At 40.1% G+C, this 576,716-nt stretch overlaps 7 protein-coding genes, 1 long non-coding RNA gene, 2 other non-coding genes and 4 pseudogenes across 26 annotated transcripts in view; 8 read left to right on the top strand and 6 right to left on the bottom strand.

Annotated features, from left to right (window-relative positions):
- Positions 1-11,873: 11,873 nt before the first annotated feature.
- On the bottom strand, positions 11,874-13,667 carry ARL11 (ADP ribosylation factor like GTPase 11). 3 transcript variants are annotated; one of them, XM_036250099.1, is made up of 3 exons: positions 13,437-13,667; positions 12,965-13,156; positions 11,874-12,678 (listed from the first exon to the last, which is right to left on the bottom strand). In XM_036250099.1, the coding sequence occupies exons 2-3, from the start codon at positions 12,998-13,000 to the stop codon at positions 12,112-12,114; spliced, it is 603 nt and encodes a 200-aa protein (XP_036105992.1). In that variant the 5' UTR covers positions 13,001-13,156; positions 13,437-13,667; the 3' UTR covers positions 11,874-12,111. The 3 variants fall into 3 exon arrangements, with proteins under 3 accessions (XP_036105992.1, XP_036105993.1, XP_036105994.1); XM_036250100.1 differs by lacking the exon at positions 12,965-13,156 and having other exon boundaries at positions 11,874-12,916; XM_036250101.1 differs by lacking the exon at positions 12,965-13,156.
- A 28,517-nt stretch (positions 13,668-42,184) lies between these two features.
- On the top strand, positions 42,185-43,053 carry LOC118622939 (annotated as a pseudogene).
- A 24,769-nt stretch (positions 43,054-67,822) lies between these two features.
- RCBTB1 (RCC1 and BTB domain containing protein 1) lies at positions 67,823-143,255 on the top strand. Of its 3 annotated transcripts, XM_036250340.1 has the most exons (13): positions 67,823-67,844; positions 81,159-81,328; positions 81,690-81,840; positions 101,448-101,614; positions 104,488-104,646; positions 112,866-112,973; positions 113,367-113,509; positions 114,482-114,672; positions 121,357-121,483; positions 130,296-130,370; positions 130,646-130,797; positions 131,587-131,717; positions 143,010-143,255. In XM_036250340.1, exons 2-13 carry the CDS (start codon positions 81,203-81,205, stop codon positions 143,148-143,150), a joined length of 1,671 nt encoding a protein of 556 aa, XP_036106233.1. In that variant the 5' UTR covers positions 67,823-67,844; positions 81,159-81,202; the 3' UTR covers positions 143,151-143,255. The 3 variants fall into 3 exon arrangements, 2 of the variants coding, with proteins under 2 accessions (XP_036106233.1, XP_036106234.1); XM_036250341.1 differs by lacking the exon at positions 130,296-130,370 and having other exon boundaries at positions 67,824-67,844; positions 143,010-143,251; XR_004958140.1 differs by lacking the exons at positions 67,823-67,844; positions 130,296-130,370; positions 130,646-130,797; positions 131,587-131,717; positions 143,010-143,255 and adding an exon at positions 120,837-120,922 and having other exon boundaries at positions 121,357-121,468.
- LOC118622828 lies at positions 140,768-142,274 on the bottom strand (annotated as a pseudogene).
- A 3,832-nt stretch (positions 143,256-147,087) lies between the features above and the next one.
- SETDB2 (SET domain bifurcated histone lysine methyltransferase 2) lies at positions 147,088-257,607 on the bottom strand. 5 transcript variants are annotated; one of them, XM_036250338.1, is made up of 22 exons: positions 257,148-257,592; positions 251,491-251,847; positions 242,029-242,154; positions 240,716-240,781; positions 236,205-236,301; positions 219,298-219,858; positions 213,715-213,831; positions 212,771-212,940; positions 211,051-211,270; positions 210,444-210,543; positions 208,281-208,374; positions 185,011-185,132; positions 172,991-173,098; positions 168,252-168,382; positions 164,744-164,872; positions 155,747-155,790; positions 155,486-155,557; positions 153,097-153,194; positions 152,368-152,434; positions 151,727-151,858; positions 150,374-150,445; positions 147,088-147,560 (listed from the first exon to the last, which is right to left on the bottom strand). In XM_036250338.1, the coding sequence occupies exons 2-22, from the start codon at positions 251,504-251,506 to the stop codon at positions 147,406-147,408; spliced, it is 2,697 nt and encodes an 898-aa protein (XP_036106231.1). In that variant the 5' UTR covers positions 251,507-251,847; positions 257,148-257,592; the 3' UTR covers positions 147,088-147,405. The 5 variants fall into 5 exon arrangements, with proteins under 5 accessions (XP_036106231.1, XP_036106229.1, XP_036106228.1 ...); XM_036250336.1 differs by lacking the exons at positions 147,088-147,560; positions 150,374-150,445; positions 151,727-151,858; ... (6 more) ...; positions 172,991-173,098; positions 185,011-185,132 and adding exons at positions 198,979-199,107; positions 199,746-199,843; positions 200,452-200,540; positions 203,538-203,887; positions 246,071-246,105 and having other exon boundaries at positions 257,148-257,607; XM_036250335.1 differs by lacking the exons at positions 147,088-147,560; positions 150,374-150,445; positions 151,727-151,858; ... (6 more) ...; positions 172,991-173,098; positions 185,011-185,132 and adding exons at positions 199,003-199,335; positions 199,746-199,843; positions 200,452-200,540; positions 203,538-203,887; positions 246,071-246,105 and having other exon boundaries at positions 257,148-257,606.
- Positions 257,608-257,865: 258 nt separating this feature from the next.
- Positions 257,866-404,809, top strand: CAB39L (calcium binding protein 39 like). Of its 8 annotated transcripts, XM_036250116.1 has the most exons (12): positions 257,952-258,298; positions 275,030-275,105; positions 315,968-316,105; positions 335,293-335,434; positions 338,626-338,790; positions 360,948-361,066; positions 366,941-367,109; positions 379,238-379,297; positions 381,928-381,993; positions 390,354-390,497; positions 401,702-401,882; positions 404,713-404,809. In XM_036250116.1, the coding sequence occupies exons 4-11, from the start codon at positions 335,324-335,326 to the stop codon at positions 401,879-401,881; spliced, it is 1,014 nt and encodes a 337-aa protein (XP_036106009.1). In that variant the 5' UTR covers positions 257,952-258,298; positions 275,030-275,105; positions 315,968-316,105; positions 335,293-335,323; the 3' UTR covers position 401,882; positions 404,713-404,809. The 8 variants fall into 8 exon arrangements, with proteins under 8 accessions (XP_036106011.1, XP_036106008.1, XP_036106009.1 ...); XM_036250115.1 differs by lacking the exons at positions 257,952-258,298; positions 404,713-404,809 and adding an exon at positions 257,875-257,898 and having other exon boundaries at positions 401,702-402,033; XM_036250114.1 differs by lacking the exon at positions 404,713-404,809 and having other exon boundaries at positions 401,702-402,033.
- Positions 302,647-303,175, bottom strand: LOC118622454 (annotated as a pseudogene).
- Positions 404,810-424,126: 19,317 nt separating the features above from the next.
- On the bottom strand, positions 424,127-521,514 carry CDADC1 (cytidine and dCMP deaminase domain containing 1). Of its 2 annotated transcripts, XM_036250057.1 has the most exons (11): positions 521,334-521,514; positions 520,481-520,578; positions 506,941-507,015; positions 503,279-503,456; positions 491,374-491,943; positions 483,296-483,345; positions 471,524-471,693; positions 465,968-466,157; positions 461,703-461,763; positions 438,842-438,962; positions 424,679-424,785 (listed from the first exon to the last, which is right to left on the bottom strand). In XM_036250057.1, exons 1-11 carry the CDS (start codon positions 521,413-521,415, stop codon positions 424,755-424,757), a joined length of 1,626 nt encoding a protein of 541 aa, XP_036105950.1. In that variant the 5' UTR covers positions 521,416-521,514; the 3' UTR covers positions 424,679-424,754. The 2 variants fall into 2 exon arrangements, with proteins under 2 accessions (XP_036105951.1, XP_036105950.1); XM_036250058.1 differs by lacking the exon at positions 438,842-438,962 and having other exon boundaries at positions 424,127-424,785.
- LOC118623127 lies at positions 493,927-494,117 on the top strand. The gene has a single exon (XR_004958224.1). It is a non-coding gene; the product is annotated as a U2 spliceosomal RNA (small nuclear RNA).
- On the top strand, positions 514,889-517,211 carry LOC118622972 (annotated as a pseudogene).
- A 34,121-nt stretch (positions 521,515-555,635) lies between the features above and the next one.
- LOC118623107 lies at positions 555,636-555,767 on the top strand. Its single transcript, XR_004958211.1, has one exon. It is a non-coding gene; the product is annotated as a small nucleolar RNA SNORA72 (small nucleolar RNA).
- A 1,012-nt stretch (positions 555,768-556,779) lies between these two features.
- MLNR (motilin receptor) lies at positions 556,780-558,678 on the bottom strand. The gene is made up of 2 exons (XM_036249807.1): positions 557,766-558,678; positions 556,780-557,168 (listed from the first exon to the last, which is right to left on the bottom strand). The coding sequence occupies exons 1-2, from the start codon at positions 558,676-558,678 to the stop codon at positions 556,780-556,782; spliced, it is 1,302 nt and encodes a 433-aa protein (XP_036105700.1).
- A 4,880-nt stretch (positions 558,679-563,558) lies between these two features.
- Positions 563,559-576,716, top strand: part of LOC118622616 — a 16,291-nt gene continuing 3,133 nt past the window's right edge. The window contains exon 1 of the long non-coding RNA XR_004958096.1: positions 563,559-563,582. This is a non-coding gene — a long non-coding RNA (uncharacterized LOC118622616). The remainder of the gene's footprint in view (positions 563,583-576,716) is intronic.
- Positions 566,690-567,226, top strand: LOC118622614 (ferritin heavy chain-like). Its single transcript, XM_036250035.1, has one exon. The coding sequence runs from the start codon at positions 566,721-566,723 to the stop codon at positions 567,156-567,158; it is 438 nt and encodes a 145-aa protein (XP_036105928.1). The 5' UTR covers positions 566,690-566,720; the 3' UTR covers positions 567,159-567,226.

The raw sequence follows: 576,716 nt of genomic DNA, 5'->3' as shown, positions 1-576,716 counted from the left end.
AACCATACAAATGCTAGAAAAAAACATAGGCCGTAAAATCTCAGACATTTCATGTAGCAGAATTTTTGCTGCTACATCTCCTAGGGCTAGAGAAAAAAAAGAAAAGCAAAACAAATGGGACTGCATCAAACTAAAAAAACTTCTGCACAGCAAAAGTAGCCAGCATCAAAATGGAAAGGGAACCCACTGTGTTGGAGAACATATTCACCAATGAAACATCTGATAAGGGATTAATTTAAAAAATATTTAAAGAACTTAAACAACTCAACACCAAGAAGACAAACAATCCTATTTAAAAAATGGACAAAGGACCTGAGCAGACCCTTCTCCAAAGAGGACATGCAGATGACCAATAGACATGAAAAAATGCTCAACATTGCTAATCAGGGAGAGGCAAATTAAAACTACAATGAGGCCCAGCCAGTGTGGCTCAATGGTTGAGCATTGACCCATGCACCAAGAGGTTGCCAGTTCGATTCCCGGTCAGGGCACATGCCCAGGTTGTGGGCCAGATCCCCAGTAGGGGGCATGCAGGAGGCGGCCAGTCGATGTTCTCTCTCATCAATGTTTCTGTCTCTCTCCCTTCCTCTCTCTCTTAAATCAATAAAGAAAAATAATACTTTTTAAAAAGCTACATTCATTAAGGCAATGTAGTATTAGCACAGGAATAGTCAAAGAAACCAATGTAACAGACTAGAGAGTCCAGAAACAACCCTTATCGTATTTACTATAGCATCAAAACATTCTAATATTTAGAGGAAAATGAACAATATGCAAGACCTACATGAGAAAAATAACTATAAAGCAGTGAGAGAAGTTAAATAAGATCTAAATAAGCAGAGAGATGTCATGTTTATGGAATGGAAGGCTTGATGTCGTAAAGTCAGTTCTCCCCAAATTGATCAAGCCGAGTATAGATTCAAGCTAATCCCAAGAAATTTTAAAAATGATAATTAACAAATTGGTTCTAAGGTATTTTATGGCCATTCAAAGGGCCAAGAAAGCTAAGACAACCTTGTAGAACAAAGTTGTAGGAACAAAGTTGTAGGACTTATTCCACCAGATATCAAGTCTTGATATAAAGCTACAGTAAATAAGTCAATGTAGTATTGGCACAGGTATAGTCAAGTAGACCAATAGAACAGACTAGGGAGTCCAGAAACAGACCTTCTGATATATGGACACTGGATTTATAACTAAGATGTCATTGCAAAGCAATGGGGAAAGGATGGTCTTTTCAAGAAATGGTGCCAGGTCAATTGCATGTCAGTATGAGAAAAAATCCTTACCTCACACCATGCACAATATCAATTCCAGGTGAACTATTGATTTTAACATGAAAGCAAACAATAAATCCTCAAGAATAAAAAAATAAAAGAATATATTCTTAAAAAGAATACAAAAAGCTGTAGTAAGTTTGACTACATTAAAATTAAGCATTTCTGTTTATCAAGAGTCACTATTGAGAGAGTAAAAATGGAAGCCATGCCCTAGTCAGCGTGGCTCACAGTTGGAGTGTCATCCCATACACCAGAAAGTGTATACACATGAATAAATTGTGGTATATACATACAAGGACCATAACAACATGGATGAATACCACAGACATAATGGTAAACAAAAGAAGCCAGACCAAGAGAGTACATATTGTATGATACCATTTATGTAAGGTTCAAAAACAGACAAGACTATGGTGTTAGAAATCAGGACAGAGGTTGTCTTTGGGGAAGAGGGTGGGTGTAGTGACAGGGAGGAGTCATGAGGGGGCTTCTAAGATCCTGGTAATGTTCTGTTTTTTTATTTGAGCAGTAGTTATAATTTGTGATCATTCATTCCATTGTATGCTTATGAAAGGTGTCCTTTTCTATAAAGTTTTTTGTTTTTAATTTCTGGTATGAAGACCTGAAAAATGTTTCCAATGGGTCCTCATGAATAGGACACTGTGTCCTTGACAGCAGATTCAGTGCAACTCAGGTTGTTTCTAGCAGTGTCCATGAGCGATTACCTAGTTGTTCCTAGTACTTTGCTCTCTGCTGATGTGGCTCAATCCCAGGGTAAACAGAGAGATAAAAATGGATGGACTGCATGACCTGCAGACAGTCCTGAAAACAGTGTTTCTTAATAGAGTTTTCACTGAGTATTGTTTGGGAGAGAAATCAGGATCATAGAACCTAACGGGAACTTGAAATACAGATATATTCGACTGCCAAGTAAGATCAGACCTAAAGGTTATAACCACTTAGTGAGTTGGGAGAAGGGTTGATGTCCCCGTAGGAAAATCTAACAGGTCACTGAATAGACATGCATCTTCCTATCAGGGAGGTAGGGGCAATGTGATATAGGTAATACTGTATTTCATTAATTCTAAGATAGATATTTCCCCCCACATTTTAACATTTTAAAAATCAGAATGCATTTTATAGTTGGTGTCATAGTTTAGTTAGCTGAGTTTTTTTTTCCTTTCAAAAATATGATGCATCTTATAATTGATGGCACCTTAGACTCAATTAAACAAATCACTACCTTCAGTGTGGCTCCCATCTTCAAGCTTCAGTATCTCCAACTACTGGTAGCTGATAGTTCCAAGTTACTTTAAAAGTCTAAACTTGGGACTGCAGTGGTCATTTACTCTAGTACCCCCCACACACACCCCACCCCATGTGTTGCCCAGGACCTGGGGGTAGAAGGCATATTTTGATGAATATATAAATGATTTGCAATAGGTTATGAGTAGCTTATATTGAAGGTAACTAGATTCCTGCAAACAGCCCTCCCCTCCCCATACTATAAATTTTCTTTGCAAATTCTTCCTTTCCAGATAATATTGAGGCAATATCAGCACAATCCATCTAAAATCAGAGTCCAAATGATGAAGTTTCTTTGTATTTTATTACATCAGATCTGTAACTCCTTATGTGCTAACACCAGGACTCCAGGAAAAGTTCACCAATTGCAATATGAAACTATACAATAAAACTTTATTAAAGAAAGGCTTGATGGAAGCCAAAATGCAAAAAGTCTGGAGAAGAATCCTTTGTTTTCTTTCTCTCTACACAGAATAGTGAACTGCTGACAGCGCTCTCCAGGATAGGGGTGGGTGTCAGTCGGGCCCAGCTCTAACAGGAAAAGGATCTGGCTGTTTGCATTGACACCTTCACTATAACTGCCAAGCCCCTCTCCACTAGCTAGGTCTGTTTAGGATTTCAGGAGCAACAGGCAAATGAAGTGAGGTTTGAGACACAGTCTGCCTCTCTGGGAAATTGAAGTGCCAACTGAACAAAGAAATACAGGCAGAGGTCCATATATGAGGGACCTAGCACCGTCAGGGAGGTTGGGACCCAGGGACCCACGGATTCATGGTGTAGTCACAGCTGCACACAAAACCAAGAGCAAACCTACAGCAGTGCTATCCACCAGCTGCAGACCTCGAGGGCATAGTGGATGCTTTGTCAGGCATGGCTCTGGGGAGGGTGGGCCAGCCAGGACAAGCCCAGGGGCTCTAGCCCAGCTGGTCTGGGTGAAATGCAGGAGCTGGTCCTTACAACTGTAGCTGCCTCCTAGGCCCTCGCTGCAGGAGGCTCCCTCATTCACTCCCAGGTTCTCCCGGTCTCCCAGGGTGCTTACCATCACAGCCAGGTGCTGACAGAAGTTCCTCTTTCCAGAAAGGAAACAAACACAAGTTGAGGACAAGGACTCACAGAATCATTTATGACACCACGTAATTGCAGTGTGAAAGTAACTTAAAACCAGTGTCAGGTGGTCGACTGACAAAACGTTCTGGACACATGGGCTTTGTCATCTTTCCCCTTCGTCCTCTGATGGGCTTGCTCAGACGCCCCAGGTTTTGGCCAGTTGCTGTGCTCCAGGCCTGGCCCCTGGCACGTTTAACAATTGGTCTGAGACAGTCACTCACATGAAAACATGGTAATGTCGTGTATTCGGGACCAGGACCAGGGACCCACTCAAAGCTAAATAAATGTTTGAGCTTTCATTTGGATCAGATAAGAACAGCTTCTTGAGTGTTGACGGTGTGCTCGTCCTCACACCTGCTCGTGCCAAGCACCAGGATTCTCAGCTTCTGGTAAGAAGACAGGATTGAAACGTCCTCCCTCGAGTCTCACTGCTCATGAGCGGCAGAAGCAGGTTTGAAGTCAGCACTGCTCGGTGGCAAAGCAGCCCAGAGCTTCAGAATCCTACGAGCAGTCGGGCCTGCACTCACCCGCACACCTCAGCCGCGCAGCCGGCGAGGCGGTCTGGAGAGCTCTAAGGCTGGAAAAGCCCGTGTCCCCAGAACACTAGGCTTCACAGTGTGCATTGCTGGCCTTAGGGAACGCTAGCCTGTGAATTCAAGGGCAGGGACAGTGCGCATCTCCTTCAGCCTGGTAGCTCTTGCTCATCGCTCAGGGCTTTGCACATAGTATGTGCTCAAATGAGACAAGCTGACTGATGAACGGAATCTCTCACTGAATTCTCACAAGAACTTCTGAGGTCCCTCCCATCATTCTCGTTCTGTCGATGAGGCAGCTGGGGCTCAGTTGGGTTAGATAAATGCCCCAGGTTACCCAGTTAGTGAAGGGTAGAGGGGTGTTCTAGTCAGCTCGGCCTGACTTCACCGCCAGGCTCCAAGCCGGCGGGCTCGGCCGCCTTTAGACAGCACGAGTGTGAGCAACAGCGGGATGGATCTGCATGGAAGAATTTTCATAACCCTGAAACTTTGTACCCTTGTATTTTCTCTCCTGGTTAAGCCAAAACTTAATCCCATATGAAATTGAAATCTGTGGAATTCAAAGATAAAATAAAAATTGCAGAATGATATGGTGTTATGGTCAAAATCCAGGGGTAATTTATAGTCATGGTGCCTCCTTTTACTTGAAGAGTTGAAGTGCTTTGTGAGAATTCATTTGTTTAGGTTTCATGCTCGAGGCAGGCTGCGAACATCCCCGTGTTCGAGGCTGCAGGTGGAGGGGACTTTTTAGCTAAGCAAAATAGCGTCATTTCTCATGAAGAATGTGTCAATACTTTTAAGCTGTAGCCACATAACCAAATTTCTTGGGGGTGACTGCGACAGAGAAGTGGAAATCAAGACGATAAGGTAAAAATAAAAGGCTCTTTTTCGTTTCTAAAATTGTTTAGTTTTTCCCGAGCTGCTGCTTGTATGTGTGGGAGGGGAAAGCAGGGGTCACACTTCACTGCCACGGGAAATACTCCTCTCGGTAAATTCTGAGGCGACCACAGGTTTCCATAGTCTCACAGGAGGGAGAGCTGCGGGCCACACTGAACTGTGCTCATCATCGTAATTAAATGCCCCCAAAACCAGCGAGGATGCTTTTGAAGTTGATTACATGGTTGTTACTAATCATGGATGCAGCTGGAGGCTCCCAGAGCCAGGACAATTGTGTCTGTTGGGGAAATATAATTAAAAACAAATCTCCTGCCCCCCCCCCCCCCGCCGCCAGAAAACCTCTCCGCAATAGTAATCGAGAAAGCAAAAAGTTTTGTTATTGAATAAGGATTAAACCAGAATGTGATGCGCACCACAGACAGTGCTCCAAGACGGCGAAAACAGTCTCGCCCTTTAATGTAGTCAGGCACATGTAACTGTTACCTATGTTCTCAAAATAAACAACAACCAGCCCTCAAGTCAGGGGGGTGGACAGCACCATTTGTCACACAAAGTTCATCCTAGAGTCACCTGGTAATTGGGGTCCCCTGTGTTATCTGATTGGCTTCAATCTAAAGAAAAACAAACATCTGGGTCTTTATGACAGGAGGTAGGCTGTCAAGCTGGGTTCCTACCCTCCTGGGAGACTGGGAGACAGGGAGACAGGACACTCTCCCCCGTCACTACTTTGCAAAGGGCTCCCAAGTCCTTGAGAGACATTCCTGAGTCCTCAAGTTGGCAACGGGCTTGTTTAGCTTTTGAAAAGACTTACATGCATTTCAAAGAGACAGAGAAAAGAACTTTAACAACTTTTCTAAAGTACATGCTTTAAAAAAGGGAGTAAAGAAATTTCTTCCTTAATTTTCAACAGAAAGAATTACGCCTCTTATTTTTATTTATTTTTATTGTTGACACAATTACAGATGTTCCCATCCCCCCTCCCTCCTCCCAGGCCCCGCCTCCCCTCCCCTCTGGCCTTAGCCTCTTATTTTCATGTGTATTTGTGCTTACAGGCCCAAAAGGTGGCAGCAAAGTTTGGCATCTCCACCTCCTGCTCGCGTGGGAACTCTGCCGTCTTCATCCAGGCTCTGGGACAAGGGGCACAGAACGCACAATCCTGTCATTCCTGTTGGTCTCCTAAGAGTTGTAGGAAAGCCTGCTGGGGCTTCTGGAAGGGAGCAAGCAGCACCCGCCCTGTGAGTCACGTTGGTTCTGAGGAAAGTGCAATCTGTTGGAGGTGACCTCACCAGCCACCTGAGGCTGGGCTGGGGAACTGGAGGACAGAGGAAAGGTGGGGCTGATTCACCCCCTGTTGAGGACGGGACCTGCTCCACTTTAAGGACACAGCCAACCCAGCCCCAGCAGCAGGTGAGTGTAGAACTGGGGGAATGGGTAACTGAAAACCAAAACTCAGCAGGACCAAACCAGAACTCAACTCCCCGTGGTTCCTACTTTCACCAAAAGATTCATTCTGACCAAGAGGGTAAGGAGAAAAATATTCAAAATTAGTGAGTCAGAAAAGCAGAAGCTCATCCTCGTATTCAAAGGAGTAATTCAAAGAAAAGAGAGAATAAAAATTGTAAGATGATATGGTGTCATGCTCATAATCCATGAGTAATGTATAATCACGATGGCTCCTTTTATTTGAAGAACTGAAATGCTCTCCAATGTATAACAATTCTTACTATACACAGTGTTTACAAAGGAAATAACCTGGATACTCCTTGGGTAAGAAGAGCACCATTTGAAAAACGAAACAAGACAGAAATTATGACTTATTTTTTCCAAAGGTTCCACCTGTGTTGTATCTCTGAAATATACATACATGTGTATATCTATATGTGTACACGTACATGTGTATCTCTGAGCAGAGGAGCAGGACGGAAGCCACGCCCATATCCCAAGAGAGCTGTGAGGCAAGGGCGGAAGCTGTCTTCAGTAGGTAGGGAGTGGGATTCCCGCAGAAAATGCTAGCTTTGCCCTGTTGTCACTTTTGCTCCCTAGCGGACAAGGCTAGCTCTGCCCTCCTGTGGTCTTCAAGGAGGGTTCTGGAGAAGGATGGGGCCCCACTCTCCCTCCAGAGCCATCAGTGTCAGCATGGACGCAGAAATAAGGACAGGAGGCCTGGAGTGGGCAAGACCAGGCTACCGCCTGGCTAAGTAAAGCATCTTTGACCTCCTTCTGGGCAATGGCTCTGGGCCCTGTGCCTGTTCTCACTGACCATCTCTTGGGGCTCAGCCTTTTCAAGGGCCCACAGCATATTCTACCCACCTGGGCCAGCCCTTCCACACTCAGTCCCCACTTAGCACCCCCTCTTCTATGTAAACTAAAAGGTAGTTCTGAGTGTGGTATGTTGACTTTTTAATTTTGTTTTTACTACAGAAGTTGCCTGAAGTGTATATTTGTGCTGCCATTTTGGCCCTCAAGCCAATGAGCTTCTTGGTGTTCTCATTTTTTGCATTTTATTCTAGACAGTTCAGAGGACCTGGAGACTCTACCACAACACCCAGTTCATTCCTTTTAATCCGTTATTCATTACTCACCTAGGTGTTTAACAAGCGAATCTCAGTATGTCACGTTGTTCGGGCTTTGATGAGGCCCAGAGGCCCTCATCGCTTGGAACGGCCCCTCCTCGCTTGGAATTAACACCATATCAGGGGAGACCACATACCAACATGTGGAAGCGCCCAGTTCAGGCACGGGAGCTCGGGGGGAGGATAAACAGGGCTGGAGTGTGCAGGTAAAGCTTCCTGTAGAGGTGGGATCAGAAGGTCCCATGATAGTGGGCAGAATTAGAACAGGAAAACACCCTAAGCCTAAGGAACAGCAGAGGTGTCAGGAGGCTTCCATAAGTTTGTGTGGCCTTGGAGGACAGCTGCCACTGTTGGGGTCTCTACTATAACTACAAGGACTTCCAGCTGACATGGAAGCTTGATGGGCCAGAGCATGAAAGCAGGGCCATCAGAAGTCCCAGGAGGGTGTCGCAGAACCTTGCATCCTGTGGGGCGCCCACACTTGCTTCAGGCAAACATCTCAGAAGCCAGTGAGGTGGAAGGCTGGCAGAGTTGCCCCTGGACTCCAAGGCTCTCAAACCCCACCTTCCATCCAGAGCCTTGTGTATTTCACATCCCCAAACTCAGACAGGTAATTCTATGTGGTTGATTTGATGTCCATTCTCTCCCAGCAGAAGATAGACCAGCAAGGAGTGATGGTCAACACAAATTGGGCGTGGTTCTTATGATCTTTTGCTTTGTTGTCCTTCTTCCTAGATCTTTTCTAGGAGGGATGATAAAAGGAGACTTCCTATGGCTTATTAAGACCAAGAACATCTGCCTTCAAGGATTGGGGCTGTCAGCACATTCTCAGAGCTACCTGCTGGCTCCCTAGTCCACTGTGCCTTATCCAGCGAGAAGTGCACACTTGGAGCTGGGCAAGAGCCTGGTACATGCTGGTGTCAGAGAGGAGAGTAGGTCAGAGCAGGGATTGTCAAGAGATGGGAAGAACGCCCACAGCAGGACGGGGTGCAGCGGCAATAGGGTGTCCATTCAGACCTATGGTGCCAAGAGTTTGCACATCAATCAGAAGACATCCTGCTTGTCCTCCAGCTCATCTTCCTGCCTTCAAGACATCTTCCTAAGTACAGATCTCATCATAGCACCCTCCTGCCAGTACCTCAGGAAGCCCCTGCCACATCTCAAAACAACCAGGCAGTCCAGCAACATGGCAAATGGACCCTTTCCCATCTTGTAGTCAACAAAATGTTGTGTAAATATGACCAAAAAAATATTCATTCTAATATATGCTGTCCTGCAAAAAGGAAGGGAAGTCCTCAGTTGCAGAAATGAAGAGAGAAACAACAGCCAAAGTGTTTAGGTGTAAGCTGGAAGCCTGGAGTCTGTGGGGATTGTCAGGGAGCCTACTTTAGGCTCTACAGACTGGGCAGAGGCAATAACACCTGTATAGAAACGAAAGATGTGGCGTTAGCCATGCTTGGAGGAGATAATTTTTTTTTCTTTATTGATTTTTTTTAAAGAGAGAGTGAAGAGGGAGGGAGAGAGATAGAAACATCCATGAGAGAGAACATTGATTGGCCACCTCCTGCACACCCCTCACTGGGGATTTGGCCCACAACCTAGGCCTGTGCCCTGACCGGGAATCAAACTGGTGACCTCTTGGTGCATGGGTCGACGCTCAACCACCGAACCACACCACCTGGGAAGAGGAGAGAAACTTTTCATCTGAGCCCAGTAGAAAAACAAAAGCATCAAAGAGATTCCCCTTTCTTAAAAGGGATCAGAGAACACTTCCCACCAGCTCAGGAGAGTATACGGAAACAAATGGTCTATCTTAGGATGTGGGTACAAAAGAAAATGATCACCTGTCAGGAATGGTTCCCCAGGGCCTGTGCTCTGAATGGCTGCAAAGTCCAGACTTATACTACTTGTGAGGCTCATGAGTCCCAAGCAGAGAAATTAACACAATATTTGGTCTAAAGCAATCAAAAGCTCTAGGATCTTAGTAGATAATGCATAACCACTCTGTGTAGAAATCCTGTCACAAACCAGAGCACATAGGAGTCACACAGGAAAAACAAATCCTACTGAAAATGAGCTCACAATAAAAACTGACAAATCATGTGAGGAAATGAGCCTCTGTTTGTGGGAACCAGCAGGTGCAGCCAGCAGGGTCCTCCATACTTCAAGGACTGCAGATAATGGGACAATCTGAAGGAAGCTATAAACCCACTCAGACCCAGATTTTCAAAAGCAGAACCCAGCGGTTCTGATCCTTGTTCTGATCCAACCGGTTCCTCCTGTGTCCTCTTTAGTTCATTCCAACCCTTCCTGCCAGATACACTCAAATTCTTGAGTATCTTCAAATTCTTCCTTCTCAGCTTTTCCCCTTAGAAAATGGTTTTCAATGTTCTCATCTTTCTTCTCCTCCTCTCCTCTGTTACTGTGCTGGGCATCTAATCTCATCCCCACTGTCTCCTCTTCTCTTTAACCCACCTCCACACTGCCACTGTTATCCTCCTAAATGCCAACTTTAATGATTTATGTCCCAAAGCCAAATTCTTGATTTTTAAAGCCCAAACCTTCCCCAGCTTGGACCTAAACATTTTTTTCCTGTTTTGTTCCCTATTATAATAAGTCACCCTCACCCCAACCTGCTGTTTCAGCTTTCCTGGCTTACTTATCCTTCCTGCACTCTCCCTTAGGCTTCCAAGCAGCCTCCTCCTTCTGACTAGACTGCTCCCCTCGCCACGTCTGCTGACTGAAGGGGAATCTTAGTTTAACCTTTAGAAGCATGATGTCATGGAAGAATGAAGGCATCAGTGTAGCTACACACATCTGGCTTCCAATTCCGGGTGTGCTGCCTAATAGCTCTGAGCCTCAGTTTCTAATCATGCAGGATGGAATGATGCCTACTTTGCAGAGTTGGGAGAATTAGAGATAATCTACATAAAGCACTGAACACAGAACCTGGCCCCAGTAAGTGCTAAATAAACAGTTGCTGAATCGAGCCGCTACCGGCAGATTTTTATGGAAGCTATGTCCTCACTGCTTCCCCAGCCAGAGCTCCGTGAGGCCTGAGGCCTGGTCTCACTTGTCTTTCCATCTTTGCACTTTCCTGTGTCTCACACGGGAAGTCTTGAATATATCAGTGACAAGTAGTGAAAAGAACCAGGCATGCCTAACCTGATGCTAGAAGGAAAGACTTTGGGTAGAGGAACTGGCAGGTGTCAGATGTTGGAGGGGTATTGAGGACCAGTTCATATTGAACCACTCCAGAGAGGGCAGAACCACCATCAGGAGCTATACGGAGGCCGATGCTAGCCCAGAACAGGAAGGAACGGCCAGCATTTAGAGCTATTTAATACGAGAGCAGGTGCCAAATGTAAGTTGCCATGAAAAACTCAGATTATAGGAAGCATTTACTAGTGATAATAAGAGTGGCTCGTTGCTGTCGTACATATCTTCAAAATACACACCTCCCACCTAGAGGGCTTGGTTCATAGGTAAAAATTCAAGGCTCTACATATTTTTTATTAAATGAATGAATAAATAAATGAAATCCTTGATCAATCTGATCTTTAAGGAAAGATATGTACTGCAAGGAGAAAAAAATGAAGGGTTCAGAAAAAGCCCAACACAGGATGGAAGGCAGAGAACGGTGAGTCGGGGCCAGAGAGATCAGTTTGGGAAGCTAGAACTCCGGGCCCCTTGCCCAGGCTGAGAACCAGTGACCTAAACCCAAGATTCGGTTCACCTGCTTGATTCTTCACACGTTGGCTGATCAGTGATCATGGGACATACCCAGAGACTACCAGAGAAATCACCCATAAGATCTTGATCATGTCTAGATGGTATTCTGATTTAATTCTGAAACTTCTTTTTCCTATGAATTTAGGTCTTAATTATCATGTCTATTATTACAATGATTACTTGTTCTGCTACTACAATTGCTCAGTTCACACTTGGAAATAAGTTATTAAGTGAAGTGTGTTGAGGTATGATTTTTTTCCTTAGAGTACCATTATTCAAAGAACAGTTGATTTTCAACATGAACACCAGTGACACTAAGTCCCAAGAAAAAAAAATCCTGTCCAAGAATAAAAGGATTTCTCTATTTTTTTAAAATATGTTTTTATTGAGAGAGGAAGGGGGAGGGAGAGACAGACATCAATCCCGGCCGCCTCCTGCATGCTCCCTACTGGGAATCGAGCCCAAAACCCAGGCATGTGCCCCGAGAGGGAATCAAACCAGTGATCTCTTGGGGCACGGGATGACACCCAACCGAGAGCCACAGAGGCCAGGGCTAGAGGAGTTCTTGTTTGGTAAACCAAGCGTATAATTCTCAAGGACAAGCTGGTTCTCCCAGTTCTCATGAGCAAAGATAAACTGCTCTGAGTCAAGACCTTGCTCTCTGCACCCACTGCCCCGCTGTGCTCACCTGGAGACACAGTGGCTGCGGGACTTCAGGAGGCTCCCCAGGCTCTGCAGGGCCTCTGGCAGCCCGGCTCCAGTGAGGGCACTACAGGCCCGGAGCTCCCAGCGGCGGTCCTGGAATCTCTCCAGGCCCAGCTCGTCTCTGATCTGGAGCAGCGGCAGAGCCTCGGGTGCCTCCTGCTTGTTGGCCAGCACCAGGAAAGGGACTCTGGCCATCTTGGGGCTGTCCAAGACTTCCATGAGCTCAGCCACTGCCTCCGGCAAGCGGCCTCTGTCTGTGCTATCTAGCACATACACGAGGATGTCCGTGCCTTCCAGGTAGTCCTTCCAGCTGGCCCTGAGCTGGGTCTGCCCTCCGACATCCCAGAGAGTCAGAGACACATGCCCCGGGGCTTCGAGAGGCTCCACGTTGAAGCCAACGGTGGGCAGGGTCTCCACCAACTGGTAGCCCTTCAGTTTGTACAGGAGTGTGGTCTTGCCTGCTGAGTCGAGGCCCATCATCACCACCTGGGCTTCTGCCTTGTGACCTCGGGAATTCCCAGAACCCATGGTGGCCACCGGTAAGCCCTGGGCGAGAAAGGCCAGGCGCACACATCAGCATTGTTTTCTGAAGGAACGCACAGACCCATGCAGCACAGGGAAGAGCTACTCCCAAAGTAGGAAGTGTCTTCAGGGTTTCAGACACAGGCCTGGGCTCTGAAGGGCCAGGAATTGAGGGTGTGTCACTGTCAGCTGACCTATCTCTGGGCAGCCTGCTTCGGAGAGGAGATTGGGCCCCGGAAGACGAGGAATGTGGGCTCAGTTCCTTGGTAGTTAAAGCAAGGAGGCAAAACAAAGTTCCAGTTAGACAAACCTGGTTCAGTAGAAATGACTGGAAGATGTCTCCCATTCTTGCCAGCCTGTGCTTCTAGCCTCTGTTTTCCTTCTTATGAGCGAGCCTAAACCCCGGGTGGAGGCTGTCTGGGCTCAGTGCACCAAACGAAGAGGACAGTGGCCCATGATCACCTCGCTGCCTTGGGAACCCCCACAGGACCTGCACCCTGTCCTGTAAACAGTGGCTATTTATAAATACTGTTGGCTGGGGACACATTATCAGTCGGAGCACAGAGGTTTCCTCCTGTCTTAGGGGTGAACTACCTCTGGCACACAACTCCCACGCTCCCAAATCCCCAGTGTAAGACCACCACCGGCTCCCAGTTCTGTCAGGAGAGACCTTGGCTGGGACAGGGAAGGGATGTCTCACCCCAGGAGTATATTTCAGCTGCCCCTGGAGGGAAAAAGAGCCTGGGTCACGCCCTGCCAGGGAGAGGAGTAAACGTAGTTACCTGGGTGTCGCTAGCCCGTGGCCGAGGCCCTGGCCGCCCTCTGCTCGGCGCTGCCGCACTAAGGGCCCAGGCCAAGGGGAAGGAAGTGCTGTTTCTCCTTTTTCTGCTTCCTTTTCCCAGGTGGCTGGGGGTGGGGCGGGCCCCACAGCGCTCTCAGCTGGGGGTTCCCAGCAGTCCCCCGCTGGGGTGTGCCCACAGATTCCCCAGCTCTCAGTCCTGCCAGCGCGAGGCCCCGCGCCTCGGGGGGAGCAGCCCCACTCGCGCGGGGAGGAGGGCGCCACGCGCTCGGCTGCGCCCCCGTCCGGCCACTTTCCTTGGCTCTTCCTCTCGTAATCCTGTGACCTCAGTGGAGAATCTGACAGTCGGACTTTTTCCTTTAGCTCAGAGATTCTTTTGTTTGCTTGAAATCGTACATGCTTTACAACAACAGAACGGCCTACGTATGATTAAGACACTCTAAAAAATAGGAATGTTGAAGGTAAAGCATAAAAATTAAAAAGTTGTGTCGATGAGGTAGAACTACGGGCGATCAAACATATTGCTGAATTTTTCCTTGAACGGTGTCATTATGTTTTCCCCAGTAAAAATGATACCCCCTGAAAATATAATTTTCAAAGAACTGTTGGAGTCAGAAGTTGTTGGTTCTGTACATCTGCTTTGGATCTCGAGTTGTAATGAGGTGGCTCCTGGAGCCAGTAACACTGCAAGGCTGTCTGCTCCCCACACATTATCTCATTCAACTCTGGAGAGCCAGCTGGGGGACAGGCTCAGGCAAGGTAAGTAACTTGCTCATGACCTTGCTGGGATTTATAAGTTATCTCTCTCTCTTTCCACATGTTGTGCTACTTACTCCCTGACCAAGTGATTTGTGAACAGCAGACACCCTGTTGTGATTGTTGTGTTGTCAGGCTACTGTATGTCACAGGAGGAAGCCATTAGCAAAAGTCAGAAACAGAGTGCTATGCATACCACTGTGTTGTGCTGTTCTGGCTGTTACATGGCTTTGTTCTTTTGAGAGCCCGAGGTTGTAGGTTGTAGTCCTTGTGCAAGGGCCAGGGTGTGTGGTGAGGGAAGGGATAATGGGGGTGCAATTATTGTCAAAGAAAAACCAGAGCTGGAGGGTAGTTAAAATCATGAAAACAGATTTGATTCAAGACTCTTGTAATAGGGGAAAACAGACCTCACTGTAGAATTGGGTTCAGTTTTGAATATAACATGGGCAACTGGGGATTTATAGCCAAGGAGGAGGATGGGGGTCAGTGGATGGAAAGTTACTAAGAGGAAACATCAGGGATAATGGGGCTTTTGGCTAAACTGAATAACAGGATTCTCGCTGAGGGCAGGCCAGGGTGACCAGACCTTAGCTGGGAAATGAGGGATGAACAGGAACCTGATCATATATGGAGGGTGATCAGATATAAAGGGTGGGGTTTCTGGTTAAACTGACAGTAGGGTTCTTGCTAAAACTTGATTTTATAAGGAAGTGCTCAGATGAGATTAGGATAAGATTCAGGAGCCTGAGTAAGGTTTGGTTAAGCAAAGAATTTTTGTCATTATCACAGGAAAACCTCAAAGCAATGAAGAACTGTCTGCAGGCAGATTTGTCCTTCTCGACTGGACCAACTTGGGACTCGGAGCTACCCAGGCCTGGCTCATAAATCAGTGGGAATCCTGCCAGGATTTGAGTTGCAGGAGGATTAGGGTTAGCAGAGGATAAGGACTCAGCAGGCAAAGGATCAAGTGTGCTTGGAGCCTGGGAAACCAGGGGGGTGGCACCCTGACTATTTCCCAATGTCTGAGGCCCGGCGAGGGTGGGAAGCAGGCAGAAACTGAAGAAGCCATTGACTTGAGGGGCTCAGAGGCACCAGACCAGCCTGTTTGGGTGCTGAGTGTCCCCCAGTGACACAGTGAAGGAAGGAAGACTCCCTTGCCCTCCTGCCCCGGGATTCTAGGGACACTGGGGCCACATGGGCAGTATACGTGGCATCTGGAGGCCCCTCTGTGGCACCCATGGGCTCTTAGAGAGGCCCTGCCCTCCGGGGCCTACACAGGCATGCGGGGGGGGGGGGGGGGACCTGTGAACGCTGTGGGCTCTCCCAGAAGTCAAGGAACCTTTCCTGAGGGCTAAGGTCCTGTATTTCCTGGAGAAGGTAAGAGCCAGGAAAACAATTACATTGAATATGGCCCAAAGGCCATTATGGGCTGATGAGTTACCCCATCCCTTTCTTCCTCCATCCCCATCCCTGCAGCTCAACCAGAAGGGGCCCTTTTCCTTGGACACCCTCATGTTGGGGGCTTTCACAGGGCTGGGGTCTGGAGAGGCAGTAAGGAGCAATGGGTACCAGTGTGGGCTTTGATTTGGGGCTCCCCGGAGGCACACTTGGCCTCTACTATTTAGTTACTATGTCACCTCAAGTTTGTTCTTGGATTTCTCTGTGCCTCAGTTTCTTTTCCTGTAAAGTGGAGATGGTGATTATAATAATGGCATCTAAAGTTACTGGGAAGATTAACTAAGTTAAGGCACATCAAATACTTAGCCCAAATTCAAGCACCCCGTCCAAGGTTATTGGTATGAATACGGAAAGGGGGTCATCAAAAATAGAGGTGTGGCCCAGCCAGGGGGCTCAGCTGGAACATCGTCCCCTACACTGACACGGTTAAGGGGCTCTATTCCCAGCTGGTGCACTTACCTGGGTTGAGGGTTCAATCTCTGGTCAGGGCAGGTACGGGAGGAAACTGATAGATGTTTCTCTCTCTCTCTCTCTCTCTCTCTCTCTCTCTCCCTCTCCCTCTCCCTCTCCCTCTCCCTCTCCCTCTCTTTAAAATCAATAAACATATCCTTGGGTGAGGATTTTTAAAAAGTAGAGGTGTGGTTGGCGAGAGACACAACACCTTTGTAAGCCTGTGACTGCAGCTAATAGAAGGGGCTCTGTTAAACTAAACTCACTGATACCAGGAGAGATGATCTTGGATCCCATCTCTACTACCTGCAGAAAGTTAGGCTTCCCATGAGGGCTACTGAGCCCCATGGTTCAGATTGTGAGTTTAGAAACACACTTTGGCCAATTCTCATGCAGGTCCGGAGGATCAAGGCATACTCATTTCACTCACAAAGAATGCAACTCTGAGAATGCAACTTCTCACATTGCCAGTGGGATCCATTTTGTCCCGAGATCAGGAACCAGTTTCCTGTACCTGGAGCAGGCAGCTGGGGGAGGAGCGCCACTGGTGGGTACCAGGCTACTGAGTAAGTCAACCATGGAAACCATGTGCAAACAGCTCCTTGGAAACAATGGGAAGTTGGTGGATTTCAAGGATTGTTTATCATGAAACAAAGCCTGGTGATCGCTTTCTTTTCTCCTCTCTACAGAGAGGTCCAAAGGAGGGGAGCAAATAGGATACATTAGTTTTTTGTGTTTATCTTTTTTTTCCCAAATGGTAACATACGTGGAGGAATTTAATCGCCCTAGTGAATCTTTCAGCCAGAATTTCTTAGCCATCTGCTTTGTCAAGGATCAGTGGGAGAGAAAAGAAGTTACAGGCAGCAGCGCAGAAGTTACAGGCAGTTACCTTCCCGGTGAGTGTCTTCTGGACGTGTTGTGGTGAGAATCAACACTCCAGTCATGCTAAAGTTTAAAATTCTCTGAGACATTTAGCTCCATCTATCACTGTCATTTATCACGCAGCCCTTGGAACCTCAGGCAGTGCCGTTGACCCTTGAACAACAGGGGGTTAGAGGTGCCCACTTCCCATGCAGTCAAAAATTCATGTATGACTTTGACTCCCCAGAACTTAACTATGTATAGTCTACAGTTGACAGGAAGCCTTACCAGTAACATAACAGTCAATTAACACAAAATTTGTATGTTATATGTATTATATACTACATTCTTACAATAAAGTAAGCTAGAGAAAAGGAAATTTTATTAAGAAAATCATAAGGAAGAGAAAATACATTTACAGCACTGAAAATATTTATTGAAAAAAGAAATCTACATGTAAGTAGACCCACACGATTCAAATCATGTTGTGCAAGGGTCAACTGTGTACCTGAATCTGGAGTGGTTGCCACAGGTGCAGTTTGTGGGTACCTGTTTACCGGTACATGTGTCTATGGTTAGACCTTCCCCAGAGAGCATGAGGTCAACTCATAAACTGAGACCAGCGGTTTTCACTGGCAGCGCTTTGAAAGTTTGATTAGCGCTCACTCCTGGCATTCGGTGGGAGGGGCCGAGGTGCTAGACATCCGTAATGCCCAGGATGACTCTGCACAAGAAAGAATGTTCTTGTGTAGTTTTGTAAAAAGTTCACTCTTTAAAAATGATCTCATCCTAGAACCTAATTTTATTTTATAGGTAAATCCAGATAATTTTTTCATAGTTTCACATACATTCATTTTCCAGAAATGAGACTACTGTGTGAATTGAGGAAAGCTTGCCCTGTTGTGCTGGGAGCTTTGGCATGAGAACATCACATCCTGCCAGCAGCACTGCCTGTGGTATTTAAATGGACGATAAAACCCACAAAAACAGTGCATCAGGCCCCATTGTGGCCACATAGATTCTTCTACCTCGAGAGGCAAAAGTTTGACAGCTGCACTAATGTGATTGTGCCTGAGCACTTTTATGGCAATCAATATTCTTTTGTTATATTTACCTTCCTTTTATTTATTTATCTTATAGTTGTAGCATTATATTGATTGTTTTTCAACATTATGTGGGTAAATAGATTCTATTATTTATGGTTTTCATTTCTAGATTTAAAAATATTTGTTATATTTAAAAAGTGGCAAGTTGCTCTGTGTGGGCCCCTCGTGGGGGAGGAGATGGTTGGGTAAGGAAAGAGACCAGTAGTGACAGAGCCAGGTGGAATGACAATGGGAGAGCCCAAACTGGGAGTCATACATGGGGACAGCCCGAGGTTCCACCTTCTCCTCTGAGCCAGTAGGCTGTCTCTTCAAGAGCGCGTGCAGTCTCATTCCTACATGGAGCCTAGCTTTTACCTGCATCCTATGGACTACCTTGTAGCAGAACACAGCCTTTCAACGTGTGCAGCGATTGCACAGAGCCAGATGCAAGAGTGTGCATGCCAAAGGGCAAGACAACCACCAAAAAGACCAGCACATTAATGATGGGTAGCAATTTTACATATGACGATCTAAATCAGGCATGAGATACAGTAGGCGCTAATTGCAAAGATCTTTTATTCACATGTATAATATATAAATATGCTTACATTTATGTATTTTATTTTCAGATGCTTTTAAAACACATTGTGATTGCTGTGTACCCTTCCATGCTTTTCTTAGGCAATTGGTTTTATGAAATAGTATGGATACAGTGCTTTGCATGGAACACCTGAGAAAAAGGACATCTGTCTGCCTATGCTTTTCCAGTACCCGGTCATGCGCCACATAATGACCTGCATATACAAATGTGGTGCCATAAGATTATAATGGAGTTGAAAATTTTCTCTTGCCTAGTGACATCATAACATCCTAACGTTGTAGGGTACCGCATGACTCGTGTTTGTGGTGATGCTGATGTAAACAAACCTACTGCACTCCCCAGCGGTAGAAAAGTACAGCACATACAATCACAGTGGTAGGCTACTCCATCTGGGATTGCGTAAGTGCATTCTGTGGTGTCTGCACACGAATAAAACTGCCTAACGATGCATTTCTCAGAACTTATCCCCAGGGTGAAGCAGTACCTGACTTTACTCTGAAACAGACAAGACTCTCATAATAGAGAAGCAATAGAAAATATTCTACAAGAACTATTTATCCCCGCAAAGGGCATGTGAAATCTGTTTCCTCGTGTTTTCTCAATCTCAGGTTTTGGAAGCTCTTCACTTCCCTCACAGAGTCTGGAGTGCTGAGACATCTCCCTCGGTCATCTCCCCACAGTCTGTGCGCAGCTCTCTGGAATGGGGCTCCTGCCCGGAGGCCTTCTCAGGTCGCAGCTGCTGGCCAGTCTGTACCTTTGCTGCCCTGCCTTCAGCTCTGTACTCAACTGCCTGGACGATTCTGAAATCCACCTAATGGCCTCAGTGGAGAGAAAACAATGCCCTTTGTGTGCCCCACTACTATAATTGTCATCGTATCTCATCTTTTCTCCCTTCTCTGGCAGAGTTTCTTCAACAATCCGAAGCCCTCTTATTTCCTGTGTTCTGCTGACATTACTTAACTATGGTTTTCCAATTATAGTCCAGCCTAATAATAGCTGTGTTCCACGTGGTTGTAACCAGAGTGTAGATACACTTATGTATTCTGATTTTTTTTAAAGTATTTGTAGAAAATTAATTACATTGCCTTACTCCAACATAGTCTCTGATAAAAAATTTTGTATTGGCTTCAAAATTATATTACACCAAGGGGAAATATTATGCTTTACTTCCAACATAATGCTGAATTAAAGATTTTGTGGCTAAAGTTGGTCTCTTCATTTGGATTATTTACATTGGCTAGATGGACAGAGTTGGGGTTTCTAGGACAGAAGAAATGAACACCTTATGGCTTATTCAGACCTTTCAATATGTTATCATGTTACACTACAAGTTATGCTTTGATTTTACATGCTGCATTTTAATTTTTTTTCCATTATAAGCTGTGCTCCTGTCCAGCTCCCAGGCCCACAGCACCCATGCTTTGAGGTCCTCAGCATTCAGAGAGGAGGTAGCAACTGGGTGTACTGTCCCCAGACTGTTTCCAGTTGCTATGGAGATTGGGAAGTAGAGAAAACATTCCCACTGTTGAGGATTTTGATGTAATATAATAATTATAATGATTATGATATTGGTAGCTACCCTTTATTGAGTTCCTTTATGTTAGGCATATTATTATCTCATTCCCTCCTTGCAGCCACCCTATCAGGAAGGCATTGCTTATCACCATTTTATAAGAAAAAAGCGGAGGCTTGCCATCTCTTGGCCTGCCGGGATCAGTGTGACGCAGTGAAACTCCAAGCACATGCTGCTTGGAGTGAGGGGGAGCTTTGCAAAGGAGCAAATGCCAGCTCTTTGGACACAGTCCCATTAATTTGCAGATTGGTACCCCTGGGTTACAAGCAGATTTATGTAAATTATTTCCTTGAGATGGCATTTCTACAAACCATACACGCTAGCTTTGTCTGTTGCTTTTTATGAGAAGAGACTTTGAAGCCAAAAGATAACAAACCCTTATTCATATGCAAATAAAGCACTCAAAGCACCTGGGCAGGCCAGGTTTCTGAGAATGTATTAACTCAAGGTTGAGAGTGCATTAACACAAGGTTACAAAACGTCCATCTTCCAGCCCCCCAACCCCACATCTCCCCCCTTTTGGTTTTCTTGAAATTGTGGGATCGCCACTGCTGTGGCGTCAGGAGCGTCATCACTCGTTTTTTGGTCTTCTGCATAAAGGACACCATTTGCCAGAGTCCTCGGAGAACCATATATCGAGTCCCTGGGCTGGAGAGGGTGCACAGGGTCCGAGGTGGGTACAGCACAGGCAGGGCGTCGCAGACGAGTTTATGGACAGCTTTCTGGGTGGACTGCAGGGCCTGCAAGATTTCTAAGCGGGTGAGGGGGAGCAGAGTGGTCCAGTTTTCACCAGTTTCTAAAGTAAATTTGGTTAATGTTTCCTTTAAGGTCCTGTCTTCCTGTAATATGTATGTCCCTTTCTTTTATCCTTTCTTATTTTTTTTATTTCCTCTGCATAATCTTTAACTTGCATAGACCCTCTGCACATGTCCTAGTCCTCTCCCTGACATTAACCTGAGAGCTTGCTCAGTCCACCTGCTGTCTGCGTATGGCCCAGTTTTTCTTCTCTTCCTCCCTACTCAGACCCACACATTCCTGCTTCTCTCCGCCTTCTCCTTTTCCCTGTGACTTTACTGGACATAACCTGTCTCTCAGGAATTTAGTAAGCTTGGAGTAACCTAAGTGGGTAGTCTGGTGCAGCTGGTTGACTAAAGTCTGACCTAAAGTCTCTGGGACTAACAACCTCCCATCAGGCAGTGTCCATCATCCATTGATTCTTGGTTGGTTTGCTTCTGTTCAGCCAGGTCATTTTCTGACCTCGTGTATCTGGAGAGGCCCAACTGGTTTTAGGGCTGCCTCCCTAACTTCCTGGTCTGTAGCAGATTTTCCTTGCCCCATTGGAGAGCCCGGATTAGGGCTATGAGTTCAGGCCATTGGGCTGGAGTTCCCCTACTTAATGACTGAGACCAAATGACACGGTCCAGAGTTACTGCTGCTGCCCCAGCATACCTGATTTCTTCCGGGACATAGCTGCTCCTGCCCATGAACAACACCTCTTCTGATGAAGGCAGTGGAACATCCTTGAGGTCTGGGCGGGCCGTCTGCACTTTGTCGACTACCTCCAAGTAGTCCTGTAGAGGTTTCTCCAGGTCATCATGCAGGAGGCAGGCTGGCAGGATTGATGGCCAACATCTTGTAGAACTTGATGTGGGGCTGGCCTGGAGTGGCAGTGTCCAGTAATTGAACAGTCGCTGGAGAAGATCATGTCCGAGTAGAGGATATGGGCACTCCAGCATGGCCAGAAATGAATGAGTCACAGTATTTCTCCTAAGGTCCATAGTCCTATTTGAAGTCCAAGAGTAGATTAGGGGCCCATTAGCTCAGTCAGGGCTGAGTCTGCTGCACCAGTATCCTCTACACCTGACTTTGTCCTAGTCTTTTCTATCTCTAATCAGGACCTAGGCCTGCCATCCTGACCCTTCCTAGGGTGATCCTTCCCTAAGGGCCCTGTTTCCCTTACGGATGCTACTACCACCTTTGATATTTCAGCCAATTCAGCCAATAGGCTTAATAGGAGAACATGGTGAAAAGTGTCCAAGGAAGCCCTCCCCCTGGCAGTATTTGGGTCCCACCTTTGGCAGAGGGATGGGAGAATATCATCTGACCTCAGGTTTACAAAAGGACACAAGAAAGAGGAGTGTCGTCCTAGCGTGCAAATTCACACAGGGCAGAGTGTTTTTCAACTCTCTCCAAGAGCACTTTGCGCCTGCGCCTGGGATCCCTATTTTCAACTCCCCAAAGTTCAGAGAAGCCTGGTGGAAACCTGCTGCTGCCAAACCTGGGGCAGTGGACAGAGGAGCCTCCCGGGCTGCCACCGAAGGAACACGCCCCTTTTGTGGCCTGACCGCCCTCCCTGGGGAGCCCTGTGGCCTCCCTTGAGTGCCTTGTGTCTGCCCGCTCAACGCCCCCATTTCCCAGGGCAAGGGGCTCTCCACAGGGGACCCCAGTCCTGATGCACTGCACCATGCAGGACGCACAGGGCAGCCCACGAGCAGGGACGACCCTTGAAACACAAATTACTCTGTTAACTGCCTGTAGCAACTGAGCTACAAAATCTAGATATGGCTCTTCAGGTCCTTGTCTGATGGATACAAGATCTAGCGAATTTTTTCCTTTTGTTGGGAGCTCTTTTCAGGCCTACAAAGCATAGATATTAACCTGTTAACCAGGGAATTCCCTTTTTATGTATGCAACCTTTGACGTATTTATACATCCCGCCCCGGTTAACAGGTTAATCATAGCTGTAGCGGAAGACAGGGGGGAGTTTTTAAGGACTCATAGCCTTTCTGGGCTTTCCTCGGGTCTTTCACTACACCTTGCTTCCCCACCTTGTTAGTCTCCTGCACAGGATCAGGGCAATCTCAAGTTAGGGCCCAAGAGTAAATGTTTGGGCCAGAAACTTGTTCGGGCCTTTAGCTGTATCTGCCTCGCAGGCACTGCCCTACCTCTGCCCAGGTTTCCCTTGGGGCCCAGTTTGGGGCCCACTGCCAATATATGCGCCCTAATCAGAACCTTCCTCAAATCCTTCTCTAAAATGCAGGTCTTCTGGGCATGAGGGCTGCTGTCCATGATCAGACTAACTGTAACAAAGTTGAGGGAGACATAGCTGGGAGGCAGATGAGGACAAAAACAAGGGAAGACACCCAGGACAGAAACTTTCCCTTTGTCTGCCTGGCCGCTCCCCGCACAGGGTAGGACTCACGCAGGCTCCTCAACAAGCGTCCTGGAGCACGGTCACTCACACACAATTACATTCACACAGTCACACTCACACACTGTTTGAATTTCCTTCCAGAAATTCCCTATCCTGAGCGGCGCCTATGCTGCTTGGGAGGGATCAGTCTCCCTTTCTGTCCCAGTGGTGGGTCTGAATGAACAGAATTTGCCAGAGTTGAGCCCCACCTCACGTCTTAGGGGGATTCCCAGGAGAGGAGAGGCTGTGCCACGCCCGGCCCTCCCACTCTCATCCAGATGGGCCAGTCACCCAGAACTCTCCTCCAGAGGCTTCCACCAGGTCTCCTTCAATCTTTCTGGGGACATCTTGGCGTCTCCTGGCCGCTCCTCAGAAACCCAAGTATGATCTTTGGGGCCCTGGAACTCGGGGGGGGGCTCCCCTCAGATCTATAGAGGTCCAGCGGCATCCTAGGCGTCTAGCCCTTGGTGTAGCAAAACACCAGGGAATCTTGCCGGGGCCTCCAAATGTTGTATCTGCCACTGCAGGGTTCAATAATATAGGCAAGCAGCATAAAATACCCACCCTAGATTGGGTGGAGATTTTAGATAAGTAAGCCAAAAAATATTCTCTGGGGTAAAAGAAGCCCCCATTCCAACTAGCATTTCCTCAGAACGTTATTGCAACTGCTTGAGGCTTCCCCAGATAACCCTAGAAAGGGTTTGAGAGGGACCCTGCAAGTTTTATGATCAGTGTCCAAGGTCAGCTGTATCCTTTGAGGAGTCAGGTTGAAGGGCAGGTCCTTCCTGTTCATGGTAAGGTTTTATCCACCGAGCCGCCAGCCACTTGGGACCTGTAGGAGACAAAACACAAGCACACCCCCACCCCCAAGCCAGGAACTGTGCAGGGCCTTGTCATTCAGGCCCTTGCTGTGGATCTCTGTGCCGGACTGAAGGCCTGGGCCCTGTGGCAGAAGCCTTTTGTCGAAAATATCGCTCTGCAGCTGTAGTGCCAGGGCGATCTCGATTTTATTTATTTATTTATTTACTTATTTATTTATTTAATCCTTATTCGAGGACACCCTTCCATTCTTTGTTCAGATAGAGTGGGAGGGGGAGAGAGAGAGAGAGAGAGAGAGAGAGAAACATCGACATGAAAGGGACACATCGAGTGGCTGCCACCCACACAACCCAACCAGGGCCCGGGACAAACTGCAACCGAGGTACATGCCTTCAGCGGGAACTGAACCCAAGTCTCTCTGGACCTCAGGCTGACACTCTAACCACTGAGCAAACCGGCCAGGGCCAAAGTGATCTCGATTTTTAAAATTTAAGGTATAGATTGCCAGAGAAAGCTGATTTACAGGGGGTTCTTCCATACTCCCCCCTTTTTGTTTTGTAATTAAAAATTTTAAAGTAGCATGAGCACATTCAACAATAGCTCGTCCTGTAGGGTTATAGGGAATGCCAGTTTTATGGCTAATGCTCCATTGTTTGGAGAAATAATTTAATGCTTTGAGATGTATAGGCTGGCCCATTATCTGTTTTAATTTCCAGTGGCACCCCCATATGTGCCAAACAGGACAGACAGTGACGCTTAACATGTTTGGCTTTCTCCCAGGTAGCGGCAATTGAATGTAGAAAATTGGAATGGGTATCCATAGTAACATGTTCCCACTGAAATTGACCAAATGATGGAATATGTGTTACATCTGTTTGCCATAAAGCATTAGGGGATAAACCCCGAGGATTGACTCTTGCTGATGTTGGAGTCCTTCTGGAAAGTGGCAATTTGGGCAAGCCTTAATAATATCTTGAGCTTGCGAGAGGGTCAGATGAAAGGTTTTCATGAGTGCTCGAGCATTCTGGTGATAAAGGGATGCGAACACTGCGCTTGCTGAAATGCAAGAGTTGTTGCTACGATGGCATCGCCCGCTGATTTCCTTGTGTTCAAGATCCGGGGATCGATCGTGGAATGAGATCGAATGTGGGTTATAAAACAGGATGATTCCGTTGGTCTATTAAAGCTTGGAGAGACAAAAATAAGGTTAGTAGATGGTGATCAGTTAAAGGCTTAATAAAGGCTTGTTCTATTCTTTGTAACACTTTAACTATATACTGTGACTCACTAAGTATATTTAAGGGCTCCTCTGTGAAATGTTGAACAGCTAATACTGCAGCCCGTAATTCAGCATGCTGAGTTGACCCAGGCTCAAGGCTGCTGACATTTTTCCATTTCTCATTTTCTTTCCAGGCTCCTCCTGCTTTGTGAGATTTACCTGATCCATCAATGAATACAGTTCTAGCCCCAGGTAATGGGGTATTACTGATTTTTAGCACCAAGTTAAGGTGTAACTGAGAAATATTTTGCAAAAACTTATTTGCTGAAAGAGTAATTAAGTTCTTCAATGAAATCTGCTAGAGCTATTTGAAAGTCTATTGCCTGGGAAATCTCAATGGTAAATATTAAATGGAGAGAACAGAAAAAGCAAATTTCTCTCTATCTGTAAGGACCAAAGGGATAGTGAAAAAACAATCTTTAAGATCTGTAACCATCACATGCCATTTTTCAGGAATCATTGTAGGATTGGGGAGCCCAGGTTGTAACACTCCCATGGGTTTTATAACAGCACTGATTGCCCTCAAATCATGTAGTCATCTCCATTTTCCACCCTTTTTTAGAATTACAAAGATGGGAGTGTTCCAGGGACTGACTGACGGTTCTATATGACCTGCTTCTAACTGCTCTTTCACTAATCTGTTTGCATGTAAAAAATTTTCCCCTTTTAAGAGCCACTGATCAACCCACACTGGCTCTGATGTTTTCCAGGCCAATGTAAGGAGGGGAATTTTACCAGTGACCCCTAGCCAGAAGGCTGGGTTTAAATAACCATTTCCCACTGAGAGAGAAGATCCCTTCCCCACACATTTAGGGGAGACTCCATGACATAAGGTTGAACCCATCCTTCTTGTCCATCTGGACCTGTACAGGAAAGGAAGCGAGTACTTTGTTGAGGAGCCTGAGTTCCTCCCATTCCTGTTACTAGCAGGGGTACCGGGGCTTTAGGCCATTCCCTAGGCCATTCCTGTGTTGTTATAATAGAAATGTCTGCCCCTGTATCCACTAATCCTGAAAATAGTTGCGCTTGTATATTAATGGAGAGCAAGGGCTTTCTGGTGTTAATTAGCCACAGTCCAGAAAACATCACACTGACCAGTGCTTCCAAGCCCTGCAGTCCCTCTTACTGTGGAGTTGGCTCTAGGAACCCAGTAGGGTAACAAAAGGAGTTGAGCTATTTGGGCTCCCGGTGTTAATATATGAAAGCCCACAGCCTTAAGCATTACTTTAATTTCTCCTTTAAAATTTGAGTCAATTACCCCTGGCATCACTTGTATTCCTTTCATTGTTAAACTCTGTGGTGGTGGTAAGATCCAGGCCAGCACTTCCTGCCGTGGAGGCTCAGAGGTCTCCAACCCTCCATATGAATTTCCACACGGCAAATTAGGCCGGTGTCAACACCGTTTTTGCTAGCGCCGTCCAATCCCAGGGAGTCATCAGATAACTACTGTAAGGTATCTCAACGAGGAAGAAAGAGAAACAGAGCCGCAAAAGGAGGCAAGAAAGTTTTATTGAAGCGTTTCCGGGCGAGGTTCACTGGTTCACGTGGAGGGGGCCAGGGAAGTTGCACTGTTATGGCCACCCTGGAAAGTTTTATAGGGACATTAGGGACCTGGGTGGGGTGATTAGGTGTGGTATCAGGTGACTGGCTAGCTGCTGGGGAGATTCGGGTGTGGAGTATGTTGATTGGCTGGGAAGTGTGGTGGGATGTGACCAGGAGTGTTGCCTCAGCTGCATGGGGTAAGGCGGAGCATCCCAAGTTAGGTTTTGATTTCTCCTCTGGCTCTCCATTTCCCCGTCATGTGCCTCCCCAGAGCCCACTGACCTTACAACTACTAGCTATTCCCTCCAACATTTCTATAGTAAAGGAACTTTGCAAACCATTCTCCTTTATGCTTTGGCTGAATTCTTTAAAAACCTGCTAGGGCAAACATTCGTGCACAGGTAGTTGACCTGGCCTTATTATAGCTGGGAAAGCCCCCAGGTCACAAGGTTTCCTGGCCTCTCTGAGAGCCCTCCATTGCTGGGCATGGTGGGCTGGGGAATCCTCCACAAAAAGGTGGAGAAGGGGGAGGAGGACTTTCCTCCTTTGTCGACCTTGCGAAAGCTGTCGACTTTGGAGTTTCCTCCGAAGGGGAGATTGGAGCCACCTTGCTGCGGGGACTGCTCTCCTGAGTCAGCTGCTGCAATGCTGTAAATACCAGTCGCCATAAAAGAAGGGTCCAGGTGGAAATTTTACACCTTAAATCTTTGCGCACCCTAAAAGTTTTCCCTACTTTGAACCACATGTCAAAATCCAATGTGCCCTCCTCAGGGAACCACAGACAGAACTCCTGTACGTCCCTCAGAAGCTGCAAGAAATTCCGCTCCGTGCAGAGCACTGAGCTGCTTTCAGCAGCTGTTGCAAGACTCACACATAAAGTCGCTGATCTTTAGGAAATCCCAACCCCATGGAAACCCCTCACGACACTAGATATGCGGGCAGCTGTCTCAAGCTGGGCGTTGCTGGTTAGAGAAAACTCTTTCTTGAGTAAAGTTTACTTTGGATCTGGATCTCTAATTCTTTTTTGCATACTGTTACGTTGCTGGTTGCATCAAATCTCACAGCTGCGTACTTGAGTCACGTCGGGGGTCACCACTTGCTGTCTCTCGGCCTGCCAGAATCAGTGCAACCCAATGAAACTACAAGTACATGCTGCTTGGAGTGAGGGGGAGCTTTGCAAGGGAGCAAATGCTCCAGATCTTTGACGCAGTCCCATTTATTTGCAGATTGGTACCCCCGGGTTACAAGCAGATTTATGTAAATTATTTCCTTGAGATGGCATCTCTACAAGCCATACACCCTAGCTTTGTCTGTTGCTTTTTATGAGAAGAGACTTTGAAGCCAAAAGATAACAAACCCTTATTCACATGCAAATAAAGCACTCAAAGCACCTGGGTGGGCCAGGTTTCTGAGAATGCATTAACACAAGGTTGAGAGTGCATTAACGCAAGGTTACAAAACGTCCATCTTTCACCCCCCAACCCCATGGAGACTCAGAAAAGCAAAGTAACCACTTTCAGCTGCAGAGGCTGACACAGTGAGGTCTTCTCATCTCACAAGACCGTAAGTAAAGAGGGAGTTGCGTCATGTTGATTTGGCAGCTCAATAGTGGCATCAAGGAGATGATCTCTTTCCACTTTTCTGCTTTGGCATCAGCAACTTATGGGTGCTGTCTCCTTCCTTTGGTGCAGCAACATCAAGTATCTTATCCTCACACAACTGATTTCAAAGCAGGAAGAAGGGTAAAGGTAGCAGTCTTCTTGTGCATTTGTGTGTGCACTTATTTTTTCAGGAAGAAACTATTTCCCCAAAGCCTCCCAACCAATTTATTCTTATATCTCATTAGCCAGGAGGAAATTATTTGGTTTGACCAGGCAGGGTCCATCTGTGAGCATATTGCCTCCACCTCCCAATTGCTGAATAAAATTGCATTATTCTTAGCAAGAAGAAAGTGGGAATAGTGTTGAGTGGGCAACAATGTCTGCTGCATTCCCCCAACATTCCCTGGTAGATGGTTCTCTTCTCACAATACAATGTTATCTTCCAGGACCTTTGTCTTATAACATGTTAACATTGTGCATGTGTGTCTGTGTGCATGTGTGTGTCCTGGGCGCTCACAATTTGGTATTTATATAGCACGGTCATCAGTTCTAAAAGTAAGAAATCAGAGGGATGTTGCAGTAATTCTTGCCACTATCTTGCAAATGAAAGACAGGGCAGGATGGTGTAGCAGGGTCAGTGAGGCACCTTCGTAGCTGTCATGGAAGGCAGGTTTGAACAACTAGGAGATCTGGATTCTCCCAAAGGTCTGCTACTTTCTATCTGTTACCTTAGGTAAGTTACTTAACATTCCTGCCTCTTAATTTTCTAATCTGTAAGGTAAGAAAGTTGAATTAGGTGATCTCTAAAGTTTTATTCAGTTCTAATATTTTATATTTTATAGGTAAAATGCAATATTTCTTGAGCAGCAATGAGCAATGCTCTGTACAGTCTAACATGTTACATTTAAAAAAACGACTCAAAATGCATCTACATACCATATAAACGGGAGAAGTCAACATTATTCTTGTATGTGAAGACTAGGATATTATATAACAGAATTTGATACAGAATATAATATTGCAGACTCCTTCGAAATGTCTTTATTTTGCATACCAATTGGAGCTAGAATTATCACTTTAAGTGACTTATGTTTTACACTCACAGCACAGGTCATCTTCCAGAACTTTCTGCTATTTCCAGTTTCCATTTTATCGGAGATGCCACCTCCTTATAACCGAATGGGGAACATGGCAAAGCTGGGCAAAATTTTGTGCCTGTCCTTTTTGCGCTCTCTCCCCATCTGAACAGAAATAATAAATAATATTTTTAAGACATATTTCTTTGTCTTTAAAAAAAAAAGGCAGGAAAAGGAAACAGCAGTAGATGATCTGCTTTCTGAAACTGCTTAAGAAAGATCTGGAGGATGTTAGCTTTGCACCGAAGCAGCTTCAACTTCTGCTTTTACAATATTTGCAGGAAGTTTCCTGACACTAGGGGAGAAAGAAACAGTGGTCAGAGACCGTCTCCTGCAGTTGTGCAGGAAGGACAATGTGGAGGCCAAGACAACTGTGTGAGATGAGACAGCAGTGCCTCAGAACAGGAGCTGACGACAGTGAGATTTGCTATTTTTCTTCCAAGGTTGTTTCAATATGCAAAGAAGGTTCTCAGCAGCAGCTGCTATTCAATCAACCACATTTCCTGAACTGGATAGTGTATTTTTAGTTGGCAGGGAAATAAAAACTTGATTGCGAAGGAGGTTGGAAGGTCACTTAGTAGTTAGAAGCTGAAATCAGCACTTGAGACTTTTCTACGTTTTCCAGAAGAGTTACTGTCTCTGTGGGCAGCAACTAGCAAACTGGTTACTTCAGTTATCTTCTTTTTATTAAACTATTACATAAGCATGAGTGAATATTTTTTTGTATAAGAGTAAAACAATATAAAAATCTACAGAAAAAATTTCCTAAAGTCACCCTCCAAATCACTACTCCCCTCCTCAGAGGCAATCAGGATCAGTAGTTCGATACCTATTTTTGCAATTATCTTTTTATACTGCACTTACATATATTGGAGCACACATATATTTACTATTTATTTTTGTTTGTTTGGGTCTTTTTTAATGTAACAGTCATGTCTGTAACTTATTTGTTTCATTTAACAATGTATTTATGAGATCTTTCCATGTTAGTATATATAGCTTCTGGCTAACTCAGAGTATTACCTTTATTATACACTAACTCATATATTTACCTGTAGGGATGGGTTTGGATATTTCTGCCTTTTTTTTTTTTTGTTTTGTTACATTCCATTATTCTATTTGCTCCAAGAGCCAGTATTTTTCACTGGAATACTGGCTCTTAGAAGTTGTACCACCTTTTCCAATCCAGCCTCAGAAATCACACAGGGCCACTTCTGCTGTATTTTACTGGTCACAAGCAAATCATAAACTCACCCAGATGCAAAGGGAGAATACATAGACTCCATCTCTCAATGGTCCATCTCTCAGTGGGAGTGGTACCAAAAAGTCCGTGGCTGTTTTTTTAAAAATCCATTCTCTTTAGTGGTAATGCTTCTAATGTTTTCATTAAGTATAATATTTTTTGTAGGTTTTGCACAAATGACCTTTATAAATTTGAGGACCTCTCAGATTAGATTATGGGCAAATAGAAAGAAACAGCAGTTGTCATTTGTTTTTCACATAGACAAATTAGTGTAATTCATAGAGAAAAAAAATTTTTTTTGGTACGTGCCCCTAGTGGGAACTGAACCCAGGACTCTCTAGTCCACAGGCCATCACTCCAACTGCTGAGCCAAACCGGCCAAGGCATAGAGAATAATTTTTAAGTATAAATTTATATTGCCAGATTTGTGAAATCTGGATACATAGATGAAATTTACTACAGAATCCTAATTACTATTTAGATTCTAAACTTTAAATATTAAATCTTTGTCTGAAATACTTAACAACATAAATGGGATAGTATTCTCTATCGACTGTAATTTAACTAATAGTATTTGGCAATATCCACTCCATATTGCAAAGAGATTTATAGAGAAAAGAATTATTTGTTTTGTTTTTGTTTTTTAATGTGAGACAAGCCCAGGTAGTGTGGCTCAGTGGATTGAGTGTCCTCCCATGGACCGAGAGGTCCTGGTTTGATTCCTGGTCAGGGCACATGCCAGGGTTGCAGGCTCGATCCCTGGTGGGGGGCGTGTGGGAAGCAGCTGAGATCGGTGTGCCTCTCTCACATCCATGTTTCTATCTCACTCTCCTTTCCTTTGTCTCTAAAAAGTAAATAAATAAATATTTTTAAAAGTGAGACAATACATTTATTTTTCAAACAAAGAAGTGTGAATAGTGATTCTAGACTTTTTTCTTTGTGCTGGCATGTTTATAACCCCATAATTGATGATTGGTAAATTACTGTGCTGCTCCATAACTGATGATTGGGAAAGTCACTGTGTGCCCTCTAGCTGAACCTATTTAGTCACAATAACCTCAGTGAATTGGAATACTCCCTGAACCAAGAAACTGTTGGGAGCCGGCTATGTGTCTGACGGAGTCCACGGAGCCTGGAGGTCTTGAGTCAAAGACTTGACCTCCCCCACAATCTCAAGGAATCAGGCTTGCATTGTGTTTGTGCAGCTCGGGGCTAAGTGTGACCCAATGTACCTTGAAATACCTGAAACACCTGGGTGTTCCTGCGTGTTCCTGGGTGTTCCTGTTATCCGCAAGGCAAACTAATTTTGTACAGCATTGCTGTGGCCCTGGGCATTACATCAAGAAGATCCTATTTGCTGTGAGGTATAAAGGCAGGTAATGAAGCGTGTCGGGGCTGATTCCGAAGACTCTGTCACAGGGTGTTCGGAATCAGACGCGGGCCGGCTCATCAACGGCTCTTATTTGGACTTCAATTCTCTAGTGGTCTTTCTTTGACTCTGTCGCGCCACAACATTTGGAGGCCCCAGGGCTGGTCTCTGAGAACTTGGGATCAGTCGCTGGCCGGCTTTGCTCTCTATTTGGCTTCAATTTGGCTCTGGTGGTCTCTCGGTTCTCTCGTGCCACAATATCTTTCAATAGGGAATCTAGACAATGGTCAGCTAAATAACTCATTTAATTTCACTAAAGCATCAAATCCCACTGTAGAATCCTGCTGAATGAGATTAAACGAGACCACATGGTGAACTTTTTGTTTTTAAATCCTCACCTGAAGATATGTTTGACTTTTTAGAGGAGAGAAACAGCAGTGTGAGAGAGCAACATCTATCGATTGCCTCTAGTATGCACCAGCTAGGGATGGAACCCCCAGGCATGTGCCCTGCCTGTGAGTCAAACCTGCAACATTTTTGGTGTACTGGCTGATGCTCCAACCAACTGAGGCACCTGGCTGGGGCACATGGTGAACTCTTTAAGCAAAGCTAAGTGGCCTGTGCTCTGAAACCCACATTTATCACTTCAGTGCTAAGGAAAGACTGATCTGGAACACATAAGCCGAAAAGAAGAATGGACAAGAACCAGAACGTACGCGTCAATTGCTGGAGGCTACCTGATTTAAGCTCTGTGCAGGAGAACTTTCTAGAACAGAGAGTGACGCAGCCTTCTCTGGGCCAGTCGTACCTGGCTGCATGGGCAGTGATGGGAAGGGAGGTCAGTGGCTATTCTGGGGAAGGCAAAGCAGTCCCCCAAAGAATGGGTGTTTACACAACATAGGATTATTCACATACGTTTGGCCACTAGAAAACATAGCTCAAGTAGTGTTCTTGACCTTGGTGCATGCCCACGCTAGGGAAAGACGTGGAGTCTGGTGACGAGGTGGGGAGAATCTGGTGTGTAAAGAAGCTTTGGACTTCCACTGGCACTCCTTTTTCCCTCGAGATATTGACATACAATCACTGGATTAAATTGATGAACTAACTCATTAGGTGGGAATAACATTTTACATACCAATGTGTGGGCTTATCCTCATGAACCTTCCATCAAAAAAAGAAAAGGATGATGTAGAGTTGTTTTCATTCTCAAACATTTAAAAACTCTTTTTCCCTTTAATTGCTTTCCCCAGCGACTTCAGGTGAGTTACACATGAAATGTATATTTCAGATTTTGTAGTGGTGGGGAAAAAGGGCAGTAATAGCACCAAAGAAAAGGAGGGACATTTAAAAACTGTATCAGGACATGAGTACCGATGCCTTGTCCCCAGTCACTTGCAACAGTATTAGAAGCAGCGGCAATACCATATTTCCTCGTAGCTAGCTGCTGAATGTACTGCCTTTTAGGCAACTTGAGCCGGCTTTCTGGTTTTGAAAAATGCAGGGAGAGGGCTGAGAAATGTGTGCCTGGCATTTTACAACACATCACGCTTATTTATATACTGTGAAGCTGTAGGAAACAGGAAACCCTGCATAAATTCTGACTCTTCTTCATATGGGTGTTCTACTCATATTTGAACAGTCCTTGACATGCCTGTTGTATGATTGGGAATCAGCCTTCTAATCTGGCTCATTGACTTCTGAGTGGACTGAGATTAATCCTAATGATTGCTGAGTTTTTTTCATTGTTTATGATGTGCTGAAGTAATCCTTTTGTGGTCACCCACTAGCAGGTTCAGAAATATTGCAATAATTTTAGAATTGGATAAAGAAATGTATCTTAAAATAATAAAGTACTTACTGGGTAACATTTGAGATCTTGCTCCCTGTCATATGTCATCAGTTTGGCTCGAATAAACTCTTTTTTAAATATGTTTTTAATTTTTTAGAGAGAGAGATAGAAACGCCAGTGTGAGAGAGGTACTGTACATCACTTGTCTGCCTCCTGCATTCCCCCTACTGGGGACTGAGCCCATAACCTGGGCATGTGCCCTGACCGGGAATCAAACTGGGACCTCTCAGTCCATAGGATGACTGAGCCACACTGGCCAGGCGACTCGAATAAACTCTTATAAAAATTATCTACAGGTTTGGATGTATTTTGTTTTTAAATGTTTTTATTGATTTTTTTTTTAGAGAGAGAGGAAAGGAGAAGGAGAGATAGAAACATCACTGAGAGGGAAACATTAATCAGCCACCTCCTGCATGCCCCCCACTGGGGGTCAAGTCCAAATCCCAGGCATGTGCCCTGACTGGGAATCAAACTGGTAACCTCTGTGTGCAGTGCAAACCACACTGGCCTGGCCAGGTTTGGACATTTTTATGTTGACATTTACTTGACATAGTATGACAAGTCCACCCAGGACCACCTACGGAACTGGACCTGGTGCTAGGGTCCTGGTACAGACCAGGGTCCACAGCGCCTCACCAGCACCCTGCTGTGCATCAGGTGAACTTGGGCGAGTTTCTCTCAGAATGCTGGGCCTCCTTGCTTCAAGCAGCAGGCCAGGACTTTATTAGCACTGTCCCTAGAAAAGCCTTGCGATGGATAAGAGTTGAGTTAAACCAGGAAAAGGAAAAAGATGGGTTGCTGCTTTTATTTTGTTTTTCCAATTTTTTTCTTTTCAAATTGAATTTTTTTGGGTGACATTAGTAAAATTATATAGGTTTCAGGTGTACAATACTATAATATATCAACAGTATAATGTATTGTGTGTTCACCATCCCAAGTCAAGTCTCCTTCTATCACCATTTATCTCCCCTATAACTCTTCTACCTTGGGTTACCGCTTTTAATCTCGGCTTTTTCATTGCATTGCTTACTGAGAATCTGAACAAAATCTTTGCTGGTTAAATGAGAAACTGAACTCTCTGTAGCTCCAAGAAAGAAAGTAACTTACTTCCCCAACCCAGATAAGCCAGTGGGTGAGGACAGTTGTTCAGACCCTGGAAACCACAGCAGCGGACACGGGCGCTGGGCGTTGTCCAATGCAGTGGCACAGCTGATCCTGGAGAAGCCGGGGGAGCCCCAGCGAGAAGGGCAGGGCACCCTGGAGTGCATTCACCCCAGAGAGGGGCCCGAGAAAGGGGCCTGTGCCTTGGAAAGAGTTGCAGGTCCCCCCGCAGCAGTAAGCTCTCACTGGCCCTTGCTCAGGTATTCTGAGGTGATTAAGAATCTTCTGGAGTTACCTGCGGACAACTTCCTCCAGGTGTAAAGCAGTCCTATCGGGATATTCACTGCATTTGGCTCATCCAGAGACCTGTGTGGAAGGGCTGGTTTCCCCAGAAGTCTGTCCAGACTCCACAGCGCTCCACAGTAACGTGGGAAGCATGCCCCGAGGCCGGCGAGCGCACGCAGCTGCTTGTCATACAACCAGGATGCCGAGGTGAGGATCATCTGGTGCTTCTAAACTAATCTTTTGCACTTACAATGAGAAAAGGCCAGCTATAAAATTGGGTAGAAAGAATGAAAAGCACATTTAATTGGTCTCTCGAAGCTTCAAAAATGGAATTTACATGAAAGGATCAACCTATGATGCTGTTTAGGTGTCAACTCAATTTTTGAGGTATTCAATATGACTGACCTTATTTTAAAAGGGAAAACTCATTTGGAACTTGGCTTTCCAAGTAAAAGAAGATACATAAAGTAACTTTTAGTACCCTTTTCAAGGCTTATATAAATGTTATACTAGATGCTAAATATGAAAAATGAGAGAGGAAAACTCGGATCATGATAGTTCACAGGACAGAAATGATCCATCCATTTACCTGCCTTCCCTTTTGAGGAAAACATGACATCAGCTCACACCCTACAGTATTGCCCTATCCCCAGGGATCAACAAGAAGATGTTAATACAGCAAACCCTCGATTTTGTGGACCTCAATTTAACAGACTTCGGATTTAACAGACAACATTTCTGGTCCGTATGTCATATGTGAAAATTAACTTCTTGTTAATTTTAAAATGCTTTTAACCAAGATTTGCTTGTAATTAAATTATAATTGATTATCTTAATTATAATTAATTAATTTAACTAGTTAAGTTAATTGTATTAATTATATTAATTCACTGTTTTTTTAAACAATTTTTAGTGAATACGCCCTATTTTGGAAAAAACACTGTAGCAATATCACCAACATAAATAAATATTACATATCTACAGCTATAGTCTACATATTTCAATCCAAACATCAATGTTCCTGGAATGATTAGCACATAATCACACTGCATCACCCATGGCAACTGATTGGAATGACTTTCTGCAACAGTTTTAAGGAGTGCTGGCTAATTTCCACTGCGCTAAGCCACACCCCAGCCATGTGCATTGTTTACTCTTGGTGACTGGTGAATACACTCATCTACTACACCTATTCAGTGTAAATTTAAAATTACTCTAACACACATAGAAAACTTCTGTGAAATTAAACATTTCATACCTACTTAAGTTTATTGCACAAACGTGTCTACATAAGTAAAAACAGGTAAACTAAGTAATTTGTCAATTTTTTAACATATGTATTTGGAAAACCTACTTTATTTTATAACAGAGTTTTGGCTATAAAGGACACCCCCTCACCCGAATTACTCCATTATATTGAGGTTTCAGTGTACTGAGACTTCTTATGAATGAGCCTTCCTAGTCCTGTGAGGCCACTACTCAAAGGTTGGTCATCAATGCATCCTTTAGATTGATTTATGACCAAAAGGGGAAACTGTGGATAAAAATGTCGGGGGTGGTTTCTGTGGAAATTAGCCTCATGGGGTGATCTGATATAATTTTTTAACTGTGCAGGTCATGGTGGGCAGTCACATCCTAGGCATATAAATTCTTTACTGAAAGGCTTATCTTTGCTGTAAGCAAGCCCTGTCCTTTATTTCTGTGCCTCTATATTAACACACTTTTGAAATAAACTATAACCACCCTCAAGAGAATACATAATCTTGTTAACTATCCTGTAATCCCTACCTTGCTTTCCCTATCTCCACATAATCTTCTTCCCTCCTAAACTTCAAATGCATAAAAGAAGCTGCAAAACTGTTATTCTCAGGAGCACTTGAGATCTTGCTCCCCAGCATATTTCATCAGTTTGGCTCAAATAAACATCACTTTTTTTGAAAAAGTACAGAAGCCTATAGAACTGACCATTGCTGGGTGTGAATTTCTTTTCAGCCATTATCAAATCTAGGTTAGTAAATAAACTAGAAGCAAACAACAAAAATGGGAATAAAACATCAGTTTGGGCCTAGGCCACATGGTGGCAGGCTTACTCTGTGCTGTGCTTCCTTTTCAGAACAAAAAAAAAAAAGGCTGGGGGGGTATGGTAGGAAACAAACTTCCTTAAGAATCAAATCTTAATGCTTGGATTTAACTTCATTAAACCACATCTTTTAGGAAGTTAACTTTTAGAAAAGATGACACATTTATTAGTTTTTCAAGATTATATTTTCTTGTAAAATTGTTCTTTACATTGTATGGTACCTGAGCAGCAAGGACTCAGTCTTCAATAGGACATTCTGCTTCCTAAGTCTGAGCTGGTGGGAGATCACATGCACTACACAAGGCCAATGTAGAGCAAAATGATTTTATTGTTTGCACCTGGGTGCAGGTACTGAAACGAGGTCAGCCTCAAATCACAGTTGGGGTGTAGGTTATATACTCTACTTCTAGCTTCCGGCAGTTCCTGCTGACATACTCTGCCTGGCTTATTGTCCACTTTGCAGTTTGACTGGTCTGATATCTTATCCTGCATCTGCTGGGTGATTCGTTGCCTTGGGGGTAATCCGATAATCCTTACTTAACAGAAGGTTGAGCAAAGGTCATGCAAGCAACACAATTTTCACAGTTTCTGCCTTTTGTAAACTTTTACCTTTATCCTTTAAAACGTTACTAACCCTTTCACTTCTAGAACTCAATGTCTTCATCACTAAAATGATGAGTTTGGATTACTTACAGTTCTAAAATCATCACACCTCTCTTATAACTAAAAGAAAAGCCTAAATATTCTTCTTCAGTAAAAAAAAACAAAAACCTCAGTCATATTGCAGTTAACATTGTTATAGAATAGTAAGAAGCTAGGAAAATTCCAGGACAAGCGGAACAGGGGAACTAAGAAAGTTGAACAGCAGTTTGTAGCCACCTAGTAAATCCTATCTTCCCTAACCCAAGGTCATTCAGAGTAAATGGTTTGTACTTCTTCCTGACCAGAGGGTAAATAGCTTAAATCACACTACTCAAGGAGACAGATAACAGAAATCCAGTTAGTGCCATTTGCCAAACACACTGAAGGACAAATTAAGAGAATAAATCTCATTTGGTACATCACCATACAGATGATGAATATTCTTTTTTTTTTTTTATCCTCACCCAAGGACTCTTTTCAATATTTTGTTCAGATAGAGTGGGAGGGAAAGAGAGAAACATCGACATGAAAGGGACACATCGAGTGGTCGCCACCCACACGACCCAACCAGGGCTGGGGACAAACTGCAACCGAGGTACGTGCCCTTAGTGGGAACCGAACCCAGGTCTCTCAGGACCACAGGCCAACGCTCTAACCGCTGAGCCAAACCGGCCACGGCAAGATGATGAATATTCTATTGATCCTCCCCTAAACACCTAACCTTTAAAACCCCTAAAAAAAATAAGGTCCTGCTTTGGCCAGTTTGGCTCAGCGGTTAGAGCGTCAACCCACGGACCAGAGAGTCCTAGGTTCGGTTCCCACTAGGGGCATGTACCTCATTTGCTGTTTGTCCCGTCCCGGATGGGGTCGTGTGGGTGGCAGCCAGTCGATGTGTCTCTCTTACATCAATGTTTATCTCTCTCTCTCTTCCCCCCTCTGTCCTTCCCGCTCTATCTGAAGATAAATGCAAAAATGTCCTTGGGTGAGGGGAAAAAAATTTTTTAATGAAGGTCCCAGTGAGCTCTCCCTCCATGGAGCACACCTCTGCCATTTCTTTCACCCTCTCCTCCCCCCACAAGCACAATCTCCTAAACTCCAAGGGATTCCATGAGCGTTACAACCAGGGGGACAATGGCCAGCTTGTCCTGGGATAACCCTCTGAAACTATCTCCAAGGCCCCCTTTCCTCTGACTTCCCAGTGCGCCAAAGCAGCCCAGCCTAGTCTCCAGTTGTTTCTTCTCTGCCTTTCCTTGTTTCACTGTCCTAAGTGTGTTTTTGCTGCGGCCAATAAGTGCTTGCTTGCTTTTCTACGCTTTGCCTCTTGATTTGAAATCTTTCCTTCAAGAAGACAACAACCGAGTTCTCCTTGTCTCGTGGGTAACACCTTGATAAAGAATATGGTTTTGAGTTATATTGCTTAGTTTTGAGTTTGAGTTCTACTATTTATTAACTGAGACATTAGGTAAGAAACTTAGCCTATCAAAATTTCGGTTTTCTCATCTGTAAAGTGGTACAAATTATATAGGACATGTCTCATGGGAATGTTAGAATTAAATGGGGAAAAAAATATGTGTGGCAGACTGCTCACCAAACTACTTCTTTTTCTTTGAGGGAAAATAACTAAACTACATTTTTCATCTTCACTTGTAATTAGCTGTGGCCATATGATTGAATTCTGGCCAATGGAGAGGCAGAGGTGTGTTCTACTTCTAGGCTCAGCTCACATACATTTCCCTGTGATTCTCCTTGTTCTTTCTCTTCCGCCAGGTTTCCCCTGGAACCACTTGTTGAAGAGGACAGAACCACAAACTGGAAGGGACTGTGGTCCCCAAATCGTGGCTTAGAGGAGAACTTTGTGCCTACTAGGAACACTTGTTTTGGACTTTATGTGAGTGTGAAATAAACTTGTTTTGTTAAATCACTCAGATTCTGGGGTTTATCTATTATGGCAGCCAGCATGAACTAAAATAGCATGTAAGACTCTTAGCACAATACCTACACAACACTGCCTAGTAAATGTTAAATGTTATTAATATAATGGTTGTTAATAATACAACCTAAGAGTACAAAGACTCTGAACTTGAAACACAAGCAATAATAATAAGATCCTTTCTACAATATACAAAATTTGGCCTTTTTTTTTTTTCCCCAAGCCAGAGATAGTCTAGAAAATAAAGTTGTGTATACAAGTAGTAAAAATCTGAGCACTCCATGTATGTAACTTGTAAAAAGTCAATATTTTGTATTTATATTTGTTACATTTTAAAAATTAACAGAATATAAAAGAAGCAAAATAAAATAAAAATTCAAGTTGGTGCCATTTTTTTTTTTTTTTTTTTAATCCTCACTCGAGGACATTTTTCCATCTTTTGTTCAGGTAGAGTGGGAGGGAGAGAGAGAGAAAAACATCAACGTGAAAGGGACACATCGAGTGGCTGCCACCCACACGACCAACCAGGTCCGGGGACAAACTGCAACCGAGGTACCTGCCCTTAGTGGGAACCAAACCCGGGTCTCTCTGGACCACAGGCTGACGCTCTAACCACTGAGCCAAACCGGCCAGGACAGTTGGTGCCATCTTAAAAATAATACTTAAAATTCTTTCTTCCTTGTGAGGACTTCAGTGTGTGTTGATTCATTCAATGATTTCTCTCAGTATTTCACACATACGTATCCTTCTTTCTTAAAAATGTCTTCTATTTTTTGGCTCTAATGCCTTTGGATATTTTAGTGGTTTTGCTCATGCTTATTCCCAGTTTATCTAATGAAATTCAACCTCTCTTAAAGCCCAGATCAAATTTCATGTATTCCAGTAAGCCTCCCAAGACATCCTGGTTGGGAGGGATTCTACTTGTGCTGAACTTTAACCTTTATACAATCCAAGGCTTTTACTATTTGCTGTCTTCTAGCCTACGGTTTATTCTCAGGTGGGTTTATAAAGCTTGCTTCCCCCTAGTCAGATTGTAAACTATCTGATGATAGGGGCTGTGATTTTTTATTTTGTATTGCTCACCGAAAATCGAGTTTTGTGCAAAGTTAATGAGTGACTTTGGTTTGAAAACCTCAAGTATGAGATTTCAATTAACATTTTAATATCTATCTTTCCTAAAGTTTTATAAGAATGAAGAACAACTCATAAAGTTTTCTTTATGGGTGAATAATAATTGATAGTTGGGGGACAATAGTGGCAGAGTGGTATTTTATGGTCAGTAGTTTGGTACAAAGAATAAATTAGTACCCAGTTTTCCATAATGAAATGAGGACGATTTTATGTGCATAACCAGTTAAACTTACTTTACTTTTTTGGGGAAGTCCTTCATCATAACTATTCCCTTTCTTTTTTTTTTTTTTTTTTGCATATTTACTTAAGATGTTTTCCTTAAAAATATTAAAAGTTAAAGCTGGAAAAGTTTAACATTGTATATAAAACGTAATTAGGACCTTTAAATGTTTTAACTCTGAATCTTGTTTTTCATGTTCAACTGAATGCTATGCAACACTCTAATTTCACCCTATGTTTATCCTAGAAATATTAGTAATTTTTTATAGTCTGTTTTCTTCTTTGCTCATCATTGATTCTTGCATTCTCACCTTTCCTGCTGGGTTTATATTTCTTCTTTCTGCAAGGGTCTGTGAGAAGGAAATTCTCTTAGTCTTGGTTTAAAATGTCTTTATTTTGAGAACTGCAGAAGACAGTCTTTCTAGACAAGGCAGTTGAGGAGGGCGCATTGGGAGGGCGTTGGCCCCGAGTGCACTCCACCCCTCAGGAACATCACTGCATATGGAATGGCTGCTTCTGGAAGACTACTGCCCAGAAGAAAATATGTTTGGTTTTCACAAGCCAAAGATGTACCGAAGTATAGAGGGCTGCTGTATTTGCTGAGCTAAGTCCTCCAGTTCCCGATTCACTGACAGTAAACACGATGAGAGCTGTTTTGGAGTACATGAGACTCATTCAGGAGACATCTATAATGCCTGTTTGCTGCTTGTGAAGGGATGGAAGAATTGCCAGCAGGATAAAAAACAAACAAACCTGGAACCATGCGAGAGATGCACGGACAAGGACCTAGTCTAAAGAGTAGAGTGATTCACGGGCCAGGTAGCTCAGTTGGTTGGAGCTTCATCCCTGTGCTCCAGAGTTGTGGATTCGATTTCTGTTTGGGGCACATACAGGAAGCAAGCAATGAATGCATAAATAGGTAGAACAACAAATCTCTCCTTTCTTTCTCCCTTCCCCTCTCTTTAAAATAAATCAATAAAAAAAATGTTTTTTAAAGACTACATTGAAACCAAAGAAAGGGAAAACTATCAGGAAACAGGATAAAAAGGCAATCAGATTCAGCAAACTGCAGAGGTAAAGGTCCAGTTCTCATGCTCACAGGACCACCTCAAGCTTCTTCCGCTCCATCTCCTTGTTATAGTAACCAGTCAGATGACAGTTCCGACACAGAGATGGCTTCAGTTTCTAACAGAACGCCAGTTTTCTTTTTTCTTTTCAGATCTCACATACTGGAAAAGACAGAAGATATGTTGAGGGGTTATCTACAAAGGCCACTTTGGGGAAGTCCTCATGACACACATCTATTGGAGTCTTGTTGCAGCCATAAGAAAGCAGCTGCTGAGAAGCCAGAGGAACGGGGGCCAGGGCTTCTGCCGATCTCCACTCAGGAGTGGTGACTGAGGTTTATGTAGAAGGGGAACAAGAAATGATTTAAATTTAAGGAAAACAAACAAACAAAACAGCAGCAACAAAATGAGCCTCCATTCCTCACCAGAGGATATTTCTTCCATTTATCTTCAGATAGTGTGTGATAGAGTGACAGAGAGAGAGAGACATTGATGTGAGAGAGGCACATCAACTGGCTGCCTCCTGCACGACCCTGACCAGGGCCAGGGACTGAACCCCAACCGAGGTACGTACCCTTGATTGAAATCGAACCCATGACTGGTTCGAGGGCCGATGCTCTAACCACCTAGAAACCCGGCCAGGGCGACCTTCCTATTTTTAACTGGGATACCTGCTATTCTGCAAAAGACAATCCCTAGGATAGTTTTAAATGGTTACTTTTCCTTCAGTTCCACAAACTCTGAAGCCAGTGTCTAGCTTACTAAAAGAAAAAGGAGATGGGTACATCATATTTAAGATGCGGAGTATTTCACAGAAAAACTGAATGCTGTTGTAAAGTGCTCTTTAAGTCTTTTGAAATTCCCTTTTTTTTTTTTTTTATCCTCACCCGAGGACATTTTTCTATTTTTTGTTCAAATAGAGCGGGAGGGAGAGAGAGGGAGAGAGAGGAAGAGAGAGACATCCACGTGAAAGGAACACATCGATGGCTGCCACCTGCACAACCCAACCAGGGACGGGGACAAACTGCAACCAAGGTACATGCCCTTGGCAGGAACCGAACCCGGGTCTCTCTGGACCGCAGGTTGACACTCTAACTGTTGAGCCAAATCGGCCAGGGCTGAAATCCCCTTCTAATGAATGAAACTAGGGGAATTTCAGGAGACAGAGATGGGGTTTGTTGTATGATAAATGTATGTAGTTTTAGTCTTTCTATAGCATTGAAAAGCAGTGATTGGAACATTTTAAAATACATATTTTTATTGATTTTTAGAGAGAGAGGAAGGGGGAGTGAAGTATCAGTGGCGGCCTCCTGCATGTCCCTACCACAGATGTGCCTGACGGGATCAAACCAGCAACCTTTCAGTGCATGGGAGGACGCCCAACCAACTGAGCCACACCAGCCAGGCAGTTGGGGGGATGGATTCCTGAGAATCAGGACACAACCAAGGACACTCGCCCACTTGCAAGTGAGTCACACCGGACAAGCAACTGCAAGTGGTTCTTGGAAAAGTCTTAGACTGTCTCCGGGTTCTCAGGGTCATTATGAGCCTAGTAAAAGAAAACATATATTGTTATGCCTTGCAGACATGGGAAAGTCCCTTTACAATAATCTTAAGAACACACAGACTACATTCTTTTCTTAAGACGTCCTGTTCAGATGGTTTTTAACCTTTTTCCTTTTTTACATTTATAGTTAAGCATTGTTTGAGTTTAGACATAACCTTGGGTTGTGGGACACTGATTATGTAACCTTACACCATAAAAGCCATGATGTTTAGGAGGAATTTTGCTAGTGCCTGAGAGAGCTGTAGCCCTCCGTTCATCTTGGATTCATCTTGCCTGCTGGTGCTTTCTTCGCGTCCCCGATCACTTTAATCCAACATCTGCTGTCCAACTTGGGGCACGAAAGTAAGTATTGGGAACAGGTAAGACCGAAAGGGTTTTTGGTTGCGCGGCGGTACGCAAAACTTTCAGGATATTTTGAACGGAGTCACGGGGAATTCCCCGTCACTAATGGATGAATATGTGGCAGTGCTTAGGTCTCTATTAAAAAGTAGCACGTACTCCATTCTCGCTGAACCTTAATACTGAAACACTGTTATTGGTTTTCACCAGGTAAAAGAAGTCAATTAAACCTGAAGGCTTGGAAACAAGTAGGAAAAGCTTTAAGAAGGGCTCATCAAAATAGGGAGCCAATTAATGCTGAACTATGGTCTGCTTTTAACCCAGTCGTTTTAGCTTTATAGCCTTTTCAGTCAGATTCGGAAAAAATGCCTGATAAAGAAATCAAGGAACGGAGAAGAAAAAATGGTGGCGGAGTGAATGGAGCTACACAGACCATCTCCCAGGACCAAACTGGAATTACAACAAAAATAGAGACAAATCGTCAGGAAGGGGCAACTGAAAGGCAGCTTGGAGGACCACATAACCAGGGACACTGACTCAATCCTGGTAGGCTTGCGAGGACGCGAGAGGGGGCCGGGAGCCCACGGTCCGCAGCGGCCTGGGCGGGGACCAGTGGACTCCGCTGGAAGCTGCGCCCTCGGCTGGGTCCTGTGGCCTCGGCTGGGACCTGCGACCTGGGCTGGGTCCTGCGACCTCGGCTGGGAGCTGTCGCTGCCTCAGCTGCCCTTAGCTGGGAGCAGCTCCCTCAGGATAAAGTCCCAGAGGGCTCCGAGGCGCAGAGCGCGGACAGAGGCTAAATAAACAGCAGCCACTCACCTTGGGCTCCAGCAGAGGGAGGGCAGACTGGACTGGAACTGTGTGGGGACACTCGGGATTTGGAGGGTGCCCAGAGCTTTTGCTTAGTGCAGCCGCAAAGGACTGTGGTCCTCTTACTACTTCCCAGGGCCCTGGGGAGAGGTGGTGGCCCCTCCCTCAGAGATTCAACCCCACCCAGGTGGGCCATTGAAATGCAAATTGAGGCCCATTAACAACCAGCATCTGCCCCACCCTCGGGAAATTCTTTTACACTGAGCACCTGAGGGAGTTTTTCAGTCAACTCAGAAACCAAGGTTCCTCAGGTGATCGCTACTGATAGCCTCCAGGGAAAATGCTAGAACATAACTACCATTCCCTGGGCCAGCAACTCTAACCAGGAAAGTTAAGACTTGACAGTGGTGTTTAAAGTGGGTCCTCCCTGCCTCATCCAAACCCAGGTGAGGGAGCCACAAACAGCAGAACACCAACACCCACAGGGAAAATTTGGCAGACTCCAAAGCCCACTGTGATAGCCAAAATGGTGAACAACAGAAACAACAGCCAAATGAAAGAACAAGAGAACTCTACCAAAGATGAGATAAATGAGGTGCAGTTAAGCAAGTTAACAGAACTAGAATTCAGAGCCATGATCTTGAGGAAGCTCAACAGCATGTGTAAGGACATGAGCACCATGAGTAAAGACATAGAAATTGTCTGATAGCCTGGGGACTGGCGCCAGGCAAAGTGCTCGACCATTGTCTCCTTGCTCAGCCTTGCCTCCCACCCTGAACGGCCTGCCTCGAGCTTGTAGATTAACTCCCATCCTACTCTTATCGACTCACATTCCAGAGGCTCCATGCATAGCCCCCGCAGGGCCAAACTCTAACGGACAAATTCCAGCTGCAACAGGCAGATATAAAAGACACAAGCCCCTGCCCTGGCCGGTTTGGCTCAGCAGTTAGAGCATCGGCCTGCGGTCCGGAGAGACCCGGGTTCGGTTCCCGCTAAGGGCATGTACCTCGGTTGCAGTTTGTCCCCGGCCCTGGTTGGTCGTGCGGGTGGCAGCCACTCGATGTGTTCCTTCCACATCGATGTTTCTCTCTCTCTCTCTCTTCCTCTCTCTCCCTCCCACTCTACCTGAACAAAAAAATGGGAAAATGTCCTCGGGTGAGGATAAAAAAAAAAAAAAAAAAAGACACAAGCCCCTGCCCTGGCCGGTTTGGCTCAGCGGTTAGAGCGTCGGCCTGCGGTCCTGAGAGACCCGGGTTCAGTTCCCGCTAAGGGCACATACCTTGGTTGCAGTTTGTCCACGGCCCTGGTCGGGTCGTGTGGGTGGCAACCACTCGACGTGTCCCTTTCACGTCGATGTTTCTCTCTCTCTCTCTCTCTCTCTCTCTCTCCCTCCCACATTCTATCTGAACAACAACAACAAAAAAAGACACAAGCCCCTACATTGAGCACAGCTTCTCGGACTCCTGTCCCCCGAGTCTGTGAACCTGCCCGGAGTGTACCCAATAAACCTGAACTTGTTTTTATCTAATTTATTGGTCTCTCTGGTTCGTTTTCCCTTCGCGGTGGCTGCTAAATTTCTAACAGAAATGTTGAAAATCAGCCAGTTGGAAATTAAAAACCAACAAGAAGAAATGAAGAATGACATATCAGAAATAAAAAATACATTGGAAAGTCTAAATAGCAGAGTAGAGGAAGCTGAAGACCAGATCAGTGAATTAGAAGATAGGGTAGAAAAAAATCAACCAATCAGAAAACCAAAAGGAAAAAATAATTATAAAACAGGAAAACAGCTTAAGAGAACTGTGGAACAACTGGAAACGTAATAACATTCATATCATAGGAGTCCCCAAAGACGAAGAAAATGAGCAAGGGTTAGAAAATATATTTGAAGAAATAATGACAGAAAACTTCCCTAATTTGGAGAAGGGAAGAATGGAATTCAAGTTCAAGAAGTACAGAGAGCCCCAAGTAAGAAGAACCCAAACAAGCCCATACCAAGACACATAGTAATCCGAGTGCCAAAAATTCAAGACAAAGAGAGAATCCTACAAGTAGCAAGAGAGAAGCAACAGGTTACCTACAAAGGAAACCCCATAAGGCTCTCAGCTGACTTCTCAAAAGAAACACTACAGGCCAGAAGGGAATGGCATGAGGTAATCAAGGTAAAAGAAAAACACACAAGAATCTGAATCCAAGAATACTCTACCCAGAAAGGCTATCATTCAAAATAGAAGGTCAAATAAAGAGCTTCTCAGACAAAAAAAGGCTAAGGAAATACATTAGCACCAAACCAACACTGCAAAAAATGTTAAAAGGACTGCTGTAATTAGCAGGAGCAATAGGAAGAAAAATATAACCACACTAAACAAGAATGGCAATAAATAAGTACATATCAATAATCACCTTAAATGTAAGTGGATTGAATGCTCCCATAAAAAGACACAGAGTAGCTGATTGGATAAGAAAGCATGACTCATCTATATTTTGTTTACAAGAGACCCACCACACAACAAAAGACTCACATAGGTTGAAAGTGAAGGGATGGAAAAAAATTTTCAAAGCAAACGGAAAGGAAAAAAAAAAAAAGCTGGGGTAGCAATACTCATACTGGTAAAAATAGATTTCAAAATGAAGGCCATAACTAGAGAAAAAGAAGGCCACTACACAATATTGAAAGGATCTATCCAACAGGAAGATATAACCTTGATAAACATATATGCACCCAATATAGGAGCACAAAAATATATCAAAAATCTTCTGGAGGACTTCAAAGGAGAAATCGATAGCAATACAATCATAGCAGGGGACGTCAACACCCCACTGACATCACTGGATAGATCCTCTAGACAACAAGTTAGCAAGGAAACAGAGACTCTAAATGAAGCACTAGACCAAATGGATTTAATAGGTATCTACAGAGAATTACACCCCAAAACTACAGAATACACATTCTTCTCAAGTGCACATGGGACATTCTCAAAGATAGACCACATGATAGGACACAAACTAAATCTCTACAAGTTCAAGAAGATTGAAATCATATCAAGCATCTTCTCAGATCACAATGGCATGAAACTAGAAATCAATTGCAACAAGAACATACAAAGACATTTCAACACATGGAAGCTAAATAGCATGTTATTAAACAATGAATGGGTCACCGAGGAGATCAAGGAAGAAATTAAAAACTTCTTGGAAACCAATGAAAATGAAGACACAACAACACAAAATCTATGGGATGCAGCGAAAGCAATTCTGAGAGTGAAGTTCATAGCACTACAGGTCTACCTCAAGAAACAAGAAAAATCACAAATAGACTACCTAACCTCACAACTTAAAAAACTAGAGAGCAAACAAAAAGAAAACCCCAGAGCAAGTAGAAGGAAGGAAATAGTAAAGATCAGAGCAGAAATAAACAACATAGAGTCAAAAAAAACAATTAAAAGGATCAATGAAACAAAGAGCTGGTTTTTCGAAAAGATAAACAAGATTGATGGACCTTAGCTAGACTCACCAAGAAACAAAGAGAGAGAACCCAAATACACAAAATCTGAAATGAAAAAGGAGAAGTAACAACTGACACCACAGAAATACAAAAGATCATTAACAACTACTATAAGCAATTATATGGCTACAAATTCGACAATCTAAGCAAAATGGACAAATTTCTAGAAACACATAGTCTCCCAAAACTGGACCAGGAAGAGATAGAAAACTCGAACAGACCAATAACAACAGAAGAAATTGAAGATGTACTCAAGATCCCAGCAAACAAAAGCCCAGGCCCGGATGGCTTCACGGGGGAGTTTTACCGAACATTCAAAGAAGAACTAACACCTGTTCTCATCAAACTATTTCAAAAAATTCAAGAAGAAGGAAGACTTCCAAACTCGTTTTATGAAGCCAGCATAATTCTAATTCCAAAACCAGGAAAAGACACTACAAAGAAAGAAAACTACAGGCCAATATCCCTGATGAACATAGATGCCAAAATCCTGAACAAAATACTAGCAAATCGGATCCAGCAATACACCAAAAAAATTATTCACCATGACCAAGTGGGATTCATCCCAGGGATGCAAGGCTGGTACAATATTCTCAAATCAATAAATGTGATACACCACATAAATAAAATTAAGAATAAAAACCACATGATCATATCAATAGATGGCGAAAAAGCCTTTGAAAAAATCCAGCATCCATTTCTGATAAAAATGCTCAGCAATGTGGGAATAGAAGGATCATATCTAGACATAATAAAGGACACATATGAAAGACCTGCAGCCAACATCATACTCAATGGGCAAAAACTAAAAGCATATCCCTTAAAAACAGGAGCAAGGCAAGGATGCCCACTTTCACCACTCTTATTTAACATAGTACTGGAAGTCTTAGCCACAGCAATCAGACAGGCAGAAAAAATGAAAGGGATCCAAATTGGAAAGGAGGAAGTGAAACTGTCATAATTCGCAGATGACATGATACTATACGTAGAAAACCCCAAAGACTCCATCAAAAATTTACTAGACTTCTTAAATGAATTTGGCAACGTAGCAGGATACAAAATTAACGTCAAGAAATCGATGGCATTCTTATACACCAATGATGAACTCACAGAAAGAGAAACTAAGAACACAATCCCATTTACCATTGCTGCAAAAAAATTACGATACCTAGGAATAAACTTAACCAAAGAAATAAAGGACCTATTCGCAGAAAACTATAGGTCATTGAAAAAAAAAATAGAGGAAGATATAAAAAAGTGGAAGCACATACCCTGTTCATGGATCGGAAGAATTAACATCATTAAAATGTCCATATTACCCAAAGCAATCTGTAGATTCAATGCAATCCCCATCAAATTACCAATGGCATACTTCACAGAATTAGAACAAGTACTTCAAAAGTTCATATGGAACCAAAAAAGACCTCGAATAGCCACAGCAATCTTGAAAAAGAAGAACAAAGTTGGAGGGATCACATTACTAGATTTCAGATTATACTACGAAGCCACTGTAATCAAAACAGCCTGGTCCTGGCTCAAGAACAGGCATATAGACCAGTGAAACAGAACAGAGAACCCAGAAATGGACGCAAGGCAATATGCTCAATTAATATTTGACAAAGGTGGCAAGAGCACACAGTGGAGTAAGGACAGCCTCTTTAATAAATGGTGTTGGGAAAATTGGACAGCTATGTGCAGAAAAATGAAACTAGACCATCAACTTACACCCTATATAAGAATAAACTCAAAATGGATAAAAGACTTAAATGTGACTCTTGAATCCATAAAAATCCTAGAAGAATCTGTAGGCAACAAAATTTCAGACATCATACGGAGCAGAATTTTCACTGATATATCACCTAAGGCAACAGAAACAAAGGAGAAAATGAACACATGGGACTACATCAAACTCAAAAGCTTCTGCACAGCGAAAGATACAATCATCAAAACGGAAAGGCTACCCACTGTATGGGAGAGCATAATTGCCAATGATATATCAGATAGGGGGTTAATTTCCAATATATATAGAGTGCTCATACAACTCCACAAAAGACAAAGAACCCAATTAAAAAATGGTCAGAGGAACTAAATAGACACCTCTGGAACAGGACATACAAATGGCTAAGAGACATATGAAGAAATGCTCAACCTCACTAATCATCAGAGAGATGCAAATTAAAACAACAATGAGATATCACCTCACACCTGTCAGAATGGCTGCCATCAACAAATCATCAAACTACAAGTGTTGGCGAGGGTGTGGAGAAAAGGGGACTCTAGTACACTGCTCGTGGGAATGCAGACTGGTGCAGCCACTATGGAAAATACTATGGTGTTACCTCACAAAATTAAAAATCGAATTGCCATTTGACCCACTGATCCCACTTCTAGGAATATACCCTAAGAAGCCTGAAACACCAATCAGAAAGAATGTATGTACCCCCATGTTCATGGCAGCACTATTTACAATAGCTAAGATCTGGAAACAGCCCAAGTGTCCATCAGTAGACGAATGGATAAAAAAGCAGTGGTACATATACATAATGGAGTACTATGCAGCTGTAAGAAAGAAAGATCTCTTATCCTTTGAGACTACATGGAGGGACCTGGAAAGTATCATCCTAAGTAAAACAAGCCAAACAGAGAAAGACAAGTATCATATGATCTCACTTATTTGTGGAATATAATGAACATAACAGTCTGAGGAATGGGGTAGTCCCAGAGACATGGAAGTGGGGTACAGACTGACAATCCCCAGAAGAGGGAGTGGTGGGGGAGAGATAAACCACAGAATTATATGCATTTATGCATGAACAATGGACATGGACAACAAAGCTGGGGACAGGGCAAGGGGGGAGAGGGAGGGGAGAATCAGTGGGGGGAAAAGTCTGTAACAAAAATTAATTAATAAAAAAACCAAAAACAAAAACAAAAAAAATTCTTATATAATAGGCACTTAAAAAAAAAAAAAAGAAAGAAAGAAATCAAGGAACCTTCTTGTATCTATGACACTCCAGAAGGCATTCCTAAGGTGGTAAGTAAAGACACAGTTCAAAAGGAGTCTGGTAGTGACTCTGACTCCTTTAGCCCAGCTAGTGAGGAGGACGAATGTCCCAAACCACTATATCCAGATCAGGGCAAATACAGAAAAGAGAAGAAAAGGGATGGGAAGAAGGTTGAGCGGTCTACTTTGCTCTCTCGATTCCCTCACCTTAATATACAAGGCTCAAAAGGGGCTGACATGGCTTATCCAGTAATTAACCAGCCTACTGCCCCACCAGAAGAACCTCAATATGCTATTGCTAATAGAGGAAAAGGACAATGTGTCAATTCCCATACTCATCTGACGTTGGAAAAATACTTATAGAGGACTGTGATAGTGCGATGCCACCTAGTGTGCATATTGGAGATGATTCTTACAATTTATTTCCTGTTCTTAGACAGCAAATGCCAGCCAATGCTCAATACCCATAGGGTTATAGTCAAGCTAATTATAATGCCACTGAGTTTCAATATCTTAAATTACTAAAGAATGCTACTAGCACTTATGGTCCTAATTCTCCATACGTGCAGGGAATTGTAGGAGCCTATGCAAATGATAATTTACCTATACCTTTAGACTGGGAAGCTATCACTAAAACTACTTTAGAACCTGGACAATATTTACAATTTAAATCATGGTGGAGAGAAGAGGCAGAGCGAGTAGCACGAATCAATGCTCAACAAAACCCACCTGGAGCTACTTTTGAACAACCAACAGGCACTGGACAGTGGAGTGCCCGTATGGCGCAGTGTCAGTTGTCTGATGCGGCTTTAGCTCGATTAAAAAATATCTGCCTAACAGCATGGCAAAAAATAGAATCCACTGGAAAAGTGGGAAAATCATTTGTGAAAATATTGCAGGGTCCAACCGAACTTTACCCTGAATTCTTGTCATGATTACATGAAGCTATTAAAAGATCAGTTAATGGTGAAGAACCACAGAGTATTCTGTTACATACTCTTGGGTTTGAAAATGCTAATGTAGATTGTAAAAAGGCTTTAATTTCTGTTAAACAGCAAGGAGGTACTGTTGAAGACTACATAAAGGCTTGCCGTGATGTTGGGTCCAGTACTTTTAAGCTAACCTATTAGCTGCTGCATTGAAAGGGGGATTAGTTCGGAATAAGATGAAATGTTACAATTGTGGGAAAATTGGACATTTAAAAAGGGATTACAGAAAAGGAAAACAGAATAATAATCAAGGACAAGAACAAAATAAACTTCCTCCCAGAATTTGTAGAAAATGTGGAAAGGGTAGACATTGGACTAATGAGTGTCATTCAACTAAAGACAAGTTTGGTAATCCTCTTATTCCTTCTCCTCAGCCTCAGGGAAACTCGTTTGTGGGCCTAGCTCAGGGTCCGGGAATAAAAAACACGAGTGCCTATCAAGTTCCAGTCAGCTCAGGGTTGACACACCAAATTTCAAATCAGAATGTAAGTTAAAAGTCATTGATTTACATCATGCAACAACACAGAGTGCTGCCTTAGATATTCCTGCTTGTCATGATTTTCATTTAACCCAGAACAAGGCATACAGAAAATTCCTACTGGAATATATGGGCCTATTCCTTTGGGAACCGTGGGCTTACTTGTGGGAAGAAGTAGCTTAACATCCAGAGCGGTTATTGTACATACAGGCATAATTGATGCAGATTATTATGGACATATTAAAATTATGATGTCTGTGTTGCAACGTACTAAATTTACAAAAGATCAAAGAATCACTCAGTTGTTGATTTTACCATATGTTAAGGGAAATGCTGCCCCAATAAAGAGAGGAGGAGGATTTGGTGGCACCGAGAAACAAGTCTTTTGGCATACATTAGTTAATGATCAAAGACCTCAGTTGAGTGTGAAATTTGAAGATGGAACATTAATAATGGGGTTAGTGGACACTGGGGCTGATATGTCTATAATAGCTAATGCTCATTGGCCTATTAAAAATATAGAAGCTACATTTGTAGGACTAGGAACTTTGACAGAAATTGGACAAAGTGAACAGGAAATGATATGTTATAGACCCAAAGGACAACAAGCTCGGTTACAACCTTATACTGCTAACATAGCCCTTACTTTATGGGTAAGAGATTTGTTGGGACAATGGGGAGCCACTCTTAATATTCCCACTATATCTAAACAAGCTCGTGATATGATGTTACAAATGGGCTATGACCCTCTTTCTCCACAAAGAGTACAAAACTCAGTAGATGTAAGAATGCCTTTCGATTATAGAGGCATAGAATATCCTCAGCATTTTTAGTAGGGGTCACTGCAAAGCGCTTTGCCTTTGCATTGAAATGGATTACAGACAAACCTGTATGGGTAGAATAGTGGCCCCTACTCAAGAAAAATTGGAAGCACTACAATTATTAGTAGAAGAACAATTAATTCAAGGACATATAGAACTTAGCAGTAGCCCATGGAATTCTCCTGTATGTGTTATTAAGAAAAAATCTGGAAAGTGGAGAATGTTAACAGATATAAGGAAAATTAATGAAGTAATTCAGCCTATGGGACCATTACAGATGGAAGTTCCTAACCCATCTCTGATCCCTAAACATTGGCATATTGTTATAATAGATCTCAAAGATTGTTTTTTCTCCATTACCTTACATCCTCAGGATTGTGAAAAATTTGCATTTACTGTACCTTCTTATAACAACCATAAACCTGCAAAGAGATATCAGTGGAAAGTATTGCCACAAAGTATGTTAAACAGCCCAACAATGTGCTAACAATTTGTTGAGCAACCTCTTGAACAGATGAGAAAATTTTTCCCAAACACTCTGTTTTATCATTATATGGATGATATTCTTATTGCACATCCTGACTTAAAACAGTTAAAAGATATATATGGGAAAACTGAGCAAAAATTGACAGAATATGGATTACAAATAGCTAAAGAAAAGGTACAATAGGAAGAACCGTGGTTATATTTAGGTCAGAAAATTACTGCGCAAAAAATTATTCCTCAGAAAGTAAAAATAAGAAAAGATTCTTTACAAACTCTGAATGATTAGCAAAAGTTACTAGGTGATATTAACTGGCTTAGACCAACTTTAAGCATTCCAACCTGTGCACTAATGCATTTATTCCAGATATTAGAAGGAGATTTGGCCTTAAACAGTCCCCAAATATTAACAAAAGAAGCTCAAAAGGAACTAGAGTGGATTGAACAACACATACAAAAAGTGCAATTACATAGAATTACTAAAGTTGAGAATATACAGTTAATAGTTTTCCATACTCCTCATTCTCCTACTAGAGTGCTTACTTAAGAAGTCAATATAATTGAATGGACATTTTTGTCTCATAAAAGTACAAAAAGATTAGAAACATATCTGCAAAAATTAAGGTCAAGTTATAATAAAAGGTCGACTAAGAATATGTCAATTAATTGGAATAGATCCTCAAATTATAACAGTGCCATTCACAAGCAAGGAGATTAAACAGCTATGGCCATTAGATGAGAATTGGCAAATTAGTTTTAGTGATTTTAACGGTCAAATTACTAACAGTTATCCTAAATCAAAATTATTTCAGTTTTTAAAACAAACTCAATGGATTTTACCTAAATGTGTTAGTTTGACTCCTCTTCAAAATGCTGAAACATATTTTACAGATGCTAACAAAATGGGAGTCATTGGATATACTAACATGATACATACAAAAACAGTTCAAAGTCAATACTCATCGGTTCAAAAGGCAGAGTTGTTTGCTGTAATATCGTTGTTAACTGATATATCTAACATTCCCTTAAATATAGTCACCGATTCTCGGTATACAGCTCACACAGTATCTATTATTGAAACAGTAACTATTCCTGAAATACAAACTGAATTAGATCAATTAATTCAGCAGCTACAAAATTTAATTTGTCATCGAAACAATCCTATTTACATCACTCGTATTCGTGCTCATTCTCAGCTTCCAGGTCCTTTAGTTAAGGGTAATGCTGAAACTGATTGTATGATAGGATCAGTACAAACTGCTACTAGAGAACATCAGTTGTACCATTCAAATGCAAAATCATTGAAAAAAACATAAAATTACCTGACAACAAGCTAGACAAATTGTACACTCTTGTATAACATGTCAAAAAATTGTCATCCCTCACCTGCCAGCAGGTACGAATCCTAGAGGACTTACTAGTAATGAAATATGGCAAATGGATGTTACTATATTTCCAGAGTTTGAAAAACTTAAATACATTCATCATTCAGTTGACGCATATTCTAATGTTTCATGGGCCACTGCCTTAGCATCTAAAAAGGCAGACGCTGTCATTACTCATCTATTAGAAGCATTTTTAGTACTAGGAAAGCCAAAAACTATAAAAACAGACAATGGCCCTGCTTATTTATCAAATAAATGTCAAGGGTTTTTTAATGCTATGACATACATCATGTCACAGGCATACCGTATAACAGCACAGGCGAAGCCATAATAGAAAGAAAAAAATCAAACTTCAAAAAATATGCTTTTAAAACAAAAAGGGGGAGAATATACGGATACCCCAAGGAAAAGATTAATGACCGCTCTGTCCACTTTAAATTCTCTGCAACCCAGGAGGAGGAGTTATCTGCAGCACAAAAACACTGGAAAATGGAACCAAAAACACCATTAATGCAACCAGTTTTATGTCTAGATGTCCTCACTAACTCTTGGCTTCCAGAAGAAGTAATTCATTGGGGTCGAGGATATGCTTACATTTCCACAGGTGGTCAGAAGTTCTGGGTTCCTGATAAACATATTAAGAAATCGAGGAAACAGGAGAAGGAGTGGAGAAAATGAAGATTACTGGAGGAGGCACTGCTTCTCCGTTTCCTCTACCAGCCAACCTCAGAGCGAACCCGCCAACATGGGGTCAACTTAAGAAGCTGACTCCAGAGGGAGAAAAACTGGTAAAGTGTCAAGGAGCTCCGCTTACCACATCCTCATTATTCTTGGCTATGCTTGCAATTCTGTCGATGCAGGTAAGCTCTAGTAAAGGAGAAAATTTTACCTATTGGTCATGTATCTCTAACCCACCTTTGATGCAAGGCATATCTTGGTTTGATACTACCATAACTGTCTATACTAATGAAACTTCATGGATGCCAGGGCCTTTTGATGTTCGAGGACCTTTAAAACCAGAAGAGAAAGGAATGATAATGCCTACTTATACTATAGGAGTCACAGGTCCTCCTACAGTATAGGGAAGGACAGCCATTGTTTAACTCCCTGCTTACAAGCATGGTTATCTATTCAGAGAAATTCCATTAAGGATAATTCAAATGGAAATCTTTTCCTGTTAGTGCAAAGCTTTAATGGCACCGAAACCGACTCTAGGGGACCTCCAGATCTACCTCCATGTAACACTCCTGCCTTTTCTCAAATGTCTGAATGGGTACATTGGACATTGTGAAGGGGAGTATTTAAGCAAGTTTTAGTTAATTCTTCCTATGGAAGTGTCATTGATGGGAGCCCTATTGGCTCCGTTCGCTCTAAAGACTCCGGAGGAGATCTGAGATGGCATAAAAATATATCTTTGTATGAAATTTTCACTTCAGCAAACAACTCCATTCAATGGCTTGGAGGAGGATTTTCTAGTTCTAGTCCTCATATTACTGGATTTGCTATGCATCCTCATATTTGGAAAATTAGTGCTGCTATGCACTCTTTAACTTCCTGGACTGGAAAAATGTTTAATGTAACTGATCATAACTATACTTTGACTTTCAACCAGAATTTAACCCACTTTATTCAAGCATGTGTTTGAATACCTTATCTGATTCTTAAAGGGGAGATTACCTGGAATTCCACTACTGGAGATAACGGTTGTTATCATTATTCTTTGTATTCCTGTATTAACTCTACCATACAGTTACAGGTGAATGAAAGTGTTTATTTTCTAAGAGCATGGACAGGGTTGTGGATTCCTGTCTCCCTTAACAGACCATGGCAAGATAGTCCTGCGACCGGAATGCTTTGGAATGTTGCCAAGAGACTCTTGAAAAAAAAGTAAAAGATTTCTGGGACTTTTAACAGCTGCAATATTAGGACTCACAGCTATCACAGCCACGGCAGCTATGGCGGGAATAGCTCTGCATAGTGGAATTCAGACTGCTGACTATGTTCAAGAATGGCATAAATCATCAGAACAACTTTGGGTGGCTCAAAAACAAATTGATACTAAAATGCAATCTCAAATAGCTGACTTAAATCAAGCTGTAATTTTGTTAGGTGATCAACTACAGAGTTTAAAAAATCGTGTAACTTTAAAATGTGATTGGAGTCAATCTTCTTTTTGTATTACTTCTGTACCTTATAATGCAACTGAGTTTCCATGGGAAGGTGTTAAAAAACATTTGTTAAATCATGATAATTTGACTGAACATATAATGGCTTTGCAAACTAAAATCCATAGTACTTTTGAAAAACAGAAACTTACCATAATGGAGATGTGTTGCAGGATATAATAGAAGGTTTATCAAATTTAAATCCTAGTGAACATATTAAGGGATTATTTGGATTACTATTTGGGATGTTTTTATTAATCATTATTATATGTTTTGTTTTGTACTTAGTCTGCCGAAGGCACCAGCAACAACAACAAATAATGTCGGCAAAAAGCGCTGTTTTTTCTGCTATGCTTCACAAACTGGCACAAAACAGAAAGGGGGAAATGATGAATTAGGACACAACCAAGGACACTCGCCCGGAGTTGACTAGCAAGTGAGTCATGCCGGCCAAGCAATTGCAAGCGGTTCTTGGAACAGTATTGAACTGTCTCCGGGTTCTCGGGGTCATTATGACCCTAGTAAAAGAAAACATATATTGTTATGCCTTGCAGACATGGGAAAGTCCCTTTACAATAAACTTTTTTTTATCCTCACCCGAGGACATTTTTCCATTTTTTGTTCAGATAGAGTGGGAGGGACAGAGAGGAAGAGAGAGAAACATCGACGTGAAAGGGACACATTGAGTGGCTGCCACCCGCAGGGCCCAACCAGGGCCGGGGACAAACTGCAACCGAGGTACAGGTACGTGCCCTTAGCGGGAACCGAACCCGGGTCTCTCTGGACCGCAGGCCAACGCTCTAACCGCTGAGCCAAACCGGCCAGGGCTACATTCCTTTCTTAAAACGTCCTGTTAAGATGGTTTTTAACCTTCTTCCTTTTTTATATTTATAGTTAAGCATTGTTTGAGTTTAGATGTAACCTTGGGTTGTGGGACACTGTAGCCCTCCGTTCATCTTGAATTCATCTTGCCTGCTGGTGCTTTCTTCGCGTCCCCGATCACTTTAATTCAACATGGGGCATTTTAAAGATGGCTAGCTACACTTATTTTCCTTCATGATAATAAACGTCATTACTCAATAACATGGACTTACCCCTAAAGGTAGTTGTTACTAATTTTGAAATATTACGATCTTGCGAAGGTTCTGATGACTCAAACCTGTACTACTAAATATTAAGTAGGACAGACTAAGCTCTCTGGTACAGATACCTTGAAAGAGTAATTTCTAAATATACAAAGAGGTAACTGGACTGTGTATGTTGTAACCTGGGTATCTTCCTTCATATTGGTATCTGATGAGATTTCAATTTATATGAAATGTCTAAAGCAGAATTAAAGCTCCTCCTGCAGAAATGTCAAGACTTCAGGATACGCAATCTTACATGAATAGTACCAAAGTTTTACCACACGGTAGAGGACACACTCTATTAAAAATGTTAAGTCATTTGAAAAATAAAATGTGCAAGTTTTCAGGTTGGCATTAAAAAAAAGCAAAGGTTAATGCTTCATGGGGCACATTTCTCAGAGGGCTTGCCACGGGTGTAAATAATTTACTTTTGTTTGTGTTACATAACTGGTGATTTCACTGAACATCTGCACAATTCAGTTTTAGCTCTGGATTACTTCAGCTGACCTTTGTGAAGGGTTTATCTGTGTAGAGTAATTGTTCAACTTGTTTAAATCTATTAGGGTTTTTTTCCCCCCACAATATTAAAGTACAATTCTAATAAAAGAAAAGAGGTGTGCTAATGCTAAGTGGATTGGTTTTGGTTTGGCTTCTTTTAGTCAGGCTTTGTAAACATTGAAATAGATGTTACATGATACATCCTGAACGTGGAGTCCTTCAGTTATAAAACCTTCATGAAAAAACTGTTTCTTGAACCCAAACGAAAGTACTCTTATTGCATCTTTTCTACAGTTCAGGAAAAATTATTACCAGTTCATACTTTTCATAATGAAGGAGGTGCATTTGCCTATCTTATAATAAAATGACTCAGTGCTTTTTTTTTTAAATCCTCACCAGAGGATATTCTTCCATTTATTTTCAGATAGATTGTGAGGGAGGGACAGAGAGAGGGGGGAAGAGAGAGAGAGACATCAATATGAGAGGGACACATCGACTGGCTGACCAGGCTGGGGACTGAACTGCACGTAACCTTGATCAAAATCAAACCCGAATCTCTTTGGCCCTCAGGCTGATGCTCCAACCACTGAGCCAAACTGGCCAGGGCTCAGTGCTTATTTTTAAAGCCAGATTTTATTTATTTATTTTTATTTTATTTTTAAAATTAATTAATTTATTTTTGTTAAGATGTTTCCCCTTTTTCACCCACTGATTCTCCCCTCCCCCACCCTCCCCACCCTGTCCTCACCTTTGTTGTCCATGTCCATTGTTCATACACACATGCATATAAGTTCTGTGGTTTATCTCCCCCCCACCCCCTCGTCAGGGGATTGTCAGTCTGTACCCCACTTCCATGTCTCTGGAGCTACCCCGTTCCTCAGACTGTTATGTTTGTTATATTCTACAAGTAAGTGAGATCATGTGATATTTGCCTTTCTCTGCTTGGCTTGTTTCGCTTAGGATAATACTTTCCAGGTCCCTCCATGTCATCTCAAAGGATAAGAGATCTTTCTTTCTTACAGCTGCATAGTACTCCATTGTGTATATGGACCAAAGCTTTTTTATCCATTCGTCTACTGATGGACATTTGAGCTGTTTCCAGATCTTAGCTATTTTAAATAGTGCTGCTACGAACATGGGGGTACATATATTCTTTCTGATTGGTGTTTCAGGCTTCTTAGGGTATATTCCCAGAAGTGGGATCACTGGGTCAAATGGCAACTCAATTTTTAATTTTTTGAGGTAACACCATCATGTTTTCCCTAGTGGCTGTACCAGTCTGCATCCCCACCATCCGTGTACTAGAGTCCCCTTTTCTCCACACCCTCGCCAACATTTGTTGTTTGATGATTTGTTGATGGCGACCATTCTGACAGGTGTGAGGTGATACCTCATTGTTGTTTTATAAAGCCAGATTTTAAAAATTGGAAAGTATAAAAAACAATAAGGATTGAGCCACTTTTCATGGACACGCTCTAGTTGTATAGTTTTTAATCTAAACTTAAAATTTTATATGCTTTTGGAAGAAACTACAAACCACTATAAGCAAAGACTACACAGTGAGTTGGGTTGGCTGTAATAAAGCCTTTAAGTTGTATTACAAGAGTCCCAGACATTATCATCTTCCTCCCAAGTTATCTTGAAATGGTTTTTTTACATATTGGCTGCAGTATTGGTGGTAGAATATATATAACATGGACCATCTCTACTTCTGTATTTACTTATTTATTACTAGACCTCAAACACAGTCTTTTTTTCCCCATTCCACCTCCCTTTCCCTATAGGATGTATTGTATGTGGTCATGCACTTTGTATTACTATATTTAAAATCTACAAATCTCTTTTGTACTTTTTATACTATTGGATAGTTCAAATCAAAATTTTTACCAGGTTACTGAATACATTTAGTCTTACTAGAAAAAATTTTAATGTCTTTATTCAATCTTCGCCTTTGAATGCTAGTTTAACTGAATAGAGAATTCTAGATTAACAGATACTCCCCCTATCATTTTGAAGATATTATTCCATTGTCATCTGCTGTTTGGATAAGAAGCCAGCTTTGTTTACATATTACTTCTTCGCAGGTAATGTGACTTTCAGGCCCATCCCTAACATTTGTAGAAGCTGGAGCAAATTTACACATACCATATGTCTAAAAATGTATAAGTTAAATATCAAGCCAACAACTAAATAAATAATATGTTCTATCATCTTATCTTTACAAACATAGCTTAAATGTAGCTTTTTGATGACCTGGATGACCAAGCCTTGAATTTACAATTCTTGGAATCCTTGGGGTTCCTCATTGGAACTTGGCAGGGTAGGCAGAGATTATATCTGGGATCCTGCCACATAGTTCATCGTCCATTTTTTTTTTTCCAATCCTGGCTTCACCAAACACTGGAAAGGGCTTCACACACATGCTGTGGACACTCCACTTCTGAGCCCAACAGACAGCCACTCTCTGGCCACCTCAGGCTCTAAGGTGTGCAGTCTCTCCTTGGAGGGGTGGACATAGGAAAGAGGTCAATGCAGGTCTTAGATTGGGCTGGGAACTCAGGTCTTGGGCAGTTGAAACATGGTTTTGGGGGAAAGGGTTAACTTTGGGTGGTGAGGATTAAAAAAAAAAAAAAGAAACCACCCTTTTTCAGGTGGTTTCTTTCTTTCTTTCTTCCTTCCTTCCTTCCTTCCTTCCTTCCTTCCTTCCTTCCTTCCTTCCTTCCTTCCTTCCTTCCTTCCTTCCTTCTTTCTTTCTTTCTTTCTTTCTTTCTTTCTTTTAATCCTCACCAGAGGATATCCTTTCATTCATCTTCAGAGTGGGAGGGAGAGGGAGAGAGACAGGGAAACATCCATGTGAGAGACACATTGACTGCCTGCCTCCCACACGACCCTGACCAGGGCTGGGAACTGAACCGCAACTGAGGTACGTGCCCTTGGCTGGAATCATACCCGAGACTCTTTGGTCCACAGGCCAACACTCTAACTGCCTAGCCAAACTGTCCAGGGCTTTGGGTGGGTTCTTAATGTTGTAATAACCTCAAGTGGGTTCACACTGTATCAGAGAGAATTTTTGAAAAATGCAAGTCACAGCATTTTACTCTCTCTCTTGTTTAAAAACCCATAAAGTTCTCCCATTACATTTGAAATAAAATTGTTAAAAGTCTACAAAGCTCTGAGTGGTACTTCAACATGTGAAGCTCTGTGGGAAGCGCTTTCATCCAAGATGTTTCTCTTTCCTACTTGCTCTTCACATGGCTGAATTCTATCTATTGTAAAATTCTTGGCTTAAATGTCACCTCCTCTACAGTTAAAACTCCCCAGTTATTTGCTGTTACTGTATTTTGTTCATTTCCTTCAGAGTACAAATCATACATTTATTTCACTTGTTTGATATTTCCTACTCCAAACTGTAATCTACACTAGGAAGACTGTCACAGATTTCCTGAGGAGTCTGAGGTAGAGACCAGTTTAGGAACTTTATTACGGAGTACTCCAATCAACACCTGTTGAGCAAAAGAAAAGAGGACTGGGCATCAGTCAGTGAGTGGACAATGGTTGCCCAGAAGGGGCCTGACTTTGAACAAAGCCACTCTCCTTAGCAGAAGCAATTCCTAAGAGGGCTGACAGCTATGACCCAGGCAGGACAGGATAGCATTCAGGATGGTCCATGCTTTGTGCCATTCAGATCCACTTTCTTCACAGGAGTCCTGGGGGTAGCTCCTTCAAGATGCTACTTTTCCTGGGGGAAACTTATAAAAGATTAGTATGGTGAACTAAGATACCTCCCCACCCCCCGCTGCTGTTGCTTGTGGTCTTAAGACCGCAACTTATATGCCTTCTAGACCCTCCTCACTGTCAATTAGCGCCTTTGAAGGTTTAGGTGACTTCCTAGTGAAGTGAATCAAACTGTCAGATCTCTCAGGCTGCACCTGTTTCACTTGTCCATTTGCCATCAGACTTGTATAAGACAGTACTAAAAGATGTCCAAGTTAGCTATCCGAATGCAAAAGATGCCTCCATGCCTTCACTGTGTAACAGTAGCTCTACCGCCTCTTGTTGGTAAGAGTCAATTAGCTCCACCAGGATCTTTTTCTTGACTGCTGGTCCTTATCATGAGGGGCCCCAAATGCCTGCATGCTAGTGTAGCTTAAGGTCAATGAGGCCTCTTGCTGTGTTTCTGGGTAGAAATGGTCCCCCTTTGGAAATCAAGACCTTAAAATCTGGGTTACAGTTGTGAGAATGAATAGCACAATTCCCCAGTGGGACTGATGGCAAACAGGGACATTCCTGCTTCCACACCTTGGAACCTGCTCTCAGAAATTCACCCATTGGGGATATATAGCACCATATAATGGTGACTGATTTAGAGCATTACTGCATCCTGGAGGGTAGCACTTTTTCCTCACAGGGTATCATCTCCAAGCTGGCACTTCATCCAAGCTTTCAACAGGCTGTTCCACTGCTTATTAGGTTTCCATTTGTAATTTTGCCCCACCTTCTACAAATGTTAGAGACGGGCCTGAAAGTCACATTACCTACAAAGAAATAATATGCAGACAAAGCTGGCTTCTTATCACAAACAGTAGATATTAGTGGACAATGGAATAAAATATTTTTAAAAAATGTTTTTATTGATTCTTTAGAGAGAAAGGAAATGGAGATAGAAGCATTGATGTGAGAGAGAAACATCAGTTGGCTGCTTCCTGCACGCCCCCTACTGGGGATCAAGCCCGCAACCCTGGCATGTGCTCTGACCAGGAATCAAACCAGGACCACTCAGTCCATGTAAGGATACTCAATCCACTGAGCCACACTAGCTGAGCTGGAACAGTATTTTCAAAATGATAGGGGGAGTATCTGTTAATCTAGAATTCTCTATTCAGTTAAACTAGCATTCAAAGGTGAAGACTGAACAAAGACATTTAAAAAATTTTTTAAATAAGACTAAATTTATTCAATAACCTAGTAAAAGTTTTGATTTGAACTATTCAACAGTATAAAAGTACAAAACAGATTTGTAGAGAGCATTTGGAACTGGGAAAAAAAGGTAAAAAATCACCTAGCATGAGTTCACAGGCCAATTTTAGGTGAAGAGCCTATGATTTGTCTGATGGAAAGTTACTCAGTCCAGCCCTGGCTGGCTTCGCTCAGTGGTTAGAGCACTGGCTTGAGGTCACAAGAGTCTCAGGGTTTGATTTCCAGTCAACGGTACATACCTGGGTTGCAGGTTCCGGGGAGGCAACCAATCAATGTGTCTCTCTCACATCGATATTTCTTTCTCTCTTCCTTCCTTCCTATCTAAAAATCAATGGAAAAATATCCTTGGGTGAGGTTTAAAAAAGAAGTTGCTGAGTCTTAATAAATAATACTAATACTAACAGACATGTCATTCTTTTAAGTACACCATTAACTAATTAGGTTTCCTTTGTCTCAGAGGTAAATAAGGTCACTAAATCCAGCCATACAGTGTTATTTACTTATCCTAAATAACTAATAATGATTCATGCCTCCTTACCTTTGAACATACTGCTCTCTTTTCTGGAAGGTCTTCCCCTCCCTTTCTGATCCTAAAATATTTGGTGACTCAAACCCCCAACCCCCATTTTTCTCTCACACAGACATGTTTTACAGAAGTTCTATTGATCAGGTTGTAGCCTAAAAAACCTGACTTCAGTTTTTTTGAGCTAAGTAGACCTTGTTTAGTAAATTCACTTAACTGCTATGACCTTGGTCAAGCCACTTCATTTAGGGGATACTGAAGGCACTGTACTAACCCCAGAAGTTCTGTTTCAAAGAATTTATAATCTAAGGAAGAAGACAGTAATAAGTAACTTACTTCTTAGAGGAAATGCACAGTGCATTTTTTTTTTTTTTTTGGCTCTGTGAGATTTATGTATCAGACTATGTACAGCGTCCTAGAAATCAGGGAAGAAGTTACCGTTGACAGTGTCTGAATGAACCTCAATTATGTTCACCAATACTGTTGAATCAGGAAAGAGGATGCAGGGAAGAAAGACAAGAAAAATAGTATTTGTTCTGGATTGTTAAAGATGTGTAGGAGACGCATGTACATTGAGTGATGTTAAAGGCTGACAGTAGTTAAAGCTGTAAAAAACAGATTTTATTCAGAAACTATTGAATGGGGGAAAGAGCCCTCAGTATAGAATTGGACTCAATTCTCCTATTGCAATCGTTTCTGATAAAATCTGTTTTTACCGCTGTAACTATTGTTTGGCTCTGGTTTTCTTTAAGGAGGGAGAGGATAGTGATTCAGGGCATTTCAGACAGAGGCAAAAGAATAAAGCTGTTTAGGGAAAGAGTAAGTAGTAATCCCAAGAAAAGTGAGTAGTCCAGAAAAACATTCTCTGTAGCCAGCGCCTAGAGTACTGCTCAGGAAGCGCGGAACGCGAGGAAAGGAGGCTTCTCTCCGTAGATTAGTGGAACTGTTCGGTGGTACGTAGAAAACGAAATGTTTTTCTATATATTCATGGGAGTTCACTGGGAAAGTAAATTTGAACAAGATTACTTGAAAAATTATGCCAAGAAGTCTGAACTTTGTCCTTTGGAGCCAGCTGGGACTTTTCGCAAAGCTGTACAGTATTTCATGAAGGTGATTCGCCCTCCGTAGATAACAGGCTGGGATGGCATGGAGCACCCCCTCTCCTGGACTCAGTTTACTCATTTATACTAAGACAAGGTTGGGTCATTTGGATCTTAGGTCTCTTCCACCTGGACGGCCGGCTTCCTCCCACTGCCCGGCTCCGCACTTCACTCCCCCAGTCCTGGCGCGGCGCCCCCTTCCCCGTCCTCCAGGCTCACTCGGGTGCTTTTGGGGTGAGCGCGTAGGCATGGGGCGCGGCGCTGGAGAAAAACGAGTCTCCCCTCCTCCGAGGCCCTTCATCCCAGGCAGCACCAGGTGGTGGGGCCGGGGGAAGACGTGCCACTCGCTCCTCTGCCCTAGGTCCCGGGGTGGCCGGCCCGCCCCTCGCGCGTCTCTGGTTCCCTTCCACACAAAAGCCCGTGAGCCCCTGCGGCCACCAAGCCCACTGCGACCCTCCGCGGAGCCCGAGGCTGGACTCCGACGGCGACCGTGGGACACTCATCCGCTTCTGTGAGGCCGCCCACGGGCCTGCAAAGAGCCAGCGGAGGCGGACGGGCGGCTTCCCTGGGAACTCGCCGCGCGCGCCGCGTCGGCCTCACGTGAGGCGGCCGGGACCACGTGACCCGACGGGCCGCCCGGCGCCCCGCCTCCCGCGGTCCCTGAAGCTGGCTGGCTGGGCCGGGAGCTAGTGCGTCTCCCGCCCGCCGAGTTTCCGAGATCCCCGCGGCGCTCGCGGCGGCTGGGCCCGGCGGACGGCCAGCGGCAGCAGCTGACCTCCAGGTAGCCGGCGGGTCGCGGGCCCGAGCTCGCAGAGGCCGCATTCGTCCTCCCCTTCTCCGCCCCCTTCCCCGCGGGCCGGGCCGGCGTGCCCCGTTACTCTGCGCCCTCCCTCCCCGCTCCGCTGGCTGCGGTTCCGGTCCGCCGGCCCCGCGCCGTTCGCCCCTCAGCTAGCAGTTCTGCCTCCCCGGAGGAGGAAGAGGGTGGGGAGAGGCCAGGGAAAGTTTTCCTGGCTCCCTCTCTCTTTTGAGCTGCAGGGACGCGGTTCCGCTCTGGCTGAAGTCAGTCGCAGCTGCGGCGTTGTTTTGCTGGGAGACCCCCGCCCTCATCTCACTTGGCCGGTCTCCGGATCTCAGCATCTCCTGGCCTCCGCGGGGGAGGGCAGTGCAGCCTCAGACCACAGTCTTCCCTTTTCCCACTCCTCCGCCACACCGACTCCTCAAAGGACTGTTCGCATAGCAGGACCTTTATCCCGGAGCGCGGTTGCCTGGGTGAGATGACATTTCTCTTGCCCTGCCTTGGACAGACTACCTGTTCTATTTAAGATAACCGCGGAGGCACTCTGTTCTGCAATCGTAAGTGGCTTTTGTTTATACTTGCATGTGAGACACTCCGAAGTCTTCTGCTGCAGAACCCTTTGCAATTGGGGATTACAATTTATAAAGCAATATTATAATAATTCTTAAAAAAAAAAAAAAAAAACAGATTCATTGTCTTATTTGTCTTTGACCTATTTTGGGGGGGAAGATTATGGCCCTTGGAGGCAAACACTGTGTTTCTGAAATTGGTGTGCATTGTGGGATCATAACAGCAAAACATCAAGGTGTATAATGTTGAAAGGAATGGAAAAATGATTTAACCTTGATGGTAGTTTAGAGTGCTTTAAACTTCAGAAAGTATCCATTTGAAGTGAGCACTGGGTGAATTTCACCTGTTTAAACTGCTTTCAGGGTTGAGTATCTAACTATGTATTTAGATTTTATTAATACAGCAGTTAATCTGTGGGATGGATATCTTTTAATCCATTGTGTGAATACCCGTCTATTTATTAATACTTCTAGACAGTCTATCCTCTAGTCTGTTTCTCTTAGAGGAAGGATATTAGTCATTGAAAAGATTTCTACAGTCATTATGTGCGTGATCCAAATGATCAAGTTCTGAGAGCTTCAGTAAACAGCCATAAAAACCAATTTTTCAGCTTAAGAGTTAAAATAAAAATTTAGAATTATTTATTTTATTTTTTTATCCTCACTCCAGGACATTTTTTCTTTTTTTCTTTTTTTGTTGTTGTTCAGATAGAGTGGGAGGGAGAGAAACATCGGACACATCGAGTGGTTGCCACCCACACGACCCAATCAGGGCCGGGGACAAACTGCAACCAAGGTATGTGCCCTTAGTGGGAACCGAACCCGGGTCTCTCTGGACCACGGGCCGACGCTCTAACCACTGAGCAATCGGTCAGGGCAAAATAAAAATATAGAATTAAAGAGTGCCTGCACATTCCAGCAAGAGCTTGGCTCTATCTTAATAATAAACAGCTCAAGCTGGAAAGTCTGAGACATTGTCTTTATCTGAAAGTCAGAGTGGTGATAAAACTGAAGGTAAGTCAAAGACCTTTATTATACTATTCCTTCTGTGTATACCACATTCAATGAGTCATGCACAGGAAACAGTTTTGGGCTTTCAAGGAGTCTAGAGTCTAAGCAGGGCATTAGGACACATTTAAAAAATATTCTGTGGTTTAAAAAAAATCTAAAGATGTTTCATATTGTGTACGTGTTGAGGAATGTACTGGAGGCATATGATGTCTGAATTCAAACAGAATAGATTTCCTAGAGGCCAGTTAATAAAACAATTATCTGAATCAATTATGTATTTGATCTACAGTATGAACTTAATTAAAAAAATTTTCCAAGTACATTAAGCTCACAATATAGACTTATTGTTTTAATTTTGCAAAGAAAATTTAGAAAATATGAAGCATAAAGAAGAATGTACATTACCTGTGATTATAACATCTAAAAATAACAACAGTTAATATTTTGGGGCATAAGTCTTTTTTACTATACAAATTTACTGGGTTGATGTGTTCAGATAGTGAAGTTTCAGATTGTAAGAGATAACTGTGATATCCAAACCTAGCTCATTTCTGACTCTAGGAGCATCAAAAGCAAAAGTTTGAGTATTGAAGAACTCAGCCAGAACTCTTTGATTCTTGAGTTTACATAGAGTTTTGATAGCAAGAGTTAAAATAATTGGAGATACATATATATATATATATATATATATATACATATATATATACATATATATGTATATATTATCCTCACCCGAGGACATTTTTCCATTTTTTGTTCAGATAGAGTAGGAGGAAGAGAGAGAGAGAAACATCGATGTGAAAGGGACACATTGAGTGGTTGCCACCCGCACGACCCAACCAGGGCCGGGGACAAACTGCATCTGAGGTACGTGCCCTTAGCAGGAACCAAACTTGGGTCTCTCTGGACCGCGCAGGCTGATGCTCTGACCGCTGAGCCAAACAGGCCAGGGCATATTTTTTTAGTGTTATATACACTTTACAAAATGAGATACTCATGTATTCATAAAAAATCATAATGTGTGACATGATTTCAGGAGGTAAGGAATCCCATCCAGGGAAGACTATATTCAGACCATTCTTGAAGGATGGTGTCTGTGTTTCCCACAACCCCAGAAAAGAAGACTCCATGGCTTTTCTGATATTAGCATTCCACAGAGGCAAAATCTTTGTTGAGATGTTCTTTTCAGTGCTTAAGGAAAAGTTCTAGTTTTGGAAATAGACAAAGCCTATTCTCTATTGCCTCAATCCTGAACTCAAGTGGTTTGATGGAAACATCCAGTAATATTGTTTACAGCTGTGGTGGTGTTGCCAAAGATGACTGCCAACAATTCTTCCCATCCCAGTACTTGACTGCCATTCCTCCCATCGAGAAATGGAGTCTATTTCTGCTCCATTTGAATCTAGCCTGGACTTGTGACTTGTTTTGATCAATAAAATGCAGCAGAAGTGATATTGTGTCAGTTCTGGGCGTAGCTTTTTAAGAGGCATGGCAGCCCTAGCTTTCATGCTCTTGGAAGCCAGTCAGCATGTATAGAGGGTTGGAGGCTTGGGCTAAATTAGGTGAAGAGTGAGACCACCTGGAGTGGCCCAGATATGTCAGCAAAGACTGTTTCAGCCCTAGTTAAGCTCCCCAGTGCCTGTGACCTCATGAATAACCCCAGCTGAGTCCAGTCAAAACACAGGATTGAGAGAAATAACACATTGCTCTTGTTTTAAGCCACTGAGTTTTGGGTTTGATTCCCAAGGACATGTACCTCAGCTGCAGGTTCGATTCCTGGCCCCTGATGGGTCCTGCAGGAGGCAACCAGTCGATGTGTCTTTCTTACATTGATGTTTCTCTTTTTCTCTCCCCCCTCCCCCTTCCGCCCTCCCACTCTATCTCAAAATCCTTGGATGAGGATTAAATCCTCTTCTGCACCGTTCACACACTCCTCATTCTGCTGCAATCTGGCCTTGTCCACTCACAACCTCCCTGAAAGTCTTCTTGTAAAGGTTGCCAACACTCATTAAATCTAATGAACATTTCTCAGTCCTTACTGTGTTTGATGTCTCAGGAGCATTCAACATTGACACTACCTCCTTTGTGTAATGCACACATCCCTAGGCTTCCATGACACTCTTCTAGTTTTTTTCTTGCTCTGCCTATTTCTCCATGGTCTCTTCTATGGACTATTCTTGTCCCTTTGCTGTTGGAGTTTCTTAGAGTTCTGTCCAAGATCCTTATCTCTTCTTACTGTACATACTTTTCCCTGGATGATTTCATGCCAGATGTCCAAATCTCCCATTTATATCTCTTTTTTGATCTTCATATTTATAAAACTATCTATTGGACTTATCTGCTTTGATATCTCACAGGTAGATAAATTTAAAATGTCCATCCCCATCTAGTCTTTACATTCAGCCAGAATAATCTTTAACAGACATATATCTGATTATGCTTAAGATCCTCCAGTGATTGATGTTGCCCTTAGGATAAAATCTAAGCTTTTTGGCTCAGCCATGCTAAATTTCTTCCTCCACCAGTCCTTTACCTGGCACGTGTGTTCACTGTTCTAGGTGCCAGCCTTCTTTTCAGGTAGTTGACACTTCCCAGTTCTGATGCTTCCATAGCATCCGAACCTCACCACCGGAGCACTGGCCACCCTGTGGTGAGCATATGTTTATGTGTCTAGACCCCCTGACCTCATGTAAGTTCTGCGGGGGGTTAAGGTGGTAGCGGTGTTGGCTCTGTGTTTGTTTTGTTTTTTTACCTACAGCATAATTCAGTAAACATTTATTGAATGAATACAGTATGGTTCTGCATGTCCATTGCTGAAATTTTAGTTTGGCTTTAGGCCAACACAGGGTACATTTGGTATTTTCCATACAACAGAGACTGGTAGATAAAATCACTTTAGAGAGATGCATGTGGAAATGGTTCATGATATCATAAATAGATCTGAACTTGAATCCCTCCATTCTAACCTTGGACTCATTAGAAAAATATAATGATATATTATTTTGTTCAGTCAATTTCTTTAACTTGTTGACCCATCTGTTTTTATTGTGGTCTATTTTGTGACCCCTTTATGTTTGGTGCAACAAAGAACAAAATTGTGGAAGAAAATTAGTTTAAATCATGGTGGTATTTTTTCTGGTTTCCTTTTGAAAATAAAAATGTCATAAAAGCAGTATTGTTTTGTTTTTATAAATTTGCAGTCAACTTCACAACCCTGGATATGTTATTTTTTTGCTGCTAATGCTATTGCCATTTGGGTTGCTTGCTTTTCTAACCTGACCACGTGGCATTAGTAGAATTATTTCTTCACTTACAATGAGCTGTCAGATTCCCTGTATCCTAGAATTGCCTAAAGTTACTGTGCAATGAAATAAATGAAAGCAGTCCCTTGGATGATGGGGCTACGAATTGCTTCCAGAGGCCATTATTGCAAATTGTGCTTCAAGTCAAGTAACCTACTGGCTGGCAGTGGAAGCGACAGTTGTCCTCTTAAATGAGTGATGAATTTGAACAAAACTAATGAGACAAAAGGTAGTCACTGTGTTAGGAAATTCTAAAACAGCAGTGATGCTGTTATTATTTTTAATAATACTGGTTTTTAGAGAGAGGAGAGAGGGAGAGAGACAAACATCTTAGGAGAGAGAAATATCAGTCAGCCCCCAACTCTGGCATGTGCCATGACTGAGAATCGAACCAGCATCCTTTCAGTGCATGAGATGATGCCCAACCAAGTGAGCCATACCAGCCAGGACACTGATGCTGTATGTATATATTTTTATTTTTTAAATATGTTTTATTGATTTTTTTTTTTTGAAGAGAGGAACGGATAAAGATAGAAACATCAGTAGGCTACCTCCTGCATGCCCCCCGACTGGGGATCGAGCCCACAACCTGTGCATGTACCCTGACGGGAATCAAACCAGGACCTCTCAGTCCATGGGATGACATTCAATTCACCCAGCCACACTGGCAGGGTGTGATGCTGTTTTTAAATTAAGGTAGGATAACTTTGTCACCTGTACAGCTGCTTCTTTTGAAGGATGGCATAAAGTCTTTTGGAGAATGCCAGAGCCCCTTAGTCTTTGTGGAATTTGTCAAGTATTCAGGATATTCCTTCTTTCCCTTTCATTCTTTTAGTATGGTTGGCTTGCAGAAAAGAGAAGTAGGTGGCAGTTGGGGCAGTAACAGCATTACCGTCTCAGCAGATCTCAGAAACTTTGCTTCTTTGCCGTACTTATACCATAAAAAGGGTGAAATGGTTTTAAAGTAGATTTTTATTTAAAGAATTTGAGGCCCATCATATCTTAGAGGCTTGTCTGGACCTGGGAGATACATTTTATATCTTAATCAGTGGTGTAGCACCTGCTCAGTGTCAAAAAACTCATCAAAAGAAGATGGAAGATGCCCAGCTGGTGTGGCTCAGTGGTTGAGTGTCAACCCATGCACTAAGAGGTCGCTGGTTTGGTCAGGGCACATGCCCAGATTGTGGGCCAGATCCCCAGTGGGGGCATGCAGGAGGCAGCCAGTGGATGTCCTCTCTCATTGATGTTTCTGTCTCTCTCCGGAATCAATAAAGAAAAAAAAAATTTTTTAAGTGTGGAAGAGAGGAAGAGATTGATAAGAGTAATATTTGGCTCTTCTGTAACCTGAGGGGTTGTTATTTAAAAAAAAAAATCCTTACCTAAGGATATTTTTCTATTGATTTTTAGATAGAGCGGAAGGGATGGAGGGAGAGAAAGAGAGAGAAAAAGAAACATCCTTGTGAGAGAGACACATTGATTGGTTGCCTCCCACACGACCCCGACCAGGGTCAGGGATTGAACCCACAACCCGTTCTGGTCTGTGGGCTGGCACTCTAACCGCTGAGCCAAGCTGGCTAGGGCATGAGAGGTTTTTTGAATTGCTTTTGCTGTGGCACAGGTATATGACATAATGAGTTGTAAACTCGTACCCCAGACTCTAGAACTCTGCTATTTCTAAGTTTTCCTAGAATTGCAATATAATGTATTCATAAGAGAAGAAAGTTGACCACACCCTTAAGTTTTGTGCGCTCAAATGGGAACTTCTGTTGGTGAAAAGGAAGAAGGCTGTGAAAAACACTTGTTCCTGCAGGAAACGATGCTATTCACTGAGGAAATGCTTGTATTTTATCATCTGTTAGAGTACTGAGAGTTTGATTTCTCGGATTTCATGTAACAGTTCCCTGGGATATATAATTTTTATATAGTTGTAACTGTCACGTGCATAATTTTTTCCATTTACACGTTAACGTGTATCACATGAACTATATATTTACATGCTGTATTCCATCATTTGCTAAGTTATTCCGTGTATGCTTACATTTTTGGTTTCCCCTTTCTAGGATCTGACTTTCTATTAGACCTGAAATTGCTTAGTCAGGGACCGTGATTGTATTGTTCTTTATGATTTCCCCCAGCATTCTTGGTATTTAGGGTCATCATCAGAAAAATAATTAATATGCTATATTATTTTGTTCACATTATCATACATTTGTCATATCATACATTTGACTAGGTACCTGATATAACTGGAATGATACAATTTTTTTCCTTTCGTGTCTGGCTTATCTCACTTAGCATAATGTCTTCAAGGTCTATCTTTGTTGTAGCATGTATCAGAATTTCATTTTTTAAGGCCTAATAATATTCTATTGTATGTAGATACTATATTTTGTTTATCCACGAATCTGTAAATAGATATTTGGGTTTTCCACCTTTTGGCTATTGTGAATAGCGTTGCTATGAACGTTAATGTACAACTATATGTTCAAGTTCCTGTTTTTAATTCTTTTGGGTATATACTAGAAGTGGAATTGTTAGATCATAGTAGTTTTATGTTTAATATTCTGAGGAACTGTGCTATGTTATTGGCTGCATCATTTTACATTACCATTTTATATTAGTAATTTATTTTACAGATTTGCCTGAAACACTCTGTCACTCTAGGTTGTGAATTTAAGGCAAGAATACCTTTGAAAACTTTTTATAGCCTTCAAATAAACCAGCTTTTCATTTAAAATATTTGTTTATTTTTTGGTCACAAAGTGTTTGTTGTAGAAATCTGGAATATATTTAAACAATACAAAGAAAGAAAATGTCCTCTCTAATCTCTCCAGAGAAATACATTTTGATGTTTATATATCCTTTTTCTGTATACATTATACTTTAAAAATTGCAGTCATGTTGTACATATTGTTTTTTAAAATAAGTAAGCCTTACAGGGTATGTTTGTTTTTGGTGGGGTGTTTTGTTTTTAACATGAGAATTAACACATAATTTAACACATAATTTTTGTTAGCATTTTACTCTTCCCTAAGGATGCTTTATTTAAGTGGTGCACAGAAACTTGGGAAGGAAAAGCACCTTTTCTGTAAGATCCTTAGTCACTTCTGAATACTTACGTTCCTATCCAGTTGGCCCGGTTCGAGCAGGCCATTGAAGATTCCTCCCTGTTAGCAGCGCCTCCTCAGTATTTGAAGTATCTAATTTTTTTGGCAACCTCTGGAGTGATGATTAAAATGAAATGTAGTTGAACTATATTTATATTCCTTTAAAGTAGAATCAGTACAATTAGAACAAAATTGTTAATACTTCTACTTTATGTTTAGGAAAATTTAGTAAATATCATATCAGAGCTATCCACTACTGCTCTTCTTGTAATAGATCTTTGTACTTCAGAGTCAGCCACAAGGTTCTTAAGTCTAATAGAGATTTCATAACATTAAAAATTAGTTAATTTTTAGTGATTACACCTGCTTTAGCTTTTAGGATAAAATATGTATACTCTTTATAATTTTCTGGTAGAGGGTTAAACATTAAGTCTTTGAAATTGATAGAATTAAGATTTTTTTTCTTTATTTTTATTGTTGACACTATTACAGATGTCCCCATTTTTCCCTTCCCACCTCCACCCAGCCCCAACCCCCTCTTCCCTCTGGCCATCGCCACACTGTTGTGTGTGTCTATGGGTTATGCCTATATGTTCTTTGGCTAATCCCTTCACCTTTCACCTATTATCTCCTATCCCTCCCCTTTGACAGCTGTCAGTCTATTCCATGTATCCATGCAGTATGATTTTCTACACACTAGCAAAGTTGCTACTGCCCCCAGGAGAATGGAGCAATTAAACATCTCACCACAGTAATTTAATTGTAATGATAATGGTGAGAATTTTGAATTAATTAGAAAATGTTGGTGGTTATTTACATTTACATTGACATTGTTCTGCCATAGTAAAGATATGCTGTATGCCCGAGCTCAAGACTGTGATCTGTTGTTCTGTACAGTACATAGCACAGCCTGGATTTTAATACCTCCACAGAGTCTCTTGGAGAACCTTGTCTGAATTCTGAGGATACCCTGTTCAGCTGCCAGGTTGAGCATAATCTAATGAAGACATATTTTGTGACTTAGCAGTCTGCATCCCAGGGATGCACCTTGTGCTCACACAATCCTGTGAGCTCCACAAGGACAAGGGTCACATTGGTCTCCAGGGCCTGCTTCCCAGTGGCTTTTGGAAGAATGAAGGAATGAATGACATTTGTGAGGTTTAACCAGGCAAATTTAGACAGAGGCATATTGGAAAATGTTTTTTGGGAAGTGCTTCTTATATTTGAAACATTTAAAAAATAGATGCTGGTATACAATTGTGAGAGACTAGGTAAAGTCAGACCAAAGTAATGTTGGAGAAGTTTAGCCGTTGGAAAGGTCAGGACTGATATTTCTGTAAGAAGAATCAGAGAGGTGGGTGTTGAATCCTGACTATGGTACTGCTCTGTGACCTTGAGAAGTCATTTCACCTTTGAGCCTCATTCCTCATCTGCTGCTGAGAATGGGTTATGGTCTCTTTCTCATAGGAGTGTTGTGAAGATGAAATGAAATAGTGTATGTGAAACTACATAACACAGTGTCTACAACAAAGGAGGTTCTTGGTCATTCTTAGTTTCTTCTTCCCTGCTCTTTATTTGTTTGTGTTGCTAGGAGTAATTGCTTGCTTGACCAATATTACTGCCCTTGTACTCTAGCTTTCAAAAAATCCCCCATAGCTTCTTTGTTTCATCTTGAACATGAAATTGTAGATTTTTACAGCACATATTTTTGAGAAACCCAGGCTCAGAAAGGTAAGTGGCATGTCACTCTGATTGATTAAAAGTAATTAAAAGTAAACCTAGCACTAAAACACAGGCCTCAAGACTCTCGGTCCTTTCCACCATGCTGTTTGTGATGCTTTCTGCTTTTATGATGGGTGTGGATATGGAAGATCCAGGATTTTTAAAAAAATTTATTTTTAATACTTTTTTTGATTTTCAGGTAGAGTGGGAGGGAGTGAGGGGGAGAGAGAGAGAAACATCAATGTGAGAGAGACACATCGATTGGTTGCCTCCCACATGACCTCAGCCAGGGCCGACAATGGAACTGCAACTGAGATATGTGTCCCTGACCAGAATTGAACCCGAGACTCTTTGGTCCAAGGGCCGACACTCTAACTGCTGAGCCAAACCAGCCAGGGCAGGACTTGGTTTTTATATTGAGTCTTAAATTACATGGAGAAATATCTTGTAAAATAAAGCTTTGAGTAATTTAGCAGTGTGGATAAACTCAATTAATATAATAAGCCATCATTATGAGTTAGCTTGATTTTTCTGTAGATTGCCACACCCTTGGGGCAGAATTGCCTGTAACTGATTAATAATTTCAGAATAATTGTACTGCTGTTAGAACATTATATGATTTTGAGTGATAATATTCCTTTGTGTTGTAATTTTAAAGGTGGTGAATCTTACATTTTTGGCTAATTAATTTCCCTCCTTACCCCTATTTATTTATTTAAAATTCTATATTACATAAAATATTAATTTGAAGATGAACTTTGATATGATTTGTATTTTAGGAAAATATGCTTCTGGATTTTCCTACTTTGTAGACATTTACATTGTTTTACTTCTTGTGACTCCTTATCTGTTTTGTAAGAGACACAAAGCAAGCCATTTGGCAGGCACTTTTTATTACTTCTTAAAGCATTTAAGATCATCTTATCATATAGTGAACACATAAATGGAGAACAAAGAAAGGAATAGCAGTCTAGTAGAAAAAATAGGGACTTCATATGAAAGGATGGCACGTGGGCCCTTAATCATGTGAGACCTTCAGTATACTTTATTTATACATAATGAATTTAAATGAAACTTTGTACATATCTGCTACACACTATATACATATTTTAGTAATTTTTTTGGTGTATACTGTATAGCAATCACCTTTTGAAACACCCTTTACACGTTATAGTTGGATTTTTTTTTTTATACCAGTGACTATTTTTTCTAAAATGTGGTCTTTTAGTTGCCCTGAGAGCCTGAAAGGTGAATCACTGCAAGGAGCTCTTTCAAAAGAACCAGAAGTGTGAGGTTCTGAGCTGCACTCATTTGAACCAGCAGATATTCATTCCCTAACTACTTCAAGAATATAGAACGGTGCGCTGTTTTTTGAACTTCAACCCTTAGGGAGAAGAGTCACAAATACAATAATCCTGTAATACCCTGAGTTTCAAAAATTGAAATAGCTAATGCAAATGCAAACACGAGTTAACTTGTGAGCGGTCAACAATGTGTTAATATCTCTTTGCTTTGGTTACCTTGTGTCTGAAGTGAAAATCAAATGAATTAATAAATGTAAAATAGTTAGAATAGTGCTTGGTGCATAGTGCTTAGGAAATGTTATTTGTTATTGTTGCTATTATTGTGATTATTTCTAAAAATGATGCCCAACTTCACTCATCATAAGAGGAATTGAAGTTTAAACAAAACTGGGACACCACAATAATACACTGTGTAGTAAGGCTGTGGGTAAACAGTTGCTACCATACACTGATGGTTATTTTACATATTGGTACTCCTTCAGTAGAGGACAATTTGAAATAGCTATTAAAGGTAAACTAGCTATTGAATTTTGATCTGGCAATTGCATTTTTAGGAATTTAATCTTAGAAATTCATGTATAAAAAAAGACATGTATAATAATATATGCAAACAATAATTGCAGCATTGTTCATGTCAGCAAAAGACTGGAAGTGACTTAAATGTCTCAGTGGAAATAGGTAAATTGTTGGATCGATATAATGAGATGCTCTGTAGCACCATTGAAAAGAAATGAAGTGGGGATGTGCTGTTAAGTGGGGTGGTGGCTTCCACAAACACATACATATAATGCTCATTTAAATGTACACTATCTCTGGAATGAGTTAAAACAACTACTAACAGTGGTTGCCTTTGAGGAGAGGGTCTGGAAGGGAGAATAGGGAGGCTTACCCTTTTGAACTGTTTGAAACAAAAATTTTTAACATGTTTATGTATTAATTTTTACCCTCCTCCAAATTCTTTACCTGTTCCCACCAACACACACACACACACACATATGCAAGTGTGTGTGCACAAATATACACAACCTTGCATGCACAATTTTTAGGACATTCAAATGTTATTCCAGGAGTCTGTCTGTGCAGTGACAGGGGATCATGTTTAAAGCTTATTGAATATGTAGTGTGATACTTGGGACATAATAGGCACCTGAACCTTGTCATCCAAATTGGTGCTGATAAGAAAAGTCTCCCCGGATGGTGGAAACTGAGGCCTTGACTAAGTACGGATGCTCAAGTTCTGAGGCTTGTTTTATAGGTGCTGGGGCCAAAAACATACCTTAGTCTTGGGCCTCTGAGAAAAGAGTGAGTAGGAAGAAACTTCAAGAGTTCTGTACCTCGTTGGGAAACTGTAGTTGTATCTATCCACTGTTTGGTTCTATTTCAGTTTCCAGAGGTGGGAGTCAGAATGGAAATTCACTTGGCACGATAGGGTTTTGTGCTTGTGCACCCCCTAGAATTTATAGAAACACCTTTTCACCCTAGCAGAATTGGAGCCATGAACAAGATTCTTTGTGTAAAACTTCTTACACAGATCAAGTTTAGAGTTTTAAGGAAATGTATACATTTCTCTACCTTTTTTTTAAATCCTCACCAGAGGATATTTTCCCATTGATTTTCAGATAGAGTGGGAGGGAGGAAGGGGGAGAGAGAGAAACATCAAAGTGAGAGAGATACATCGATTGGTTGTCTCCTGCATGACCCCAACCGGGGTGGGGGATCGAACCTGCAACCCAGGTACCTGCCCTTAACCAGAATGAACCCACAACTCTGGTCTGCAGGCTGATACTCTAACCATTGAGTCAAACTGGCCAGAGCACATCTCTCTACTTTTTATTGGATACTATTTAAGCCAATTTCTACTTGCATAAATGCTCTATATAGTCATCAGTTCTAACACCAAAATTAGGATAAATTGTCTTACCCTTGTTCAAATGTTTCTCAATGTGAAATGAAATATGGTCTGTATATATGTAAAAATGTGGCCATACAAATTAGGACCAGAACATTATGCTTTATTTTATGGTTTCATCCAGTAAATCTTAGGCTAATGTTTCTTAATGTTTTTGACTCTCTAAATTATCTGAGGGGGCCCAGCTGGTGCAGCTCAGTGGCTGAGCGTTGACCCATGCGCCAAGAGGTTGCCGGTATGATTCCTGGTCAGGGCACATGTCTAGGTTGTGGGCCAAATCCCCAGTGGGGGGCATGCAGGAAGCAGCCAGTCATTGTTCTCTCTCATCGATGTTTCTCTCTCTCTCCCCCTTTCCCTTCCTCTCTAAAATCAATAAACAAAAATAAATTAAAATGAATAAATGAGTAAATCTAAGGGGTGTCCCGTTCCCATTGTTAACAGTGGCTTGGATTAGCAGTGATATTCTGCAAGGGGTGGGAGTCTTTCAATGTCTTCTGGCAGTGGTAGTGGGAGAGTGGGGAGATAGGATAATGATTCTGATTTTTATAACGCACACACCTACCCACCCACCATCACCATCACCATCACTTTCCTGTGGAAAATATACCTGATGAGAGAGCCTGGTTTCATCCATTTCGCATGCCTTCCCTCCATTATCTGCTGTCTGATTGCATACAAGCATGTATGTAACAGATTAGCACTGATTTATAAGTGTGCAAGACAAACAACTGGTTCTAGCAAGTTTCCCTCCCATTACTGGAAAAGCCCAGGTCTGAAGGTGGAGGAAGGATTACACACATTGCTGGGGAAAGTGAGCAGTCTGTTTATCCAAAGGTGGATAATTTATTCTGGAATTTGCTTTTTGCTTTCTTTTATTAACTGTCTTTTAAACAATTAGTTTAGTGGTTATTTAATTTTTTTCTTGGAATCCTTTTTATTTGTTACAGCAGAGATGTCCGCGTATTTATAGGAATTGCATGAAGCCAGAGTCATGGTGGATGTAGGGAAGTGGCCCATCTTCACTCTGCTCTCACCGCAAGAAATTGCATCTATTCGGAAAGCATGTGTCTTTGGCACCTCAGCCAGTGAGGCACTGTATGTTACCGACGATGATGAGGTAAGAATCTCTCAAAATCCACAGTTTAATTTTAGGGCTTCTTTTGGGATTGCGCTTTACAGCATGCAGTTTGAAGTGAGAATGGTGGGGAACAAAGAACCTGAAATTCAAGAAGTCTGTCTTTGATATAATCTGTCTTTTCTTTCAGTTTCTTGATTTAATATCACTCCACTCCTACTACTCTTTGAGTTTCATAGTGTAGCCAAATATTTTAAAACTTAAGTAATGTCAGCAGAAGTTGACTTTTTCTTAACTTTTTCAATCTCTTCTACCCACTGAGCTGTCTCTGTTTCAGAGTGAAGAAGGGAGCCTTTGTGGAACTTTAAGTCAAATATCTCAAACAGAACTATTTGTTTTCCAGGTCTTTGTATTTGGACTAAACTATAGTAACTGTCTAGGAACTGGAGATAACCAGAGCACACTTACACCCAAAAAGCTAGAAGCCTTATGTGGAAAGAAGATCAAAAGCCTTAGCTATGGCAGTGGGCCACATGTTCTTCTCAGCACTGAAGGTAAAGAGGAAACAAGTCAAGCTTTTCAGTTTGTGGAAAATCAAGCAGTTAATTCCAAGCTAAAAGGTGGTAGGGCTGGATGAAATAATTTCTCATGGTTTGTTTATTACTTTCTGAGTGGTAAAAGTTAAAGTATTTCAGACTAGTTGTGAACAGCCATAGGATGACTTGCAAATTAAGCAAACTTCTGAGGTTTTGGGCTACTTATGTAAAGTTGTGGAAGGTTAGATACAGCAACAGAGTGGTCCTTGTAGCCTAATTTTATGACTAGATTTGTGGTAACAGGCAACTTTAAGGTTTTACTTGGTACATTTTTATAAACACAGGTAAAACGGGTTTTCTTTTCTTTGTGTAGTTCCTGAACCTTGAAGTCAAGAAATCTTAGTTTATTCCTTGGCATTCCTGTGGTCTATATGGGAAAAATGGGATCGATTCCTTTCCTTTTTTTCTCTGCCTCCCCAAGATCAATCACTGAAGAAGGAGACTGTTCTTTGGTTGTTTATCTCCACTGTGGGCAACCAGAACTCTCTGAAAATCTATTATTTGTAACCTAAGTTCTTTCATTTCTATTTCAGGCATAGTAGCTCTCTCTTTTTCTCTCTCTCTCTAGCAGAGGTCCTCAGGTTTTTGTTGGGTGATCCTATAGGATGGCATTTGGGAGACAGTTTGCTCCTCTGCCTTTCTGTCTCCAGATTAGGAGCTTCCTTGGATGTTGCTGTAGGTCTTCTTGGTATTGAACTTTGTAATTTCTTTTAACTCATATCTGAGTCTACTCCATCTTGTCTGCATCTTTCTCAAGCTCTGAGATCCATTTCTGAGCATGATTATTTAGTAAGAGTGTAACTGATGTTGAGCACAATGAGATAATTATCTCACTTCTGTGTTATGTAATCATGCCTTCGAGCATCACACTGGCTCTTTTAAGCCTTTACAACTTTGCCAGCTGGTTCAGCCTGTCATCCAATGTGACCTAATGATTTAATTTTTTCCTAACATAGATCAATTTTAACTAGTGATTGATTTCTAACAGTAAATTCATGAGGCAGTTTTTTAGAACAGACATACTAAAACATGCATTCAAATTTTTGCTTTTCTTCAAAGTGGTGGCCTTAGGAAATTATAACTCTTCTTTTGGAATTATTTTCAGCATCCACATTGTAGAGTTTTCACTATTTTGAATGGCACAATTAAGATATAAATATAAATAATGAACATAAAAATTTGAAGATCTGATTTTCTTATGGGAATATTTTTCATTTTGTTTTGAATTCAGTTTTGATTATTATATTACATTTTATACAAAATACATTAAACATGTGCATTGTGTGTCATGTGTCAATATATATAGTCATGTGTATTACATGTTTATAATCATAGTTTTAAAACAATTTAACACATTAAATCATCAAATACTTTATGGCTTTTGGTAAAAAGCAGAAGAACCTCTGTATTACCCCTTTTCACTCTTAGAAACTAACTATTCGGAAGGAACCACTTCTAACTCTCTTAGATATTTCTTCTGATATTTAATCTGATTTTTAAAACAAATTTATCTTTATTGTTGAATGTATTACAGATGTTTCTCATTTTTCCCCTATTGACACCCTCCTCCCCGCTCCTGCCCCGCTCCTGCCCCGCTCCTGCCTCGCTCCTGCCTTTCCCCACACTGTTGTCTGTGTCCATTGGTTATGCATATGTTCATCGTATAAGTTATTTGGTTTATCTCTTCCCACCCCCTACCCTCCTTCCCTTTGAGGTTTGTTATTCTAACAACCAATTTGTATTTCTTAATCCCTTCACCCATTCCCCCAACCCCCCTCCCATCTGGCAACTAACAACATGTTCTCTGTATCTATGAGAATGCTTCTGTTCTGCCTGTTCATTTAGTTTGTAGATTCAGTTGTCGATAGATATATATAAATTGCCATTTTGTTTGTTCATATTTTTTATCTTTTTCTTCAAGAAGACCCTTCAACATTTTATATAATAATGGTTTGGTGGTGATGAACTTCTTTAGCTTTTTCTTGTCTGAGAAACTCTATATGGCCATTGATTCTAAATGACAGCTTTGCAAAATAGAGTAATCTTGGTTGTAGGTTGTTGCTTTTTTTTTTATTTTTTTTTTTATCCTCACCCGAGGATATTTTTCCATTTTTTGTACAGATAGAGTGGGAGGGAGAGAGAGGAAGAGAGAGAGAGAGAGAAACATCGATGTGAAGGGACACATCGAGTGGCTGCCACCCGCACGACCAACCAGGGCCGGGGACAAACTGCAACCGAAGTACATGCCCTTAGCGGGAACTGAACCCGGGTCTCTCCGGACCGCAGGCCGATGCTCTAACCGCTGAGCCAAACCGGCCAGGGCTGTAGGTTGTTGCTTTTCATCACCTTTGAATATCTATTGCCACTCCTTTATGGCCTGCAGAGTTTCTTTTGAGAAATCAGCTGACAGTCTTATGAGAGCTCCTAGGTAACGAACTGCTTTTCTTTTGCTGCTTTTAAGATTCTCTCTTTGTCCTTGGGCATTTTGATGATGATGATGTGTGTTGGTGTGGACCTCTTTGGATTCATCTTGTTTGGGACTCTCTGTGCTTCCTGGACTTGTATGTCTGTTTCCTTTACCAAGTTAGGGAAGTTTTCTACCAGTATTGTTTCAAATAGGTTTTCGATTTCTTGTTCTCTCTCTTCTCCTTCTGGCACCCCCAAGATGCAAATGTTGGCGCACTTGAAGTTGTCCCAGAGGCTCCTTACACTATTCTCATTTTTTTTTTATTCTTTTTTCTTTTTGCTGTACTGCTTGGGTGTTTTTCGCTTCCTTATATTCCAAATTGATGGTTTGCTTCTTGGTTTTACCTACTCTACTATTGAATCTATGTAAATTATTCTTTATTTCAGTTAGTGCCTCCTTCATTTCTGACTGTGCATTCTTCATTTTTGACTGCTCCTTTTTTATGCTCTTGAGGCCCTCACTAAGTTTACTGAGGTTCTCACTGAGTTCATTGAGCATCCTTGTAAGCAGTATTTTGAACTCTGCATTTGTTAGGTTGCTTAACTCCATTTCGCTTAGTTCTTTTCCTGGAGTTTTGTTCTGTTCTTTCATTTGGAACCTGTTTTTTTTTGGTCTCCTCATTTTGGCTGCCTCCCTGTGTTTGTTTCTATGTATTACTTAATGAGAAATATGGGGATAGCTGAGACCAGATGCTGCTTGTTTGAAGGAATTTAGGAAAACCTGAAGCAGGATCCAAGACAGGCCAATCCTATGGTAAAGCAACTGGCAACAGCTTGGGTGGGCCTGAAAGTGGGGTGGGGCGGGGTGGGGTGGGGCGGGGCCTCAGGGGGTAACCAGGGTGGGGCAAATAGTGTGAGCCAGATTGCTGGAGTCCCAGATATGGCGGCTATCTGCCAACCCAGGGAAGGGCTCACCAAAGGAACAAAGGCCTCTGATAGCATGCCTGTCCAGGAGAAAGCTGCCTGTCCAGGAGAAAGCTGCCTCTCCAGCCCGCCCTCCAATGCCAAACAACTCAGTTCTTCCCCATATGTCTCTGGTGCCTTCCAAGCTGCCTCCCCAACTCTGGAGCCTAAAGGTTGTGAGTCCGAGTAAGTCTGTGCACAGGCCCTTTAAGAGGAGCTGCCTGGGGCTCCCGCAGCCGCAGTCTCCCTCAGCCTAAGCTCCTGCTGGTTTTTCTTTTTCTTTTTTTCTTAATTAATTAATTACTTTACTTTTGTTTTAGATGTTTCTCCTTTTCCCCATTGACACCCTCCACCCCATTCCTCCCTGCCCTGTCCCCAGCTTTGTTGTCCGTGTCCATTAGTTATTTGTACATGCATATAAGTTCTGTGGTTTATCTCTTCCCCACCACCCCCTCTTCTGAGGATTGTCTACCCTACTTCCACATCTCTGGGACTACCCTGTTCTTCAGACTGTTCATTATATTCCACAAATAAGTGAGATCATGTGATATTTATCTTTCTCTGCTTGGCTTGCTTCACTTAGGATAATACGTTCCAAGTCCATCCATGTTATCTCAAAGGACAAGAGTTCTTTCTTTCTTACATCTGCATAGTACCCTTACGTGTATATGTAGACAGCTTTTTTATCTACTCGTCTACTGATGGACACTTGGGCTGTTTCCAGATCTTAGCTATTGTAAATAGTGCTGCTACAAACATGGGGGTACATATATTCTTTCTGTTTGGTGTGTCAGGCTTCTTAGGGTATATTCCTAGAAGTGGGGTCAGTGGGTCAAAGGGCAGTTCAATTTTTAATTTTTTGAGGTAACACCATAGTGTTTTCCATAGTGGCTGCACCAGTCTGCATTCCCACCAGCAGTGTACTAGAGTCCCCTTTTCTCCACACCCTCGCCAACACTTGTTTGATGATTTGTTGATGGCGGCCATTCTGACAGATGTGAGGTGATACCTCATTGTTGTTTTAATTTGCATCTCTCTGATGATTAGTGATGTTGAGCATTTCTTCATATGTCTTTTGGCCATTTGTATGTCCTGTTTGCAGAGGTGTCTGTTTACCTCAGTGGTTCTCAACCTTCCTAATGCCACGACCCTTTAATACAGTTTCTCATGTTGTATGTGGGTGGAACCACCTTGTGATGGATAAAGGAGTGGTGTTCAGTTCCTAAGACCATTGGAAATATGTGTTTTCTGATGGTCTTAGGCGACCCCTGTCAAAGGGTCGTTTGACCCACAAAGGGGTGGCGACCTACATGTTGAGAACCACTGAGTAGCTCCTCTGCCCATTTTTTAATTGTGTTCTTTGTCTTCCTTTTGTTGAGTTGTATGAGCAGTCTGTATATTTGGAAATTAACCCCTTATCTAATATATCATTGGCAGTTAACGCTCTCCCTTACAGTGGGTTGTCTTTCCATTTTGATGGTTCTTTCTTTTGCTGTGCAGAAGCTTTTGAGTTTGATGTAGTCCCATGTGTTCATTTTTTCCTTTGTTTCTATTGCCTTAGGTGATGTATCAGTGAAAATTCTGCTGCGTATGATGTCTGAAATTTTGTTACCTACATTTTCTTCTAGGATTTTTATCGATTTGCAAGTCACATTTAAGTCTTTTATCTATTTTTAGGTTATTCTTGTGTAGGGTGTAAGTTGATGGTCTAGTTTCATTATTTTGCATGTAACTATCCAATTTTCCCAACACTTTATTAAAGAGGGTGTCTTTACTCCATTGTATGCTCTTGCCACCTTTGTCGAATATTAATTGAGCATAATGTTTTGGGTCAATTTCTGGTTCTCTGTTCTATTCCATTGATCTATATGCCTGTTCTTGTGCCAGTACCAGGCTGTTTTGATTACAGTAGCTTAGTAGCATAACCTGGTATCTGGTATTGTGATCCCGCCTACTTTGTCCTTCTTTTTTAAGATTGCTGTGGCTATTCGCGGTCTTTTTTGGTTCCATAGAACTTTTGAAAGTATTTGTTCTAGTTCTGTGAAGTATGTCATTGGTATTTTGATGGGGATTGCACTGAATCTATAGATTGCTTTGGGTAGTATGGACATTTTAATGATGTTAATTCTTCTAATCCATGAACAAAGTATGTGCTTCTACTTTTTTATATCTTCCTCTATTTCTTTTTTCAATGTCCTGTAGTTTTCTGCAAATAGGTCCTTCTTTGGTTAAGTTTATTCCTAGGTATCTTATTTTTTTTTTGCTGCGATAGTAAATGGGATTGTTTTTTTAGTTTCTCTTTCTGTGAGTACTTTTTCAGCATCTGTTGATATGATCATATGGTTTTTATCTTTCAAGTGGGATGAATCCCACTTGGTCATGGTGAATAATTTTTTTGATATATTGCTGGATCCGATTTGCTAGTATTTTGCTCTCAGGATTTTGGCGTCTGTGTTCCTCAGGGATATTGGCCTGTAGTTTTCTTTCTTTGTAGTGTCTTTTTCTGGTTTTGGAATTAGAATTATGCTGGCCTCATTAGATGAGTTTGGAAGTCTTCCTTCTTCTTGAATTTTTTGGAATAGTTTGAGGAGAATGGGTGTTAGTTCTTCTTTGAATGTTCTTTAAAACTCTCGTGAAGTTGTCGGGGCTGCTCTTTTTTTTAGCTGGGAGAGTCTTGATTACATCTTCAGTTTCTTTTGTTGTTATTGGTCTGTTCAAGTTTTCTATCTCTTCCAGGTTCAGTTTTGGGAGACTGTGGGTTTCTAGAAATTTGTCGATTTTGCTTAGATTTTTCAATTTGTTGCCCTATAATTGTTCATGGTATTTGGTAACGATCCTTTGTATTTCTGCGGTGTCCGTAATTACTTCTCTTTCATTTCTGATTTTGTATATTTGAGTTCTCTCTCTTTGTTCCTTGGTGTCCATGGTGACCCATTCATTGTTCAGTAACATGCTATTTAGCGTCTATGTTTTAAAATGTCTTTGCATGTTCTTGTTGCAATTAATTTCTAGTTTCATGCCATTGTGATCTGAGAAAATGCTTGATCATTTCAGTCTTCTTGAACTTGTAGAGATTTAGTTTGTGTCCCAACATGTGGTCTATCTTTGAGAATGTCCCATGTGCACTTGAGAAGAATGTGAATTCTGCAGTTTTGCAGTGTAATTCTCTGTAGATATCTATTAAATCCATTTGATCTAGTGCTTCATTTAGAGTCTCTGTTTCCTTGTTAATTTTTTTTCTAGATGATCTATCCAGTGATGTGAGCGGGGTGTTGAAGTCTCCTGCTATGATTGTATTGCTGTTGATTTCTCCTTTGAAGTTTTCCAGAAGATTTTTAATGTTTTTGGTGCTCCTATATTGGGTGCATATATGTTTACCAAGGTTATATCCTGTTGGATAGATCCTTTCAATATTATGTAGTGGCCTACTTTGTGTCTAGTTATGGCCTTCATTTTGAAATCTATTTTATCAGATATGAGTATTGCTATCCCAGCTGTGTTTTCCTTTTCGTTTTCTTGGAAGATTTTTTCCATCTCTACTTTCAACCTATGTGCGGCTTTTGTTGAGAGGTGAGTCTCTTGTAAACAACATATATGTGAGTCATGCTTTCTTATCCAATCAGCTACTCTGTGTCTTTTTATGGGAACATTCAATCCATTTACGTTTAAGGTGATTATTGATAGGTACCTATTTATTGGCGTTTTTGTTTAGTGTGGTTACATTTTTTTCTTCTATTTGTACTAATTTACAGCAGTCCTTTTAACATTTCTTGCAGTGTTGGTTTGGTGCTAATATATTCCCTTAGCCTTTTTTTTGTCTGGGAAGCTCTTTATTTGACCTTCTATTTTGAATGATTGCCATGCTCGATAGAGTAGTCTTGGATTCAGATCCTTGTTTTTCATGACCTTGATTACTTTATGCCATTCCCTTCTGGCCTGTAGTGTTTCTGTTGAGAAGTCAGCTGAGAGCCTTATGGGGGTTCCTTTGTAGGTAACCTGTAGCTTATCTCTTGCTGCCTTTAGGATTCTCTTGTTGTCTTTAATTTTTGGCTTTTTAATTATGATGTATATTGGTGTGGGCCAATGGGTTTGGGTTCTTCTTACTTAAGGCTCTCTGTGCTTCTTGAACTTGAATGCCTTCTTCCTTCAACAAGTTAGGAAAGTTTCCTGTCACTATTTCTTCAAATATATTCTCTATCGCTTGCTCATTTTCTTCTTCTTTGGGTCTCCTATGATGCGATTGTTACTACGTTTCCAGTTGTCCCACAATTCTCTTAAGCTGTCTTCCTGGTTTTTAATTGTTTTTTTCCTTTTGGTTTTTTGATTGGTTGATTTTTTTTCTACCCTGTCTTCTAATTCACTGATCTCGTCTTCAGTTTCCTCTACTCTGATGGTTAATCCTTCCAATGTGTTCTTTATTTCTGTTATGTTATTCTTCATTTCCACTTGGTTTGTTTTCAATGTTTCTATATCTGTACTCATGGTGTTGATGTCTTTACTCATGGTGTTGAGCTTCCTCAAGATCGTGGCTTTGTACTCTACCTCTGATAACTTGCTTAACTTCATTTCATTGATCTCATCTTGGATAGAGTTCTTTTGTTCTTTCATTTGGGATTTGTTTTTTTGTTTTACCATTTTGGCTATCTCAGTGGGTTTTGGCGCCTGCCAAATTTTCCCTGTGTGTGTTGGTGTTCCGCTGTTTGTGGCTCCCTCTACTGGGTTTGGATGAATGTGGGAGAACCCACAATATACACTACTGTCAAGACTTACTTTCCTGGGTAGATTTGCAAGTCCACCAAGGGTTCAGTTGTCCTCTAGCTTTTTGCTTGGAGGCCATTAGTCTCAGTTACTCAGGGCATTGGATTGTAGTCCTCAGCTGCATGAAAAACACCCTCAGGTGTTTGGTGTAAGGATTTCCAGAGGGTGGGGCAGATGCCGGTTGTTAATTAGCCTCAATTTGTGTTTCTTTGGCTTACCTGGGTTGAATCACTGAGGGAGGGGCTGCTGCTTCTCCCCACAGCTCCAGGAAGGAGCATGCTGGCTACTGTCCTGTGTGGCTGCATCTCAGCAAAATGTCTGAGTGCCCTCCAAATCCTGAGTTTCGCCACAGAGTTCCAGTTCAGTCCATCCTCTGTCTGCTGGAGCCCAAGGTGAGTGGCTGTGGCTAATTTAATGCTGTATCCTGGCCCTCTGCACTGTTGAGCCAGCTTGGGATTTTAACCTCAAGGGCACTGCTCACAGCTAAGACTGCTGCTGTCCGTGGGCTCCCAGCCTGCCACTCTCTCGTGCCTCTGCAGACCTACCAGTGTCCCTGGTTATATGGTCCTTTCCAGTTGCTTTTCTGTTGCTTTTGTCTGATGATTTGTCTTTTAGTTGTAATTCCAATTGGGTCTTGGGAGATCATCTGTACAGCTTCCATTCACTCCACTGCCATTTTTTCCTCACCCCACTGGTTTTTTCAGCCAGAAATTATGGGGACTTCTCTTCCTGGCACTGGCACCCTGAGTTGGGCACCTGGTGTGGGACGGGGACCCCTCAGTTTTCAAGGAGGACCTTCCCAGCCGAGGTATCCTTCTAATTTTTTCTACCACACGTGGGTGTGGGACCAGCCTCTCACGCCTCCGCCCCTCCTACAAGTCTCAATGTGGCTGCTGCTTTAATTTTGTAGTTGTAGGACTTCCATTTAGCTTGATTTCAGGTGGTTTTGAATGATGATTGTTCTGTAGTTTAGTTGTAATTTTGATATGGTTGTTGGAGGAAGCGATACTGCGTTTACCTACACCGCCACCTTAACTGGAAGTCTTCTAATCTCATTTTAAAAAATTAATATGCTTATATGCTGTTTCTAAATTTTTAATTTTAGATATCTTTTGACTTTTTAGAATGGCAGGTAGAACTTTGCTATCTTCCCCCTACCTTCCTTCCCTTTGCTTATTGTTTCAATATAGTGATACCACCATTTTAGTGAACTCAGTGTTTACATTGCTAGAACTCAGTAAGTATTATTTATACCTGAGCCCCACCTCCTTTCTTTCTTTTTTTTGAAAAAAAATTTTTTTTTTTTATTGTTTATAGAGAGAGAGTAAGGGAGAGGAAGAGGGAGATAGAAACATCGATGTAAGAGAACATCAATTGGCTGCCTCCTGCATGCCCCCCACTGGGGATCGGGCCCACAACCTGGGCATGTGCCCTGACTGGGAATCAACTGGCAACCTATTGGTGCATGGGTGGATGCTCAACCACTGAGACACCCTGGCTGCGCCCACCTCCTTTCTGATACTGTACAGCTGTTTGTTTTCCTGGGGTTCATTTACACTTATCATTAACATATGCTCAAACTCTTCTACAGAGCAGTATTGCTTCACAGTACATCTGAGTACATTGGGTCATCTCTGGAGCCCTCTGGCCCCCTACTGCTGCCAGAACTGTTACTCTAGGCCTATAGCACAGCTGTCAGCCTAGAATTCATTTCACCATCATCCTTGGAAATCCACTCAACTTTGTCCTCTCTGAGTCTCCTTTGTGTTCTATAATCCTCCTTGGATTATACTCCCATTTGGGTGAAACACATTCTCTAGTAGCTTCCCAAGGTGTGAGAGAAATCTTTGAGACCTTGTCTTAAAATGTCTTTATTTTACCCTCAAAATTGAGCAGTGGTTTGATGGGGTTTAGAATTCCTAACTGGAAATCACGTTTCCTCAGAACTGTGAACTCATTGCACTTTTCAAGTTTCAAGGGTTGTCCTTAAGAATCATGCCATTCTGCCCTGGCTGGTTTGGCTCAGCGGTTAGAGCATCAATCTGCAGTCCAGAGAGACCCAGGTTCGGTTCCCGCTAAGGGCACGTACTTCAGTTGCAGTTTGTCCCTGGCCCTGGTTGGGTCAAGCAGGTGGCAGCCGCTCAATGTGTACCTTTCACATCGATGTTTCTCTCTCTCTCTCTCTTCCTCCTGCTCTATCTGAACAAAAAATGGAAGAATGTCCTCGGGTGAGGACAAAAAAAAGAATCCTGCCATTCTGACTTTTGCTGTTTTACATAAGACTGTTTTTTCGTCTTTGGAAGCTTTAAAGATCATTTCTTTATTTCGAGTGTTCTGAAATAACTATGGTTATATACTCTGGTGTGGGTAATTTCTAATTTTTTGTATTGGTTATTCTATTTGTCCTTTAATATGGAAATTCCCTCATTTCTAGAAAAATGTCTTGTAATGTTTCATGGTCAGTTTCTCTTCTTTGTTTTCTCTGCTTTCGTCTTTCTGGAATTTTTCTAGAACCTCCTGTTCTTGTTTCATGGATGCATATCTTTTCTTTAAGGCTTTAATAATTATGGATCATTTTAAAATTATTTTCTGTTCTCTGCGTTGTTTCCTTTTTTTTTTTTTTCTTTCATTAAACCTTCCCAGTTTCTTGTTTTTCTGTTTGCTTTGGTTTCTGACTTTTAAGTTAGAGGCTTTCTGTCGAAGTTTGACGATCCTTGGCTACCTGTGTACAGGTAAGAGCCATGCACTAATATACATATTGGGAATTCTGTGTTCATGGCTGGAACTTGCCAAAAACTGACCTTCACATTAGGGAGTTAATAACTGTTCATTCAAGATGCTCCCAATGTCAATGTATGGATTTCTGTAGGGTGGAATCCTCCAATTTCCTGACCTGGAATATGTTTTTGTTTTTGCTAACTTTCTAGATGCTGAGCAAGGGAAGGGCAGGGATCTCAGTATTTAGTATGGGGACTTCCAATTCTTCTTTTTTTACTATAGTGCCTCATTGCAGCCTTCAGGGACTCTCTAGATTATTTTCCCAGAGCTTTGGTCTTATTTTCTTTGTTGTTTTATGTGGGGGAGGGAGGGAAGCAAGATTTGGCACAGGGAAAAGTTGGGCTGAAATGCTGTTACTATAAGAAATTTACAGCAAGTAAATGCTATAAGTTTCTTGTATTTTTCCAGAGTTGGGGAGGGATGGTTGCCTGACCCCATAGGAAGAGGATGAGGATTTGGGGTCTGACTACTTTTGTTTTCAGTTGCATCTTACTAGTTTATCTCCTGTGGTCCCTGGGCCTTTGTGAGATTCTAGGGTGTCACCTTGTCTGGTTTGCTACGCTACTTACCACATCCATATGCTTTCCAGTTCCCTAAATTTTGTTGACATCTCTCTTGTTGTAGTTTCTTATTTGTTTTTCTTATCCTTGAGTGTTTATACCTTCTCCACCACCCATTACTGTCATTTCAGTAGGATTTGGGGGAGTGAGTGAAGATAAAAACATGTGTTCAGTTCTCCATTCCTTATTGGCCTATGTGGTATTTCTAAGTGGCCTTTTAGAAATATTTAGAATAACGCTAGATTATTAAATTGAACATCTGCTCCCACTGGGTCACAGCTCTGAAGATCAGTATTCATTTGGTATCATTATTTCACATACAGACCTAGGGCTTATGGATTTCTTTTTGTCTTTTGAAGCAACATTAAATTGGGTTACTTATAAATTTCATTTTTTCTGGTCACTTCTCCAACTCAGTGTCCAATCTGTAAGTCTACACTGAGTTTCCTTAAAGGTCAGAGATTCGTGGGATGCTTCTTTGCCTCCCTCCACTCGCTCCTTTCCCCACTCCCCACTCTTCCTTCTAGCCTGGTATTATTTTACTGAATCCTCAAGTGGTCCTAAAGCTTCCTCCTTGGTCTGTTAGAGGCAGTGTGGCAGGTGGGCGCTGGCGTCCAGTTGGATTGAGTTGCTTTGAAAGCTTCCTCAGGAATTGGGACTAAGAACCATCTCATGAAGGAGCTAACTTTTCCTTCTTCATCAAGTAAAAAGGGAAGAAAGATGTATGTATACTATTTTAAAGAGTAAAATAATGTATTAACAAGGAATAATTGCCAAGGGCAAATCTGGAGAGGACTTGTAGTAGCTCTGTCCACATCTGGGGAGTAAGTTCTTAATCCAGAGGGGCTTCTGGGTGACAGCACAGCATTCTCTAGGTCTCTGTCATGCACTGCTGTTCTTCAGGATTCTGGTGGGCCTCTTTTCCTAGGGAAAACATACAAAAATACCTTCCCTGGAATCTATTGCAGCCTCTGCACTGCAGCTGGTCTCCTGGCCACAAGTGATTCTTGTCACCTCCTTTCTCTAGAACCTGTTCTAGATTATCTTCACACTTGGCCTGCATCTGGCTTGGGTGGCTTACCTCATTGTGTGACCTAGACTCTCACGAGCCCCTGACCATGCTGTAACTCTTCGTGGCTTCTACACATCTTTGTTTACTGTCACTATTGGGCAAGTGTACACCAAAAGACCACCAAGTGTCACCTGGAAGCTGAGCCAGCTTGTCATCACTATCTTCAGCAGGCAGCCTTTGGATGCTGCAATATTTGATAGGACAGTGAGCACTGCTGCACCTCTTTTGCTATAAAGGGAGTCCCCTTGATCTGATGATATGTTTTGTGGAATCCTATGTCAGTGGATTAAATACTCTAAACCCTCAGACAGTGTGCTGGCTGAGGCCCTGTGTGTAGCAAACCCATATCTGGGTTATATGTTGATTCCTGTCAGTATAGTTGCTCCTTCCAAGATGAAATGGATCCATTTGGAGTCACCTTGCTACTAGATAGCTATTTGCATTTTTCTCCTTATGAGTGAGATTGAGCATCTTTTTATATAGTTTAGACCCTTACTTTTCTTTAATTGTGAACCATCAATTCATTTTTCTATAGGGTTCTCGTTTGTTTTCTTTTGTATTTAAAAAAATTTTTCTTTATTGATTTTAGAGAGAGGAAGGGAGAGAGAGAGAGGAAGGGAGGGAGAGAGAGAGAGAAACATTGATGAGAGAGAACATTGATTGGCCACCTCCTGCATGCCCACCACTGGGGATTGGGCCCACAACCAGGGCATGTGCCCCGACTGGGAACTGAACCGGCGACCCCTTGGTTCATGGGTCAATGCTCAACCACTGAGCCATACTGGCTGAACTTCTTTTGTAGTTTTAGAAGCTCTTTTCATGTTAGAGATTGTCTCTTAGTGAAATAAATTGCAAATATTTTTTTTCCCAATATTAATTTTTTTTTATTTGCTCCTGGTATTCCATATAAAGTTTTTTTCAAAACTATAACTAGACTTTTTTTACTCTTTTTATTGCTTCTGGATTTTGTATTATTGGAAAGTTTTACCTACTCCCAGGTTATGGAGGAATTTACTAATTTATTCTTTCTAGTTCTATGGTTTTGTTTTTTTTACATTTAAATTTCTGATTTATTGAGAGGTGCTATGGTATATGGTGTGAGGAATGAGTCTAGTTTTTCAGTATGACTGTCCACTTAAATTAATCTAAATTGTAAAAAGTCCATTTTCCCCCAACTGACATAGCTTTCTTTAATTAATGAAATTTTTTTATCCTCATCCGAGGACATTTTTCCATTTTTTGTTCAGATAGAGTGGGAAGGAGAGAGGAAGAGAGGGAGAGAAACATTGACGTGAAAGGGACACATCGAATGGCTGCCTCCCGCACAACCCAACCAGGGCTGGGGATAAACTGCAACCGAGGTGCGTGCCCTTAGCAGGAACTGAACCTGAGTCTCTTTGGATTGCAGGCTGACGCTCTAACCGCTGAGCCAAACCGGCCAGGGCCATAGCTTTTTTTTTAACTCATTTTTGTTGAATGTATTACAGATGTCCCCACTTTTTTCCCCCCCATTGACCCTTCCCTCCCCAATCCTGCCTCCCTCCAGCCTTTCCCACTTATTGTTTGTCTCCATTGGTTAAGCATATATGCATAGAAGTTCTTTGGTTTATCTCATCCTGCCCTCCTCCCCCCTTCCCTTTGAAGTTCATCAGTCTAACAACCAATTTGTACTTATTAATTCCTTCATCTTTTTCACCCAGTCCTCCAACCCCTGCCCACCTGGCAAGCAACAAAAAGTTCTCTGTTTCTATGAGTCTGTTTCTGTTCTGCTTGCTCATTTTGTTTATAGATTCAATTGTTGATAGATGTGTATTAATTGTCATTTTATTGTTATATTTTTGTTCTTCTCCTTCAAGAAAACCCTTCAACATTTTATATAATACTGGTTTGGTGGTGATGAACTCCTTTAGCTTTTTCTTGTCTGAGAAACTCTTGATATGTCCATCGATTCTAAATGATAGCTTTGCAGAATAGAGTAATCTTGGTTGTAGGTCATTGCTTTTCATCACCTTGATTATCTCTTGCCACTCCTTTCTGGCCTGCAAAGTTTCTTTTGAGAAATCAGCTGGCAGTCTTGTGGGAGCTCCTTTGTAGGTAATGAACTGCTTTTCTCTTGCTGCTTTTAAGATTCTCCCTTTGTCTTTAACCTTGGGCATTTATTTATTTATTTATTTATTTTTATCCTCACCCGAGGATATTTTTCCATTTTTTGTACAGATAGAGTGAGAGGGAGAGAGAGGAAGGGAGAGAGAGAGAGAAACATCGATGTGAAGGGACACATCGAGTGACTGCCACCCACACAACCAACCAGGGCCGGGGACAAACTGCAACCGAAGTACGTGCCCTTAGCGGGAACCGAACCCGGGCCTCTCTGGACCGCAGGCCGATGCTCTAACCGCTGAGCCAAACTGGCCAGGGCTAACCTTGGGCATTTAAATGATGATGTGTCTTGGTGTGGACCTCTTTGAGTTCATCTTGTTTGGGACTCTCTGTTCTTCCTGGACTTGTATGTCTGTTTCCTTTACCAAGTTAGGGAAGTTTTCTGTCATTATTGTTTCAAATAGGTTTTCAATTTCTTGCTCTCTCTCTCTCCTTCTGGCACCCCTATGAAGTGAATGTTGGCACGCTTGAAATTGTCCCAGAGGCTTCTTACACTATCTTCATTTGTTTGGATTCTTTTTTCTATTTGTTGTTCTGATTGGGTGTTTTTTGCTTCCTTATATTCCAAATCGATGATTTGCTTCTTGGCTTTACCTACCCTACTATTGATTCCCTGTAAATTATTCTTTATTTCAGTTAGTGCATCCTTGATTTCTGACTGGTCCTTTTCTATGTTGTTGATATTCTCACTAAGTTCTTTAGAGGTCTCCTTAAGTTTCTTGAATTTCTCACCAAGTTCCTTGAGCACCCTTATAACCAGTGTTTTGAACTCTGCATCTGATTGATTGCTTATCTCCATTTTGTTTAGTTCTTTTTCTGGAGTTTTGTTCTTTTCTTTTATTTGGGACATGTTTCTTGTCTCCTCATTTTGGTGCTTCCCTGTGATTGTTTCTATGTATTAGGTAGAGTTGCTATGTTTCCCAGGCTTCATAGGGTGGCCTATTGTTGTAGGTGTCCTGTAGGATCCAGTGGCACAGGCTCCCTGATCACCCTAGCTGGTCCCTTGAGGTGTGTACCCCTATTGTGGACTGTACACCCTTCTGTTGTAATTGAGCCTTGATTGCTGTTGGCATGTCAGTGGGAGGGATTTATTCAGGCTGATCAGCTGCAAGGACTGGCTGTGCCCACTGGCCACTGGCCTCTGACTGCCTTGGGAGGATCAGCTATGTAGGGGTCCCACCACACAGAGCAAGACTTACTTCATCAGGGTTCTGGTAACCACTGAGTCCACTCACTGAGTGTGTCACTTGTGGAGGTGGTTGGGTGGTGGTGTTTCAATGTAGTCTGAAGCTGTCCACTGGGTGTGTTGGCTCTGAGGCAGGGTCAGCCACTTGCCTGTGTTCTGTCTGGGGCCACCCAGCATAAGCTACAAAGTGATCTGCAGATGGCTGCTTCTTGTGCTGTGCTTGGAGGTGCCCAGGAAATGCCAAGTTATGAACCAGGGCTGGCTGCTTCTAGTGCCAGGCCTGGGGCCACTTAATGAGATGTATGGGGCTCACTGGGACCAGATGCTGCTTGTGTGAGAGATTTTAGAAAACTGAAGCAGGATCCTTGACAGGCCAATCCTATGGTAAAGCCTTTGGAAACAGCTTGGGTGGGCCCGGAAATTGGGTGGGGCGGGGCCTCAGGAAATCAATAGGGCACGGCAAACAGTGTGAGCCAGGTTGCTGGAGTCCCAGATATGGCGCCTGTCTGTGGTTCAGGGAAGGCCCCCTGTCTGTGATTCGGGGAAGGGCTCACCAAAGGAACAAAGGCCTCCGCCAGCACGTCTGTCTGCGAGAAAGCTGCCTGTATGTCTCTGGTGCCTTTCAAGCTGCCCCCGCCCCAGCTTAGAGGGAGCAAGTCCCAGTAAATTCATGCGCGGGCCCTTAAGAGGAGCTGCCTGGGGCTCCCTCAGCCTCAGCCTCCCTCAGCCTCAGTTCCTGCTGGTTTTTACAGCCAGAAGTTATGGGGACTTCTCTTCTTGGCACTGGAACCCTGAGCTGGGTGCCTTGTGTGGGACAGGAACCCCTCACTCCTCAGGGAGGACCTTCCCAGCCGAGGTGCCCTCCTGATTTTTGTCCGCCACACATGAGTGTGGAACCAGTCTCTCTGTGCCTCTGCCCCTCCTACCAGTCTCTGCTTTGATGTTGTAGTTGTAGGACTTCCATTCAGTTCGATTTCAGGTGGTTCTGAATGATGGTTGTGTTGTAGTTTAGTTGTAGTTTTGATGTGGTTGTGGGAGGAGGTAAGTACCGCATTTACCTATGCCACCATCTTGACTGGAATTCCTGACATAGTTTTTATTTCCATATACAGTTGGTTTATTTCTAGAAATTGAATTCCATTCCATTGGTTGATCTGTCTGTTTATGTTTTACTATTAATTTTAGTTTTAGAAACTTTTTATAGGTTTAATAACTGATGGAGCTAGCTGTCTTCTTGCTTCTTTTTTAGAAGGTTTTTCTATTCTTGTTTATTCTTTCTGTTGAATTTTGTAATCAATTTTCTAGCTCCAGAAAGTAACTTCAAGCATTTTACTACCATTATTTTATTTATTTATTTATCTTTAATCCTCACCGAAGGTTACTTTTTTTCTCATTTATCTTCAGACAGAGGGAGGGAGGGAGGGAGGAAGAGTAAGAGAGAGAGAGAGAGAGAGAGAGAGAGAGAGAAAGAGAAACATCGACGTGAGAGAGACTAATCGACTGGTTGCCTCCTGCATGACCCCAACCAGGGCCAGGACTGAACCACAACTGAGGTACGTGCCCTTGACCAGAATCAAACCCTCGACTTTTTGGTCCGTGGGCTAACGCTCTAACCGCTGAGCCAAACTGGCCAGGGCATTATTGTACTTTTTTTTTTTTTTTTTTATCTTCACCCGAGGACACTTCTCCATATTTTGTTCAGATAGAGTGTGAGGGGGAAAGAGAGAAACATCGACGTGAAAGGGACACATCGAGTGGTTGCCACTCGCACAACCCAACCTGGGCTGGGGACAAACCGCAACCGAGGTACATGCCCTTAGCGGGAACCGAACCCAGGTCTCTCTGGACCACAGGCTGACGCTCCAACCATTGAGCCAAACCAGCCAGGGCTATTTTACATTTTTAAATTTACAAAAGAAAAGGTAGTATTTTTATAGCATTGAGTTTTGCTGTCCAAGAACAAAGTATATATTTTTATCTGTTCACATCTATTATTTTGTCTTTTAGGAGTTAAAATATTCAGAGGTTTGAATATTTCTATCACCTGATATAACTTTAACATTATATTGTGGATTTTTTTTAGGCTTTATAGTCTTTTTTTAAATCTTGATCCTTATCCTTCTTAATATAATATTTCCTATTGTTTCTGTCACAATTTCTATAATAGGGAAGGAGTCTTGTGAGACACATGTGAGAGGTTCTCTAGATCTGTCTTGTACTACCTGGAAAAGAACCCTGATTTTGTTGGGTTATAGTTACTCTGGAGTAGATAGTCAGAAACCTACTTAAGTATAAGCACCTGTGCCTGATTGCTTGCAGACTGTTGTCAGTGAGTCAGCAGCCTACCAATAACACTTGGATTTGCTGTCTCTCTTGGATATTGTTGCCAGACATAGATTGTCCTTAAAAGTCAGGATGTTTTTCTTTGTTTTTGTTTTTGTTTTTTTATCCTCACCCGAGGACACTTTTTGATATTTTGTTCAGATAGAGTGGGAGGGAGGGAGGGAGGGAGGAAGGGAAGGAAGGAGGGAGAGAGAGAGAGAGAGAGAAAGAGAGAGAGAGAGAGAGAGAGAGAGAGAGAGAGAAACATCGATGTGAAAGGGACACATCGAGTGGCTTCCACCCGCACAACCCAACCAGGGCCGGGGACAAACCGCAACTGAGGTACATGCCCTTAGCGGGAACCAAACCCGGGTCTCGCGGGACCACAGGCCAATACTCTAACCACTGAGCCAAACCAGCCAGGGCAAGTCAGGATGTTTTATTAGCATGGGAAAGACATGAGAAAAGTGTGTAACTCTAGGATATCAGCTCTTGATACTTAGCATGCTGTAGGAGGAAATGCATGGGACATTGACACTTCCAAAGAGGACATATAACAGAAAAGTGACCTCTATCAGAATCCCCAAAAGATAAAGTCATTAAAAAAATTGAGTCAGCCCTGGCCGGTTTAGCTCAGCGGTTAGAGCGTCGACCCGCAGACCAGAGAGTCCCGGGTTCGGTTTCCGCTAAGGGCACGTACCTCAGTTGCAGTTTGTCCCTGGCCCCCGTTGGGGTTGTGTGGGTGGCAACCACTCAGCGTGTTTCTCTCGCATTGATGTTTCTCACTCTTTTTCTCTCTCTCTCCTGCTCTGTCTGAGAGATAAATGAAAAAAAAAAAATTGAGTCAGATTTTACATCACTAGTCTGAGAGAAGCTCTGTGATTTTTGTTTATAGTATATACAAAAAGTACACCTCTTTCCTCTGTATTTTGTGAGTCAGACACACACACACACACACACACACACACACACACACACACCCACCCCCCTCCCCTGTTTCCTGAGACTTGGTATTTGGTAAACTGATGGTAAAGATTAGTATTGAGCTTTCCTGTGTCTTCTGCCTTTTGCTGAGTACCTGACAAAGAAACTGTTGAGATGATTCGAAGTGTTTAGAAGGTCTAATTGTTGTATGTATAAGCTAATTTCTGACCACAAAATTGATCTTCTTTCTATGTTAGTACCAAGTCCTTTCGTCAACAATTTTCTACCCTACCCCCCATCAGGATTATTTTATAGGGAGGAAGGGCAGTGTGAAAGAAGTGATGGTTGGAGAATGAGTTGTGCAAAATCTGGGGAAGAAAATGCAGGGGTACCATTTCTTCTTAGAGCTGATTCTTTGTGTGGCCATCTTGTATAGATGGAGTTGTTTACGCCTGGGGCCACAATGGATACAGCCAGCTTGGGAATGGGACAACCAGCCAAGGCATTGCTCCCATCCAAGTCTGTACCAATCTCTTGATCAAGCAAGTGGTTGAAGTAGCTTGTGGCTCACATCATTCAGTGGCCTTGGCAGCAGATGGAGAGGTAAGTGCCTGGATTTTATTCTTTATTTTTTATTTTTTTATCCTCACCCAAGGATTTTTTTTTCCTATTTATTTTCACATAAAGTGGGAGGAAGGGAGAGAGAGAAACATCGATGTGAGAGAGACACATCGACTTGTTGCCTCCCACATAACCCAACCAGGGTGGGGGATGAACTGCAACTGAGGTAACATGCCCTTGACTGGAGTCGAACCAGGGACTCACTGGTCCACTGGCTGACACTCTAACTGCTGAGCCAAACTGGCCAGGGCTGTTCTTTATTTTTAAATTGTGGTAAAATACATGTAATATATACCATCTGAACCATTATAAGTGTACAGTTCAGTGCCATTAACTATATTCATATTGTTGTGTAACCATCACCACCATTTATCTACAGAACTCTTTTAATCATGCCAAACTGAAATTTTGTACCCATTAAACTTGAACTCTCCACTTCCTTTTCCCTGAGTCCCTTGCAATCACTCTGTATCTATGAATTTGACTATTCTAGGTGCCTCATATGAGTTAAATCATACATTTCCTTTTGACTACCTTATTTCACATAGCATAATGTCTTCAAGGTTTATCTGAGTGGTAGCATGTGTCAGAATTTTCTTTTTAAGACTAAATAATATTCCATAGTAAGTATATGCCACATTTTGTTTATTCAGTTATCTGTCAATGGATATTTGAGTTGTTTCTACCTTTTAACTATTGTGAAAGTGACTCCCTTTAAAAAAAATCAATAAAATAATGACCATATTGCACTTGGTGTAATGTGAAGTGTGAACATAGCCCTGTGTATGTACCAAAAAATGTAGGAACGGTTTTTTTTTCTTAACACATCCTATATTATGTGATCAAGGTTACCCTTTTGATGACTATACACTTTAGTCTTATGGAAGCTGAGTTTTGTGCTGTTTGCTAAGATTACAAATTCATTGACAGTGTTCTGTACTGTTTTTTGTTTTTTTTTTAAATTCTTTATTGATTTTAGAGAGAGAGGAAGGGAGAGGGAGAGAGAAAGAGACATCGATGAGAGAGAACATTGATTGGCTGCCTCCTGCATGCCCCCCACTGGGGATCAGGCCCACAACTTGGGCATGTGCTCTAACTGGGAATTGAACCTGTGACCTCTTGGTGCATGGGTCGATACTCAACCACTGAGCTACACTGGCTGGGCTCTGTACTGTTTTTTTAATGACCCCATCTCTTAAGATGTATTTTGTTTTTCAGTAAATGTAATGATGTCATAGAAAATAACATTATCAACATTCCAGTAGGAACTGTACCACTTGTTTACCCTACAAGTTCCAGGCTTATCTTAAAGCTTAATCATCCTATTGATTCTACTTTTAATCTCGTATCATTTTGTTTCTCTCCATCTCCATAACCTTAAATCAGGCTTTGTCATCTGCCTGGAGTATTGCTATAGTCTCTTTTATTCCATAGCTTTTTCATTGGTGTACCTGTCCAATATGCTCTGCCTCCTGTGATTTCTAAAACACAGATCAGATCATAATGTTACCTGTTTAAAGTCCTTCAATGGTGTTACAGTAATTTTACTAAGTAGGACGGGTTATGCATGAAGAAGCTCAGGAAGATCAAGGTTTCATGGCTGGGATGTGCTGAGGCCAGGCTAGCATATAGTCCTTATGCCCCGGAATGCACTGTTTCCTAGTCTGCTTCTTGGTTAGTAGAACAATAGTCCCCATTTTAAAAATAAAAGGCAGCTGTATTGCAAGGGAACTGGGATATTTGAGAAGAACCAGAAGAATGAGTATTGAAATTGGAACTTGGTAACTTGTACAGTCTAGATTCCCAGTAATTTTTACCTTAAGCACATGTTACTTTGTATAATTGCGTTAAGTATTTGCATTATTATACTAGATATTGTAGTTAATCTACTTTCAGGAAGTGTTCTCCTAGTGTAGAAGTTATTTCCTCTACTGCCAACATTTCCCTTTCCCTAATTCTCTTCTCTGATCACACCCATGTTTGATAGAATCAGTTGGAAATTAACCAGAAGTGATGCTTTGGTTATTTTTCACCTTTGTTACTAGATTTTAACTAGCTTAGAGATCATTTTTATCTCTCTCCCTTAGAAGTCTGGTTTTCAGGTTATGGCAGATCACAGGCCAAAACTAATAAGCAGGATGCAGTTGAGAAGGGGAGCTGCTTGGAGCTGGCAGACAGCAAATGAGAACTCAGAGAAAATATTACCAAGAACAGACTAACAGCCTGGTGTCATTTCTTTAGGGACAAATGTCTCCGTAGTACTTGTGAGCATTACCATGTTATGACATGGAACTACAATTAATAATTATAATCATGATGGTCCTGAGTCATTGGAAAAGGTTATGAATGTCCAGTATTGGCGATTAGTAAGACAGGGAAAAAGCACAGTATGGTTTTGAAAAGTTCCATGAAAAAAAAAAAAAAAGAATATTTATGGCCAAAGAGTTAAGCTGATTTTTTTCATGCCACTGATGCTTACGTAGCACATACTTCATTTTTAATTGATGCTAGATTAAAACACATTTATAGCTGCCATAATTATAGAGGCAATACAGCATAGTGGTGAGGAGCACAGCTGGACTGTGTTGGCTTCGAATTCCACTTGCTAACTGGAACCTCAGGAAAGCCACTTAACCTCTGCGTTTCCATTTCCATATATAAAATGGGGATGTCTATCCAAGGGTCACCTTACAGAGAATTACTATGAGGATTGAATAGGTTAGTGCAATAAAGCACATAGAGCCATTTAGCACATTGTAAGTACTTTGTTAAGTGGGTTTATTTCTATTTTATGATTATTATTATAGTTAGATGTAGGATTTTCACCCTTCTTTTTTTTACCTTCTTTTGTATAGGTATTTGCTTGGGGCTATAACAACTGTGGCCAGGTGGGATCAGGATCTACAGCAAATCAACCAACTCCTCGCAAAGTTACAAACTGTTTACATATTAAGCGGGTGGTAGGCATTGCCTGTGGTCAGACTTCATCCATGGCTGTTCTGGACAATGGTCAGGTGAGTTCTCTCTGCATTCCCCTTCTCTTCCCACCTCTTCTTTTAGTGAAATGTCTTTTTTTTTCATGAGGTGCTTGTATTAGATCATGGAAGGAACAATGCTTTGTTTTAATAGCTTCATTGGTAATTGACTGGTTACTGGCTGAAGGGTAACTAGAGAATGTTTGCTCCTCAGTGTGAATTTTTAAAAAAATTGATTTTAGAGAGAAGGGAGGGAAGGGGGGGGCGGAGAGAGAGAAAGAAAGAAAGAGAAAGAGAAACATCAGTGTGAAAGAGAAACATGGATTGGTTGTCTCCTGCACATGCCTCAATCAGAGATCAAAGCTGCAGCCTGGGTATGTGCCCTGACTGGGAATCAAACCCACTACCTTTTAGTGTATGGGATGATGTTCCAACTCAACTAAGCCACTCCAGCCAGGACCTCAGTGTGGATTTTTAAATTCCAAGATTTATCTGCACATATGGATGACCCACATCTAGAGCTCTTCTGATGGACATTTTTTTTTTTGTTACAGATATTTTAACTTTTTACCCCATTGGCACCTCCCACCCCACCCCACCTCCGCCCCGTCTCCGGCTTAGTTGTCCATGTCCATTGGTCATGCATACATGCATATAAGTTCCGTGGTTTATCTCTTCCCACCCCCCACCCCCCATCCCCTCCTCTGAGGGATGTCAGTCTGTGCCCTACTTCCATGTGTCTGGGTCTACTGTATTCCTCAGACTGTTATGTTCATTATATTCCGTATATAAGTGAGATCATGTGGTATTTGTGTTTTTCTGCTTGGCTTCTTTCACTTAGGATAATACTTTCCAGGTCCCTTCATGTCGTCTCAAAGGATAAGAGATCTTTCTTTCTTACTGCTGCATAGTACTCCATTGTGTATATGTACCACCACTTTTTTATACATTCGTCTACTGGTGGACACTTGGGCTGTTCCCAGATCTTAGCTATTGTAAATAGTGCTGCTATGAACATCGGGGTACATATATTCTTCCTGATTGGTGTTTCAGACTTCTTAGGGTATATTCCCAGCAGTGGGATCACTGGGTCAAATGGGAGTTCAATTTTTAATTTTTTGAGGTAGCACCATATTGTTTTCCATAGCGGCTGCACCAGTCTGCATTCCCACCAGCAGTGTATTAGCGTCCCCTTTTCTCCACACCCTCGCCAACACTTGTTGTTTGATGATTTGTTGATGGCGGCCATTCTGACAGGTGTGAGGTGATACCTCATTGTTGTTTTAATTTGCATCTCTCTGATGATTAGTGATGTTGAGCATTTCTTCATATGTCTTTTGGCCATTTGTATGTCCTGTTTGGAGCGGTGTCTATTCAGCTCCTCTGCCCATTTTTTAATTGGGTTCTTTGTCTTCCTTTTGTGGAGTTGTATGAGCACTCTATATATATGTATTGGAAATTAACCCCTTATCTGATACATCATTGGCAATGATGTTCTCCCATACAGTGGGTTGCCTTTCCATTTTGATGTTTGTTTCTTTTGCTGTGCAGAAGCTTTTTAGTTTGATGTAGTCCCATGTGTTCATTTTCTCCTTTATTTCTGTTGCCTTAGGTGATGTATCAGTGAAAATTCTGCTCCGTATGATGTCCGAAATTTTGTTGCCTACATTTTCTTCTAGAATTTTTATGGATTCACGGGTCACATTTAAGTCTTTTATCCATTTCAAGTTTATTTTTGTGTAGGGTGTAAGTTGATGGTCTAGTTTCATTTTTTTGCATGTAGCTGTCCAATTTTCCCAACACCATTTATTAAAGAGGCTGTCTTTACTCCACTGTATGGTCTTGCCGCCTTTGTCAAATATTAATTGAGCGTATTGCCTTGGGTCCATTTCTGGGTTTTCAGTTCTGTTCCACTGGTCTATATGCCTGTTCTTGTGCCAGTACCAGGCTGTTTTGGTTACAGTCGCTTTGTAGTATAACCTGATATCTGGTAATGTGATCCTACCTACTTTGTTCTTCTTTTTCAAGATTGCTGTAGCTATTCGGGGTCTTTTTTGGTTCCATATGAACTTTTGAAGTATTTGTTCTAGTTCTATGAAATATGTCGTATTTTGATGGGGATTGCATTGAATCTATAGATTGCTTTGGGTAGTATGGACATTTTAATGATGTTAATTCTTCCAATCCATGAACAAGGTATGTGCTTCCACTTTTTTATATCTTCCTCTATTTCTTTTTTCAATGACCTGTAGTTTTCTGTAAATAGGTCCTTTACTTCTTTGGTTATGTTTATTCCTAGGTATCGTAATTTTTTTGGTGCGATGGTAAATGGGATTGTTTTTTCAGTTTCTCTTTCTGTGAGTTCATCATTGGTGTACAAGAGTGCCGTCGATTTCTTGACGTTAATTTTGTATCCTGCTACTTTGCCAAATTCATTTATTAAGTCTAGTATATTTTTGATGGAGTCTATAGGGTTTTCTATGTACAATATCATGTCATCTGCAAATAATGACAGTTTCACTTCCTCCTTTCCAATTTGGATCCCTTTTATTTTTTCTTCATGTCTGATTGCTGTGGCTAAGACTTCCAGTACAATGTTAAATAAGAGTGGCGAAAGTGGACATCCCTGTCTTGTTCCTGTTCTTAATAGAAATGTTTTTAGTTTCTGTCCATTGAGTATGATGTTGATTGTAGGTCTTTCATATATGGCCTTTATTATGTCGAGATATGATCCCTCTATTCCTACATTGCTGAGCGTTTTTATCAGAAATGGATGCTGGATTTTGTCGAATGCTTTTTCAGCATCTATTGATATGATCATGTGGTTTTTATTCTTCATTTTGTTTATGTGGTGTATCACGTTTATTGATTTGCGAATATTGTACCAGCCTTGCATCCCTGGAATGAATCCCACTTGGTCATGGTGGATAATTTTTTTGATGTATTTCTGGATCCGATTTGCTAATATTTTGTTCAGGATTGGCGTCTATGTTCATCAAGGATATTGGCCTGTAGTTTTCTTTCTTTGTAGTGTCTTTTTCTGGTTTTGGAATTAGAATTATGCTGGCTTCATAGAACGTGTTTGGAAGTCTTCCTTCTTCTTGAATTTTTTGAAAGAGTTTGTGGAGAATAGGTGTTAGTTCTTTTTTAATCTTTTTTTTTTTTTTTTTTTTTTTTTTTATCCTCACCCGAGGACATTTTTCGATATTTTGTTCAGATAGAGTGAGAGGGAGAGAGAGAGAGAGAGAAATATCGACGTGAAAGCGACACATCGAGTGGTTGCCACCCACACGACCCAACCAGGGCTGGGGACAAACTGCAACCAAGATATGTGCCCTTAGCGGGAACCGAACCCGGGTCTCTCCGGACCACAGGCCAACGCTCTAACCGCTGAGCCAAACCGGCCAGGGCGGTGTTCTTTTTTGAATGTTCGGTAAAACTTCCCCGTGAAGCCATCTGGGCCTGGGCTTTTGTTTGCTGGGAGAGTCTTGATTATCTCTTCAATTTCCTTAGTTGTTATTGGTCTGTTCAAGTTTTCTCTCTCTTCTGGGAGTAGTTTTGGGAGACTGTGTGTTTCTAGAAATTTGTCCATTTCGCTTAGATTGTCGAATTTGTTGCCATATAGTTGTTCGTAGAAGTTAACGATCTTTTGTATTTCCATGGTGTTGGTTGTTACTTCTCCTCTTTCATTTCTGATTTTGTGTATTTGGGTTCTCTCTCTTTGTTTCTTGGTGAGTCTAGCTAAGGGTCCATCAATCTTGTTTATCTTTTCGAAAAACCAGCTCTTTGTTTCATTGATCCTTTGAATTGTTTTTTTGGTCTCTATGTCATTTATTTCTGCTCTGATCTTTACTATTTCCTTCCTTCTACTTGCTCTGGGGTTTTCTTTTTGTTTGCTTTCTAATTCTTTAAGTTGTGAGGTTAGACAGTCAATTAGAAATTTTTCTTGTTTTTTGAGGTAGGCCTGTAGTGCTATGAACTTCCCTCTCAGAACTGCTTTCGCTGCATCCCATAGATTTTGTGTTGTTGTGTGTTCATTTTCATTGGTTTCCAGGAATTTTTTAATTTCTTCCTTGATCTCTTCGGTGACCCATTCATGGTTTAATAACATGCTATTTAGCCTTCATGTGTTGAAATGTCTTTGTATGTTCTTGTTGCAATTGATTTCTAGTTTCATGCCATTGTGATCTGAGAAGATGCTTGATATGATTTCAATCTTCTTGAACTTGTAGAGATTTAGTTTGTGTCCTATCATGTGGTCTGTCTTTGAGAATGTCCCATGTGCACTTGAGAAGAATGTGTATTCTGTAGTTTTGGGGTGTAATTCTCTGTAGATATCTATTAAATCCATTTGGTCTAGTGCTTCATTTAGAGTCTCTGTTTCCTTGCTAATTTTTTGCCTAGAGGATCTATCCAGTGCTGTCAATGGGGTGTTGAAGTCCCCTGCTATGATTGTATTATTATCGATTTCTCCTTGGAAGTCCTCCAGAAGATTTTTAATATATTTTGGTGCTCCTATATTGGGTGCATATATGTTTATCAAGGTTATATCTTCCTGTTGGATAGATCCTTTCAATATTATATAGTGGCCTTCTTTGTCTCTAGTTATGGTCTTCATTTTGAAATCTATTTTATCAGATATGAGAATTGCTACCCTAGCTTTTTTTTGCTTTCCATTTGCTTGGAAAATTTTTTTCCATCCCTTCACTTTCAACCTATGTGAGTCTTTTGTTGAGAGGTGGGTCTCTTGTAAACAACATATAGATGAGTCATGCTTTCTTATCCAATCAGCTACTCTGTGTCTTTTTATGGGAGCATTCAATCCATTTATGTTTAAGGTGATTATTGATATGTGCTTATTTATTGCCATTTTTGTTTAGTGTGGTTCTATTTTTCTTCCCATTTCTACTGCTAATTACAGCAGTCCTTTTAACATTTCTTGGAGTGCTGGTTTGGTGCTAATGTATTCCCTTAGCCTTTTTTTGTCTGGGATGCTCTTTATTTGACCTTCTATTTTGAATGATAGCCTTGCTGGGTAGAGTAGTTTTGGATTCAGATTCTTGTTTTTCATGACTTTGATTACTTCATGCCATTCTCTTCTGGCCTGTAGTGTTTCTTGTGAGAAGTCAGCTGAGAGCCTTATGGGGTTCCCTTTGTAGGTAACCTGTTGCTTATCTCTTGCTGCTTTTAGGATTCTCTCTTTGTCTTTAATTTGTGGCATTTTAATTACTATGTGTCTTGGTGTGGGCCTGTTTGGGTTCTTCTTACTTGGGACTCTCTGTGCTTCTTGAACTTGAATGCCTTCTTCCTTCACCAAATTAGGGAAGTTTTCTCTCACTATGTTTTTTAATATATTCTCTATCCCTTGCTCCTTTTCTTCTTCTTCGTGGACTCCTATGATGCGAATATTATTACATTTCCAGTTGTCCCATAGTTCTCTTAAGCTGTCTTCCTGTTTTTTAATAGTTTTTTCCTTTTGTTTTTCTGATTGGTTGATTTTTTCTACCCTGTCTTCTAATTCACTGATCCAGTCCTCAGCTTCCTCTACTCTGCTTTTTATACCTTCCAATGTGTTTTTCATTTCTGATATGTCATTTTTTATCTCTTCTTGTTGGTTTTTAATTTCCAATTGGCTTATTTTCAGTGTCTCTTTGTTCTTACTCATGCTGTTCAGCTTCCTTAAGATCATGGCTCTGAATTCTAGCTCTGTTAACATGCCTAATTGCTCCACATTGATCTCATCTTCGGTGGAGGTCTCTTGCTCTTTCATTTGGCTTCTGTTTCTGTGTTTCACCATTTTAGCTATCACTGTGGGCTTTGGAGCCTGTCAAGTTCTCCCTGTGGGTGTTGGTGTTCTGCTGTTTGTGGCTCCCTCTCCTGTGTTTAGATGAGCGAGGGAGGACCCACGTTGTACACCACTGTCAAGTCTTACTTTCCTGGTTAAAGTTGCCAGCCCAGGAAAGGTACTGTTATCCTCTAGCTTTTTGCCTGGAGGCTAGCAGTCTAGGTTACTTGATGAGTTTTGGGTTGTCAGTTGATTGAAAAACTCCCTCTGGTGCTGAGCCAAGGGGCTTTCACGAGGGTGGGGCAGATGCTGGTTGTTAGTGAGCCTCAATTAGCACTTCAATGGCCCACAGGGTGGGGTGGGATCTCTGAGGGAGGGGCTGCTGCCTCTCCTCAGAGCCCTGGGAAGGAGCAATGTGGCCACTGTCCTGAGTGGCTGCACTCAGCCAAAGCTCTGAGCGCCCTCCAAACCCCGAGTGTCCCGACACAGTTCCAGTCCAGTCCGCCCTCCCTCCGCCGGAGCCCAAGGTGAGTGGCTGTGGCTGTTTCAGCCTCTGTCCGGGCTGCGCTGTGGGGCCGCCTGGGAGTGTGACCCGAGGGCGCTGCTCCCAGATAAGGCCGCTGCCGAGCTGCCGAGCTGCCGACCGTGGGCTCCCTGCCTCGCACCTTCGCAAGCCTACTGGGATGGAGTCAGTGTCCCTTGTTGTATGGTCCTTGTAAGCTGCTTTTCTGTTGGTTTTTCCTGTCGATTTGTCTGTGTTATAGTTGTAATTCCAGTTTGGTTCTGGGAGACGGTCTGTGTAGCTCCGTTCACTCCGCCGCCATTTTTCCTCAGGCCTTCTGATGGACATTTCAATTGTTTCTATTATTTTCTTGCTGTAAACAATGTTGTATTAATTTTCTGTGTTATTCTTTGTACACTTAGGCAAGTATTTCTATACAATAAGTTTTCAGAAATAGGATTTCTGGGTCAGAGAGTATACCATTCAAAATTTCAATGTCTGTTGCCACATTTCTCTCTCAGAAAGTTTAAGCCTGTTGCACTTCTGGTATTGAAAGTGTTTTTTTAACCATTTGTTGCTAGCACTCAAAAGTCCATGTCCCTTTTTTCCCCTCTGTCACATTGTCCTCAAAAGCCCCAGCTGCCCAGGCTGATATGGCTCAGTTGGTTGGGCATTGTCCCATACAAAGAAAGGTTGCAGGTTTGATTCTTGATCATAGCACATGCCTGGGTTGCAGGTTTGATCCCCGGTCAGGGCTTGTACGGGAAAGCAACCTATCCATATTTCTCTCTAACACTGAGCTTTCTCTCTCTCTCTCCCCACCCCCCCTTCTCCTTTCTAAAATCAATAAGCATGTCCTCGGTGAGAGTTAAAAAAAAGATGCCCCAGCCAATTCTTATTTACCCTGCATTGCCATGGGGCATGGTGCCCACCACACATTTTGGGTTTCTAATTTGAGCTAGACCCTTTGTTGTTCCTGATCAATAGTTTTTCCTATGTCCCAGACTGGCTGTTCTGAACTTTTAGCACTCCTCTCAAACCTGTATCCAGCCCTGCTACTTTCAGCCGACATCTGAGGGGCCATCACATTCTGTCACATCTTCCTCTTTTACTTATTTCTCACCCAGTGTCCTCTCTCTTGGTCCCACTGCCACTGCATTGGTTTGGACCCTCATCAGAGCTCACCTATTTGCCTATGAAAGACGAATGGTCTTCCTGCTTCTCGTACACACTCTAGTAACCCTTCATGTTGCAACCAGTGTGATCTTTCCAAAATGAAAATTTAAGCATGTTAATTTCTGTTTAGAAATATTTCAGTGAAAGACCCATAGAAGCAGTCCACTTTCTCTGGTATGTGTTTTGTTACTTTATCCCCTTGGCCCTTTCCTGTCCTTCTAGTCTTCTCACCTTCCACTAATTCGTACATGTCTAGCCAGGCCCATCTACTTGTCTTCTGAACCTGCCTCCAACACATTCTGTGCCCTCACCCTGGAGTGCCTTCACGCATCCGTCATTCAGCCCTGCCTAACTCTCCACTTTCTGGAGGTCTTTCTCCTCTCTGCTCCTATAGTGCCTGAATTCTATCTCTATTATAGCAGTTTCCACTTGGCTGCAGAACTTTTTCATAGTTCATCTTCCGTATTAAATTGTGATTAAAGACGTATTCCTAGTACCTTTCACAATATCCTGACATATGGTAGGTACTTAATAATTATTAATGAGCCTCAGCTTCCTCGTGTATAAAATAAGGATTAATGACTTGCCCAAGGTTGTCTAACTAGTAAGTTATGGAGTAGGAACTGATGCCAAATTTTGTTCATTCCCCACCCCTAAAACATCTTCTATTTGGAGATCAGTATAGGGTCACATAGAGTAGAATATGGGTGTTGGAAGTAACAAAGTATAACTGATTTATCTGTTCCCTCTTACCAGCACTTTTAAAAGCTCATTCTCTCCCTTTTTCTCTCTAAGGTATATGGCTGGGGTTACAATGGCAACGGTCAGCTAGGCTTGGGAAACAATGTCAATCAGCTGACCCCTGTGAGAGTGGCAGCTTTGCACAGCGTGTGTGTGAACCAGGTATGTGTGGTGGACTCTTAGCTGCTGGTCTCCATCTATATTCCCTTCTCTGACTTGGAGGAATATTGGAGATTTACTCTTCAATACATCTTTTTGAGTAATACTCTGTGCCTACATCTTCACATTTAATATTATATCCTCCCTAAATTCTGATGATGAGAAGGAACACCATGGTCGTGGCACATCAGTCTTGACAAGTAAAAAAAAGTGATTGGAAAAATTAAGTAGTTTCAGGTTTAGGTTTTTCTAATGCTCTTTTAATTTTCAGAGAATGTTAACCCACACCTGATGATGAATTGGCATTCTGTAGAAGCTGGCTGTAATCTTTAAGTAGATGTTTTCCCTGTCCTTCCTGTCTTCCTGTTTATGGTAACCATTTAAATTTACTTGCAGATTGTCTGCGGCTATGCACACACTCTAGCACTAACAGATGAGGGCTTGCTGTATGCCTGGGGAGCTAACACGTATGGGCAGCTGGGAACTGGCCATAAAAATAACCTGCTAAGCCCAACACACATCATGGTGGAGAAAGAAAGGTAACTTGGCTGTACTATGTCGTGGGATCGTGTGTGCATTGTGGACTTGGGGCCGTGTGTGCTGGAGCTGTGGTGTTTGGCTTTGTAACTGTTTATTAACATTCTCATTTTGAACAAAGATTTTGTGTACCAACTAGAATGAACATGAAATTCATATGATTCTTATGCAGCTTTCTAAAATAACCCCCTAATTGACAGACATTAATGCATTCTGGTATGATTCCTCCAGACTTCTTGTTGCCCATTTAGTAGGGAAGTAAAATAAGGTATAACACCATGTTGAAATTCAAAGTGAAAAAGGGTCTGTCACCATGTTGAAGTACAAACTTTTCCTTTGAGCCAACTAAAACAACTTTTAAATAAATAAAATCTGCCCTTGAAAGGACACTATCTGTTTAAATATTGATTTGATATAATGTGTGTTGCTGAAATAAATGTTTACTGTTTGTTCAGCCAAATTGCGAGGTCTTACCTATTAAGTTTTAGAATATTCACTTCTGATTCTGGGGCCCTGCCTAAGAAGCAGACTGAGAAATGTAGTAACTTTGGCTTGATGTCCATTTGGCTTCGGGTGTTCAGAGTTCATGACCAGTGCTTATCAGCCTCTAATGAGTGTTCTGAGCTGTGGTAGTGGGTGAGAGAAAAAGTTGTATTTGTAAGGAAATGGTATATTGAAGACAGTAATTTTTTAAGCCCCCAGAACTGTCAGGACATTTTGTCAGAGTTCACGTTCCTCATTTACTTTGGTTTTTAGTCCCCTTTTCCAAGTTTTGCCCAACAGTTATTGTATTTTTTATCTTAGAAAGAGGTTAGGATGAGAAATGGGGCACCCAAAAAGGGAGAAACACAGTACTCTTGCTCTGATCTTTTGCTTTTGTCTATAGGACATGATAGCTAATGTCTCTCAGTCTTGAGCTGTTTTTTGAGCTGTTCCAAACAGAAGTGACATCAATTTTTCTTAAAATTTTTCAGGGTAGTAGAGATTGCAGCCTGCCACTCTGCCCACACGTCTGCTGCCAAGACCCAGGGCGGGCACGTGTACATGTGGGGCCAGTGCCGGGGCCAGTCTGTCATCCTGCCTCACCTCACCCACCTCTCCTGCACCGACGACGTGTTTGCCTGCTTTGCCACTCCCGCGGTCTCCTGGCGCCTCCTGTCTGTAGGTAAGAAAGCTCAGGGCCACTTCCACCTGGGAAGAATGGTCCTGTCAGCTGACCAGTTTTTCTGCATATTTCCTGGTTGTGGGCATTTTTAGATTCTAGAATGTTTTATTTTCCATTAAATTTAATATCTTTCCCCAAATTAGATTTGCATAATAAAATGATATGTTATGAAGCATTATATGGATTAATTATTTTCTCCTCTTTTAAGTGCTCTCATTTTAATTGAGGTGAAATTCATATACATAAAATTAACCATTTTAAAGTGTACAATTCAGAGGCATTTAGTACATTCACAGTGTTGTGCAACCACCATTGATACCAAGTTCTAAAAATAGTTTCATCGCCCTAAAAGAAAACCCTGTACCTATTAAGCAGTCACTCCCCACCCCCTCCATGGCCAATTTGATTTTTGTTTTATGCATTTACCTATTTTGGATATTTCATATAAATGGGATAACAATATGCAACATTTGGTATCTGGCTTTTACTCAATGCTTTTGAGGTACATTCATGTTGTAGCACGTATTAGTATATCATTCCTTTTTTTTATTGTTAATTCTCACCCAAAGATATTTTTTTGTTGGTTTTTAGAAAGAGTAGAATGGAGGGAGGGAGGGGGAAGAGAGAGAGGAACATCAATGTGAGAAAAACACATCAATTTGTTGCCTTCCGCACACACCCCGACTGGGGCCAGGGATTAAACCTGCAACCCAGGTACGTGCCCTTGACCAGAAATCAGGAACCCATGACCCTCCAGTGCGTGGGCCAACACTCTAACCACTGGACCACACTGACCAGGGCAGTATTTCATTTCTTTTTATAGCTGAATAATATTCCATTGTATGTATATACCACTTTTTTTTTTTTTAATCCTCACCCGAGGATATTTTTACATTAATCAGATAGAGCTGGAGGGAAAGAGGGAGGAAGAGAGAGAGAGATAGAAACATTGATGTGAGAGAGACACATCGATTGGTTGCTACCCGCACAACCCCAACTGGGGTTGGGGACGAACCACAACCGAGCTATGTGCCCTTGGTCGGAATTGAACCTGGGACTCTTTGGTCCGCAGGTGATGCTCTTACTGCTGAGCCATACTGGCCAGGGCTATATACCACGTGTTTTTTTTTTTATCCTCAACCGAGGACATTTTTTGTTATTTTGTTCAGATAGGGCGGGGGTGGGGTGGGGTGGGGAGGAGACAGAGAGAAATATCGACGTGAAAGAGACACATCGAGTGATCGCCATCCACACGACCCAACTGGGGCTGAGGACAAACTGCAACCAAGGTATGTTCCGTTAGCGGGAAGCCAACCAGGGTCTCTCCAGACCGCAGGCCAACGCTCTAACCGCTGAGCCAAACTGGCCAGGGCTTTATACCACGTTTTATTTGTCCATTTATCTGTTGATGGATATTTGGATGGTTTCTACCTTTTGAGTATTGTGAATAATGTTGTTATGAGCATTCAGGTACAAATATTTGTTTGAGTAACCTGTTCTTAAGTACTTTTGTTGTTATACTAGATTTATTACAAAATTTAATGTAATATGAACCAAAAATGAATTTTTAAAATAGCTGAAGTACTTTTGTTGTTGTTGTTAATCCTTACCCGAGAATAATTTTTCCATGGATTTTTAGAGAGAATGGAGGGGAAGAAGGGAGTTGGGGGGCGAGGTGGAGAGAAACATTAATGTGAGAGTGACACATCAGTTGGTTGCCTCCCGCATGACCCCAGCTGGGGCCAGGGTTCACACCTGCAACCCAGGCACATGCCCTTCACTGGGAATTGAATCTGTGACACTGGTGTGTGGGCAGATGCCCTAACCACTGAGAAACACCAGCCAGCACAAGAACTTGTGGTTTTTAAGGTGATATGTTATCCTTACTTTTTTTCTCTCTTTTTCTTTCAATCAATCTCAAATAGTTTTATTTTAGAAGGTTATCAAAATAGTGGTATTATAAAGGGTGGTGGAATTTAGGGTGATTTTTGGTTACACAATCTGCCCATAATCTGAATATTGTTTTCTTTTTTTATTATCCTCACCCGAGGATATTTTTCCATTTTTTGTTCAGGTAGAGTGGGAGGGAGAGAGAGGAACAGAGAGAGAGAGAAACATCGATGTGAAAGGGACACATCGAGTGGCTGCCACCCGCACAACCAACCAGGGCCGGGGACAAACTGCAACCGAGGTACATGCCCTTAGCGGGAACTGAACCCGGGTCTCTCCGGACCGCAGGCCGATGCTCTAACCGCTGAGCCAAACCGGCCAGGGCTGAATATTGTTTTCTTTACTAGAGTTCATTATTGATCAAAAGTACTAAGATGTCATAAGGCACTCTGGCCAGTTTTGCTCAGTGGTGAGAGCTCAGTGGTGAGAGCTCAGTGGTGAGAGCTCAGTGGTGAGAGCACTGGCCTGCAGACTGAAGAGTCTCAGGGTTGATTCCCGGTCGAGGGCATACCTCAGTTGCAGGTTCCATCCCTGGCCCCTGTTGGGGTCATGTGGGAGGCAACCAGTTGCTGTGTCTCACATCTATGTTTCTCTCTCTCTCTCCCTCTCTCTCTCTCTCTCTCTCGCTCTCGCTCTTTCTCTCGCTCTCTCTCTCCCCCTCTCCTCCCACCCCTTCTCTCTCCCCCTCTCCTCCCACCCCTTCTCTCTCCCTTTCTCCCCCCTTCCTCCTTCCCACTCTATCTAAAACTCAATGGAAAAATATCCTCAGGTGAGGATTAAAAAAAAAAAAAGATGTCATAAACCTATGTAGCCGTTAAAAGATTTTAATATTTTTATTTTATTTCTTGTTCATTTCTGCCTTTTTGCCAATGTATTTCTTCTGAGTTATTCTTTTGTTAATATGAAGAGGAAATAAATAGGTCATGATGCCTCATATTTGAACATTAATGTAACTCTAAACAACCAAGGAGTTTGGGTTGCTTAGCAATTGATATTGAAGGCTAATCTTGTCATATGTGTCATACTGAGCTGTGTCAGACAGCTGGATGTGTCCCACCATCAGGTGACCAGTCTTTATGGTCTTGTAGGTAAGGGTATGTTTAAGAAGAGTTAAGCTGCTGCTCAACTTAAAGTGAAACAAATTGAACATTTTCAGATATTTTATAATAGCATTTTTTTTGTAGTGAATATTGTGATTAGAAAAAGTTAGATCATAAAAATCATAGAAGAAAACATAGGCAGTAAAATCTCAGACATTTCTTATAGTAATATTTTTTCTGATACATCACCTCAGGCAAGGAATCAAAAGAAAAAGTAAATGAATGGGACTACATCAAACAAATAATCTTTTGCATAGCAAAGGAAACCATCAACAAAATGAAAAGACAATCCAATGAATGGGAGAGCATATTTGCCAATGATACATCTGATAAAGGGTTAATATCCAAAATATATAAAGAACTTATACAGCTCAACACCAGGAAGACAAACAATCCAGTTAAGAAATGGGCAGCCCTGGCTACTATGGTTCAGTGGTTAGAGTGTTGGCCCTCACACCAAAGGGTCATGGGTTTGATTCTCTGTCCAGGGCATGTACCTGGGTTTCAGGTTCAATCCTCGGCCCTGGTCGGGGTATGTGTGGGAGGCAACCAATTGATGTTCCTCTCCCCGTCTCCGTCTCCCCTCTTCCCCTCCCTCTCTCCCTCTCTCCCTCTCTCCCCCTCTCCCTCCCTGTCTCCCCACCTCCCATCCCTCCCTTGTCTCTAAAAATCAATGGAAAAAATATTCTTGGGTAAGGATTAACAGAAAAAAAAAGAAAGAAAGAAATGGGCAAAGGACCTGAATAGACACCTCTCCAAAGAGGACATACAGATGGCCATGAGACATATGAAAAAATGCTCAGTGTCACTAATCATCAGACAGATGCAAATTAAAACTATAATGAGGTATCACCTCACACCTGCATTAGTGGCTACCATCAATAAATCAAACTACAGGTGCTGGCAGAGATGTGGAGAAAAGGGAACCCTAGTGCACTGCTGGTGGGAATGCGGAATGGTGCAGCCACTGTGGAAAACAGTATGGCATTTCCTCAAAAAGTTAAAAATAGAACTGCCTTCTGACCCAGTGATTCCACTTCCGGGAACATATTCTAAGAATCCCAAAATGCCAATCAGAAGGAATAGATGCACTCCTACGTTCACTGAAGCATTATTTATAGCCAAGATCTGGAAACAGCTTAAGTGCCCATCAGTAGATTAGTGGATAAAAGAGCTGTGGTACATTTATGAAATGGAATACTACTCTGCCATAAAAAAGGACATCTTACCCTTTGTGACAACATGGATGCCTGGAGAGCATTATGCTAAGTGAAATAAGCCAGACAGAGAAAGACAAGTACCATATGATTTCACTCATGTGTGGAATCTAATGAACAAAATAAATGAACTAAATAGAGACTAGACTGATAGCTGTCAGAGGGGAGGAAGTTTGTGGGGCTGGGTGAAAAAGGTGAAGGGATTAAACAACACAACACAACACAATACAATCACAATACAAAATACTAAAAAATACAATACAATACTAAAAAATACAATAATAAAAAATAAAATAAAATAAACAGCCCTGGCAAGTGTGCCTCAGTTGGTTGGGTGTCATTCCATGCACCAGAAGTACTGGTTTGATTCCTGGTCAAGAGCACATGCCCAGGTTGCAGGCTCAATCTCAATTGGGGGTGGGGTGCAGGAGGCAGCTGATTGATGTTGTGCTCTCACATTGATATTTCTCTCTCTCTCTCAAAATATCAAACTATTCCTTTAAAAAATACGAAAAACAAATAACCTCAAAGATACAGATAACAGTATGGTGATCACCAGGGGGAAAGAGGGTGGGAAGAGGTAGAAGAGGGTATAGAGAGATAAGTGGTAATAGAAGGAGATGACTTGGGGTGGTGAACACAATACAATATACAGATGATGTATTATAGAATTATGCACTGGAAACATATATAATTTATTAACCAATGTCATCCCAATAAATTCAGTTTAAAAAAAGAAAAATTTAGTTCACAGAATGAGACTGTTTGGCCATAATCACACATGTGTCACAGCTAAAGCACTCTGTCCATATCTTCAGATCCCACATAATACTTTACCTGGACCTGTTTATAAAAAGCTTCCCAGGTTTTTGCATCTTAAAATTATGATCCCAAAAAGGCATCCTTTTCCGAACATCCAACATTTTTTAATGTTAAGCTTGGGGAAAATGTGGTCATTGAATATATTTCTTAGATGACTTCTTTCTCTCTACATATTAATTGAGAAGTGTTTTCCTCTCAGTTTATTATCTCAACTGAGCGATAGGAAGAAAGTCAGATGGTGAATTCACACCTCAGAAGAATATTTAATCTCTGAAAGGAGTTAGTATATTTGCTGCCAGAAACCAAGAGGAGGAAAGGGTTATTTCAACCCTTACAACTAGATGCAGTAGTTGAGGCACTAATAAGAAGCTGATTTTTGGACGGATGGGGTAGCAATTTAGACTCCTGGATTCTTTGTCCATTTCAGTTCTTTCTTTTTCTTTTATTCACCTGTGATCTAGGTTATAGGGTCAGGGAAGGCCTGATTTTTGAGAGATTGTTGACTTTGCCTTTGTGGCTAAGAGAGCTCTCTGCATTGTGTGTATGTTCTGTGTCTGTAGGTTAAGGTAACGGAGCTCGGGCAAATGACAATTTCCTTGGGAGATTCTGATAATAAAGCTCATGGATAAGTTCATTTATTAAGTTTCAGCCTAGGTTTTAGCAGTTGTCCTTCCTCTAAGAATTGTCCTGGTAACACCAGGCTCCTGAGACGCATAGCTCAATTATTTCATTAAGTCATTCTTGTGGGCAGTCACAACCTGTCTCTGTCCATAGTATATTCAGTGCTGATGTAGGTCTCTGGAACTTTATTATTTCCCTGTTAGCCTTCTACTTATATTCCTTTGTCCATGCATAAAAAACACAAAGTGTTACATGGACTTGTACTTTTACTTTTCTTGACAATAACACATCTACCTACATATACCTGTAATCCTAACAGCAGTTCTCCTTCTCATCAGGCAATGAGATCATGTTTTTGTAAAACTATTTCCTTTGAGTGTACATCATTGCTAAGTAAATTTGCTCTGTTTTTAGATAGATTTGTAAGGATTATTGTTTGTACATTAATTCTTAGGGTAAGAGGGATGTTTAGATTCCAAATACCGAGGAAAAGGGGTCTCTCTGCGTAAGAACATGACTGCTTAGCATTACCACTTAATGGTGAGTTTGTTTCTTGGGACTCCTTGAGTAGAATATAGTAACCCCTTGAAACTCCCCCAAAACACAGCAGAGGTGTTCTTAGTGTTTCAGTCAAGGCAAATTGGTACGTTTTTAGCACTAGAAAATAATTACTGAAGTTTTTGAACAAGTAGTTATGTAATCATGGGATACCTATAACTTTTTCTTTAAGAAAATGCATTTTTAATGACTAACTTAGTATGTAAGACTGATTTTTGGCCTTTCCCAGTATGTAGTTTTGGTAGTTTATACACTCAGGATACTTATTTTAATACTATAAAATTGATTTGTCAAGTAAGGCATGAACTTTGAAAAAAATCAAATCCATCTGGCTAATGATTATCTTTTTGAAGTCCGTTAAATCTTGAGTATGTTTCCTGAGCTTTCTGTATTAATAATGTGTTTTTTGCCTTCAGAGCATGAAGACTTTTTAACAGTTGCAGAGTCACTGAAAAAAGAATTTGACAGTCCAGAAACTGCTGACCTAAAATTTCGAATTGATGGGAAATACATCCATGTCCATAAAGCTGTTTTGAAAATCAGGTATTTTTGCATGAGCTTGAGACATCAATAACCTCACTTTCTTTTTACATTATCTGTTCCTTTGTTATTTCATAAAATGGGGACTGTTAAGAAACAGCCTTGGCAGTAGAAAGAAATGACACAACTTAATGTTTTTGCAGAGATTATTGAAGAGATTTGCATGCATGCATTTGCACACATGTGCCTTTTGGAAAAAGCATAATATAGTATTATGAGTATTTGTCTATATTGCTTTTATTTTTCATTTATTTCTTTTATTAATTAATTTTTTTGATTTGTTTTTTTATTTTAATTTATTTGTGTTACAGATGTTTCCCCTTTTCCCCCCATTGACACTCTCCTCCCCATCCCTCCCCGCACCGTCCCCAGCTTTGTTGTCCATGTCTATTGGTTATGCATACATGCATATAATTCTATGGTTTATCTCTTCCCCCAACCCCCGTGCCCTTTTCTGAGGATTGTCTGTAACCTACTTCCATATCTCTGGGTCTACCCTTTTCCTCAGACTGTTATGTTCATTATATTCCACAAATTAGTGAGATCATGTGATATTTGTCTTTCTCTGCTTGGCTTGTTTTGCTTAGGATAATACTTTCCAGGTCCCTCCATATCATCTCAAAGGATAAGAGATCTTTCTTTCTTACAGCTGCATAGTACTCCATTGTGTATATGTACCACAGCTTTTTTATTCAGCGTCTACTGATGGACACTTGGGCTGTTTCCAGATCTTAGCTATTGTAAATAGTGCTGCTGTGAACATGGGGGTACATACATTCTTTCTGATTGGTGTTTCAGGCTTCTTAGGGTATATTCCTAGAAGTGGGATTAGTGGGTCAAATGGCAATTCAATTTTTAATTTTTTGAGGTAACACCATAGTGTTTTCCGTAGTGGCTGCACTAGTCTGCGTTCCCACCAGCAATGTATCAGAGACCCCTTTTCTCCACACCCTCGCCAACACTTGTTTGATCCTTTGTTGATGGCGGTCATTCTGAAAGGTGTGAGGTGATATCTCATTGTTGTTTTAATTTGCATCTCTCTGATGATTAGTGACATTGAGCATTTCTTCATATGTTTCTTAGCCATTTGTATGTCCTGTTTGGAGAGGTGTATATTTAGGTCCTCTGCCCATTTTTTAATTGGGTTCTTTGTTTTCCTTTTGTTGAGTTGAATGTGCACTATGTATATTTTGGAAATTAACCCCTTATTTGATGTATCATTGGCAATTATGCTCTCCCATACAGTGGATTGCCTTTCCATTTTGATGTTTGTTTCTTTTGCTGTGCAGAAGCTTTTTAGTTTGATGTAGTCCCATGTGTTCATTTTTTCCTTTGTTTCTGTTGCCTTAGGTGATGTATCAGTGAAAATTCCGCTGCGTATGATGTCTGAAATTTTGTTGCCTACATTTTCTTCTAGGATTTGTATGGATTCACAAGTCACATTCAAGTCTTTTATCCATTTTGAGTTTATTCTTGTGTAGGGTGTAAGTTGATGGTCTAGTTTCATTTTTTTTGCATGTAGCTGTCCAGTTTTCCTAACACCATTTATTTATTTATTTTTTTATCCTCACCTGAGGATATTTTTCTATTTTTTGTACAGTTAGAGTGGGAGGGAGAGAGAGGAAGGGAGAGAGAGACAGAAACATCGACGTGAAGGGACACATCGAGTGGCTGCCACCCGCACGACCAACCAGGGCCGGGGACAAACTGCAACTGAAGTACATGCCCTTAGCGGGAACTGGACCCGGGTCTCTCCGGACCGCAGGCCGACGCTCTAACCACTGAGCAAAACCGGCCAGGGCCTAACACCATTTATTAAAGAGGCTGTCTTTACTCCATTGTATGCTCTTGCCACCTTTGTTGAATATTAATTGAGCATAATGTTTTGGGCTCAATTTCTGTGTTCTCTGTTCTATTCCATTGATCTATATGTCTGTTCTTGTGCCAGTACAGGCTGTTTTGATTACAGGGGCTTTGTAGTATATCCTGATATCTGGTATTGTGATCCCGCCTACTTTGTCCTTCTTTTTCAAGATTGCTGTGGCTATTCGGGGTGTTTTTTTTTGTCCATATGAACTTTTGAAGTATTCTAGTTCTGTGAAGTGTCATTGGTATTTTGATGGGGATTGCACTGAATCTATAGATTGCTTTGTGTAGTATGGGCATTTTAATGATGTTAATTCTTCCAATCCATGAACAAGGTATGTGCTTCCACTTTTTTATATCTTCCTCTATTTCTTTTTTCAATGTTCTGTAGTTTTCTGCAAATAGGTTCTTTACTTCTTTGGTTAAGTTTATTTCTAGGTATCTTAATTTTTTTGCCGCAATGGTAAATGAGATTTTCTTAGTTTCTCTTTCTATGAGTTTATCATTGGTGTATAAGAATGCCATTGATTTCTTGACGTTAATTTTGTATCCTGCCACTTTGCCAAATTCATTTATTAAGTCTAGTAAATTTTTGATGGAGTCTTTGGGGTTTTCTGCATATAGTATCATGTCATCTGCTAATAATGACAGTTTCACTTTCTCCTTTCCAATTTGGATCCCTTTTATTTTTTCTTCCTGTCTGATTGCTGTGGCGAAGACTTCCAGTACTATGTTAAATAAGAGTGGCAAAAGTGAGCATCCCTGTCTTGTTTCTGTTCTTAAGGGACATTCTTTTAGTTTTTGCCCATTGAGTATGATGCTGCCTGTAGGTCTTTCATATATGGCCTTTATTATGTTGAGATAAGATCCCTCTATTCCCAAATTATTGAGCGTTTTTATCAGAAATGGGCACTGGATTTTGTTGAATGCTTTTTCAGCATCTATTGATATGATCATATAGTTTTTATCTTTCATTTTGTTTATGTGGTGTATCACATTTACTGATTTGTGAATATTGTACCAGCCTTGCATCCCTGGGATGAATCCCACTTGGTCATGGTAAATAATGTTTTTAATATATTGCTGCATCTGATTTGCTAGTATTTTAAGGATTTTGTCATCTATGTTCATCAGGGATATTGGCCTGTAGTTTTCTTTTTTTGTAGTGTCTTTTTTTCTGTTTTGGAATTTGAATTATGCTGGCCTTATAAAACAAGTTTGGAAGTGTTCTATCTTCTTGATTTTTTGGAATAGTTTGAGGAAAATGGGTGTTAATTCTTCTTTGAATGTTCAGTAAAACACCCTGTGGAGCCATCCAGGCCCAGGCTTTTGTTTGCTGGGAGTTTCTTGATTACATCTTCAATTTCCTTAGTTATTATTGGTCTGTTCAAGTTTTCTATCTCTTCCTGGTTCAGTTTTGGGAGACCGTGTGACTTTAGAAATTTGTCCATTTTGCCTAGATTGTCCTAATTTGTTGTTCATAGTAATTCTTTATAGTATTTGTTATTGATTTTTTTGTATAACAACTGCAGTTTCAGTCGTTACCTCTCTTTCTTTCTGACATTGTTTATTTAGGTCCTCTCTTTTTTTTTTCTTGGTGAGTCTGGCTAAGGGTCCATCAATATTTTGTATCTTTTCAAAGAACAAGCTCTTTGTTTCATTGATGCTTTGAATTGTTTTTTTACTCTCTATGTCATTTATTTCTGCTCTCATTTTTACTATTTATTTCTACTTGCTCTGGGTTTTTCTTTTTTGTTTACTTTCTAGTTCTTTCAGTTGTAGGGTTAGATAGTTAATTAGAACTTTTTTCTTGTTTCTTGAGATAGGCCAGTAGTGCTATGAACTTCCCTCTCAGGACTGCTTTTGCTGCGTCCTATAGATTTTCTGTTGTTGTGTGTTCGTTTTCATTGATTTCCAGAAAGTTTTTAATTTCTTCCTTGATCTCTTTGTTATCCCATTCATCATTTAATAACATTCTATTTAGCCTCCTTGTTTTTGAATGTTTTTCAGTGTTTTTATTGTAATTGATTTCTAGTTTCATGACATTGTGACCTGAGAAGATGCTTGATATGATTTCATTCTTGAATTTGTAAAGACTTAGTTTGTGTCCTAACTGTAAGGAATCGGGGGCGCCGCCAAAAAACTGAGAAGAGACTGGCGAGCCAATCAGCCGAATAAACAGGGATCATGCTTTATTGGGTACACTCCGGGCGGGTTCACAGACTCGGGGGGTCAAGTCCTAGAAGCTGCGCCCGATGCTGGGGTTTGTGCTTTTTTATATCTGCCTGTTGCAGCTGAGATTTGTCTGTTAGGGTTTGACCTTGCGGGGGCTATGCATGGGAGCCTCTGGAATGTGAGTCGATAAGAGCAGGATGGGAGTTAGCCTACAAGCTCGGGGCAGGCCGTTCCCGGAGCAGGGTGGGAGGCAAGGTTGAGCAAGCGAAACAATGGTCGAGCAGTTTGCCTGGTGCCAGTTCCCAGGCTATCGGACACTAACATGTGGTCTATCTTTGAGAATGTCCTATATGTACTTAATATGAATGTGAAATCTGCACTTTTGGGATGTAATTCTCTGTAGGTATTTATTAAATTCATTTGATCTAGTGCATTATTTAGAGTCCCTGTTTCCTTGCTGTATTTTTGTTGAGAGGATCTATCCAGTGATGTCAGTGGGGTGTTGAAGTCCCCTGCTATGATTGTATTGCTGTCGATTTCTCTTTTGAAGTCCTCCAGACATTTTAAAATCTATTTTTGTCCTCTTATATTGGGTGCATCTATGTTTACCAAGGTTATATCCTCCTGTTGGATAGATCCTTTCAATATTATGTATTAGCCTTCTTTGTCTCTAGTCATAGCTTTAATTTTGAAGTCTGTTTTATTGGATATGAGTATTGCTACCCCAGCTGTTTTTTCCTTTCCGTTTGCTTGAAGATTTTTTTTCCATCTCTGCTTTCAACCTATGTGAGGCTTTTGTTGAGAGGTGAGTCTCTTTGTAAACAACATATATGTGAGTCATGCTTTCTTATCCATTCAGCTACTCTGTCTTTTGATTTGAGCATTTAATCCATTTACATTTAGGTTATTACTGATATGTATTTATTTATTTCAATTTTTGTTCATTATCATTATGTTTCTCTTCCTATTTCTTCTGATTATTACAACAGTCATTTTAACATTTCTTGGAGTGCTGGTTTGGTGCTAATATATTCCCTTAGCCTTTTTTTTTTGTCTGGTAAGCTCTTTATTTGACCTTCTATTTTGAAAGATAGCCTTGCTGGATAGAGTAATTTTGGATTCAGATCCGTTTTTTTTAATTACCTTGATTTCTTCATGCCATTCCCTTCTGGCCTGCAGTGTTTCTGTTGAGTAGTAGGTAACTTGTTGCTTATCTTTTGCTGCCTTTAGGCTTCTCTGTTTGTGTTTAATTTTTGGCATTTTAATTACTAGGTGTCTTGGTGTGGGCCTGTTTGGGTTCTTTTTATTTGGAGCTCTCTGTGCTTCTTGAACTTGTATGCCATTTTCCTTCACCAAGTTAGGGTAGTTTTCTGTCACTATTTCTTCAAATATATTCTGTAACCCTTGCTCATTTTCCTCTTCTTCTGAAATTCCTATGATGCGGATGTTGTTATGTTTCATATTGTCCCACAGTTCTCTTAAGCTGTCTTTCTGTTTTTTAATTATTTCTTCTTTTTGGTTCTCTGATTGGGTGATTAATTTCTACCCTGTCTTTTAATTCACTGATCAGGTCCTCAGCTTTCTCTACTCTGCTGGCTATTCCTTCCATTGTGTTCTTTATTTCCACTATGTCATTCTTTATTTTTGCTTGGTGGTTTTTCATTTCCAGTTGTTTGTTTTTTGATATTTTTGTATCTTTACTGATGCTGTTGAGCTCTTTACTCATGCTGTTAAGCTTCCTCATAATCATTACTTTGAACTCTAGCTCTGATATCTTGCTTAATTCCATTTTATTTATCTCTTCTGTAGAATTCTCTTGTTCTTTCCTTTGGGATGTGTTTCTTTGTTTCACCATTTTGGCTGTCTCAGTGTGTTTTGGAGCCTGCCAGCTTTTCCCTGTGGGTGTTGGTGTTCTGCTGATAGTGGCTTTCTCTATTGGGTTTAGATCAGTGTGGGAGGACCCATGTTAAACACCACTGTCAAGTCTTACTTTCCTGGGTGGATTTGCTGACCAAGCAAAGATTCAGTTATCCTCTAGCTTTTGCCTGCAATCTATTTTTCTTAGTTACTTGATGAGTCTCGGGTGTTAACCCTCAGCTGAATGAAAAATCCTCAGGTGTACCGGGTAAGAAAATTTTTCACGGGCGGGGCAAAAGCTTTTTCCCCCACTCCTTGTTTGCTGGTAGTCGCCAGCTGTTAATGAGCCTCAATTTGCATTTCTCTGGCCTTGCCTGGTGGTGTTAAATTCCTGAGGGATTGGCCATTGCTTCTCCCCATGGCTCTGGGAAGAGGCTCTTTGAGTAAGATGGCTACTGTCCTGTCCTGTGAGGGAGTGATTCAACATACAACTCCCAGTGTCCTTCCCAGCTCTCCCCCCCTGGGCCACGAACCCCTACTTCTCTTCACACAGTTCCAGTCCAGTCCTCCCTCCGTCTGCTAGAGTCTAAGGTGAGTGGCTGTAGCTGATTTAGTGCTCTGGCCCTTCAGGGAAGTACCGTTTTTTCCCCTGTGCCTGTCCTTTCCGGTCAAAGCTTCAGCTCCAGTGATCTCAGCCAGGTGTTACACGGGTGCCTTTCCCTGTCCCACCACTCTGTGCTGTGGGGCTGGCTTGGGGTTTTAACACCTGACTTCTCAGATGGAACTGCTCACAGCTAAATCAACCCTCAGCTGCTGTCCATGGGCCAGCTCCGTTTGGTGTCATCTTTCTGTCCCTGGTTATAAGGTTTTTCTCCAGCTGCTTTTCAGTTGGTCTTTCCCTCTGATTTGTCTTTATTTTAGTTGTAGTTCCAGTTTGGTCCTGGGAGATGGTCTGTGTAGCTTTCATTCACTCTGCCACCATTTTTTTCTCCATCATTTGTCTATATTGTTTTTAAATGAAGGATCTTGTGAATATTTATTTTCATCAAAAAACTTATTTGGGTCCTGGCTGGTTTCACTCAGTGGTTAGAGCTTTGGCCCAAGGACCGAAGGGTCTCAAGTTTGATTTCTGGTCAAGGGCATGTACTTGGGTTCCTGTAACCCACTGCTCCAGTCAGTGCACATATGGGAGACAGCCAGTCAATGTCGTTCTCTTTCTCTCCCTCCCTTCCTTCCTCCCTTCCACTCTCTCTAAAAATCAGTGGAAAAAATACCCTCATGTGATGATTAACAAACAAACAGACTAAAAAACAAAACTTATTTACATGGTCAAAAGAAACCCCACAAAAAATTGTCAGGGAAATGTGTAAATATGCCCCCTTTTGCTTTTAATTAAAAATTCTTTTTTCTCAAGCAGAAAACTCATAGTCAGGAATACTGTTCTTCTGGCCTGAGGGTCATCTAAATCCCAATTAAAGCAGTGTTCTTTAGTTATATATCTGGAGGTCTTGTATACATGTGAGGTAACTTTGTGTTTATGAGCAACTGTTTGGACTGGTGCTCGCTGAGGCTGCTCTTACAGAGGAAGAGGCACAGAAAGTCAGTCCACTAAGAATTAAACTGACCAGTTACAAGTCTTTTTGTAAATTTAGTTAAAAACCTGTTTATTAAATAACATGTTTAAGGGAATTGAAAAACCTATATGTCATTCATTACTTAAGGGATAAACATTTGCACCAAAGTACTAATTGAAAGATGTACTGGAAATGTTTGTCTGTGATCCTGTGGACAGTCAGTCTATTCCTTTCATGTGCAGTTTTCTGAACCATTTTATGTATTATTCCTCGCTTAGAGACCAGTTTGTTTTTACTTCTCAGATGAAATAATTTCTTAGGTAAGTGCAACCATTCTTTTAGTATTCTGAAATAGATTTTGAAAAAAAATTGTTTTTAACAGAATTTTATTCAGGACATCTGTAAAGCAGACAGGCTGAGTCCAAATGGCCTAAGCCAGAAATATTTTTTGTACATTTATACTGTATCTCATTTTAAAAGGATTTACAAAGATGAGTTTTTTGAACCTATAGAGTATGTTATACTTTAAGAAAATTTAATACTCAGAAATCAGTTCATCATACAGGTGGACTTGTACATGTTAATACAATACAACAAGACCCACATAGGTTTTCTTGAAATAGGTGACTATCCTAGTGAATGTGTTTTATAAGTAAATTGGTAACCGGCTTAGAAGGAGAGGAGAGGGTTAGGGTAAAGCAAAGAAATAAAAAGGAGTGGTGACCATTTTGAAAATGAGTTCGAAAGAGAAGGGACATTGTCATGTAGGTAATGGAACAATAATCAGTGTAACTGCAGCCCAGTTAACATGTAAAATAGTTTTAAGAATATGCTGATTACATAAAACAGTAAAAAACAAATTAATCATTTAAAAGTGTTCCTTTATAAGTGATAAGTTTTAACTCTCATTTTTAAATTTCTTTTAATTTTATTGTTTAAAGTGCATTTCTGTACATCTCTCTCTTTCTTTTTAATCCTCACCCGAGGATATTTTTATTTATTTATCTGCAGATAGAGTGGGAGGGAGATAGAGGAAGAAAGGGAGAGAAAGAGAAACATCGATGTGAGAGGGACACATCGACTGGTTGGCTCCCGCATGATCCCAACCAGGGCCAGGGACGAACCACAACGGAGGTATGTGCCCTTGGCTGGAATCGAACCCGCGACTCAGTGGTCTGCGGATGCTCTGCCACTGAGCCAGATTGGCCAGGCATTTCTGTAGATCTCTTAAAACAATGAGCAAGATGTCTTGATAGGAATGGTGGACTGTCAAATGGAAACAATGGCACTTCAGAAGTGCTAGGTACTCCATGGCTCTACCTGTAATTCTTCATATTTCATAGGTACTCGTCAGAAATGAAAGCGATGCCCTGTCTGGGTGGCTCAGCTGGTTGGAGCATCGTCCCATACATTAAAAGGTTGTGGGTTCACTCCCTGGTTGGGGCACATACAGGGGAGGCAACTAATGGATGTTTCTCCCTTCCTCTCTCTCTAAAAGTCAATAAAAATATATCTTCGGGTGAGGATTTAAAATAATGAAAATGAGTGTACAAAAAAGGCAATGTTTTTTTAGGGTACTAGCTAAATATTCATGATCCTGATGTTGCAAGCCCAAATATAGTAGTTAAAGATACCTATAATATTTGTTTATCTGATTCTATCAACTGAATTGACTTTTGCTGTTCTGTTTTAGGTGTGAGCACTTTCGATCCATGTTCCAGTCGTATTGGAATGAGGATGTGAAAGAAGTGATAGAAATAGACCAATTCTCTTACCCAGTGTACCGTGCCTTTCTGCAGTTCCTCTACACAGACACAGTGGAGCTGCCACCTGAAGATGCTATAGGTACCTCAGCCACACCAAGACTGGCCAGATCACAAGGCCAGAAATGTGTCCTCATCTTCTTGAAATATGAAAAGTTTCAGGTTCATTGGCTTTTATTTGGTTTAAAAAATATTTGAAGCAAATATTAAAAAAAATAATATTGTATAGTTATGATTAATAATTATGGATATAGTTTATGACTGGACTTAATTTTAATTTTTTAATACTGAAGTATAATTTAATTTGATATTGGATTTAAAACTTTTTTTTTATCCTCATCCGAGGACATTTTTGCATTTATCTTCAGAGTGGGAAGGAGAGAGGGGCGTAGAGAGAGAGGAACACCGATGTGAGAGACACATCAACTGGTTGCCACCCACATGACCCAACCAGGGCTGGGGACAAACTGCAACCGGGGTACATGCCCCTAGCGGGAACTGAACCCAGGACTCTCTGGTCCGCGGGCCGACGCTCTAACCACTGAACAAAACTGGCCAGGACTGCTATTGGATTTAGCATGTCATTTTGGAAACAAAATGAGGGGGAAATTTCATGTTTGCCTTCCTTTGTACCATACAAGAAATTGTGTAAAGTGAGTCTAGGAAAGGTATGTTTGGAAGGTCAGGGAGGTAGGGAGTAACCAAAACTTACTTAATAAAACTGAGTATTATCCATTTAGAAACTTCTGCTGATTTACCTACATAACTCTGCACCAAAATTAAATGTGTGTGTGTGTGTGCATACATATATGTATAAATTATGGGAAATTACCATAAGCTTTATTAAAACTTCTATACTTTTAATGTTTAGGTCTTTTGGATTTGGCAACATCTTACTGTGAAAACAGACTGAAAAAGCTTTGTCAGCACATTATCAAGCGAGGAATCACTGTGGAGAATGCTTTTTCATTATTCTCTGCTGCGGTCAGATACGATGCAGAGGTAACGTAAAACACAAACTCAAACCGCCCTAAGCTCCCTGGGTGCTCCTTTCCTTTTCTCACTTCGACAAGGACCATGATGAGTAACTTCCCATCTGTTTGGGAAATCAGTGAAGTGACTGGTCCCTGAATAGTGAAGTCTGGCCTCCTTTCTTTATTCTCTGTTCTCAAATCGTTATTCCTCTACTTTCCTTTAAAAAAAATTTTTTTTGGGGTATGTGCCCCTAGCAGGAACCGAACCTGGGACTTCCTGGTCTGCAGGCCAACGCTCCAACCACTGAGCCAAACCGGCCAGGGTTCTACTTTCCTTTTTAACTAAGATGAGAAACTGAGGTCTCAGCAGCTGTTCTGCAAATTGGAATATAAAGTGCACACCTAATTGGACTAACAAACCATATACTTTAGTTCAAGTATTTCTCAAGGTCAGCATCTATTTTTTTTCAAGACCCACTTTGCTGTCGCTCTATTCTACCCTGTCATAAGCCAAGGCTACTGTATAATTTATATCTGTGTATTCTCTGAAATTGTCATTGTCTAATTACAATACAGTTATTCATGTGAAGAACTTGCTCTGGACGCCTTTTTGTTTGTTTTGCACTGGATTGAATTCTTAATTTTGGGATTCATGGATCTCTAGAGAGTCTGTGAATGAAAGCGCTTTTGGGAGTCTGAAATTTTTTGTTTATGTGCGTTGTCTTGAAGTTAAGAACCAAAGCATCATCAGATTGTAAGCTCCTCACGAGCAGAAACTGGATCTTATTCATCTGTGTACCCTGTGGTGCCTGGCACGTAGTAGGCCCTGGATGATAAGTGTTTGTCGAACCACCTGAAGGGAGCTGTAGGCATACTTGGTGAACAAAAGGCTGGTAAGGTTGCTTTTAAAAATTCATAGGGAATGAAAGGTAGAGAGCAATAGCTTTGGAGTTCAAGATGTTTAAGATATCCACCCTAACTGGCTTAGTTTGTCTAGTCTTATAAGTATTTTGTCATCATATTATGAGACAGGCTACTTGGTATCAGGGAATTTACCAAACACTTGCAAAGATCTGCAGCTGTGGCCTTGGGGATGTGATGGAGGACAGACTTTATCTTTATCACACTTAGGGATCAGAGTGGACCATTATATCTCATATTTTCAAAATATCCTATTTTTATTTGAGATTATATTATGATTATAAATATTTGATAAGGTTAAATATAGCTTACTTTCTCTGCAGCCCTTCCAGCAGATGAAATACCGATCAAAGGATATTTCTAATATAAAATGGAAGTATAGTTTTTTTCCCCTATCCTTTTTTTGATACTAGAAGCTTCTTTATTAGAAATGCTGTTTCCTTAGATTTAATTTCCACCTGATGATGTAATTTTTTTTTATTTATTTTTTTATCCTCATCCGAGGACATTTTTCCATTTTTTGTACAGACAGAGTGGGAGGGAGAGAGAGAGAGAGAGGGAAACATCGATGTGAAAGGGACACATCGAGTGGCTGCCACCCGCACAACCAACCAGGGCCGGGGACAAACTGCAACCGAGGTACATGTCCTTAGCGGGAACCGAACCCGGGTCTCTCGGGACCGCAGGCGGACGCTCTAACCGCCAAGCCAAACCGGCCAGGGCTGATGATGTAATTTTAAATTGGCCAGTGCCTTTTCTCTCTGTTTGGTGATTGATTTTAGAATCTTGTGTGTGTCTCTTCATACTTCTCCTCATTGCTAGTGAGTTCTATACTTTTGGGGTGGGATCTTGCAGAGTAACATCACCTGGACAGAGGCAAACATCTCGGCTCTGGTTGAAATTTCTTCCTCACTTGTAGCTAATATGTATCCCAGAAAGTTTACAGAAAAGTCTTTTTTTTTTTTTTTTTTTTTTTTGGTATGTGCCCCTAATGGGAACCAAACCCGGGACTCTGGTCCGTAGGCCGACACTCCAACCGCTGAGCCAAACCGGCCAGGGCCAGAAAAGTCTTATGTCAGCTGATCATTTCCTTGACTAGTTTTTATTTTTATATATTAAATATAAACACATTAAAAACAAAACCCATTACTTGAAACCACAGATGCATGTGATCTCTCAGCGTCTGTCATGGTATGGGCATGTAGTTGGTATTCAAAAATATACGTCGAGTTGAATCAATGGATATATTGAAACACCTTATCATGAAGGTATACTTATTAAAAACATTAAAAAAAACCTATTAATACAACACATTCAATATAGAAAAATTATAAATAGAAGACAAATATAAAAGGAATCACTTTTGAGGCTCTTTTTGTTCTGATAGGAGTTATATAGTTGACTAATGTACTTTTATATTTTATTTCCTTAATCCTATTTAATGTAGTATGTGAATAAATAATGTCTTTAAAATATAAAAATGAAACCCACTATATCTTTTAGCATATGGGAAGCTACTACTAAGCCAGTTAAAATTAACTGCAAAACCTTTTATTTTCAGAAGCTCAACTTGGGGATACTAGATGACTCTGCCTTCGTTCTGTGGGTTGAAATGCTGGGAAATTGGAGACTACCTGCTTCTCATGTTTCTTTCCTTTTCTGTGAAAGTTATTATTCCTCTATACTCTCTTGACAAGATAATTTTGAAGCAGATATGCAGATGTAAAAGCAATAAAAAGACTCGATACTTATGAAGACTTTGGGAAATAAGCTAATTGTTGCGGAGCCCTTGCATTATGAATGCATTGTCAAACTTTCTTTCAATTTTAACAAAGTAAAGGGGCTCGGAGAAGGAGCATTTAAATATTCCTCTAGCACAAATCTGAATAAATACTGACATCAAGGGAGAACATAAGTAAAACATTGTCTCCAGATCATTCTGTGTAATATTATAAAAAGTTTGAAATGCTTCTGTTTATACTGTTTCAAGAAATTTTTATATACACAAACACACACATATATATGTGTACACACACACACACACACACACACACACACATCTATTATTTTAATAGACTGTGGGACTTAGGAAGGAAACAGCAAAATTAGTTAGCAGTCTATTGTAATCCACTTGAGAGATGATGAACGGCAGATGGCTTGGATGGAATTTCTATGTATATTTGAACTTTAGGAGAAACAGTTGGGAAGTATTATTTGTTTAATCAGATTAGAGAACTTTCCAGAAAATCCTACTTGCTGAGCAACTTAAGTCCTAGAACTTTGTTTTCATTGGGAAGCCATAAACATGAGCCCAGAAATGTAATTCCAAAATTGGTTTGGGATGTGAGTATTGGAAAACTTCCTGCTCAGGTCAGATCATCAGCATTCTTTTTTCCTTCTTTCTTAGGGCCAAATTAAGAGTTTTCTATGATTAGTAGACTGTAAAATATTTTTGGGTAATGAGAGAAAGCATCTTTATTTTTTTAATTTGGTAAGATATTTAAATACATTCTAAAAAAAATAAAACTTCAATCTGGAATATTTTATACTTGATGTGTTATAAAATGAATTCTAGACTTACAGGTTTGGGGGGTTTGTTTTTACAATTATTTTAACAGTAAGTTTGGACAGAGTTCCTTGTAGTTTCCCATCGTTTGCCATCTGAGTGTGTCTCCAGGCGGCTTGTGACTGTGGCCACGTGGCCTTCCACAGGAGCTCTTGGCATTCAGCTGTTTTAGTTTTGGGATTTTTGGACTTCATTACTCAGTTAAGTGCATTTGCATTTTTAAAATGTTAATATTAAGCCTTGGTCGGGTTGCTTAGTTGATCATCCCAGGTCAGGGCACATACAAAAATCAACCAATGAGTGCATAAACGGTGGAACAACAAATCGATGTTTCTCTCTCTGTTTCTCTGTCTTCCTCTCTCTCTAAAATCATGAACGTTAAAAAAATTGTTGATATTAAGACCATCAGTTTTCTTGTTTTGTCACTAAAGAAAATCTGTGGAAAGGGAAGAGTAACAACTTGCTTTCAAGAGTATGTATAGTGACTGAAGTAATTCAAATGTTTAAAAAATTGGAATGAAATTATTTCACTTCAGCATTTTTAAATTTTGGTCTTTCTTGCTAATTACAACAAATCTGATATTTTATGCTATTTGCTTCAGAACCCCTTTATAATAATTCACCGCAAAATAGAAACATGGACTTCAGTTTCTAAATTCCAGCAATACTGTGTTAGACCTTGAATCTCCCACTTCCCTGTATTACAGTGGGCCTTGAGAAACTTTCATTCTATCATGAATCTTACTCATCTATTTGTCAAGTGATCATTCTTGTCCTTCTTGAAAACATTTTAATTAAGGTCCAGCAGTTCTGTTATAGTTGACGTTATTGATTGTATAAGAGTTGTACTTTCTTTTCTAGGCAGTTGAAGATCTGGTTATTTGCAGAATGAGGTGAACAGATGATGTAGGTTCTTGTACTATTTAAGAATTATAGCCCTGGCTGGCTTGGCTCAGCGGTTGGAGCATCAGCCTGCAGACCAGAGAGACCAGGGTTCGGTTCCCGTGAAGGGCATGTGCCTTGGTAATGGTTTGTCTCTGCCCCAGTTGGGATCGTGTGGGTGGCGGCCATTTGATGTGTCTCTTTCACATTGATGTTTCTCTCTCTCTCTTCCTGCCCCTCTCCTTCCCGCTCTATCTGGAGATAAATGCAAAAGTGTCCTCAGGTGAGGATAAAAAAATAAAATAAAATAAATAAATAAAATTTCTGTTCTTCAAAAAACTCCTTTAAACAACAAAAAAAAGAGAATTACCAGAGGATGTTTATCTAATTCATACATCAAAGGCAAACTGGTATAGGGAATTGGTTGCTCAGTGAATCGGCTTGGCTGTGCCACTCTGATTCATGCAAATGAACGTGCAGATTTCAGCTTCCGGCTCTCCAAATACATACATAGATCTGCCTTCACCAAGGTTCAAGTAGTTACTTAAACAGATAATGTCTACCATTGCCTAGTTAGACTTTTTTTGTTGTTGTAAATCCGCACTCGAGGATATTTTTTCATTGGTTTTTAGATAGAGTGGAAGGGAAGGAGGGTAAGAGAGAGAAACATTGATGTGAGAGAGACACATTGGTTGCTTTTTGCAGGACCCCTGCCAGGGTGGGGGATCGAACCTGCAACCCAGGTAAGTGCCTTTGATCGAGAATCGAATCTGAGACCTTTGGTCTGTGGGCCGATGCTCTAAACATTGAGATACCTGGCCAGGGCCCTAGTTAGACATTTAATGTTTGTAACTGTTAAACATTTATTGAATACTGAAAAATCTCACCAATTCAAATTAATTGGAGGGGAAGGGAAGTCAGTTTGATAGAACTATTTTTATTGATACATGAACTGATTTGTAATTAGAAGCACCATTTGTATTATTTATACTGTATAAAACATTTCTTAAAAGTTTATGCTCAAGTTAATCTGTGCAATTAGTAAACTGAATAAACTCATTTTTCATACTTATTAAAAAGAGCTTGAATTTCAGATTAGTTGACATAGAAGTGATGAGGTTTTGCAATGCCAGAATTTAGTGCACTCTTCTTTCTCTTTAAATTTGAAATTACATAATTAAAACTTAATATTTAAAGATCCTTATCTGATATTTTACATGGTTTGAAGAACTTACTTGCTCATGATTGGCTATTTCTTCCTAAGTTATGTGTAATTAAATTTGTTTTCTTTTTTGACAAGATTAGAGTATGATTTATTTCCCTGTAGAATCTAATTTAGTCCCTAGAACAATTTATTAACCCTTGGGTTATAATACCATGAGTAGAGCTTTTTCTTTAATAATAATGTGAGAGAGAATGTTTTATACAGTTTAACACTTTAATTTATTATAATACACAGAGCATTCAACTATACATTCATTCAGCCCACTGGGAATCTCTTAGTAAAAATATGGATCCAGAGATTGTGCTAACATTTCAAATGCGTTTTGAATTATCTAGAAAATAAAACTCTGATAGTAGCTGGCTGCTACACATTAGGTGGAGTTGTCGTCTACTAATTATGTGCCTGGAGGAGAGCATCTTTTAGCTAGGAGCAGAGGGACCCTTAGGATCCAGAGGGCTTTGTTTTCAGGGGTCTGCACTGAGAGCAAAAAAGGGGTGTGACCATGTTTGTGTGGGCCCTTTCCCACTCTGCCTAAAATCCTCATTTCGTGGTGGCTGGAAATGTGAAACCAAGACCGTACAGTTTAAATGGTGCTGAGTTACTGGTTTGATAGAACCCTGAGTACCTTTCTCTGTGTCTAGCCAAGTGATAAAAATCAGGGTATTTTTGATAAGAGCTTTTAGTGGGATTTGTTTTTATATATTTTGTATATATTCTTGGTACCTAATTGATTAAATAAATGTTTCTACATATGAAGGAACAAACAGTAGTTTTGCTGGAGATTACAGGATGTATTGGCTAGGCAAAAATAGATTTTTAAATTGTTTTGGGTCACCAGTGGTATATGTTACCTTCCTGAGTGGTAGTTGATGACTTCCATTTGTCTTACTGAAAAATCCAATCTCTGTGAATATTCTTCTCTATATTAACCATCTGAGAAATTGGTGTGGTGGAGGTTGTTGTGTATTACTCTTGTAGATCTTTTTTTTTTGTTACAAAGGCGTTTAGTTTATTCTCCTCATCAGTGTCACTGATGTTCTCATGTTCACATTTCCCAGTGTGCTCCTCTCCTTACAGTAGTTAATGTGCAATCTCACTTACAGGCCAGGGCGGTGGGGGGGGTGGACTCGGCCCAAAGCAGGGCAGGTGTTGGCATTCCACGTGGACATGGCAGGTGCCCTGTCCTACGGGAACAGGGGTGGCCAGGGAGGTGGAGGGGGCCTCCAGTCTTTTTTGCGTTGGTTGGTTATTTTCCATTCATATTCCTTCCTGGCTGCCCAAGGATGGGGTTGGGGTGGGTACCATGCAGCTTGGAGCAGGGCGGGGGGAGAAAGAAAAGCAGCAGGCCACCCAAGAGGGCAGGGTGGATGGGCACAGGGTGGCTCCTGGGGTAAGGCACGACCCTGTCTTTGGCTCTCCTGGTGAGGAATTTCCTCCCCTGCACCCCTGCCCCGCCCCCCAACCCCTATCCCCAAACCAACACAGTCCCTGGAGCCAGGGGCACCTCCTGGGGTCCCTGAAACAAGGGGGTTCTGCTACCCAGCCCAGTGTTGCAGGGGCATGGAGGAAGGACGGGCACGCCGTGCCTGAGGACAAGGCGAGGAAGGGCTAGGCAGGGGTCTGCCCAGAACAAAGGGAGGGAGGGAGAGGACACTTGTCCCAGGAGCTGGCCCCCAGCTAAGGCCTGGAAGGGGGAGTACCTAAGGACTCCTGCTTCCTTTTGGGGGCTGGCTGGAACCCCAGCCCACCCCTCTGTGGCCCCGGGGGCCCACCAAGTGACCAGGATATTGTGCTTTGGGATGACGCTGGGGTAGGGTGTCAAGGCCAGGATGAGGGGCAGGGGAGGTGTGACTAAGGTGCTTGTGCTTTAGCTGGGGGTGTCGACTCCCCTCTCATACACTTGCCCCCACACCCAAACACACTCTCAGGCCAGAAAGTGGAGTGCTAGGATCCCAGCAGAACTAGACACCCTTCAGCCCCCTACAAGCAGATGCTGGAAGGATGCCCTTCCCACAGGCTGGTGGGGGCTGCTGGGTAGGGGTGGGGTGAGGCCTCCAAGTCAGATTTCAAGGGTTCGCTGGGATAGCCCCAGCCACCTCCGGCAGACCCTGCTTATGGAAGCAATGAGCTGTCAGACTTAGGGAGGAGGCTCTAGTAGGTGAGGAAAAGGGTTGGACAAAAAATGTCACATTACACCCAGCAGCATGGGGGGGAGTGAAAAAAAAAAAAAGAACCCTCTGGTTCACATGTAAAATTTAAAAAAATCAAAACCACTCGCACTGGGTGAGGGTAGGAGGAATGGTTAGAGAGAAAATTCAGCAAACTGCTAACAATGGAGTGGGTCCTGCCCTTTTCCCAGGAGCTGGGCTCTGCCAGTGTAGCCCTGTGGGGGAGCTGGCCAGACCCAAAGAAGTTCAGGTGGTGGCCAGGCCTGGAGTCCCCCCTTGGAAAGGTGCACCCACACTCCACATGCACACATTCATTCAGCCTGGCTCTCACCCCCCGTCCCATCCCGCTTTCCACGGCCCCCGGGACCAGAGGGGACATCAGACACAGTCCCATTGGTTTGAAAAATAAAAGGAATCTTATACTTCAATATTTCATTAGCTTAAAAAAACGTTTTAAAAAGTGTGTACAGGGGCGGGAGCTGGGAGCCTGCCGCGGGATAGGGTTGGGGAGGGAGGGAGGGGCAGCGGCCCGCCAGCATGCTTCCCTGGCTCCAGTCCGGTCCCACTGCCTCTCATATCTTCATTTGTTTAAAAGCAAGACCTCTACACACGCACACGCGCACCTGTGAGCCCCGGAAACCTCTTGTCCTATCCTCAGACTCTGGGTCTGCATCCCTCACTTAGGACCTGCCCCTCTCAGGCCCCAGGGGACTAATGGGTGTAAGAGAGGCTGGGCACAGGGTGGGGGAGAGAGAAGGGTGCTGGGCACACTGCCACCTGCCACCTTAGGTTGGTCTAGGTCAGTCGTAGGATTTCTGAGACTCAGTTTTCCTCAGCTGTCACAAGGGCAGTCCCCACAGCCTCGCCTACCCCAGCCCCAGGCGCAGGGACAGACGAGAGAGACAGGAAGGCGCTTTCGGAAACGTGGAAGCACTGGGAGGTGGTGGCAGGAGGGTTCCTGAGCACCCTGGGGCTCCTGCAAGGCCCAAGGGGCTGCAGTGAAGGGTGGAGCAGAGGACCCCTCGGCCTGGTTGAGTGGAATGGGAAAACAATTGCTAGGGGTTAGGAGAGGGGGAGCAAGTGCTCCCCGACTGTGCACGAGTGTGTGCGAGAGAGAAGGCCACGCAGAGCTCGCACCACTGCCACCCTCTCCCAGCCCACTCGGATCAGGGTCAGGGTTGGAACGGGAGGCCGAGGGGCCGGGAGCATGTAGCACACCCTGTGGGTCCTGGGGAGGGACAGACAGTAGCTCGTGACCAAGATGGCAGGTGGGTGGGTGACAGGAGGGGGAGTGTGACAGCCTCTTGGAGGGCCTGGTGGGGGTTACTGGAGGGCCTCGGCCGAGGGGCCAGCCTCGCCATCATGGCTGGCCGTTTCAAAGCTGTGCTCCACGCCCATCATGTCCGGCTCTAGCTTGCCCGTGTCACTGATGAAGGTGCTGTAGGTGTCGCTCTCAGGTGGCTTCCCCTCGGGAGTCCAACTCTTCTGAACAACACGGCGGGCATTGGTACACATGTCAGCTGCAGTGGCATTCATTTCACTCTCCTTGAAGTTTGGGCAAAGTTCTGGCAGTAGTACTTGACAGCGTGGAGGACGCGACTGTCCAGCGGTTTACGCCTGGGGTCATTGGTGGAAGAGCGGATGCCAGTGCCACAGCTGTTGGCCAGTGTATTCCGGTCAAAGAAGGAGGCCAGGAGGCGCCGCAGCAGGACCTTGTGCCCTGTGCCTGCGCTGACATGGCAGTTCATGAGCTGTGCCCTTGTGATATACACATTGGTGCCTGTCACCAGCTCTAGCTTCTCAGAGGGGTCACCCTCATCATAGAGCTTGGGGTGGCAGCGGTTACCAATCTGATTGATGAGCTCGGCTGGGAGAGAAGCCAAGTCTTGCCTCACCCGGATGCGATTCCGGGACTCTGGGGTCACCTGCTCAGGGAGAGCCTCCACCTTCTCAGCACTCTGGCCGACATTCATCATGCTATACATGGTGTACAGGTTGCAGATCTGTCGGTACTGCTCGTCTGTGCCCGCCTCGCCTGCATCCTCCTCCTCGTCCCCCTCACTGTGGTAGGAGCCTGGGCTGTCGCTGTATAGGCGCTCGAGGTGGCTGGGCTGGTCCGCTCAGACGTGCTGGGCCCGCTCGCCACGCCGCCTGCTGCCGCCGCCGCCCAGGCCTGCTGCGGTGGCTGGTTGGTGGCCAGGTCCAGTGTGGAGGACCTGGCCGTCTCGCGGCTACCATGGCACCACTGCTGCCGCCAACGCCAGCCTCCTCCTGGCTGCTGTCCCACAGCCGCTCGGCCACAGGCGTGCACTGCACCGAGTCCGACTCCTGCTGTTCTGCCTTGACGCTGACACGAGGGGCAACGGGGTGCAGCAGGCCGTCCGGCTCGATGTCTGAGCCACAGGGCTCGGCTCGGAAGCCGGTGCCGCCTCGGCGTGTAGGCCCTGGGAGTCGCGGCTGGGGGAGCTCACCCCGGGGAGGGCTCGGTGCCCTTCTCCATGATCTGGATCTGAAGGGAGCCAGCTGCATACATGAGTAGGAACCGGTCCCCCATATTCATGCCCAGCCGGCCCGTGTAGAGAAGCTGAGGATCTGCTGGAAGGACGGGCTGCCCAGCTGCTGGCCGCTCTGCCAGGCTCCGGCTGCTGCTAAACAGGCCCCGGAAGTAGGAGCTGCCAGCAGCCAGTCCCGCCCGGTGGCCTTGAAGGCGTGACCTTTGACCACCACCGACACGTGGCAGTACAGCCTGAAGCCGCTGCTCATTCGGGCGCTCAGAATGCTGTTGCCAAAGTTTGGGATCTCCATCTGCAGGGTCTGGGCCATGATGGCAGCTGCACCGTGGCCGCGCTGCGGGCGCTCCTGGCGGGCCCCGCAGAGGCGGCTGGGGCCGGGCCTGGGCCCGGGGTGCACCCCCTGCGCCGGGGCCGCGGCCGCCCAGCCGAGCCAGCGCCGGTTCTCTTGTAGATCTTTTTATTGAGGAGAGCTGAAAGTGAATTTTAGGTCCTTGGAAGAGTTTTTAATGTGTCTCTTTAGGTTGACTACACCTCTTCATCACTTTTCTAATTCTTATAGTCTCTTCCTTAACCTGTTAACCGAGCAGGACGTATTTCCACGAGTTCGCGCCCGTTATATGCTGCGTAATTAAAAAGGGAATTCCGTGGTTAACAGGTTAAACTAAATAACCTACATCTTAATCCTTTTCTTTGACTTCTTGAATGTGGTAAAACATGAAATGGATTAAAACTGCTTTCAGCTTTTTAAAATAATGACTTTAAGTATGACTAGATTATATGATAACCATGAGGAAACTTACCCCTATAGACCGTGTGTTTCGAAGAGTCAGACGAGATAGGGAATTATTGCTTTTACTGTGTTGTGAGTAAGTAGTATGTGTTTTTCTGACACCTACCTGTGTCACTTGTTTGCCTAATTTGAGGTTTCTGGACTTTTCTGGGGGAGGGTGACATACTTGGGGTGAGGGGTTTGGAGAGAAGTAATTCAATGAAGGTTAATAAAAAAAGGCCTCTTCTTGTTTTTATTTTTGTTGTGTGTGTCCAGGATTTAGAAGAATTCTGCTTTAAGTTTTGCATCAATCATTTGACAGAAGTTACACAGACTGCAGCATTTTGGCAAATGGATGGCCCTCTGCTAAAGGAATTCATTGCTAAAGCCAGTAAATGTGGAGCCTTTAAGAACTGAAGCCAAGGCTGCTGGGTTTTGTGTGAGTGCTCTGGGCACTGGTGATGGTGTGTCCTTGGTGCTCTGCGGGGGATGTGATTCTGCAGGTAAACCATCAGGTGGTTCTTCTCATATCTGAGACAGTTCTCTGTGTAGGAATATATGAAGGATGTACAGCTTTTCCTGAACCTACTTTAAACAACTCTTGTTTCCAGATATGTGTTTTAAATGTGATTATAGGTTTGGCTGGAACATTGTAAAAGGGTGAAAGTTTAGCTGGTTACATTTTGTTTTTTTATTAGAAGAATTTATGAACTTGGAAAGGGGAAGTTTGTGGCAACTCTCCTGGCTCTAATGTCTACAACCCTTTTGACATTAGGAGTTGGGATAGTTTGAATTGTGAGGTAGACTGAGGCCCCAACATGAATTAAAGATGCTGACGGGGGCTTGTTGAAGTGCTAGTTCACTGTCTTACTGTGAAGGAATAGCTGAGATCTCTGGAGGCTTCTGCTTTTGTGTTTGCACTATTGATGGACCTTTTCTTAACTCCATGGTGTATAAAAATAATACTCAGTTTAATATGAATTAAATCTCTTGAAATGGTGATTATGTAAAGATAAATTTCTAGGTTAGCCAAGATTTCTCTTAAGACTTAAACACATAAAGAATAGTAATTTAGAACGGTCTGTGAAAAGCTGATGATGAAAAACTGTGGACAAAGGTGAATATTTTATAAATTAGAATCTCACTATTATTTAATGATGTTTTATTAAGATAAAATTTGAGAGCTCAAGTTTAAATGCCCCCCACACCCGTTTCCCTATAAATGCCAATCATAAGAGGAATGATGACATTATTCAATATACTCTTGCCTTCCTAAATTGTGGCTGCTAAATCATCAGATCTCCTACTTCTGACTTGAAGAAGAGATTTTTAAAACCAACTCTGTTCCAGGACTTAATGGAATTTCTCTCTTATCTAGGCCAAATCCATCACCAGTTTGCATATTTCAACCTTCTCCAGCTTTGCTTTTTGATTTTCCTCTCCTTTTAATTGTGTTAGGTCTAATATTTAGCATAATTGGACCTTGGAAAACGATCAAAATTATGTTATCTTTTTCTTGAGTGGGGATATGGTTATGAAGTGTGATTTTGAAGTTAAGAATATTCAACTCAAAGTTTTATCCTGTGTGTCAGTTCTTAAACAAAGCTTCGTCTGTCCTCTGGCCAACAGATTATTTCCATTTGTGGGAGCTCTCTTAGAGAACTTGTTTTCCATCTGAACTTGAAGCCTAAATACATTTGCAGAGCTAAATTAACAAGAAGGTGTAGAGATGCAGCAGCTACTACTTTTAGCAATGTTTTTAAGTGTGTGTGGTGGCAGAGGAATGAGAGCCCAAGATAGGAAGAATTCATTGATAGGTAAAATATATGCAAATCTACAAGTCCCGCCCCCCTTTTCTTGACCATGTTGCAAGTTGTTGAAGCCCTGTGATTGGGTTAGAATTAGTTCTGCAACAGGATATAACTTTTCTTTCTAGGTTGATAAGTACATGTTAATTTGAATATTAATTATGATGAGTCGTGTTTGTAACAATTACTACTGTTCTGTAGGCTTATGATCTGGACAAAACATGAACTTCAGTATGTTTACTATTGCTCTTACTTGAAAAAAGAACTATAAAAGCACAAATTAAAGTAGTAGGTCCATTTCCATACATAGTTCATTCATTCAACAAATATTTACTGATTTACTAATGTAGGTGAAGAACCACTTCACATATTACTAATTTGTATAAGTATGTATGTAGAGATGAGAATAGGAATAAGTCCTTCAGAATTGCTTATTTTTATTTTTTTTAAGTACACTTATTTTTTTACTTGGTTTTGTTGTTAATCATAAAGATGAAATTTATTCTTTGAATTGCATTTCCATCTGATGTAGTAATGAAAGCCAAAGTGTTATATTTCTTAAAATAGCCCTAAATGTACTCTTGATCTTCTTACTGGAACAATATTTGATACTCTAATGTACAGGTTGTATTTATGTAATGTTTAGAACGGCATATTAATAAAGTAATCTGTTAAAACAGGCATATAGCTGCCCCCCCCTTAAAAAATCAGTAATATGAAGCCATAAAAAGAAAGGAAATTCTGACACATACTACAACTTGGATGAACCTTGAAGACATTATGCTAAGTTAAAGAGCCAGTCACAAAAGGACAAAGACTGAAATGATTCCACTGACATGAGGTACCTAGAGGGGTCAAATTCAGAGACAGACACTCGTTTTCTCTTTCACAATCCTTTGATTTTATTCTTGCTGAAAGATAGTACAGTTAGAACTGTCACAGTAGAAAAATGTATCTGAATCCTTTGGGGTGTTTATACATGAAGGGAAATGTCCTCAAGGAATGTATAAATTATTAGGAAAGATTTAGGAGTTAACACAATAACATATTTGTAAACAGCTTTTCAAGATAGCGAGAGAAAACCTAATAGTTAATAAGAGAAGCATATCTGAAGATGTCTGTGCAGTGTGGGGGAAAACGTGTTCTTTTAGCTCATTTCCAAAACAGCAGTTAGGAGGCACAAGCAAAGGCTTACAGTTGGGGGCTAATGAGACTTCCAGAGCTTAACATGAGCAAGTTTGATTGATTAGAATGGAGAAAAGCCAAGGTCTGTTAGGTGGAAATGTAGATGAGGGTGTGTGTGTACGATTTGTTTCCCATGGTGCCTGGCACCATGCCCTGTGCTGCACATACTATTTTTTCGTGCCCACATCTTGTACCATAAGGTAGTCAGGATTAGGCTCAGAAAGATTAAATAATTTGATTCAGTAGTAAATTATATAGCTCAAGTACAAAGCCAGGTCTGTTTAAGTTTGCCTGGTATTTGCCTACTTTATAACTGCGAAACACAAGCTGCATTGTGCCAAGTTACCTCTTGTGAATGACAGATTAAATGTGAAAGGAAGTAGGGGGACAGAGGTTTTCTTTAAAGATCATGATGTCAAAACTGTTACTGATAACGCTTTGGTATAGGGTGTATTATTGGGCGGAAGCTGAATTAGTTACCATCTAGACCAGGGGAAATCTCAGTTCATGGGGTCTGGGATGGTCTTGGCTGTTGGTCTGTTAAGTCCCCTAGGTGATTCTGATGTGCAGACAAATTTGAAAGCCACTGATTTAGATTTTGTCCCTCAGGTAAAAATGACTTGGGCTAGGGTTGCCATTACAACAGGAATGGACCTGTTCCTTTTCACCTACATCTTGTTTTTAAACAGGTATTTTTTTTAGTACTTATTATGTGCCAGGCACCATGCTGAGACTCAGATCTAACTCATTATGAAATGTAGCATTATTGTGAATTGCTTACTATCTAAAAACTTAGGAATGTGAATGTGAGGTTTTTAGGGGTCAGACGTGGTGGAACATAAGAATATGAATTGTTTATTGTAAGGTTGAAAAAAATCTTTCATTTTTTTTCATTCTTGCATATTCTCACTGATGTTCTTATTCAGAGTGTAGTTTAAATTTCAGTTTATTTTGAAGATGATGTATGCCCTTGTGGTGACTGGCTGAAAACTGAAAAAAAAAAGCAGACTTTGTGACAAGAAGACAGGTAAATTTGGTACAAGTGAAATAAAAGATTCAAGTTTATTATATCTAAGAGGCATTATGGGCTGGAAATAGTCTCAAAAGATAAAAATAGTTTGCATTTATTTAACACACATTTAGTGGGCATGCTAGATGCTTGGGAACGTAACAGTGAGCAATACAGAATAGTGAGTTCCTGCCCTCAGAACTTATACTTCAGTAGTATGATGTAACGTACAGTGGGTACACTGGGAAGTAATATGAAGATGCAGTGAGTGGGAGAACTGGTATAATGAGATCTGCAGAAGGAGCAGTCAAAGGCAAAAGAGCAGTTAAGACTTAACAGGGAAGTGCAAAAGGCCCCGGGGCTCGGAGCACCTGCTGTTTACTGGAATCAACCTAGACCACTGGGAGGTGGGGGAATTTTTAGTACAGAGGGTGGGAGATACATGGGAGGTATGATCCAATTTATTCATGTAGAATCTAGAAACAGTTTGCAGAGAGGAGAGGTAGGAGAAGTGAGGTAAGAAGGATGCAGTAAACACCCAGTTAGGCTAAACAAGTAAGGGCTGTTGAGGATAGAAGTTGCAGACCAGAGAGACATGAGAGGCCTTGTCCTAGAGATACGTGGTTTTTACAGGTCTGGTCCCGATTCCTGGCTTAGAAAATGGTAACTCTTACGAAGATAGAGAAGACATTGAAGTAGGACTTGACCTGTGGTCTCTATTTCCTTGAACAGAGCACAAGGTTTGTTTTAAGTCCTGAAGTAGCTCAATCTCTTCCTTCAGCTGCTGCTGTTTTTCTTCAAATTGATGAATGTTCTTCTCTAATGCTATGGTAAGAAATAAAATTATTTCAGGTTATTCAGTATTTTATAAATAATGCACGATGTCTAGCCCCTTTCATTTGCAAGAGCACAGTACACAATTCTATGCCCCAAATGAAAAGAATCTAGGGTCTTGGGAGGAGGAACTGGTTCTTTTATGTCTTTGCTTCCTCTTCTTATTCATGATAGAATTCTAGTATTTTATTGCACATAAAGCTGGTTGGTAAATCCTTAAGATTCCACATACATTTTTAACAGAAAAAGTCCCTTTTGTGTGTCTTTGTAAACTTGAAAGCAGTGACTGATAATTTTCATGCTATACTATATCCACTTTTTGAGAGATGATGTTTGGAGAGAGCATGTGGTTAGAATATCAAGACTAAGGGCAAATCTTCCATAAAAATATATTAAATTTTTAATGTCACATAAAAGCTTTTGATTTTATTTAGAAATAGAAAGGCTTTTAATGTGGAAACTTAAGAAGATTACTCAATGGCAATGTCATTTTTTAAAAACTTCAAAATTGAAGAATATTAATACAGTCATCTTACAACATCTATATACCTGTTGTTAACTTTCTGGAACATTAGAAAGGCTAAGAATTAAGCAAAAGTGTCTTATCAGTTGGGGTGTTAAAAGTTAAGCCTTTTGCCCTGGCAGGTAGCTGTTAGAGTATCCTCCAGATATAGCAAGGTTGCAGGCTGGTTCTCTCGTCAGGGCACATACCAGAAGCAACCAATGAATGTATAAATAAGTGGAACGACAACTCAGTATTTCTCAGCTCTCTCTCTTTAAAATCAATAATGAAAATTAAAATAAAAAGTTAAGCCTTTCAAGTTGGGTCTTATGAGATTCCAAATAGTGTCTCCTCCTGATGCCCCACCCCACATATACTACATTGTAACCTATAGACTCCCAAGTAGTGACCTGTGACATGTTCCAAAGACCTGGAACTTTTATATAAAAGAAAAATAAGCACAGATGAAAGTCCCCTACAAAATAAAGCTTTTTAGAAGATTTTAAAGGCTGTCAAAAAGCAAACAAAAATAAAACACCACGGATATTCCCATTAGCAGTACAGTACACCCTCGATTACTCAGACCTCGATTTAACGTACTTCAGATTTAACAGAATTTCCAGTCCATATGTCATGTGTGAAAATTAACACCCTGTTAATTTTAAAATGCTTTAAACCAAGATTTGCTTATAATTACATCAACAGGTTATTTTTTGTTATTAATTCACTGTTATTTTTAACAAATTTTAGTGAATAGGCCATATGTTGGGAAAAAACACTGCAATAATTTCACCAACGTAAATAAATATTACATACCTACAACTGTAGTCTACATATTTAAATCCAAGAGTCACTGCTCATAAACAGTGTTCAGCGAATGAGTGGTAATTGGTTTTGTGTTAACTGGTTGTTGTCTCGCGGTGTGACTTTCTGCAGCAGTTAGAATGCACGCGGGCCGGTGTTCCCACTGCGCTAAGCCACGCCAGCCCTGTGCGTGTGTTCACTCCTGGGGACTGGTGAACGCACGCATTTACTAGACCTATTTAGTATAAATTTAAGATTATAGTAATACATATAGAAAGCTTTTCTGTGAAATTAAACTCTTCAAATATACTTAATAACACAAATATACTTTTTCTATATACGTAAATACAGGTAAACTAACTTATTTGCAAATTTTTAAACCTACACATCAGGAAAACCTACTTCATTATATAAGACTTTATTTCTGCTTTAACGGACATTCCCTCGCCCTAATTAGTCTGTTACATCAAGGTTTTACTGTATATAGACATTCTCAAGAGATGGTTAAAAGATACAATATTTTTGGTAGATTTAAAAAAATATTTTGTAATACAAAATTCAAATAGAAATGTGCAATATGGAAACAAAAATGAGAAAAGCTTGTGTATATTGAGACAGGGACAGGAACTAATATTTTCTATACAGGGAAAACCTCTTGTCCTGATACCATTTGCTGGATAGACAAACACATTATTGAAAAGGACAGAGTGTACGGCACCATGTTTGTGCCACTTCAGGGAAGCTATTTGCAAAACATTCTGTGTGCATCTGGCTCCCACTCCCACCGAGATGTGCAGTGCACACCCACCCAGCTGTGTGTGACAGCCTTGATGGAAAGTGAAAATTCAGCCTGTTTTGAAGGCACTTTAAACAATAGTGAAAGGACCTACTCAATAAAATGGTTAATAATTTTATAGAAAGGTTAAGTCTCTACCTCCACCAGGTATTCTTTTACAAAAATTTCTGGGCTATTCTTGCTCCTTTGTTTCTGATAAGCGTTAGAGTTGATCAGTCACAACCCCCGTTGCCACTTGATTTGCAGATTAATGTTGGGAGAAGTTAAATATGTCTACATCATACCCAGTGAGAGCGAGACAAGTGGCAGCTGGATTTGCCACAGCCTGGCTGCCTGAGGGCAGAGGCCAAGGACGCTTCATCTGTTCCTGCCAATTCCTGAACATGGTGCCAGTGTTCCGCCACTCTGCAGTTAGTTTCTGTTGTTTCTACACAAAGTATTATGTATATGTTAGAAAATGTGGAAAATGCAAAGGAAAGCACTATGATCCAGCCATCCACAGATAAGTATTGTTCCCATTTGGTGCAGTTTTTATGTGTGCCTCTGTATTTACATGTTTTTTTCTATCTTTTGTAGTGTCACTTTTTCATTTAATAAAACGATGTGTCCATTGAAATGATTTTTATCACCTGATTAGCATTATTATTTCAATATATATGATAAATATTTATAAACTTGGCTGCTCAATTATAACTTATATACCTTCTTGAAAATGTACGAATGTGTCTTCAAATAATCTACAGTCAAAAAGTGAAGTCCCAATTTCTTCATAGTCTGGAGGGAAAAAAACATTTTCAGTTTTAATTTAAATAATTTATACAGGCAGAAACACCTTACAAAACCACCCAAAAGGAAAAGCAAACAGTTATCTACTGGCGAACTGGAGTGTTAGACTGCAGCAGCAGCAGCAGCCTCACCTGGGAACTTGTTAGAAATGAAATTCGTGGCACCTCTACTGAGTCAGCACCTCCAGGGGCGAAGCCCAGCTATCTGATTTAATAAGCCCTCTGAGGGGCATGCTCAAGTTTGAGAAGTACTTGGTCTAGAGTCTAGACAAAAGAATAAACAAATAAAAGAATGCAATGAATGAGTTTTTGGAAACGTTTGCTCTTAATTTCAGTTTTTGGTTTTGTCCTTTAGAAAATAATAACTTTCAAATGATCATTTGTTTTATATTGTTGCCTAAAATATAGACTATCAAGCTTTTCCTTGTAAAATAGCTATATTTATAATAAAAGTTTGATGCTCATAGGATAGATGATGATAAGGCTAAGTGGCTATATACCTGCACATATGAATGAACTTGAGTTTTCCAAAGAGCTCCTAATGAAAGGTCACATTTCACTAAATCAGACATCAATCAGAACGTTAAAATTACTTCTATACTTTAAACTTGAACAATACCAGAAAAGACACTTGGCTTATTAAGGAACAGAATTTGAGTCAAAGCAAAACAATGCCATTCTCAATTTTAGCAACAAGTGTGCTCAGCTGTGGGGTAGGGGAAAAGGGGGTGGATGTGTGACTGAATCTGGTTTGAAGTGCCCATCTCCTGCTAGTCACTCTCAGCTGTGCACCTCTAGAAAATACATGCAAACCTTTGGGCATTAGGGTACTTTTTTTTTTTTTTTTAATGTTTTTTCCTTAATTTTAGAGAGAACGGAAGGGAAAGCGAGAGAGAGAGAAACATCGATGAGAGAGAACACCGATTGGCCGCCTCCTGCATGCCTCCACTGGGGATTTGGCCCACAACCTGGACATGTGCCCTGACCGGGAATCGAACTGGCAATCTCTTGGTACATGGGTGGATGCTCAACCACTGAGCCACACCAGCTGGGCATCATCAGGGTGCTTTTTACAAAATTAATGAGTTTGTGAATTACCCACATCCTGTTGCTTTATAAAAGACAACAGATCTGGACAATGGATTTTATTAAAGAATGAGATAAAGAAGGATAAAAAAGATTTCAGATAGAAAAATGTGTGCATGTTTTTGTTTTTATTTTATATGTAGGTCTGTGAGAAGTCTATGTAGGAATTTTGCTATATTAGTACCTGATTCTGAAGTAGTCTCCTCCATGATTCTGTCATGTATCAAATGAAGTTTGCGTAATATTTCTTCAAACAAATCACTCAAAAGTCCTGCTTCCTTACATTTCTTAAGAAAAGCAACTTTCACACCTGCATCTAAGAATAACAGAAACATTTTAGAAGGAAACAGTCTCAGGGAAGCTATCATAAATCACTTTGTGGTCACTTTTTCAGACCTGGCCTAGTGGCAGATGAGCATAATTAGTTATGGTAATACGTACAGTACCTTTAGCTTTTCTGTTGTAATTTCATCATGCCTCATTTTTTCTAGCCGAAGCAATGAATGAAATGTTATGAAAATGTGAAAAACTGTTTAGAATAATTATATGAATCAAGAGAATTCTAAAATTTTACTTCAACTCTGAGGTGACAACCTCTGTCATTTTTTTCTGTCAGTTACTGTACTGTTATGGAATGCTTTGGGCTTAAAAAAACAAAGCTCTACTTCCTGGCTCCCGCTCCCTGGGAGCAGGTGATCCCAATGGGAGGGTGCAAATCACTGCACTCTGAGCTCACGCTACCCTGGCTTCTCTATCAAATGTGTGGCTTATCTTTTTTGTAAATATTGTAGGTCATATTTGTTACAGACAAAATTTATAGCAAACCTGTGTGTCTGACATCCTCCTCTTTCATTGGTTTTATGGACCTATTTAATATCATTGGTTCAGGTAGCTAGAAGGAGAGAAAAATCAAGATTACACTGATTTTACTGTTGGTATTTAATGTTGCATTAAATAAAAACCAATCTTTTGTTGTGTATAATTCAATTATATGCCTATGGTGAAAATCATGCCCCATATTCATTTGTAGATGTAAATATCAAATGTATTTTTATTTTGTATAACAAAACATCAAGAGTTGTGACAAACACCTCTTGTATAAATAGCAGAAGGTGAAGGTTGCTGGTTCATATTTAGCTTGCATGAGCGATGTGTAAAAAACTGTTTGAAAGCCCCAAAACACTTTCATATGCTTTACATGTAACAGTGATCCAGAAAATTATTAGTTACAAATTAGGTCAAGTATGGAGAATACAGCTGGGAAATACTTGGCTAGTTAAGGGTGCTCGACTGTACCTCTGCTCATTTTAAGACCATAAGCACCCTGCAGGTTCAGATTCTTACTAATTTAGTACCAGGGGGTGTGTTAATAGGAGCTGTGGGGCTGTCACCTCCTGAATCATGTGCTTGGATACCCAATACACATCTCACTCACTTATCTTTACTATTCATTTCATTAAGGTTCTGTCATCATTCCACCTGAAATTCAGAATGGTTAAAATGAGGACTTTGTAAGAAGAAACGTAAGGCTATAATAAAATTAAGTCAAAGTACCTGTACAGAATTTCTTGTTGAGAGACCTTTTTTCCTTTCTCTTTTTCTTTTCACTCCTGAAAAATGAGCTGAAATATGAATCATGTAGAAACCAGAGTCTGTAAAGGAAAAGACTGATGCTTGACTAAATAAAATATAAAAGTCTTATATGCCAAAAGTTATTACAAAGTCAAAGGATATGGCAAACTTAGACTAAATGTTTGCAACACATATGATAAAAGGCCAGTTTAAAAGTTACAAAAAGATCTTATAAATCAATACAAAAAGACATTTGAGTAGAAAATGAGCAAATGAGGAGCCCTCTGGGGAGAGGGTTCACTGAATAGAAAAACAGATTGGGTGACAGGAAAATAAATGTAACTGATAAAAAGATAGGGGAATACACCCAATTTCATAAGTAAAAGATATATAAAGTAAAACTAAGAATTTTTTACCCATCGGATTGACAAAAAGCAAGGTGCTCAATATATAATGTTTGCACGGTAATTATGTACTGCTGGTGCAGCCTCTTTGGAGAAAATTAACATAGTTACCCAGAGTTTCATTGTTTATAGTCTTTGATCGAGAAATCTACTTATAGGAAGTTTTGCTAACAGTAAAGTTGCATAAAGATACAAAGTTGAATGGAGAAAAATGCTAACTATGGTATTAAATGTGATAGAAAATACTGCAAATAACCTAGATGTTCATCATGCAGAGACTGGTTCAATTGTGGTTCAGTATGTGACTAATATAAACAATGGAACATTACACAGCCTTTTAAAAGTGAAGTAGAGTCCTGGCCGGTTTGGCTCAGTGGTTAGAGCATCGGCCTGCAGATCAGAGAGGCCCGGGTTCGGTTCTTGCTAAGGGCATGTACCTCAGTTGTAGTTTGTCCCCGGCCCCAGTTGGGGTCATGTGGGTGGCAGCCAGTCGATGTGTCTCTCTCACGTTGATGTTTCTCTCTCTCTTCCTCTCTCCCTCCCACTCTATCTGATGATAAATGCCAAAAAAAAAAAAAAGTGAAGTAGATCCACTTGTGCTGATATGGAAGGGTCTCTAGGATATAGTAAGTGAAAAAAGCAAAGTACAGTAGTAGGTAAGTTTATACACACAGAAAATTTTTGGAAGAAACAATCCTCTGGGGAGAAGATTCACTACAATGTTATAATCTGCTTTTAAAAACTAATACATTATCGTTATCTTTCCCTGTCAATAAACACTGATTGACAATAGGGTTTTTCATAGTATTTCCCAATAAATTAAAAGAGTAAACTGTTCAAAAAAAAAAAAAGATATTGCATTGAAATGGCATTTAATTTCGAACGCTTCTTTTATGCATACCCAGTTATTCTTTTTTCTTTTTCAATCCTCACCCAAGGACATTTTTTTCCTACTTATCTTCAGATAGAGTTGGAGGGAGAGAGAGAGAGAGAGAAACATCGATGTAAGAGGACACTTCGACTGGTTGCCTCCTGCACGACCCCAGCCAGGGCTGGGGACAAACCATAACCAAAGTACGTGCCCTTGACTGGAATCAAACCTGCGACATCAGTCTGCAAGCTGATGCTCTAACCACTGAGCAACTGGCCAGGGCCATACCCAGTTATTCTTAAGTAGAGTAATTTATGTCCCTAGTCCACCCTCATTAGGACCTAAACTGTGGCCAATAAGGCATATATTTCAAAAGAACGTAAATTTAGGATTTCTTACTCTTCTTCCCCCAAACATCAGCCCATTATCACAAAAAAAGTTAAGGTACTAACTGAAAAATGAGGATAATGATACTGTTTGGGAGTGTTTACCACCACAAAATGAAGTTGGCATGACACAGAATTGAGCCTTTTCCAAAGAGGACCTGACTCGAGTCTACAAGGAGCATTCCAGATTTAGTGCTGATAAGATACTGTTGTTTGTGCGGTACTCGGAAACCCTTTGTGAATGAATGTCCATCCCATAATTATTCCACTTAGCCAGCGTCCAGTTTTAGAATTGAACTGCTAACCATGCATTCTCTCTCTCTTTTTTTTAAAAAAAAATCTTCACCCGAGGATATTTTTCCACTTCAGGAGGGAGAGAGGGAGAGGGAGAGAGAGAGAGAGAGAGAAACATCGATGTGACAGAGACACATCGACTGGTTGCCCCCCCCCCCCCCCCACTCCCCAGCACAACCCTGACCAGGGCTGGGGACAACCACAACCGAGGTATGAGCCCTTGACCGGGGAATTGAACCTGCGATTCTGGTCCGCGAGCCGACGCTCTAACCGCTGAGCCAAACTGGCCAGGGCTAAACATGCATTCTTAGGACAGCTTCATTTAGGGACCATGCAGCACTTTTATCAATTTTATCTACTAAAAATTCTGATATTCTTTTAGAAGAGAAGTGGTCACAAAAGGCAAAGCTTTTTACCTTTTCTTGGTGTAGTATTCTGAGTGTAGTGAGGATGGAAGACACGAGACAAAGGCGTTACTGAGAGTGGGCCTAGTTCACAAAGAAGAAAAGTTAGTACATTATATTACACACTACACAAAGAACCTGACAATGTTATATGCAAAATTTTAACTCAAATTTGTATTTCAACTCAGTGAGGCTAGTAAATCAGACTGTTTTATATCTTACCTAAATGTTTATCTTTCTTTAAACCCACAATACTAAATTTTAGAGACTTACTAGATTGAATTCCTTTCGATGGATCATGTTGTTGGCAAAACACCCTGGAAACATGCAATTTCAGAGAATTGTTAAATATTTTTATTTACACTTTTTGAACATCATTCCTATTTTCTTATGATTTAAAAAGGAATTAACCTATCTTTTATGATGGCGTTGCCCTAAATAACTGTTCAAGAAAAATGCTGTTTGAGACTTCTGATCAAGATGGCAGAGTAGGTAAAGGCTGTGCTGGCCTCCTCCCACGACCACATCAAATTTACAACTAAATTAATAGAACAACAACTCAAGAATCACCTGAAAGTCTAGCTGAACAAAACTCCTGTAAGTAAGGATATAAAGAAGCAGCCATGTCAAGACTGGTAGGAGGAGCAGAGAGATGAAATGGGCTGCTCCCACACCCATGTGTGGCTGTTAAGAACTGGGAAGGTTGCCCTGGCCGGTTTGGCTCAGCGGTTAGAGCGTCGGCCTGCGGTCCTGAGAGACCCGGGTTTGGTTCCCGCTAAGGGCACGTACCTCGGTTGCAGTTTGTCCCCAGCCCTGGTTGGTTGTGCGGGTGGCAGCCACTCGATGTGTTCCTTTCACATCAATGTTTCTCTCTCTCTCTGTTCCGCTCTCTCCCTCCCACTCTACCTGAACAAAAAAATGGAAAAATGTCCTCGGGTGAGGATAAAAAACCAAAAACAAAAAACAAACAAAAATAAATAAAAGAACCGAGAAGGTTATCTCAGCTGCGGAGATCCCCAATGAGGAGCAAGAGGGTCCCAGCCCCACACCGGCTCCCCAACCCAGAGCACCACTGCAGGAAGAGGAGACCACGACGTCTGGCTGTGACGATCAGAAGGGACTCGCTCTGGGGGAGGGCTGTTGTAGACCCAGACATCCTCTCAAAGGGCCTGAGCACAGACTCATGCACACTCACTCACCATAAGCTCCAGTGAAGGGAAAGCAGCTCAGAAAAGTGTCAGGGACATATGTGGAAGAACTAAATAGTCTGGTGTCAAGCAAGGCTTGGAAGGGCAACCCTCTCAGGGACAAAAGTGCCAGCAGGCACCATTGTTCCTTTGCTGACCTCTCCCCACAGGCAGCTGGCAGGCACTAGTGGTCTCCATCAACCTAGCTAACAGTTTGCCCTGACCTGGTGATCCCCTGAGATCCCACCCCACCCCACCCAATTCCCAAACCCATCTGAACCTCTTTCAGAGGCTAATCCACACAAGTCTAGGCCTGGGCTATGGACTTTCCTAAAATTTCTCAACGTTCAACAAACCCCAAATGAACAGTGGCTGGCCTTGGCTTGCCATATACCTCTTGCTAAGTGGCCCCAAGTCTGCAGGGAGTGGCAGCCAGCCTCAGTTCACAGTATAACAACTACCAGGTGCCTCCACTCCCAGCACAGTCACCAAACTAGATCACTTTGTAGCTCCTACCAGGTGGGCCAAACTCAGGCAGCAGCTGACCTTGGCCTGCACTGGAGCCCCTCCTAAGAGGCCCTGGAACCAACATACCTGGTAGCCAGCTTCAGACCACACCAGTGCACCACCAATTATTGCCACAAATGACACACTCAAATAGTGGACTTGGCAGGCCATCAAAGCCCTACTAAAGCAAATCCCACTTTGTGGGGTCAACCCCTCCACAACAGCTTTCCTGCTGTAGGCATGGCCAGTCCTCACAACCAGTCAGCCTGAAGGTCAATCCCACACACTGATGTGTCAACATCAATCAAGGCTCAACTACAACAGGAGGATACACACAACCCATACAAGGGACACCCCTGGAGCAGCCAGTGCGTGGACAGGGAGACTATGACACTGGGCCCCTCAGGATACCTATTACATAAAGCCTATCTGCCAAGAGTCAGAGATGTAGCAATCTACCTAGTACATAGAAAGAAACACAAGGAGGCCACTAAAATGAGAAGACAAACATGTCCAAAATGAAAGAATTGGACAAAACTCCAAAAAAGAATGAAACAATATGGAGACTAACAATCTATTAGCTATAGAATTCAAAACAATGGTTATATGGATGCTCAATGAACTTAAGAGAAGAATAGATGACATCAGTGAAAATTTCAACAAAGAGATAGGAAACAAACAAAAAGAAGTTAGAAAACAAAAAAGAACCAGTCAGACATGAAGAATAAAAGAACTGAAGACTAAATTAGATGGAATCAACAGCAGATTGTGCCCTGGCCAGTGCTGCTCAATGGTTAGGATTGGCCCATGCACTAAAGGGTTGTGGGTTTGATTCCCAGTCAAGGGCATGTATGTGGGTTGCACATACCTGGGTTGCAGGTTCTATCCCTAGTCCCTGTTGGGGCACGTGTGGGAGGCAACCAATTGATGTATCTTTCTCATATCAATGGTTCTCTCTCCCCCCCTATCTCCCTCTCTCCCACTCTTTCTAAAAATCAATGGAAAAAATATTGTCCGGTTAGGATTAACAGAAATAAAAAACAAACACAAGATTAGATGAAGCAGAGGACTGAAATCAACAATATGGAAGACAACATAGGAGAACAGCAAAAAAGAAAGAATTTTTGAAAAATAAGGATATTTAAGGGACTTATGAGACAACATACAATGTAACAACATTATTATCACAGGGGTACCAGAAAAAGTAGAGAGAAAGTTGTGACTGATAATTTATTTGAAGAAATAATAACTGGAAAATTATCTAACCTGGCAAAGAAAATAGATGCACAAGTCAAGGAAGTACACAGAATCCCGAACAAGATGACCCAGAGGCCCACACCAAGACACATCATAATGAAAATGCCAAAGGTTAAAGACAAAGAGAACCTACAGCAAGAGAAAGCTGTCAATTACCTACAAGGGAGCATCCATAAGACTGTCAGCTGATTTCTCAACAGAAATTTTGCAGGCCTAACGGGATTGGCATAAAATATTCAAAGTGATGAAAAAGCAAAGACCAAGATTATTCCACCCAGAAAGGTTATCATTTAGAATCGAAGGAGAGAGAAAGAGCTTCCCAGACAAGAAAAAGCAGAAGGAGCGCATCACCACCAAACCACTATTACAAGAAAGGTTAAAGGGAGAGAGAAGAAGAGAAAGAGTTGGAGAAGGAGGAGAAGAAGAAATAAAAAATATAAATAATAAAATATTGCAAAGAAAAGTTCTCACTGATAAACGCAAACAATAAAAGCACTGGATCAGTCAACTATAAAGCTAGCTCAAAGTTAAAAGGCAAAAGTAGGAAGATCATGAGTAATTACAACAGTAAATTAAGGGATGCGCACGCATGCACACATGAAATAAAAAATAATGACCAAAAAAAAAAAATGTGGAAGGGGAGAGTAAAAATGGTAGTGATTTTAGAATTTAAGTGACCACCAACTTAAAATAGACTTCTATAAACATAGCTTGGGATATATGATGCATATGGTAACCACAAACCAAAAACCTACAGGAGATATACAAGAAATAAAGAGAAAGGAGCCCAGCCGGTGTGGCTAAGTGGTTGAGCATCAAGAGGTCACTAGTTCGATTCCCAGTCAGGGCACATGCCCAGGCTGTGGGCCTGATCCCCAGTGGGAGGCAAGCAGGAGGCGACCAACTGATGTTCTCTCATAGATGTTTCTATCTCTCTCTGTCTCCCTTCCTCTCTTTCTAAAATCAATGAAGAAAAAGTTTTTTTAATTAAGAGAAAAGAATCAAAACACAACACTACAGAAAGTTATCAACATATACGAGAGAGCAAGAGAATAAGAAAGGAACAGAATTACAAAAACAATTAGAAAACAATTATAAAATGGCAATATCTGCATACCTGTCAGTAATGACTTTAAATGTAAATAGATTAAATGCTCCAATCAAAAGACAATGGATAAAGAAGATGTGGTACATATATAATGGAATATTCCTCAGCCATAAAAAGAATGAACTCTCCCCTGGCCAGTTTTGCTTAGTGGTTAGAGCATCAGCCTGCAGACTGAAGGGTCTCAGGTTTGATTCCCGGCCCCTGTTGGGGTCGTGTGGGAGGCAACCAATCAATGTGTCTCTCTCACATGGATGTTTGTCTCTCCCTTCCTCGCTCCCTTCCACTCTATCTAAAAAAAAAAAAAAAAAAAAAAAATCAATGGAAAAATATCCTTGGATGAAGGATTAACAACAACAAAAAAGAATGAAATCTTATCATTTGCAACAACATGGATGGACCTAGAGAGTATTATGCTAATTGAAGTAAGTCAGACAGAGAAAGACAAATATCCCATGATCTTACTTATTTGTGGAATCTAATGAACAAAATAAGCTGACCAACAAAATAGACCCAGAGACATGTAAGTAGGGAGCTGACTGACAAAGCTCAGAGGGAAGAGAGGTGGGGATCTGGGAAGAGATAAACCAAAGAACTTATACAATGTATGCATAACCCATGGACACAGACAACAGTGAGGTGAAGGCAGGGCTGCGGTGGGAGTGGGGAGGAAGGTGTCAATGGTGGTAAAAGGAGGGACATCTGTAATACTTTGAACAGTAAAGATAAATTTTAAAAAAGAACAAAATAAAATAGAAACAGACTCATAGATACAGAGAATAAAATGATGGTTGCCAGATGAGAGGTGGGCTGGGTGAAAAAGGTAAAGTGATTAAGAAGTACAGATTAGTAGGTACAAGACAGTCACAGGGATATAAAGTACAGCATAGGGAAATAGTCAATAATATTGTAATAACCATATAGGGTGCCAAGTGAGTGCAAAACTTATCAAAGGGATCCACTTTGTAAGTTATATAAATGTCTAACCAAACACTATTCTATACTAAAACTAATTAGTTTCTGTACCTGAAACTAATATAATATTGCATATCAACTATAATTGAGAAACTAAAAAAAAAAAAGTTTAACTTAAGCCAAAAAAGAAAGAAAAAGTGCTGTTCGAACCTGTGTAAGTTACTGACCCACATTAAGTAAAGAGGGAGCCTCTGCTAGATGTCTTCCATGCTCTCTGAAGGACTTAGTGCTGACTAGATATTTTCAACAAACTAGTTCATAGGATTTTACTGCATAAAGATACCTAAAGATCCAAGGTCTAAGATACACAAAGTTTTATCTGACTATACAAAGTTCTGATTTTCAACAATAAATAGCAGAAAATGCATGCATTAATTTAGGGAAAGTAGTTTTCTAACTCAATAGGCACCCCCACACTGCTGATCTTAGATTTGAGCTGCATAAGCCTAGACTTGATCAGCACCCTAGAAGAGAAGAAAGTAGCACAGCAGGCTATGAAGAAGAAATGGTGAATTTTAAGGATCTGCTCAGGTTCCATTTTCTTTTCAAGCTTTTCCCTCCTTAGCCCCCAGCTACATCTCCTTCCTTTCCTTACGGTGCTGACCCTCGCCTACGGGAACGCGTGAATTCTTCCTGTCCCCCATCAGTTCCCACCTTCTCCATTCAGTTTTCCCAGCAATCCCACCTCTTCTCCTAATCAAAATTAGTCTCCTCACCTTTTAGATTCTGGTATCTCTGAGCATTTTCATTTGCCTGGTACTTAAATTTTTTTATTATGAAAATTTTCAAACATGTATAAATATGGAGGAGATATGATGAACCCTCAGACCGTAACCATCACCCAGTTTCACCCAACTATCAACTCAGGGCCAAGCTGGCTTCAGGTAAATGTCCTCTTGCTTCCATTGTGTCACATGCTTCTATTAGTTTGAATCGTTCTGGTCCTCCCACAGGTGATAACTTCTCAAAGGTTTAGTCCATGTCCTGTTCCTCTTCATGTTCTCACTGCACCTAGCAAGGTGTCTCATGTATGATATGCACTCTGAACACTTAAATTCAATTGAAAAATGCATAAAAGATCACCTGATACTTGATAAAGCAATGACAAAATAATTATTTTATTGAGTCTGTATTCATTGGTTCTACTAGTGTGTGGTATTTTTTTTTTCAAACTTTAAGATAGAGCAGGAACTTGATTCCCTTTTGCTTAATCTTGTAGCTCTTGTTTAATAATAGTCTTTATATTGGATGTTACAGTCACTATATAAGTCATAATAAAACAGGCTCTTTGGAAGGGTAAATAATAAAAGAGAAACTGAGTGCTTCACTGGTGAATTCTACTGAACACTTTCAAAGAAAATTTAATACTTATCCTTCTCAAATTATTCACAAAAGTTGAAGAGGAGGGAATGCTTTCATTTGATAAGACCAGCGTTACCCTGATACCAAAACCAGACAAAGATTTAAAAAAATACACACACACACAGAAGAAAAAAACAAAACAGAAAATTCTAGGTCAATATTCCTTATGAACAAAGATGCAAAAATCCTCAACAAAATATCAAACCAAATTCAATAATACATTAAAAGAATCATACACCAAGATAAAGTAAGATTTATTCCAGGGATTCAAGGATGCTTCAACATCCTCAAATCAATCAACATAATACACCACGTTAACAAAATAAATATAAAAATTATATGATTATCTCAATAAATGCAGAAGAAAAGCATTTAATAAAATTCAACATCCAGCCCTGGCCGGTTTGGCTCAGTGGTTAGAGCGTCGGCCTGTGGTCCTGAGAGACCCGGGTTCGGTTCCCGCTAAGGGCATGTACCTTGGTTGCAGTTTGTCCCCGGCCCTGGTCGGTTATGCGGGTGGCAGCCACTCGATGTGTTCCTTTCACATCGATGTTTCTCTCTCTCTCTCTGTTCCTCTCTCTCCCTCCCACTCTACCTGAACAAAAAATGGAAAAATGTCCTCGGGTGAGGATAAAAAAATAAAAAAATAAAATAAAATTCAACATCCATTTATGATAAAAACTCTCAACAAAGTGGGTACAGACAAACAAACCTCAACAAAATAAAAGCTATATATGACAAGCCTTCAGCTAACATCATATACAGCAGTAAAAAGTGGAAAGCTTTTCCTTCAAGATCAGAACAAAGATGCCCACTCTTACTATTTTTATTCTCAACATAGTATTGAAAGTCCTAGCCAGCCGGAGCAATTAGGCAGGAAAAAGATAGACAAGGCATCCCAATTGGAAAGGAAAAAGTAAAACAGTCACTATTTGTGGATTACACAATTTTTTTTTTATCCTCACCTGAGGACACTTTTTGCATTTATAGAGAGGGAGAAAGAGAGGAAGAAAGAGAGAAACATCAGTGTGAGAGAGATACATGGACTGGTTGCCACCCACACAATCCCAACCAGGGTGGGGGACAAACTGCAACCGAGGTATGTGCCCTTAGTGGGAACCAAACCCGGGTCTCTCCAAACCGGAGGTTGATGCTCTGAGCCAAATTGGCCAGGGCTCCACAATTTTATATATAGAAAATCCTAAAGACTCCACAGTAAAAATAACAACAACAAAAAAAACTGTTAGAACTAATAAATGAATTTAGTAAAGCTGCAAGATACAAAATCAATATAGAAAAACCAGCTGAATTTTTATACACTAACAATGAACTATCAGAGGGAAAAAAATTGGAAAAAAACCCCAATGCAATTCAGAATTACATCTAAAAGGATAAAATGCCTAGGAATAAATTTAGCCAAGGGTGAAAGACCTCTATACTGAAAACTGGAAGACATTGCTAAAAGAGACTGAAGAAGACAAATAAGTGAAAGCTATTCTATGCTGATTGGATTGGAAGAATACTGTTAGAATGCCCATTCTACCCAGAGCAATCTACAGATTCGATATAATCTCTATCAAAATTCCAATGGTATTTTTCACTGAAATAGAACAAATAGTCCTAAAATTTGTCTGAAACCACAAAAAAATTCTGACTAGCCAAAGCAATCTTGAAAAGAAGAACAAAACTGGAAGCATCACACACCCTGATATCAAACTATATTACAGAGCTACAGTAAAAAAAAAAAAAAAAAAAAAAAGCATGGTACTGGCATAACAACAGACACACACAGATCAATAGGACAAAATGGAGAGCCCAGAAATAAACCTATGACTATATGTTCAATTAATGTATAACAAAAGAGGCAATAATATACAACAGAGAAAGGACAGTCTCTTCAATAAATGGTGTTGGGAAAACTGAACAGCCACATGCAAAAGAATAAAACTGTCATACACCATAAACAAAAATGAACTCAAAATAGATTAAAGACTTGAATTTAAGACCTGAAACCATAAAACTACTAGAAGAAAAATAGGAAGTAAGCTCCTTGACATTAGTCTTAGGGATGTTTTTGTTTTTTAAATTGTTTTTTTTCTTTATTGATTTTTAGATAGAGAAGAAGGGAGAGGGAGAGAGGGATAGAAACATCGATGAGAAAGAACATCGACTGACCGCCTCCTGCATGTCCCCTACTGGGGATTTGGCCCACAATCTGGGCATGTGCCCCGACAGGGAATCAAACCGGTGTCCTCTTGGTGCATGGGTCAATGCTCAACCACTGAGCCATACCAGCCAGGCTTAGGGATTTTATTTTTAAGGGATGTTTTTATGGATCTAAATCTAAAGGCAAAGGCAACAAAAACAAAATAAACAAATGGGCTATATGGACCTAAAAAAGCTTTTGCACAGTGAAGGAAACCATCAACAAAATGAAAAGGCAACCTACTAAATAGGAGAAGATATTTCCAAATCATGTGATAAGGGATTAATACCCCAAATATATAAAGAACTCATATAATTCAATAACCCAAACACAAAATAAATAAACATTTTCCAAAGACATACAGATGGCCAACAGGCATATGAAAAGATGCTCAACATCACTAATCATCACGAAAATGCAAATCAAAATCACAGTAAGATGTCACCTCACACCTGTTAGGATGGCTATTATGAAAAAGGTAAGCAATAGGAACTGTTGGTCAGTATGTGAAGAACCCTTGTGCACTACAGGAGGGAATGTAAATTGGTGCAGCCATTATAGAAAACAACACAGAAATTCCCTCCAGAATTAAAAATAAAACTACCATATAAGTCATTTCTGTGTATTTATCCGAAGAAAACTGAAACACTGATTTGAAAACAACACATCACCCGATGTACAGCACAGCTTCATTTACAACAGCCGCAGATGAAACCAACAGACGAACGCTGCTGTGCGGCACCCACACGCTGGAATCTGCTCCTCCAAAAAAAGAACGAAACCTTGCCATTCTCGATAACCTGAGGGGAAATTGAGGGTTTTATGCTAAGTGAAATAAGCCAGACAGAGAAGGACAAATACTGTATGATTTCACTTATAAGTGGAATCTTAAAAAAAAAAAAAAAGGAGCAAACAAAACAAAACCAATCTCATAGATACAGAGAACAGAGTATTGGTAGTTGCCACAGGGGAGGGTGGTAAGAATGTTGGTGAAATGGGTGAAGGGGATGAAGAAGTACAAACTTCCTGTTATAAAATAAATACGTTATGGGGATGTAATGTGCAGCCTGGTGACTATTGCATTGCAAATTTGAAAGTTGCTAAGCTAAGAAAGTCAACTGTGAAAGTTTACATCATAAGCAAAAAAATTGTGGCCCTGGCCAGTTGGTTCAGCGGTTAGAGCGTCGGCCTGTGGACCAGAGAGTCCCGGGTTCAGTTCCCGCTAAGGGAACGTACCCCAGTTGTAGTTTGTCCCTGACACTGGCCCTGGTTGGGGTTGTGTGGGTGGTAGCCACTCTCTCACATCGATGTTTCTCTCTCTCTTCCTCCCTCACTCCCTCCAGCTCTATCTGAAGATATATGTAAAAATGTCCTCAGGTGAGGATTAAAAAAAATATTTGTGTAACTTTGCATGGTGACAGATACTAAATGGACTTAGAATGGTGATTACTTTGCAATACATGCAAATGTCAAATCATTGTTATACACCTGAAACTAATATAATGTATGTCAATTATACTTCAATAAAAAAGAACAACTGAGAATATTATAACCCATAAGTTTCTCAGCAAATCAAATATAAAAAGAAGTACAGCCCTGGCCAGTTTGACTCAGCGGTTGGAGCGTCGACCCGCAGACCACATGTACCTCGGTTGCAGTTTGTCCCCAGCCCCGGTTGGGGTTGTGTCTCCCTCGCGTGGATGTTTCTCTCTCTTCCTCCCTCTCTCCCTCTCTGTCTATCTGAAGATACATGCAAAAATGTCCTTGGGTGAGGATTAAAAAAAAAAAAGTACAATACAAAATTAACATATTTATATATTTCCTTTCTAGGCTCAAGCAATAAAATACCTATGGAACTTGCTCAAAATCAGATTTAAAAGTATTTAACCAACTTCTTTTAATTGGTTAGACTTGCCCGTACTGTTTTGAATATATGGCCCCTGCACTTAAAGCGGACATGGTGGCCAAGAGCAAGAAATTCAGAGCCCTGAAGCTGTGTGGCCCAGGTACAAATTTCTAAGTCTCTCCAGACATCAGTTTCCTCAGTATCTACCTTACAAGGCTGTTATGAGGATTAAATAAATTAATTTATAAAGTACCTGGAAGTATTCCTGGCATAAAGCAAGTGGCTAGTAGGCTAAATTAATAAAATAAAATAGTGCTGGTACACTTTGATAAAATTGGAGATACATGCCCACAGGAAAGGAAACATCTAGCTTCCATATGGAATTTTGAAATATCCATGCAGGAATAGATTTTACAAAAATCATATTTAAAAAAATTCTCTTGCCCTGGCTGGGTGGCTCAGTTGGATGGAGTGTCATCCTATACACTGAAGGGTTTTGGGTTTGATTCGAGGTCAGAGCACATACGTAGGTTTCGGATTCAATAACTGGTTGGGGCACATACAGGAGACAACTGATCAATGTTTTTCTTATCAATGTTTCTCTCTCTCGCTCTAAAATCAATTAAAAAACATATCCTCAGGTGAGGATTTAAAAAATAATAATAATGCTCTAATTTCATTCAAAATATTGTAATTGAAAAAAAATATATCTTTCACTGCAGTTTAAAATGTCAATCAGAATCTATAGATATGTCCTAAAGAAGTAAGACGTGTCTGCCTGGCTCCTTAATTTTAGACTGTCATTCTCTGTTTTATTCCATTTCGTAACTTTAAACAGGTCAGAACCGTTTTTAAGAATTTTTCCCTCAACTTTATACGACCTATTTTAAACTTTGTTTCCATACAAAAAAGAGTTAACTTAGCATGACCTGAATAAATTCAGTTAACAACTGGCTTACTGTTTTTTTGTTGTTGTTTTACTAAATTGTATAATTATTTAACTGAACTGAAACCTTTCATCAGAAGGAAGCTCCAGCTTCTTCCTGGATAAAACAAATATAATTCTACTGAATTTGAAATATGCCTTATTTGGGCCCTGGCCGGGTCGCTCAGCTGGTTGGAGTGTTGTCCCATACACTGAAAGGTCACAGGTTCGACTCCTGGTCAGGGCACATACCTGGGTTGTAGGTTGGGTCCCAGGTTGGGTTGTGTACTAGAGGCAGCCAATTGATGTTTCTCTCTCACACTGATGTTTCTCTCTCTCTTTCTCTATTTCCCTTTCCTCTCTCTAAAATTAATGAGCGTGTCCATGGGTGAGGATTAAAAAAAGAAAAGAAGAAATATGCCTTTTGGGTCAAAATTTACATTAAAGAATTGTTGAAGACATGAAGCAAGATTTAAAAGTCAAAAGCAATATAAACAAGAGAAGTTTCTTCAAGGACTAAAAGACTGATTACTGTATTTGCTGCATAGTTTATCATTTTTAGAAGCTATTTATAGGTAAGAGAGTGGTGCCAATGGTGGGAAAGACATTCACTCCGCAGACAAGAGGGTGCACAGGGGAGCCGTGGCTAACAAGGCTCCTCCCTGCTGTAGAAAAGGGCGGATGTGAACTGGGTCCCAGTCTCGCGGCGGCCCGTTAAGTAGGTCACCCAGTGCTTTCTACCAGGGAAGAAGGGATGAAGGAAGAGTACAACCAAAACCAAAGCCCGCCCTGCTTATTTTCTTCCCATGATACATACAGAAGTCAAGGTCCCAACCGGGAACCCCCAAACCAAGTTCCTACTTGGAAATGATTTGCATAAATTAGTTTAAAAAATCAATTTTCGGTGTGGCTTAGTGGTTGAGCGTTGACCCATGCACCAAGAGGTCATGATTCCTGGTCGGGGCACATGCTCAGGTTGTGGGCCTGATCCCCAGTGGGGGGCATGCAGGAGGTAGCCAATCGATGTTCTCTCTCATCAATGTTTCTCTCTCTCTCTCCCTTTCCCTTTCTCTCTAAAATCAATAAAGAAAAAATATTAAAAAAAATAAATAAATTTGCGCCCTGGCTGGTTTGGCTCAGTTAGGTGTCCTCCCGTGCACCAAAAGGTTGCAGGGCACATACCTAGGTTTTGGGTTCGATCCAAGCTGGGATTATATACAGGAGGCAACAAATCAAAGTTTCCCTCTCACATCAGTGTCTCTCTCTCTGTCTCTCCCTACCCCTCTCTCTAAAAAAAATCAATAAACATCTCCTCAGGTGAGGATTAAAAAAAAAATCTCTTTGCTTTAATCTAATCATTCCTTAATCAGTCCCCCAAATGTGGCTTTAGAACTGTTTTGTTAAATACTTATAAATTCCTCCAGATCCAGTGTGTAGAACTGCATGGTCATTCTTGGCACAGAAAAAGTGGTAATTCTTGGCACAGGTTTTTTCATCACATCCCACGGTGGCTCCTCTTTTACGACAAAATGTGCATTTCTAAAGAAGAATAGATTTCACTGAGTAAATATGATTAAATGTGATTTTTAAGTCACCAGCCCTAATGTCCTCAGGTACAACATTACTTACATTCGGCCAGTTAGCTAACTAGGATGCTTGGCACGGACTGTTTTATAATGATCTCATTGAAAGCAGAAAACCATTTTTGGTTTTAAAAAAAGCCAGTCTCTTCTCTCTTTTAATAAAAGATTTTCAAACAGCAGGGTTGGCAGAACTGTCCAGTTCAAGGCCCTGGGTCCCGCTGTGGACCTCGAGGCTGTGTCTGGGCAGCCGCTGCTATGCCAGCAGCTGTGTGCGCTCCAGCCAGTCCCTTCCTCTCTCCTAACCCAGGCTCCTCCCCATATATAAAAATCCCTGTTGTACAGAGTTATAATGAGGACAAGGTGAAACATAAGTGAAACACCTTTGGAATTTGTGTAGTAGACTCCAAATTTTTAATTAAAAAAACCCCTGAGCAATAAGCTTTTACTTAGTTCAATTTATTTGCTCTCGTGCTTTATATATTAGTCTACTATTCTGGTATTTTACATATGGAGGCAGTGCAGAGGTGGCTGGGAGGACAGTGTGTGGCCACAGAAGCCCAACTGGTCTAGGGGAATCGGAGCGGCGGCCGCGGCTGATGTATGCCCTGCTCTGGCTGCGTGCAGTGGAAGCACCGTGAGACCACCCGCAGAACGGGGGAGAGCGCACACAGTATTCTAAGGTCGGCACAAGCAGCCACATAAATAAGGAAAATTCAAAACTGTATTTTAAAAATTAGAAAGTATAGGAGAAAGAAAGAAGTATGCTATTGAGGTGAGGAAGACTTCTAAGCAAAGCAGGAAACCCACTTCTATTTTTATCGTGACAAATACCATTAAATATAAAAAGGAAAAGATTAAAAGAAAATGTTTGCTGCATATCTGATAGAGGGTTAGGACTGCTAATGTACACCAAGATGGGAAGGAACAGCTCAGAGAACTGCAGTGGCTAATCAATGGGATGTGGCAGGCGCTGACTAGGATGGGGGAACCATGGAGGTTGAGCTAGCCACCCACATGAAGTTAACATTCCAGTGGACACAGACAACAATCACATGAAGCAAACTTAAAAACACAGTGATATCTGCTCTGTAGAGAATTATCATAAGGAGAAGTGCCAGAGTGTCAGTGGGTCTTGACTTTAGATTGGGTGACCAGTAAAGGCCTCTGAGGAGGTGGTATAGAAGCTCAGAGTGAATAAGAGCTCCTAGCAAAGAAACACCAGGGGAAGGACATTCTAAGTAGAAGGCCTTATGTTCCAGCAGCAAGAACAAGCTTCCCCATTGGCAGGCGTACGGAAGGACTGGGTGGGGGTGCTGGTGTTGTGGGGGCAGAGAGGAGGGCAAGGGGGTAGTCTGGGATAAGATCCAAGGTGTAGTGAGGGCTGTGTCATGTAAGGCTTATAAGCCAAAGTAAGGAGTTGGAGTTTTATCCTCAAGCAATGGGAGCACAAACTGAGCGCGCGCGTGCGCTCGCTCTCTCTCTCTCTCTCTCTCTCTCTCTCTCTCTCCCCCCTCACCCAAGGACATATTTGCATTTATCTTCAGATAGAGCGGGAGGGGGAGAGGGAGGAAGAGAGAGAGAGAGAAACATCGATGTGACAGGGACACATTGAGTGGTCCCACCCACACGACCCCAACCAGGGCTGGGGACAAACTGCAATCAAGGTACGTGCCCTTAGTGGGAACCGAACCTAAGACTCTCTGGTCCGCGGGCCGATGCTCTAACCACTAAGCAAAACCAGCCAGGGCCTGAGAAATATTTTAAAGACACTATTCTGGCTGCTGTGTGGAGAATGGGCTGGGGTAAGAAGGGGCAGGAGAGAAAGCAAGACAGGTATCTGTGGTGTTCAGCAACCATCCAAAAGAGGGAGATCAGCGACTTCACTACAGGGGGTCCGTGACACGGAGAGAGAAGGATGCAAGGTCTGTAGGGTGTACTGATGGGCTGGGTGTTGGTCCGGGGGGGTTGATGAGGAGACCATGATGGATGAATGACGTGCTCTTTTCTGCAGTGAGGAGTGAACAGGTTTGCATGAAGTGTCTACAGGGGTGTAGGGGGTAGAACTGTGCTTTCTTGGCCAGTTTAACATGAGAACTGGATGAGGTCATGTAGGAAGGCTGTTCAGACTGAGGAAGGAGCCCAGGGCAGAGCACTAGACATTCCACACACTTTAGGGGTTGAGCAGAGGAGGAAGAACAGCCAAGGTGCCTGGGAAGCAGCAGCCAGAAAGGTGAGAGTGTGTCCAGGTCAAAAGAATAAAGTGCTTCAAGATGCAGGGCCCAGCCCACTGTGTGATGAACACTGCTGGAAGGTCAACTAAGGACAGAGAAGTGACATTGTAACTGACAAGATTTTTTTGGTGTAGGGAGGGTTTTTTGTTTTGTTTTTTGAGATGACTTGATCAGCTGATCATGTTCATATGCTGAAGGGAATCATCTAATAGAAAGGGGTGTACTGATGTAAAGAGGGTAGAGGGAAATGCAAGGGCCTAGTCCTGTAGAAGGGGAAGGGACTGGTTCCCAAGTCCAAGAAAAGGGTCAGCTTTGACAGGAGGGAGGTCCAGGTGTGACAGAGGTGGAAGGGTGGTGGCTTGGATAGTAGGAGCTCCTACCTAATGGTGGCTGTTTTCTCAATAATAATCAGGCAAAGAATCAACCCTAATATAAACTATGAACTTCGGGTGTTTCTAATCTGTCAATGTAGGTTCATTACTTTGTAACAAATGTATGGTCTTCTGGGGGATGTTGATGGTGGGGGAGGCTGTGCATGTGTGGGGAGCAGGGGTTATATAAGAAATCTCTACCTTCCCCTCAATTTTTCTGTGACCCTAAAACTGCTCTAAAAAATAAATAAAATCTATAAAATAATCAGGGGGTGGAAATTTGAGGTGGGGAGAGGTTTAAAGAGAGATGAGAGGATAGAAACAGTAAATGTGGAGTGTGGAGGGTCTGTTTGAGGCCTGTGGCCATCAATCTAGGATCAGTCACATTTGTGGGGTTTTCTCTAGTTCCCAAGTGCTCAAGTGTGGGTGCTACTCACCACACGCAGGTAACAGAGATGCACTCAGCAGGATCGGGGCTTTGCCGGGACGGTAAGGAAGTGGGCGGCGGGGAGAGGGAGCCCGTGGTGTCTGGAAGTGACTGCAGTGAGGGACCATGGCTACACGGTGGGCTGCTGACTGTAAAGGGATCACTGAAGAACTGCTGGAGCTGGGTGAGCTGAGAGATAGGACCTACCTACAGGAAAATAATGTGCAACGTCTCCAGTGATCAGGAAAATACAAAATAAAACTTTCCTTCAGACTGGCAAAAATGAGTAAGTTTGGATATTCATTTTTGTTAAGTGCTGGGAGCAGTGCTCTTTCACCCACTATGAACAGAAGAATAAAGTGGTACAACCCTTCTGGGGACAGTTTGTCAGCATGTTTCAAAATTTTTAAAGAGAAATCTCTTCCAAGGATGCAAGTACAAAGATGCTGACTCAGCATTAGTTGTAACCGAGAATCAACTCACCATTGAACAACAAAATGGTTTCATGTGTTCGGGGACGTCCTATGGAATTCCATGTAGTCAATACAGAGAATGGAGTCACGTGCTTATAAAAGTGCCACGTCATTCTCACCTTCCACTCTCTTGCACACCCTGTTCCCTCTCTGAATTCCCCCTTCCTCATCTTCATTTTCACCCAAAAGGATTCCTAAGCCCCAACTGCAGTGAGCTGCCTGTGGGCTGAGTGCCCGTTGCTGACCCTTCCAGCAAGTCAGGCTGTGCGGAAAATGTCCATGCAGATGCTGACACCTTCAAGGGCTAAACAAATGTTTCTCAGATCATTAACCTTGTCGTGGTGGTGGCGAGGGCTTGAGGAGCTTACACGTGCTGTACTGCCTATTAAGCTGTGAGGGGCCTTTTGAGGAGGAAGTCTAATGTAATGGACACAGGAGGGTAGCCACTCAACAATCTTCCTTGCTGGGGGGAGCTGACTCAGCTCCAAGGGTAGACCCTGATTAGTTACAGTCACCTCTAGCAATTGGGGCACGGACAGGGGTATGGCCACAATTAACCTCTCTGAAGGGCTCTTATTCCATGCTTGGATATGAACTCTCCCTTTTTCTAGACAGAAACAAGAAAGCCTGATGCTTCAGTTGCTGCAGCCACCCTATGACCACAAAGGGACCAGCTGATTTTGCGGCCAGGTGGCCAGAGAGGATGATGGGCCCCTGATGACATCACTGAGCCACTAAATGAACCAACCTGGAAGCCTGTTTCTTCTCTGGCTAAGTCAGAAAATAAGTATACTTCTTGTTAGAGCCAGTTTGAGTTGGCATTCCTCTTACTTACAGACAAAAGCATTCTAACTCATATATACTTTGCTGATAAAGGATTTTACAGTTTATTTTAAATTATTAAATGTTCAGTCAATCTGAGTTTTCAATACAGGTCCCACATCCTTCAGCTCTCCGAGACGCATCTCTGTCCTTGGTTTATTAACCAAACAGCCTTTGCTTTGAAGGCATCCCCCAAGGGTACGTTCATCTTGTATGAGTAATAAAATCATTTATACTTACCAACCTCCTTCCTCTAAAGATTTCTTTCTTTACTGCTTCCACATCAAAACTTCTATAACCGTTTTTTGGATCATCATTCTCACATTCCACCAGTGCTGCAGAATACAGCTGCAGATTGGAAAAGAAAATAACCAGGGTATGCACAAAGTAATGGCGAAAGCTACAAGTCAGAAAATGGTACCAAAAGTACTTACCAGGAGTGGAAGGTGGTAGACCGGTGACCACTTTTTGGGGTGTGTGAGCAGATCACAAGTCACCCTACTTTTCTTTGGAAATGGCCCCGATCCCCAGGCATATTTCCTATTCCCGATCCCTGACCCCCAATGGCTTACTGACCTCAAGCCGGGCCACTCAGATCTCCTGTCCTAGGAGTGGAATGGGCTCTGAGCCACATGCTCAGAGCAAGCCAGTCTGCAAAACCCAAAACCAAAACAGACCCCAAACCAAAACCAAAAACGAGGGCTAAAGAGGACAGCCTGGGTTCCCGCCGGCTCTCCAGTGCCTGTGGTTCAGAGGGGCCTGCTTGCCTCCTTCAGGAGTCACGATGTACCCCTTTTCTTCGTGTTACTTGAACCAAAGGAATTCAGCTGACCTCCGAATTAAAGATCAACGTATATACATACTTGAACTACTAAGGCATGACAAACAAAATTTTGTGATTCTGGCATATAAGCAAAGATTTCTTGGAAAAGAAACTATGTAGAAAAGGTTAATAAGTTGGAATTCTTCAAAACGAAAACTTTTTGCTCTTTGAAAGACACTGATAAAAAAACCGAAAAGGCAGGAGGAAAAAAATGGCAGCGGAGTGAATGGAAGCTACACAGATCATCTCCCAGGTCCAAACTGGAATTACAACGAAAATAAAGACAAATCATCAGGAAAAGGCAACTGAAAAGCAGCTTGGAGGACCACATAATCAGGGACACTGACTCAATCCTGGTAGGCTTGCAAAGACTCAAGAGGGGGCTGGGAGCCCACGGTCTGCAGTGGCCTGGGCTGGGACCTGTAGTGGGCTCGGCTGGCACATGCGGGCTCAGCTAGCACCTGCGAACTTGGCTGGGAGCTGCACCCTCGGATAGGTGCTGCACCTCGGATAGGTGCTACACCCTAGGCTGGGAGCTGCCATAACCTCAGCTGGGACCTATGGCCTTGGCTGGGACCTGCGGGCTCCGCTGGGAGCTGCACCCTCAGCTAGGAGCTACGACCTCGGCTGGGAGCAAAGGCCTTAGCTGGGAGCCGCACCTTTAGCTGGGAGCGGAGCCCTCGGGTTAAACTCCCAAGCAGCTCCACAATGCAGAGCCCGGACAGAGGCTAAATAAGCAGCAGCTACTCACCTTGGGCTCCAGCAGAGGGAGGGCAGACTGGACTGGAACTGTGTGGGGACACTCGGGATATGGAGGGCACTCAGAGCTTTTGCTGAGTGCAGCCACGCAGGACTGTGGTCCTCTTACTCCTTCCCAGGTCCCTGGGGAGAGGCGGCGGCCCCTCCCTCGGAGATTCAACCCCACCTGGCGGCCACTGAAATACTAATTGAGGCCCATTACCAACCAGCATCGGCCCCACCCTCGGGAAATCCTCTTACACTGAGCACCTGAGGGAGTTTTTCAGTCAACTCAGAAACCAAGGTTCTTCAGGTGACCGCTACTAATAGCCTCCAGGCAAAAATGCTAGAGGATAACTACCATTCCCTGGGCTAGCTACTCTAACCAGGAAAGTAAAACTTGACAGTGGTGTTTAAAGTGGATCCTCCCTGCCTCATCCAAACCCAGGAGAGGGAGCCACAAACAACAGAACACCAACACCCACAGGGAAAATTTGGCAGACTCCAAAACCCACTGTGATAGCAAAATGGTGAACAACAGAAACAAAAGCCAAATGAAAGAACAAGAGACCTCTACCGAAGATGAGATAAATAAGGTGCAGTTAAGCAAGTTAACAGAACTAGAATTCAGAGCCATGATCTTGAGGAAGCTCAACAGCAGGTGTAAGGACATGAGCACCATGAGTAAAGACATAGAAATGTTGAAAATCAACCAGTTGGAAATTAAAAACCACCAAAAAGAAATGAAGAAAGACATATCAGAAGTAAAAAACATATTGGAAAGTCTAAATAGCAGAGTAGAGGAAGCTGAGGACCGGATCAGTAAATTAGAAGATAGGGTAGAAAAAATGAACCAATCAGAAAAGCAAAAGGAAAAAAACAATAAAAAAGCAGGAAAACAGCTTAAGAGAACTGTGGGACAACTGAAAACTAACAACAATCGCATCATAGGATTCCCCGAAGAAGAAAATGAGCAAGGGTTAGAGAATATATGTGAAGAAATAGTGACAGAAAACTTCCCTAATTTGGTGAAGGAAGAAGGCATTCAAGTTCAAGAAGCACTGAGAGCCCTAAGTAATAAGAACCCAAACAGGCCCACACCAAGACACATAGTAATCAAAGTGCCAAAAATTAAAGACAAAGAAAGAATCCTAAACGCAGCAAAAGATAAGCAACAGGTTACCTACAAAGAAAACCCCATAAGGCTCTCAGGTGACTTCTCAAAAGAAACACTACAGGCCAGAAGGGAATGGCATGAGGTAATCAAGGTCATGAAAAACAAGGATCTGAATCCAAGACAACTCTCTCTAGCAAGGCTATCATTTAAAATAGAAGGTCAAATAAAGAGCTTCCCAGACCAAAAAAGGCTAAGGGAACACATTAGCACCAACCAGCACTGCAAGAAATGTTAAAAGGACTGCTGTAATTAGCAGGAGAAATACGAAAAAAAATATAACCACACTAAACAAGAATGGCAATAAATAATCACCTTAAATGTAAGTGGATTGAATGCTCCCATAAAAAGACACAGAGTAGCTGATTGGATAAGAAAGCAAGACTCATCTATATGTTGTTTACAAGAGACCCACCTCACAACAAAAGACTCACATAGGTTGAAAGTGAAGGGATGGAAAAAAATCTTCCACGCAAACATAAAGGGGAAAAAAAGCTGGGGTAGCAATACTCATATCTGATAAAATAGATTTCAAAATGAAGGCCATAACTAGAGAAAAAGAAGGCCACTACATAATATTGAAAGGATCTATCCAACAGGAAGATATAACTTGAATAAACGTATATGCACCCAATATAGGAGCACCAAAATATATTAAAAATGTTCTGGAGGACGTCAAAGGAGAAATCGATAGCAATACAATCATAGCAGGGGACTTCAACACCCCGCTGACATCACTGGATAGATCCTCTAGACAAAAAATTAGCAAGGAAACAGAGACTCTAAATGAAGCACTAGACCAAATGGATTTAATAGATATCTACAGAGAATTACACCCCAAAACTACAGAATTCACATTCTTCTCAAGTGCACATGGGACATTCTCAAAGAGAGACCACATGTTAGGACACAAACTAAGTCTCTACTAGTTCAAGAAGACTGGAATCATATCAAGCATCTTCTCAGATCACAATGGCATGAAACTAGAAATCAATTGCAACAAGAACATGCAAAGACATTTGAACACATGGAAGCTAAATAGCATGTTATTAAACCATGAATGGGTTACCGAGGAGATCAAGGAAGAAATTAAAAACTTCCTGGACACCAATGAAAATGAAGACACAACAACACAGAATCTATGGGATGTAGCGAAAGCAGTTCTGAGAGGGAAGTTTATAGCACTACAGGCCTACCTCAAAAAACAAGAAAAATATCTAATAGACTATCTAACCTCACAACTTAAAGAACTAGAGAGCAAACAGAAAGAAAACCCCAGAGCAAGTAGAAGGTAGGAAATAGTAAAGATCAGAGCAGAAATTAACGACATAGAGTCCAAAGGAAAAAACAAAACAAAACAATTCAAAGGATCAATGAAACAAAGAGCTGGTTTTTTGAAAAGATAAACAAGATTGATGGACCCTTAGCTAGACTCACCAAGAAACAAAGAGAGAGAACCTAAATACACAAAATCAGAAATAAAAGAGGAGAAGTAACAACTGACACCACAGAAATACAAAAGATCGCTAACAACTACTATGAACAATTATATGGCAACAAATTCGACAATATAAGCGAAATGGAAAAATTTCTAGAAACACAGTCTCCCAAAACTGGACCAGGAAGAGATAGAAAACTTGAACAGACCAATAACAACAGAAGAAATTGAAGATGTAATCAAGACTCTCCCAGCAAACAAAAGCCCAGGCCTGGATGGCTTCACGGGGTAGTTTTACCAAACATTCAAAGAAGAACTAACACCCATTCTCCTCAAATTATTTCAAAAAATTCAAGAAGAAGGAAGACTTCCAAACTCATTTTATGAAACCAGCATAATTCTAATTCCAAAACCAGAAAAAGACATTACAAAGAAAGAAAAGTACAGGCTATTATCCCAGATGAACATAGATGCCAAAATCCTGAACAAAATACTAGCAAATCGGATCCAGCAATACACCAAAAAAATTATTCACCATGACCAAGTGGGATTCATCGCAGGGATGCAAGGCTGGTACAATGTTCGCAAATCAATAAACGTGATACACCACATAAATAATATGAAGAATAAAAACCACATGATCATATCAATAGATGCCGAAAATGCCTTCGACAAAATCCAGCATCCATTTCTGATAAAAATGCTCAGCAATGTGGGAATAGAAGGATCACATCTTGACACAATAAAGGCCATATATGAAAGACCTACAGCCAACATCATACTCAATGGGTAAAAACTAAAAGCATATCCCTTAAGAACAGGAACAAGGCAAGGATGCCCACTTTTGTCACTCTTATTTAACATAGTACTGGAAGTCTTCGCCACAGCAATCAGACAGGAAGAAAAAATAAAAGGGATCCAAATTGGAAAGGAGGAAGTGAAAATATCATTATTCGCAGATGACATGACACTATATGTAGGAAACCCCAAAGACTCTATAAAAAATTTAATAGACTTAATAAATGAATTTGGCAAAGTAGCAGAATACAAAATTAATGTCAAGAAATCAATGGCACTCTTATACACCAATGATGAACTCACAGAAAGAGAAACTAAGAAAACAATCCCATATATCATTGCGGCAAAAAAAAATTACGATACCTAGGAATAAACATAACTAAAGAATTAAGGACCTATTCACAGAAAAGTACAGGTCATTGAAAAAAGAAACAGAGGAAGATATAAAAAAGTGGAAGCATGTTCATGGATTGGAAGAACTAACATCATTAAAATGTTAATTAAATGTTCATACTATCCAAAGCAATCCATAGATTCAATGCAATCCCCATCAAAATACCAATGGCATACTTCACAGAATTAGAACAAGTACTTCAAAAGTTCATATGGAACCAAAAAAGACCTCGAATAGCCACAGCAATCTTGAAAAAGAAGAACAAAGTTGGAGGGATCACATTACCAGATTTCAGGTTATATTACAAAGCCACTGTAAATCAAACCAGACTGGTCTTGGCACAAGAACAGGCATATAGACCAGTGGAAAAGAACAGAGAACCCAGAAATGGACCCAAGGCAATATGCTCAATTCATATTTGACAAAGGTGGCAAGAGCACACAGTGGAATAAGGACAGCCTCTTTAATAAATGGTGCTGGGAAAATTGGACAGCTACTTGCCGAAAAATGAAACTAGACCATCAACTTACACCCTACACAAGAATAAACTCAAAATGGATAAAAGACTTAAATGTGACTCATGAATCCATAAAAATCCTAGAAGAAACTGTAGGCAACAAAATTTCAGACATCATAAGCAGCAGAATTTTCACTGATACATCACCTAAGGCAACAGTAACAAAGGAGAAAATGAACACATGGGACGACATCAAACTCAAAAGCTTCTGCACAGTGAAAGATACAATCATCAAAACAGAAAGGCTACCCACTGTATGGGAGAGCATAATTTCCAATGATATATCAGATAAGGGGTTAATTTCCAATATATATAGAGTGCTCATACAACTCCGCAAAAGGAACACAAAGAACACAATTAAAAAAAATGGACAGAGGAACTAAATAGACACCTCTCCAAACAGGACATACAAATGGCCAAGAGACATATGAAGAAATGCTCAGCGGCACTAATCATCAGAGAGATGCAAATTAAAACAACAATGAGGTATCACCTCACACCTGTCAGAATGGCCGCCATCAACAAATCATCAAACTACAAGTGCTGGCGAGGGTGTGGAGAAAAGGGGACTCCAGTACACTGCTGGTGGGAATGCAGACTGGTGCAGCCACTATGGAAAACAATATGGTGTTTCCTCAAAAAATTAAAAATTGAACCTCCATTTGACCCAGTGATCCCACTTCTGGGAATATACCCTAAGAAGCTGAAATACCAATCAGAAAGAATATATGTACCCCTATGTTTATAGCAGCACTATTTACAATAGCTAAGTACTGGAAACAACCCAAGTGTCCACATGTGAACGAATGGATAACAAAGCTTTGGTACATATACACAATGGAGTACTATGCAGTTATAAGAAAGAAAGATCTCTTATCCTTTGAGACTACATGGAGGGACCTGGAAAGTATTATCCTAAGCGAAACAAGCCAAACAGAGAAAGACAAGTATCATATGATCTTACTTATTTGTGGAATATAATGAACATAACAGTCTGAGGAATGGGGTAGTCCCAGAGATGTGGAAGTGGGGTATAGACTGACAATCCCCAGAAGAGGGCGTGGTTGGAGATAAACCACAGAACTTATATGCATGTATACATGAACAATGGACATGGACAACAAAGCTGGGGACAGGGCAGGAAGAGAGGGGGCGGGAGGGAATCATTGGGGGAAAAGGAGGAACATCTGTAACAAAAATAAATAAATTAATAAAAAACATACAAACAAAAAACCTAAAAAAGCAAATCAGAGACTGGGAGAAAATATTCACAATATGTATATCTGACAAAAGACTTTCATCAGGAATATAGGAACAATTCTTACAACTCATAATAAAACAAACAAATTAAAAATGGGCAAAACATTTGAACAGACACTTCATAGAAAGAGCTATAAATGTTGAATAAGCCCATGAAAAGAATCTCAATATCATTAACGCTTAGGCAAATTAAAACCACACTAAGATACTAACATACACTCACTTGACTGGCAAGAATGAAAAAGACTGAAAATACAAGTGTCAAGGATACAGAGAAAATGAAATTCTTACACGTTGTTGTTAGAAGTGTAAAATGATGTAATCACTTTTAAACATACACTTAACTTATGACCCAGCTGGATAAGTTGCCCCCAGCATTCCTCTTCTATGTATTTGCCCAAGAGAAATAAAAGCATATGTTCACACACAAAGACTCATATACAGATGTTAATAGCAAAAATAAAAAGGAAAAATATACAGACACATTCAGTAACATAGTAGAAAGTGTACTGAGCAAATACTGTACTGAGAAAAGAAAGCCAGACTCAAACGAATACATGCTGTAGGATTTCTCTCATATGAGATTCAGGAAAAGACAAGGTGGGGACTAGGGGTGGGGAAGAAGAGGTCCCAAGGAGGCAGGAGGCAGAAGGGAATGTTTTGGGATAATGGACATGTTGTATATCTTGATGGTGATTGTGGTTACACTGGTAAATACATGTCTTAAAACTGTCCAAACTGTATACTTAAAGTAGATGAATTTTGTTTTATATAAATTATAACAATAAAGTTTACTAAAAATAGTAGCAAATTAACATAAAAATATACTAAAATAAAATATCATGATCAAATAGTGTTAATCTCAGAATGGTGTTAACAGCAGAAAAGAAGCACGTAACATATTACTAACAAATTCAAAAGAGAAAACTGTAGACATGAAGACCATATGGAGCCCATGAATTAGAATCCTTTGTTATACAGAAAGTTATTAGGACAATAGATGAAACCTGAGTGGTTTGAGGATTAGGTGGTAGTAATATATTAATGTTAATTTTCTGAATTTTATAGCTATATTGTAATTATGTGAAAGAGTGTCCTTGTTTGTAGGAAATACGCACTAAAGTATTCAAGAAAGGTGTCCCAATTTAATTTCGAATGGTTCCAACAACAAAATCCTTGTTCTGTATGTGCGACTTTTCATAATATTCAATATTCTAACTTTTAGCAAACTAGAAAAAGGAAACATACTTTTTTTTAAAGTTTTTTTTTTTCCTTTATTGATTTTAGAGTGAGAGGAAGTGACAGATAGAAACATCGATGAGAGAGAACACTGACTGGCCGCCTCCTGCATGCCCCCACTAGGGATCAGGCCCACAACCTGGGCATGTGTCCTGACCAGGAATTGAACCAGTGACCTCTTGGTGCATGGGTCGACCCTCCTGAGCTACACTGCCTGGACATCCTTATTTTTTTTAATATGTCTTTTATTGATTTTTGAGAGAAAGAGAGAGAGAGAGAGAGAGAGAGAGAGAGAGAGAGAAACATCCACGTAAGGGAGAAACATGGACCGGCTGCCCCCTGCAAGCCTCACACTGGGGATCGAGCCCACAATCCCTGCATGTGCCCTGACTGGGAATCTAACTGGGACCTCTCAGTCCATGGGACGATGCTCAATCCACTAAGCCACACTGGTCAGGCAGAAAACATTCTTATTTTAATAAAGTGAAGCATTAAAAACATAAAGTATACACAAGTTTAAAACCTTAGAAGCATCCAATCAATATAAGAAACAAGACAAAGCTCCCTACTTCAAAAGCTTCTATAAATAAATAAATAAATAAAAATTTCTAATCACTATAACAGAATGTTCTAGAAAAATGCAATAAAACAAGAAAGAGAAATTAAGAGGCCCAAAAATTAAAAGGAAAAAAATCATCTTTATTTACAGATGAGGCTTGTCCAAACAAAATAATCCAGGTGAATTTAAAGACTTTTAGAATTAATGTGAGTTAGCAAGATTGTTGGATAAGATCAATAAATAAAAATCAATAGTGTTTTAAAAAAATCAATAGTGTTTGTATATACCAATAATAGCTCATTTTAAACAGGTATTAGGAAAAAGTAACAAAACAAACCCAGGAATAAGCCTAACCCAAAGTTTTAGACCTTCAAAGAAAAGAAAAAAGTCCTGATCATTTCTAAAATTCATAAAAGACCTGAATAATGGGAGAGACAAACCCCGTTAATGGATAGAAAAACTCATTTATCATGAGAGTGCCTAATTTTTCCCAAACTGATCTACAAATTCAATGGGGTTTCAGTTAAAATTCTAACGGGAATTTTTATGAAACCTGGTAAGCTGATCCCAAAATTCAAATCTCACACAAAATATGCCAATGTTTATCATAAAATCATAGTAACTGAGACATTGTTGTACCAGCTCAGTGACAGACAAAGTGACCAATGGAACAGAATAGAGAGCCAGAAACACATCTGTACACATATGATATACTACATTGTTAGTACAATGGATAAGCACGAGGGTTCTAGACCTAGAAAGCCTGGGTGAGAATTTAATGACCTTGGGCAAGTGATGTAACTTCTCTGTGACTCAGTAGTTTCATCTTTGGGCATAACAATGCCTACTTCTTAGGGCTGTTATGAGGAGTAATAGTTTAATATAGGTTAAGCTTCCAGACCATTATCTTATACCTAGAGAACACTGAATAATAATAGTTATCATTATTACCACTACAAATCGGTGAGGAAAGGATAGATTATTCAATAAATAGTGCTGGAAAAAGTGGTTAATCATATAAAAATAAAAGTATATCTATACTAGAATCCAGTTGGATTAAGAAGCTATATGAGAAAAACCAAATTTTAAAACTTCTGTGAAAAAATAAAAAGAATTTTAGTATGAAAGAATTTCTCAGCGGAAAAAACAATCTCAGAAATTATATAGAAAAATAATGATGAACTTAATGATTACAAGATTTGTCCTGATAGAAAACACCATAAATGAATGTAAAAGAAACATATATAATAAAGCATTAGAACCTAGTTATATGTAAATAAACAAAACCAACATCTCAAAGATAAAATGTAGTCTATAAACACAAGTCACAGAAGTGAAAAAGAGAACCACTCATTCACACAGCAAATAAGGCACAACTCCACTGGTAATCTAAGAACTGCAAACAAAAACAACAACGAGGACCTTTGTGGTCCCTGAGAAAGAAGATACCTACCAAGAAGAGATCCTGGTGGCCAAGGCTCAAAATTAAAAACAAACAACAACAAAAAAAACAGAGCATAGCAGCCATTTCTAAATAGGGGCCTTTCATGCAAACTACACTTCAGGGAGAAGCCTGCATTAAGATGCCTGCCTCCTGCACTAAACTGCCTTCTGTGCTGTGTTCCTGCCATCTGAGCCAGCCCTTATAAAGAAGTTCCTGTAATCCTATTTCAACCAATAGGGCTGAGGCTTTCCCCATCCAATCATCCAATCAGAGTTGTACAGGTATAGCCATTAGCATCCTCACCAAACAATCAGAGCAACTCCATCATAACCAGCCAGGACAGTGCTTTTGGACCAATCAAACTGTGAGGATTTGGTGTCCTCATTTGCATGAGGATGGACCAATCAGGGGACCAGAGGCAAGGCCTTCTCTCTATATGTCAGCTCCCCTCTAGCCCAGAGAGCACATTTCCCTTTCCCAAGGCTGAAAACACTGAAGATGTATTGCTGGAGCGGAGCAGAGCAGAGCTGTCTAACAGAAAAGGCATGCCCCAGGGATGCCTCACAACTGTGCTGTTCCACAGCCCCACTATTTCATAATTGAGCTATAACACAATTGAGTTGTTTACACTGAGTAGTTTTCTTGTTCACTGAACCTCAAATTGGGGATTCCTATTGGCACTACATTGGCGCCAATGATTGGTTGACACTGTCACACCCATCAAAGAGGAAAACATTAAAATCTCATAATATCAAGTGTTGGTGAGGAAGAAGAGAAATGAATTCTGAAGCAATAGTGGAAGTAAAACACAGAGAGCTTTTTGGCACATGCAGTGAGGTGCACAGTGCTCCCTCCCCGCGCCCAGCAGTTCTGCTTTTCACTCTGTGCCTTAGGCCAGGGAAATTCTCCTGTGAATTAGGAGACCTATACAAGGATGTTCATGACAGCTAAAGTTAGTTATAAAAAAACACACAGAAAATAAAAAAACAGTGTAAAAACCTAACTGTTTATTCCCAGATGAATACTTAGATAGTGATCCAGTCATGAAATGGAATACTTATAACATTTAAAATTAAAGGCAGAGCTATAGATAAATCTCAATAATCTACAGACTTTGATAGAACTTCTATAAAGCCCAAGAACATGTAAAACAATATCATACCTAATTTATAAATATTTAAATATATGTGGTGGGAGCACAACGCTAAAAACACAAGATAAAAAAAAATACAAATTTGTGACAGCAATTCTCTCTCAGGAGGAATAGATCAGGGAACAGAGAGAAGTAGAGGGTCCTTAACGATGTATGTTTTATTTCTTTAGAAAACGTGAAGCTGAAGCAAATATGTAATATCCTGATTTTACAAATCTGGTTGAATTGTCTATGGGTATCTGTTATACGTGAAATATTTCATTTACATTTCTTTAAAAAAGCTTCTTCATAATTCTTGTTTTTTGTTGTTGTTCTTGTTTGTTTTTTTAGAGAGGGAGGAAGGGAGAGGGACAGAAACATTGATGAGAGAGAACATCGACTGGCCGCCTCCTGCATGCCCCTCACTGGAGATTTGGCCCACAACCTGAGCATGTGCCCTGACTGGGAATTGAACCAGTGACCTCCTGGTGCATGGGTCAATGCTCAACCACTGAGCCACACTGGCTGCGCTCTTATGTGCTATATCAGTTATAAATAAAATTAAAAGTAATCATAAGGTGGTAAGATCTAAAACAATTTAAAAGGTTAGAAAAATATGCTCCCCAAATTCTCACTTAAAAGTCCAAACCTTGGCCAACTCATCATTCTTTATATTCAAAGTACCATTTTTCTACTTTGGTATGTCCTCCCCTAAAAGTACTTATGTGTTTTCAAGTAACTTACCAAGCAATTTTCATGAGCAGCTATTTCCTCTGATGGTGCACAGTACAGGATTCCACACTCAAGGTCTTTGGGACAAAGGGCACATGTCCTTCTTTCCAGCTTTCTTGAAACCTGAAGGCCACCTATAAATAACACCCCTGATGAGAAACGGAAAAGTGGAATTTCTTGTTCTCAGTAACACCTCCATTAGTCTTCAAGTAGAAGGAAGTTACTTGTTTTCATGAGAGACTTTCAACTCCCAGGGAACACAAAATCGGGACCCAAGTAGAAAAGCAACTTACTTTGTATTTTTAATGGCTTAATTAAAGAAAACATAATGAATTCATTTCAAATGTCTAAACATGAGGAAAACCTTTATTCAAGAAATGCAAGCAGGAACTTAAATACAAAGCTTTCAAAACACTGCCTTGCCCATAGTAAGCTCTCAATAATTATTACTGTCATTATAAATCAACAAGAAAACAATGGCGTATTCAAGAAATAGTGCTCTGGCCCCGGCCAGTGTGGCTCAGTTGGTTGGGCGTCGTCCTGTGCACTGAAGGGTTGCCAGTTCTGAAAGGGGTGGGAGAGAATAATAGAATAGCAAAGAACTAATCGTAATGGGATGCTAGTCATAGTTATAAGAAATGTTGAACATCTTACTCTGTTAATTGTGACTGCTTTGTTCTGATTAAAGAAGCCTATTCTGACCTGGCTGGGAGCTGGACACCCCGGGATTTTACCTCAGGAATTCCCCTTACTGAAGAACTGCATCCCCCCACCCCAATCATGGAAAGACTAACAGCCTTGGAGTCTTGGCGTCCTGCCCTGGAGACAGCCCACATTCCCCAGCTCCCATTACTTCCTCATGCCTGTAATCTGTAACTGTTTTACCCACTGTTATTCCCTTTGCCCAATATAAGTGACGGGATATGGAGGGAGTGCAGAGCAGAGTTTTACAGGATGACCTGGTTGCTCTCCTATACTGCCGCCAACATTGGAATAAAAGCTTATATATGATTCTACCTTGTCTCTGCTTAATTGGCTCAAGTAGTGACAGGTGGGCAGACCCATTTGTTGTCCGGGTTCAGTATGATTCCGGGTCAGGGCACATGCCCAGGTCACAGGCAGCATTCTTGGTGGGGGTGTGCAGGAGGCAGCCAGATCTATGTTCGGCTCTCACAGTGATGCTTCTCTCTCTCTTCCTCGCCCTCTAAAATTCAACTGAAAAAAATAAAGGTTAGCTACTTGTCAAAAATATTTTACTATGTCATATGTTCAAAAATAAATTTTGGGTGAATTAAAGAAGTAAATGAGCAGTGTACTTTAATTTAAATGTTTTTTTTAATCTAGCATTATAAGTTATGAAAAAAAGATACATGAAAGTAGAAAAGCCCTGGCCGGTTTGGCTCAGCGGTTAGAGTGTCGGCCTGTGGTCCAGAGAGACCCAGGTTCGGTTCCTGCTAAGGGCGTGTGCCTCAGTTGCTGTTTGTCCCCGGCCCTGGTTGGTTGTGCGGGTGGCAGCCACTCGATGTGTCCCTTTCATGTCAATGTTTCTCTCTCTCTCTCCCTCTTCCTCTCTCTCCCTCCCACTCTGTCTGAACAAAAAAATGGAAAAATGTCCTTGGGTGAAGATAAAAAAAAAAAGTAGAAAAAAAATGTTTTTGTTTTTTTTTTTAAAAGGAGAGGAATGGCTCTGGCTGGTTTGGCTCAGTGGTTAGAGCGTCGGACTGTGGTCCGGAGAGACCCGGGTTTGGTTCCCACTAAGAGCATGTGCCTTGGTTGCGGTTTGTCCCCGGCCCTGGTTGGGTCGTGTGGGTGGCAGCCACTAGATATGTCCCTTTCACGTCGATGTTGCTCTCTCTCTTCCTCTCTCTCCCTCACACTCTATCTGAACAACAACAACAACAAAAAAACCAGAGAGGAATGGAAGAAACAGAAGAAACCTAAGAGGTAGGAGGAAGGAGGAAGAACAGAGAGAAAGGAAACAGCCAGCTGTTCCCAATATTGCACCTGGCCTGTTAGTGAGAGGTAACCTCTAACTTATGAGTTTGCTATTAATTTGGCCACAAGTGTCCATTTAACATTTCTTTGCCTTTTCCAATGCTCATCCTCTTATTCATTTGGATTTACTTGACCATTTAATGGTGAAATTTTTAAAGTTAGATGAGGTTAATCACTTAAGTGGTCCTAAAAGTCCTTTTTGTAGTTCAGAAGTGTAAGATCATTTGGTCTCTCTCTTTCTTTTTTTAAATCCTCACCCAAGGACATTTTTCATCAGATGGGGGGGAGGGGCACAGTGATTGGCTGCCTTCTCTTTCTCTCTCTCTCTCTCCCTCTCCCTCCATTGATTTCAGAGAGAAAAGGGAAGGAAATGGAGTGGAGAGAGAGAGAGACAAAACAATGTGCCCTGACTGAAATCGAACCAGTAACTTTGGTGCACAGGGTAGCGTTCAACCAACTGAGCCACACAGGCCAGGGCTTTTGGTCTTTCTTACATTAGATATTGCATTTCACAAAGTCAGAAGACTGCACTTTGGAGCTAACATTTATTTCACATTCTGATGAGTTTTATCTTTAATTTCTGTTTCCTGAAACATAATTCAAGCCAGAAATGTGAGCCTCAGGTGTAGCTGAAGATTTTCTAGGACCCTCATTTTAAAAAAGCATAAAGAAATAGGTGAAATTAATTTTAATCCAATCCACTATATCCAAAATATTATCCTTTCAACATCTAATCAGTATAAAAATTAATTTATTCTTTTGTACTGAGTCTTGAAACCCAGTGCATTTTTTGCTCACCTGTCTCAGTGGGATGAGTCACATTTTAAGTGTTCAAAAGACATATGTGGTGAGTAGGTACTGTACCAAAGGGCACAGCTGAGGCTATAAAAAATGAGACGGAATTGTCTGCAAGAAGCTTACAAAACAGGAGACTAAAAAGCAATTAGAAAAATAAAATAACAGAATAAATGTTACAAAGTAATAGAATTTCTGAGTGGGAAATACAATGCATGCTATGGATACAGGGAGGAAGTGCTCTCTGTGGGATGCAGTCTCCAAGCCCTTGACCAAGCACAACCTGGAGAGAGGCTCGGGCGAGGGAGGACTTCGAAGTCTGAAGCGGTGATGTGGGAGAAAGCCAAGAGAGAGGTCTGACCAGAAGACAGAAAAATAGCTGGTCTGAAGAGAAGAATCTGTACTAAGGAAGCTGGAAAAGGATTTGAAAACAGATGGTAAAGGCTGCCAGGAAGGATTTTTAAGCAGGGGAATAACATGATGAAAGAGTTGTTTTTTGTTAATCCTTACCCAAGGATATTTTTTTCCATTGATTTTTTAGAGAGTGTGGAAGGGAGGGAGGGAGAGAGCAGGAGGGAGAGGGAGAGGGAGAGAAAGAGAGGGGGGGGAGGGAGGAAGACAGAAACATCAACGTGAGCGAGACACACCAGGGCCTGGAATCAAATTTTGACTGGGATTTGAACCCGAGACCCTTCTAACCACTGAACAACACTAGCCAGGGCTAAAGAAGTTGTTTTAAGCTCAATCTCAATACATGGAAATACTGTGCTCCTGGATAGGAAGGCTGAACATTTGAAGGCTGTCAATTTTACTCCAAATAAGTTTTAGGTTTACTGTCATTTCAACTTAAATCCCAAGAATGTTAAAGAACTTTGGGAAAAAAAAAGATTATTTGGAAGAATAAATGGGCATGGACAGTGAAGAAAACTTAAAAAAAAAAAAAAAAAGAGAGGATATCTGCCTATATGATTTCCTGATTTACAAACACATGACGAAGGTTCAGCTAGGACAGATTAGATGACAACGTCAAAGGAAGCACAGAAGTACAGAGAGAAGTGGCTCATAATCCAGAACCATGAATTAAATACACCACAAGGTGGCATTTGCATTTCTTCTCAGCCACTAATGTCCTTAGCACCCCCCCCCTTTTTTGCATTGGGTTATTCATTATTTTATTATTGATTTTAAATAGCTTATCATGTAGTCAGGACAGTAACCCTTTGTTAGTCATATGTGTGGTTTTCATCTTTGTTTATAATGTTCTTTGATATACAGAATGTTTAAATATTTTATTTGATGAAATTTTATCAATGTTTTATTTTACAGTTTCTACTCCTGAGTGAGGCGACATCACTTAGAAATACTTCTATTATATTCTAAAATTTTAATTTATTTTTTACATTAAAATACTAATAAGAAATTAATTTTATTGTAAAAAATGAGATGGAGCTCTAACTTATTTTCATAATGGTTAGCCACTGATTTAACATCTCCTTTCGCCCAGCCAGCGTGGCTCCGTGGACTGAGTATAGTCCCATGGGCCTAGAGGCTAGTATCTCTCTTCCTTCCTCTCTCTCTAAAAAATTAATAAAAACATATTGAAAAAAAAAATCCTGGCTTTTGTAACTCCATCCTAGACTGAAGGATGCATATAACTCTCTGCAGTTGGTAAAGTTACATTAGAGGCTTTTACACAGACAGGCAATCCTCACTGTCTGAATGCCTGCTACAGGCTACTTGAAACTTATGGACCAAACACACTTGGATAACTTCACATTCTCACCATCTGAACTCAGGAACTATAAAGACTCAGACAGTAAGGAAGGGATACATGTATCATGGAGGCTGGGGCATTTGGAGGAACAGTCCATGGGTCTCCATCATAGCTAAAACTAAGAACAATGAAGATCAGCTGCAGAGCTTCCCAGGGTGCTTCTACTGGGTCTAGCAGGTCTGAGGATCACAGAGACTGACCTGACAAGAATTCTCAAAAGTGAAACTGGCACCCTGGTCGAGTAGCTCCGTTGGTTCGAGTGTCCTCCTGATATGCCAAGGTTGCTAGTTCAATTCCTGGTCAGGGTACATACAAAAATCAACCAATGTAAGTTAAACAACAAATTGATATTTCTCTCTCTCCCCCCCTCTCGTTACCTCCCCTCCTTCCTTCTCTTTCTCCATACAAGAATGAAACTGGTAGCTAAGAAAGGTTTTATAAAATGAAGCCATAGGAAAATTACAAGCCAGGAACACATGAACTATGACTACTCAAACCAACAGGAAATCTCGATCTCTCAGGCCCAGCTCCACCTGAGAAGGGATAGTTAAAGCCACGGCCTTTGCAGGGATGTCGGGTGTCTTCCCAAAGCTCCTCTTCCCAGAGATGGTCCAAAGCCCACTAGACAAGGGCAATCCATCCAGAGGACAGAATCTGGGGTTGCCATCAATCCACCACTGAAGATATGAGTGAAATGATGGAATGAGATTCACTAATACTGTAATTCCATTTACAATCCTCCTCCAGTAGTGTATAGTCTGTGTTCTGGACTGGCAACCAATTTATGGTGCTGGCTTGGAAATTTCTTCCTTTCTCTCCTATGATCACCAGTTTTAACTGCAGTTTACTATTTTAGTTCTTTCATTATCTATCAGATGTGTAGAAGTCAGCTTATCATGGAATCCACTGACAGCATACCTCAACTGGACGAAGACTGAAACAGAAGAGGAGTAGACAATACCTAGAGGCTTGGTAATGAACTTGGTAATGGACTTGGAAAATGAATGGCTCCATCACACTGTCTTTGGATGACATGACTGGATGTAACTTTGTCAGTAGTGTGACTGAATATGTATTTGGGAGAGTCAGAATTTATTACTGGGAAGAACTTTAGAATGTATAAACAGGAAGAAGGATGTATGTGTTGTGGGGGAGGGGCAGTGGGCAGCCAAGGAGCAGAATGTTCAGTGAACTTCTTTAGGGTATCCGTATAGCTCACAGTAACACATGCCCTAGCAGGCATGTTTATACTATGTGATTCTACTTCCCTAGACATAGCTGACAGTCCCAGAGGACCTACCTTTCCATCTCCCAGATACACAAAATTCAGAACAGATTTTAATTCAGATTGGCTGGTTTCTTGAAGGAGATGTAAACACTGGGAGACTGTGAAGGTAGTCATCTTCTATCCCATTATCAGAAAAATGGGACCAGAGAAAGAGAACAAAGCAGATATGTTGAGATATGCAGAAATAAGAGAGAGGAAAGTGCTGTCAAAGTTTATGATGGCTTTTCAGGTCATAGCTCCTGGCCCTTTCTGCAAAATGCTGCAGCATCTATGTTCCTGGGATTTGTGAGTCTGTTCCCAGTAACAAGCATCCCTTTTGCTTAAATTAGATCAAACTGTTTCTGTACTATTTGCAGCCAACAGGTCCTAATTAACACCCAAAATACCATGGCCTGACCTCTCTGTGTATAGGCACACGTGTATGTATCCGTGTGACTGTATGTGTTTATGGGAAAGAGTTCTGGCAGCAGTGTGGAAGGTGGTCTGACCTGCCCTCACTGTCTTTCACCTAATCCATTCTGATAATCTCATCTCTCTGCTTCTGCTTTCCCTGTCATTACTCCACTCCATTCTTCACCCTGTGGCCTGACTAATCTAATCTGACTAATCTGCCCATGTTTCTCTCCTGATAAAGACCTTCTCCATCACCTATAGAATAGAAGCCAAGTTCCTTAGTGGTACATACAAACCCATTTATTCCTTCAATAAATACTTAATGAGAACATGCTATGTACTTACTGCTCTAGGTACTAGAAATACAGCAGAGAATAAACTGAGAGTTTCAACTCTCATGGAACTTACACTCTAGAGGTAGAGACAAACATCAAACAAGCATTTTTTCAGGTATTGGTTAAGTGCCTTTAAAAAAAAAAACAGCATGGGAAGGAGATATAAAAGGCTGGGGGTGGGGGTGCTCTTTTACATAGGGAGGATATGGTTGAGCAGAGACTTAAATATGGTGGGGAAGTGAGAAATGGGATGCAAATGGGAAGACCCTGAAGCAGGGACAGGTTTCGGGGCTTAGAGGATGCACAAGGCAGTGGGATGGCAGAGTCATCAGGATGGGCAGGGGCTCGATCAGATCAGCACATGGGTGCATGGTAAACCAGAGTAAGAGATTATTCTGAAAGTAATGAGATTGTTGGAGGACTTTCAGTAGGAGAATCACATCTGCTTTCTGTTTGGTTTTCTTTTTTTTTTTTTAAAGATCATTTGGCTGCTGTGCAGGCCTGTCTGTATGAGAGGCTAGAGTAGAAACCAGGATACCAATAGTCCCGCCAGGAGATAATGGTGGTTTGGGAATGGATAGTAGTGATGGAGGTGGTGACAAGTGGTGAGGCTCAAGATACATTCTGAAGACAAAGCTGTCTGGTCTGACTCATGCATTAGATGGGAGGTGAGGAGGAAAGAGGCCCTGCAGGTGCCTCTAAAGTTTTTGGTCTGAGTAACCGTGTGAATGAAATGGGGAAGGTTGACGCCCAGCTGGTGTGGCTCAGTGGTTGAGCATCTACCCAGGCATCAAGAGGTCACCGGCTGGATTTCCAATCAGGGCACATGCCCAGGTTGTGGGCCAAATCCCGAGTGGGGGGCATGCAGGAGGCGGCCAGTCAATGTTCTCTCTCATCAGTGTTTCTATCTCTCACTTCCCTTCCTCTCTCTCTAAAAATCAATAAAGAAAAAAAGAAATGGGGAAGGTTGAGCAGATTTGGAGGGTGTGGGTGTGGGTGTGTGGGTGGGGGAAACAAGGGTTCTCTTTGGGAGTATTCAGTTTGCGATCATTCAGGCATTGATAAATTTGGTTATAGGAGTGGGAGTTTGGGGAAAAGGTCAGGACAGAACCTCTTCTCCAGTAACTCCTCATCTTGCACTCCATTTATATACTAGCTGAATGAAATATTCAACTGCTTGACTTGTGGTTGTCACATAGGATGTTTTGTGGCTGATGACTTTATTCATGTCATTACCTGTCAGAAACACCCTTTCAAACTTTCTACTTCTGACTGACTGGTCCTTTAAAGCTAAGACCCATGTCCTCGCCTCCAAAAAGCCTTCTGTGAACACCAGGCTGTTAGGAGTCCTCTCATTTGTGCCTCTGTGGTGCTGACCAGGTCATATTCGAGTTGCCTACTAGATTGTCTAGGGCAGGGGCTACCTAACTCATCTCTGTGTCTCCAGCACTTAGCCCTGAGCGTAGCAAATGGTAGGAACTGTACTCCTGTTTAAGGGAAGGAGCTGGCTCAGGAGACTGCTGCCTCACTCATGGAGAGAGCCACTGAGGACTTGACTACTAAATGTAGAGGATGGGATGGTCCCAAAAGTCACATTATTTGGGGAAACTTTCCAAACTGCTTTAGGACATCTAGCTGATCTCTCTCTCTCTCTCTCTGTCCTCACCCGAGGACATTTTCCCTTTTTTTTTTTTTTTTTAATCCTCACCCGAGGATATTTTTCCATTTTTCTGTACAGATAGAGTGGGAGGGAGAGAGAGGAAGGGAGAGAGAGTGAGAAACATCGACGTGAAGGGACACATCGAGTGGCTGCCACCCGCACGACCAACCAGGGCCGGGGACAAACTGCAACCGAGGTACATGCCCTTAGCGGGAACCGAACCCGGGTCTCTCAGGACCGCAGGCCGACGCTCTAACCGCTGAGCCAAACTGGCCAGGGCCATTTTTTCATTTTTTGTTCAGATAGAGAGAGAGAGAAGAGAGAGAGAGAGAGAGAGACAGAGAGAGAGAGAGAGACAGAGAGAGAGAGAGAAACATCGACGTGAAAAGGACACATGGAGTGGCTGCCTCCCACAAGACCCAACCAGGGCCGGGGACAAACCGCAACCGAGGTACGTGCCCTTAGCGGGAACCGAACCCGGGTCTCTGGACCGCAGGCCAACGCTCCAACCGCTGAACCAAACCAGCCAGGGCGCACTCTCTCTTTTTTATTTTTATTCCTCACCTGAGGATATTTTCCCATATATCATTAGATAGAGTGGGAGGGAGGGGTAGAGGGAGAGACAGAGGGTAACATGGACGCCATAGAGCCACACAGACTGGTTGTCTTCTGCATAACCCACACAGGGCCTGGGGCGAACATAGCCGAGGCACGTGCGCTTGACCGGAATCGAACCCGCGACTCTGGTCAGCAGGCCCGAGGCTCTAACCGCTGAGCCAAATCGGCCAGGGCTGATCACGTCTCTTAAAGATGGTGACCTGCCCACCTCGCCCAGGCACTTCTCTGGCCGTGCTGCTTTACAGACGGGGTTCTGCTTGGAGAGAAAGCCCACCGGAGTTGACACTGGTTAGCCTTGATGCCAACATTCTTAACAGAGCAGGGCAGGAGCAACCAACTGCCCCATGAGCAGTGGGAGGTAAAAGGAAGTTACACTGCCACTGAGGAGCTGCCCGGGGCCCCTGGGGGTGACCTCCAAGGGGCGAACTCCGAGGGGCCACAGAGCTGCGGAGCCGAGTATCCGAGCATGTCCACGCGGCCTCGGCGGCTCGGGAGCCGGGCCCAGGGCCACGGCCGCGACCGCCCACTGCGAGGTCCGGCCGGACCTGTCCTGGCGGGACCCCGCCCGCCCGGCCCCGCGGTACTCACCGGTGCGGGGGAGCAAGGCGTCGGGCGCCTCGGACTCACTGGTGTTGCAGGCCGTCTGCGGCCAGGACGGCGGCGCCGGCGCCGGCGCCGGGTCCGGGTCCGGGTCCATGAGTGGCTGCAGGGCTGCGTCCGCCGCCGGATCCATGGCTGAGTTCGCCGCCGCTGCCCCACGGCTGCGCGCTGTGTTCCCGCTTCCGGAAGTTGGGCAGCGCGGTTTCGTTTCTGGGAAAACCCGTGGTGATGGCCAGGCTCAGCGGAAAGGCCCCAGCGAGGAGACGCAGCGCCGGGCTTGCAGAATGAGTTCTCTGCCAAGCAGGGGCTTGCACCGCATCTTCTCCCCGCGAGTCTGGATTTAAATTTTTTTTTTTCCTTTCCAACCAGCCAGGCGCCCTACACCCTGCCCCCGTCCCTCCCCCTTTCCTCGTCCCTGGGTTTTGCAAGGTGGCCAAAGCCCGTGTTCAGTTGGAGAAATGAATGCTTTTCTGAAAGGTTTCCGGTTCTTTTAGAAATTGTACTACACGGCGTTTGGCCTACATAGGTATATAATAAAAGGATGCAGAATTAACCAACCGTAATACCAGTTGCCAATCACAAGCCTTTATTTAGCACCCATGGGGTACACAGCACCACACAAGAGGAGGTTTTCAGTGCATGTTAACAAAAAAATATATACATATAGAGACCATACAGTTGAAAAGCAAGTTGTCCTGGAAAAGCAGCACATAATGGTGGTTTGCTGAGGAATTAAAATTTCTGGAGACCTTGCGATTTCAGCAAATTTTAAAGAGGAAAGGAGGCAAGGGCAGCAAGATTAAAAAGTATAACTTGGCCCTGGCCAGTGTGGCAGTGATTACAGCGTCTGCCCTGGCCCCGAAAGGGTTCCATTCTTGGTCAAGGGCTGTTACCTGGGTTGCAGGGTCCTTCCCGCCCCGGTCAGGGCACATGTGAGAGGAACCAATGGCTGTCTCTCTCTCAATGTTTCTGTTTCTGTTTCTCCCTTCTTCTCCCACCCCTCCCCTCCATTCTCTAAAAATCAATGGAAAAAATATCCTTGGGTGATGATTAACAAAACAAAACAACACTAGGATAACGTGGATAGTCTTGACAAATACATTAATGGGTTACATTAGGAAGTGTGGGGCTGCAAAACAGGACAAAAGAACACTCTTACAGCCAAGTTTTTTTGTTTTTTGCATTTCAAGCAGGTGGATAGAAGAGTTACAAGCATACCTCATTTTATTGTGCTTATTAGCTTTACTGCACTTCACAGGTGTTGCATGTTTTTACAAATTGAAGGCAAGAACCTCCATCAGCAAAAAGATTGTCACTTGCTTTACTGGGTTCATTACCGTGGTATTACCAAACTGTAATATCTCAGAATTAGGCCGGTATTCCTTGCCAGGCAAACAGCCCTAAAGAGATTGAATCAGAGATTGACTAGTTCAGCTAGGTCATGGTGAAGCAGTTGAAGAACACCTTCCACCACTCTGTTTATAATTTCAGCATTTTAGTGTTCTACTCTTAAGCAGAAGTAGACCACTACCATCACCGAGGAAAGCCTATAACACAAAAAAACAAAGACCAAAGGAATTATACAGGCATACAGGGAAAACAAAGAAATGAAACTTACAGGTCACAGAATATGCAGAAAGAAAATATACATATATATACATATATGTACACACACACACACAAACCATATTAAAAGATATATTACAACTGTGAACCAATAAAAGATGCTATTAAACAACATGCAGGGAAGAAAAGAGGGCCCTAGAAATTAAAAATCTGAGACCAGAAAAATAAAACACATTAGACAAATTAGAAAATTAAGTTGAGGAAATCTAGAAAGTACAGCTAGAAGACAGAGCTGGAAATTGAGAGAAAAGATAAGAAAATTACAGAACCAGTTCTGGAGGTCTACCATCTGGATAACAGGAATTTTAGAAAGAGAGAACAAATAGCAATCATTAAAAAAATAGTTCAAAAATATTTACCTGAAGGACAAAACTTAAAAGATCCCAGCAAGCACCCAATATAAGGGTTGAAAATGGACCCTTACCAGGAACAGAACATTGGGACAAAGTAATGCTGTACTTTAAGAGATGAACACTGGTCGCCCCCCCCCCCCCACTTGCAGAAAAAGAAAAAAAAGAAAACTGGTCGTATATACAAAAAGAACAGAATGGCATCTAACTTCACACAGTCACCCTAGATGTCAAAGTGAGAACATTTTCAAACTTCCCAGTAAGCAACAGTGAAAACTTAGCAGATGTCTTCAAAATTGGGATTAAAAACTACTCAAGAATTCTATACCCTGTCAAAATAGCAACCAAGTGTAAGGTACAATAACATTTTCTTTTTTATCCTCACTCGGGGACATTTTTCCATTTTTTGTTCAGATAGAGCGGGAGGGAGAGAGAGGGAGAGAGAGAGAGAGAGAGAAACATCGATGTGAAGGGATACATCGAGTGGCTGCCACCCGCACGACCAACCAGGGCCGGGGACAAACTGCAACCGAGGTACGTGCCCTTAGCGGGAATCGAACCCGGGTCTCTCTGTACCACAGGCCGACGCTCCAACCGCTGAGCCAACCAGCCAGGGCTACAATAACATTTTCAAACATGCATGCAAGGTCTCAAATATTTACCTCTCATTTTTCCTTTTCAAAAGGTACTGGAGAGTGTGCTTCACCAATGTGTGGAAGTAAACCAAGGGAAAAGAAATAAATAATGGATTTAACTAGAAACAGATTTGACGCGAGAGACAAAGAGAATCTCGAGCACAATGACAGAAGATGATAGCTGGGAACAGATACAGACTGAAGCAGATCAAGACACCAGATCTTCACAAAAATATTTCCTATACTGATCAAGTGTCTTCACTTTATTTTAGTGTACTGCCTAAAATTCCTGCATCTGTATTGTGAATAAATAGACTTCTCAACTTTCCTCATCAGTCTACAGGCTGTTGGGTTATAATTTTTTGCTCCCTTTTCTAGTTCTTTGTTTTTCTACTCTCTAAAAACAATTACAAATTAAATTTTCACCTACTTCAATATTTTTAAGAAATTACATTGGGTTTAAACTTAGAATGAACTTTGAAAGGTAAACAAACTAAACACAGAATCAAGTTCAGAAAAAACAAACAAAAAACAATCTTTTATAAATGAGAACTACTTTTTTGTTTGTTAATCCTCACCCGAGGATATTCTTCCATTGATTTTTTTTTCTTTTTAAAAATATATTTTTGGAAGGGAGAGGGAGAGATAGAAACATTGATGAGAGAGAACATCGACTGGCTGCCTCCTGCATGCCCCGCCCTGGGGATCAGGCCCACAACCTGGGCATATGCCCTGACAGGGAATTGAACTTGCAATCTCTTGGTGCATGGATCCATGCTCAACCAACTAGTGAGTTACACCAGCCAGGATCCATTGACATTTTTATTTATTTTTTTTATTTTATCCTCACCTGAGGACATTTTTCTTTTTTTGTTCAGATAGAGCGGGAGGGAGAGAGAGGAAGAGAGAGAGAGAGAAACATCGCTGTGAAGGGACACATCGAGTGGCTGCCACCCGCACGACCAACCAGGGCCGGGGACAAACTGCAACCGAGGTACGTGCCCTTAGCGAGAACCGAACCCGGGTCTCTCTGTACCGCAGGCCAACGCTCCAACCGCTGAGCCAAACCGGCCAGGGCCCATTGACATTTTTAGATAGAGTGGAAGGGAGGGAGGGAGATAGAGAGACAGAGAGGGAGAGAGGGAGAGAGGGAAGGAGGGAGGGAAGGGAGGGGGGAGGGGGGAGAGAGAGAGACAGACAGACAGACAGACATTGATATGAGAGATTGTCTCCCACAGGACCTGGACCAGAGACAGTGATCGAACCTGCAACCCTTGACTGGGAATTGAACCCGAGACCCTTCGGTCTGTGGGCCTACACTCTTAACCACTGAGCCAAACTGGCCAGGGCAAGAACTACTTTTAATTACTCCTTTTTGATAGCATTCCCATACTGGTTCCAAGTGGGGGCAGAGCAGCTGTTTCCTGACAGCCAAATATACATCTTTGTTAAGGATAAGATTACTTTTGACTCTTAGAGATTCCCAGCCCCTTTCCAGTAGATCAGGGCTAGGTAACCCACATCAAAGTAACTCCTTCCCCTTTTCTCTAGAAAAACAATTTGTACATCATGCCCAGGAGAATCCAAGGGGCTGTTTCAGACTTTGCAGCTCAGTTTTTTTTTTTTTTTTTTTTTAAATCCTCACCCGAGGACATTTTTCCATTTTTGTTCAGATAGAGCGGGAGGGAGAGAGAGGAAGAGAGAGAGAGAGAAACATCGATGTGAAGGGACGCACTGAGGGGCTGCCACCTGCACAACCAACGAGGGCCGGGGACAAACTGCAACCAAGGTACATGCCCTTAGCGGGAACCGAACACGGGTCTCTCTGTACCGCAGGCGGAAGCTCCAACCGCTGAGCCAAACCGGCCAGGGCGCAGCTCAGTTTTTTGATTTTTAAAATGAAATTCTTACCCAGCACCATCCTTTCTGGCCTAAATAAGCCAAGTCTCACTAGTTTCCAGGTTTCCTTTCCTTATGGCTCTATCTAGAACAAAAATCTTCCAACTCTTCCAGGTCTCTATTTCCTCTTTAAAGTCCTGTCTGTTTGTATTGAAGGAATAAAGAGAATCTGTGGTAAAGCAGTTTCACCTCAGAGTTTGCCAGAATCTTCCATATAGAAGGGCTTCACATCCTTTCTCGCTCAAATGGAGTGATGGGACAGTGCTTCATAGAGCTATATTCCTCACTCTGTTGCCTACCTTATGGCTCATAATAGTAAATAACTTGCCAGGAATTTCTGGTTAAGTCATGAAATGTGGCCCTTTGGATCTATGAAGCCAAAGATAATAAAAAACAAGAACAACTGAATTCTATTGTTACATTTGTTTCTCTTAATATACAATTTACAAATAAGTTACAAATTATATAACAGTATTTCATATAAAATATACACTTCCATTTTACTCATGTAAAGTTGAATAGTGGTAAAATAAAGAGATATCCTATGTGTATGAAATTGTCCTTATTTTGTTCCTAGCATTTCTAAGTCACATAAATGAACCCCCTGATAAGGGTAGATGGAGAGGAATTCTCCTGATGGATCACAAACTAAATTTCACTGACAACTGAGTGTTCTCTGCATGGCTCTAATTTCATCTTGATAAGCTAATTTCATGAACAGGCATTAGCTACAGGCGTTAGCTATAAATATAAAAATATTTATAATATTTTTTTTCTACATTTATTAACACCACATTGGCAGAAGATTTCTTTATCGGGCACAGTCCCAGCTTCATAACCATAATCCCATGTTAGTTCTGTTCTTGCTTTCACATGCCTAGAAAGTAGAAATTAAAACATAATCATAAATTACCCTGAATGTACCAAACCTGATTATATCAATTTTCATGTTAACATCAGTAACAATCCTCAAAAATATGGTTTATTCTTTGATACCCACCAATTAAAAATGCTCTTTCATTAAAAGAATAATCATTTGACTTTTATTTAAAATCTACTAAAATCCTAAGTACAAAGAAATCTGTCGCTATCTACGAGGAAGAAAGTGTGTTTTGCAAACAATGGAACCTGGTGATGTGATTAGGCCTGCAGTGTGGTGGCTGGGTGTAGTTCTGACTTAATGAAGATGTAGCAGTTTGCATCATTTATCCCCTGAATTGAACTGGGTGAAACTGCCATCCTTAGTCCTTTTAGGCATCAATTCTAAAAAGAATTGAAATTTCAGCTGTTAAAATTTTGTCAAGTAGAACAGTTTGGGATAATTGAATAGTCTAAGGTACTAGATATTAGGGGCTACAGCACATATCTTTTCATATTTTTTTTCTTTTTTTGCTCACATCTCTGCCCTTCTGTCTAGTTTCTTTTTTCTTCTATTGTTATTTTTAAAGTCACTATTTTATAATTAAATCATAAAAAATGTCAAACCTGTTGGTGAAGAATGCCACCAATGGGAAATTCCTGTCATGTGTTTCTACAAAAACATTCTGTACCCAAAGATTTGGGCAACAACTATGCTGTTAAAAAAAAGAAAAAAAAATTTAAAACAGAGGTTAGATATAGCATAAAGTTTAATGTCTTATTCTTTGAAGCATTAGAATACCATTGTTTCCAACATAGCTCACTTATTTTTGTTTCTTTCCCCTTTTTGTTGACTACTACATAAAATATCATGGCTTACTACAATCCTGTTAGTAGTAGAAATCCATTCAGAAAAGCCTATTCTGACACTTATATATCCTGCTGGTATAAATGCAAAATTGTATAAGCCCCCTAAAGAAGATAATTTGTTAAGATTAATCAATATTATAAATGAATGTATCTTTTGATTCAGCAGTCCTATATTTGACCATGTATTCTACAGCTACATCTGCACATGTTACCTATATGTAAGATAATTCATCAAGCATTGTTTTCAATAGCAAAAGGTTGGAAACAACCCAAAAGACAACTTAAAGAGAATTGGTTAAATAAACTTTGTTTATATCAACACAATGGAATTCTATGCAGCTCTGAGCAAAAACAAACAAAAAAATGAGGTGCTCTTTCTGCATACTGATATGGAAAGAACTCCAGGGTATATAGTTAATTAAAAAAAAAAACCATGGTATAGGACAGTGACTACAATATACTATCTTTTATGTAAAAACACATATTTATATTTACTTGTATTTACATAAAGAAACACTATAAGAATAAATGAGAAAGTAGTACAATTATTTTATTATAGAGGGTAGAGTGGGGACAGGGTATATGGGGGTATAGTACTGCTCAAGATATATTTCTTTTTTATCAAAACATAAAAGTTTAATATTAAGGCTGTATACAACCTGACTTTTACATCCCAGTCAAAACAGGTCCTTTGGAAAGAGGACATGTATAAGCACTGCTGAACATAACCATTACTTATACTTGTTCCAAGGCTTCTACACATGATAATACTATTTCCTCCTATAACCCCCATTCTAATATTATTCTATTACTTACTGGCTGCCATCTCCACACATTCATCTACCACAAGATTCATAAAATAATCAAATCCCCACAATATTCCTTGGACATGAGGGCCAGCATTTAATTTTAATGATAATAACTTCCTGTCCATACATTTTAAATATTTGGGCCAATGAGCTTTACTCACGGTGCTTACTTGGCAGGATTAGAGCTACAGTGAAACAGAATTCTGTTTTGCTATATGTATGTATTCTGCATGGCTTATTATTTTATTTCAATTTTTATGTAAATGTATTATACACATAGAAAAATTAAATTTAAAAAATGAAAGAGCAAGAGAAGGATAAAAAGAACGAACTTGGTTTCTTCCCTCCTACAAACAAGGAAGGGACCTGGCTGATGTGCTGATAGGGAGGTGAAACCAACCCAATCATGCTGGTGCAGCCACCATTCAACATAACTGATGGGAAATAAAACCATTACAGTCCTTTGCTGAGGATCCTTCTTTAATGATCTCCTGACATTTTGGCAACAATGTAGAAGTAGTCAAAGTGGAATAGAGAACAGCAGTTGGGGGACAGAGGAAGGGAAGAGAAAATTGTATTCCTTGTTAACTAAGTATTCTCCTAACCAGAAGAGGGTAAAGAAGCAAGCCAAATTAGCGGATTCACCTAGAAAGGAAAAAGCTCTTTGTTTTTAAAGATTCTATGACTTAAGAACATTTTTTCTTCTGATGGCAGCTGAATTACATGTAAAATTATCACTGCACATAAATGTCAAACCATTCAAATGTCACATTTAAAGAGGAGCTGAGCTTTCCTTAAAGGTGTTAAAGGGAATGCTTATGGGAATCATGAGCCATTCATACTTCCCTTCCTTCGCCTTTAAGGGAAAAGTCAAGGCTGCCCATCCCACTAATTCCACCCCACAGGGAGGAAGAACTCCGATACAAATCATAGACAACAATTAAGGCCATATCCAGGGGTGGGCCTTTCCAAAGGCTTTTTGGAGGAGATCCAAGTCCTGTCCTCTTTCCATGACTCCTCTTCACTTTCTTGGATATAATAAGCAAAGACAAAGTAGAGCCCAGAGATCAGGGAGGTGTGCAGCAGAGACTGGCTCAAGTCTCAAACAGATGGTGCAGGGTTTCCCTATGGTCCAGTTCACCAAAGACAGGAGAGACTATATAGACAATGGAACTAGAGGTTGAAGGGGATTTTTTCCCTCCTATAAGATTCCTGGGACCATATGTTCTTTAATAATCATGTCCAATGGTAGAAGGCAGGACAGAATAGAAGTATAATGGGAAAGCCACAAGGTAACTCCAATTCTACCTTACACAGGAGATATAATAAAAAGTATTCCTCTTATCATGAAGATGACAGGAGTCTTAAGTGTCAATCTTGAAATCAGAGAAATAAATATTTCTCTATAAAAAATAAATCTCATTATATATATCCCAAACATGCATACAAACAGAAAATGACTATGGTTTGGGAATTAAAAAGAGTAGACACTTAAACGAGATATTCTGATAAATGTACTGGTTTTCTACACTAAGCCACTAAATCACTCAAAACTTACTGATAGTAAAATATAAATATCTTCAAATGATTTTTTTTAACTATTAGAGGCATCTCTGAATCAGAGCTACTGTATTACATAAGACTCAAAAGAGAAACTCTTTCTGTGTGTCTCACTGTGATTTTTTTGGAAGTAACAAATCTTGAAAACCTTTCAATAAACGTAAATAATTTTCTTACATATCATTTATATCATTTTCTTAAGCAAATGTTTACTATGTGCCAGGTACTGTTTAAGCACTATATACAAAATTCACTTAATCCTATGAGTCAGTTATTATTATTATCCCCATATTATAGAAGTCAGAAATAAGGTATGAGGTCAAGTAACATGCTCAAGGTCACACAAATGGAAAACTGGCATCCTAATCCAGGTAGTCTGGCATCAGAATTTGTTAATCATATTTTTCTTATAATTTTGTTAAAAAGCACACCAAAAAGTTGTTCAGAAATGTAAATGTCAGCCCACATACTCACATTAAGAAAGCGGCCCACATTTCCTTCTTTTGTGGCATCCAATAAAAATACACTTCCCTTATTGAACTCCAGAGATTCAGATGAAGTATTCTTGGTTTCACTTGGCAACTCTTTATTACAAAAGACACGTTGGTTTTGACATGCTGGAGATTTTTCCTCTTGGGTTTTTAGTATCTGAACCTCAAACTTCTTCATAATATTCAGGTTATCCAATGGGGTTACTTGCTTATATCTGTCCCCTGGTAAAGTTTCTTCTCTACATTTAGTTATATCTATTACATCTGATTCAGTCAGCAATTTGTCTTCAGAATCTTCAACTTGATTTGGGCTTGAGTCCACTAATAAACATTCTAGAAGGGATTGTCAGGAAATATACTTGGCTGAGCAATAGTGCTGAGATTAATATTAAATGACAGTTGCTTCAATTACTACTAATCCTTATAATGTGTTAAGGTAGACAGCACTCCAATTTTATACATGAAAAATATGAGCCTCAGAGGGGTTAAGGGATTGACCTGACCTACAATAATAAAGAGACGTGGGGTAACAAACCCAGAAATGTCTGTTTTAATGTCTGCCTTCTTTCTATTGTATGGTGGATCTTGACTTACCTCTCTTCAACTCTGGAATATAAATTTAAGTATTTTCTATTTTTTTTATCCTCACCCAAGGACACTTTTTGCATTTATCTTCAGAAAGAGCGGGAGAAAGAGAGGGGGGAGGAGAGAGAAACATCGATGTGAGAGAGACACATTGACTGGTTGCCAACCACATGACCCCAGCCGGGGCTGGGGACAAACTGCAACCAAGGTAAGTGACCTTAGCGGGAACTGAACCACAGACTCTCTGGTCTGCGGGCTGGTGCTCTAACAGCCGAGCCAAACCAGGCAGGGCAGTATTTTCTAATTTTTTTAAAAATTGGTTTTAGAAAGAGAGGAAGGGAGAAAGAAAGAGATGGGGACAGAGGGAAGGGGGGGGGTTAGGAGAGAGAGAAACATTATTTGTTGTTACACTTACTTATGCATTCATTGGTTGTTTCCTGTATGTGCCCTGACTAGGGATCAAACCTGCAACCTTGTCCGGCCGCTGTGGCTCAGTGGCTGAGCATTGACCCATGTACCAAGAGGTTGTCAGTTTGATTCCCGATCAGGGCACATGCCCAGGTTGTGGGCCCGATCCCCAGTGGGGGGAATGCAGGAGGTGGCCAATAGATGTTCTCTCTCATCAATGTTTCTTTCTATCTCTCCCTTTCCCTTCCTCTCTCTCTAAAATCAATAAAGAAAAATAATTTTAACACAACAACAAAAAAACCTACAACCTTCATGTATTAGGACACTCTAATCGTCTGAACAATCTGGCCAGTGCTAAGTATATTATAAGCAGCTGTAACAGTGGCATGTAGGGAACACTCTAGGCCTTTGAGACACCAAATAAGGCCTGAAAAGACCCTTTTGGCCCTGGCCGGTTTGGCTCAAAGGCTGGAGCATCGGCCTGTGGTCCTGAGAGATCTGGGTTCGGTTCCCGCTAAGGGTACGTATCTCGGCTGCAGTTTGTCCCCGGTACTGGTTGGATCGTGTGGGAGGCAGCCACTCGATGTGTCCCTTTCACGTTGATCTCTCTCTCTCTCTCTCTCTCTCTCTCTCTCTCTCTCTCTCTCTCTCTCCCTCTCTCTCCCTCCCACTCTATCTGAACAAAGAATGGAAAAATATCCTCGGGTGAGGATTAAAAAAAAAAGACCCTTTTGAAGTCACTCTCTACAATAACTGTATTGCTACATGGGCTTTGTACACATTACTGCTTGGTGTTTTTTCTAGATGACCATTCAACAGGCACCGTTTTCAACCAATAATACTTTAGAAGAAAATGTTCTGATTAGTCTTTTTAGAAGTAAACTTTTTAGAATATTCAAAAGTATGAATGCATGTCAAATAAAATAAGCAAAATAATTTCTTTTTAAAAATACTTGTGCCACCTTGGTGGCATAAAAAAATGATATTTCTCTAAAATCAGTGGTTTTTTTTTTTAATGTCAGATCTTTTATTTATTTATTTATTTATTTTTATTGATTTTTAGAGGGTGAGAGAGAGATAGAAACATCAATGAGAGAGAACATCAATGCCTGCCTCCTACATGTCCCCCACTGGTGATCAGGCCCACAACCTGGGCATGTGCCCTGACCAAGAATCAAACAAGTGACCTCTTGGTGCATGGGTCGATGCTCAACCACTGAGCCACACCGGCCAGGCAAAATCAGTGTTCTTGATTTAATCATTACTGCTGCTGGCTGCTGTTCCTACATGTACTCATACTTTAATCACAGATTATTTGTGAGCCCTAACAATACATAATGTTTTTTTAGTGCCTGCTATATACATTGTAGTCGTCAATAAAAATGGCTAAAGACCCAAAAGCAATAATACTCATTATGGTTCACATGCATTAAAATGGTGAAGGAAATCAGAATATGTCATCCCAAAATAGGTCTCCTTGACATAAGAACTATGTAAATAGCATATGCAGGAAAAGCTCTCTGCCTCCCCCTGTCTAAAAGCAGGACAAAAATTTACAAAGGTGTCCCTCTGCCTACCAGGAAGGACAAAAGTTAATCACTGGAGACCATATTGGACCCTTATCATCCTGGAGACTGAAACAGAGAAATCTACATAAACTTTACTAACTAGCTTATATCTACCAATGGTTTCCCATATATTTGCCACACCTCTAAAAATGTATTGTTCTTTGGCTAAGATTCTAGATAAGCTGCAATTCTAAGCCACCTTCTTTGAGTTACTCATCTCTTGGTACAGCAGACTCCCCTTATCTGTGGCAATGCCCCTAGTAGATATCTGAAATTGTGGACAGTACTGAATCCTACAAATACTATTTTTTCCTATACATACATACCTATGATAAAGTTTAACTTATAAATTAGGCACAGTAAGAGATTAACAACAACTAATAATAAAATAGAATTATAATAATATACTGTAATAAAAGTTATATGAATGTGTTCTCTCAAAATACCTTATTATAATGTACTCCCCCTTCTTCTTGTGATGATATGCCTACATGATGAGATGAGGTGAATGATGTGGGCATTGTGATGTAAAGTTAGGCTACTTATAAGGGTTACCTTTCACTGCAATATCTCAACAGTCCATCTGATCACTGAGATGGCTACTAAGTGACTAATGGGCAAGTGGCATACATAGCGTGGATACCCTGGACAAAAGGATGATTCATATCCTGGGTGGTATAGGGTGAGATGGCAAAGATTTCATCATGAATTGTTTATTTCTGGAATTTTCCATTCAATATTTCCAGGCTTTGGTTAACAGTGAGTAACTGAAACCATGGAATGTGAAACAGTGTACCAGGGGGACTTACCGTAGTCCCATGTGTTACATGTACAATACACATAGTAATGGGAATAAACTGTTTTGTCTGCCTAATTTGCAGGGCCCCAGACAGACAAACTAAGATAGGAAGAGGAATAGATTTTTTTCCTCCCCTACAATGGTGAAATAATTATAATACATAAATGTCTTTTCTTGGTAGACCTTTTCAGTCAAGGAGTTTTGCCTTGCCTCCTCCAATCTCCATCCGTCAAGACTAGGTAGGGAATTGGGAGTGCAGATATAAGGAAGTTCAAAGGGAGAAGAGGCAATGGCTCATCTCTCAGCAATGTCTCCCCATGGAAGATATACTGAAATGCAAAAATACGCCCTGGCCAGTTTGGCTCAGCAGTTAGAGCACTGGCCTGTGGACCAGAGAGTCCTGGGTTTGGTTCCCACTAGGAGCACGTGCCTTGGTTGCAGTTTGTCCCTGGCCCCGGTTGGGGTAATGTGGGTGGCAACCACTTGATGTGTGTCTATCTCATCAATGTTTCTCTCTCTCTCTTCCTCCCGTTCTACCTCCCGCTCTATCTGAAGATAAATACAAAAAATGTGCTCGGGTGAGGATAAAAAAAAAAGAAATGCAAAAGTACCAAAACCCAGGTTTGTCAAGTTGTAATATTAACTATGGTACTGAAATACAAACACCCAGGGCAGCGATATTTTCACTTTTTGCTGAGCATCCCCAGCAGCAGTGTTGGCTAGAATACTGGAGAAGAATGCTGTGTCTTTTTTTTAAAGAAGCCCCAAACAAGTTAGGAAATGGCTGTTTGGACAATGCTTCCAAAACCACAGATAACACTATGGACAATGTAAACTAAGAGTTGTCCACCCCATTCCTTCCCACCGTATTTCAGGTCACTGGTGATATCTAGATGAAGGGGTCAGCAAACTTCTGTAAGGGGCCAAATAGCAAATATTTTAGGCTTTTTTTTTTTTGGCCATATGGTCTCTGTCATGATTACTTAGCTCTGCTGTTGTAGCGTGAAAATAGAGACAATATGTAAATAAATGAGTGTGGCTACGTTTCCATAAAACTTTATTTATGGACACAAATTATAATTTCACATAATTTTCAAGTGTCATACAATATTATTCACCTCATTTTTGTCAGTTATTTAAAAAGGTAAAAATTATCTTAGCTTATGGGCCATACATAAACAGGTGGTAGTCTAAATTTGGCCCACAAACTATACACAGTTTGCCAACCTCTCATTTAGACAAGCAGTAACTCTTATGGTGAATGCAGCATGTTTGTTTTGGAGTCTGAGAGAATGAGCCACAGATATTAATCAAGACAGAAAAAAAGACTTTAAAAAAGGCAGGCACAGAGTTAAACAAAGCCTACTTTCTGTCTCCTTGGCTTTAGAGTTCAGATGCACTTGGACTGGTTTAAATCCATCGTTATCTTCAGAGCTGACAGATTCTGAGGAAGTAAATCCCTTAAAAGAACACAAGAAAGATATTACCTTCTAGGTCAGGAAAGAGAATTTAATTTAGTAGTTAGGCCCCTTTCATCAAGTGTCAATCTTTATAGGCTGTAGCTACCACACTGGTTTTGAAAGCCTCAAAGCTGATATCATAAGGAAACATAGGAGTGATGGAGCCCTTTGGGCTGTGTTCTACTTGTAGGCATGTGAGTAAGCTACAGCTACAAAGACTATAAAAACAGTCAAGACATTCTTTAGGCATTAAAATTCAAAATAAAATTCACCTAAATCTGTTTGTATCCATCAATTCTGATACCAGACTATGAATTTGGCTTCATGTATAAGATGTATAAAGATAAAAACAGCCCTGGCCGTTTTGGCTCAGTGGTTGGAGCATTGGCCTGGGGGACCAGAGAGTTCAGGTTCAGTTCCCAGTTCCCGCTAGGGGCACATACCAAAACAAACAAACAAACAAACAAACAAACAAACAAACAAAGATAAAAACACTCTGGATAGTTTCTACTTCCAAAAAGAGGTTAAAGAAGTTGCCTATCTATATATTGTAGTCATTGCAGTTACTTAAAATGATAACAACTTTTTTTTCAATCCTCACCCGAGGATATTTTTCCATTTATCTTCAGAGAGAGTGGGAGGGAAGGAGAGAAAGAGACATTGATGTGAGAGAGACACACTGATTGGTTGCCTCCTGCAGGACCCAGACCAGGGCTGGAGACCAAACTACAACCGAGGCACGTGCCCTTAACCGGAATAGAATCCCTGACTCTTTGGTCCCCGGGCCGACACTCTAACCACTGAGTCAAACTGGCCAGGGCAAAGCAAATGACAGTAACTTTTAGAAACAGTATTCTGCTGCCCTGGCCGGTTTGGTTCAGTGGTTAGGCATGTGGACCAAGGGTCGCAAGTTTGATTCCCGGTCAAGGGCACATACCTGGATGGCAGGTTTGAACCCTGGCCCCAGCCAGGGTTGTGAGGGAGGCAAACAATTGATGTGTCTCTCTCACATCAATGTTTCTTTCTTTCTTTCTCTCCCTCCCCCTCCCTCCCTTCCACTCTATCTAAAAAGCAGTGAAAAAAATATTCTTGGGTGAAGATTAATAAAAATAAAAACAAAACAAAAAAAGAGTTATTTGCTTAGCATGCACAATGAATGGCACAACTAACTGTTCAGTAAAAGCTGACCATTATTGTTATTCAAGTACTTAAATGGTCAACATTTATTGAGCACTTATCTGAGTGTCAAGCATGGTGCTACATGTTTCTGATGTTTATCTCACTTAATCTTCCTAACTGACTTAAATACTATTATCCTCATTTAACAGATAAAGAAATGCAGACAAGGAGATGTCACCCAGCTAGAAAGCAGCAGAGCTGGAGGTCAAACAAGGTCTATGCGATCCCATGGCTCAATTTTCATAATTATGTATGTGATGCTGAAGAGGTTTCTACTGTGTTTAGTAGGCAGAGAGCAAAATTTGCATACCACCCAGGGCAGAGTTTTTATTTTTCATCAGAGCCCTAATGTGAACCACCATTATGTCTGCCTCTTTTTCCTGCATCTTTCTCTACTTCTAAGTTACAGTCCCTAACTGTTCTTCTCAGTTTAGATTCAAAATTGTATCTTCAGAGGCTATCATGTAAAATGTTGATTTCTTGATGACTTTTCACTAGGTCACATATTTTCTTTTTCATGCATCTCACAACCTTATCTCCTTAACCTAAATTACTTAATATTTTTCATCTTATTATTACCAACTCAAATACTTCAGCTTCTACATATTCTCAGAACAGGACAGCTTTCAGTCTCAGTGGAACACACTCTCAGATCATGACCGACATTCTCCTTATAAATCTAAGTTTGGGAACATGCTTACCACCATGGAGGATACTAAGTAAATAAAACGTGGTCATTAACACTTCAACAGTACTCCCACTTCAAAACAGTAAAAGAAATCCTACATCTTATTAAGTAGCACAAACAATTTGAACTAAGTAAAAGATAGAAAAGTGAGACCATAGTTAATGTTCTCAGAAGGGCCCCATCTACATTTTGCAATTTTTACCATCTTTTTCCCATCGGGTTGAATAATGGCTATCTTGGCTTTTGGAGTTCTAATGACTGAATGATACTGAATTCTTGAAATATTGTTACATTTCATTTCTCTGAAAAGAAAAAAAAAGTTATTCCAGATAATATCAATGTTACTGAAATATCCATTAGAAATTAATCTAAGTAATAACATCTATGCCTGACCCTTACTAGAAGAAGAGAATACTATTTTAAAGGCAATCATATTTTAAAATGTTAAAAAAAAGAAGAAAATCATGAAAAGTATTGGGAATAGAATGGTGATCGGAAAGAAAAAGAACTGTCAAGTAAGATATCCATAAAGAACCTGATTAAAGTCATAACATTTTTAAAGGTAAAACCCCAGAAATTCAACACTGAAGAAATAAAGTATGTTGGCTAGATTTTTAAATCTGAGTGTCCTAGATTTCTCAGTGTTAAACTTACAACTGTGAAGCAAATGTATATACAGGGAAAGAAAGGAAGGAAAGAAGGTAGGAAGGTAGGAAGGAAGGAGGAAAAAAGGAAGGAAGGAAGAGAATAATCACTCTCGACCAATAATACAGATCAATTTTTGATTGGGTTCCTAAGATCTTACTTACATAACACACTCTTTTGGATTATTACTGAACTTAGGTGGACACTCTTCAGCCTTAGCACTTCTAGGATGTGTTTCCAGTTTTAATGGGATAGCTTCAACCTCACAATCTGCAACTTCTATTTTCCTCTTTTTTGAAAACATATTTTTCATAATATTTTCTTCTTTTCTATTTTCACCAATAGTATCAAGTTTCTCAGTGTTAGATCTGCTTAGTAATCTTCCTAGCAGAAAGTAAAAGAGTTTAACAAGACAAAAGATAACACAGTAAATGCTAAGCAACAAAAGGGCATCATCTCTATTCTGCACCATTACTAAAAAACCCTAAGAGGTATATCTTATTTCTAGAATGAAGATAAACACATTAATATCCTAGAAAACTACTGCAAGAAATAATAAAAGACCAGTAAGAGGTTTCATATCTTCTAGTATATGAAAAAATATCAGACATTTTTTAAAAAGCCCTTGTCTGTTTTGGTGTATGTGAAAGAAGAAATTTAGCTACAATAATATAAAACAAAAATATAGATCAGAAAGCATACTAGAAAATTAGAGAGGTGAACTCTAGCCTTAAGATTATAGCTTTGGTGTCTAGTTAAAAATGCTTTATCATTTAAAACCAATATTCTTTTATAAAGAGACCTATTTAAATCTGTGGTGACATGTACCTATTGTTCTCATAGTACATCCTAGTGTAACATTAAAATCTTAGTCTAATATTTATGCATTTTCCCCCAAGGATCTCAAAATTACAGTTACCAAAGTTAGTAGCTGGATCAGAGATACCTTAACTACATTTTCTAGCAATACGGATAAAGACAATACTTTCTGGACACTATTTGGCATTTTATAGGCAGCTGACTTTCATCAAAGAGTTATTTTGAGAAATATAAGAAATGACTGTGTAGGCAAGTTGTGCGTCTATCAGTGGTATGTGGCAGGAATCCAAGTGTGACTATTCTGAATTCTGATAATTCTTGCCTTCACTGAGGTGAACCTGAAAATTCAAATGAGGAGGGTTGCTCTGGTCCCCACTGCCCAGCTGCAAAGACTCAGTCCAATACATTTCCTTTAACATAGCTCTAGAGTATGTTTCCTCAACCCTCCTCATTTCCAGGCAACACAAGGAGTGGGGATCTTCGACTAACACTCTGGGGTAACTGGTCAAGACTACTGGACACTGGCACATCAGGCCTGGCAGCTGTGGCCCTAAAGAATCGATCCCTGCACCACAACAACACACTGGTTGGGAAGTTATGTTCAGAATGTGGAAAACTCTCTCCAGTCTCTGAAACGGAGTGTGCTGCCTAAAGTCACTGCCTGAACCACCATCTGTAGGTATTTATTACAAAATTACCTTATAAAATTCTAATAGCCGATAATTCACTAATTTAGTTTTCCTCTTTAAAAAGTTTTCTTATTTTACCCAAAAGCATCTGTAGCCATGAAGACAAAAAAATAAAAATGTGCCTCACATAATAACAAATTTTATCTGAGCCTTCCTTTTCTGGAACATCTGGTACCTCCTGAAGTATGTGGAACCTCCGAAAGCATCGTATCCCCTTAGTACTCAATTTCCCAGTCATCACATTCCTTCCTCTGATGCTCCTCCTATACACTGTTGCACTTGTTCTTGCTGCTATAAGATCTCAACGGGTGTCTAGTAAAATGGAGATTCAGAAGTGTAGATCTTACACTTCTTTGAAAATAAATCTTTGCTTTACCTGAATAAGTACAAACAAATGTCCCTCTGTCAATGTCATCTAGGCAGCGGACTCCCCATCCTTTCTTCTCAGTTTTGAACACCTGTAGCCTCACCTGAAGTCCATGTTGAACAACTCGGTTTTGACACATTTGTCGATTACACTTGCACAACAGGCTGCATTCATAAATGCTGTCAATAAAATATTCAAGAGATCAATCAGGCATCCTAAATTAAAACCAAAAGCACTTTATATTGTTACCTCGCTAACAACAACAGACTAAGTGTGATGGAAGGCTCCTATAGCTGGACTGCCTGGGTTCCTATCAGAGCTCCAGCATTTACTAGCTCTGTGATCTTGGAAGAGTTATTTAACCTCTCTGTGCTTCAATTTTCCATTTTTAAAATGGGGATTATATGATAGTATGTATCATATATATTACAGTACATACACACACAAATCATAGGGTTGTTTGTGAAGATTAAATAAGTCAATGTTTACAAGGTGCTTGGGACAACAGCTGGCACACAATAAATATTAGCTCTTTAAAAATGTCTGGGAAAATCTAAGAAGTAAATGTATGGGAAGGGACTATCTAAGAAGAAAAAATATTCTGTTTATTTTTTAATAGCAACCTTGAAAGGCTGGGAATTCCCAGTTCTTAGAAGAGCTCTGCACAGGGTATTTCTTACTGAGAAAATAGCTGCCTCAAGTAGGCTAACTCGAGAGAGATGATAGCCAGACTCAACACAGGTGAGTGCTGGGTTCTGGTACATCCTTCATGATACATGTGTGGTCTCTGACTTCCAATTCTAAGAACAATAGCAGGTTTGTTATTTTTTAATTCCTTAATTTAGATTTTTGGTTAAAAAAATTAGATTTAACATCTACAAGACCACAGGCCACCTAAACTACCCACCTTCAAACATACAAACACCCTGCAATAAATCCTCAAGGTATCTTACCCAGTAGGTATGTGTTTCTGTAGCCTTTTATATTTATATCCAATGGTTATTTTATCTCTTGACCAGGGGCAAATCTCAGCATTCCTTGCTGTCATTTGAAGACATGCACATTTTGTTCTAAAAAGGAAGGAAATGAATGGAGAAGTCAGAATGAAAAAAACACCAAGTAAAGAAACTGTCTTTTTTTTTTTAATCCTCACTGGAGGATATTTTTCCATTGATTCTTTTTTAGGGAAGAAGGGAGAAAAGGAGGAAGGGAGGGAGAGAGAAACATTAAAGTGAGAGAGACACATCGATTGGTTGCCTCCTTCATTACCCCAACTAGGGCTGGGGATCAATCCTGCAACGGAGGTACGTGCCCCTGACCAGGAATCGAACCCATGACTCTTTGGTCTATGGGCCAACACTCTAACCTCTAACTGCTGAGCCAAAACCGGCCAGGGCAAGAGACTGCCTTGATTAAAATGTAAATGACATAGGAAAGGATGTAATTGTACTTAGGATAGTCATTTGCCTCATGTACAGTTGAACTTCTTCCTTAAATTCTCTGTGCAAGAGAATTTCTACCAAAAGTTTACAAATAATTATAAATTGTCCTGTACCTCTATTTGCTCATTAAATAAATACTCAACTCTGTGTGTGACTGTGCGTGTGCGTGTGTATATATTTTTGTTTGTTTGTTTTTGTTCTTTTTTAAATCCTCACCCGAGGATATTTTTCCATTTATCTTCAGATAGAGTAGGAGGGAGGGAGAGAGGGGGAGAGAGGGGTAGAGAGGTGGGTGGGGGAGAGAGAGAGAAACTTCGATGTGAAAGAGACACACTGACTTGTTACCTCCCACACGACCCCGACCAGGGCTGGGGACGAACTGCAACTGAGGTACATGCCCTTAACCGGAATCAAACCCAAGATTCATTGGTCCGCTGGCTGATGCTCTAACTGCTGAGCCAAATCGGCCATGGCTTTAACTATATTTTTTAACTTTTCAAAATGAATTCTGTTCATTTCATATTCAACAGAGACTTGTTCGTGAATATTTTCCTAGGTCCACTTTCCTACAATGGATAAACTTATGTGTGTGTCAAACTCAAAAGGGTATGTAAATAGTTTTGTAGATGTCTTAAATTACCTTTCTTTCCAATGACATAAAAACAGACTGGAGAAGTTGGTGCTAGTTATCTGGTTACTACAGTTTGTTGTTTACTATGTTGCTAAAAAAGAAACATGCAACTATAAAATGTTTTCCCTCTATTTAAATAATTATCTAACATGACAAGAGACTTATAACTTGATAGGGAGTAAGGAACCTGGGTATCTCAGCTGTAAATTGGATATGTGACTGGTGAGCTGGTTAAACTCTCTGGATCTACCTTTTTTGTTCAACAAGTGACTTTGAGGTCTTTTCTTCAATGTTTCTCGTCTGTATTTTTCTGTATTTATACACATGCATAAGAGTGGTGGCTAATGTTTGCAAAAGAAAAATAAAAAAGTTCATTGATTTGGATTCTGTTTATATATATATATATATTTTTTTATCCTCATCCGAGGATATTTTTCCATTTTTTGTACAGACAGAGTGGGAGGGAGAGAGAAGAAGAGAGAGAGAGAGAAACATCGATGTGAAAGGGACACATCGAGTGGCTGCCACCCGCACGACCAATCAGGGCCGGGGACAAACTGCAACCGAGGTACATGCCCTTAGCGGGAACCGAACCCGGGTCTCTCCGGACCGCAGGCAGACGCTCTAACCGCTGAGCCAAACCGGCCAGGGCAGGATTCTGTTTATAGATGTAAAAATTTAAAGATGCTTTTTTTGATATGATTTTGTTCGCAAAGTTTAAAAGAACAGAAAAATATAAACAGTAATACAATTAACACTCATATTTCTACCACATAGAATTAGCTATCATGATTCTGTCTAGTCCTTCTTTTTCCTATATATATAATTTAAAACATATACACTATATGCTCTTCCTCAAAAAATAAAAATATATTGCCCTGGCCGGTTTGGCTCAGCGGTTAGAGCGTCGGCCTGCGGTCCAGAGAGACCCAGGTTTGGTTCCCGCTAAGGGCATGTACCTCGGTTGCAGTTTGTCCCCGGCCCTGGTTGGTGGTGCAGGTGGCAGCCACTCGATGTGTCCCTTTCACGTCGATGTTTCTCTCTTTCTCTCTCTTCCTCTCTCCCTCCCACTCTACCTGAACAAAAAATGGAAAAAATGTCCTCGGGTGAGGATAAAAAAAAAAAAAAAAAAAAAAAAATTAAACATTACAGATAAGACTTAAGTCTCCCTTATACTTTTAAATACATATAGATCTACAAACAATATATCATACTGTTTTTAAATATTTACTCTAGTTATTATCCTACAACTTGCTTTTTTTCAGTATTGTTCATGAGACCCAATCTGTGTTATATTCAAATCTAATTAATTCCTCTAAACTTTTCTACAGAATTTAGATATACAATTATGTTGCTTAATTAAGTTGCTTGGTATACAATTAGTTGCTTGAAGTTTTCAATATGACAAATGCTGCAATGAACAGCCTATTCTTATGCACGTGTGTAAGCATTTCTATAGCAGTAGCTTTCAAATATTTTTGACTATGACCCATGGTAGAAAAAACATTTTCATGATCCTATGTAAGTACACATATTTATGTATGTGTGCATGGGTATAAACTGAAACAACAGTGGTATGAAACTTGACCCTTATCGTGTGTGATGCACTTGGATTTTTTTTGTACTATTTAATTTTAAAAAATGCTAGTTACAACCCTTTAAATGACTTTACATCTTACTAAACCTATAGCTTGGAAAACAATGCTCTAGATATATACTTAGAAGTACTATAGCTGGAAAGTACATGTGCACCTCTTCAATTGTTGTGTAATTTTTTGAACACCCCACTCTCCCTGCTAAATTACTGACTGGCTTGGTATGAAATTCTAGTTTTACATTTATTTTCCTTCAGTATTTTAAGCTAATACACCTCTTCCTTTGTTCTATTATTTCTGATTAAAAGTGTGTTGTCTTATTTTTCCTCTTTTCTGAGTTTTTGAAATTTACTCTTTACCTTACTTTTTTTTAAAAAATGATTTTATTGATTTTAAAAAAATTTTTTTTTAGAGAGACAGAAACATCGATGTGAGAGGGAAACATCAATCGGCTGCCTCCTGCATGTCCCTACTGGGGATCAAGCCTGCAACCTAGCATGTGCCCTGACTGGGAATCAAACAGGGACCTCTCAGTCTATGGGACGATGCTCAATCCACTGAGCCATGCTGGCTAGGCTACCCTAGATACTTTTTGAGTTGCATCAATATATTTAGATTTGTCTTCTTTTCCTTTCTTATTTAAGTAAGTTTTCTGACTGTGAGGATTCTTTTTTTTTTTCAATTCTGGAAAATTCTCAGCTATTATCTCTTTGAATGTTGCTCTTTATTGTAGATGTTGCAGTTTCTCATTTTATCCTCCATATTTTTATTTGTTAATCCTCATCTGAAGACACTTTTCCATTGGATTTTGGACAGAGTGGAAGGAAGGGAGGGAGAGAGAGAAACTTTGACGTGAGAGAGACACATCGATTGGTTGCCTCCTGCATGACCCCAACTGGGGCCGGGTATCAAACCTGCAATCCAGGTATGTGCCCTTAACCGGAATCTAACGCAAGACCCTTTGGTCTAATTGCTGAGCCAACACTGAACAGGGCTATACTCCATATTTTTTAACCTGTAACTCATTTTCCCCATATCTACCTCCCCTTGCATTTTGAGAAATCTTAGACTTTGCCATGTAATTTACTAAGTCTTTCTCCAGCTATACCAATGCTAACACTTAGTCCGTCAATTTCATTTTTTATTTCAATGACCATATGTTTTATTTCCCATATTTCCAAATAGTTATTTTTCATATATACCTCTTAAATATAATCTTCTTTTCTTGTTTTTCTTGCTTCATGGATGCTAATATTTTAGTTCTTTGGACACTTTAAGCATACCTATCATAAAGTCTCTTTCAGTCACATTCTACATTTATTTTTTATTCTTTAGGTGTGAATTCTCCCATTTGTTGGGACTCAAGCTGCCTTCATGGTCTATAAAGCATGACTGTGTGTTATGACTGTTTAAAATAATATATCTGGTGGAGTTTACTCCTGTGTGTTCTAAAATTACATATAAACTGAGCCCTGGCCGGTTTGGCTCAGCAGTTAGAGCATTGGCCCTTGGACCAGAGTCCCAGGTTTGGTTCCTGATAAGGGCAGGTACTTCGGTTGCAGTTTGTCCCGGGCCCCAGTTGCTGTTGTGTGGGTGGCAACCAGTCGATGTGTCCCTCTCACATCAATGTTTCTCTATCTCTCTTCCTCCCTCTCTCCCTCCCACTCTATCTGAAGATAAATGCAAAAATGTCCTTGGGTGAGGATAAAAAACAAAACAACAACAAAAAATCCCTTAAACTGACCATAAAGTAGAATAAACAATGTCCAACAGTTTTTTTCTCCTGCACTGAAAGAGATTGACCTTAGCCAGGCATAGTTGGGTTATACTTAGAGGCAATGTTAAACAAAAGAAAACAACTTATTTTTAAACAGAATTAAACTTGGTACAGTGACGGGCTTCCTTTGACAGTCCTAAAGTAACTGAACCAAAATGATGTAACAGCAGATTTAATGTAATGTAACAGTACATATAATGCAATTCCATTCTATATACAGTCGTCCCTCATTTATCACGGTTAATCCCTTCGAGTGGTTGCACCTGGGGAATACATAGGCCTACAGTCCATACATACAGTAATTTTAATTTTAATACAGGGGTGTATAACTGACTCAGACAACCAAGCGCATGCTGTATCATTTTCATTGTCTCAATCAACTTTTTAATATATTTGATATATTTGAAAAAACCGTGATATAGAATGAAGCTGCAAAAGTTGAAACGTGAAGTGGAGGGACGACTGTATGCATACCTACAAAAACATGTATGTTACACACCCTTAAAACAAAGTGATTTCAAAGTCCTAATATATTAGAACATGTTTTCATTTGTTTTATATGATGTTGATGTTATGATCAAGAGAGTACTAATTATAACCACCATTAACTTTCTAAAAATACTGCAAATAAATTACTTGCAACAGTAAAACACAACATATAACATATGGTTAAGAGCATGGGTTCGAATTGTAGCTCTTCAATTTGTTTGTCCTATGACCTTATAATCTGGCCTCTCAATTTCCTTATTTGTGACATGGAAATAATATCACTACCTCATGGGGTTTTGTGAGAATTAAATAAAATGTATGTAATGCAACTGTCATAGTTACATGGGACTAGTTGTAATTGTGATTATGGTACTAGCTTAAAGAAAATACTCATCCTTGGAGGAAATAATTTTCAAATTACTATAATAGTTGGTGCAGAATTTTCTTTCCCATTGCCAGTGAGAGAGTGCATCTTTCCATTTTAGACTCTTGTTGAATAGTTTTAGATAGACAGACAGACAGACAGATTGATACATAGCAGGACTTAACATGTATCCCTAACATTCAGAAGGGTTTTTGAAATGCCATGTTATTCTACTCACATGTCTATGCAGCCCTCAGAACAGTCACATGAATCAGTAAACATGTTGGAAAAGTTGTTTAGGTAATATGCTCGTGGCCACACAGTCTTTCTGTACTTAAAGTGTGGAAGCTTTCTATTGTCAATTTCATTACAGAAAGAAATGGGCACCAATTCCACTCCATTGCTAATATCCAGATCAGAAACAATTTCTTCTTGCTTTGGATAATTCCGAGTCAACTGAACATAGGTATTGAAAGAAAAGTTATCTGTAAATAAAAAGTTACACTCTGTCTCAAGCAGGTAACGAAAAACTTCATCCATGCTTCGTAGACTCCTTCCACAAGGGGTTTTATAACTCACGTGGAGTGCTGAAGAATGAGAGTTTGTCTTTGCATGTCGTCTTTGGAAGTGGCATGTAATTGGTAGCTGCAGAGGGTTTTCTCCCTTGGTTAGTGGCATTTTTATCAGACAGGCACCAGAGCAATCATGACTTTGGTAAGACAAATTCAAAGATGATTCTTTTTCTCTAAAGTCTGCAGCTTTATTTTCCAGAGGGAGAATTTCCTTATTTTTTGTAGATCTGTTTAAAATTAATTATTTATTAGTACCTCAAATTTATAGTACAATTCTCTATTTTTAAAAAACACTGCATGCTAATGTGGTAATTAGTTGCTATTATTTTCTTTTTAGAAAATAATAAAAATAAGCCAGACTCTGAAATAAACATTTTACTATGTTCTGCAGACATATAAAGGTATGCCTTGAGGGTTTTCTCTCGCCCTCTAGACATAACATATGTGGTGCTTTTTTCCAGCACTTCTCCAACTGGGTGTCTGGTAATTCAGTTTAATTCTGACACTATCTACCTGGAGTCGGTATCAGATCCCACATGTTAAAGGGTTCAGTCCTACAAGACTGTCCCCATTTCAGATGCAAAATACAAATCCCATGTACTCATACTTCTGACTGACCCTGGGTTCCCACGACTCCCTCCCTCAGGTTTGATAAATCTGTAGAAAGACTCACAGAACTCAAGAAAGCAGTTTAATAACTATTATTAGTTTTTAATAAAAGATGGAACCCAGGAACAGCCAAATGGAAGTGATGCATAAAGCAGGATGAGTGGGAGGGTGCATGGTAAGCCCTCTCCATGTGTCTCCCTTTCAGCACCACTGAGTGTTCACCAATCAGGAAGCTTCCAGAACCTTGTTTAGAGGTTTTATGGAGGTTTCATTACATAAGCATGACTGAGTAAATCACTGACCACTGATGATTATCTGAATCTCTAGCTGTTCTCTCCTCCCCAAAGGTTGGAATGTAGTGCTGAACATTTTAAGTTTCTAATCAAGGTTTAGTCTTTCTGGCAACCAGTCCCCATACTGAAACTAAGCAGGAGCCCCTCACCAAGAATCATTTCATTAACATGCCAAAGACACTCTTCTTACTCAGGAGGTTCCAAAGGTTTCAGAAGCTATGTGCAAGGCACTGAGACAAAGACCAACTATATTGCTATATCACAACCTAATTTCAGAATACTCCAGAGAGGTGTGATTATAGCTGTAACATTTTCCTATAGCACCTAGCAAATTTAGAGTTAGAGCATGCATTCAATAAATAGGTGAGGAAGGTTACATCTTTAGGTATGCCTGAGTCAAGCCTTCTGCATACAAAAAACAGTAAAGGCTAGCCCCAAAGTAATTCATTCACCAAGAATCTTTTACACTGTGTTCGCTTTCAACAACTGCTACCAAGTGAATTTTTTCCATAATATGTAATTCACCTGGCACAGTGATACATCTGAAAATGGTAAACTGATAGGAGAAAATGGGCAGTTACTGATTTTAAGAAAATATCTGTGAAAGGATTCCATATGCATTTGGAACTCAGGTTTTAATTTTTCACAAAGAACCTCACTTTTGTTTGATGTAATATTTTCTATCTTTAGGTGCCTTTACTGAAAAAGTAATATAAGAATTTTAGAGATATTTTTATACTCACTATATAACTCAGCATGGTCTAATAGAACTTCCTGCTCTGATGGAAATGTTCTATATCTGTGCTATCCAACTGGGTAGCTATCAGCCATGTGTAGCTGCTGAGCACTTTTAACTGTGGCTAGTGAACCAAAGAACTGAATTTTAAATTTTATTTAATTTTAATTAATTCAAATTTAAATAGCCATGTGTAGTGGCTACCATATTGAATGCATAGATATGAGGCTCTTCATCCTTTTTCCAGTTGTATAGTAATCCTTTGCATAAATTCCATAGTTCATTTAATTAGTGTTTGCTCTGTTGTTTCCTTTCTTTTGCTATTATAAATCATGATGTAATGAATAGCCTGTACATAACAATTTCATACATGTAAAGATGTCACTGCGGAATACATTCCCAGAAGTGGAAGTACTAGGTCTCAAGGTAAATGGATTAGTAATTTTGTTAAGATTGTCAAATTGCTCTCCAGTGGGTAAGCCCCTCCAGCAATTTGTGAATGCCTGCTCCTATAGCTTCATAAATCAATGGCTCTTGATGCTTTTGGATTTCTGACAATCTAAAAGGCTAAAGGATATACATTTACTTATACATTTTTAAATGTTGGATGCATTTGTTTCCAATTTTTCTGTTACTACTTTGATGAATATCCTCATACATAAATGCCTGACTAAATTTTGGATTATTACTTTAGTATACATTTCTTTAAGAGGAATTACTAGGTCAACAGGAATATACATTAAAAAGTATTAATAAAACTTTAAAAATACACATAAGAGTCTATTTTTCTCATAAAAAAGACTAATATATTGGACACCTGTGGTACTTGTGAGAACTGTAGAACTAACCTTTGGCACATAATGACTCTGTCTAAATCTCTGCACTAAGAGACAACCAAACTCTAGCAAGGCTTCTAGCAGCATAGAGCCTAGGATGACCCCAGCCCCCTCCATAAAATGCCTGCCTGAGATGGCTACCGGGAAAGCTCAAGGCTACCAGGAGGATTTACTGTTTCTAGTCAACAACTGAAGGTAAACAAATCCCTCACCTTACTTTCTTACAGCATTTACTAAAATGGGCTTACAATTGTGAATCATTCCTCCTTCCTTCTGAGAGGTATATGTATCTCCTACAACTCAGGAGTGTGTTTCTCAAGGACTTGAAAGCCATTCCCTTGAAAGGCAATTAGCGGGAAGGATAGGGCCTCTGTCTTCCAGTTTCTGTGGGAGGACAGACTCCTAACTTCAAAAATTGCTAGCTAGTACACACAGCCGGCCTCAAGGGTACTCACACTCATCAAACCCTTGTAATTCTTTACTTGGGCCCTGCTCTTCCTCCTTCCTTCATTCCCTTACGTGACTGTGTTTCTAAACCCTCTTTTTAGCTTAATAAAGTTAAAGTTGAATCATAGATTTTTTTTTTAGGTAGATAAGATTATCTACAAATAATCTAATTTTGTACATTTTAATAATCATATTTTCTTCAATTGTCTATTGTACTGGATAGAATTACTTTAAAATATTAAATAACAATTATGATAGCAGGCATTTCTGTTTTAATCTAATTTAATGGAAATGCCTTTAGAGTTGCATCAATACACAGAATGTAGATATTGGTTAAAAAAATACATTCTCACCCTGACTGGTTTGGCTCAGCGGTTAGAGCGCCAGCCCACGGACCAGAGAGACTTGGGTTCGGTTCCCACTAAGGACTCGTACCTCAGTTACAGTTTGTCCCCCTGCCCTGGCTGGGGTCGTGAGGGTGGCAACCAGTCGATGTGTCTCTCTCATATAGATGTTTCTCTCTCTCTTCCTCCCTCTTTCCTTCCCGCTCTATCTGAAGATAAGTGCAAAAATGTCCTCAGGTGAGGATAAAAAAAAAAATACATTCTCTATCACATTAAAAAAACTGTTCTTCACCCTGGCCTTTGTTGCTCAGATGGTTGAGCAATATCCCATGCACCAAGAGGTGATAGGTTTCATTACCGATTAGGACACATGCCCAGGTCTCAGGCTCAATCCCCAGTAGGGAGCATGCAGGAGGCAGCCGATTGATGTCTCTCATGGATGTTTCTGTCTCTCCCTCTTTAAAAATCAATAAAAATATATTTTTAAAAAAATAGTTCTATTTCTCATAGCTAGTATTGACTTTTTAAAATCTTGGGCATTTCTTTTTTTTTCTTTTTAAGATTTTTAAATTGATTTTGAGAGAGAAAAGGAGGGAAAGAGAGTGAGAAACACCGATGTGAAAGCAAAACATTGATCCTGTACATCCCCACTGAGGATCAAGCCCGAAACCCAGGCATGTGCCCCCCCGCCCCAGCCAGGAATTGAACTGGCAACCTTTCAGTGCACAGGATGACACCCAACCAAACCACACTGGCCAAGACTGGGCATTTCTTGTTTTTTAAAATCCTCATCTGAGGATATTTTTCTATTTATCTTCAGACAAAGTTGGAAGGAGGGAGGGAGGGAGGGAGGAAGGGAGGAAGTAGGGGGGGAGAGAGAGAGAGAGAGAGCGAGCCACACTGACTGGCTGTCTTCTGCATGACCCGACCCAGGCCAGGGTCGAACTGCAACCAAGGTACATACCCTTGACTGGAATCGGACCTTCGACTCATGGTCCATGGGCTGATGCTCTAACCACTGAGCCAAACTGGCCAGGGCAGGACTGGGCATTTCTTAAGAAAGGCCTTTTATTCCCGAGGTCTACTTCTGTAAAATAATAGATTTTCTAATACTAAATCATTCTTGCTTGACTAGTATAAATTCTACTTGGTCATTTCATTCTTTTAATATTTCTCTGGATTAGAATTGTAAAATTTTATTTAGAATCTCTGTATCCATAATAGTGGTAGTATTTAAACATTTTGGGGCCATGAACTATTTAGATAATCTAATGAAAGCTATAAACTCTCTCCCTAGAAATATACTATTAATATAAAAATTTGCATATCATTCAGGTGCTGCATAGCTCCTAGTTTAAGGATTCATCTTTATTATAATTAACTCTATACTTTGATGATTTCCATGCTACTGCCACTTCTTAATACTGTCTTTTCCAATCCTAAATTCTTCATTCTGAATCATCTTTTGGTTAGCAAAAGGATGTTTGAAAAGTGTTCCAAAATGATATGTGGATGGTATATTTTCTGAGCTTTTGGGAGTAGCCTGCTTTTTGTTATTTTACTGTTGTTGTTGTTTTTGTTTCTGTCTTGATACTTGTAAGGTATTTAACCTTTAAGACTGATACCAAAACTTTTTTTAACCAATATTAATCTATGTCTAATTTTCATTATTGTGGTACTTGGTGAAGCCTTTTACCTCCAGACTTGATAGTTTCTCATACTCAGAAGTTATTTTGTTTGATTATAGCTTCTGCTTCATTTATTCTAGCTTCTGAAATTTTGTTTATTTGCTTGTTTTAGTTCAGAAAAAAATATGGCAGATTTTTCCACAAGAAATGCTTTTGTAGTACTGCTTGCATTCATTTTTTTTTTTTTTCATTTTTTGTTCAGATAAAGTGGGAGGGAGAGAGGAAGAGAGAGAGAGAGAGAAACATTGACGTGAAAGGGACATATCGAGTGGCTACCACCCGCACGACCAACCAGGGCCGGGGGCAAACTGCAACCGAGGTACGTGCCCTTAGCAGGAACTGAACCTGGGCCTCTCTGGAACGCAGGCCGATGCTCTAACCGCTGAGCCAAACCAGCCAGGGCTTGCATTCATTTTTTAAATATACTGAAAATGTCTACATTTTATAATTATAAAGGTACCACATTTTTAAATGGAAAAGACATGTATTTTCATTTTCTAGTTGCTAAAGCAATTTTGAGTCCAGGTTTAGATTTCCTTCATTGGCGCTGTGAGCAGCAGCATATTGTCCCTAATCCTACCACCTTTGCTTAAAGTTCTTTTCTTTTTTTCTCTATTAAGAAAGGGAATTAATTCTAGTGTTTAGAAGTTCTTACATTTTCTAAAGAACACTATAACATGGATGATGGTGAAAACATTTCTATAGTGTTCACTGGACTTATTGGTTTTCTGTTACTTGCAACCCAGGTTGCAAACCCTTGATCAGAATCAAACTCATGACCCTTTGGTGTGAGGGCCAATGCTCCAACCACTAAGCCATGCTGGCCAGGGCTGTTAGGAGCTTTTTTTAAAAAAAATCCTCACCCAAGGACACTTTTCCATTTACCTTCAGATAGAGCGGAAAGGGTGAGGTGGGGGAGGGAGAGGAACATGGACATGAGAGAGAGACATCGATTGGTTGCCTCCCACATGACCCCAACCAGGGCCAGGACCTCCGAGGTACGTGCCCATGACCCTGTGACTCTTTGGTTCACTGGTCAACGCACTAACTGCTGAGACAAACCAGCCAGGGCAGCTGTTAGTAGCTTTTTAAAGAACACTAATTACTCATTATTCTCTTCTTCTTCTCATCCATTTGTCCTTTTTGTCTACATTTTAGATGATCTTAAAAATCCCAGATTACACCTTTAATCTCAACATGTGACTTTCACAATGAATACTTTCTTAAAAGAAAGGCTGGGGTAAAATGGATTCCTGTGCTACTATTTATAATAGGAAATATTTGAAACAACCTTCTCCACTCTTGATGGAATAAAGAGAAGGTAGTTATTTTCACATTATGAAAAACCAAATTAAGAGTTAAAGGGAATGAAATAGATCTATAAACAGCAGCATGACTAGATTGATTTTAGTAATTAAAAATTATTAAAATTAATATTGGTTAAAAAAAAAGCTTTAGTATCAATCTCTCAAAACTAATACTAAGTAAAACAAGAAGGTACATGTATGAATATTTATGTAAAATTTTAAGATGGTAAGTAACAACACTATATAGTATTTATGGCCATATAAATATTATAAAATGAACTAGAAAAATAATTGGTGATAGTGATTGCTTCTAAAGTGCAGATAGGGGAACACATGTTGTCACGGTGAGAAATTAGGTATGGTTCAAAGACTATACTGTCGTATTTTCTTTTTATGAAAAGAGACTGGTAAGAGCCTGAGCAGAATCAAAGAGAGAGAATTCATGGACATGGACAAATATGGTGACTGTGGGGTGGGGGATGGATATGGAGGAAGGCAAAGGGGGTACAAATGGGGATGGAAAAAAATGAAATTGGAGGCAAATGAAAGGTTAAAAGCTGTTAATTCTGGATGGTGTTAAATATGGGTTTTTGCTATTACATTTATGCACTATTTTCAAGCTTTAAAATTTCTTGAAAAGACAGCAAGAAACACTGGATGAAAATGTAACTAAAAGATTAATGTAAATCCATCACTACCCATGGACTATAATGCATTAAAAATGATAGGGAAAAATGAGGTATGGTTGTTTACTCTTAAATAATTTCAGTCTGTTTTAGTATTGGGAGTATATTCCACAGTAAAAATTATATCCTGTAATGCACCTTTTGTTTTACCTTTTTTTTTTTTTATCCTCACCCGAGGATATTCTTCCATTTTTTGTACAGATAGAGTGGGAGGGAGAGAGAGGAAGGACAGAGAGAGAGAAACATTGACGTGAAGGGACACATCGAGTGGCTGCCACCCGCACGACCAACCAGGGCTGGGGACAAACTGCAACCGAAGTACGTGCCCTTAGCGGGAACCGAACCCGGGTCTCTCCGGACTGCAGGCCAACGCTCTAACCGCTGAGCCAAACTGGCCAGGGCTGTTTTACTCTTTAATTTAACTTCTGTTTTCTTTAGCCTAGTCCACTTTAGTCATTGTTTTTATTCATTTATTTATTTTGGTAGCTTGTATTTTCTCATTTTTAAAAGCCTCTGCCTGGAATTGCTTTTTCCCTATTATTAAGTGCCACGTTCCTTCCTATCACCTTTTCTTATAAAGCATAACAGTATACTCTGAACTGTGGGCACTTCTGTTTGTCTACCTGAGATACACCTCCCCTTTGTTTCATTCATTATTCTCTATAATAAATTCTCTTAGGCTCTCATGGATTTTTGTTCTTTGTTATGATATAGGCTACTTCTGAAGTAAGTTATACATACACCTACAGTGAATGTTACATTTCCATTTTCAACTTGCCTTAACCAAATAAATTATGTTTCTCACTAGTTTCTGTGGCATCTTTCTCTCCAAATCTCATTATGGGATTTCCCCTATTTTAACTATGATCTGTTTCTGTTTCGTTTTTTTGGTGGGGAGGGGATATGAAATACCAACTTGATAACTCAAAAGGTTCATTTCTGAATATGAAGGGATTAACCTAGGGTATATGTGAGAGAGAAGGTTATCTAGGTTATCCCTGGTTCTTAAATAATAAAGAATTATATAGTAGATTACAGTTTACAATGTATTTTCACATAATTTCGTGTGATAGTAAATACAGCCCCATGTTTGTTTTTACTGAAATATTATACAATTAAAATAATTTGGACTAAAATTTATAATAATAAACATGCTGGTAAAATCTATAATTTGGAATTTAGGATTTTAAGAAAATTAGCCAACCTGGCTCAAAGTAGTCTTTGGTGACTATAATTTAATAAAAACTAAGAGAGAAATATCTTTTTATATTTAAGAAAAGTTAGAAAATAAGCAATAAAACATGGTAATGAAAATCTTAGAAAATCTTTTCTTATCTGTGCCTCATTTCATAAAATAAATGAAAAAATAAAATCAACTTACTACAAAAGTCTCAGAAGCAGAGTAATCTAATTTCAGTCCCACTTTATGGGGAGGAAGGTTAACTTTCTTGTATATATGAAAATGCATCACTGGAAGAAGCAAAAACAAAAATAAAGAAAACTAATCTTATGACTAGCGTCGTAAAACTAGTTACTAACTTTCTAAAAATACAAAAATGCTGGAGGCAAACAAAGAATAAGTAGGTAAGTATGGTTACTGGTATCTGTATCTGTTTGCCGGCCTCTGGGCAGGCATCTCAGTTTGTATGTGACTTGAGAACTGTTTTGTCATTAGACACCTTGGACTATAAGGCAAAGAAAGCATGGCTTCAGAGATTGCCAACTGGTTTCCTAGCTTTTGGAAAATCTGAGGCAAAAAGCAATTTTATCCTTTATGACCTTTGACGGGCATAGAAATGACTTTAAGAAATGAATGTAAGCTCTGGCCAGTGTGGCTCAGTTGGTTGTGCATCGTCCCCGTGCACCAAGAGACTGCCGGTTTGATTCCTGGTCAGGGCACATATCCAGCTTGTGAGTTCTATCCCTGGCCAGGGTGTGTGCTGGAGGCAACCAACCAATGTTTCTCTCTCACACAGATACTTTCCTCTCTATCTCCCTCTCCCTCTAAAATCCATAAAAACACATTTAAAATAAAATAAATGAATGTAAACTATATTCATCTTAAAGACTGTAAAAGAAACATTTTTTTTCTCTTTTCTGCTCAGTCCCTTCTTTCGTCATCCTCTTCGGAAAGATGGCCGTTATAATTTTAGTGTAGGCAAATCTGTTGGATCATGTATTCATACTAAGCTATTTATAGTCTCTCTTAAACATTTATATTGATATAAAAAATATCATGAGGTAACACTCACAGTATAAGATCATATAGTGTTTAGCTGGGGCAGATTAAGTGAGACTATTCGGGATCAGGAGAAGCAATTGATACCATATAGAGATAAGTCGATCTCAACAATGTGGACTTTCAGGTATGGCTTTTCCAGTTTTAATTCTAGTCCTTATATGGCCTGCTGTGTTAGTGTCTGTTCTTGAACACCTATTTTATTTATATATGTGTGTTTGTGTGTGTGTGTGTATATGTGTACATGTAGTTCAGCTGTGTATGTATTGTGTGTTTAGAAAAATACGCTCATTTGGGTGTTTATGTGCATGTGATATGAAAAGCCAGATGGCTTAAATTCAAACCTGGGTCTTTTAGCAGTGGGGCAAAAGCCCACTTTCACCATGTGTGTTAGTCAAAGCTACACACCTGGTATATCTCTAATGAATTCCACTGTCTGTGTGTTCCTAACAAACTAAAGTACTTAATTAAGAAAAAGAATTGAGCCACGTTTCCTAACATCACAAAAGTAGGTATCTTTGTAAAATAATTGTCATTGGAATAAATTTGTTTTGTTTTTTAAAGTTTTTTATTGATTTTTAGACAGAGAGGAAGGGAGAGGGAGAGAAACGTCAATGTGACAGCAAATATCAATTGGCTGCCTCCTGCACACCCTCTACTGGGGATCAACCAGCAACCCTTCAGTGCATGGGACAACACCCAACAAACCGAGCCACAATAGCCAGGGCTAAATTTGTTTTTATATGTACCTATGTCATTGCTCACTTATATGGAGTGGAAATTAAATTAAACTCAATAAAATAAAGCTAGTTTCCTATCAAACCTAAGATTTTCACTCTGGTTTGTCATTGACAAATTATATGACACTGAAAAATTCAGCTGGGGTTGAGAATCTGTGGCTTAAGAAGTTCACCATTTAGTTTGCCAGTTTATCTATGTGATTACTGGCCTGCTAGAGGTTTAGTTACTAAAATCAAAACAAATAATAAACTCATGCTCTGCAGAGGAAATACAAAATAATTATTTAAACACAATTCTGGTCAAGAATAAAATGTAGCCTTAGAATTTGTAATGGCTAAGAAAGAAAATCCTGAACCTAATTAGACATGTGCCTTCATATGAAAAGATCTCAGTCAAGCTATGTTTGAAATAAGAAGACAATCTTTTGGGAAAAGACTGTATAAAGTTAACTGATAACAGAGAGAAGGGGAAGCTCAAAAACAATTTGCCTTTGTCTTTACTATCTATATCTATCACTGCTGCCCTCAAGTTGTAAAGACCAGACAAAAATGAAAAGAAACAGAAGTCTGTGACAGTTAAAAAGGGGTCCTAATGCCAACTTACACCATACACAAGAATAAACTCAAAATGAATAAAAGACTTAAATATGACTCGTGAATCCATAAACATTCTAGAAGAATATGCAAGCAACAAAATTTCAGACATCATACGCAGCAGAATTTTCACTGATACAACACCTAACACAAGAAAAACAAAGGAAAAAATGAACACATGGGACTACATCAAACTAAAAAGCTTCTGGACAGCAAAAGAAACAACTATCAAAACGGAAAGGGAATCCACTGTATGGGAGAGCATAACTGCCAATGATGCATCAGATAAGGGGTTAATTTCCAAAATATATAAAGCACTTATACAACTCAACCAAAAAAGACAAAGAACCCAATTAAAAAATGGGCAGAGGAACTAAATAGACACCTCTCCAAACAGGACATACAAATGGCCAAGAGACATATGAAAAAATGCTCAGCGGCACTAATCATCAGAGAGATGCAAATTAAAACAACAATGAGTTAGCACCTCACACCTGTCAGAATGGCTGCCATCAACAAATCATCAAACAACAAGTGCTGGCGAGGGTGTGGAGAAAAGGGAACTCTAGTACACTGCTGGTGGGAATGCAGACTGGTGCAGTCACTATGGAAAACACTATGATGTTACCTCAAAAAATTAAAAATTGAACTGCTATTTGACCCAGTGATCCCACTTCTAGGAATATACCCTAAGAAGCCTGAAACACCAATCAGAAACAATATATGTATCCCTATGTTCACAGCAGCACTATTTACAGTAGCTAAGATCTGGAAACAGCCCAAGTGTCCATCAGTAGACGAATGGATAAAAAAGCTGTGGTACATATATACAATGGAGTACTATGCAGCTGTAAGAAAGAAATATCTCGTATCCTTTGAGATGACATGGAGGGACCTGGAAAGTATTATCCTAAGCAAAATAAGCCAAGCAAAGACAAATATCACATGATCTCTCATTTATTTGTGGAATACAATGAACAAAACAAACTGATGAACAGAGACATAGAAGTAGGGTACAGACTGACAATCTTCAGAAAAGGGAATGGGGTGGGGGAGAGACAAACCACAGAACTTATATGCTTGTATGCATAACTGATGGACATAGACAACAAAGCTGGGGATGAAACAGGGGTGGGGGGGAAGGGAGGAGGGTGTCAAAGGGGGAAAAAGAAGAAACATCTGTAACAAAAATAAATCAATAAAATAAACACACACACACACACACACACACACACACACACAAAGGGTCCTAAGACGTTGCTTTATTTAAATAAATTTATGACTCTAGGCCCAAATAAATAAAACCTCAAGGTCTTGACAAAAATTTAAATAAAAATGAAAAACGAAAAAGGACTGCCCTGATTAAAAAAAATTTTTTTTCCTTTATTTATTTTAGAGAAAAAGGAAGGGAGAGGGAGAGAAAGATGGAAACATCAATGAGAGAGAACATCCACTGGCCACCTCCTGCATGATCCACATTGGGGATTTGGCCCATAACCTGGGCATGTGCCCTGACTGGGAATTGAACTGGTGACCTCATGGAGAATGGGTCAATGCTCAAACACTAAGCCACACCGGCCGGGCTGCTTTGATTTTTTTTTAAAGAAAGAGAACATTATAGCTCTGATCCATTTGGCTCAGGGATTAGAGCAGACCAAAGGGTTTTGATTTCGATTCCTGGTCAAGGGCATGTGCCTGGTTTGCAGGTTTGATCCCCAGCTGGTTGGGGTCGTAAGGAAGGCAACCAATAGATGTGTATCTCTCACAATGATGTTTCTCTCTCTCCTCGTTCTCCTCTATCTAAAAATCAGTGGGAAAATATCCTTGGGGACTTCTGGTTAAGATGGCGGCGTAGGTAAACGCAGTATCACGTCCTCCCACAACCACATGAAAGTTACAACTAAACTACAGAACAACCATCATTCAAAACCGCCTGAAGTCAAGCTGAATGGAAGTCCTACAACTAGGAAATTAAAGCAGCAGCCACATCCAGACTGGTAGGAGGGGTGGCGGCTTGATGGGCTGGTCCCACACCCAAGTGTGGCGGATAAAAATCAGGAGGCTCCCGCAGTTGAGAAGGTCCTTCCTGAGGACTGAGGGGTCCCCGTCCCACACCAGGTGCCCCGTTCAGGGTTCCAGTGCCAGGAAGAGAAGTCCCCATAACTTCTGGCTGGAAAAACCAGCGGGAACTGAGGCTCAGGGAAGCTGAAGCGGCTGGAGCCCCAGGCAGCTCCCTAAAGGGCCCACGCACGGACTTATCGGACTCTCTCCCTCTAAGCTTGGAGGGGAGGCAGCTCGAGGGGCGCCAGAGACATACAGGGAAGAACTGAGCTGTTTGGCACTGGAGCGAGGGTGGGAGAGGGGGCTTTCTCGGGGACAAAGGTGCTGTAAGAGGCCTTTGTTCCTTTGGTGAGCCCTTCCCTGGGGCAGCAGACAGCCGCCATATCTGGGACTCCAGCAACCTGGTTCACACTGGTAGCCCCGCCCTGGTGACTCCCTGAGGCCCCGCCCCACCCCACCCAACTTTCAAGCCCACCCAAGCTGTTGCCACTTGCTTAACCATAGGATTGGCCAGTCTTGGATCCTGCTTCAGGTTTTTCCTAAGTTCTTTCAAACAAGCAGCATCTGGTCTCAGTGAGCCCCATACCGCTCGTTAAGTAATACACTGAAACAAACACAGGGAGGCAACCAAAATGAGGAGACAAACAGGTCCCAAATGAAAGAATAGAACAAAACCCCAATAAAAGAACTAAGCGAAATGGAGATAAGCAACCTAACAGATGCTGAGTTCAAAATACTGCTTATAAGGATGCTCAATGAACTTAGTGAGAACCTCAGTGAACTTAGGGAGGGCCTCAAGAGCATAAAAAAGGACCAGTTGGAAATCATGGATACATAGTTAGAATTGAAGGAGGCATTAACTGAAATAAAGAATAATTTACACAGCTTCAATAATAGAGTACGTAAATCCAATGAGCAAACCATCGATTTGGAATATAAGGAAGCAAAAAATGCCCAATCAGAACAGCAAAAAGAAAAAAGAATCCAAAACAATGAGGATAGTGTAAGGAGCCTCTGGGACAACTTCAAATGCGTGCCAACATTCGCATCTTGGGGGTGCCAGAAGGAGAAGAGAGAGAACAAGAAATCGAAAACCTGTTTGAAACAATAATGGCAGAAAACTTTCCTAACCTGGTGAAGGAAACAGACATACAAGTCCAGGAAGCACAGAGAGTCCCAAACAAGATAAACCCCAAGAGGCCCAGACCAAGACATTATCATCAAAATGCAGAAAGTTCAAGATAAAGAGAGAATCTTAAAAGCAGCAAGAGAAAGGCAGCTAGTTACCTACAAGGGAGTTCCCATTAGGCTGTCAGCTGATTTTTCAAAAGAAACTTTGCAGGCCAGAAGGGAGTGGCAAGAAATATTCAGAGTGATGAAAACCAAGAACCTACAACCAAAATTACTCTATCCTGCAAAGCTGTCATTTAGAATCGATGGACATATAAAAACTTTCCCAGACAAGAAAAAGTTAAAGGAGTTCATCACTACCAAACCGTTATTATATGAAATGATGAAGGGTCTTTTTGAAGAAAAAGATAAAATGTATGAACAAACAAAATGGCAATGAATACGTATCTATCAACAATGCAATCTACAAACAAAATGAACAGGTAGAACAGAAACATTCTCATAGATACAGAGAACATTTTGTTGGTTGCCAGTTGGGAGAGGGGTTGGGGGAATGGGTGAAAAAGGTGAAGGGATTAAGAAGCACAAATTCATTGCTAGACTGACAAACCTCAAAGGGAAAGGGTTTTGGAGGGCGGGGGGAGAAATAAACCAAAGAATTTATATGCATAACCAATGGACACAGACAATAGTGTGGGAAAAGGCGGGAGGGGGGTGGGAGTGGTGAGGAGGGGGTCAATGGGGGAAAAATGTGGAACATCTGTAATACATTTTACACCGAACAATAAAGATTTGAAAAAAGAAAATATCCTTGGGTGAGGATTAACAACAACAAAAAAATAAAAATAAGTTAAAAGGGAATATTATAGAAGGTACAGGATGATTAGCTTAATATTGATCCCAAAACAATTCTAGAAGAGAGAATCAGATATGTGACTTAAATACTTATTATATGAAAAGTCAACATGGACTATGTTAAAAAAAAAGTGCAAATAAACCTAATTATCCTTTTTGATAAAGGTTGATAAAGTTTGGTAATAATATAGAATGCTATAGCAGTGAATCCTGATTTCTCATGACAATCTTGAGTAAGACAGAGAAATGTAGGCAGGGCAATGGTAGATGTAAATAAATTCACAACTGGTTGAATAGTTCTTTTTAAAGAGTAATGAAAATAAGTCTCTAGCAGTGAGCTACAATAAAGACTAGAAAGTATATTTAATATATTTGTGCAAGATAAAAAGCCAGTAAGAAAAGCCAATAAGAAAATATAACAGATAAAAGTTTCAAAATTCAAAAGGATTCTGATAAGCTGGGATAATATATTTAAACTAAAAAGGGAGACACTTAATAAACCAACTCTGGCCCTGGCCGATTTGGCTCAGCGGTTAGAGTGTCGGCCTGTGGTCCAGAGAGATCAGGGTTTGCTATCTTCTAAGGGCATGTACCTCGGTTGCAGTTTGTCCCTGGCCCTGGTTGGGTCGTGCGGGTGGCAACTACTCCGTGTGTACCTTTCACATTGATGTTTCTCTCTCTCTCTTCCTCTGTCCCTCCCGCTCTATCTGAACAAAAAATAAAAAAATGTCCTCAGGTGAGGATAAAAAATAAAAAATTAAAAAAATAAACTAACTCTGCCCAGTGGGTGTGGCTCAGTGTACTGAGCACCGTCCCATGGAGTGAGAGGTTCTGGTTCAATTCCTGGTCAGGGCAAATGCCCGGGTTGCAGGAGGCAGCTGATCAATGTTTTTCTTTCTCTCTCCCTAAAAAATCAATAAAAAAACATATATCTATATAAAGGAATAAACCAACTCCTTCATTTAAGTTAAAATATAATTATCTAAATATAAGATGAGGAACAATTTGCTTGGCAGTAATCTATATAAAAAAGAATCTATCTTAATGATTTAGAGTGATTTGATTTTTTAAAAAGGTAGTAACCTTTTGTGCTGTATATCAGAAAGTCAGAATTCAGATATTGAAATGGCCAGTTAAAGGGTTTTAAAACTGTGAACTTAACTTTCTCTTAGTACTTTTTGAAATAAGTTTTATGAACCTTTTGGACTCAAAGTACAATAACATCAATAATATTTGTAAATGCAAATCACATGTAATCATGTCAATCCACAACTGTCATAAACACTGAAAAGAAAAAAGAATTCCATATTAAATTTTTTTTGTTACTTTAATATGCAGCTGAAAAAACAATCAACTTAATAACTCATTTTCTAAAGAGACTTTGGTTTTTTGAAATTCTGTTCTCTACCCTAGCACAAAACATTTTCAGAAACTTCCCTTTAACTTCCCTTTAGTACAGGCATCACCTACTAAAAGTAAAGGCTAAATATTAGTCAGAGTGTCAGATTTCCTCTTATACAATTCTGCTGAGGAATCTTTATTGAAATTAGTGGTAAAAGAAGAAAAGGTCAGAAAAATTTAGCCTATTCTGATACTAAATTTAGAGCTGTTATACATTTTAAAAACTGAACTGATACTGAAAGAAATACTTTTGATCCTTTTTAATATTCCACTTTAAAAGAAATAATCCAGGAAAAATAATTTTCTAGTTTAAAAAAAACCCACCAATTTGGTAGATTTTAGTATAATAATATACAAAGACATCCTAGGCTAAATTTTATTTAAAGACTTGATTACCTAAGGATATTAACAAATAAATAACCTATTAAAGGACCCATGAACCTTTATCATACATAAAATACTACAATTTACAACTTTAATGCTTTTAGTGGGAATGAAGCTGTTTTGATATATTCTATCTACTCTTCTGTCAAATGATTAGCAGGAGTAAATCTCTCTCTGGGGGCAAAAGCATTAATAACAAATAAATTTAACTGATATACATACAGAATTGTATAGTCTTCTGGAAAGGAGTCTTCATTTGATGTAGATGGTAATGAACTTGACTTGTTTTCCTGTTCATTCTTCGTCACAGACTTGTGATCTACATGAAAAAAATACAAACATGAGTAACAAGTACACCAATGTAAAGAGATATATGGAGCCCTTAAATCTGCAAACATATTAAGGTATCAAGATTGAGCCCTGGCCGGTTTGGCTCAGCGGTTAGAGCGTCGGCCTGCGGTCCTGAGAGACCCGGGTTCGGTTCCCGCTGGGGGCATGTGCCTCGGTTGCAGTTTGTCCCCAGCCCTGGTTGGTTGTGTGGGTGGCAGCCACTCGATGTGTCCCTTTCATATCGATGTTTCTCTCTCTCTCTCTCTCTCTCTCTCTGTTCCTCTCTCTCCCTCCCACTCTACCTGAACAAAAAAAAAAAAATGGAAAAATGTCCTCGGGTGAGGATAAAAAAAAAAAAAAAAAAAAGATTGAGCCAAAAGTTAGGTGTCAATATTTTCAAAAACATTAAAAAAATAAGATAGGATGAAATAAAAGACTTAGGACAGAAAAAATTTCTAATGCATAAACTCTAGTTTGGCCTGAACTTTATCTGAATTTTAATCAATGTTTTTTAAGTTGAACATCAAGTATCTATACTGCTCTTATTGTATAGAAAGATAATGTAACTCTTTTTTTTTTTAAATACTCACCCGGCGATATTTTTCCATTTATCTTTAGATAGAGTGGGAGAAGGAGGAGAAGGGGGAGAAGGGGGGGGGGAGATATTAAGAGAGAGAGAGAGAGAGAGATGAGAGAGACATACGGACTGGTTGCCCTTGACTGGAATTGAACCCGTGACTCTTTGGTACATGGGCTGACACTCTAACCACTGAGCAAAATTGGCAAGGGCAGAAAATAGTGTACTCTTAAAGGCTCTATAAAAAGGTGATAAAATGGAAAATTTATGTATCTGTTATATTCTCATTGTTTTATTATTACTTATTTTATGGGGGGAATGGGGTAGGATATTTGGGTATCTCTTTTTGTCTTTCCATTTGACTTTTCATATTTCTCTTAGTTTCTCCTATATCTTTCTGCACTTAGTTTTGGTTTTCTATCTCTTCTTTTTCTACTCATCTATTCTTACTCCTAACATGAATATAATACAGACATAAGCTGTGTATTTAATGAAAAAAAAAAGTTTTCCTGTTCTTATTGTGAACAATGGTATGTGGAATATTTTATATGTTTGGTTTAAAGACTTCATAAAAAAATGTGCTTTTTCCTATGCAATGATGGACCTTAATGAAAAAATGATTTCTCATCCTGCCTTGGATTATTAGTTTGCCTTTGTCCTTTAATGGAGTCCAGTCTTATTAAAAAGAAACAAAAGTTTGCCCTGGCCGGTTTGGCTCAGCAGATAGAGCATTGGCCTGTGGTCCAGAGAGACGGAGGTTTGGTTCCTGCTAAGGCCATGTACCTCGGTTGCGGTTTATCCCTAGCCCTGGTTGGGTCCTGCAGGAGGCAGCCACTTGATGTGTCCCTTTCACGTCGATGTTTCTCTCTCTCTCTCCCCTTCCCACTCTATCTGAACAAAAAAAAAAAAGGAAAAATGTCCTTGGGTGAGGATAAAAAAAAAAAAAGGAACAAAAGTTTAAGTAAATAAAAGAAAAGGTAGGTTATAATCCAAGGCCACTCCTTGGCACACTGAAAAACAAATACCCCTCTTTAATTACCTAAGTAAAGAAAGGTTTAAAATCTGATAGTTGAAGCAAGCTATAATAACTGATTAAAAATATATCTTTTATAAATTAAGAATTTGATTTTTTCAGTTAATTTCTTTGCATGAGTCATATACATCCGTATTAACAAATATGAATAAATAAATGTATATAAGCATAATTAGAAATTAAATTTACTGAAAATCATGGTCATTTACAATTAATCATGAATTAAGTGGGGAAAAGGAAAATATTTCTCTCAAGAAGGCAGTATCCAATCCTTTATATGGGGACACAGCAAATATTTACAGCTTGTTATACACAAGCAAGGGAAATACAGGTAATGAGTGATTTGTGGAGTACAGGCTGGATCTGGAATGGCTTATTTTAATTTCAATACCAAATCCTTTTGTTATTCCCAGGCTCAGTACTTTTTTAAATACTAACATGAAATTTTATTACTACAAAGTTGTTAATCCTTGTATTTGACAAAAATGTCAATTACATAACTCCCCAATTACTTACTTATAACCACTGTTCTACCTCTGGCAAACACATACTTTGATTTTAATAAGTTCATTAGATTTCACATGAACTACATAAAAATATGAAATTATAATATTCAGCATCTCTACTGCAAAATTATTACAAGAATCAAAACAAAAACCCAACTTATTTTCTTTCCAATCCTCACCTGAGTATGCTTTTATTGATTTTAGACAGAGAAGAAGGGAGAGAGAGGGAAGTATTAATCGGTTGCCTCCCATACATGCCCCAGCCCAGGATCATGTGCTCTGACCAGGAAATTAAACCTGCCACCTTTTGGTTTATGGGATGATGCTCCAACCAACTGAGCTACCCGGCCAGGGCCCCATTTACTTTCTTTTAGTGGGAAATATAGATTGTCTTAGAAATAAAAAAAAGAATTGTTTAGTATTAGTTCCTCTGACCACTTCCTATATTTAAAAGCTTTTCTTAAAAACCAATGTAATCCCTTAAGGGTGTGCTTATTCCAAGTGCAACTGAAGGATACTGTGAAAGGCTAACTCTTTTGTTAATAAAAAGCTAGGAAAATTCCAGGACAAGAGGAATAGGGAAACTGAGACAAAAAAATTAAACAAAGCCAAGCAGTTTGGACAGCCTACACCTGGCCTGTAAATAACAAGCCATTCTCTTCCCCAAACCAAGGACACTTGAGAGCAAATGGTTAAAAGCCTCCCTAACAAAAGAATGCAGGAAAGGAGGGGAGAAGGCAGAGAGAAGAGGGGAGTTTTTCTTACTTGCTGTTTTGGGGAAGGGGAAAGGAAAAAGGGGGGGGGCAGTTTTTTTTTTTTTACCTTCCCAAATAGAAAAGCCAGCAGTTTCTAGGTTTGGCAAGATAAAATTGCCAGGTGCTTCTCATGAATTCTGGGAAGGTCACAACAAAGTAAAAAGGGACCTTGAGAAATAATCTGTACCAAGATATTCGGCTGAGGTATTTTGAAACCTATAGACAGGAGGGTATATAATGCCTCAAACCCCCACCCAATCGCTCTTCAGATTAGCAGAGAGTCCATATGCGTTTCATAAGCCAGATATATAGATTTGCTTGCCTTGCTTCTTTAATAAATTTACATGTTTCACTTTCTTAATAAATTGGCTTTATCACAACAGAATCATCTGAAATCTCTCCTTGAGAAGATAAGAATTTGTTGAGAAGACAAGTTTGTTGGGAACAGCCCTCTCCCTTCAACTCAGGGGACTGTCTGACAATACCTCTCTGATGTCTGTGAGAAGTGACTGTAATAGTTTTCTTATAAAATTTACTATTCTAAAAATATGTTAGCTACTGAAATTGAGACTACTTTTGAGTAATAAAAGATTTCTTTAAAACATACTGATGATGCTAGACTATATTTTCAGAGATTTAAACCTGAAGGCTCCAAATTATAGCAGTTAAAATGATTATAATTTATCAATAATATGTAGTAGTAATAATCAAAATCTAGTAAATATACTTTCTCAACACTTTAGCAAAGCAATGATAGACAAATATTTATAGGATAGTGATTCTAATAAAGTAACTTTCAATTTTTCTTTTCCTAGTCTGGGTATATCTTTGATTAATTCCTTATAAAATAAATTTGTTTAGGGTTTGGAAGACTGACAGTCTAATAATAATGAAGAAATGAAAAACTTTCCCACCTATTTATCTATACCATAATTTTCTTTTCTAGTATTGTTCTTCACACAAAGCTGGTTTATAGTGGTTTGGAGACTTAAAATTCTATTTGCCCTTCTTATACAAAAAGCTTTTTTGAAGAAGAGATACATTTGTTCATTCCTTCCCTAGCAGGTTTTATAGGCTGTGCATTTCCTGTCTCTGATGGATAGAAATTTTTATTTAATATAAAAACTAATTTATATAGTTTACCAGTAATAGATCTTACATTTTGTCTTTAAATTATTATTATTTTTTTAATCCTCACCCGAAGACATTTTTCCAGTTTTTGTTCAGACAGAGTGGGAGGGAGAGAGAGGAAGAGAGAGAGAGAGAAACATCGACGTGAAAGGAACACATTGAGTGGCTGGCTGCCACCAGCACAACCAACCAGGGCCGGGGACAAACTGCAACCGAGGTATGCGCCCTTAGCGGCAACTGAACCCGGGTCTCTCTGGACCGCAGGCCGATGCTCTAACCACTGAGCCAAACCAGCCAGGGCTTTAAATTATCTTTAATTAACTTAACATAATTAGGCAGACCTGCTTCAGACCAAGAAAATACCAGCGAGTGCTCTAGATTGGGACTAGAAATGTACATACCTTTCATCAACGTTAAATTGTTACTTATAGTTGCTTCATTCACTAGAATCATTGCTTGAATGTATTCTGTTCAGGAAAGGAGAAAAGAATGAAAGCATTCAGCAGCAGTATCACCTTTATTCATGGTCCCAGCTCCTGTGTTAAACAATTTACATACTTTATCTCATTTAATCTTCACAACTCCTCTGAGAGGTTCTTATGAGTATATGCATTAGAGACAAAGATATTGAAGCTTAGCAGCTAAGCTATTATTATAATAGCAGTTAAGCTAGGAAGTGGTACTGGATTCAAACCTAGGTAAATCAGACTCATAAAGGAATGAAAAGGAATATTAAAATAAAAAACAGTACTAATTTTTTTTGACAAGCACATAAAAAATTAATACTATAAGAACATCCAAAAAGTATTCAGAATAGTCTGAGAAAAAATAAATAACAGTGTGGGGGAATATGTTTTACAACCAACCAGAGTTGAAGGGAAAAAAAACAAAACCTTGGATGACTGAATTGAATGCCTATGTAGAATGCATGTTTTGCTTTCAGAAGACTAGTAAGGCACGTTCTGCTTAAAACAGGCAAAATACAGTTATATGTACTTTTTTATTTCAAAAACACTAGTTGTCACTAAATGATGAATGGATAATTTTTGTTATTTTTTCTATATGTACCAAATGTTGTACAATAAGCAGACATTACTTCTGCAATATGCCCTCCCTGCCATGAAAGATAAAAAAGAAAATGGGTGGGGGGTAAAGGTAGCCTGAGATAAAGAGATAAATTCAGTAGCTACTGTTCAAAGTAAGCATCTTCCCCACTTTTACAAAATAGCCATGGTATAGTAAAAGCAAGTTTTTATAGAAGCAGAGCATATACACATAATAAAAAGCAAATACAACTGATGTAAAGTTCTTATAAAACAAAATCATTTGACTTTTATTTTATTTTATTTATTTATTTATTTTTATCCTCACCCGAGGACATTTTTCCATTTTTTGTTCAGGCAGAGTGGGAGGGAGAGAGAGGAACAGAGAGAGAGAGAGAGAGAGAGAGAAACATCGATGTGAAAGGAACACATCGAGTGGCTGCCACCCGCACAACCGACCAGGGCCGGGGACAAACTGCAACTGAGGTACGCGCCCTTAGCGGGAACCGAACCCCGGTCTCTCTGGACCGCAGGCCGACGCTCTAACCGCTGAACCAAACCGGCCAGGGCCATTTGACTTCTAAAACAAACAATACCGGAAACAGAATTATGCTGCATGCCAGTGAGTACCATTAAGCATTAAATGTACTGAAAGTTTTTTTGCTTCATACCTTTATTTGTGGCAGACCCATCTTTGATCTTCTGCTTCAGTGACTGCAGCACATTTTGCACTTTCTCAAATAAGATGTCCACTTTTCCATCATCTTCCAGCTCCATCCAGAAAGCTTTTGCATCACCTAAAATAAATCAGTGAGTATTCTAAGACCTTAATAAAAATAGACTGTAGCCCTGGCCAGTTTGGCTCAGCGGTTAGAGCGTCGGCCTGTGGTCCGGAGAGACCCGGGTTCGGTTCCCGCTAAGGGCACGTACTTCGGTTGCAGTTTGTCCCCGGCCCTGGTTGGTCGTGCGGGTGGTAGCCACTCGATGTGTCCCTTCACGTCGATGTTTCTCACTCTCTCTCCCTTCCTCTCTCTCCCTCCCATTCTATCTGTACAAAAAATGGAAAAATATCCTCGGGTGAGGATAAAAAAAAAAAAAAAAAAAAAAAAATAGACTGTAGCCCTGGTCGGGTAGCTCACTTGGTTAGAGTGTCACCCTAATATACTAAGGTTGCAGGTTCAATCCCTGGGCAGGGCACATACAAGTATCAATCACTGAATGCATAAATAAGTAGAACGACAAATCAATGTTTCTCTCTCTCTCCCTTCCTCTGTCTCTTTAAAGTCAATAAATTTTTTTTTAATTAAAAAAAGAAAAAAGAAATAGATTAATTTCCCCATGGCATATGTTACAGACAATCTGTTTGGATTTTTAATAAAGTCACATTTTAATTGATCTTTCACTTTCGAGGAAGAAGATTTTGTTCACTGTATCTTAACAAAAAACTAGAAACAGGAATATGATCTAAGTATGTCACTTATTTCTGCTAATTTAAAAAATACGTTGAGAATTTTAATGAGACTATTTCTTGACTGGAAAACAAAAGGAGTGAGTTCATTCTAGGGTAGTAGTGAACATTCCTAGACACACATTCATTTAAAAACTTTTATGAATATAACTTCCACTGAGTATGGAGGTAGATGATTTCAGAATGAAATACCTCAACAATTGTTGAAATAACTAAATATCCAATAATAATACTTTTATTTATTTATTTATTTTTGGTACGTGCCCCTAGCGGGAACCAAACCCAGGACTCTCTGGTCTGCAGGCCGATGTTCCAACTGCTGGACCAAACCGGCCAGGGCAATGCTTTTAAAAATGCCTTTTAAGTCCTGGCCAGTGCGGATCAGCGTTAGAGCACAGGCCCACACACCAAAGGGTCAAGAGTTCAATTCCCAGTCAAGAGCACATACCTAGGTTGCAAGATTGATCCCTGGGGTCGGGGCACATGTAGGAGGCAACCAATCCATGTATTTCTCATATCTACGTTTCTGTTTCTCTCTCCCCCAACTCTCTCTCTCTCTCCCTCTCCCTCTCACCCACTCTCTCTGAAAAATCAACAGACAAAATATCCTCAGGTGAGGATTAACAAAAAAATAAACATTAAAAAAACACCTTTTATATTAATTTTAAATAATTACATGAAACAAAAATGTTTAAGTTTTTATAAAGTTATATAGATGATCCAAAATTGCATATGCCCAGCAAGCTAACACCTTAAAAAACTTACTAGGGAAATAATCCTTTCAAAATTAAAAACAAATATATGAGAAAGGCAATTAAAATAAATTGGCAAAAGCCAAATCTCACTTAAACCAGGTTTAAAAGTAAAAAAAATATCTAAAATATTATACACAACTTATTTATAAAATGTTAAAATTAATTGAGGACCTAAGCAAAGGAGGAATATAATAACTGCACGTTAGAAAGGTTACTTGGGAACCCATTAGGTTTAATTGAAGTTTACAAAAACACATTTTCTTCAATAAAAATTAAACCTAGAACCTATAAATTCTCTAAGTTTGGCAATGGAGTAGGAATCTTCATAAGAGACTTAGGCCTCAGAGTCCTAACTCTTCCTTGCAAAGTCACCTTATCCAAAAAAAGATCTCTGGTTAATTAGGGCTGCTGCCACAACAGCCTAAGGAAGGGTGTTGTTTCCCTGTTAACATTCTGGCCTGATGTGCAGTGCACAAGACTGCCTAATTTTAATTCCCACTGGCACAACTGAGACAATGTTTCAACATTTAAAACAACGTGTGGACAAATGGGTGAGAAATGATGTTTTAGAGGCAGGCATGAGCCATGACTTAGAGGGCCTTGTGTACAATGCTAAGCATCTTCACTTTCATATGGAAGGCTACAGGGAGGTAGTTTTTTTTTTTTTTAATCTCACCTGAGGACATTTTTTGATATTTTGTTCAGATAGAGTGTGTGTGTGTGTGTGAGAGAGAGAAACATCGATGTGAAAGGGACACATCGAGTGGTTGCCACCCGCATGACCCAACCAGGGCCGGGGACAAACTGTAACCAAGGTACATGCCCTGAGCAGGAACCGAACCCAGGTCTCTCCAGACCGCGAGCCAAACCGGCCAGGGCTACAGGGAGGTTTAAGCATCTTATAATGTGATCAGATTTGTTTCTTTTATCACTCATTTGGCAGAGAAAAAAGGGAAGAGTCAAGAATGTTTTATAAGTCTCTGAGTTAGGCAACCATATGTATATTAATGGTACTCATTGAGATAGGAAATAAAGGTAGAAGCACATATGAAAAATTCAAGTAGGGTGAGTAAAATGGATAACATGGGCCCTACAGTAAGATCTGGTCCAGATAGACAAACTTTGGAGTCAATAGCATGCAACTGCTTGCTGAAGCCACAGAGTAGATATGATTAAGGAGAACGTGTAGAGAATGAGAAGAGGGTCTTCTGTAGAAAACCAACATGTAAGGGATGAGTACAAGAAAAAGAAATCACGGAGACTGAGAAACAAACAGGTAGAAGTAGCATCTTAGAAATCAATGGAAGAATAAGAGTGATTAACAGTCTGTGCTTTGGAATTCAGATGTATGTGGGTTTGAATCCCAACACTGCCACTTAATTAGCTGTGTGATCATATCTGTAAAATAGGAATAATAACATCTTTTTCAAAGTTGATGTACATGACAGCAAGAAATTACTATATATAATTTAACAGGGAATACAGTCTTAGACAAAAGAAAGTAATCTTTAACTGTGGAATTTTAGACATCATTCAGCTAAGTGGAGAAAGGTTTTGTGAAGCAAGGCTTTCTCAGAATCTTTAAAATCATTACGTTTTTCACTGACAGATAACCAACAAAACTTACTGCTTTTAGGCAAAACCATTTGCAAAAGCACTTGATTGATTACTGTTACCATGTTTTTTCATGGATATGATTCAATACTTCATACTAGGGATTTATCTTTATTTGAGGTAGATATCTAGACAGGAAGGATTTTGAAAGATATTTAGAAATAGCTTTTTGTAGCACTATAATCCTCTGGATCATATATAACTCCTGGCTTGAGAAAACAGCAGTGATGCTAAAAGACATCAATCAGGACTTAAATTAATTTTTGTTTTTCAGTGACTATCATTTAAAACTGTTAGAAATGTCAATACATGATACCAAATTATTCCAACAGGACGTACTTAACAACAAATTATTTAAAAAGTAAACAGGGCCCTGGCCGGTTTGGCTCAGCGGTTAGAGCGTCGGCCTGCAGTCCCGAGAGACCGGGGTTCAGTTTCCGCTAAGGACATGTACCTCGGTTGCAGTTTGTCCCCAGCCCTGGTTGGTCGTGTGGGTGGCAGCCACTCGATGTGTCCCTTTCACATCGATGTTTCTCTCTCTCTTCCTCTCTCCCCCTCCCACTCTACCTGAACAAAAAATAGAAAAATGTCCTCGGGTGAGGATTAAATAAATAAATAAATAAATAAATAAAAAGTAAACAGGGAAAATGCTTAGTCTTGGACTGGATTAATAAAGAGGACACTGGCAATATAATTTAAGAAAATAAAGTCAATCAGAAAATACTGAAACTATCTGCTTGAAGAATGAATAAATAAATGTAACTAAGTAATCATATTTATTTGTTCTGGGATTTTAATATATTGTTCCTTATGATATCCTTACTATCTTATACTGTTAGGTTAACTTTTCATATTTCAATTGCTCTTGTTCCTCACCTCCTCCTTCTTGATCATTTTTCTTCATCTTCTTGCTATGGAAAATTTAACCACAGTAATATTAAGAAAAGAGGTAAGCAACCTATCTGATAAACAAGATTAAGAGATTCAGTTAATAACTTTTTTGAACAAAGAGACTAAATGAGTAGTATCATCAGAAGAAATATTTGACTGACTTTCATTTAAACTGTGGACTGTATAGATTGTTACTACAATGTGAACAATTTTAGTTTCTTGTTCCTTTACTTCTTTGCACATTACATGTATGCTGAGAGTTATACTCTAAAACTGCAAATATTTCAGAATATTTCACTAGAAGACAGTTATAAGGAATACAGGTATTTGGGTTGAAAATCTAATTAGTATACTAACATTGCTCCTACTTGCCTCCAAAATGAAGAGTACTATCTGACAACTACTGTCTCTCTAAACTTGCTCCCTTATTAGCTACATATGATTACTTATTACAAGAACACAATCATGAAGCAAGAAGTATAGCAGTTTTGTACATTATATACACTATGTCTCCCAATCTCACTTGAGATCAAACATCTTTTTAAATATGCAATGCTCATGAATCAAACCAATTTGAATTCATTTACTAGATATATATGGTGTACTTAACAAGTACACTGATAATGACCTACATACACAGAAATATATACATTTCTTTAAAAAGTTATATTTCTCTATCTCCTTTGAGGCGCTTTAGGACCTCTAAGACATCTTTGAGTCTGTGATCAATCAGCAAAGTGTGGTCTATGACCTCTTAAGGGTCCCTAAACCCTTTCAGAGAATATGCTAGGTCAAACTATTTTTTCAATAATACTAAGATATTATTTGCCTTTTTTTATTCTATATTGGCATTGATGGTACAAAAACACTAGCGAATACAAGTGTCAGTGTCTTATCATGAATCAAGGCAGGGGTACCAACTACCAGTAAGTCACTGTATTCTTCACCATCAATTTCAACTTTAAGAATGTTCTTGATTAGCACAGTACAATGGCTCAAGAAAAAGCACTAGTAAGACTGCTTGAATTGTAAGCCAAATTAGGGGCTTTGTTTTTCCCCCCAAAGAAAATCCTTTTTCATTAAAAAAAAACACACAATAATAACAATTATGGTTTTTCAGACTTGGGTGTTTAGCATACATTTTCTTGAAAAATGAACAGAGTGAGACTATCACTTGAAGGACAAAACTGACAGCATTTTTGCTGGTAACTACCAAGGTAAATTTTTAATTTGGAAACCTTGCATCTGCCCTGGTAAGCTTGACAACTTCTCAATAATTAATGACTTTGTGATGAGATTGGTAGCAATATTAACAAATGTGATTTTTTTTTTTATCCTCATCCAAGGACATTTTTGCATTCATCTTCAGATAGAGCAGGAGGGAGGGAGGGAGGCAGGGAGGGAGGGAGGGAGAGAGAGAGAGAGAGAAACATCAATGTGAGAGAGACACACCAACTGGTTGCCACCCGTACAACCCCAACCAGGGCTGGAGACAAACTGCAACCGAGGTACATGTCCTTAGCGGGAACAGAACCAAACCTGGGTCTCTCTGGTCCACGGGCTGACATTCTAACTGCTGAGCCAAACTGGCCAGGGCATCAAATGTGATTTTTTAATAGTATATGATGAAATATGTCAACATTTGGAAAAATCTGCATTATGCACTGAACCAATATTTTTCAAATGGACAATGCATGATGTTATAAAATCATACATGTGTAAAAGACCTATTCAAGTGGACAATGCATGATGTTATAAAATCATACATGTGTAAAAGACCAATGAATTTTAATATAACAGACTGTAAAAAAACTCACTGATACCATACTATAACTAACCCTGAAGAAATGATTACTTGTTGAATTCTAAAGCTGTATCAGAGAAAAATACCCAGCCCTGGTCAGTGTGACTCAGTTGGTTGAGTGTTGTCCGGTGCCCTGAAAGGTTACACTGGTTTGATTTTTGGTCAGGACACTTCCCAGGTTGTGGGTTTGGTCCTTGATCAGGGGATGTGCAGAGGCAACAGGTCGATGTTTCTCTCTCACATCCATGTTTCTCTTTCTTTCTCTCCCCTCTTCCTCTCTCTAAAATCAATAAAAACATATTTAAAACACAAACAAAAAATATCGACAATTATCTAAAATGCTATTAAAATATTCTTCCCTTTTCCAATTTCTTGTCTGTGTGAAGTTTCATTTTCTTCATACATTTTAGCCAAAGCAACATATCCCAACAGATTGAATGCAGAAGTAGACATGAGAATCTCTTGTATTAAGCCAACTATTAAAGATCTATGAAAATGTAAAACAATGTTCTCACTAATTTTTGTTTTAGAAAATAGTTATTTCTCATAAAAATATAATTAGATTTAAATGAGGCAGTGGATTTTTAAAAAAAATCCTCACCGAGGACATGTTCTTTTAAAAAAATTGATTTTAGAGAGCGAAGCAGGGAGAAAGAGAAACATTGACGTGAGAGAGAAACATCTGTCGCTTGCCTCACACACACCCTGGCCTGGGATCAAACTGGCAACCTAGGTATGTGCCTTGATGGGAATCAAACCTGCATACTTTTGGTGTACGGGATGATGTTCCAAAAACTGAGCCACCAGGGCAGGACTCAATTACCATTTTGAAGCTTCTCAGTTTAATTTCTAATACGGTAAATATGAACATGTATTATCCACATAAGCAAAAGCAGTTAAGCATTTTAAATACTATTAAGAGTATAAAGTAGTCCTGAGAGTAAAAAAAAAGTTTAAGAACCACTGGCCTAGATAACAGTTCAGTGAAATCAGTACTATATGATTTGTATAACAATCCATATATTATAAGTACATTAAAAAGCATTAAAACTATTCTGTACAATACTATAATAGTAGATACATTATGCATTTATCAAAACCCAAAGAATTTTAAAATACAAAGAGTAAACCTTAATGTATACAAATTTTAAAATATCATTTAAGAGGTAAGGGATCCTAGGAAAGAATGAATGCAGACTATGACAAGAGCATCTAACTGTATTAAAAATGTATAGACAGCATCAGCCTGTTCACCGAAGGATCAAGGGCACATACCTGGGTTGCAGGTCCAATCCCCTGTCCCTACCAGGTTGCGTGCGGGAGGTAACCAATAGATGTGGCTCTCTCACATCTCTCCCCCCAACACCCCTTCCACACTCTCTAAAAATCAATGGAAAAAAATATCTTTGAGTATTAACAACAACAAAAGTATAGACAGCTTCACTGAAGGGCTGGGTGGAAAAGGTACTGACCTAAGTAACTTCAGAAATAAGTGAAGTCTTTACAACTACAAGTAACAGGAACTGTGCACAAGCACTGCAGTTTCCCACCTGGGAATAAATTGACATTTCTAATACTGCTATACATATACAGGCATACCTTGTTCTACTGTGCTACGCCTTACTGTACTACACAGATGTTGCATTTTATACAAAATGAAGGCAAAACCCTCCACCAGCAAGAAGATTACAACTTGCTTTGATATTTTTTTGTGGTTGTCGGGAACCCACACCCAGTATCTCCAAGGTATGCCTATATACAGGAATAGAGCAATTAAGTAAATGGATAACAGGTGGATGGAGCCACATTCTTTGTTGGAGTGGACGTTTACAGGTAAGTGAGGAGAGAAGGCAAGAATGACCCACGTGGTAATGGACTAGAGTTGGAGACATCAATATAAACTCGTGTTTAGCTTAACAAAGACACACATGTTTACATATAGAAATACATATAGATATGTGTATATATAGGTTAGTATACACGTATATTTCCATGCTCTGTCAGCTTAGGGGGCCTAAAGCAACAGAACGCCAGTAACAAGGAGAATACCTATTGCCCATATCTTGGTTTCTAATACCATTTCCAATAAAAGGAACCAGGCCTCATTCAAGAAAGGGCTGATTCAAGGACTGGGGCAGGAAATATACATGAGCCTGGAGCATCTTCTAACACCAAAAAATAAGGAAGCACTAAAAAACAAAAACGAAGCAAACCAAAACCCACCTACATTAATGGGGGCATATTAAGGGGACACAGCCAACTGAAAGAGCTCCCAATGGCCAATTCTGGGACAATTTGAATAAGAAAATAAAACAGTACTAGATTATAACCCAAAGTATAAAATAGGCATCCATTACTCCATACTGATATAAATAAATGACTGAATACAAATTATCCCTTGTAGAATAATTCCAAATAATTAATGTAAATATTCTATTCTAAAAGAAGAGTACAAATCCCCATAAATTGTGGGCTGCACACAGTTATTTCTTGTCAAAGAGTACAGCAGGGAAAGGGAGATTTAAACAAAAGTCACTTATAGTGGAGAAATCAGATAAAATTGTCAGCCAGATGATCAAGTTCAGTATCAACAAGTGAGAAGCCATACTAATAACTATACCCTTGATATGATGTGGTAAAATGGCACTTTACCTCCCACAACCTTATAATCCCAGTCTAATCTGGAGAAAAAAAAAGAGTCAATAATTCCAGTAGAGAGATATCCTAAAAAGTATCTGGATACAAAATCCTACAAAATCAAAAACAAAAAAGTGAGAGAAACTGTCACATCCAAGAGGATCCTAAGGAGATGTAATGTAATGACAAGTTAATGTAATGTGGCATCCTTGGTGGAATCTTGGAACAGAAAAAGATATGAGGTGAAAACTAAGGAAATAGGAATAAATAGGAATAAACCATGGACCTTAGTTCATAATAATGTATCATTAACTGTAACATATGTATCAGCCAAATGTAAGATGTTAATCATAGGCAAAACTGGGCGCAGGGAATATGGGAACTTTCTGCACTATCCTCTCAAGCTTTCTGTGAATCTAAATGTTTTCTTAAAAGTAAATATTTTTATTTTTAATTTTTTTTAATCCTTACCCAAGGACATTTTTTCCATTTTTTGTTTAGATAGAGTGGGAGGGAGGGAAGAAGGGAGGGAGGAAAAGAGGGAGGGAGGGAGGGAGGGAGGGAGGGAGGGAGAAACATCAATGTGAAAGGGACACATCGAGTGGTTGCCACCTGCATGACCCTAACCAGGGCCAGGGACAAACTGCAACCGAGGTATGTGCCCTTAGCGGGAACTAAACCAGGGTCTCTCTGGACCGCAGGCCAACGCTCTTAACTGCTGAGCCAAACTGGCCAGGGCTAAAAAGTAAATATTTTTAAAAAGTACCTTAAAGTACTGACTTAGCATTATAGATACACAATCAATTATAGATTCAGTTGAAATTGCTGGCAACATCAGAATAAACCCTTAATTCCTTAGAATTCAGAAAAGGCACATGCAATGAAACACCTTGAAAATTCCACAATTTAGCTTAAGTAGTCTGCATACTTTTAAACAAAGTGTAATAATGGTTTTTCAACCTACCATTTTTTTCTCCCATCTTTTGGTTTGTTTATAAACATAAAACTCTTCAGTTAACTTTATCAAAGGACTGAATCACTTTGATTGAAGAATATAACTGGAATCTAGCTGTGGTCTCTGAAATTTGCAGTCTTCAGAGAAAATACATTATTAAACCATTCTAAACCCAGTATTCTTTGATACTTGAATGTTTCAATAGAAATTGTGGTTGAAGAATTTTCAGAAATGACTAGTCCAACATAATGACAAGTCCACGAATCTTCATCAATTAAATATTTACAGTTGTATCAGATCACTGACAATATCTTTATAAAAATAAAAATCAACTCCATCTTTTGGTCCATAAACGCATAAAACATTCTGCAAAGAAAACAATAAAAAATGGTGCATATTTATAAAGAATAAAATATATAAGAAGAGACTGTTATATAACAATAGCTCTATCTTTTAAAACACCATGAACTATTATGAAAAAAGTGCATATTAACTGGAAAAGTGCATAAAATATCAAAATTAGGAAAATTACAGAGAAATTAAGAAACACCCATATTTAATATATTTTTAATTAACATAAATTATCCCCACTTTATAAATGCATTATAAAACTTTAAAAAATGGGTATAAATGCTAACTACCTCATAGGGTTGCAGTGAGAATAAGACTTAAACACTTAGAATAGTCCCTGGCACATACAAAGAACAAAATAAATGCCAGCAATAATTATTACTCTTTCAGTAAATATACTTTTAAAACAAAATCTGGATTTTAGTATATATAATTTTTTATAATCTTTCATTGAAAACATATTATGTGCTTTCCCTCAGTCATTAATATTTTTCTATAATATGACTTTTAAATGACTGTATAATGAATGTACTTTGATCAATAATACATATATTAAAATACACTAAAGAATTTAGATAATTAAAAATTTTTAAATTATTAATTAGTAATGTAAATAAAGCTCTATATTGAACATTTAGACTTTCAATTTCTTCAGTAATAAATGCTAGAATATGCTTTATGCATATCTATGTTTTTTCCTTAAGATATACATCTAGAAGTAGAACTAATGGGTCAAAAAGAGATCAACAATTTTCAGTCTCAAGACATTAGTTAACTTATGGTAAATTTTTCTCCCACTTCCCAACCCACAGAAATGTTAGAATATCTTTTAAAACTTAAAAATATGTAGTCATGCTGAAAACAAAAAGGGAATTCTCGATGGACCAAGTCTGTGAGACCTCTCTGGGGAAAGGAAACAGAAGAGAAGCTGTAGAGATCATGCCAACCATCATAACATAGCAAATGGAAGAGCAAAACCTCAAAGGAGTTGAGTGCACAATCAAGAGACATCAAACAGCTAAGGAAAGCTATACCAAGAAAGAGACTTAACAAACCCACAAACGGATGGGCTTAAATTCAAGAGACTAAATAGAGCAACCTGAAAATAATTTTAAAACAAATGTTACTGGCCCCGGCTTGTGCGGCTCCGTGGTTAGAGTGTCTGCCTGCAGACCAGAGAGTCCCAGGTTCAGTTCCCACTAAGGGCACGTACCTTGGTTGCTGTTTGTCTCAGGCCCCAGTTGGGGTTGTGTGGGTGGCAACCACTGGATGTATCTCATGTTGTTGTTTTTCTCTCTCTCTCTCTTCCTCCGTCTCTCCCTCCCACTCTATCTGAAGATAAATGCAAAAATGTCCTCAGGTGAGGATAAAAAAACCAAAAAAAACCCCACATAAATGTTATTGTATTTAATATCCTCAAAGAGCAAAAGAAGGAAACCTCATCCATGAAATAACATACAGTTTTGAAAAATAACCAATTAGATATCTTGAATATAAAAACAGTTGTTGAATAACCTCAACAGATGACTGAATAACAGCACAGACTCAGATGAAGAGAGATTTAGCAATCTGGAAAATTGAGTTGAATAATTCACTCAAAACACAGAGCAATGAAATAATAAGAGGAGGAATAAAATAGAGAGAATGAAGAGGCAATAAACACCAAGAATTTCTCAGACATGGAAAACACATAAGCCCACTATGGGTGCAATGAGTGCGAGGCAGGATAAAATTCTTAACACACACCATTAAACAAACTGTGGGTAAGCTTCAGAATATTAAGAATGAAAACAGCACTGGCAGGTTTTCTCAGTGATTAGAACATCAGTCTTCAGACCAAAGAGTTGCAGATTTGGCCCAGTGGTGTAGCTCAGTGGATTGAGCGATGTCCCATAGACTGAGAGGTGCAGGGTTCGATTCCTGGTCAGGGCACATGCCTGGGTTGTGGGCTCAATCCCCAGTACAGGGAGTGCAGGAGGCAGTGATTGATGGTTCTCTCTCACATGGATATTTCTCTCTCTCTCAAAAAAAAAGTAAAATAAAAAAGTTGCTGGTTCAATTCCCAGTCAAGGGCACATACCTGGGTTGCAGGTTTGATCCCCAACCCTGGTTGGCATCATACAGGAGGCAACCAGTCACTCTATCACTTTCACATCGATGTTTTTTTCTCTCTCTGCCTCTATCTAAAAATCAGTAGAGAAATATCCACAAGTGAGGATTAAAAAAATAACAATAAAAAAAGTCTTAGAAGCTTCCAGAAAAATCTGAAAGAATGTGTATCAGACTTCTCATCAGAAATGCCAGATGTTAAAGGAAAATAAGTCTGAACTCAGAATACTATTTCAGCCAAGCTATCTTTCAATACTGAAATTAAAAAAAAATAGAGAATTTTACAGACATTCAGAGTCTCTCTGAAAGAAGTAAGCACTTCATGAATAAAAACCAAAAAGGAGGTACTGAGGTACAAGAGCAATAGTGAGCAAATGAGTAAAACACATTAATATTAAATAAACACAGATTAAAAATGGTTGCTATTAACAAAACAAAAGTGCTAGAGACATACCATGGGAAATTATATTAGGAGGGGTGTTGAGAGGGGGTGTTGCAAGATCAGAAAAAATGAAGTAGAAGCAAGTGAAGTTCTTCATAGGGAGGATATTAATAATAATTAAATTTAGACTTTGTTAGAAAAAAAATTAAGAACTGTATTGATCATGTAAATCTACTAAAAAGAAAACAGATACAACAAAGACAACTACGGGCTAACCTCAATGTAAAAGGAGAAATTAAAAAATAAGGCATGAAAGATATAAAGAGAAGCAAGGTAAATAAGATGACAAGAAAAAGGCCAAATATGTTAATAGCCACGCAAAAAGGTGAAAGTGTTAATCTTACATTAAAAGAAAGACTCTCAGATTGGATTCCAAGCAAAACCTAGTTATGGTATTTTTAATTAAAAAGATCCACTTAAATCATACAAAATATCACTGAAAAGTTGAATGGAGGGAATGTAAAAAAAGACATACCAGAAAATACAAGAAACAATCATATCAAACAAAATAGAATTTAATATGAAAACCAATAAAAGAGACAAATATTTTACACTGACAGAACAATTCACCATGACTATCTGATTGAAATTATTGACTTCATATCAAGTAGGCTTAAGAAGTAAAAATCCCAATTAAAGGAACAAGTATTAAAAAAAAAGAAATTTTAAGAGAACGGTTAAAGATTTTACAAGAGCTGCATGCCACACATCCCCACCTCTCTCTCCCAGGATACCAAGGAACAGGTAATTTCTATAGTATACAAAAGTTCCAGAGCCAGTAAAGTATGGGAAGCTATAGTAGTTTTTTTGGTTTGAGATTAGTATAACCTTGACATGTAAATAAAGAAACTCAAGGCCGAAAGAATTTATGGGCATAGAAGCATAAACAGTAAGTAAAAATATGCATCAGTAGACTAAAAGTATATCATTAATGTATGGTTTATCCTAGAAATACCTAGAAAGTTGAACACTGGAAAGTTTCTCAATGTAAATTTTTATGTTAACAGATAAATGGAGGAGAAAACTATCATCTCAGATGCAGAAAAACAAAATTTTGAAAATCAATGAGAGTCAATAACTATTGCAGGGAGGAGAGAAGAGGGCAAACTCTTAGTAAACTAATAATAAAAGAGAACTCTTTAACCTGATAAACACTATCTACTAAAACCATGCAGCAAACATACGCAGGATGAAACGTTGGAAACATTTTCATTAAAGTAAGGCATAGGATGAGGACACATGCCACCACTGCTCATATTCAATATTATACTTAAAGGCAGTAAAATAAAAAGAGACCTAAAAATTGTAAAGAAGAGAAAAATCTGGAATCAGCAAAAAAAAAAGTTAAAAGTTAAAAGTCAAGCAAAGAGTTGACAGAAAATGTAACATATTTTAACAAGAGTAACCAATAAAAAGGACATAGCCCATTAGACATTAGACACTGAAGAAATTTTTTAAAAAGTATATGGGATACACAGCATCCAGGACACAAAAGGAACTCCTTCAATCATTAAGAAAAAGAAATAGAAAATGGGTACTTCAGCGCTGGCTGGTTTGGCTCAGCTGTCAGTTGTCGGCTGGGTGACCAGAGAGTTGCAGGTTCCATCCCCAGCCCTGGTCTGGGTCCTGTGGGACACAACCAATCCAATCTCTCTCTCTCACAGTGATGTTCCTCCCTCTCTCTCTCTCCCTCCCTCCCTCCCTCCCACTCTATTTAAAATCAATTGGGGAAAAAAATATCTTCGGGTGAGTATTAACAACAATGAAAGTACTTGAAAGGTCTTTGTTAGGTACAAGAATGGGCGGGGGCGAGAGGGAATAATTTGGGGGCTGTGGATTGTTATAATTATCCATCTGTAAAGTTCTAATTTTGTAAAAGGAAATGTAAAAGTGTACTAAAATTTTAAAGTATATAATTTTCAAAAAGGGATTGTCCATTTTAACGCTTTCTGCAGCATATTGCTAAACTGCTTTCCAGAAAAGTTTTACCAATTTATACTTCCACCTACAGTATATAAGCACACTCATTAATAGATTCTTTAAAAAAAAAAAAGCTCTCACCAATGTTGTTCACAAATTCTAAAAATTTAAAAACAACAACTTACAAAAGTAAAACATATTTAGTGGAGAAATTTGCAAAACGTAGTAAAGCATAAAGAAGAAAATTTAAATCACTCATCTCACCATCCAAAGACAACCAATGTTAATATTTTGGAGTGTAACAGGGATTTTAAAATTTGTTCATCTATTTCTCCTTCTCACGCTCTCATTTTGGCAGAATAGTCAGTTTCACTTCTATTTACTGTTCCTTTTCATTTTTAATAGGGTCTTATGAAACTGTAACCATTTCCTCTGTTCTTTATGTTTTAATTATAACAGTAAAGAACATAATTTGAGTATAAATCATGTGTCAAGCACACTTCTAAATACTTCACTTGTTCTTATTCTGCATAACAATCAGATAAATTACCATGACTGTTTTTCTAGTGAAAGTGGCAGAAATATAAGGAACCAGGCAGGATGGTTTCAGAGTTCATGTTTTTTTATTCCACTCTACCGCCTCAGTTACCTTTTTTCTTAGCCTCATTCATTAAAACATACATAACTTATTGCAGGTTTCCACAAGCCGAAGAGCACAGTTAATTATACTGTTCCTTATTTTAATTACTCATTGGAGAATTACTTACTGGGTTGTGGCTAATGAGTCAGGACTCCGTGATCGTGGATAAATGATTTTACTTACTTAGGGCTTGTGTAGCCTTACCTGAGAAATGGGTCAGTGGTTAAACGTTCAAGTTCTGCTTCTGGATTTTATGCTGCAGTCCATTTCCTGCAGCCCCTTTCAAAGCCTCGGATTCGCGGGTGCTTACGATCACCTCACATTGAGGTGTACACAGCGAGACAGAGACTGAAATGGGGGATGAGAACTCTACGCCCGCAGTCCCTTCTCCAGCCGAGGACTGCACGTGGGGAAAAGCAGGGAGTCTGCAAGGGCTCCCCAGCGTTCCCAGGTCCTGGGCCTGAGGACCCGTCCGGGCTCCACCCCCAGCCGAGCCTCGGCTCCACCGGCTCCACTGCGTTTTCCTTGCGGTTCGCCCGCTCCGTAGGCGAGGCTGCGTTCACCAGCGGGTCCGGACCCTCTCCAACTCCCAGCCACCAGCACCCCACGGCCCCCGGTGCCCCCTGGCCGGGAAGTACTTCACCATTTACTAGCTCTCGCCTAGGCCGGAGGAAGGACCGCCCAATCTGTAACACCCAGGCCTACCAAACGCGAACCCTAAAAGGGAGGAGTCGGGCACCTCCTGGCCGTGTGCCCATTGGTTGCACACCCCACTGAGCCCACGCCTCAGGCCTCCGAGCGCGTACCGCCCGCTAGGCGGCTGCGCTGCAGCGCGCCGTCTCCCGATTGGCTGACAGTGCTCTCGAGTTCTCTCGCGCTCTCTCGCCGGGCCAATGGGGATAGCCGCAGTCGAGAGGCCGGCTTCGCTGAAGTGGTGGCGCAGCTGCTTCCTCCGGTAGGTGTTCGGCTGCCATCTTGTGTGTGGCTGAGACTGGGCTTCTTGGCAATTGAAACTTCACCTAGTGGCTCAAGGTGTAGAGGGGTCCTGAGGGAGCTGTGGAGGAGAGGAGGGGTCTGAGGGAACAGATCCGGCGTCTTCTCGCTTCCTTGAAAAAGAACGGTCTTCTTTGCCTAGTTCTCAGCCCTGTGTAGGGAGCTGTGAATGGTGGTGGTGGCGGCTTCCGTTTGTTCGTCATTGTGAGGGCTTGGAGGGGCCTGTGATGCCTTAAAATTGATTCCTTAAATTCCAGGGAGCTATTCCAGTCGTCATTGTCTCGGAAAGATTCTGACCATCAACCTTTACTGATAAAGGAAGTTGGCTGATGGACTGCCTGGTTCAGAAAGGAAGAAGGCTGGTAATCAATGAAAGGGGGAGAGGGGACTACCTCACCGTGAGGCTCGGGTTCGAAAGAGATGTCTTTATTTCAGTTGGTGGCGAAGGAGCCGCTGCTCAAGTGTTTGTCCTTCTCCGTAGTTATCCTTTGACTAGGGCGTCAGGTACTGCGTTTGGGCAGTTTTGTTCATTAGTGTGCGGCCAACGTTCCTGCAGTGGTCTTTTTTAAAAGCTGGAAAGTGCTGGCCTTTGTAAGAAACAGTGGAAGTGAAGGAAGAATTTTGTCAAATCTTGGTTTCCCTGATCTATAGAAGATGTCGAAATTTCTGGGTCTGCCTTGACATGCTTGGTTGCTTTGTCCTGAGTCTTGGGGAGGCTTTTCTAAGGGAAAGTATTCCAACTTCTGAGCTCTTTTTTTGCTTGGAAGGAAGGAGACAAGAAGCACCTCTTTTTCTTCCTCTCTCTCTCTTTTTAAATCGAAGTAGTAAGCAAGAATTGTCTTTCATTTGAGGGGGAAATGTTATCAGATCCAAAAGCCTAGTCAATAAAAGACTAATATTTTGTGATTAACTTTCGCAGTTTTGACATGCATGAGAAGAAAGCAAAGATATTCATCTTACTGCCTTGAGTTTAGTGTTCAATTATTCAAGGTTAACTGATAACCTGGCAGAGTCAACATCAGAACCATGTATTTTGTTGCAGGAATACCAAAGAAAACAACAGTAAAATAATTGAACATTTAAGTATTTTCTTTAAAATTTTGCTTTCTAATTCACGAGTCTTATAAAATATAAATTGCAAGGGTTCAAGTATCAATTTAATTTTTTTGTTTTATTTTTTCACTTAGTGATTTGAGAGAGAGAGAGGAAGGGAGAGAGAGAAATATCGATTTGTTGTTCCATTTATTTATGAATTCATTGGTTGATTCTTGTATGTGCCCTGATTGGAGATCGAACCTGCAACCTTGGCATATTAAAGGATGTTCTAACCAACTGAGCTACCCAGACATGGCCTCAAGTATCAATACTTCAGTGTTGAATTGATGTCTAAGGTACATGTTAGAAATTGGTGGTTAAGAAGCACAGGTTTTCTAGAAAACTTGACATTCAGTTTGTTTGAACTATATTTGTTGCTTCCAGTTTATACACATAAAATAATATTAAGGATAGGTTCATATTCTTTTTGTGAAGTCTGTTATAAACTATACAGAAAATTAGATAATGAAGATGAGCCCTAAAGTGATAATGCTCTATTTGCCATTTTTTTCTTGAAAGCATACATTCTCGGTAAATGAATACCAAAATTATCAGTGTCTTAGATCTCTTTTGCTAGAGAAAATTTATTACTTTTCTAGTTTTTTTAAAACAACTTAAAGTCAAAATGCTTCAACTTCAAATTTACTATATTGCATAAGTATGTTCTATAATTTTAAACAGATAAGTAATTTTACTTTATTTATTTAAAACATTTTTTTTGCTCTGGCCAGTTTGGCTCAGCTGTTAGAGTGTCGGCCTGCGGACCAGAGAGTCCTGGGTTCGATTCCCACTAAGGGCACATACCTCAGTTGCATGTCCCTGGCCCCAGTTGGGGTTGTATGGGTGGCAACTAGTTGATGTCTCTCTCACATCGATGTTTCTTTCTCTCTCTTCCTTTCTCTCTTCCTCCCGCTCTATCTGAAGATAAATGCAAAAATATCCTTGGGTGTGGCTTAAAAGTTTTTTAAGCCGTACCCAAGGATACATTTCCACTGATTTTTAGAGTAGAAAGGAGAGAGAGAGAGAAATAAACATTCATATAAGAGATATACATTGATTGGTTGCCTCCCCCATGACCCTGACCAGGGCCAGAGATGGAACCTGCAACCAAGATATGAGCCCTTGACCAGGAATTGAACCTGAGACCTTTCAATCCGAGGGCCAACGCTCTAAACACTGAGCCAAACCGGCCAGGGCCAGATAAGTAATTTTAAAATAATTAGGTAAGTATCTTCAGATTTTTCATTCAGGAATTCAGTTCTCTAGACTTAATAACATAATCTGAAGATTCTTAGACATTTTTAAATTATCACTTTTGCATGAACAATATTAAGTGACTTAAGTGAAAATGATTTAACAATTGATATGTTAGAGATTACTTTTCATTGCAATCTCATAATATAAACACATTTAGATTCTTTTCTGTTACCAAGTGATGCATGCTGTATAATTATAAAAACAATTTGATAACACTTTTTAAATGAATGTGTTTTGCGACATAGTGTAAATTAAAATGTATCTAAATCAGCATAAAAATCAATAAAAACTGCTCTCAGAATCTGTTTGGAATTCTTATATTTGGTACTTTAAAAATCTGAATGATTTTGTGAGCAAAGATTTTAGAGTACTTTTTTATTCAAAATCGCATTTACAGTGTTACATGTTTCCCCCCTCAGTAACTGAAAAGCCAAACTACAAATAATAATTATTTTAAAAATTATTTTCGAAGTCTAGAAATACCTTGCTGTGCTTTGTAAGAGTTTTGATCATTCATATATATATATATATATATATTTATACTTAAATCTTCACCTGAGAATATGTTTTTATTGATTTGAGAGAGGTTGCCTTCCCTACTCGTTCCGACCTTGGGTGTGTGCCCTTACCAGAACTGAACCTGCCACCTTCTGGTGTGCAGGACGATGCCAGCCAGAGCAAGTATTGATCATATAAATTTCACTTTTAGGGAACATTTTTGAGATTAATTTTCAGAAATATTTCTTTTCCTCATTAATTTTGTGCTTTTTTTTTTTTTTTTTTTTTATCCTCACTCGAGGTCTTTTTTGCATTTATCTTCAGATAGAGTGGGCGGGGGGAGAGACAGAGAAACATCGATGTGAGAGAGACATGCCGAGTGGTTGCCATCCACATGACCCCAATCAGGGCCAGGAACAAACTGCAACCTTAACGGGAACTGAATCCGGGACTGTCCAGTCCACAGGCCAACTGGCCAGGGCAATTTTGTGCATTTTTCTATCACGTTTCTGGTGTTTTTTTTAATAATTTTTTTTTTTTTTTTAATCCTCACCCGAGGACATTTTTCCATTTTTTGTACAGATAGAGTGGGAAGGAGAGAGAGGAAGAGAGAGAGAGAGAGAGAGAAAAACATCGATGTGAAAGGGACACATCGAGTGGCTGCCACCCGCACGACCAACCAGGGCTGGGGACAAACTGCAACCGAGGTACATGCCCTTAGCGGGAACTGAACCCGGGTCTCTCCGGACCGCAGGCCAACGCTCTAACCGCTGAGCCAAACTGGCCAGGGCTCATGTTTCTGGTTTTTAAACCAGTACAATCCATTATGGGGACAAATAAAACAATCTGACTAAAAATTTAAAATGATTTAAAACAATGTAAAAGTAAAAATGACCACTGCAGTTTGTGCTGTTCAGCTGATCAATGAAATTTAATTCCTGAATCCAACAATGTCTCTTAATTGCTGAAAATGCTTGTGAGATGAACGTGTAGGACTTTGAGATTATTTCACTTAAAGGAGAAACATTTAGAGTACTATTATATACATAGCTTTTTTTAAAAGATGGAGGAATTGAAACACTAAAAGATTGCCTTTACTATGACTTCTCCCTTTGTGACCTCAATTATTCCAGCTACTTAAACTTACATCTTTGTGTAAATGAGCTGTAATTCTACTTTAAATTCTTCTCTCTTAAGTGCTTAACACACATTACTCAAATCCTTTGGTCAGTTAAATCAACTCAGTTTGTATACAACTCTCCTTCTATCTTAATTAAGTGGCTCATATTTAACTTGCAATTCTCCCTTTTGCCCAACTGTATAATCTGTTGCTTCAACCTTCAAAACGCTTTTCTTTTCAATTTTCTACTCATTGCTACTGCCCTAATTTAGCCCTTTTACTTTTTCTTAAAAACACTTAATATGAGATCTGGCTAGTGTGGCACAGTTGGTTAGTGTCATGTGGTACACCAAAAGGTGGCACGGGTTTGATTCTGGTCAGGGGACATACCAGGTTGTAGGTTGGATCCCCAGTTGGAAGGCAGCCGATAGATGTTCCTCTCTCACGTTGATGTCTCTCTCCCTTCCTCTTTCAAATGCATTAAAAAAATAAAATAAAAACAGCGCTGGCTGGTTTGGCTCAGAGGTTAGAGTATCTGCCCTCTTACTGAAGGATCTCAGGTTCTATTCTGGTCAAGGGCATGCACCTGGGTTGCAAGTTCGATCTCCAGTCTGGGTCAGGGTCATACGGGGACAGCCAATCAATGTGTCTGTCTCACACTGATGTTTCTCTCTCTTCCTCCCTCTCCCTCTCTCTAAAAATCAATGGAAAAATGTCCTTGGGTAAGGATTAACAAAAAACAAAACCAAACACTTGTATGACATTGTATTATTGACAAAGCTCATATTCCTCAATGTGAAAATTTAAGTTTGGCTGCTGTGGGTGAGTAAATTAAAAAAAATTATTTAAGTTTATTACTTACCTGTGAAAAAGAATGAACTGATGAGGTAGCTTTGCTACAAAAAGTTGCCAGGGACCTAAGTTCCCTGTAGCTCGTTGCTGCACCATCCTCATCATGCAGCTCCATGTTGTGGACCATGATGGCTGCTTAATTTCCTGCCATTATATGCCACATGCTTACATTAAAAGTTAAAATGTATGGTGGTAGGGTACACAGAATATTTGTAAGTGGTAGGAGGAGTAGGATTTTTATTTTCTATGTGTTTTAAGTAATTCCATGATTTTTTTTTTAAATCATCACCCGAGGATATGCCTTTTTATTGATCTTAGAGGAAGGGACAGAGAGAGTGAAGAAACATTGATGTGAGAGAGAAACATATATCAGTTGCCTCTGTTACACTACCTGACTGGGGATCAAACCCTCAACCTAAGTATATGCCCTGACCAGGAATTGAACCATCGACGCTTCGGTGCATGGGATGATGCTCCAACCAACTGAACCACACTGGCCAGGGACAAGTCCATTATTTCCGTTACAATTCATAATTTTGTAATGGTTCTGTTAGATTTCTACACTTGTATTTGGGAGGAATAAGATTGGTAGCTTGTGATCCTGAAATGTTATGCTTGTGGCCTCTATTATCACTTGCAGACCCAGGGACTACTCTGTATATAACCTTTCTGTCTGTAAAAATGGTTATGACTGCCACAAATCGATGCCTAGCTCAACTTCCTTTCTGTTAAAGTATAGACAGGTTTTATTCAATGATAATCTCCTCTTACCCTATACTCAAATTTTTCATTTTATACACATTTTATGTTACTTTGTGAGAAACAAAGTAACTCCTTGGAAAGCAAGAGTCCTTGAGTGTGGCGAACACATGTTTGGATGCAGTTAATAATGGATGTGTGTGCTCATTTGAAGTATATTTCATATTTTATTTATTATTTTTAAAAATATTTTTCTTTACTGAGTTTAGAGAGAGGGGAAGGGAGAGGGAGAGAGAAGTAGAAATATTGATGAGAGAGAACATCGATGGGCCACCTCCCGCATGCCCCCCACTGGGAATTGAGCCCACAGCCTGGGCATGTGCCCTGACCAGGAATTGAACCGGCAACCTCTTGTTGCATGGGTCGACATTCAACCACTGAGCCACACCGGCCAGGCATATTTCATATTTTAAATATAATAAAGAATTGTGTGGGGAGGTCAGAGATAGGTCTACCTTGCTTTATACGTGAAGTGTCTTCTGTCTTTGGAGAAATATATTCATCTCTTGGAAATCAACAAATAAAAACATTAATACCTTGACAGAAAATGAGCAAAGGATATGAACTCTTGATCACAGAAGAAGACAAATGGCTTACATTAAAAATATTTAGCTTGTAATTAAATAAATATTTAAACAAAGCAATTTGTCATACATCAAGAGACAAACATGTAAGTACTCTTTGACCCTTTCTAGGAAACTTTCATCTGTGGAAATAAAGATGAAGTCAGAGCTTTATGATCACAGTGTAAGTTCATACTAGTGAAAAATTAGAAATAAAAAATCCCCAGTGGTAGAATGGTTTTATAAAATATTGTACACCATGATAGGCTAAATTTCATGATAGACTATATTTCAACCTTTTAAAAGAAATATTTTTCAAATGGTGTTTCATGATATAGGCTATTTAATGACATAGGAAAGTGGTAACCATTTTGTGTTACATGAGAAAAGTATAGAATAGTCATTGAAGAAAAGCCAATTAAAACCACAATGAAGCCCTGGCCAGTTTGGCTCAGCGGTTAGAGCGTCGGCCTGCGGTCCGGAGAGATCCGGGTTCGGTTCCCGCTAAGGGCACGTACTTCGGTTGCAGTTTGTCCCTGGCCCTGGTTGGTCATGCGGGTGGCAGCCACTCGATGTGTCCCTTCACGTCGATGTTTCTCTCTCTCTCCCTTCCTCTCTCTCCCTCCCACTCTATCTGTACAAAAAATGGAAAAATATCCTCGGGTGAGGATAAAAAAAAAAAAAATCACATTAAAAAAAAAACCACAATGAAGATAACACTATAGCCCTGGCCGGTTTGGCTCAGCGGTTAGAGCATCGGCCTGCGGTCCTGAGAGACCCGGGTTCGGTTCCCGCTAAGGGCACGTACGTCGGTTGCAGTTTGTCCCCGGCCCTGGTGGGTTGTGCGGGTGGCAGCCACTCGATGTGTTCCTTTCACATCGATGTTTCTCTCTCTCTCTCTGTTCCTCTCTCTCCCTCCCACTCTACCTGAACAAAAAAAAAAAAATGGAAAAATGTCCTCAGGTGAGGATTAAAAAAAAAAAAGATAACACTATACTCTCTTTGAATGTTCAGAAAGAAAAAATACCAGGTGGTGGGAAGGATACAAAGAAATGGGATTCAGATCTTGCTGGTGGGAATGTAAATACCACAGCCATTTGAAAAACGGTTTGATAATTTCTTATAAATCAAACATACCCTGCCCTGGCTGGTGTGGCTTAGTTGGTTGAGACACAGAAAGGTTATGGGTTTGATTTCCAGTCAAGGCACATACCTGGGTTGCAGGTTCAATCCATGGTCAGGATGCGTTCCAGAGCCAGTGATCAATATTTCTCTCCCTCCCTTTCTCTCGCTCTCTCTAAAATCAATGGAAACATATCCTTATGTGAGGATTTAAAAGAAAATCAAACATACCCTTATATTACCTAGCAATCCCACTCCTAGGTTGGATTTTACCAGCAAAATATGAGAGCTCCATTAGCTTCCCTTTTTGGCCAGCAGTTGACATCATCAATTTATTTTGTGTGTTTTTATTTTATTTAGGCATTATATAAGATATGTAGAGTGGCCTCTCATGATTTCACTTTGCATTTGAAATCATAATGAGATGTCACTACTTTATATGCTTTTCTCATAAAACGTGAAATGAAAAACCTATAATCACTTCTCTACAAATATTTATAGCCATTGTATTTATAATCACCCAAAACTGGAAATATCCCAAATGTCTCAACTGAGGAAAGGATATCTAAAAAGTAAAGTATGTCCATACATACCACAGAAATGAACCTCTTAGTTCAGGATCACACACAAGTGTATGGGGAAAGGGACTGTGATATAACTATATACTAAGTTATAAGAAAAATCTTAAAATGAGCCATTATATAATGAAAACGCACCAAAAAATGTGACCATAAAACATGAAAATGGTAATCTATTTCAAAATAAGCCAAGAGAAATTAAGGGAAAGATGAAATCTTTGAGGAACTACGCAAATCAGAAATTAAAGGAGCTCAGAAATGACATGACTAGGCCATAGAAGGATGTGAAATGACAGCTGACAACTCAAAGAATGAGGAAAAAGTGATGACGAAATTAGAAAGAAAAGAAGAACCCTGGCTGGTGTGGCTCAGTGGTTAGAGTGTTAGCCCACACACCAAATGGTCATGGGTTTGATTCTCAGTCAAGGGCACATAACTGGGTTGCAGGTTCAGTCCTGGCCCTAATCAGGGCACATGTGGTAGGCAACCAATTTATGTCTCACAGTGATGTTTCTTTCTCTCCCTCCCTTCCATTCTGAAAATCAATGGAAAAAATATCCTTAGGTGAGGATTAATTAAAAAAATGAGTGAATGCAAATCAGAAACACAGTAAGAGAAATGGAGAATAGAAGAGACAAAATTGAAGAAAAACATAAAAATGTTTTAAATGGAGTAAAGAAAAAGTGACAAGATAGGCAAAAGAGCCAAAATATATGTATTAGTTCCCCAAATGTAAATCAAATCACAGTGGTAATGCTTACATAACATTGTGAATATACTTAATGCCACTGGATCGTATACTTAAAAATATTTAAAAGGACAAGTTTTATGTTGTTTAACACTAAAAAAATGTAAACCAACTCTGGGTACTGTGGTTTAGTTGGTTGAGTATCACCACATACACCAAAGGGTTGCCGGTTTGATTCTTAGTCAGGGCACATGCCTTAGTTGCAGGATCCATCCCCAGTGGGGGACATGCAGGAGGCAGCCAATCAATGTTGTGCTCTCACATTGATGTTTCTCTCTCCCCACCTCTCTAAAAATCAATAAACTATTTAAAAACTATTTAAGACAATGTAAACCAAAGTAATGGGATACAACAGCTATTAGAATTGTAATTCAAGAACACTTGATATTAGAGAATGTTTAAATCTATACATGTTGAAAGATACTGAATCTGGAAAATTCAACCCAGAGCAGTTAACACTGAGATGTATTTTTATACATTTGCTGGATTTATAAATTTTCAAAACACACAAACATCTTTTTGCATGCATGGGGGGAAAAAGCCCAATTCAACTGGTAATGAAAATCAGATTGGATTAGATTTTTGGCAGCAAGATTTTATGCCAGATAATAAAGCAATATTTTTTAAATATTCAAGAAAATATTTTCTATTTTACCAGCTATCTTTCAAGAATTCAGAATGTCAACAAATATGTATAAACATGAAACAACTCAAGGAATATTGTTTCTATGAATATACTAGAGAACAAATTTCAGACAACCAAGAAATGATTTAAGAATATTCAACATTAGGTCAAGTGGTGATCATTGAACATGTTTTTCATAGCACTGAGATTAAAAGATAGAAATGATGATAGAAAGTATGAAAATGTTATGTAGTCTGACAATGTAGAAATAATATAACCCACAAAAAAATGGGAGGGGAAGGGGAGAGTGAATGAAAAGTAGAATAAGGTGGTTGTTTGCCTCTTAAGAATTAGGTGTGAGGGCCTGGCCGGTGTGACTCACTAGTTGAGCATCGACCCATGCACCAAGAAGTCGCCAGTTCGATTTCCGGTCAGAGCACATGCCCAAGTTGTGGGCCCAATCCCCAGTGGGGGCATGCAGGAAGTGGCCAATCATTGATCTTTCTCATCGGTGTTTCTAACTCTTTCTCCTCCCTTCCTCTCTCTAAAAACCAATAAAGAAAAAAAAGTAAAAAAAAAAAGAGGTGTGAGGGAAAGGGTATCACTTGAAACTGACTAATGGAAGTTTAAAAATACTATAAGTATACATACTTTGATATATAAGATAAAACACCAATAAAAGCAATACCAGTCATCAAAAGTAGGTAGTGGGGGAGAAGGAAGGGAAGAGAAAATTACTAATTTTGTTATTGCTAACTGCAGGGAACTAATTCTATCTTAGGAGGGGAAGGGAATGAACAGTGTTATATAAAGATGTTACTGTAGAATTAACCCCAAGAGCAAAATATACAAAAACTAAATAATAAAAGAAACCTTCCCTAAAAAAGCAAATAAAATAGACCACATAGTGATATACACACATTCTTTATATGTATTTGTGTGTACACAGACAAAAAATAAATAGGACATGAAACATTATCACAATACCAAGAATACCAAATGCATTAATAAATGTGCATGGGCTCAACTTAATGATTACTGTAAAGAAAAGATATAGCTATCTTAAGTATAATAAAGGGAAGGGCAAAGATATGTCAGATAAATGCAGATTTTCTTTTTTTAATCTTGAGGACATTTTTCCATTTTTTGTTCAGATAGAGTTGGAGGGAGAGAGAGAGAGAGAAACATCAATGTGAAAGGGACACATCTAGTGGTTGCCACCCACATGACCCAACCAGGACTGGGGACAAACTGCAACTGAGGTACGTACCCCTAGTGGGAACCGAACCTGGGTCTCTCTGGACCGCAGGCCGACGCTCCAACCTCTGAGCCAAACTGGCCAGGGCAAACGTAGATTTTTTTTATTTTTTATTTTATCCTCACCCGAGGACATTTTTCCATTTTTTGCACAGATAGAGTGGGAGGGAGAGAGAGGAAGAGAGAGAGGGAGGGAAACATCGATGTGAAAGGGACACATCGAGTGGCTGCCACCCGCACGACCAACCAGGGCCAGGGACAATCTGCAACCGAGGTACGTGCCCTTAGCGGGAACCGAACCTGGGTCTCTGCGGACCGCAGGCAGATGCTCTAACCGCTGAGCCAAACCGGCCAGGGCCAAACGTAGATTTTTAAAAGCAGAGTTTGTCATCTTGGTATCAGACAAGGCAAAATTTAGCTCAAAAAGCACTAAGATGAAGGACATTTTATAGGCTTAGGGCTATATTTACAATGATGATTTTTTTAAAAACATCTATTTACCAAATGACACATCAACAGCTTTCATAAAGATGTGAGGAGAAATAGAAACCTGCTAGTAGGAGGGGGCTTTAACACACCTCTCAAAACAAGTCCGGTTAAGTGGGCAAAAAAAGTTAGTCATAGTACATAAACAGTAAGGTAGCTCTTGCATATTTATATCAATGTTGATCTACAAATAGAAAATACATCTTTTTAAGTGCATATGGGACAGATATAAAAATCTATTGTATATTAGACCACAAAGAAAACATCAGTTCCAAAAAACTAAAACGTCAAAATTCTAACTAAATGCAATAAAACTAGAAAATAATTTAAAAAGAAATATCTGACTCCAGGTTCCCATAGGATGATGAAACTAAATCCAGATCTCTCCATGCACCTTTAAAAGACCATACAGATTGTTCTGGCCGGTTTGGCTCAGCGCTTAGAGCATCGGCCCATGGTCCAGAGAGACCCGGGTTCTGTTCATGCTAAGGGCATGTACCTTGGTTGCAGTTTGTCCCCAGCCCCGGTTGGGTCGTGTGGGTGGCAGCCCTTCACTGTGTCTCTCTTACATAGCTATTTCTCTCTCGCTCCCCCTCCCTCTCTCCCTTCCGCTCTATCTAAAGATAAATGCAAAAATGTCCTCAAGTAAGGATTAAAAAAAACAAACCATACAGATGTATTAAAGGGAGCAGAATAAACCACCACCACCTTTACTTAACATAATATCAAATTATGGGTGTGTATGGAAATAAATACTGAAATGTAGCAGAGCCAGCTATGGAACCTATGCTGAAGTGGCAAGTGAGGTTGAGATTGTCCAGAACAGAGGAGAGGTAAGCAGGAGCTAGGGTTAATAGAATGCAGATTAACTCTAGAAAAAGAAAACCCCACCCTAAAGAAGGAAATGTTAAGAGGTTTAAGAGCTGTTCAACCAGAGAAGAGGACTTGAATGTGCATAGGACCAAAGAGGCAGTCTCAGAACGGCACTGCTCCTGGGAAAAGAAGATGACTTGGAAGGGGCAACATTTATCTGAAGGCTTGGTGGTAAAGAGAAAGAAGAGGTAGTAGAAATTAAGGATCTTGGAGAAACAGAATAGAAGATAGATTATTCTCCCCCTCAAAAGGAGTCATTGATTTTAAAAAGTGTTCTTTATGCCCTGGCCGGTTTGGCTCAGCAGTTAGAGTGTTGGCCTGTGGTCCAGAGAGACCCAGGTTTGGTTCCTGCTAAGGGTGCGTACCTCAGTTGCAGTTTGTCCCCAGCCCTGGTTGTGGTGCGGGTGGCAGCCACTCAATGTGACCCTTTCACGTCGATGTTTCTCTCTCTCTCTCTCTATCTCTCTCTCCCTCTCTCTCCCTCTCTCCCTCCCTCCCTCCCTCCCTCCCTCCCTCCCTCCCTCCCACTCTGTCTGAACAAAAAAATGGGAAAATGTCCTCAGGTGAGGATAAAAAAAAAAAAAAAGTGTTCTTTATCATACCAGCAGAAGGCACTGTTGAACTAAAAAGTCCACTAATTCTTCCATACCCCTCACTCTTGTTTATGTACTGTTGTTATGTGGTTTAGGAAAATAAAACACTCAAAATGAACAGAAAATGGTATACAATATCCATGTGAAGTTACTGTAAGTAGGAAACATAAAATGAGAGTCAAAATACTGCAGTTGAAGTCCTCCCCAAAACATTCAATTACAGAGCTAAAGAAAACTATAGAACAATACTCTGACCCAAAATAAATATCCTTAAACAAATATTTTCATAGACAAAGTCTCATATACATATTTAGAATCCCCAAAAGTTCACAAAAAGAGGAAGATATGAAAAGTGAATTTATTGAACTCAGAAAATAAAATGAAGGGAAAAAAATCTTATAAGAATAAACTCAAAATGGATAAAAGACTTAAATGTAAGTCACAAAACCATAAAAATCCTAGTAGAAAACATTGACAGTAAAATCTCAGGCATGTTACTTACGTAGCAGTATTTTCACTGATACAATCTAGGGAAAGAGAAACAAAGGAAAAATAAACAAGTGGGACTATATCAAATTAAAAAGCTGCACAGCAAAAGAAACCCCAACAAAATGAAAAGGGAACCCAGTGTATGGGAGAACATATTTGCCAATGATACATCTGATAAGGTGTCAATTTCCAAAATATGCAAAGAACTCATACACCTGAACACCAGGAAGACAGTCCAATTAAAAAATGGGCAAAGGACCTGAATAGACACTTCTCCAAAGAGAACATACAGATGGCCAAGAAACATATGAAAAAATACTCAGCGTCACTAATCATCAGAGAGATGCAAATTAAAACTACAATGAGTTATCACCTCACACCTGCCAGAATGAAGACTAACAGTAAATCAATAAACAACAAGTGCTGACAAGGATGTGTAAAAAAGGGAACCTTATACACTGCTGTTGGGAATGCAGACTGGTGTAGCCACTGTGGAAAACAGATGGAATTTCCTCAAAAAATTAAAAATGGAATTGCCATTTCACCCTGTGATCCCACTTTTGGGAATATATCCTAAGAATTCTGAAATATCAATCAGAAAGAATATATTCACCCCTATGTTCATAGCAGTGCTATTTATAATAGGTAAGCTTTGGAAACAGCCCAAGTGCCATTAGTAGATAAGTAAGAGCTGTGGTACATTTACACAATGGACTACTATGCAACTATATAAAAAAGAATGAGCTCTTTCCCTTTGCAACAGCGTGGAGGACCTGGAGATTAGTATGCTAAGTGAAATAAACCAGTTAGAGAAGGACAAATATCACATGATCTCACTTATATGTGGAATCTAATGAACAAAATAAACTGATGAACAAAATAGGTCCAGAGACTTGGATGCATAGAATAGAATGACAGATCTGGGGTGGGGTGGGGGCAGGAAGAAATTAACCAAAGAACATATATGCATATATGCATAGCCCATGGACACAAATAATAGTATGACGTAGTTCTTGGGTGGGGGACATCTATAATACTGTCAACAATTTAAAAAATCTTTTATTTTATTTATTTATCCTCACCCAAGGATATTTTTGCATTTTATCTTGAGATATAGAGTGGGAGGGAGAGATGGAGGAAGAGAGAGAGAGAAACATCAATGTGAGAGAGAGACATCGAGTGGTTGCCACCCATACAACTTTAACTGGGGCTGGGGACAAACTGCAACTGAGGTATGTGCCCCTAGCGGGAACTGAACCCAGGCCTCTCTGGTCCGTGGGCCAACACTCTAACCACTGAACAAAACCGGCCAGGGCTAAAAAAAAAATCTTTTAAAATAAAGCTTCAGCTAACATTCAAGTTAGCTGAAGGAGAATAAATTTGACTGAATATAAGGAGCATTGAGGAAAGACATGAATACAGTCAAAAGAATGAAAATTGAACAAAGAAAGGTAAAAGAGAAAGAAAGTGATTGATATAGACAATATGTAAAGTTAGACTTCCGAAGAAGAAAAACAATAGTAGAGCTAATCTTTAAACTTCAATCCATGAAAACATTCTGGAAGTAACAGAAGACTTAAATCTACATATTGAGAAGGCTTGTTGTGTATTGGGAAAATTTATTCAGAATGGTCAGCTCTGAGTCATGTCCTAGTAAAAATATTGGACTTTGAAGATAATGAAAAGTTCCTCTGGGTTTCATTTAAAGTCTATGAAATTGTAAGCCAAGGATTTTATAACTATGTCTCAATCCCTCCAAAAATAACGACCAAGCTAAATACCACTATATTAAAACAATTTTTATAATGAAAATGCCATGAGCAAAGTAAAAAAGATATACCACAAAGAACTAATCTTAATGAAAATAACCTAAAAATCAAGCCAAATGACTATCAACCCACTAGAAAAATGGGCAAAAAGGGATGAAAACAAAGTTCGCAAAAAAAGAAATGCAGATGATAGCATATAAATACGTTGAACTACACAGAAAGAGGTACAATGAAAGTTATACTAAAAATTTTAGCTACACTAAAGCCTTTCTCACCCAAATCCAAAATTATACCGTATACTCTATAGACTAGGGACAAAGACACTTTGGTGCATTGCTGGTAGGGATACAAAAGCCTGGGAGGGGATTTGGCAATATCTAGCAAAATGTCATATGCATTTATCCATCAACCTATCATTTAACTTCAAGGAATTGATTCTAAAAACACACTGGCATAAAATATAAACTGTCATTTGTATAAGGTTATTTACAACATTACTTGTATTAGCAAAAGCTTAGAAACAACCAAAATGCCTATTAATAGAGAACTGATTAATGTACATACAACAATGGATCTATCTCCTGGTAGATGGTATCCCCTTCAAGTCACCCTTTTCCCCAGAAATCATAAAGAGGTGTGGAAAGTTTCCTTGTAGCAATATAGAATGGTCTGCAGAATATGTTATGAAGTGGAAACAAATAAAGGCAATTAACAGTGTATAAACTAATCTATGTGTAGAAGGAGGTAATGGGAGAGGTGCCAACAGTGGAAGAGAGGTTTCTCTAAGTGTAACTTGTTATATAGTTTCGATCTTGGAATCATATATATTTACATATTCAAAAATTAAATTATATAAAAAGAAAAGAAAAATCTAAAAAGGAACTGAAACATTTACATAACTATATAGTATTATAATGACAGTACACAAGAAAAGGAACAGTTTCTAGTGATTATAGACTATAGATAGTGCTTTCTTAATAGGGTATATTCAGTATTATTGTTGTTGTATTGCTAATTTTAAAACTATTTTATGTATACTTTGGGTAAAATAAGTCTTTGAAAATGTATTTTGGGTAAAATAAGTGTTGCAAAGTGTTGGTAATTGTTGAATAAAGCCATAGAAGTTTACCAACTTATGTGATGTATCAACTTATATATCAACTTTCTTATAACTTAATTTAGTCTGGAAAGTCCTGTGACAGATTGAGTAAAGTGGAAATGAAGTACAAAATTACACAAAAGGACAGCTAACAGAGTATATGCTATATGACATATACTGATATAGCAAATATATACATACATATATATATATATATATATATATATATATATATACATAGACACACACATAAATAAAATTAGGCTCTTGCTGCTACCTGTTAAGACTCATGATATTTGCCCTGGCTGGTTAGTGTGTCATCCCAATATGCCAGGGTTGTAGGTTTGATCCCCAATCAGGGCACATATAAGAATCAACCAATGAATGCATAAATAAGTGGAGCAACAAATTGATGTTTCTGTCTTTCTCTTTTCCTCTCTCTCTCTAAAAATCAATTAAAAACAAAGATTCATGATGTTATTTCCCTATGAGATTCAGAGAAGTTGAGATTTAAACGAGATCTGTGTGATTCCAAAGCCTGTGCCTTTTCTACTATATTATTGGAGGATATACTTCATATATTGAGAAGAAAGAACATCAAGAGCTAAATGTTCTATTTAAACCTGTAGTCACTGCTCAGAAAACAAAGATGCAGACCCAAGTTAATAGTTTATCCTTCTTCATGCAAGGGCAATGTACTAAAGGAGAGTAGTATAAGTTTTCTCTTAAATCTGATGGGAAAATATAAACACACACACTGACACACAACTCCTTATATTGATGGTGGAGATTAAAATTTAACAAAAGTTTTATTGATGACTGAAATTAGTAAAGGATGCAAACTAAAATTTTGACAAAGCAGAAAACAAAAACTAGTGGGTATGGGTTTTCATGATGCTGTTAAAAGCAAAACACCCTTCAAAGCTACTCTGTGTGACACTTCAAAGCTCTTCTAGGCTTTGCAGTCTTTTTGTACTAGTTTAAATTAGTTGTGTTTTCTCCTGTGGAAGATGAGGGCTGATGGAGATTTCAGAGGTGCTAGAGTTTCTCTCTCTCATGCTACACCTTCACACTTCTGCTGGTTTACCCTGATAATAAAATATTTGCATTCAGTTTACTACTGCTTTTTAAAAGATCTGCCTCTTGAAGTCATTGGGGTAGGGAGATTTTTCTATTTTAATTTTATTTATCTGTATAAGATTATGATGGAAATTTAATTTTATAATTCTATATACCGGGTAACAAGAAAATATGGTGAATTTGCTGTAATGATTTTTAAAATTAATTTTGAAGCTTTTTCTTTTTTTCAGAAGCTGTGTTGATCAGTAACTTTGGTGAAGGCTGAGAGAGTTGAAACGAATTTGCAGATGACATACAACTTCTAAGGTAAGCTAATACAATAATTCAATCAAGATTATAAGTATTCTTGACAGATGTATAAATTACAGTAACACACTAAACTAAATTTATCAGGAACAAATATAATACGCTGATTTAAATTTTACAAAGCAATTGCAGACTTATTAAATAGACTTCTGTTTCTGTATATGTAAAATACTAAATTCAGTATTTTACAAATCCTATCAATAAATGCATGAACCTATAAGAAAATAAGGGAAACTTTTTGGAACTAGAAACAAAACAAGTACATTCTGTAACCAAGTGCTAAAGTCCTGAATACTTTGGGTGCATCCATGAATTTCTGTTGGCATAGAAACTTGTACATGGAGAGGAATGGGGACTGGTGAAAATTCCTCGGGTTATGCAGAGTGTAGGGGGCCTGAAAATAGACCATTTTGGAGAAACTTACAGCCTTAGGTGGAGTTAAAATATCTCCTAATAATTCCTGGTTACCAGCTCACATTCACTTGGATTTGCAGCCTTAAATTACAGTATTTTTATGGTTCCTGAAACTCCACAAGTAGAGAATTTTACTTAAAATTGACTTGGGTCTGTAATGCTCTTTGGTATATGGCAGAAATAATCACAAATCCTCCATGGATGGTGTTATCAACCCCATTATCAAATAATTATAGTTAAAATTCTAATAAATAAGATCATACACATATAAAAAAATCACAAAACATAAGGGGAAAGAATGAAATCACTCAGCAAGAGTCAGCAGAAACCACAAACTAAAAAATACTACAGAGATTTCAGCTATTAGAATTACTACTACATAAAATAAATGTGTAATATGTTTAATAAATTAATAGAGGGATTGTAAAAACATAAATAAAGAGTGATAGATTATAAATGTGACCAGGCACATTCAAATAATCTATTAGAATATCAGAAATTAAAATATAATTTATAGAACTTAATTATATGGTTTGCAATCAATGTGTCTTTCTCACATTGATATTTCTCTTCCCCCTGCTCTCCCCTTCTACTTTATCTAAAAATCAATGGAAAAATATCCTTGGGTGAGGACTAACAAACAAACAAACAAACAAAAAAAGTAAATGGTTTGTTAAACCAGTATGTAAAGGCACAGTTAAAAAGAGAAAGAAACTATATAGAAGGTCATGCAAACAGGAAAAAAAAATGCAGGAAAAAGTGAAAAGAGACTATAAGATTATTTAATCAGTTCTAGAAATAAAACATGGACTAGAAATGAGGCACTAGATGTAGTTGGCATTAAAAATTTTCCAGAATTGATGAAAGACACAAATCCACAGATTTTAGGAGCCCAATCAATACTAAGCAGGGTAAATAACAAGAGATACTTATCTTACTGTTTTTCAAGCTGTAGACAAACCAGTAGGTCACCACCCACATTAAAATATTCTAAATGGTATACTTCAAGAACAAATGAAATGGTACTAAAAGGAAGGTATCAAATGAAAGAAATAGGGCCCTGGCCGGTTTGGCTCAGCGGTTAGAGCGTCGGCCTGTGGTCTGGAGAGACCCGGGTTCGGTTCCTGCTAAGGGCACGTACTTCGGTTGCAGTTTGTCCCCGGCCCTGGTTGGTCGTGCGGGTGGCAGCCACTCGATGTGTCTCACGTCGATGTTTCTCTCTCCCTCTCTCTCCCTCCCACTCTATCTGTACAAGGATTGGAAAAATGTCCTCGGGTGAGGATAAAAAAAAAAAAAAAAGAAGAAATAGGGAGTAAAGAAAACATGAATAAATAATAAATCTGGAACTTCCGGTCATGATGGCTGTGTAGGTAAACAGTATTTGTGTCCTCCCACAATCACATCAAAATTACAACTAAACTACAGAACAACCGTCATTCAGAACCACCTGAAATAAAGCTGAATGGAAGTCCTATGATGATGAAATTAAAAAAGAGGCCACATCAAGACTGGTAGGACCGGTGGAGGCACAGAAGGGCTAGTCCCACACCTACATGTGGTGGATAAAAATCAGGAGAGAGCCCAGCCATTATGGCTCAGTGGTTAAGCATTGCCCCATGCACCAAGAGGTCGCTAGTTTGATTCCTGGTCAGGGCACATGCCCGGGTTGTGGGCCAAATCCCCAGTGGGGGGCATGCAGGAAGTGGCCAATCGATGTTCTCTCTCATCGATATTTCTATTTCTTTCTCCCTCTCCCTTTCTCTCTAAAGTCAATAAAGAAAAAAATGTTTTAAAATCAGGAGAGATACCTCAGCTGTGGACCTGGAGGAGCAAGTGGTCCAAGTCCCACACACACTAGTCACCCCAGTTGGGGTTCCAGTGCCAGGAAGAGAAATCCCCATAATGTCTGGCTGTAAAAACCAGCTATAACTGAGGCTGAGGGAGGCTGAGGCTTCTGGAGTCCTAGGCAGTTCCTCTTAAAAGGTCCATGCACAAACTTACTCAGACTCCCACCGGGCTCCAGTGCAAGGGGAAGCAGCTTGAAAGGTACCAGAAACATACGGAGAAGAACTGAGTTGTTTGGCACTGGAGTGAGAGCTGGAGGGACAGCTTTCTCCAGGACAGATGTGCTGGTGGAGGCTGCTGTTCCTTTGGTGAGCCCTTCCCCCATGGGTCCAGCAGAAGGGTGCCATATCTGAACTGGCTCACACTGTTTACCTTACCCTGTTTATTCCCTGAGGCACCCCACTGTTGGGCTCTCCAAGCTATTTCCAGTGGCTTTACCATAGGAATGACCTGTCTGGGCTCATGCTTTGGATTTTCCTAAAATCTCTCGAACAAGCAGTATCTAGCCTCAGTGAGCTCCATACCTCTTGCTAAGTAGCCCCAGGCCCAACACTAGCAGCGGTCAGCCTTGGTTCACAGCTTGGCCTTGCCTGGTCACCTTCAAGCTCGGCACAAGAAGCAGCCATCTGTAGATAGTTTTGTAGCTTATGCCTGTCGGCCCTAGGTAGAACACAGGCAGTGGTTAACCTTTGCCAATGCCTCCCGGAAGGCCTCAGAGCCCACATACTCAGTTGACAACTTCAGACAACATTGAAGTGCCACCACCCAAACACCTCCACAAGCGACAAACTTAAGGGTTGGGTTCAGAGCCCTGCTAAAATAAGTCTTGCTCTATGTGGTGGGCCCCTGCACATCTCATCCTCCAAGGTGGTTAGAGGTCAGTGATCGGTGGTCACAGCCAGTCCTTTCAGCTGATCAGCCTGAGTAAATCCCTCCCATTGACATGTCAACAGCAATCAAGTCTCAATTACAGCAGAAGGGTGTACATTCCACACGGAGTGTCCTGCTGGGGTGATCAGGGAGGCTAGGCCACCAGACCCTACAGGACACCTATTATAATAGGCCACCCTACGAAGCCTAGGAGACATAGCAGCTCTACCTAATACATAGACAAACACAAGGAGGCAGCCAAGATGAAGAGACAAAGAAATATATCCCAGATGAAAGAACACAACAAAATTTCAGGAAAAGAACTAAATGAAATGGAAATAAGCAATCCAACAAATGCAGAGTTCAAAACACTGCTTATATGGATACTCAAGGAATTTAGTGAGGACCTCAAAAACATAATAAAGGACCAGTCAGAAATGAAGGGTGCACTAACTGAAATAAAGAATAATTTACAGGGAATCAATAGTCAAATAGGTGAAGCCTAGAGGCAAAGCATTGATATGGGATATAAGGAAGCAAAAAACATTCAATCAGAGCAACAAAAAGAAAAAAGAATCCCCCCCCCCCCAAATGAGGATAGTGTAAGGAGCCTCTGGGACAACTTCAAGCATACCAACATTCACATCATGGGGATACCAGAAGGAGAAGAGAGAGAACAAGAAATTGAAAACCTATTTGAAAAAATAATGACAGAAAATTTTCCTAATTTGGTGAAGGAAACAGACATACAAGTCCAGGAAGCACAGAGTCCCAAACAAGATGAACACGAACAAGTCCACACCAAGACACATTGTAAGTAAAATGCAAAAGGTTAAAGACAAAGAGAGAATCTTAAAAGCAGCAAGAGAAAAGCAGTTACCTTCAAGGGAGCTCCCATAAGACTGTCAATTGATTTCTCAAAAGAAACTGCAGGCCAGAAGGCAGTGGCAAAAAATATTCAAAGTGATGAAAAGCAAGGACCTATAACCAAGATTACTCTATCCTGCAAAGCTATCATTTAGAATTGATGGACATATAAAGAGCTTCCTAGACAAGGAAAAGCCAAAGGAGTTCACCACCACCAAACCAGTATTATATGAAATGTTGAAGGGTCTTCTTGAAGAAGAAAAAGATAAAAAATATGAACAACAAAATGGCAATAAATACATATCTATCAACCGTTGAACCTACAAACCAAATGAACAGGCAGAACAGAAACAGACTCAGATGCAGAGAATTTTTTGTTGGTTTCCAGATGGGGAGGGGTTTGGGGGTATGGGTAAAAAAGGGGAAGACGTTAAGAAGTACAAATTGGTTGTTAGACTGATGAACCTCAGAGGGAAGGGAAGAGATGGGGTGGGAAGAGATAAACAAAAGAAATTATGTGCATATATACATAACCAGTGGACACAGACAATAGTGTGGGAAAGGCAAGAGGGGTATGGGAATGTGGAAGATGGAGTCAATGGGAAAAAAAGGGGGGCATCTGTAATACTTTCAACAATAAAGATATAATAATAATAATAAATCTAAGCCAATGTTGATGGAAGGAACCAGTAATAATAATAATAGTGTCTAATTTGTGATAAAAAAAAACAAAACAAAACAGGTAGAATTACAATGCTGTACTGGCCTGCAATGGCATTTAAATTAGGAGGGGTTGAATGGAATTTCAGTATTCTAAAGCCCATGTACTGTGAGAACTGAAGATAGAGACATATTTAAAATATAACCACTGAAAGAAGACAAATAGAGTGTTTTTATTTAAACCCAGAGAAGGAAAATAATGAAATGAGAGGGAGGAAAAATATAAGAACTCAATTTTTGTCTTCTACTCAGTTATTTTATGATTCATCTATGTTGTTATGTGTCAATAGTCTATTAATTTTCAATGCTGAGTAATATGTCATTTTATTTATATACCACATTCATTTATACATTCACATATGGATGAAAACAGGTTGTTTCCAGTGTTTAGCTAATACAGATAAAGATAGTATGTATATTCATGTACAAGTTTTTTTTTATCAATTTTTGTTACAGATGTTTCTCCTTTTTCCCCCACTGATTCCCCCCTCCCCTTCCCTCCCTGCCCTTTCCCCAGTTTGTTGTCCATGTCCAGTGTTCATGCATACATGCATATAAGTTCTGTGGTTTATCTCTCCCCCACCACCCCCCTCTTCTGGGGATTGTCAGTCTGTACCCCACTTCCACGTCTCTGGGACTACCTCATTCCTCAGACTGTTATGTTCATTATATTCCACAAATAAGTGAAATCATATGATACTTGTCTTTCTCTGTTTGGCTTGTTTCACTTAGGATGATACTTTCCAGGTCCTTCCATGTAGTCTCAAAGGATAAGAGATCTTTCTTTCTTACAGCTGCGTAGTACTCCATTGTGTATATGTACCACCGCTTTTTTATCCATTCGTCTACTGATGGACACTTGGGCTGTTTCCAGATCTTAGCTATTGTAAATAGTGCTGCTACAAACATGGGGGTACATATATTCTTTCTGATTGGTGTTTCAGGCTTCTTAGGGTATATTCCTAGAAGTGGAATCACTGGGTCAAATGGAAGTTCAATTTTTAATTTTTTGAGGTAACCCCATATTGTTTTCCATAGTGGCTGCACCAGTCTGCATTCCCACCAGCAGTGCACTAGAGTACCCTTTTTCTCCACACCCTCGCCTAACACTTATTGTTTGATGATTTGTTGATGGCGGCCATTCTGACAGGTGTGAGGTGATACCTTATTGTTGTTTTAATTTGCATCTCTCTGATGATTAGTGATGATGAGCATTTCTTCATATGTTTCTTAGCCATCTGTATGTCCTGTTTGGAGAGGTGTCTATTTAGTTCCTCTGCCCATTTTTTAATTGGGTTCTTTGTCTTCCTTTTGTGGAGTTGTATGAGCACTCTATATGTATTGGAAATTAACCCCTTATCTGATATATCATTGGCAATTTGAGTTTGATGTAGTCCCATGTGTTCATTTTCTCCTTTGTTTCTGTTGCCTTAGGTGATGTGTCAGTAAAAATTCTGCTGCGTATGATGTCTGAAATTTTGTTGCCTACAGTCTCTTCTAGGATTTTTATGGATTCATGAGTCACATTTAAGTCTTTTATCCATTTTGAGTTTATTCTCGTGTAGGGTGTAAGTTGATGGTCTAGTTTTATTTTTCTGCAAGTAGCTGTCCAATTTTCCCAGCACCATTTATTAAAGAGGCTGTCCTTACTCCACTGTATGCTCTTGCCACCTTTGTCAAATATTAATTGAGCATATTGCCTTGGGTCCATTTCTGGGTTCTCTGTTCTGTTCCACTGGTCTATATGCCTGTTCTTGTGCCAGTACCAGGCTGTTTTGATTACAGTGGCTTTGTAGTATAACCTGAAATCTGGTATTGTGATCCCTCCAACTTTGTTCTTTCTTTTCAAGATTGCTGTGGCTATTCGAGGCCTTTTTTGGTTCCATATGAACTTATGAAGTAATTGTTCTAATTCTGTGAAGTATGCTGTTGGTATTTTGATGGGGATTGCGTTGAATCTATAGATTGCTTTGGGTAATATGGACATTTTAATGATGTTAATTCTCCCAATCCATGAACAGGGTATGTGCTTCCACTTTTTTATATCTTCCTCTATTTCTTTTTTCAATGACCTGTAGTTTTCTGCGAATGGGTCCTTTATTTCTTTGGTTAAGTTTATTCCTCGGTATCTTAATTTTTTTGCCGCAGTGGTAAATGGGATTGTTTTCTTAGTTTCTCTTTCTGTGAGTTCATCATTGGTGTATAAGAATTCCATTGATTTCTTGATTAATTTTGTATCATGCTACTCTGCCAAATTCATTTATTAAGTCTAGTAAACTTTTGATGGAGTCTTTGGGGTTTTCTATGTATAGTATCATGTCATCTGCAAATAATGACAATTTCACTTCCTCCTTTCCAGTTTGGATCCCTTTTTTTTTTCTTCCTGTCTGATTGCTGTCGCGAAGACTTCCAGTACTACGTTAAATAAGAGTGGTGAAAGTGGGCATCCTTGCCTTGTTCCTGTTCTTAAGGGAAATGCTTTTAGTTTTTGCCCATTTAGTATGATGTTAAACACATAGTGTCCCAAGAGTGGATCAGGAAGAGATAGAAAACTTGAACAGACCAATAACAACAGAAGAAATTGAAGATGTAATCAAGACTCTCCCAGCAAACAAAAGCCCAGGCCCGGATGGCTTCACGGGGGAGTTTTACCGAACATTCAAAGAAGAACTGATACCCATTCTCCTCAAACTATTTCGAAAAATTCAAGAAGAAGGAAGACTTCCAAACTCGTTTTATGAAGCCAGCATAATTCTAATTCCAAAACCAGAAAAAGACACAACAAAGAAAGAAAACTACAGGCCAGTATCCCTGATGAACATAGATGCCAAAATCCTGAACAAAATACTAGCAAATTGGATCCAGCAATACACCAAAAAAATTATCCACCATGACCAAGTGGGATTCATCCCACGCATGCAAGGCCGGTACAATATTCTCAAATCAATAAATGTGATACACCACATAAATAAAATGAAGAATAAAAACCACATGATCATATCAATAGATGCCGAAAAAGCCTTCGACAAATCCAGCATCCATTTCTGATAAAAACGCTCAGCAATGTGGGAATAGAGGGATCATATCTAGACATAATAAAGGCCATATATGAAAGACCTACAGCCAACATGTACAAGTTTTTATATGAGCCTAATGCTTTCTTTTCTCTTGGATGAATACTGAGAAATGGAATAGCTACATCATATGGTAGGTAGATGTTTGACTTTTTAAGAAGCTGCCAAACTTTTCCAAAGTAGTTATCAATAGGAAGACGAATAACCAGAATGTGGTATATCTGTACAATAGAATACTACTCAACAGTACTTATTACAAAGTGGATGTGTCTCAGTAGATTCATCAAGGTGGATAGACAGTTATGCTACATGAATGAAGCCAGACAAAAAAGAATACATACTATTTTAGCCTTGGCTGACGTGGCTCAGTTGGTTGGGCTTCATCCTGTGCACTGAAAGGTTGACAGTTTGATTCCCGGTCAGGGCCAATGCCAGGGTTGTGGGCTTGATCCCTGGTAGAGGGTGTGCAGGAGGCAGCATATCAGTGTTTCTCTCTCACATCGATGTTTGTGTTTTCATTGTGTGTCCCTTCCTCTCTCTAGATATCGCTAAAAACATTTTTTGAAAAAAGAATACATACTTTTTGATTCCACTTATTAAAAATTCTTAAAAAAAATGTAACTATAGTGATAGAATGCATATCAAATGCAGTGGATGCAGCAAAGATTTCTAAAAAATTTCAAAATAGATATGACATTCTAAATATTAAACAGGAATTATTGAGATTCAAATATATAATATCATCAGGCAACGGTAACCATAGGCAGCCATTTCTATACAGTCATGCGTGGCACAACTAGCAGATAAGTTTTGAGAAACTCATCATTAGGCAGCTTTGTTGTGTAAACACCTGGCTTGTATTTACACAAACCTAGATGGTATAGTCTAGCTACTACTTAGCTAGACTATATGGTATGGAATATTGTTCTGTAAATCCTCAGGTGAGGATTTTTAAAAAAAGAAGAAGGTGCTTAGAATATTAGAAGAATCCCTGGCTGGTTTGGCTTAGCAGTTAGAGCATGGGCCTGCAGTCCAGAGAGACCCGGGTTTGGTTCCTGCTAAGGCCACATACCTCGGTTGCAGTTTGTCCCCAGCCCCGGCTGGGGTCGTGTGGGAGGCAGCCACTCAATGTGTCCCTTTTACATCAATGTTTCTCTCTCTTTTTCTCTTCCTCTCTCCCTCCCACTCTACCTGAACAAAAATGGAAAAATGTCCTTGGGAGAGGATAAAAAAGAAATAAAATATTTAAGAATATTAGAAGAAAAAATAGAACTTCTTAGTGAAGTATGAAAGAAATGTCTGTTTGAGAACAATGAATATTTAAAAAGGAATGAAATGATGACTCTAAAGGACTAAGAATTAATACGTTACTCTTGCCTTAACATAACCTCACTCTGTTTTGCAATAAAAATGTATTGTAAACTTCTGAATTAAAACTTTTGAATTAGAAAATCAGAAGTTGTTTTGATGTGCCCTGGCCAGTGTGGCTTAGTGGTTGGAGTGTCAGCCCAGCACTGAAGGGTCTCAGGTTCAAATTCCCAGTCAAGGGTGCATGCCTGGGTTGCAGATTTGATCCCTAACCCTGGTCAGAGCACGTGTGGGAGGCAACCAATCAATGTGTCTCTCTCACATCAGTGTTTCTCTCTCCCTCTTCCTCTCTCTCCCCCTCTCCCTCCCTCTCCCTCCCCCCCTCTGTTCCCCCCTTTACCCCCCTCTCTTCCTCCCTCCCTTCCTCTCTTCCTCTCTTCCACTCTCTCCAAAAATCAATGGAAAACATATCCTTGGGTGAGGATTAACAATAACAACAACAAAAGAAATTGTTTAGTTGTAATTACATCCATAACTCTATTTTTTCATAATCTTTTTCCCATATCATTTTTACCCTCTGCTAAGTAATTTAGAACTAGATTTACATATCACATTCTTAACTTGAAATTGGCTTTCTGGTGATACTTGGTTTGCACCAGATCTGTTAATTAATCCTAGGCTGAATTTATACTATTCTACCTTTCTACGTATCCTGAAGGTCAAAAGGCTTAAGGTAGGAGAGACTTTGAGGCAAGAAGCTACAAATTGTTCTCCAAGGGAATGATAGAAGACATTGCAGTTTAGATGAAAAGAAGTATTGAAAACTGAGCTGGAACTGATACCCAAAACAAAGGGGTGTGTGTGTGTGTGTGTGTGTGGCACAGAGACATGGGATGAAGAGAGTGAATAACTGGGCAGAAGAATGGTCTTTCAGGACAAATTTATGCATATAATCTATACAAATAAAGTAAGCAGACATGTACAGAAAGACATTTAAAGAATGTATGTGGCATTATTTATGATAGGGGAAAAAACAATTCAAACCACCTATAACAGCAACTTTATTAAATAAAAATGATAGATTTCTCCAGTAGAATAGTATTCATCTGTTAAGCTGGGAACATAAGGAGAGGTAGAATGTAGTAATGGGAAAATATATTTTATTTGAACAGGGCCTGTCTCTGGGTCATAGAATTGTGTCTTACATTATTCAGAAAGATTAATAACTTAGTTGAAAGTACCCAGTATGGTACCTGGGACTTAGAAAACACTTGGGAAATACTAATTACTTTTGGATGTAGGGTAAAAACTCAAGAACTGGATTTCTGTCAAGAATGTCTCAAGGGCCCTGGCCGGTTTGGCTCAGCGATTAGAGCGTCAGCCCGTGGGCCAGAGAGACCCGGGTTTGGTTCCTGCTAAGGGCACATACCTTGGTTGCAGTTTGTCCCTGGCCCCAGTTGGGGTCGTCGGGGTGGTGACCACTTGATGTGTCTCTCTTACATCAATGTTTCTCTTTCTTGCTCTTCCTCCATCTCTCCCTCCCACTCTATCTGAAGATAAGTACAAAAATGTTCTCAGGTGAGGATAAAAAAAAGAATGTCTCAAGGGACATGAAAAATGAAAAGACTTGGAAAATGGTAGGAAGCCTAAGCAACCTCAATTCTGGGCTAAAACAGTGTTGAGGTACAATTAGCATTAACTACTCTAGATAAATGGAGGCCCTTTCTATTTTAGGAAGTTGGAAGGGAGGGGGTACAGAGGAAATAGAAGGGAAGAGGAAAGAGAATTGAATATTAAATTATTCACGTTATCCTTGATGTTGTGTATAGATGCTAGTATATCCAAATATTCACATAGTCTATATACAGGGGTAGACAAAAGTAGGCTTACAGTTGTTCATATGGAAAATGATACAATAAATAATGATACAAGAATAAACTTTTTTGTGTTTCACATTTTTAAAACTATAAACCTGCTTTTGCCCACACCTATATTTCTCAGTTTAAGAAAAACGTGATAAATATATATATATATATTTTTTTTTTTTTGTTAATTCTCACAAGAGGATATTTTTTCCATTGATTTTGTTTTCTTTATTGATTTTTAGAGAGAGTGGAAGGGAGAGGGAGAGAGAGAGAGAGAGAGAAACATCAATGAGAAGGAACATCAATTGGCCGCTTCCTGCATGCCCCCAACTGGGGATTGGGTCCACAACTTGGGCATGTACCCTGACCGGGAATAGAACCACTGACCTCTTGGTACATGGGTAGACACTCAACCTCTGAGCTACACAGGCCAGACTTCCATTGATTTTTAACAAGAGAGAGAGGGAGAGAGAAACATTGATGTAAGAGAGACACATCAATTGGTTGCCTCCTCTCACGTGCCCCAACTACGGCCAAGGATGGAACCTGCCACCCAGGCATGTGCCCTTGCCTAGGAATCAAACCTGCGACCCTTCAGTGCATGGGCCAGTGCTCTAACCACTGAGCAACACTAGCCAGGGCAAATTACAAAATCTTATCTTGGTTGTATAAACTGGTTATATTCATGACCTTGTATGTACTTCATAGCATAAATATTAATAAATGGTGTTTAAAGTATTCTTGTTATTTGAGTTTATTTTTAACTCTTTGTATGTATTTGACATTAATAATTTATGGCTTATTTAGTATTACTTATTATCATATCTAAAGTTACAAGGAGCATTCTAAGATATTTTTAGTCCTATATTTATTAGTAGGCCCTGGCTGGTTTGGCTCAGTGGTTAGAGCATCAATCTGCGGTCCAGAGAGACCTGGGTTTGGTTCCTGCTAAGGGCACGTACTTCGGTTGGGGTTTGTCCCTAGCCCTGGTTGGGTCGTGCGGGTGGAAGCCACTCGATGTGTCCCTTTCACATCGATGTTTCTCTTTCTCTCTCTGTTCCTCTCTGTCCCTCCCGCTCTATCTGAACAAAAAATGGAAAAAATGTCCTTGGGTGAGGATAAAAAAAAAATATATATATATATATATATATACACACACACACACACACACACACACACACATATGTGTGTGTGTATGTATATATACATATTTATTAGTAGAAGCAGGAATTATATGGGGAGGAAAAATTTGTGAAAAATGTTTTTTTCCAATGAAGTATCCGAGGCTCTCTTTACCCCTTTTTAATTGAATCAAAGATGTTGCAATCTTATAGAAATACCATTTGTATCTAATTCACTAAGTAACCAAAAAGAAAAGAAAGTTTAAGAAATAGAATATATCCAAATGTATTTGAAGAATTGTGAGGATGTCATTTTATAATAGCACACAGTTAGCATTGTTCAGAAGCAAATATGAACATAGAATTTAATGAATAACAATGAAAATAAAGAAGTCTAAATAAAAAAGTTACTTTGATTTGTGGGAGGGCAGGGAATTCCCTTTTGTAGTTATAGAAATAGTTACTAAAATAGCTTTTTTTTCCTAATCCTCACCTGAGGATATTTTTCTCTTTATCTTCAGATAGAGTGGCAGGAAGAGAGAGGGAGAGAAAGGGAGAGAGAGAAAGATAAACATCGATGTGAGAGGGACACATCGACTGGTTGCCTCCTGCACAACCAGGACCAGGGCTGGGGACAAACCGAAACCAAGGTACAGGGCTGGAATGGAATCCGCAACTCATTGGTCTGCGGGCCAACGCTCTACCATTGAGCCAAACCAGCCAGGGCTAAAATAGCTTTTAAGGCAATATTTATATCAAAATTCTTGTTATTTCTTGATTTGTGGGAGTTGACCAAACATGTATTTAGGTTATTCTTAAACCTCCATATTCAGAAAGTATTTTCGTGGCACAAATAACTTCACAAAATAATCTTTTCTAATGAGGAGAGGTTTTTAGGTATAAAAGATCAAATTAAAACACATTTGAATTTAATTAACCAGTGTTAGTTTAAATATAATACTATACAAAACCAAATACCTGATGTCATTAGAAATGCTATTTGAATCCCAGTGTAATGTAAGTCAACCGTTTAGCTTCTCTGAGCTTCCATTTCCTTAACTTAGGCTGGTATAATAATAATATTTGCTTCATGTTTTTATCTATAAAGTGGAGCTACTATAATATTTGCTTTATGTTTCTTTCAAGGCTTTTGTGTACAACAGATACAGGAACATTCTTTAGTATTATAAATGCTATATGGATGATAATGATAAATATTAGGATCTTTTTGTTTAAATTTATATTAACTTAAAAACAATTTTCAAACATCTTTGAGGTAAACTATTTAATTTCTGGAATTTAGGAGTATATATTTTAAAAGTATAGTTCTAATTACTAATTTGTATATCTTTACTATTTTTTTTACTTAAGTTTTGTGGCAGGCTATTGATTATCTATACAAGAATCATACCAGCCCTGGCCGGTTTGGCTCAGCGGTTAGAGCATCAGCCTGCGGTCCGGAGAGACCCGGGTTCGGTTCCCACTAAGGGCATGTACCTCGGTTGCAGTTTGTCCCCGGCCCTGGTTGGTCGTGCGGGTGGCAGCCACTCGATGTGTCCCTTTCATGTCGATGTTTCTCTCTCTCTCTCTCTCCCTCCCACTCTATCTGTGCAAAAAACGGAAAAGAATGTCCTAGGGTTTTGATTAAAAAAAAAAAAAAAAAAAAAAAAAAAAAAGAATCATACCAAACCTGCCTTCCCATGAATGAGGCTGAAAATGCCACATACTTATTTTTCTAGGCTCCTTTGCACTTAGGGGTAGCCATTTTATCCTGTTCAGACCAACGAGTTGTAGAATGTTGGAGAATTTCTGAACAAGGTTGTTTTCCCTGATAAAAGAAGAATATGTGAAAAAAAGTCTGCCTTTCTTCACCCATTTCCTTTCATACTTATTTGGATGGTGTTAAATGACAATATGATGCTTGGAATTACCAAGCCACTGAAGGAGCCAGCTTCTAAGGTGTCCCCCACTATGTCCTGGTATTCATGCCCAGTTGTCTTCTACATTACGCCAGGATTCGTCTGTGTGAACAATGGAAAACGACAGGATACTACTTTTAGATTAGGTTATAAAAGACATTGCAGTTTCCATCTTTATCACATTCTCTCTTTTTGATCCCTTAAGCTGGGGGAAGTTAGCCATATTATGAGCGTCCCTATGGAGAGACCCATGTAGCATGGAACTGGAACTTCTAGCCAGTAGCCATGTGACTTATTTGAAGCAGTTCTTCCAGTCCCATTCAAACTTTCAGATGATTGAAGCCCTGCCTGAGGCTGACATCTGAACCAGAACCACCTAGCTAACTCCTGGACTTCTGACTCAGAAATTATATGAGATAATAAATGATTGTTTTAAGCTTATATGTTTTGGATAATTATTACGCAGTACGTAACTAATACAGATATTAGTACCAGAAGTTGTGTGATGTCATAAATATATATTTTTTAGTTTATTAATTTATTTTTGTTACAGATGTTTCTCCTTTTCCACCCCAGACACCCTTCTCCCCAACCTGCCCCCCGCCAAGCATTGTCTATGTACATTGGTTGCACATAATTTTTAATATGGGTGTGGCTTTGGAACTTGTCAGTGGTTGAAAGGTAGATGAAATTGAGGACAGTGTTAGTGACTAAGCCTAAAGTAGATTTATTATGAGCTTTGAAAAGGTTGCCAGTGAGAGCTTAAAGGAAAGTGAGAAGAATCTTTTTGGAGATAATAGAAAGGGGATCCTTCTACTATAGTAGCAAAGAATTTTAGATGTAGTAATATGGAAACTAGAAAATACGTAATGAACTGGATGATCTAGCTAAGGAGATTTCCAACTAGAGAATTGAAGGTGCCACTTGGTTTATTCTTGCTGCTTATAGTAAAATGTGAGAGGAGCAAGTATGCTAAAGACAAGTCTGATAAATATAAAGGAGTTGGGACTTGATGATTTTTTTTTATTGTTGATCCTCACCAAGGATATTTTCTTCCATTGATTTTTAGGGTGCAAAGGAGGGAGGGAGGGGAGAGAGAGAGAGAAACATGGATGTGAGAGACACAAACCGATTGGTTGCCTCCTGAACACACCCCCACCGGGGCAAGGATCGAATCTGCAACCCAGGTACTTGCCTTTGACTGGGAATTGAACCCCAGACCCTTGGTATGAGGACCAGTGCTCTATTCACTGAGCCACACAGGCCTGGGTGGGACTTGATGATTTTGATCATTGTCAGCCTCTCCAGACAGCCAGAGATTTTAAAAAAGAAAGTTTCTTCATGCCCTGGCTGGTGTGGCACAGTAAATAGAGTGCCAGCTCATGCTCTGAAGGGTCTCGGATTGGATTCCTGGTCAAGGGCATATACCTGGGTTGCAAGTTTGATCCCGACCCCGGTCAGGGTACGTGTGGGAGGCAACCAACTGATCTGTCTGTCTTACATTGATGTTTCTCTCTGTGTCTCTCTGTCTCTGTGTCTCTCTGTCTGTCTTTTTCTCCCTCCCTCCCACTCTTCCTAAAAATCAATGGAAAAAATATCTTCAGATGAGGATTAACAAACAAAAAAAAATAAAAGAATGAAAAAGGAAATAGCTTCTTCTCCAGAAAGATCAAAACCAAGGCATTGTAAGGAAATCTTGGTCCCAGGTTAAAGCTGACAGTCTGGCTGTAAAATTTTTTGTTAACATTTAAGAAAGATCTAAATATTTCAGTTAGATTAAGAGCCCTCTAAATACTTTAATGCTGTTTTTAATTCTGTGCTTCACAGATCCATTCAGTAGAGCATCCTCAAAGAAATTTAAGGATGTGTTCCTTGTCTTTCATCCATTTCAGCAGAAGCTCAAGGCAGAGAAGGACTTAATCTGCAAGATATTTGTCCTGTGGCTTTTGTTGAATGGAAAGAATTCCAGTAAGATTGTGTTGATGTAAGAATGCTTAAACCTGTAAAGAATTTTTATAAGAGTTCATCTGAGCCAAACTGATGACATATGCCAGGGAGCAAGATCTCAAATGCTCTGGAGAATAAGTTTTTCAGCTTCTTTTATGCATTTGGAATTAAGGAAGATTACATGGCAGTGGGAGGAAGCAATGTGGGGACTGAATAGCAGGATAGTTAAGATTATGTGTTATTCTAGATGTGAGACAGGCCAGTAAGCCAGGACAAGTGGAATGGGGAAACTGAGACAGACAGCTGAACAAACTGACAGAACAATTTACAGCAGACACAGAAGGTCACCTTCCTAGGGATAACATCTAGGCCCCAGTTATATTTATCTCCAGACCCCAGAAAATAGCAAAGCCAGGTATGTGATGCCAGGACCGGCTGCAATCACTAATGACCCCCTGCCCTGACACTGACCAGTCAGTGAGGACCACAGTTCTGAAGGAGCACAGCTAGAAAACTGATGGATATTCTGTTGAAACCCTTCTCTGACATCTCCCCTAAGATTCCCACTTGCAAGAGAGAAATAAAAGCCTTAAGGCAAAGGACCCAATGCTCTCACCGTCCCAGCAGCATGCACGTGTCTCCCACTCTTTTCTCCCCTCACTAGCATGCATCTCCTAGACTCTAAGGGACCCCAACAGGCTTCCAACCAGGGCAGCAATGGGCAGTGGCAGTTCATCCCAGGCAAACCCCCTGAACCTGTCCTCAAGGCCTCCTTCTCTCCTGACTTAGCCAAAGCAGACCAGCCTAGGCTTATTTCCTCGACCCTTCCTTATTTCACTGTTCCCAGCTTTATTTAATAAATGGCCTCTAAAATTCACCTGGTCTCACCTTGGCCGGTTTGGCTCAGCGGTTAGAGCATCAGTCTGTGGACCTGTGAGACCTGGGTTCGATGCTGGCCAAAGGCACATACCTCGGTTGCGGTTTGTTCCTGGCCTTGGTCGTGGTCGTGTGGGAGGCAACCAGTCGATGTGTCTCTCATGTTGATGTTTCTCTCTCTCTCTCTCTTCCTCCCTCCTACTCTATCTGAAGATAAATGGAAAAATATCCTTGGTGAGGATTAAAAATAAATAAATAAATAAAATTCACCTGGGCTTGTATTGTGAAACTTTTCCTGCATGAAGTCAAGAACTCACATACTACTGGCCCAGCCCTAGGCAGACCCCACAAGGGTCAGGTCCCCTTAAAGTAACAAAGTTACTTTCCATAGAACTCCTATTTTTTGCCCACAATTCCTAGGAGATTCACAAAGCTGTGAGAGAATTACATTTTAAGGATTATGGCCCCTTGGACTAAAGAAGACAGTGGGTACGAAATGAAAAGAGGACTTAGGAACCCAAACTTCTCTAACAGGAAGAAGGCTGATAAAACTGCTCAGCAAAAACATGTGCTACCTCTCAGGATAAAGAAAGAATGACTCAGAGTGCTGAACCTAGAGGATAGAGCCCACAGCTATAGAAAATCATTTTCTGAAAGAAGTAGGACTGAGTCTTCATCAATAACATTCCATTTGCCTGCCTGGGTTTCAGCGTCCGCTATGTACTCTTTTCCCCCGTTTGCACAAGAATGTCTGTAGTGGCTGCGTAACCTGATTAAACATTGGGTGGTAAATAACATCTTTAAAAGCTTAGGGTCAGCAAAACCTTTTCTGTAAAAAGCCAAATACTGTAGTAAATAATTTTGGCTTTGTGGGCCATTAAATTTCCATTGCAATTACTGGACTCTGCCTTTGTTATATGACTGCAACCTCATAAGAAACCTTGAGTCAGAACTACCTAGTTAAGCCTCTCTCAAATTCCTGATCCCTAGAAATTTTGCCATAATACATGTTAGTTGTTTTAACCACTGACTTTGGAGTAATTTGTTATATAGTAATGAAGAATTAATATACCATCTGACTACTATGAGGCTACAAATCTGAGCATGGCGAGGCGTAAGGGTGGTAGCTGAGGGCTCATAATGGCATTCATTGAGCTGCTGAAATTGTTGTCAGAGGGAAGAGGGGGCCAGATGCTACTGGCATTTATGGGCAAGAGGCTCTTATTACATCTTTAGAAAATGAATTTCCTAAGACTCACACTGGAGAATGAATGGTTCTTATTGGCATGAAATTACACTTCTGGGGTTGTAAAGTCTCATGTCCCTCAGTCCAGTCCTGGAAGAGGGGCAGTTGTGGGTTTAGCAAGCCAAAAATAAAGCCAAAGTCCAGAGTGTCCGTTCCATGGTGCAGCTATGTCCATATTAGGATTAGTCTAGATTCAGTCCATTAATTTATTGCATGGGCCCCACATGGCTGCGGGCCACATGGCAGGTGTAGGACATGGGAGTCTGGCTAGAGCAGCAAGAGAGAGACAGCGAAAGGGCCGATTTCCTTTGTCTAGGAGATTAAATATTCAAGTTTTCTGTGCTTGTAGTGGCCACACCTGTTCTGGCCACTGACTTGCTCCCAGGTGTGATGGACAGGTGGGCAACTCCCAAGATAGCCAGGCACCTCCCATGTCACTCAGACCTCATTGGGCATTGATCTTAACTGCCTTTGTTCAGACCCTTTCCTCCATTCAGAGAATAGACCTGGAGTATTAAACTAGCTAGTCTTCCCTTTACTTCTTTTCTGTTAAGTGATAACCAGGTTATTGTGCTGATAACAAAACAACCTGGGAACTGCCTGCCTTTCCACACTTAAGTGAGTTATTTAAATGTCTTTTATTTAAGTCACTGTTAGGTGGATATTCTGTTACTTGAAGATAAATATCATAACTGATATAAAAATATATATGTATGTATATTTAAATATGTATTTATTGATTTTTTTTTAGAGAGAGAAACATTGATGAAAGCGAAACATAGATCAGCTGCCTCCTACATGCCCCCTAGTCATGTGCCCAAACCAGGAATCTAACCAACTGTCAACCTCTTGGTGCATGGGAGGATGCTCAGCCAACTGAACCACACTGGCTGGGCAAGAATATGTCTATCTATCTATATCTATATATACCTATATATAGATATATATACACACACACACATATGTATACATATATATTAAATCTATATACATATATATGTATATAGATATATATAAATATATATACATATATAAAATCTTCACCCAAGGACATGTTTTTATTAATTTTAGAGAGAGAGAAAGGGAGAGGGGACGGGGGAGGAGTAAGGGAAAGAGAAAGAGAGACGGAGAGAAACATCGAGATGAGAGTGAAACATTGATGATTGGTTACCTTCCAAACAGGGCCCAACTGGGATTGAGCCCACAACTTGGGTATGTGCCCTGCCCAGGAATTGAACTAGAGACTTTTGATGCACAGGATGACACTCCAAGCAACTGAGTCACACCAGCCAGGGCTCTAATTTTTCTTAATTATAAATAGCATTGCTTTGAAAATCTTTTTTTTTTTTTTATCCTCACCCGAGGACATTTTCCCATTTTTTTGTTCAGGTAGAGTGGGAGGGAGAGAGAGGAACAGAGAGAGAGAGAGAGAGAGAGAGAAACATCGATGTGAAAGGAACACATCGAGTGGCTGCCACCCGCACGACCGACCAGGGCCGGGGACAAACTGCAACCGAGGTATACGCCCTTAGCGGGAACCGAACCCGGGTCTCTCAGGACCGCAGGTCGACGCTCTAACCGCTGAGCCAAACCGGCCAGGGCTGAAAATCTTTTATATAGATTACTTTTTTTCTCTCTTGGCTTATTTCTTTTTTTTTTTTTTTTTTATCCTCACCCGAGGATATTTTTCCATTTTTTGTACAGATAGAGTGGGAGGGAGAGAGAGGAAGGGAGAGAGAGTGAGAAACATCGATGTGAAGGCTCACATCGAGTGGCTGCCACCCGCACGACCAACCAGGGCCGGGGACAAACTGCAACCCAAGTACGTGCCCTTAGCGGGAACCGAACCCGGGTCTCTCCGGACCGCAGGTCGACACTCTAACCGCTGAGCCAAACTGGCCAGGGCTCTTGGCTTATTTCTATAAGAATATTTCCTAAATTGTTTTTATTGGGTAAAAGGGGATTGAATACATCCATAACTGTTATAATTATAAACAAATTACTCTCCAGAAAGTTGTAGCTTAGGTTATCACTCCTAAAATCACCTATAGTAAATGTACCTGTTTTTTCATAGTTTACAAAATAGTTTTGCTAATATGACTATGTAGTTTTCTCTGTCTTGATATGTTAACCTCAAAGGCTGAAGTGAGAGGCAACAAGCATTTATTTGCAATCCAAAGGAATTGTAGTTCTGGGAAGCACTGATTCAGGCAGAAACTGAATAGTGTTCCAATTAATAGTGTGAAGGCGAGGGTTTCTTATGAGAAAGGGAAGGGAAATAATTATATGAATAGGAGGAATGCATTTCTATTGGTGCTAATAAGCTACGTTATTCTTTAGCCATACATGGTGGTGCTAATTCTAAAGAATGTCCATAATTTTCATTAAGCAACTCATGAATCAAGCAGCATACCATCTAGCAATTCGAAGGTCACTCCAAGGGAGTGTACAAACTCAAATGATTTTATAAGAAGAAGGGTGGGCAAGGGAGCTTTTAGGAAAGAAAATATTTATTTTGGGGCCAGGACATCTTTTCTTTGGGGGAAAAGAAGAGGAAGGGTTTTTTTATCATGTGGATTGCCTCGTCTTTCAATGAGGGAAAGAGAGTGCCTAAGTAACAGATAAGCTTAGTGGTGCTTGAACCAGAAAATTCCATATTGGTTGATTAAGATTATGTTTCTGGGAGAGGTTGAAACTGCAATTCAATCAGATATTAAATCTAGGTTTGCTACCATGGGCTTTTAGCATGAGTGATGCCACACCGGGCCTGTGTTGTTGTTGTTTTTTTCCTTGAACATTCCTATAAATTTCCTTTTTAAAAAAAATCTTTATTGTTGACAGTATTACAGATGTTCCCTCTTCCTATAAATGTTCTTTCATTTGATTATGTAGAAAGTTTTATTTTTCATATATTTGAATTGATTTGTCTTTTTCTTTAGGGCTCATAAACTTTTCTTCTGCATAAGATAATATGAAAATTTTCTTCTGTTTTGTTCCAGCGGTTTTTAGAATTTTCTTATGCTTATATTTATGAACTTCCCGAAGTATATTGCCATGTGTGTTATGAAATATTGTTACTAAATGGGACCGGTGTCCAGCCACTTAGTAGGTGTCAGCCAAAAGAACACTCCAAGTTGATTTTGTTAGTAGGAATTTTATTGGAAGCCAGCAAGCAAGGAGGAGTGCACTAGGGATCTTCCAAAAGCAGCGCCTCCCCAAGAAAATACTACCTGTTATTACAGGGCTAGTTCCCTCTATCATAGCATGTTGAGGTATGTTTGGAGTGAGCATGCACAATAAGTGGACATGGCTATACGTACAACACATATACAGAAAATGGTGGATAAGGCCCACTTTGAGTGGAGATTTTAATATAATGAGGATGTAATGAGGATGTAACGAGGATGTAATCATTGTAATGAGAAAAGTTCATGCTGAGGCCACTGGAGGATTCTTTGGTCAGTTCCAAGGGTTTGGGGTTGTTTCTAGCCTACTCCTCTTGTTTGTCTTCTGGTCCTGAAGGAAACATGCCAGACAAGCACTGTTATACTATAGTAAATGTTTAAGTAATTATGTAGGCTTTTTCCAAGTTCTTAACCCTTCTGTACTAGCTAGGTAGGCTACAATCAGTTCAGGTTAATACTCTGTGCCAACATCCTGTTGATTTCAATCTTTATTTAATTGGATTTCTTTCTTTTTGTTACATTTTAAATTCATTTTAGTTCTAGAAAAATTTTTGGTCAAGTTTTCTGCTGTAATGCATTATTATGGACTTTTATAATTGTAGTTTTATAATGGCCTAATTCTGGTGAAATGAATCTATTACCATTAACTTAAAATCATAATTGGTATTTTCATCTTCTATTATAAAATATACATTAAACATATATAAATTATTTTAATCAGGAGTAAATCTCTGTATATTTATTTATCCCTTTATTTAAATATGTTTATTTATTCCTTTATTTCTACCATTGGAGTTTTCTGGTTTTTTAAATTAATTATCCTCCTGATAAATTCTCAAGTCTAAAATTTTTTTAAAAGACAACTTAATTTATTATTATTATTATTTTTTTAATCTTCACCCAAGAACATGTTTTCATTTTTTGTTCAGATAGAGTGGGAGGGAGTGAGAGAGAGAAACATCGACATGAAAGGGACACATTGAGTGGCTGCCTCCTGCACGAACTGTAACCGAGGTACACGCCCTTAGCGGGAATCGAACCCAGGTCTCTCTGGACCTCAGGCCAATGCTCTAACCGCTGAGCCAAACCAGCCAGGGCTGAAAAACAACTTAATTTTTAAAAACAGTTTGGGATTATCAGTGTAAGAATGTCCAAACCTGTAGAGAATTTTTATAAAAACTTATCTGAACCAAACGGAATTTTTCTGGAAGAAAGATCTCAACAGACTGAGAAAAATTCTTCAGAGAATGGCAGTTTGCAGCTTCTTTTATGCATTTGAAATTCTGGAGGGAATTTAAGGAAGATTATATGAAGGTGAGAGAAAGCAATGGGGGATTGGATTACAGGATAATTAAAATTATGTTCTCTTTTGAGGGCGATTACTTTGAAAATGAAGCATTTCAAAGGTGTACATGCACAGAAACAGTGGACAGGGCGTGCTTAAGGCAAAGATAAACTTTGTATTTATTTATTTATTTATTTTTGTTATAAAGTAATTATTTTTTTTATTTTTATTTTTTTTTATCCTCACCCGAGGATATTTTTCCATTTTTTTGTACAGATAGAATGGGAGGGAGAGAGAGGAAGAGAGAGAGAGTGAGAATAAAGTAATTATTTTTTATCTTTTACAATACAAATACTGAAAACAACTCTCCTCATTACACTATATTTTCTAATTCAGACAAATGGATATATATTCTAGCTATATTCTTTTTTAATTTAATTAACTAATTTATTTTTTTTACAGATGTTTCTTCTTTTTCCCCCACTGATTACCCCCGCCCCCTCCCTCCCCACCCTGTCCCTATCTTTGTTCTCCATGTCTAGTGTTCATGCATACATATAAGTTCTGTGGTTTATCTCTCCCCCACCACCCCCCTCTTCTGGGGATTGTCAGTCTGTACCCCACTTCCATGTCTCTGGGACTACCCCATTCCTCAGACTGTTATGTTCATTATATTCCACAAATAAGTGAAATCATATGATACTTGTCTTTCTCTGTTTGGCTTGTTTCGTGTAGGATGACACTTTCCAGGTCCCTCCATGTCTTCTCAAAAGATAAGAGATCTTTCTTTCTTATAGCTGCATAGTACTCTATTGTGCATATGTACCACTGCTTTTTGATTTGTCTACTGATGGACACTTGGGCTGTTTCCAGATCTTAGCTATTGTAGTGATGCTATGAACATGGGGGTACATATATTCTTTCTGATTGGTGTTTCAGGCTTCTTAGGGTATATTCCTAGGAGTGGGATCACTGGGTCAAATCGAAGTTCAATTTTTAATTTTTTGAGGTAACACCATATTGTTTTCCATAGTGGCTGCACCAGTCTGCATTCCCACCAGCAGTGTACTAGAGTCCCCTTTTCTCCACACCCTCGCCAACACTTATTGTTTGATGATTTGTTGATGGTGGCCATTCTGACTAGTGTAAGGTGATACCTCATTGTTGTTTTAATTTGCATCTCCCTGATGATTAGTGATGTGGAGCATTTCTTCATATATCTTTTGGACCAAATGCATCAGTATTGCTTATGAAGGTATAATTTACCAAATTGTTCTAGGGAAAAAAATGTTTCCTTATATCAGTCTTGATTTGGGCTCCTCTTTATGTCCCTGGTTATAAGGGTTCTGTCCAGCTGGTTTTCAGTTGGTTATTCCAGATGAGTTTTTTTTTTTTTTTTTTCCAAATCTTCACCAGAGGATATTTCTCTATTTATCTTCAGATAGAGTGGGAAGGAGAGAAGGAGAGAGAGAGAGAGAGAGAGAGAGAGAGAGAGGAAAATACCAATATGAGAGATGAGAGATACATCTACTGGTTGCCTCCTGCATGGCCCCGACCAGGGCCAGGGACAAAATTCAACTGAGGTATGTTCGGTTGAACGGAATTGAACCCCTGACTCTTTGGTCCATGGGCTGACGCTCTAATCACTGAGCAAAACCGCCAGGGCAATGTTTTTTTTATTTTAGTTGTAATTCCCGTTTGAACCTGTGAGATTGTCAGTGTAGCTTCCATTCACTCTGCCGCCATTTTCTTCTCACACCACAGCTTTTTTATCCACTCATCTAGTGATGAGCACTTGGGCTTGCTTCTAAATCTTGGCCATTGTAAATAACGCTGCAATGAGCATAGGGGTGCATATATTCTTTTAAATTAGTGTTTCAGGTTTCTTCAGATAAATAAATTCTCAGAGGTTGAATTGCTGGGTCATAAGAAAGTTCTATTTTTAATTTTTTTGTTAATTTTTTAAATTTATTGATGAATTTTAGAGAGAAAAACATCAATTTGTTGTTCCACTTATTTATGCGTTTATTGGTTGCTTTTTGTACGTGCCCTGAACTCACAACCTTGACATATCAGGATGATACTTTAACAAACTGACCTACCTGGCCAGGGACATTTTAAATTGTTTGAGGTAATTCCATACAGTTTTTCACAGTGGTTGTACCAATCTGCAGGAGGGTTCCTTTTTCTTCACATTCTCATCAGCACTTCTTGTTTATTGATTTATTAATGATAGCCATTCTGACAGGTGTGAGGTAATATCTTATTGTGGTTTTAATTTTCATTTCTCTGATGATTAGTGACTTTAAGCATCTTTTCATATGTTTATTGGCCATTTGTATGTCCTCTTTGGAGAATTGTCTATTCAGGTTCTTTTTCCCATTTTTAATTGGATTGTTTGGATTATTTTGTTTATTTATTTATTTTTTTTATCCTCACCCGAGGACATTTTTCGATATTTTGTTCAGATAGAGTGGGAGGAAGAGAGAGAGAGAGAGAAACATCGATGTGAAAGGGACTCATCGAGTGGTTGCCACCCACACGACCCAACCAGGGCCGGGGACAAACTGCAACCGAGGCACATGCCCTTAGCGGGAACCGAACCCAGGTCTCTCCAGACCGCAGGCCAACGCTCTAACCGCTGAGCCAAACCGGCCAGGGCTGTTTGGATTATTTTGGTATTGAGTTTTATAAGTTCTTAATAAATTTAGTATATTAGCCCCTTATCAGATGAATCAGATATGTTCTCCGATTCAGCGAGTTGTCTTTTGATTTTGTTGATAATTTAATGATGACCAGGGTGGGTCAGTGTGAGCCAGGTTGCTAGAGTCCCAGATATGGTGCCCTTCTCTTGGTCCTGTGGAGGAAGGGCTCACCAAAGGAACTTTGGCCTTTGCCAGCTCATCTGCCCTGGATAAAGCTGCCCCTCTAGCTCTCACCCTGATGCCAAACAACTCAGTTCTTCCCTGTATGTTTCTGGTGCCTTTCAAGATTCCTCCTCTGTGCTGGAGCCCAGAGGGAGCTAGTCCGAGTAAGACCATGTGCGGGCACGTTAAGAGGAACTGCCTGGGACTCCAGCACCTCAGCCTCAATCCTCGCTGATTTTTACAGCCTAAAGTTATGGGGACTTTTCTTTCTGGTATTGGAACCCTGAGCTGGAGAACCTGGTGAGAGGCTGGGACTCTTTGCTCCTCAGGGAGGACCTTTACAACCCTGGTATCCCTCCTGATTGTTATCCGCCATTCGTGGATGTAGGACCAGCCCTTCTGTGCCTGTGCCCCTCCTACCTGTCTTAACGTGGATTCTTTAATTATGTAGTTGTAGGGCATCTATTTAGCTCATTTTCAGGTGGTTCTGACTGATGATTGTTCTGTAGTTTAGTTGTAATTTTGATGTCATTGTGGGAGGAAGCGAGTACTGTGTTTACCTACACCACCATCTTGACTGGCAGTCAGTACCATACTGTTTTGATTACTGTGGTCTTGTAGTATATTTTTATATGAGGTAGTGTGATTTCTCCAACTTTGTAGTTCTTTCTCAAGGTGGATGTTGCTACTTGGGGTCTTCTGTGGTTCTATATAAATATCTGGAATATTTATTCTAGTTCTGTGAAATATGCCATTGGTGTCTCAATAGGAATTGTGTTGAATCTAGAATGTTTTGGGTAGTATGACATTTCAGTGATGTTAATTCTTCCTAATCATAAGTGCCATATATACTTCCACTTATTTGTATCTTCTTCAGTTTTTTCTTCAGTGTCTTATAATTTTGTGAGTACAGGTCTTTTACCTCCTTGGTTATGTTTATTCTTGGTATTTAATCTTTCTGATACAATTGTCAGCTAGATTGTGTTCTTAGTTTCCCTTTCTGGTTGTTCATTATTGGTGTCTAAAAATGCAACTGATTTCTGGATATTTATTTTGTATAGGGCTATTTTACTGAATTCGTTGATCAGTTCTAGTAGTTTTTTGGTGGAATCTTTAGGGTTCTCTATATACAATATCATGCTATCTGCAAGTAACAGTTTAATTTTTTTTCCTTTCCAGTTGGATGTCTTTTATTTCTTCTATTTGTTTGACTGCTGTGGCTAGGACTTCCAGTACTATATTGAATAAGAGTGAAAGTGGTCCTGGCTGGGTGGCTCATTTGGTGGGAGTGTAGTCCTGTACACCAAAGAGTTGTGGGTTTGATTCCCCATCAGGTCACATAGCTGGGTTGTGAATTCGATCCCTGGTTGGGACATGTATGATAGTCTCTCATATTGATATTTCTCTCTCTCTCTCTCTCAAATCAATACACATATCCTCAATTGAGGATTAATTTTAAAAAAAAGAGTGGTGGAAGTGGACATTCCTGTCTTTTTCCAATCTTAAGAGGAAAGCTTGTAGTTTTTGCTCATTGAGTATGATGTTAGCTGTGGTTTTGTCATATATGGCCTTTATTACATTGAGGTAAGTTTCCTGTATTCCTACTTTGCTGAGAGTTTTTTTAATAAATGGGTGCTGGATTTTATCAAATGCTTTTTCTGTGTCTATTGATATGATCATGTGGTTTTTATCCTTCATTTTGTTTATGTGATTTATCACGTTTACTGATTTGAGAATATTGTACCAACCTTGCATCCCTGGAATATATCCCATTTGGTCATGGCATATGATCTTCTAAATGCATTGTTAAATCTGGCTTGCTAATACTTTGTTGATGATTTTTACATATTTAGGTGCTCCTATTTTGGGTGCATAAATGTTTACAAGGGTTATATCCTCTTGTTAGATTGCTTCCTTTATCATTATTTAGTGCCGTTCTTTGTCTGTTAGTATAGCCTTCGCTTTAAAGTCTGTTTTTTTCAGACATTAGTATTACTTACTTGATCAATTTTAAAAATAAGGTTTCAGCACAATGACAGTAAGGTAATGGAAGAAAACACGGGAAAATGGAGTCCTAATTACTATACATGCTTTTTTTTTTTTTGCAGTTGGGAGAAACTTTTACAGATAAGTTATAAATGAAGAAAAGGCAAATAAACAATTTTGTACAAGAAATTTAACACACTTGTACAATGTCTTCTCTTTGCTGTCATAATTTGTATAAACTCTTCATAGTTACTTGATCATCACCATCAATATCTGCTTCTCTGATCAGTTCATCAACCTCTTCATCTGTTAACTTCTCTCCAAGGTGTATCATTACATAGCGAAGCTCTGCTGCACAAATACAGCCATTGCTATCCTTATCAAACACTGAATGCTTCTCAGATTTCTTCTTTACTGTCTATGTCTTTCATTTTTCTTGCCATCATTGTCAGAAATTCTGCAAGTCAGTTGTGCCCTTACTGTCAGCATCCACTTCATTAATCATGTCCTATAACTCTGCTTCTGTGATATTCTGCCCAAGAGACCTCATTACAGTTCCCAATTTCTTTGTTATATAGTTCCATCACCATCTTTGTCAAATAGTGAAAAGGCTTCTTCGAATTCTACAATCTGCTCATTAGTCAGTTGGTCAGCCATGCTGCAAGCTATAACTGAGACACAACCACTTAGTTTGCTCACTCCACTTGGACTTGAGAAATTCTATTTATTTATTTTTTATTTATTTATTTATTTATTTATTTATTTATTTATTTATTTTTTGTATCCTCACCCAAGGACATTTTTGCATTTATCTTTAGATAGAGCGGGAGGGAGAGAGGAAGGAAGAGAGAGAAACATAAATGTGAGAGAGACACATCAAGTGGTCGCCACCCACATGACCCCAACCGGGGCTGGGGTCAAACTGCAGCTGAGGTACATGCCTTTAGCAGGAACCGAACCCAGGTCTCTCTGGTCCGTGGGCTGACGCTCTAACTGCTGAGCCAAACCAGCCAGGGCATGACAACTACTTTATGTCACATAGAAATTATCCAAAACTTACCTCTTGGAACAAAATATATGGATTAATCAAGGGTAAAATCAAACATTATTATAGAACCATCTCTTTGATAATTTACTATTAATTTCGAATCCACAAATATTGTGGCACCCTTGTGTCACTTCTAGAACCATTGAGATTGTAATTTTTACTTAGATCAAGTTGCTAATATTCCCATTTTCCTTGTTTCCACCTCAGCTTTAGCTTTTAATTAGGGTATCTGATATGAGGTTAATGCTTTTTTTTTTTAACTTGGTTGTTCAGTTCCATTATGGTGGATTCAATAATAGTAACTTCTGGAAGTTTTTCTAGTTTGACTTGGGTTAAGTTCTAGAGAAAAAGAATATATTTACTCTTTGAACTCATTTCATTTTACTAGTTTTCTAGTTTACTAATTTGTCTAATTAGTTATGTTTGTGTGTAACAAAATTTTTATAATCCTATGAGAGATAGATGAACTGTTCCTCCTTAAATATAGTATAGAGACTAAAGTTTAGAGAGGTTAATTGACTTGGGCACAAGGCAAGCAAATAATGAGTCTAGCCTAAAAGCCAAGGTTTCTGTATCATTATCCTATGCTTTTTATAATTGTTCCATCCCGCATTCTTTTAAGGGAATTATTTTGGTCTGATTGGTATATAGGACAAATTAAAAAGTCCTTAAACACATAGTTAATGGTTTGTCGTGTGTATTTCGGATATAACTAGTAGACTAGTTTGTATCTACTAAGGATTTAATAAGTGAAGTTTATTACACACTGCTTGTGACTCCTCCAGTGGATCTACAACATGCTGGAGCTGTAACAGGCCAACTGTGCTGGACTGATTTAAAAATATGTGCTAGGATTGTTTTTTTTATTTTATAAGTGGAGCAGTATCTAACATTTATCTCTTAACTAAATGCCAGGCAGGTATGAATATTATTTCACTTGATCCTCACAACCAGTCCTGGAAGTATATATTATTATCTCTAATATAAAGATGTGTTACTTATGCACAATTAAAACCAGACAACAAACAGGTCCAGGCTGCCTATCACTACTTGAGCCAGTTAAGTAGAGCCAAGGCTGAATTGTATATGAGTGTTTGATTCCAATAATCCCAGCAGTATGGAAGATCAGTAGGTGATCGTATAAAATCTGCTCTGCTCTACTCTCATTAGCTGGCTGTTTATATAAGGGTAGAAAGACAAAGGATACATAGGGAAGGGAAGATAGGCAGAGAGGGAAAATAAATGGGTAAAATGGCCCTGGGTGGTTTGCTCAGTGGTTAGAGCCTCGGTCCACGGACCAAAGAATCATGGTTTCGATTCCAGTCAAGGGTATGTGCCTCAGTTGCAGTTCAGTCCCGTCCCCCATTGGGGTCATGTGGGAGGCAACCAATCGATGTGTGTCTCTCACACTGAAGTTTCTCTCTCTCTCTCTCTTTCTCTCTCTCTCCCTTTCTCCCTCCCTCCCTCCCATTCTATATGAAGATAAATGAAAGCGTATCCTCCAGTGAGGGTTAAACATATAAAATTTTAAAAATGGGTAAAATGTTTACAGCTAGGGGAGGGAATGTGGGCTGGGGGTTGTGGGCTGGGGGTTGCAAGGGATGGTCACCAGTACATCACCTCAGGATTCCAGTGTTCCAATAACAAAGTTGTTAATCTTTCCATGATGTTTAGCAGTTCCCCTTTGTTCTCAGATAAGAAGAATCGACAGCATTCCTGAGGTAAACTCCCAGGGCATACAGCTCCCAGCCAAGTCAGAATGTGCTTTCTTTAATCAGAACAAAGCAATCACAGTTAACAGAGCAAGGATGGTTAATATTTCTTATAACTGTGGCTAGTGCCCCATTATGATTAGTTCCTTATTATTCTCTTTTTCCCTCCTGCCCCTGTCACAATCAGTTTTCATTCAAATCTGGGTCTAATGCCAAATACTCTATAGTCTATGAAACTTGCTATTTGATGTGAAGAATGTTCAGAATAGCTTATCACATAAAAGCTTTCAGAGACTGTATATTTATTTATTATTAAATAGATACAGGTATAGATATATACTCTCTTGGCTTTAGGGAAAAGTCAGTCATTCTGCAGACTGGCACAGGAAATCTTACTGCTGTGGGCTATTTCCACCGCCACTAAAGCTCTGTACCAGCAGGGGCTATAGTAGTGCTGGAAAGTGAGGAAAAGAGTGATATTCTTGGTTTTAAGAAACTGCTCTGGAGTTTTGGAAATACAGTAAATAAGAGTAGGGGTGTCACCTCATTTTTGCTATTCAGTTTTCTATTTCCAAAAAAAAAAAAAATCGAAGGAAATGTGAAGCAAAAATAGCTTAAGAGAAAAACCCGAATAATTAAGCTTTGTTATCTTGAAATTAATTACAAGACCTTTTAAAGATTAGCAATTAATGGACAGTTGGAAATGTGCTTTTCATTTTATGAGTTCACTTCAATTTCTGTGCAACTTGGACTTCTCTAAAGCATGTCTCCTATAATATTTCTTTTATATTCTGCTTTAATGTTTTTATTTTTAAAAAATATTTTTAAATTTATTGATTTGATTTTTTTTCTTTGAGAGAGAGAGAGAGGAAGGGAGGAGGGAGAGAGGAGCATAGATTTGTTGTTCCACTGATTTATGTATGTATTGGTTGATTTGTATATGTGCCCTTACCTGGGATTGAACCCTGAAACAGTGCTCTAACCAACTGGGCTGCCCAGCTCATGGCTCTATATTCTGCTTTTATGAAAGCAATTTGAATATCTTTAAGGAACTGTCAGACCCACAATGGTAATTCTGTCTGAAATGGAAATTATGAGAAGGAAGAACTAGAGGTTATCTGTGGTACATGGATAGCAGGACAAGCTCCTACAACAGTAAACAGGTTCTTTGCTTTGGGGCCCCTTTATTGTCATCGACTATTAAAGAATAAATCAAATGTTATTTTCTATCTACACTATTGTCTTTAGGAGTAGAAAAAAAATAGAGAAACAAAAGCATGAATGAGATGTGAAGAAAAAAAGGCAATGGGAATAAGAGAGATGTAAATACTACTTAAAAAAATTTTTTTATCCTCACTTGAGGACATATTTGCATTTATTTTCAGATACAGTGGGAGGGAGAGAGGGAGGAAGAGAGAGAAAGAAACATTGATGTGAGAGACACACATTGACTGGTTGCCACACACACGAACCCCACCGGGGCCAGGGACAAACTGCAAATGAGGTACATGCCCTTAGTAACTGAACCCAGGACACTCTGGTCCGCGGGCCAATGCTCCAACCACTGAGCCAAACCATCCAGGACGTAAATACTACTTTAAAAAAAAAACAATCTCTCCTTGGCTGAGTAACTCAACTGGTTGGAGCATTGTCTGGTACACCAAAAGTTTGAAGGTGTGATTTCTGGTCAGGGCACATACCTAGTTTGCATTTATCTTCAGATAGAATGGGAGGGAGAGAGGGAAGAAGAGAGAGAAAGAAACATCTATGCGAGAGACACACAATGACTGGTTGCCACCCACACGAACCCCACCGGGCCGGGGACAACTGGATCCCCAGTTGGGGTGTGTATGGGAAGCAACTGATCAATGTTTCTCTCTCCCATTGATGTTTCTCTCTCTCTCTAAACATCTCGGATGAGGATTAAAAGTAAATAAATGAAGATATCTAGTTAAACAAATTAGCAAAATTACAAAAGGTCCACAATACTACTTTTGAGCACACTCAACATACAGGGTGGGGCAAAAGTAGGTCTACAGTTGTGAGTACACAGAGTTTATTCTTATGTATTATTTGTTAATTATTTTATTATTTTCCATATGTACACCTACTTGTGTCCCACCCTATGTATATGTAAATATGCATATACATGTATCTTATGATGTAAAAGTAATAGTCATTTCTGCTATAAAACTTCTTTTGAAAATGCAAATTTATTCCCACATATTAATATGTTAAGGAACAATTTGAGCATAATGCAGATTTCTCATTTGCTTTTGTGTAGTTTCATTTGTGAGAAACACTACATAAATGCAGAAAACCACCCAGCTGAACAAAGCCATGAGGAATACACAAAATGCACATATGCACATACCTACAACACCTACCAACTTTCTCAGTGTACCACGTTATATGAGTCACATCCATCCGTATTTGATGTTACAACTTTCCAGCTGATTTCAGATAACCCTATTTCTACTGTTTCAAAATAATTCACAAGCTACAACTCTTCTAATACTCACTTTCACAAGCACATGTCAGGTCTTTTTCAAGGTGAAGTGCCATATTTATTGTAGTGTTTATATATTTTCTAACTATTTAACATGTGTAAAACTTTGTTACTGTTTTTATTAGGTTTCTACCTTTTTTTTAAATGTCTCTGACAAAGATTTTTGAGTATTGAGCTCTAAGCCCACGTTCCCCATGATTCCTGTGATTCTTATTGTAGGTTTTTATGTAGCACAGTGATATTTAGTAACACCTATGTCATATTGTAACAAAACTGACTACATATGTGTTAATTACAGAACATTTGAAAAACATACACGAATACAAGAAGAAAATAATCACCAATGAGCCAATGTTAACATTTTGGTAATCTTTCTATGTCCACCTGGAAGGAAATGTTTATGTAAAAAAATAGGATAAATAATTGGGGCACTTTTTTTTTTTTTTTACTAAGTTTAGCATCTTGGATTTTTCTAACTTGATATTATATAATAAATATATCCTCATTTCATTAAATACTTTTAAAGAACATGATCATGATATTCTGTATGGATGAATGATCTATACTCAATGTTTAGCATGTGTACTGAATGCCCTAAGACTATGCTGGCTGTTTGGACAACTGCTTTATTTGTCAGTGCTCATGTCACATGTAGCAATGATTAAATATAATTAATCTTATAGCTTTGGACTTTCAAATTGTTTGTGTATTTTTGGTTTTTGGTTTTGCTGTAAGTAGTGTGATAAATATTTCTGTATGTACTTTGTTGCATACTGATAATTCTTATAATAAATTTGTAAGCATTGAATTACTAAGTAAAAAGGTATAGGAATATTTTAGGGGTTTTTGTCACTTATTGTAAATATCTCTGCAGGAAAATTATGTTAATTTACACTCTATGTTAAAGTACTAGAGTTTTTGTTTTACTGCACCCTCACCAACCTTAGAAGTATAATTAAAACTAACATAATGCAAAGTTCTATCTGTTTAGGTAACAGTAATGTTATTAATCTGGTGAGAAGAATATGGGGAAAACAGAGACTGACCGCTTTCTGTAGCAAGTTAAATACAGAAGTTATGTACAATAGGAAGTGGAGTAATGGATAGAACTGATAATAAATAATAAAATATAATAAAAATAATAAAATAAATGGGAATTTATTATTTTAAGTAATAAAAAATGAATATACTTTGCTAAAATGCATGTATGCATAACCAATGGACATAGACAATACTGAGGTGGGGGCAGGATCGGGAGGAGGGTGTCTAGGGGAGAAAAAGGAGAAACATCCGTAACAAAAATTAATTAATAAAAAATAAAAAATAGAGATATGTAACATGCTACAGTAAATATAAAAGTTATCCTTAAAAAAAAATGAATGTACTTTGGCTAGAAGTTTGATAAAAGGTGCAGGCAAGATTAGGGCAAAAGGAAGCTATAAAATTTCTGCCTTCTCGCAATAAAAAACACTGAATGATCCAACGATATGAGTCAAGTCCAATCAAAAGGAAGTCTTATTTAATAATCTCAAGACATCACTTTCAATTGCCAGATTTTTAAGTCGCCTTCCTCATGATACTGTAAATGAACAAAGTCACAGGTAGTAAAATGAGTCATAATCAGAAGTAGGACAATATGGTTTTTCAAAGCTTACCTGGCTAGAATTTTTGTCAAAGGATTTTGAGTAAAAGACAAAGAAGGAGCTCCTGTGGGAAAGGATAACTAAAAGGGCATATATAGAACTTGAGAGCTTTAAAACTTCCTAAGCATTATTAATATTGCCTGCCTGTTTGTCTCTCCATTGTGATCACAGCTCTGAGCTAAATTAGTATGAGCAAAAGCAGGGAGGCAGAAAGTGTGAGAAAGATACGAAAGCACCTAGAAAAAGATATTAGAAGATACAAAAGATATAATTAGAAAGAAAACATATTATTAGAACCAAGGAGGAACTTGAAAACCTAAACATCTCCTGCCACTTCTCACTTGTTGGGCAAAGATAACAGTCAATCCTGGAATACAGAGACATCTACTGGGATGCAGCCTGTGTGTAACTGACATATTTGTCCCATTTCTTTGGAAGAAAAGGCCAAAATAGAAGCAGTTTAACCTGTGAGTTTTAGTAACAGGCAGAGCAATAAAGCCTGTTAAAGACAAAAATCACAATAGCAGGCCCAGATTCAATAATTTCTGGCTTTGATTAGTAGGAGGCAAAAGGCAAAGGGATTAAACGCCATTTAAAATTCTAAGATAGCTGTATGGTCAAAGAAATTCAAGCCTGAGAAGTAATGGCCTGTGATTTCCCATCTTGACTGGAAACTCTCAGATCCCTAAATTTGACCCCAAAGTAAGTAGACTAAGTCAGCAGAAAAACTCCCCATCAGGATCCATCCACAAGGATCCTCTCAAATATAGTTTTGGAGGATAATAGGGGAGATTCTCCCAAAGATTAGAGAAATTAGAACTAAGGGCAATATGGTAACTAAGGAACTCATTTGCCTCCCCAGGCAGGGAAGCTTGCTCTTCTGGTCCAGTAAAATATCATATATATTATGGATTGATGTTTCTATATCTCCTTTTTTTCATGTGGGGGTATTTACTGCCTGTGTCTTGTTTTCCCTTTGTCTTGTTTATTAGATGTCTTGTCAGGGGTGGTTGTGGGTATTTTATTTATAATTGAACCATAGGATGCTGAACCATCAGGAGCTACTTCAAACTTGATTCCGAAGTATATAATGAACAGAAATCTTAGAGCTGGATACCGTCACAAGTTTGAGAAAGGGTGATGGCTAGTCACATTTGGAAAACTTGTCCAGTGTTATCTCTCTGCCCCTCCTTCCTTCCTTTTCTCTCTCTCTCTTTCTTTTTTTTTTATCCTCACCCGAGGACATTTTTGCATTCATCTTCAAAGCGGGAGGGAGAGAGGGAGGGAGAGAGAGAGAGAGAAACATCGATGGGAGAGAGACACATTGACTGGTTGCCACCCACACAATCCCAACAGGGGCTGGGGATGAACTGCAACCAAGGTACGTGCCCTTAGCGAGAACCGAACCCGGGACTCTCTGGTTCGCAGGCTGAGGCTCTAACCGCTGAGCCAAACCGGCCAGGGCTCCCTCCTTCCTTTTCAACCTGTCTAAAAATCAGTTGGAAAAATATCCTCAGGTAAGGATTAACAAATTTTTTTAAAAAAAGAATTTTTAAAATAAAAAATAATTTTATATTTACCTACATATTTATTATTTCTAGAGCTATTTATTCCTTTGTGAAAATTTCTATTTAATATAATATTTTTTTCTGCTTGAAGAAAGGATCTCCTTTAACATTTTTAAGTTTGATTTGTTGGTGATTAATTCAGCTTTTCTGAGTCTTCATTTCTGAAATATGTTGAAAGTTATTTTCTTTTAGTACTTTGAAGATGTTGCTCCAGTGTCTCTGACTTGCACTGTTTTTGATGAGGAATCCACCTCATTTCTTTTTTTCTCTGTATGTAATGTGTCTTTTTAGACTGCTTTTAAGATATCCTCTTACCACTGATTTTAAGCAATTTGATTATACTGTGTTTTGGCATAGTTTTCTTGGTTCATTGTGATTCTTAGATCTGTGGGTTTTGATTTTCAATAAATTTGGAAAACTTTCAATCATTATTTCTTCAACTGTTGTTTCTGTTTTTCCTTCTCTCCTTTCCTTTTAGGACATAAATGATAGATAGATAGATATATTAGGTTGCTTGAAGTTTTCCTGTTCAGAGTTGCTCTGTTTATTTTGGGGGGGGGGTGTTTTCTCTCTCAGTGTTTTATTTTGATAACTTATGTCTCCAAGTTTTCTATCTTTCTTCTGCAGTGTTCAACCCATTCATCCTGTTTGGTATAATTTTTATTTCAGAAATTATAGTTTTAACCTCTAGAAATTTGATTTGGGTCTTTTTCATGTCTCCCCTTAACATATTTTTGCTTTCTTATACCTTCTTGCACCTATGGAGTGTATTTGTAAAAGTGGTTTTAATAGAATTATGTACTAATTCTGTAATCTCTGTCATTTCTGGGTCAGTTCCTATTGATTGATTTTCCCCCTGTTATACCTTGTATTTTTCTGATTTTTGCATGCCTGGTAGTTTTTGACTGGATGCCAGACATTGTGAATTTTATGTTGTGTGCTAGATTTCTAAAATGGTCTTTAAATATTTTGAATTCTTCTATAGGATGCAGTTATTTATTTGGAAAGAGCTTGCTTCTTTCAAGGCTTACTTGTAAGCTCTATTAGAAGAGACCATAACATCCTTTAATCTATTTGCTGCCACTTCTGAGGCAATATCCTGAGTACCATTCAACTCCTTTTTCTATATATTATGAGATTTCTTCACCCTGGCTATTGGGAACATGAACTATTCCCAGCCCTGTGTGAGTACTGGGAATTCTTCAGCCTGCTTTTCTCAAGTGGTTCTTTCCTTGCCATGGAGAGTTTTCTCACAGACATACACTGATCAGTTCTTGGTTGAAGATTTGAGGGGAACCCTCTACAGATCTCTGAGGTGCTCTTTGCAGGTTCTCCTCTCTGATAATTCTTCCCTGTGAATTTTAGTCACAATGGCTTTCTTGAATTCTCAACTCTACCTCTTCAACTAGGGGAGAAAGTGAGGCCCTGTTTTGGTTCTCCTCTCTGCTCTGCAGCCTGGGGCAATTGTAAGGCTTACCTTGTTTGTTTCCCCTCTCTCACAGTACAGAAATCACTACAGTTGTACTGTTAATTTTTTGTCCAAATAATTTTTAGAAGAATGTTCTTTTTAATTGTCAAGTATTAAGAGGGGTTACTTACTTATTTTTTTTAAAGAACATTTGCTTATCTCTTGAAAAATTTTAGATTTATCAGCTGGTGTTCAGAAGATGAAGCATGTACCGTGTCTCCTTTGGTAATTTATTGATGTCTTTGTGGTCTAATATAAGGTCACATTTTGTGATTTCTTTGTATGCATCTTAAAAATGGTGTCCCTCGCCACTTCGCACTTCAACTTTTGCGGTTTTTTTCAAATATATTCATTAAAAAATTGATCAAGACTGAAAATGATACAGCGTGCGCTCGGTTGTCTGAGTCAGTTATACATCCCTGTATTACAATTAAAATTAAAATACTATATGGCCCTGGCTGGTTTGCCTCAGCGGTTAGAGCGTCGGCCCGTGGTCCAGAGAGACCTGGGTTCGATTCCGCTAAGGGCACATACCTCGGTTGCAGTTTGTCCCTGGCCCCGTTGGGGTCATGTGGGTGGCAGCCAATGTGTCTCTCTCACATCAATGTTTCTCTCTCTCTTTTCCTCCCTCTCTCCCTCCTGCTCTATCTGAAAATGAATGCAAAAATGTCCTCAGGTGAGGATAAAAAGAAAAAAAACAATTACTCTATGTATGGACTGTAGGCCTATGTATTTGAGCACCCCAGGAGTCCTTCAACGCCAGGAACAACTGCTAGAGTCTGGAATGAATTAACCATGATAAACAAGGGACGACTATAGTAGGAATCAAATATAAACTACACACAATCATGGGTACTCAGTCTTATACATTTTAAATATGTCTTTGTTTTGTGGCTTAGAATCATAGCTAGATACAAGATCTCCCAATTTTAAAGTGACTTTTATGAAAGTTAACCTTGTAGTTAGTTATTCTAAGTACCTGCCCCCCCCAAATTCTGAATTTCTTCAGTTATGCCAGAATTCTTTCAGTGTAATCTTAGACATAGGAAGATACTAGTCACTTAATTCCTTATAGTGATTTGGAATAGTCTCCATTTCTTTAAAAACAGGAAATAAAACTCTAGCCCTGGACAGTGTGGCTCAGTTGGTTGTGCATCGTCTCATGCATGGAAAGATTGCGGTTCATTTCCCAGTTGGGGCACATGCCTGGGTTTTGGGCTCGATCCCCAGAAGGTGCCATGCAGGAGGCAGCCAAACGATGTTTTGCTGTCACATTGATCTTTCACTCTTTCTCTCCCTCTCCCTTCTGCTCTCTCTAAAAATCAATAAAAATATTTTTTAAAAAAAGAAAAAGCCCTGGCCAGTTTGGCCCAATGGTTAGAGTGTCAGCCCTCGGTCCAAAGAGTTGTGGGTTTAATTCCCAGTCAAGGACACGTACCTCAGTTGCAGGTTCGATCCCCAGCTGTGGTTGGGGTTGTGCAGGAGGCAGCCAATTGATGTGTCTTCCCCCCTCTCTCTCTCTCTCCTTCCCTCCCTCCCTCCCTCCTTCTCTCCCTCTCTCCCACTCTATCTAAAAGAAAGCAAAAAACAATCAATGGAAAAATATCCTTGGGTGAGGATTAAAAAAATAATAATTGAAGGAATAATCAGCAGAACTAATCTCTAATCCTCTTTGATGCCTATTTCTTAGGTGTTAAGATGCAAATTACCTTATAATATATTTAAATTTTAAAAGTCTAAATGAACCGGATTAAGAAACATGTTTTTAAATAAAATATGTATATTCAGAAATATGTATTAAATATATGATAGATTAAGAAATAAATTCAAGCTTTATTTGCTTATTTCTCTTAAGGATTATAAACAACTGTTTAAAGATATTTACTTTTTACTTTATTTAAGCTCATTTTCTTAGAGATATCTTAGTTCTACAGAGAGTAGAAAAGTAACTAATTCCATCAACTCTGTAATTAAGATGTATGTCATCAGAAGAACCAAAGAATTTTGATTGGTAATACATAGTAGAAGAGAGAGAATCTAAAAATCATGGAACTAAGGAACTAGAACTGAAAATTCCAAAACAGGCTTTGATTAGCATTTTCACAGAGCCAGTATGTATTCCAAGCTGAGTACATTGCTTCCTAATTTCAAAGAACTTCTACAAATGCTACCTAAGCCTGTCATGAACCATCTCACTCAACTTTCTACCTAATTTCTCAGTCCCAAACCTTACAGAGAGATCCAAAATTTTAACATATTTTGCTCCGTAATTATATATGTATAATAATGAAAAAATGTTGTTGTTTTTTTTGTAGCCTTTAACTTTTACATTTTCATTGAAGAGGTATTATACATCCTGACCTTATATTTGTGTGTGGTGGGGAGAGACTTCCTAAACAAAATAATTACATTGGGTTTGCACATGAATGGTATAAGCAGTTTTATTTATTTGTTTATTTATTTATATCCTTACCCAAGGACATGCTTATTTATTTTTAGAGAGAGAGAGAGAAACATGGATGTAAAAGAGAGATATCAATCAGTTGCCATTCCATATATGCCCCAACTGGGGATCAAACCCACAACTTAGGTATGTTCCTTGACTGGAAATCGAACCCACAACCTCTTGGTGTATGGGTTGACACTCCAACCAACTGAGCCACACTGGCCAGGATTAAGCTGTTCTATTTATTATCTTTATTGTCAATATTTTATATTCTTTATCATTTTCCCTTTTATAATTGCAGATGTTGGTTCTAAATTTCAACATATACCCTATTTCAAAATACATTAAATTTTCACAAAATTACACTTAAAATTAAATTATGAATACTCTAATTCTAAAAACTCTTTACTTTTTGAATCTCAAGATTAAATTACTTGCCACACTTTCTTATTATGATTGGGGATAGCATTCTCCCTGAGGAACTAACACATTAGCAGATGAATCTTTTATTATCACTATTAACATGCCTTTATTAGAAACCTTTATTTACATATTTACATTTTTAAACAAGATGGTCAGACCAGTTTAATCTGTTGACAAAACCCCACGCATGAACAAGTATAGAACTTACAGGGAGAAAATGTGATGAGAAAAAGTTTTTGTTTATCCCTAGACTCTGTTTTTGGCCAAGAATTAGTTTTGCCTCAGCTTAATTGTCTTATACACATTCTTGTGACGTTCCAAGATTTGGACAGAGGCGGGGGGTGGGGGTAGGGGGAGCTATGACTGTGTGATTATGTTTCTAAAAGAGGGTGTTAGAGAGGGAGAAGAGAACACATAAGCAAGCTGGTTTGACCAGAAACAGAACTGCCTGTGACAGATTAAGAGACAAGCAAAGCTTGGAATCTGAGAGCAAGCAAAGAGAGTGGAAATTTACAGCTGCCCTGTGTGAGTGTTCAAGTGATCATTTTCTGCTAACGTTTTCCGGTGGTAACTGTTACTCTTCAAAGAGAGAGGCAGAAAGTCAAGACGGGATTGTGGAAACTCTTTTCTTTGCCACACTTTGGTAATAGGAATCACCCTCTGTTGAATGGAAGATAAAGGCTACTTCATCTAAAGTCCGTTTAGCTGGAGAGAGAGCTGTCTTCAGCACCTCACCATGTGTCTACTTTTTGTTGCTTAGATGAGCCTGGGGATTTCTCTAACATTTGGTAAGTATCAACCAGGTTATCTATACCAATTTGTAGAAATGGAATTAATATGGTAAACTTTAGTTTCAGCTAAGGTTTTACATTTATTGCTTATATATTCATTTAAAATCATGTTGTTACCTTGTTTCTCTTTAAATGATAAACTGCTGTTACTAGGAGAGGTTTAAAAAAACAAAGACTACAAAACAATACTCCTCTGTTGCCTAAGACACTTGAACCACTACCAACTATTCTGTGTCCATGAAATATCTTATTTTGGAAATGGGTTTTTATTTACAGTTTCCAAAAATAAAATAATGACAGTATATCATTTTTCATTTCTCTTTCAACTTCATGAAAATTCAAGTTATCTTTATCTGTCTAGTGTCAGTACATTTAAAATTATCATTGTGATGTTTGATATTTTCAATTATTATAAATTGTAGCATTCTCTCAGGATTTGAGTGGCACATTATTTTTTGAAAGTTCTGTAATGAAAATAAATTAGACAATTTACATATCAGATTTACCATTTGATTCAAAATGAATGCACATGGATTTTAAATTAAGGAATAATGCAGTTATTTTGTTCTTATAGCTACTATCAACCTCTCACATAATGTTGGTCTGCTGGAGAACTAAAATAACCAGATGCATATATGTATATAAGCAACAGAGCAGAAAAAAGAAAAATACATTCTTAAAATATGCATTCACATTATGATACAAGCTTAACATAGGAAATCGTTTGCTAATTTTTAAGGCATCAATGGAAGGCATGTAATAATTCTTCTGTTGGCAGAAGGAAGTATATATTGTTAGCTGCTAAACTGAGTCATTATGTAAAGATGCACCATTCTAAGCAAAGTTTCTAATCTACTCTTTGCCAACCTCAAAAATGTCCTTATTAATTCAAGTGAATTCTTTAAGACAGAACAACTTAGCTGAAATGAAAACTTCAGCAGAGTGTCAGTAAATATACTAAAAGGATTTGTACCCTAGACATAATATAAAATGGCTGTACTTTCTCTAATATTTCCTCTATGTGTACAGAAGCCAGTAGAACAGGTTTTGTTTTGTGGGTTTTTTTTTTTTTAATTCTGTTGATCTTTGTATAATAAGAAACTCAGTTTGTCTGTGGAAACCTTTTCTGGACCAGTATCTTGCACTTAAAGTAAAAAGTAAATACAATAGAGATAATATCACAAACCAGTTTTTACTTATTTACAGAATTTCCCACACTCAGTCCTCTTGGACTGATGGAGGGCTGGCACACAACTGCACAATCTTCCAAATAATTTTTTTAAACTAGTAATTCATTGTCATTAAGTTAGTGGTGGCAGCATTTATTAAGCTCATATAGAAATAAGGAATAAGTCATCCCCAGTTTACAAATGTTTTGTACTTGAGAAGTTTATTTGTGAGTTGATTGTTGAGAATTTGGGACCCATCTTCCCTGGGAAACAATTTAACAAATTATTGTTTGGCTTTTATTATAGCCTGAGAATATATTTTACTCACACAGTAGCAAAATTATCGCCACCCTGAAAATTGTTAGAAATCAGTTCTAGTGATGAAACTAAATATAAAAACAATTATGTTGAATAAAACCTTACCTTTATTTGAAATATTAATTCTGGGAGAAAAGCAAGTTTACAGAGAGATGGGTGAGTATTTGAAAGAATGCTTATAAATAGGATTTCTAGATACTTTTAAGAGCTTTCAAGATTGATTGCACTGTTTATGAGAGCTAAGCTCACATTAAAACCAGTGATTATTCTTTTCCTTGCTACAGGAATATTTCTAGCCATTGCCTTTATGCTTATTATTTATTTTTGAAGTGTAGCCCAGTGTCTGACACTTAATTAGGTACCTAATAAATAGTGACTGGATGAAGGCTAAACTCTTTAGTTCACAAAAAAATGGAACTGAGTACTTTTTCCAAAGTATCCTAAAAAGAAAAGGGGTTAAAGGTACACAGTTTTCATTATGAAAGAAATGACCTGACAAGAATTGATTGTATTGTGAAACTCTAACAAAGCAATAGTAGTATAGAATAGGCCTAACTATTAAGAGAAAAAGAAAATACCATAATGTAACTTGGTGGCAATCCCAAATGAGTAGGGATGCTGATGAGGGAAGGCAATTTACCAGCTAGGTGTCTTGAGTACATAAGACATTCTGAAGTAAGGTGTCAACTTTAACTCAAAAGAATTATGTATTTGCCTATGTGTACTGGGATCCTTACGAAGAAAAGTGGCTTATTTGGAAAACTCCAATGAAGTTGCAATTAAGCTTAATTACACTTGCCCTAAAAGTTCCTCTAAAGTGCCAAGATATAAACTTTTAAAATTAGTAATACAATAAACAAATGTAAAAAAAGTAATGAAAAATGAATAATACAATAAATAAGATTACACTTATATTGTATGATTTTTTCTTTTAATCCTCACTCGAGGATATTTTTCTCTTTATCATCAGATAGAATGGGAGAGAGGGAGGGAGAGAGGGAGGGAGAGAGAGAGGGAGAGAAAGAGACAGAGAAAAACTTTGATGTGAGAGAGACACACGACCTCAACCTGGGTGGAACCACAACCAAGGTATGTACCCTTGACCAGAATTGAAAACGCGACTCATTGGTCTGTGGGCCGATGCTCTAACCGCTGAGCAAAACTGACCAGAGCTATATGGTATGATTTTTAGTGACAGAAAAACTTTTCCATTTGATTAAAAAATACTTTCTTTGTTAATTTTTATTTTATTATTATTTATTTTGATCCTCACCCAAAGATACTTTTATATTTATCTTCAGACAGAGTGGGAGGGGGAGAAAGAGAGAGAAACATCGATGTGAGAGAGACACATCGATTGGTTATCACCCGCACAACCCCAAATGGGGCCGGGGACAAAGAGCAACCAAGGTATGTGCCCTTGACTGGAATCGAACCCGGGACTCTTTGGTCTGCAGGTCGATGCTCTACTGAGCCAGACCGGCCAGGGCTCTATGTTAAGAGCGTCGGCCTGCGGTCCTGAGAGACCCAGGTTCGGTTCCCGCTAAGGGCGCCTACCTCGGTTGCAGTTTGTCCCCGGCCCTGGTTGGTTGTGCGGGTGGCAGCCACTCGATGTGTCCCTTTCACATCAATGTTTCTCTCTCTCTCTCTCTCTCTCTCTGTTCCTCTCTCTCCCTCCCACTCTACCTGAACAAAAAATGGAAAAATGTCCTCGGGTGAGGATAAAAAAAAAAAATTTTAAAAATTAAAATAAACCTACCACTACATTAAAAAAATTTCAGAAAAGATCAAGAATTATATCCTTTTATGTGGCAAATTATTTTAAAAAGTGATGATTTTGAGTACTTCTAAATGGCATATAATAGGTGCTTAATAAATATTTTTTGATTGAATAAAATAAGGTAGAGTAGTTTATAGACAGTTTTTCATTTCTGAGATTGGATGTTTGCATTTGCATATACATGTACATATATATTTTAAAATGTAGCTTAAAGATAATATTTACTGATATTTCCTTAGCAAGGAAAAAAGCTCTTTTAAAACTATATTAGCATGCTTTTTCATTATGGTCCTACTTAGTATTGTATCAGTAATTAAAATAATTGGTTTAAAGTGAAATCTTTACTGCTTGTAAATGAGATAATATACTTTTCAGTTTGTGACTTATATGTCTTAAATTTCTAGTAGAAATTCTTCTAGGCTATTCCAACTTTGGAGGTACGAAAGGCCATATTTACCTACCCAGCCAGGAAAACCATAAACCTGGAAATCTATTGGATATGAAATTTACTTCATCTGTACTCTCCCGTGTTAATGTTTTTATAGATTGACAGTTCATACACAGGCACAGGGATTTACGGAAGCTATAAAATAGTTACATTGCACACTATAACCAAAAACCTTGTCTTAATACCAAAATCAGTATCTAATAAAAATTTGGTGATTGTTATGTGTAATATATATGTACTTACAGGAAAGACTAAAAAAAAAAAAGGAATTTTGAGTTTCCCTTGATAATTCTGTTGTGAAGAATAACCATTGTGAATTTTAGAGATCTGATGTTTGATTACAGGTACAGGTTTTTGAAAATACTCACCTGGCTTCTGATCTCTGCTATAAATTGAGATTGTGAAATTCGAATGTAAAGTTACCATTTATTGACAATCATTAATAGTGATAGATGTAGAAAATATTAGCTCCAACAAATGACTAGAGCTGCTAATAGAAATGTAACTACGGAAAATACTGGTAGTTTTTTTCTAGAAAAGTAATCTAGTAGGTTATTATTTATAAACAAATTAGTAATTGTATGCCTTTCTAACTTCATATGTTAATTTTATTTTTAAATTATTTCAGTGATTACAGTACATTATAATTAAGGAGCAATTTCCAAGGACATAAATTTCTCTTATAATAGAGTTTTTATTCTGATGTAAGTCTGGTCAAAGCTTCTAGATGAATGAGGAGATTTTCAATTTCTATGTAAATTGTCCATATTTAGAAAGTGTCTCTTCCTTAAACTGTTAATAAAACTTATAAAAACAAAATAATTCTTAGTCCATTTTCAACTAAGAAAAAGGATGATCAATGAAAGTCCTTTATACTCTAAGATTTTCATTTATTTCTATAGGTATTCAAGTACAAAATTCAATTGTGATGCCTTCTAATTACAATTAGGATGCATTTTTAACATGGAATAGCTGAAGGATAGAAGACATTGATTGGAAGAAACTTTGATTATATGATATGCTTTATAATGGATTTGGTGTTAACATGCATAACTATAATAATATGCTTTGTACTTTGTAATTTATTATCTCTGTGAAGGCAATTCTAAATTATGATTTTGGGGTAGGGAGAGAGGTCTACTTAAATACCGTAGAACTTTCAGGTGTACTTTTTAAATTTTTACATTTACATTTAATCAGATGTACCCATTTTAAGAGAACAGTTCAGTGAATATTGACAAATGTATACTCTTATGTAAGCTTCATCCCATTTAAAAACATGAATTTTATAGGCCCGATTATTTGTTGCATATGTACTTTTGATTGCATTTTTTCTATCTGTGGGTTCTATTTGGAATAAAAATAAAAGTTGGAGGAGCCTAGATGAGTTTCTGCTAGAAATTTAAGACATATAAGTCACAAAACTGAAAAGTATATTATCTCATTTATAAGCAGTAGAAAAAAGTTCAGATAATTCCTGAACTTTTAAAAATTTTTTATGTGGTGGTAGCTTTCTTTCTTTCTTTTTTGTAGTTTAAGAGAAGTTTAAACCTGTACCTTTAGTTTAAATTAGCAAGCTCAAAGAAAGAATTTTGGAAATGTTCCTCTGTCACTCATTGTTGATTGTAAAATAAACTTTAGTGAAGGGAAAGAAGGCTCCTTCATGAATTGGCTTTCTTACAATGAGTTAGCAGTTTGGTTATGCTTTTTATGATTTTTACCTATGGAAATCTTGAAATTTTTTGTGGCTTCAGAGATAAATTTCCCACTCCCATAAACTTGCATGGAAACTTTTGAAATTATAACTGTTATTGAACAGCACAGTTAGAGACATAAAGGCCTAGAAATCCTCATTAGCCTCCTGCAGGTAGATATATACGCCCCTTTAAAACACTTTAAGGGCCTGGCCAGAGGGGCTCAGTTGGTTGAGCATCATCCTATGCACCGAAATGTTGCCTGTTTGATCCCCAGTCTGGGCACCTATGGAAGGCAACTGATCTAACCGGTTGATGCCCCCTGCTCCCCTGCCTTCCCTTTTCTAAGCATGTCCTTGGGTGAGGATAAAAATAACATTTTAGGGGATAGCAATGAAGGCATTTTAATGCCCCCATGTGACCTCTTCTCCTAGCTTCCCTTTCTCTCTTCCCTTTCAAACACTTCATTTATATCACTGAACATATTTAGATGACTCACTCAAGTGATTGATTTGGGGCCATCTTTAATGGCATTCAAAGTTAAAAACATGGAATATTTTACTGTGTATTAGGAAAGGGAATGCTGCCAAATCTACTATAAAATCTACAGGGACTTAGTTTCTTGGGAGCAGAGCAGAATGGTCTTTTTTGGCTTTTCTTCAGAATCTAGCCAAGTACTACTCTTGATGAAATTTTATTGCCAAAGTACCAGAAATCATATTTGTTTGACTAACTCTTTGAAAGACATAATGATCAAATATTCCACAGTTTGAATTTTTAAAGAAAGGTTGTTGAGTCATTAAAATATCATTTATGAGGTATTTTTATTATAAAAAGCATTTGCATGATCTATTAAACAAAGTTCTGAAAAAACAGAAAATTTGAAGAAAATTATCCACAGCCAATATCCCAGACTTAATCACTGTCTTTATTTTATCTATGTATGTTTTTATTGATTTGTGTTTTTGTTTGCTTTTATATAGTTGTAGTTATACTCTATAATGTAGAATGCTGTTTTTATATATGCTTCATAAACATTTTCATAGCCATATATTGTATTTCATCATACTAAAAAGCCATTGGTTATAAGGCATATACTTTATGTACCTGTAAGAAAGAAAAACAAACCTGCCAGCTACTGTAAGGTCTCATTAATTGTAAGAAGTAGAATTGTTACAAAGTCAGAGGTTGTGAACATTTAAAGTTTCTAGCTCTATAATGCTATATTACTGTCTAATTTATTTTCCCATCAGTAAGAAAACAGGGCCTGTTTCATCTCACCATCAATAGAATTGAATTTTCATTAAACAATATCAAAAAACGTTTTATATGATAGGCAAAGTAGTCTTTCACTTTGAGGGCATTTTTTTCATTATAGAGAATAAGCACATTTACTGTGTTTAACTGTATTTTCTCCTTTGTGGTTTTTTTCATTATCTATATATTATTTTCTTAATAATTTTCTTAACTCATCTTAAGAGATCTCCTTTTATAATAATATTAGCCCTGTAACTTTTGTACTTATATCATAGTGTTTCTCTTATTTGAATAATTTTATTTCATCCATAAAAATTTTAAAAATTTATTAGATTTGTAGCATATTTATATTGACTTTAATTTGTCAGTCGTTTTCTTTGAGATTATTTTATCACTCCGAAAATTAGAGAAATTATTTAATATCCAAAAATTTGAAAGTCACATTAACATCTCTATCTGGACTCTTTTGTTCCATTGGTCTGCCTTTTCTGTGCCAGTTCTACTTATAGTACTTCTTAACACTTTTAATTTTATTTTCTCCTAATCTTTATTTTTAAAATTTGTTGTTCTTGCTTTTTGGTATGCCTAATTTAGTTACCAAACTTTTTATTGGACTTGTGGTTGGAATTGTATCAAACCAAAGACTTGTAGAATAATGTACATTTTAATAATGTTCAGTTTTTCTATTCAAAACAAGATAGGTTTTTCTATTCAGATCATTTTTAGCTTAGTTTTGTGGGTTTTTTCCTCAAACCTCTTTATTGTTTCAGGAAAGAAGAAATATGCTCATAATAAATAATGCAGAAAAACACCAAAATGGAAAAAATTTAAGTGTATCACAAATTTCATAATTCATTAGCTAAGCCACGTTCCAGAAACTGTGCTGTGGATATATACAGTTAAAAGGTTGGCTTGCTGAAGGATTGATTAGATAAATAGACACATCTTGTGTAACTTTAAGCATGTCTTTCATTTGTTAGTTTTCTGCTTTAGTAACAAGCATTTATCCTTATTTTGGATTATCATCATCAATTTTCCATAGTGATAGATTCTTTTTTAACTTTTAGTTTTGAGATAACTATAAACATGCAGTTATAAGAAATAATAAAAGAGATTCTGGCCCTGGCTGGTTTGGCTCAGTGGTTGTAGCGTCGGCCTGTGGTCCAGAGAGACCCGGGTTCGGTTCCTGCTAAGGGCACATACCTCGGTTGCAGTTTGTCCCCAGCCCTGGTTGGGTCGTGTGGGAGGCAGCCACTCAATGTGTCCCTTTCACGTCGATGTTTCTCTCTCTCTTCCTCTCTGTCCCTCCCACTCTATCTGAACAAAAAATGGAAAAATGTCCTCGGGTGAGGATAAAAAAACAAAACAAAAAGAGATTCTGTATACCCTTCAGCCAGTTTCCCCCATAATGACGTCTCGTATAACTATAGTACAGTACTAGGACAAAATTGACATTGATACAGACCTTATTTAGATTTCATTGGTTTTATGTGAATTCATTTTGTATGTGTGTATATTTAATTATTTTGCAGTTTTATCACACGTGTAGATTCATATAAACATCACCACAATCAAAATACAGAACAGTTCCATTGCAAGTATCTTTTCTGCACTTTCTTAGCCACAGCCTCCTCCCACTCTCATCTCTTCCATAATAACCATTGGCCGCCACTGATGTCCATCTTTTAACATTTTTTTTAACATGATTTTACCATTTTAAGAATATGGAATGGAATCATTCAATATATAACCTTTTCAGATTGGCTTTCACTTACCACAGTTCCCTTGAGATCTAAGTAGTTGACTATATTAGTAGTTTGTTTCTACTGTTTCTTTCAATAGTTTGTCCATGGTATGGATATATCACAATTTAACCATTGGCCCTTTCAAGGACATCTGGGTTGTTTCCAAATTTTTGCTATTACAAATAATGCTGCTATGAAATTTTGCATACTGGTTTTAGTGTACATTTCATTTTCATTACTCTGTGATCAAAGTAGGTTGTAAGGTGGTCACATGTGTAAGAAACTGCCATATTCTTTTTGAGTGGCTACACCATTTTACATCCCCACCAACAGTGTATGAGTAACCCAATTTCTTTATATCCTCACTAGCATTTGGTGTGTTACCACTATTTTTTTAAGTCATTTTGATATGTGTATAATAATCCCTCTTTGTGGTTTTAATTTGTGTTACCCCAATGGTTAATGATGTTGAACAACTTTTCTTTCTTTTTTTTTTTTTTTTTTTTTTATCCTCACCCGAGGACATTTTTCCATTTTTTGTTCAGGTAGAGTAGGAGGGGGAGAGAGGAACAGAGAGAGAGAGAAACATCGACGTGAAGGGACACATCGAGTCGCTGCCACCCGCACGACTGACCAGAGCCGGGGACAAACTGCAACCGAGGTACATGCCCTTAGCGGGAACCAAACCCGGGTCTCTCGGGACCGCAGGCCGACGCTCTAACCGCTGAGCCAAACCGGCCAGGGCTTGAACAACTTTTCATGTGCTTATTTGCCATTTGTATAGCCTCTTTGGTGAAATGTCTGTTCATGTCTTTTGCCCATTTTCTAATTGAATAATTGGTTATTTTACTGTTGAGTTTTGAGAATTCTTTAGATCTTCTATTACAAGAGTTGTATTGAGGGGGGTATGTCTTTTTGTGGGTTTTAAGTATGCTATAATAATATATTTTATGTTTAACATTTTAAAATTAAAGTTTTGTAATTTTTTTCAAGTATAGATATTGTATATATTTAGTTGTCATTGTCAAAGGGATATGTTTTTCATTATGTTTTATAACTGGTATTGCTTATGTATGAAAACTAGTACTTTATGTATATTCATCGTGTATTTGATTATTAAGTCTAAAGTTTTTGTTTATCTTAGATTTTTGATATAGATAATCATTTTGTTTGTGAATTGCAGTTTTGCCATGTCCTTCCAAGATTTTGTACAGATTTTTGTTTTATATTTTAATGCATTGAACAGAATATATAATAATGATAGTGTGATAGCAATGCTCTTTGTGTCTCTTTTCAGTGACAGTGCCTCCATTAACAATGATTTTTATTTAGCTGAAGTTTATATAACTCTATAGATTTTTATTTTATTGGATGACTTTTTATCATCAACTGAAGTAATTGTTTTATTTATTTACATAGTTAATTATTTCACCAATTTTCTAATATTAAACAACTTGATTGGATAATATTGTTCTATAAACATTCTTTGATTTTATTGACAAGAATTGTACTTAGGAACTACATTGAACATATTTTAGCTGAAATAATTTAAATTAATTTTCCTAGTAACTCCTGTTCCCATTTCTATTAGTAGCTTTTCTAAACTTTTATCTTTTTCCTTAAAATTCCTACCATATTCCTGTGCTCTTTATCTCTTTCAGTAGTGACTTTTTCTTCTACTTAGAAGAGAAAATCAAGGTCACTAAATAAAATAAATATGTAATATAGTCTTTATTTTATCTAACACGTATAAAATGTTATTCAGTTTATAAAGGAAAATAACATTTGTTATATATTATATATAATCTATAAATATATCTCCTATTTTCAATAATAATTAGATAATACAATATCTACATTTATATAAAGGGTGGGGCAAACGTAGCCTTATAGCTGTTCATATGGAAGAATAATACAATAATAAATAATAATACAAGAATAAACTCTGTTTCACATACACCGTAAACCTACTTTTCCCCCTCCTTGTATATCTATAAAATCTATACCACACACACATATAAAAACTTTGTATTGTCTTATATTTGTGCTATAATATTGTTTGGCATATATTTATGCATCTCTTTATTGTCAACATGTTTGTGTCATTTTGTTTTAATTATGTCCCTTGCAAGTTTATAGCTGAATTGTGGTGTGTGTGTGTGCACTAACTCAATTTAAATCTTGATTTTTTTAGTAGTAGAATTTAACACACTTGCATATATATAATGACTGATGTTTGTTCTTATGCCTATCATATTGTTTCATATTCTCTAATTACTATTTGCTTGTTCTTTTATTTTTCCATTCTTGATTCTTACTGATTCAGTCAAATTATTTTTGTTTCTTTTTCCTCCTTTTGATAGTTGAAACTTCTACCTCTTACATCTGTTGTTGTTCCTTGAACAAAGAACAAAATCTATAAAAGAATTTTACTTATTTGTATTATTCCAAGTTATTGTTGTTATTTTTTGTTACATTTTGCCTCTATCAAAATACTTTAGGAATACTTTTTAACAACTGTATAAAGCATAACAGACATTCAGCAGCCTTCATTTAGACTTAACTTTTTTTTTTTAAAGCAACAACTTTTATTTTATTTATTTATTTATTTTTTGGTATGTGCCCCTAGCAGGAACCGAACCCGGGACTCTCTGGTTCACAAGCCAGTGCTCCATCCGCTGAGACAAACTGGCCAGGGCTAGACTTAACTTTAAATTTTATCAATTTCTTTACTCCATATCTTTTTTCAACTATTTTTAATTTTCCTGTTTCTCAGTTCTCTTCCTTTCCCTTCCTCTAGTCCTTCTCCATTTCCAGCCTTAGGTAATTTCAGTTTGCCTTCACAAGTGCATAATATTTTGACAGAGTATAGAACTCTAGATTAAAAATCTTTTCCTCTAGAAACTATGTAAACAGTGTTTCACTTTTTTTAACCATTTGCTTTCAAGTTATAAATCTTGATTCTTCTTTTAGAGTTTGGTTCTTAGGCACTACTCTGGATTTCCTCCCTCTTTGGAAGTTTGTAGGATTTCTCTTTGGTGTTAGAGTTCATAAATTTTTTAATGTTCTTGGAGTAGGCCTTTTTGCATTCCCCCTATATAACCGTTAGGTTACATAGATCTGAAGATATTTGCCTTTGTTCAGTTCAAGGAAATATTTTTTCTTTGTTGATTTTTTTGTTCTTGCTGTTTGTCAGTTATCTCTTTTTTTCCTTTAAGAATTTCTATTCAATCAATATTGACTCTCCAGATCTGTCTGTATATTTCCAACCTTTCTCTGAATGAGTTCTTCTTTGTTTTTATTTGATTTGCTCTCCTTTTCAGGAGTTTTCCATGGCTTGGTCTCCAAATTGTTTTTTGTTTTTCAATTCTATGCCATTTTATTTTACCATTTAGCTATTTTACTGCATTTTTTTTTTTTTTTTTATCCTCACCCGAGGACATTTTCCCATTTTTTGTACAGATAGAATGGGAGGGAGAGAGAGGAAGGGAGAGAGAGAGAGAAACATCGACGTGAAGGGACACATCGAGTGGCTGCCACCCGCACGACCAACCAGGGCCGGGGACAAACTGCAACCGAAGTACGTGCCCTTAGCGAGAACCGAACCCGGGTCTCTCCGGACCGCAGGCCGACGCTCTAACCGCTGAGCCAAACTGGCCAGGGCTTTACTGCATTTTTAGTTATGCATGCTTTTAGTTTAAGAAAGTTCTTTTGTTCTCTGTTTACTTCTTTTGCATAGCAGCCTGTTCTTATTTTATGGACATGATAGCATATCATATTTGTGGGGGTGGGGTATTAAATATGGTTTTCTCTTATTTTAATTCCTTTCTTCCTTCTTTTCCTAGGGGTTTACTCTGTTTATATTTATGTCAAATTTTCTTGACTTCCTCAAATGTCTGGTGATTTTTTATTGTGATTTATATTTTTAAGCAAGAGACTGTAATTAGTACTTGGAGCTGGTATGGCTTTTTTCAGTTACCTAAAGAAATTGGCAAAGTATAGAAATAGGAAATTTACAGAAAAAGAAAGTTTAAAAGCCAAGTAAGTATATGAAAAAAATGTTCATTCTTCCCTGGCCGGTATGGCTCAGGGGATTGAGCATCGACCCATGGACTGAGAGGTCTTGTTTGATTCCCCATCAGGGCACATGCCTGGGTTACAGGCTCAATCCCCAGTAGGGGGCATGCAGGAGGCAGCCAATCAATGTTTCTCTCTCACATTGATGTTTCTCTCTCTCTCTCCCTTTGTCTCTAAGAAGTCAATAAAAATGTATTTAAAAAGAAAAAATGTCATTCTTGTTAGTAATTGAAAAATACAAATTAAAATAATAATGGGGTAACCTTTTATAACTGTTACATTGGCAAAAATTTACATACCGACAGTTCCAGTTGTTGGGAAGGATGAAGCACAACTGGGACTTACGCCAGGGAGAATATAATTAGTGTAACAACTTGGGAAAGCAATGTGGCCATTTCTAGTAAAGATGATCATACTGTTTGTGCCCTTCTAATCCATTTTAGAGCAGTGTTTTTTAAACTTAAGCTTGTAACTCATTACCAGGTACTGAAATCAATTTAAATGATAATGATCAGTACATTTTTTAAAAATAGGATAGAGCAGGTAGAATAGAATGGAAAATATCCAGAGGGCAGGTATTGTTTCATGAAACAATTATATAATCATCTGTGCATTACTTGTTCTAGGTCACAATGTAAAATGCATTCCTTATGACAAAACACTCTAAAAAAAAAAAAAAAAAAGTGAAACCACTGCCCTAAAGAAATGATCATACCAGTGTACAATTAGACATGCAAAAGAACCTATATTATAATTATATTTGTGCCAGTAAACAATGGAAAACAATTAGAGGTCACAGAATTGTGAAATAAATTGTGATATAGTCATACAATGGGATACTATACAGCAGGTAAGATGAATGAACCAGAGATTTTGTGTATCAACACAAATAAATCTCGTAATGTTAAGGAGGGAAAAAGGAACTAATGGTATGACACTATTTATATAAAGCTAAAGTATACACAACAATATCACATATTGTCTAGAAATTTTAGTAAAAATGTGAAAACATATATAGGAAGGATAAATGATAAACAGGCACAGTATGAGCCAGAGGGGAATAGGATCGGTGAAATGTACCAAGGGGGTTGCTTCAGTTGTTTTTTTGGCTGGATAGTAAATATAGAGTAACATGTTACATTGTTCTCTATTTCTTCTTCTGTACATCCCAAATATTTTATTTAAACTAAATTAAATTAAAATACCTAGGTGGAAAAGTCCTGTTGAAGCAGTTTGATTATCTTGACCTTATCGTAATCCATTTGTGAGTCAATTGCTATAGCCAGGGCAGTAGAAGAAGTACTCTGGCCACACCTGTTCCCAACCTTTTGGTAGTGTAGGGTGGGAAGAACAGATGCGTCTTACCACCAGAAGAAACAGGGACCAAATAACTACCAGAGATTTTCTTTTTCTTTTTCTTTTCTGATTCAGTTGTTTCCATCCTTATTTTTCTGGAGATTTTTGGTGTGGTTTCCTTTTGAACTTATTTAGTTGAATTCTTATTTATTTTTAGTCCCATAAGAATTCATTGTAATTGTAAATTCTCACCCTCCCACATGTCCTGCCAACAATATCAAGGCTCTGTCTCAAGAACTATTTCTGATTTTTAGCATTTATTTTGTTGAACTCTTGTGGGCTTGATTCCATCTCATCTTTTTGTAAGAATTTTAGAAAGTGTACACAAGTTATTAACACATAAATATGTTGGCTGGAGATTTAATTATGATGTTATACACTTTTCCTTTTAGCACTCTGTAGATTGTCTCCATGGTCCTTATGACATTTAATTTTATGGAAGTCCAACGATAACTTAATTTTTATCCCTTTTTTGTTAAGGTCATTTTGTAGGAATAAGCATTGAAAGAGGAATGTTTGTTTCTTTTAAAAGCCACAGAACAATTTGGGGGTCTCATCATTAATCTCAATGAGAAAAATCCTTTAAATGACCAGGTTTACATCTTTTTTCTGCTCAAGCTGTTATATTTTTTAGTGTTGCTTTTGCTCCGTTTTTTAGTTTCTTTCGTTTTGTTATTGGCTTTTTTCACCTCTTTCTACTGTTTTAATACCTGTTTTTATAGGATAATACTTCATCTTTTCCATAGCTCTATTATATGTATATATCCATCTCTCTCTATCTATAGTGTTATGTGTACACACTCACACACACATACACATACTTAGTATCTTTTCTCCATCATTTTAATTTCTTTGATCTTTTCTGGCATTTTGGCTAAACTCTGTGTGTGTCTGTCTCCCACAGTGTTTTGAGCCCTATGAGACTTGCTCATTTTGAATTTCCTAATTCAATACCTGGCACATTATAGGTGCTTAGTAAATATTTTCTGAATAAGTAAATGTAGACTGACTAATATCTTTCATTTGTCCTCAATTTTCTTGGGGTCATTTCTGCTCTATGCAGATTTGGATTGTCCTGCTATCTTGGGTAGGAGAAGGTAATATGTGTGTATATGTATGTGTTTTTGATCTTTTATCTTGGCCAGCTCTCTTTTTGTATAAATCTTTTTTTTTTTTCTTCAATTATGTCTTTTCAATTCTATCTCCTGTAGAGAATTAATTTTGGAAGCACCCTTGCCTATCCAAGTCTACAGGCATTTCTCTCATTTCTTGTGCTGCTTATTTCCCCTTAAAATAGAACTTACGTTTTGTGTTGTTTATTTTGTTTATTTATTCTTGAAAGTGGAAAAGTACAATAGGGCTGGTGTCAGTTCACTGGCATTTGTGTGCTTCATGGCCCGTTGTCAGCACTAATGCTGGAGGGCAGGTTGATGTATGAGGTGCCAACACAGTTTTCAGTGCCCAGGAGACATTCAGCTGGTGTCAGTCTATTTGACTAACATGGAATCTTTTCTTGTCCCTGTTTCCTGTTTGCAGAAATATAATGTATGTTCTAAAAACTCTACGTGAAAGCTTTATGAAAGGATTACTACTCTCAATTTATCCCCAGAAGGCACCATTTTCAGGACTCCTTCATTTCTTTTGTCTCCATCTTAAGCATTTTATTTTCGGCTATGATTGATTTGAGGAGTTAGAGATTCAGAATGAATATGACACATATATATTCACACATACACATAATGGAATATTATTCAGCCATTAAAAAGAAGAAAATTGTGTTATTTGTGACAACATGGAAGGAGCTTCAGGGCATTATGCTAAGTGAAATAAGTCAGACAGAGAAAGATAAATACTGTATGATCTCATTCATATGTGGAATCTAAGAAAAACAAAAAAAAGAAGCTTATACATAAAGAAAACAAATTGGTGGTTTTCAGAGGCAGGGGTGGCAGAAATGGGTGGAGGGAGTCAAAAGTTACAAGCTTCCAATTATAAAATTAGTAAGTCATAGAGATGTAATAAAAATAAAACAAGGTAATCAAACTGGTATTAACAAATAAATATAATGTATCTGAGCTTTCCAAAAGCATTTGGCAGACTTTTTCTTGATACCTTCATGAATGAAATGGAAAATAATGAGTTAAATGATATTACTAGGTGAATTCACAGTTGAACTAAAAAGAAGAGTGTCACCCCAATAAATTCAATAAAAAGGGAAAGAAGAACCCCCTCAATTTACAGATAGAACAAATGATTTTCATATAAGGGTGATAATTTATGAATCATAATGATCATTTTTCAACTCAGAAATAGATGGGAGTTCTTAAGTACCATGTGTTTGTTTCAGCCTGATTATTAGCAGGTACTGTTGAGTGCCCATTGGCTCATTTCGTAAATGAAGGTAGGGAAAATGATGTGATTGGGGTGGATGCACAGGCAGTGACCAGCATGATTGCCCAGATTATAGAAAAGGCAGCCTTGAGTTTGAATGTTATGGGGGCAGGTGTTAAGTCTGGGGGTGAAGTGGGGCTGGCCATGATCTGAAGAGAACAGTCCAGGAAAGAGAGCTTCATACTAATTTATAGGGGACCTGGGGGCTGTAACTGCGTGGTTTGAGAGTATGGGTTTTGATTTCCCTCAAAATATGGGTCCCAGAATTGAAGAATAATGATCCTGTGAAATTCTAAAACACTATTACACTAATTTCATCATATAATAGGTACATTTAAAATATGAAGATAAGCCCTGGCCGGTTTGGCTCAGTGGTTGGAGCGTCGGCCTGCGGTACAGACAGACCCGGGTTCGGTTCCCGCTAAGGGCACGTACCTCGGTTGCAGTTTGTCCCCGGCCCTGGTTGGTCGTGCGGGTGGCAGCCACTCGATGTGTCCCTTCACATTGATGTTTCTCTCTGGAATTCTCTCCATGGAATGAGTGGTCCCAGTTTGATTCCAGGTCAGGGCACATACCTGGGTTGCAGGCTTGATCCCCAGGAGGGGGCGTGCAGGAGGCAGCTAATGGATATTTCTCTCTCTCTCTCTAAAAAAGTCAATAAAAACATTTTAAAAAATAATAAAGACAGTTATATCTCAATTGCTATAGTGAAATAATTCATTAACTGTCATGGAACTTTTTCTAGTAATAACAGCTAAAAATTATAGAGTACCTCACTTCTAGTAGGTCCTGCATACCTTTAGTCCTTAAAACAACCCTAAGAGGTAGATGTTATCACAATTTACAAGAACACAGAACCTTAGAGAAATCATATACTGTGCCCAAGATCATCCAGGCACGAAGCAATAGATTGCTTGCTCTGACCAACCATCTAATGATTGTTTCAGCACCCACCCCACCTCCCCATTACATAAACTTTTAAATATGCTTTGTGTTTAGGCCTAATAATTAAAGAAAAATCTAGCATCTTTATCATTTTATTATTGAGTTTTATAAAGGGACAAGGCACAATGTTCTTCCATTGCTCTTTTTTTTTGGCATCTGACACCACCCATCAAGACTCTCGGTGTGATCTTCATGTACTTTATCATTCAGTGTTCTGTCAGCTTTCTGTATCAGCTTTAGAGGCTGGCTGGGATCCTTTAACATGCTTTTCAAACTTATTCTTTCCTACCCTGGCTTGTTTGGCTCAGCTATTACGGCATCGACCTGCGGACAGAAGGGTCGAGAGTTTGATTCCTGGTCAAGGGCACGTACTCGGGTTGCAGGTTCTATGCCCCGCCAGGTAGGGGTGCGTGTGAAGGGCAACCAATTGATGTGTGTATGTGTGTCTCTCTCTCACATAGATGTTTCTCTCTCTCTCTTCCCCTCCCTTCTTCCCTTCCATTCTATCTAAAAAAATTAATGGAAAAATATCCTCAGTTGAGGATTAACAACAAAAAACTTATCCTTGCCCTAAAAGTGGACAAGTTCCCTCTCATATTTGCCCTCCCACATTGGGAAGTTAAGGCATCCCTAACAGAAAACATGAAATGTTTTTTAAGTCTTTTGTTTATCATCAAAATTCATACCAACAGTTTTGATTTCTACTTCATAACATTGGAATTCATGATTAGAAACAATACTGAAGGAATTTATTGAAAGGTTATAAGGTAATTTACAGATCTGTCAAATAATAGGATACCAGATTTAGGAAGTAGGTATTTAGAGGGATGAGGGATTCGGAACCAAAGCCAAGGTTACCCCACAGGACTAGCTGGTTAGAAGAGTGCTACTATCACTGGTACACATTTGCATATAATATTCCTTTTTAATAAGAAAAATATTAGAAGTGGAATTAACTTAATAAATAAAATTTATTTATTTATGGTAAAATAAATTATAATAATTTAATAAGAACTTGCCAAATAATAATTATATATCTGTATAATGGAATATTATATTGCTTTAAATATTATAGACCTAAGCATGTACTTATAGAATGATATTTAAGATATAAAAAGTTGGAGAAAGTTGCAAAATACTATATTTAGTACTATTCTATTTTTATTTTAAATATATGTATTTTTATATGTATAGAAAAAAATCAGGAGTAGTATATACCAAACTGATAATAGTTGGTATTTCTGGTCATTGATTAATGGGAGCCTTTGATTTATTGTATCATATTTCTATAATGCTTGAAATATTTTTGCTAATAAATGCAAAGTAAATGAATATGTCTGTACTAACTAGAGCCTTAAATTATAAGATCCCACCCTCCCAGTACTTACATTTTTGGTATAAATAAGGTGGTGACAACCCTATTTGGATTTCTCTGCTCTATGTAAATAAATGTTCTCAAAAACAAGAATTGATACTGCTTTCCCCACTCTCTTTACCCTCCATCATGGTAGTCCTCATTTTGTCAGTATTCAGTCAGCTGAATATTTGAAGAGTAAAGAACAGATTCTAAAAAATTTTACATAGCAATTTTGTGATTGCTGTTGAGAAGCATGCTTTTAAGTATTTGCTGTACCACAGTATGTGGATCTTAATCCCACTTTAGTTTTGCATGTTTTATTTTATCTACTATTATTATTATCATTACTTTTTTTTAGTCAAAATATCTAGTTTTAAATAACAGCTTATTCTCTAAAGGAACTCTTTTTCCCATTCTCACATAATCCTTGTGTTTCTATTATAAGAAAAATGTTCAACTTTGAGGAAAATGTTCAGGTAAAGTTTTAAAAATATTTTGTATGTGTTTAAATTTGACATAAAACTTCATGAAATTCATTTTAGTTGGATTTTAATATTTGAAATTACTGAATTGAAAACTCATGTTATTTTAGTATAATAATTTAATCATGTTAAAGTTAAATTCATTATTTTTTTATTTGTTTTTAGCATTCCATATTGGAAGAAGAGATTTATATAGATGAAAAAAATGCCTTTGTTTAGTAAATCACATAAAAATCCAGCAGAAATTGTGAAAATTCTGAAAGACAACTTAGCCATTTTGGAAAAGCAAGACAAAAAGACAGAAAAGGTATGAACTAAAATAGTAACATTGTTATTAAAATATATGTATTCCAAGACCAAAACCAACGTAAAAGTTTAATGAAGTGATGGGACACATAGGGTCTCTGTAAATACATTTAAATTTATTTTAGATTTTATGCATCTGATAAATGCTAAATCTGTTGTCTTGAACTCTTGGTGTATTAGGGCAACACTCTAACCAACTAAAAATATATTTTTTTAATTCATTGATTTTAGAGAGAGACAGGAAGGGGCAGAGAGAGAATGAGAGAAACATCAATTTGTTGTTCTACTTATTTATGCATTCATTGATTGATTCTTGTATGTGCCCTGATTTGCAACCTTGGCCTATTAGGATGATACTCTAACCAACTGACCTACCCAACCAGGCTGTCAAGTTCTTGATTCATTATCTGGAACCTCTGACCAACTTTGTGTCCCTTTAGACCATGTAGCTTAAAAAATATAAGGGATTAGCCCTGGCTTGTTTGGCTCAGCGGTTAGAACATTGGCCCACGGACCAAAGAGTCAACAGGTTCAATTCTGGTCAAGGGCATGCATCACAGTTGCGGTTTGGATCCCAGCCCTGGTTGGGGTCGTGCAGGAGGCAACCAATCAATGTGTCTTTCTTGCATCAATGTCTCGCTCTCTCTCTCCCTCCCACTATATCTGAGGATAAATGGAAGAATATCCTCGGGTAAGGATAATATACATTCATTTATATATGAATGTATATTATAGATAGGAGGGTATATATATGTATATGTGTGTGTGTGTGTGTATATATATGGGATAATACTGGTATAATGGTATACTGAGATGAAGGGTAAAAAGTTTTTATTTAAAGATTCACTGATAGTTTCTACTATAGTTCAACTTCATTTTAATATTGTTTTAATGTTCTACCAAGCAGAGCTTCCTCTTACGAAGGGCTTTCTAGTGTTTTAGTTGTTCCCTTGAAGGGATGTTGAATCCTACATATTTAATTTCTCTCCAAAGTGACTAGTTTATGGCAAGATCAAAGATATCTATTGAATAAATACCCTTGAGTGCATAGTATATTTCTTTCTCAGTGTATGATACAATCTTGTGTTCTTATAAGAATGTAGAAATATATTTTTCATCCTACATCTTTTAAGTAATGTAGAAATATATTTTAATCCTAGTGTACTTTGTAATATTAAGCCAGATATTGGTCCAAATAGAAAAAAAGGATCTTCATAAAAGAGTAATTCTAAATGACAAGAGAGAGAGAGAAAAAACAAACAAACAAACAAACAAAAAAACAGAAAAAGAAACTCGTCTTCATTAGTAATCAAGAAAAGTTCAATTAACTGCAGTATATTTATAATATGCATATGCTACCTTGGCAAAACTGTATGATGGTGTTAAGTGTTGACAAGTATGGAAAACAATAAGAACTTTGATTCACTGTGAGTGATAAAGTATAAACTGGTTTTTGGAAACCTGTTTATTATATTATTTCTTAGATAGGAAGTTATGTGTGTTCCTGCTAGATTTAAACTCTAGAGATATTCGTGAACATGGGCCCAGGATGCATGTAAAAGAATGTTCATAGCATTGTGTCGTTCATAATAACCCCTCAGTGGAAACAACCCAAATGTCCATCATCGGTAGAATTGATATTGAAGTGGTTCCTTCATCACTGGAATATCACAGAGCAATGAAAATGAAAGAACTGCTGCTTACATGCAGCAGCATGGATGAATCTCACAAATAATAGTGTCGAGTGAAAGAAGCAAATTATAAAAGGGTACAGGTACTATTCCAAATCAGTAAAACTAAATTACATTGTTTGGGCCTCAAACATAAGTAAGAAAACTACCAAAAAAAAGTAAAAAAATGATTGTCATCAAAGACATAAAAATATTTACTTCTAGGCTGAAAGAGAGCCATTCAGGTAACTTCTAGGATACTTAAAATCTTATTTCTTGACCTGTGCTATGTTCACACAGGTATTTGCTTTATAATTATTATCTCTCTCTCTCTCCATATATATGTGTGTGTCTGTGTGTGTGTATGTATAGAATATTATATATTATGTATATATTATATATATTTTATGTTTTATCATATATAATATATTTATTATATATATAAACATGTGTGTGTGTGTTTAAGGTACTCTTCTGTGGATATATATCACAATTTAAGAAGCTTCCAACCATTAATAAATTAAGGATTGCTTCAGTCATATCATAAGATGTATCTGGAAATTATTTTTTAAGTAGTGTCACACTACTATGAATTATTTTTATATTGCCTTTTTCTTTATTCCCTTCAATTATAATGATTAGAGTACTGTACCTAAAACTATGGTATATATATATATTTTTAAATGATCAGCAAATCAAATTGTTAACCAATTGACCTGTTCTCTGATCTGCACCTGTATTAATTTTTGAAAAAATTTTTCTTGAAATATAATTTGCATACCATATAATCCACCATTTTAAAGTGTACAATTTGGTGGTTTTTAGTACATTCTCAAGGTTATCCAACCATCACCACTATCTACTTTCAGAATGTTATCACCCCAAAAAAGAAACCTTGTACCCCATTTAGCAGTCATTTCTCATTCTACTCTCACCAGACCCTAGCATACACTAATCTACTTTCTACCTCTGTGGATTTTCCTATTATTATTTAAATGTAGGGAGTTGGTTTTTTTTTAAGTTTTGTAGATAGCAAAATAGATAATGACTGTGTGAGGGGAAAGTGGATTGACAAAGAAAGTTTATGGGTTTTGACAACTTATGATTTTATACCTGTTCCATTAAAAAAAAATCAGAAAAATAAGGATTAGTTGAGAAACCTTAGCAAATACTTTAAAAACTAGTAGCTACTGATAAGTCTTTAAAATGGAGTCAATTTAATTTTTAAGAGTTAAATTTAGAATTAATTAGTAGCAAAGTTGACTGTGTCTGAGTATGGGTTAAGAGATTTTTTTCAGTTATGTTGACTAAATAGAAATACTGGAGACCTTTTTCTAGATATCAATTTTAGTAACTTTTTAAAATAAAAAAGCAGTGCTTACTAAATGGTTTGTGTTTGTAACTGTACAATGTTCTTTGATCATAAATAAGCAGGGACTAATAAGTAAGTGGTTTTTGTTCATTTGTTTATAGTCTGAAAATTTGTATTCACTTACGTCTTAGTATACTTTTTGGTCACTAGGCTTCAGAAGAAGTATCGAAATCACTTCAAGCAATGAAAGAAATTCTGTGCGGTACAAATGACAAGGAACCCCCAACAGAAGCTGTGGCTCAACTAGCACAAGAACTCTACAATAGTGGGCTGCTGGTGACATTGATAGCTGACCTACAGCTGATAGACTTTGAGGTAAACGATCTGTAAGAGTATTATATCTATGCTTTTCAATTTCAATATATTTGACTATTACTATTTTACTTTGACTTTTTATTACTGTTTATTATTTAAAAACAGATTTTTTTCTAAAACTCCAAAATCACTTTAATGTTTAAAAAAAATTTTTAATTACACTTGCCATACAATATTATATTATTTCAGCTGTACAGCATAAAAATTAGGCATTTATATAACTTACAGAGTGATTACCCCAATGAGTCTAGTACCCGTCTGACATCACACATTGTTATTACAATATTATTATTTTTTTGGTATGTGCCCCTAGCAGGAATCAAACCCGGGACTCTCTGGTCTGCAGGCCAACGCTCCAACCACTGAGCCAAACCATCCAGGGCTACAATATTATTAACTATATTCGCTATGCTGTACTTTACATTACCATGACTATTTTTATAACTGGCAATTTGTACATCTTAAATCCCTTCCTCTTTTTTACCCATCACCCTCAGCCCCCTCACATCTAGCAACCATCAATTTATTCTCTGTATCCATGAGTTTCTGTTTTGTTAGTTTATTTTGATTTTTAGATTCTACATATAAGTGAAATCATGGAATTTGCCTTTCTCTGTCTGACTTACTTCACTTAGCATAATACCCTCTAGGTCCATCCACGTTGTCACAAATGGCAACATTTTATTCTTTTTTATGGTTGATTAATATTCCATTGTATATATGTATCACTTCTTTATCCATTTCATCTGTTGATGGACACAGCTTGCTTCCATAACTTGGTTACTGTAAATAATGCTAAAATGAACAAAGGGTTGCATATGTCTTTTCAAATTAATGTTTTGGATTTATTTGGATAAATACTTATAAGTGAAATTACTGGGTCATATAGTTGTTCTATTTTTAATTTTTTGAGGAAACTTCATACATAGTGGCTGCACCAATTAATGATCCCATCAACAGTGCACAAGAGTTCCCTTTCCTCCACATCCTCACCAACTTTGTTTGTTGAGTTATTGATGATTGCCATTCTGACAGATGTAAGGTGATATCTCATTATGGTTTTAATTTGCATTACACTGATGATTAGTGACATTGAGCATCTTTTCATATTTCTGTTGGCCATCTGTATGTCCTCTTTAAAGAAATGTCTATTCAGGTTTTGTGCCCAGTTTTAATCAGATTTGTGAGGGGATTGGAGTTGAGTTGTATGAGTCCTTTATATATTTTGGATAGTAACCCCTTATTGGATGTATCATTGACAAATATCTTCTTCCATTCACTAGATTGTTTTTTTGTGTTGTTGATGGTTTCCATCACTGTGCAAAAACATTTTAGTTTGATGTACTCTCATTTGTTTTGTTTTTTTCCTTTTGTTTATTTTGTCCAAGGAGACATATCTAAATATATATATATATATTTCTAAGAGTGATGTCAAAGAGTAGCAGTAACCTATGCTTTCTTCTAGGAGTTTTATGGTTTCAGGTCTTACATTTAAGTTTTTAATCCATTTTTATTTTATTCTTGTATATAGTAGAAGAAAGTGATCCTGTTTCATTTTTTTGCATGTCTGTCCAGTTTTCCCAACACTATTTATTGAAGAGACTATCTTTACTTCATTGTATATTCTTGCCTCCTTTGTTATGGATTATTTGACCATATAGGTTTGGGCTTTTTCTGAGTTCGCAATTCTGTTCAATTGATCTATGTGTCTATTTTTATGCCAGTACCCTGCTGTAGTATAGTTTGATATTAGGTAGTGTGATACCTCAAACTTCTTCTTTCTCAAGATCGCTTTGGCTATTCATGGTCTTTGTGCTTCCATATAAATTTTAGGATTATTTGTTCTAGTTCTGTGAAAAATGCCATTGGTATTTTGATAGGGATTTTGTTGAATCTGTAGATTGGTTTGTGTAGTATGGACATTTTAACAATGTTAATTCTTCTTACCCATGAACATGGTATATCCTTTCATTAATTTTTATCTTCTTCAGTTTCCATCTGCAATGTCTTATAGTTTTCTGAGTACAGGTCTTTTAGTTCCTTGGTTGAATTTATTCCTACATAGTTTATTCTTTTTGATGCAATTGTAAATGAGATTGTTCCCTTAATTTCTCTTTTTTTGTTCTTGGTGTAAAAAATGCAATTGGTTTCTAAATATTAATTTTGTATCCTGCTACTTTACTGAATTCATTTATTAGTTCTAATAGTTTTTTGGCGGAATCTGTAGGGTTATCTCTATATAGTATTATTAATCTGCAAATAATAAGTTTTACTTCTTTCTTTCCAATCTGGATACCTTTTATTCTGTTTTCTTGTCTTGCTCTGGCTAGAACTTCCAATACCAAGTTCAATACAAATCGTGAAAGTGGACATTCTTGTCTTGTTCCTGATCTTAAGGAAAACACTTTTAGCTTTTCCCCACTGAGTATAATGTTAGCTGTGGATATGTTATATATGGCCTTTATTATGTTACTTATGTTCCTTTTATTCTCACTTTGCTGAGAGGCTTTTCATTATCATAAATGAATGTTGGATTTTGTCAGATGCTTTTTCTGCATCTATTGATATGATCATAGGATTTTTATTCTTCAATTTGTTTATGTGGCATATCATATTAATTGATTTGCAGATATTGAATAAATCTCACATGCCAGGAATAAACCCTATTTGATCATAGTGTATTATCTTTTTAATGTATTGCTAAATTTGTTAAGGACTTTTTCATCTGTTTATCAGGTATGTTGGCCTATAATTTTTTTCTAGTGTTTTTCTCTGGTTTTGATATCAGGGTAATCATTGTAAAATGAGTTTAGAAGTCTTTGTTCTCCTTCAGTCTTTTTGAATAGTTTGAGAAGAATAGGTGTTAATTCTTTTTTGGATATTTGGTAAAATTTACCTATGAAGTCATCTGGTCCAGCGCTTTTATTTGTTGAGAGTTTTTTTATTACCAATTTTATTTTGTTAGTTATTAATCTGTTTAGATTTTCTGTTTCTTTATGATTCAGCCTTGGAAGATTGTGTGTTTCTAGAAATGTATCCGTTTCTTCCAGGTTGTTCTATTTGTTGGCATATAGTTATTCATAGTATTTCTTTATAACCCTTTGTATTTCTGTGGTGTCTTTTGTCACTTCTCTTTCATTTCTGGCTTTATTTATTTGGACCCTCTCTCTTTTTTTTCTGATGAGTCTGAGTGAAGGTTTATGACTTGTTTATCTTTCAAAGAGCTAGCTCTTGGTTTCATTGATCTTTTCTATTGTTTTTTAGACTTTACTTCATTAATTTCTGCTCTAACCTTTATTATTTCCTTCCTTCTACTCATTTTGGTCTCTGTTCTTCTTTTTAAAATATTTTTATGTGTATGATAGATTGTTTGAGATTTCTCTTATTTCTTGAAGTAGACTTGTATTTTGGTCACTGTTGTTTTTATTTGTCTCAGTGTATTTTTATTTGTTTAAAGATTTTTTTATTGTTTTTGAGAAAGGAAGTGATGGAGAGAGAGAAACATGGATGTGAAGAACATTAAATACATGTGTAAAATATATACATATGTAAGGTAGTATATTTTCATTTTCTCTCACAAACTAAAGTTAAATGTAAGCTGACTTATTTTTGTTATAATTCTTGGTGTTTTCTTGTTTTGTTTATTATTTAATTTGATAGTTAGTTGGTCAGCTATCAAAATGGGAAAAAGACTCATGGTCTTGGATTATAGTATTATATTTATATACATCTATTTTTTGCACATTTACCTAAAAGTAGCAATGTATTAAGGTATCATCACATCATTAATTAATACATTAGCTTGAGTTATTTTATAAGATTAGACCAAATAGCAGTTGGATGCTAGAAGGAACATGACCAAGGATGGTTATGTTTTGAAAACTGAGTTAGGGATGTGATGTCAGGTTCAGTGACCTGATGAAAACTTGAGCAGTCACAGAATAGCCTAGGATCAAAATACTGTCCAATAATTGGAGAGATGGATATTTACCAAAAAAAACTTGGGGTACCTCACAACTTTGTTCAGCATTGGGTTAGAAAACAGAAGAGGAACAATGAGAAACACTTATGCAAGTTTTCCTTATTTTACATGGTATACTCAAAATAAATAAATTTAGAGAGGACATTTACTTCAAACTTGTTTGAGAATTAAGCCATTTAGTTGCCTGAAAATTGGTTTCTCTGTTATTAATTGAAGTAAACTTTTTTTTTTTTTTTTTTTTTTTATCCTCGCCGGAGGACATTTTTCCATTCTTTGTTCAGATAGAGCGGGAGGGAAAGAGAGGAAGAGAGAGAGAAACATCGACGTGAAAGGGACACATCGAGTGGTCGCCACCCACACAACCCAACCAGGGCTGGGGACAAACTGCAACCGAGGTACATGCCCTTAGCAGGAACTGAAGCCGGGTCTCTCCAGACCGCAGGCCAATGCTCTAACCACTGAGCCAAACCGGCTAGGGCTGAAGTAAACTTTTATTCTCTGGAATCCTTGGGGAAAAGATATCCTTGGGGATATTTGAATTTTACATGTAGCTAAAGATTACTCTTCAAATGCAAAGAGTTAAATAGATTATTTTTGTGGATTACTTTATGTTTTATTTATAACATGCATTATATTATTGCCTCTCTTCCATAATAATATACTATACATAATAATTTTTACAGATGAATCAAAACTATCATTAGGAAGATCTGTTATTGTGATAGGAACAGACACTATTTTTTTCAGCTTTATTGAGGTATAAATTGACCAAACAGTTCTCGACTTTGTTCATTCAGTTTATGTAACACAATGCCCAGAGCATAGTTATAAATGAATGTGATATTCAGTTGATGAAGCTGTTCTTCTTAACTCCATAGAACATAAATACTTATAAATACTTCTTGGTTAAATATATAAATGAAAAACAGTTAAAATTCAGAACAGTTTAGTATTAAGCATTATACCAACTATGTACACTATTTTCAGGAAGAAGGCAGCATTTACTAGCATTATTTGCCTACTTGCAGAAATGTGCTATGTATCTCTTTGGACTGGAGACATGAATGATGACACCACAGGCAGCATCTTTCCTTCTTGGTCCTAAAGTGTCCATATAAACTAGTGACAGCTTGATTAAATTTCTCCTAACTTCAAAATGCAGTCTAATCACACAGAACCCCACCCTCCTCATCTCTTGGTTTATAGGTAGCATTGATACAGCCCCTTCTGAATTAAGAGTATCTTAAGTACTATAGGTCTGTGTTTCCCACACCTGGTGCCATGTCCAGTGGTTGGTTGAATGAATAAATATAGGAATGAAAATGAGAGATAGAAGCAGAGGTAAGGGAACTGGACCAAAGGAAGATGTCCTGAGGCACAGTAATAAGACACCTTTCTTAGTAAATTGTATAGCAGATAAATCAAGATAATAATAGTATCATTTCAGTAAGTTAATAACCTCTCCTGGAGCTTTTTTGAAGAACACATCAGTCATTTGACTGTAAATTTTCTGGTATGTTTTTATAACAGGAAGGAAAAATCATTACTTTAGGAATGGGCTGCAGCTTTTGCTAGATAACCTAAAAGAATGGAGCATTCCTTACAGAGAGAAAAAAAGTGAACTTTTGTTTAGAAGACACCAAGATGGACTTTTTGTTAGTTGTGAAAGGTGTTTGGATGGAAAAAACTGAAAGAAGAAAGCTTGATTCCCTTTGCAGAGTAAAGTAACAGAAATTTGAGAAATGCCCTCTCTTGGGCTAAGTTTGATAGGAATAGGAAATAGAAGAGACTTAGGAGAAGGCTTTGGAGTGAGGGAGAGAGAAGGCTCTAGAATTATGATAGAGAAAAGTCGTAAAGAAAAAGATGGTCAGAAATGCAGAGGAAACTTTTAATAATAGTAATATGTAGGATTCAGTATTTTTTATTGTTGACAGTATTACAGATGTCCTCCATTTTCCCCCACTTTGACCCCTTCCACTCAGCCCCTGCCCCATCTCAGGCCTTCACCACACTGTTGTCTGGGCCCATGGACTATATATATATATATGTATATAAGTTATTTGATTAATCTCTTTTTGCACCACCCCCATCCCTCTGAGATCTGTCGGACTGTTCCATGCATTCATGCCTCTGGACCTGTTTTGTTCATCAATTTATTTTGTTCAATGGATTCCAGTATGTAGGATTCAATTTGAAGCTGTTTCTGCATGATACAATAATTACCCTTTGCTACCCTAAACCTTTGATAAAAGAACTATTAAGTACTTGTTGAGTGAAGGAGAAGGGGCAGTTTTCTATACAGTACTTGGAAGAAACAGGGTCTTGAGAAAATAACTAGTTGCAGGAGACAAGACAAGGAATAGGGGTTGAGAGGACGTAGGAGTAGGGATTTGCCATAAATTTTTATCTAAGCCTTAAAATTGCTGACATAAAAGAACCATTTCAGCTTATTGTTAATGAGGTTTATAAAAAAAAAGTTGTGGCTGACATTTCAAGGCTTCTGGTTTTGTGGGCTCAGGATCAAACTCAGAGCTGTGTTTGAGCACTGTTCGAGACGCAGCCTTATACTCTTTGATGTTTTGAAACACAATGATGATAAGAGATCAAAGGATGGAAATTTATTGCATGTAAGAGTTGATGCATTCATTTTAAAGTCAGGTGTGCCTTGCAGAACTAGGGTGGATACAAAGTCAACTGTTCAGATTGAATTAGAAAGCAGCTCAAAGAAGAAGAAAACTTTCTACTGTGATAATTTAATTTCTAGTGATTATTTCTTGCTACATTTTTAAAAAATCAGCAAAATATCAGCTTCTTAATAAGCCATTTTATGGTCCTAAGTTTTTGAAAATTTCCATCCCCTAAAGATCCTTTTCTGTTGCCTGGCCCTGATTAAAATGGTCCTTAACTTTTATTTGCCTTAGACATTTATTTTGAGTTGTCGAAGTCAGATCTTTGCAGCTTTTGGGGGGGACATAGTTTGTTTTTAAGATGATTTACTAATTTCCCTTGTTATTTTAATCTAAGCATTTCCCCGTTTCTCATATTTACACCATATCTTTGGTAGATAAATTAAAACAGTATGATTTGGTTGGCATTTTCTTCACAATTATGGGAACGTCATTCTTTTGTCCTCATTGTTTCTTTTGTGATACAGCATATACATCTGTTAAAATAATCACTTCTTTCCAGGGGAGGGAGGTAGAAAATCTGGTTTTTGAGTTTGTGGTCTTGTCTTAACTTTTCTGTTGGTTCTAACTGAAACATGCCAATAAGTGTTATCAGGAATTTTTGTTTAAGTATTGCATGAAAGTTTACAAAATAAAGGAAGTTCATCTACACTTGAATCTGTAAACAAGATAACACAAGTGTACCAAGTGATTATTAACTTTGTTGTTTTATAAATTTGTATGAATTTGGAGTATCTATTGCCCATTACATGTGCAAATAAATGTGGCTTAGAAAAAAAAATGGTCCTTAACTTTTGGTTTTATTACTGTAAAAGTGAGAAAGCATAAAATCTTAAGATTTGACTGTACTTCATGCATTTAAAAAATTGAAATGCTTATTATGTATGTAGGGCATTGATTCTTTTTTTATCTTGATTCTGTTTTGTTGTTTATATATTTTGCACTTATCATCAGACAAATTAAGTTAAAGAATTTACAACCTCAGGTCGGGAAATACTGTATCATATTAAATAGAATTTTATATTATTGTTACCATATTGTTCTCTTAAAACTAACAAATATAAACTTTAGAAGCATTAGGTCTTTAAATAGAAGCTTAACCTGTTAATTGCTTGTACTCCCCCTATAAAAATTAAGACAATGACCACTGTAGTTTGACCTTACCATACTTTTAAAGGAAGGTAACCTACTCTAAGGATAAAGACTGCTTAGGCCATCTATAATGTACAAAATATTTTGTCTGCCTAGCCCCTCTGTTTTCTGGGTAAATCTCCCTCCTTCTCCAGCCACATGGTTACAATGGGAGCAACCATTTTGTGCAACATGACACCCTGTCCATCACATAGCTAACTGGCCAAAGTATTTCTGCAAGATTCTGGAACTGGAACTGAGACACAGAACCCTGTCTCTAACCAGGAAATAAATATATTTTATCCATCAATGGCCAAGGTCCTACCATGTATACTAAAGAAGTAGAGAAGCCAGTCTGCAGAAAAGACAGAGAAGAACGAAAAAGGTAGGTAGACAGGTGAGGGTGGGGTGAAGCTCCCAGATGGAATTCATGTAATACGTAAATCTAACTAAACTTAAAAATTTTTGAGAACAACTAATTTTGGCCTAGCCTGTGCTTGGGTTCTCTGAAACTTTCGCAGTATCTGTAAATCAGTTTAGTTTGAATTGTAGTCCCCTGCGAGAGTCCTTGCTAATCCGTACAGTGAACACCCCCTCCCCTCCCAGACTGTTCTGCCTATCTAGTTCTGATACTGAAATTCAGCACAAACATTTGCCTTACCCACCTCAACTCTCCCCACTCCCCTCCCTCAAGCCAATACACACAGGAGCAGAATAGAGAAGTGTCCATGACTCCAATCCCTATAATTATGCTTCATTTTTAATTTTTTAAATTTTATTTATTTAATTTTAATTTTGTTACAGATGTTTCTCCTTTTTTACCCCATTGACACCCTCCTCACCATTCCCCCCCACCCTTTGTTGTTCATGTCCATTGGTTATGCATACATGCATATAAGTTCTTTGGTTTATCTCTTCCCACCCCCCACCACCATCTCTTCTGAGGGTTGTCAGTCTGTACCCTACTTCCATGTTTCTGGGTCTACCCTATTCCTCAGACTGTTATATTCATTATATTCCATATATAGGTGACATCATGTGGTATTTGTCTTTTTCTGCTTGGCTTGTTTCACTTAGGATACTACTTTCCAGGTCCCTCCATGTCGTCTCAAATACTAAGAGATCCTTCTTTCTTACAGCTGCATAGTACTCCATTGTGTATATGTACCACTGCTATCGACATTTGGGCGATTTCCAGATCTTAGCTATTGTAAATAGTGCTGCTATGAACATGGGGGTACATATATTCTTTCTGATTGGTGTTTCAGGCTTCTTAGGGTATACTCCTAGAAGTGGGATCACTGGGTCAAATGGAAGTTCAATTTTTAATTTTTTGAGGTAACACCATATTGTTTTTCATAGTGGCTGCACCAGTCTGCATTCCCACCAGCAGTGTACTAGAGTCCCCTTTTCTCCACACCCTCACCAGCTCTTGTTGTTTGATGGTTTGTTGATGGCGAGGTGATACCTCATTGTTGTTTTAATTTGCATCTCTCTGATGATTAGTGATGTTGAGCATTTCTTCATATGTCTCTTAGCCATTCTCTAACCCTTGATCATTTTCTTCTTCTCCTATGATGTGAATATTATTATGTTTCCAGTTGTCCCACAGTTCTTTTAAGCTGTCTTCCTGTTTTTTAATTTTTTTTTCCTTTTGGTTTTCTGATTGGTTGATTTTTTGTACCCTGTCTTCTAATTCGCTGATCTGGTCCTTAGCTTCCTCTACTCTGCTCTTTAGACCTTCCAATGTGTTCTTTATTTCTTATACGTCACTTTTGATCTCTTCTTGGTGGTTTTTAATTTTCAATGGGTTTATTTTCAGCATCTCTATGTCCTTACTTATGCTGTTGAGCTTCCTCAAGATCTTGGCTCTGAATTCTAGCTGTTAACATGCCTAACTGTTCCACATTGATATCATCTTCGGTGGAGGTCTCTTGTTCTTTCATTTGGCTTCTGTTTCTGTGTTTCACCATTTTGGCTATCACAGTGGACTTTGGAGCCTGCCAAGTTTTCCCTGTGGGTGTTGGTGTTAGGCTGTTTGTGGCTTCCTCTCCTGGGTTTAGATGAGTGAGGGGAGGGCCCACGTTAAACACCACTGTCAAGTCTTACTTTCCTGGTTAGAGTTGCTAGCCCAGGAATGGTACTGTTATCCTTTAGCTTTTTGCCTGGAGGCTAGCAGTCCAGGTTACTTGAAGAGTTTTTGGTTGTCAGTTGATTGAAAAACTCCCTCAGGTGCGCAGCATAAGGTGATTTCACGAGGGTGAGGCAGATGCTGGTTGTTAGTGAGCCTCAATTAGCACTTCAATGGCCCACAGGGTGGGGTTGAATCTCCGAGGGAGGGGCTCCTGCCTCTCCCCAGAGCCTTGGGTCCGAGCAATATGGCCACTGTCCTGCCTGGCTGCAGCTCAGCAAAAGCTCTTAGCGCCCTCCAAATCCCAAGTGTCCCCACATAGTTCCAGTCCAGTCTGCCCTCCCTCTGCCAGAGCCCAAGGTGAGTGGCTGTGGCTATTTTAGCGTCTGTCCTGGCTCTGTGCTGTGGAGCCCCTTGGGACTTTAACCTGAGAGCACTGTTCACAGCTAAGGCTGCTGCTGTCTGTAAGCTCCCAGCCCCCCCTCTCACGCCTTCGCAATCCTACCAGGATCGAGTCAGTGTCCCTGGTTATATGGTCCTCCAAGCTGCTTTTCTGTTGCTTTTTCCCGTCGATTTGTCTGTGTTTTTGTTGTAATTCCAGTTTGGTCCTGGGAGACGGTCTATGTAGCTTCCATTCACTCCGCCCCCATTTTGGAATCTCTATGCTTCATTTTTTAATATTAAGGTATAATTTACAAACAAACATTCTCCCTTTTTAGTGTACAATTCTATAATGTACAACAATTTCATCACTGCAAAAATTCACCTACCCCATTCTCTGGCAACCAGTGAATTAGCTTCTGTTCCTGTATTTTTGCCTTTGCAAGTGTGTAAATGGAATTATACATTATGTAGCCCTCTAGGTCTGTCTGCTTTCACTTAATTTAATGCATTTGCCATGTTGTTGCCATGTATCATGTGCTTGTTCATCTTTACTACTGAGTAGTAGCCCATTCAGGGGTGGGGAACGTCTGGCCCGTGGGCGATATAAGGCCCGCAAGTTATATAAGGCCTGCAAAATCAATACCAGCAAACATCACATGCTTCACCAAATTAGCCTTACCCAATATAGCAGGCTAATTTTTACGTTGATAATTTTGTATGGCCCAAGAATGATGTTATAAATACCCAAATGGCCCTTGGCAGAAAAAAGGTTCCCCACCCCATATGGATATACAACAGATTATTTATCCATTCTCCAGGTGAAGGATATTTGGGGAATTGTCGGATTTTAGCAATTATAAATAAAACCTGTAACATTTACATGGATTTTTTATGTGAATGTAGGTTTCCATTTCACTTAGATAAACACCTAGGAGTAGTATTGCTGGGTAGTTTCGGATTTTTTGTTTTGGCTCTGGTTTTTTAATTTTAACAGTCCTAGTGTTAGTGTTATCTCATTGTGGTCTTAATTTTTATTCTTGTAATGACTAATGATATTGAACATCTTTTCAAGTCTTTATTTGCCACCATATCTCTTCTTTTGTGAAGTGTCTATTCAGATCTCTTGCCCTCCTTTTATTCAGTTGTTGAATTTTGAGAATTCTTTATATATTCTGTATACAAGTCAATGGCAGAAATTTAAAAGTGGGTGTTGTTGCCCTAATCCTTGTCCTTTTTTACTCTCTCATTTGCTACGGTTGCTATTCAGCACCTTTTTTTTTTCTTTATTGATTTTAGAAGGAGAGAGAGAGGGAGATAGAAACATCGATGAGAGAGAACATCGATTGGCTGAGTCCTGTGTGCCCCACACTAGGGATTGGGCCCACCACCTGGGCATGTGACCTGACCGGAAATCGAACCAGCAGTCTCTTGGTGCATGGGTTGACGTTCAACAACTGAGCCACACTGACCGGGCAGCACTTCTTTCTTAGCTCTTTTTAACTTTTTAAATTTGATTCCAGTTGATACTTCCATATATATCATTCATTCAGCAAATAATCATTGAGCACCTCATGTCAGGGCTGACCTTTTTTGAATTTTCCAGCTAACACAAGTGCTTCTTCAGCTTGATATCTAATCTCTAATCAGTTATATTACATATAATCTTAGAATCACTGGATAATTTCAGGCAATTTTGGTCATTCCTAGATGTTGCTGCATTATCATTAAAGATATTTTTAGAGTTTTGTTTTTTTTCTTCTTCTATTTTTCTGGTCACTTCTAGATCTAGGGCTTAAGATCTGGCAAGTCTGAGGGTTGCAGAAGATTGCTTTTGAAATAGTCAAGGTTTTATTCCAGTTATACATAGTGTGGTTAGTGCATATCTACAATGGTTGCATATAATGTAGAGACCATCATTCATCATCTGCACCTGTTTAGATTTTCTCTAATGCTTTCCATTCTGGTCCTTTTCTCTGTTTGGAGAAGCTGTTTCTTGTAGTAGAACTTGTTTTTGTAATCCACAGGAGTTTTCTTTGACTTTGTACATATTTGCTAATGAATTAGAAGAATGTTTTCCTCTGTATAAAAGTTGGATAGAGTTCTGTGGAACTTCATTTTTACTGTTGACTGGAATGCTGTATGGAAATGTGCTTGTGGCATTTTACTGGGAGTATGAAAAACACGCTCTTATGACATTTCAAAGAAGATTGATATTTTGTAGTATTACTGTGGAGTGTAGAAAGATTTGAACAAAAGAGACAACTTCTTTCCTTTATATTTACATATACATATATTTTCTGCAATAAATATATCCCTTAACATCTGTATAAATGAAATTCATGTAGTATGAACTTTTATTAGTATTTTAAAATTATAAGAGCAACTGATTCTAAAGTATCCTTTTAAATTGAAGACTCACTGCCCGGCCAGTGTCGCTCACTGGCTGAGCATCAACCCATGCACCAAGAGGTTGCCGGTTCAATTCCCGGTCAGGGCACATGCCCAAGTTGTGGGCCAAATCCTTAGTGGGGGCATGCAGGAGGCGGCCAGTTGATGTTCTCTCTCATTGATGTTTCTATCTCTCCCTCTCTCTCTAAAATCAATAACGAAAAAAATTTTTTTAAATTGAAGACTCACCTCCTAATTTTTCTGTTAAAATTAGAATTTTGTATGGTGCTTTTTCTTAAAAAAGATATAATTTGTTTTCTCATATACCTGTCTCCCCTTCCTTTAAGTCTTTCTTCCTTCCTCCCTGGATCCCTTTCCTTCCTTTCTTCTTTACTCTCTCCTCTCTCTTCCTCCCTCTCTATTTTTTTTGGGGGGGGATCAAATTAGTTTATTTGAAGGGATGGTACAAATGAAAGAATGTAAGTGGATGATTTGTAGAACTTTACAGAAAAGGTAAAGGTAATTTCAAAATGCATGACTGCTTTGATGATCAGACTGTGGGAAGCCAACCTAAGGTTTAACTCTCATCACTGTCTTCCAAGGTGTGCCTATCAAAGAGATACTCTGCCAGGCCAGATTTGGGGGCCTCATCGTGTGCAAATTAGTTATTCCACCCCTCTCTTTATTTTCTCCATGAAATGATGTGAAAGCAATGGATAATCATAGATATTTCTTATATTTAATCATTATCAGCAGTTTGATGTTCCACTTTATTTCTGACAGTTAATATAGTACAATTTATTTAGACATGCCTAATTCTGGACATATTGCTTGTGTCTAACTCTTTATTATCACCACTAAGATAAAGATATCTGTGCCTGACACTTTTTTTCCCTGTACTTAAGATTGTTATTTAGAATTATTTTCTCAGGTTAGATTTCCCAATGTGGGATTCTAGGACATCATTCAGGTATTTTTAGGTTGCTTTATATCCTCACCAACAATGTATGATTAAAAGCATTGAATTTTAACATTTAAAAAAATTATTGGATCAATTTACATACCCACTAGCAATGTATGCGGGTTCATTTTCCTCCTTCTTTTTCAGCACTTGTTACTTTTTGTCTTATTGATACTAGTCATTCTAAAAGGTGTGAAATCACTGTTATTTCGATTTGCATTTTCCTTATAACTAGTGATGTTGAGCATCTTTTCATGTTTGTTGGCCATCTGTATATTTTCCTTAAAAAGGTGTCTATTCAGATCTTCTAATCATTTTTAATTGGATTGTTTATTGTTTTGTTATTGAGTTGTGAATTCTTTATATATTTTGGATATTAGCCCCTTATCAGAGTTATCATTTGCAAATATCGTCTCCCACTTGGTTGGCTGCCTTTTTGTCTTATTGGTAATTTCTTTTGCTGTACAAAAGCTTTACTCAAAGAATTTGAAAACACTTATTTGTAAAGATATATGTACCCCTATGTTCATTACAGAATTATTTACAATAGCTGAGACATGGAAACAACTTAGGTGTTCTACTGATGATTGGATAAAGAATATGGAGTATTACTCAGCCATAAAAAAGATGAAATGTTACCATTGGGACAATGTGATGGCTCTGGAGATTATAATGCTAAGTGAAATAAATGAGATAGAAAAGGACAAAAACCATGATTTTACTCATAATGTGGAATATAAAATGAAAAAGCAACAACTGAACAAACAAAAAAACATAAACTCATAGATACAGACAACAGAATGATGGTTATCAGAGGGGAAGGAGGTTGGGGGAGGAAAACATGGTAAAGGTGGTCATAGGAGACTAGACTTCATGTGGTAAGCTATAATATAGTATACTGATGTTGTATTATAGTATTGTACACCTATAATTTATATAATTACATAATTATATAATTAGTTATTAACTAATGTTATCCCAATAAATATAATTTTTAAAAAATTACTGAGACTCTGAGCCAAGATGGCAACTTAGGAGTCTCCTGAATTTGCCTACTCTTGTGGATGCACAGAATGACAGTTATACATGGAGGAATTCCCTCTGAGAAAAGTCCAGAAACTAGCTGAGTGACTCCTATTTGTTGGGTGACTGAGAAAATATCTACATCAAAATGGATAGGAAATGCTGAGACACACTCTCACCATAAATCTCACCCCTGGCATATCACCATACAATTGGGAGGGAACCCTCAACTCCCAGGTTCTCCCTAAGAAGGAAAGAGCTTGGAGCACACATCTAGTCCCCCAACTCTTCAAGCTGCCAACTGAGAGATAGGCACCCAAATTATCTGTCTGTGTATCTAGTTGCTGGCTGTGATTCTCCCAAGAGCCCCAAAGAGGTAGTGAGTGCTTCTCCTGCTTTCTTTTTTCAGCTTGCTCCAACAAGAAAACCAAGTTGCCATTATCTCCCTGAAAAGAGGTTGTACACACATATAGTGCCCAAATTTTTATAACTGCCACTCGAGGGACAGGCCCCCAAATAAGCTAGACCTGATAGAAAATGGAACTTGCATTCATGAGTTTCACAGGACTATAGTAAATAATGAAGAACTTTTTAAATAGTCACAGGAACACCCTTTGTGGTTATACACCCAAGCTCAGTGCAAGAAGTAGGTAAAAATATGTATCTCCCAGTTTCTCTGTAGAAGGGGTTTGACTGCATGCTTGCCCATCTGCTGCCCAAGGGTTCAACTTTTAATCAGCCTGAATCAAGGAACTGACTGCAATCCTCCCCTTTGGAATACTGACAGTTCTTGGCATACCCTTAACTACTGGGAGCCATTAAAAACAAAGATCGCCCTGGCCGGTTTGGCTCAGTGGTTAGAGTATCAGCCTGTGGTCCCAAGAGACCTGGGTTCGGTTCCCGCTAAGGGCATGTACCTTGGTTGTAGTTTGTCCCCGGCCCTGGTCGGTCGTGCAGGTGGCAGCCACTCGATGTGTCCCTTTCACATCGATGTTTCTCTCTCTCTTTCTCTCTCTTCCTCTCTCTCCCTCCCACTCTACTTGAACAAAAAAAAAATGTCCTCGGGTGAGGATAAAAAAACAAAAACAAAGATGGTGGCTTGGACAATTACGAACATTTGACAGGCAACAAAGAGCTTAGGACAGGCTGATTGACAGAGTTCATCTCTTGCATGAGATCAGTCTTTCAAGAATAGGAGAGATGACTATTTTACCTAATGTGCAGAAACCAACACAAAGAATTAAGGAAAATGAAGAAACAAGGGAATATGTCAGAAACAAAAGAACAAGATAAAACTCCCAAAACCAAGCTTAATGAATTAGAGATAAGTGATTTACTTAAAAGAGAGTTCCATATAATTAAGATGCTCACTAGGTTAGGAGAGCAGGTCATGAACAAAGTGAGAATTTCAAAATGAGAATAACAGAGAGATAGAAAATATTTTTAAAAAATCACAGAGTTAAAGAATACAATAACTATACTGAAAAATTCAGCAGAGGGATTCTACAGCAGACTAGATCATATGAAAGTAAAGATCAGTGAACTTGATGACAAGGTAGTGGAATTCATAGATCAGAGGAGCAAAAAGAATTTTAAAAAGAATGAACGCAGCTTAAGAGACTTAAAGGACATCATTATGTGGACTGATATATACATTAGAGAGGTCCCTAAAGTAAATGAGAGAGAAAAAGGGGAAGAATGCTTATTCAAAGAACTAATGACCGAAAACTTCTTTAACAGGTCCAAGAAGCCCAAAAGTTTACAAATAAGATGGATCCAAAGAAATTCCCACCGAGACACATTATAATTAAATTGTCAAAATTATAGACAAAGAGAGAATTTTTAAAGCAGCAAGAAAAAAGTAACTTGTTAGATACAAGGGAAGCCCCCATAAAACTGTCAGCTTATTTTTTCAGCAGAAACCTTAAAGGCCAGAAGTGAGAGGGATAATATATTCTAAGTGCTGAAAGAAAAGAACTTCAAATAAAAAAATACTATACCTTGCAAAGTTGTTGTTGAGAACAAAATGAAAGATAAGCCATTTCCTAAACAAACAAAAGCTGAAGGTGTCCATTGCCACTAGATTGGCCTTGTAAGAATTGTTAAAGGCAGTTCATCAGGCTGAAATGAAAAGATGCTAATTAGTAACATAAAAACATGAAAGTATAAAACTTAATGGTAAACGTAAATTATAAAGTTAGAATATTTTATATTGTAACGATGGTGGTCAAATCACTTATAATTGCAGTATAAAGGTTTAAAGATGAAAGTATTAAAAGTAACCATAATTAGCCCTGGCCGGTTTGGCTCAGTGGTTAGAGTGTCAGCCAGCAGACCAAATGGTTGCAGATTTGATTCCAGTCAAGGGCATGTGCCTTGGTTGTAGACTGCAGATAAGATGGTGGTCCCATAATATCCTGGAGCTGAAAAATTCCTATTGCCTAGTGACATAGTAACTGTCATACTGTTATAGTGCAATACATTACTCACATGTTTATGGTGATGGTGATGTAAATAAACCTACTACACTTCTACTTACATAAAAGTATAGCATACATAATTACAGTAGTAGATTATATCATCTAGGTTTATATAAGTACACTCTGATGTTCACACAAGGATGAAATCACTCACCTAATGATGCTATTTGTCAGACCACATCCCGATTATTAAGCACCACATGACTATAATGGGAACAGTTATTCAAGCAGCTATAACAATTGTAAATATTCAGTCAACATTGAATCACCTAAATATATAAAGCAAATATTAACACATCTAAAGGAAGTAAGCAGCAATAAAATAATGCTAGAGGACTTTACTACTCCACTTTCAACAATGGATAGACGATCCAGACAGAAAATTGGTAAGAAAACTTTGAACTTAAACTTCATGTTAGATCAGATGGAACTAACAGACATATATAGAACATTCCATCCAACAGCAGCAGAATATATATTCTTCTCAAGTGCACACAGAACATCCTCTAGGATAGGTCATATATTTGGCCATAAAACAAGTCATAATAATTTAAGATGATTAAAATCATATCAAACACCCTTTGTAACCACTATTGTATGAACTAGAAATCAATTACAAGAGGAAAACTAGAAAATTCTCAAATAATATACAAGAATAAACTCAAAATGGATAAAAGACTTAAATGTGACTCATGAATCCATAAAAATCCTACAAGAAAACATAAGCAACAAAATTTCAGACATCATATGCAGCAGCACTTTCACTGATGCATCTCCTAAGGCAACAGAAACAAAGGAAAAGAATACATGGGACTACATCAAACTGAAAAGCTTCTGCACAACAAAAGAAACAACCATCAAAATGGAAAGGGAACCCGCTGTATGGGAGAGCATAATCGCCAATGATACGTCAGATAAGGGGTTCATTTCCAAAATATACAACTCAACAAAAGGAAGACAAAGAACCCAATTAAAAAATGGGCAGAGGAGCTAAATAGACACCTCTCCAAATAGGACATACAAATGGCCAAGAGACATATGAAGAAATGTTCAACGGCACTAATCATCAGAGAGATGCAAATTAAAACAATGATGAGGTATCACTTCATACCTACCAGAATGGCTGCCATCAACAAATCATTAAACAACAAGTGCTGGTTAGGGTGTGGAGAAAAGGGGACTCTAGTACACTGCTGGTGGGAATACAGACTGGTGCAGTCATATAGAAAACAGTATGGTATTTCCTCCAAAAATTAAAAATTGAATTGCCATTTGACCCAGTGATCCCACTTCTAGGAATATATCCTAAGAAGTCTTAAACGCCAATCAAGAAAGAATATTTGTACCCCTATATTCATAGCAGCACTATTTACAATTGCTAAGATCTGGAAACAGCCTAAGTGTCCATCAATAGATGAGTGGATAAAAAAAGCTGTGGTACATATATACAATTGAATACTATGCAGCTGTAAGAAAGAAAGATCTCTTATCCTTTGAGACAACATGGAGGGACCTTGAGAGTATTATGCTAAGCGAAATAAGCCAATCAAAGAAAGACAAATACCACATGATCTCACTTATTTGTGGAATATAATGAACAAAGTGGGCTGATGAACGAAATAGACCCAGAGACGTAGAAAGGAGTATGGTTCAGACTGACAAACCTCAGAGTAGGGGGCCAGGGGAGATGGATGAGATGAACCAAAGAACTTATATGCATGTATGCATAACCAGTGGACATAGACAACAATGCTATGGGGGTGGGGAGGAGGGAATCTAGGGGGGGGTGGGGAAGGAGAAACATCTGTAACAAAAATAAATTAATAAAAATTGGAAAAAATAAAAACAATAAAGAAAATTCTCAAATATGTGCAGATTAAACCATATGCTCCTGAACAACCAAGAAGAAATTGAAAGAGTAATAAAATATCTGCAACAAATGAAAATGGACACACAATATACCAAAACTTATGGGATGCAGGAAAAAGACATTTCTGAGAGGGAAGTTTATAGTAATAAATGTCCACATTAAGAAAAAAAGAAATATCTAAAATGATCTAACTTTACACCTCAAAGAACTAGGTAAAGAACAAATGAAGCCCATGTTATTAGAAGGAAGGAAGTAACAAAGATTACCAGAAATAAATGAAATAGAGACTAGAAAGATAATAGAAAAGATAAATGAAACTAAGAGCTGGATTTTTGAAGACTAAAATTAACAAACCTTTGGCTAGACTGATTTAATAAAAGAGAAGACTCAAGTATAATAAAAAATGAAAATGGAGACATGACAACTGGTAATACAGATATACTAAAGAACAGAGGAAACTACTATGAACAATTATACACCAACAAATTGGACAGCTGAAAAGTGGGTAAATTTCTAGGAACGTACAAGCTACCAAGACAATTATGAAGAAACAGAAAATCTGAACAGAACAATAATGAGCAAGGATATTGAATCAGTAATCAAAAACTTTCCAATACAAAAAACAACAACAACAACAACACAGGACCAGACGGTTTCATGAGTGAATTTTACCTGACATTTAAAGAAGATTTAATGCTACACCTTCTCAAACTCTTCCAAAAATAGAAGAAGAATGAACCCTTCCAAACTAATTTTATGCAGCCAGCATTATTCTGATACCAAAACCAGACAAAGACACTGCAAGAACAGAAAATTACAGGCCAAATTTCTAATGAACATAGATGCAGAAATCCTTGACAAAATATTAGCCAACCAAATTTAACATTACATTAAAAGGATCATCCACCATTATCAAGTGGGATTTATTTTTAGGATACAAGGATGGTTCAACATCTGCAAATTAATTAGCGTGATACACCACAGTAAGAAAATGAGGGATAGCTGCCAGCATATATATGCTGTTCCCTAGGCACTAGGGAAATTCAAATCAAGACCAACATGATAAATTAGTACATACTTACCAGAACAGCTAAAATAAAAACTAATGACACCACCAAATGCTGGCAAGGATGCAGAGAAACTACACTGCTGATTGAAATGTAAAATGGTATAACCAATCTGGAAAACAATTTGTAAATTCCTTTAAAAACTGAACAACTATAATAGCAGAAATTACACTCCTTGTATTTATTACAGAGACATGAAACCTGGTTGTGAATCTTCACAGCAACTTTATTTGTGGCAGTAACAAGCTGGAAACAATCTAGCAATCCTTTCACAAGTTATTGGTTTAAAAAACTGTGGTACATCCATACCAGGGACTGCTACTCAGAATAAAAAAGAATAAACTTGGATATATACGACAGCTTAAATGAATCTTGAAGACTTGTATCAAGCAAAAAACAAAACAAAACAAAAAAACTCCAAAACCAAAAGGTTACACATTGTATGGTTCCATTTACATAACATTTTTGAAATGACAAAATTATAGAAATGGAGAACAGATTAGTAGTTGCTAGGGGTCATAGATGGTGTAGTAATGGGCGTAAGAGAGGTTAGTGTGGCTATAAAAGGCCAAGAGGAGTTGGTTTAGTATGATGGCTAAGAACCCAGACTCTGGATCTCATCAGCTTGGGATGAAGTCCTGGCTCTCCCATATCCCATCTGGGTAAGGTAACCTCACTAATCCATAATTTCCTGATTTATAAGATATACATTAGTAGGTTGTTACAAGGAGTGCCCGGCACAGAGTAAGCACTTAATAAGCCTTAGCTGCTATGACATGACAGTGGTAAAGGTGGAGATATGGGTAGTGTGGGAAGAGGAGGTAATACCTGATGTAAGCAACGATAATGCAATATAGATAGGGGCAGTTATCCTAGAGGTGAATACTCCTGAACTGAATTTTAAAGGATGAATAAGAATTAGGAAGAAAAAGCATTGAGGACAAATAGAAGAGCATGAACAAGGTATAGAAGCATGAAAGATTATGTTTAAATATATGTAGTACAGCAATTAGGTATTAACAGAACTTGAAGTAGGAATTGGAAAGTAAGAGATGACTGGAGAGGCAGACCAGGGCCAGGGCATGGAAACTGTTAAATGTTTTTTCTGAGCAAAAGAGCTAAAGAGAAGAGAATGGCGTGGTCGGACTTGCATTTCTAGCTAGTTCACTCTGCAGAGTGAAGGATGCTTTGAATTAGAGAGTATAACTGGAAGATACTCTTTACTACTTCATTTGAGAGATGAAGGCCAGAACCAGGGCCATAGTAATTGAGAATGGAATGACATTCTTGTCCTATTTTCCATATAAAAAACCCTGCTTCAATAGGAGCTTCAATTAGAGTAGCAGGCTAGCCTCAAGTTGTAGGGTGTGTGAGAATGGAAGTCTTATACATGAGGACTATAAGAAGCCCTATCCAAAATTGGCTATAGTTTCTCTGGCTCAGGCTACTTACTAGGACTGAGTGATCCCTTCTGTCTTCTAGGTTAGATATGACTTCTTGCAATCACCTAAGTTAAATATATCAACCTAATAGAAAGCTCACCTTCTTTTACTTTATGATATAGTAAGATGGGAGGGGAATGGATAAAGTGGAAGGAAATAATTACCAAGAAGTATATCTAAGAAAAAGAATTGGATTGCAACCTACATTTGCTAAAATGTTTCATCTATTTTCCCTTCTTATTTATTAAGGTCAAAAAATATTAATTATGATTTTCTTGTATAAAGCTAAAAGGTAAAAAAAATTACAAATTCAGTATGTCATATTCACTACTATTTTATATTCTTCTGTGGCATTTCATTTATTGCTGTGAGAAATAGACTTGAATTTTTCTAAATTTCCCACAGTGCGAACCCTGTGAAAAGGAGCTACATCTATTTTAAAGGCTCTGTGTTGAATGCTTGAAAGCACAGCTGACTACAGAGTAAATTAATGGTTTCACATTATGAAGGACAGTGCTATTTGTATGTATGTGTATATAAACAGCCTTTGAGATATAATTCACTTACCCATTTCAAGTGCACAATATAATGGTTGGTTTTTTCTTTCACAGGGTAAAAAAGATGTGACCCAGATATTTAACAACATCCTGAGAAGACAGATAGGCACTCGATGTCCTACTGTGGAGTACATTAGTGCTCATCCTCATATCCTGTTTATGCTCCTCAAAGGGTAAGTACGTGGTTTCCTTTAAAGAAGATTTGAATTTAGAATAGTTGTTAAAAGTATACAGCATTAGCCTCATTTGAGATATGATGGGTTCTCTTTTGGAATCACAGTAAAGGTATTTGCCGTGCTTGAGGTCAGCCCTCCAAATCTACAGCACCATGATTCCTTAGGCCACAGCAAAATCCTTTCTTTGCATCTTTATATTTTTTTTAATTAAATTTATTGGGGTGACATTGGTTAATAAAATTACATAAGTTTCAAGTGTACAATTCTATAATATATCATCTGTATGTTACATTCTGTTTACCATCCAAAGTCAAAACTCCTTCCATCACCATATATTTGACCTCCTTTACCCTTTACTACCTCCCTCCTCACTCCCTTTCCCCCCTGGTAACCACCATATTGTTGTCTGTCTATGAGTTTTTGTTTGTTTATTTTATTTGTACATTTGTTGTTTTCAGTTTTATATCCTACATGAGTGAAATCATATGGTTCCTGACTTTTTTCATCTGACTTATTTCACTTAGCATGATATTCTCAAGATCCATCCACGTTGTTACAAATAGTAGTGTTTCATCTTTTCTTATGGCTGAGTAGTATTCCATTGTATTTATGTACCCCATCTTCTTTTTCCAATCATCTATGAAAAGACACTTCAGTCGTTTTCATGTCTTGGCCACCATGAATAATGCTGCAATAAACATATATCTTTATGAAAAAATGTTTTCAAAATTTCAGGTAGATACCCAGGAGTGGGATTGCTGGGCCATATGGTAACTCTATTCTTAGTTTTTTTTGTTTGTTTGTTTTTCATCCTCACCCAGGACATTTTTCTATTTTTTGTTCAGATAGAGTGGGAGGGAGAGAGAGAGAGAAACATCGACGTGAAAGGGACACATCGAGTGGCTGCCACCCGCACGACCCAACCGGGGCTGGGGACAAACTACAACCAAGGTACATGCCCTTAGTGGGAACCAAACCTGGGTCTCTCTGGACAGCAGGCCAACGCTCTAACCGCTGAGCCAAACCAGCCAGGGCAGTTTTTTGAGGAATCTATTAAACATAGTATGCACTGGAAGTCTTAGAGCAGTCAGGCAACAGAAAAAAAATAAAAGACATCCAAATTGGGAATGAAGAAGTAAAATTGTCACTTTTTGCAGAAGACGTGATTCTTTATATAGAAAACCCTAAAGGTTTCATCAAAAAACTACTAGAGCCTTGGCTGGTTTGGCTCATCAGTTAGAGCGTTGGCCTGCGGTCCAGATTTAATGCCATCCCCATCAAAATCCCAATGGCATTTTTTAAAGAAATAGAACAAAAAAATCATCAGATATTTATGGAACCACAAAAGACCCTGAATAGCCAAAGCAATCCTGAGAAATAAGAAAAAGCCAGAGGGATCACATTCCCTGACTTCAGATTATACTATAAAGTAACAATAATAAAAATAAGATCTTTCTAAATAAAGTGCCTTCTGTTTACTGCCTCTCTTTCTTCCACTTACATGTTACCTCTTATCTCTTCCTTTTATATTATTGCTTGTGCATCCCAATCTGCCCTTTTCCTAGCTGCCCAGTTACTTTTTCCCTGCTTGCATAAGACCAAATTCCCTAACCCTAAACCCTAACCTTCATTTACACACTCACTCTCTCCTTCTAATGGCTAGTATCTGCCAAGATGACATGCTTCCATGTGAAGATAGAGTAAATATTACGGTATGTATACGGGACCATAGGAGAGTCAAAAAATAAGTCTAGCCAGATGATAGAATGCCTGATTTTTTAAAAATGTGTACTCATTTACAGATATTTTTGGGGCATTTTGAGTCTACTTTTAACTCCAAAAGACCAGAGATTTGGATGTAGGAAGGTTTGGGGACATCAGACTATCTTCTTCCTCCCCTTCCCTATCTTTCTACATCATTATCTCAAACTTATATATTATTCTGTTTCAAAGCTAGTCCATCCATCTCATCTGTATTCATTTCCCAATTCCTATCATGTACATTTTTAAACATTTAATTCTATCTAAATAACATATAACACATAGTATCAAATGTATCATCAAAGAGCAGCTCTTTTCTTCTTTATTTGCCATTTCTCAATCCTATTGCTCAAAGAAAACCACATTTATCTTTTTTGTTTTTCTGTTATTTACCTCTAAATTTCAAATAATAGGCCTATATTTATCTTTTGATTTATCAATTTTAAAAATGACTTTTTTACTTTCTCATAGGCTAGATGATAATTTAGTTTTTCAACTGCCACCATTACTCCATTTTCCTTCCCCTTATTTACCCAATATACTTTATCACAATTTCTTATTTTATTAAAAATCACATTTAAATTATTATGGCTATGTAATCCTTATCTACTGTTGAACAAAGTAGTGTATTATGATTACAATGTTTTTTGGTACAAAATATTGTTTTTTATTTATTTAAAAAATTGTTTTTAAATTTTTCTTTATTTTAGAGAGAGAGGAAGGGAGAGGGAGAGAGAGACAGAAACACTGATGAAAGAGAACTTTGATTGGCTGTCTCCTGCATGCCCCCCACTGGGGATTGGGCCGACAACCTGGGCATGTGCCCTAACTGGGAATTGAACCAGCGACCTCTTGGTGCATGGGTTGATGCTCAACCACTGAAGCACACCGGCTGAGCTAAAATATTGTTTTTAGTGGAGAATTGTGTTTTTTAATTCTGGAAAGGGAAATATACTTATATCATGTATTATTAGTTAGAGTAGGCTAAACTTTTTTTTTTTTTTAATCCTCACCTGAGGATATTTTTCCATTTTTTTTTTGTACGGAGGGAGAGAGAGGAAGAGAGAGAGAGAAACATCGACGTGAAGGGACACATCGAGTGGCTGCCACCCGCACGACCAACCAGGGCCGGGGACAAACTGCAACCGAAGCATGTGCCCTTAGCGGGAACCGAACCCGGGTCTCTCCGGACCGCAGGCCGACGCTCTAACCGCTGAGCCAAACTGGCCAGGGCGAGTAGGCTAAACTTATAACAAACATTAAACTTTATAAGAAGTAGCCCCCCAAAATGGAGTGATGTCTTCACAAGGTAAGTTTATTTCTCATATAATAGTACAGAGCAGATGTTCTAGGTCATCAAGGGGGTTCTGCTTTTTTTAATATGTAGTTGTTAAGATCACTTTGTTCATTGCCATTCCAGCTCACAGGAAGGCAAAAATACACAGAGAAAATAGCTCCTGTTGTCCCATTTACAGTTCATTTGAGAGCACGTAGTCATTTGGCTCCTTAATCCTTAAGGGAATCTGAAAAATGTAGTCTAGTACCCAGGAAGAGGAGGAGAATGTATTTCAGTGGACTGCTTACATTCTGTCACATATTATTTCTTTGACAATTTCTTCCTTTTCATTTTCTCTGTTCTCACTTTCTAGGTCTTCTGTTGGTCAGAGCTGTCTCCATGACTGAGTTCTTATCTCTTCTATTTTTTATTTCTTGTCTTTCTGTTTTACTTTTGGAAGATGTCCTTAATTTTATCTCACATTGAAGATAAGCTATTGAATTTTCATTTCATCCGCCCTATTTTTAATTATAAGAACTCTTTTTTGTTCTCTGATTATTTCTTTTCCTGGTCTCTTGCATTTCCTGGTACTGTGACTGTAGGCAAGTCACTTCACCTTTCCAAGCTGCAGTTTCCTTATCTATAAAATAAGAATAAAATTTGTAATGTTATCTTCATACTAAAATAATGTTGCATTATATGCCATTGGCTATTCATTGTCACAGTGTGCTGTGTTTTCAGTCAGGATTCTGCTACTTATTGGCTGTAAGGTATTGGGCAAGTTATCTAACTTCCTTAAGTGTTGATTTCCTCCTTGCAATATAGAGGTAATCATAAAACCTACTTCAGTAGGTTGTTATGAGTCTTTAATGAAATAATTAAATTGTTGTGGTGGATGAAGGACAGTTATTCTCTGTAAAACTACTCTAGTCAATAAATACATGAGGAATGATAGAATTAGAAAATCACTTTTTTGTAATCCTTAATGAAATGACTGATTCAGGCAGTGTTCTTCAATGAATGGTAAAACAATTAAGTGTAAGGTTGATGGGGAACTTTATAACGGAGTAGGCTATCATTATCTGAACCCATTGCTCAGTCTTAGCATTACTAAATGTATGTCACCTGATGTGATATGTGTGATCTATACAGCACCACCTAAAAAATATAATTGCCAAAATAAAATTGAATTTGAATCTAATAAAGCCTAGTGACTCTCCCTTCAAACTATATGCATGATCTGCTCACAGCCAATGGTTCTACTACTACTGCCCCCATCCAAGCCACCATCATCTCTAGTTGAACTTCTGCTCCTCCTCCTACTTGATCTCCCTGCTTCTACTGTAGCTCCCCATCCCATTCTTTCCTGTTTTACAATAGATTCTCCACAAGTAGCCAGAGTGATCTTTTCAAAGCACATATTAGGTCATGTTAATTTCTTGCTTAAACTCTCCAAAAACTTCCTACTAAAATCCTTACTTTGGCTTACAGAGCCATAGGTGATCTGGCCCCTGCCCTTCTCTCCACTCCTGCCTCATTTTACATCATTCTCTACCCTTCCCCCCTGAATTTCAACTACTGTGGCCTCCTCCTTCTCTAACTCACCAAGCTGGTTCTTGCCTGGGAGGCTTTGCACAGTTAGTTCCGTTTGCTTGAAACCCTTTGCCTATTCCCTGACCACTCAACCTAAAGTAAAGTAAACAAAGTAGTAGTTACACTCTAAATATACTGATTGATAGCGAGCTCTGGGTTCTTGGGAACTCCCAGGATAGAGATAGACTACCCACAGAATTAGGACTCAGGTGAAGGTTTATTAAAGCTTTGTGCACAAAGGGAGACAACCCTTAGAAAAGAGGAAAGATGCTGCACTTTGAGCAATGGCTAGGGAGCAGTTTTAAAGGATTTTAGGCAGGAAATATGACATCTAAGTGTCACGTTTAAGCATGTAGAGTGGTGCTCTTTTTTTTTAATCCTCACCCAAGGACATTTTTCCATTTTTTGTTCAGGTAGAGTGGGAGGGAGAGAGAGGAACAGAGAGAGAGAGAGAAACATCGATGTTCTACAACATAAATGAGAGGAACACATCGAGTGGCTGCCACCCACACGACTGACCAGAGCTGGGGACAAACTGCAACCGAGGTACATTCCCTTAACGGGAACCGAACCCGGGTCTCTCTGGACCGCAGGCCAACGCTTTAACCACTGAGCCAAACCAGCCAGGGCTAGAGTGGTGCTCTTTGGTGCTGTCACAGTACATCACATGTTTCTTCCTGAATTACATGTGTCATTAGTGTCTTAAATCTCCACCCAGGGGTGTGTTTTTTTACTACTATAATGAGGATAAGGTCATGCATTAGAGTCAGGGGTACTTTCCCCCTGTAAAGCAAATTCCTGCAGTTACTGGAACCACTCTGTCTAGCCACTGATTAGGTATAGGGTTCGAAGGGCAACCAAGGGAAATGCCAATCTTTTCATGAGAGGCTTAGCCTGACACACTATTTTATTCTTTATTTCATAGCCCTTCTCAGAATATGAAATTATCTTTTCATTGTTTATAGCCTGCCTCTTCCCCCACCAGACATAATCTCACTAAAATATTAACACTAAGAAGCCAGTGGCCTTGTCTGCTTACTGCTGTACCTCCAGCATCTGGAATAGTACCAGACACATCATAGATATTCAGTGGTATTGAATGAATGGTGTTTGAATGAACTATGACAACCGCTATCTATTGCTTCCTTTAACAGCAGTATTGAAAAGGTTCTTTTGATACTATTAATATTATTTTGTTAATAAGATAACAGACTTTTCTGTTTATCTCGTTTATATTGTAGATATGAAGCCCCACAGATTGCCTTACGTTGTGGAATTATGCTGAGAGAATGTATTCGACATGAACCACTTGCCAAAATCATCCTCTTTTCTAATCAATTCAGAGATTTCTTTAAGTATGTGGAGCTGTCAACATTTGATATTGCTTCAGATGCCTTTGCTACTTTTAAGGTAATTTTTCTTTCCTTAATAAACTAGATTATTTAGTTTCAGCATTTAGTTGAAGTCTACTGGCTTCTGAAGAAGCAATTTAATTTTTAAAAGCAGAAAACTCTATTTCTTAGGCATGCGCATAGACAGCTGTGTATGATGTGCATCATAAGAGGCATTGGTAAATAGAATACAGTCTATTAGGCCAGTCTGTCACATTGTATAAAAGACATCTCAATGAAAAAAAAACCCAAGGAAAATACAGTGCTCTGCGTATGTCATACTTTTATTTTCTTTTATTAAAAACAAAGGGTATAAGCTTCCACTTAAGGTGTATATGTATCAAATGCCTCTAGAAGGATATCTGAGAAATAGAGTGTTTACCTCCAAAGAAAGGAATGAGGTAGCCCTGGCTGATTTGGTTCAGTGATTTGAGCATCAGCCCATGGACCAAAGGGTCTCAGGTTCAATTCCTGGTCGAGGGTACATGCCTGGGTTGCAGGTTCAATCCCTGTATGGGAGGCAACCAATTAATGTTTCTCTTTCTCTCTCTCTCTCTCTCTCTCTCTCTCTCTCTCTCTCTCTCTCTCTCTCTCTCTGTCACTCTCCCTCTGTCCTCCCTTCCTTTTTACTCTAAAAATCTGGAAAAATAGTCAGGCTGGGGTGGCTCAGTGGTTGAGTGTTTACCCATGCACCAAGAAGTTGCTGGTTTGATTCCCAGTCAGGATACATGCCTAGGTTGTGAGCCAGATTCCCAGTGGCAGGGCATGCAGGAGGCTGCCAATCGATGTTCTCTCTCATAGATATTTCTATCTCTCTCTCCCTCTCACTTCCTCTTCTCTAAAATCAATAATAAAAAATTTAAAAAAAAGAAGTAAAAAAGAAAAAAAAGTAAGGCTTCACAAATAATTATAAACATAGCACAAACTTTAATGCAGGAAAAAGTTTGGAAACTTCCCCCAAAACATTTAACAGAATAAACTATACTTGATAATAATGTCCTGCAGTTGTATGTTCAGCCCAATTTAATTTGCAGCACAATACTGAATCACAAAAAACTCTAATGTTTTCATTTGTATTTTAGCATATTGTTTGTTGAACTTAAATCCTTAAAAATCTAAATAACCAAAAAAGTTTTCTAGTATGCTATCAACATTGGAAATACCAATTTTCTACATTGTCCCAAAATTCTGCTGTTAAAATATGTAACAGTGACCTTAAGTCATTTTTTTTAAAGTAGCAGGTCTCAAAGGGGTTTGTTTATTTGGTTTGGTTTTATATTAGTTTGGCTTTTACTTTTAACCTCTTAGACAAACCTTTTTTGTTTTGCACTCCAAGTTGACTGTTGCCCAGTTTAGTCATTAATGTTTTAACATTGTTAGTTTATGTTTTTGTCATGATATTGTCTGCAAATTGTCCTTTCCAAAATGAGTAAGATTTCTTGCAACCATAATCTTTTTTCATCCTCCTCTGAGAATCAGCATATTGAAGTGGTTTGAATTCCATCCCTCTGCCACCTGACTAGCCGTGTGCCCTGGAGAAAGTTAGTTCACTTTTCTTATCTGTGAGACGAAGAAAATAATTCCTGCTTTGTGGAGTTGTGAAGATTGGAAATGATGTGTGTCAAGTACTCAGCACAGCCCCATGCATGTAATAAATCCTTGAAAGCAGCTGTTGGTGAATCTAGTATCATATCCTTGCCTTTGTGCCTCTTGACTCCACCCACTATTAAAACATCAACATCCCATTTATTTTTAAAGCATAATACTTAGACTGTGAATTTAGATCTGTCAAACAGAATTGTTAGGAGGTGGGATGATAGAGTGTATACTATTTCAAATAATGTTTAAAATTTTAAATTCTTTACAGTTTGAACTTTATTTTGATTTGCAGTTTTCTGCTTTTTTTTGGGGGGGGTTAATCCTAGTTAGTTTCTTTTTTCCCCCCTCTCAGTTATATGCTTTATAATAATACTACAATTATATGTGTCTATGTATTATGTGTATATCTACACATGTTTATGTTCAGCAAGTCCTCAAATAACATCATTTCATTTAATGTCATTTCATTATAACATTGATGAGATGCCATAAGAACTTAACCTTTCTTTATGTCAATTAGCTTATGGTAAAATTAGTTTTGTTTTAACGTTGTTTCACTTAAAGTCACAGAACCTACTGACATTGTTAAGTGAGGACCTACTATATATCCATGGCATATGTTTATTATGACATAAATGTTATGGTATATCCATAAATATATAATATGTACACCCTCAAGTGTAAGAGAGTGTGTGTGTCAGAAAGAGAATACAAATCATTTATTGGCTGTGTCCATAATATACATGTGCTGGAGGAATTCTGTCCTACCTTATTCTTCTGTTATTGCATTTTTTTTTCTAACAGAAAGAGATTTATTTATTTATTTATTATTAATTAATTTATTCATTTTTGTTACACATATTTCTCCTTTTTAACCCACTGATTCACCCCTCCCCTTCCCTTCCCTTCCCACCCTGTCCCCAGCTTTGTTGTCCATGTCCATTGTTCATGCATACATGCATATAAGTTCTGTGGTTTATCTCTTCCCCACCACCCCTTCTTCAGGGGATTGTTAGTCTGTACCCCACTTCCACAACTCTTTGACTACCCCATTCTTCAGATTGTTATATTCATTATATTCCACAAATAAGTGAGATCATATGATACTTGTCTTTCTCTGTTTGGCTTGTTTTGCTTAGGATAATACTTTCCAGGTCCCTCCATGTTGTCTCAAAGGATAAGAGATCTTTTCTTACAGCTGCATAGTACTCCATTGTGTATATGTACCACTGCTTTTTTATCCATTCATCTACTGATGGACATTGGGGCTTTTTCCAGATCTTAGTTATTATAAATAGTGCTGCTACAAACATGGGGGTACATATATTCTTTCTGATTGGTGTTTCAGGCTTCTTAGGGTATATTCCTAGAAGCGGAATCAGTGGGTCAAATGGAAGTTCAATTTTTAATTTTTTGAGGTAACACCATATTGTTTTCCATAGTGGCTGCACCAGTCTGCATTCCCACCAGCAGTGTACTAGGGTCCCCTTTTCTCCACACCCTCACCAACACTTGTTGTTTGATGATTTGTTTTGATGGTGGCCATTCTGACGGGTGTGAGGTGATTGATACCTCATTGTTGTTTTAATTTGCATCTCTCTGATGATTAGTGAGGTTGAGCATTTCTTCATATGTCTCTTGGCCATTTGTATGTCCTGTTTGGAGAGATGTCTATTTAGTTCTTCTGCCCATTTTTTTTTTTTATCCTCACCCGAGGACATTTTTCCATTTTTTTGTTCAGATAGAGTGGGAGGGAGAGAGAGAGAGAAACATCGACGTGAGAGGGACACATCAAGTGGCCGCCACCTGCACGACCAACCACGGCCGGGGACAAACTGCAACCGAGCTACATGTCCTTAGCGGGAACCGAACCCGGGTCTCTCTGGACTGCAGGCGGACTCTCTAACCGCCGAGCCAAACCGGCCAGGGCTTCTGCCCATTTTTTTAATTGGGTTCTTTGTTTTCCTTTTGTTGAGTAGTATGAGCACTCTCTAAATATTGGAAATTAACCCTTTATCTGATATATCATTGCAATTATGCTCTCCCATACAGTGGGTTGCCTTTCCATTTTGATGATTAATTTTTGCTGTGCAGAATCTTTTTAGTTTGATGTAGTCCCATGTGTTCATTTTCTCCTTTGTTTCTGCTGCCTTAGGTGATGTATCAGTGAAAATTCTGCTGCGTATGATGTCTGAAATTTTCTTGCCTACAGTTTTTTCTAGGATTTTTATGGATTCATGAGTCACATTTCAGTCTTTTATCCATTTTGAGTTTATTCTTGTGTATGGTGTAAGTTGATGGTCTAGTTTCATTTTTTTGCATGTAGCTGTCCAATTTTCCCAACACCATTTTTAAAGAGGCTGTCTTTAATCCACTGTATGCTCTTGCCTCCTTTGTCAAATATTAATTGAGCATATTGCCTTGGGTCCATTTCTGGGTTCTCAGTTCTGTTCCACTGGTCTATATGCCTGTTCTTGTGCCAGTACCAGGCTGTTTTGATTACATGCCTTTGTAGTATAACCTGATATCTGGTATTCTGATCCCACCTACTTTGCCCTTCTTTTTCAAGATTGCTGTGGCTATTTGAGGTATTTTTTGGTTCCATATGAACTTTTGAAGTATTTGTTCTAGTTCTGTGAAGTATGCCGTTGGTATTTTGATGGGGATTGTATTGAATCTATTGATTTCTTTGGGCAGTATGGACATTTTAATGATGTTAATTCTTCCAATTCATGAACAAGGTATGTGCCTCCACTTTTTTATATCTTCCTCTATTTCTTTTTTCAATGACCTGTAGTTTTCTGTGAATAGGTCCTTTATTTCTTTGGTTAAGTTTATTCTTAGGTATCGTAATTTTTTTGCTGTGATAGTAAATGGGATTGCTTTTTAGTTTTTGTTTCTGTGAGTTCATCATTGGTGTATAAGAATGCCATCGATTTCTTGATGTTAATTGTGTATCCTGCTACTTTGCCAAATTTATTTATTAAGTCTAGTAAAATTTTGATGGAGTATTTGGGGATTTCTATGTATAGTATCATGTCATTGGCGAATAATGACAATTTTATTTCCTCCTTTCTCACTTGGATCCCTTTTATTTTTTCTTCCTGTCTGATTGCTGTGGCTAAGATTTCCAATACTATGTTAAATAAGAGTGGCGAAAGTGGGCATCCTTTTCTTGTTCTTGTTCTTAAGGGAAATTCTTTCAATTTTTGCCCATTGAGTATGATGTTGGCTGTAGGTCTTTCATATATGGCCTTTATAATGTCAAGATATGATCGTTCTATTCCCAGATTGCAGAGTGTTTTTATCATAAATGGTTGCTGGATTTTGTCGAATGCTTTTTCAGCCTCTATTGATGTGATCATATGATTTTTATCTTTCATTTTATATATGTGGTGTATCACATTTATTGATGTGTGAATATTGTACCAGCCTTGCATCCCTGGGATGAATCCCACTTGGTCATGGTGAATAATTTTTTTGATGTATTGCTGGATTCGATTTGCTAGTATTTTGTCCAGGATTTTGGCATCTATGTTCATCAGGGATATTGGTCTGTAGTTTTCTTCCTTTGTAGTGTCTTTTTCTGGTTTTGGAATTTGAATTATGCTGGCTTCATAAAACGAGTTCCTTCTTGAATTTTTTGGAATAGTTTGAGGAGAATGGTTATTAGTTCATCTTTGAATGTTTGGTAAAATTCCCCCATGAAGCTGTCCGGGCCTGGGCTTCTGTTTGCTGGGAGAGTCTTGATTACATCTTCAATTTCTCTTGCTGTTATTGGTCTGTTCAAGTTTTCTATCTCTTCCCAGTTTAGTTTTGGGAGACTATGTGTTTATAGAAATTTGTCTATTTTGCTTAGATTATTGAATTTGTTGCCATATAATTGTTCATAATATCTGTTAACAATCCTTTGTATTTCTGTGGTGTCAGTTATTATTTCTCCTCTTTCATTTCTGATTTTGTGAATTTGGGTTCTCTCTCTTTGTTTCTTGGTGAGTCTAGCTAAGGGGGCCCATCAATCTTTATCTTGTCAAAGATTCAGCTCTTTGTTTCATTGATCCTTTGAATTGTTTTTTTGGTCTCCATGTCATTGATTTCTGCTCTGATCTTTACTATTTCCTTCCTTCTACTTGCTCTGGGGTTTTCTTTTTGTTTGCTTTCTAGTTCTTTAAGTTGTGAGGTTAGACAGTCAACTAGAAATTTTTCTTGCTTCTTGAAGTAGGTCTGTAGTGCTGTGAACTTACCTCTCAGAACTGCTTTTGCTGCATCCCATAGATTTTGTGTTGTGTCTTCATTTTCATTGGTTTCCAGGAAGTTTTAAATTTCTTCCTTGATCTCCATGGTGACCCATTCATTGTTCAATAACATGCTATTTAGCCTCCATGTTTTCAAATGTCTTTGCATGTTCTTGTTGCAAGTGATTCCTAGTTGCATGCCATTGTGGTCTGAGAAGGTGCTTGATATTATTTCAGTCTTCTTGAACTTGTAGAGACTTAGTTTGTGCCCTAACATGTGGTCTGTCTTTGAGAATGTTTCATGTGCACTTGATAAGAATGTGAATTCTGCAGTTTGGGGTTGTAATTCTTTGTAGATATCTATGAAATCCATTTGATCTAGTGCTTCATTTAGAGTCTGTGTTTCCTTGTTAATTTTCTGTCTAGAAGATCTATCCAGTGATGTCAGTGGGGTGTTGAAGTCCCCTGCTATGATTGTATTGCTGTTGATTTTTCTTTTGAAGTCCTCCAAAAGATTTTTAATATATGTTGGTGCTCCTAAATTGGTTGCATATATGTTTACCAAGGTTATATCTTCCTGTTGGATAGATTCTTTCAATATTATGTAGTGGCCTTCTTTTTCTCTAGTTATGGCCTTCTTTTTGAAATCTACTTTATCAGATATGAGTGTTGCTACCCCAGCTTTTTTTTGCTTTTCATTTGCTTGAAAGATATTTTTTCATCCCTTCACTTTCAACCTATGTGAATCTTTTGTTGTGAGGTGGGTTTCTTGCAAACAACATATATGTGAGTCGTGCTTTCTTATCCAGTCAGCTACTCTGTGTCTTTTTATAAGAGCATTCAGTCCATTTACATTTAAGGTGATTATTGATATGTAATTATTTATTGCCATTTTTGTTTAGTGTGGTTATATTTTTCTTCCTGTTTTTTTTTTGTTTGTTTGTTTTGTTTTACTAATTACAGCAGTCCTTTTAGCATACTTTGCAGTGCTGTTTTGGTGTTAATTTATTCCCTTAGCCTTTTCTTGTCTGGGAAGCTCTTTATTTGACTTCTATTTTGAATGATAGCCTTGTGGATAGAGTAGTCTTAGATTCAGATCCTTGTTTTTCATGACCTTGATTACTTCATGCCATTCCCTTCTGGCCTGTAATGTTTCTGTTGAGAAGTCAACTGAGATCCTTATGGGGTTTCCTTTGTAGGTAACCTGTTGCTTATCTCTTGCTACCCTTGGGATTCTATGTCTTTAATTTTTGGAATTTTAATTACTATGTGTCTTGGTGTGGGCCTGTTTGGGTTCTTCTTACTTGGGGCTCTCTATGCTTCTTGAAGTTGAATGCCTTCTTCCTTCAACAAGTTAGGAAAGTTTTCTGTCACTATTTCTTCAACTATATTCTCTAACCCTTGCCCATTTTCTTCCTCTTCGGGGACTCCTATGATGCGAATGTTATTACGTTTCCAGTTGTCCCACAGTTCTCTTAAGCTGTCTTCCTGTTTTTTAATTGTTTTTTTCTTTTGGTTTTCTGATTGGTTGATTTTTTTCTACCCTGTCTTCTAATTCATTGATCCGGTCCTCAGCTTCCTCTACTCTGCTGGTTAGTCCTTCCAATGTGTTCTTATTTCTGCTATGTCATTCTTCATTTCCACTTTGTTGGTTTTCAGTGTTTCTGTATCTTTACTCATGGTGCTGATGTCCTTACTCATGCTGTTGAGCTTCCTCAAGATCATGGCTCTGAACTCTACCTCTGGTAATTTGCTTAGCTGCATTTCATTTATCTCATCTTCGATAGAGTTCTCTTGTTCTTTCATTTCAGATTTGTTTCACCATTTTGGCTATCTCTTGAGCCTGCCAAATTTTCCCTGTGGGTGTTGGTGTTCTGCTGTTTGTGGCTCCCTCTACTGGGTTTGGATGAGCCTAGGTGAGCCCACGTTAAACACCACTGTCAAGTCCTATTTTCCTGGGTATATTTGCAAGCCCAGGAAAGGTTCAGTTATTCTCTAGCTTTTTCCTGGTGGCTAGTAGTCTCCGTTACTCAGTGCCTTGGAATGTAGCCCTGGTGTTCTGCCTAAGAGAATTTCCAGAGGGTGGGATAGATGCTGGTTATTAATGAGCCTCAATTTACAATTCTTTGCCTCACCTGGGAAAAGCTGAATCTCCAAGGGGCAGTGCTGCTGCTTTTCCCCACAGCTCTGGGAAGGAGCACACTGGCCACTGTCCTTTGTGGCTGCAACTCAGCAAAACCTCTGAGTGCCCTCCAAATTTTGGTTGTCCCCACAGAGTTCCATCCCAGTCTTCCCTCCTCTGCCGAAGCCCCAGGTGAGTGGCTGTGGCTATTTTAGGGCTATGTCTTGGTTCTTTGCACTGTGGAGCGGGCTTAGTCTTTATTCCCCAAGGGTGCTGCTCACAGCTAAGACTGCTGCTATCCGTGGGCTCCAGCCCACCGCCCTCTCATGCCTCTGCAGATGCTACCAGTGTCTCTGGTTATATGGTTCTGTCCTGCTGCTTTTCTGTTGCTTTTTTCCGAGGATTTTTCTTTTAGTTGTAATTCCTGTTTGGTCCTGGGAGATTGACTGCGTAGCTTCTATTCACTCCGCCTCTATTTTTCACATCTTCTATGCCTATCTTGTGCACAGCTGGGTCTCACAGGCCTCTCTGGTGCCCCCCAACACCCTGCAGGTCCCGCGGGTAACTGGATCGCACAGTCCCTTTGGGTCCTGGCTCTATGCCTATGTTATGGGCTGCTGGGTCGCACAGGCCTCTCTGGTGCTTCAACACCCCACAGGTCCCATGGGTAATTGGATGGCACAGTTCCTGCTGGGTCACACAGGCCTCTCTGGTGCTTCAGCACCTGGCATGTCCCACGGTAACCGGATGGCACAGCCTCTGCTGGGTCGCACAGGCCTCTGTGGTATTTCAGCACCCCGCAGGTCCTGGGGGTAACTAGATCACACAATCTCTGCTGGGTCGCAAAGGCCTCTCTGGTGCTTCAGCGCCCCACAGGTCCCAAGGGTAACTGGATAGCCCAGTCCCTGCTGGGTCGCACAGGCCTCTCTGGTGCTCCTGCATCCTGCAGTTCCTGCAGGCGGGCAGCTGGATTGCATCAGTCTCTCTTGGGCTCTGGCTTCTCTCTGCTCTTGTGAGCTACTGGACTGCACAGGCCTCTGTGGAGCCCCAGGTCCTGCCCATGGCAGCTGGGGAGTGCTGCTGCCCCATGGGGCTCAACTTCTGCTCAGCTTTTGTTGTAGTTTTTGGGGATGGGTCTCAGCTGCTGGTCTGTGCTTCTGTTGCCTGGGGATGGATGTCTGCTCCCCAGCCTCTGTTGCTGGGGGTATATCTGGACTCTGATCGGGCTGCTACTATGGGGGATGGTGCTGGGCTCTGGGCTGTCTGTGGCTTCTGTGACCGGCACCTTGGGAGCTCCACTACTGTGCACCAGTCTGTGTTGACACAGAGTGTCCACTGGTTCGATGGTGCCAGGTGCGCTGGTGGGCTCAGGTTGCTGGGCCATAGCCGCTCCCACTGCCTCCTTCCAGGGAAGACCCGGGATCTTCCAAAATGGTGGGACCTCCCCGGGGTACAGGGAGAAGTGCCCTGAAGGGCAGCTTACCGAGGTAGCCGGCTGCTCCCGTCCGCAGCACAGGAACCTACTGCTCTGCATCTCTGCACTGCTTGGGTTTTGTTGTCCACCTTTGCGTCCACTCACACTCTCTCACACACTCACCCTCCCTCTGGTCCTGCCCACCGCCATCTCCAGAAAGAGATTTAATACCCTATTATTGCATTTTTAAGTTATTTCAAGTTTTTTCCCTTAGCACTCTGTCCAGATTCCTCTTTCTTTGGTGTAACACTAATGTGTAGGGAACAGAAAATCTTTCCAGGCAACATTCATTGGCAAAGTGCTTTTTGCATTACTGCTGTTGCTGCAGGTGCAGGCCCTGGGGCAGAGGGGAGTGTGGGTCTCACACTTAAGGCTGACAACTTGTTGCAGGTGGAGAACTCCCATGGTGCATCAGATCTGGGTTGGCTCAGAAAATCACCGAGCAGTCAGTAGCTTTAGGGAAGGTGTTGTCTGAAAACTAAGCATCTCAAATATCCATCTAGAAAACAATTAGGGACCTCAAAGCATACTGTGGCCTACCTTATTCTGTCAGGGGTCCCCGATAGAGAATAGTTTGAATTTTTACTTCAGACAGGCTGAGAGCGAATCCCTGTAAAGGTTTTTTTTTTTTATTTTTCTTAATCATCACCCAAAGAAATGTTTATTCATTGATCTTTAGAGAAAGGAAGGGAGAGAGAGAGAGAGCGCACCGAGAGAGAGAAACATTGATATGTTGCTTTCCATATGCACCTGACTGGGAATTGAACCCGCCGCTTTTGGTGCACAGGACGATCCTTCAACCAACTGAGCCACCCAGCCAGGGCTGTTTTCCCATTTTAAAATTGCAGTTCCAGAACAGTACTGACTGTTCTACGGGAAAAAAGATACCACGTTTCCACTGATAGGCCCAATGATCAATCACGTTGTGACAATAATATGAAATGAACTTAATAGCTAGTCTCATTGTTTTTGAACTTGAAAATTATAATGTAAAAAGCTTTAAGTATTTTACTTTTTATTAAAATATACATAGTTGGGTTTTACTATTGGTGCTGCCTTCTTTTCTCTGTGAGACTATTTTGTGTATCTTCTATATGCTTTTAGGAACTTTTAATTAAATGTGTATTAAAGTATAAGAATTTATTTTGAAAACTGTAAAATTCTTCTTAGGTTTTTAATTAAATTTTGCTTGATAGCTAAAAGGGGTATTTAGCCTCTAAGCTTATTAAAGAGATTAGGTGAGGCTTGTTTTCTTTCCACATTAAGGTGAATTAAGGATATGATTTAGGTGTGATTTGAAGATAGTCAAACATTCCTTTATGCTTTTGTCCAGCTTTCTGAGAATTATGTCTGTAATAAGATCAGGTTTCTTGCTTCAACTGTGAAAGTATGCATTGTGCTACTTAGTAACTCACAGCCCATTAACCCCAGAGTAGGACAATACTGAGATGGCCCTGCGAAATGTCGTTCTGTGGCAACTGTTTTAAAAGTGGTTAAGAAACCTGTCAGAATGGCCGCCATCAACAAATCATCAAACAACAAGTGTTGGCGAGGGTGTGAAGAAAAGGGGACTCTAGTACACTGCTGGTGGGAATGCAGACTGGTGCAGCCGCTATGGAAAACAATATGGTGCTACCTCAAAAAATTAAAAATTGAACTTCCATTTGACCCAGTGATCCCACTCCTGGGAATATACCCTAAGAAGCCTGAAACACCAATCAGGAAGAATATATGTACCCCCATGTTCATAGCAGCACTATTTACAATAGCTAAGATCTGGAAACAGCCCAAGTGTCCACCAGTAGACGAATGGATAAAAAAGCTGTGGTACATATACACCATGGAGTACTATGCAGCGGTAAGAAAGAAAGATCTCTTATCCTTTGAGACGACATGGAGGGACCTGGAAAGTATTATCCTAAGTGAAAGAAGCCAAGCAGAAAAAGACAAATACAACATGATCTCACTTATATACGGAATATAATGAACATAACAGTCTGAGGAATACAGTAGACCCAGACACATGGAAGTTGGGCACAGACTGACATCCCTCAGAAGAGGGGATAGGGGGTGGGGGGGTGGGAAGAGATAAACCACAGAACTTATATGCATGTATGCATGACCAATGGACATGGACAACTAAGCCGGGGACAGGGTGGAGGGGGGGTGGGGTGGGGGGTGCGAATGGGGTAAAAAGGTAAAATATCTGTAACAAAAAAATAAATAAAAATTCATTTAAAAAAAAAAAAAGTGGTTAAGAAAAAAATTAAAGGTTAAAATCATTGAAAATCTGTTAACTTATGAGATATGGTTTTAGTCCATTCAGAATTCTTTTTCTAAAAATGATTAGTTATTAATGATACTTTTAAAAGATCATCATAAACTTTATTTGAATATTATATCATGCACAATGTAGAGTTGTGGCTTGAAGAAATAGACTGTAAACTCATCTCTAAAATACCATTTGTTTTAGTAATTAAATCATTTCTATAATTTAACAATAATGTGAACTTAAACATTCGTTTTTAACATGAAACAAACTTGCATGTCTCATCTTAAACTAAGAATGTAAATAATTTCGTGATGTAAATAGAAATTTTCTTTTGAAACTTTTATATGTTTCATATTAATAGACATTAAATCTTAGAAGGAAAAGACAGATTTGTAAAATTTATTAGCCATGATAATTTTGTTTCACTTGGCTCTTCTTTTTCTAGGATTTACTAACCAGACATAAAGTATTGGTAGCAGACTTCTTGGAACAAAATTATGACACTGTAAGTAGAAGTTATTTTTAAGTCTTTACCTCATTCTCTCTTCCTCTGCCCTTATTCCTGTTTATGAGCACTTATTCCTGTTTATGATCCATATAGAAACCAACCATGTCAACCATATGCCCAATTTGTCTGTTACCTGGAAGTCAGGTCATCAGGAAACTTTATGGAAAGTTGGAGAAGGCAGCAGGTCAGGGCTGGCTCATTTTTCACATCTCTTCCTCTTGTCGTGCTCTGGAGCTCCAAGAAACAACTAGCACCTGCTCATCTTGATCTTGACTCAAGAGCATCCATGTTGCCCTTAAGAGCCAGTAGGTAGCTCTTCCAACTGGAAGAGCACCCCAACCTTACTAAGATAAACCATTTTACCTAGTAAATAATTCACTGTACTTACTAGTAGAAGTACCAAAATATTTCTGTCTTCTAACTCCTTTCTCTAATAGTGAATACAACTCATCCTTTTGCAATATGGATGAAATATAACACTTCAAGGAAACTTTTCCTAATCACACCCTTAACACACCCACATGCACTCTTTCTCCCTTTTTGCCTCCCTACATAGCCCCTCTCTCATTTTTCATATTGCATTATTATGGTGTGTCTGTATCTAATTGGCTGGTTCTTGAGCTCCCTGAGAGACAGAATCTTACCTGTTGAAGACTGGGGTTCAGAGTACAGTATAGACTTTCGAGTCCACTTGTTTGGCTTCCATACCCAGCTCTCCCTCTTACTAATTGGGTGACCCTGGGCAAGTTACTGTACCTACTTCAAAATAAGGATTTTAATGCCTACCTCATAGGGTTGTGGTAGGAATTTGACAAGATTTAAAGTTTTTAAGATAGTACCTTGGTAAGCGCTCATTGTCCTGTACCTTTACACATCCAAATCACAGAAGTTAAACCATGTCTCTTTTATTCATAAATTGTTTGCTAGTCTCCCTTCAAGATTAAGAATAAGCAGTATAATCATGAAATCAAAGTGATTTTCATATCCTAAAATTAGCAAGAAGAGATTCATGACATCAATTAGATACTTTGATCTAAATGTAAAACATGAAGGGAGACTAATTCTTATTCCCCATGGCATCCAGAAGCCTCTGGTTGTTCAGTAAGTATAAATGCTAGATGGAATGTTTAAGAAAGAATTCTTAGATGTTACATTTATAATAAGTGAAAAAAGAAAAAAACCAGGCTAAGATAGCTTGACAAAAGCTGTAGCATCAACTGCTACTCTTTTCTATAGAATGAGTGAGGTAATGTGCAATAATGCTTTGAAATCAGGGAATACACAACAGTTTGAAAGACCGTGAACTCATTCTCTTTGATCCCCTTATTTATCTAATTTTGTCTTTGTATCTATAGTCACTTCTTGTATAATTTAATAGTTTCACAGACACAGAGCCAGCTGCACTAACCTGAATACTAGCCCTGAGAACTTATGTTCCCTCAAACATTTCATATTTCTTGAGTTTAGCAATAAACCACTAAACTGGAGCACATAATATATGACTCTAAAATAATGAAACTAGTAGGTAACTTGGAGAGTCAAATCATCCCTTATACATGTATTTGCATTTTATGGTTGCAATTAAAACTTACCACAAAGTGTGTCCAATAAATGTAATGACCCACAAAATCCTCTTTGGGTTTCATGACAATTAGAATAAATAATAAGTCCTTCATATAAAAACGTATAGTTACTGTGACTTTATTGTGAGGTACACATTTCTATATATACTTTTCACTTTCTTCTCTCTCGGGAATTACCATCAGTGTGCACAGCTTGCCCTCCCTCGCACTTGGCCCTCTGAGGACCAGGACTGTTTTTTACGTTCTTCAGCCTTTGACCACTCTAGCTTTTGGTTCTCTGCTGGTCTTGCTCCTTCCACCTTAGTCATCTCTGAGTGTGTCCATGCATGGTGGGGAGTTGAAACCGAGCTCCCCCAGCTGCTGGCTCCCTGCGTTGAACTGAAGGGCCTAAGTAATGACTGTTGATCGACCACATTAGGGAACAGGGCGTCCGTCACCAGTGTCCCCCCACTTCTGGGGAGAGTAGAAGTGCTCCAGAGAGGCTAGTTGGGATTAGTATTGCTATCTTGTGGCAAAAGCAGTCCTATTCCTCTACCTGTTGATGCTATGAATTTGATAATTTGATCATTTATGAGTTGCCAGGTGAAACCCTAAATGTATTTAATCTTTATATATTAAATACATAATAGCTACCAGCAAGTCTACGTAAACAGATTTCTTTAATATGGCATAAAATGATTTGTGTTGCAACTTAATAGATGTTTTATTAAAAATGATTTATTATGAGAGTACTCAATTACTACATTTTTCTACTCTATTTCTAATTTGCAAAACTAAAATAAAATAGAGAAGTGCATCTCTTGTATCACTTGACCTCCCTATTTCTCAGTGTCTTTATGTGTAAACGAGGATGGTGAAAGGGGAAACCTCCCAATGGACAGTGGTGGTCAGTGTAGGGTTAATCACACAGAGATAGAAAGCACAACAACTGGGCTGTGCTGGACTCAAGGGTTGGGGATTTACTTCTGAAACAAGAAAGCAAGCAAACCTAATGCAGAGAAATAACTTGGTTTTACACTGTAATATTTCTTTTCTTTTCACTAGATTTTTGAAGACTATGAGAAATTGCTTCAATCTGAGAATTATGTGACTAAGAGACAGTCTTTAAAGGTAATATCAAATTTAACTTAGTCTCCATAAGATATCTTATTAGTAAATGATTGGTCTATTAGTAAACTAGTAAATACAGAAAAATTTAAGTATCCTTTTTTTTTGTAATTTGAGAGATGTTTTATGTTACAACCATACTTTGTAGCAAAATAATATGTGTCCTGCCTCAAATACTTTTTAGAAGTACCAATATAAATAATGAGTACATGCTAATACACAAAAAGGGTGTGTGTGTGTGTGTGTGTGTGTGTGTGTGTGTGACCACACGGCATCTATAATTTGAGATTACATCTCCTATGAAATTCCTGTGGAAATGCCGCTCTCTCTCATCAAACAGAGCAGGGCTACATCTCTCTGTGAGTGGCCTTCCTTCCCTTAGTGAAAAGTACCTGGAAGCAGCCACTTGTCCAGGAGGGACAGCTCCTGAGGGAGTGGGGCTAGACCTGCATCTCTGCTCTTCAGGTCTTACAGATATAGTAAGCCCTCGATTTTGCAGACCTCAATTTAATGGACTTTGGATCTAATGGACAAAATTTCCAGTCCATATGTCATATGTGAAAATTAACACCCTGTTAATTTTAAAATGCTCTTAACCAAGATTTGCTTATAATTAACAGATTTTTTTTTGTTATTGATTCACTGTTATTTAAACAAATTTTAGTAAATAGGCCATATGTTGGAAAAACACTGTAGTAATTTTGCCAACATAAATAAATATTACATATCTACAACTCTGGTCTACGTATTTAAATCCAAGAGTCACCACTCCTAAACAGTGTTCAGGAATGATTAGCATGTGATCACATGGCATTGCAAGGTAATTGGTTCTTTTGTCGTGTGACCGGACTTTCTGCGGCAGTTCTAACAATTGAGGGCCGATGTTCCCATGTGCACTAAGCCACCCCAGCTGTGTGCATGTGTTTACTCGCCGTGACTGGTAACTACACACATTTACTAGACCTGTTCAGTAAATTTAAAATTATAGTAATACATATAGAAAGCTTTTCAGTGAAATTAAACTTTTCATATGTACTTAATTTTAATTACAAAAATCTGTCTACATAAGTAAAAACAGGTTAAACTAATTTGTCAATTTTTAACATATGCATTCAAACAACCTACTTTATTATATAACAGAGTTTTTGGCTTTAACAAACACCCCTCACCTGAATTAGTCCATTATATTGAGGTTTTTACTGAATTCAAAAGAATGTTTTTTGGCAGATAATTCTTGGCTGGTTTTCTTTTTTTTTCTGTTTTTTTTTTTCATCATTTGTTTTTTGGTCAAGTAATTTGTATGATGTTTGAACTTAACTAAGTATCACTTGTTTATTTTTATGTTTGGGATGACATTCATAGAACAATGCATTTGTTTCTAAATATTGGATAGTTTTAAGCTAAAGCCATACATTACATCTATTTTGTACTACATCTTTGTAAATTCACTTTACACACGATTGTTTGTTGGCCACGACTGCTTCCCCATCTCTGTGCCCTCTCTGTTCTAGCCTCACCCATGGAGGACAGGTCAGTGTACTGTTTCAGCCAGTCACTCAGCACTCTTTATTGAGCTTCCCTGGGATGGAAACCCATACAAGGTGATCCATGTAGGAACAATACCGCACTGCTTTCCTTGCTGGAGCTCGGAGTGATGAGACTGAGCTCTAGGCAAGGGCAGTGACGTCAACGCCATACTCTCCCACGTCCAGAAAGTCTGTTCAAAGCAGTTGAAGATAAGAGTACATCCTATTGCCACAGCCACATACCTAAAGAGTAGAGTTTCTCATTTGTGAAGGGTTCCACTAGGACAGCCAAAACAGGGAGCTGGTCCATATTACAAGAGATAGTCTCCCTGGGAGGGAAGTGGAAATTGAGACAGTAGACAGGGGTGACATTTGTCTAAAGGGCCAGGATATAGGAAATTGCTCATAAAGTTTCAAATCTTTCCTCTTTTCAGTAGGAATCAGTCAGATACTGGACCAAAGTAGAGACGTTGTTACAAACTAAGGATACAACTAAATTGAGATAAAAACTGAGGGTCATAGACTTTAGAATGATCCCTGTTCCATTTTCAGCAGTGACAAGAACTGGTGACAGAAATTTTATCTCTAGCTAAGTAGGGTCTTAGGCCAAGTTATAAAGCTGACAGTTTTTGGACCTTCTTCCTGTTTTTTCTTTCCCACTATCCTATCATCTCCTACCCACATGCCTATTGCCTCATTCTCTTCTCAAGATGTCTTCAGCCCCACCTTGTCATGTTCTCTTGTTAACGTTTGTAAAGTAGTTAGAACAGAGCCTAGCTCATGATAAGGAATAGATAGGTTTGTTGAATAAAATAAAAAATTTTATAAGTAAATATTCCTCATTATTATCCCTAGAGTTCAATCTCTGGAAGGTGTTGATAATTCTAAATAAATAATTGGGACTCGGATGTGAATTAGACTTATTCCTACTAGGATGCATTTGCATTTAAAAAATAGAAGCCTGTTAATACAGGATTCTTACAGTGTGTCATGCAGACTTGGGGGGTAGCAAAGAGAACTGAGAAGGGCTCATTCCTCACTGCTGTTTGCTGTCACCTGGTTCTCCACCATCCAGCCTCCCTCTTCACGTGGTTCTCCAGTTAGGCACCTCTGCGCTGTTCCCAGTGACACCGGCAAGAATTTATATCTAATATTGAAATCCCCCCGCCCCTTTCAAACTGATTATGTTTCTTATTCATTCACAAATGCCTCAGCCTACTCATAAGACCTCTTTCTTATTCTTTATTAATCCACCCGGACATGCTACATTGGTCGCTCTTCCTGCATAAAATCCTTTACAATTAAGTGTCTTGAAAATATGTGTTTACAATGTGGTAAAACCAAGCACTGGTTGGACAGTGGGAGGAAAAAATTAGTAAAAGGCAGATAAAGCATTTCTGAGAATGCAGAAATTGTTAGAATGGTTACTAAAGAGTTGGCTTTTGAATGCTACAGTTTAGGCAGAGACTTGCTAAAATGGTCTTGTGTCACTCTCTTCAAGGAAAGAGCTCAGTAAATATTGTTTATTGTTTCCTTCAACAGAAAAACATTGTTTTGAAGAGCTCTGCTACTGCGTTGTTGGTTTTTCCTTTTGGAAATTAGATGTGTGGGTAGCAGCAGTATGTTCTATTTTAACATAACTTGTTTCTGTCTCTGGATTCTGTAATATTTTATACATAGATGTTTTATAATTTTAGAAAATGAGAGGTTAAATTATGACAACAGTATATTTACTTACACTATTCTTCAAAAAATAAACTGGATGAAAGCTAGGTGTTTCATGAAAGGCACTGTATGACAGCAGCTCCCAAATGCTAGAAGGAGCTGCCCTGCCACAACACGAGGCCAAGTCCAGCTTGTCAGTTATAAAGCAACTTAAAGTGGCTTCCAGTAGCAGCAACACAAACAGATTCCTGTGCCTGCCACACCTCAGACTCTGTATGTCATAGCTAAAAGTGGTTGCCCTGGCCTGCGTTGCTCAGTGGTTAGAGTGTCGGCCTGTGCATTGGAGGGCCGAGGCTTTGATTACTGGTCAATGGCACATACCTGGGTTGCAGGTTTGATCCACAGCCCAGGCTGGGCAAGTGCAGGAGGCAACCAATAGATGTCTGTCTGTCTCTCTCTCTCTCTCCCCAATCCCTCTCCACTCTCTCTAAAAATAAAACCAAAAAAACAAAAATCAATGGAAAAAATATCCTTAAGCAAGGATTAACAAAAATAAAAAATAAATAAAAACAGTGAGAATGTGTGGGTGAGCAAAGACAGGTGCCCAGAAGCTTTGGTGCCAGAGAAACATGAAGAGCACCTCGTCCTGGAGAGAGAATTGAGTGAGTCCTGTGACCAGCCCAGAGCTCTGATACCTATTCCAGAGGAGGTTAAGGGTCTGGGATCACCCAGATGTCAAGATGGGGGTTCATTTTAAGATGGAGTCACTTATGTTCCTCATGCTAGGCTATTTTCTGATTCCCAAGTAGTTGTTACCTTTTGTTCATCATATTCTAAGTTTTCCTAAACTATTTTGGGGAGTTTAGGTTCCTAGTGTCAATAAAGAAGAATTAACAAAGAAATTCCTTCCCCGTCATGTGACAGAGCTTAGGCATTTATTTCTTATCTTCTTCGGGAGCCTGACATTTAATTACTAGCAAGAAAGATTATAATTCAAAAGAAGCCTGGTGGAATTAGGGGGGGTAGGGGGCTCTGGTCAATTACATTAAAACTCTAAGTTAAGAGACTTCCGGTCAAGACGGCGGTGCAGGTAAACGCGGTATCGCGTCTTCCCACAACCACATCAAAGTTACAACTAAACTACAGAACAACCACCATTCAAAACTGCCTGAAATCTAGCTGAATGGAAGTCCTACAACTACGGAATTAAAGAAGCAGCCACATCCAGACTGGTAGGAGGGGCGGAGGCACGATGGGCTGGTCCCACACCCACGTGTGGCGGATAAAAATCAGGACACCTTGGCAGGGAAGGTCCTCCCTGAGGACTGAGGAGGTCCCCGTCCCACACCAGGTGCCCCACTCAGGGTTCCAGTGCCAGGAAGAGAAGTCCCATAACTTCTGGCTGGAAAAACCAGCAGAAACTGAGGCTCAGGGAAGCTGAAGCGGCTGGAGCCCCAGGCAGCTCCCTAAAGGGCCCACGCACGGACTGATCGGACTCTCTCCCTCTAAGCTCAGAGGGGAGGCAGCTCAAGGGGCGCCAGAGACATACAGGGAAGAACTGAGCTGTTTGGCACCGGAGCGAGGGCTGGAGAGAGGGCTTTCTCGGGGACAAACATGCTGTCAGAGGCCTTTGTTCCTTTGGTGAGCCCTTCCCTGTGGCGGCAGACAGTCTCCATATCTGGGACTCCAGAAACTTGGCTCACACTGGTAGCCCCGCCCTGGTGACTCCCTGAGGCCCCGCCCCACCCAACTTTCAGGCCCACCCAAGCTGTTGCCACTTGCTTAACCATAGGATTGGCCTGTCTTGGATCCTGCATCAGGTTTTTCCTAAATTCTTTCTAACAAGCAGCATCTGGTCTCAGCTAGCCCCATACCTCTCATTAAGTAATACACTGAAACAAACACAGGGAGGTAGCCAAAATGAGGAGACAAAGAAACAGGTCCCAAATGAAAGAACAGAACAAAACCCCAAGAAAAGAACTAAGCAAATTGGAGATAAGCAACCTAACAGATGCTGAGTTCAAAATACTGCTTATAAGGATGCTCAATGAACTTAGTGAGAACCTCAGTGAACTTAGTGAGGGTCTCAAGAGCATAAAAAAGGGCCAGTCAGAAATGATGGATGCACAGTCAGAAATGAAGGAGGCATTAACTGAAATAAAGAATAATTTACACAGATTCAATAATAGAGTACGTAAATCCAAGAAGCAAACCATCGATTTGGAATATAAGGAAGCAAAAAACGCCCAATCAGAACAGCAAAAAGAAAAAAAGCATCCAAAAAAATGAGGATAGTGTAAGGAGCCTCTGGGACAACTTCAAGCGTGCCAACATTCGCATCTTGGGGGTGCAGAAGGAGAAGAGCGAGAACAAGAAAAAGAAAACTTGTTTGAAACAATAATGGCAGAAAACTTTCCTAACTTGGTGAAGGAAACAGACATACAAGTCCAGGAAGCACAGAGAGTCCCACACCAAGACACATCATCATCAAAATGCAGAAAGTTCAAGACAAAGAGAGAATCTTAAAAGCAGCAAGAGAAAGGCAGCTAGTTACCTACAAGGGAGTTCCCATAAGGCTGTCAGCTGATTTCTCAGAAGAAACTTTGCAGGCCAGAAGGGAGTGGCAAGAAATACTCAGAGTGATGAAAAGCAAGAACCTACAGCCAAGATTACTCTATCCCGCAAAGCTGTCATTTAGAATCGATGGCCATATAAAGAGTTTCCCAGAAAAGAAAAAGTTAAAGGAGTTTATCACCACCAAACCGTTATTATGTGAAATGATGAAGGGTCTTTTTGAAGAAAAAGATAAAATATATGAACAAACAAAATGGCAATGAATACATATCTATCGACAATGGAATCTACAAACAAAATGAACAGGCAGAACAGAAACATTCTCATAGATACAGAGAACATTTTGTTGGTTGCCAGATGGGAGGTGGGTTGGGGGAATGGGTGAAAAAGGTGAAAGGATTAAGAAGTACAAATTCATTGCTAGACTGACAAACCTCAAAGGGAAAGGGGTTGTGGGGGGGAGGGTGGGAAGAAATAAACCAAAGAACTTAGATGCATAACCAATGGACACAGACAATAGTGTGGGAAAAGGCGGGAGGGGGGAGGAGGGGGTCAATGGGGGGAAAATGAGGAACATCTGTAATACATTCTACATTCAACAATAAAGATTTTAAAAAAACAAAAACAAAAAAAAACCTCTAAGTTAAGAAAAGAACTCACTATATCAACTTGCTGTGCATGGTTTTACTGTATAGTATGATGCTTGTAAAATAAAATTTAAGTAAAAATACTACTTTTTCTATTTACCTAGTACAGTATTGCTTTAGAATGCTTTGTATACAATGAAATGCAGCATTTTGTCATTATCAGTATTAATTAAAGTAGATTAACACTTAATGGCTAAAAGATTCAGTTTGTTGGCCAAATAATTTAACACAATTGTTTCAGAAAAGTAGTGAAATTATATTAGCAAAGGATGGACATCCCCATGTAACAAAAACTGAAGTGACTTAATTCGAATTTAATTCATAAACGTCATGTCAGCAAATGTTATTAAATGTGTATGTGCCAATTTTAAGGGTTAATTTTCTTTTAATGAAATCAAAACATTATTTTTGCACTAACATAACTTAAAGATGTGTTCTTCTTATTTGTTAAATAGACAAAAGATGCATCACAGGCAAGGTTGTTGTTTACTGGCAGCCAGACACACACACACACACACACACACACACACACACACCCCTACATACATACCTGGGGTTCTGTTGCTAGACTGTATTGTGATAGACAGCTAGTCTCAGTTTCATGTGCTGTTTCCTTCCATCCAGAATTTCTGGAAACATCTCTGCAATTTATTAGTATCCTGGGGCTTCCAGAAAAATTACAGTAAGTAGGAGAATTGGAAATAAGTAATATCACATATAAAATTATGTTGAGGGTACATTTCAGCTGCCTGGTTGCTAAAGCTTTAGGAATTGCTGCAACTACAGTGAGAATACAAGTCTGTGAGATGGAGCAGCAGCACATTTAGCTGTGCTGCTAGAGGCTCTTCAACTAGTCTCACTTTTGGTATTTTTGTTTTGAAGTGTTTTAGTCTGTTCCAGCTGCTGTAACAAAATACCATAGACTAGGTAGCTTAAATAAGAAATATTTATTTCTCACAGTTCTGGAGACTGGGAAGTCCAAGATGAGGATGCTAGCACTAGAGAACTCTCTGGGGTCTCTTTCATAAGAACACCAAGTTCATTCATGGTCACTTCACCCTCATGTCCTAACCTCTTAAAGACCCATCCTCCTAATACCATCACATATAGATTTTGGAGGGGACACAAACATTCAGTTCATAACATAGAGTAATTCTGCATTTTGGGAACTATTAATTTGTCACCAGAAAATGTTTTGCTTTACTTTTTTATAAAAACATGCTGTGCATGTTAAACTTCATTTGGATTCAGAGTCAATGATTTTTTTTATTATATATCAGGTTTAGTAATAAAAATTAGGGGGAAAATAATCTATTTTTTCCCAGTAAGCTACTAGAGTACATTCATAGGTAAGGGTGGTATAATTGTAGAGACCATTTTGTTGTTCTTACCCTACCTCAAGATAATTTAAGCAATGAAAATAATAAATTAATTTCTGGGTAGCTCTTAATGAGAGCTACAGAGAGAGCTTTTTTAAGCTGCAGCAAGGATAGGCTTAGAAATAGATTCAGAAATGTATTAAGTATCGCCCTGGCCCAATTGGCTCAGCGGTTAGAGCGTTGGTCTGTGGTACAGAGAGACCCAGGTTCAGTTCCCTCTAAGGGCATGTACCTCAGTTGCAGTTTGTCCCCAACCCCGGTTGGGTTTGTATGGGAGGCAGCCACTTGATGTGTCCCTTTCACGTTGATGTTTCTCTCTCTCTCTCTCTCTGTTCCCTCTCTCTCCCTCCCACCCTATCTGAACAAAAATGGAAAAATATCCTCGGGTGAGGATAAAAAAAAAAAGAAAGAAAAAAAAGAAATGTATTAAGTATGGACTTTAACAAAACTGTGAAAAGCCAAAAATAACTACTACTTTCATGCCTATTGTTTTAAGATACACCTAAGGACTCTCAGTATTTTTAATAAGATAGCTCTTGGATTACAACACTGATTTTTAAATTTTTTTATAGCTGCTAGGTGAACTGATCCTGGACAGACACAACTTTGCCATTATGACAAAGTACATCAGCAAGCCAGAGAACCTCAAACTGATGATGAACCTCCTTCGAGATAAAAGCCCCAACATTCAGTTTGAAGCCTTTCATGTCTTTAAGGTAAAGTGTAAGCTACAGATATAAAGTAGGCATTTGTTTTCCAGTTTCAAGTGACAAACTCCCTACTTTTTACTCTCCCTTATATTTGAGAAAAAGTAAAATAGGCAGTCTTTTGTTTTGCATGACTTAGGTGAAATTTTAGAGTTATTTTAATGAATGCCCATTTCTTTCTAAAAGGTTTCTAACTAATCCGTGTTTCTAATTTTTTTTTTTTACTGAGAAAATAGGTGGATACTGTTTCCCAAAAGTTACTGAAATATTCAGTGACTGAGCTAGAACCCAAACCCTGCGTGTGAGGATTTGAATGCTTTGCTTTCTGCCTTAAATGTTTCTTAACCTTAAATGAAGCTCTGCAGAAACACTTGAGTACTACTTACTTTCATTACTTATTCAGAAATGTTTCCGTGAATGCATTTTGCTGTGAAAGAAAACGCCCATGATACTTGCTATATCTTCCTAATACTTTTTTCTTTAATATGAGTAATAAAATGGCCTCCTAGAAACTTTAGACAACAGATTTTTGTACATTAGGGTTAGTGAGAAAAATCTAATCTATAATCCCATACTCCTAACCTAACTATTGTAAAGATTTTAGTAAATTTAATTTTTCTGTGCACATATTTGAAGGTGTTTTTCTGCAGCTCTGTTCATATTGTATAGAAAATTGATGTCAAATTTTATCACTGAGTGCTATGCCATCAGTAAACATTAATTCATTATCGTTATATGTCATTTCTAGAGCCAATAGTTCTGTTGGCATCATAGTTTATCACTGGACATATTTATTCTAGTTTACTTAAATATTCATGTGTTATTTATATTTAGGTTATTTCCATTTCTTTCTACAGTGAGTAATATTGCAATGAACATTTTATGTATCCAGCTAGATTGTTTTTTTGTAACATATTTAATATTATTTTTGGGGGATAAAGATCTAGAGTAGAATTAAGGGTTCAGAGAATTCTAGGCTTTTTTTTAGCCTTTATAATGTATATTCATTAATTGAATTTTTCAGTCTGTATGTGAGACATAGCAGTTTATAAGGTATGTAATTGATGCTTTGAAAGGTAAAAAAAATTTTAGTCCATCTTTGTGCTGCAGATCTTCATTGTCCAAAAAGTCATTAGAGCAATTTAAATCCAAAATTAATTTATAAATTTCATTCAATTCCATTCAAAATCCCAACAGGACTTTTCCTGAAACTTAACAAGCGAATTCTAAGATTTGCATGGAAGAGCAATGGCCTAGGATTATCTACAGTAATTTTGAAGAAGAACAGATAGGGAAAACCTTTGACCAGATTTTAAATTTACTATGCCTAGTCAAGATGGGTGAGTAGGAAAATAGTATATTTGCCTCCTCCCATGACCACATCAAAATTACAACTAAATTACACAACAACCATCATTGAGAACCACCTGAAGTATAGCTGAAAAGAAATCCCATAACTAAGGGTATAAAAAAGGAGCCACATTGAGACTAGTAGGAAGGGCAAAGACACAGAATGGGCTGGTCCCACACCCACACGTGGTGGTTAGGAATTAGGAGGGATATTTCTGCAGCCTAGGTCTCCCCTGTGGAGGAGGGGGTCTCAGCCCCATACAAGGCTCCCTAAACCAGGGTTTCATTGTGGGGAAGAGAAGTCCCCATAAATTCTGGCTGTAAAAAACAGCAGGGATTGTGGCTGAGAGGATTCCATGGTGAGAGGGAGGGATGCTGGAGTCCCAGGCATTACTCTTAAAGGGCCTATGCATGGACTTACTTGCTGATAGACTCAACTGCTCTGAGCTTCAGTGCTGGGGTAGTGACTGAAAAAGCACCAAGGACATATAGGAGGAACTGAATTGTCTGGCTCAGGGTGAGGGCTGGAGGGACAGCTTTGTTTCAGGCAGATGTGCTGACAGAAGCCATTGATCCTGATTGAGCCATTCCCCACCCAGCCTGCAGGCTCAGGCTGGCACCAAGTCTGAGTCTCTATCAACCTGGCTGAAACTTTTTGCCCTGCCCTGGTGATTTCCCACCCCACCCAACTTGCAAGCCCATCCAAGCCACTTCCAGTGGATTTTCTATACAAACAACCTGTCTTGGCTTATGGTTTGGACTTTACTAAATTCTCTCAAAGATTTACAAACCCCAAACAAGCAGCATCTGGCTTCAGTGTGCCCTGTACCTCTTGTTAAGTAGACCCAAGCCCGGCACTAGTGGCAGCCGGCCTCAGTTCACAGCTTGGCCTCTCTCAGTCACCTCCAAGCCCAGCATAAGCAGCAACTATTAGCAGATTACTTTGTAGCTCATAATAAGTGGCCCCAGGAAGGTCACGGGCAATGGCTGACCTTGGACTGCATCTGACCTACTCCTAAGAGACCCCAAAATGGGCACACTCAGTGGCCAGCTTCAGATCACACCAGAGCACCACCCAATCACCTCCATAAACAACATACCCAAAGGGTGGATTCAGCAGGCATCATAGCCCTGCTAGAGGGAATCCTGGTTTGTAAGGTCAGCCCCTGCACAACAGCTCCTCCACTGTAGACACGGTCAGTCCTGAGGGCCAGTCCCTCTCACTGGCAAGCCAATGGCAATCAAGGTTCAACTACAACAGGAGGGCAGAGACACACAACCCACACAGGAAAACACCTGGAGTACCTGGCTCAGGTGACACTGGTCCCACAAGACACCTACTACATAAGGCCACTCTACCAAGACTAGGAGACAGCTCTACCTAATACACAGAAAAAAAACTGGGAGGCAACCGAAATGAGGAGACAAAGATACATGTCCCAGATGAAAGAACAGAACTCCAGAAAAAGAACTAAACAAAATGGAGACAAGCAATCTACCAGATGCAGAGTTCAAAACACTGGTTATAAGGATGCTCAATGAACTTAAGGGGAGAGTAGAGGAAATCGGTGAGAACTTTAACAAAAAGATGTAAAACATGAAAATAAAGATAGAAAACGTAAAAATGAACCAGTCAGAAATGAAGAATACATTAGAAGGAATCAACAGTAGATTAGATGAAACAGTGGACTGAATCAGCAATTTGAAAGACAAGGCAGTGCAGAACACCCAATCAGAACAGCAAAAATGAAAAAGGGTCCAAAGATAGGAGAATAATTTAAGGGGCCTCTGGAACAACATCAAGCATACCAACATTTGCATCACAGGAGTACCAGAAAGAGAAGAGAGAACCTATTTGAAGAAATAATGATGGAAAATTTCCTCTAACCTGGCAAAGTAAATAGACACATAAGTCCAGGAAACCCAGAGAGCTCCAAACAAGATGAACTCAAAGAGGCCCATACCAAGACACATCATAATTAAAATGTCAAAGGTTTAACAGAAAGAAAGACACTTAAAAGCATCAAGAGAAATGCAGTTAGTGACATATAAGGGAGCACCCATTAGTCTGTCAGCTGATTTCTCAAGAGAAACTTTGCAGGTCAGAAGGGATTAGCACACAATATTGAAAGTGATGAAAAGCAAGGACCTACAACCAAGATTACTGTTCCCGGCAAAGCTATCATTTAGAATTGACTGACAGATAAAGAACTTCTCAGACAAGCTAAAGGAGTTCATCACCACCAAACCAGTATTGCAAGAAATGTTAAAGGGACTTCTTTAAGAAGACAAAGATAAAAAATATTAATAATAAAATGGCAACAACTACATACCTATCTACAATTACTTTAAAGGTAAATGGATTAAATTATCCCATCAAAAGACATAGAATATCTGAATGGATAAGAAAGTAAGACCCATATGTATGCTGCCTACAAGAGACCCACTTCCAATCAAAAGACACACACAGACTGAAGTAAAGGAATGGAAAAAGATACTTCATGAAAATGGAAACCAAAAAAAGCTGGGGTAGCAACACTTATATGAGACAAAATAGACTTTTAAACAAATTATCTGGCCCTGGCCAGATAATTCAGTTGGCTAGAGTGTTGTCCTGATATGCCAAGGTTTTGAGTTTGATCCCCAGTTAGGGCACATACAAGATTCAACCAATGGATGCATTAAATAAGTGAAACTATAAATCAATGTGTCTCTCTCTTTCTTCATCCCTCTCTCTATCTCGCTCTCTTAGAAATCAGTCAATAAATTTAAAAATTTTAAACAAAGGCTATAACAAGAGACAAAGGAGGACCTAGCAATTCCACTTCTTAGTATTTTTCCAAAGAAATCCCCAACACTAATATTAAAATTTATATGAATTCCTATGTTCATTGTTTACAATAGCCAAGATATGGAAGCAACCTAAATGTCCATTGATAAACAAATGGATAAAGAAGTGGTACATATATACATTGGAATATTACTTGGCCATAAAAAAGAGTGAAGTCTTGCCATCTGCAACAACATGGGTGGACCTAGAGGGTATTATGCTAAGGAAAGTAAGAAAGACAAATGCCATATGATTTGACTAATTTGTGGAATCTAAATAACAAATAAATGAACAAGCAAAGCAGAAGCAAACTTATAGATACAGAAAACATTTTGATGGTTGCCAAGTGGGAGGGGTTTGGGGAATGAGTGAAAAAGAGGACATGAATAAGGTGTGAAAATTGTCAGTTATAAAAACAGTCACAGGGATGTAAAGTACAGTATTAAGAATATAGTCAATATTGTCATAACTGTGTGGTGTCATATGGGTACTAGACTTACTGAGATGATCAGTTTGTAAGTTATATAAATGTCTAATCACTATGTTGTACACCTGAAACTAACATAATATTCTATGTTAACTGTAATTGAAAATAAAATATTATTTTAAAATATAAAACCTGAAATAGCCAACAGTATTAGAAAAAACTTATTATGGATTTATAATAAATGAAGACAATGTTGTATTGGCACAGAGATAGACAAATGAGAAATAAAACAGAGTAGAGGGCCTAGAAATAAACCTTAGTAAATATGAAACCTGATATTTGATAGTGGAAAGATTATAAAAATCAGTGAAGAAAGGGTTAACTATTCAATAAATGGTTCTAAGGTAAAGGATTATCCATAAAGAAAGCTCTATCCTCCATTATACTTAGAAATAAATTCTAGGTAAAGATCATATTTGAAAAGCAAAACTTTTAACTTTTAGAAGAGAAAATAGGGGACTGTCATTATGATTTTAGATTGGGAAGAATTCCTTTAAGAAGAAATAAAAATCATAAAGCATAATGGAAAATATTAATAAATTTGACCACATTAACATTTAAAACTTCTGCTGAAAAAGACATCATAAGCAAAGTGAAAAGACAGGATGCAATGTAATACATATAAGTTATAAATCATTAAGAAAAAGTCAGCCCTGGCCCATTTTACACAGCGGTTAGAGCATTGGCCTGCGAACTGGGGAGTCCGGGTTGGATTCCTGCTAAGGGCACATACCTCGGTTGCAATTCACCCCTGGCCCTGGTTGGGGTTGTGTGGGTGGCTAGCAATTGATGTGTATCTCTCACATTGATGTTTCTCTCTCTCTTTTCCTCCCTCCCTACCTCCTGTCTATCTGAAGATAAATGCAAAATATAGATATAGATATAGATATAGATATAATCTCCTCAGGTGAGGATAAAAAAGAAAAGAAAAAGACAGACAATTCAGTAGAAAAATGGGCAAAGGATACAAGTTGATAATACAGATGAGGAAACCTGTAATTATGAAAATGGCCACTAAAATAGCCATGAGATGTCACTTCACATTCCTCATATTGACAAAAATGCTTAAGTCTGATAATATCAAATTTTGGTAAGGTTGGAGGGCTGTGGGAATTCTCATACACTGTAAGTTGGTCCGACCACTTTGGAGAGCAAGTTAGCAAAATTAAGAATTGAAAGTCTGCATACCCCTCAACCCTGAAATCTCTTTCTAGTAATTTCTTAGAGACACTCTTGCAAATACGCATAAAGAATCATGTACAAAAGTGTTCACTGCAACATTGTTTAGAATGTTGTAAAATGAGGAAAAAAACATTGATGGGCATCAAAAGGAAACTGGGAAAATAAAAATAGTGACATAGTCATATAACTGCTTATTTTAATGGGTTAAAATGAATAGAGTCAGATGAATTAGTTATGGATAAACCTCAGAAACTTTGAGTGGGATAAACAAACATTAAAAGGATATTAATTAAAGTCAGAAAACCTGGAAAGACAATACCATATGTGGATTCATATATATGCAGTTATAGTTTAAGATGTGCAGAGGTGCCTGGCTGGTGTGGCTCAGTGGATTGAGCGTCATCCAAAGGACTAAGAGGTCCCAGTTTGATTCCTGGTCAGGGCACATGCCTCGGTTGCAGGCCCAATCCCCAGTAGGGGGCGTGCAGGAGGCAGCCAACTGATGTCTCTCTCACATTGATGTTTCTCTCTCTACCTTCCTCTCTCTAGAAAAATAAAAAAATAACCTGCAGGGGAGGGTTAGGGAAGAAAATGGTATTGTGAAGAAGTGTCCAATAGCCTTTAATTGTATATGTAATATTTTATTTTTAAAAATCTTAATTATTCCAGTGCTCTTCTCTGTTAGAATTATTTAATAAAAAAAAAAATGCACAAATTTGATTAAACAAAAATAGACTGCGATAGGACTGGAAAATGCCTATTTAATATAAAATGATGTATCTTCTTAAGACCCTTTTGCCTGAAAGGCTGTGTGTCATGTCATTCAGCTTCCATGGAATTTTAATATCTCATCCTAGAAGAGACAAGCTTTATATAATTGTGTTTAAAAATGCACTATTAGCTCTGGCCTGTTTGGCTCAGCATGAGAGTGCCGGCCCGTGGACTGGACAGTCCTGGGTTCGGTTTCCGCTAAGGGCAAGGAGTACCTTGGTTGCAATTTGTCCTTGGCCCCAGTTGGGGTCGTGTGGGTGGTGACCACTCGATGTGTCTCTCTCACATCAATGTTTCTCTCTCTTTCTTCCTCTCTCTCTCCCTCCTGCTCTATCTGAAGATAAATGCAAAAATGTCTTAGGGTAATGTCCTCGGGTGAAGATTAAAAAAAAAAATGCACCATTAGCCCTGGTTGGTTTGGTTCAGTGGCTAGAGTGTCGGCCCGCAGACCAAAGAGTCACGGGTTCAATTCCAGTCAAGGGCACATACCTCGATTGTGGTTTGATTCTCTGCCCTGGTCAGGCTCATGCGGGATGCAACCAATCAACGTGTCTCTCATACCTCAGTGTCTGTCTGTCTCTGTCTCTCTCTCTCTCTCTCTCTCTCTCTCTCTCTCTCCTCCTCCTCCTCCTCCTCCTCCTCCTCCTCCTCCTCCCTCCCACTCTATCTGAAAATAAATAGAAAAATGTCCTCGGGTGAGGATTTTTTTAAAAATGCACTATTATAGAAGGATTCAGTGGGTGGCCAAATAGAAATAACCTACTTCCATCTTTTGAGATCAGAATTTAGATCATCTAATGATTGGACAGTCAGTACATTTAAAAATAGTTGACTGCTTGTTTACTTGAATGTGTTTATAAACTGGTCCTACCCTGTATCCCAACTATATTCCTTCCACTGAAATGTGAACTGAATTGTTTACTTGTCAAAAATAATATTTTGTTATTTAGAAAAAGTAACAGCTAAATCTTAGAGTTTTTTTACAGTTATTTATTAATAGTTTTCTTCCCAAAGCACCTTCCGTAAGGTACAGAAAATGTGGAACACATTGCTAAAAATGTCTTTGTCAGATTATTAGTGTCACATTTTCATTAGCTTGCTGATAAGTTCAAGGACTGGAATGAGTTACCATTCATGTGCTTTCTCCTGTTGACAGCAGGGTGGTGTGGGAAAGAACTGGATGGAAGTTAGGAGGCCTGGGTCTTTGTTCTGGCTCAATTGGCAGCAGTGGCTTTGGGCAAATTCATTTGGATCCATTTCCTCACTTATAAAATGAGTTACATTGAAGTGTAAAGCCTAGGTCTAAGATACTAGGTTCAGGTGATTTTGTCTCTGTCATCCTGGCTCTCCCGAGCTCTGCCCATTATGAATGTAGGAATCAACTATGAGCTGATCTTCTTCCTTTCCCTTCTCTGTCAACCTCCTGAATGGCAAAGGACATGTTGCCATTTCCCACCAAACCATGTAGGGGTGTGGGTGGTCTGTACCATTCTGCTCACCTCTCAGAGCTGCTGGAACTTGGGATGACTGACGCAAAAACTGGTCTTAAGTGTATTATTCTGTCATTCACATCCTAGCCATTGGCCATAACAGCCATCTCGATGAAAACAAGAAGCTCTACCCTAGCTTATTCCAAAAGTCAAAGGCCAGCTTGATGATTCACCTTTAAAAAGTATACAGAACAAGAAACATCCTACTTGAGAATAATTTCCATGTGATCTCACCGAAAAGAATGCAGAATTACACATGAATTTGGTGAAATATTAACCATAAATTACCCACTTCCTTAAGAACCCATCTTTTCAAGCAGACTGACTGTCACAGTCACAGTGCACCAAGTCTAAGTCTGCTGATGGGGAAGCCGTTGAGACCATGTGGATTTAGGAATCAGCTGTGAGCTGATTGAATAATAATACTTTTTCTAAAAATGTTAACAGTACATTGAAAAAGTGTTTATATCAACTGATGTTTCATCAACTACTTTTAAATAGTGTCAAAATATTCTAATATTGCATTGCTCATATTTGTATTCATTTGTGAAGGTAACTCTTTAAAATAAAAAGGTCTTATTTTACACTTGCACAGAATGGCCTTTTGTTTTGAGTAACTTCTGTGTAACTATAACAAGAGCCCCAATTTGAAATCCATGTACAGAACTCTCCAGGCTTATAGCATGCATCACGGACAGGAAGGTTGGCAAAGCAGAAGGCTAGCCCTCCAATATTGGGTCTACCACAAATTTCTTGTGGCAAAATAGAGCTTGAATAAAATGAATGAATATGTGAGTGAAATAAGCACTTTTTTGTTTTTTATTGTCAAAAACACTTGGGCTTACAATACAGTGCAAAATATTCTTGGTTTTCTGAGCTAAAAATATTTGAATTATGGTCATGATATTTGCCTTTCTCCAAAAATCACATTTCTGAGATGTTGTATAAATTAAGGGACCCAAACAATAAGACTGCATTCTAAAAAGAAAAGTCACAAGTAGTTTCATTTTGGGGAGGGTCCAAAATAGCATTTAAAAAAAAATGGGTACAGCCCTGGTCAGTTTGGCTCAGCAGTTGAGCGTCGACCTGCGGACCAGAGAGTCCCAGGTTCGGTTCCCGCTAGGGGCACCGTACCACACACACAAAAAAATTCTCTCTCTCTCTCTCTCTCTCTCTCTCTCTCTCTCTCTCTCTCTCTCTCTCTCTCAGCTCTGGCTGGTTTGGCTCAGCAGTTAGAGTGTTGGCCTGTGGACCAAAGAATCTTGGTTTCTATTCCAGTCAAGGGCACATACCTCGGTTGCAGTTCCATCCCCAGCCCTGGTCAGGTAGTATGGGAGGCAACCAGTCGATTCTCTCTCTCTCTCTCTCTCTCTCTCTCTCTCTCTCTCTCTCTCCCCTCCTTCTCCTCTTTCTTCCTTCCCTCCCACTCTATCTGAAGATAAATGAGGAAAAAATATCCTGCCCAGCAGGTGTGGCTCAGTGGTTAAGCATCAACCCATGCACCAAGAGGTTGCCAGTTTGATTCCCAGTCAGGGCACATGGCCAGGTTGTGGGCCCAGTCCCCAGTGGGGGACGTGCAGGAGGCAGCCAGTCAATGTTTTCTCTCAACAATGTTTCTATCTCTCTATCCCTTTCCCTTCCTCTTTCTCTCTCTCTAAAAAAAAAAAAAAAAAAAAAAAAAAAAAAATCAATAAAGCAAAAAAATTAAAAAAGGAAAAAAAAACCCTCAGAGTAATGGAAAATAAATGGGTACAGCACAGAACCAAAAAACTCTCTATATTGAACATATATTCAAAAGATTTGGTTTCCCATACATTGGTTTAGAAGTGTATTCCTTATTAAATGGTTTATCTCAAACCTTGATCGGGGCCCTCTAGTGTCCCAGTTGCCCCTAAGGAGTCATGCAGTGTTGCTTCAAATCAGCAACTACCTTTAGAGGCAGCAGAGTTCAGAAGCCATAAAAAATAAGGAAAAATTTTAAACTTGAAACAAATTTAACATTTTTAGGTCTTTTGTACAGTGTATGGATTGAATGGAGTTGATCCAATGATGCCTGTCTGCAGATTCCAATACATTTTATATTTATTTCAGTTTGGTACAGAGTAGCTTAGTTTGCCTAATGTATTTAATCTTTTTAAAAAGAAAGACTGTTATGAGTTATTTATGTAGTTACCACAAATGCCAGACAATTTCTAGCTAAAACTTCACAGCAACTCCCTTGTAAACAAATATAATCAGAGGAGCCACACATTTGGCTCCAGTATGTGATTTCCTAACATACTCATACATCAGGCATTTTGTGTAACATTGTAAATGAGCCTGATGGCGAAACACTCAGCATTTTGAAGAGTGAGAAGCCCAGAGTATGAGAGAGCCCTGAGAGCTGCAGAGCATCGATACCTTTATGGGTATTCTGGCCACATAATCATATGTGTAACATCTAATGAGGAGGTATGTCCATTGCAAAATACTGTACCAATCAATATTACAGTTTTGAGTGATTGTGTCCTATTATAGTTGTTGCTGCCTTTTATTGTGTAGCTAAGTTATTAGTCCAGGATCATGGTTTCAACCAGGAGTACATATAAGAATCTTTGTGGAACTTTATAAAAATACAGAATGCCATCTCCAGCTCAGATCTACTGAGGTGGAATCTCTGGGAGGAGGGGCCTGGTCGTTGTAAACAATAAAGCTCCACATACACAAGGAAACAGTAACATTAGTGACCTCCAGGGAGGGAAGGTGAGGGGAAGACTTTTCCCCTTTGCCCTTTTTGAATTTTCAGCCAGATGAGTAATTAAATATTAAGTAGATTAAATATACTGCATATACTATGTTAAATATATTATGTATATTGAGTATATTATATTCAGTATAATATATTTAATTACAATTTAAAATATATAATTATATATAATTTAAAATATATTTTTATATAGTGTATAGAAAATGGATACGAATGGGAATTACTTATTTTCCTTAATGAGGAAGTAGGATCCAGACTTTCTACATTGTACTAACATAAGTACCACATGAACAAGTGGGATCCAGGTTGTCCCTGAGGTACGTTCCTTGTCTCTGTATTTGTTTCTCTATGTTTCAGGTGTTTGTGGCCAGTCCTCATAAAACACAGCCTATTGTGGAGATTCTGTTAAAAAACCAGCCCAAACTCATTGAGTTTCTGAGCAGCTTCCAGAAAGAAAGGACGGACGATGAGCAGTTCACTGATGAGAAGAACTACTTGATTAAACAGATTCGAGACTTGAAGAAGACGGCCCCTTGAGGTCTCACCCAGTTCCCTGCCACAGCCACCGTCTCGTGTTTAGTTTGTACAAGAAGTGTTGTTTCATAAAGTAATCACTCTTGGGAAGGCTTTTGGGGTGCCTATTTTTTCTCAATTTATTTTTCAGGGTAGATGGATATAAGCATTTAAATAAAAAAAAAAATAACCTAGAATAATAGATTCACTTTAATCAAGGCTGTGATTATGTGAAATTAGAGCCATTGTATTAGAAGTTGATCAAAGCAACTGTAACCCTTTGTGGATGAGAGGCAGCTGGGCCATGGGCTTGCAGGCCTGGGCTTTCAGTCCCCATGAGCCCTAAGGAAGAGCCCCAGTGATGGGTCACGGAGTCCTCACAGGACTAAACTCTCAGAGCAGAGCTGGGCATGGGCACGGAAGGCATGGGACTATTTTACTTATCTGCACTGAGGCAGATTTGTTAAGGCTCTGAAAGATCTGAGAAAATAATGCTCATGTTTTCAGTCATTACATATTCTTGTTCCCTGCCCATATCTTTTAACTCTAATTCATAGTTCCTGACTTCCTAGGAAACTGATGTCCACCTCCCTGCTCAGCCCTCCTTTCTGCTCACTATCCCACAGTTCATCCCAAGGGATGTCCTCAGCATGCCTGACTCCTGGACCCCTCACTCCACCCTGTGGTAGGGAGAGCACAGAACCAAGGACTTACAGGGGCACAGGGGCATCGAGGTCCCATGTGGTGTGACCTGCTCACTGGAGAACTTGGAACGGATAGTTAAGAACCGCAGTTCTAGCTATAGTCATTGATGTGTCATACTGACTTCTATAGCATTCATAAATGTTTTGGAATGTTTCATTCATAGTTCTTATTATGGGAAAATTGTTTTGTGGTGAAAGTGTATTTCAGAGTAGGAATCATTGCATCAGGATGCGTAGCACGTTTAAAACTATGGGCCAGAGGGTAGCACAGGCCTTTAAACCACTTCTATAAATAAAGGAGCAGTGCCATTGGGAGGGCAGAAAATGCATGAAAAATTGTCAAATGACTAAAGACATTGTTTAGTTTGTTTTCTAATAAGCTGTCACTCCTAATTTCCCATTAAAGTATTCAGTGAAAAGGTAGAAAATATTGGGTGTTATGTTCTTCAACCAGATGTCTCTCCACCCAGAGAGGGAATGATCCCTCAGGATCAGTGCCCTCTGTAGATTTTGCATCTGAACAATTACCTGGCAGGGTTTCACCCATCTTGGCTAGGACACAAGTTCATGTTCTGTGTGCAGCATGGAATCTTGAGGCAGATGGTGTGGGACCTATGGGACCTTCTGGTAGCCGCTCTGGCCAACACGTGGGAGGGTCAGCCACAGCCCATCTGATGCCCTTCATTAGTCACCGAGGTCTGATTACTTTTATAATGTTCCCAGACAGTCAAAAGTCTCTTAGAGTTTGTCTTTTCTGGCTTTCTAATTTAATTAAAAGAGATAACTATATTTTAAAAAACAAAGGCACAATAACCATTGGAAATGTATTAAATACTGTCCCACATCATGGGACATGTGTTTTCAGTTGCAAAACAAAGCCTTGGTATAATCCTTTTTTGATATATAAAACATTTTATTTTCTCTGGGTTTGAATTAGCTCTTTCCTAGCAACCTTTATCCTAGTTTAGTGCCTGTCAGACAAAACTTGAGTGTTGAGAGACAATGGATGAAGGAGCTGGGTTTTGCTGTAATACAGATTTGTAAAGTACTCATGTGAAAGAGGGAGCAGGAGGGTCACGGTCAAAATATGCTTGCACAGAATTCACTGTAAATATTGTGAGAACTGAATTTTGAAAAGGTCATATTTAATAAACTATTTCAAAAGCACACATTTAAAATAAAGACTGACTAAATAAAAAGGCCCCGTGTACTCCATGGTCAGTTTGTATGTCCCGTGTCTGTGTTCAGAGCCGCAAACCAGAAAGCCCGAGGCGAGCCCCACAGCCCTGGTGGGGTTCAGGCTGAAGGCCCCCGACCATCTCCCTGTGCGCTGCATTGTCAGCACCCCAAGTGGTGCTAACTGCCATTCACCGAGCACCGGCGGCACTGAACATACACATCACATTATCGCTGCCTCATGACAGCCAGAGTCATTCTCATTTTATATTTGAGGAAACTGAGGCTCTGATCAGTTAATAATCCCAGACAGCAGGGCTAGACCTGGAAGACAAACCCATGGTGGCCTGAGGCCAAACTGCTCTTCCCTTTCATCATCAAGGCTGTGAGCTTGGGAAGGTCCAGTGTCAGGGACAACTTTGTTCCCTACCCCCCTGCTGCCTGGGAGGCGTCTGGGGGGTTAAGATCCTGGAGTGAAGCCAGAAGGAATTGAGATCATCATGTTCTTGGATGAGACTCCCGGCGAAAGCCAGGCGTTTGCCCAGACGTTAGGGTTACCCTTGGAGAAAAGGCCGAGTGGCACGCAGCCCTTGTCCAGCTGTTCTTGACGGGCAGCCTCATGGATTCACATCCTTGGAGGGCTGGGGGGGGGGGGTAGATGCTGGGGAGTGGCGGGTGAGCTTTGCAGAGCCTCTGTCACTAGCCAAACTGGTTTGTCCGTGTGACACACAGCTGCTCTGAGCCATTGTGCAGTCAGGAAATTTCACAAGACCTGAAAGCAATTGTAATAATGTGAATGAAAATGAAACTTAAAAATTACTAGAATTTTTTAATACAAAAAGAGTGATTTCAGAATAGATTTACAGATCTCTCCAGTCTATTATATTAAAGGAAATTAGATTTTTATATCTTTTGTTTTTTCTCTTTTATTCAAAAGACCATTGTACATGTACCTTTTCTTCTACATTTTTTCAGGAGTGTTTTTGGCTACTGGAGTGAGAGGCCTATAGCTGGATAAAGGTCTGAAACATATAAAAAGACCTTGAAAAGCTAGACTTGATCTTGAAAAGATCAGATGGATATGAACACAATAACGTTGTTTTGAAATATGGACAGGGCTGTTATGTAACTGCTGTGATGGAAGCGAAGGAACACAGGATGACCATCCCGGCTGGGCCTCTGCGGGCACCTCACTCCGTTGTGTGAGTGTCCACGTTGCAGAGAACACTGGCTCAGGCCAGGCAGCTGCAGCAGTGGCAGGGTGCAGGGCCAGCCTGACCCCCGAGTCCACATCTTCGCAAACTGGGCCTCCTGTCCAGGCTGCCTCTGCCAGGCTGCTCTCTACCCCAGGGACAGACACTTCATTCATTTCGGCTGCCAAGGGAAAGGAGGAATCCTGGAACCCAGTGCTGAAGGGTGACTCAGTGCAAAGAATTCGGCAGAGATTCATTCACGGGTGGGTAACTGCTCCACGTGGCTGTCATGTTGGAAGGTTGAAAATCCTGTGAATGGGATAGGGACCCCAGCCTCGAATTTTTCTGTCACTCTGAGCAATCCCTTGACGACACAGATAATAATTCAAACTGCAGTTCTACATCGACTTTTGTTTTCTTGGCTTACCTTTGGGGTTGGACATAACATTCCCTTGGATTTCCTGATAGGATCGATTGCTGCCCAGCCAGTCTTTCCTGCATGTCACATTCCTTGGGGGCCTACCGCCAGGGAGTTGCCGCGAGAAGTCCTGATGCAGGTCCCTCTGGCTCCTGTTGGGAGCTCCTGTGCCTCATCTCCGCCTCCCGGGGAGGAGGGTCACAAAACCATACAAAAATACACAACCCCTTTACCATTAATTCAATATCCATTGTAATTTAACCACTACACTGTGAGTCATTGTGTTATTTATTATTTTTGTTAATCCTCACCCGAGGATATTTTTTTCCATTGATTTTAGATAGAATTGGAGGGAAGAAGGAGGGAAGGAGGGAGAGAGAAACATCGATGTGAGAGAGACACATTGATTAGTTGCCTTCTGCATGCACCTCAACTTGGGCTTGGGATAGAACCTGGAACCAGGTACTGCAACCCTGGTTTGTGCCCTTGACTAGGAACCAAACCTGTGACCCTTTAGTATATGGGTTGACGCTCTAACCACTGATCCACACTGGCCAGGGCCATTATGTTATTTTTAAAAGCTGTGAACGTAGGGGCCCTTTGGGAGAATATGTTGTCATACTTATTAATTTATCCTTTAGAGAAAGTAGGAAAAATGAGTTCTCCTAGTTTTAGTTCTGAAATTTAAAGCCTAAAGCAACCAAAATATTTATTTATTCAAACGCTTGTTTATTCATTTAATCCAACACCCATGAACTCATTCTCCATGCTCATTAGGGTTGACTAGGAATTAGAACCAGAGTGACATGCCAGGTTACTGGGAGCGGGGTAAGCAGCCTCTGCAAGGCCATCCCCCTGGGCCCGAGCCAGCAGGGCAGGGAAGGGGAGACGTGAAGTGGGAGCCAGGAGAAAGGAGATGGGCTGCAACCCATGCTGCCTTGGCCTGCCGGCCTGCGCCTTCAAGGGCGTTACCAAGAGTTCCCCAGGCCAAGCGCAGGTTAGGAGAAGCTGATGGCGGAGGTCCAGGTGGGTTGTCCTACCTACCCTGTAGGCCACAACAACCTGGGCACCAGCCTTCCAGGGCTCAGTGTGGCTGCCCTTCACATCACCTTGCAACCGACAGCTTCTCTTGAGACTGTGCCAAATTCATTTGTTTTGGGGATGTGCTCCAGCTCAGCTTGAACTGACATCTCAAACCACCACTGTGCTGTACTGAGGAAACTGTCCACAGTCTCCTAATATCCTCCCCTCTCAAGAGCTCTGTGCTTTCCTCTCGAGTGACACGGGAGGTTGGTACGAAGTCAGTGGAACCACGGGGACTTGGGGGACAGCCACGTCTGGATCTAACCCTGGCCCCGCTACTCATACTTCACCTTGAGCATCACTGAGCTTCTGTTTCCTACTGGTAACATGAAGCAAAAGAGGGCTTGCCTCGCGGGGTGGCCTTGGAATCAGTGAGAGACACGGTGTGCGACTTGCCAGCCCAGGAGATGCTCCCATGTCATCCGCAGTCACCCAAGGGGCTCACCACCAGCGAAGAAAGAATTTCACTTCAGTGTGGAATCTGGGCAGGAGCCACAGGCGCAGGAGTCGGAGAATGGCAAGGCGTGTCCCCGGGCGCATGTGGACACGTGGAGGCGGCAGGGAGGGGAGCCTTGAACGTGGTCCTGGGGCAGCTGGCGTCTGAGCAGGGCGCAGGGGGGGAGCAGCCGCGGCCAGGGCCTCTCAGAACAGCGGCCGCTGACAGTCCTGCTCCTTAGGTCCTGTTCCCAGATGCTTCGCAAGTCCTCGGCTCAGTCCTCGGCGCCACGCTAGGCGGCACGCGCGCTCGCCCGGTGTGCAGATGGGAAGGCAGAGGCCCGGGCCTGTCCAGGGAGCAGGCGGAGCACAGGCCGCCCCAGGGCCCGGAGGCAGGAGCCGAGGACGCGGGAGAGATTTAGGACACCAGGTCGCCCCGCACCATTTCTGGGAGGTAAGGGCGGGGCCGCGGGCGCCTCGCAGGGACTGGGCGCCGGGGCGTCCCCGCCGAGAGTCCAGTGGTTGGGCAAGTGAGTCCCAGCTCGGGAAAGGCATGGGCCAGAGGTACTGAGTGGGGGGTGGTCACTGAGATTTGGGAGCAGCGAAGTCTGAGTGAGGAGGACGCCGTGCATTCCTCGCTGCGGCTGGGGCCTTGGAACTGCGCCCGTTCACCTGGGCCCCCTGGTAGTTTCGCCTCTGCCACTGTCTCCCACCGGGCTTTCTGCTCCCCCCAGCGGAGGCTCAGGAGGGAGCCGTGCTCCTCACCGCAGCCGCAGGAGTGCAGCCCTCTGTCCTTCCTCCGAGGGCCATCGGCTCTTTCTAGGCCTGGCAACACTGCCTCAGTCTCGTCTCCGCCAGTCAGCTATGTCGGCCAGAGCTGCGCATTAAGATACCCCAAAGGCCAGGCCGACACATCATTTAAAAAAGTGCCACTGGGACAAAGGGTGGCCCCTGCCCTCTGGAGGTCCTGACGGGGCCCCAGCTTCGGGAACAGAGGCAGGGCCCTAAGGGCAGCCTGTTGTTCCTGCTGTGGGGGAAGGAGCTCTGCCGACCTCCAGGCACCAGCCTGACGGTGACGCGCCGTGACCTGCCCATCGGTATGAATGAGGCTGCGCCGCCCAGGCTGCGGGAGGAGAGAGGAGGGCACGCCTGCAGCCACCAGGTGGCGTCTGGCGACACCAGGCTGCCCTTCACCTTGACCAAGGACTGTTGTCCAAGTGGAGCAGCTTTCCTCAGCTGTCACTGTCAGTGTCCGTCTGGATGCAGGCGCAGCACAAGGCCTGAGCAGCTAGGAAACTGGTACCTCGAGGGCAGGGGCAGGGCACGGAGGGGAGCGGGTCTCTCACTGTCACCAACAGCAAAGGCTCTGGGCCCAGCCTCATGGTGTGGGGCCGGGCTCGGGTCCGAGCTGCCTGTGGAAAGGCGATGCCAAGCCCGTGGGCTACCTCGCTGGTGCCCCTCCTCAGAGCTCCTCTCTGGGCCCCTCCAGCCCCAGGAGGTGAGTCGGCACCTCCTTTGCTGTAGGGTTCAGGAATGTGTCAGGTGCCTTCTCCACCAAATGAAACACTCTTCGCTGTCAGCCGTGCCTCCTCCATGCTCCAGGAAAAGGGAGACAGGGACCGGAGAGGCTGTGACCACTGCCTAGAGAGCCATGCCCTGCACTAAGCTGGGAGGTAGGGATGAGTTTGGATCTTGATCCCATCCAGAGGCTGCACATGAGGGTCCAAAAGGCTTCAGACCACTAGGAAACCCCAGCCCCAAGAGGAGCCACAGTGTCTGCCCTCAGTCTGCAAGCATCACTTGTCTCTTCCAAGGAGCTGACCCACGAGGCCAGCTGCTAGGTCACTGAGAAGTGGCTTAGATCTCCTCGGCTCGAGGCGGGAGGAAGACATACCTGATGCGTGGGGCGTTCACTCCCATGTCCTGAGATGGATGAATAGGGAGCTCAGTCCCTCTGCTGCCTCTGCTTGGCCCAGGAAAAACAGCATGTTTTGCCTTCTAGGTGTATGTGGTCCTAGGGTCCTGTTAGCACCTTCCTGCTCAGAAGCTTGATCCTCTTCCTCTTTCAAAACCGGGTGCATACTGTGTTAGTCAGCTTGGCTGCCATAACAAAACACCACAGACTGGGTGGCTGAAGCAATACAAGTTCATTTCCTACCATTCCCGAGGCTGGAAAGCCCCCTCAAGGTGCCTGCCCACTCAGTGCTGGCGAAGCTCTCTTCCTGGCCCGGCAGATCAGTGCCCACCTGTACCCTCACTCAACCTTAATGATTTCCATAAGGTCTCATCTCCAAATGCACTCATTTCAGGGTTTAGGGCTTCAACATATAAATCTCGAGGGACAAATGTGGTCATTCCATAACAGACACTCCTCTGCTTAGGACACCGGAGATCTAGTTCGGAGCACGAGCCACTTGAAGAGAGACATTCTGTGTTTCAGAAGAATGATAAATAGACAAGTCACCAAAAGTAACAGACTTGAGTTGGAGCAAGGGGAGTTTGACAAGACAGTTTCTTGGAAGGGTGGCAGGTGGTTAATATAATCTCCGTGATGCTGATTTCCTTGTGTATTTCCCATGGCCACACTCCCAAAACCTCAGCCCCGCTGCCCCGCAGACCATGCCCCACGTGAGATGAGGACCCTGGTTTCTATGTATTCTCTGTGAAAGGTGGGCCTTTAAACAAAACCTCCTTCCTCTTCTCTCTCCACCCACCCGTGAGGCTTCTTTCCTCCAGGCTGGGGAAAACGACTACCCCGCATTTCCAAGTTTAACCCATCTGCCTTTTTCTAAATCCTCACCTGAGGATATTTTTCTGTTTATCTTCAGATAGAGTGGGATGGAAGAAGAGAGAGAGAGCAGGAAAAGTGATGGAGAAAGGGCAGCTGAAGATGGTGGACTTTGGCAAGTTGGGGAGCAAGCTGTTTAAGGAAGAGATGAAGGAAAGGCCTTTAAGGCAAAGGCAGATGGGTTAGCTCTGGAAGGTTTGGCCCAGTGGTTGGAGCATCGGGCCACAGACCAATGAGTCTCAGGTTCAATTTTGGTCAAGGGCACATACCTCCAATGTGGTTCATCCCCAGCCCCAGTTGGGGTCATGTGGAAGGCAACCAATCTCTCTCTCTCTCTCTCTCTCTCTCTCTCTCTCTCTCTTTCTGCCAACCTCCTACTCCTGTCACTGATGCTACAACTCTAGACAGCTCCCAGCAGGCCATGCTTTCCTTCCAGGCTCCCTCCACAGTTCCCCACCCACCCAGTTCCACATCTCAGACTACGCCATGCCTCAAGCTCTAGTTTCACTTATGAGCTGCACCGGCCTCAATTTCTGGGACTTGGAGCCATCCGGTAGCTAAAACAACAGTCCTTACTGTATGGTCTTTGCCAGGCTCTTTCTTGTCGGTGTTATCTGTGACTTAGGTGGCCAAGAAGTAACCCATTGGTCAAATGACCGAGTGACACAAGGCAAGGGGGCCAGATGCCTGATTAGGGGGTTTAACAAAATCAACAAGGAGCGTGACTGGCGGCAGTCCTGGGCTGCAGCTAACCATGGCTAGATTTATCAGGATGAATATGAATGAAGTCCTACCCATGTCCAAGAACAAAATTCCAACTCTGCAAAAGAAGCATGGCTGCCCAAACAAGGGTTTATGGTAACCCAGATGCCCTGAGTCTGGCCCATGATGTGTTGCCTGGATTCTTGTGGCACTTTCTGTCTGGAGCGCTGGCCACTCGTCTCTCCCTTGCTGGCCCTTCCTGTGGTCCTTCTCTCGCTGCAGCGGGCAGGCCCCGGGGCGGCGGCCGTCAGTGCACGTGCACACGGCCAGAACGTTGAAGAGACGTTGCCTTGAGCTGCGGTGGTCCTGGAGGTCGTGGGAGAGGATGGGGTCTCTGGAGAGAGGGAAGCAAAGCCAGAGGCAAGAGGGCACAGGGAAGACCCCTGGAAGGAGAGGAGAGAGATGAGAAATGTGGGAACTGTCATGAAAGCCAGAAAAGGGGTTCGAAAGCGCAGGACGGTGCAGGGCCGTGAAGGCTGCGGGGACCAAGCAGCTTAGGCCAGTAGGAGTTGGGGCACCTTTCCACAGGAGGAGTGGCAGATGGGCAGTAGTGGGTCATGAAATAAATGAAAGGCTTTCAGGTAATGAAGGGAAAACAATAGAGTGATGCCTTTGTTTTCCGAAGGTTGGAGAAATGTGTAGTTACCAACTGCTGCATATCAAATCCCCAAACCCAGTGAGTTACATGAAATCCAGTGTTTGTTGTAGGTCTTGGGGTTGGCTGTGGGCCACCCAATCTAGGCAGGACTGGCCGAGATGGCTCTGCTCCTAGTGTCTGGTGACGGAGAAGTGTCAAAGAGCCAGTGGGAGCACAGGCTTCCTGGGGCCCAACATCAGAACTGGCACAGGGCACTGCCACCCCATCCCACCGAACCCCAAGTCAGAGGTGCAGAAATGCACTCCGTGGGTGATGGGAGGAACTTGCAGAGCCATGTGGTAGAAGATGTGAACACAGGGACAGTGAGGAATTGAGGCCGAGTCCTGCTGTCGTGGGAGACAGGAAGGAGCCACCGGACAAAGAGACAGGATGAAATTTCGCAAACACTGTGAACCCTGTGACAGGCACTGAATTTTCACGTGTGGCTCTGCCAGTTACTAGCAATACAGCTGTGGCTCAGTCACTGAAACTGAGACTCCATTTCATTATCCATATGTGGAAACTATCACCTTGCATCACAGTGTAGAAATTAAATGAATGTAAAAAGTGCTTCACCATAAAATGAAAATCTACATAAACAACATTGTAGGTTTCTGAGAGAGGTGGGAGACTGTCACTGAATGGCAGGGACACAATGGCTCCTTTCAAGTACTGAAGGGCATTCCTGTGGAAGGAGATGAGGCACAAAGAGGCCTGTGTTACAGACCAAGGTGGATGATGGGAATGAGGGGGCGATGATGGGGGTGGGGTTATGCTATAAAAATAACATTTTAGTCATGAGTAGAGCTCAAACGTGGCTTTAGGAGTTGGCGATCACTTCATCGCCGGGGGTCAGGGACAGAGCCCGACTAACCTATCTCTAGAGAATACTTGGAGGGAGATGCAGCCACGCATGGGTGGTTGGATGGATCAGAGTTCTTAGCCAAGGCCCATCCCCCACCACAACCCCCAGGGTTGTCCAAATTTCTCAGTGATTCCAATGGCATTTGGTAGGTACAGGCCAGGGGTACCAAATCTCTGACAATGCTCAAGACTGTCCTAAACAATGGAAAATGATGGCACTCAAAATACCATCAGTGCCCCTGTTGATCAAAACTGGAGAAGGTAATTTCAAAGTGCCAATCATGAGACTCCAAATAAATGCACGTCTCACTTTTAGCAAGCCCAACCCACCATCGGTCCACAATGCCTCACTGCCCTAACTGGAAAAGCAGCTGACGTCAGAAGAACCTTAAATATGACTAAACAGGCACAGTCATAACAGCAAAACGTTATAACCCATATCAAGAGTAAAATTACATTCCAAGTTGTATGAAACAGTCATAAATATACATGATTGTAGAAAGGGCTGTTCAAAAGCTGACAAGCACATAAGTCATCAATTATTCTGGCATCTAAAGAGAGTCAATCCCCCCGCTTGGAGACCCCCACATTAACTATAAAGTTGACATGCTACCTGAAATGAACAATACACGCTTAATGAACTGTATTTTGTTTGCCACTTAGAACACAAAACGCTCTTTGGAGACCCGTTTTCTTTTTTAAAAATTGGCGAGGCAGTTTGAGCTAGTACCTTCTTTTCCATCATTATTCACATTTTCTTGATTAGGGGGCCGGGATCAAACTAGTAGTTTCAGTAAACATTTGTTGTTGCTGATGATGGTGTTTCTCTCGGAGGCATCTCGAAAAGAAAGGGCTGATCCTGCATTCTCTGCTTCACCCTTTTCTCCCCTGTGGCTTATTCAGAACCCATGTCCTTCATGGTTGGCCAGAGAGTGGATAGAAGAGTGGTTTCCCTTCCTGCAGGGCCAGGCCACTCTCGATGACTTCTTGAAAGGAGTTCTCAGAATGCACAGTCCTCAGAGGCCCTGATGGCGCCCATGGGGCCAATCCTCAGGGACCGGGCAGGCAGGAAGAACTGCGGCGAATGTGTCACTCTGCAGCAACCTTGGCAAAGAGGGGTGGAGCCTCCCTGCTCGTATTCACCTTAAAATGTGAGCCTTCCACCTGTCAGTTAGGGTTTGGGCATTACAGTAGTCATAACTGGAGCTTTCCCAGCATGTTGAAGGGACATTTTTAAACAATTTTTCAGAAACACACACTTGTGCAGCAAAGCAAACTGAGCATTATCCAGAACGCTCCTCTCAGATTTACCAACTAAAATTTGGGTTTGTCAACCCATGGTCTTTGGTGTTAATTTAGTACCAACAGGAATCCCCAATTTGGGGTGTGCGGAAGAAGAAAGCTGTATTCAGTGCAAACAGTGCAATGGCGATACCGCGCAGGTGTGAACACAGCACTGCCATTAGGCAGCCCTGGGACCGGGCGGCCCTGGGACCGGCCGCCAGCAGACAGCACGGTCAGCTTCAGCCCTGCTCTGCTCCGCTCAGCCGGCGCCGGCGGGAAACACAGTTTGATTGGTCCAAAAGGCACTGTCCTGCCGGGTCAGAATGGAGCCACTCTGATTGGTTAGTGAAGAGAGAGGTACAGCTGTGCAGCTCTGATTGGACGGGGAAGCCTCGGGCCTATTGGTTGAATGGGATTCCAGGAACTGCTCTGGGAGGGCCGAGCACAGGGCAGGCAGCCCCGCGGGGGCCTCTCCCTGGGCGCTGTCTGTGTGAGCCTCTGTGCAGAAATGGCTGCGGGGCTGTTTTTTAATTTATTTATTTTTCACCTATTAAAACATCTATTCGTTTGTAGGAGAGCTTTAAGTCGATCATTTCAGAAGTATATACAATTCTAAAAATCATTGTTATTCTATGTAAAAGCGTATGACAATTTGAATAGGGTACATGGACTTCTTCCTGCAGATAGTCTACAAAAAGAGTGAGCTGACGAGCTGAACGTGAGAGTTACATCAGAATGGGGGAGGGGGAGAAGCAAGCACCAGAACCTAAATAGAGCAACTTCAGGTTATTTAGTACAGGGACAAAAGACTCAAACACTTAATTAGAGCCTAAAGGCGTCACTGCATTGAAGCTGCCAGAAATTTTGATTCTGAGTCCCTCAGAAAAAAATTACACTGTCTAGACCATAGCCTATTTAACAAGACAAAAGTGTATGGAATTCATTTTAGAAATGTTTCTGCTTCCAGAAGAATTAAAACATGAAAGTGTTGCCATTAAGACTCACTCTTTCTAAAAAAGAAAAAGTAAAACAACTACATTTATTGAACATCTATTTTGTGTCAAGAATGTCATGCATTAATGCTAATCCTCTTAATAATCTTACAAAGTATTTATTATTATCTTCTTTTTTTCAATTTTATTTTATATTGGTTTCAGGTGTACAGCTTGGTGGATAGACAATCATATGCTTTTTACATAGTGTTCCCCTTGATATTTCCAGTATCCCAACTGGCACTATACATGGCTATCACAGTACTATTGATTATCTTCCCTATGCTGTACTTCCGTCCCCATGACTATTTGTAACTACCAATTTGTACTTCTCAATCGCTTTTTCACCCAGCCCCCCAGCCCCCTCTCCCTCCGGCAACCACCAGCTGGCTCTGCGGGGAGCCTGGCACACAGTGAGCCTGATCCAGCTGTTGGTGAGCTCTGGGATGTTCAGATAAAGAACCCAGAGAACAACCCCCGGTTGTCACCGTGGATAAACAGCTGGTCAGAAGCCTTGGTATGTTGTTACAGCAGCACTCCGCTCACTGGCCTCAATTTCTGGAGATTAAACGGCATCATGTACTCACTGTCATCTTTGAGTTTTCTGGCTTAACTCTTGCTTTTTTAAAAAAACTGGGACTGTGCACATCAGACTGCACAAGGTACTTTAAGCTGTTCAAACCACCCCACCACCCCTGCTCACCAGGAAGCGCCAGGCCAGGTTCTACAGCAGACAGGCCCCTTGCTCCACCTCGTGCCCTTCGGGTCCACCCTAGGCCCTCAGCTCGAGGCGTGGGCATCAGCACTTACATGAACCAAGGCTTCTTCCCTGTGCACCTGGGCCTGGACCTAATTTCTGAAGGTAGCAACTTGTGGAAACATGACTGCCTTAACATTTAAAGTGTCTGGGGGAGCCTGGCCGGTGTGGCTCAGTGGTTGAGCATTGACCCATGCAGCAAGAGGTCGCCAGTTTGACTCCCAGTCAGGGCACATGCCTGGGTTGTGGGGCGATCCCCAGTTGGGGGCAGGCAGGAGGCGGTCAATCGATGTTCTCTCTCATCGATGTTTCTCTCTTCTCTCTCTCTCTCAAATCAATAAAGAAAAATAAAAATAAAAATAAAAATAAATAAATAAAGTGGCGGGGGGAGTATGTGTGAGGAGAAATATTCCAGGAAAGTCCTGGCTCATGTCCTTCTGGAAAGACATGTGTTTTCCTAACAAATTACTTTGTGCTACACTCACCAAGGAGTTTATGACCCACATGGGCTCCCTTCTTTCTCTCTCTGCCCCTAAATGTTAGCTGGGTTTAGAAATAAACATTCAGGAAAATTAGAGGCAATGTTTATGTATTTTAGTGTCACTAAAGATCAAGTTCATGTTTATAAAGAGTGTTGGCACCATTCATTGATCTGGAAATAAAGCTGACCAAGGGAAAAGATTTGGCAGACAGAGGCACGCAGGAGAGGACTGCAGGAACAGTTAGTTACTTGCTGGGTTATAGTCATCCTTACATAAATAAAAGTTGTAACATTAAGTGGTAAATTAAAATTAAAACTCTGCTGCATATTGATAGATATGTATACTCACTAGTCGTTTACTAATGAGCTCTTTCTATCATCACATAGGAAACAGGTTTAATGTCTTACCTTTGTAAAAACGGATAGACAATAGTTAGTTCTTCATTACTTTTCCATTGTACACGATCTTTACAGATCCCTAAAATTCTATGAATTCAATTGTTGCATACTGAAACTATACTCAAATGTGTAATAAAAGATTTAAAAATACTGTTGCAGTCTATTACCAATATTTTCCTTTTCATGTTTTGAGTTATTGTCAAAGAGGTTCATAAAATAAATGAGTAAGCTTCATGGGGAGTTCAGTAGGCAATACCCAAGATAAATAATTGGGAGGTGCTGGATGAGCCATCCACACCCATGATTAATAAACTGATCTAAATTAAACTTGATCCTGAAGTCACCTAGTGAACCAGGTAAACGGAGTTGAAAGTTAAACACTAGAACCAAAATACATGGTAAGTCAGGTAAATAAAGTCTTTTTAAATACACAATCAGCCCTGGCCGGTTTGGCTCAGCGGTTAGAGCGTCGGCCTGCGGTCCTGAGAGACCCGGGTTCGGTTCCCGCTAAGGGCATGTACCTCGGTTGCAGTTTGTCCCTGGCCCTGGTTGGTCGTGCGGGTGGCAGCCACTCGATGTGTCCCTTTCACATCGATGTTTCTCTCTCTCTCTCTGTTCCTCTCTCTCCCTCCCACTCTACCTGAACAAAAAATGGAAAAATGTCCTCGGGTGAGGATAAAAAAAATAAAAAAATACACAATCAGCCCTGGCCAGTGTTGCTGGGTGGTTAGAGCATTGGCTCTCCCACTGAAGGGTCTCAGGTTTGATCCCTGGCTCCAGCCGGAGTGTGTGGGAGGCAACCATGTGCCTCTCTCACATTGATGTTTCTCTCTCTCTCTCTCATTCCCCTCCCTTCTACTTTCTCTAAAAATCAATGGAGAACAATATTCTCAAGTGAGGATTAATAAAAAAATAAATAACATAAAATACACAATCAGAAATAACACATGGAAAAACATCTTAATACTATAGTAATGTCAAACAAGATTTAACTCTTCATCCCCAAAGGTTGTTTTATAGAAAGTCTGTAGTTTTTAGGTATTCCTTGTCTCTATCACATCTTAGAAAGCGCCCTTGGCAGGAGAACACATGCTCCTCTGCACAGCATCTTTGGGGCTTGTGTGGTGGCTGTCTGTACTAAGTATACGGGGAAAAATGTTTAAAATGACCATGGGAAAGGATGCTTACAGCCAAACATTACAGCAAAAACAAAAATGGAGAAGTGAACATATCAATTTACTGTTTTCTCCACAAAAGATCATTACAATGAAAGTAGAGGATTTTTTATTTTTTAAACAGAAGCTTACAGACAAAGAGAACAGGGGGCTCAGTGGCAACATCTGGAAGCTGTGTCTGTGTGTGCGAGGTCCCGGGAGGCTCTGCGGCGCATGATGCCACATTGTCCAAGACTATCTGGTGCCGAGTAACTCTAGTTTACTTAGGATTTCAACCCAAACCTCGAAACTCATTCTAGTAGTGTAACAATGGTCATAAAACAAAGCATTAAAAATTCTGAGGAAAATGATTCTCAATCTACAATTCTATACCCAAACTGTCAATTAAATGAGAGAATAAATTAGAAACTACAGATGCTTGGAGTCTCATAACTGTTCCCCAATGATAATCTTGCCTGACAGTCACCTGAAAGGGTACCTACCACTATGTACCCTTTCTCAGGAATCTTCTGAAAGATATGCCCCACCAAACTGAGAAAGAAAAAAATGGTCCCCAGGAAACAAGGGATTCCCAGGATATATATGGAGGGAGCGCCCTGGAGACACCTGTGCAGCAGGTGTAGTGATTAATCGGTCCAGACTGAAGGCAGTCAGAGGCTTTCTTTAGATAGAAGAAGGTGGAAGAAGGATGTTTTCAGATACCTGATGTGCTTCAATGCACTGAGCAAAGGTTACAAAATTGGGAGAAGAATTTTGCTATAGATTAGTCATAAAAGTTTAGAAAACCCTCCTGCAACCGCCCCCCCCCAATACAATTTTTACATTCAGGAAAATAGGTTCAATAAGGAAAGGAAAAGTAATCTTAGCACACAACATCACAAAGCTGGAACAGCATTTACATTGTCATAATAACAGACACTGAATCGTGATGCAACCAGAAACAAGTGTAACTAGACGGTGAGATGGAAGTGTGTGGAGAGAAGATCAGGTGAAGGACCCCTCCCATCATGGAAATTCAAAGACAATGCCTAAAATTGAGAAACTGCTAAGGGAAAATACCGGCATGTTATTTGGAGGTTTGGAGATAAATACAAAACAATCAGCTATAATTGCTGAACCTGGTTGCTTCTGGGGAGGGATGATATATAGAATAGTTTCAAAGTAAGGTTTATAAAACTATTTGACCCTTTAAAATGTGTAGGTATAATTTTACTAAAATAACTAAATTCACAATAATGGAAGACCTTGTATTTATTACTACAACACACACATTAACATTAGCCTATCTGTCAACATGTATAGGAGAAATGTGCACTTACATTAAAAACAAAACTGAAAATCAAAAAAATTATGCCAATAATGTTCGAAGCTTTTGACACATTCTGACCTGTAATTAAGAAATCATTACAGCCCTGGTCAATTTTGCTCAGCAGTTAGAGCATCGACCTGTGGACCAAGGAGTCGAGGGTTCAATTCAGGCCAAGGGCACATACCTCGGTTGCAGTTTGTCCCTGGCTGTGGTGGGGGAGGCAACCAGTCGATGTGTCTCTCTCACATTGATGTTTCTCTCTCTCTCTCTCTCTCTCTCTCTCTCTCTCTCTCTCTTTCTCCCCCACTCTGAGGATTTAAAAAAAAAAGAAATCATTACACCTCTGGGCTCTCCCACTTCCAGGTTTATAAAAGGAGTGTGCTGAACAGATGAGATCCAATTTCCCTTAAAATCTGAATCTACTTAAATGCAGTTTACTGAACACAGTAAATACATCTTTATAAATCAGCTTCTAAATCAAAGTATGCACAGGGTATTCCATTTTCAAGGGGCCTCATTTTCAACTGGTATAAATGAAGCTTGTTTTACTTAGAGGCATGATATTCAATACATTGGCCTAAATGATAAGAAAGTTTGGCACAATATTAAACAGACCCACTGGATTTTTTTTATTTTTATCCTCACCTGAGGATATTTTTCCATATTTTGTTCAGATAGAATGGGAGGGGGAGAGAGCGAGAGAAACATCCATGTAAAAGGGACACATCGAGTGGCTGCCACCCGCACAACCCAACCAGGGGCGGGGACAAACTGCAACCAAGGTACATGCCCTTAGCGGGAACCGAACCCGGGTCTCTCTGGACCACAGACCAACGCTCTAATCACTGAACCAAACAGGCCAGGGCGCCACTGGATTTTTAATAGTCAATGGTAATTGCATTAAAAATATCAATCACTTTAAGAAACATGTAAAATGAAAATATGATAAATATTTTATCATGCTGAACAGTTTGTTCTCTCTTTGCAAAATGAATCACAGGGTATATGCCAACTAAGGTCATGTGGCAGGTATTTCCCGTTTCTGTACCAGGAGGCAAATATCACAGATTCAGTTCTCTGCTCCAGATGGCAGCAAGTCAGGTTTGTTCTGTATGACATCGGCTGTGACCAAATCCCACCCCACAAAGTAACTTTTGATTGATTAATGTGTAGCCCAGGTAAGTGTAGCAACTCTGTAGATCTTCCATTACACTTTGGAAACAGGAAGAAACATTATTGCATTATTGAGGATGTTTACAAAATTATTTAACTTATTCATATGTATCAGTAACCTGAAAAACAAACAAATCCAAGCAAAAGCTATAGGTTATTCCTTTAACCCTCTAAATAAAATCGAAGTGAGAGATTGCAAACTGCTCTTCACTCATCCACTTTAAACTTAATTTATTTAAGACATTTGAAGATGATGATGATACAGTAGAATTTGTCATCCTCAAACTTTGGTGCTTGACTATTTTTTAAAAAGCTGTAGATGTCACCGTTATACTAGATTAACTGACCCTTAGGTTTGATACAATATTGGCACATGTAGTCAAATGCACACTTAAGTTCACATGGATGGTTATATCAGTGGCTTTCAGCTGGAGGTGACTTTGCCCCCAGGGAGCATTTTTGGTTCATACTGGGTGGGAGTTGCTAGTGGCACCTAGTGGGCAGAGGCCAGGGATGCCGCTGGGTGACTGACAATACACAGGACTGTAAACCCCGCCACAGCAAAGAATCACCTGGCCCCCCGTGTCAGTAGTGCCAAGGTTTGAGAAACCCTCACCTGCGTTGATTTTTTGGATTTTAAAAACGAAAGACAAAATTCTAGCAAAGGTGTGGCAGGACAGTGAGAAGCTAGGAAAATTCCTGGGCAAATGGAATGAGGAAACTAAGACAAGAAAATTTAAAAAGGCCAAACAATTTGAACAGCTGGTGAATTGCAAGACTGTATCTCCCCCAGCCAAAGACACCTGAAAGCAAAGGGTTTATACCTCCCCTCCCTAACCAGAGAATACATAGCTTAAATCTCCCTGGTCTGGGAAAATAGAGAACAGAGACCCAATTAACGCCATTTGTGCCCGTCAAACTCAAGGACAGATGAAGTCAGGGGAACAGTAACAAAAACCCCATTAGATCCAGACAGGCCCAAGATAAAAGTAAAACCGACCAAAGAATAATCCAAAACTTCCCTCTATGCTCTTATAATTAATTAATTATTTTTGTTAATCCTCACTCAAGGATATTTTTTCCATTGATTTTTAGAGAAAGTGGAAGGGTGGGAGGGAGGGAGTAGGAGAGAGGGTGGCGATCGGACATGCAACCCAGGCACGCGGCCCTGATCTCTGGCGCTTGGGCAGACACTAAGCAGGGAGCCACACCAGCCAGGTCAATAGGCGCATTTTGACGCATCAGCATATTAGAAATGCACCTGGAAAGCTGATGAATATTCTGCTAAAACCCCGCCTGAAGGGAAAAAAAGGACTAAAAGCCCTCAGGACAAAGACTCAGTGCTGCTCTCTCTAGAACACCCCACCCCCCTTCTCAGGCTTGAATTTTTTATTTCTTCCTACACTCTAAGGGTCCCCCTGAGACTTGCAACCAGCAGAGGGCAGCAGCTCTCCCCGGCTCACCCGAGGCTGCCTCCAAGCGGACGCGCTCCGGCTGGGCCCTGCCGGTAACAAAGGCGTGGGACGGCTCTCGATGCCAGAAAAGGGTTTCCTGGTCCATCACCCAGGCAGAATTTTGAATAACTCACAGCTTCAAACTTGTGCTAGGAGGTAAAGGCACACTGTCAACTTTAGAAATGTAAAAAAACATTTTTCACTGTTACTGAACAAATTTTTTAAACTTCTTAAAATTCAATGTATGAATTTTGATAGTGAAATTTTAATTTCCTCTACTTGAAAATATTCAAAGCCAATTTGGCACCTATGTGCTCAGGAGTTGAATGAACGGTGCCATACATGTTGGCCAGGAATAACAGAGGCCTACGCTCCGGAGTCGGCACGCCAGCCCGCGGTAACTCAGACCCACCTCTCGGGCCGGGGCAGGCCGTCCCGTTACCCGTCAGGACGCGTCCTCACTAGGTCATACAACGGCCACAGGACAACTGCTGGGGCCCAGCCTGCTCGGCTGCAAGGAAGTTAGAAAACCCCCAAGAACAGGCCCGACACCCAGGACTGGTCACCCAGGCGAGAGCGGCTGGTTATCTTTTCCTACCAGGAAGAGTACCACCGGCTAAGAAGAAAGAGGAAATTTGACAGACAAAAGGTAATAAAGTAAATGAAACAGGCTGGCTAGAAAGTCTCTTAGAAGGAGGCGCCATCAGCGTTTTCGTCCGGGGCCCCACCAGCGCCTCCGAAACACTGTGGCCCTGAAGGACAGGGACCTTCTTCCAGGACCCAGGATGCGCCCTCGGAGGCAAAGGTAGGAAAGATGCAAAATGAGGCTCTAACCTAGATCTCAGGAGGACTGAATCACCTGTGATTAACACTCCAACTTCAGTATGTTAATTATTCATCGTGGGTACATGAGTATTTGTAGTAACTATATACTTTTTATGTCTAAAATATGATATAATTTAAAATAATAGCCAAAAAAAAAGGACTTCTGAATGTTACACATGAAACGAAAGCGCTAAACTGATGCTTAAGTCTAAGAAGCAGTAGTAGCAGCCTCAGCTAAGTGCCACGTGGCTGCTATTGACAAAACCAGGACTTCACAAAATTGGTTGGTAGGTAGTGTCACTTACACCAAAGCGGGCCCACAGTACTTGTAGCGGCAGACCCCAGTGCAGAACTATTCGTGCAGAAATTGAGGAAGATTTATGAAAGAAGTACATATTTCCAAACTAACTGAGGAAGAAAAAGCCACCGACAAGCCTGGTGAGAGAAAAGCTTCAGTGGTCACAAGGAAACCACACATCCAAACCGAGCATCCTCTACATGACAGGCCTGGCTGGGATCCCGCTCATCGGCACCCTGTTTCACTTGTAACAAACAAATGCAGGCCTATTCTTTACAAATTATGAACTTACTATTATCCTCCCAATTTTTGAAAGTGAGGAAGACTTATTGTTTAAGTGCAAATTCCGATTTCTCGGGCTAAGGCACAAAGCTTCTTACCTGTGAATGACTGGATCTTCTCCATGTTCTGTTCCAAGGACTCAGCAATGGGCTGGCTCCAGCTGCTGCCCTTTTCTGCCTCCCAGAGGTTCCTCTCAGGCCCTCTGTTCGTCCGCAGCCCCGGACCCCTCAGGGCCCACCATAAGCACCTCCCTTCACAAGGCCCCTCCCCAGGCCTCCCCTGACTGTGCTTGTCCTCTTCCGCTCCTGGAGGGCCTGCGAAGAGAACCCCTGCCGGGCTCCACCCCCAAGGTCTGACTCAAGGCCTGGGTGAGCCCGAGGGGGCTGCATTTCTACCGAGTCCCCAGGTGACGCAAAGCTGTCAGGGTGGGGACCACATTCTCAGAATGTTCTCTATTGCTCGATTACATAGTTATATCTTTCACTAGACTGTGAGCTTCTTGAGGTCAGGGAGCATTTCTGACACATCTCATCTCCAGGGGCCGGCCAGTGTCCAGGAGTCATTCGATTAGTCAACACATAGTGAATGCTTATTATGTACTGGTGTAGGCACTGATTCAGCAGTTAGAAAACTCTCTGTGTGTATGTCCCTGCCTTCATAGAGCTTTCCTTCTGGTACTACGTAGTAAACTCTCAGTATATCCTAAAATCTGATCCCTTGTACAGAAGAAAAATGGCATTATCATGACCATTTTAATAGTGCAATGGAAATATGAATTTTCCACTTCCTAACCATAGTTTTTCCCATGTGTATGTTTCTCCCTTCTGATATCCCACATCTCCAACATCCAACACATAAATCCATACACCTGGCAGTGTTCCAGGCTCTTGGGTCTTACAAAATATTTACTGAGTGATTTATAAAACATTTGATGGAATTGACATATTAATAAAAAACAACAAATGCAAGAAAACATTTAAGTTTGTATAATTAGTGTATGAAGACCCCTGGGGGGATGTGAGCAAATCTCAGTGTGTCCATATTGATAAATATTAAAGAAGAGCTTAACCACTGATTATCTCTGCGGGCACCTCTCCTCCCCTCCTTCTCTGCTCCATGCCCTACACCTTGTGTAAAATGTCTATGACAGTTCCCAACTGCCTGCCATGGTGACTTTGAACTCCCAGTGGGCCGGGGCAGCCTGCTGTACCGGCAAGGCCATCTGGGCAACATTTGGATTGTCCTGTGCAATTCTGAGAAACTGGCACGAGGAGGGGGAGGGGGTCTCCCGCAGAGCAGTTTGAAATGTAAATGAACTGACCACGAAGTCTACTTCCGGGACTTTCAGTGTGCTTAAGACTTACAGATGTTTTTGTTTTTTGGTACATGCCCCTAGTGGGAACCGAACCCAGGACTTTGGTCCGCAGGCCGATGCTCCAACCGCTGAGCCAAACCGGCCAGGGCAAGATTTGCCAATATTTTTAAAAGACCTTGTATTCAAAGCCATGAGACACTCTGTGTCAATTTTATGGAGGGAAAAATAGGCAGCATTATGAGTAATGCTAAGCAGCTAGTTTCAATATTCTAGACTATTTCTTCTCCGTTAAGATCATAACCAAATTTAAGTTCCAGTGCTAGTGATTCAGGAGTCAGAGCTGTCAAACAGTAGTAATACTGTCTCAAAATAATATTTTCCCGTTGCTATCCCAAATCAGTGATATAACACCACAGTCCAAATCATCATTATGATTTTACATATCAAAAGGCTTAAAAAAATTAATAACCTTTTAAAAAATATACTTTTAATAATGCAGACCAGGCCCACCAACTTCATATTTATGATTCCATCTTAAATAAATTCTGGTTATTACAAAGCTTTGAGTATAAATGTGAACTTTTGGTGATCCATATACTGACTCTTCAAAATAGCCAGGTTGTCATTTATATCCCTGGAGAAGTTTATTAAATTGTCACCATCACCCAAAGGAATTAATATTTCTTAAAAGATGTGCATTTCTCCGCTGAGATGTAACTCCCAGTGACCCACACCCCTTTAAACTGGCTAACATAAAGCAAACACAGGGAGAACTCAATCCCTATGGGCAATTAAGTTGGTGTCCTTATATTATTGCTACCTCACTCAGTATAATAAAAGAGCATAGTACTATATTCTGGAAACAAACAAATAAATCTCAAGTTAAAATATTCTCAGTAACATCATTCATATGCTAGTAATAAATTAGCTTTCTCAAAAATTTTTTCAACTGTTTACAAAATCCATCCTTATTTTCTCAGTTAACAAAGCTGACTTTTTAAAGTGCAATAAAAATTCTTGAAGTCTTCACTCCAGTTTAGACGGGACTTCCAAGTGGTTTCCAAGACACAGCTTCTTGTTTGAAGGCAGCTCTTCATTTGAAGGGATGGGTCTCACCACACCATCTAGTGTTCAAGGATAACTTAACATCAGGAAAATTTCATTTCAAATGTGTTTGTATTTGTTTAAGTTGTATCGGTTGCAAAATCAAAATAATGCTTAAGTTAAAAAGGAATATTCATTTATTTTATCTTAAAAGTCTCAACTATTGAAGAACAGATTCCAGATAACTCACTCACTTAATACAGTATCTGACCTTTAAAAAACCCAGTTTAGTCCTGGCTGGTTTGACTCAGTGGTTAGAGTGTCGGCCTGTGGTCCAGAGAGCCCTGGGTTTGGTTCCTGCTATAGGCATGTACCTGGGTTGCAGTTTGTCCCCGGCCCCGGCTGGGGTCGTGTGAGTGGCAGCCAGTCAATGTATCCCTCTCACATCGATGTTTCTCTCTCTCTTCCTGCCTCTCTCCCTCCTGCTCTATCTGAAGATGAATGCCCTCCCAAAAAATGTCCTCAGGTGAGAATAAAAACAAAACAAAACAAAACTGGGTTCACTCAACAGTTTAAGGTCAACAATTCATTAAACATTTTTTGGGAAAAGTTATTTTTATTAGGCAGGAAGAAACAAAATGCGCCTCCTTGTCCTTTATGGAGAGGAGGGACTGCCCCAGGGGGCGTGGAGAGGCGGAGGGGACCTCCACCATCCCACCCTCCTCCACTGGAAGGCAGACAGACTTAGTTCATTGTTCAGATGGGAGAAGAGCTTGGCTTCAACCTCTCCCCGACTTTTGATTTTAATAGCTTTATTGGTACAATAAATCGTGTTTAAAGTGTACAATTTGATGAGTTTTGACATTAGTATACATCTGAGGAACCATCACCAAAGTCAAGATGATGAACATATCACCTCCAAAACTTCCTCCTGCCCCTCTGCGTCTCAGCTTTTCAGGGATCTGCTCCCCTCCCAGCCTGCTCCCTGCTCTGCTCTGTCCTCCTCGTCACAAGGACACTGTGCAGGCGGTGCAGCCCTGCCTTCTGCAGGCTGATCTGGAAGCCTACTCCTTCTCTGAACAAACAGAGGAATATATGTAATACAGATGGGAGTTTTAAAGCCTATTACCCAACCCAAAAACTAGAATAAGATTACTCCCTGTGTGCTCGCCAGTCTAATCCCATCCCTCGTTCACCCCCTTCAGAAGTAACTGCTATTCTAAATCCTGTGTTTGTTATCCCAAATCCCAATGCTTCTTAAAAATAATTTTACCACATACACTACTTAACAATACATTATTTGGCTTCCTTTTAAACTGTATGTAGAAATTGTATCATAATGTACCTAGTCTGCTGCAACTTGATTTTTTCATTCCACATTGTATTTCTAAGATCTATCCATGTTTAAGTGTGGTAGGTAGTTAAACATGAGCAGAGCAAGGACGGTGGCCAGGTGTAGAAGGTCGCCAGGGTGGAAAAGTCTGAGGTGTCTAACAAAGGACAGTTGTAGGGTGTGACCTCGTCTCCAGGGTAACCTTTTCTTCCCTAGCCTATTGCTGGTCATATGGTTTATTTATTTTATCCTCACCCGAGGACACTTTTACATTTGCCTTCAGATAGAGCGGGAGGGAGAAAGGGAGGAAGAAAGAGAAAGAAACATCGATGTGAGAGACACATTGACTGGCTGCCACCCGCACAACCCCAATGAGGCTGGGGACAAGAACCGAACCTGGGACTCTCCACTGTAACTGCTGAGCCAAACCAGCCAGGGTGGTCATGTGGTTTAGACACCCCCACCCCCCCCAGGACTTTTCTTCCTTAAAGATAACATCTAGGCCTTAGTTGTGTTTTAGTACCAGGCCCAGAAAAGCAACGAAATCAGACAAGCGACCCACAGCTGACCCCAGGACCAGCTGCATTGGCTAATGACCCTGCCCTGGTGTTGACCATCATTGGAGACCATGACAAAGACACACCTGGAAAGCTGATGACTATTCTATTAAGATCCTCCCCCTGGGACCTCTCCTAAAATCCCTGCCCTTGAAGGCCTTTAGGATGGAGGACACAGCGCGCTCTCCCTCCGAGGAGCACACTGGAGCCTTTCCCCGCCCCCTCCATCCCGCCAGGCTAGTTTTCCTCACCCACTCTTTCTCCTAATCTCCAAGGGCCCTTCTTTTGCCTCTATAATTTGTTTCCTGACCCCATTTCTTTTACGGTTCGTTTCTTCTACCTCTGTGATCTTCTAAATATATGTGCTCTTATAGTTTGTGTCTTGGCTCTGAAATTTTTCCTAGCTGGAACGCAAGTACACCAGTATAACACCTGGTGCCATTCTCGCCACCGCCAAAGTAAGAATATACATGCAGTTCATTGATTTTCACAGCTATATACTCACTGCGGGAAAGTACCATAATATATTTATCTAATCTCTAAAATAAACATTTCTGATAAGTCCAGTTTTTGCTTTTAAGAGCAAAGTTGCAATAAATTACTTATCTCTCTGTCTTTTATACACTATGCAAGAGTTTTTGTAGGGCACATACATATAATTCAAAATGAAACATTTGCAATAACCTGGTTATTGTTTAACAGGAAAGGAGTAAAGGGAAGATTAGCTACTTTAATACTCCAGGTCTGTGCCCTGCTGACCAGTGGGGGGAAGAGACTGAACAAAGCCAGTTTAGACACATGCCCAGTGAAGTCTGAGTGATGTGGGAGGTGCCTACCTGTCCATCACACCTGGGAGCAATTCAGTGGCCAGAACTTGTGTGGCCATGAAACCTGAATATTTAATCTTCTAGACAAAGAAAGCTCTCTTTTGCTACCTCTGGACTGCTTTCGGGGCTCCCATGCCCTGCGTTCGCCATGCGGCCCACGGCCATGGGGACTCCATGCAACCGACCGATGGGCTGAATCTAGACTCATCCTAATCTGGACCTGGCTACCTCAGGGAGAGAAAGCCCTGGACTCTGGCTTTGCTTTTAGCTTTGCTAAAGCCCCAGCTACCCCTCTTTCAGGACTGGCTGCAGGGAAATGGGACGTTGGAAACCGAGGAATGTAATTTTATGCAAATGAAGTCTTCTACCACATCTTCTCCTCCTGTTGGGGGCCTCTGCATATGCTTATTCTGACTGTGCCTCAAGAACACACTCCCACTAACAAGGGAGGAATCTGATTCTGTGGTAATAAAATTGCTGAGTCATGGAATATATGCATGTTCAGCTTTACAAAGACAATGTTAAATTGTCTTCCAAGGTAGTTGTACACATTTTCAGTCCAGCCAGCAATATACCCAGCCGGTGTGGCTCAGTGGACTGAGTGTCAGTCCCAAGGACTGGGAGGTCCCGGTTTGATTTCCAGTCAAGACACATGCCTGGGTTTCCAGTTGATCCCCAGTAGGGGACATGCAGGAGGCGGCTGATAGATGTTTCTCTCTCTCTCTCCCTGAAAAACAAAACAAAAACAACCAGCAATGTATAAAAATTTCTAGCTGTTGGGCTGAGGGACATGGGTGGCCGTGGGCACAACCTCCTCTCTTCCTGGCCATGGTCATGCTTGATGGGCCCTTCAGCTACTGCCCCAGTGGGAGGGCCTTCCCGCTGGGGGGCGATGGTGCCGAGCCGGCCCTGCAGCCCGAACCCCACATTTCCCTGAGCATCCCCGCCAGGGAGTAGCATGCAGACATGTTTCAGTTCCTTGTAAATGGGACCACAAGCTAGAGCAGGCGGAGGAGGCTTGTCCCGTTGGAAAGAAAAGGCCAATGGAAGCAGGGCATGTGCTGGTCCCAGTGACCGGATTCTCTGCACACATCTGGATACAGAGGGTCGTGGTAAACCCTGGCACAGGGGCCTTTCTGCGCCTGGCAGGTTAGATGTCATTTGTGAAGAAACGGATCAGATAACTGGAGCACTGCAGGGCGGTTGCCAGAGGAGGCCTCGGGAATGGAGGGCAGGAAAATGCGTGAGGCCGAGGACGTTGAGGCTGACAGAAATATTAACCATCTCCCCAGTCTTGTTCTTTCTGATACCATGAAAACGGGTCTGAAGAGGGAGTTTGATGAAGTCTTTGCGAAGAAAAGGACTGTGTCGGCGAGCTGTCCTCCACGGAGCCTGCTCTGGAAACCTCCCCCTGCACTTCCTTTCTGATGGCCGAGCGCTGTCCCTGCGAGAAGGGCCGAGCCCGCCCCGCCTGCCGCTGCTGGCCCTGCCCGCGGCCGCTGCTCTGGAGCCTCGGCAAGGGGCTGTCTATGCGTAATGGTTCGGAGATGGTTGCTTGCACAGAGGGAAGCCCGCTCCGATACTGACAGTGTCACGTTTTAGAAGGCTCGTGTGTTCCACCGTGAGCCTACTTGTAGGGTACAGGAACTTGAAAGTTTTATGAAACAGGTGTAAGAATATCTCGGCCTGTGAGTTGGGGTGGGACTCTCATTTCAGGTAGTCATTTTTAAAGTCAACTTTTTGCTGAGGAAACCTGTCTCAAGGAAAAGCTGTTTTCTAGAGGAATTATTGTTGTGAGATTACAGTCTGCAAAGGGAACTTGGAGATGCAATACGGCTCCAGCAGCAAAGGCGTCTGGGAAGTGCTGGGCGCTCTGTTGAACCCTCTGTGACTGCTTAAGTCTCTGTAGCCTCAGCTCGGCTGACTACCCAGGAAGCTGAAAGGCCACCCAAAGATAAACATCAGGCCCAGGGAAGGAGAGTAATGAATGTGTAGTGTGATAACTGCCTTAGGTGATCTGTTAACTTAGGGATACATGTTCTTCCTGGTGGTCTACATGATATCCACCATGTGGTTTTACTGTTAACCCCTATAAAAAGAGCTCCTGTCCTGCGGGGGGTGTGGATGTATTCCTGGCGGCCACCACCGGGAGCAGCTGCTTTGTCCTCTATGTAAGTTTCTCCTACCAAAGGTCTTGTGAATTTGAATAAGGCTACATTCAGTTCTTCAAACTCAATTCTGAATTTAGACTTTGGAGCTTTCCCCCAACAACTGGCACTGTAAGCAGGATTCCGAGGAACCCACAAAAGCCAGGGGCAAAATGGGGGAACATGGGCTGCACTGGGGGCAATCCCAGGTCAACCAAGTCCTCATGCTTTGGGCTGGCTGACAAGCATTGGTGGAGACTTGGGGACCAGTGCATGAGTACAGGAATGCCCCCCAAATACCTGCCAGAGTAGCAGAGTTATGGGAGAGGCTGAAATAAATAAGGAAGAGAAGGATATTAAGGCCACAGTGGCCTCTATAGCCTGGCCCTCCTTCGTGCTTGAGGTTCTGTTGGGAAGAGGCACTAGTGCTGGCCACTGGGAATTGCTGCTTGGAAGAGGGACCTCTGGTTAGAAAGGGAAGCACACCCGGCACCGGTGGCTACTGAAGGGCTCTGGCAACATCTTCGAGATAGTGATGAGAAGGCAGAGACCTTCGCCTGCAGAGTAGTGAAACGGGAAGGAGTGAGTGCCGTGCCCTGGGTCTGCGTGGTCATCGTCAGGGCAAACTGGGATGCCAAGACTTGAGACCTCATGGAGGACTCATCCCTATCTTTTCCCTTGTCCAAGTTCCGAGGAAGAAGAGGGGGACATGACAGAGATGCCGGACGCACAAGCACAACCGGTAGTGATCACACAGATTAAGACAGAACAGCAGAGGCCACTGGAGATGAGCCCAGCAGATCTCCCTGAGCCAGAGAGGCGTGGTTTACTTCCATGAGGGAATGTACCTCAGCCTAGTTAAGCGGAAGGGAAGGAGTCTGTAGCAGATTGTATCCTTCGTTTGTTGGACTTGGGTACCAAACGTGTCCTCCTGACATGGGGAGAAATGTCTAAATTAGCCTCAGTAACCACACAACCTGAGACAGCACCTTTAGGAAGCTGTAACAAAGAGCAGGTGGTCCCCTTGCTGCACGGGTACAGGGGCCTGCCCAGGAGCCTGGCCGAATGTGGGCGATCTGCCCTCCTCCCCACCTTGCTGGTAGACCACAGAAGAACGCAGGAATGAGAGCTAGTGAAAGGGGCAGGAGAGAATAATAGAAGACAGAACCAATCATAGTGGGGCACTAGCCATAGCTATAAGAAATGTTAATCATCCTTTGCAGTGTTAATCATGTTTGCTTTGTTCTCATTAAAGAAAAGCCCACTTGACTTGGCTGGAAGGTGTGCGCCGGGAGCTTGTCTCAGGAATGCCGTCAATTCTCCTAATCTGAGGACCTGGGGACTGCAAGACCTCACGGAAAGATCAACAACCTGATTATCTATCTGAGTGCGGGACCCTGAACCCGTGACTGTGACTCACTGGTGACCAGCCCCTGCGGCCCCCAGCCCCCATTCCTCCCCCTTGTCTATCGTTGTTTCTCTGCCCTTTAAAAGCAGCTGGCAAGTGGGGGCGGGGGCCAGAGCAGATTTTACAGGGTAGCCCATGCTCTCCTATACTGCCGGCAATATTGCAATAAACTCTCCTATATAATTCAACCCTGTCTCTGCTTAATTGGCTCAAGAGGGACAGGCGGCCCGGACATATTCATTGTCCAGTTTCATATTTTGGTGACTCTGCTGGGACAGCAGGCGGGACCACTCTGGGGTAAGTACAGGGGTTCCCTCCAGCTGCCTGGGACGGGGGGTTCCTGGGACGAGAAGGACAGGACTCTAAAGTGCCCTGTTTTGGGCTCCGGCAATCTGTCATCTCACTCGAGTTGAATCGAGCGTCCTGTAACTAACTCTGCGATTCTGTAATGAGAGTTGCCTGTTGTCTGTTGCCTCTCATCTGGTGAGAGCTTGCTCAGCTCCTGATTGCAAGTGACTTCTCACAGTTCTCGCCTGGTCCCCAAACCCGAGCCTGCTCAGCTCAGGGTCCAGGCACTGCTGTGTGGTGCAGGGCTTCTATCTGGTGTTCTGGCTGGTGTTCTGTCTGGTGTTCTGTCTGGCTGTACGAGCGAAAGGGCGTGGGAAGCCATAAAGCTTTCAGTGGTCTCTTGTGCGCACTTGCAAGTATTGAATTTAGGGTGGTTTTGGTTTTTATCTTGTATAATTTTGCTTAATCGGTTTAAAAATAGGGGCATACCTCACTTAGCTGGGGGCCCCAGCTGCTTGCGGTGGGCTGACCCTGTGGCAGGGGTGGCAGGAAATTCCTAGCGGCCGTCAAGGCAAAGAAAAAACAGGGATAGGAGCCGTGGTTTGTCTGTGTGTCCCGTTCTGTTCGCGAGCTGTCTGCAGTGGGCCTTGGGTTTCGGAGGTTCTCTGCTTGCCCTCCTGTCCGTTAGGGACTTGCTTTGCTGTTTGCTGTTATACGAACACGGGGAGTCCTCTGCTGTGTGGGCTTCGAGCCACGGAGACCTTGTGAGGGCCATTTCGCGGTGCCGGTTGGTGTGAGATATGAGTCTGAAGCTGGTGTCCCAGTCCTTCCTTTTGAGAGCGCTCACTTATTTACTTTACATGTTTCTGTGTCTGTTTTGAGATAAGATAGGATCTCTTCTTATGTGTAAGATTTCATGTTGTTACATCAAAATGATTCTACTCAGAAAGATCTATTGATGGTTCAAAGAGGGGAAAAGATGTCACTCCCCTCCCAGAGTGTAAAAGAAAAATGTGATGAAATAAATCTTTTAAAGCCTGTAGATCCTCCTCCTGGGGTCCGGGAGCTACAGTGGCCGCGGGAAGAATGGGGAAATTCATGCCACCCTGAAACCCTGTGCAGGCTGTGGCGGCAGCGGGGCCACTGCCCCACTTCGTGAGAAGGGAAAAAAATGGTGCTTTTAAATTCAAGCCGCTGGAGGCCCGGGAGCTGCTGCAGCCCCTGGAATAAGCCGCCAGGCCCGATACCTCACCCGTTTCTTCTCCAGACTCCTAGCAGAAGCCAAGGACTCTAGATAGTTGAACAGTTCACTTTGGATCACACTAAAGAAATATAGTAATCACCAAGAGTCATAGGGTAATCTAAGTTTAACTGATCTTTTATTTATTTTTTTTATCCTCACCCGAGGACATTTTTCCATTTTTTGTTCAGATAGAGCAGGAGGGAGAGAGAGGAAGAGAGAGAGAGAGAAACATCGATGTGAAGGGACACATCGAGTGGCTGCCACCCACACGACCAACCAGGGCCGGGGACAAACTGCAACCGAGGTACATGCCCCTAGCGGGAACCGAACCCGGGTCTCTCCAGACCGCAGGTCGACGCTCCAACCGCTGAGCCAAACTGGCCAGGGCTTAACTGATCTTTTAAAAGAGTTAACATAGCCCTGGCCAGTTTAGCTAAGCGGTTAGAGCACGGGTCCCGCAGACCAGAGAGGCCTGGGTTCGGTTCCCGCTAGGGGCACATACCTCATTTGCAGTTTATCCCGGGCCCTGGTTGGGGTCGTGTGGGTGGCAACCATTCGATGTGTCTCTCTCACATCTATGTTTCTCTCTCTCTCTTCCTTCCTCTCTCCCTCCCACTTAAATGCAAAAATGTCCTCTGGTGAGAATAAAAAAAAAGAAAAACATTAAAAAAAAAGTTATTAACATAAAATACAGGTCCATTTTGCCTGGGTTTGCAGGAATAAATTCATGTTATTTTATTTCTATAAAATATTTTTCAAGAGAATGGTTTGGATAATAATTGACTGTTTTTTCAAAATAATAAATAACTGAATGAAGGGTTTTTGATAAAGCTTTTCAGCAATAATTATATCTAAACATAGTTTTCCAAAGTCTTTGGTAACTTAAGCTTTGGAGCTTTACTTGGTATAATGATTAAAATGTCAAATATCTAGGTTTTTTAAAATAACAGTATACTAAAATGTTAATTAATCTGAGTTTGCCTACTTTTATTACAGAGAAGCTGGAAGATGGATTTAGATCTGTCAATGAGTATCTTATATAAAAATGTCTCTTGAAAATGTAAATGTAGCCCGGCCAGTGTGGCTCAGTGGTTGAGCATCGACCCATGCACCAGGAGGTTGCAGGCTCGATTCCCGGTCAGGACACATGCCCAGGTTGTGGGCCCGATCCCCAATGGGGGCATGCAGGAGGCGGCCAATCGATTTTCTCTCTCATCGATGTTTCTCTCTCTCTTCCTTCCTCTCCCTCTAAAATCAACAAAGAACAAAAATTTTTTTAAGAAAAGAAAATGTAAATGTACTTTCCAATGTAAAAAACATCACCTGTTTCTGAAAGTTATGAATTACGTTCATAAATTTGCCAATCCTTAAAGTATTAAGAATGACAGTCACAGGGCCAGAGGTGTGGCTGCAGAAGCTATTCAAGTCACCAAGTCCTTTCACCTTCCCCAAACTTTCCCTGTTCAGTGATAGATAATTGGCTTCATGAAACCAATGTCCTAGGGGAAGCTTCAAGAAATTTTATCTAAAGCATTTTTTAAAATGCAAGTTTCTGGGGCATAATCCTTATAGAAAGGAAAAACGTTAGCTCTCTGAGCAGATCAATTAACTTATTTCAGCTGTTAAACATTTATTGCTAGACAAGTCTTAAGTAAACGAACCATTGGCCTTTTTACAAAAAGTTAGAAAATAGATTTGAAAGTGTTACTTCTTTAGTTGTCACACAAATAGAGTTAAGAATTTTAATTAGATGAAAAGAAACTATATATATATATTTTATCCTCACCCGAGGACATTTCTCCATTTTTTGTTCAGATACAGTGGGAGGGACAGAGAGGAAGAGAGAGAGAGAACCATCGACGTGAAAGGGACACATCGTGTGGTTGCCACTCGCATGACCCATCCAGGGCCGGGGACAAACTGCAACCGAGGTACGCGCCCTTAGCGGGAACCGAACCCGGGTCTCTCTGGACCGCAGGCCGATGCTCTAACGGCTGAGCCAAACCGGAAAGGGCGAAACAATAATTTTGATAGAAAATGTAAAATATGAAAATATTTTTGAAAGAAAAAAGTTATTCTAAAACTGGTTATTTCTGAATGGGTAAAAAAGTTTTGTGAAAGTTGTAGAAAGGTTTGTGAAGAAAAATCTTAAAAAGAAATTATAAGTAAACTAAATAGTGAATTTAGTTAGATAAATGAATCTAAAATGAACTAATATAAAATTTGTTGGGTCATTTTCCAGTCTGTTAAAAGGGAAATGTTTATCTTGTGTTTGCCTAGGAAGCAAAGGTTATAAGTATTATTCAAATGGGTATATATAATGCTATGTTAAGCAGATACTTAAAAACTTAACTTCTTAATGGTACAAAATGGAGTTTCACTAACCTATGCTTGTGTTTAATCTTTTGTTGTCACTTTGAATGAATAAATAATTTAATAATGTTTTGAAATAATAATAATGATGATATATAATCTTTTGGTCAAATATGTTTGACAACTTTCCCAGGGTTTGAATTTTAAGAAACTTTTTCTTGACCTAGAATTCATTTTAAGTCATTCCACTAGGCCCCTGGAATGCCAAGGATTTTTTTTTCTCTCCTTATGAAGGAAAATTTTATGCCTAAGGTACATAGGAAGTTTTGCCAAATGAAGAAATAATAACTATATTTTACTTATATATGCATATTATTAATAGATGTTCTAGAGATTATTTAAAAATCTCCAGAGGTCTACAAAGTGTGATATACTTTTTTTTTAGAATTCTGATTGCTATTCTGGAATGTTGTGTTTCTACAAAAAGGACAGAATTCCAAGTCAATTAAATCTATAACTTGTCATTTAAAGTTTCCTGTTTGTCATTGACAGACAGTCATTGTTTCACTTTGCAAAGATGGTGCATCTTCTGTAAGGTCCATGGAAAGAACTCTGACTTACTTTAAATCACATATCTCAGAATAAATTTTCAGATAACCCTCTTGAACTGGATGGAAATTACTAGAACTCTGGGGAATATCTGAATTTATGGAAGTACTGGCAAGAAAAAAGATCAGGAGAAGCAGACTTTGATTATGGGACTGAATGAACTGAAAATGATTAGAGTTTTTGTAAATTTATTTATTTTTGTATTGCTGATTTTTAAGCTTTTTTCCCCCAGACATAAGCAAACCTGTTTCTTTTCTTAAAGCAATTTAGTAAATTATGCCTTCATAAGCAATACTGAGGCATATATATTTTTCTCCCTACCAGGTAGGGACTACCTGATCCCTCCAGAATTTGGAAGCTCTTAATGAGTATTATTACTTTCATGGCGATATGTTCATTTGCATGAATCCAATAGGAATATAATTTCTTTATAACAGGACACATAAAGCCAGTTTCCAATAGTGGTCTTATTAACCAAGACTTTGACTGGAGTGTCATGTCTGAGAGACATGGCTGGCTCTGGATGTCACCAGGAAGCTGTAAGGAATGAAGATGGACTTTGAAGCCAAAAAAGCCCCTGGAGACATGGCTTGGTACCTTGCTTGGCCATGTGGTTCATGTCAGTCTGTTCAGTAGGGAAAGATGGTGAAAAGGAACCTCAGCATCTGTGGGAACCTCAAAGACTTGAGGACACCGTCCAAATATGCAAGTACCTCAGGCACCGCCGATGGCAACTCTGGTTTTGGCTTCTCTGTCCCAAGGGCCTGACTGTTAACTGCTCACTAGAGCTAGATCTAAAGATTCCCTATGGATGAGCAACATTCCAGCAAAGTAAAACTGGAGAAAGCCTGTGTGATCAATTTGATCTATTGATACTCTTGTGTTTATGCAAATAACAAAGCCAGACTAGAAGTAGACTTAATACAATCTCTTTAATAGGAGGGTGCTCTTGGGGGGAGAAAAAAAAGGTCTCGGTGAAAATCACTGTATGACTTCATGCCAGTGGAAGCCTTACGTCTGGAAACCTTCTCCACTGGTTTATGATTAATGTATACATCAACCTTTATGTTTTGTTTTAATCTGTTTTATATAACATGGCCTATGTCTCTGTTTACCTAATTGCTTACTCACACTATATAGACCTCATTATACAAAGTCGTCTGCATCACCATCTCCTGAAATACGAGACTCAGAGGTGTGGACTTAACGGTTTGGACTTATGGCTGAGTCAGTGAAACACAGATGGTGTCTTGGCTTCACTTAAAAACTACCTTCCCCTGGTGGCTCCCCCTCCTGTCAGAGGGTCTCAGGACGCCACCCCCATCAGCAGGAAGCAGCTACAGGAGAGACCCGATGTCCCTTTTCCTTGAAAGGATTCAGAGCCAAAATTTATAAGGAGAAAATATAACAGGCCAGGAATAATAGTTTTCAACAAGACACTCTCCATTAAACAATAATTTCATAGATATGAGATGTTAAAATGAACAGGAGGGAATGAAAGCAGAAGAAAATAATAAAATAGAGAACTAATCATAGTGGGGCACTAGCCCTAGCTATAAGAAGTGTTGATCATCCTTCGTAATGTTAATCATGGTTGCTTTTTTCTGATTAAAGAAAAGTCCACTTTGACCTGGCCGGGAGGTGTGTTCCTCAGGAGCTTACCTCAGGAATGCCATCAGTTCTCCTAATCTGAGGACAAGGAGGACTACTTGATAGCATGGAAAGATTAACAACCTGATTATCTATCTGAACTCTGGACCCTGGACCTGTGACTGTGACTCACTGGTGACCAGCCCCTGCAGCAGCCTCCCCCCTGCGGCCCACATTCCTTCCCCTTGCCTGTCGTTGTTTCTCTACCCTTTAAAAGCAGCTGGCAAGTAGGGGTTGGAGGAGGCAGAGCAGATTTTACAGGATAACCCATGCTCTCCCATACTGCCAGCAATATTGGAATCAATGCTCATATACTATTCAAACTTGTCTCTGCTTAATTGGCTCAAGTAGGGACAGGTGGCCCGGACCCATTCGTTGTCCAGTTTCACTAGAAATGAGGCATGCCATTTATGCACAGCATTTCTGGGGACCTGGTAATGAGCTCTTTACCTCTGGTGTGAATAATATTGTACTACAGCCTTTCCCCAGTCGGTGGTATGGACCCCTGGAGTTGATCCTAAACCCTATGGTTAAACAGCCAGTGAATAAAGTGGCCTAGGCTATTGCAGGTTTAGGGGAAACTGAGAGAGCCAGAAGATGGGCCAATATTCGGGCAACCACCAAGAAGAGTGGGAAGTGCAGAGAAAAAAGTCTTTTGCTGGCAACTGTGGTTCAATTTAACGAAAGCGGGCATACCATCTGAGAAAACTGACTCACAGCTGAATGCTGTTTTGGTACAATTGTTGCAAAAACTTAAGCCTGAACAGCAATTTCAGAAGATGCTACCTAAGAAGGGTCCTCACATGATAGGAACCAGGTGGTGCTGTCCCCTCCTCCGTCCACTCCCCCTTTATGGGAGGAGCCTGAGTAGCTGGACTAAGGAAATGGCCAATGTCCCTTGTCCCTCAGTAAGAATGGTGCAGCGGGACCAGAGGCCCCATGTAGATCTAACCATCCACTGGACACCACAAAATAAACAGCAGGTCTTGGCTCTGGTAGAAACTGGAACAGAATGCATACTGATCTATCGCAATATCCATAAGTTACTGACACATTACTGCTACCAATAGCTATAGGGGTAGTTTCGTAAAGGTGAAGCAAGTCTCACTCTGCATGCAGATTGGTCGTTGCCCCTGAGATCCTATCAATCCTACTGAGTATATATTGGGCATTGACATCTAAGCTCAATTAGGTCAAATTTCCACAACAATAGGAGAGTTTGTTTGTGGGATATGTGCAATTAAGCCCATGCTCAAGAAAAAGGTAAAATGGACACCAGTGGAGCTCCCTGCAGAGGCGGGTTACATCCCTACCAATACAGTTAAAGAGCTATATAGAGTGGGCATAATTTGTCCCCTCCACAGTCCTTTTAATAGCCCTGTCTGGTCATTCTATAAACCAAATGGGTCCTGGCAGATGACTGTGGACTACCCACAGCTAAATAAAGTAAACTCCCTAAGCCATGTTGCAGTTCCTAATACTGCCCAATTATTGAATGAAGTCAGTGGGTCTCCGGGAACATGTCACTTTGTAGTCGATCTTGCTAACGCCTTCTTCAGTGTTCCCATAGACCCACAAAGCCAAGACCAATTTGCCTTCAGCTAAAATGGAGAGCATTGGACATTTCAGGTTTTACTGCAAGGCTACCCGCATAGCCCCGCCATCTGCCATAGTTTAGTAGCAAAGATGTATGTAATGTGGAAAGGTGGGGAGGGGGTAGCATTACATCATTATATTGATGACATGCTAACTGGCACTGACCTTGCTATTTTACATAAAGTGTCATAAAGTCTGCTGGGACACCTGGAAGGATGGGGATGAGTTGTAAACGGCAGGTTGCCAGGCCCTGGGTCCTCTGTCAAATTCTTGGAAGTTGTCTGGTCTGGAAGACAAGTCATTCCAGCAGTTGTGTTGGATAAGATTCAGAATTATCCTATGTCAGAGTCAGCAAAACAACTGCAAACATTCTTGGGACTGCTGGGATATTAGAGGCCTCTTATCCCCCAGCTGGCTCAGCCATTACACCCGTGTATAGATTAGTAAAGAAAGGACCATTTGGGATTGGGGACAAGAGCATCTGGATGCCTTTATCAGTGCAAAGGTGGCAGTAAAACAGGCTTAGGATCGGGGCTGGTGGATGCAATCAACCCTCGTGAATTGGATGTTTCACTCTATGCACTGGGCTTTGGGTGGGGCTCACAGCAAAAGAAGAAGGGAAGGGAGGTGCCCCTAGGTTTCTGGTCCCAGTTGTGGAAGGAAGCTGAACAGAGGGATAGTCCCATGGAGAAGAAACTGCAGGCAGTGTACCTCAGTCTGCAGCACCACAGAAGCCTCGTCAGTGATGCAGAGGTCACAATACCCCACTGCTGGATGGATCGGGAACTCGCTAAGCCCCAGTCAGGGGTGGCCAAGCCCCTACCCTGCACAAGTGGCGTGCCTTCCTGCAGCAACGGCGTGCTCTAGCGACAAGTTCACTCATGCTGAGCTGCATGCCGTCCTGGCCCCAGTCGCGCATATTAGTGAAATGCCTGTGGACACTGACGTGGGTTTGTGGACACACACACACCTTTAGAATCACGTACTAAAGAAGGTCAGGCACCAATCCCTGTGACTGCCTGGGACACCGATGGGTCCACTAAGGGCAACCTACCCCGCTGGACTGCAGTGGCCGTCCAGTCAAGTACAGACATTATATGGCTGAATGGAGGAAGCCAGCAAAGCAGTCAATGGGCAGAGCTGCGAGGGGCTTCAACGGTACTGATGCACGAACCGAGCCATAGTGCTCTGTTGACTGACAGTCGGGCTGACTACTTTGTAGATAAGACAATGAAAACAGGACAACTGGGAAGTTCAGCACTGCCCATTATGAGGAGCTGAAATGTGGGATGAGATTTAGGAAAGGACAGAGGCTTGGAGGTCACAGTGTAGCATGTACTGGCCCCCAGTACTATGTCCCCTCCAGGAAATCAGGAAGCAGATCAGCTGGCCCAGGTCTGACACAAAGAGTGACCCTTAAGAAGTGGCCTGTTGTCTACATAGAAAGACTGGACACAAGGGGGTGCACACTCTTTGGGAAATTGCAAACAGATGGGCATGAACCTCACCCATGCCCATATCAAGGAGGCATGCCAGGAGTGTACCCCTCGTTCTCTCAAATGCAAGAGATGATTGCCATGACATCTTGACAGACAGCAAGAACAGGAGCCCAGCCATGAGATGGCAGGCAGACTGCTTCAGACCTTTGCCTATCTCAGGACTGCAAGTACACATGGCTGTGCGTTGATACTGCCACTGGCCGGTTTCAAGCATATCCTAGTACGAAAGCAACCCAGAAGGCTACCATACAGGGACTTAGGAAACTGTGCTATGTACAGACAGCCCACGAACATCGACAGTGACCGAGGGACTCATTTCACTGGTCACTGGGTGCAAGAATGGGCCAGCGAGAACAATATAATGTGGCACTTCCCTCTGCCCTACAATCCTAAAGCTGCGGGATCGATGGAGAGGATGAATGGACTGTTGAAACAGGCTCTGCAAAGAGAAACACACTCTTTAAAGGGGTGGACACACAGGTTGCCAGAAGCTCTGATGGACATCAAAGGCTACACCAGACAGGCACGTCCTGGTGCGTATCAGCTCTTAACCAGCGGACACGGACCGCAATGAGGGTTCGGCTGGAGAGTCCGAGTGCTGACTGGACTCTGCCGCTGGGGCCACATTGTGCCATAGTGTTGATGGCTCTGCACGACGGGCCCAAGGACCAGTCACCTACGAGAACCTTGGGTGTGGCAGGTTCTCCTCAGATGGTTTGGGCTCATTGGAGCCTAAGGGGAGGAACGAAACCTTAATTTGCAGATAACTCTTTGGTTGCCTGCAACGCCCCTCGTTGGCCGGTTGTGCAGAGCCTATCAGATCAAACACTGACTAAGGGCACACCCTTTGTGGCATTGGGGACTCAGTGTGCTATTGCAAACCAGGGCAGAAACCACTTCCAGCCATGGTTCTTAGTACAGATGACAAAATAGCCAGTATTTTGCCCGAAGCTTATGGTTTACTATTGCTGGTGCCTGTCACTTCTTCATCCCTCCAGCCATAGTGTGCAAGGTAACCTGTTTGTCACCTGGGCTCACACGTTGGTGGCACTGCATGATGAGAGCATCTGCTGGTCTGCAGACAAATGCCCTCTTCTGCTGCCGATGGACTCCCGTGGACGATCCGTCCCACCAACTTCACTGCCTGGTGTGTGCTTGCTCGTGGGAGATCTGTGGCGATCACCACAGATTTCCCTCTGTCTTGTATGTAACCATTGCTTTTTTTTTCTCTTTCATGGAGTAAGACTCTTAGTGCTATTATTTATCCCCTCATGCGGGGGGGATCCAGTCCTGTACCCTAGAGTTTGGGATGGCTTAGGGTGACTACCCCTGGTTACTGTAGTTCTTGCCCATAGCGCCTCCGACGGCATTACTACTTATAATGGGAGTCATTTCATGGGTGCTTTAGCCCCTATTGATTGTCTAATTAATATGAACTTAAATGCCACTCAGTGGCTCCAACCTCAAACAGCTAATAGAACTGGCGCCTAACCAGCACCTATGGGGTGGCTGCGGACATGTGGCACTATGGCTGGCCCTACCTGCCATGCAGCTGGACAGGTACATGTACATTAGGGCCGCCGTACTTGTCCAGCTACATCTGGAAGATGCACCCCAAGCTAATTGGCCTGCCACGTGCATCCAGTGTGGGAGAAGCAAGTGTGGGGCATGGTGGATGTATCCTTTATCATTTTTCTCCCACCTGTAGCCAATGTTAGTTTAGAATGACAGATCACTGCATTAGCTAATCATACTGCTCAAGCCGTTAATAGTTCCAAGTATGCTAGAGATTTTTTTTAGATCAAGAAACTATGCAAATGAGAAAAGTAGTGTTACAGAACCACATGGTTTTAGATATATCTACTGCTGCCCAGGGAGGAAGTTGCACCCTTATACATACTGATTGTTGCATATATATTGTTGTGTATATATTCCTGGTAATCACAATATATCTCTTGCTCTGACTCAAATGACTAACCAAATCTCAAATACTCAGCAGCTAGGAATTGATCCTCTGTCCGCTTGGTTTCAGTCTTTATCACTACCTTGAAGAGGGCTCCGTTAGACATTATTGTTTGTTAATTATGCTGAACATGGTGGCATAGCCAGTCGCTATGCCTTCCGACTCCAAACCACCATGGTGCGAAGGGTCTAAGGGAATTTGTGGAAGATTGTCGTACAGAATGGACGGACCCATGTTACGTCTGGGGTGGAGTGTAGGGGAACTGAGATGAAACAGGGATCCAGCAGCAGAGGAGTCTGGGAAGTGCTGGGCTGTTTAACCCTCTGTGACTGTTAACTCTCTGTAGTCTCAGCTTGGCTGACTACCCAGAAAACTGGAATGTGACCCAAAGAGAAACGTCATGCCCCCAGGAGGGAGGTTAATGAACGTACAGAGTATGATAACTGCCTGATGTGATCTGTTAACCTGGGAAATCATGTTCTTTCTGGTGGTCTACGTGACTACCCACCACATGCTTTTACTATTAACCCTTATAAAAAGGGGCCCTGTCCCGGGAGGGTGTGGGTTCTTCCCGGCCAGCCACCACTGGGTGCAGCTGCTTTGTCCTGTATGTTTCTCCTGTTAAAGCTCTTATGAATATGAATAAGGTTACGTGTCAGTTCTTCAAAATCAATTCTGAATTTAGACTTTTGGGACTTTTCTCCAACAGCAAGTATAATAATTATATGTGTAAGGGTGACTTAAATAATCTGTCACATCGTCTAAACCATTCAAATAGTTGGAGAATACTCAGACACTTGAGTTGAAAAAGATGCATTAAGAAAAAAGGGTACTGCTACTACAACTGTATGCTGACAGTTGAATCACAACTTCATCTGTGGGTACGAGCTGTTTATAGAGGTGACTACTTATGACTGGGGAGAAGGAGAGAAGCAGCAGCAGGCTAAGCTTATCGAATGAAATTTAACAGAGGCTCTGAAACCTGTACATTAGCTGTCAATTCAATGTACTAAATTAATTAGTCAGTAGTATGTGGCTCTCCTCTTTGCCTCTGAAAATGCAATGAAAATACAAAGAAAGGGTTTTTCCGTTGAGGCTTTGTTGTTTTGTGCTACTGTTGCTCCTTGGATTCCCTTGCATAATTGATAAGCTCAGCTATTCAGTAATGTTTACAACTTAATTAACTTTGAGTGATAATTTACAAGATTTTGAGGAAACCCACGAGCAAAGCGACTACGGGAGAAGCATCTCCTAGGTGATGCCGAGGAAGAGCTGTGTCCGCTAAGCCCAGCACTGATAACTTTGGAAGTTAAAAAAAAAAAAGTGTGCCTGTATTAGCAAGTTGAGTTTTTAATGTTAATTTAGGAAACAATGAATGAATAATTAACGGAAAACACATGGGCAGGCAGTGTTGAGACGAACTGAAATAGCCAATTTGCCTGGTGCTTCAATTATTTGTCCAGTAGCCTAAAAGTTAGTCTAGAGTCACTTCCTGCTGGCAGACCTAACCTAGCTCAAGGTGTCCTCTGGGGATAACCAGGATTGAAGTTTTCTTTTCTTCTTTTTTTTTTAACCTCACCCAAGGACATTTTTTTATTTTTTGTTCAGATAGAGTGGAAGGAAGAGAAAGAGAGAAACATCGATGTGAAAGGGACACATCGAGTGGCTGCCACCCGCACGACCAACCAGGGCCGGGGCCAAACTGCAACTGAGGTACATGCCCTTAGCGGGAACTGAACCCGGGTCTCTCTGAACCGCAGGCCGACGCTCTAACCGCTGAGCCAAACTGGCCAGGGCAGGATTGAAGTTTTTATTTCTCAGGAAAAACTCTTCTGTGCGGCAAGAACTCAGGAGTATAAAATGAAATGACAATTCTTTTAGTGCTACAGGATATTCATTATAACTTATTAAATGAGTGTAACAGTGTAATACTGGCCCTATTCTCACACAACAGGAGTCCACCCCAGTTCTTGTTTTTTGAGTATCTTCCCCCTTTGTAGGAGTCAGATACCTTGTATAGACAAAATATATATATATAAAGTACAGAGGTAAATTTGAGAAACTAGGTCCCAGGCATTTTTGAAACCCCCCAACCTTGCTACAGATGGCGTAGAAGTCACAAGTCTGTTCACTGGACTATTTCTCCTCTTGTCTTTTGCTCCTGCTTTCTATACTTCCGTCTGGATAGTCAGGAAATTTAATGTTTAATATTTAAACAAAAATATTTAATGTCTGCAGGGTAAAATTATTCAAACTTCAAACCAGTTGAAAACCAGCTAATAGTTTCTTAACCTCGGATCTAGGGATGAATGTAAAATGTATTCTGTTGATGCCATTTGAAAAACTGCCTTTAGGTCATTGTTTAATGGGACCAACTCGCAAAGTCTGCAGCCTTAAAGAAATCTCCATGCTAAAACATGTGTTCTAGAAGACCAAACACATGCAGTGTGGAGTGAATCCCAGTGTTACAGTGGAAGGGGCGGTGACAGCTTTCCCAGGAAGCACCAGATGGTCTTCTGTGGGACTGCTGGGCAGGCCTCTCATCAGAGGTCTTGTGATGATGAAAAGGAAGGAGAGCCCCCAAACACGTTTCTGATACCACTGGTAAATATAGGAGAGAATTATGAGTCTCTTAATGAAAATCTAAATAGAACTTGTTTGAGGAGTCAAGCTATCTGACATGACAATTATTCCTGCAGGAAATGGGCGTGTAATGCTCATTTTTAAACTTCTTGCATGTTTGTGCAAAAATTGTTTTTCATCCTTGTGGGCTTATTCACCTGAGTCGTCTCCACCATCCCCATGCTTCTGCTTTGTTTTTTTCTTGTAGCATAAGGCTTCTGCTTTTGCCTTCAAGTTCCCCTAGGGGAATAACCTGTCTTTTCTTGTTGTACAGCTTTTATGGCATGGGTCAAACATTGATTTTCTATGCAAATATGTGAAGAAAAAAATAATAATAAAGCAGGTGAGTTTTAATGAATCAAAGTGTATTTTCTCTGAGTTTGAGTACAGTATATGTGGTTTTTAAAATTTTAATATGAATCCAGCTGGTGTGGTTCAGTGGTTGAGCGTTGACCCATGCACCAAGAGGTCGCAGGTTCAATTCCCAGTCAGGGCACATGGCCAGGTCGTGGGCCCGATCCCCAATGGGGGGCATGCAGGAGGTGGCCAACTGATGTTCTCTCTCATGGATGTTTCTATCTCTCTCTCTCTCTCTTCTTTTCTCTCTAAAATCAATAAAGAAAAATTTTTTTTTAATAAAATAAAAAATTAATATGAAGAAAGTAAGTCCAGTTCTCACAAATATTAAGTCAAGTTAAGAAATACCTCATTCTTGAAAAGGTGAAAATGTAAAATTTAGAAAAATAACTAGAACCATGAAAAGAATGTTTACCAGCAAGTTCATTAATTATTTTGGATCTGGAACTTGGCTTTGTTTTTTTTCTTTATTGATGTTAGAGAGAGGAAGGAAGAGGGAGAGATAGAAACATTGATGAGAGAGAACATTGATTGGCCGCCTCCTGCATGCCCCCACTGGGGATTTGGCCCACAATCTGGGCATGTGCCCTGACCGGGAATCGAATTGGTGACCTGTTTGTGCATGGATCGATGCTCAACCGCTGAGCAACACCAGCTGGGCAGCTTTGTTTTTTAATAGTGATAAAAATGGTGCAGTACTAGGAAAATTCTAGAAAATGCTGTCAACTTTACTTTAAAATGAGAAGCTGGTGTTCTGTTTTCAATAAAACTTCATAAGTGTTTTGAATTTTTTGAAAAGAAAAATTCCTAATGATCTACATCCTCACCAATACTTGGTACAGGCAAACTTTAATTCTGCAACTTGAATGGGTATAAAACATTACTTCAATATGTTAATTTGCATTTCCCTACTTAGGATTTTGAACATTTTTTTCATGTGTTTATTAGACATTTGTGTTTCTTCTATTGTGAAATACCTATAACTATCTTACCTATTCTCTATTACATTTTTCCTTATCAATTTGTTGGAGTTCTTTATATGTTATGAAAACCAATTTATTGTCATGTGTGGAAAATATATTCTCCCAGTGATGGCTGTTCTTTTCACTTTACAATGTCTTTTGGAAAGAAAAAGTCCTTAATTGTAATGTATTTAATTTTAAGTCTTTTCTTGTATGGTCAACATTATTTGCATCTGGTATAAGGCATCTTTTCTACTCCAGGTCAAAAAGACATTCAATATTTTCTCCTAAAACTTAAAACAAAAATCACTAGACTTCATTTGTGTTTCCACATATAAGGAGTTGAGAAGTTGCCACACAGTTAGTTCTAACATCAAGTAAAGGGCTGAACAGACTGAAAAATCAACAACTTTCTTAGATCCCCAAGAGGGGAAGATCCAGGACGAATCCTGTCCCCAAGACCGGAGAGACAGATGGGAGAGCACAGGGAGCCGCTCAGGGGACAGAGGCGCACGCGCGGACCCACCTCGAGCACCAGAGCAGGGACAGGCAACCTGAGCTGCAGTTGGTGAGACGCCAGCGACAGTGTAGATGCAGTCACGGGGACCCCACAGTATCGTAGGATTTACCACCAGGATTTTTACTAAGTTTTCACTATGAATATTGGGGAAAAAATTTCCTCGTGGGAAAATTCCTTTTCACGGGGAAAAGGAACCTTTTAGAAATACGCAGAGCACTCTGTTCTCACAAGGCCTGCCCGCCGGGGAAGCTGTTCCGGAGCCTCGCTGGCTGGGGCAGTATCAAGAGCCTCAGTGACCAGGAGAAGGGAAATAGCCAACTCCAGCCCATTCTAAAGAGGGAGAAAATAACGAGAAACACGTGTGAAACTCACAGTCCAGAGACACAGACTCACTACAGGACTGAGAGCTAATCAAAGGACTATAGAATGCTTGTCTCCCCTACACCTCACCAACACATTACTGAAGACCTATACAGCAGTTCCTTCTACCTGGTACACCCTATCTGGATATCAAGAAAAAATTACAAGTCATAGTAAAAGGCAAAAACACAATTTGAAGAGACAGAGTAAGCATCAGAACCACGCATGGTAGGGAAGCTGAAATCAGACTGGGGGGTGAAACAGCTATGATTGGTATGTGAAGGGCCCTAATGGATAAAGTAGGCAGAATGCAAGAACAGAAGGACGTGTAAGCAGAGAGACGGAGATCTCAAGAACCAAAAAAAAAAAAATGCTAAAGGTTTAAAAACAAAAAAACCACTGTAACAGAAATGAAGAATGCCTTTAATGGGCTTATTAGTAGACTGGACATAGATGAGGAAGGAATATCTGAGCTGGACGATACATCAATAGAATTGTTAAAAATTGAAAAGCAAAGAGTTCAAAGACTACAGAAAACAACAGAATATCCAATGACTGTGGGACAACTACATAAGGTTTACATATGCATAATGAGAACACCAGAAGGAGGAGAGAGAAAGAAACAGAAAAAATATTTGAAACAATAATGACCGAGAGTTTCCCCAAATTAATGTCAGGCACCAAGGCCCAGATCTAGGAAGCTCAGAGAATAGCAAGTAGGATAAGTGGCATATCTTTCCCAAACTATGGATTTTCCTTCTCTCTAAAGAACTGCTATTAACATTTCTTACAATGCAGGTCTGTTGGCAATGAATTCCCACAGTTTTTGTCTGAGAAAGTCTTTATTTTTCCTTCACTTTTGAAGGATACCTTCACAGAATATAGAATTCTAGGCTGGTTGTAATTTTTCCTCTCAATACTCCATGTTTTCTTATCTTTGCTCTTCTATAAGTGTTTTTCCCCCTGTGGCTGTTTTGGGAATTTTTGTTTCATCTTTGATTTTCTATAGTTTGAAAATAATATGCCTAGGTGACTTGGATCTACATAAGATAAGGTAGAACATTGAAGAAGGAATAAATGAAGGTAAAATAAAAACTATCTCTTATTCTTAATTGAGCTAACATAAAAGTTTGTTCGAAATAATAAAACTAACAATGTTTTTGATTATATATGCTTATGTATATATTTTGTGAGCATATTTATATGCTTATGTATGCTTTTATATAAGTGAAGTAAATAAGAACAATGATACGAGGGATAGGAAGGAGGAATTTAGGATTATTTTGTTATAAGGAACCCACAATAACTTTAAAGTAAAATAGTACTACTTGAAAGTTGACTTGGATTAGCTGTAAATATATATTGCAAATTTATTTTTTACTTTAAGGAAGTAAAGAAAAAAAAGTATAATCAATACACTAAGAAAGGAGAAAAAAATGGAATATTTAAACTGCTCAATTACTACAAAAAGCAGAATAAAGTGGAAGATAAAAATAGGAACAAAGAACAACAGCAACAAAGAGAAAATAGTAATGAAATTGGCAGCTATTAATCGAACTATATCAAAATCACTTCAAACATCAATGGCTAAATTCACCAATTAAAAGGTGGAGATTGTTAGAGTGGATCAAAAAACAAGACTCATATCCCTGGCCGGTTTGGCTCAGCGGTTAGAGCATCAGCCCACAGTCCAGAGAGACCCAGGTTTGGTTCCCGCTAAGGGCATGTACCTCAGTTGCAGTTTGTCCCCGGCCCCACTTGGGGTTATGCGGGAGGCAGCCACTTGATGTGTCCCTTTCACGTCGATGTTTCTCTCTCTCTCTCCTCCTGCCACTCTATATGAACAAAAATGGAAAGGTGTCCTCGGGTGAGGAAAAAAAAAAATTAAACATTTATTTTAAAAAACTTGACTCAATTATATATTGTTTACAAGAAACCCATGTTAACTATAAAGCCACATATAAATTAAAAGTAAACAGATGGAGAAAAATACATCATGGTAACACTAATCAAAAGAAAGCAGAAGTAGCTAGTTAATTTCAGGCAGAGCAGATTTCAAAATACGGAAAGTTATCAGGGATAAAGAAAGGCATTGCATAATGATAAAGCATTACTTTATCTTCTCTAAGAAGACATAATAATCTTTAATGTATATGTACCTAACAGAGCATCAAATTACATGAGGCAAAATTAATAGAATTACAAAGATAAATAGATGACTTCACTATCATAGTTGAAGATATTAATATTCCTCTATTAGATAGGGGTAGATGCAGCTGTCAGAAAATCTGTAAAAGTATAGTAAACGCAACACCACCATTAATCAACTGAATGTAATCAACATCCATGGACTACTTGATCCAACAACAACAGGTACACATTCTTCTCAACCTCACATTGGAACATTCACCCATATAAACCATATTCAGGGCCATAAAACACACCTTCACAAATTGAAAAAAAAAAAGGAAAATCATAAAATATCTGCTCTCAGAACACAATAAAATTAAACTGGAAATCAGTAACAGAAAAATAACTGGAAAATCTCAAATACATGAAGATTAAACAACACACTTCTAACACATGAGTCAGAGAAGAAATCTCAAGAGAAATTTAAAAATAGTTTGAACTAAAGGAAAATGAAAATACAGCCCTGGCCAGTTTGGCTCAGCGGTTACAGCGTCAGCCTGCAGACCAGAGAGTCCCAGGTTCGGTTCCCGCTAAGGGCACGTACCTCAGTTGCAGTTTGTCCCTGGCCCTGGTTGGGGTCATGTGGGTGGCAGCCACTTGATGTGTCTCTCTCGCATAGATGTTTCTCTCTCTCTCTCTCTCTCTCTCTCTCTCTCTCTCTCTCTCTCTCTCTCCCCCTCCTTCCCTCCCTCCCTCCTGCTCTATCTGAAGATAAATGCAAAAATGTCCTCGGGTGAGGATAAAACAAACAAATAAAATAAACAGAAAATAAAAATATAACTTATCAAAATTTGTAGAATGCAGTGAAAACAGTGCTTAGAGGGAAACTCATAGCATCAAATGCATATATTAGAAAAGAAAGATCTAAAGTCAATAATCTGTTTCCACCTTAGGAAACTGGGAAAAAAAAAAAAGAGCAAATTAAATCCAAAGTAAGCAGAAGAAAAGAAATAATAAGAATTAGAATAGATATCAATGAAATTGAAAACAGAAAATCAATGAAACCAAAGCTGCTTCTTTGACAAGATTAGTAAAATTGAGGAATCTCTAGCCAAGCTAACTAAGGAAAAAAGAGTACACAAATTACTAATATCAGAAATGAGAGCCTGGCTGGGTAGCTCAGTTGGCTAGAGCTATGCCCTGATACACCAAGGTTGCAGATATGATCTCCAGTTAGGGCATAACAAGAAGCAACCAATGAATGCATAAATAAGTGGAACAACAACAAATCTCTCTCTCTCTCTCTCTCATCAAAAAAAGAAAAAAGAAAGCGGAGACATCACTATAGACCCTATGTACATTAAAAAGAAAATAAAAGAATACTATGAACCACTCTAGCCCACAAATTTTTCTTTTAATTTTTTTTCTTTATTGATTTTAGAGAAAGAGGAAAGGAGAGGGAGAGAGAGATAGAAACATCAAGGAGAGAGAACATTGACTGGCTACCTCTTGCATGCCCCCCACTGGAGATTGGGCCTACAACCTGGGCAGGTGCCCTCACAGGGAGTTGAACTGGTGACCTCTTGGTGCATGGGTTGACGCTCAACCACTGATCCACCCAACCAGGCTGGCTCACAAATTCGATAATCTAAATGAAATGGACCAATTCCTTAAAATACACAATTTACCAACATTCATAGATCTATTAAAGAAATTGAATCAATAATTAATAACCTTCCAAATCAGAAAGCATTAGGCCCAGATGGGTTCACTGGTGAATTCTACCAAACATTTCAAGAAGAAATGGAGACCATTTCTCTACAACCTCTTTCAGAGGATAGAAGCAGACAGAATACTTCCGAACTCATTCCATAAGGCCAGCATTACCCTAATACCAAAATCAGACAAAGACATTACAAGAAAACTACAGACAAATATCAGTCATAAACATAGATGCAAAAATCCCCAATGATATACTAGCAAATAAAAATCCAAGAATGTATAAAAAAAATTACATTCCACAACTAAATGGGATTTATCCCAGGTATGCAAGGCTGGTTCAACATTGAAAAAAATCAATTAAGGTGATCTATCACACAATAGGCTAAAAAAGGAAAAATCATATGATCATCTCAATAGATGCAGAAAAGCATTTGATAAAATTCAACATCAAACAGTCATGATAAAAACTCAGTAAACAAGAATAGAGAGGAACTTCATCAGCTTGATAAAGAATGTCTACAAAACCCCCTACAACTAACATCATACGTAATGGTGTGGCGCTCAAAGCTTTCCCACCACAATCAGGTGCAAGGCCAGAATATCCTCCTCTCTCACCACTCCTTCTCTGCATCACACTGGAAGTTCTAGCAATAAGACAAGAAGAGGTATGCAGATTGGGAAGGAAGAAATTAAATGATCTTTGTTCACAGGTGACATGATCACCTATGCAAAAAATCCAAAGGAATTAACAAAAAGACCTCCTGGAACTAATAAGTGATTATATCAAGGTTGCAGGATGCAAGTCAATATTCAAATAAGATATGTAGATGGTAAATAAGCATATGAAAGGATGTACCACATCATATGTCATCAAATTAAAATAAGTTACTGCCCTGGACGGGTAGCTCAGTTGGTTAGAATGTCATCCCATACACTTAAAAAAGTGGTGGGCTCACCCTGACTGGTGTGGCTCAGTGGTTAGAGTGTCAGCCTGCACCAAAGGATCCCAGGTTCAATTCCTTTTCAAGAGCATGTACCTGGGTTGCAAGTTTGATCCCCATCCCCGGTCAGGGAGGCAATCAATCGATGTGTCTCTCTCACATCAGTGTTTCTTTCTCTCTCTCTCTTGCCCCCTCTTCCCTCCCTTCCACTCTTTCTAAAAATATCAATGGAAAAAATATCCTCTGGTGAGGATTAACAACAGCAACAAAAAAGATGGAGGTTTTGATTCCTGGTCAGGGTGCGTATGAAATGGATAAATAAAAAGACCCACCTCCTAACATGTGTCTAGCATGGACTGAGTATAAATTAGCCAATTGCCTTAAGAACTGCTATTGAAAATACTGGCCAGTTTGCCACCAGTTCATTTAAAACAACAAGATACTACTACACACCTATTAGAATGGCCCAAATCCAGGACACCAACAACACCAAACGTGGGAGAGCATGTGGAACAACATTCATTGCTGGTGGGAATGCAAATGGTGCAGCCACTTTGGAAGACAATTTGGCAGTTTGTTACAAAACTAAACATACTCGTTACCATATGATCCAGCAATCATGTGCTTTGGTATTTATCCAAAGGAGGTGAAAACATATCCACACACAAAAAATGCGCACAGAACTTTATAGCAGCTTCATTCATAATTGCTATAACTTGGAAGCAATTAAGATGTCCTTCAGTGGGTGAAGAGATAAATAAACTGTGTAGCATCCAGACAATGTAATCTTATTCAGCACTAAAAAGAAATGAGCTATGAGGCCATGAAAAGACATGGAGGAACCTTCTATGAAAGCATCCAGTATGAAAAGGTGACATACTATATGATTCCAACTATTCTGGAAAAGGCAAAATTGTGGTTTAAAAAAAAAAAAGTGGCTGCCAAGGGCTGGAGAGAGAGTGTGGGATAAGTAAGAGGACCACTGAGAATCTTTAGGGCAGTAAAAATACTCTGTATGATGCTATAATGATACATACTTGTCATTATATATTTATCCAAACCCATGGAATTTACATTAAGAGTGAACTCAAAATGTAAACCACAGACTTTGGGTGATGAGGATGTGTCAAAGTTCGCTCATCAGCTGTAACAAATGCACCACTCTGGGGAAGAGTGGATAATGGGGAAGCTATGCATTGCTTGCTCTGTGCTATTTTTTTCAATAGCATCTTTTAATTCCTAAACATTTTATAGCTTCTATTTCATAACTCCAAAACATAATGTCCTTGGGAGTCTAACTATGCTGTTTGTTATTTCTGTTCACTGTTACTCATGGTGGCATATTTCCTGCTATGTCTGGTTATTTTTAAATTATGAGCTCATATTTTATTATATCCTGCGGGCCTAAGTTGGGATCACTTTCCTGGTGAGAAAATTTGCAGTTGCTTCTGCCAGAAGGTGAGCCTGAGTGGGAGCATTTTAGCTTCCTTGGGGGACCCCAAGCTTAATGTAGGAGTCTCAGGCCACAGACTTTGCAGCAGGCCACAGACTTACTCACCCTCAAGATCCCAACTTATATGGACATTTCCCCCCAGGGTAACCTGAACTGTTGCTATTTAGATTCTAGCAAACTGTTCCTCTTACTGCTATTTTTTTCTTTGGATAATATGAGTACCCGTATATTTTCCTCGTTCAAAGCCCTGTGTCCTGAAAAAGAATGTTATGGGTTATTTGAGTTCCAGTTGTACTGAGTGGAAGGCCACATCTGCCTCCCTTCTCTTTCGACCCTGCTGCTGGAACTGAGAGGGAATCAGCAAGCGCCCTCCGAGGTGGACAGACTCTCCCTAAGTACCTTTTCAAGGCCTAGACTTGGGGTGGGCAGGTAGGAGAGGTGAGGAAGGACATAATACCATAAGGCCCGATTTGGCCAAAGATCAAGCTCCAGTCTAGCAATAAAGCTGTTGTTTTAATTTTCATCTGTTTGAGTCCTGTATGTGTTTCTCAGCTTATTCCAGAATTAGAAAGGAATCCATTTATATGAAATGGTCAGAGTATATGATTTCATAAAAATAAAGTATATTAGTGGTTGGGGACAAGGGTAGTGAAAATGGAAGTGACTGCAAATGGGAAGGTTACTGAGATGATGAAAATGTTCTGACATTAAGTTGTGGTGAGGTTGCACAACTCTGTGAATACACTAAAAACCACTGAATTCTATACTTTAAGGGGCAAATTTATGATATGTGAATTACATCTCAATAAAGCTGTTATAACATTAAGAAAGACAGGGATTATTTATTGATATAAAATACTTCTTAAAAAATGCATATAAAACATAAACTTACAGTTCAATGAACTGTCACAAAGCAAACACATTTAACCATCATCCATGTCAATAGATAAACACTGGCAGCAGAGCAGATGCCTTTCTCTTGTTCTCTCCTAATCACATACCCCTCCCTCCAATCTTGGGACTTCTAACCACGGCATATCTTCCTTTTCCTCAATGATCTAGGAACACAAAATCCTGGATACAAGCCCTTTGTTAATTGTAAGTGGCAAACATCTTCTCTTATTCCATGGTCTCTGTCCTCTTTTAATGGTATCTTTTGATGAACAGATGTTCTTAATTTTAATAGACAATGTAATTCATTTTTCTATGGTTGGTGGTTTTTGAGTCCTTTCCCTAATAACAGGAAATTATTAATTGATCCTCTCAAACACTGTTATTGAACACACATTCTTTAATCAGATCCATATACAGGATGGGGCAAAAGTAGGTTTTCAGTTATTCATATGGAAAATAGTACAAAAAACAGTAAATAATAATACAAGAATAAACTGTTTCACATACTCACAACTGTAAACCTACTTTTGTCTCACCCTGGGTATATCTTGTTTTTCCTTTTTACCTGATAAATTTTTAAAAAGAAAGCTGAAGCATAGATATGTATGTTTTCCAGATTACTACTTGAATAAAATAGTTAATTCAGAACAAAGAAAATCAAGATTTTTAAATAAAAATTACTTTCATAAAGATATATATATACATGTATTTTTACAGTTGTCCCTCCATTTTCCCCCCATTGACACCTCCTCCTCACTCTTACACCCCCGTGATGCCTTCACCACACTGTTGTCTGTGTCTATTGGTTATGCATATATGCATATCACTTCTTTGGTTTATCTCTTCCCTCCCCTCCCCAACCCCTTACCTCTGAGGTTTGTCAGTTTGTTTCCTATTTCCATAGCTCTGAATCTATTTTGTTCCTCAGCTTATTTTGTTCATTATATTCCACAAATAAGTGAGATCATGTGATTTTTGTCTTTCTCTGATTGGCTTATTTCACTTAGCATAATACTCTCCAGGTCCCTCCATGTCTTCTCAAAGGGTAAGATATCTTTCTTCTTCACAGCTGCATAGTATTCCATTGTGTCAATGTACCACTACTTTTTTTATCTACTCATCTACTGATGAATACTTGGGCTGTTTCCAGATCTTAGCTATTATAAATAGTGCTGCTATGAACATAGGAGTGTATACATTCTTTCTGAATGGTGTTTTGGCTTAATTTCTTGAGGAGACACAATATTGTTTTCTACAGTGGCTGCACCAATCTGCATTCCCACCAGCAGTGTATTAGAGTCCCCTTTTCTCCACAACCTCTCCAGCATCTGTTGTTTGATGATTTGATGGCAGCCATTCTAGCAGGTGTGAGATGATACCTCATAGTTGTTTTAAGTTGCATCTCTCTGAGGATTAGTGACGCTGAGCATTTTCTCATACGTCTCTTGACCATTTGTATGTCCTTTTAGAGGAATGTCTATTCAGGTACTCTGCCCATTTTTAAATTGGATTGTTTGTCTTCCTTTCGTTGAGTTGTATAAATACTTTATACACTTTGGAAATTAACCCCTTATCTAATGTATCATTGGGAAATATGTTCTCCTATACAATGGGTTCCCTTTTCATTTTGATGCTGATTTCTGTTGCTATGCAGAAGCTTTTTAGTTTGATGTAGTCCCATTTATTAATTTTTTCCTTGGTTTATCTTGCCCTAGACAATGCATTGGTGAAAATTTTGCTTCATGTGATGTCTGCAGTTTAGCTGCCTACATTTTCTTCTAGGATTTTTATGGTTTCATGAGTGACATTTAAGTATTTTATCCATTTTGAGTTTGTTCTTGTGTACGTTGTAAGTTGGTGGTCTAGTTTCATTTGTTTGCATGTAACTGTCCAATTTCCCCAGAACCATTTATTTATTTTATTTTTGTATTGGTGTTACAGATGTCCCTCTTTTTCCCTCCATTGACATCCTCCTCCCCACTCTGATCCCCCTACCACCTTCACAGTATTGTTGTCTCTGTCCATAGTTATGGCTATATGCATATAAATTCTTTTGCTTCACAAATGACATGTAAGTCTTTTACCCACTTTCAGTTTATTCTTGTGATGGTGTAAACTGGTGGTCTAGTTTCTTTTCTTTTTCTTTTTTTTCATGTAGCTGTCCAATTTTCCCAACAACATTTATTGAAGAGACTGTCTTTACTTCATTGTATGCTCTTGCCTCCTTTGTCAAATATTAGTTGAACATGATGTCTTGGGTCAATTTCTGGGCTCTCTGTTCTGTTCCATTGATCTATATGCCCATTCTTGTGCCAGTACCAGGCTGTTTTTATTATAATGGCTTTGTACTATTATAAAGTAATACTTGATATCTGGAATTGTGATCCTTCCAACATTATTCTTTTTGTCAAGATTGCTGTGGCTAGTCAGGGTCTTTTATGTTTCCATATAAATTTTTGGAGTATTTGTTCTATTTATGTCGGTATTTTAATGGGGATTGCATTGAATCTATAAATTGCTTTGGGTAGTATGGACATTTTAATAATATTAATTTTTCTAATCCATGAACATGGTATATGCTTCCACTTTTTAATATCTTCCTCTATTTCTTTTTTCACTTGTAGTTTTCTGAAAAAAGGTCTTTTACTTCCTTAGTTAAGTTTATTCCTAGGCATCTTAATTTTTTTGTAGCAATGGTAAATGGTTTTTTTGTTTATTTGTTTTTAGTTTCTCTTTCTGTGGGTTCATTGTTGGTGTATAAAAATGCCAGTGATTTCTGGATGTTAATTTTGCATCCTGCTACTTTGCCGAATTCATTTATTAAATCTAGTAGTTTTTTGGTGGAGTCTTTAGGGTTTTCTATGTACAATATTATGTCATCTGTGAATAATGACAGTTCACTACCTCCTTTCCAAGTTGGATGCCTTTTATTTTTTCTACCTGTCTCATCACTATGGCTAAGACTTCCAGCAATATGTTGAATAAGACTGATGAAAGTGAACATTCCTGTGTTGTTCCTGTTCTTAAGGGAAATGCTTTTATATTTTGCCCACTGAGTATGTTGGCTGTAGGTTTCTTATATATGGCCTGTATTATGTTGAGGTGTAGTCCTTTTATTCCCACTTTGCTGAGAGATTTATCAAAAATGGGTGCTGGATTTTGTCAAATGCCTTTTCAGTATCTATCAATATGATCATATGATTTTTATCTTTCATTCTGTTTATGTGGTGTATCACATTTATTGATTTGCAAATATTATACCAGCTTTGCATCCCTGGGATAAATACCACTTGGTCGTAGTATATAATTTTTTTAATATATTGCCGGATTTGATTTGCTAGTATTTTTTGAGGATTTTAGCATCTATGTTCATCAGGAATATTGTAATTTTCTTTTTTTGTAGTGTCTTTATCTGGTTTGGGGTTTAGGATTATGCTGGCCTCATAAAAAGAGCTTGGAAGTCTTCCTTCCTCATGAATTTTTTAGAATATTTTGAAGAGAATGGGTGTTAGTTTTGTGAATGTTTGGTAAAACTCTTCTGTGAATCCATCCAGACCACAGCTTTTGTTTGCTGGAAGTTTATTGATTACTGCTTCTATTTCCTTAGTTGTTATTGGTCTGTTCAGGTTTTCTGACTCTTCCCAGTTGAGTTTTGGAAGACTGTATGATTGTAGGAATTTGTCCAGGTTGTTGAATTTGTTGGCATATAATTGTTCATAGTATCTTCTTACCATCCTTTGTAGTTCCATGGTGTCAGTTTTTATTTCACCTATTTTATTTCTGATTTTATTAATTTGGGTCCTCTCTCTTTGTTTCTTGGTAAGTCTGGCTAAAGGTTGATCAATCTTGTTTATGTTTTCAAAGAACCAGCTCTTGGTTTCATTTATCTTTTTTAATTGTGTTTCTAGTCAGTATATCATTTATATCCACTGTAATCTTTATTAGTTTCTTCCTTCTACTAACTCTGGGTTTTACTTTTTGTTCTCTTTCTAAATATTTAAGTTGTAAGGGTTAGATAGTTTGCTAGAATTTTTTTGTTGTTGTTTTTTGAGGTAGGCCTGTATTGCTATAAACTTTACTCTCAGGACTGCTTTTGCTGTGTCCCATAGATTTTGTGTTGTTGTGTGTTCATTTTCATTAGTTTCCAGGAAGTTTTTTATTTCTTTCTTGATCTCATTGGTTACCCGTTCATTGTTTAATAACATGCTATTTAGCTTCCATGTGTTTGAATATTTTTGCGTGTTTTTATTGTAATTGATTTCTAGTTTCATTCGATTGTGATCCAAGAAGATGCTTGATAACTTCAATCTTCTTGAACTTGCAGAGACTTAGTTTGTGTTCTAACATGTGGTCTATCTTTGAGAATGACCTGTGTGCACTTGAGAAGAATGTATATTCTGCAGCTCTGGGGCGAAATATTCTGTAAATGTCAATTAAATCCAGCTGATCTAGTGCTTTGTTTTGGGTCCCTGTTTCCTTATTATTATTATTATTATTATTTTTATCCTCACCCGAGGACATTTTTCGATATTTTGTTCAGATAGAGTGAGAGGGAGAGAGAGAGAGAGAAACATCGACGTGAAAGTGACACATTGAGTGGTTGCCACCCACACGACCCAACCAGGGCTGGGGACAAACTGCAACCAAGGTACGTGCCCTTAGCGGGAACCGAACCCGGGTCTCTCCGGACCGCAGGCCGACGCTCTAACCACTGAGCCAAACCGGCCAGGGCTCCTTATTAATTTTTAAGACTAGATCTATCCAGTGGTGTCAGTGGGTGTTAAAATCCCCCACTATGATTGTATTGCTGTTGATCTCTCCCTTGAAGTCCTCCAGAAGTTTTAAAATATATTTTGGTGCTCCTATGTTCACCAGGGTTATATCCTTTTTTTAGATCGATCCTTTTAATATTATGTAATGACCTTCTTTGTCTCTTATTATGCCCCTCATTTTGAAGTCTATCTCGTCAGATATGAGTATTGCTACACTGGCTTTTTTTTGTTTCCATTTGCTTGGAAAATTTTTTCCATCTCTTCACTTTCATCCTGTGTGAGTCTTTTGTTCAGAGGTGGGTCTCTTATAGACAATATATATATGGATCATATTTTCTTTCTTTTCCTTGTTCTTTTTTGTTTTTAATAGTCTAGAAGTTGCAGGAATTCCTTATTTTAAAAATGTTTTTATTGATTTTTTTAGAGAGAGAGAGGAAGGGAGAGATAGAAACATCAATATGAGAGAGAAACATCGATCAGCTGCCTCCTGCATGCCTCCCATTGGGGATAGAGCCTGCAACCCAGGCATGTGCCCTGACCGGAAATCGAACCAGACCTCTCAATCCATAGGACGATGCTTAATCCACTGAGCCACACTGGCTGGCTGGATCATGTTTTCTTATCCAATCAGCTACTCCATGTCTTTTGATTAGAGTATTTAAGCAATTTACATTTAAGGTTATTATTGAAAGGTACTTATTGGTTGTCATTTTTCTTCTTTATGCCAGTGTTCCTTTCTCTCTCTATATATTTCTTCATCTTTTTACAACATCCCTTTAGCATTTCTTGCAGTGCTGGTTTGGTGGCAATAAATTCCTTTAGCCTTTTATTGTTTGCACAGCTCTTTATTTCATCTTCAATTTTGAATGATAGCCTTGCTGGATAGAGTAGTCTTGGATTCAGACCCTTGCTTTTCATTACTTTGTATACATCCTGCCACTCCATTTTAGCCTGCAGTGTTTCTATTGAGAAATTAGCTGGCAGTCTAATGGGAACTCCCTTGTAGTTAACTTTCTATCTCTCTTTTGCTGCCTTTAAGATTATTTCTTTTAAAAAATTTATTTATTTAGAAATGTTTCATTTTATTTTATTGACTCATTTTTAGAGACAGGGAGAACAAGGGAGAGGGAGGGAGAATCCACAACCTGGGTATGTGCCCTGACCAGGAATCAAACCTGCAACTCTTTGGTGCACAGGATGGTGCTCAACCAACTGAGCCACACTGGCCAGGGCTAAGATTATTTCTTTGTCTTTAACATTTTCTGTTTTAATTATGATGTGTCCAGGTGTGGGTCTTTTTGGGTTCATCTTGATTGGGACTCTTTGTCCAACACCACTTATTAAAGAAACTGTCTTTATTCCATTGTATATTCCTGCCTCCTTTGTTAAATATTTTGAGCAATCTGTCTAGGGTCAATTTCTGGGTTCTCTGTTCTGTTCCATTGATCTATATGCCTGTTCTTGTGCCAGTACCAGACTGTTTTGATTACAATGGTTTTGTAGTATAACCTGATATCTGGTATTGTAATCCCTCCAACTTTGTTCTTTTTTTTTATCCTCACCCGAGGACATCTTTCCATTTTTTGTTCAGGTAGAGTGGGAGGGAGAGAGAGGAACAGAGAGAGAGAGAGAAACATCGATGTGAAAGGAACACATCGAGTGGCTGCCACCCGCACAACCGACCAGGGCCGGGGACAAACTGCAACCGAGGTACGCGCCCTTAGCGGGAACCGAACCCGGGTCTCTCAGGACCGCAGGCCGACGCTCTAACCGCTGAACCAAACCGGCCAGACTTTGTTCTTCTTTTTTAAGATTTCCGTGGCTACCTGGGGCCTGTTTTGGTTCCATATAAACTTTTAGAATTTTTGTTCTAGCTCTGTAAAGTATGCCATTGTTACTTTAATAGGAATTGCACTGAATCTATATATTGCTTTGGGTAGTATTTTCATTTTAATGATTATGAGTCTTCCAATGCATGAACATGGTATATGCTTCCATTTACTTATTTATTTTTTTAATGTCTTCCTCGTTTTCTTTTTTCAATGTCCTATAGTTTTCTGCGTAAAGGTGTTTCACCTCCTTGGTTAAGTTTATTCCTAGGTATCTTAATATTTTTGTTGCAACCGTAATCATAAAAATAATTATATTTCCTGATTTTCAGGATAATCAAATCATTATTATCAAGAAAACTTTACTTTATAAACTGCCACTTACCTAGAATTCAAACAAAAAAGCTAACACAGTTATGTTTAAAAACAATATTGTAAACCAATAAAAAATATTCAAAATTATGTGAAGTCAGATATATTGACTTCAAAATATCTGTGTCAATATGCAAATAAAAAAACTCTGAAGGCTAGCAATTCATTTATAGTAGGTAGCTGTGATGACTGATAGTTAATTAGAATATGCAAATAACCAGAACATTTCCAGTCTCTGACCAATCTTAACAAATGTGGCTTTACTCTAATAAGAATGTATATATCTTCATAATTTGGCCCTGGATCCATCTGTATAACTTACATGTAGTTTTCCTTTCAACTTATCCAAGAAGCTTTTGTTTTGGTATGGAAAAACATTGTTGTTTACTGTTTCATATAAATTTAATTTATAAAATTAATTTGTACTAGCTAGCACTTTCCATCACATATAGCATATAGTAGATACACAAATGGTTGTGAGCAAACTGAATGGCAAAAATTGAACCAGTAAAAAGAGTATGCTCTTCCTAAGACTATAACAATTTCCAACACCTGATCATTAAAATTCATAATGTACCCTTTCTTCTCAGCAATAAAGTTAACCTCAATGAAGGACTTGTAAATACTTACTCTCTCTGCTTTCAGGCTCATTTTGTTCAAGAACACAAGTTCCTGATGGTTTCAGTTGCCACTGTAAAAGGGTACAAACATTTTATTTATATGTTTAAGACAGATTTAAGAAATAGTATTTCAGCACCCTGCTTTCAAATATCAAAGCAACTTTAAAAATGTAAGAAAAAGAGTTAGCATGTCTATACCAATCAAGCCCTAATGACCCTGAATGATATGACTTTGGGGATCAAAATCAATATTCTGAGAGAATAAATTAACTTTAAAGATTATTTACCCTTTTATATGTAAGGAAGTGGAAGATCAGAAAAGTGCAGTGACTTGCTCAAGTTTCACACCAACTATAGGCAGCAATAGAATTAGAATCTGGGTCAGCCTGTGCCCAAAGCTATAGAATTTCTACCACCTCATACTCTATCTCCAGGTCCTACCAATCTTATAATAACTAGAGAAGGCCTAGATATTAAAAAAATGAAAATATGGCCATGATTACCTTGCCTTTTAATATAGTTATATCATATATAATATTATTTAGATCATATCATATCACATCACCTCTCTGATTAGGTTTCCATCTTAACTATTCAGAAAGAAATAGGGAGTCTGAAGAGTCTCAGATGTTACAGAGGAGACTGGAGCAGCAGGTAAGAAAAACTGAGGGTAACCAGAATCTCACAGCACAGCCCTTCCTGACTGATGACTAGAAATCCCTATCGTCAGAATCATTTATTGACTTAACCACAAAGGCCCACCTAGGGCACTGTCTCCAGAAAGACATGATGAGGTGTTTAGTAACTGGGAGCCTCTTCTATACCATCAGTTACTTCACAGATAAACTAGCTGATATTGTGGGCCTCGGAGGGAGGATAAGATGCGAGATAAACATTTTACCATGTGGAAAAGAAGTCATTGGAAAGGGAGGACATTGAGAACTGGTTAGTTACCTGTAGAAATGGGATGGTTAGGGTTAGCACCAGAAAAAAGAGGACTTATAAAGGGTGGGAAGTTATATATAAAAATTTATTTTAAAGACATGTTTTAAAACATGTCAAACCACTAATATCTATTGGTTTGGGCAAAGTAAAAACTAGTAATCGTGAGTTTACATTTAAGAATAATCACAAAAAGACTATTTCCAACTGTAAAACTTCGAAGCATTGCAGGCGTCGAACAATAGGACAGTGGTTAAGTAAGTTATGTCTATAGATTGAAATGTGTAATTATTAAAAAATTATTTTTGAAGAATTTTCAATGACAGAAAATATAACATGTCAACAACAGTATCTGTGAGTTGTGGGTAATATAAGTTCTTTTTTATTTTCTTAGTTCTCTACAAGGAGCATATATTAATTTTACAATAAAAAAAAAAAAAACTAATATGACCTAATAGAGAAAAATCCACATGCATTAAATTTTTTAAAAAAGAGTTATGAGTAAATGGACATGGGTTTACACTGGTAAAATCTATTTTTGAAAATACTGTTGCTCAACCCTAGCCTAACGGGCAAAACCCCTGCAGAACAGAACCACTTATCTTAAGACATATGTGATACCTCAAGGAGAAAAGTAAACATTTTTTACACAAAATTAGTTTCAATATGCTTTAATCTTTTTAAAATATAAAATTTATTCATACTCTTATACGACTTTTGACAGTCTAAAAGTGTAATCATTAAAATCCAAACTTAGAACAAATATTAGTTCATGTTAGTGACTGGTATTTACAAAACTAGGTGTTTAGCTGACCAGGTAGTTTAAATCATTGACATCCCTTTGGAAGCCAGGCCAGAGGAGGGAAAGGAGCAGAGGGGAGAAGATGCACTGGGAGGGGCACGGAGTGTGCCCGAGTGAGGGTATTCCTGTGGGTCCTGGGCCAACGGAGTCTGTGTGGCCTGTCTCCGCTCAGAGGGCCTCCACGCCCTTTGTCTCCCTGGCTGCTTCCACTCCTCTGCCCTACCTTCCATGCTTCTGATCTCTCCAATCTCTTTACAACTGAAAAGCTACTAAAATCCACCAGTAAGCAAGATATTTCAGAATTCACTTTACCCATTACACAGGCCTAAAATGCTAGGTTACTTAATCTCTATGAAGAGAATTTGAAAAGTTCTTCCCACCCTCAGGAGAAATGAAGAGATAGAAAACAAAAACACGGAACTGGGGGTTTCTCCTTCACTGGCTGGGTGCAAGCTTTTGTTTACAATGTTTAGTTTTACAAATGCTTTTTTCCCCATCTCTCCCTTCTTTGAGTCACCCCCCACCCCCTGTTTTTATTAAAATAGCGATAAACTTTAAGTAAAACTGAAGATTTAAGAAAAAGCACAGGACAAAAATTTTTTAAAGTAAAAATTTATGACACGTCATACACAGAAACTAGATAGTATATTGTTATATTTTTAAAATTATATATATATATATATCTTAATAAATATCTTTTAAGTGCTTTGCAGGGGTGGGTAAAAGTAAGTTAAATTACCAGCCATCATTACCTAAAAGATAAATCATAAGTAAAAATATGAAATAATAATAATATTAATGCAAATAAATAATATAATAATTACTAAATAATACAAAAATAAGCTGTTTCATGTACTCACAACTGTAAACCTACTTTTGCCCACCCCTGTACCTGTTCCAGGCACCCTGGACTCAAATGAAAAGTTGAATTTTTTATTTTATTTTATTAATTTGTTTTTGTTACAGATGTTTCTCATTTTTCCCCCATTGACACCCTCCTCCCCTTACCCCCCCACCCCATCCCCAGCTTTGTTGTCTGTGTTCATTGGTCATGCATACATGCATGTAAGTTCTGTGTTTTATCTCTTCTTCCACAAACTCCCCCTCCTCTGAGATTTATAAATAGTTCTATTATACGTCTTTTGTACCCACCGCAAATTCTAGTATATTTATCATTAAAAACGAACAGGATCATTTTGCCATACAGAACATCACTGGGAGAACTGGGACACTCTGACTGGAATCTCCAGAGGAAATGGCAGGAAAGCATCAATAATGATTTCCTGAGATTTGTGATTGGATGGTGCTTATGTGGGAGAATATACTGTTTCAGAAAATATACACTATGCCCTGCCTGGTTTGGCTCAGTAGTTAGAGCGTTGCCCCACAGACCGAAGGGTCTTGGGTACGATTCCCAGTTGAGAGCACATACCTGGGTTGCAGGTTCAAATATCGGCCCCAGTTGGGGTCGTGCAGGAGGCAACCAATCAATGTGTCTTTCTCACATCGATCTTTCTCTCTCTCTATCTCTTCCTCCTTCCCTTCCACTCTCTCTAAAAATCAATACAAAAAATATCCTTGGGAGAGGATTAAAAAAAAAAGAGGAAAATATACAAGAAAGTATTTAAGGGTGATTTGGTATTGTGTCAACAACTTATTCTCAAATGTTTCTGGAAAAAAATTTCTTCTAGTGTTTTTTAACTTTTGTGTATATTAGCAATTGTTTCTACAAAGAAAAAGTTTTTTAAAAACCTAAATAGTAAAAGACTATAAAGAGTTAAAGTTCTGAGTTTTCCATGAACTATGTCAGTACAGTTTTTGATACAGTATATCAAATATTAAATCCCTTCTAACCTTTTCTGATATTTCTTATGAAAATGTGTGCACATGTGTCTATGTATATGTGTGTGTAGGTCCCTCTCCATCTTTTGGGTAATCTTAAACTATTTCCACCTTGTTTACTGCTCCATCCAAGCCAGAAGAAGAGTATCAGGGATGTTCTTTTGTTTTTTTTTTTTGTTTTTTTTTTTTTTTTTATCCTCACCCGAGGACATTTTTCCATTTTTTTTTTTGTACAGATAGAGTGGGAGGGAGAGAGAGAGAGAGGGAAACATCGACGTGAAGGGACACATCGAGTGGCTGCCACCCGCACGACCAACCAGGGCCGGGGACAAACTGCAACCGAGGTACATGCCCTTAGCGGGAACCGAACCCGGGTCTCTCCGGACCGCAGGCGGACGCTCTAACCGCTGAGCCAAACCGGCCAGGGCGGGATGTTCTTTTGTTAAGCTATGAGGTAGCATCAAAGGGTCCACTAAATAAAGACCTGTAAAGTCAATATACAACTCTCTCTATAAAGATGTAAATTAAATATTTGTAATTAGGCAAGTGCTTGCACATAAAAATAAATTCAATGATAATAGTTCGTTGACACTCTTTAAAAGGGTGGGAATTACTAAGTTAAAATATGTAGCAGGTTACCAAATAATATAATAGAAAGTATACTTGAAAAAAGTGTGTATCTTACTTACTGTAAATTTGCTAACACCCTCAAGTTCTCCAAATCGCATGTAAGAGATGTCTGCCTTCTTTTTTCCAACATCTATATCCCCTGTATAGATTTGTTTTATGCCTGCACCTTTAATTAAAGGTACACACTCATCACATGGGCACTTTGTCACAAAAATCATACTTTTTTCTTCTGGTTTTATTTCTTGACACCTACAAAAAATTTATAATATATTAAAAAGGTAGCTTCTGAAAAGGTAAGTTATATTTCAGAGAAATCTTTAAAAACTAAAACTGAGCTGCTTTAAGGAGAGATTTACATTATAAATAACAATAAGCGAAACTTATTACTGAATTAATGAATGTTCAAAATATATAAATTCATAAATGTTAAACAATAACCCAAACATGACAATTATTATAACTGAAACTTATTTATTCTAAGCAATTTGGCAAGATTTCAGTATTATATTACAAAGTAAATGAAAACAGGCCAGTTTGGTTCAGAGGTTAGAGTGTTGGCCACATACTGAAGGGTTGCGGGTTCGATTGTGGGTCAAAGGGCATGTACCTGGGTTGCAGGTTTGATCCCTGGAACCAACTGGGGTCATGGGAGAGGCAACCTATCAATGTGTCTCTCTCACATCAATGTTTCTCTCTCTTCCTCCCTCCCTTCCACTCTCTTTAAAAATCAATGGAAAAATATTCTCAGGTGAGGATAAAAACAACAAAAAAACAAAGTAAATGAAAACATAAAGAGACAGATACTAAAAGACAGAGAGAGGAAGAGAGAACACAATGTTCTCTAAGTAAGAACTTCTTTATAATGCTGGAAGTAAGGGCCAGAACTAACACACTACCCCCTTAAAAGTTTATGATGTATGATTAGACATTAAGTCATCACAGTAGCCCAAAGATCTAGCCCATTATCTGGTACCTAATAGACATTTAATAAATGCTTATTAGATTGATAAATTAATATTAAAGTTCTGGATTGAGTTATAGTTCCCTTACCTCCTCCCTAATACAGGATAATTTTATTAATAAATATTTGGGTTTAACAGATCCATATCTCCATATAAAATGAAGCAATAAATCTGTATGAAGAGTACAAGGAAAAGAGAGAGGCATTGTTTGATGAGGGTAGTTTAGGACTAAGGGATGCTCTCCTCTGAGGCTACAGGGGTACGTGTACGTCCCAGTTCTGTGGTTTACTCTGCTCAGAGTCACTGTCTTACACCACCATGCCTTCCATACCCATCTCTCTAGTTCAGACTCATTCATTTGCCTGGACTAAGGCAACATAATTTTATGCACCTAGTCTATCCAAACAATATGCCCACAACCTAAGCAATCCGTAAACCTGTCAATGCCATTCCATTTCCCCACCAACTGCCAAATGAAGTCTGACCTCACAGTCTTCCCTATAGAGTCCCAACCTAGTCCCATGTGCTCCATGGTCCAGCCTAACTGGGACATGCATGGTCCTGCACACACAAGCATATTTCCTACTTCTAGACCACTATTATGCCTGAAGCAAGAATGACTTCCCTGCAAGTATCTCCAGTTGCCACAATCCTACCAAACTTTCAAGTTCAGCTTAAGTGCTAGTTCCTCCATAAAGCTTTGCCTCCCACGCCCCCTCCATCCGTAGTAGCCATGAATTTCCACTGCACTTGGGTTGGCCTTTCCCACACAACCAGTCACATAGATGAATGTACTGTTACATCCCCTACTGTACTACAAGCTCCTGAGGACAGGAGCCATATTTTATTCAGTGTTGAATATCCTTAGATACCCCTGTAATGGTTAATGCTGAGAAATGTTTGTGGAAATAGTCTAAATTAACATTAATCTGAATTAATGCCAGTTACAACTTTAACAAAAACTATTTTAAAGCAATTTAATTCAAAACAAAATCTATATATTAATATATACAAAATATGTGCTTTTGGTTTAGAAAACAAAACAGAGATTACATTCCAGAAATATATAAGACCCAAAGGACATACTTCATGCCATTTTATATTGGAGAACAAAGTAAAAGGGAGGAAAAATCAATTTCTCAATAAATCTGAAGCCCATGGGATCTCTGATAATGGCCTCAGGTCAGACAGCAAGGACCAAGTATAACCAGAGTAATACTTCTAAAAGAGTATTTCTACGGTAACAAATTCGACAATCTAAGCAAAATGGACTAATTTCTAGAAACACATAGTCTCCCAAAACTGAACCAGGAAGAGATAGAAAACTTGAACAGACCTATAACAACAAAAGAAATTGAAGATGTAATCAAGACTCTCCCAGCAAACAAAAGCCCAGGTCTGAACGGCTTCATGGGGGAATTTTACCAAACATTCAAAGATGAACTAATACCCATTCTCCTCAAACTATTCCAAAAAATTCAAGAAGAAGAAAGACTTCCAAACTCGTTTTATGAGGCCAGCATAATTCTAATTCCAAAACCAGACAAAGACACTAAAAAAAAAGAAAACTACAGGCCAATATCCCTGATGAACATAGATGCCAAAATCCTGAACAAAATACTAGCAAGTCAAATCCAGCAACACATCAAAAAAATTAATCACCATAACCAAGTGGGATTCATCCCAGGGATGCAAGGCTGGTACAATATTCGCAAATCAATAAATGTGATACCTCACATAAACAAAATGAAAGATAAAAATCGTATGATCATATCAACAGACACTGAAAAAGCATTCGACAAAATCCAGCATCCATTTCTGATAAAAAAGCTCAGCAATCTGGAATAGAAGGATCATATCTCAACATAATAAAGGCCATATATGAAAGACCTACAGCCAACATGATACTCAATGGGCAAAAACTAAAAGCATTTCCCTTAAGAACAGGAACAAGATAAGGATGCCCACTTTCGCCACTCTTATTTAACATAGTACTGGAAGTCTTAGCCACAGCAACCAGACAGGAAGAAAAAATAAAAGGGATCCAAATTGGAAAGGAGGAAGTGAAACTGTCATTATTCGCAGATAACATGATACTATACGTAGAAAAATCTCAAAGACTCCATCAAAAATTTATTAGACTTAATAAGTGAATTTGGCAAAGTAGCAGGATACAAAATTAACATAAGCAATCAATGGCATTCTTTTTTTATTTTTTTTATTTTTTATCCTCACCTGAGGACATTTTTCCATTTTTTGTTCAGATAGAGCAGGAGGGAGAGAGACGAAGAGAGAGAGAAAGAAACATCGTTGTGAAGGGACACATCGAGTGGCTGCCACCCGCACGACCAACCAGGGCCGGGGACAAACTGCAACCGAGGTACATGCCCTTAGCGGGAACCGAACCCGGGTCTCTCTGTACCGCAGGCCGACGCTCTAACCGCTGAGCCAAACCGGCCAGGGCTCAATGGCATTCTTATACACCAATGATGAACTCACAGAAAGAGAAACTAAAAAGACAGTCCCATTTACCATTGCAGCAAAAAAATTACGATACCTAGGAATAAACTTAACCAAAGAAATAAAGGACCTATTCACAGAAAACTACAGGTCATTGAAAACAGAAATAGAGGAAGATATAAAAAAGTGGAAGCATATACCTTGCTCATGGATTGGAAGAATTAACATAATTAAAATGTCCATACTACCCAAAACAATCCAAAGATTCAATGCCATCCCCATCAAAATACCAACGACATACTTCACAGAACTAGAACAAATACTTCAAAAGTTCATATGGAACCAAAAAAGACCCCGAATAGCCATAGCAATCTTGAAAAAGAAGAACAAAGTTGGAGGGATCACATTACCAGATTTCAGGTTATACTACAAAGATACTGTAATCAAACCAGCCTGGTACTGGCACAAGATCAGGCAGATAGATCAATGGAACAGAATAGAGAACCCAGAAATGGATCCAAGACAATATGTTCAATTAATATCTGACAAAGGTGACAAGAGCATACAATACAGTCAAGACAGCCTCTTCAATAAATGGTGTTGGGAAAACTGGACAGCTACATACAAAAAAAAGAAACTAGACCATCAACTTACACCATACACAAGAATAAACTCAAAATGGATAAAAGACTGAAATGTGACTCATGAATCCATAAAAATCCTAGAAGAAACTGTAGGCAACAAAATTTCAGACATCATACGCAGCAGAATTTTCACTGATACATCACCTAAGGCAATAGAAACAAAGGAGAAAATGAACACATGGGACTACATCAAACTAAAAATCTTTTGCACAGCAAAAGATACAATCATTAAAATGGAAAGGCAACCCATTGTATGGGAGAGCATCATTGCCAGTGATATATCAAATAGGGGGTTAATTTCCAATATATAGAGAGTGCTCATACAACTCCACAAAAGGAAGACAAAGAACCCAATTAAAAAATAGGCAGAGGAACTAAATAGACACCTCTCCAAACAGGAAATACAAATGGCTAAGAGACATATGAAGAAATGCCATCATCACTAATCATCAGAGAGATGCAAATTAAAACAACAATGAGGTATCACCTTGCCATCAACAAACCATCAAACAACAAGAGCTGGCGAGGGTGTGGAGAAAAGGGGACTCTAGTACACTGCTGGTGGGAATGCAGACTGGTGCAGCCACTATGAAAAACAATACGGTGTTACCTCAAAAAATGAAAAATTGAACTGCCATTTGACCCAGTGATCCCACTTCTAGGAATATTCCCTAAGAAGCTTGAAACACCAATCAAAAAGAATATATGTACCCCCATGTTTATAGCAGCACTATTTACAATAGCTAAGATCTGGAAACAGCCCAAATGTCCATCAGTAGCCAAATGGATAAAAAAGCTTTGGTACATATACGCAATGGAATACTATGCAGCTGTAAGATAGAAAGATCTCTTATCCTTTGAGATGGCATTGAGGGACCTGGAAGGTATTATCCTAAGCGAAACAAGCCAAACAGAGAAAGACAAATATCACATGATCTCACTTATTTGTGAAATATAATGAACATGACAGTCTGAGGAATGGGGTAGTCCCAGAGACATGTAAGTGGGGTACAGACTGATAATCCCCAGAAGAGGGGGTGGTGGGGGAGAGATAAACCACAGAACTTACATGCATATATGCATGAACAATGTATATGGACAGCAAAGCTGGGGACAGGGTGGGGAGGGAGAGGGAGGAGGGAATCAGTGGGGGCAAAAGGAGAAACATCTGTAACAAAAATAAATAAATTAATTATAAAACAAAATAAAAAAATAATTCACAAACTAAAAAAAAAAAAGAATATTTCTTGGGGAAAAAAAAAAGGAATTGAATTACAGCTAAAAGAACACTAATTTCAGTCCTGGCTGGGTGGGTGGCTCAGTTGGTTGGAGCATCATCCTGTACACCAAAAGGCCATGGGTTTTATTCCCAGTCAAGGCACATGCCTAGGTTTCAGGTTCGATCCCTGGTTGGGGCACGTATGGGAGGCAACAGATCTCTCTCTCTCTTTTTCTCTCTCTAAAATCAATTTGAAAAAAGAAAAAGAAAACTAATTTCAACTAATCCTTGCTACATTTAAATAAAAATAAATGCAAATGAGTTTCATACCTAAACGTCAAGGCATTCTGTTCCGCATGGACAATGTATCTGAATTTCCTTATTTCTCTGTCTTTCTGTTTGTCATCCATGTTTGGGAAGTCAGCATACTCAGATCCAACAGGAAAAGCATTATAACCACATCCTATGAAGTACATCATGCCTGTCCCATCACAATTTTGCTACAAAAGGGAGCAAAACAACAAAACTTAATTTTCAACATTCTGAAAAGGCAGCTTAGTATCATGATAACTTTGTATAATTAATTGCATTTTTTATGAAAAACAGCCATCAAAAAAAAAAAAAAATACATTATTAGATCCTCCAACTGCAGTGTGGTCTTGTCAAAGGTAAATTTCAAGAAGGCTGATCATCTATCTAACATATAATGTCAAAGCAGAATTGGTTTTAGCAGTTAATTAAATACTAGCTTGTCTAATTCACAGATTGTTTCACTTGATTCAGACATCTCTCTTGGAACAGGTAATAAGATACTGTGTGACAAAAATCATCCTTTCTTCTTTATTACCCCTTACCTTACTTCTATTACTATGTTTCATACATAGGTACTCAATACACGATTGATAATTTCATATATGCTCTGGGCTATCCTACTGGTTAGCAAGCCATAAATTTAAAAAATATTTTTAACAATTTCTGTTGTTAGGCTAAAAATGTGCTAATGTGATACAGTTGGAAAATTAAAATTTTACTTTCCTATAATCTTCAATAATTATTGAACCCCTATTGTATGTGTATATACTATCATAGGGCTTCTTACTTCATTGGTTCTTCTTTATTTTTACTGGTCAATGGCATATTAGGTATTAATATGAATGCTTTATCAATTATTAGAGTGATATATTTTATAAATCACAAGTATTTATAGTAGTTTGAAATATGCTATAATAAACCTCACTAAATTTCAATATATTATAATTACTCATGTGAAAGTATCAACAGATTCACTACTGTAGCAGCTTGACAAATTCGCTTATAGTGAGTGAACAAAAGCTTACAAATAAAATATTATTGCATTAATAATAAATTATTCTTGAGTTCTTACTAAATGTCTAACATCATGCTGAGTTTTATATGTTTTATTTCACTTAATCAATTTCCGCAATCTAGAGAGTAGCACTATCATTATTTCCATTTTGTGGATAAGAAATTAAAGCCAAAAGAGACTAAATGTGTCCAGGGTCATACGTAAGTAACACAGATGAAATTCAAGCCCAGGTTGCTTGACTCCAAACCCATGTCTTTCCATTTTGCCATGCTGTGTACACTATAGATAATTTAATTGGAAACTTCAGTTCTCCACATAGTAGTCGAAAACAATTAGATGTTAAGCCAAAGGCTGCTGAGCATTCATATAAACACAAATAAGAGCTCCAACCATAGGCCAGGCACTGTGCAAGGTGCTGGGAATCCAGTTGTAAACAAGACGGGTAATCCCTGCCCTCTGCAGAGGAACCTATTCTAGTAGGTGTTAAGAGTTGAGGTAGAGATAAGTAGTGTCAACAGATATTTTGAAGGTGGAATCCACATTACTTGGTGATTGGTTGGAAGTGTGGAGTAACAGGGAATGGAATGGTGACCACTGATGAAGAAACAGTTTAGCAGGGAAAATACTAGTTGTAATGGCTAAGACAAACTTCAAGGACTTATGAAACACCCAGGCAGAGAGTCAAATGATTTGTTGAAAAGTCTACTGAAGCAAAATTCAGGCTCCGATACCTGGTTACTAAGTACTATTTCTTAATTCTATGCTCTACTAATCCATCCCCATAATTCCAAGCCCTCATCACCTTTTTTATGAATGTCCTTATTTCCTGTCTAGCCCCACATCATTATTTTTACAATACAAACCTAAAGCAATCATTTTCCCAGTTAAAAGATTCTTGGATAGCACTATCCAATACAGTTAGCCACAGCCACATGTGATTAGAACAAAATGACCGGTGTGGTAAGTGTAAAATATACACAAGATTTTGAAGACAATACACCTCAAAATGCAGAACACTTTATTAATATTATATATGTCTTTTAAAAACAACATTTTCAATTGATTTTACTGGGGTGACACTGATTAAAAAAATTATACAGGTTTTGGGTGCACAATTCTACAGCACATTATCCGTACACTGTATTGTGTGTTCACCACCCCAAGTCAACTCTCCATTCATCACCATTTATTCTCCCTATACTCTCCTCCACCTCCTCCCACCCTGTCCCTCAACAGGCAATCACCACAATGTTGTCCAAGTCCAAGAGTTCTCCTTTTTTTCTCTTTTTTTGCAAATTCCCTCCACGACCCTGGTCCCCTCCCCCAACAGCTGTCAGCCTGCTCTCTATCTATGAGTCTATCTCTATTTTGTTTGTTAGTTCATTTTATTCATTGGATTCCACATATGAGTGAAATCATAATGTACTTGTATTTCTCTGACTAGCTTATTTCACTTAGCACAATGCTCTCCATGTTCATTCATGCTGTTGCAAAGGGTACGATTTCCTTGTTTTTAATTTTTGCCAAGTAGTGTTCTACTCTGTAAATATATCTCAGATTTTTTATCCACTTATCTACTGATGGACACTTGGGCTGCTTCCAACTCTTGGCTATTGTAAATAATGCAGCAATAAATATAAGGGTGCATGTATTCTTCTGAATAGGTGTTTCTATTTTCTTCAGATATATTTCTAGAATTGGGAACGCTGGGTCATGAGGCAGTTCCATTTTTAATTTTTTGAGGAAACTCTATATTGTTTTCCACAGTGGCTGTACCAGTCTGCATTCCCACCTTTTCTCCACATTCTCACCAACATTTGTTGTTTGTTGGTTTATTGATGTTAGTCATTCTGACAGGTGTGAGATGACATCTTATTGTGGTTTTAATTTGCATTTCTCTGAGGATTAGTGACATTGAGCATCTTTTCACATGTCTATTGGCCATCTGTAGGTCCTTTTTGAAGAAGTGTCTATTCAGGTCCTTTGCCCATTTTTAATTGGATTTTTTTTTTTTTAGTGTTGAGATTTATAAGTTCTTTATAAATTTTGGATATTAACCCCTTATCAGATGTATCACTGGTAAATATGTTCTCTCATTCAGTTATCTTTTCTTTTTTTTTTATTGTACATAAACTTTTTAGTTTGATGTAGTTGCATTTATTTATTTTCTCTTTTGAGTCCCTTGCCTGAAGAGATATATCAGAAAAAATTTTGCTATGAGAAATGTAAAAGATTTTACTGCCTATGTTTTCTCCTAGGATTTCTATGATTTAAAGTCTAACATTTAAGTTTTCCATCCATTTTGAGTTTATTTGAGTTTATTCTTATGTATGGTGTAAGAAGGTGATCTAGTTTCATTTTTTTGCATGTGTGTGTTCAATATTCCCACCATTTATTGAATAGACCATCTTTACTCCATTGTATGTTCTTGCCTCTTTTGTAAAATACTAATTGACTATAAAGACATGGATTTATTTCTGGGCTCTCTATACTGTTGCATTGATCTATATGTTTGTTTTTATGCCAGTACCATGATGTTTTGATTATTATGGACTTTTAGTATAGTTTGATATTAGGTAGCATGATTCCTTCAACTTTGTTCTTCTTCTTCAAGATTGCTGTGGCTATTTGGGGGTCTTTTGTGGTGCCATATAAATGTTTGGAAAATTTGCTCTAGTTCTGTGCAATACACCATTGGTACCTTGATAGGAATTGCACTGAATATACAGATTGCTTTATATAGTATGGACATTTTAATGATGTTAATTCTTCCTATTCAAAAACACGATATATGCTTTCACTTATTTGTATCTTTTTCCATTTCTTTCTTCAGTGTCTTATAATTTTCTGAGTACAGGTCTTTAACATTATTGGCTAAATTTATCCCTAGTTATTTTATTCTTTTTGAAGCAATCGTGAATAGGATTGTTTTCTTAGTTTCCCTTTCTGATAGTTAATTATTGGTGTATAAAAATGAAACTAATTTCTGGATATTTTTTTTATTTGCTGCTACTTTACTGAATTCATCTATGAGTTCTAGTAGTTGGTGGAATCTTTAGGGTTCTCTATATACAGAATAATGACATCTGCAAATAATGACAATTTTACTTCTTTCTTTCCAATTTAGATGCGTTTTATTTCTTCTTCTTGTCTGATTGCTGTGACTAGAACTTCCAGTACTATGTTGAATAAGAGTGGTGAAAACAGACATCCCTGTCTTTTTCCTGACCTTAAGTGAAAAGCTTGTAGTTTTTGCCCATTGAGTATTGATGTTGGCTGTAGGTTTGTCATACATGGCCTTTATTATGTTGAAGTATGTTCCCTCTATTCCCACTTTGCTGAGTTTTTATCATAAATGGGTGAATTTTATCAAATGTTTTTTCTACATTCTGATACATAGTTTTTATCCTTCAATATGTTTATATGGCTTATTACGTTTATTGATTTGTGAATATTATACCAACCCTGCATCCCTGGAATGAATCCCACTTGTTCATGGTGTATGATCTTTTTAAAGTATTGCTCGATCTGGTTCGCTAATATTTTGTTGAGGATTTCAATATCTATGTTCATCAGAGATACTGGCCTATAATTTTCTTTCTTCATACTGTCTTTATCTGGTTTTATTTATTTCTTTTCTTTTTTTTTTTAAAAAATATTTATTGTTGAATGTAGAATGCATTACAGAGGTTCCTCTTTTCCCCCCATTGACCCCCTTCTCCCCCCTCGTACCCCCCTCCTTCCTTTTCCCATACTATTGTCTGTGTCCATTGGTTATGCATATAAGGTCTTTGGTTTATTTCTTCCCACGCCCCCAACCCCTTTCCCTTTGAGGTTTGTCAGTCTAGCAATGAATTTGTACTTCTTAATGCTTTCACCTTTTTCACCCATTCCCCCAAACCCCCTCCCATCTGGCAACCAACAAAATGTACTCTGTATCTCCGAGAATGTTTCTGTTCTGCCTGTTCATTTTGTTTGTAGATTCCACTGTCGATAGATATGTATTCATTGCCATTTTGTTTGTTCATATATTTTATCTTTTTCTTCAAAAAGACCCTTCATCATTTCACATAATAACGGTTTGGTGGTGATGAATTCCTTTAACTTTTTCTTGTCTGGGAAACTCTTTATATGGCCATCAATTCTAAATGACAGGTTTGCAGGATAGAATAATCTTGGTTGTAGGTTCTTGCTTTTCATCACTCTGAATATTTCTTGCCACTCCCTTCTGCCCTGCAAAGTTTCTTTTGAGAAATCACCTGACAGCCTTATGGGAACTCCCTTGTAGGTAACTAGCTGCCTTTCTCTTGTTGCTTTTAAGATTCTCTCTTTGTCTTGAAACTTTTGCATTTTGATGATGATGTGTCTTGGTGTGGGCCTATTGGGGTTCATCTTTTTTTTTTTTTTTTTTAAAACAAAACTTTTTTTATTTTTTATTTTTAATCCTCACCCGAGGACATTTTTTCCATTTTTTGCACAGACAGAGTGGGAGGGAGAGAGAGGAAGAGAGAGAAAGGGAAACATCGATGTGAAAGGGACACATCGAGTGGCTGCCACGCGCACGACCAACCAGGACCGGGGACAAACTGCAACCGAGGTACATGCCCTTAGCGGGAACCGAACCCGGGTCTCTCCGGACCGCAGGCGGACGCTCTAACCGCTGAGCCAAACTGGCCAGGGCAGGGGTTCATCTTATTTGGGACTCTCTGTGCTTCCTGGACTTGTATGTCTGTTTCCTTCACCAAGTTAGGAAAGTTTTCTGCCATTATTGTTTCAAACAGGTTTTCTTTTTCTTGTTCTCACTCTTCTCCTTCTGGCACCCCGAAGATGCGAATATTGGCACATTTGAAATTGTCCCAGAGGCTCCTTACACTATCCTCGTGTTTTTGGATTCTTTTTTCTTTTTGCTGTTCTGATTGGGCGTTTTTTGCTTCCTTATATTCCAAATCGATGGTTTGCTTCTTGGATTTACGTACTCTACTATTGAATCTGTGTAAATTATTCTTTATTTCAGTTAATGCCTCCTTCAATTCTGACTGTGCATCCATCATTTCTGACTGGCCCTTTTTTATGCTCTTGAGGTCCTCACTAAGTTCACTGAGGTTCTCACTGAGTTCATTGAGCATCCTTATAAGCAGTATTTTGAACTCAGCATCTGTTAGGTTGCTTATCTCCATTTTGCTTAGTTCTTTTCTTGGGGTTTTGTTCTGTTCTTTCATTTGGGACCTGTTTCTTTGTCTCCTCATTTTGGCTGCCTCCCTGTGTTTTTTTTTTCTTCTGTGTATTACTTAACGAGAGGTATGGGGCTATCTGAGACCAGATGCTGCTCGTTTGAAAGAATTTAGGAAAAACCTGATGCAGGATCCAAGACAGGCCAATCCTATGGTTATGCAAGTGGCAACAGCTTCAGTGGACTTGAAAGTTGGGTGGGGCAGGCCCTCAGGGTGGGGCTACCAGTGTGAGCCAGGTTGCTGGAGTCCCAGATATGGCGGCTGTCTGCCGCCGCAGGGAAGGGCTCACCAAAGGAACAAAGGCCTCTGATAGCACATCTGTCCCAGAGAAAGTCCCCTCTCCAGCCCTCGCTCCAGTGCAAAACAGCTCAGTTCTTCCCTGTATGTCTCTGGCGCCCCTCGAGCTGCCTCCCCTCCAAGCTTAGAGGGAGAGAGTCCGATAAGTCCGTGCGCCGGCCCTTTAGGGAGCTGCCTGGGGCTCCAGCCGCTTCAGTTTCCTTGAGCCTCAGTTCCCGCTGGTTTTTCCAGCCAGAAGTTATGGGGATTCTCTTCCTGGCACTGGAACCCTGAACGGGGCACCAGGTGTGGGACAGGGACCCCTCAGTCCTCAGGGAGGACCTTTCCAGCCGAGGTGTCCTCCTGATTTTTATCCGCCACACGTGGGTGTGGGACCAGCCCATCTGCCTCCGCCCTCCTACCAGTCTGGATGTGGCTGCTGATTTAATTCCATAGTTGTAGGACTTCCATTCAGCTTGATTTCAGGCGGTTTTGAATGATGGTTGTTCTGTAGTTTAGTTGTAACTTTGATGTGCTTGTGGGAGGAGGCGATACCGCATTTACCTACACCGCCATCTTGACCGGAAGTCCTTTATCTGGTTTTAGAATTAGGATAATGCTGGCCTCGTAAGATGAGCTTGGGAGTGAATCTTCCCTCCTAAGTTTTCTGAAATGGTTTGAGGATAGGCGCTAGTTCTTTGAATGCTTGGTTAAATTCACCTGTTAAGGCATCTGGTCCCGAATTTTTGTTTGGGAGTTTTTTGATTACCTCTTCAATTTCATTAGTTCTAGTCTGCATTCCAATTCTCTGATTCTTCCTGATTCAGTTTTGGATGATTGTATGGTTCTTGTTCGTAATATTTTCTTATAATGCTTTGTATTATTTGTTGTCAGTTGCTACTTTTCCTTTTTCATTTCTGATTTTATTTATTTGGGTCCTCTCCTTTTTTTAATTATTTTTTTTTATTTTTATGAGTCTTGTTAAAGGTTTGTCAGTCTTGTTTTTTTTCCCCAAAGATCCAGCTCCTGTTTTCATTGATCTTTTGTATTGATATTTTAGACTCTATTTTTTTTTTTTTAATTTCTGGTCCGATCATTATTATTTTCTCCCTTTTTCTCACTTTGGGCTTTGTCATTCTTTTTCTAGTATGTTTAAGTGTAATGTTTGATTGCTTATTTGAAACGTCTTTGTTTCCTGAGGTAAACCTATAATGCTATGAACTTCCCTCATAGGACTCCTTTCTCTGTGTCCCATAGATTTTTGATTGTTGTGTTCTCATTCTCATTTGTTTCAAGATATGTTTTCATTTCTTCCCTCTTTATTAACCCATTCATTGTTTTTTAACATGTTATTTAGCCTCTATGTCTTTGTGTGTTTTTCAGTTTATTTCTTGTGATTGTTTTCTAGTTTCATACCATTATGGTCAGAGAAGATGCTTGATATAATCTCAATCTTCTTAAGTTTATTGAGACATGTTTTGTGTCCTAACATGTAGTCTAGACTAGAAAATATTCCATGTGCACTCAAAAAGAATGCATATTCTGCTGCTTTGGAGTGAAGTGCTCTAAAGATATCAATTATCTAGTGTGTTATTTGATGCCACAATTTACTTGTTGATTTTCTATCTGGTAGATCTATCCATTGTTGTCAATGGGGTGTAAAATTTCCTACTATGACTGTATTACTGTCAATCTCTCCCTCTATTTCCATATTTGCATATTTAAGTGTTCCTATGTTGGGTGCATACATGTTTACAAGGGTTATATCCTCTTGTTAGACTACTCCTTTTATCATTATATAATGCCCTTCTTTGTCTCTTATGATAATCTGTTTTTAAGTTTATTTTGTCAACTATAAGTTTTGCTACTCTATTTTTTTTCCCTTTCAATTTGCATGAAACATCTTTTCCATCCCTATACTTTCATTCTGTGTGTATCCTTCATTCTTGGGTGGCTCTCTTGTAAACAGCATATATATGGGTGTTATTTTCTTCCATTCAGCTACCCTGTCTTTTGATTACAGCATTTAAGTCATTTACATTTAAAGTGATCATCGATAGGTACACATTCGTTACCATTTAGTTCTTTTAACTATGTCCCTCTGCTTTTCTTCTCTTTCTCTTCCTCCTCCTTCTCCTCAAGCAGACACTTTAACATTTTTTTGTAATACTAGTTTGATGATAACAAACTCCTTTAGCTTTTTGTTGACTGGGAAGATCTTTATTTCTCCTTCAATTTAAAATGACAGCCTTGCTAGATAGAGCAGTCTTAGATGCAGGTCCTTGTTTTTCGTCATTTTAAATATTTCATGCCAATCCCTTTGGGCCTAAAATGTTTCTGTTGAGAAATCAGCTGTCATATGGGAGTTCCCTTGTAGGTAACTGTCTTTCTCTTTCAGCTTTTAAGATTCTCTTAGTCTTTAATCTTTACAATTTTAATTATAATGTGTCTTGGTGTGGGCCTCTTTTGGTCCTTCTTGTTTGGGACTCTCTGTGCTTCCTGGACTTCTGGGTCTTTTTCCTTCACCAGGTTGGGCAAGTTTTCTGTCATCATTTCTTCAAATAGGTTCTCGATTCTTTGCTCCCTGTCTTCCCTTTCTGGTACCCCTATGATACAGTTGTTGTTATACTTCATGTTTTCCCAAAGGTCCTTTAAACTATCCTCATTTTTTAAATCATTTTATCTTTTTGCTGCTCTGAATGGGTTTTTTTCTACTTTGTCTTCCAAATCATAGATTCAATCCTCTGCTTCATCCAACCTTCTGTTTATTCCTTCCAGTTGTTTCTCATTTCAGATATTGTATTCTTCACTTCTGATTTGTCCTTTTTTTATTGGTTCTATGTCCTTTTTCATGCTATTGAGCATCCTTATAACCATTACTTTGAACTCTACATGTGATAAATTGCTTGCCTCCATTTCATTTAGCTCTTTTTCTGGATATTTCTCTTATTCTTTAATTTTGGGCTGGCTTCTTTGTGTTTGTTTCTATGTATTAGATAGATCTGCTTTGATTCCCAGTCTTCATCGGATAGTCTTATGTAGTAAGTGTCCTATGGGTTCTGGTGGTACAGTCTTCTAGATCATCTGAGATGGGTTCTCTGGGAATGTCTCTTGTGTGGGTTATGTGGGCCTTCCCAGTGTAAGTGAGTCTTGACTGTTATTGGCCTGTTGTGCATGGGATAAACTCTCAGGCTGGCTGACTGTGAGGCTCAATCCCAGCCATGGCATGTGAGCTGCTATACAAGTGTTGACTACACAAAGCAGAATTTGCCTCAGCAGGGTTTTGTGCTTGCTGAGATCTCCCTTTGGATATATTGCTTGTGACACTTATTGGAACCTACTCTGTTGTTGTTTGAAGCTGGTCACTGGGTGTGTTGGTTCTGGGCCTCTTGAGAGGAATTCTTGTGCAGGTCAATGTCAGACATGGTCTGTGACTTGTCCTGGGAAACCTATTTGGAGCTACTAGTGATCCACAGTTTGTGGCTGCCTGTGCTGGGCCTGAGTGCATACTGGAAGGACCAAGCTATGTACCAAGGCTGGGTTTTACCAGCACCCAGTCTTGAGGCAGGTCAGCATAGTCCCAAGGCACACGGAGATCTGCCTCCACCTGCTTCTGCCTGCAGGCTGCCTATTGGACTAGTCTCAGAAAAAGCCTCTGGCTACTCATCAAGGTGTTAGCACCACAGGGTGGGGCAAGAGGAAGTCCAGAAGGTAGGGCTATTGCTTTCCCCCAGGTTGATGCTACATTGAGGGCAGTGCTTCATCCAAGAAAGATGGTGTCTGTGGTATGGGAGAATGACTCAGCACAAGAATCCTGGTGTCTGTCCCTTCAGCTCCCTCCCCAGAACCACAAACCGCAGACTCTCCTTATAGGACTATAGTCACTGTGAACAAAATTTTGTGCATTGGCCCTTTAAGAAGGTGGCTGTGTCTCTAGCCTTCTCTCCCTGGTGAACAGAAACCCCACTTTTCACAGCCAGATGTTATGTGGGCACCTCTTCTCAGCTCTGGTGCTCTGGGTTAGGGAGCCCATCTTGGAGTTTAGAGTTCACATTTTTCAGGGGAACCCCCAGCATCTGAGATATCCCTCCTGAACCTTAGCAGCCACCCACAGGAGTGGGGTCAGCCCTTTATGTGTCTCCGGCCTTCCCACCAGTCTCAATGTGGCTTCTTCTATAAATCCTTCATTATAAGGCTTCTTTTCATCTTGTCTTTGGTTGGTGTTTCAGGATAATTCTGCTACAGTTTATTTGTAACTCTAGTTTGATCCTGGAAGGAGGTGAGTGTAGCTTCTACCTAATCCATTGTCATCACGGATCCACCCAAAGTTCTGGAGTCCAAGATCAATGTGTTGGCAGGGTTGGCTTCCAGTCAGACCTCTCTCCTTGGTTTGTAGATGGACATCTTCTCCCTGTGTTTTCACATAACCCTCCCTCTGGCAGCCACTGTGGCACCCTCTCAGCTTTTCATACATATCTTATTAACAATATTTTATATGGATTACATGTTGAATGATATTTCTGGACATAGTAGATTAAAATATATTCTTAAAATTAATTCATGTTTTTAAAATATAGCTCCTATAAAATTGAAGATGAAATATATGGTTTGCTTTTTATTTCCACTGGTTAGCACTGCACTAAAGAATAAAGTCCAAACTCTCTATATGAAATACAAAGTTCTTCAGGGTCCAGACCAATTTTTTCTGCCACACAAGTGAACATAGTGCTCTGGACTGCAACATGCCAAAGCACTTGCATTTTCCCATTCTCTCTCACACCCCCTGCCTCTGCATGGTATCCTCCTAGTCCCACCCACTTGCTCTGCCTGATTAATTTCTACTCATTCTTCAAGATGAAGAACATCTTACCTCCTCCAAGAATATTTTACTCATTTCTCCAAGCAGAGTTAAGGTTCCTCCTATGTGCTCTCATGGTATCATGTTATAATCACACTTACATACAAGTTTCTTTTTCAGTTCTCTGTCTAGACTCCAGTAGGCCATGAAGGGCAGAAAATGTGGTCTCTAACTCCCCACTGTACACTGCGGCACAGTGCCTACCCTGTAGAAAGTGTTTAATAAATGTTTTCTAGATGAATGAATCTATCCAGAAAATTGTTGAGGGAATAAAGAAATGCTTATAGAACATAAAATCACCAATTCAAACTATTAATGCCAATGGGTCAATACAATATAATGTATATAAGGTTGAACTATATTTAAAGGAAATCAACGTTAAATGTTTAAAGAATTATTTTAATACTTACAGATTTTGTTTCTGCCCAAATGACTGCTCCAACTCCTATTTTATGATCCTCTGAAAGACAAATGACATTTAACAAATGACAGTAAAAAAACAACAATGATTTGTTAGTTTCAAAAATACATTTTTCTAAAAATAATAAAAATATATTTATTGTAACATACTTTCTAAACGTAGCAATAATTCTTGACATTTCACAAATTATAGAAAACCACTAAAATAAATACTTTTAAGCATTAAATATGGGGGATAGACACAAAATAGACAGTTTCACTGCTAACCCAGTCACATGTGACCTCTATGTGGAGATCATTGAAATGGCAGTGTGTGCCCAAAGTCAGGTCACTTCAGAGTTGTAACCAGAATAGAGTATAACTATTGATTCTCCACCAACAAGTCAGTTTCTAAGTGATTATTTCTAATAGATGATAAAATTTACCTAAAAACAAGTTTCTGAACTGATAAATTTAATGCAATACCTGTTCAAAATAATCAAGTCTGTCTTCTAGAACTTTTTTATACTCCAATCACGAAAAATACATTTCATGAAAATGCTCTTGCTAAGATAAATGTTCAGATTTATAATACAAACATAAACAATTATTTATGGGCTTTCATATATTAATATTGCTGGAAAGTCCATGAAAGGGATTTTGATTTAAACAACATGTTGTCTTTTCCTTGACCTTCATCATTTTCCTTTAGGGAGGGAAATAAGTCAAGTTAGTGACATGATGGTCATTTCTAAATCAACTGTAAGATTATAATTTTCTTGCAAAACCTAAATCTCTACGTGTAAATCTGTACTTCTTAAAACCATTAATAGAAACAGAAAATTCAAAAACCAAAATAGAAGTTCTACATATAAGGGATTGTCTTTTTCCTTCTACTAATACAGGGTGAGTTTCAAATTTCTAAAACAATTATACATTAATTATGAAAACCATAGTATTTTTCAAACTCTTAATAAGGGACTAATGTAGCAAAGTAGGTACATTTACACAGAGTAAGTGACAACCATCTGTGAACGTGCACTGGAACATTTCCATATTGGTGAGGATAAAATGAAACTGGGGCTTCACCCTACAATTTCCTTAAAATCAATCCTTCCAATGATAACATAGTTAAATACTTTTCTAGTAAAAGCACAAAGAAACTTTATTCCACTTATGCATTAAAACTAGGATACCTCATAAATAAGTTAATTTTTTAAAGTTATGCTACTATAATAAAATTCTCCAACTTCAGTTCAAGCAAGCTCAGGTTTTTAAAATTATATTGCAAAACATTTGCATAATTTATTTTAAGCCCCTTTTAACATTATCTCACTTTTACCTTAAAGGTAAAGCAGATAAAATATTCTTTTCTAGATGAGAAAACAGGCAAAGAAATTAAGTGATTAAAATTGAACCCTCTGGACCCAACCTATTTGCCTTTCCTCTACCCCTCCCTTTGATATTAAGAATTTCATAACAAACATTTCCCTTTATTGAATGCCTGAGTATACAGTGGGGAGGGAAAGAGAAGTCCCTATATTCATGAAACTTACAGTCTGTCTAATGAGGGAGGAAGACAGGAATGAGGAAACACCTATGTGCTGTGCTGTGCAGGAAAGTAATACAATGCTGAGGAACAGAGTGTATGGGAAGAGGGCTTACTCTACAGAGTGGAAATTGTCATGAAAGGTATTTTGGTGTAACAAAAGTATTGTTCCTTCTAAGACCTTCAGAATAAAATATGTGGGAAAAGAATATAATTATGGCTTTATGATAATTTCTAAGGTAAGTAGCAGAAGTTATGAACATAAGAATATATTTGCCTACAACACCAAAACCTTTACTGGAAGTAAAATTGTACTTAATACATGCATAACTCTGAAACAAAAAATAAAAAACTAAATAGAAATTCTTCATATTAAGAGCCTACTTTTCCTGCCACCTACACTGACAATTTTTCATGGTGTGTTTGTGTGATCTCAGGAACTACTCTTTGTCTGTCTGAGGACAGACTACACCTTGACAAGAAGGGGGGAGTGTGATTTTCCACCAGCGTGCAGCTCTACTGCCTATCTGAGGTTAGTCATACATGAGAATATTCTTTACTATGTATATTTTAAAATCAAAATGAAATTTCATCCCTGTTAGATGGAGTAGATTTCACCTAGCTCCAAGTTTGGCTAACAGATTAGTTTCTCAAAAATTTTTTCATGTCTGTAATTTTTATAGAAATTGCTCTGGTCATTCACAGTATCTTCTCTGTACACTCTAGAAGGAAAGGGCAATTTATAATCACTGAGCCAAATTCCTGAGACTCTGATCACTAAAAGTCAGGTAACTATGGTTCTAGAACCCAGGCATGGTTATTTTAGCTCCCAATTCTGTGGTCATGTCAGGGTTTGCCCATGTGGTCCATAGGCCACTTGCATCAGAATCACTGGCTGCTTATTAAAAAGGCAGACTCCTGTCTCCCACAGAAATGCCCTAAATCGACCTCTCCATGGAAGGTGGGCAAACACAAGAATCTGCAATTCTCAGGAGAATTCCCTCTGTTAAAAATTGAGAACTGGAAGTGGGGTACAGACTGACAATCCCCTAAAGAGGGGGCGGGGGGGGAGATAAACCACAGAACTTACATGCATGTATGTATGAACAATGGACATGGACAACAAAGGTGGGGACAAGGTGAGGAGGGAGGGGGAGGGAGGAATCAATGGGGGGAAAAGGAGAAACATCTGTAACAAAAATAAATAAATTAATTTAAAAAAGTTGAGAACCACCGGGTTATAATTTGAAACATTAAACTTTCTTGGCTACTCCAACCTACTTTTGTCACCAACACTGTGGTTCATGAGGGAGGTATAATACTCAGCTTTGGAAAATGCCTAATCTAATGGGAAAACAGGTCCCGAAAAAAGAGATTAAAGAAATCACACTTAAACCATGTAGATAAGATGTAATGCCCTCTTAACTCTCCCCCCGCCCCACCGCCAAGAGCCGAAACAAATTTTGTCACTTTTTTGCTACCTCAAAGTCTTATGGAAACATACTTTTAATGACAACTCTGTGGATCCTATTTATTCTTCATTCAAAAACCAATTACTGAACACACACTTTCAATTAGGTTTAAAAAACTCCATTAGAAGTTTTATAATTCGAAGATGGCAGCGTAGGTAAACGCCGTATCACGTCCTCCCACAACCACATCAAAGTTACAACTAAACTACAGAACAACCATCATTCAAAACTGCCTGAAATCAAGCTGAATGGAAGTCCTACAACTACGGAATTAAAGCAGCAGCCACACGAGACTGGTAGGAGGGGCGGTGGCAGACGGGCTGGTCCCACACCCACATGTGGCGGATAAAAATCAGGAGGACACCTCAGCTGGGAAGGTCCCTGTCCCACACCAGGTGCCCCGCTCAGGGTTCCAGTGCCAGGAAGAGAATCCCCATAACTTCTGGCTGGAAAAACGAGCGGGAACTGAGGCTCAGGGAGGCTGAAGCGGCTGGAGCCCCAGGCAGCTCCCTAAAGGGCCCGCGCGCGGACTGATCGGACTCTCTACCTCTAAGCTTGGAGGGGAGGCAGCTCGAGGGGCACCAGAGACATACAGGGAAGAACTGAGCTGTTTGACACTGGAGCGAGGGCTGGAGAGACAGCTTTCTCCGGGACAAACGTGCCATCAGAGGCCTTTGTTCCTCTGGTGAGCCCTTCCCTGGGGCGGCAGACAGTCTCCATATCTGGGACTCCAGCAACCTGGCTCACACTGGTAGCCCCACCTTGGTGACTCCCTGAGGCCCCACCCCATCCCACCCAACTTTCCAGCCCACCCAAGCTGTTGCCTTTTGCTTAACCATAGGATTGGCCTGTCTTGGATCCTGCATCAAGTTTTCCCTAAATTCTTTCAAACAAGCAGCATCTGGTCTCAGATAGCCCCATACTGCTCGTTAAGTAATACACTGAAACAAACCCAGGGAGGCAGCCAAAATGAGGAGACAAACAGGTCCCAAATAAAAGAACAGAACAAAACCCCAAGAAAAGAACTAAGCAAAATGGAGATAAGCAACCTAACAGATGCTGAGTTCAAAATACTGCTTATAAGGATGCTCAATGAACTTAGTGAGAACCTCAGTGAACTTAGTGAGGGTCTCAAGAGCATAAAAAAGGGCCAGTCAGAAATGATGGATGCACAGTCAGAAATGAAGGAGGCATTAACTGAAATAAAGAATAATTTACACAGATTCAATAGTAGAGTACGTAAATCCAAGAAGCAAACCATCGATTTGGAATATAAGGAAGCAAAAAACGCCCAATCAGAACAGCAAAAAGAAAAAAGAATAAAAAAAAAATGAGGATAGTGTAAGGAGCCTCTGGGACAACTTCAAGCGTGCCAACATTCGCATCTTGGGGGTGCAGAAGGAGAAGAGTGAGAACAAGAAAAAGAAAACCTGTTTGAAACAATAATGGCAGAAAACTTTCCTAACTTGGTGAAGGAAACAGACATACAAGTCCAGGAAGCACAGAGAGTCCCAAATAAGATGAACCCCAAGAGGCCCACACCAAGACACATCATCATCAAAATGCAGAAAGTTCAAGACAAAGAGAGAATCTTAAATTCAGCAAGAGAAAGGCAGCTAGTTACCTACAAGGGAGTACCCATTAGGCTGTCAGCTGATTTCTCAAAAGAAACTTTGCAGGGCAGAAGGGAGTGGCAAGAAATATTCAGAGTGATGAAAAGCAAGAACCTACAACCAAGATTACTCTATCCTGCAAAGCTGTCATTTAGAATCGATGGCCATATAAAGTTTCCTAGACAAAAAAAAGTTAAAGGAGTTCATCACCACCAAACCGTTATTATGTGAAATGATGAAGGGTCTTTTTGAAGAAAAAGATAAAATATATGAACAAACAAAATGGCAATGAATACATATCTATCAACAATGGAATCTACACACAAAATGAACAGGCAGAACAGAAACATTCTCGGAGATACAGAGAACATTTTGTTGGTTGCTAGATGGGAGGGGGATTGGGGGAATGGGTGAAAAAGGTGAAGGGATTAAGACGCACAAATTCATTGCTAGACTGACAAACCTCAAAGGGAAAGGGGTTGGGGGGGGGGAATAAACCAAAGACCTTATATGCATAACCAATGGACACAGACAATAGTATGGGAAAAGGCGGGAGGGGGGCGGGAGGGGGCAAGAGGGGTCAATGGGGGATAAATGAGGAACATCTTAATACAGTCTACATTCAACAATAAAGATAAAAAAAAGTTTTAGAATTCATTTTAATCATATATATATATATATATATAATTTTTTTTGTTAATCCTCACCCAAGGATATTTTTTCATTGGTTTTTAGATAGAGTGGAAGGAAGGTAGGGAGAGAGAGAAATATCGATATGAGAGAGACATTGATTGGTTGCCTCCCGCATGACCCCAACCGGGGCTGTGAACCTCCAACCCAGGTATGTGACCTTGGCTGGGAACTGAACATGAGACCCCTTGGTCCTTAGGCTGATGCTTAACTGCTGAGCCAAACTGGCCAGGGTCATATGTATATTTTTGAATGAAATGGTTTAATAGAGTGGTTTGTTCACCTATTAGAATAAAATAAAGTCATCATTGCAAACTGAACAGTGTGAAATTAGAACACTCTCTCATGGGGATATGAGACCTTGCTGGATTGTCCTCCATGTTAAATAAGATCTGCATATAAATACCTAGCTCTGTGACTGACACATAGTAGGTGCTCAAAAAATTGTTATTGCCACTATTTATCACCAAAGAAGAGCATAGGTCCAGAATTACTTATCTGAAATTCCCTATATCAAGTTTTCTTTTTTACAGCTTGATGCACTTATTTTGTGTCTACACCTGACAAATATTTAATGCAAAGATTCATACATTTTACTCCATTTGAGTAAAAGTGTTTGATTACAAGGTACTGCCACAGACCCCTGGGAGTGCTGTGTAATGTACAGTACATGCACCATGTTACCTTTCTAAAATCTGACAAACTCTGAATTCCTGTCGTCTGGCTTCAGAGTTTTCGATAAGGGATTGTGGACCATTTATCTTTGGATATAAAAAGATTTTTCTTTTATCCATTTAGCACACAGTGCTTAGTGCTAAGGAAAAAAAATGATGAAGACGTGGTCTCTTCCCCAGAAAAGCTCACAATGGAGTGCAGTTCATGACAGAAGTTGCATTGTGTTTAGGATTTGGATTCCAGGCAAAAATAGTCATACATAGTAAAAAAATTAACCTTGAAAATCTTTTAAATTGCCCACCAAGTGCAGAAGCATGGCTGTATGTGAAAAAAACAAAAACTAAAACTAAAACTCTGCACGGAAATTGTGGCTACATTTATAATTAGAATATCTCATAAATACTATATATACAAATTTATATCTAAACATTACTGCATCTTTAAACACTGGAATCATATATCATATGAACTAATCATATATAGAAGTACTGAGATCAAATAAAAGAATAGTATATTCACATCTCCCAGCTTACACTCATTCTGAAATCTTCTGAATTCCAATTAGCAAGGGGAATTCATGAATTATAGCTGTAACAACAGCTGTTCTCATTCATGTTTTTTTTCTTTCCAGAATGATTTATAGAAGAGTTACTTGTAAAGCTGATTTTGGCAAAGAGACTAATGTATAGCCCACATATAAAATAATTAAGTTAAATCAGACTTTTACACGATAGAGTTGTTTGGCATCATATAGCTTACGCCTATAATAGAATCAAAATCTTTTTTTTTTTTAATCCTCACCAAGGACATGCTTAGAAAGAGGAAGAAAGAGAGAGATAGAAAGATAGAGAGCGAAACATCGATGTGAGAGAGAAACATAGATCAGTTGCCTTCCATACATGCCCCAAGACCAGGGATTGAATCCGCAACCCAGGAATGTGCCCTGACTAGGGATCGAACCCTCAACATTTTGGTGCACAGGATGATGCTCCAGACAACTGAGCCACTTCGGCTAGGCCAGAATCAAATTCTTTAATAAGAATTGAGTGATTATTAACCTTACTGAATATCAGAGTTCCTTGCAGAACTTAAAAAATGTATAAGCCTAGGCCACAACCTTAGGGACTTGGTTTAATCTGGGTCGGAATTTGAGCATTTGTCTTTTAATAAAATTTCAGTGGTAATTCTGATATGCTGCCAGTTGAGAACCTCCAATCTAATAAAATTACTTTGTCTTTGTTTAGAACACACTGCAGGCCAGGGCATTTATATTAACTTTTTCTGAAGATTTTCTCTTTTCTTTCTTTCTTAGAATAAGGTTTAAAAAATCGTACTGTATTCCACTCAAATCTTACTCTACTGCTCTTCCTGCCTGCATTTTCTCCTCATTTCAAAGTTGCATTTTAAAAAGGGATGATTCTTTTACTTTGAAAAAATTTACATCTGGTAAGATGTAAAAACACTGTTCTATAATTAGAAATAGAGATGCCATCTTTTATCACAATAAATAAAATTCCCAAGAAATATTTTCCTTTTATACACACGTACCCACGCATAACTTAATATAACAAAATAAAAATGTTTGATTTTTCTACTTGCTGATTGGACATACTAGCAATTGAAAAATATCTGCCAATATTCCTTTACTTTGATTCTGTTATTTTGAATTCATATATTGTAAAGACTATTTTAAGTTTTTATTAATATTGAATATATTTAAATATTGAAGAGTTAACAAAAATGAATGATTTTGTTACCACTCTTTCTCTTTTTGTTCCATCTCTAGTGGAAGAATCAATGAACAGTGAAATGATAAAAACAAGAAGCAGAAAGAAAGGCCTAGATAATCAGGCCCTGGTTTAAAAATGTAGCCCCAAATTATAAGGCCGTAAGGAATCCCAAAACTGCTCTAAGGAAGACTTGTCTACTCAAGGGTCTCACTAACTTCTCTATATTGTACGAGCAGCAAAACTTCAGTGTCTGAGAGTAAATGAACTCTACCATCGATGAGATGAACCCCTCTTTAGTTCTGAGATAATTACAACCCAATTGATAAGCCCCAATTCATGAACTAAGCATATATAACTTACCAGTTCGATATGCCAATAACCTGGCCTGAACCATGCAGTGTCTTGCAATTTCTTGTGGCAAACTTTGATTGTGAATTTCATTAATCTGTTCAGTATTGTCACAATAAAATCCATAGTGTTTGCAGTTGGGCACACTGGAAGCTACTGTAGCCAAAAGTACGACAAGGTCTTTCATGTTTTGCCTTAGATTGCTAAAGTATGGATTTTCACATAGGTTCTCCAAACCTATAGTCATCAGTATCTGCTTATGTAGTTCTTCATTGGAAACCAAAAATAACATTTCATATTCTTTTATTTTTTCTTGTCTACATTTAGAATAAAAGTCAATGTTAGCATCTGGAAATGTTTTTGCAATTTTTTGAATAAAGTCACATTTGCAAGAGGTCTCCTCTACAAACTGCATCATATAATACACCAAAGGCTGAAGCAAGACACACACGTGGGCCCTACTGTTTGATTTCAATCTTTCCACTGCTTTGGCATCTAATTTTGCATCTTCAGAACTAGAAGTCTCAGAAAGCAAACTTATTTCTGGATCAGTAGGCCAATATGAAATTCGGTTAACTCCAGCTGAAATACAAAATATGAAAGGTAGTAATCAGATATATGTTGAAATTAAGGGTCTTCTTGATAAATTCACCACTGCAGTAGATCCAAAGGTCCCAATATAATGTCTATGACCAAGTCACCAATAATACAGCCTATTGGCAAGCCATGGTCCACAGACCATATCCAGCCCATTGCCTATCTTTGCAGGCTAAGAACTGATTTTATAGTTTTAAATAGTTGAAAAAATAAAAAACAAGACTATTTTATAACACAAAAATTATATGAAATTCAAATTTCAGTGTCCACAAATAAAGTTTTATTGGATCATAGAACAACCATTCATTGACACAGTCTTTGGCTGCTTATGCAGTACAATGGGGTAGCTGAATTGAGAGCTTAGTACCTATATAAACACCATGTGGCATGCAAAGCCTAAAATATTTATTATCTGGCTTTTTATAGGAAAAGTTGACCAAACCCAAAGAAAGCCCATGGTAGGTATTTGTGGAATCATTGGACTTCCTAAGTGTGGTCCCAAAGCCCAGTGTTGGGACGATATACCAGAGTCCTACAAGTAATCAAATGCCTGCTTTTATAAATATCATAGCCAACAACTGACTGTGTCTAGAGTTTTGTATCTGAAATAAACTATTCAACCATGCATTAAAAATATACCTGTACTCTGAATTCTCCCTCTGGGAAGCTACTCTATAAAAATATTTCAAATAGAGATAAAAAAATGCATGGATATATTTAGTACAGCATTGTTTAAAACAGTAAAAAACAGAAAACAAAACAAAACAAAACAAAAAATAGGAAAATGGTTAAATAAATTTGTATCCTTCTCATAACAAAATATTATACAGTTATCCAACATTTCCACAAAGAACTTATAAGTTGAGGGCAGCAGTGGGGAAGGGAGCGATATTCTATTTTTTTAAGTCTACAAAATTAAAAGACAGAGTAACAAACTAGAAGGAACATTTTCGATCAAAGTGATAGCAGAAAGGTTAGTTATCCTTAGTATACAGAGAAGATTTTAATTCATTTAGAGCATATACAGGTATAAATTGATAAGAACAAGGCCTCAAGAGTCTAAAAGATACAAAAAATTTACAAAAGAGAAAACAAACCTAGATAACTAACATATGAAAAAATATTTTAATTTGTATTTGAAGTTGAATGAGAGATGCCTTATACAGAATTAAGCACTGAAATGTTCATCAACTAATTAGTATTTTACAACAGAGACCCTTTTGCTAGTATCGCATGTAATTACAGCTGAGACATTTTTTATGATTGTGCTCAGAAGTGACTAGAGAGCCCACATGTTGTCTGCATTCAAAGTATTAGATTAACTAAAAAGTCTTAGTTGAATAAACACACATTTATACCTACTCCCTGCTACTTCTGACTCTTACTGTGACTTGGGCTGTAAAGCAATTTGGAAAGCCTCAAAGCTAACATCAGAGTTTCCTCCAGCTGCATTTCACCTACTCTCTTTTGGAGTTCTCAAAATCCATTTCCTAACCAGCAGTGATAGTCAATTTTTCATCTAAACATCCTGGTTGCTTCTAGTAATCCTGATTTCAAGGAGAAGAGGGTATGGCCAATCTTTAAATAAATATTCAAGTACCAGTGGCAAAGGTTATTGAAGTTTTCCAGTTTTCAAAATTTTTTTCTTTATTGATTTTAGAGAGAGAGCAAGGGAAACAGACAGAAACATCAATGAGAAAGAACACTGACTGGCCGCCTCTTGCATGCCCCCCCACTGGGGATTTGGTCCACAACCTGGGCATGTGCCCTGACCGGGAATCGCACCAGCGACAGCTTGGTGCATGGGTTGATGCTCAACCAGTAAGCCACACCAGCCGGACCAGTTTTTTTTCATCTCAGACCCCATTATATTCTTTAAAATTAATGAGGACCCCAATGAGGTGTAGATTATATCTACTGGTATTTTCTGTATTAGAAAATTAAAACAAAAATTTAAAAATAATTCACATCGCTTCTCGGCCTTTTGGCTAAGATCAAGTGTAGTATATGTTCTTTTCAGTTTAATATCTGATACATCCGCTATCCGAGGACAATATATTAAATGAATTTTTGGAGCAGGGAGATGGAATAGAAGCTTGCTCTGTCCACTCCACACATCAACCCGGTATTACAGTACCTCTGGGAATGGTGCAAGAAGGAAAAAAATATTAATTCACTAAAAAATACTATGTAGCTGTAAGAAAGAACTCTTACCCTTTGAGATGATTAGGCAGGACCTAGAGAGTACTATGCTAATGTAATAAGCCAGTCAGATAGAGAAAGACAAGTATCACATAATCTCACTTATTTGTGGAATATAACGGACAACATAAGCTGACGAACAAAATAGATCCAGAGACATGGAAGTAGGGAACAGACTGACAAATGTCAGAGGGAAGGTGGCTGGGGTGGGAAGAGATAAACCAAAGAATTTATATGCATATATGCATAACCAATGAAGCAGGGGGTGGCGGGAGCAAGGAGGAGAGTGTCAATGGGGAAAAAAAGGAGCGACATCTGTAATACTTTCAACCACAAAGATAAATTAAAAAAAAAAAAAAAAAGAACAATAAAGAACCTATTATATATTAATATAAATAACATAGTTCAACAAAAAATATATTTTTCAAAACAATAAAAACTAGATAGGAAAATGACATTGTTTTAAATTTTTACAAATCTCTTTATTATCTGGCTTAATAGAAGACATTTGGATTCTCAAATCTGCTGCAATAGGTTGTTTTTCACTGAAGTATATAAAAGTATCCGCCTCACAGAGGTGTGTAGTTGAAAAAGGAGCATGTTAACAGCCATTTCAGATAGTTGTCAATATTCTTCTTTGACACTACATAAAAATTTGACAAAGGATAGTATCTTAAAGGTTAGTTACAATGTAGAATCTGAAATCATAAAAAAATTTTTGTAGTTATGTTAAATTCCATTATTTAAAAAATTCCACTTATTCACTTTACCACCGGTGTCATCCAGAAGAGGTTCTGAGTGCTGGGAATCTATAAGCTCATGATACTAAGTTTTTGAAATTTTTAATTTTCACTTGAAGACTCAAATTTTATCATTGACAACAAATACTGTCAGTTGTTTTCTTGGAAGTGACAGGTTCACTTAATTATTTTTTGAGACAATGTCTGCCAAGTAGCCAAATGTAAATAATGATAGTTTGTCAGATCATGGTGTTCCATGAAAGAAGTGGACAATGCAGTTCACAACTCAAACATCTGCATGGGTGATTTTCCATAAGGCAACCTGCATACTTAGGTTTGTAGCAAAAGTGCTTTATGTCTACCTCCTATTTTCTCACACAGAATATAATAAAGATGTGTACTAAGGGTTGGGATTTAATAAAATTAATAATTTTTACTGTTTCATGAGACATTCTTACACAAAACCTTTTTATTAAAAAAAAAAAAACAACTCCCAGTATGTGGCCATGAAGAGAACAATGACTACTATTGCCTTGTTCTTACTAGGCAACAATGGTTTTCCTCACTACTGTTGTGGTATTAGTGTGAATGCAGTAGTATTATGAAAATGGTTTTGACATTGTGGAACATCATGAGTCCACAGACCACATTTAGAGAACCACTGTGCTTTGGAAATGTTTGCTATATAACTGATGTAACAATAATTGCAACTAAAGTAATTTAGCAATAGCATGGAGTTAAACAAAGCCACTTCCCAAGATATAATATATAAACCTAATCTAATATAGCAATTTTATTTACATATGGGTCTAGCACTAACATAAAAACATTTCTTTTGTAGGTTCTTCCTGATTTTCCACACTTCATCATCTCTCTTGACAGGTTTAAATGTCTTAAAGACATCGAGCAGTGGTCAGTAACTTGCACTTCCCTACTTTTCCCATTCTTGGCTCTAAGGCTATTCAGAGTGTGGACAGCATAGTCAGCTCAACACAAAACACAAGTATTGTTTATTCCTTTATTCAAAAACTACTTTGGTCTTTCAGTCTTCCTTTCCATATCAGTGTTATCCTCTCAGTTCTATTTTTATACCCTGCCTAATGCAATAGTCTATTAATCATACTCTTAATCTCTTATCTTTTCATGCTCCAATTCAATACCAAAAAATAAAAATAATAATTTTAATCATCAAAATGCTCAAAAACTTCAGTGGTGGGCTCCACATGATCTATAATAGGATTTACAGGTCAATTAACACAAGTGATAAGGTAAATATCCAATCTGCCCTGTTAATTGGGAAAAAAAGAAAAAAAAAAAAAAAAGCCACCACCATCTTTCCTATCTTCTCTACTTCGAACTGCAGGGGAAAGACTATAGAATCTAACAATTACCAGAGATACCCTACCTGCTAGAAATATTGTCGAAGGCCAGGAGGCTCTAGCCACTTGTAGCTCAAGGGCACTACCTTCACTATGAACCTGATCATTACTCTTAAGACTTTGATGTAAATAAAAATAGCACTTTCTCAAAACAAGTTTAGAAGCTCTGTTCTATAAGATAAAGCCCAAAGGCTGTACAGTTTTCCAAAGTTCTCCAATAAACCCCAATTTATCATTATAATCCATCTGCCACTATTCTCCCCAAGAATGATTCTCTATTTAAAATGCTGAACATTGCATCTCACAAACTGATGACCCCACATATGCTGGTGCCCTGACCAGGGATGTGTTCCTCCTCCTCTACCTCTGACCCATCAAGATGCAGCTTAAGTCCTAGCCTTTCATAACATGCCAACCAGGAGGGATCACTGTTTCTTCTCTAATCTCTTATCACTTACAGCCTGTATCACTCATTTGATACTGGATGATGTGTTGTTATTTTTGGCTGCCAATAACTCCTTGAGAAAAAGGATTAGGGGCTATATTAGCCTTTTGTCCCAGAGTTTGGAGTATTTTGTTCTAGATCTGTGAAATATGCTGTTGATATTTTAATAGGGATTGGTTTGGGTAGTCTGGATATGTTAATGATGTTAATTCTTCCTATCTATGAACACAGTATATGCTTCCACTTGTTTGTATTTTCCTCTATTTGTTTTTTCAATGTCCTGTAGTTTTCCGAGTACAGGTCTTTTACTTCCCTGGTTAAGTTTATTCCTAGGTATCTTGATTTTTTTGTTGCATAGGTAAATAGCATTGTTTTTTGTTTGTTTCTTTTTCTGAAAGTTCATTGCCAGTGTATAAAAATGACATCGATTTAGGGATGTTAATGTTGAATCCTGCTATTTGCTGAATTCATTTATTAAATCTAGTAGTTTTTGAAGGAGTCTTTAGTGTTTTCTATGTACACTATCATGTCCTCTGTGAATAATGAAAGTTTTACTTCTGCCTTTCCAGTTTAGATGCCTTTTATTTTTTCTTCTTGTCTGATCGCTGTAGCTAAGACTTCCCAGTACTATGTTGAATAAGAGTGGTGAAAGCACATATCCCCATCTTGCTTTAGTTCTTAAGAAAACTGCTTTTAGTTTTTGACCATTGAGTATAATGTTGACTGTAGTATGTCATATATGGCCTTTGTTATGTTGAGGTATGATCCCTCTTTCCCAATTTGCTGACAGTTTTTATAAAAAATGGATGCTGGCTTTGTCTAATGTTTTTTCTTTATCTATTGATATGATCATGTGATTTTTTATCTTTCATTTTATGTGATGTATCACATTTATTGATTTGTGAATCAATAAATTTGCATTCCTGGGATAAATCCCACTTGGTCATGGTGAACAATCTTTTTATTATATTGCTGGATCCGATTTGTTAATATTTTGTTGAGGATTTTGGTGTCTATGTGCATCACGGATATGGACCTATAATTTTCTTTCTTTGTAGTGTCTTTATCTGGCTTTGCAATTAGGATAATGCTGGCCTCATAAAAAAAAATTTAGATGTCTTCCTTCCTCTTGAATTTTTTGGAATAGTTTGAAGAGGATAGGTATTAGTTTTTTGAATGTTTGGTAAACACTCCCCTGTGAAGCCGTCTGGGAGTTTGCTGGGAGATATTTTTATTACTGCTTCAATTTCATTAGTTGTTTTTGGTCTATTCAGGTTTTCTGATTCTTCCTGATTCAGTTTTGGAAGATTGTATGTTTCTAGAAATTTGTCCATTTCACTCAGGTTGTCCAATTTGTTGGCATCTATTTTCTTACAATCCTTTGTATTTCTGCGGTATCAGTTCTTACTTCCTCTTTTGTTTCTGATTTTATTTATTTGGGTCCTCTCTCTTTGCTTTTTGATGAGTCTGGCTAGAGGTTCATTGATCTTGTTAATCTTTTCATAGAACCAGTCTTTGGTTTTATTGATCTTCTGTATTGTTTTGTTAGTCTCTCTGTCATTTATTTCCACTCTAATCTTTACTATTTCCTTTCTTTTACTTGCTCTGGGTTTTTCTTGTTGTTCTTTTCTAATCCTTTTAGTTGTGGGATTATATTGTTTATTAGAGATTTTTCTTATTTCTTGAAGAATGCCAGTATTGCTATGAACTTTCTTCTCAGGACTGCTTTTGCTGTGTCCCATATATTTTGGGTTGTTGTGTGTTCATTTTCATTTGTTCCCAGGAAGTTTTAAATTTCTTCTTTGATCTCATTGGTAACCCATTCATTGTTTCATAACATGCTATTTAGTCTCCATGTGTTTGGATGTTTTCGAGTGTTTTTATTGTAGTTGATTTCTAGTTTCATGCCATTTTTGATCTGAAAAGATGCTTAATAGGATTTTAATCTTCTTGAATTTGTTGAGGCTTATTTTGTGTCTTAACATATAGTCTATCTTTGAGAATAACCCATGTACATATGAAAAGAATATACATTCTGATGCTCTGGATGGAATGTTCTGTAAATATCACTTAGATACAACTGATCTAGTGTATTTAAGATCAGTCATTTAAGGCCACAGTTTTCGTGTTGATTTTTTTGGCTTGAAGATCTATCCAGTGAATTCACTGGTACATTAAAGTCCCCTGCTATGATTGATTGTATTGTTGTTGACCTCTCCCTTAAAGTCCTCCAGGAGTTTTTAAATATATTTTGGTACTCTTATATTTGGTGCGTATTTGTTTACCAGGATTATATCCTCTTGTTGGATCCATCCCTCGAGTATTACATCATAACCTATGTCTCTTGTTATGGCTTTCATTTTGAAGTCCATTTTGTCAGATATGAGTATTGCTACCCCAGCTATTTTTGGTTTCCATTTGCATGGAAAAAATGTTTTCCATTCCTTCACTTTCATCCTGTGAGTCTTTTGTTCAGAGCTGCATCTCTTGTAGGTAGCATATAGAGTGTCCTCCCCTCCCCAAATGTATATAAGGCATCTGTAGATTCAATTACATTTTGAAAATAAAATGTATTTTAATAAACACTGGCTTTATAAGTATTCAAAGTTGTGTATACATTTTTTGGGACACCTTTTATATGGGTCATTTTTTCTCATCCATTCAGCTACCCTATGTCTTTTGATTGGACCATTTAATCCATTTACATTTTAGGTTATTATTGATAGGTACTTATTTATTGACATTTTTATTCTTTACACCTATGTGTTTTTTTTCTCTTTCTCTCTAGTTCCTATTCTGATTACAGCAGTCCATTTAACATTTCTTGCAATGCTGGTTTGGTGGTAATAAACTTCTTCAGCCTTTTTTGCCTGGGAAGCTGTTTATTTTGCCTATTTTCAATGACAGCTTTGCTGGATAGAATTGTCTTGGTTTCAGATCACTGCTTTTCATTACCTTGAGTATTTCATGCCATTCCCTTCTCGCCATCAGTGTTTCTGTTGAAAAATCAGCTGACAGACTGATGGGAACTCCTTTGTAGGTAGCAAATTGCTTTTCTCTTGCTGCCTGTAAGATTCTCTCTTTGCCTTACTTTTTTGGCATTTTTTAAATTATTTATTTATTTTTGAGAGAGAGGAAGGGAGAGAGAAATTGATTGAGAGAGAACCATCAACTGGCTGCCTGCTTGCATGCCCCCTACTGGGGATCGAGCCCGCAACCCAGGCATGTGCCCTGACTAGGAATCAAACCAGGACCTCTCAGTCCATGGCACAACACTCAGTGCACTAAACCACACCAGCCGAGTTATTTTTTGGCATTTTAATTATGTGTCTTATGTGAGCCTCTTTGGGTTCTTCTTGCTTGGAACATTCTGTGCTTCCTGAACTTGTGTAACTATTTCCTTCACCAAGTTAGGGACATTTTCTGCCATTATTTCTTCAAACAGTTTCTCTATCCCTTGCCACTTTCTTCTCTTTCTAGGACTTCCATGATGTGGATATTGTTACATTTCATATTGTCTCACTGCTCCTTTAAACTGTCCTCTTGTTTTTAAATTGTTTTCTTTTTGGTTCTCTGTTTGAGTGATTTTTTTTTTCCTACCTTGTCTTCTAATTCTTTTATATGATCCTCAGCTTATCCTCTAATCTGCTGTTTATACTTTCCAGTGTATTCTTTATGTCTGCTATGTCATTCTTCATTTCCGACTGGTTATTTCTCATAGTCTCTATGTCTCTTTTCATGCTATTGAGCATCCTTATAACATTACTCTGAATGCTATATCTGATAAATTGATCATCTCCATTTCATTTAGCTCTTCTTCTAGAGATTTCTCTTGTTCTTTCATTTAGGGTTTATTTCTTTGTCTCCCCATTTTGGCTGTCTGTTTGTTATTGTTCCTATGTATTAGGTAGATCTGCTATGTCTCCAAGTCTTGGTAGGTTGGCCTTATGTTGTAGGTGACCTGTGGAACCTGGGGCAGTCTCCCTGTTCATCAGACCTGGGTGTTCTAATAATGTCCTTTGTGTGAACTGTGTGGGTCCTCCTGCTATAATTGAGTCCTGTCTACTATTGTCCTGTTTGTGCATGGGCTTGACCCTCTGGTGGGCTGACAGTGAGGCTCAACCCCCAACACAGCATGCAGGCTGCTGTGCTGGTGCTTACTACACAGAGCAGAATTCACCTCAGCAGGGTTTGAAGCATGCCGATATCTCCCTGTGGATATACTGCTTGTAAAGCTTATTGGATCCTGCTCTGTTGTTGTCTAAAGCTGGCCACTAAGTTTATTTATTAGTTTTGGGCCTCTTCACAGAGTTTCTGGTGCAGGCCAATGTCAGATGCTGTTTGTGACTGGCCTTGAGTACCCTATTTGTAACTATCAGCAATCCACAGCTTGTGGCTCCCACTGTTGGGGCTGGATGTATGTGGAAAGGACAAAGCTGTGCATCAAGGCCTGCTTTTACTAGCCCTGAGCCCAGGAGCTGGTCAGGCAAAGACTCAAAAGATTCTAGAAATCCACCTCTGTGCGTAGACTGACTGTTAGTCTTAGTCACTTAATGAGCCTCAAGCTGCACTCCTCAGCAAGATGTAAACCTACAAGGCGGTGTGATAGGGCTTCCGGCATGTGGGGCAATTGCTTCCTCCCAGGCTAAAGCTGCATTGATGTGAAAAATCTGCCTGAGAAAGACGACTTCTGCAGCATGGGGTAATAACTCAGCACAGGGATCCTGGTGGCTGTCCTCTCAGCTCTCTCCCCAGAGCTACCAACCCCAGACTTTCCTCAAGCAGCTCTAGTCCACTCTGCCCTCCCTCTGCCAGAGCCCAACATGAGTGGCTGCAAATAAAATGTAATGTGTTGGCCCTTTAAGAGAGTGCCTGTGTTTCTAGTTGTCTCTCCCTGCCAGGCGAACCCCCAGTACTTTCATGGTCAGATAATATGTGGGCACCTTTCCCAGTTCTGTTACTCTGGGCTGGGTAGCCCAGCTTGGGGTTTAGACTCCAGATTTCTCAGGGGATACCCCCCACTTCTGAGATATCCTTCTGGAACTTCAGCCTCTGTCTGTGGGAGTCTGGCCAGCCCTCTTGTGCCTCTGCACTTCCTCCCAGTCCTGATGTGGGCTCCTATTTATGTCCTTGGTTATCAGGGTTCTCTTTGGCTACTCTTCAGTTGGTTATTCAGGATGATTTTTCTACATTTTAGTTGTAATTCCAGTTTGGTCCTGAGAGGTCAGTGTAGATTCCACCTAATCTGCTGCCATCTTGGAATCCCTCTAAATCCCAAGATAGCTTATAAATAGCAGAAAAGTCTGCATACTTACTTGGGGGCAAAAAAAGAAGCATAAACACAAAGAGGTTTAATGAGTAGCCTAATATAACAGAGATAGAAAGCTATACATTAATTATTTGTGTTCCTCCTTCCAAAATGTAGAGTAGTCATTGGGAGGCAGCTGCCCAGCCAGCAACTACAGTTCCCACAATGAATATGAACAGAAATGATGTATATGACTTCTGAGCCAGAATTTTTAAAGAGCAAGTATGCCTTTTCTATGTTCTTTTTCTGTCTGGATGCAGAGGACTCAAGGCTCTTGGGGACGACAGCAGTAATACTACAGAAGATGCCTAGGCCCATGAATCAACCATATGGAGAAAGCTGACTGCTGTTCAGCAACATCTGCATGGGGATATTATAGTATCCCCAGTTTCTATGTGCAGTTTCAATTTCTGTGGTTTCAGTTACCGACAGTCAATCATGATCCACAAATATTAAATGAAAAATTCCAGAAATAAACAATTCATAAGTTTTAAATCGTATACCATTCTGGGTAGCATAAATAAATCTTTCCCTGCCCCACTCCATCTTATCCTGGACATAAATCATCCCTTTGTCCAGCATCTCCACGCTGTATACTCTGCCTGCCCACTAGTCACTCAGTACTAGGCTATCAGATCGACTGTTGCAGAATCACAGCATCTATCACAGTACTTGTGTTCAAGTAATGCTTATTTTAACTTAATAATGGCCCCAAAGTGATGCTGGCAGTTCAGACATGCCAAAGAGAAGAGGAAAATTTCTTCCTTTAGGTGAAAAGGTATGTATACACAGAAAAAAGCCAAAATATATAAGGCTTAGTAATATAGTTTGAGGCATCCACTGGGGGTCTCCCCCCATGGATAAAGGGATACTACTGTATAAGGGTTATAAATGCCTAGTATATTAATCCACTGAAATTTTAGTATTCTTTTTGTTATAGCAGTAACATTAGTCTACTAATACATAAAACATCATCTAATTAGTTAGTGACAGGCTAAGAAGAGAATCCATGCTTTCTGATTCTTCTTATAGTATATCAAACTGGCTTTGATACACACACACACACACACACACACACACACACACATATATATATATATATATATATATACACATACAGAGAGAGAGAGAGAGAGAGAGAGAGCGCTATTTCTAAATTACCTCTGTGGTATTGATGCAACTTGTTTCCACTGACTGTTCTCAGATAAATGCTAGTACTCCCCAACAAAGCCTTATCTGCACTTACCATTTACAATCATTTTCAAACAAGCGGAACATGGTTTTCTGGAAAAATAAAGATCACAGTTTTTCAGCCTTGACCCATGTTTTATAAGAGCAATTTTCCCAGCATGTAACTCTTCACTCGAACAGTGAAGATCAACAATTTTCATGTTTTTCACCACCACAAGACCAGTTTTCTTCACCTACATTGAGATACAAAATAATTTATTAGTTATATCATACCGAGGATTATATTTCATTAATTAATAAAATGAATATTTGTTTAGTTCTTTATCTGAACATTTTAAACAAAAGTACATTTTTCATTAGGTCCCCAAATTTTTTTGAATATTTAATGTTGGCTTTATAACAGAAATGTTCTAAGTCTAGGATATCTTAATCAATTAAGCATATAATTATCATTAATTTGTCCTAGTGAAAACTGAATACATTTTGACCTAGTAAAGGGCAAGAAGCAAGTCGATTTGACTTTTTTTTCTTATAGCATCTAGTCTAGGACTATTTAGTATTAAGCTTCTAGATGGTCATAAAGAAAAATGTGGAAAACTGTAATTTTACACATGAATAAGTGAAGTCCAGAAAGTTCACATGACTTTCTGAAAGCCCCTCAGATGATAAAGGCAGAACTAAACCAGAGGCAGTCTTAAATTTTTTAATATTTAAAATATTGATTAAAATAAAAATAATTCTCAATTTCTTTCTTAACAATTTTTAGCCCTGGCCAGTTGCTCAGGGGTTAGAGTGTTGGCCTGCGGACCAAAGGGTTATGAGTTCAATTCTCAGTCAAGGGCACGTACCTGGGTTTCAGGCTCGATCCATGGCCCCTGTCTGGAGGAGGCAACCAATGATGTGTCTTTCTCACATCAATGTTTCCTCTCTCTATCCCTCCCTTCCATTCTATCCCTTCCTTTTTACCACTATGGCAGTCTAGATTAATGTGGTTCCCTTCCCAGAAATATATATAAGTTTAAATATGTAGTCAGGCCCCAAATAATGGAAGACACAGTTCAGATATTAGAAAGGAAGAGCAACCTCAAAGCCAGAGAAGTTAGCTTCAGCCATCTCAGCAGTATCCCACCCACAAGTGGTAGATTGGGCTAACTCTGCTTTTAAGTCTCGGAGGCTGAGGACTGGCTGGGATTCTTAAGAGTTGTTACTTTAAACCTAAAGTGACCTTACTTAAAGAAATATTAGTCAAAAAAGCTGGTGTAACAATATTAATATCAGATAAAACAGACTAAGGTAAAAATCAGTTCTACGTAAGGCACAAAATAGTCTCTGCTGTTGTCACAGAGAAAGACTCTGAAATTAGGAATGTAAACAAGATCCTTGGGTTCTGGACTGACTAGTATAATATGAGGGGAACTTGGACTGAGAATAGGGTATCCATGTTTCCCTACTCCCCTTCAACGGGATTTTACTCTACAGTTATCCCCAATAGTAAACATTTAAAATCACTTCAAAGATCAGACCAAAGCTATATTGACTAAAACAGTCAAGTTTCAGTTATGACTATAAATATTTGACACTATGGGGAACATTTTATAAAATGCCTTAAAAGGAATAAATAAGGTTTTATAGAATACCTGGTCTGAGTTAACCATCTCCTAAACTATAATAACATTTAAAAGGAATACAAAAATATTTCGTCTATAATATTTATATCTAAAATATTAAACATCTATCTATATTGGTTTTTTAAATAAACTTTAAATTTACCTTGACTTTGTAAATGCTTTCCCTCCCCATCCCAAAATTTGTAGTTTTATGTTTCTCAAGTACAAAGTATATTAGTATCTACTTCTGAATACTTCCAGCAAGTTTTTTTTTTTAATCCTTACCCGAGGATATTTTTCCATTGATTTTTGCAGATAGAGTGGGAGGGTGGGAGAGAGACATCGATCAGTTGCCTCCCACACAACCCTGACTAGGGCTGGGGATTGAACCCGCAACCCAGGTACGTGCCCTTGACAGGGAATCAAACCTGCACTCTTCATTATAACTTCTGGGCCAAACTGGCCAGGGCAAGCAAGCTTTTTTTAAAAATTGTAACTTTGGAAAAGAACTGGTGAGGCCTTATCAAAAGATCATACTGTGATAGAGCTCATTTTATTAAACTGGGCCAATTGGGATCAATGGAAATGGCTGCAACGAAATTATTTTAGCTTTAGATACTCTGTTAAGCACACAGAAATAAAGCCAGAAACCTTGACTACTAAAGACTTAAAAAACAAAAATTGTTCCTTATAAATGGAAGCATACTCATTAATTTATTTTTTATTAGCACGACATTTTTGGTCAAGTTTATTTAACACTTTTTTTGTCTAGAGTTATTTTTACCTCAGTATATTGTTTTTATTCTGTTTCTAGCTAAGGCCAAATATCAAGTTTGAGACAAAGATTTTTTCCCATCCCAAACTTCAAAAAGCAAATAAAGCCTAAGTTGCCTTCCATTCCAGCCCATCCACTTACTGCACTTCCCAGAAACTCCCAGAAGACTGAATCTTCAGAGTGAAATCACTCTTCTGGATCCTGATTTTACTTCCTTCCCTAACATCTTGCCCAGCCCTCTGCGTAACCCTAGTCATGGAGTTTTACATTAACACATAGGCAAATTAGGGCAGTTTGTTTTGTGTATGAACTAGTATATTTACTTAAATGGTGAGTCACTACTTTTTTACCTTTGTTTTCTTATAATTAAAAATATCTAAATATTCTGAGACAAATTATTTCTATATTATTGTTGGGCATTTTAGAAAGTCTCCAGGAATATACATCAGAATCATTAAGGTAAGTTTTAAAAATATATATGTTTTGTCTCCACTTTACACCCAGTAAATCAGTATCTTTCTGGCAAATGCAAAAGATTAAATAACAAGGATATACTATGCAATGTTGAAAAGAACAAGGTTCATCTTGTCAGGTCATGGCTTTGACTTTACCCTACCTACAAACCAGGAAATTAGCCTGTTACTGTTTCACGGATGCTGGCAGAAGGCATGAAACTCCTGGGTCACAGACGGAAGACTGTATCATTCACAACTCGGCAAACAGCATGAGCATCATGTTTGTGATGGGTTCCCCTGCCCACAAACCCCATATGGGTCAGGCAGAGTGTCCCACATGGATTCCGGGACACAAAGTAGGTTATGTAATAGGAGAAGAAGACTGAGCTTGGAGATTGTTGTTTTATCCCAGACGGTAAGCAAACATACTCTTAGTCCCAGTAGGAGACGTTACCTCAACCCTCAAGGTTGCTTGTTACAAACACAACTCTGAGAAATGGACTAGGTAGAGAGAGGTTAGGGTCCTGACTATTTTAAACCAGGAAGATGTTGGAATTTGAAAGAACCATGGAAGAGATTCTCAACACATATGAACTAATATGGAAATGTGTCATGAGTTAAAGGTGAACATTATTTTTTAAAGGAAGATGTAGGAGCATATTATAGAATAATCTGTGTTTTGTGTTTTTGTTTTTTGCCAAGGGGGGCATGCATAGTCCTGTAAATGCAAAGAAACTTTTTGGAAGAGTACACAAAAAACTCCTTTGGTAGTGGGAATAGGGAATTTGAGTATCAGAGGGACTTTTATTCTACTTCATACCATTCCTTTTGCTTTATTATGAACATATATGTCTTTTTAAAAAAAATCATAAAAATTTACCTGTTTTTTGTCAGTAGATACTCTGGCCATTTCTTCATTATCTTCTAAGGGTCCATGCTTTCCCTCTTCCTTTTGCTAATTAAAAACAGATGAAGGGGAAACAGATTAGTACATAAGATATATGAGTAATTCAATATATCCTATTTAAAAGCTGGTTTCCTTGGCGCTGAACCATTCATTTTCTTTCTTGACGAAACTGCATTGACTTCCTGCTTTGTTCGGGTTCGTGTTCAGACTATAAACAAGGCCTTTATATTCTGGCCCCTGCATACGTTTCCAAAACATAAAAGGACTAGAAATTGTGGTCAGCAAATAAAACTCTGTAGTTTAAGATTTCAGAGTTGGGGCAATCTTGAGCTACGGAAAGTCCAGAGTATGGCCATGGCTAAGAAGGACTAAAGGGAAATAGTGGTAAATTAACTGGATTTGGGAAGAAACTGTGTAGCAAAAGCATTAGATGCGGATTGTGGTAGAAAGACCTTCCTATCCAACCCCTGGAGCCCATGGCTATGTTATGTTACCAGGGCAAGGTTGCAGATGGATTTAAGGCTGCTAATTAAGGCTGCTAATCATCTGACCTTGAGATAGGGAGATCATCCTGGATTATATGGGTGGGAGCAATGTAATCACAAGGTCCTTATAAGTGAGAAGGAGGCAGGAGGCAGTGTAAGTGATACGACTTAACACTCGGCCTGGCCATTACTGGCTTTGAAGATAGAGGAAGGGGTTGATCCAAGGCGTGTGGGCAGTCTCTAAAAACTGGAAAAGGCAAGGAAACAGATTCTCCCAGAGCTTCCAGAAGGAATGCAGCTTGCCAACATTTCGATTGTTAGCCCGGTGAGATCCATTTTGGACTTCTAATCTCCAGAACTTTAAGCTAATAAATATGTTCCTTTAAGCCATCAACTTTGTGGTAATTTGTTACGGCAGCAGCAGGACACTAATATAGAGATGTCCATAAGTCTCCTCTAAGAGTACAACTTGAAGCTGAAAGCTTTGAGCCAGGGACCAAACTCTATTTATTAATTCAACAACTATTTATTGAACCCTTGCTATGTGCCAGCCATAGACCTAGTAGCTTAGGACGCAGCCCTTACAGAGTTTCTAACTTACGAACACAGGTAAGTGACTAAGAAGAGAGTAGATAATTAACATAGGGTGATAACGCAGAATTCTGTGAGCCCCAAAGTATGGAAGATGTGTAAATAATTGGAGGAAGATTGAAAGTTGGAATAGTGAACTTGGTAAATGTTGACATCTTAGTCTTATAAAACAAATGCTGTATGTTAGAAAAGGAGTGACATCTAAGAAGTTTACACAAAAAGCCATGTCCTGGGAATGAGGTTTTCTGTTCAAACAGAATGAAAAATGGAAGTGATGATGTTGGTACTGAAATGTGGGGGTGTGGATGGTAGTAGTGGTGATGATGATTATATGAGTGATAACAGTAACAGCACCTAACATTTACTGACTGTTTACCATGTACCAAGCCCTATTGTCATCTCATTTATCCTAACAACTTTACGAAGTAGCTACTATTGTTCCCATTTTACAAATGAGGAAATTGTAACTAAGAGAGAATAAATAATTTCACCATGTCACACAGCTAATAAATGGGTAAGCTAGGATATAAACCCAAAATCCATTGTCTTTTTGTTGTTGCTAATATTCACTCGAGGATATTTTTTTCCATTTGTTTTTGCAATTTTTATTAATTTATTTTTGTTACAGATGTTTCTCCTTTTTCACCTATCGAAACCCTCCTCCCTATCCTACCCCCACTCCCACCCAGCATGGTTGTCTATGTCCATCGGCCATGCACACATGCACACAAGTTCTGTAGTTTATCCCCTCTCCCACCTCCTGTCGCCCTCCTCTGAGATTTTTCAGTCTGTACCTTATTTCTACGTCTCTGAGTCTGTTTTGTTCATCAGCTTGTATTGTTCATTATATTCCACAAATGAGTCAGATCATGTGATATTTGTCTTTCTCGGATTGGCTTACTTCACTTAGCATAATACTCTCCAGGTCCCTCGATGTCATCTCAAAGGATAAGAGATCTCTCTTTCTTACAGCTGCATAGTATTCCATTGTGTATATGTACCACGACATTTTTATCCACTCATCTATTGATGGACACTTGGGCTGTTTCCAGATCGTAGGAACTGCAAATAGTGCTGCTATGAATATTGGGGTACATATATTCTTTCTGACTGGTGTTTCAGGCTTCTTAGGGAATATTTCTATGAGTGGGATAACTGGGTCAAATGGCAGTTCAATTTTCAATTTTTAAGTAAACACCATAATATTTTCCATAGTGGCTGCAGCAGTCTGCATACCTACCAGCATTGTACTAGAGTCCCCTTTTCTCCACACCCTCGCCGGCATTTATTGTTTGATTTGTTGATGGCGGCCATTCTGGTAGGTGTGAGGTGATACCTCGTAGTCATTTTAATTTGCATCTCTCTGATGATTAGTGACACTGAACATTTTCGCATATGTCTCTTGGCCATCTGTATGCCCTGTTTGGAGAGGTGTTTATTTAGGTCCTCTGTCCATTTTTTAATTGGGTTCTTTTTCTTCCTTTGTTGAGTTGTATGAGTACTCTATATATTTTGCAAATTAGCCCCTTATCTGATATATCGTTGGCAATTATGGTCTCCCATATAGTGGGTTCCCTTTCCATTTAGATGCTTGTTTCTTTTGCTGTGCAGAAGCTTTTTAGTTTGATGTAGTCCCATGTGTTCATTTTTTCCTTTGTTTCTCTTGCCTTAGACATTATATCAGTGAAAATTCTGCTGCATGTGATGTTTAATATTTTGTTGCCTACATTTTCTTCTAGGATCTTTATGGATTCACAAGTCACATTTAAGTCTTTTATCCATTTCGAGTTTATTCTTGTGTATGTGTAAGTTGATGGTCTAGCTTCAGTCTTTTGCATGTAGCTGTCCAATTTTCCCACCACCATTTATTAAAGAGGCTGTCTTTACTCCACTGTATGCTCTTGCCACCTTTGCCAAATATTAATTGAGCATAATGTCTTGGGTCCATTTCTGGGTTCTGGGTTCTGTTTCTTTGATCGACATGCCTGTTCTTGTATCAGTACAAGGCTCTTTTGATTATGATAGCTTTGTAGAATAACCTGACATCCAGTATTGTGATTCCCTCCTACTTTGTCCTTTAAGATTGTTGGGCCTATTCTGAGTCTTTTTTGGTTCCATATAAACTTTTAGAGTATTTGGTCTAGTTCCATGAACTTTGTCATTGGCATTTTTTTTTTTATCCTCACCCGAGGACATTTTTCCACTTTTTGTACAGACAGAGTGGGAGGGAGAGAAAGGAAGAGAGAAAGAGGGAAACATCGATGCAAAAGGGACACATCGAGTGGCTGCCACCCGCATGACAAACCAGGGCCAGGGACAAACTGCCACTGAGGCACACGCCCTTAGCGGGAACCGAACCCGGTTCTCTCCGGACCACAGGCGGATGCTCTAACCGCTGAGCCAACCGGCCAGGGCGTCATTGGCATTTTAATGGGGGTTACATCGAATCTATAGATTGCTTTGGATAGTATGGACATTTTAATGATGTTAATTCCTCCAATCCATGAACAAGGTATATGCTTCCACTTTTTTATATCTTCTTCTATTTCTTTTTTCAGTATCATGTAGTTTTCTGAGAACAACTTCTGTGGTTAAGTTTATTCCTAGGTATCTTAGTTTTTTTGCTGCAGTGGTAAATGGGGGGCTGGTTCTATTTCTGTGAGTTCATTATTGTTGTGTAAGAATGCTGTCAATTTCTTTCTTTATTTTTTTTCTATTCTCACCCGAGGACATTTTTCCATTTTTTATTCAGATAGAGTGGGAAGGAGAGAGAGGAAGAGAGAGAGAGAAAGAAAAACATCGACGTGAAAGGGACACACTGAGAGGCTGCCTCCCACCTGAACCAACCAGGGCTGGGGACAAACTTCAACTGAGGTATGTTCCCTTAATGGGAACCAAACCTGGGTCTCTCTGGACTACAAGCCAGTGCTCTAACTGCTGAGCCAAACCAGCCAGGGCGATTTCTTGATGTTAATTTTACGTCCTGCTACTTTGCCACATTCATTTATTAGCTCTACTAGATTTTTGATGGAATCTTTATGGTTTTCTATGTACAATATCATGTCATCTGCAAATAATGATGGTTTTACTTCCTCCTTTCCAATTTGCATCCATTTATTTTTCCTTCTTGTCTATTTCCTGTGGCTAAGACTTTCAGTACTATGTTAAATAAGAGTGGCAAAAGTGGGCATCCCTGCCTTGTTCCTGTTCTTAAGAGAAATGCTTTTAGCTTTTGCCCATTGAGTATGATATTGGCTGTAGGTTTTTCATATATGGCCTTTATTATGTCAAAATGTGATCCCTCTGTTCCCACATTGCTGAGCATTTTTATCAGAAATGGGTGCTGGGTTTTGTTGAATGCTTTTTCAGCATCTATTGATAGGATCATATGGTTTTTATCTTTCATTTTGTTTTTGTGGTGTATCATAGTTTTTGATTTGCGAGTATTGTACCAGCCTTGCATCCCTGGGATGAATCCCACTTGGTCACAGTGAATAACTTTTTTGATGTATTGCTGGATGCGATTTGCTAAAATTTTGTGTAGGATTTTGGCATCTATGTTCATCAGGGATATTGTCCTGTAGTTTTCTTTTTTTTTTTAGTGTCTTTGTCTGGTTTTGGAATTAGAATTATGCTGGCCTCATAAAACCAGTTTGGAAGACTTCCTTCTTCTTGAATTTTTTGAAATAGTTGGAAGAGAATGGGTGTTAATTCTTCTTTGAATGTACAATAAACGTCCCTGTGAAGCCTCACTGGCCTGGGCTTTTGTTTGACAGGAGTTTCTTGATTACATCTTCAATTTCCTTAGTTGTTATTGGTCTGTTCAAGTTTATATCTTTTCCCAGTTCAGTTTTGAGAGACTGTGTGGTTATAGAAATTTGTCCTTTTCACCTAGATTGTCCAATTTGTTCGCATATAATTCTTCATCGTATTTTTAAATGATCCTTTCTATTTCTGTTATGTCAGTTGTTAATTCTCCTCTTTCCTTTCTGATTTTGTTATTTGAGTCCTCTTTTTGTTTCTTGGTGAGTCTGGCTATGGGTCCATCAATCTTGTTTATATTTTCAAAGACCAGCTATTTATATTTTATTGATCTTTTGAACAGTTTCTATGTCATTTATTTCTGCTCTGACCTTTACTATTTCTTTCCTTCCACTTGCTCTGGGTTTTTCTTTATGTTTACTTTCTACATTTTTAAGTTGTAGAGTTAGAAAGTCAATTAGAAATTTTTCTTATTTTTTGAGATAGGCCTGTAGTGCTATGAACTTCCCTCTCAGGATTGCTTTTGCTGCTTCCCATAGATTTTGAGTTGTGTGTTCATTTTCATTGGTTTCCAGGAATATTTTTATTTCTTCTTTGAGATCCTTGGTAACCCATTCATTGTTTAATAACATACTATTTAGCCTCCATGTGTTTGAATGTTTTTGTATGTTTTTTATTGTAACTGATTTTTAGTTTCATGCCATTGTGATCTGAGAAGATGCTTGATATGATTTCAGTCTTCCTGAACTTGTAGATACTTAGTTTGTGTCCTAACATGTGGTCTATCTTTGAGAACGTCCCATGTGCACTTGAGAAAAATGTAAATTCTGCAGTTTAGGGGTGTAATTCTCTGTAGATATCTATTAAATCCATTTGATCTGGTGCATCATTTAGAGGCTCTGTTTCCTTGTTCATTTTTTGTCTAGGAGATCTATCCAGTGATGTCAGAGGGGTGTTGAAGTCCTCAACTATGATTGCATTACTGTTGATTTCTCCTTTGAAGTCCTCCAGAAGTTTTTAAATGTATTTTGGTGCTCCTATGTTAGGTGCATATATGCTTACCAAGGTTATATCCTCCTGTTGGATAGATCCTTTCAAAATTATGTAGTGACCTTCTTTGTCTCTAGTTATGGCCTTCATTTTGAAGTCTATTTCAACAGATATGAGTATTGCTTCCCCACTTTTTTCCCTTTTCTGTTTGCTTGTAAAAAAAAATTTCCCTCTCTTCACTTTCAACCTAGGTGGGTCTGTTGTTGTGAGGTAAGTCTCTTGTAAACAATATAAATGAGTCATGCTTTCTTATCCATGCAGCTACTCTGTATGTTTTGATAGAAATATTTAATCCATTTATTTTTAAGGTTATTATTGATATGTACTTATTTACTGCCATTTTTGTTTATTCTGGTTATGTTTCTCTTCCTATATTTTCAACAGTGCATAATTTCTATTCTAAACTTTCAATTGTGTTTTCCCCCCAGAAGTTTCATAAACAATACTTTCTCTCCCATTCATTTGTCTAGTTTTTGACTGGATTATTTTTTATCTTTTTATAGTCCTCACTCAAGGATAAGTTTTTTATTGATTTTAGAGAGAGAGAAAGGCGGACAGGAGGAGGGAGAGAGAGAGAGAGGGAGAGAGAAAGATCCATGTGAGAGAGAAATATCGATTGGTTGCCTCCCATACATGCCCCAACTGGGAATCAAACCTACAGCGTAGGTATGTTCCCTGGCTGGGAATCAAACCTGAAGCCTTTTGGTGCACAGGATGATCAACTGAGCCACCTGGCCAGGGCTGGATTGAATTCTTAAAAAGTATTAGTTTTTATACCTTGCTGAAAAATCCCCAAAAAGCACTCATATAAGTGTGTGTGTGTATATACATACATATATATGTATAAATATGACAAGCCAGAAAATCTCTAATATCATTTATACTGTAGTCCATGTCTTATTCACAGAAGATATGTTCCAAGACCCCCAGTGGATGCCTAAATCTACAGAGAGTACCAGACCCTCTATCTACTATGTTTTGTTGTATACATACATACCTATGATAAAGTTTAATTTATGAATTATATAAAAAAATTAATGACAATAACTAATAATAAAGTAGAACAATTACAACAATATACTATAATAAAAATTATGTGAGTATGGCATTATTAAATAAAATAAAGGTTATTTAAACACAAATACTGTGATACTGCGACAGTCGATCTCATAACTGAGATGGCTACTAAGTGTCTAACAGGCGGGATCGTGTGAAGCTTAGATTCACATCCTGGGCAGGATGGAGCAGGATGGCATGAGATTTATCACACTACTCAAAACAGCATGCAATTTAAAATGTATAAATTGTTTCTTTCTAGAATTTCCCATTTAATATTTTTGAACTTCGATTGACTATGGGTAATTGAAACTACAGAAAGTAAAATCATGGATAAGGGGTGACTACTGTATTTGGAAGTGGTTGTTAGTTAATAACACATTAAGGCTGGTAAAAATTACAATGTAATTGTCCAGTAATAAGGGAACAGACATGCAGACATGGTACACTGATACAGCAGACTGTTATGCAATCATTAAAATGATAATAACACACACACACACACACACACACATAGAGTATACTAATATATATGTAAAAATTAAAATTAGATCAAAACTTGATATTTAAAAACATTTCTTCAAAATAAATACTCGCACTGGCCAGGTGAGTTGATTAGAGCGTTATCCCGATTCACCAAGGCTGCAGGTTCTATCCCTGGTCAGGGCACATGCAAGAGTCAACCAGTGAGCATGAATAAGTGAACAATAAAACTGATGTCTGTCTGTCTGTCTGTCTCTCTTTTTTTTCTCTCTCTCTCTCCCTCCCCCACTCTAAAATAAATAAATAAAAATTTTAAAAAATTCAAAATTAGTACTCAATCTCTAATTAAGGGATTTAGAACAGACCTTCTCAAGATGTGCCACTTTGGCATGTGAGTTATTTTGAGCTGAAGGTAATCGAGACTTTGTAGGTGCTCAAAAAACTTTTATCTCACCCTTAAGGAATTTAAAAGAGGGCTGAGGCGCCGCCGTACCATGAGGAACCGGTATCCGGTATTTAAGAGATGATGGCACCTGAAACCCACAATTTTTTTTTTTTAATTAATTAATTAATTAATTTATTTTTATTGATTAGTTTTTGTTACAGATGTTTCTCCTTTTTTCCCCACTGATTCCCCCCTCCCCCCCCTCCCTGCCCCTTCCCCAGATTGTTGTCCATGTCCACTGTTCATGCATACATGCGTATAAGTTCTGTGGTTCATCCCTCCCCCACCTCCCCACTTTTTAGGGGATTGTCAGTCTGTACCCCGCTTCCGTGTCTCTGGGACTACCCCATTCCTCAAACTGTTATGTTCATTATATTCCACAAATAAGTGAGATCATATGAAATTTGTCTTTCTCTGTTTGGCTTGTTTCACTTAGGATGATACTTTCAAGGTCCCTCCATGTAGTCTCAAAGGATAAGAGATCTTTCTTTCTTACCGCTGCATAGTACTCCATTGTGTATATGTACCACAGCTTTTTTTTTTTTTTTTATCCTCACCAGAGGACATCATTTTTTCTATTTTTTTGTTCAGATAGAGTGTAGGAGGGAGAGAGAGAGAGAGAGAAACATCGACGTGAAAGGGACATGTCGAGTGGTTGCCACCCACACGACCCAACCAGGGCCGGGGACAAACTGCAACTGAGGTACATGCCCTTAGCGGGAACGAACCCGGGTCTCTCAGGACCGCAGGCCGACGCTCTAACCGCTGAGCCAAACCGGCCAGGGCTACCACAGCTTTTTGATCCATTCGTCTACTGATGGACACTTGGGCTGTTTCCAGATCTTAGCGATTGTAAATAGTGCTGCTACAAAGATGGGGGTACATATATTCTTTCTGATTGGTGAAAAAACGGAACTTATATAAAAATAAAAGTTGAGAGGCAAATGTGATAACCACTACACTATGAAACCCGCCCCATAATTATATTGAGGATCATTCCATTGATCTTCCTAGAAAAAGGATCTCTACTTTCACTGATAAGAACATGAATGAGGTTAAGAAATCTCCAAAACAGTTAGCTGCTTACATAAATAGAACAGCTGGACAAGTTGTGGAAAGCCCAGATAAACTACGTAAGGTGATCTACCACAGAAAGAAAGTTCATTATCCTTTTCCAAATTCTTGTTATAAAAAGAAACCACTGGCTGGTTTGGCTCAGCAGTTAGAGCATCGGCCTGTGGTCCAGAGAGACCCGGGTTTGGTTCCTGCTAAGGACATGTACCTCGGTTGCAGTTTGTCCCCGGCCCTGGTTGGTCGTGCGGGTGGCAGCCACTCGATGTGTCCCTTTCACGTCGATGTTTCTCTCTCTCTCTCTGTTCCTCTCTCTCCCTCCCACTCTATCTGAACAAAAAAATGGAAAAAAATGTCCTCAGGTGAGGACAAAAAAATAATAATAAAATAAATAAATAAAAAGAAACAGTCCCCTAGAAGTGGGGGCTGTGAGAGGGCAAATAAAGAATATGAACTGGCTTGTGCAGGCCACCTGCCTGAGCAGTTACACCGTGACAGTCCAGCATATTTGCTTAACTCCAGTGATTCGTTTCTTCACAGACAAAGCGAATCATCAAAATACAGTGGGGTTTGTTTGTTTGTTTTTTTTAATCCTCACCCGAGGACGTTTTTCCATTTTTTTGTTCAGATAGAGAGGAAGAGAGAGAGAGAGAGAAACATCGATGTGAAGGGACACATCGAGTGGCTGCCACCCGCACGACCAACCAGGGCCGGGGACAAAATGCAACCGAGGTACGTGCCCTTAACGGGAACTGAACCTGGGTCTCTCTTTACCGCAGGCCGACACTCCAACCGCTGAGCCAAACCGGCCAGGGCTACAGTGGGGTTTTTATTGAGGTGTCTCAGGGTCATGAAACAATGGCATAGGTTTTGTTCAGCAGGAATTTGAGATTGAATGTAGCTTTAACTTTCTGGAAAAAAAGAAGTATACGTGAACTCGTAGCTTATTTGGTGAGGACAGAAGACCTTGGAGTGGTGGTAGATCATCCTCCTGTGCTTACCAACAGTTGACAGGAAGAAAAACAACACACCTCACCCAGCTGGTGTGTAGGCTTCTTGCCTCTTATAAAGTCACTACTCATAAGCAAATTTGAAGAATATCTAATAGTTGGTTTAAACTGGCTTCAAGTAGTCATAAAAAGGTGGTGGTCCAAACTATCATCCCAAACAGAAATTATAAATGATGGAAATATTCAGATTTTAAAACAATTAAGTGGACTGTGGAAACAAGAAAACCATCTTACTTTGGTTCCAGTAATATAGCTAAGGATGTAGATACTTATTTATTACAATTGCTTTGAAAGACTTCATCTACTAAAGAGCATTTGGTAATTCAAAACATCCCTGGACTATATGATTCACAACTATATGACATTCTGGGAAAGACAAAACTATGGAAACAGTAATAGAAATAATCAGGGATGGGGGATGGGGGAGGGATAAATAAATGGAGCACAGAGAATTTGTAGGCCAGTGAAAATACTCTGTATGATACCATAATGATGGATAAATGTCATTATACATTTGTCCAAACCCATAGAATATACACACCAAGAGTAAATCCTAATGTAAACTATAGAGTTTGAGTAATCACGCTGTGTGAATGTTGGTTCATCAACTGTAACAAATGTACCACTCTGGGAGAGGGCAGGGATGTGGATAATGAGGGAGGCTACTCATGTGCAGGTGGTATATGGAAAATCTGTGTACTTTTCCCTCAATTGTGCTGTGAACCTAATAGTGCTCTAAAAATAGACTTAATTTAAAAATAGTAAATTCCTCGCATTAAAATTGAATCTCAATACTTATAGGATAAGTTATGAACTCGCTTGCAAGGTATACAAATGTCTTTATGATCTCATTGCTGTATACCTTCCCATGCTCATTTTCAGTATTTCCCCTCTGAGGCAGCATGGGGAGTTGGGCTGGGAATGGAGAATACCAGGGCCAGAAAGCTAAGCCAAGATAGTCAGTCAGAAAAGCCTTGGGATGAGCTGCCTGCGAAGATGACAGCACTCCTCCACTGCCCACTCAGGAACACTGAGGTAGCTGATTTTCTCTCCCTTCTAACCGCCGGCTTAAACTACTGACCTGCATACACAGCTGACCAAGGTTTGGCTGCTATACGACCTCCCTAGGGTGGAAATGAGTAGTCGGCCATCTTGTCCCCACAGGGCAGGCACGGACACAGTTACCAGGAACATAGTTGGAAAAGGAAGACACCCAACCCTAAAATGGAAAGTTCCCAAAGCCTGCCTTTTTCAAAAAGCCCACCTTTTCACACAGCCTGCTTTGGCCCAGCTTATAAAAGCAGCCAAGCAGAGCCAGCTGCCCCCCACCCTGTCTGTTCAGAGGACCTTCCTTTCCTCTGTGCTGCCTCTCTTGTCCTCCAGCATAAGCTTAATAAAATCTGTCTGGCAATTTCTCTGGGGTTTCCTTTTGATTTCTAGCTTGGGGAACCTAAGAACTCCAATGCTGGTAATAACTCCACCCAACTTCACCTTTGACATACGAACCACAAATTCTCACTCCTCCAAACTCCATTTGGGGTCCCTTGGCTTGGCAAATTATTCCATGAAGTGACTGCTGTCTGTCCTGCAAGCTGTACCTGGGTCAGAACAAAGGTCACTTTCTGTAAACCCCCCTTAGAGACGCCCTGATGGTAACTCACGTTCATTCTAACGTAATAAGCACCCCTCCTGCCTCCTGCTATGTGCTGGTTCCTGCAACAGGCTGTTGTCCTGACCTGGTCAAGCATGTGAAGTAATTGCCACACCTGCTGCATTCATGTACCTGTACCCGTGCCTATCCACCCCTTTCCCTTACATCATTCTCGGGCCCCTGCAAGTGGCGAGGGGATCCATTTTGTACTGTAGTCACCCAAGACACACCTCGGATGTGAGTTTCCCTTAATAAATTTGATTAGTGACCAGACTGGAGTGACTAGCCTCTTTCTTCAGTCTTTCCCTGCTCTCCACTTCCAGAGGTTCATTTTCAGTCTCAGAATTTTTCTTTCTTTCTTTTTTTTTTTTTTTTTATCCTCACCCGAGGACATTTTTCCATTTTTTGTTCAGATAGAGCGGGAGGGAGAGAGAGGAAGAGAGAGAGAGAGAAACGTCGACGTGAAAGGGACACATCGAGTGGCTGCCACCCGCACGACCAACCGGGGACAAACTGCAACCGAGGTACGTGCCCTTAGCGGGAACCGAACCCGGATCTCTCTGGACCGCAGGCCAACGCTCTAACTGCTGAGCCAAACCGGCCAGGGCAATACCTGCTTTTTCTTCATGTCTCAGTGCAAATGCAACCTATCCTGTGAATCCTTCCCTCACTTCCCCATTTAGAGCCTGCCCCTCAGCCTTCAGTCTTGGTGGCATGTCTGCTTGTATTTTGTACTTGACTCTACCATCTAATTGTATCTTAACTGTTTAAATGCCTAATTTTGTCCCCATTAGAAAGTAAGGATTACGTCTTTTCTTTTTGCATATCTAGTGTCAAGCAGACAACTTCATCCACAGTAAAGAAAACATCAAAAATGAAAAAGAAAAAGAGTATGGCTATGAATGACCTCATAAGAATACTGTGGGAATTAAGGATTTACAAAGAAAGTATTTCTGGGGAAAATCTGAAGCAACCTTTTAGCAGAATTACTGGTAAGTCAGAAACTTCAGTGAGTACATGCAGAATGCAATTATAATTTTATAAGAGGGGAAAAAAAACAACAACCCTATACTTAACAAAAGATTAAAGGAAAACACCAAAATGTTAAAAGTGATGTGGTTAGGATGGTGAGAAGCTACGGATCATTTTTTCCCCTTTTTCTCTGTTTTCAAAAATGTCTTAAATGCTTAACTTAACCTATACTGTTTCTATAATGACTGTGGCCCCCTAAAAATTATTGACAACATTCTAAACTTCCACACCTACCAAATCAAAATGGTGAGAACCACTCCATACACCGAGGAAAATGATGAGAACATAGCACCCTGCCAAACGAAGGGTAGGAGAAAGAAAACATGTAGGCTGTATATACTTCTAATATATTGGCTTATATGATTATTCTTACAATATATTCCTAGCCTGTTTTGATCATCTGTTTTGAGATCCAAAAAAATAAGACTACTTACATGGAACAATAGCATTCATAGATTACCTATTACAATAGTAGGTGTTGTGGGTTATACCAGGTAAAATAAAGCATGATCTCTATCTTCAAGTAATTGACAGTTTGGTGGGAGAGGGGAAAAACTACCCAGAGGAAATGAGAACAGCATACAATTGAGTGATAAATTATGTGGTATAGACAATAATCAAACTGGCCAAATCAACATATAAATACCATTAATACCTGATAAAGGCACAGTCAGAAACAGCAGCTGTTCTATTTTTAGATTGGAAAGATGAGCTGTTAGAGCTAGCAGTTACAAATATCATCCAGAACCATAAAGCTATTTTGCAAATCATAAGGTGTTTTAGTTTGTTTTTAAGTGTGACAGAAACTGGAGCAATAAAATAAAATTTTAGACACAGCTTTTCTAAATGGTTAGAATTATCTAAGGAAAATATATACCTGAGAGTTTTGTCTTTGGGCTTCTACTGCTGGGAAGAGCTCCATCCAGAGACTGAGCAGAGTGAAGAGGTTGACTTTAGAAAGCCTTGGTATTTGACCTACAAAAGAGAGGGCAGACACTTTAAAATTTTGCTGATGAAAATAGGAACTAAGCTCAATGCCACTTGGGTGCTGCAGCTTTAGCTCAACTGCTTTAGCCGGAGGAAGAGAAAAAGGATAAGAGGACAAGAGAATCCAAGCGCTTTCTTAGCAGGAAACTGGCCACCACCTCACTTGCAGTGACTTCCTCCGCACTTTCCAAAGTTGGGGCCTCTTTCTCCAGCCCTCACACAGCTGCGGGAGGTAAGGTACTCGCTATGGGAAAACAATCCAAAGAAAGTTATGAAAAGTCCTTGCAACTGATGTCATCGTAGAGCAATCTTTTCTTTGGACTGTGGTGTTTGCAGCAAGGGCAGTGGTTACAACACGGTACTGAAAATGCGGTGACCTCTGAGGGTAAAGCAGCTGAAATATAGAAGTGTGGCGTGTGGTTAATTTCGAAATCAAGTCAAAAGCACGGCTTGGGGAATTTTCAGGCTCGTCATTCCCCGAGATTCCAGCTCTAGGTCCCGGGAGGAAAAGTAAAGGGGTTGGGGGCTGCGGTGAGGGGCGCCGTGAGCGCGCGACTTCAAAAGCAGGTGCATCCAGGCCAGGGAATTCCGCTGACCAAGACGGGACGTGCCCAGGAGGGGATGAGACGTCCAGGGGCAGAACTGCAAGCGAAGAAGAAGGCAAGGAACCTGGAGTTGAGCGGCTGCAGACACACAGGGCAGAGCAAAACGCTGCGTGGTGGGAGCGGGTCCGAGGCACTCACCGGTCATGCTGTCAGTCTGGGTGCTGACTGACCGCCCGGGCCCTGCGCTCTCCAGATTTTGCATCTGCCCTGCTTCTTTCATCCCCAGCCTAGCGGCCTGCGCAGCCCAGAACACCTCTCGCTGTTAGGCATGATCTTGGCCCCACATACTCCACCTCCCGCCTCCTCCCAGCTGCAGTACAGCAGAGCCAACTGGGCGCGGCCAGATGACGTGGAGCCCCTCGGCCACTTCCGGGCGCTTCGGCGACGTCACAGCAAGGCAGGGACTCCGCGGCGCAGGGCTGCTCCTCCAGGGCCCACCGGTGGGTAGGAAGCACTATGCAATAAGTTACTGGAGGCCGGTTTTTTTCTGTCTTAGGTATGTGGCTGTCTTCGTTTTGCCGAAGTAAGGTTGCTTGAGGATGTCTTGGCTTCAAGTCCCAGGTTGGGCAGAGAATGACTGGGTGATGAGGCCTGCCCAGACTTGAGATTTGGGGTCAGAGAGGGAATAGTAATGGAAACCTGCCCTATCTGTCATGGCCGAGGTCATAGAAAATCACTGAAGAGAAAGACATGGGAGCTGGGGGATCCAGGTAGTTGTTAACATCAGAGATTGGCTGGTGCTGGGGAGCTCAGTGCCAGGGCCATCACAGGGGTGTTCTGCTTTGTGGACCCTGAGAAAGAAGATACCTTATAAGAAGGGCTCCTGGTGGCCAACTGGGCTAAAATGTAAAAGCAGAGCCTAGCAGCCATTTCTAAACAGGGGCCTCATGCAATGGCATTTCAAGGAGATGCCTTCCCTGAACTGCCTGCCTGCACTGTGTCCTGCCATCTGAACCAGCCCTTGTAAAGGAGTTCCTAGAATTGCATTACAACCAACAGGACTGAGACTGTCCCCATCCAATCGCAGCTGTGCAGCTATATTTCCATTAGCATTTTCACTGACCAATCAAGACAGTGCTTTTTTGGGACTGTCATACTGGGAGGATTTGAAGTCCTCATTTGCAATCAGGAACCAAGGACAGGGACTTCTGTCTATGTAAGTCAGCTCACCTCTGACTCTAATAGTGCATTTTCCCTTTCCATGGAAGACTGAAGACTGGGTGTTCCAGCTGGAGCAGAAACAGCTAGTTGCCATGCTGCTTCATAATTGAACTCTTCCACAACACTGCTGTTTTACATTTGAGCTGTTTGCATTGAATAAAGTTTCCTTCCTCACCACACCTCAAATTGGGGGTTACTGTGGACTTGAATTGGCACCAATGACCATTGGTGGAGAACTTCTTATCAAACTCATGAAGACATTAAGAGATAGAACTGTGGCCCTAGCCAGTGTGGCTCAGTTGGTTTAATCAGCCCATATTCTGAAAGATGGCTGGTTTGATTATTCATCAGGGTACATAACCCAGGTTGTGGGTTTGATCCCCGATTGGGGTGCATACAGGAGGCAACAGATCGACGTTTCTCTCTTCCTCTCTCTAAAATCATTTAAAAACATATCCTTGGGTGAGGAAAAAATAAAAAGAGATATGGAAGTGTAATTATGACATGGGTGAGTGTAGGAGGAGGTAGCACAAGTGGCCCCTGGAAAATCTGAGAAATACCTGACGTTGCAGATTTCTGCCCAGTGCATTTTATTTTATAAGTGTCCCAGGCATGACTCAAAATGAAGACCCTCCCTTCTCATGATTCAGCCTAGTTTCCATCACCAACTCATTCTGTTATCACAACTTGAAATATTGACAAATAACTGCTTTGGGAAAGCAAAAGCTAAATGTTATTAAAGTGCATCATTTGTAAAGGACTGAAGTGAAAATCTTTAGTGTTGAAGGTTATGGCTGTGGTTCATTCATTTTTACTATTGTATAGTACTACAATTTATTTAGCCATATTTGAGCCAAGAGAAAATTGGACCATCTCCAGCTCTTTGCTATTGCAAACAATGCTGCTATAAACATTTTTGTATATGTTTCCTCATGTTCTTATAAAAAACTTTCTTTAGAGACTATACTTAGGAGTAGAATTTTTGTATTGTTACTGTCTATTTACCAAAAAATGCTGAAAAGTTTTTCAAATAGATTAGACCAATTTACATAGCCCTATATCACCACTAATTCCTGGTATTGTCAAGCTTTTAATGTTTGCCAGTCTGGTTGGTATAAAAGAGTATCTTGTGGTTTTTATTTTCCCTGATTTTTATTTATTTTATTTATTTTTTATCCTCACCCAAGGACATTTTTCCATTTTTTTGTTCAAATAGATTAAGAGGGAGAGAGAGGAAGAGAGAGAGAGAAACATCAACATGAAAGGGACACATCGAGTGGCTGCCACCCACACAACCCATCCAGGGCCGCGGACAAACTGCAACCGAGGTACGTGCCCTTAGCGGGAACCGAACCCAGGTCTCTCTGGACCGCAGGCCAACGCTCTAACCGCTGAGCAAAACCGGCCAGGGCTATTTTCCCTGATTTTTAAAAATTAAACTTTTGGGGTGACATTGCTTAATAAAATTATACAGGTTTCAAGTGTACAATTAAATAATATAACATCTGTATATTGCATTGTGTGTTTACCACCCACCTGATTTTTACTTTGGTTGAACATCTTGTCATATGTTGGTTGGCCATACATGTGTCTTCTTTATAAAATGCCCATTAATCACTTTTCTATGTGATTGTTTCTTATTTCTTATTCATTTTTAAGCATTCTTTATAAAATCTGGATATTCACTCTCAGTTGAGTGTGTATATGATACATATCTTTACCCCATTTGCCATTTGCTTTTTCAGTTACTTTATATGTCTTTCAGTGCACAATTCTTTATTTTAATGTGCCAAATATAGCAATAATGTTTTTTTGTTGTTAATCCTCACTGGAAGATATTTTTTCCATTGATATTTAGAGAGAGTGGAAGAGCGAGAGGGAGGGAGAGGGAGGGAAAAGAGCATCGATATGAGAGACACATCGATTGGTTGCCTCCTGCACCAGAATCAAACCTGCAACCCAGGTACATGCTCTTGATCAGAATCAAACCCATGACCCTTTTGTCCATGGGCCAACACTCTAACCACTGAGCAAAACTGGCCAGGGCATAATCATATTCTTTTTTTTTTTTTTAATTTTTTTTTTATCCTCGCCCAAGGACATTTTTTTTTTTTTTTGCATTTATCTTCAGATAGAGTGGGAGGGAGAGAAGGAGGAAGAGAGAGAAACATCGATATGAGAGAGACACATAGAGTAGTTGCCACCCACATGACCCCAACCGGGGCCGGGGACAAGCTGCAACCAAGGCACTGCCCTTAGTGGGAACCAAACCCGGGCCTATTTGGTCTGCGGGCCGACGCTCCAACCGCTGAGCCAAACCGGCCAGGTCTCTGTATCTTTTAAAAAAGTCTTTCCTACCAAAGGTTACAAAGATATTCTGTTATATGTCCTTTCACATTTATATCCTTTGCATGTAGAATTCATTTTTGTGTATGGTATGATGTAGGGATCCAATGTTATTTTTCATTTGGATAATCAATTGTCCCAGTGCTATTTCTTCATTGATCTTCAGTGTCACCTGTCATAAATCAAATTACCATATACACATAAGTCTGTTTCTGGGCTTTACACATTATTAGTTTATTATACATTATTACACATTATTAGTTTATTATACCCCCTCAAAAAAAACACCTTTATTTTCTTCAGAAAAAATTTTGGATATTTTTGGTGCTTTAATATTCTATGTAAGTTTTAAAATCATATTGTCACCTTCTTTAAAAAATTCCAATGGAAACAACAATGAGGTATCACCTCACATCTGTCAGAATGGCCGCCATCAACAAGTCATCAAAAAAGTGTTGGCGAGGGTGTGGAGAAAAGGGGACTCTAGTACACTGCTGGTGGGAATGCAGACTGGTGCAGCCGCTATGGAAAACAATATGGTGCTACCTCAAAAAATTAAAAATTGAACTTCCATTTGACCCAGTGATCCCACTGCTGGGAATATACCCTAAGAAGCCTGAAACACCAATCAGGAAGAATATATGTACCCCCATGTTCATAGCAGCACTATTTACAATAGCTAAGATCTGGAAACAGCCCAAGTGTCCACCAGTAGACGAATGGATCAAAAAGCTGTGGTACATATACACAATGGAGTACTATGCAGCGGTAAGAAAGAAAGATCTCTTATCCTTTGAGACGACATGGACGGACCTGGAAAGTATTATCCTAAGTGAAAGAAGCCAAGCAGAAAAAGACAAATACCACATGATCTCACTTATATACGGAATATAATGAACATAACAGTCTGAGGAATACAGTAGACCCAGACACATGGAAGTAGGGCACAGACTGACATCCCTCAGAAGAGGGGATGGGGGGTGGGGGGGTGGGAAGATATAAACCACAGAACTTATATGCATGTATGCATGACCAATGGACATGGACAACTATGCCGGGGACAGGGTGGAGGTGGGGTGGGGTGGGGGGTGCCAATGGGGTAAAAAGGTAAAATATCTGTAACAAAACAATAAATAAAAATTCATTAAAAAAAAAAAATTCCAATGGAGCCCTGGCCGGTTTGGCTTAGCGGTTAGAGCATCAGCCTGTGGTCCGGAGAGACCCGGGTTCAGTTCCCGCTAAGGGCATGTACCTCGGTTGCAGTTTGTCCCCGGCCCTGGTTGGTTGTGCGGGTGGCTACCACTCAATGTGTCCCTTTCACATCGATGTTTCTCTCTCTCTCTGTTCCTCTCTCTCCCTCCCACTCTACCTGAACAAAAAATGGAAAAATGTCCTCAGGTGAGGATGATAAAAAAAAAAAAATTCCAATGGAGCCCTGGCTGGTGTGGCTCAGTTGGTTAAGTGTCATCCTGTGCACCAAAAGGTTGCCAGTTCGATTCCCAGTCAGGGCACATACCCAGGTTTCAGGTTCTATCCCCAGTTGGGGTATGTACAGGAGGCAACTGATCAATGTTTCTTTCTCATATAAATGTTTCTCTCTCTTTCTTCCTCTTTAAAAACATATTACAAATAATTTTTAAAAATTTCAATGGAATATTGAATTTTTGATATATAGATATCCTATCCCTGAAAATGGTATCAGTGTGAACATTGTGTATTGGGTTTTCAAAAGGCTTTCCAAAGATTTTATAATTTTTCTCCACAAAGATTTTATACATATTCTTGATTTAATCTTATTTTTGTTGCTATAGTAAATGGCATCCTTTAAATTTTTTTTATTTCTAAGTATTTGTGGCTAGTATATAGAAATACAAGTGATTTCATATATTTATCTTTTTTAATTAATTAATTAATTTTTGTTGCAGATGTTTCTCCTTTTTACCCCCAGACATCCTCTTCTGTATCCCCCCCCCCCCCAAGCATTGAGGTTTATGTCCATTGGTTACCCATACATGCAGATAAGTTCTTTGGTTTATCTCATCCCTCCCCCAAAACCCTGGTCTGAAGTTTGTCAGTCTGAACCGTACTATTTTCTATGTCTCTGGGTCTATTTTGTTCATCAGCTTTTTTTGTTGATTATATTCACAAATAAGTGAGATCATGTGGTATTTGTCTTTCTCTGCTTGGCTTATTTTACTTCGCATAATACTTTCCAGGTCCATCCATGTTGTCTCAAAAGATAAGAGAGCTTTGTTTCTTACAGCTGCATAGTGTTCCATTGCACCTTTTTTACCCACCATCTATTGGTGTGATACTTGGGCTGTTTCCAGATCTTAGCAATTGTAAATAGTGCTGCTATGAATATAGAGGTACATACATTCCTTCTGATTGGTGTTTCAGGCTTCTTAGGATATATTCCTAGAAGTGGGATCACTGGATCAAATGACAGTTCAATTTTTAACTTTTTGAGGTAACACCATAGTGTTTTCCATAGTGGCTGCACCAGTCTGCATTCCCACCAGCAGTGTACTAGAGTCCCCTTTTCTCCACACCCACACCAGCACTTGTTTGATAATTTGTTGATGGCAGCCATTCTGGCAGGTGTGAGGTGATACCTTATACAGTAGTCCCTCCTTTATTGTGGGTAATTCATTCCAGACTAGTGGTTGCACCTGGCATTGAAGGATTCCTGGGGTGCTCGAATACGTAGGCCTACAGTCTATACGTATAGTAATTTTAATTTTAATTGTAATACAGGGGTATATAATTGACTCAGACAACCGAGCATGCACTGTATCATTGTCACTCTCTCGATCAACTTTTTAATGAATATATTTGAAGAAATCACGATAGAGTGAAGCTTCGAAAGTCAAAGCACGAAGTGGCGAAGGATGACTGTAGTTGTTTTAATATGCATCTCTCTGATGATTAGTGATGTTGAGCATTTTTTCATATATCTCTTGGCCATTTCTGTGTTTTGTTTGGAGAGGTGTCTCTTTAGATCCTCTGCCCATTTTTTTTTTTTTTTATCCTCATCCCAGGACATTTTTGCATTTATCTTCAGATAGAGAGGGAGAAGGGGAGGGGGGGCAAAGAGAGTGAGAGAAACATCGATGTGAGAGAGACACATTTACTGATTGCCACCCACACAACCCCAACCAAGGCAGGGACAAACTGCAACGGAGGTATGTGCCCTTAGTGGGAACCCTGGACTCTCTGGTCGACAGGCCAATGCTCTAACCACTGCGCCAAACTGGCCAGGGCTCTGCCCATTTTTTAATTGGGTTCTTTGTCTTCCTTTTGTTGAGTTGTATGACTACTCTATATATTTTAGAAATTAACCCCTTATATGATGTATCATTGGCAAATATGTTCTCCCATATAGTGGGTTTCCTTTCCATTTTGATGGTTGTTTCTTTTTTTAAAAAATTTTTTATTTATTAATTTGTTTTTGTTACAGACGTTTCTCATTTTTCCCCCATTCACACCCTCCTCCCCTTCCCCCTGCTCCATCCCCAACTTTGTTGTCTATGTTCATTGGTCATGCATACATGCATGTAAGTTCTGAGGTTTATCTCTTCCCCCACAAATGTTCTCTCCTCTGAGGCTTGTCAGCCTGTACCCCACCTCCATGTCTCTGGGTAAATTTTGTTCAGCAGTTTGTTTAGTTCATTATATTCCACAAATAAATGAGATCATGTGATATTTGTTTTTCTCTGCTTGGCTTGTTTCTCTTAGTGTAATACTCTCCAGGTCCTACCATGCAATCTCAAAGGATAAGACATCTTTCTTTCTTACAGCTGCATAGTATTCCATTGTGTACATGTACCACAGCTTTTTAATCCACTCATCTACTGATAGACATTTGGGTTGTTTCCAGAGCTTAGCTATTGTAAATTGTGCTGCTATGAACATAGGGGTAAATATATTCTTTCTGATTGGTGTTTCAAGCTTCTTAGGGTATATTCCTAGAAGTGGGATCACGGGATCAAATGGCAGTTCAATTTTTAATTTTTTGAGGTAACACCATAGTGTTTTCCATAGTGGCTGCGCCAGTCTGCATTCCCAACAGCAGTATACTAGAGTCTCCTTTTCTCCACACCCTCGCCAACACTTGTTTGATGATTTGTTGATGGCAGCCATTCTGACAGGTGTGAGGTAATACCTCATTGTTGTTTTAATTTGCATCTCTCTGATGATTAGTGATGTTGAGCATTTCTTCATATGTCTCTTGGCTATCTGTATGTCCTGTTTGAAGAGGTGTCTATTTAGGTCCTTTGCCCATTTTTTTAATTGGTTGTTTTGGCATCCTTTTGTTCAGTTGTATGAGCACTCTATATATTTTGGAAATTAACCCCTTATCTGATGCATCATTGGAGATTATGGTCTCCCATATAGTGGGATCTCTTTCCATTTTGATGGTTGTTTCTTTTGCTGTGCAGAAGCTTTTTAGTTTGATGTAGCAAGTTGGATCCAGCAATACATCAAAAAAAATTATTCATCATGACCAAGTGGGTTTCATCCCAGGGATGCAAGGATGGTACAATATTCGCAAATCAATAAATGTGATACACTACAGAAACAAAAGGAAAGATAAAAACCATATGATCCTATCAATAGATGCTGAAAAGGCATTCAACAAAATCCAGCACCCATTTCTGATAAAAACGCTCAGCAATCTGGGAATAGAGGGATCATATCTTGACATAATAAAGGCCATATGTGAAAGACCTACAGCCAACATCATACTCAATGGGCAAAAATTAAAAGCATTTCCCTTAAGAACGGGAACAAGACAGGGATGCCCACTTTCACCACTCTTATTTAACATAATACTGGAAGTCTTAGCCACAGCAATTAGACACGAAGAAAAAAGTAAAGGGGATCGAAATTGGAAAGGAGGAAGTGAAACTGTCATTATTTGCAGATGGCATGATATTGTACATAGAAAACCCTAAAGACTACATCAAAAATTTACTAGACTTGATAAATGAATTTGGCAAAGTAGCAGGATACAAAATTAACGTCAAGAAATCGACAGCATTCTTATACACAAATGATGAACTCACAGAAAGAGAAACTAAAAAGACAATCCCATTTACCATACTAGCAAAAAAAATTAAGATACCTAGGAATAAACTTAACCTAAGAAGTAAAAGAAGACGTCTTCACAGAAAACTACAGGTCATTGAAAACAGAAATAGAGGAAGATATAAAAAAGTGGAAGCACATACCATGTTCATGGATTGGAAGAATTAACATAATTAAAATGTCCATACTACCCAAAACAATCCAAAGATTCAATGCAATCCCCATCAAAATACCAACATACTTCACAGAACTAGAACAAACACTCCAAAAGTTTATATAGAACCAAAAAAGACCCCAAGTAGCCACAGCAATCTTGAAAAGGAAGAACAAAGTGGGAGGGATCACATTACCAGGTTTCAGGTTATACTACAAAAATACTGTAATCAAACCAGCCTGGTAATGGCACAAGATCAGGCAGATAGATCAATGGAACAGAATAGAGAACCCAGAAATGGACCCAAGACAATATACTCAATTAATATTTGACAAAGGTGGCAAGAGCATACAGTGGAGTAAAGACAGCCTCTTTAATAAATGGTGTTGGGAAAATTGGACAGCTACCTGCAAAAAAATGAAGCTAGAACACCAACCTTCACAATACATGATAATAAACTCAAAATGGATAAAAGACGTAAATGTAACTTGTGAATCCATGAAAATTTAAGAAGAAAATGTAGGCAACAAAATTTCAGACATCATACGCAGCAGAATTTTCAATGATACAACACCTAAGGCAACAGAAACAAAGGCAAAAATAAACAGTTGGTTGTTTCTTTTGCTCTGCAGAAGCTTTTTGGTTTGATGTAGTCCCATGTATTACTTTTTTCTCTTTCTCTTGCCTCAGGCATTGTATCAGTGAAATTTCTGCTGTGTGTGATGTCTGAAATTTTTTTGCCTACATTTTCTTTAGGATTTTTATGGATTCACAAGTCACATTTAAGTCTTTTATCAATTTTGAGTTTATTCTTGTGTATGGTGTCTAGTGGTCTAGTTTCATTTTTTTTTTTTTTTGCATGTAGCTGTCCCATTTTCCCAACACCATTTATTAAAGAGACTGTCTTTACTCCATTGTATGCTCTTGCCACGTTTGTCAAATATTAATTGAGCATGATGTCTTGGGTCAATTTCTGTTTTCTGTTCTGTTCCATTGATCTACATTCCTGTTCTTGTGCCAGTACCTCGCTGTTTTGATTGTAATGGCTTTGTTGTATAACCTGATATTCGGTATTGTGATCCCTCCAACTTTGTTCTCCTTTTTCAAATGTAGCTATTAGAGGTCCTTTTTGGTTCCATATAAACTTTTGGTGTTTTTGTTCTACTTCTGTGAAATATGTCATTGGTATTTTAATGGGGATTGCATTGAATCTATAGACTGCCAGGGACAAACTGCAACCAAGGTACATGCCCTTAGCAGGAACCGAACCCGGGTCTCTTGGGACCACAGGCTGATGCTCTAACCGCTGAGCCAAACCAGCCAGGGCGGGTGTTAGTTCTTTGAATGTTTTGTAAAATTCCTTGTGAAGCCGTCTGGGCCTGGGCTTTTGTTTGCTTGGAGTTTCTTGATTATATCTTCAATTTCCTTAGTTGTTATTGGTCTGTTCAAATTTTCTGTCTCTTCATGGTTTAATTTTGATAGACTATGTGTTTCTAGAAATTTTTTTATTTTGCCTAGATTGTCCAATTTTTGGCATATGATTGTTCAGAGTATTTCTTTGTATTTCTGTGGTGTCAGTTGTTATTTCTCCTCTTTCATTTCTGATTTTGTTTATTTGTTTTTTTTTCTCTTTGTTTCTTGGTGAGTCTAGCTAAGGGTCCATCAATCTTGTTTTTCTTTTCAAAGAACAAGTTCTTTGTTTCACTGATCTTTTGAATTGTATTTTTAGTCTCTATGTGTTTTTTTCTGCTCTGACCTTTACTGTTTCTTTTCTTCTACTTGCTGTGGGTTTTCCTTTTTGTTTGCTTTCTAGTTCTTTAAGCTGTGAGGTTAGATAGTCAATTAGAAATTTTTCTTGTTTCTTGAAATAGGCCTGTAGTGCTGTGAACCTCCCCCTCAGGACTGCTTTCACTGCGTCCCATAGATTTTATGTTGTTGTGTGTTCATTTTCATTGGTTTCCAGGCAGGTTTTAATTTCTTCCTTGATCTCCTTGGTAACCCATTCATTGTTTAATAACATGCTATTTAGCCTCCCTATATTTAAATGTTTTTGCATGTTTTTATTATAATTGATTTCTAGTTTCAAGCCATTGTGATCTGAGAAGATGCTTGATATGATTTCAGTCTTCTTGAACTTGTAGAGACTTAGTTTGTGTAGAACACGTGGTTTTTCTTTGAGAATGTCTCATTTGCACTTGAGAAGAATGTGAATTCTTCTGGTTTGGGGTGTAATTATTTGTATATATATATTAAATCCATTTGATTTAGTGCATTTAGAGTCTTTGTATCCTTCTTATTTTTTTTTGTTTAGAGGATCTATCCAGTGATGTCAGCAGGGTGTTACAGTCCCCTGTTATGATTGTATTGCTGTCAATTTCTTTTTTGAAGTCCTTTTAAAATATATTTTGGTGCTCCTATATTGGATGCATATATGTTTACCAAGGTTATATCTTCCTGTTGGATAGATCTTTTAAATATTAGGTAGTGGCCTTCTTTGTCTGTAGTTATGGCTTTCATTTTTAGTCTATTTTATTGGATATGAGTATTGCTTCTCCAACTCCTTTTTCCTTTCTGTTTGCTTGAAATATTTTTTTTCTTCCAAGAGAATGAGAGTCTCTTGGAAACAACATATATATGAGTCATGCTTTCTTATCCAATCAGCTACTCTGACTTTTGTTTGGAGCATTTAATCCACTTACATTTAAGCTTACTATTGATATTTACTTACTTAGTGCCATTTTTTATCTTTGTAGTTATATTCTTTTTCCTATTTGTACTACTAATTATAGCAGTCCTTTTAACATTTCTTGCAGTGGTGGTTCGGTGCTTATATATTCCCTTAACCATTTTTTTTTTTTTTTTTTTTTGTATGGGAAGCTCATTATTTCACCTTCTATTCTGAATGATAGCCTTGCTGGATAGAGTCGTCTTGGGCTTATTACCTTGATTACTTCATACCATTCCCTTCTGCCCTATAGTGTTTCTGTTGAGAAGTCAGGGGTTCCTTTGTCGGTAACCTGTTACTTATCTCTTGCTGCCTTTAGGTTTCTCTCTTTGTCTTTAATTTTTGACATTTCAATTAGTATGTGTCTGGGTGTGGACCTCTTTGTGTCTTTGTGTTCTTGGGGCCCTTTTTGCTTCTTGAACTTGTATGCCTTTTTCCTTTCCCAAGCTAGTGAAGTTTTCTGTCACTATTTCTTCAGATATGTTTTCTAACCTGTGCTCATTTTCTTCTTCTTCTGGAACACCTATGATACTGATGCTGTTGCATTTCATATTGTCCCACAGTTCTCTTAGGCTGTCTTCATGTTTTTTAATTGGTTTTTCTTTTTGATTGGACAGTTTTTTTTCTACCTTGTTTTCTTTTTTTTTTTAATCCTTACCCGAGGACATTTTCCCATTTTTTGTTCAGATAGAGTGGGAGGGAGAGAGATGAAGAGAGAGAGAGAGAAACATCGACGTGAAGGGACACATCGAGTGGCTGCCACCTGCACGACCAACCAGGGCCGGGGACAAACTGCAACCGAGGTACGTGCCCTTAGCGGGAACCAAACCTGGGTCTCTCTGTACCGCAGGCCGACGCTCCAACCACTGAGCCAAACCGGCCAGGGCTCTACCTTGTTTTCTAATTCACTGTTCCAATCCTCAGTCTCCTCTACTGTGGTGGTTATTCCTTCCAATGTGTTTATTTGTGCTATGTCATAGTTGATTTCCAATTGGTTTTCTATGCTTGTATATCTTTACTCATGCTGTTGAACTTCCTCATGATTATTACTCTGAACTCTCCTTCTGATATCTTGCTCAATTCCCTTTCATTTATTTCATCTCCTGTCAAATTATTTTGTTCTTTCAATGGGATTTGTTTCTTTGTTACGCCATTTGGCTGTCTCAGTGGGTTTTGGAGCCTGCCAAATTTTCCCTGTGGGTGTTGGTGTTCCACTTGTTGTGGCTCCCTCTACTGGGTTTGGATGATTGTGGAAGGACCCATGTTAAACACCCCTGTCAAGTCTTACTTTCCTGGGTGGATGTGCAAGCCCAAGAAAGGTTCAGTTATCCTCTAGCTTTTTGCCTGGAGGCTATTAGTCTCAGTTACTTGATGAGCTTTGGTTGTAGCCCTCAGCTGAATGAAAAAATCCCTCAGGTGTTCAGGGTAAGAGGATTTCAGAGTAGGGGCAGATGCTTGTTGGCTGTTAATGAGCTTCAATTTGCATTTTTCTTGCCTGGCTGGGTGGTGTTAAATTCCTGAGTGAGGGGCTGTTGCTTCTTTTTGGGGCTTTGGGGCTCTTTCAGTAAGATGGCTACCATCCTGTGAAGAAGTGATTCAGCACAAAACTCCCAGTGCCCTCAAAATCCTGAGTCTCTCCACACAGTTCCAGTTCAGTCTTCCCTCCCTCTGCCAGATCTTAACTGAGTGGCTGTAGCTAATTTAGTGCTCTGTCCTGGCCCTATGCTCTGTGGAGCTGCCTTGGGATTTTAATTCCAGGGAGCTGCTCACAGCTAAAACAGTTGCTGTCCATAGGTTCCCAGCCTGCCCTCTCACGCCTCTGCAGTTCCTACTAGGCTCAATTTTTTGTCCATTTTCTGCCCCTGGTTATATGGGTCCTCTCCAGATGCTTTTCTGTTGGTTTTCCCTAATGATTCATCTTTATTTTAGTTGTAATTCCAGTTTGGTCCTGGGAGATGGTCTGTGTAGCTTCTATTCACTCTGCTGCCATTTTGGAATCCAGTCTTATATATTTATCTTAAATTGAATCATCTGGCTAAACTTTCTTATTAATTCTAATACTATTTATTTTTAGTTTCTTTTGTTTTCTAGATTGAAACTATATCTACAATAAAAGCAATTTTTTTCACATCTATTCATTATCAAACCTCTTATATCATTTTATTGTCTTACTGCACTCTAGGATCACCAGGAAATTTTGAATAGAAGTAATGGTGTCAGGCATCCTTTCTTGTTCCTGATTTAAAATTTTTTTTGTTAATCCTCACCTAAGGATATTTTTCTATTGATTTTTAGATAGAGTGGAAAGGAGGGAGAGGGAGAGAGAGCCAGAAAGCGAGAGAGAAACATTGATGTGAGAGAAATACATTGATTGGTTGCCTCCCGTACAACCCCAACCAGTACCAGGAACCTGCAACCCAGACACATGTCCTTAAGTGGGGATCAAACCCGAGACCCTATTGTTCTGCAGGCCAATGCTTTAGGCAAACCGGCCAGGGCTTGTTTCTGATTTTAAAGGAAATGATTTTAATGTTAAGGTATGATTTTTGTTGTAGATTATTGATAACTTTTCTTTATCAAATTATGCAAATTTCTATCTATTTTTTTTAATCTATCCTGAGCCAGTTTTGCTCAGTGGTTAGAGCATTCGCCCGCAGTCCAGAGAGATCCAGGTTCGGTTCCTGCTAAGGGCATGTACCTCGACTGCAGTTTTTTCCCAGCTCCAGATGGGGTTGTGTGGGTGGCTGCGAGTCATTGTGTCTCTGTCATATCGATGTTTCTCTCTCTCACTCACTCTGTCTGAAGAGGAATGCAAAAATGTCCCCAGGTGAGAATGAAAAATAAATAAATAAGTAAAAGCCAGATGTTGAACTTCATTAATTGCTCATGCTAGCTGCCTTTTATCAGTTTAATAAAGGTCCTTTCTCTACCGGCTTGCTGAGAATTACCATACATGAATGTTGAGTTTTATGAAATGAATTCTCTGCATCTATTACAATGATCCTATAGTTTTAGTATCTTAATTAATGTGGTGAATTATACTAATATATTGCTTAATGTTACATCAGCTTGTGTTTCTTTGGTAGACCTATCTTAGTCATTATGTGCTATTTTTCATTCATTGATGGATTAAATTTGATAACATTTTATTTAAGATTTTTGACTCTATGTTCATGAGTGAACTTAGTGTATAATTTATCATGCTCTCTTTCTTTGGTTTTGATGTCACTATTAGGCTACCCTCATAAACGAGTTAGGTAGTGTTTCCTATTTTTCTTTTCTTAGGAAAAATTGTATAAGATTAGAATTGTTCCTTCAATGTTTACTAAAACTTTTTTGGAAAAGTCATCTGAGCCTGGTGCTTTCTAAAGTGGAAAAACACTTAACTACTAATTCAATTCCTTTATTGGCTAAGAGACTACTCAGACTGTTTATTTCTTCTTGGTCAGTTTTCAATAAGTTATATATATTTTTTGAAATTTGTTCATTTTATGTGTTTAAAATTAATTGGCATAAATGTGTTTAAAATGGTCTCTTGCTCTTTTAAGTTCAAAAACTTTCTTAACTCAAGAGTGATAAACAAACAATTTTTAAAAATGGACAAAAGACTTGAATAGTTACATCACGAAAGAAATATACAGATGACAACTGAGCATATGAAAAAGGTTCACCATCATTAGCCATTATGGAAATGCAAATTAAAACCATGATGAGAATGGCGAAAATAAAAAGTCCTGCCAGAACCAAATGCTGGCAAGGATGCAGAGCAGCTGGATCTCTCATCCACTGCCACTCTGAATATAGAATGCTACAGCCACTCTGGAATACAGGTTGACAGTTTCTTATAAAATTAAACATATGCTTATCATATCACCCAACAATCATATTTCTGGGTATTCATTTTAGAATAATGAAAACTTATGTTCACACCAAACTCTGTGTATAAATGTTCATAGAAGTTTTATTTGTAATAATAAAAAAAACTGGAAACAAGCCAAATAACTTTCAATTAGTGAATAGAAAACAAACTAGGGAATAAATATGAAATGAAATACTACTTAGCAATAAAAAGGAAAGGAACTGCCCTGGCCAGGTGGCTTATTGTTCCATACACTAAAAGGTTGTGGGTTTGATTCCCAGTCAGGGCACATACTTGAGTTGTGGGTTTAATCCCTAGTCAGGGCACATATAGGAGGCAACCGGTTGATGTTTCTCTCTCACATGGATATATATCTCTCCCCTTCCCCCTTCCTCTCTCTCTGAAATCAATGTAAACATATCCTCCAGTGAGTAATAAAAAAAACAGGAAGGAACTTTTGAACTATTGATACATACATCAACTTGGATGAATGCCCAGGGCATTGTATTGAGCTGAAAAAGCCATTCTTAATGGGATAGGCACTGTATGATTCTATTTATATACCATTATCAAAGTGAAAATATTCTAGTGATAGAGACTAGATCAGTGGTTGCCAAGTGCTTTGTTTGGGAGAAGGCTGTGACTATTAAAGTAACTCAAGGGAATTTTTTTGTGTTGATAGTCATCATATCTATACAGATGAAAACATTTCATAGAACTGAGACAGCATAGGAACTTGGGCCCAGGAATGGTAAACTATGGGGTGGCCAGGAAGCCAAGTTAAGACCAGTTGGTCAGAAGGAACTTGGGATAAGCTGACCACAAAAATGTCACTACACTTCCACTCCCTACTCAAAAAATCAGAGAGAGCCGATTTATCCTTTTGGAACTGGCATGTGCACTTGATGAAGGTTTCACTGCTATGCAACTTTCCTAGGGTGGTGGTAATGAGCAGTATGCCATCTTGCCCCAACAGCAGGCACGAACTTAGTTATTAGGCAACACAGCTTGAAAAGGAAGTCACCAATCTTAAAATGGAAAATTCCTCAAGCCTACTTTAAAAAAAAAATATCTTTTTACACAAGCCTGTTTTGTCCCCAACTTATAAAAGCAGCCAAGCAGAGGCAACCCTGAGCCAGTGCAGAGGACCTGCTTTTTTCTGTGCTGCCTCCCTTGTACTCCAGTATACGCTTAATAAAATCTATCTAGAAATTTCTCTGAGGTTTTCTCTCAATTTCTATCTTGGGGAACCCAAGAACCCAACTCCAGTAACAGAACTATAGACCTAAAACCAAAAGTAGTGTATTAAAAGCTAGTGAAATCCAAATAAAGTCTATACCCAAATTAATAGTATTGTACCAATGTCAATTTCCTGGTTTTTCCAAAGTACTATAATTGTGTAGATAGCATCATTGCAGAAATTCGGAGAAAGATACATAGAAGCATATTATTTTTTAAACATGTTTTGAGTCTTAAATTCTTTCAAAGTAAAAGATATAGATATCTATATACTACCTGAATCTTATATATGTGCATGTGTGATTATATATATATATATATATGTATGTGTGTGTGTGTAATCTTTAATCTCTAGAAGTAAGATCTACCTGTGGAATAACTATTAGCTTTATTGCTCACTTTGGGTTCTTGTTTCCATTCCATTTTCAGTTTCTAGTATTTCAGAATAGTGTAACTACTCAGACTGCTTTCCTTCTAGCTCAGCCATGTTTTAGCTAGCAATTTTAGGTGCTTTGTAGCAGAATTTTTTTGGGGGGTATCTTATCCACAACATTTCTGGAAATAATAGTTCTGCTGCAAAAGGAATAAGAGAACTAAAAATGATTATAAGAAAAAATGCTACATAAGTGCTAAGAAATAAATACGCTTAGTTTAACTGAGTACCACAATGTTCAGTTTATCAGTAAAATGGTTTTAAATTCAATAAATAATTATTTATTTAAAGTGGAAAGAGCAAGGGCTTCGAGGTCAGATAGACAAGCTATATTCATACTCTAACTGCATAAGCTATTTACTAATTGACTATATGAATCAGATGAGATTGAGTTTGCTATGGGTAACAAACACCAAATCTCAGTGGCTTCCTTTTGGCTCACATTGCATACTGCAGCTCTGCTCCTGTAACCAAAAACGCAGGTTTGGCTGCCTGCCACAAGGGAAGCCAAATTTGTGAGACAGGTACTGGTGCAAAAGGGAAGTGGTTTTATCCAGGTGCCGTAATCTAAGAGAATGGTGGACTCTCCTCTCAAAGGCCATCTCCCCTTCCTGCTCAAGGCCATGGTACTTATAAGGATAAGAATAAGGTGGGGAGGGGGGCGCTTTTTTTCCCAATCCAATTATCTTGCGAGCTTTCCATGTGCTTAGACCCTTCCATTCATCTTTCTAGCTTTTGGTATGCTCTGTGTAAGAGCCTCCCCCTGTGCTATCTTGGGCAATGGGAGAGACTCCTCAGTTCTTCCTGCGTGTCTAGGGTAGTAGGAGGGCTGCAGGACTCACCATCAGGAAGCTTGGAGATACCACAGTCCTCAGCTCACCTCCCTACGTTGGACATGGTGCCCACATATCTGGGGGAGCCAGTTGGAGTCCATGGGGCAACCCTGGATCCTGGTGCACCTGCCCAGCCTGCCCCTCCAAAGTGGCCAACCAGCCCCCCCCCCCCCTTTGACTGATGGCTGCCTGCACTCCTGTGGATTGTTTTAGGATTCAGGCTAAAGGAGTAGTCTCAGTGTGGATATTCTTTTCTCCTGGTAGAAGGAAAAGAGATGGCAGAACTGAGAGATGGCTCTTGAGCAAGTCACACGGCAAGACAGACATTAGTGAGGTGGGATGTATAATTATAACCATTTCAGGGGCATGCTGGAAAGGCAGGTACAGCAAATATTTCAACAATACTGCAGTGTTCATAAATTAGCCTTACTAATCATGGATCCTTTGTCTGCTACTTCATGCCTTGTCAGTACACAGAACTCCCATATTCCCATCTCCCAGAATCTGCAGTTTTCAACCTTTTACCACATTTGTACCATCTCTTTTATTCTTCCCCTGTCTTATATTTGCACACCCTCTACCATTCATTTTCTCATTTGAGAGCAAGTTACAAACACTGTACCCAATTCCTCCTAAAAACTTCAGTGTGCAATTCTCCAAAACAAGAACCCTGTCTAACACATGCTAATTCAATCATCCAAAACAGGAAATCAACATTGATTGGATGTTACCATGCAGTTGACAAATCCCACTCAAATTTTGAAGTGGTTCAACATGTGTCATTTTCTTCTTTTTGAGCATTCCATCCAGAGTCACTATGTTTTGTACCTTGTTAGTTTCCTCCTACCTGAAACATTTCCTCAGCCTTTTCCTTTGTTTCACAATATTAACGATTTTTTAAAGGGTACAGGCCTTCATGCTGTAAGATTTCTCTCAACCAGACTCAGGCCATCCATTCTTGGTGGGAATTCTACAGAAGCGATACTGCCCTCTTTCCCACACATACATCAGGAAGCAACTCAGTCTTAACACGTCCTACTACTGGCTACCACTGGTGATGCCTTGATCATCTGGCACATTAGTGCCTGTCAGGTTTCTATACCATGAAGTCATTATTTTCCCTTTGTGGGGAGATACTCCCCAATCTATGCCAATACCCTATACTCATTAAACTTCCACGCACCAAGTTCAGCATCTATTGATAATTCCTATATTCATTAACCACCGCTGTAATGGTGACCAGTGTGATTTCTTATTTCTATTATTCCTTCTATCTCTAACAGTTGTCATTCTACTATAAGGAAGGAGATTTCCTTCTTCATTCATTCATTGAAAGCAGTATGGACTTGTGAATTCCCATTTTATTCAATGAGCTGTAATCTGTTATCATTTATTTTAATGCTCAAATTATCCCATATTTAGCTGATGAAATCCCCTTCAAGTTACCTTCTTTATCCATTTGACATGCCCCTTAACTTCTGATGCAACAAGTTGCTCCAGGCTCATCTTGTACATTCACTGCCCCAGACCTGGAATCAACAATTTCCCCAAGGAGCCCTGGTTCCTCTTAATATTTAAAAACTAAGATCTAGACAGTAAGTGTGCTCATTGCTGCTGGCATGCCATTGCTACTAGACCCTCTGAGAGGCTAGATCTAGAAAATATATTTATGTCTATATGTGTATAGATATACACATACACACACAGTCATGTAATTCTATCTCCATAGCTCTCTAAAAGAGTTCACATTGACATCTTTAATTCCAGTCCAGCTCATCAGGGTTGTTTGTAGCCTCCCCCTTTGCCATTTTGGTAAATATCTTCTCCAACAGCAAGAAACCTGACTCCCATTATTCTCAATATAGTTTTTTCTTATTTCCTCCCCCTCACCATTAACTTGTACCTGATAAATCTCCCTGACACACTGGTTGCCTCCTTGGTTTCCCAGCAGCTTCTACAGTTCCTTTTGTCTCCAAGGAAAGGGAAGGAAGGGGAGGGGAAGGGAAAATATGGTTTTCACACATTTGTCTTTTATTAAATGATCCCAAATAGCACAGTATGGCCAAGAAAAGTGCTCGATATCATCAATTATTGTACCCCCCCCTCGATTTTGTGTTTCATTTGCTTATTCTCTATAGATAACCTGAATATTCACCTCTTATTCTAGGTCCTGTTGGTTGGGAATATTGTCCTAGCAGTGTGTTTATTTGGACAGATTTTTTTCTTTTTTAGTATGTGCCCCTAGCGGGAACTGAACCCGAACTCTCTGGTCCGCAGGCTGATGCTCCAACTGTTGAGCCAAACCAGCCAGGGCTGGACAGAATTTTTTTTTACAACAAAACAAGCAGACGTCCTATGGAGCTGATTATATAGACAAGGTATCTACATTGGATTTGTTGATACTGGCTTGTAGATGAAAACTTACAACACACGGTCAAGTCTGCTCTTCTGCGTGAAAAGTACACCCTGACCAGTGATCATGTCTTCTGCACTCCTGGAGATAAGGTGGCCGCAGGACCAGCGGGGACGAATGGGGGCCAGTGCACCCTTATGGGCAGGATTAGCCCTAATTTGGTCATTTTGGGCAAAGCTATAACAATAAATATCATCCTAAATCCAGAAATTAAGGTTTCCTAAACAACTCTCAGAAGGCAGTTCCTGGCAGCACTTAAATCTCCAGGAAGCAAAGAGAAGCCTGAAACAAAATCCAGATGCCCTTCGTGGAACACTGGCTCTGTTATGGAGGGCAGCGCTGACAAAGAGAAATGCCTTCTCAGGCTCTACGTATATTGTCCCAAGGGCAGCAGCGCCAGTGGCATCCTCAGAAAAGCAGTGGTGTCCTCAGAAAGTAAACTTGCTGCCACATAGATTAATGTGCTGCAAAGTAAGAATATCCAGGAACCCTGGGAACGTCTGTGCTCCGCCAGGTGGGAAGGACTGGCAAGCCCACTTCCCACGTTGTGCTCTGCTACAAGGCCATGCAAAGGGGGGTGTGCAGATGGCCTGGGCACACAGTCTGAGTCCAGGCTCCTTTTGGATCCCCATTTGTATAGCACCCTCTGGTCTGGGTTTGGGTATTTCTAAATCAGCATTCTTTTTATTTTTTATTTTTTATTTATTTATTATTTTTTTTTTTTTATCCTCACCCGAGGACATTTTTCCATTTTTGGTTCAGGTAGAGTGGGAGGGAGAGAGAGGAACAGAGAGAGAGAGAGAAACATCGATGTGAAAGGGACACATTGAGTGGCTGCCACCCGCACAACCGACCAGGGCCGGGGACAAACTGCAACCGAGGTACGCGCCCTTAGCGGGAACCGAACCCGGGTCTCTCCGGACCGCAGGCCGACGCTCTAACCGCTGAGCCAAACCGGCCAGGGCTGAATCAGCATTCTTGAAGAGGGTCTGTAATTAGACATGTTAGAAATAAACACAAGGGAGTAGAGGGAGGAGTAGGGATGAGAACACAGAAAGAGAGGGAGAGAGGGAACTATCACTGGTTAAATAGGTGTTATGCATCAGACATCTTATGTAATAACAATAGTATCTTACATTATTTACTATGTTCTAGGCTCTGTTCTAGCTACTGTACATATGCTATCTCACTAATGCCTTTCAGCAAGCTTATGAAGGCGGTTATTATCATTATCTCTACTTATAGGAACCATGACATCGAGTAACTTGCTCAAGCAGATACAGCTTGAAAGGGGTGGGAGTAGGATGTAGGTGTACATTACTTTATTTAATACTCACAACAACCTTGTGATACAGATTTCTGTCATCTTCATGTTACAGGTAAGGAAACTAAGGCCCTTGGACCATCAACATCACCACCACTCAGGAGCTTGTTAGACATGCAGAGTCTTGGGCCCCACTTCAGACCTACATGGCCAGAGTCTGTACAGAACCACTCAGCTAGACCCGAGGAGTCCAGTGGGTCTCAAACTTGCCCAAGCATAAGAGTCAGCCAGAGACTATGTTAAAACCTGGATTCCTGGGTCTATCCTTCTAGAGATTCAGAGTCCATGGTATTTCCCAGTAGTACTTTGGCCCTCTGTAGAATTGCTTTTACCAAGTACTTTTTTAGATCACGTCACCGATCATCATTAGCTGATGTTAAAGAGCAAATTGTTCATACTAGTTAAGGAGCAGGTATCAGAGTTTTATTTAACTCAGGGGTTGACAATTCTTTTCCTGGAAAGGCTGGATAACAAATATTTTAGGCTTTAAAAATAAAACTGCTAACTTTAGCAGTTTTATAAATTGCCTTATATCCTTTATGGAATACAAATTTGCTTAAATAAAGAGTATCTTCCAATATGAAGATTGTTTAGTTCAGTGTGCCTTGAGGAAGAAGTGGAAGTGAAGTGGATATTTGCATACTTAGAGAACAATTCATATGGTGTCTTTTTTTTTTTTTAAATAAGAAATTTTCACTTATTCTCAGGTAGAGTGGGAGGGAGAGAGAGAGAGAGACTGAGAGAAACATCGATGTGATAGAGCCACCCCGACTGGTTGCCTCCCGCACGGCACAACTCAACTGGGACCGGGGATGAACAGCAGCCGAGGTACATGCCTTTGACCAGAATCAAACTTGAGACTCATGGGTCCGCAGGCCAATGCTCTAACCACTGGGAAAACCAGCCACATGATGTCTTAAACAGCTTAAATGTAATGTCCTCACATTTATATCATTAGATGTAATCACATCATCACATTTACATGACAAACGATGGATGTCCTGGTTGTTATGTGCATAATACTGGCCTCAGCTGGAGGAACCTAAGTAATCAAGACAGTTACTCTAGAGTCTAGAGTATCTCTTCATTTTGTTTTTTAAACAAAATTCACATTTTATTAGATTGAAATTAATTGCACAAAATTGATTTTACTCACAAAAAAGCATTATTTTCTGTACAATTACTAGATAAACCACAAAATTCTTTGCAATTTTTGAATAAGACCAGTGTTTCTGGTTATGCATATAAATGGCAATAGATATGATCACAAAAAACAACAACAAAGAAAATGGGCAAAATAGACAAATTACTTGTCAGTGTCTGCAGATTTAGGTCTGTGTTGTCTGAAACGGAGGGCTCACTACCTCTGCTAAAAGGCTGATGACCCTGCTTGAGTGTCGATGCAAAAACAGGGATGCAAGTACCAACAACACGTGTGGTTAACAATGGCCCATTTTCCCATTCATGGTAAGTAACTTATTTACACACATTCCATTGATGAAGACAAAACCTACACTGAAATCTTCTTTAGGTGAGTACACGGTTCCTATCATTTCTGGTAACTCTCATAACCATCTATTACAGAATTTAAATGATGTACTAGTGTTACAGGCACCCAAGACACCTGAGTTGGAGGGAGAGAGGGCTGTCCCATCCCCCATTCTTGTCTTCTCAAATAAATTAATTTAAATGAGAGACCCTGATTGCATTGTGATACTGCCAATTTATTAAAGTAAGCACATTTATTAAAGAAGCAAAGCAAGCAAATCTATTTCATCCAGTTCAGAGCACAAGTGGGATTTCCTGACTAATTTGGAGAACGTGAGTGTCTGGCATGGGTTTGAGGCCGTTATATACCCTCCTGACTATAAGTTTCAAAATTCCTCTACCAAATATCTTGGTTCAGATTGTCAAGGTCCCTTTTTACATTGTTGTGGCCTCCCCAGAATCCATGAGAAGCACCAGGCAATTTTTTCTTGCCAAGCCTTGAGACTGCTGGCTTCTCTGTTTAGGGAATGAAAAAAAACAAAACTGCCCTTTTTTCCCTTTCTCCTTCCCCAAAACTGCTGATTTCTTTGTTTAGTGAGAAAAACTCCCCTCTTCTCTCCCCTTGTCTGCATTCTTTTTTGGACAGTCATTAACCATTTCCCCTCAAGCCTCTTTGGTTGCCGAAGATAGAGGGCTTGTCATTTACAACTGGCTGGCTGCAAATGGCCACACTGCTTGGCCCTGTTTAACTCTTCTTGTCTCAGTTTCCCTATTCCTTCTGCCCTGGAATTCTCCTACCTGCTTATTATCCTGTGACGCTTAAAATATGCTGTACTCAAGTAAAAAGCTTCATTGCATTTGATAAAGTTTCCCTCTCCCTTTATCCCCCACTTCTTCAATATTCATTTCTTCCAGGAACTAAGAACTTTAATTCTGGTAATTAAATCAACAACAATAAATGTCATGTCCAAAATGACTGTAACTACTCCATCATATCACAGGAATCACCTAGCAGCACTTTCAATACTACCTTTTTGGAGAATACAGGCGTCTTCAAAGTGTGTGAGTCATCAGTGGCTAATGGATTCAGTAGCAGGCCTGTAAGGCAAATTTACCTTCAAAGACTAAGTAGCCAGAATGCTGCTTACAGCTTTGCCTTCTAATAACCAACAAAAGGAATTTTAAAAGGTTCTCTCAGATATCTTCAGTGATTTTTAAAAAATTACTGAAGCTCTGACACATTTGTATGGAGTTTGCCATATGTGTTAATCATGAAATTCAGATCATGTTTTGTACAGAGTTACGCTAACAAAGCCAGGTGACCTGGCCTCTGCTGAGCCAGTGTTTTGGGATATGTTTTGGGATGCTTCTATCCAGGCACCTTTTCACTCTTCACCCTGGGAAGAATCCACAGGACCTTAAGCAACATGGAAACATTAGGAAAAATACACAAATATCAGGCAGATGTGGCATCATACATAAACTGTGGCGAGAAGCTCTCTATCTGCCCCTGTGTTTCCACCTGAGCCTCTGACAGTGAAGCTCCACAGAGTGTCTTGGCGGGTAAATCAGTGTGTGTGTGTTGGCACAGGTTCCTCTGACTTGTTAAACTGGAGGTGTTCCATGCGTTAGTGTCAGGGCTTTGAGGTGCTGACCCAGGAATCTGTCACTCCACTGAGTGTTTATAATAACCTCAAAGGTTAATCGAGATTCTAAGTTACCTTGCTAAGCCCTGCAGAACTTTCTGGAAAGTTCTGAGATGGGCCAGTAAGCCAAGACAAATGGAACAGGGAAACTGAGACAGCTGAACACACTGGCCGAGCAATGTTCTGCAGGCACAGGTCAGCTCCCTAGAGAGAACATCTAGGCTTCGGCTGTAGCTCAGCTCCAGGCCCAGAAAAGCAGCAAAACCAGGTGGGTGACACCAGGACCAGCTGCAGTGACTAACAACCCCTGCCTGACACTGACCAATGAATGAGGACTATGATCCTGAGAGAACACAGCTAGAAAACTGATGAATGTTCTGCTGAAACCCTGCCCTGAGACCTACTTCCTGCCTGCAAGAGGGAGAGAGAAGGACCCAGTGCACTCTGGGGAACAGCCTGTGCCATTCCCTTCCCCTCTTCTCCCCATCTCCCCCCTGCGACTTGCACCCAGGACAGCAATGAGCCGTGGCAGCTCGTCCCAGACTAACCCTCTAAACCTGTCCCCCAGGCCCACTTTTCTCTGACTCCCCAGAGAGCTAAGGCAGCCAGCCGGGCGCTCCTGTTGCTGCTTCTGTGGGAAGCCCTTCCTTGTTTCACTGTCCCCAGCTTTGATAAACGTTCCTGCGTAGTCACCTGGCCTCATGTTGTGAAATGTTTCCTGCACGAAGTCAGGAACACACACGACCGGCTGGCAGACACGCTTGGGGCCTGGTCCCCTGTTCGGTAACAGTTTCACTTGAATATTACATTTAGGGGCCAAATTTGTGGCTTCTTCAAACGAAAATTCATAATAAAATTTATGATTTTCTGTCACTACATTAATGTGACACTCTTGTCAGGCCGCTGGCTGCCAAGGAGATGCCAGAAGTTTGCTTGCTAGATTTTTTTTTTTTTTTAACCCAAGGATTCTTGATAAAATAAGAACAGCAAATGAAATCAATGAAATACAAGTGTGCTAATACACTACGGAGCACAAAAGCTTGACCGGTTTTAAAGCTGTTCTGGCTAGCATGTGTGCCAGTCTGTACACTGTCAGTGTGTGGAACAAACACAAGAGCCCCACTGACATTTCAAAAGCATCGTGTCTGCCCGCCTACTGATGAGGGCCCATGTCCTTCAGTTAGCACAACTTTCTTCACTGCTCGATAAAGGGCTGAGGTTACATTGTTGAATCCTAAATGCAGCTGCAGTGAGTTTTGGGGAAAAGAACAATCTTCCTCAATTGTTCTGAATACAACAGACACCCCACAACAAGCCTAGACTTTCCAAGAAAAGCAGAGTGTGTGGATACCGGGGGGACATTTCTGTAAAAGCCCAGGACACAAGCCTTTTGTTATGGAAGGAAATTCACTGGACACAGCATATACCTGACCACACCATCACTCCATGGTCAGCCCCACCGTGTGTGCATGCAGGATATTACAAGTTTGCACAGGGAGAAAGACTGGCTCTTCCTGACACGTGGAAGCCAATGTGATGGAAGGAGACGACAATGGGCGCTCACACTCACGACTACCACGTGCCGGACAGTGTGGGAACTACATCGTAGTAGGACATAGTATACAGACATTGCAATCCTTGTAACTAACCATTGCATTATAACACTGCAATGCAGTACGTTTTTGAGAAATCAGTCTTTCTTCCTGCCCAAACGTGTAACATCCTCCAAACACGGTATGCACTTTGATCAAGTCCGGTGTGTGCCAAGCACAGTGCCGACTGCCTTACACAAAACCGTTCTTCATTATCCTCTATGGTCTCCGACGTCACACAGAGTTACATTTTCTCAGCATGAAACCCCCTTCCCATTGTGAATTAATTCGTCATTTAACAATATTATATGTCATTCAATTCCTCTTGCAGAAAGAAAAAATGAAGCCTTAAAAATTGCCTAAGTCTATACAAACACCCAGGAATAGCTTATATATAAATTATACTTACTCAATTCAACACATTTTTATTACATACTGTGTTCCAAGAGGTTCTGAATCAGGCACTTATTTCTTAAAGTTTTGTGATTAAAAAAACCTCAGGGTGGTTTGCAATCCTCAGCACTTAGGTAATAAGTGTTTCCCCAACGCAGGGGGCTTGGGTGTAAGCCACAGCACGGGCCAGGGTATACGTCAGGATAGGACCGCAGCAAAGCCCCTTACTCAGTTGCTGGGCTTCCTGCACACGAGACCCCAGGGCCTAAGCCCTGTTGTTCAGCAGCTGTTTCCTCCACAACTTACCATCTTCTAGCTCCTGCCCCCAACACTCCATTGAAACTCTCCAAGTTCCTTTCTTTCTGTGACCTTTCCATTGTCCTTATTCTAGGGTTACCAGATAAAACAAATAAAGATACAATGCCAACCAATTGATGTGTGTCTCTCACATTGATGTTTCTCTCTCTCTCTCTTCCCCCCTCCCTGCCTTCCTCTCTCTAAGAAATCAATGGAAAAAATATCATTGGGTGAGGATTAATAAAAAATAAAATACAGTGCCAGTTAAATTTCAATTTTAGATAAACAATAAATGATAATTTTGTAAGCATATTATATTTATTATACTTACACTAAAAAATTATTTATTGACCTGGCTGGTGTTGCCTAGTGGTTAGAGCATTGGGCCATGCACTGAAGGTTTGCTTCCTGGTCAAGGGCACATAGTTGGGTTGTAGGCTTGAACCCCAGCCCCGACTGGGTGCATGTGGGAGGCAACCAATACATATGTCTCTCTCACATTAATGTTTCCCTCCCTCCCTCCCTTCCACTCTCTCTAAAAATCAATGAAAAAATATCCTTGGGTGAGGATTAACAAAAAAATTATTTTTAGTTCATCCAAAATTCAAACTGAACTCAGAGTCCTATATGTTATCTAACTCTGGACTTCATTCTCTCTGTGTTCTCTGTGGTATTTGACCCCGTGAAACTCTCTTCTTTTGGGCCATATCACATTTGTTGGTGTTTTTTTCCTTTCTGTTCCTCTACTTGGTTCAGTGACCTCTGTCGATAGCGCTGGGATCATTGGCATATATCCCTCAGCCTCCCCTTTAATCTCTGTAACTTTCTCCGTGGTGCAGACATCTATTACCATCACTGATTTGAGTGTGGTTCTTTTTTGAATTTTATTTTAGAGGAAGGGAGAGAAAGAGAGAGACAGAGAGACAGAGAGACAGAGATAAGAGATCACTGCCTCCAGCATGTGCCCTGACCAGGGAATGAACCTGCAACCTGGGTATGTGCCTTGACCGGGAGTTGAACCCACCACCTTTTGGTGTACAGGACGATGCTCCAACCGACTGAGCCACACTGGCCCAGCCTGAGTGTGGTTCTTAAAGCGTGGTCCTGGACTAGCAACAGCAGCAGCAGGTCTGGAAATTGTACGGAAATGCAAATTCTCACGCCCCAACCCAGACCTAAGAAATCAGTCTTCTGAGGTGGGCCTCAATGATCTGTATTTTAAGGAGCCCTTCAGTTGTTTCAAATGCAAGATAAAGTTTGAGAACCACTCATTTAAATGATCACTTCTATGTTGTAGACTCCCGAATCTTATTAGCCTAGATTTCACACCCAAACTTCCCTCTAGTATTTCAAACTGGAATGTTCTGTGGAATATTAACATATGAAAGAAAAGGAAAAACAAAAACAAAAACGGCATTGCAGCATTTCCTAAAATTATTTGACTGTTGGGACCTATTTCCAGGAGGTTGTGGAAAACTCAACAACAGATGAATGGCTTCACTGGAAACAGGATAATCAAAATGGAATTCATTATGATCCCTTGCTAAATCTTTACTACCTCCAACAGCCTATTTTTTTCAAATAGCACCAAAGTTCTCCTAGTTACGTAGGCTGAAAATATTGGAGTTATGACATCCTCTTCTCTCATATCCAATCAGCCTCTGAGTTTTAGGGACTTGGTCACAATAATGTTGAAAGGTCAGACTTTTGAGGTCCAAGCAAGCTCTTGTTATTGGCTTATCAAAGTCAAGACTCAGGAGGCACCCTCACTGGGACCTGGAGACCAGTCCATCCACCCGAAAGGCAATCTAGCTGAACTCAGCAGCTAGCACCGGGCAGAAGTCTGAGCCAGCACGTGGAATGCTCCACAGGGTCATAGGTGACATGGGGTCAAAGAATCAGGGATAGAGCCCGAGACCCCACAAGAGCTGAGTAAGTCTGTCCTGGAAGATGAGGAAGAGGTCAGGGCCAAGTCAGGTACTGAACAAGTAAGAAGGGCAGGAGATGTGGTGGGGGTCCGGTTGCTGAAATGAGCAGTCGGAGACCATGGGGCTCAGCCCGGTCTGCAGGCAGAGGACCTCAGTCAGCATAGGCAGTGGCTTGGTTGCTCCCACGGGTAGAGATCAAGGGGACTGAAGGGTTAAAGAGCCAGGGAGTCATTACGGAATCACAGTCATTAGTTTCTGCTAGAACATAAGTGACTTTCGCATGAATCTACCACCCAAACCCACATTTGGTATCTTTGTATCATCTCTTTCTTTATCCTGGGGTAAACATAGGGAAAGGAAGGAAAAGGATGGGAAGGGGTGGGGGTGGGGGTGTGATGAGAATGGAAGAGACCAGGAAGCTTTTAAAAATATATGTCCAGCCCTGGCTGGTTTGGCTCAGCGGTTAAAGCATCGACTCACAGGCCAAAGAGTCTCGGGTTCGATTCCAGTCAAGGGCATGTGCCTCGGTTGTGGTTCCTTCCCCTGCCCTGGTCAGGGGTCATGCGGGAGGCAACCAATTGATGTGTCTCTCTCACATCGATGTTTCTCTCTCTCTCTCTCTCTTCTTCCCATTCTGTCTAAAAATAAATGGAAAAATATCCTCGGGTGAGGATTAAAAAAAAAATCTATAAAAAAATAAAAATATCTGGGTCAAACCCCAGAGATTCTGATGGTGTTGGACTAGTCTGCAGGTTAATGACTCTCAAATGTTAACATGCATTGGAATCACCTGGGATCTTGTTAAAATGCAGATTCTGATTCCGAAGATTTGGTGGGAGAACCTGAAAATCTGCATTTTACCAAGATCCCAGGTGATGCTAGTACCACTGGTCTGTGGATCCCATTTTCTTTTCTTTTTTTTTTATCCTCATCCGAGGACTTTTGTCCCTTTTTTGTTTAGATAGAGTGTGTGTGTGTGTGAGGGGGGGGAGAGAAACATCAACGTGAAAGGGACACATCGAGTGTCCCTCCCACACGACCCAACTGCGGCTGGGGACAAACTGCAACCGAGGTTCGTGCCCTTAGCGGGAACCGAACCCAGGTCTCTATGGTCCGCAGGCCAACGCTCCAACCGCTGAGCCAAACCGGCCAGGGTTTGTGGATCCCATTCTCTATAGCAACCATCTATAGTAGGGATTCTCAGAGGGCGGTCCCCAGACCATCAGAATCAGCATCACTGGACACTATAGAGAAATGCACTTTCTAGAGCCCCAACCCAGACGCTTTGAATCAGAAACTCTGAGGATGTCCCCTTTGGGAAGACACAAGGGAAAACCCTGAGGCTGAAAATGAACCTCTGGAAGTGGAGGGCAGGGAAAGACTGAAGCAAGATGCTGGTTGCTCCAGTGTGGTAACTAATGGAGTTTATTAAGGGAAACTCACATCTGAGGTGTGTCTTGGGTGAGTACAGTACAAAATGGATCCCCTCGCCACTTGCAGGGGCCCGAGAATGATGTAAGGGAAAGGAGTGGATAGGCACGGGTACAGGTACATGATTGCAGCAGGTGTGGCAATTACTTCACATGCTTGACCAGGTCAGGACAACAGCCTGTTGCAGGAACCAGCACATAGCAGGAGGCAGGAGGGGTGCTTATTATGTCAGAATGAACGTGAGTTACCATCTAGCCGTCTCTAAGGGGGGTTTATAGAAAGTGACCTTCGTTCTGACCCAGGTAGAGCTTGCAGGACAGACAGTGGTTGTGTCATAGAACAGTGTCGCCTTCACAGTGGAGCTCAGCAATCAGTTTTCACCCCCCCTCCAGGTGATTCTTAGGCATGCTCTAGAGCAACCCGTTTCAACCTGCTTCATCTCATGGCACACATAAACTAATTACTAAAATTCTGCGGCACACCAAAAAATATATTTTTTGCCAATATGACCAAAAGAAAGGTATACTTTTGATGCATTCACACCAGACAGCTGTTGAGTTGGCTGTTATCATTTTTTTATTTGACAATCTAAGGGAAAAGAGATCAGTGCCCCAACCAAATAGTCAGGTATTGCATCTTTTAAGAATTCTTGTGGTGCATCAATTGAAAACCACTGCCCTAGGGAAGGGAGGTGACAGTCACTCTGATGACAAAGAAATGAGTTGTTGTGGGAATAAGACAGAAACAAAGAAAGCGCACATTTGGCCTATTTATGTTCCAGTTATAAACAGGTATAACCATTACAGTAAAATGAAGACATTATAACCTTGAAATCTGCACATATTTGCTTAAAATTTTTTTCATCTCCCTATCATCAGAAGTAGTAGAACTTCTTAGCACATTTTCAGAACTTGCACACTCACTGCAAAGGGAAAAGAAAAGACACGACAAACTGTGGCCCTGGTGCAGGTGCAGGAGGCACTATCTGGGGCTAGGGAGCAAGGATGGGGAGAGGGTGGCTCATGGTCTGAGGCCACAGCATTGCCCCAGGTCTTGGCGAGGGAGTGTTGAGTGTGGCAGTGTTGTTGCTCCAGGTCACCATAATAACCCATGAATGCCCTATGCCTGCATTACAGCAGAAAACTGGTCCCAACTGGCCTCCCAGGTCCAGGCTCTCCCCACCCACCACAGTGAGGTGTTTTACAGGTTCCAGATCCTGGTTACACCAGGTGCCCTTGCCTTCCCCTCCCCTCGTCCTCTGCGCCCCGCAGCACCCTTTCCCTGGGTGCTCTTTTGCTCCAGTCTTGTGCTGGCCAGTGGATTAGAATGGATGTTCCCGTCCTCTGCTAGCTCAGCCTCCAGCTGTCGGTCCACTGGAGTGCAAATCCCTGTCCCTTCCCTTGCAGTCAGCTGAGTTCAACACACATTGTCTACCCGGGCAAGACATGCCAGGAGAATAAAACACAGCCTGTCCTTAGGGAGCAAGTTACAGTCCCTGGGAACTAGCCACCGCTATGTAATGTGCTAAGTGCCATGAGAGAGATTCCAGCCCACACTCAGTTCTCCTGGTCTGGCTGGCACTTCTTCGGTCTTAAATTACACAGGAATCCACTATTCTTTAAAAGGTATGTGCTGTTTCCTAAGAAGTTGGCAGATAGAGTAAGCCTTTGCCACTCCTTTGCAGCTTACAGAGAGCCAGGGACACACTGAGTGGCCACAAAGCATGACCATGGAGTGCTAGCTTGCTCAGTGACAAATGTTTCTGTGTCCCCAGGAGAGGAAGTGCTGATATTTGAAGGCTGCTCGGAGCTAATCAGGGTCTATGTAATTTAGAGTTCAGGATTTTTAGAAAGTTGGCTCACAATGAAAAATTGCCTCACATCTATGTTTAAGAAAAAAACATTTTAAAGCTCCACTTGAAACATTTGACGGGTTCAATCACTATCACTTATATACAAAAAGCTTCCACATTCTGGCAAATGCTACTCTCGTGTGTAAAAATGGCCAGAAGAGGCCGTGCTCAAACTTTAAATGTCATTAACGTGCTGCTTTTATGTTCCCTTGAGGACCCGGCACTGGGGCTCTTGGTTCCTAGGGGGAGCTGTGCAGTCACTTCTTTGAACATTTCCTTCAGACGTGAAAATGTCTCATGCAGAAGAGAGGAGTGTCCGTGTGGATGACACTCACCTGATATTTGGCAGGTCAGATGTGATGGAAGTGCTTTTATTAACCTGTGAGCTGTGGTTAGTGAAAAGACACAATCACACATTTCAAACCAAAAAAATGCCTTAAAAAGTTCATTGATTTGGACACCATGACATAAGCTACATTTTCTAATGTATTTTGTCATACACATCTAGCACTTAACAGTTGCTTGGTAAATATTTGACAACTGAATGAATGAAAAATAAGCCTTTTCCCAAAGTTGGTGCTTCACCCAACACAGTGTGGTCTGCAGAAGGAAGAGGGGGCTCAGAGAGAACCTTGTAGGGACGCCAGCACAGGGCTCTGTCTGGGTGCAGGTGGAGATCCTGGGGCACAGTCTTTGTGATATGGCTCCTAGGCAGGAGGAAGGCCCAGAATGGGGAACCCCCCCCCCATGTTCCTCCCCAGTGGTCCCTGACTCAACCACCCTGGGTCTTCCAGGACTCCCCTCTTATAAATGCAGGAAGGCACTCTCTGCTGGAGTAGAGAACAACCTTAGATTTTAGAACGATTTTTCAAATATTTTTTACCATGACCCATAGCAGGAAAACATTTTATTTTGTGAGCCAGGAAAAACACCAGCCAACATATAATTGAAACAAAAGTTGCACAATGTAGCAGTTACCCTTACTACCGGAATGGGGATGTGTGGGGACTTCTCAATTCTATTCTTGCCCACTCCTTTCCATTAAAGAAAATGTGACCCATTCCACTGATTTCACAATCCACTGATGGGTGAGACCAGCATTTTGAAAACAACGGCACAGTGATCCTCTGGAAGGATGGGCCCAGGCACTCCATCTCAGGACCCTGCAGCAAAGGAAGAGTGATTCTACCCCATGCTCACACCTAGGAACACTCAGATCACAGGAAAGTGTGATGCAATCCTTCTTTTCTAGAATCTGAACAAGAAAGCTCCAAGGAGAGGGATTTGCTTCTACATCTAAAACATTATACTATAAATAAAATATAGTAAGGTTCTTTACCATGACCGTCCATAGGGAAGAAGCCACTTCTGACCACCCAAACAGAAACTCTGAGCAGAACAACTGTTTTCAAATAACCTCTAAAAATCTCACTTATATACGGAATATAATGAACATAACAGTCTGAGGAATACAGTAGACCCAGACACATGGAAGTAGGGCACAGACTGACATCCCTCAGAAGAGGGGATGGGGGGTGGGGGGGTGGGAAGAGATAAACCACAGAACTTATATGCATGTATGCATGACCAATGGACATGGACAACTAAGCCGGGGACGGGGTGGAGGTGGGGTGGGGTGGGGGGTACCAATGGGGTAAAAAGTTAAAATATCTGTAACAAAAAAATAAATAAAAATTCATATAAAAATAAAAAATAAAAAATAAATAAATAAAAAAAATAAAATAAAATAAAATAAAATCTGCAGAACAGAGTTTAGGGATGCTGCCCCAAGTGGCTGCTGTCTGCTTCTTCCGCTAGTTGGGAGAAACGCATGGCCGAGGACAGACGTCACTGTTGATCCTGGGGAGGGCAGGGCCAGGGAGTTAGGACACTTCAAGGGGAACTGAAGGCATCACTATACTTGGCTAATCCAGTGACAAAGCAGAACTTTGCCAGCATGTTGAGCAACACTTGTTTATGGATTCAGTCAGCTGTAGTTTACAACGGAACAAATTGTGCCCTTCTGCCTCCAGGGGGCACCATTCATACAGAACACATCCTGAACAAGGACCTCTGGAAACAGGTTTATGTTTTAAACTGTAAAAAACAAAACAAAATTACAGAGTTGTTGGTCAGAAGGCCCAACATTCTCTCTCACCCTTGACCACATCCACTGACTCGTGTTTTTCACTAAGAGCAACTTCTCAGTGTGTGATTGGGTAAAGATCTTAAAGACTTCAAATATTCTTGCTGTTCTGATTTTGTAATAGTCAGGGCAGGCTAAACATTCGCTATATTAAGACCATGCATGTATCCCCAGACCTCGTTCTTTCCCTAGGTCTGGTTTTATAAATGCTGATCTGATTTATATGATGCATATTAAGTGGGAAATGTCTGACTCTGCATGACTTTGATCAACCTCAGGAAATGACAGCATAGCTAGTACAATAACTTGAAGATAACCACTGCTAATTTCATGACTGACAGATGCTGCTAAGTGAATTGCAAAATTATTATTGTTTTGTTTTTTTAAAAGGGATTATAAAGACTGGAGTTCCTACTCAGGACCCATCAGTTCCTATTTGGGAAATCTAAGACAGTTTCATCACTATTAAAACAGTGATGACAACACTTAGCCACCACACTGAGGTGAATAAGGCATATTAAAGCTCTTTATAAATATCCAGAAGCCAGGTCCTGCTGCAGCTTCCTGCCCTAGGGCTTTAGTGCCCAGGTTTGCTACCTCCTGGCCAATGACACAGGGAAAGCCCCATGGGCTAGAGAAGCGGCCTAGTACAGTTGCTTATGCACAGTAGTTCCACAGGAGGGCACTGTGCCTAAACTGCATGATTTGCTCTGAGCCAGGAGAGAGGTGGGACGCTGAACACTGAACTCAGCCCACAATTCCTTTCACTTGCTTCTAAAGATTTTTGCTGCTATAATTAGGCATTAAATAATTTATTGACTCAATGCTGTCATTATCCTGGGTTTGTTGTAGATTCACCATTACATTTATATACAAAACATAAAAACAAAATACACCTTTGATCTCAAAGGAAACCATTTTTATTGCAGCATCTCTCTGTATCTTATTAACTGTAAAATGTGCAATCATAGTTCCAAAGACTAGGAGAATGAAGACTTATAAAACCTCCAAAGAGCACATTTTGTGATGTAGGACTGCATGAGGCTAAAATGGATGTCCCTGAGGAGGTACATGAAAGAAAAACTAGAAAGATTGGTACACTTACTTTTTGTAACTTGGTTGGAAAAAAAAGAAAATAACGTTGACAAAGTTATTGGCTAACTTGCAAAATGTCAACCGGTTTTTCGAAATCTTCCTAATAGCATCAGTTTCCCCCTTTCAGTTCTTACTGTCCTACAGACCTGTTTTCTCTGAAGTCCCAGAACCGTGGAGGGAGGCGATGTGCTTGGCAGAGCTGCTGGCAGGCGTCGATAGGCTAGCGCTGGTCTCGGTGTAGCCAGCCCTGCCTCCTCCTGTGGTGCCCTCTGTGTTTTTGCTTTTACAGAAACTTCTCTGTGTGGACTGTCTCGCTCGCAGTAGTTTCCAGGCAGCGGCTCTATACTTCTTTGAAATGAGGTTGTAGAGGATTGGGTTAATGGATGCACTTAGATAGAAAAGTTGCAATGCAACAATGTTAAAGTACTGAGAGAAGTACATCATCTGAGAATCTTCCGTATTTATGTAAATAATTCTGCCAACGTGGAAAGGCAACCAGCAAACTATAAATGACAGAACCACCACCACTGCAAAACAAGACACAGGCACCAGGATTAGCTAAAGATCCAAAAACAAGTACAAGTCCCCAAGAAACCATCAGAAGTAATACATCACAGCAAAACAAACTCCCCAGCTCATCTATATTTGCTTTAAAGCCGCATACGTGGCTCATATATGTGTTATCGAGACTGGACAAAGAGCAGAAGGAGCAATTTCTACTAACAAGTTGGCAGGCTTCCTTCCATACAGACGCTGAGCCGTGTTCTCTTCTTCCCTTTGAAAAGAATTCTGCCACAAGTCTGCAGAATCTTTTATTTTGGGGGTATGGGCATGTTTCACTTAACCTTTAGTAATCATTAAGTAAAGAAATTTTAGCTTAGTGTGATCTAGCCTGACTTCTCAAGGATACTGTGAGAAACCACATCTACGGCATCGAATGAGGACAGGCAGTTGCCTTAAGAACCTCCAATTACCTGGCCTGGATCAGCCCGACTCAAAGCATTGCTGTGTATGGGGCCCGCGTATCCTACCCTCAGGGACCCCCTGGAACGTAGCTAGAGGAGGCTCCAAGGGCTGGGAGACTAGCGGGTTGGTGTGTTTGGAATAGAGATGGCGCCACTTACGCAGGACACGGACAGTCTGCCGGTGGCCCTTTTCCCGCCCCGAGGCCGCGGGGCCTCGCAGCGGCCCCTGGCTCCTCCACAGCTCCCGCCCGATGAGCCCGTAGAGGACGCTGAGGCACAGGAAGGGCAGAAAGAAGTAGGCGGTGGTGACCCACAGCATAACACGCAGCGCGCCCAGCTGCGAGGGACTCGGCCGGCACTCGCGGCTGAACAGCGCCGCGGTCGCAGCCGCCTCGCGCCCCGAGGGCGGGGACAGAGTTGGCTCCCGCAAGGACCCGAGGGGCGTCGGCATCGGTGGTGACGAGGCGCGGGGCGAGTGGGTGAGCTGCGCGGTGCCGTTAAGGTCCGGGAGCGCGTCGAAGCGGGGGTCCTGCTCCACGCCCACGAGGAAGAAGAAGGGGCCAGCGGAGAGCAGAGCCACCGCCCAGAGCGCGGCGATGAGCGCGCGGACACGGGACCGCGTGATGAGAACACGGGCGCGGAGCGGGCGACAGATGGCCAGGTAGCGCTCGATGCTGAGCGCCGTCATGTGCAGCAGCGTGGCGTAGGTGCAGCCCTCGCCCACGTAGAGCGAGAGGCGACAGAGAAGCGGCCCGAACACCCAGGGCCGTGAGCGCCAGAGGCGGTAGAGGTCGAAGGGCAGCCCGAGCAGGATGAGCAGGTCCGACACGGCCATGCTACCCAGGTACAAGTTGGTGGTGGTCCGCATGTCCCGGTAGCGCCCAATCAGCAGCACCGTCACTATGTTGCCGCTCACCCCGACGGCGAACAGACCCAGGCACACGGTGGTCACCGGCACCAGCGTCCCCAGGGGGAAGGGTGAGCAGCGGTGCTCATCGCATGGCAGCAGCGCAGCCCACGGCGGCTCCCGCGCGCCCTCCGCGCCGTCGCTGCTGTTCCAGGGGCTGCCCATGGGCGTGACGCAAGGGACAGACGCACGGACACGGCCGGGTCCCTCGGCGCCACCGCACCTCTAGGGTGGGCCGGGAGCCTAGCGCATGGCTTTGCTGGCGGAGCGCTTCCTTTGGCAGCCCACGCGCGGGCCCAGCCCTTGCCCACTCTGCAAGAGTCCAGGCAGGACTGACCGAGCCGTGCCGCGCGGGAACGCAGCTCTGCAGAGTCCTCTTGGAGACGCTACCCAGAGGGTAGCGCGCAGTCTCCGCCCCCGGCTACCGCCCACCCCATTCCGGCACCCTTGTCCAGGCGAGTCTTTTTCCAGGGTGCTTCCCTCTCCACTAACTGGAACATGGGGACGGCGGCAGCGCACCAGCCCCGCCCCCTCCCCGGGAGCGATTTCTGAACCTCTGTGAGGTCGGTTACTGCGCCCAGCGAGCGCGACCCTTTTGTTCGTCTGGTACCGTAAGGACCTTCAGAGGGACGTCTGCCGCTGGCTGCTTCCTGATGGTTAGGGAAGGCTGCCCAATCCTAAAGGGTCGCAGAGGAGTTTAGACCAGAATCCCGAGTTCCTGCCCGGTTCTGGTTATGGCTCTACAACCGAATGATTTTGGAACAGCTTAGTTCTCCTCTTCTGTAAATTCTCCAGTGGCGGTGGGGGAGCTGAACAAATAATTTCAAGGCTTACGTATTTACTTGTATATCTGAGTACTTAAACATGTGCTGTATTCTTCCTATATACAAAATATTTTTTAAACTTAAAAAGCAGAGTATTTGCCAACACCAGAAAGAACTAAAACTCTGGGGGAAAGACTCAAACTGAGTCAATTCATGTGGTGTTAATGTCAATAGCTGACACTTAAGTGAGTACTCGGGATGTGTTTGGCCCTGTTCTTTTCATTTAATCATGTCCCTAAGAGCTCATTTTACCCGTGAGCAAAGTGGGAGATTCTTTTGAGATCACACAGGTAGCAAGACGCAGGACTGGGATTTCAACTCTGGTCAGCCTGATTCCAAAGCCTGCAGGTCTTGTGATGTCCCAGCAAACTGCCCTACTGTGCTCCCACAGTTCTAGCTTTGCAGGGATCTTGTCCTCTACCCCATCTCAGGCAGTGGCTCTTATGGACATCTCTTACACTTTATTATTGCAAGAATCCGGGAGCCGTCCTTCATCTCCTTTTCAGTCATACCAGTTTATGACTTCCACCACCTATTTTTCTAGCTCACTTTTTCTAATACTGCAACTCCTGCAATCCTTCAATTGCACTGGGACCTCCCATGGTTGCTCCTCCTCCCTTTTCCTTGTCCCTCACCTGCCTCAAGTCCTTACGTGACCTCATTTAAACTCCATGAGTGACTCAGGCAAACACCTTCAGCCCCTGTGCATTCTCTATTGTCATACCTGTCTCCTGGACAGGTACAACCACAGCCCTGGCTCAGCCTACTCCATACACACTTCCAAATAACTGTTGTTTCACTTGAAATTCGCACCTTCTAGAGTGGTGCCTAGTTTTTCCCGGCCATCCTCATACTTATCCTGTCTCAGTCTCCCACCCTCCAGACCACTCTTTTGTACCTCATCCTCTCTCCTCAATCCCCAAATCCTCACTCTCAGCTGGGACCTTGCACTCTGATTCTCAGGAACAATAGAATCAACGGGAAGAGAACTTCCACATACTCTCACACCACACCCACCCACCTCCCCTCATTTCCCCTGGACAGGTGAATAGGGTGGGTGGTACTTGAACCTGAAGTCAGTTCTGCCACTTCATTACTTCATTCACCTCTTCAAGGACATTACTCTCGCAATTCTCTCTCTCCTGTGTCATCATATTTTCTCCCTCTCCTGGTTTGTTTCTATGTTTTGAGCAAAACTCCTCAAAAGAGCCCTGACTGGTTAGGCTCAGCAGTTAGAGTGTTGGCCTGCGGACCAAAGAGTTACAGGTTCGATTCTGGTCAAGGGCACGGACCTCGGTGGCAGTTTGGTTCCCGGCCCTGGTCGGGTGGGGGCAACCAATCGATATCTCTCTCTCACACTGGTGTTTCTCTCTCTCTCCCCTTCCCTCCCACTCTGTCTGAAAATAAATGGAAAAGTATTCTTGGGGACTTCCGGTCAAGATGGAGGCATAGGTAAACGTGGTATCGCGTCCTCCCACAATCACATCAGAGTTACAACTAAACTACAGAACAACCATCATTCAAAACCGCCTGAAATCAAGCTGAACGGAAGTCCTACAACTACGGAATTAAAGCAGCAGCCACATCCAGACTGGTAGGAGGGGAGGAGGCACGATGGGCTGGTCCCACACCCACATGTAGCGGATAAAAATCAGGAGGACACCTCGGCTGGGAAGGTCCTCCCTGAGGACTGAGCGGTCCCCGTCCCACACCAGGTGCCCCGCTCAGGGTTCCAGTGCCAGGAAGAGAATCCCCATAACTTCTGGCTGGAAAAACCAGCAGGAATTGAGGCTCAGGGAGGCTGAAGCAGCTGGAGCCCCAGGCAGCTCCCTAAAGGGCCCGCGCACGGACTTATCGGACTCTCTCCCTCTAAGCTTGGAGGGGAGGCAGCTCGAGGGGCGCCAGAGACATACAGGGAAGAACTGGGCTGTTTGGCACTGGAGTGAGGGCTGGAGAGGGGGCTTTCTCCAGGACAAACGTGCTGTCAGAGGCCTTTGTTCCTTTGGTGAGCCCTTCCCTGGGGCAGCAGACAGTTGCCATACCTGGGACTCCAGCAACCTGGCTCACACTGGTAGCCCCGCCCTGGTGACTCCCTGAGGCCCCGCCCCACCCCACCCAACTTTCAAGCCCACCCAAGCTGTTGCCACTTGCTTAACCATAGGATTGCCCTGTCTTAGATCCTGCTTCAGGTTTTTCCTAAATTCTTTCAAATGAGCAGCATCTGGTCTCAGCTAGCCCCATACCGCTGGTTAAGTAATACACAGAAACAAACACAGGGAGGCGGCCAAAATGAGGAGACAAAGAAACAGATCCCAATGTTGTAACCCAGGAGAGTCATCCTCACTCAGACATCAAGTAATTTTGAATATTAGGAGCTTTATTACCTGCACAGGGACTGCAGCCAACCTACACAGAGGAGAACTGCAGCCCTGAGCTCAGGGGGAGGGTTGCTTATATAGGACAGAGGTTACTCAAGAGTTTAGCAGAGCAAGCAAGCTACGTGTACAGAAGCAGATATCAGCAGTTAGTAACTGCACAAGTTGTTTACTTTATATTTCTTCTTTTTTTTTTTTTTATCCTCACCCGAGGATATTTTTCCATTTTTGTACAAATAGAGTGGGAGGGAGAGAGAGGAAGGGAGAGAGAGAAAGAAACATCGATGTGAAGGGACACATCGAGTGGCTGCCACCCGCACGACCAACCAGGGCCGGGGACAAACTGCAACCGAAGTATGTGCCCTTAGCGGGAACCAAACCCGGGTCTCTCTGGACCGCAGGCCGACGCTCCAACCGCTGAGCCAAACTGGCCAGGGCTACTTTATATTTCTTAACATTTACTAGACACCAGCCTTGAATGCCTCATTGTCCCATCTGGCATCTCCTGATTAGTTAAGCTCATGGTCATGGCTGATGCATACCTTCCTCTTCAAGATTTTCTGCAAAAACAACTCGGGTTTAAGGAACCCAGGAGAGGTTCCTTCTTCTAGCAGATGGAGAATTACTGGGTTATAACATTCCCCACTGGTTTTACATACAGATCAAATCTTTGTTCTAATGGCAACCTTTGGTAATGAGAGGCCAGGACTAATAATTTGACAGATTGGACCATCTCTCTTATGAAATCTATTAATTTGTTTATCATTATAGGTCCACAGAAATAGTCCTAGAAATAGGAGTATGAGGGGGCCTGCTAGAGCAGAGAGAAGAGTAGTGAGCCAGGGGGACTAGTGACAAAGGCCTTCGAACTAGCTACTAGAGGCCTCTTCGCTTCTGGCCTGTTCTGCGAGGCGCTTCCTAAGAATCTGGGTACTCCCTCTGATGACTCCTATCTATTGGCATAAAAACAGGAAGCTTCCCTTAATGCTCGAAATGCTGTAAGGTGTCAGCGAGATAACTAGAGATGCACAGCCGAATTGTAAAGGAGCACTTTATTACATCGGCGGGCTGGGGGGGTGGCATTCCCCAAATCCTCAGCAACCTGCCTTCTTTGTTGCCTGCTTTTAAAGGCACAAACTACAGAAAAAAACTACATTCTCTTGGCGCCGCTTTTGGCACCGTTAAGGGGGGCCGATACAGAGAAGGGGGAGAGAGGAGCTTGTTTTGTCAGGGCAGCTATTAATCTCTTTTTTCTCATGGTTCCTCTGAATTCCCCAAGGCTATTATTAATGTTATAACCCAGTAATTCCCCATCTGCTAGAAGAAGGAACCTCTCCCGGGTTCCTTGAGACCAAGTTGTTTTTGCAAAAATTCTTGAAGAGATGGATCAGCCATGACCATGAGCTTAACTAATCAGGAGATGCCAGACGGGACGCTGAGGCATTCAAGGCTAGAGTTTAGTAAATGTTAAAAAATATAAAACAAACAACTTGTGCAGTTACTAACTGCTGATATCTGCTTCTGTACACGCAGCTTGCTTGCTCTGCTAAACTCTTGAGTAACCCCTGTCCTATATAAGCAACCCTCCCCCTGAGCTCGGGGCTGCAGTTCTCCTCTGTGTAGGTTGGCTGCAGTCCCTGCGCAGGTAATAAAGCTCCTAATATTCAAAATTACTTGATGTCTGAGTGAGGATGACTCTCCTGGGTTACAACATTTGGAGGCCCCAGCGAGATCAACCGCGAGGTCCCCCTTTTCTGTGGGGTCGACCTCCTCAGACTACGGAGGGCTGCCTCCTCGCCCTCTGCACCTACATTTGTTCTGGCTTTTGATTCGGCTAATTCGGACTAAGACTTCTGCCTCAAGGATCTGGGTAAGGGATTTCCCCTTCCATCTGTTTTCTGTTTCGGTAGCTCCGGAGCGTTCTGGGATTGTTGCGGGCGGGACGCCGCTCAACCGCACTTCCCCCTCAGGGTCGGGACGCCGACTCCTGACCTGGGAAACCGGTGGGTTTCCATCTGTTCTGAAATTGGTACCAATCTGTTTTAATCTGGCACTTTCGGGTGCGTCTGGCACTTTCGGGTGCAGGAAGCCCGGTGGGTTTCCATCTGGCACTTTCGGGTGCGTCTGGCACTTTTGGGTGCAGGAGATCCGGTGGGTTTCCATCTGGCACTTTCGGGTGCATCTGGCACTTTCGGGTGCGTCTGGCATTTTCGGGTGCAGGAGACCCGGTGGGTTTCCATCTGGCACTTTCGGGTGCATCTGGCACTTTCGGGTGCAGGAAACCGGTGGGTTTCCATCTGGCACTTTCGGGTGCATCTGGCACTTTCGGGTGCGTCTGGCACTTTCGGGTGCAGGAAACCGGTGGGTTTCCATCTGGCACTTTTGGGTGCATCTGGCACTTTCGGGTGCAGGAAACCAGTGGGTTTCAATCTGGCACTTTCGGGTGCATCTGGCACTTTTGGGTGCATCTGGCACTTTCAGGTGCAGGAAACCGGTGGGTTTCCATCTGGCACTTTCGGGTGCATCTGGCACTTTCGGGTGCGTCTGGCACTTTCGGGTGCAGGAAACCGGTGGGTTTCCATCTGGCACTTTTGGGTGCATCTGGCACTTTCGGGTGCAGGAAACCAGTGGGTTTCAATCTGGCACTTTCGGGTGCATCTGGCACTTTTGGGTGCATCTGGCACTTTCAGGTGCAGGAAACCGGTGGGTTTCCATCTGGCACTTTCGGGTGCGTCTGGCACTTTCGGGTGCAGGAAACCGGTGGGTTTCCATCTGGCACTTTCGGGTGCGTCTGGCACTTTCGGGTGCAGGAAACCGGTGGGTTTCCATCTGGCACTTTCGGGTGCATCTGTTCTGAAATTAGTATTTTATGTTTTGACCGCGGTTGTCTGTCTATTTATGTTCCATGTTCTCTGCTGCTCTAACTGTTTTGCTTTCGGTTGGGACAAGGACCGTCAACGCCCCGTACCCCCCTTGAATGCATTCTTGCTAACTTTTCTGACTTTTCCAGGAGATCCCAAGGCTACAGAACACCAGCCGATCCTGGGGTCCTCCGGACCCTCTGTGAATTGGAGTGGCCAACATTCCAAGTTAATTAGCCATCTGAAGGGTCTTTTGACTTGAGTCTTTTGTTTGCTATGCGGTCCGTTATGTACGGGGTTCCCCACCCTGATCAAAGGTATACATTGATATTTGGATTAGAAATATCAGTGTCCAGAGGTTCAAATGAAAGGAAAAAAACAGTTTTGCTAACAATGCCTCCGCCTGCCCTGAAGGACAGTTAACTCCTCCCAGCCCCAGAGGAAATTCTATCTTGTCCTTCAGGACCCCTCTTGAGGATAGACTAAAATGTTAATTAACCTGAGTTTGCCTACTTTGGGTTCTTATTACAGAAAAGCTAGAAGATGAATTTGGATCTGTTAATGCTTTCAATGCCAGCCTGGGCTGCTCCTCTGCAGCAGGTTTGGTAACAGCTAATTTCCAACAGGCTTCTCTGAACTTTAGGGAATTAAATATAGGGATCCCAGGCACGGGTACAAAATGCTCTTGGAGAGTTAAAAAACACTCTGCCCCGCATAAACATATGTGTTAGGATATTGCTCCCCTTTCCTGCATCTTTTTATAAACCTGGGGTCAGGGGAAATGTTCCCATTCCTCTGACTATGGTACTATTGGGGGAAGGGCTTCCTTAGACACATTTCACCGTGTTCTCTTGTTAGGCCTATTGGCCCAATTGGCTGAATTAGCCAATAGATAGGAGTCATCAAAAAAAATATTCAGGTTCTTAGGAAGCACCTCGCAGGCCAGAAGCGAAGAGGCCTCTAATAGCAAATTCGAAGGCCTTTATAACTGGTCCCCCTGGCTCACTACTCTTCTCTAGCGGGCCCCCTCATACTCCTATTTCTAGGACTATTTCTGTAGACTTATAATGATAAACAAATTAATAGCTTTCATAAGAGAGAGGGTCCAATCTATCAAATTATTAGTCCTGGCATCTCATTACCAAAAGTTGCCATTAGATCAAAGATTTGATCTGTGCATAAAACCAGTGGGGAATGTTATAACCCAGTAATTCCCCATCTGCTAGAAGAAGGAACCTCTCCCGGGTTCCTTGAGACCAAGTTGTTTTTGCAAAAATTCTTGAAGAGATGGATCAGCCATGACCATGAGCTTAACTAATCAGGAGATGCCAGACGGGACGCTGAGGCATTCAAGGCTAGAGTTTAGTAAATGTTAAAAAATATAAAACAAACAACTTGTGCAGTTACTAACTGCTGATATCTGCTTCTGTACACGCAGCTTGCTTGCTCTGCTAAACTCTTGAATGACCCCTGTCCTATATAAGCAACCCTCCCCCTGAGCTCGGGGCTGCAGTTCTCCTCTGTGTAGGTTGGCTGCAGTCCCTGCGCAGGTAATAAAGCTCCTAATATTCAAAATTACTGGATGTCTGAGTGAGGATGACTCTCCTGGGTTACAACAATTAACCCCTTATCTTTCTATTTTTCTTTGGGTTTCTCAAGGCCCTTAGTTTACAAAGAAGGTCTGCTAGGGTGTGTACGTGTAGTAATTGAGGATCAGAATGGAGTTATTACATCCCCTTTGTGGTGACATTTTTAAGATTTCCCCTAATATTCCATTTCTAAGTTCCCAGTTCTATTGGGGTCTAGATTTATAAAGATTCCCCTGTACAGTTACAATAAAAAATATTAGAGTCCTGACAGTCTTCGCGGAGAGTCGCCGTGGTTTCCTGCTTCAACAGTGCTTGGATGGAACCCGGCGCTCGACCCATCCCCCCCAGCCACCTGACCGCCTTCGGCCACCTCCTCACTGCGCTTCGGACATCCCCCAAGGCCCCGCTCCAGCACCGCGCAGCCGCCCCTCCTTAGCCGCCCGCCATGACGTCCACCGCGTCCACCTCGCAGGTGCCCCAGAACTACCACCAGGACTCGGAGGCCGCCGTCAACCCCAGATCAACCTGGAGCTCTAAACTTCCTATGTCTACCTGTCCATGTCTTACTACTTTGACCGCGATGATGTGGCTTTGAAGAACTTTGCCAAATATTTTCTTCACCAATCTCATGAAGAGAGGGAACATGCTGAGAAACTGATGAAGCTGCAGAACCAACGAGGTGGCCGAATCTTCCTCCAGGATGTCAGGAAACCAGACTGTGACGACTGGGAGAGTGGGCTGAATGCGATGGAGCATGCACTGCACTTGGAAAAAAATGTGAATCAGTCACTACTGGACTTGCACAAACTGGCCACTGACAAAAATGACCCTCACTTGTGTGACTTCCTTGAAACTCACTACCTGAATGAGCAGGTGAAATCCATCAAAGAACTGGGTGACCACGTAAACAACTTGTGCAGAATGGGGGCCCCTGAAGCTGGCCTGGCAGAGTATCTCTTTGACAAGCACACCCTGGGAGACAGTGACGAGAGCTAAGCCTTAGGCTGGCTTCCCATAGCCAGGGGGGTGACTTCCCTGGTCACCAAAGCAGTACGTGCATGTTGGAGTTACCTTTACCTTTTCTATAACTTGTACCAAATCATCCACTTACATCTTTTCACTTGTACCATTCCTTCAAATAAAGTAATTTGGTACCCCCCCCCCAAAAAAAATATTAGAGTCCTGATAAATGCAAGAGTCTCGTTTTTAAAGATCTGGAGAGGCCTGCAGTGTCTATTCCGCCATTGACCTTGACAGCCATTGGTGCGGGCAGGATGACAGTGTATGGTCCCTTCCAGGCTAGAGTTAGTCCCTGGGCGGTGAATTTCTTTACCTATACTGAATCCCTGAGCTGGAAAGGGTGCACAGGGTTTGAGGTGGGCACAGGCAGGGCATCACAGATTTGTTTATGGATGGCCTTCTGGGCAGACTGCAGAGCCTGTAAGAACTGTAAGAGGGTGAGGGGGAGCAGAGTGGTCCAGTTTTCACCGGTTTCTAAAGTAAATTTGGTTAAGGTTTCCTTTAAGGTCCTGTTCATGCGCTCTACCTGCCTGGAACTCTTTGCGTGGTAAGCACAATGGAGCTTCTAATTTATATTTAACCCCTTAGAGATATCCTGTGATATTTTTGCTATCAAGGTGGAGCCATTGTCTGATCTAAGGGTCAGGAGTAGCCTAAATCTGTTTTTCCCTTTATTATATCCCAGACTGTTATTCTATTACTAGGGGCAAGCTCTCCCCTCTCAGTGTCCTAGCTTCTTCCCTTCCTGAGTATTCCTCCACTGTCCTGTCTTCCTGTAATATGTATGTCCCTTTCTTTTATCCTTCCTTATCTTTTTATTACCTCTGTATAATCTTTCTCTTTTTATTTCTTCCCTGTCTATAATCCTTCTTCAGCTTGCTGATAGACCCTCTACGACTTATATAATCCTTCTTCAATTTACACAGACCCTCTGCGACTTTCTTAGTCCCCCTGACGTGAACCTGAGAGCTTGTTTAATCTATATATTGTCTGCACATCCCCTAGCTTTTCTCCTCCTCTCCCTTACTTAGACCTACACATCCCTGCTTCCCTCTGCCTTCTCCTATGCCCTGTGACCTTACTGGAGTTCAGTAAGCTTGGTGCAACCTAACTGGGTAGTCTGGTGCAGCTGGTTGACCAAAGTCCGACCTAGAGCCTCTGGGACTAACAACCTCCCATCTGACAGTATCTACCATCCGTTGCTTTTCTTCGTGGCTTGTTTCTGCTTGGCTAAGTTATTTTCTGACCCAATGTAAGTAGGAGTCAGAGGCAAACTTGGGTTTGGCAAGGTGACTGATATCTGGAGAGGTCCCCACTGGTTTTAGGGCCATCTGTCGAGCTTCCTTATTTGCACCACGGTTTCCCCTTGTCTCATCAGAGAGCCTGGATTAGGGCTATGAGTTCAGCCCCTTGGGCTGAAGTTCCTCTGTTTAATGACTGAGACCAAATAATACGGTCCAGAGTTACTATTGCTGCCCTGGCATACCTTATATCTTCCTGGACATAGCTGCTCCCGTCCGTGAACAATACCTCATCTGATGATGGCAGTGGGTCATCCTTGAGGTCTGGGCAGCCGTCTGCAGTGCCGATTTCCCCCAGGCCATCCTGCAGAGGTTTCTCCGGGTCATCATCTGGAGGCAGGCTGGCAGGATTGATGGCAATATCCTGGGGAACTTGATGCGAGGGCTGGCCTGGAGTGGCAGTGGCCAGCAATTGAATGATCTCTGGAGGAGATCACGTTCGAGTAGGGAATATGGGCATTCCGGCAGGAACAGAAACAAATGAGTCACAGTATTTTTCCCAAGGTCTATAGTCCTCTTTGAAGTCTAGGGGTAGGTTAGGGTCCCATTGGCTCGGTCAGGACTGAGTCTGCTGCACCAGTATCTACCAGGAAACGAACTAGTTTGTCCCCTATTGTCTTGTATTATTCTGGGCTCCAGAGGGCTCAGCTGGAAGGAACCCTAGCCCTGTCATTTTCCTAAATTAAAGACGGCTTTTCATTTTGTTCCTCTACTTCGCCCTTGTGTTTTCTATTCCTAATCGGGACCTAGGCCTGCTATCCTGACCCTTCCTCATGTTTCCCTTCCTAGGGTGACCCTATTCCGTGTGCCCTGTTTCCCTTAAGTCTGCTACTACTACCTTTGTTAATTCAGCCAATTGGGCCAATAGGCCTAACAGAAGAACACGGTGAAAAGTGTCTAAGGAAGCCCTTCCCCCAACAGTATTTGGGTCCTACCACAGTCAGAGGAATGGGAACATTTCCCCTGACCCCAGGTTTACAAAAGGATGCAGGAAAAGGGAGCAACATACTAACACATATGTTTATGCGGGGCAGAGTGTTTTTTTAACTCTCTAAGAGCACTTTGCACCCATGCCTGGGATCCCTATATTTAATTCCCTAAAGTTCAGAGAAGCTTGTTGGAAACTAGCTGCTACCAAACCCACTGCAGAGGAGCATCCCAGGCTGGTATGGAAAGAATATGCCCCTTTCTGCAGCTGGACTGGGCTGGCACTTCAATGGTTAAACAGTTTGCCTCTGAGAATGTTAATAAGCCTTGCAGAGAGGCATTGAGACCTCACTACAAAGAAGCCAGTACATCCAAATACATCTATATCTATTTAGACATTGGGTTAGATCATTAACAGATCCAAATTTATCTTCTAGCTTTTCTGTAATAAGAACCCAAAGTAGGCAAACTCAGGTTAATTAACATTTTAGTATATCCTCAAGAGGGGTTCTGAAGGATTAGATAGAATTTCCTTGGGGGCTGGGAGGAGTTAACTGTCCTTCAGGGCAGGCTGAGGCATTATTAACAAAACCATTTTTCCTTTCATTTGAACCTCTGGATACTGACATTTCGTAATATAATTGGGTGTCAGTAGTTATATCAATCCAAATATCAATATATGGCATTTGTTCCAGGTGACCAAGGCTTCTGTATATTTTTTTGATGGACTATAAAAGCCAATTGCAAATTGAAACTACCTTCGGGTGGCCAATTAACCCCTTAGGCAGGCTACTCAAGTTCACAGAGTGTTCTCAGGAAACCAGGATCGCAGGCTTTTTCATAGTCACAGGAGCGCTTAAAGCAATCAGAAAAGTTAGCAAGCACACATTCCAGGGGAGTCTGGGGGAAGAATTTCCTTGTCTCATCCTACTGAAAGCAAAACAGTTAGAGCAGCAGAGAACACGGAACACAAATAGACACAACCGCGGTCAAGACACAAAATAATTTCAGAACAGACGCACCCAAAAGTGCCAGATTAAAACCGACTGGTACCAATTTCAGAACAGACGCACCCGAAAGTGCCAGATGGAAACCGACTGGTTTCCCAGGTCAGGAGTCGGAGTCCCAACCCTGAGGGGGAAGTGTGGTTAAGCAGCGTCCCGCCCACAACAATCCCAGATCGCTCCAGAGCTACCGAAACAGACGGAAGGGGAAATCCCTTACCCAGATCCTCGAGGCCGTAGTCCTAATCCGAATTAACCGAATCGAAAGCCAGAACAAATGTAGGTGCGGAGGGTGAGGAGGCAGCCCTCCGCATAGTCTGAGGAGGTCGACCCCACAGAAAAGGGGACCTCGCGGTTGATTTCGCTGGGGCCTCCAAATGTTGTAACCCAGGAGAGTCATCCTCACTCAGACATCAAGTAATTTTGAATATTAGGAGCTTTATTAGCTGCACAGGGACTGCAGCCAACCTACACAGAGGAGAACTGCAGCCCCGAGCTCAGGGGGAGGTTGCTTATATAGGACAGGGGTTACCCAAGAGTTTAGCAGAGCAAGCAAGCTACGTGTACAGAAGCAGATATCAGCAGTTAGTAACTGCACAAGTTGTTTATTTTATATTTCTTAACATTTACTAGACCCCAGCCTTGAATGCCTCATTGTCCCATCTGGCATCTCCTGATTAGTTAAGCTCATGGTCATGGCTGATGCATACCTTCCTCTTCAAGATTTTCTGCAAAAACAACTCGGGTTTAAGGAACCCAGGAGAGGTTCCTTCTTCTAGCAGATGGAGAATTACTGGGTTATAACACCAAATGAAAGAAGAGAATAAAACCCCAAGAAAAGAACTAAGCGAAATGGAGATAAGCAACCTAACAGATGCTGAGTTCAAAATACTGCTTATAAGGATGCTCAATGAACTCAGTGAGAACCTCAGTGAACTTAGTGAGGGCCTCAAGAGCATAAAAAAGGGCCAGTCAGAAATGATGGATGCACAGTCAGAAATGAAGGAGGCATTGACTGAAATAAAGAATAATTTACACAGATTCAATAGTAGAGTACGTAAATCCAAGAAGCAAACCATCGATTTGGAATATAAGGAAGCAAAAAACGCCCAATCAGAACAGCAAAAAGAAAAACGAATCCAAAAAAATGAGGATAGTGTAAGGAGCCTCTGGGACAACTTCAAGCGTGCCAACATTCGCATCTTGGGGGTGCCAGAAGGAGAAGAGAGAGAGCAAGAAATTGAAAACCTGTTTGAAACAATAATGGCAAAAAACTTTCCTAACTTGGTGAAGGAAGCAGACATCCAAGTCCAGGAAACACAGAGAGTCCCAAACAAGATGAACCCCAAGAGGCCCACACCAAGACACATCATCATCAAAATGCAAAAGGTTCAAGACAAAGAGAATCTTAAAAGCAGCAAGAGAAAGGCAGCTAGTCACCTACAAGGGAGTTCCCATAAGGCTGTCAGCTGATTTCTCAAAAGAAACTTTGCAGGCCAGCAGGGAGTGGCAAGAAATATTCAGAGTGATGAAAAGCAAGAACCTACAACCAAGATTACTCTATTCTGCAAAGCTGTCATTTAGAATCGATGGCCATATAAAGACTTTCCCAGACAAGAAAAAGTTAAAGGAGTTCATCACCACCAAACAATTATTATATGAAAGGATGAAGGGTCTTTTTGAAGAAAAAGATAAAATATATGAACAAACAAAATGGCAATGAATACATATCTATCAACAATGGAATCTACAAACAAAATGCACAGGTAGAACAGAAACATTCTCATAGATACAGAGAACATTTTGTTGGTTGCCAGTTGGGAAGGGGGTTGGGGGAATGGGTGAAAAAGGTGAAGGGATTAAGAAGTACAAATTCATTGCTAGACTGACAAACCTCAAAGGGAAAAGGGTTGGGGGGGTGGGAAGAAGTAAACCAAAGAACTTATATACATAACCAATGGACACAGACAATAGTGTGGGAAAAGGCGGGAGGGGCGCGGGAGTGGGGAGGAGGGGGTCAATGGGGGAAAAATGTGGAACATCTGTAATACATTCTACCTTCAACAAAAAAGATTAAAAAAAAAAAGAAAAGTACTCTCGGGTGAGGATTAAAAAAAGAAGGAAAAAACTCCTCAAAATAGTCTATGTATTCACTGCCTCCACTTTTTCCCCCTCCTGCCCTCCTTCCCTATGCAGAGGAAATGTCATTCCTCCGGCTATAGTTGATCTGATCTTACCTTGAGTTCTCACTTGCTGGGTAGCAAGAGAAAATTATCGAGTCAAGCGTAGCCCAACTGGATGAATTCAACTGTCCCTCTAGGTAGTATGAGGTTCCCTTCCATAACATGGGTGTCCTCTCCCACAGCTTCCTCTCCGTTCCTGGCCTTTATATAAGGGGTGCCCAGTGCCCAGGTATATGGGGAGGGGTATTTGCTAGGCCCAAGAGCACCCTGCTATAGGAGTTCCTCTATAGATGTGGCCTTTCATTGTTCACTGCCCATCCCCCACTGGTACAGGAACCTGACCCTTGGCAGTTTTGGTTGAGCAAACATCATCTTGTTTGCCTGGTCTTTGTTTTCCTATATACCCGAGGTGCCCACCAAAAGAAAGCCCTCCCAAAGCTCTTCATATGCAGCAAGCCCTGGCCAGTTTGGGGGTGATGCCATTTTGAACTCAGCCCATCTACTTTCCGGATGTCCTGAATAAAACTCTATTCCTGCATCACTCTGGCCTTGTGTGTTCCTCCCTCCGAGATCTAACATTTGGTGCCAAAACCTGGGAGGGTTCAGTGGGTGGGAGTGGGCGTTGACTCGGCACCGACACCTCAGGTGTGCCACTCGGAGAGCAGGAGGCAGTGGAAGCTTGCCTTGGGCTAACCTGGGGGTCCCACGGGTGTCCGCTGTGGCAGGCTGGCTGTGCCCTCTCGAGCCAGCCAGCGCGGACGCTGGACCGGGAGTCTCTCCCTTCCACTGCCGACCACCTGATCAACACTGGCCAATTCTCTGGGGTAAGTGACCTGCCACTCACTCTTGGGTCTTATGTCTCTCACTGTCTCTCTAGGGGTTAGTGACCAGCCTCTTGCTCATACGTGACTCATCACTCACCTCTCACATCTCATATCTCAAAAAACCTTGCGCAAGGCCAGGAGACCCCACGGCCTTTGGCCTTGGACTCCGGTAACCCAGAGGCCCAGCTTACAGGACTCCCACTTACTCTTACGCTCTGCACGAGCCTGACCAGAGCGGCGGCTGCTGTCACTCTTAGTGGCTTGTCACTCATTGGCCTCTCTCAGAAATTCGGCTTGGGCAACACCCAGTCTACCTCACTGCAAACCACGCCTTTGGGTTGTCTCAAGGCCCTTAACAAGTTCAGACTCACAGGAGACATTAAACCCAGGCGTCTCATTTTCTATTATAATACTGCCTGGCCACAGTACAAATTGGATAATGGCCCCCAAAGTCCCCCAATGGCCTGAAAATGGCACTTTTGATTTCAACACTTGGCGTGATCTAGATAACTTCTTTCACCACAACTGAAAGTGATCAGATTCCTTAGTCCCGCCTTCTTCACCCTCCAATCCCGACCCTCTCTGCCAATCCTGTTCTAACTACCAAATTTGCTTACATGCTAAGCCTCCTACTCCTGACCCCCCTGACTCTGAGTCTAACTTGGAGAGGGCAGATGTTTGCAGGATGGCCTGGTTGCTCTCCCATACTGCCGGCAATATTGGAATACATGCCCATATACAATTTAGCCTTGTCTCTGTTTAATTGGCTCAAGTAGTAACAGGCAGCCCAGAAACATTCCTTGTCCAGTTTCATTTTCTGGCATCTGGTGGGATCACAAGCGAGACTCCTCTGGGGTGAGTGCTGGGATCCCACTTGCTGCCTGGGCAGGGTGTTTCTGGGGCTGAGGCCTAGCGTGATGCAGTGCCTCTCACCTAAAGTTGGAGCACTCTGTCACTATGTGGCTCTACTTCTGCGGTTCTGTAAGAGAGGCCTCTGTTGTTTGTTGCCTCTCATCCGGTAAGAGGCTGATTAGCTCCTGGTTGTAAGTGACCTCTCATGGTCCTTGCCTGGTCTCTGAACCCGAGCTTGATCAGTTTAGGGTCAGGGCACTGCTCTGTGTGGTACAGGGCATCTGTCTGGCTATACAAGCGAAAGGGCATGGTAAGCCACGAAGCTCTCGCTTGTCTGTTGTGCGCACTTGTAAATATTGTATTGGTTTTTGTCTTGTGTAACTTTACCTAACTGGTTTAAAGATGCCAGTGGGCCCTGGCCAGTTTGGTTCAGCGGTTAGAGCGTCGGCCTGCGGTCCGGAGAGACCCAGGTTCGGTTCCCGCTAAGGGCACGTACTTCGGTTGCAGTTTGTCCCCGGCCCTGGTTGGTCGTGCGGGTGGCAGCCACTCGATGTGTCCCTTTCACGTCGATGTTTCTCTCTCTCTCTCCCTTCCTCTCTCTCCCTCCCACTCTATCTGTACAAAAAATGGAAAAATATCCTCGGGTGAGGATTAAAAAAAAAAAATAATAAAAATAAATAAATAAATAAATAAATATTAAGATGCCAGTGGGTGGGCTGACGCCGTGGCAGGGATTGCAGGACCTTCCCCGGGGAATATCTCTGCTCTCCCTCTCAAGGCATCAGCCCCAAACATGCTTCGCCCGTAAAAGAAAATAGGTTTGTTCTGTTTAAGCGCTAGTAAGAGTTCTTGTCTGTCTGTAACATAACTTTGGTTTTGGATGTTCTTTGCTCGCGTTCTTATCTGTTGGGGACTTGGTTTGCCCTTCCTTATTTTATGAACACAGGGAATCAATCTTCTGTCTCTGCTGTGTGGGCTTCGTGCCACGGAGACCTTGTGAGGGCCATTTCGCGGTGCCGGTTGGTGTGAGATATGAGTCTGAAGCTGGTGTCCCAGTCCTTCCTTTTGAGAGCGCTCACTTATTTACTTTACATGTTGTTTCTGTTTCTGTTTTGAGATAAGATAGGATCTCTTCTTATGTGTAAGATTTCATGTTGTTACATCACAAAGATTCTATTTAGAAAGATCTAAACTGATGGTTCAAAGGGGGGGAGGATGTCTCACTCCCCTCCCAGAGAATAAAAGAAAAATGTGATGAAATAAATCTTTTAAAGCCTGTAGATCCTCCTCCTGGGGTCCGGGAGCTACAGTGGCCGCGGGAAGAATGGGGAAATTCATGCCACCCTGAAACCCTGTGCAGGCTGTGGTGGCAGCGGGGCCACTGCCCCACTTCGTGAGAAGGGAAAAAAAATGGTGCTTTTAAATTCAAGCCCCTGGCCCTGGCCGGTTGACGCAGCGGTTAGAGCGTCGGCCAGCGGACCACAGAGACCTGGGTTTGGTTCCCGCTAAGGGCACGTACCTCCGTTGCAGTTCGTCCCCGGCCCTGGTTGGGGTTGTGTGGGAGGCAGCCAGTCGATGTGTCTCTCTCACATCGATGTTTCTCTTTCTTTCTCCCTCCCGCTCTATTTGAACATAAATGAAATATAAATAAATAAATAATCAAGCCGCTGGAGGCTTGGGAGCTGCTGCAGGCCCTGGAATAACCCACAGGGCCTGTTATCTCACGCGTTTCTTCTCCAGCCTTCTATATATATATGTATACACACACACACACACACACACACTAGTTTTTCAAAGTCTTTGGTAACTTAAGCTTTGGAGGTTTGCTGGGTTAAATGATTAAAATGTCAAATATCTAGGTTTTAAAAATAACAGGATACTGAAATATTAATCTGAGTTTGCCTACTTTTGGCTTATTATTACAGAGAAGCTGGAGGATGGATTTAGATCTGTCAATGAATATCTTATATAAAAAATGACTCTTGAAAATGTAAATGTATTTTCCAATGGAAAAAGAAGTAAGACCTGTTTCTGAAAGTTATGTGTTCATAAATTTGCCAGTCTTTAAGGTATTAAGAATGACTGTCACAGGGCCAGAGGTGTGGCTACAGAACCTATTTAAACCCAAGTTTTTTCACCTTCACCAAACCTTCCGTATTCAGTTACAGATAATTGGCTTCATGAAACCAATGTCCTAGGAGAAGCTTCGAGAAATTTTATCTGAGGCATCTTTTAAAATGCAAGTTTCTGGGAGGTAATCCTTATAGAAAGAAAAAACATTAGCTCTCTGAGCAAATCAATTAACTTATTTCAGCTGTTAAACATGGATTGCTATCTATGCCCGAGAGATGTGGCTAAGTGGATTGCGCATCCTCCCATGGAGTGAGAGGTCCCAGTTCAACTCCTGGTCAGGGTACATGCCCAGGTTTCGGGCTTGGTCCCC

This window comes from Molossus molossus, unplaced genomic scaffold (assembly GCF_014108415.1).
Source record: "Molossus molossus isolate mMolMol1 unplaced genomic scaffold, mMolMol1.p scaffold_m16_p_9, whole genome shotgun sequence".
Classification (NCBI taxonomy): Eukaryota; Metazoa; Chordata; class Mammalia; order Chiroptera; family Molossidae; genus Molossus; species Molossus molossus.
This window is presented reverse-complemented; position numbering and strand designations above follow the sequence as displayed.

Coding starts and splice junctions, on each gene's coding strand:
- ARL11 (XM_036250099.1), bottom strand. CDS start 13,000: ATGGGAGACATCTTCCAGTCATTTCTACTGAACCAG. Junction 12,679..12,964: donor AGTCATTTCTACTGAACCAG/GTTTGTCTAACT, acceptor TTTCTCGCCCAG/GGCTTACCGGTGGCCACCAT.
- RCBTB1 (XM_036250340.1), top strand. CDS start 81,203: ATGGTGGATGTAGGGAAGTGGCCCATCTTCACTCTGCTCTCACCGCAA. Junction 81,841..101,447: donor TGTTCTTCTCAGCACTGAAG/GTAAAGAGGAAA, acceptor CATCTTGTATAG/ATGGAGTTGTTTACGCCTGG. Junction 121,484..130,295: donor AAAGCTGTTTTGAAAATCAG/GTATTTTTGCAT, acceptor CATATTTCATAG/GTACTCGTCAGAAATGAAAG.
- SETDB2 (XM_036250338.1), bottom strand. Junction 236,302..240,715: donor CAATTTAACGTTGATGAAAG/GTATGTACATTT, acceptor TTTTTCATGTAG/ATCACAAGTCTGTGACGAAG. Junction 153,195..155,485: donor GAATACTACACCAAGAAAAG/GTAAAAAGCTTT, acceptor TTTCCTTTACAG/ACTCTGGTTTCTACATGATT.
- CAB39L (XM_036250116.1), top strand. CDS start 335,324: ATGAAAAAAATGCCTTTGTTTAGTAAATCACATAAAAATCCAGCAGAA. Junction 335,435..338,625: donor AAGACAAAAAGACAGAAAAG/GTATGAACTAAA, acceptor TTTGGTCACTAG/GCTTCAGAAGAAGTATCGAA. Junction 361,067..366,940: donor CTGTTTATGCTCCTCAAAGG/GTAAGTACGTGG, acceptor TTTATATTGTAG/ATATGAAGCCCCACAGATTG.
- CDADC1 (XM_036250057.1), bottom strand. CDS start 521,415: ATGAAAGAAGCAGGGCAGATGCAAAATCTGGAGAGCGCAGGGCCCGGG. Junction 507,016..520,480: donor CCCAAAGACAAAACTCTCAG/GTATATATTTTC, acceptor GTTTTTAATTAG/CAAAAGGAAGAGGGAAAGCA. Junction 471,694..483,295: donor TTTGGGCAGAAACAAAATCT/GTAAGTATTAAA, acceptor TCCCTTTTGTAG/CAAAATTGTGATGGGACAGG.
- MLNR (XM_036249807.1), bottom strand. CDS start 558,678: ATGGGCAGCCCCTGGAACAGCAGCGACGGCGCGGAGGGCGCGCGGGAG. Junction 557,169..557,765: donor GCAGACTGTCCGTGTCCTGC/GTAAGTGGCGCC, acceptor CTTGTTTTGCAG/TGGTGGTGGTTCTGTCATTT.
- LOC118622614 (XM_036250035.1), top strand. CDS start 566,721: ATGTCTTACTACTTTGACCGCGATGATGTGGCTTTGAAGAACTTTGCC.